We start from the raw sequence: 576716 nt of genomic DNA on the forward strand, positions 1-576716 counted from the left end.
TCCGTTTACAGTTAAATAGTTTTATGACAAAGTAGATTTTAATAAATGTGTTTACTTTTAATAAAGCTTTTACACTTAAATAGACTCTGTGGTTTTTGTTCCTCTAGACTAGAGTGGATGAGCTAAAGGTTTTGGAATTTTTGCAAGCATGAGTGCCTCTGACACTTCTTGACTGTGCTGTGACTCCGTACTACTCTCTTGTCCTGCGTACGATAATCTAGAGATCATTGGGGATCTATAATCGGTGACTTCGGGAGCTGAATGACTCTGCCACACTATCTAGTCAGTAAGGAGACAGTGCATAGAGGTATTGCTGAATATAATGGGAGTCCAATGGAATTGCCAAATGTCCAATCTTAGTTAGCTACACAGACAGACTAATAAGAATAGTCTAGTAATACCACAGGGAGTCATATTCGAGGCAGGATAAGAATTTATATCCAGTCTACAAGAAGATCAAAGACGATTTAGAAAAAATCGAATGAGGAACGCTAGGAAAAAATAGGTACTGTTTAGTAAAATGTAAACTTACTGGGGCCAGCAAAGGAGCCCTCGCCTGCCCGATCCTGGCCTGCATCCTCAGCACCCTCCTCCTGTGTCCTCTTGCCCTTGGGGGGAGCTGATGTACAACATGAAAGAAAGAAAAACCATAAAACATGGATGAGATTTTTCAACCAAATCAAACATTTCAAAAGAACAATAACAACATATTTTGGAAAAATAGCAAATAGATAGACAACTATTCCACGGGATCTATCTCATGTGGTATACTACGTTATTCGTATTGCCTGATTTGCGGAACGTTGACTTAGAAAGTTCCTATGTAACTCAATAAACAGACTACTAAAGAGGTTTGCCTAGGCCTGGCACTGCAGGCAGTAGTGCGCAACACGTGACAGACAAAGTCCATCCTGCTTGCAGATCAGTGAATACTCAAACTATCAATCCACCCGCCACCACCGCCACTATTTCTTCTGATAGCCATGTGACTGTCTAAAGGAAGGACACTGGACTTCAGTCTGTTGGGGCTGATTTATAAGTCCCTTGCGGAAGTTGCGGCTGATTTTCCTCCATTGTTGCGTGCCTTTTCTGACGCAGCGGCAGAACAAAAGACTCGCCATGGTGTTGGTGCGGCGTATATATTAAAAAAAAAAACACATATGGGCATATGGGCGATGCATCACGTTGTAAAGCCCTGCGCCATCAGGGGGCGTTCCGGCGCAAGGGAGGGCGTACCTGCGCAGGAACGAATCCTAAAAGTGGCTGAGGGAAATCTACAAGATGTCAATCAGTCATTTTTAGGACAATGATGCATGACTCAAACCCTGCGCGCTTGAAGCCGACGTACGGCTTGATGCAGCATTGGGGAGATAGGGTACCCCAGAGCATTGCTGGAGCTGCGCCATCGTTGGCACGCAACTCCAGCAATGCGCTGCCTTTACGGCACAGATGCGTAAGGCTTCTGTGACGTTTTGGGCCAATGGGTGGTGGTGGCATGGCACACAATTACTGCCGCATCCCTGCTACTTTGCAGGGATGCGCCGGTAATTGAAAATATGACCCTTACTGTCTAGCATTACGCAGTTCTTTTCTTTACAGTACACTGATACATAATTTCTCAGGCCAATGAAATGCTTCTGAACACAACATACAAAACAAAGAAGCATAGTAGCAAGCAAGGCTACTGAGAAGGAGAGCAGTGCACCTGAAAATGAAATGCATAGAAGATTTTGAAATATAATTTACCTCAATGTAATCGGCAGCATTATTGCTCTTGGTAAAGAACAAAGATTTGCAAATAACAGAGCAGGATAAAACAGAGTAGTAAATGTACTACTACTACTACTCACCAAGCCCGGGGACCTCTACGCCGAGCGCGTCCAGCAAGTCCCGCTCCCGGTCCATGACATCGGTCCAGCGGTGGGTGGCCTGGTTATATGTGCGCCGGACCCCAGAGATCTTGTACATGGCCCGGCACACCTTCTCCCACCGCTGGCGGCGCTCCCGGATGCCATAGCCGGTCGCGATCTTGCCGCCTCCCAGGATCGTCTTGGGGAGGCGGCGCTGGACATGGAAGATCAGTGCCGCCACTTCCTCCGCGCTGAAGATCTCCCTCGGGACCACTTGCTCCCCCCTTAAACGCCCGCACGGGAGCCGGGCACGGGGTGCGGGACCCTTCCCCTTCTCAGGGTGCTTCCCGGCTCCCTTTACCATGGTCTGGGCAGAAATAAACTTAAATGATAAAGAAGAAATAGAATAGTGAAGAAGAAAAGAAAAGAGTTTAAAAAAGTAGTTTAAAAGTAAATAAAAGCTGCAGAAAACACAAAAATATAGAGCTAGAAAAATAGAGGGTTAGATAATAAGTAAAATTAGATCTAAAAAACTTCAAACAAGCAAAGGATGGCAGAGATTGAGAGAGGATACAGAAAGCATGCCCAGAACCATAGCAATGAATGAGAAACAAGATGGCCGCGCCCGTTCACGACCGCGTGGGTAAGTTCGCGCGAGATTTTCCTTGCGAGTACGCGCGAAATTGTACTCGCGAGCAGCACACTTTGCGAGATTACACATAGCGGGCGGAAACGGAATTACGTCACGCCAACAAGATGGCCGCGCCCGTGTACGACCGATAGGGTAACTTGGCAAACGAATAGCTAGAAGCGCCTCGCGAACACGCGCAAGATCACGCGAACATACACGTCGCAACAAAAACAATTTTGTATTCGCACGTATTCGCGGCTTCCGAAATCGATCTCGCACGGATTCGCGCCCCAAATAACGCGCGAAATTGCAAAAAAAACGATTTTAGCTAAAATGAAAGCAATGAGCAGGTGCAAAAGTTCAAACTTAACATTAGTAACATTCAAGGTAGTGCTTCCTGATGGGCCCCTCCAGAGTTTGCAACAATTCTATGACCCTGCTATGACCCAAACAGCAGGCTCATAGAATAGCACCATAAAGGTCCTGTAAAAAAAAAATTTCACTGCAACAAAAAGCAAATTACAGATAAGGAAGGAAGCAGGTGCCAGCCAGACTGGAACTTTCAAAATTACTGACACATTAATGAAACACAAATTAATTGATGGCAGTTGAAGAAGGGCAGGTGTGCTAGCTTTTTTCAACCACCATAATCTACAGTAATAAATAAACCTAATAGGTGCCTGTGAGGATGTACTAGAGGGTGGCATGGGTGTCCCAGAGGGTGGCAGTGGTGAAACAGAGGGTGCTGTGAACCTGTGATGATAAACCAGACGTAGAAACAACATAGTCGCGGCCGTTGCAAGCCGAAAAGTAAGTTCGCAATTGCGAACTTGTCCCAAAATCGGCGCGAACACGCGCCAACACAAAAAACGGAAAAATCCGCAAATCCGCTAGAGTTCGCGGATCTTCGCGGATTGCGAATCCGTAAATACGCAAGTTCGCGGATTGCCAATCCGCAAAATCCGCCCATGCTTAGTGATTATGTCCTTCATTGTGACACTTACCAGCAGATTAAGCCTTCAACTGCTGCGCGCCCGCCCCAGACACAGTTGTACATATCTAATAAACCACTTGGGTGTGTTTATTTGGATCACTGCGGTCCTTTCTCTGCATATGCTGCATATAAGTACATCTTAGTTGCAGTAAATTCATGCACACGCTTTGTTTGGGTGGGGCCACAAAGGAGTGCTGATGCCCGCTGTTAGATCTGGGGTTGTCTAGTTGGCAGAGGTAGGTACCACGGTCCAAATAGGGACCCTTGCTTCTAGTCAGGGTGAGGAGGATACACTCTTTAGATAACCCCTGCTCACCCCCTTGGTAGCTTGGCACAAGCAGTCAGGCTTATCAAAGGCAATGTGTAAAGTATTTGTACCAACACTCACAGTAACACAGTCAAAACACCACAAATGGACTCCACAACAATTAAAAAAAATAAAGGTATTTAATCTAAACTACACAAGACCAAAATGACAAAAATCCAACATACACAGTTCAGGAATATGCTTTCAACACAGTTCTTAAGGTTGCGTTAAAATAATCCACAGTTGCATCACGTTTTAGCCAACAGTACCTTTAGATGCGACAAAAGCTCCAAGTGAAAGCTGCAGCGTTGAAAAACAAGTGATGCGTCACTCCTGAGACCCTAGGGAGGTGATGCAACAACCCCGCTGGACGCAGCGGGCGTGTTGCGATGACTCCGGTCTGTATGGGGAGGGATATAATACCTTGTGTGGATTACGTTGTGTAGGTTTCGGTGGAAGCGGCTCGCAAAGGTACGATGCGACAATCTTTGGAACGGCGACGATCTCAGGTGCGGCGGTGATGCGCGGCGAAGCGTCGATCTTCTCCTCTCGCGGCCCCTCGATGCGATGGCTCTGTGACGACTCTCGCAGAGACGTGATGCGATCCGCAAGCAGGCGGTGTGACGATCTCACCCAGTGACGACAGGCTCTGTGACGATACTCGCTGCGGTGGTACTTTTCCTGCACAGGAGCGATGCGTTCCGCAAGCGAAGGATGCATCGGTTCTTGCAGCGGCAACAGGCGCTGCGACTTTCCCGATCTTTGCGGCGGTGGGAAATTCCTCGCACTGACGGGGATGCTCTCCGCAAGCGAGCAATGCGTGAAACTTTGCAGAAAGTCTTTAATATCTTCTTTTCCAGCTTCCCAAACACAGGTACAACTTCCAGAGGCACCACAACTGGCCCAAGCACTCTAGGAAGGATATAACTCTCTCAGTAGAGTTCAGGGAAGCTAGGGGTGAAGTTCCTGAGACTTCTTAACAGGGATCCAGCTCAACTCAGGCCCTTGGAGATCTCTTCAAGCAAGGGGACACAGCACAAAGCAAAGTCCTTCCCCTCTCCTTGGCAGCAAAGCAACTGCAGGGCAGCCCACAAACACACAGTCCTTTCTCTTCAGTCTTCCAGCTTTCTCCTTGGCAGAGGTTCCTTCTTGATTCCAGGATGATCTAATTTTATGTAGTCTGGGGTCCTATACTTATACACCTAAAAGTCTTTGTTCCCTTTGTGCAGGAGGGCACTGAGACCGGTCTCAACCAGTTCTGGGTGTTCCTTAAGCACTTTGGGGCATATTATCAAGGGATTTATCTCCGCTTTTTTGGATTTAAATGCCAAGAAAGCGGAGATAAAATTATCTCCCTTTCAGCAACAGGGTGCTAACACGCAAATTTGCATGTTAGCACCCTTTTTCTCTACGCTTCCCCTTGCATCTCTAATGAGATGCAAAGGGGGTGTTCCAGGGAATAATAATAGGAGAAATGTTGTTAAGCGACATTTCTCCTATTATCAAGGATTTCGCTAACCCTGTTAGTGATAAAAAAAGCAGCGCTAACCGCGGTTAGCGCTGCTATTTTTACACCTGGTATTTTCCTGACTTAGCCATGATATCCTATGGAAGGTGGATATCATGGCTAAGTTTGTGAGCCCCTATCATCAAGCTAACGCCAAACTTTGAGAGATTATCTTTGGTTTTCCAGCGATAATCTCTCATTTGGCAGTTAGCGCGAGGATTTTTATCACTTCTGAGATAAACCTTGCTAATAGCAAGTTATCTCTGCGATAATATCCGGCGATGCTTAGCGTTAAAAAATTCGTTGCTAAGCCTCGTTAGCGGTAAATATCGGTAATCGTTGGTAATATGCCCCTTTGTTTTCCTGGTCTCCCCTTTCCTTTCAGAGAGAGGGGCAGGGTTGTCAGCTGCCCAGCCGGAGGTAGAACCAGTATTGTGGAAGGCAGGCACTGCCCTATTCAGGCCCAGGTGCTACCCCCTCCCACCACCCTAGATGCAGATGGAGCTATTCAGCCCAGGGATGGTCCACTCAGCCTCTGGGAGCCACCCAGCCCTTTCCACTCACAAATCAGACAGTCAATTCACAAACAGGCCAAGGCACACAGAAAGGTCAGACAAGAGAACAGCCGCTTTCTAAGAGTGCTGTTCTCAAACACAGGATTTAAAAAACACTTTTCCTAAAAGATGTGTTATTAAATTCCGAGTTCAGGGATACCAGACTTTTATGTCCTATCTTGCTCCTATGGGAAGATATGCAGGTAGCCATTGTAGCCAGCTTTCCCCATGATAGCCTATGGGCAAGATAGCCTTAAAATAGTGAAAAACAAAAATGGCTGTAATTCACTACCAGAGCATGTCACCTGCACCAGTACATGCTCTACCTTTCACATACACTGCATCCTGCCCAAGAGGGTACATTGGGCCTTCCATAGGGGTGACTGTTGAGATGAAGAGATGACACAGGAAAAGGTGACTGACACAGGAATATTCTGGCAATCACTTTATTGACCATCCACTCTCCAGCTCGCCAGGCTCCTAGAACCTCACTAACATTCTAAGGTAAACTTCAGTGAGTTGTAGCAAAATAAGATGCAGTGTAGGGGTGGGCGGAAAGTTCCAATGTACAGATAAATACAACACACCTCCCTTCCTACACAACCCACAGATTGAAGTAAATTGCAACCGGGGAGAACAGCAGGGGAACGATAAGAGGGGGAAAAGAAAGGAAAAAATTTACATAACAAATCACATTTCAGCAAGGTCCCCTGGATGGTGGAAATAACACACTACAGTTACATTCCAGATCTTACAATTTTATCACAACTCCACCATTGTCCATTGTCAAGTTTAACTACATTTTTTAGGACCTTGGTAATGTGGCATGGGGGGTAGAACTTGCTTTGAGTGCTCCAATCTTTAGTGTCCCTCCTAACTTGCACCGCATCCCCAATTTCCCAACTAGGTGTTTTCACCCCTTGCTTTTGGTCATAACACTCCTTGTACCTGGCCTGATGAGAGACTACCTTCCTTGTCCCTTCCTCCTGATCGGGGTTCACTTCCTTGTCTCCCTCTAACCAGCTTGGGTTAAACTTAGTGCAGGGCTCTCTTCTGCGAAGCGAGATGAAAAGGGAGATGCCCGTGACCAGATTGGGGGAGGTGTGATACGCCCATAAGCAGTTTCTTAGATGGTGTTTTATGTTATGACCAATGTTCCCTCTAATTTTTTTCCTCTGTGGGTGGCATTGGATGGTCTCTGTGCACTGCAGCCAATGTTATGTGCGCCAACATATGCACTTACCATGACACGCTCTAAATCAAATAAGGTGTCCATAATGCTCACCTCTCATCAATTTAATAAGGATGAGCAATGGTTTCACGAGAACACAAACATACTGTAGTCCACTCTCTCTAAGTCCTATTTATCACAGTACAGGATGTATCTGTAGACATAAGCATACTCAAGTTAGTGTCAAAATCCAATTCATGATTCCAGGTTATGTTCCTCAGCTAACTCTAAGGGAGTCCTGCTTTCTGTTTTTATCACCTTACCCTATACTTTGATGTAGATAAGTATTCAGGTCGGTGTCATTCCTTATTAATCGATTTCAATGCACTGCCATGGTTTGCTTTTAAAGTCCGCAATAATATAATACAGCTCTAAGTATACATGCCTAAGCCTAATGAGTTGACCTGTTGTTTTGCATACTATAATAGACCCACCTTTAAAAATGGAGCTTGATGTGATCCATTAAAAATCTCAAATCATTTCGATCATTTAGGGTTTGCACAAATTGGCCCTTTGTCCAGATGGAACTGAAAGAGACCAAGGAGGAAATTAATAAACAAAATGTTTCTCTCCTACTACCAGAAAAGTGACCATAGAACTGACATTCCCCACCTATTTTTCCTATCATAACAGTGCCATCGCTCCATTCTAGAAATCCCTTTCAAGGCAAAAAATTGTATACATGTTAAAACCAGGAGCCCCCATTGTTATAATTTACATTATATGCATTTCTGTGATCTGCATTGTGCACGTGCTTTGCAGCAGGCATGTTAACCCTCTGCGCTACTTTGTAAGTCAAAACTTCCACTAGAGAAAACTCAATCAATCCCCAGAAGGTCCGTTAGTCACCAGAGTTCTCTTGAAATTTTGAATTGTTGCCTAAAACTTGCTGGGTGCAGGAAACCTGGCTGGTGCCATTGGAATGTGGCAGACACATAGGCGGGGATGGGATATTAGGTGACACGAGGTCACTAAGGCCAGTAAAGGTGCAAAAGGAGGTGGGTACATTACCACCGATCCGGGAGAAGGCCTGGGTGGCCTGTGGGAATGAGTCTGCAATACCATGTGGAAACTCGTGGTGTCAAAAGAGGCATTCAGGTGAGTATAGAACAGCAGTGCACACCGATCATGTGTGACAAGGTCGGTACGTAAACCTGTCGTCACCAAACATTGCTCCATTTGTGTAATTTGGACTGGGGGCAGGGTTGTTTAAATGACTCGACGCTGTGCACTGTAGTGCATTTGTTGCTGCGCTGAACCCCTTTGGATCTGTACCCCAATGAGGGAGTCTGCATCTTGAGTTTTCAGCTCAATGCTGTTTCCCCTACTATCGAGTCTAACACTGCCAAGTTCCCTCCTATCTTCCCAAAGAATGCCCTACTGGCCGATGCCCCATCCTTCTACCAATGCCAGCGCTCCAGGAGCCCATCTGAAGTCAGAGAGGCTTCCGTATGGGAGTTTACTGTTGGGTCTCACACCTTCGATACCCTCCATCTTCCTTTCCCTTAACTGCTGCTCTCCGCACACACTTCTAATCTTAGTGACAGTTTTCATGCTACTAAGGCATCTCTATGTTGGGTGAATCCGCCCCTCTGTTTATAGTGCTGTACGTGAATGCTGTGTCATTTTAAAGTAAGCCACATAAATTCCACGTTCAGTAGTGACAGAGGCATGCTCACGTTCTTCCACGTGGAAACGAAATGAAAATGAAACAACTCCTCTGCAGCTAAATCTGGAATTAAGAAATTTCTGCCCGCACAAAGCACTTAATTATACAGCACAGCCAGACGGAGTTCAAAATCGAGGACCCCATATAAGAATGTCCTACTTTCTTTCTTCCCTAATCAGTAAATAGGAGATCATGTCAAAGTAACCCAGGCAATGATGTGAGTCAGACAGGGAATATTCTTCGAGCACCAGCCAGATGCCCAACCAACCCTCCTCCACTTAATAAACCATCCATATTGTGCTTCATTCTCTATTAAGAGAAGATATGCAGCACCAAACACAGCGTGTGCTTTTAGGTGATTCTAAAAGCACACGCTGTGTTTGGTGCTGCATTTCTTTCATTTTCTCGAGTGCGTCTGTGGGGCTCATTGTTTGCTTTTGTTTAAAGCATTCATGTTAATCGCAGCTCCTGATGGGCTCTGCCATTAACACGCGTACTTAAACAAAAGCAAACAATGAGCCCCACAGACGCACTCGAGAAAACAAAAGAAATTTAGCAAGTGCTCCCCTCCCTCCTTGGGAGGGGAGCACTTGCTAAATACCTCTTCAAGTTTAAAATGCCCAATTTTCACGCTGCAGTGGAGGCGCCAATGCCCTCGGGGATGTATGTGCGCGCCACACGCACAGCTGTGCGCGCTCGGGGGCACTGATGTGTGCGCGCGCTCAGGCGCGCGGGTTCGAGGGAACACTGGTTATGACCATTGGTCAAAGCTAACAGAATGTGTTCTTTGATCATTCTGTTGGCACACTGGACTAGGCCATTGGCTTTTGGGCAATATAAAGCTGTTAGCTCGTGCTTTATATCCATGTTGGTTAGGAAGTCCGTCATGGCTTGTGACGTGAATTGGACCCCGTTGTCTGTCACAAGGGTAACAGGTATGCCCTCTCTAGAAAACACTTCTCTGAGAAACTCCAACACCGAGTCGGTGTTAACTCGATGCACACATTTCTGGGAGATCCAATGTGAAGTGTAATCAATCAAGATGAGCATAAACCGCCTCTGAACGCCCAGGTTGTCCATGGGCCCGATGATATCCATGGCTAACTTTGTCCATGGTTTTGTTGGTACCTTGGCTGGGGAAAGAGGTGCCTTGTGAACTGCTTTCGACTTGTCGCTTCTTGCACGGCTCACACAGTCCTTGACTTGTTGTTCGGTCATTGTGTCCATCAATGGGAACCAGTACGTTGCTCTGATTCTCTGTTTCGTGATGCTGCGCCCCAGGTGTCCTTTGTGCGCCAGATCAACTATTCTTTTCCTGAGACCTTTAAGTGGCATCACTCTGGATTGGCGGTAGACCTTCTTCCCAATGATACTTAGCTCGTTCCTAACGTCCCAAAATTCTTTCAGATCCTCTTTCAGTGCATTCTTTTTGTCAGGCCACCCTTTTACTATGGTCTCTTTAAGTTTGAATAACGCTGCGTCCTCCTCCATGGACTTGTTCCATTCTTCTTCTGTGATGGCCGGGTTGTCTACTGCCATGATAGGATTGTCCAGGGGTTCTTCTTGGACCACTTCACGAAGAGGCAATCTAGACAAGTAATCTGCGATAGTATTCTCTGCTTCGGGTACATACTCTACTTTAAAGTTGTAGTTCTCCAACCCCAGTATCCACTTGCTTATGCGTGGGGTGCTGTTTTCCAAGCCCTTTACCGTAAAAATGGAATGACCTGATGGTAAAAGGCAAACCCCTAAGGAAAAACTTAAAGTGTCTCACTGCCCAGAAGCATGCCAGGGCCTCCTTCTCAATTACCGAATAATTTTGTTCTGCAGGGGTGAGACATCTGGAAGCGAATGCAATGATCCTCTCTTCCTTTCCTTCCTTTTGCATGAGAGTGGCCCCCAACCCTTTATTCGAGGCATCAGTAGTGAGGATAGTTTTATTCTTGTTTCAAAAACTCCCAGTGCTTGAGAATTCAAAACTTCCTCTCTCAATCCATCCATGGCCGCTTTATGTTCTTCTTTCCACACGTATTTCACATTTTTTTTAAGAGACTGCGCATCACATTTCGCAGCAAAGTTCCCAATGAAATTGTCCAAATACTCCATGAGTCCCAGGAAAGACTTCAGTTCTTCCTTGTTCCTCGGGTACGGGGTATCCTTCACTGCTCTTAACAAACTGTGGTTGGGTCTGAAACCCTCTTCCGAGATAGAATGGCCCAGATCTTCCACCGACATGACTCTTATTTTGCATTTGTTCCTTTGAACTGTCACTCCTGAATCGGAGAGCCTCTGGAATACTGTTTTAAGGGTCCTGTCATGTTCTTCTACGCTGCTACCGCACACCAGGATGTCATCTTGAAAACACATCGCATGGTCTATTCCTCTCAGGACATGTTGCATTATCATCTGGAAGACCACCGCGGACCACGCCAGGCCAAACGGCATCCTTTTGAACATAAATGCCCCTTGAGGAGTTATGAAGGTGGTGAGCGGTCTGGAAGCCGGGTGCAGATCCACCTGATGATATGCCATGGACAAGTCAATCACACTGAAATATTTCGCTTGTCCCATAGTACTGAGCATTTCGTTAATATTTGTCATAGGGTGTCTCTCCACCCAGATTTTCTCGTTGAGACTGCGAAGTTCCACACATAGTCGGATACCCTAACCATTGGCCTTGGCCGCGATGACCACTGGGAGCAACCACTCTGAGCAATCCACTGGTTGTATTACCCCCATCTCACACAACCTGTTCAGCTCCTTTTCCAATGGATCCCTCATCGGCTAGGGTACGGGGTGTAACTTGTGCACCATCGGTTTGGCATTAGTTTTGAGTTTAATTTTATGCTGGAAGTCAAGCAAGCAACCCAAACTCTCTTGGAATAAGTTAGGAAATTCTTCGCAAATGGCGTCCCCACCATGTACCTTTTCGGTGAGTAGGACTTGTTCTTTGCTGTTGGGGTCTAGGATGATACCCAGATCTTTCTGTTGCTGCCACCCCAGCAAGTTAGATCCCGACTCAACTATGTATATTTTGCCATATGTCTCTTTGCCCTTGAATTGGATTATTATTTCTTTCATCCCCATGAGTGGTATGGGTTCCTTGCTATAACCAGTGGGAGAAATGTCAGGTTTTTGTAAGAAGGCCTCCCCTTGTTCTCCCATATTCTCATAGTCTAGCTTGTTTAGCAGTGTGAAAGGCGAGCACGAATCGGCATACATGGTCACAATTTTATTGTTCAAAAGAAGTTCACATTTAGGATAAACAGCATTGACAGAACCAGTGTTATTCTTAAGCTGCAAAACAAACTTTTTTCACCATCTATTACACATTTGACTTCTCTGTTGTATACCTTTACTCCTTCTTTGTCTCCAATTCTAGTGTGAGGCTCTTCTTCTCTGCACACCCTGGCAAAATGCCCCCCTTTGTTGCATTTTTTACAAGTTATATTCCAGGCTGGACACTGAGGGGAATTTGCAAAATGGTGACTACTCCCACATCTATAACACTTAAATTGAAATTGCTTGATGTTAACCTTCTTATTTACATTTTCTTTACCTACTAATGTGTACACTTCTGACTCTTCATCATTGGTGTTGACAGTGGCTACCACTTCACCACCAGGCTTCCTTTCTTTTATGCACTTGGCAGTGTGTTCAACAGATTTGGCGATCTCTATCGCTTCTTTCAAACCAGGGTTCCTAGCTAAAAGTTTCTCTTGGATACGAGGATTGTTAGTGCAACACACTAATTGATCCTTTATGAGGGAATCTGTGAGATTGCCAAATTCACACAACTGTGTCAGACCCCATAAGGCCGCAACGTAGTTTTGGACGTACTCTTGCTTACCTTGTGCTCTGTTAAAAAACGTATGGCGCTCTACTACAACATTGATCTGGTCACCAAAATGTGTTTCTAATTTCTCAACAGTGCACATAAACACATCAATGCCCCCCCCTCCTTCCTCCCAACAGGTTCAGGTAAGGTCTCGTATATCTTCCTTCCATAGATCCCTAAATTGTGAAGGAGAATATGTTGTTTGCGCATAGAAGTGAATCTCTCGCCCCCAATGGCAATGATGTATGACTCACAAATCTTGAACCATTCCTTCCAACATATCTCAGGTTCTCCTGTCTCATTTAAGAAAGGTGGCGGTTGACTCATGCTCGCCACAGCCATCATGAATACACAGGGGAGAGACGGACTATGCACAAGAGAAGGTAGGAAAAGGAGACCGGAATAGGCACAATACAAACAGGGTGAAGGACATGCAAAACCCAGGCAGGGGAGGTGGTGAGAGAGACAACAGGAGGAACAGAGCAATAACAGGATAGCAAGACAAAGGAAGAGAAAACAAAATGGAGCTGGAAGAATAAAACACACAGGAAAACAAACACCACAAGATGAAGCAAGACGAAGAAGGAACAGCAATGCACTAAGGACGGAACACTGGTCAGGAGGTAGACATCAAACACACAAGAGCGAACCAGTATTACAACTGACGTCCTTAAGGGAACTCCTATATAGTGCTAGAATGTGTAAGGATAAATTGTCAGACGTATAGCATGCTATGGCAGAAATGCTTGTAATGGAGAAACAATCTTTTTTTTTTCTTCTCCTTTTCGTGAGGTAATTTAGACACTTGCAAGGAGGTCCATACAGGTGTAATGTAGCACAGTCAATACACTAACCGCTGACAGGAAATCCGTAGCGCTCACCACTGAAAAATGAACATCAATAGTGAAAGAAATTCCTTTTACATTGACTGTGAAAATAAAGTCACTTCCAAGAAAATCCACACGGTGGCACTGTTGCGCAGATGTACACTCTAAAAAGACCCCCCACCGATGACAGGAAATGTTAAATGAAGGGAAAATGTTGTCACGGCGTACTTCAGAAAACAACAACATCAGTGGAGAGATCAAAGTGCCCACAGGATCCACAGGAGGTGCAGCCCTCGCTCGAAATGCTGCTAACAAGACCCAGCGCAAAGGAAATCACCAGGAGAATAGGACACCCAGAGACGTCTCGTCTTTGCTCCAAAGCGTTACGATGACAGGAATACACTGGGGAGAGGGGTGACGACAGATGACACAGCCGGCACATGTGAAGATCCCGCTTCCACTCCGAAACGTTGAGCTGACAGGAATGAGCCGGAAAGGGTTATGACAGCTGACACAGCTGACGCATAGGAGAAACACCGCCAAAGTATTTCGCTAAGAATAAAGTCCAACCTCGTGCCCCATCATAGCAAGAAGAAAGGAAAGGTAAGCGCGAGTTACAAGAGCACAGGCTGGAGCACCAAACAGCAGAAAGGCTCCAGAAACTCGAGAGGCGATATCCTCACATTAACATGGAGTGTGAGAAAAGAGCAGCAGACGAATGCGGCAGATGGCGGCAGTACAAACTGGCAAATCCGGACAATTGCAGTCACATACCTCAAAGTTCATGAGAGGAGGAAACGTAGGCAGGGATATACTGGCCAGGAAATGGTATAGTAGCCAACAAGGTTGAAACAGGCTAACCAGTCCAGAGGGAAACCCGGATGGAGGTCCTTAGGAACAGCAGGAACCACAGGCGGAGAGATGGAATGGAGAGAGTACGCAGAGGGGAGATGGTCAACACCGTCCCCTTCCCAGTGGCCAACGCCAGGGTTGAAATGAAGAGATGACGCGGGAAAAGATGACTGACACACGAATATTCTGGCAATCACTTGATTGACCATCCACTCTCCAGCTCGTCAGCCTCCTAGAACCTCACCAACATTCTAAAGTAAGCTTCAGTGGGTTGTACCAAAATAAGATGCAGTGTTGGGGTAGGCGGAAAGTTTCATTGTACAGATAAATACAACAGTGACCAATGTGCACAGAAAGGGAAGGGTTAGGCCTGGTCAGTGGGGACACTGGCCAGGTTGCATGGCAGTTCACAAACTGCACACAGGCACTGTGGTGCAGGCCTGATACACCATCAGTGCTGCAGGCCCACTAGTAGCATTTCTATCACCAGCCCTGGCACACACAGTGCACTTTACTAGGGACTTCTTGTACACAGAGAGCACTTGTACTTTGACACTGATCAGCAGTGGCAAAGTACCCAAAGCATCTAAACCAGCAAAAACTAAATCCAGCACAGCATCAAAAATACATGGGAACTAGAGGCAAAAAGACAGGGGAAACCACACCAAAGATGCCAGGTCTAACACCCGTACTGTCATAAGGGATTTGCGTGTCTTAATGGGAATTTTTGCATGTGGTACCTTTCATTCGGACCAGGGTCCAGCGTTCGCCTCTAAGGCGTACAAAGATGCCATGGTTTCATTGGGGGTCCAAGTCAAATTGTCGTCTCCATACAGTCCACAGGGCAATAGTGTTGTGGAGCAGATGAACCGTGACTTAAAGCAATCCTTGACAGCTAAGGTTTTAGGTACAGGCCGGAACTGGCTAGCCCATTTCTATAGCATGCAAAGTGCACTTAATAATCTCCCTAGAAGGTCTCTGGGTGGGCGGCCCCCATACGAAATGCTCTTTGGCATCAAAATGTTTGTTCCGGACCTTGAGGGTTTAGTCATGGCGGCACCTGCTGCATCCTTTGACGTAGATGAACATTCTGATGTTTTACAGAATCTACAAAAGACCAGAGACAGTCTTGCGAAGGAACATTTGCCCTCTACATCTGATACTGCTCTTCAGATTCCGGTAGTTTGCTGGCTACCCCGAGTTGGTGATCTGGTCCCTGAGATGGTGGTGAACAAGAAGGAGTTTGGCCCCTCATATCGAGCACCAGTTCCTGTACTTGGCATGCAGGGCACAAGAACAGTCATTTTACCTCCACTTCCTGGTCAAAAGGAAAACAGGTACATCTCCATTGACAATGTCAAATTACAGCGAGTGGCCGATTTTTCTTAGTATGACACCTGCGGTCTCTTGTCCAGTGATGCTGAGAAATTCTGTTTTGGCTCCGGCAAGTAACACCGGACTTGATGTTGCCATCGAGATGCCTACAGTTACAAATCCTTTATTGAGTTCACCGGCTGGTGATCCCATTGATGATACTGAGTATACTTACCCCACAGATTTGCCAATGCCTGATTTCCAAACAAGTGCAGTTAACCAGTCACGCTTTTCATTTGACACTGACTCTACCACATCAAAGTTACCCTCAAAGATTTCTATTTTTGCTGTTTGGTTTAAAAAACATTTTTTGATTCCCCCTTGGACTTACATTTAGCTGGGGCTTTTCTCGATTTGTTTATTCATGTCCATTGCATTTATGGTGTATTTTTTCTGCTTTGTGAATGGTGATTATGTTAAAGAAAGATCTACAATTAGACTAATTGATATAACTTTGGCACCCCACTTCTCATCTTACATCATGAAGAGGGACAAGACTTTTGTTAACATCACAGCTTGGCCAGTATTAGATGGGATTGTATGGGAAGCTGTTAAATTTCAGATCCACGGCCCCACAAAGGTTATAAATATTCCCAATGCACTACGTGTTTCAATGGGGGATGTGGTGAAACAAAACATACAATCTGATAATTGAGATGTCCACGCCGTAGAGGCTCTGTTTTCTGATTTTAAATGTTATGCTGCTTTTATGCTGAATATTTGTATCTAGATTCAGCCAATTATGTAGACTTATTTTGCTACCAACATTATGGCAATCACTTTCTACATAAAGCTAACACGTTTAGAAATTTTGTTAATTACACACAATGGGAACATTGCCCTGCTCCCGTTGAAAGCAGCTCAAAAACTCTTTTAAAGAAGTTTGCTTATTTTACTGATTTTAATCAGTCCAATCCTGAGGCATTTTAATTTAAGATGACTGCTAAGTCCTCTTCCAAAGTTAGACTTACCCACACTAAATTATTATATTTGAAGTCCTTTATTGAGACCAATTGGCTATTGGGGGCTATGAACTGTTGAAAGATACTGTTGATCTTCAATCTGTTTGGGGTCCTAAGGACTGGCAGATACTAAGCACTAAGGCTTTGCATCGTTAATGTCTCATCCCAAACCATATGTAGTTTTTGAATTCGACTATTTTACTAACCACCTGCTTAGGATTGGCTACGTCTAAAAAGTTAAATGCTCCTTCTCTTCCTGATTTGGGTAAATACCCTACATGGTACAACCACACCAATAAGTCCCTTACTGAGTTACAGGCTCTAATACCAAATTCCTCCTTTAATATTTCCAGTTTTTATTCCCGAGGTTGGTTGTTATGGCAAAAAAGTTCAGATCTGTGCCAACATCATTTTCTGGGTCTGGCCCCGGGTTACACACAGGTTAGGGTGTATCCTCGTTTTGAAAGTGACCACACTGTTACTACCTATTCGGTAGGCAGATTATGTCAGAGTTGGCTCAAACATTCCACCTTAGCGTTAGTTAAACTACAATTGTCCAAATTGACTGATGATGTCGATCTAAATGATTTTGTTAAAGGCCCTGCAGGTGGCAGGTCGAAAAGGTGTATTTATGGTTTATATGCTGTTTATAACGAAGTGTGGAAATTATCACAAAAAGAAGCTGCATCTAGATTACGTGCTATTGACCAAGCTAATTTAGAAAAAGTGCTTGCAGTTGTTGATAACAGTATTACCACCCTTTCTTCCCGAATTTACACATTGGATAATATTGTTTCATCTGTTGTTAATATCGTACAGGATGAAGTGTCTGTTTTGTACCATAGTCAAAATCAATTACGTTCATTCATGCAATTTGCTTGGACATTACAAACATTGAAGGCTGGTAAAGTTCAATGGGACTACATGAATACCTCTTTTCTCTTTTTACCATTTAATTTGACTGTTAGTCAACAATTTATGTCTATGAAGGATGCTACGTATTCACTTTTGCATATTGAAAATTTGGAACCTTTACCATTTTCTGTGGCCAAATATAATTCAGCTGTATGGCTCATTCATGGGTTAATAGTGTTGCATTTTCCCTTATTTAAATTTGATTAATGTATTAAGTATTATGCCATCTGCAGATATGAACCTTTGGGAAGCGCCTTTCTCTGTGAAATTTGGTCTTTGCCATTCACCTATAGATGCCTGAGGGAGGGTAAAGAAGTTTATTTGAAGGGTGAAGATTGCACTTCATCACCTGATCACTCATTAGTTTGCAGGAACATCCAATTGCACACCTCTTGTGATTCTGACCCACCGAATTTAGCCTGCATTTTGAAAGGGAATGCTGTCCCAGCTAGAACTCCGACTTTCACGTTGCTAGCAAACGGTAGTTATTTGCTTTTAAATAAAGAAGATTGCTGTGGTATGGTAGCAGGGATACCATACATTGTGACTGTTTCCCAACGTGTAGTCTGTTGCAAAAATGTGCTATTCCCTCTTTCGCATGGGAAGCTCGATGTATCCAGCTGGCCTTCCATTCTGACCTTGAAAGCAGAGTTCAACATGATGAGTCGAATAAGGGCTTTATTGTCTCAAAAAGAAGTCCCCTTACCTCTTCGCGTGAAACATTTGTCCTTCACGTAGCAAACTCTCGCACCGTGGTGCATGCCCTTTTGAATACTGATCTCTACCTGCATTTCAGTGCTTTGATTCACACTATATTTAATGCCCTGTCGACCACAGGCTTGGCACACTTTTTTAAGATAGCAAGTAATGGCCTTCTGACCTCATTCCAAACTATATTTGGTGTGATACTGGCATTTTTTCATTTGATTTTTTCCAGCCTCTTTTGGCGGTTTACCGTTAATCCTCGCCTTGGCTGCCGATGTACTGCTGTTAATTTGCTTGCTCAAAAATGGTTGCACATTCTGTGTCACACGACAACGTGCCCCAGCTGCTCCAACTTCGTAACCGAATGCTTGAATTCTACGGATCGCTACCTCTGGCTACATTGAGTGTGGCGTATTGATTATCTTTCCGGTTTTCGTACTTTACGTGCGTACAGCCTGTCTTCCATTGCCTGGATTGCAGTTTTGAATGGGCTCTGGATTTGTGTCCCTGCATACGGTATCTCCTAACTCAGATTATGATCTACTGATGAGTCCCTTAGTTGCTCATGAGTTAGACTGTTCTGGTGTCGGAATAATGGCATGCGCAGCGGCACATGGAGTCCTTGGTAATTGGAATATATGGACTGCAGCCCATGACTTTCTGGCATGGATTTATCTCAAAGAACACCCTGGTTGTCCTCTGATGGTGCTAGAGGCGCCAGCTGTCCAAGAACATGTGTGTTCTTTTCCATTAATGAATTGGATGGCTGAAATGTTCGCTGATGATAACAACGACTTGCTCTTGGAAGCGGTTGCAACATACTGTGCCTATACGCTGTTGGATTGAAGTGACATTTTTTCTACTTCATAGACACGTATTGGACTCATGATTTTTGCTTCATTTTTTCTTTCTCCGCATTATATGTGTTAGACACTATACACCCACTGTTGGGTTTTAACATTTTTGTGGTTATTAATTCGGAATTTTATTCCCAATTATCCAGTTTCGCAAATTGTTGAACTTGGTTCTGTCTCACTCGAACTTAAACTCTGCATTCCAAAATTGCCCCCCTTTTTGTGCGTTTTCCGATCAAGGGAGGGTGTATTGATGGCAGGCCTCTGCTTGCGCACATTGCTAAGTTAGCATAAGCTTATTAGAAGTTTAAACGCCATTTTGCCCTTTTGCCACTTTTGCACACGACACTGCATGTAACTGTTGTTGTAAGTTTGACTGCGTGAATTTCTTCACATGAGAATTGCCTCTTTTCAACATCCCTAGACTTATACTGCGACCTTAGTCTGCACAGTGAGTGCTAAAGCCTCCATGGTTATCATAACAATGTTAGCTGTTTTTCGGGCTGATCGGCTCACACTTAGACACAACATACACGCAGCTGCAGCTAACTGACAATCTGTTTTTTTTTAGTATGGCACTGCATGCATGATTTTAGACACTTGGAAGAATTCTGTTTCCAGAGAGCGAGAGAACTTTTGAAGATCCTGATGTGATTCGCCTCTGCTGATCTTGGAGGTATGGGGTCCCCTATTAAAGCCTAAGAGACCTTCTTTATTTTATAAAACATAGTTCCTAGCTAAGGAGGGTGGCATAGAAGGCACTATAGGACCCGTTTCCACTATCATTTTAGTATGATTTCTCCTTTTGTGTTTTATAGAATTGCAACAATGCTGCTTGTATTATTTTTAATCATATGTCTGCTTATGTTGGCAAAAATACTGCATCTTAGAGCACGTCGTTAAATTAAACATTTTAAACTTTATTGTGAATCTTTTTACCCATGTTGTGGACTGGTATGAGAATACTTCTTCTTCTTTATTTTTTTATTTCGGCAATTATGCCATAAAAGATTTCACAGCATAATGGATTAAAAAACAATACAGTATTAATGAGTTGTCAGATACATCAATCAGAATTCAAGCAGGATAATGGAACATTTTGTCAGAGTGCCATATGGGCTAGAAAATAGGATTCATCATGCATACAATCTAAAAATGGGAATGGGATATAACCCGCCATCCACTTAAAAAATTACCACCAGGAGAATTTATACAGTACGATAGAATTTAGTCAGTGTCGATAAAACGTCTTCTCCTAAACCACATGGATTCCAGAAATTTAGCTATAGCAAAGACAATTACAGGTGATAAATCTGTTTTAAAAATCATATATGCCTGCATACAGTGTCTGAGGCCCAAGTTTTTGCAAGTGAGTATAATCCAGTGCCTTCTTGCTTTACCATAAGCCGGGCAAAAAAACATTATGTGTATATCATTTTCCTGCTCATAGTTGCAACCAGGACAATTTTTATAGGATTCATCATGCATACAATCTAAAAATGGGAATGGGATATAACCCGCCATCCACTTAAAAAATAAATTACCACCAGGAGAATTTAAACAGTACGATAGAATTTAGTCAGTGTCGATAAAACGTCTTCTCCTAAACCACATGGATTCCAGAAATTTCTCTATAGCAAAGACAATTACAGGTGATAAATCTGTTTTAAAAATCCTATATGCCTGCATACAGTGTCTGAGGCCCAAGTTTTTGCAAGTGAGTATAATCCTGTGCCTTCTTGCTTTACCATAAGCTGGGCAAAAAAACATTATGTGTATATCATTTTCCTGCTCATAGTTGCAACCAGGACAATTTTTAGAGGAGGTCTGGGACCACTTACTTGTAAAATTCCTGATCGGCAATGTGCCGTACCTCCATTGCAAATATAATTTCCTGGTGATTTTAGGCTAGATCTCATCTATAACACACTCAAATTGATTACAATCTTTAGTCATTAAAAAGGATCCTGAAAGGGTGCCAGTCTGTGTGCCCTGAATAGACGCCAGAATTTTGCTTTCATGATACAGTGAAGCCAAAAGCTTGCGTGAAACTCGACTACAAGCAGTTTCAGGGTCAGACCACAATAGGTGTAGGCCTAACTTCCCCAAACCATTTTTTACATGATTGAGCCATGGGATTTTCCCCGCTATCGGAAGACTTAAAATTTCTTATAGCTCAAGCCTATAATTCTGGCGTTGACCAAAGTCTCTGCCAGAAAGTGAGAGGCTTTAGTCCCAAGTCCTCGTCAATTGGTCTGAGGCCCATGTTGAGCCTCAGAGGTAATAGTGGAGTGCTTGGGGGCAGAGCCAGGAGCGGCCTGAGAAATGTATTCTCAATAACAAGGATTTCTTTTCGACACGTGTGACCCCAGAGTTCGCCACCGTATAATGCGGCTCCCCTCGCCTGGAGTCTATATATCTCCAGCGGAGGGCCAATTGGTTTGATAGTGGATTTATTCATGTTTAAAAGTTTAGTGATGCCTCCCGCTACTTGGGCCAATTTAAGTTGGGATTTGGTTTGGTGGTGTCCCCACGTCATTGATAAATTTATTGTCACCCCAAGGTATTCAAATGTTTTAACCCTTTCCAACCTAGTTGAGCCAATACTTGGGTTTGGGCGTGTGGTTGATGGAGGGTTAAAGATTAAAGATCATGAATTGTGTCTTGAGTGCACTGATCTCTAAACCATGTTCAACACAAAATGCCTCAAAACGTTAAGCACACGCTGGATCCCCATTGGTGATTTAGACAATAGGAGGGTGTCATCCGCGAACATAATCGTGGGCACCCTATTACCAGCAAGCTTGGGGGCATCACTATTTGAAACCGCATTCAGGTGGGCGATTACCCCGTTGACGTAGAGGCAGAACAGGGTCGGAGCCAAAACGCAACCCTGTCTCACCCCCCTGTCAGCGAGGAATCTACTCGAAAGCTCACCATGCTTACCACATCTAACCTGTGCAAACTTTTCCGTGTGGAGACGAATAATCATATCCAAAAGTTGGGGTGGAATGCCCAGATCTAGGAGTACAGACCATAGTTTCCCCCTTGGGACTAAATCAAAGGCCGCACGGAGGTCTACGAAAACAGTGTAGAGGCTGCCACCCTCCCACTTAACCGTTTTCCAGTATGCAAGGGTCAAACGAAAAATCTGATCTGTAGTGGATACATTTTTCCTGAACCCGGCCTGGGTAGGGCTCAGTATTGAATGCTCATCCACCCAGTCTAGGAGGCGGTCTAAAATCAGCCTTGCCAAGATCTTTTGTGTCACATCTATAAGGCTGATGGGCCTGTAGTTGGCTGGGAGCAGTGGGGAGCCCTTCTTAAAGATAGGGACAATCTCTGCTCCCAGCCAAGTACTAGGCACCACCATCCCCCCCAAGACTGCATTAAATATAACCATGAGGTATGATGCCCATATCTCAGGCTCATGCTTGAACAAGTCTCCTGGGAGCTTGTCCAACCCTGGAGCCTTTTCGGCTGCAAGTTTTAATATTGCAGCACTAACCTCTGCCTCATTGAATCCATCCCAATCTGTATGGGAATCGTCGTGTAAAGAGACCCACCCTCTCTCCCCTTCTTGATCACTAGTTGGTTTTCCATACAAAACCCCAAAATGCTCCTCCCACACTTTTGCAGCAATGTTTGGCTCAACAGCGGCGGTCGGCTCGCCAGACCCTGTTTTCACAATTTGCCAAAATCTACGAGGGTCTCTAGTTTTAAGAGCGGCCAACATGTTTACCCAATTTTCGTGATCCCAGTCAACTTCGGCAGACTGAAGTTGGTGTTTGTATTCTGTTCTCCTTGCTTTAATTACCTCCTTATTAGTATTTAGCTTCAGAGATGCTAGGAGATCTGATTTGGCCTTTCTACAGGCAGCATTATACCAGGACAGTCTGGCGGCCTTAGATGTCTTTTTGTCGCAGGGGGATATAGCACCTCTGCAACTGTACTAATTAGCTCCCGATGTAGAGCCCCAATGTTATTAAAATTATCAGGGGAGCGGGGTTGAGTAGCTAGATCACCAACACCCTCGAATATAGGGACAATCCGAGCATAAAGCTCTTCAATCACCTTGGGATTATCTGCTATATTGGCCCATCTGACTCTACGCCTATTGCTAGACAGGGTCACCCCAGAGCCACTCTCACCATTAGGCAACATGTTACCGTTTGGGAAACCAGGTGAAGAAAATACCAGAATCAGCGCATTGTGATCGCTCTCATCTCTTAATGACCATAAAGTCAATAACCTTATCCCAAGCGCGTGATTCGACGAAGATGTAGTCCAAACGTGACTCCTGCCCAGGTTTATTAAAAGTAGGTTTAGGGGGGGATGTCTGATTGGGTGCGTCCATTGCGGGCCCTGATTGAATGGTTAAGGGTCAGAGCCGTTATTTGGACAGCTAACGGTGTCCAGGACTTAGCCGGGGCGCCCGCTATTGAAGGTATTGCCCACTGAACGTCCTCTTCCATGGATAGTTCATCCGTCAAACCCGGTAGTGGCTCCAAATGGGAGTTAAAATCACCTCCTACCACAAACATTGTGCCTTACGGGATGGTATTCAGGAATGCTTGGAGCTCCTCAATGGTTCGGGACTCAGTTGTTATATTAACAGGTCGGGAATACATATTGAACAATGCAATTTTAGGTGCATTCGGCCACTCCAGAAGCACAAATTGGACATCCTCCGAGTGCGTGTTCAGTGTACTGGCCTTACATCCTAGGTGAGAACCCACCCAGATGCTTAGTCCGCCGGATGGACGTCCCTTCCCCCCCATTTGCCAGGACTGGGAATGTAGCAAATCCAGTATGTGGGTTGTCTTCCCTGGCCCAGGTTTCCTGAAACAGACACACGTCTTGCTTTTCGACGAACGACCCCCATTCCGGGCAAGATAATGTGTTGCTCATCCCTGCCAAATTCCATGACAGAATTGACAAAGCACCTGGTTCACCAATGTTTTCTATCACTTTAGGCGGAGGCTTTGGGCCCAGTGGCACTAATGTAGCCAGAGGTATATCTATGATGATGCTTGCACCATCTGTCAGGTTAGTCTGGTCAGTGGTCGCATGGGGTAAATATTCCAGGGACCTCGGGTGACTTGGCACCCCCTGATTGAAGCCTAAAGGCCTATCTGTGCTGCCACAGACTGTGATCGCCTCGGGGAGTGCCATGTTCATAGTAGGGACCCCCGTTGACTTTAGGGAAGATGGCGCACCCCGGTTATGTTGCCGTCAGTCAACCAGGTCCAGACAACTGAACCTGTTACAATAAAAGGGTTGGCTGTGTGTGTAGGGATTATAGGGCTTTATCCTATTCTCCCTGCTTTGTCCTCTTGATTCTACCCTAGTCCAGGCCTCTTCTGGCCTCTCCATGGGCTGCACCGGATCAAAAGGGTAAAAAGCGGCTAGTGGTAGGGCCCGGATTAGAGTATCTGAGTCGCCCTGCAACCAGTTAAAGATGTGAATGACAGTGCTTGGGTCCCTGAAATTTACCAGGACACAATCGCCACTTATTGGTATTGCCCACCCAGGCCACCCTTCGGACCATAAAGATTTCACTAGAAATCCTAGGAGGGAGTGGTCTATGTTTATTTAACCAACCAACCACTTTGTTTTTCAGTGATGCAAATGATTCATTGGTGGAAACGTCAAGTTCGGGAACACCAGTTAAAACTACCACTAAAGGGGCAGCATCGGGGGGGGAGATCAATCACCATTTTCTTACTCGAGTTAGTACCCAGCGGAACTTGTTGACCCCCTGGCAGTTTATTCTTATTGTTAGCCAACATAAATGCATTAACTAGGGGAGTAGGATGATCTATTCTAGTGGCCATATCCTGAGATAGAGATAGAGATAAAGACTGGGCAACTGCAGACTCTCCCACATTGCAGCCATCCGGCTTTTTCTGTGACCTTTTTGCTGTGTTAGAGTAGTCCACAGTTGCCCCCGTGGCTTGTTCTATCTTCACCAATCTAGCTTCAATCTGGGCGAGTCTTGCTTCCTAAGGACTAAGCAAGGACTTTAGAAGTATGCCCAGATTTTGGATTGCTACCTTTTCGCCAGTCAACTGCGGAGCACTAGGTGTTGGGTTTGTTGGCGATAAGACGGGATGTATATGAGCCTGAGGGGGATTGGATATGACTTTAGGGGGGACGGGCTCCCTGTCACTTGCCCTGGGATTGTGAGCTGAGGAATTGGAATGTTTGGCAACCTTCGCCTTATTACCCCCTGATCTATAAGCTCCACGCTTCCTTTTAGGGACTGCTCCTTCCATTTTCCCTCTAAGTTGACGGATAATATCACTAGCCTGTGTATTAGCTGTAGGATTACCGCTAGTATTAGAAGTTAATAAGAGCTCGGGGGGGGGCAGTGGGGATTCTGTGGGTGATCCAATGTTATTCTCCGAATTTGGCAAGGTGGTTGCTAGCGAGCCAGAAACAGTGAGAGAGACCTCTCTAGTGGGGGTAACCGCATTTGCAATATGCCCAAGTGATGCTCTTTTGAGAGTATCGATACCCTGAGATAATCTCCCCTCTAAGGTTGTAATTTCATGCGATAGCAGAGAATTAGCTCTAATAAGGAAATTATCCATTGTACCTACAGCATAGGAAGCCGAGGACAGGGCTTTGCTTCGAGTATCTCGGCCCGCCATGCTGCAGCTTGAGATTTTGGTACACAACCCACAATTTACAAATACATGCTGGAAACACAGTTACTACATGTAATGCAGTAGAAAAATAAAGCCAAGGGGGGTTGCCTGGTCCGGTGTCTCCCAGTCTCTAACGGGCACGCCCTTGGCCCGGGCTACGACGCGCGTCCCGCGTTGCGCAGGGGGGGGGCATGAATATATACCACAGGCAGGCGGGTCAATTGCGGGAAGAGGCACCAGCTGTGGGGAAGCAGAGAATGCTGGTCCTCGCAGTCCCGCAATCCCGCGTCGGCTTCCCTGCAGTCCCAGGGTTTAGAAAGGGCGACCAAAGATCCACGGCAGCGCCGACGACAGAGTTCTACGGGGAAAGTACCACGGCAGCTCCCAAATAGTCAAATGCAACAGCTACGAGCGGCTCCCGCGAAGCGGGGGCCGCGAGCTGTTTTGAAGGCCCAAGCAAGCAGGCGGGGATATGAGAATAACAAATGAAAGAGTGTTCATGATTCTCACCATTCCTGAGAGTAACCTAAGTTACATGTTCAGGGTTGTCTAATCATTGGTTCCTTTGCTATAGGATGAAGAGCTAATGTGACACGGATGCTAGTCGGTTAAGGGTTCTAGGTACTGAGGTGAGTTTTTTGGTCCACCACAATTCACTGAGGTCCTGGGTCTCTGTGCACAGTTCTGTGTATGAGCAGACTCCCTGCAACACCTAAAGATGTTTTCAGTGTCTGTTGTGAGTTTGGGAATCTACCCAAAAAAAAACTCAGCCACCCCAATGTACTTCCTGTTCATTTTTTAGGTGCTTTTTCTCCTAGGGCCGTTTGGGAGTAAGCCAAGGCTTCTCCGTTGAATATATGGGTGCTATGACCCCGAGGAATGGGGTTCCTGCCTGAAGGTAAAAACGTTCTTTTTTTATTACACTTAGACGAGACCTAGGATTTGAGCCTATAGGCCCAACTTAGACCATTCCTGTTCTGGCAAAGGCTCAAGTACTCGCCAGACCTGAAGGACTATTGTTCCTTCCAGGATGTAGTTTTCTATGATACATCTGGTAAAATTAAATGGCTCTCTAAAATTAAAAACTTGTTATCCAGACTTGGCTAGGTGAATTTTGGTCATCCTGTCCTACCATGAAACACCTCTCTGTGGCCTTTCTTAAGAAAGCTTTTTGGGAGTACATTGATGTTGTTAAAATTAGGAATGTCCCAGGTGAGTCTCTTACTGATAACGTTTTAGAATTCAAGATTGATATGGCTTTTGATCCCTTTTTATAACCCTGACAACTGCTAGGAGCTTATATCTTACATTTTGTTATGGATTTCTGCCATTACTGTTGCTTCAAGGGACATGTAACTTCTATCGCTGTTTGAGTATCATGTGTCCAACATGCCAGTAGGCCAAGGAAACCCTGGCACATTTCATTTTCTTCTGTCCCTCCTATGTGAGCTTCAGAAAATTAAATCTGGGATTATTCCTAGATGCAAACAACTGGTTTGTAGACAGCATCATGATGCCTTACTGCTCCTGCCCACAGTGTCCAAACAGACAATTGTCTGTGCAGTGTCCAAATATCTTTATTGAGGCTGGTGCATTAGATCCAAAGCAATGCTTGATCCCTTTTCTTAAAATCTGTACTGTTTGGAGCTATGATTTTGTAGTAAGCTACTCCACAGCAAGAGTTCAAAAAGAGTAGTTTATTTGATAACAGACTACACAGCTGATCATCTGCCTGGCACATCTGTGTCCAGAGACAGTTGGCTCACCCAGTTGAAGCATAACACTCTAAGTGGAACCAGATACAATGACATCACAGACCTGATGACAGCACTGACACAGAGAGAGATAGTTAATGCAGTGTAACATCCATGGGAACTAACTAATACACTGTAACTAGAATATAACATACCTCCTTTCCTTCAAACCAAGGAGAATACAAAAAAACCTATAATTAATAAATACAATACTATACAATATTAATCACGAAACCTATGTGGAGTAACGTGAGCTCTTGAGCTCATCCTGCGTTGTCCAAAAGGATATAGTTTGGAATCCTGCTGTTTATTTAATCTCGGAACAGTAGGAATTGGACAAGACCTAGTCTTGACAACTTTGGATAAATTCCACCAACCACCACCCTCAACTTGAACAGCATTGTTACAGATTCTAATAACTTTTACTGGTTCACCTAATTTACTTTTCCCTTTTTTGGTGTGAAGCGAATTCTTAATGCGAACAAAATCACCAATAACAAGTGGAACCAATTTGACACCTTTTTTTTCTCAAACTATCTTTTCTCCTTTTCCTGAGTAATAGTAGTATTTGTTATAACCTTTTCCATGAGGGATTCAACATTTGTCAGAGAATCTATCCATTTTCCCATCCATCCTGGACGAAAGGTATTGTTAGCCTTTCTTCCCCTTAATACCTCGAATGGAGAAACTTTGGTAGATGAATGAGGTGTAGTTCTGAAGAACCACAACATGCTTTCAAGTGAGCTATAAACATCATGTTTACCATTAACAGCCCACTTCACACACTCACCCACAACTCTGTTCATTCTCTCCATGAGACCATTCGCCTGTGGGTGATAAAGGGAGCTTTTAAGATGTTTAATGCCACTAGACTTAAGAAACAACTGAAATTCTTCACTTAAAAATGTGATCCCATTGTCAGAAACCAAAAACTGTGGAAACCCCTCCCTCAAAAATATCTATTTGAGAACCTTTACAACAGCAGAGGAACTGGATTCTTTGACTGCCTTAACCTCAGGCCACTTGGATGTATAGTCCATCAACACAAGTATGTACTTCATTCCTAAAGGTAGGATTTCATATGGCCCCATTATATCATTTCCTACTTTTACCCATGGACCAGACGGACATTCAATAGGAGATAAAGGTGGTGTAACAACCTTCAATGTTTTTTCTGATGAGCAGGCAAACAGGACAATTTTCAACCGTTAAACTGATCTCATTATCCATACTGGGCCACCAGAAACCATGACGTACACGCCGCTTTGTGAGAGTGATACCCAAGTGCCCCTCATGTGCTTCTTTGATAATTGTGGGTCTAAAAGAATGTGGTGGGATACATTTATCACATCTCATTAGTAAACTATCTTTCACTGATATTTCAGACTTAACTTTCCAATATGGTTGAAGCATACTAGACAAAGATTTCTCCTTTGGCCAACCATTTTTGGCAAACATGAATACCTGTTGTAGAAGAGTTTCTCCTAGAACTGCTGTCCTCCAATCTGTTTCAGAAACAACAGCAAGAACCAAAATATCTAAGGAAGCAACAAAGCAATCCTCAGAATCTTCCTTTACATCTTGAAAACTGGTCCCTTCGCTAGACCCATTGCTCTGAGGAAAACGTGACAGAAAATCTGCTCTAGTGTTCCTTCCCCCAGAGATATGTGAAACCTCTAACTGATATTGAAGTAATTTACTGACCATTCTGGTAATCCTTGGCGTGCAACATTTACTGGGACCAGAAGATAATATCGATACAAGGGGCTTATGATCAGTAATCAAATTGAAACGTCTTCCCCATACACATGACCTATATTTTTCAATGGCCCATCAACAAGCTAGTAATTCTTTTTCAATTACTGAATACTGGACTTCTGCATTCCTAAGCACTCTTGAGGCAAAAGCAACAGTATTTTCTTGACCACAATTCAGTTATGTGAGAATAGCCCTCAGACCAACCTGACTGGCATCTACAGTTATACTGCAAGGTAAATCAAGGTCAGAAGGAGTAAGAGCATCACTATCTTTCAAGGAACTCTTGACTTCTTTAAGAGCACGATCACACTCTTCATCCCACACATATTTAGAAATGCACTTGAGCAAATTACTGATGGGCCTAACCATAGATGCATAATTAGGAATACATTTTGAGTAATATTCCAGCAAACCTAACAAAGATTTGATACCAATTTTGTCTTTGGGTATAGGAGCATATAAAATGGCATCAACAAGCCCTTGTCTGGGTTTAATTCCTTCATGTGACAGTAGATGCCCAAGATATTCAATTTCTTTTCACATAAATTTACATTTCTTAGTTTTGAGTACAACACCACTTTTTTTGAAAATCGCAAAAACATTCCTGATAATAACATCATGTGAATCATTGTCTTTTGCATAGATAAGAATATCATCCTGAAAAACTAGGACTCCCTTTACACCCCAACATGTTCTGCATCAATCTCTGGAACAATGATGCAGCGTAGGCTAATCCAAAAGGCATCCTCCGATAACAAAATGTTCCGAGAGGAGACACAAACGCTGTAAGAGCACGAGAGTCAGGATGCAGTTCTATTTGATAGTAGGCGCTAGCCAAGTCTAGCTTTGAAAACACGCGTGTCCCTTTAATGCTGGTGAATAGATCACTAATTTTGGGCAAAGGATGTGAATCAACCCAGATCTCTTTGTTGAGAGACCTGAGATCCACACACACGTGCAATTGACCATCACGTTTTCGTGCTACGACAAGGGGAGACAACCAAAGAGAAGACTCAGTAGGTTCAATGATACCCTTGTCACATAGTTTCAACAACTCCTTATTAAGGTCTTCCCTGATGCTAAAAGAAACACTTCTAAGTTTGTGCTTTAAAGGGATGGCACAATCCCTAACAATTATTTTATGTTTGAAACCTGAGATTTTACCCAGACCATCTCTAAAGACCGAAGGAAATTCAGCCTTCCATTTAGTGCACTCCTCTTCGCAAGTAACCAACATAACCTGTTCTTTTGTTCCTGGTTTTAATATCATGCCAAAGAGGCCCTGGTGAATCCACCCAAGAATGTTGAGACCCTTGACAGCTATATAGATCTTGCCTCTGATTCTTCTCCCCTTGAATACAAGAAATCTTCAATGAAACCTAACAGTTCAATTTTCCGTCCTTCATAGGAAACGGGTGAGCGATCAGGATAAAACATTTCCCCCTCACCCCAAGTTTCATTTAATAATTTTTCAGTTATCATGGTAATTCTAATGCCAGAATCTACCAGAAAATGAAGGTTCTTATCACCAACCTGGATTTCAACGATAGGATCAACACATAATGAAGGATCACCAGTGAGAGGTATAGATGTGTCATCACTTACAACCTCATCATGAACAACTGAAACAATTTTTCCTTTTGAATCATCGTCAGATTCTATGATACAAGCTCCTGGTTTCTTTTGAAACTTTATTTTTAGACAAACTGTAGCAATATGCCCTATTTTCTTGCAACAGTTGCACATTGAATTAACAGCAGGACCCTTTGACCCCTTGGCATGAGAAGAACTGCCACAGCATAAACAAACATTGCTAGGTATAACTGTATCAGATTTGATTTTAGTAGAAATATTGCTAGTCTTCTTAGAAAACTTGTTCTTGAATTTTTTAGAAGGGCCAAAAAAATTGACATTTTCGACAGGTTTATCTTCAAGTTCTTTAAGAGAAATTTGAGAGGTCTCAATACTTTTTGCAATCTTGATAGTAACATCAAGTAAAGGATTATCCATAGAAAGTAATTTTTGTCTAATTTGTTTGTCTTTGCAATGGCAAAAAAATTGGTCACGAATAAGTTGCTCAGTGAAATTTTCAAGAACACACAATGAAGCAAACTTGCTGAGAATCGAGATATAAGTATCAACATCCTCATTCTCAGCTTGTTTTTTTTTCAACTTATGTCTGAGTACTATGAGACTAGGTTGTTTGTCAAAACGTAACTTAAGTTTAGCTACAATACTTTGATAATCATCTAGCACATCACCATTATCAGCTAAATCAGGCAGATGTTTAAATATTGATCTTCCCTCAAATCCAAGAGAATGTAGTAATAAACATTTCTTACTTTCAGGACGATATCTTAAGCTCCAATAGCCCCTAGATACGTCTTGAAAGCATTGAACCAAATATCCCACTTAACAGGTGGTTCTCCTGGAGTTTCTAAACAGGAAGGGGGAGCATTGATCGACGGCATAGTAGACATGCTGTAGGAATAAAATAAGTGAGGACTGTTAGAAATTAAACAAATACAATTGAAGATAATGTAAATAAAATATAACTAATGTGCAAATCACTGAAAACTTGTCTTGCGCTGAAATGTAGAGCAAATTGAAAATTGAAAAATATTTACACTTGAAGTAGAAAAACAAAATGTAGTGTGCAATTCAAAGAAAAAAAACTGTCTTTGAAAGTAGTGTGCAAATCACTGAAGACTTGACTTGCAACAAGATTTGTAGAATCTCTGCACTTTGAATAAATGTTGTGTGCAAATCACAGAAATGACTGACTTTGAAATTAGTGTGCAAATCACAGGAAGTTTGACTTGCACCAAAACTTGCATTAAATACTTGAATGAATAATGTGTGCAAATCACGGAAATGATTGTCTTTGAAATTAGTGTGCAAATCACTGATAGGTTTGACTTGCACCAAAACTTGCATACATACTTGAATAAATATTGTGTACAAATAACTGTTTAAATTGCTGGTGTTTGAACTGAAGTGCAAATGACAGAAATGACTGTCTTTGAAATTAGTGTGCAAATCACTGATAGGTTTGACTTGCACCAAAACTTGCATAAATACTTTAATACATATCGTGTGCAAATAACTGTTTAAATTGCTGGTGTTTGAACTGAAGTTACACAAAATACCACACGATGTCAGTATTGAACAAGGAACAGTAAGAGATACACTCTATAATGACAACGCGATGTTGAAGTAATGAGCCAAGAAGAAGGAAATAAATTTGGATTAAATCGTGGATTTCGGAAATATTGAGCCACCTTTCCATCACAATAAAGTCAGAGACTTTCCTAAACCCAGCTTTAGCCCAATTTTGGATTGTTTCAGAAGAAATTTCCGTCCCAGATTGAGAAGAGAGTTCGGATAAAGGAATTGCAATGTTAAAAACCGGGATTGCATATCTTCTGAAAAAATCTGCTCTGTGCAGATTAGCAGAATAAAGTAATTCTCATATATTCCTGTATATGGTTCTAAGGTAAACATAGACATATATTGTGCAAAATATGTAAAATGATAGTCTCTGAGATTAGGGAGCGCTAGCCCACCTTTCTCCAAATCCTCATGTAAAGTGCTTAGTGCAATTCAAGGGTTTTTGTGTTTCCAGATAAAAGATGTAAACATGGACTCGACCTTTAAAAAAATATATGCAGTTAAAACTCACAGAAAAGCTGAAAATTGAATAGCGGGAGTACAGACATCTTAATCAGCTAAACCCTCCCCGTAATAGTTAATGGAAGAGACTCCCAGTGTGATAATAAATCCTGCACTTTTAAAAACAGCTGGGAGAAATGTGAATCATATAAATACACAATTGATGGCGAAAACTTAATTCCTAAATGTCTTTTTGGTTGAGAATTTGCACATGGGGCAATATCTATATGTAAAACTACTGGCTTACATCCACATAATATTATTTCTGTTTTCATTTATTTGATTTAATATCCGCCAAAACCTTCATAATGTGTGAAAATCTCAAAAACTTTTGCCTGAACTTCCTTATCACAGTTGAGAATTAACATAATATCGTCTGCGTATCATTTAGTTTCCCCATAGATGGCAGAGGGGGACTAATATCGGCATTGTCTCATATTGCAATGGCCATTGGATCAATAAACAAGGCAAATAATATGGGGGACAACGGGCATCCTTGTCTGGTCCTTCGCTTAACACTGATTTTTCCTACCTCAGTAGAGTTGACAATAATGCTGATTGCGGCATGGTGGTAGATTCTTTGAATCAGCCCTGTGATCTGGGAGGGTGTGCTGAATCTGGGTAAGATACGAAATACCGTCTCCCAGACCACAAGGTCAAATGCCTTTGCGGCGTCCTGCAAAAGCACCACGGCCAGTACATTCTTAGTATTTGTTCCTAGCTGTCTCCCTGTAATCAAACCATTTTGATCAATGTGGCTCAAATTTGATGCTCTTGCATTAAATCGGTTGGCTCTAAGCTTTGTGATAAATTTATAATCTGAATTAAATAGTGTAATTGGGCGATATGAGTTAGGATCCTCACTGTCCTTCCCCTTTTTAGGTTGAGCATTTGAGACCTCTTGTATATACTTTAGTATATACTTTATATGTATATGTACTTTGCGGGATCCGGAGATCAGCCCTAGGACTTGTCTGCTTCCTCTTAGGGACTTTTTTTCGGTTCAACTGCCTCTATTTAACTTTCTTGATAGAAAATGATCAGTAGAGGTTAGTAAAATGCCAGAATTGTTTTTTGCTTGTTCAACTGCCTCTATTTAACTTTCTTGATAGAAAATGACCAGCAGAGGTCAGTAAAATACCAGAATCACTTTAGCATTCTCTAGATTCCAGTCCCTAGAAATTGTCTTCCACAAGCTCCCATACACAAACACATATTTTTCAAATTTTGTATTTTCAGTGAAATGACCACCAAAGGCCATGATTTTATGTTAAAAACAGAGCTTTGGACTATACCATTTCTAGCTGAAAGGCAACATTTCTCTCCATGTGTTCCCATACCTGGTGTGTCATGTAGTTAGGTGATAATTTTCCCTCCATGTTAAATAACAGTAGATGTTTCAGCACCCAGGCTAATCTGCTGCATAGCTAAATACATAGAAGGTCCCAAAGGCGAACCGATTGCATTGCAAATGCTTGTTTGAAATACTCACCATATTCCCTTTAAGGAATGACTCTGGTAACAGGCCCCCATCTAGCACTATATTGGCAACCAGTAGAAAATAATCAAGTAGATCCGCAGAGAAAGCGTTAAAAAATTCCACGGGTAGACCATCAGGTCCGCAGGCTCTGCCATTAGGGAGATTCCCAATAACTTCCGCCAGTTATTATTTAGAAAAGGGGTGTATAATATTTACCCTCTTGGTCTCAGAGAGTGCCAGAATATTCTGTTCCAGAAGAATTGTCTCAAGGGACTCACTATTAATCGATTGTCTTTATCAATAACAGATCTGTGATGTTCCAGCATTATTTCAGCAATGCCGACCGAATCCTCACTCCGCATGCCGGTAACAGGACATTTCAATGTAGTAATCAGATTACACGCAGCTTGTTCCCAAACTTGTCATGCAAGTAACCTCCCAGTGAAATTTCTTACCATATACACCTTTTGCATATAACTGCAGTTTAATGTTTCAGATTTTAGATAATATGCCTCACCTAATGCCCATTTAGCCTGATCAAGTTTTCTTTGATTCGAAGATGAGGGGCTTCTTAATTAATTGTCATACCACTGCTGCAAGCTTCATTCTAAATTTTCCTTTTGTACTTTATCTTTTTTTACTTTTTTCACACCTCTATGTATTCCGAGGCCACGAATGTATGCTTTTAAGGAGTTCCAAACAATATGAGGGGAGCAGTCCTGTGATTAATTGCCAAAAATTCCTTCATCTCTGTTTTACAGTATAGCACCCAGTTTTATTCCTGTAAAAACTGTTTGTTAAAAACACAACGCCTAGGATGTATTAAGATTCTCCCTAACTGGACCACGAAAATAATCATTGCGTGGTCTGAGATTCCATTTGGTAAGATTAGTTGATTTAAAAAAATCAGGGTTTTAGATATGAGTAAGAAATCTATACGGGAAGAAGTGTGAAATCGACCTGAAAAACAGGTTAGTAGGGAAAGTTTCCCTCCAGGGATCAATTAATTCCAGGGTCTTGCTATCATTTTGAATAACCTTCAAGTTTATTGGTTTTAATTGCCTTTTGGTTTTAACTGGCGTATCACGCCTATGATTTTGCAGGAAATTATGACCCCCCTATAACTACTTCCCTGGAAATTTGTATTAGAGATTGGAATATTTCTACAAATGGCTCCCTAAGCCCAACCTACAGGTCACCCAACACCACCTTCCATTTTTATTTTCTCACAAATTACCATGTCTACTTCGAATTTTTTACCCAAAAAGATTGCGGTGCCCCGATGCACTGCCTGGGAGGAGAATAAACCCTGGTATGCTGCTCAGGATCTAAACATGGAAAATCCACTAACTTCCCCACCAATGTATGAGTCTCTTGGATTAAACCACAGATGGACTTTTGGTTTTAATACAGGTTTAAATAGCCCGCATTTTCTTTTTATTATTAAGGCTATTAACATTCAGCAAAACCACCTTGAGAGTGTTATTCATCTTATCTTATCTACAATATAATATATTTCTTAAATATTGAAAGTCACAATATGGAATGAACATTTGAGTTGAGTAAACCCTACAGACGCTTTGCAAGTTAATAAAGTACTCAGCACAGCAGTGGTGCTTCCAATCAAGAAAAAACTAATTAAATTAATTTATCAGTCTGACCTTAAAGTTAAGTATGACAATAATTTGTAGGGTGGATCTCTTTTTACCCACTTGCTCCCAATTTCTCTGATACCCCAACACAACCACCAAACCTCCCCCCTTTGTTCCCTCCGCTCCCCTACCCAAAAGCTGTGGTAAGTGGTTCACAGACCCAATCACATCTGACAGACTTGTCCCATCCCCAAAACTGCCACCTTGACCAAGTGCCAGGAGTTATCGGCTGGCCTGCTTCATCTCCCACCACCCCTGAGCTCTGAGAACAAAGAAAGACCCAAGAAGCCAAAAAACATGCAGGGAGAAAAGCCCCGAAAGAGGTTTAGAAGAAATAGAAATAAATAAGTATTACATGTACCGATAAACATAGTATCACACTGCAATCCCTGGACGTAAGACTTATTAGATATTCCTGTGCTTCAGAAACATTACAAAATATGTAAAATCATCCTTTTACAAGCACTTTCAGTTTACATTACTGTGCAATCATTGCCTGCGCACTGTGGGCCAGATGTAGGTAGGCAAATACCGGTCCATAATGGCCGAAATTTGGTAATTTTGGCCGTTACCGACCGGTATTTGAAAAATGATTTTAAGGAATCGGTAAAGTACTGATTCCTTAAAATACCGAATCGGTAAATTACCGATTTGCTATGTAGGGAGAACTCAAATGAGTGCTTTTTCCCCTTTTAGGACTCGTTATTTACCACCAACTACAAGTTGGTGGTAAATAATGAAAACCTCGGAAAAAACATTTTTTTTTGCTTTTCCAACAGTGCCATGTTGCAGAAATACATGCCCTTAGGGCATGTATGTCTGCAACATGTGAACCCATACACAATTGAGGGGTGCAACAGGGTGTCAAAGTGACACCCTGCCACCCTTCAATGTTTCCCCCTTTTACCGAATCGGTAAATACCGATTCGGTAATTGGCATTCATTCCCATGGGCCTCCAGGCCCATAAGAATGAATGGCAAATACCGAATCGGTATTTACCGATTCGGTAATTACCGAAACTTACCGATTCGGTAATTTTTTCGGTAAAATTACCTACATCCCATTTGCCTGTTCTTAAATACCGAATCGGTATGATTCGGTATTTAAGAATCGGTAATGTGGGATTACCTAAATTGGGCCCTTAGTTCCTTAAATAAATTAAGCATTTTAGCAAACTCTTTCCGTCTTTTGGCATCGGAAACTGACATATCTGGAAATATGCAACATGGTGGGACTTCAGGTGTGATAAACTGTTGCTGCTTGACTGTTTTGGATAGAATTTGCTCTTTTACACAATAATCTCAGGAATTGGGCAGTATCATCTGAGGAAATTTTTAGTTTGGATGTAAATGTGCTGGCACGCTATGGGCTCTCATGAGAGTCAGATTCCCAGTGTATTCCGGGATAACATTTTTTAATGAAGGAGTCAACCCATTAGAGTGGTACTGTCTTTCAAATTCCTCCGGAACACCGACAATTTGAAGATTTGAACATCTGGAGTGATTCTCCAACTCCTCCAACTTGTATTCCAAAGATGACTTTTGGTTCTGAAAAGCAGAAACCTTATCCTTCATTATGAAAACCTGGTTCTCCAACAGCGATATTCTCGCTTCAGCCTCATTTAATCTAGCTGGAATCCAAGTAAAAAAATCTTCAATTTTTATTTTAATCCGGGCTTGTAGAGCTCTATCTCTATAGTTTGTGAAGCTATAAGCTCCCAAATGTCCTCCAATATTAGATTAAGCTAGCCTTTAGCATCGTATTGCAGAGAAAAAGGGGTAGCCACATTTGAGGAACTCTGTTGAGATGGATCAAACCTGAACTCATTTTGTCCTGCTTGTGCTTTTGCCCTTCTTTGGGGTTCCTGCTCAATGGTTCCAGACTCAGAAGACTCCGGTGATCTCCCTGGGAGAGACGCTAAAGATTGTGATGAAAAGTTAATGTCACTAGTAGATGAAGTATCTTCTGTTGAGACTAAAGACTAATAAACTGCCAGCTGGACATTCTCCAACCTATCTATGCCGGAGCTTACTCTAGATGTTGCCTTGGAGAAAAGGGGACATTCTTTAGATTTTACAGTCCCAGCTTCATGTTCGGAACTAGTCCCCGGTAGGTTTTCCACAGGTGTTTGGTTGGGAGAAATTTCCCCCCTGCTGAGTCATTGGTGGCAGGACTGAGGCTCATTTCTAAATTGCATCCTGACAACTTTTCTGAGAAAGTTCTGGTGCTGCCGCACTGTGTACCAGATTCTTTATAACATTACCAAATCTTTCCGCAGGGAGGCAGCACGGTTTGTTCAGGCAATGGCCTATTCCACTAGTTTTTTCCTCTCTGAGCCTGGATAGCAGTGTCTAAATGAGTTGCAGCTCCTGCAGCCTAAGAATAATTTTGCATTTTGAAACTGACTCCAGTGACTTTATTTTCTGTTTTCCTCCCTTTCATTCCTTCTCCGCCTTCCACCTCTCTCCTCCTCACCTCCTCTCCTCCTTCCTCTTGAAGGATTATTACTGTCTATGAATGTAAATTGTAGATTTAAAAAACAAAATGGCATGTATTATCCACGCTTGAGACCCCACCTGTGAACCCCCAACTGGGTAGCATGTAAACACTATGACAGCAACCAGCAGAAGAGCGAGTGCACTTACCCCCCAGTGAAAAAACGGGCGGTCCGCTGCGATAAAGAAACTCCATTTCCCTCCTATGTGTCTCTGGTCCGTTACAAATCCTGAAGGAGAGGGTGGCAGCACCACATGCCAAAGCATATCCTGACCTTACTCGGAAAGCAAGGAAAAAATGGGAAAAACATGAAGGGTTGGAATTAGCATCTTGAATGTGGACTGACGTTAATAAACTTAATTTTAGTGTGTTATGTGGTGCTAATTGGCGCTGGACGCTATTTTTCAGCAAATGGCTTTTATACATAACCCCACAGTTTCTTTCCCAGATTAATGCTATTCAGTCTAGCCACTTTTTCTGTTGTCAAATCATTTGGCAGCTAATTAGACGCATATAATCGCTTAGTGCTCTTTGGTCCAGGGTTTCTGGGATGAAATATTTTGGTACCTGGAGACTGAGTGCTCAATTAAACTGGCATCCAACAGCTGGCTGAAAGTCCTGGGATATGACCCTTCTCTCCACTTATCCAATAAATGGGTGAAGTTAGTCGACATTGCAATGTCGGTGCCCAGGTTCCTTCTGCTTTAAAAAGGGCATTCATGTCAGGTTCCTACAATGTGTGAGTGGGTTTGGAAAATGGAACAAGTTTGAAATAGTGAAATGCTATATGCAATGCAATATGGGGGGATTAGGAAATTGGAAACATTGTGGGAATGGTATTTTGCTTAAATATTAAGGCCAGATCAAGGGATCTTAACACCATCTTGCTAAGTTTTTATTTCATACTATCAACTCCTTCTGTATTTGAGCGAGATGCACATTTTCTATTTCAAGGGGCAGTTAGTAGAGTTGCATATACATTATATATCTCAGGATTGACATTTTGCACATTCGCACATTCGCACATTCTTGTGTGGTTTGCACTTTACTCACTTTATATTTTTTTTGTCACTTTTTATTGCAAAAACTTGTACTGTATTTTAACTGTAAATGGTTTTAAATGATTTCTATTAGCAATTTTACTCTCACTCTCATTCTGTTCTGTATATTTTTTTTTATATTCCTGACTAGGCATGCTAGATTTATTGATAAGTGGTGTATGGCAAAGAAATATATTGTGTTACAAGGGTGAATTTGAAATTTTGGTGGATCTCAATAAAAATAACATTAAAAAAAAATGTCTTTTCTTTTTCTGACACATGACTATTCCATTTTGTGATATCTTTAGACATTGCCCTTTTTAGGTCTCGTCTAAGCAGCACGCATGCACTGCATAGGAGACCTTTAGCCGTCGTTCGGCTCTTTTTCAAAGCACATACTCGTGCTTGTGGTGGCATACACCTTGCGGGAGTGCGCAGGGGCGCGCCACAAGCACGAGTGTGGGCTTTGAAAAAGAGCAGACTGCTCTTCCAAGCACGCGCGCCTCACTCCGCCTCTCCGTCTTGCTCGCGTTTCCTGTTGTCCTTTCTTGGTGTTGCATTATGTTAATCAGGGGAAAATATTGTTGTAAAATGTAGGCGTTTTGCATGATCTTACTAAAACACATCTGCTCATTACATAGTCTGATCATTGCAAACTGAGTTTTCGCACAGTAAGTCTGACTCCTGGTCTTTGGCAACAATCACTTGTTTTAGGCTGCTGTATGTGTTTGCTCTCTTGCATGCTTGGTGTCTCGCTGGTGTTCCGTTGTGGCACCCATTTCACTGGAAATGTTGTTCGCGCTTCTGGTTGTCCCTTCTTGGTGTTGTATTATGTACATCAGGGGGAAACATTGTTGTAAAATGTCGGCATTTTGTATGATCTTACTAGAACACATCTGATCATTACAGAGTCTGATCATTGCAAACTGAGTTTTCACACAGTAAGTCTGACTCCTGGTCTTTGGCAACAAGAATCTTGTTTTAGGCTGCATTATGTGTCTGCTCTCCTGCATGCTTGGTGCCTCACTGGTGGCCTGTTGTGGCTCCCATTTCACGGGAAATGGGTAATCATTTTGTAAAATTTAGACTTACTTTATTTATTTTTTCTCCATGAAACGAGACCTCTGCAAGTGTATATTTTTTCATCTCTACAAAAATATCGAATTGTGGTGTATGACTGCAAAGATGTAAATGGTGCCAGGCATGGCAACTAATCCCCTAAAATCTTTAATCAGCTTTCTATTTCGCACTAATTTACGGTTTCAATGTCTGGTCTGTTGTATGAAAATAGCTGGGTCATTTACAGGTCATGTATAGGTTGTTTTGTTTGCAGTAGTAATCGCTTTTACTTAAAGCATTAATATGCATTTACGTTATATTGCTTCCACATTATGAAATAGCTTTTCTGTTTAATCGTCAATGAAATTTCAGACTCCACCAGGTTAGAGTTAACTGGTCATTCACAAGTTCACCATGAGTAGGAATTGGTATAGGTGTTTTGATTTTGAGGCTTGCAGTGCTCTTTTTTAAGGTCTCGCCTAGGCAAGCATTGGCATAGCCAATACGTCTCACCTTTGTGACCTTATAAGTGTTTCTCAATGCTGCCAGTACTGCCATTCTATTTGGGGAAGTTTCAAAGGAACGTATTGACAAATAAACAATATGTGCCATAGACCTTTTGTTCAGTCTGAAATAAATCAATTTTATTTATTTTTCTTTTTTCACATAGCAAAAACAATTTCTCCTTTTTGTTTCTCTTTAAATATAATCTAAAAGATTTACATTTGCACCATAGAATATCCTAGAAAAACATTCACTCAACTTTTCTCACTCTTCTCATTCATTCCAGCAACCTAATTGTTTTTGCTATGTGAAAAAAGAAAAAGAAATAAAATTGATTTATTTCAGACTGAACAAAAGGTCTATGGCACATATTGTTTAATTGTCAATACATTCCTTTGAAACTTCCCCAAATAGAATGGCAGTCTGGCAGTTATTTTGTTTTGATAGTTATTGAGGCTAGACCTTACTGCTTTGAAGCCCCAGCCCAGTGTTGGTATCAGCTTATGGTATCGAAGCTGTTGTTTGTGGGCAGAGAACTTCGGGGATAACTTTCAACCTTGCCTTAGTCGGACTGCTGCCAGTACCGGGAGATATTGCTGAGCGGAGGAATTTGAACGCCTGCTGCCGGGGCTGGGACTGCGAGACCCAGGGTGTATTGCGCCTCATCAACACAGCGCACCTGGTGTCTCTTCCCGCCCCTGCCTCCTTCCAGCTATTTACGGCTCGCGGCCCCCGCTACGCGGGAGCAGCTCGCAGCCGTTGTTTGTAGGCAGAGAACTTCGGGGATAACTTTCAAACTTGACTTAGTCGGACTGCTGCCAGTACCGGGAGATATTGCTGAGCGGAGGAATTTGAACGCCTGCTGCAGGGGCTGGGACTGCGAGACCCAGGGTGTATTGCGCCTCATCAACACAGCGCACCTGGTGTCTCTTCCCGCCCCTGCCTCCTTCCAGCTATTTACGGCTCGTACCGATACCGATACCGTAAGAACATGGCAACGAGGGAGACCAGAAACAAAACAACAGGATTACCCACCAAGGCCACAGGTACTTTGGATAGTTTTCTTACCACAGTTAATACCGCTGTAAATAATAGGACGACAGCCCCAGAAGACCAGTCTGTGGAAGGATCTGATTTATCCTCGTGCCCAACCATGATTGCCAAAACCCCAGACACTGAGGACGTCCCCCATTTTTCTCTCTTGGATAGCATAGACCAAACTATAGATTCTGTTTTGCAACAGCTGCGGACCCCTTCTAATCCACGCCGAGATTCTTGTCATACAACATCTGAGGTCTCCATTTCTTTAACACCTAACCCAGTTATTATTCTGGATGAGGGTAGTGACTTAAATTTAGTACATTCACGGGGTCTTCGGGAGGGTGCAGTCCCAAAGAGAAAAAGAGCTAGACAGCCGAAGGGTAAAAAAAGGGCCAAATTAGATCAAATCTCAAACTCAATTGACATTGGGCCTGAAACGATGGAACACCCTCCTACAGTGATGGCTACTGAAACGGCGAGCCCAACGCATCCTGCTGACACACAGTTGCATGTATCGGCTGGCCCATTTATTTTTGGTGAAGGGTCTTGTGGTGCAAGGGTCCAGTCCATCGACACTTTTGTAGATGCTGTCAAGAAACTCCTAGATCCCCTGTTGGCCAGGCTTGATTATATTAAGTTCAGATTACAAGCTTTAGAAGTAGCGACCGGGGTGATGGAGGATCAGCTAAGGACTCTGACGTGCACTCAAGGTGCAACTACGATGAGTATGGGGTCTCTCTCCCCTTAGTGCTTCTAGTACCCCAATATTGAAGAAGACCAATGCCCTCTGCACTGAGAGTGTACCTATAGTCACTATACCCAAACCCAATCCGATACCCCTACAAAGGCAACTCCCTCCCGTGCCCTTAGCGCGGAAGTCAAAGTTGCCTATTACAGTGCCCACCCAGAGGAAAGAAAAGACACCCACTAGGGTGGCCGATCGCCCTCTATGGCTTGCTAATAGCCTAAATGGGCCAAATATAGTTAACTTACCCCCAGAGGCGGCAGCTCACACCGTGATTTTGATTGGGGTCCCTGAGCTCTCCGACTCTGTACTCGAACCCTTTGATTCACTCAGAAACAAAGTCATCAAGCGGTTGAATATTCACAGGCCACTGCCACCCAGTATGAGAGGGGAAATACTGATGGTCAGGAGGGTTCCCCGGGTAGGACATACTGTAAAGAAAATAGGGGGCGATTGTATTTTGGTAAGTTTTAGGGACTCCCACATTGTTTCTCACATCTGCAATTGGCTGGGGAGCCCAGGAAATTCATCTATACAATTGGTACCACTGTCCTTTTTTTTATCCAAGAAACAGTAATTTGCATTTGGGAGGGAATGATGGCTGGACTAGGTTGGGCTTTGCCATTGACAAAGATATAGGCCCCCTACGATATGACACAATAACGCAGAGCAATTTTATCCATGCTAATAGGTATAGCTGCCTGAATCAGGTTGACTGACTCTTTCGGGCTGAGTCTACTGTGGAGGGGGTGGTTGCCCACACAGGTCAGTTGAGGACAATGCTGGATACCCTACATAATTGCAATTCCCGCCTTGTCCACTTCTATCCTGATCAGCTAAGTGCCACCGGTACTTCCCAATGTCCTACACATCTCGTCACTACGCCGGCTAGTGCCGATGTACCAGGAATTCCTTTCCTGGTTACGCCACCCGTAGATGCAATAGACGTGAGGTCCTGGCAGGGCCAGCATCTTTGGAAGGGGCATTAGTCATTCATCAAGATCTGGGTCTAACGAGTGTGCAGGGAAATCCACCAACCTCCGGGCCAAAAAGCATGAAGGTTCTATCATGGAACCTCGCGGGCATGGCTAATAAAATATATTGTAGCGACTGGGGCTCCCTAGTGGACAGTAATTATATCTGTCTATTTCAAGAAACATGGGCTAGGGAAGTTTACCCCAGGGTGGGCTTCGCAACTTTTTATATCCCAGCCAGGTGGGGAGGAAAAGGGAGGCCTTCTGGTGGACTTGCAACCTGGGTGGCGTCCCACTTGGGTTGTACAGCAGAAATTATGGCAACCCAATCGGAAGACACCCAATGTGTTCTTTTAAAATGGCCATGTGCCTATAATCTGGCGATTGTTAATGTCTATTCCCGCCCAGTCAGTATGTCCATGGAATCACCTACTTTAGATGATTTATTCGTATTTCTTGGACTACTACCAGCTGATTGCAAGATTCTGATGGAAGGAGATGTTAATAGCCATTTCGAACCGTTACATGGCCTAAAGGAGGGTGCCTTGACGGCTGAGGACAATTATTGGGGGATTCCACCCTGTCAATCGCCAAGTCCGAAAATATGGTCGCCTCTGGCGCTACAGATCATGTCACTCACCTTGAACTACGCACTGAGGGCCTGTAACGGGTGCACTCCATCTGACAGCCCCTCAGTGTGTACCTTTAACAGGAAAGGCCATGAATCACGTCTAGACTATATTTTTGTAGATACTAGTATGTGGTCCAGCGTCTTGGATTTCAGGGTGGTGATGAGAACGGATAGCGACCACAATGCTCTCTCACTGGACTTGGTGCACCCAGGCCCCAAAGAAACTCTACCATTAAACAATTCGGAACTAGATACAGGGGCTCTAGTTTTATCCAACAATAGACGTAGGGTAAAATGGGGAAAACTAGTCAATTCCACAGAATGTATCAGGAAAATGTATGATTTGGCGCTTCCCAAATTAGTTGAGATGGACAACTTGATAAATAAACCCAAATCTACTGTCCTCCATGAGGAACTAGGGAAAATCCATGCAGACTTGGTAGACAGGCTAGGAGAGGTCTTCTATCCTGTCAGTACGAGTAGGGAGAAAAGGACACCAACCTCAGCCTGGTATAATTCCACGTGTAAGAAGATCAAGGCTGAGTTGATCTCCCTGGTCAAGTCTGGTACGGCCAAAATTAAAATACACGAGGTGAGAAGGAAATATAGGGAAGCCATCGCCCTCGCTAAATCGGAATGGGACTGGGACAGATGACATAATCTTACAATGGCACTAGAAACCAGGGATTCTAGAAAGTTCTTGTCATTGGTACACACAGGCACAGGGGAACTGAAAGCTGCCGTAGAGACAAATATTGCAGCCTCAGTATGGGAATCCCATTTTAGCAAACTGTATGAAGACAATACCATAACATCGTCAGAGGTAGCATTTGACACCCCCACCAAGCTCAATGAGAACGAGAATGAGAATCTTGAGTTCACCTTGGAGGAGGTGTTGAATGCTATAGGGAGACTAGCACGAGGGAAGGCTCCAGGTCTTGATAAACTCCCTGGAGACCTATTTAGACACCAACCAGAAATTTGGGGTCCCTATCTGCATATCATCTTTAATTCAATTTTGAGAGGGATGGAGATCCCCTGTACTTGGCTGGGAGCAGAGATAGTACGAATTTTCTAAAAGGGTTCTCCTCTCCTCCCAGCCAACTACAGGCCTATTAGCCTTATAGATGTACCCCAACAACTGTTTGCTTGCCTTCTGCTGGATCAGCTCCTGGATTGGATGGAGGACAATGCGATCCTTAGTCTCCTACAAGCAGGATTTAGGACGAACACGTCCACCATGGATCAGATTTTCCGTCTCGTTCTCCTCTATTGGAAAACGGCGGGGATCGAGGGGGGAAGTCTGTACATGGTGTTTGTGGATCTGAGGTCCGCATTCGACCTAGTACCACGTGAAAAATTATGGGCGGTACTTAGGGAGCTTGGTCTTCCATCACAGCTCCTCCAAGCAATAATCTGCCTCCATAATGGAAATTTTGCCCAGGTCAGGTGTGGGAGGGATGGGGCATTGCCATCTAGGTTTCCAGTGGGCAGGGGGGTAAGACAGGGTTGCGTCTTAGCACCAACCCTGTTCTGCCTCTATGTCAACAATGTAATATCTTGCCTTGATAATGTCCCCAACAACGACGCCCCTAGGTTGGCAGGTAGGAGGGTCCCGGCAATAATGTTTGCCGACCATACTCTACTGCTTTCAAAATCCCCGATGGGGATTCAGCGGATACTGGACGGGTTCGGGGACTTCTGCAGGGCGCACAGATTGGAGATCAATGCAGAGAAGACCAAGTTCATGGTTTTTAATCCCTCGGCAACCACTAGGCCAAATCCAACTCTGGGATCGGAAAGGCTGGAAAGGGTTAGAACGTTCCAGTATCTGGGGGTAATCCTTCATGAAAATCTATCTTGGGGCCCACAGATAGCAAGATCCCGTTTAAAGCTATCACAAATGGTGGGGGCTATTTTAAAAGTCTCGAATTCTTCAACGTTCAAGCCAGTTAGTCCAGCCCTGGAGATGTACAAAACCCAAGCCAGGGCAGCCTCACTTTATGGGGGGGAACTATGGGGTAACAAGGCGGGGACAGAACTAGTCAAGGTAGAAACCAGCTTCCTCAGACGACTGCTGTCGTTACCTCAAGGTACGCCCCTCCTTTCATTGAGATTGGATTTAGGGCTCCCCTCAATAGGAGACGATGTGGCCCTAATGCCACTGAGGTTTTGGCATAGGCTTTGGTCGACCCCTGAACTGTTCCATTACAAGCAAGATCTGAAGCACATCTTGAGCTACAATTGTGCAGACAGAATACCATGGTTGGCCTATGTGAGACGAGAGCTCTATCGATTCGGTGATTTGTGGGATGACCCTGAAAGTGGCTGTTCTAGGGTACCTCGTAAAATGCTCAGTAAAATTTTTAAGGACAAAAGCTTAGACACACTCCTGTGCGTCCCGAAAATTGGCACCCGAACTGAACAATTTCTGGTTTTCATTTAAATTTGAGGATTTTATGGACATTATTTTTCCTACTACAGCAAGGAAACTTTACATCCAATGGAGGCTTGGCACATTACCACTTAAAGGATTTACGAGTAAATGGTCTATACTGGAAGATAATATCTGTCCAGGGTATCAGCTTATAAGTGTTTAGCCATGTAACACTTGATGTTGTTGCACCAAGGATATTGTGCTGGATAACTAAACACTTATAAGGTCCCAAAGGTGAGACATATTGGCTATGCCAATGCTTGATTAGCTTAGCTCTGAGATTAATCATTTATATTCTATGGTTTTATATATCCTCGCAAAGCTGAACTTATAAACTGTAATGAGATTGGCTTTTAGAGCTTTTCTTGTGTTTTTCTTCTAGTTTCTTTAAATCCTTATTAATTGTATATTTATTTATTTATGTATCTTGTACATTTGTGGTTGAAAAAAGACAGCATGATGTATTTGAAGCAGGAAGCAGGAATTTATAGGGGCATTATTTGACAGAACTCTGGTACTGTTATCAGAGTCCAGGAAATTGAGACTGTGAAGTCTCCTTCAGAATATGCTGATGATATCAGAAGCATCAGCAAGGGACTGACTTTGCTTCCAGGGAAATATAGTATTTACTGTTTAGATATTCCTGATTGCTTGAGCTTTCGAAGAGTTAGCATACTAACTTCCATGTTTTGGAAGATTGGTTCTCCACATTCTCAATCATTGGATTCCTCGATATGGGAATGATAAACATCTAATCCCAATCACACCCGAGCTTCAAGAGTGTGGCTTGGTGGTTACCACTCTCAAGAATGACGAAGGGGGTTCTCTTCGCCTACCTCAATTCAATGATTTTAATGGTGGATTCCAGTTTGAGGGGCTGGGATGTATTCATAACAGAAAAGTCAGCACAGGGCCAATTGGAGGAGTCAAAAGGGATGAGGTCCTCTAATTTGAGGGAGCTTATGGTGGTCTGTAAGGCAATACAGACTTTTTCTCAAATAGTAAGAGGAAGAGCTCTGGTGGTGCACTTGGATAGCATCATAGTAATATTGTACCTGAACCATCAGTTCAGAACAGGTCCCCCTCCACTAAATCAGATTACTCATCAGATGCGCTTTTGGGCCAAGCACAATCTGTGGACCATGAGATCAGTCCACATCAGAGAACACAGAACACTCAGGCAGTAGAGGTAAGCAGGACATTACCAAGCTCATACAATGTTGTCCAGGCCTCAGGAATTTTTCCAGGGGATATGCAGACCGGCGGTGAGTTCCTGTAGTAGATGTATTCACTACCACTGAGTCACAACTTCCACAATTCTTGTCAATATTCCAGATCTCAGGGGCAACTAGATTAGATGCATGAAGGAGTCTATGGCCCAAGGAACTGCTCTATATTTTCCCACATTCACCTAATACTTGCAGTCACAGCCGTGTTGTGGTGCTTTACTGCCTGGATATTTAACTGGGGTGGGACTACATCCATCCCATTCCCGTGACTTCTATTGGAAAGGCAGGTGAGGGTCTCTACAACCCTGCCAAAAGTGTGTCTCTCTTCCCACGGTGTGGTTCAATTTCAGCAACAGAGTTGTGGCGATTGGAACAAGGGTGGGAGCACACCGCTTCACCTCCCGGTAAGGATCGCCCCTGGCATTGTGGTAAATGCAGTTTCGGTTACTTGCTTGCTTCAAGAGTGTTTGAGTGTTTCCCCACAGTTAAGTCATCTTTATTCCTCTCATTTATCGATTATACTGCCACATTTGATCAAGTGGACCGTAACAAACTCTGGCAGAAACTGGACAACTGGGGAATACCCAAACACCTCCTAGATGTGCTAATACTGCTCCACTCAAACACCTGGATTAAAATCAAACTCGGGGCGGGAACACACCTCTCGAAGCCCATCAGGACAACAAAAGGATTAAAACAGGGGTGCCTACTCGCGCCCATTTTATTCAACCTCTTCCCAGCCGATCTACCGGGGGAACTCGACAAATGCCCCAATCACGCACCTAAATTAGGGAAAATCACACTTTCTAATCTGCTATACGCGGATGACCTGTTGTTGATAAGGCGGACCCCAACGGGCCTTCAACACCTCCTGAACGCAACTCACGCTGTCTCAACAAAGAATGCCCTTCAAATTAGCTTCAATAAGTCAAAGGTTATGGCTGTGAATTATAGGAAAAAAAGGAATCCTCGCTGGCACTTGAACGGAGAAAAGCTCAACCGGGTAACCACATATAAGTACCTGGGAGTAATCTTGGACTCAAATAACACGTCTAGGGCACAGTTCAACTCCTTACGAGGGAAGGCTACAATGACTTATTTGGCATTAAAATCACTAAAGGCTAAACTACCCGACCTTACACTCAAACCTCTCCTTGAAATTGTGCGTGCCAAACTACAACCGACTCTTACCTACAGGAGCGAATCACATCACGGTAAGGATGCGGCGTTGCTAGACACACTCATAGCTAACTCATATAGGGCTATTTTTAATCTTCCTAAATATGTCTCTCCAGCTCAGATTCGACTAGAATTCGGCATCCCGAAACAAACATTAGAAAGGCGGAGTGCGTATGTAGCCAGCTGGTGCAAGATTCGCAATGCAGAGGCCGGCTCCTTATGTTCTAACATATGGGAAGAGTTACTACGGCATCACAACTCCCTGCCGAGAGTCTATTTACATGAATCACTCGAAGTTCTAGGCTTGACCGATATCTGGGAAACATCAATAGATCACTTGTCTTTCAAAAAAGTATCCAAAAAATAAGCACGTATTATTTCAGCGATTGACGGCAAGAAGGACCTAGCAAATAGAGCGCATGGATGGTTAACCCTGGGTGATTACGGAAAAATGCAGCCACAAGTATACCTCAACATTGGCATGAAAATAAAAGTTAAAGAAAAATTCCTAAAACTACGCCTCGGTGTAATTCCCATACTCCCACACCTTCCTCCCTGGGAGAGAAATAACCCTTCCCAACAGTGTCGCTTATGCAAAACCGGCAAGGAGGACATTGTCCACGTGATTTGCATCTGTCCTAGCTTAAAGGACCTGAGGTAAAACTTCCTACGTCCATCCTTTAACCTACATGCCGTTCGGACCTGCAGGCAGACAGTCAAACTGTGCTTTTCCACCAGCGACACAAAATTGACTTGCCAGGTCGTGAAGTTCTTCGACTCAACAAGGAAGAGACTTAACGATGTCTGACGAACATTTTAAGTTCTGAGGATAATCATGAACTGATTCCAACAAATCTCGCATTTTTTAATGTAATCTAATTCGACAATTTAAGTTCAAATGGTTTCTTTTAACAAAGATTTTATTGGTGTTTTTATAATTTTGTAAAGATTTTAATTAATCATGTACAAATAAAACATTACTTACTTACTTACTTAGTTTCCCCACAGTTGGCGCAGATAGTGCTGATCTCTAGACACGTGTTTCTGGTTCTTTAACTGTCATCAGTAGAGATTACAGTCTTTCAAATTTGGGGTTTGCTGAGTAGGCTGCCAACATCTTTCTCAGGTCGGGTACCTCTCACAGCCATGCAGGTGCTTCATCCATGTGCTTGTCAGCTCAATGACTCACAAGAGTACTATTAAACAGGAACAGGAGTGGGAGCACACCGCTTCACCTCCCAGTAAGGTGCGCCCCTGGCATTGTGGTAAATGCAGTTTCGGTTACTTGCTAGCTTCAAGAGTGTTCGAGTGTTTCGCCCAGTTGGCTCAGATAGTGCTGATCTCTAGACACGTGTTTCTGGTTCTTTAACGGTCATCAGTAGAGATTACAGTCTTTCAAATTTGGGGTTTGCTGAGTAGGCTGCCAACATCTTTCTCAGGTCAGGTACCTCTCACAGGCATGCAAGTGCTTCATTCACGAGCTCGTCAGCTCAATGACTCACGAGAGTACTATTAAACAGGAACAGAAGTGGGAGCACACAGCTTTGCCTCCCAGTAAGGTTTGCCCCTAGCATTGTGGTAAATGCAGTTTCGGTTACTTTCTTGCTTCAAGAGTGTTCGAGTGTTTCGCCACAGTTGGTGCAGATAGTGCTGATCTCTAGACACGTGTTTCTGGTTCTTTACCCGTCATCAGTAGAGATTACTGTCTTTCAAATTTGGGGTTTGCTGAGTAGGCTGCCAGCATCTTTCTCAGGTCAGGTACCTCTCACAGGCATGTGGGTGCTTCATCCACGAGCTCATCAGCTCAATGACTCACAAGAGTACTATTAAACAGGGACAGGGTTGGGAGCACACAGCTTCACCTCCCAGTAAGGTACACCCCTGGCATTGTGGTAAATGCAGTTTCGGTTACTTGCTTGCTTCAAGAGTGTTCGTGTGTTTTGCCACAGCCTACTCAGCAAACCCCATTTTGAAAGACTGTAATCTCTACTGATGATGGTTAAAGAACCAGAAACACGTGTCTAGAGATCAGCACTATCTGCGCCAACTGCGGCGTAAAACTCAAACACTCTTGAAGCAAGCAAGTAACCGAAACTGAATTTACCACAATACCAGGGGCGAACCCTACTGGGAGGTGAAGTGGTGTACTCCCACCCCTGTTCCGGGGTTGTGGCGATTCACTGCCCAGATCCTCTACTAGGATGGGACTACGGCCCACAGCAATGCCCATGACTTCTATTGGATAGGTGGGGCGAGGGTGACAACCGGGCTAAAAGCACGTCTCACTTCCCGCAGCACAGGATGTGCACAGGTCATGCCCAGGCCAAGAATGAGCCCGTCTTCACCCGTCATTGAATGGAACAGGCTGGACCTGCTCTCCTTCATTTGTTGTTTGTTGGTCATATTTCCCCTTTTCTGCTATTTTTTTATGCTTAAGTCTTCAATGGTCTCTGGAGGATATTGATCTTGACGAGTGACTCTTTTTGCCTCGTGCTGTAAATGTTGTTTCAACTGAAATTGTACTGGCTGAAAGGCGTTTGTCCCGGTGACTTTGGTGCTGCATCTGTCTCCCCCATTGACCTCCTCGGTGGGCAACTTGTTATCCCATTGCCTTATGGTCCAGCTAGTTTGCGGGGCTTACCTGTTGAATTGGCTATACGTCAGTCACCCAGTGTGCTTGTCTTATGTAACAATATATAATTTGGATAATTTGAATACCACTCTACCTAGTGATAATGAACCTTGTGCTAAAACGAAATGCCAAGCCAAGTATAGGGGTAATATCAAACCACAACCTAATGGTGAACGTGAAGGTGGTCCTAAGAATCAAGTGGTCTCTTTGGTGTCTACTCCCAGACTGATATCTGGGCAGGATCGGAGTGGGTCAGCGACTGAAGTGGGTGATTTGTCAGTCTTTGATTGGGTCAGAATCTTGGCCAAATTCTCCATTATAGTACGTGCTTGTCTTTCCCCCGTGCTGAACAAAATCTGCCCACTGGAGAATATTGTTAAACAGTCAATTCCCCCCAAAACTGCTATTTGTGGGCAGCTGGCTCCTGTGAAGTCATGCCAGCAGCCCTCTAGCATTGGTCGTAATAGTACCAAAGTGGTCCATGTGCCAAGTAATCCGGGTTTGAGAAAGTTGTCATATATATGCTTCTCGTTTCCAACAGTCTGGTTCCGGAGGAGCAAATGCCCATAAAGCATCCACTCAGGGCCAACGTGACTCAGGGACCCTATCTAGCTTACAGTCAAGTTTACGGCCCCCAGCTTTCCCTACCTGTCAACAAGCCCACTTGAACCTTGCCCCTGCTTGCTGTCCATATATGGCTATTCTAAAAGGAGTTCCTGCTTTTTAGGGTATAGACTCTCATGAGCAACTAAAGAGCAAGGGTTGTCATTGGTTTACTATGCATACATATTTCAATTTACAAGAATACGAAGACATCTTGCTGATGAGGAGGGTGAGTCCATCCATTAAAAACATTGGTGGGAATTGTGTGTTGGTAAATTGTAGAAGCCCTGAACTGATTAAAAGGTATGGTATGAGTGGGGCCAGAGCCCACTGTAGAAGGGATGATATAAGCCTTGTTCCTCTGGTTTAAAAAAAACATCTAGCACCAGGGGCAAGGGTGGGTTCTAGGCCACTTCCTCATGGGACTGTAAATTGTCATAAGTCTTTTGTCCCTACTTCAAAAAGGTTTTCTCCATTATCTGACTTGGATGGTCTAGACTGATGTTCAGTTTTGCTGGCCAGTCATGGCAATTCACTGCTATTGGGCCAGTGGTTCCTTTTTTGCAAACCACCAATGGTGGGTCACAGATAACTTCATACCCTACCCCACCATGTTATGTTCCCGCCCCCTTAGAATTTTTCCTCTATTAAGATACTGTTCCAGGCCCCAGGAAGAGTGTCCCCTTTCCAGGATGATCCAGTTCTTTGTTTGCCACCTAATTCTAAGATTGTTTCCTGCAATGTTGCCGGCCTGGCTTCCAAACTCGAGTGCCTCATGTTGGGTTCTTTTATTGATTCATTCTATATATCTATTTTTCAGAAGACCTGCTCAGTTGTCTGGAGTACCAAGCTGGGTTTGTCAATTTCTTTTTGACTGCTTCCTCTTCGGGGAAGGGTAATCTTTCAGGTGGGTTGGCATTGTGGGTTAACACTTCCCTTTATTGTACATCAAAAATGATTTAACTATGCAGCATTGATGCCCAGCGTGTTTCTCTCTTCTTTCCATCAGGCAGTGTATATTTTATGTATAATGCATACTGTAAACATGAGGGAACTGGAGCTGAGATAAAGTCTATTGATTTGATTGGAGCTCATTTGGTTACCCTGCCTGCTAATACTGTTAAATAATGGCAGAGACTTTAACTGTAAGTTTGAGCAATTGCTTGACTCGTAAGAGGATCCTTTGGGTGATGAGGACCAAATCTGGGAATTAACGAACTTATCTCTTTCCCTGGTAAAGAGGAGGATTGCTGCTATCCTTCAAATTAATGCTTTTACATATGGTAATGGCCTTAGGGCTTGTAATGGAACTGCTTCGGATCAAACAGGTAATCATACATACCATCACCCTCATGTATAACTCTTATTGATTACATTGTATTAGACATAAGGCTATGGCAATCCTTGGTAGATATGGCTGTAGTACCTAGGCAGGATAGTGATCACGATGCCCTGGGATTAACGTTGGGTCTCCTCTGTATTTGTTCTCTGTATGAAAATTGCAAAAAACACAGTTGATGGGCAGAATGTAGAACATTGTCATACATTCACCCCAGTACAAGGATCTGGGCCTAAATCCATTGTTTTTTTGCACTGCAGACCACCCTGGGTTAGACACTGGCTATATGCAAATCAGCTCTGACCCTGTGCCTCATGGGAACAGTCCAGTCCGAACTACCAAGCCATGTCTTTCCCAGACCGGAATCAAGCATCCAAGGACCGGCTTCTGGCTATCAGCCTTCATCAGCCTGGATAGCTTGACTCCAGTGGTGTGGAGAGCCTGGGACTCACGTCTGAGCATACCCAACCCACTCGGGGGGAAAATTGCAAAAAACACAGTTGATGGACAGAATGTAGAACAATGTCATACATTCACCCCAGTACAAGGATCTGGGCCTAAATCCATCGTTTTTTGCACTCCACACCACCCTGGGTTAGACACTGGCTATATGCAAATCAGCTCTGACCCTGTGCCTCATGGGAACAGTCCAGTCCGAACTACCAAGCCATGTCTTTCCCAGACTGGAATCAAGCATCCAAGGACCGGTTTCTGGCTATCAGCCTTCCTCAGCCTGGATAGCTTGACTCCAGTGGTGTGGAGAGCCTGGGACTCACGTCTGAGCATACCCAGCCCACTCTGGGTGAAAATTGCAAAAAACACAGTTGATGAACAGAATGTAGAACAATGTCATACATTCACCCCAGTACAAGGATCTGGGCCTAAATCCATCGTTTTTATGCACTCCACACCACCCTGTGTTAGACACTGGCTATATGCAAATCAGCTCCGACCCTGTGCCTCAATGGAACAGTCCAGTCCGAACTACCAAGCCATGTCTTTCCCAGACCGGAATCAAGCATCCAAGGACCGGTTGCTGGCTAGCAGCCTTCATCAGCCTGGATAGCTTGACTCCAGTGGTGTGGAGAGCCTGGGACTCACGTCTGAGCATACCCAGCCCACTCGGGGTGAAAATTTAAAAAAACACAGTTGATGGACAGAATGTAGAACAATGTCATACATTCACCCCAGTACAAGGATCTGGGCCTAACTCCATTATTTTTTTGCACTCCACACCACCCTGGGTTAGACACTGGCTATATGCAAATCAGCTCTGACCCTGTGCCTCATGGGAACAGTCCAGTCAGAACTACCAAGCCATGTCTTTCCCAGACCGGAATCAAGCATCTAAGGACCGGTTTCTGGCTATCAGCCTTCATCAGCCTGGATAGCTTGGCTCCAGTGGTGTGGAGAGCCTGGGACTCACGTCTGAGCATACCCAGCCCACTCGGGGGGGAAATTGCAAAAAACACAGTTGATGGACAGAATGTAGAACAATGTCATACATTCACACCAGTACAAGGATCTGGGCCTAAATCCATCGTTTTTTTGCACTCCACACCACCCTGGGTTAGACTCTGGCTATATGCAAATCAGCTCTGACCCTGTGCCTCATGGGAACAGTCCAGTCCAAACTATCAAGCCATGTCTTTCCCAGAACGGAATCAAGCATCCAAGGACCGGTTTCTGGCTATCAGCCTTCATCAGCCTGGATAGCTTGACTCCAGTGGTGTGGAGAGCCTGGGACTCACGTCTGAGCATACCCAGCCCACTCGGGGTGAAAATTTAAAAAAACACAGTTGATGGACAGAATGTAGAACAATGTCATACATTCACCCCAGTACAAGGATCTGGGCCTAACTCCATTATTTTTTTGCACTCCACACCACCCTGGGTTAGACACTGGCTATATGCAAATCAGCTCTGACCCTGTGCCTCATGGGAACAGTCCAGTCAGAACTACCAAGCCATGTCTTTCCCAGACCGGAATCAAGCATCTAAGGACCGGTTTCTGGCTATCAGCCTTCATCAGCCTGGATAGCTTGGCTCCAGTGGTGTGGAGAGCCTGGGACTCACGTCTGAGCATACCCAGCCCACTCGGGGGGAAAATTGCAAAAAACACAGTTGATGGACAGAATGTAGAACAATGTCATACATTCACCCCAGTACAAGGATCTGGGCCTAAATCCATCGTTTTTTTGCACTCCACACCACCCTGGGTTAGACTCTGGCTATATGCAAATCAGCTCTGACCCTGTGCCTCATGGGAACAGTCCAGTCCAAACTATCAAGCCATGTCTTTCCCAGACCGGAATCAAGCATCCAAGGACCGGTTTCTGGCTATCAGCCTTCATCAGCCTGGATAGATTGTCTCCAGTGGTGTGGAGAGCCTGGGACTCACGTCTGAGCATACCCAGCCCACTCGGGGTGAAAATTGCAAAAAACACAGTTGATGGACAGAATGTAGAACAATGTCATACATTCACCCCAGTACAAGGATCTGGGCCTAAATCCATCGTTTTTTGCACTGTTCCCATGAGGCACAGGGTCAGAGCTGATTTGCATATAGCCAGTGTCTAACCCAGGGTGGCGTGGAGTGCAAAAAAACGATGGATTTAGGCCCAGATCCTTGTACTGGGGTGAATGCATGACATTGTTCTACATTCTGTCCATCAACTGTGTTTTTTGCAATTTTCACCCCGAGTGGGCTGGGTATGCTCAGACGTGAGTCCCAGGCACTCCACACCACTGGAGTCAAGCTATCCAGGCTGATGAAGGCTGATAGCCAGAAACCGGTCCTTGGATGCTTGATTACGGTCTGGGAAAGACATGGCTTGGTAGTTCGGACTGGACTGGTCCCATGAGGCACAGGGTCAGAGCTGATTTGCATATAGACAGTGTCTAACCCAGGGTGGTGTGGAGTGCAAAAAAACGATGGATTTAGGCCCAGATCCTTGTACTGGGGTGAATGTATGACATTGTTCTACATTCTGTCCATCAACTGTGTTTTTTGCAATTTTCACCCCGAGTGGGCTGGGTATGCTCAGACGTGAGTCCCAGGCACTCCACACCACTGGAGTCAAGCTATCCAGGCTGATGAAGGCTGATAGCCAGAAACCGGTCCTTGGATGCTTGATTCCGGTCTGGGAAAGACATGGCTTGGTAGTTCGGACTGGACTGTTCCCATGAGGCACAGGGTCAGAGCTGATTTGCATATAGCCAGTGTCTAACCCAGGGTGGTGTGGAGTGCAAAAAAACGATGGATTTAGGCCCAGATCCTTGTACTGGGGTGAATGTATGACATTGTTCTACATTCTGTCCATCAACTGTGTTTTTTGCAATTTTCACCCCGAGTGGGCTGGGTATGCTCAGACGTGAGTCCCAGGCACTCCACACCACTGGAGTCAAGCTATCCAGGCTGATGAAGGCTGATAGCCAGAAACCGGTCCTTGGATGCTTGATTCCGGTCTGGGAAAGACATGGCTTGGTAGTTCGGACTGGACTGTTCCCATGAGGCACAGGGTCAGAGCTGATTTGCATATAGCCAGTGTCTAACCCAGGGTGGTGTGGAGTGCAAAAAACCGATGGATTTAGGCCCAGATCCTTGTACTGGGGTGAATGTATGACATTGTTCTACATTCTGTCCATCAACTGTGTTTTTTGCAATTTTCACCCCAAGTGGGCTGGGTATGCTCAGACGTGAGTCCCAGGCACTCCACACCACTGGAGTCAAGCTATCCAGGCTGATGAAGGCTGATAGCCAGAAACCGGTCCTTGGATGCTTGAGTCCGGTCTGGGAAAGACATGGCTTGGTAGTTCGGACTGGACTGTTCCCATGAGGCACAGGGTCAGAGCTGATTTGCATATAGCCAGTGTCTAACCCAGGGTGGTGTGGAGTGCAAAAAAAGATGGATTTAGGCCCAGATCCTTGTACTGGGGTGAATGTATGACATTGTTCTACATTCTGTCCATCAACTGTGTTTTTTGCAAATTTCACCCCGAGTGGGCTGGGTATGCTCAGACGTGAGTCCCAGGCACTCCACACCACTGGAGTCAAGCTATCCAGGCTGATGAAGGCTGATAGCCAGAAACCGGTCCTTGGATGCTTGATTCCGGTCTGGGAAAGACATGGCTTGGTAGTTCGGACTGGACTGTTCCCATGAGGCACAGGGTCAGAGCTGATTTGCATATAGCCAGTGTCTAACCCAGGGTGGTGTGGAGTGCAAAAAAACGATGGATTTAGGCCCAGATCCTTGTACTGGGGTGAATGTATGACATTGTTCTACATTCTGTCCATCAACTGTGTTTTTTGCAATTTTCACCCCAAGTGGGCTGGGTATGCTCAGACGTGAGTCCCAGGCACTCCACACCACTGGAGTCAAGCTATCCAGGCTGATGAAGGCTGATAGCCAGAAACCGGTCCTTGGATGCTTGAGTCCGGTCTGGGAAAGACATGGCTTGGTAGTTCGGACTGGACTGTTCCCATGAGGCACAGGGTCAGAGCTGATTTGCATATAGCCAGTGTCTAACCCAGGGTGGTGTGGAGTGCAAAAAAACGATGGATTTAGGCCCAGATCCTTGTACTGGGGTGAATGTATGACATTGTTCTACATTCTGTCCATCAACTGTGTTTTTTGCAAATTTCACCCCGAGTGGGCTGGGTATGCTCAGACGTGAGTCCCAGGCACTCCACACCACTGGAGTCAAGCTATCCAGGCTGATGAAGGCTGATAGCCAGAAACCGGTCCTTGGATGCTTGATTCCGGTCTGGGAAAGACATGGCTTGGTAGTTCGGACTGGACTGTTCCCATGAGGCACAGGGTCAGAGCTGATTTGCATATAGCCAGTGTCTAACCCAGGGTGGTGTGGAGTGCAAAAAAACGATGGATTTAGGCCCAGATCCTTGTACTGGGGTGAATGTATGACATTGTTCTACATTCTGTCCATCAACTGTGTTTTTTGCAATCTTCACCCCGAGTGGGCTGGGTATGCTCAGACGTGAGTCCCAGGCACTCCACACCACTGGAGTCAAGCTATCCAGGCTGATGAAGGCTGATAGCCAGAAACCGGTCCTTGGATGCTTGATTCCAGTCTGGGAAAGACATGGCTTGGTAGTTCGGACTGGACTGTTCCCATGAGGCACAGGGTCAGAGCTGATTTGCATATAGCCAGTGTCTAACCCAGGGTGGTGTGGAGTGCAAAAAAACGATGGATTTAGGCCCAGATCCTTGTACTGGGGTGAATGTATGACATTGTTCTACATTCTGTCCATCAACTGTGTTTTTTGCAATTGTTCTCTGTATGAGCCACTTAATTTGAGGTTGGTTCCTGCTAACTGCAGGCATAGGTTGAAGTGGTGTTTTATGGTAGGCTCAGATGTGGCTTTGGGTAAAGTGTTTGCAATCATGACTACAGGTTTGGATGCTGTTGCCTCTGCCATTGAGTCCAGATGAAGCAGATCAGCATACCAGCTTGGGTGAAATTAATAACCGTATGTTTTTATCACTTAGGGATTTGTTTTTGGTAGGTTCCCAATCCATCCTTAAAAGGAACAAAGAATCCTGTTGGTATTCAAAATCATGCCGGTTAGCTAGGAGTGCCATCTCGTGCAATTATTTCTGGGTCTAGAGATGACATCAGTAGGTCGATGATTCTGTATAAGGGTTCGATCTCTAATGCACAAAGAAAGGGAGAGAGGTCTAACTGGGAGATAATGCTGAGTTCCATTAATAGCAAGGACTATCAGACCTTTTTGGCGCATTATGGCCAATAAGGATCCCAGTACCCATGCACCCCTGGATAGTAACACCTCCACCTCTTTTTGGGTACAACATTTTTCCCAGCTATACTTGGGAGTTGAGGCACAGGGATTGAATCAGGTAGTGCCCAGTGTCCTAGCACCTAGTATGGAGTCTGCATTGAAAGCAGTTCTCTGTGTCTTCAACACTGAAATTGCAAGAGCCATGGCTAGACAAGGGTCCTGGCAATCTTTATAAGTCCTACAGGGATGTTTGGTGCCTTAGTTTTCAGTGTATTTTAGTGCCATAATGAAGGGTGCACCCATGCCCCCAACTTGGGCTGGTGCGGAGATTACCCTGATTTTAAAAAAGGGTTATAGGTCCCTGACCTCAAATTATAGGCCAATTAACCTCATAGATAGTGCACAGAAGTTGTTCAGCTGGGTTATCCTGAACCAGTGAGTGAGTGGGTTTCTGACTGTAATTTTTTTACTTCTCTGTATTCTGGTTTTAGGGACAATGTAGCAATCAGTGATCAGGTACTTGACCTTCAATAAATATACTGAAAATAAGTGTTTTTGAGTGGAGGCAGACTGTATGTTATTTTTGTGGATCTTCAGTCTGTCTTTGACTTAGTCCCTAGAGATTTGCTGTGGAAGACCCTGAAGGAGATGGGAGTACCAGGGTACCTTGTAGAAATCTTGAACAGATTACACCTGAATAATTATGCCCAGGTCAGGTGTGGATCGCACGGTGAACTGACAGACCCCATTCTGGTAGGCTGAGGGTTGAGGCAGGGATGCGTGTTAGCTCCAACTCTTTTGGCCCATTTCAAAAAAGTAATCTGAGACAAAATCCTAACTTTACGACTTTTGGTATTCACAAAATACATTTAGGTTTAGTGAAGTAAGGACTCCTAGCTTTACTACTCCTTTACTATTCCTAAACAAATCACATGTCTGGTATTCGCAAGCTAAACAGCCCAAAAAAAAACTGCTGCTAAATACAGTGTTTCAGAAGTATGCAGAAGTATGCTTATTCCAAAAATGTACTCCATTCTTCCCTAGTGTTAAGCCCATTTCTAACCACGTTCAAATATTAAATATACCATTGCTCTGGTAATGTTCTCTTTTCTTCTAAGTTGTATCTACATTTATTTCCCACAATTTTCTCCAAAATGAACCACTGAAAATCTAAGTGGCTATGTTTAGCCATAATGAAATGTTCAACTACTTGTGCATTAATTTTACCAGTCTTCAGAACTGATTTGTGTTCCATAAGATGTGATTTCAATTTGTGTCCAGTCTCCCCCACATATCCTAGTGCTCTAAATGAGGTTGGTTGTGAAATCTTTAAACAATGCATATCGGAGAGTAGGATAACTGTGTACCTCTGCACCTATATGAGCTTATAAGCAGATCATTCTAATTTTAGTCCCAAATAGGAAAGGTTGTGAAGTAACTATTTATCCCTTCATTTCTTTTACATTCTTATAGAGAATATATATAAAAATACTTACCGATTGAGATGTTGGGATAATCAATCAATCAATCAATCAATCAGTGAATTTATAAAGCGCACTACTTACCTGTGAGGGTCTCAAGGCGGTGAGGGGAGGGGGTGCTGCTACTGTTCGAAGAGCCAGGTCTTGAGGAGCTTCCTGAAGGTGAGCAGGTCCTGGGTCTGCCGCAGATGAGTGGGGAGGGTGTTCCAGGTCTTGGCGGCAAGGAAGGAGAAGGATCTGCCGCCGGAGGTCGTTCGTTGGATGCGCGGTACGGCAGCGAGGGCGAGGCTAGCGGAGCGGAGCTGACAGGCGGGGGTGTGGAAGTTGAGTCTGATGTTCAGGTAGGCTGGTCCGGTGTTGTGGAGTGCTTTGTGTGCGTGGGTGAGGAGCTTGAAGGTGATCCTCTTGTCGACGGGGAGCCAGTGCAGGTCTCTTAGGTGGGAGGTGATGCAGCTGCGTTGAGAGATGTTGAGGATCAGGCGGGCGGAGGCGTTCGGGATGCGTTGCAGCCGTTGTAGGTGTTTGGTTTGGATTCCTGCGTAGAGTGCGTTGCCGTAGTCCAGCCTGCTGCTGACGAGGGCTTGGGTCACCATTCTTCTGGTTTCGGTCGGTATCCATTTGTACATCCTGCGAAGCATGCGGAGGGTGTTATAGCAGGAGGAGGAGACGGCGCTGACCTGGTTTGACATGGAGAGGGAGGAGTCGAGGATGATTCCTAGGTTGGGTGCGTGGTCCGTTGGTGTCGGTGCTGTTCCCATTGTGGTCGGCCACCAGGAGTCGTCCCAGGCAGAGGGGGTAGGGCCGAGGATGAGTACTTCCGTCTTGTCCGAGTTCAGTTTCAGTTGGCTGCTCCTCATCCACTCGGTGACGGCCTTCATTCCCACGTGGAGGTTGGTTTTGGCGGTGTGTGGGTCCTTGGTGAGGACGGATAAGGGCTGAACTTTTGCCGTTGTCTCGTAGCTGCCTTATGTCATCTGTGGCGGCGATGAGGGCTGTCTCGGTGCTGTGGTTTCGTCTGAATCTGGACTGGGTCTAAGATGTTGTTGTCCTCAAGGTGGCGGGTCAGCTGTGTGTTGGCGATTCTCTCTAGGACCTTCGCCGGGAAGGGGAGCAAGGAGATGGGTCGGAAGTTCTTGAGGTCTTTGGGGTCTGCCTTGGGTTTCTTAATGAGGGTGTTGATTTCGGCATGCTTCTAGCTTTCCGGGAATGTCGCTGTGTCAAAGGAGATGTTGATGACCTTCCGTAGTTGGGGTGCGATGGTTGCTTTGTTGAAGACATGGTGCAGGCATGGGTCAGACGGAGATCCTGAGTGGATGGAGTTCATGACCTTGCATGTCTCGTGGTCATTGACGTGGCACTAGGAGGTCAGCTGGTTGGTGCAGGTGGCGTTCGGGGTGGGGTCTGTTGTGGTCGGAGCGGACGGGGTGTTGAAACTGTCGTGGATGTCGGCGATCTTGCGTGGAAGAAGGTGGCCAGTGAGTCGCACAGATCTTGCGAGGGTGGGATGTCGTTGGTGTTGGCGCTGGGGTTGGAGAGTTCCTTCACTATGTTGAAAAGCTCTTTGCTGTCGTGTGCGTTGTTATCCAGGCGGGCTTTGAAGGAAGATCTCTTGGCTGTTCTGATGAGGTGGTGATGTCTGCGGATGGGGTCCTTGTGGGCTGCATGACTGTCTGGTGTGCAGTCGTGGAGCCATTTCTTCTCCAGCTTCCGGCATGTACGTTTGGAGGTCTGGAGTTCTTCGGTGAACCAGGCAGCTTTCTTGCTTGGGTGGTTGATGGAAGGTTTCTTGAGCAGGGTGAGAGTGTTGGCGCAGTCGTTGATCCATTGTCTGAGGTTAAGGGCTCCAGCGTCTGGGTCGGTGGGGTCAGTGGGTGGGTTCTGGGCGAGGGTGGAGGTCAGCGGGTCCTCGGTGACTTTGCTCCAGCAGCGGCAGGGCAGCTATTGGGTGCGGTGGTGTGTGGTAGGTTTCTTGAAGGTGAAGTGGATGCAGCGGTGGCCGGTCCAGTGGAGTTCGGCGGTGTTGTTGAAGGCGATGTGGGTGCTTGTGGAGAAGACAGGGTCGAGCGTGTGGCCAGCGGCGTGGGTGGGTTCGATGACGAGCTGTCTGAGGCCGAGGTTGGCGAGGTTGTCGAGTAGGGTGGCGGAGTTGGCGTCGTTGTTGTTCTCGAGGTGGAAGTTCAGGTTCCCGAGGAGGATGTAGTCCGTGGAGGCGAGTGAGTGGGTGCTGGAGAGGTCGGCGATGGAGTCGCTGAACAGGGCCTGTGGTCCGGGGGGTCTGTAGACGAGTGTACCTCTGAGGGTGGTGTTGGGGTCGGTGTGGACCTGGAAGTGGAGGTGTTCGCCATAGTTGAGGGAATCGTCTGCGAGGGTGTGGACCTGGAAGGCGGACTTGTGGACGATGGCTATTCCTCCTCCGACTCTGTTGGTGCGGTCTCTGCGGGAGATCTTGTAGCCGTCTGGGATGGCTATGGTGATGTCAGGTGCTGAGGATTTGTTCCACCAGGTCTCGGTCAGGAAGGCAATGTCTGGGGCGGAGGTGTCGATCAGGTCCCAGAGCTCTACGGCGTGTTTGCGTGCGGAGCAGGTGTTGAGGAGGATGCATCGAAGGTGGTTGGGTCTGGTCCTTGGAGGTTTGGTGGTTCTGTTGTAGGTGTGGCAGGAGAAGGGACCGCGGGAGCGTTTCGGGGCGGCCTGGAATCAGCAGTGGTCTCGGCCGGTGTTGAGAGCGTGAAGGGTGTTGGCGTCGTATCGGAGTCTGGCATTGTGGAGTACACGGGGTCCAGGGGTCCTGGTGCTGGCGCGGTCCAGGCACGGATGGTCGCAGACGGGCTTGACTTTGCGCGCGTCCGCTGCGTTTCTGAGCGGTGGCCGCCATTTAATGAGTGAAGGGAGGGAGGGACAGCTGGGAGGCGGGAGCGGGGCGGCGAGGGGGCGAGGCCGTAGGGGCAGTGATTAAAAGGAGCGGGAAGAAGAGCGAGAAAGGGGGGGGTTACTGAAGCGGAGATGATCCGAGGCAGGCAGCGGGCGCGATCACTCGCAGCAAAGGAGCAGGCACTTGGCGGTGGCGCTGTCTGGCAGCAGGGGGGTGACCTGACCTGCAAGCAGGGACAGAGGTCTCTCCTGTTGCCGGGCGGCGGCCGCCATTTAAGGAGTGGAGGGAGGGAGGGGCAGTTGGGAGGCGGGAGTGGGGCAGCGAGGGTGCGTGGCCTCAGGGGCAGTGACGAAAAGGCGCGGGAAGAAGAGCGAGAAAGGGGGAGGGTGGAGGGGTTACTGGAGCGGAGATGATCCGAGGCAGGCAGCGGGGGCGATCACTCGCAGCAAAGGAGCAGGCACTTGGAGGATACAGTTCCCCGTGAGGATTATATATCTTCCTAGGATACCCATTATAGTGACTTGGGTGAGTCAATAACTGATTGACTTTAATAAAAGAAATACAATAACTGAAGTTAGCTGACATAGGTGACTGAATGAGTGGTCTTATAACACTATTGGGCTGGTTGATATTTACAGAGTGGGGGTACAATTGCCAACTGCAATGTCACAATATACCATGTTAAGTGTGTGAAACTATATGTTGGCTTCATGACTTTTGACTCTGGGAGTTTTCACTATTCAGACAAATGATGAAACAGATACATTTAGTGTTATATGATATATATATAGTTAGTAATGATTGTTTAATTGCACAAAGGTATATCTGAATACTATCTAAGAGGGGCACATTAAACTTGTCTTGATAAAGGTGGCCAGTCAGTCACTCAAAATAACTATTTTGCTGATACAATATTGGTATAAAAGGTATTCTACAAAGATACTTTCATCAATAATTAAAAGCGACCATTACAAATTTGGACTAACGTAATAAAAACATGATTTAAAGGACAGCAATAATAATTTAAAAAAACAGTCATAAACTAAAAGACAGTATTTCATACATATATACGTAAATTTTACTCAAGCCAGCGTATTGAGTTGCGTATTAGATATACGGTTAAAAACTTTGTCTCCTGCTTAAAGCGGACAGGAAAATCGAGGCCAAACAAAAACATGTAAAGGGAACTGACAATGACTGAAGATAATATAGGGCTACACAACATTGTCTAAAAATCATTTTTCGGATAAGGGGGACAATATATCTTTTTCGTTCATTAATGTAGAGTTTACAAAAAAATAGAAAGTGCAGATCATTCTGAATGGATCGCTTGTCACAGTGACCGTATAGGTTTTAGACGCTAAACAATGTTTACCCTGAAACTTTTATAGTGCAGGGAATCATAACGCGGTCGTTACAACGACTGCGTTGTGATTCCGCATACCATTACTCCGCAAGTCGGAACAACGACTTGCGGAGGGGGGGGTGGATGTGTTGGATTTAAAATCCAACACCTTCCCTAGTGTCGTCACAGACTGGAGTTGGAATAATAAATTATACTATTCCAACATCCAGCACCCCCCCTTCGCAAGTCGTTATTTTGACTTGCGGAGTAATGGTATGTGGAATCACAATGCGGTCATAGTCACAACCGTGTTGTGATTCCCTGCGGGGGAAACGGCTGCGGAATAACGTCACATATTGGTTTTAGATGGGTGGCCTTGCATAAGAGGGATAGAGTTTAGATGAAATCTCACTAAGATATATCTGTGTAGGAGATTCGTGACAGATGTTAAATACAAAAATGTGGTGTTAATTTTACTAGGTAATGCGTGATATTGTCTAACTGTGAGCAATTTAAGGTTAGAATCATACCTCTTCCCATCTAAATGGGATAATAAGCGAGTCTTCAGCTCCTTTTTGTTATTGACATGCACAACTTCGGATCCTCATATAGGTTATATCGGCCAATGGCCTCCAGGTTAGTCTCAATATATTTTAACGATCCTATTTTACTTACACCATCTAAATTCAAGGAGTCCTTTATAATATCTGTAGTTAATGAAAGGGTTTCTTGTCGCCAAACTGAGTGCCTCATCATAATCGGTGCAATACGGATCTTATCAATAATATAGGGAACTCTCAGCTCTATGTGACAATTATAATTGGAACAGGATTGGGGAAGAGATGCCAAGTTCTTCAGGAACCCATCCTCTATACGCTGAAGCTTTGAAGTATCATATATGCCCCGACAGCTGTGCCAAAAGAGGCAACAGATAGTGTTTTTGCCTCGTAAACTTTTTTTATTACTTTAATTGGCTTAGTCCCGATTAATTTCACAAATTTAAAAGACCCCCAATAATTTTTTCCATCAATATTCCTCTGTTGGAGACCGTATTTCTCCAGTGATCATCTCTATCAAACATGATGCCAAGTAACTAAAAGAATCTACAACCTCTAACTTTATCCCCTCAATGTACATTTGAGGCTGTTTCTGCTGTTCTGGGCCTGCCACAAGGACAAAGGACTTAGTATAATTAATTTTCATGTTCAAATTGTTCATACATTTTGCATACTCCTCTGTGAGTCCTTGCATCGTGTTACCTGTGCGTGCAAGGAGCACCGCGTCGTCAGCATAGAGGAGTATTGGGACAAGAGAAGAGCTAATAAGAGGAACATCTGTGGTAGAGCCAAGCAGACCAGATTCAATGGAGTTGGTGCATAAAGCAAATGAGAAGGGCACGAGCACGCAGCCTCGCTTCACACCTCCAGTGATTCTAAAGCGTCTTGTGTATTCTCCTTTCTTACCAAATCGGACACATGCCATGGCTTCAGCATACATATCATGAACTGCGTTAATAATCTGGGTCTCAATTCCCATAGCCTCCATAATCAGCCATAGCTTAAATTGAGCCACACAATCAAAGGCTGGCGACAAATCCTTGAAGGCAAGGTATAAATGGCCATTTTTAGCCACTCTGTATTTTGCTATTATTAAGTTTAGGTTCAAACACTGGTCCACTGTTCCCTTTCCTTTTCTAAAGACATATTGGATTGGGATTATTATATTTTTTTCCTGAGCCTATTCCTCAAGTCTGTTTAAAAGTAACCGCCCATTAATTTGGCTGTGGAATCCAATGAGGATATAGGTCTATAAATTTTGGGAACTGCCTTGTCCCCTTGTTTGTAAATGGGTATAATGACTGTCATTTTCCATGAAGACTGTACACCTGTTTGAACTATTTTAGTGTGCCCATTATTCTGTGAATACCACAGAAACACATCGACGCTTTGGGAAAAACTAAATCCAGTGAACAGGCCAACACATTTCACAAGGAAATTTGGACTGTTTAATCAATCAATCAATCAATCAATCCATTTGTAAAGCACGCTACTCACCCATGAGGGTCTCAAGGCACTGAAGGGAGGTTGGGGGTGCCTACTATTGCTCGAATAACCAGGTCTTGAGATGTTTCCTGAAGATGAGATGGTCTTGGGTCAGTCGTAGGTGTGCAGGGAGGGAGTTCCATGTCTTGGCTGCTAGGTAGGAGAACGATCTTCCTCTGGTGGTGGTTCTGCCAATCCTTGGGACTCTGGCGAGGGCGAGGCTGGTGGAGCGGAGCTCGCGGGTGGGAGTGTAGAACGAGAGGCGGCTCTTGAGGTATTCGGGGCCCATGTTGTGGAGCGCTTTGTGTGCGTGGGTGAGCAGCCTGAACGTGATCCTCTTGCTGACCGGGAGCCAGTGCAGGTTTCTCAGGTGGGCGGATATGTGGCTGTGGCGAGGGATGTCGAGGATGAGTCGTGCGGAGGCGTTCTGTATGCGTTGAAGGTGTTTCTGAAGTTTGGCTGTGGTTCCTGCGTACAGGGCGTTTCCGTAGTTCAGTCGGCTGATGATGAGGGCCTGGGTGACCGTCTTTCTGGTTTCTGTGGGGATCCACCGGAAGATCTTTCGGAGCTTGCGCAGGGTGTTGAAACATGAGGAAAAGACTGCATTGACTTGCTTGGTCATCGTGAGGGAGGAGTCCATGATGAATCCCAGGTTTCGTGTGTGGTCTGTGGGTGTCGGTGTGGTGCCCAGCGTTGTGGGCCACCAGGAGTCATCCCAGGCGGATGGGGATTGTCCGAGGATGAGGACCTCCATCTTGTCCGAGTTGAGCTTCAGACGGCTGTGCTTCATCCATTCTGCGACATATTTTATTCCGTCCTTGAAGTTGGCTTTGGCGGTGAGAGGGTCTTTGGTGAGGGAGAGTATCAGTTGGGTGTCGTTGGCGTAGGAGATGATGTTTATGTGTTTGCGTGCGATGGTGGCGAGGGGGCTCATGTAGATATTGAAGAGAGTTGGGCTGAGTGAGGAGCCCTGGGGTACGCCGCAGATGATCTTGGTGGCCTTGGAGCGGAAGGGAGGGAGGCAGACACTCTGGGTTCTGTCGAAGAGGAACGATATGACCCAGGTCAGGGCCTTTCCTTGGATCCCAGTGTTGTAGAGGCCGGTTATTAGGGTGCGGTGGCAGACGGTGTCAGAGGCTGCCAAGAGGTCCAGGAGGATGAGAGCAGCTGTCTCTCCGTTGTCCATCAGGGTCCTGATGTCATGGGTGGCTGCGATGAGGTCGGTCTCGGTGCTGTGGTTGGCTCGAAATCTGGACTGGGATGGGTCGAGCGAGTTGTTTTCTTCGAGGAATGCAGTCAGCTGTTTATTGACGGTCTTCTCGATGACTTTAGCCGGGAAGGGGAGAAGAGAGATGGGGCGGAGGTTCTTGAGGTCGTTGGGGTCCGCTGTTGGTTTCTTCAGAAGGGCGTTGATTTCTGTGTGTTTACAGCTTCCCGGGAAGGTGGCTGACGTGAAGGAGCTGTTAATGACGTTCCGGAGGTGGTGTGCGATTATGGTGTCGGCTTTGTTGAAGATATGATGAGGGCATGGGTCGGAGGGGGAGCCGGAGTGGATGGTGTTCATGACGCGGGTGGTGTCTTCAGTGTTGATGAGGGTCCATGCGCTGAGGCTGGTGGTGGGGGTCGTTGGTTTGGTGGCTGGAGGCGGAGTCTGGGGTCCGAAGCTGTTGTGTATATCTGCTATCTTGCGGTGGAAGAATGTGGCGAGGGAGTTGCAGAGGTCTTGCAACGGTGTGATGTCGTTGTTGCTGGCGCTGGGGTTGGAGAGCTCTTTGACAATGCTGAAGAGTTCCTTGCTGTTGTGGGCGTTGTTGTCCAAGCGCCCTTTGAACGATGTCCTTTTGGTGGTGCGGATCATCTGGTGGTATTCGCGGGTGGTGCTCTTAAGGGCTGTCATGTTTTCTGCTGTCCGTTTGTTGCGCCAGGCTTTTTCGAGGGTTCGGCATGATTTTTTTGCGATTTTGAGGGCGTCTGTGAACCATGCGGTTTTTCTGTTGCTAGTCTTGCCTGGGGGTTTCTTCAGAGGAGCGAGGTCATCGGCGCAGTTGGTGATCCACTGTGCGAAATTGTTTGCTGCGTCGTTGGGGGTGTTGACAGGTGGGTTCTGGCTCAGTGATGTGGTCAGTTGGTCTGCGGTGACTTTGCTCCAGCATCTGCGGGGGATCTATAGCGTCTGGTGGTGGGAGGTGGTCTTCTTGAAGGTGAAGTGGATGCGGCTATGGCCGGTCCAGTGTAGTCCGGTGGAGTGGCTGAAGGTGACGTGGTTGCTGGCGGAGAAGATGGGGTCGAGTGTGTGGCCGGCGAGGTGGGTGGGCGTGTCCACCAGTTGCTTGAGTCCGAGGTTGTCGAGCAGGGTGGTGGTGGTGTTGTCTTGTTTTTCTCCAGGTGGAAGTTCAGGTCCACTAGGAGGATGTACTCTGGTGAGGCTAGGGCGTGCGGGCTGATGAAGTCGGCGGTGGTTTCGCTGAATTGTGTACGGGGGCCCAGGGGTCTGTAGATGAGTGTTCCTCGGAGGGTGGTCTGGGGGTCGGTGTGGATCTGGAAGTGTAGGTGTTCGGCAGGCGGTGAGTGTGTCTTCGGCGTTGGTTGTGACGCTGATGGTGTTCCTGTAGATGATGGCGATTCCTCCTCCAGTTTGGTTGACGCGGTCCTTCCGGGTGATCTTGTAGTCGTCTGGGATGGCTATGGCGATGTCGGGGGCCGAGGAGGCGTTCATCCAGGTTTCCGTGATGAAGGCGACGTCTGGTGCTGTGGTATCAAGGAGTTCCCAGAGTTCGACGTTGTGTTTGTGGACGGAGCGGGTGTTGAGCAGGATGCACTTGAGGTGGTTGTTGTTGTCTTGCTGTGTTCGGTGAGCGGGGTGCATGCTTGGAGGCAGGTGAATTTGCAGGCTTGGCAGGTGAAGGGTCCGTGGGTGCGCCTCGGGGTGGCTCGGTGGCAGGCGGCAGGTTGTCCGGTGTTGAGTGCGGTGAGGGTGGCGGTGTCATTCCTCTGTCGGGTGCCCTGGCATCGGCTGGGGCCAGGGGTTCTGGTGCTGGGCGCGGTCCATGTGCGGACGGGCTTGCCTTAGGCGCACCTAAGACGCGCACGCTGCGTGCGTCGGATGCGCGACGGCGCAACAGCCGCCGTTAGAGGGTAGAAGGGGAGGAGGGGTCAGCTGGGAGGCGGGAGGTCACGACGGCCAATGGGCGCACGGGGGCGGGGCCGCACGGGAGTCAGCGGTGTGAAAGAAACGGGAGGGCAGCGACTGAAGTGTAAGGAAACGAAGCGCACACACTCAGGGGTACAAAAAATAAGGAGGGCACGCAGTCACACGGGGGCACATGGGGCGCAGAACAATCAAGAGGAATGGCAGGCAATTAGGCAATCAAGGGCAGGTCTCCCAGGTGAGACCACGAGCGGGGAAGGCAAGGCGGCAGGAACCAGAGGTTCAGCAGGAGACAGGCACAGGTGGAGCTAGCTGCAGCGGTAGGGAAGTGACCTACCCGGTGGGTTAAGGGTCGCTGTCTCTACCGCCCAGCGGCTGCCATAAGAGGGTAGAAGGGGAGGAGGGGTCAGCTGGGAGGCGGGAGGCGGGAGGTCACGACGGCCAATGGGCGCGCAGGGGGGAGGGGCCGCATGGGAGTCAGCGGCGGGAAAGAAACGAGAGGGCAGCAACGGAAGTGTAAGGAAACGAAGCGCACACACACAGGGGTACAAAAAATAAGGAGGGCACGCAGTCACACGGGGGAACACGGGCGCAGAACAATCAAGAGGAATGGCAGGCAATCAAGGGCAGGTCTCCCAGGTGAGACCACGAGCGGGGAAGGCAAGGCGGCAGGAACCAGAGGTTCAGCAGGAGACAGGCACAGGTGAAGCTAGCTGCAGCGGTGGGGAAGCGACCTACCCGGAGGGTCAAAGGTCGCTGTCTCTACCGCGCAGCGGCCGCCATAAGAGGGTAGAAGGGGAGGAGGGGTCAGCTGGGAGGCGGGAGGTCACGACGGCCAATGGGCGCGCGGGGGGACGGGGCCGCACGGGAGTCAGCGGCGGGAAAGAAACGGGAGGGCAGCGACGGAAGTGTAAGGAAACGAAGCGCACACACACAGGGGTACAAAAAATAAGGAGGGCATCAGTCACACGGGGGCACATGGGGCGCAGAACAATCAAGAGGAATGGCAGGCAATCAGGCAATCAAGGACAGGTCTCCCAGGTGAGACTACGAGCGGGGAGGGCAGGGCGGCAGGAACCAGAGGTTCAGCAGGAGAAAGGCACAGGTGGAGCTAGCTGCAGCGGTGGGAAAGCGACCTACCCGGAGGTCTGGCATCGTACTCCCTGATTTGGATTAGTTCACAAACCACTAATAAGTGCATTGTCATATTTGTTGATTTTCTCTCTTGTTTTCTCTTTTATCTTCCACTTGGAAAACACTTTTATTTCATTGTTCTTATATTTTTTATATTGATATGATCTATAGACTTTTTTTTAAAGAAGTACCTATGTATTGCACTATTTTGCACTTAATTTTGGCACATTTTCTTACTTTTCTCTTTTTTTAGAACTGGATTTGTTGTCTAAGTAATATTTGACATAGATCAAAGATGTATGTTTTTTAATGGTGTGTAAATCGATTAATCATGTATGACGGACAATAACGTTTTTAATGTTTTAAATAAAAGATAATCAGTCTTTCATCATCAATTAGTGGTTCCTTTGTGGCATTGCCAATATAGACATAAGATAAAAACCCATCAGGACATTGGTCATGATTGGTTGAAAGATGAGTCTGGGAAGTATCCCTTAATTCATCTCCATGATGTGGTTCGAGCTCTAACTAGCTACCACAAGTGAGCAGCAGAGCATAGAGCCTCAGATTCTTTGTTTGTTAGCTAATTGCCAGAAAAAAGTGTTAATAATCTTCCTCTTCTACCTTAGTAAGATGGATTAGAGCTGTTATATCCACAGCGTAACAGGACAGCGGAAAAGAGATTCCTGGAATAATCAAGGCATGTTCTACCAGCTTGTTGTGCTGAAAGGACTGGTGTATCTATCAGAGATATCTATCAGGCCACTACATTGACTTCTCTGTCTATATTTATAATTATTTATAGATTGAAGATAGTGCAGTGTTCTGAGCTTGATTAGGTTTTGGAACAAAGGTTATTTTGGGATCCATTTCAGCCTAAGTACATATTGTTTTCTTTTCTGTGTTTTCAAAGAATTATGGAGTCTGATCTAAACGTGCAACAGTTTCTTGGAGTAGGTGTTGAATGATGAATACAATTATTTCCTGCTCTACTAGAATATATTTTAATGTGCTCCTTCTTGACTGATAAAGACAAGTCTTAGCTTTAACATAACTCAGCTATGCAGGACTGGAATGAGGAAGGGGAAGAAGAGATAATGCTCTGAATACGAACCACAAATCTTTATTAGTGCAATTCTTCCTTACTCGTCTCAGTATTAATAAACCTCCCCCAGCCCTGTTTTCTTCCTCAGTCTCTAACTAAGGGCTTAGTTGAAGAAGAACAGGAAGTACCTTTGGCAGGTGTGTGTTTTGTGGGTGGGTTCCTTGACTCACTTGACATTGAAAATGATTTTAAGAGTAAGGGGATCAATTGTAGTGAATGGTTTTCTCAGTGAGGAACGACTGTGGTGAGTGAGGAGGAGAGGCAGTAATGAAAATTATCTGGAAGTAATCAGAGCAATACATACATATAATACCCCTGTTCAGGCTCGCATTACCTCATTTTATCACTGGGCATTTTGTCCGGTGGGCCGAAGTCTTTGGAGGCCAGTTGTTAAGGCAAGGGGACAGCTGCTGTTGCATCTTCCACTTAATCCAGCTTCCCTAGCTAGTTACAGCAGTTGAGGGAGTGGACTTCAGGAGAAAGAGATGAAAGAGAAGGAGGGAGCAAGGACTGAGGGAGCAGGGCTGATTTTAACATTTTTGCAGGGGCTGCTTTTGTTTTACAGTGCAGTCCTGCTCATGTTGCAAAAATTAGGAATACATTTTTTTTATTTTATGAAAATGACATGAAGGCCTGACGCAGAACCACAATGAAGAAGACGCTATGTTAGGCCCTCCCATACTCTGTAAACCCCATAGCGCCTTACAGCGTCTCAAACAGAGCTCCTGTAAGTAAGCAGTAAACTAAAGGCCAACAACAGAAAATGAGTGTCATTATACTGACGCCAGTAGACATTGACATAGCCTTGGAATTCAAGCATAAGCGATGCCAGCAACAGTTCCTGTCAACAGTCAAGGAGGGTGACTCACATAATACCAAAAGTACACAGACATGAAAGTAATCTAAAGATTTAAATGCTGGGAGCGTACGATATATAAACCCCTAAAACATTCCACTAGAGCAACTTCACTTTGCAGCAAGTAGTTGTGAGTTCGACCGGAAATCATAAAAAGCCATTGACATCGGCGAAATGTCCTCAGGGCTAAGCTACAAACAGCTCTATGAGAACTATTATGATCACGACCTCGGTCTTTCAACATATTTCGGGTCAGACTCTGACTTCAAGCAAGATGCATTCACCGAGCGCGGAGAGATATTTGACAGGTGGTTCAGATCCGGTACGTGCAGAGCTTTTCTCACTTTTATTGCTAATGCTCAATGAGCTCATGATATAACAAGAACCTGATTATTCAGTAGTGAAGAAAATAAAAATGCTACTTAATTGTGTTAATGAATATCTGATGTCAAACCCACAAAACTATATTTTTGGGATAAACCCTTCTACTAAAAAAGCTTTTTTTGCAGAACAAAAATCCTTTAAAATATTTTTGATGTTGAGCCTCTATACTAAACCTATTTTCACGGTTTAGTATATTTTGTTCCTAAAAGTTCTGCAATGAGTGACATTCAAAAAGAAATGTGGCTCCGAAATATTGTTGCACAAGAGTAATTTGCCCTTCTGTTATTACTATAGTTGTTTATAGTCATGCATATATGTTTATATCTATGTATCTGTTTATTTTATTTTATTTATTTGATCAATGGCATGATCATACACACATCATAAAACCTAACACATATTAAATAAAAATCTCATTACAAAAATTCATCGCTAGGAGCATAACATCAGGCACAGTATCAAAGGTATAACAGGAAGTATCACTTTTTCAAGAAATAAAATAGAATAAAAGAATTTAAAAATATGGAATCAATTATGTGCCAATGAAAACTAAAAATTTAGCTTACAACACTACACTTGGGTCAGGGCCCTCACTAGAGTTTCCCCCTACTTCAGTGAGAATGGATCGTTTGGCCGCCTTGGACCTCAACCACCAAGCATATAAAAGATATCTGGATAAAGTGAAAACAAGCCATTTGATTGTGTCAGAGCTAAACACACGCAAGGCTTCTGAGGAACAGGAAAGTGATAGCATCCCGCATGCCGGAACCATCCATTTTTTCCTCAGAGTAGCATATACAGGACAAAAAAAATAAAATAATGTTCAGTGGTTTCAACAGCTGAGTTACAGGACGGCAACATAGGAGTGATGGTTGAGTTTGTCCAACTGCTTCTAATAGCGTTTAACGTCAGACTGCCGAATCTGAACTGTATATAAAGTGCACATGCCTGCAGTGTTCTACATCGTCCATATATGTTTCAAATCTAAAACAACTTTAGACTTTTAAAAAATGTATAGATAAAGTGCCTAGTGACCTAGATTAAGTGCAATCAGAAGTAATACAATTCCAGTACAATATTTTCAACTTGGGAATCATTTTTTTTGTCATGGAACGTTGATTGTCCCACAAGATATTCAACCATATTTTATAGAGCCACCCCTTAACTTTCCCAAACCAGGGCAGAAGACCTGATTTCTTTTGGAGAGATAGTAATTCTTCTACAGCATCTTTTACGAGTACTTTGGGGTTGATTGTCCAGAGTCTCACCCAGAACAAAAGCACCCTCAGAACAGCACAGTGGGAGATCGATTTTAGCCCAAGGTCGAGTTGAAGTGGCAATAGGGGTGTGTTCTTTGGAATATTTAGAAGAGCTCTTAGAAATTTTTTTCAGCAACTTCTAGTTCTTTGAAATCCTCGAGATCCAGAGTTCTGCCCCGTAGAGTGCTGCTCCCAAGCCTTTTGCCCTATGTATTTCTAACAAGGGCGAAATAGGGAAACACGTTAAACATTTGGCTCTTGTCACTAATGCACAATCTTCATGTTGGAGTGTCAGAGCACTTTTGAAAATTTGAGGGGACCATGCCAGGTTATCACTAATACTAATGCCTATGTAGTCAAATGCATCGATCAGCTCTAATGATTGGACTTCCAACAGCACTTTCCCCTTGGCAGTTTTATAGGGGTTGAAAACCATGCACTTACTTAGCTTTTATACAATTAATTTTCAAACCCCAAGATTTGCAAGCAATAGAGAATTTAGTTAAAACCTTCTGGCTGCCCATTGGTGTTTTAGATATGAGAAATGAATCATCGGCAAATAAAAGTGAAGGAATTTGCTTGCCTCCCAATTACGGTGGGCTACCTCCACAATTGTACAACTCATTTATCAGCTTGTTCATAAATAGGGTCAACATATTTGGGGCCAGCATGCACCCCTGGGGCACTCCTTTCTCAACTAAAATATTTCGAGACAACCTTCCATCTTGACTCCATCTGAATCTGGCATAATTATCGTATTGTAACCTCATTAGAAGGTGAAGTAGGGCAAGGGGAAGGCCTATATCTCTCAGGGTAGACCAGAGTCTAGTGCGATCGATGGAGTCAAAAGCAGTTTTGAGGTCGACAAATACTACACAAAGGTGGCCTTTCTTGAGTTTCACCTCTTTCCAAATGAGCATTAAAAAACGAAACACTTGATCCAAAGTGCTGGTAGCAGCTCTGAACACCGTCTGCAAGTGTGAGAATATGTTATTGTCCTCAGCCCAGTTTTGGATGCATGTTAGAATTCGTTTTCCAAAGTTTTTTGGGGAAACATCTATTAGGCTGATAGGCCTATAGTTGGCAGGGTCCTCTTTTTTTTTAAATATTTCAGCTCCCTTCCATGTGGCTGGGATCACACCTCCACAGCTGATGGTATTAAAAACTGAGTGAAGCAAAGAGCCCCAGATATTGGTTTCTGATTTATACAGATGTCCAGGCAGTCTATCTAACTCTGGGGCTTTGCCAGTTGGGAGGGAAGTAATTGCATTTTTAACTTCCACAAGGAAAAACTCTCTTCCTCGTTGCAAGCAAACACATTGTTGCAAACCCTAGGTTCCTTCCCTGCTCCACCTTCGTCCGCACCGTCCTCCTCAGAGTAAAGTGCCTTGAAGTATTCTTCCTAGATATGTGGCTGTAAGTGGAAATCGTTTTCATCAACCTGGTGAATAACCACCTTAGAGAAAATATGCCAGAATAGCTGGCAATCCTTTAGCCTGGATGCCTCAACTAGGATACGCCAACTCTCTGTTTACCAAATACGTTTAGCTTCCCTTTGAATACTGTTATATGACTTCCTTTTATTATGTACCTTGGGCCTCATCACCTCCTTTACTGCCTCTATGAGTTCAGCTCTTGAATTCCACCATTCCTTATTGTACCAGGCAGCGTTAAAACGCTTTCAAGGAAGTGACACTGGCTCCTAAAATAGGGCAAGATATTTTCCGAGAGATCTTGGTAGCTGGCTAGGATAGCATCATCATTTGCATTGGATGTCTTCACAAAAAACTGCACCACCTCTTTGTAAACTTCTGGTAAAAGCTTACCATCAGCAATTAAATTAGCCCACTTGATTCTGCTATTGTTGTTAGTTGTTACTACCGAAGCCCTAATTAGATTTTGCTGAGGCTTTAGAACCGCAAACCCCAAAAAGCTTAACAGTAGGGTGTTGTGGTCACTGTCATTTTGGTTGATAATGGCCATATCACTTACTTGTGGCTAGAGATTGAGATCGACCAAGATGTAATCAATTCTACTCATCAAGCTCCCCATCTTAAATGTGTGGCCTGCAATAGGGTCTGAGAGGGTCCTCCCATTACATCCCTGCACCCTCTGAGCTAGAGTGAACGATAAGACTTGCTGCGCTACACAGGTAGATCTTTTAAGTGTTGGAATTTGGAGCCTTTAGATACCTCTATCTTCTTCTGCCTTCTGAACTAGATCCTGCATATAATCCACCGGCTCATGTGTAGTATTAAAATCTCCGGATATCATGAGGGGGCATTCGTTATTGTCGGTTTCAAGTAAAGTAATTAACATTGTCATGGCGTCTAAGGGTTTGTGTGGGCTTTTGAACGTATTATAACTAGAGTACTGCTTGGGCTGCCAAGATACCATCCTACCTCTGCAGCTATAAAAAATCTTCATTGGCTCCCAGTGTGCAGACGGATAGAATTTAGGTCACTCTGTTTAGTCCATAAGGCCCTTTTCGGAGAGGGTGCGAAAGAGGTGCAGGATCTCTTCTTGCATTACGTCCCTCCTCGGACTCTAGGATCGTCATCTCTCGGTCTTGTACAAGTTCCAAAGATAAAAAGAGCACGTTGTGGAGGAAAGCATTTTTCATTCCTGGCGTCAAAACTCTGGAACACACTTCCACTGCATATCAGAAGCCTGTCCAATAGATATGCATTTAGGAAGGAAATTAAAACCTTGCTCTTTCCTTAAAGCCAACAGAATATAGGCATAGTCGTTGTTCCACTCTAAAACAGCGCCAAGACGCCTCGGCATTAGTGCACTTTACAAGCACAATCAGTCAGTCAGTCAGTCATTATAAATGTCCTAACATGGATACCCCCTTTGAGGAAGTCATGTCAATGGCCAGAATTTCCTGGGAGTCTATATCTAGGCGCTTTATTTTACAGGCGAGTGTTGTTTTAGCCCAAATCAGCATACCTTCTGCAGGTCTGCTAGATGATGACTGTTTTGCTTCTATGCTAAAAGAGGTGAAACCCACCCTATAGATTGGTTCAATAGCCCAGGTTTCATGAAATAAACACAAATTACAGTTATCCACAAGTGTACCCCACTCAGGGTCATTGAGTTTGGAACAAAGCCCTGCAACGTTCCATGAGAGAATGTATAACTGTTGGTCAGTAGGGATCCTCCCTTCCATGTCTGACTTGCTACAGGGCTGACCCTTGTTGTGGTTTTGCTGATTACCCTACTGTCAGATGGACTAACTGTGGTATGAATCTCTGGATCATTGGGGTGGGAGACTATATGCACCTCCGAAGGCATGCCAGCATGAATGAGACCCTGAGGTATCACGGGGGATCTTTGCAGGGCTCTAGTCAGTCTAGTTTGTCCATAACTGACAGCGCCTCGTATCTATTGCTAATTTCAATAGGGAGTTGTACCTTTCTCATGTGGATGAGACATTATGCTTATCCCATGAGCTGGACCCACTCTGGGAGTATTGTTCCCTCTCCTAATTATAGACCTCGCAAGATCCGGGCTTCAACAGTTTATAACAACACAATCTCCATCAATGGTCTTGCATAGGGGACCTACGCATCCTACTCTTCTCACCATCAGGATGTCTGTGTAACGTGAGTTATTGTACACAGACAAGGGGGCTAGCTAGTGACAAACCTTATTTTTTAGCTTGCCTGCAGATTTGTGAAAATTGTCCTGAAGTGAAGGGACCTTAGTGAGTATAGCAACATAGGGACAACATTCTGGAGGTAGACCCAGGATATTCCTATGCGGTTGATTAACAGAAAGAGCCACAGCAGATGTCTGACTGGGGAGCTGTCTCAAAGGGCAGTCCCCCCTTTGATAAATATCAGAAATCTGAGAATCAGGTTTAGGCATACCAATCGTGGCTCTGCAGTCATATTTGTGACTGGTATACTCAGGGACCCTATTTTCAAAGTTAGCTTCCCCCATGGCATTCCCTGGTTGATTATCTCTGTACTTAATATAGGCTGCGGCAAAATTACGGTTGTGTGGAAAATGCTCTTGTATCCTGCTGGTGCTTTATCTGAAGTTTGCAGGGAATCAATCTGGGAAAGAGGAGCTACCTCACCATCATCCAATGCAATCTTTGGGGATTATTCAAGGGGTTGTTAAAACCTGCTCCCTGACCTCTTCTTAATAGATTCTCAATAACTGTGACCTTGTCCAACAAATTTTCTAAAGGGACTCTGGCTATTTTATGTGGCCCATCTAGACCTGAACCCTCCGCAACACTGGCAGTGAACTGAGCAGTCTCTATTTGGTTAATCATTTTATTCATGGCACTCTCCAGGTGTTCTAAGCGGCCCAAGAGTGAGGAAAAGCTATTGTCAATTAGTTCTTTGATACATGCAAGAGCAATATCCAGAATATTCTCCCCAACAATATCAGGGGCAGCATTTCCAACATCCCGAAAAGCATTGCATATTGGTACAGGAGGAACAGCATCGGTCTGCATGCTGATAGAACTAGTTTGTAACATGTTAGTATTAGTCTGCCGAGGCAATTTTTGCTGTATTGGTTTTTGGGTGCCCGTAATGCTCCTTCGCTTTCCTGGTGGCTCTCTCGGCTTATCCTCACTAGGTGGTTTAGGAATCCGTAACCTAGTGGAAATACTTGCCCCGTTTAATGTGACCGTAGAAGATGCTTCCAGGTCCGGTACGGGAGAAGACTGAAGCTGGCCTTGCGAGGTTGGGGACAAACAGGTTTGAGGGGCACCACCCAGAGTAATGGTACCCAATGAAGAGCGCGTCTACAGAATTAGTGGTTCTAAAGAGAGTCGCTTCTCTGTCAGCTCTATCGAGTGGCTGAGCATTGATTCGGCCCTGACAATGAAAGCGTCAAAGGTACCCGCTACTCCATTGTGTTTGCTCATAGTAAAGACAGGAATAAACAACAACACAGACACAGGTATTAATAGTCAAGCAATGCAATAACACCACAGAACCTGTAAACTGTGTAGCCAAGATCTACAGTCCCAATGTTAGAGGGATGGCCCAGCCAAAGTCTCCTCTGGGCTCTGACGGGCTTGGCCAGGGCACACCCACGCGGGTCCCACACTGTTGAAGGACTGGGCTATTTAATGCCCAGCGGTGCCAGGGAACAACACCTAAAACCTTCGTGGGATACCTGTTCTGGCGCACTAAAGACAGAGACACGGGAGACTTCCTTCGGCGTCAAAGATCAGTGTTTATTACTGCAGGGATGCAAAAGTCATGAGAAGTACAACAGAGTGTAGGTTCCAAGAGTCTGCTTCGAATTGCATTTGTGTGTCGCTCTCTTTTATACAAGATCTTGTCATTGCACAATATGTAAGCAAAAGGTTACAGCTCAGTTCCCACAGTAAAATTCAAAGGATCGCTTTCATGTATTCAGAGCTCCGGAACATAATTACATTAACATCACCAGTTCCAACTGTAAAAGCACATCTTCCCACCATTAGGTACATTCCACTTGAGTTGTAAATAAGCAAGAGAAAGAGACAAGAACAGCTGCAGGGAAAATCAGACAACAGGGAGGAGAGAGTGTGAGGATAATATTGGATGCGTAATCGTGGCTTAAAAGGGCTTGATCCCAGCACGTGCAAGGCTGAAACAATAGACCGGCACGCCAGGATCACCTCCGGGCGGAGGCAACTGCTTTAGCAGTGTCCCCCCCCTACTCATAAAAGACGCATGAAAGGAATATACTTCCACCGTAAAGCTTGGGAGCAGAGGGTCACGATGCGGGCAGTTGCCTGTTCGCTGACTACGTGAGGGCAAGAAACAAAATGGATGCCGTATCTAAAATGGAACCCGAGGGCTCATTGGTAAAAACCTGTAAATGAGATGAATTCTTCTGAGTAGCATGGCGATACCGCGTACACTTACTAAACTCGTCATTTACGGTTCATAGATACCACACTCGTCCATATTCGGCGATGCCCAAAACGTCGTGACGATTTTCACGGAACCTCAGACGCTCCTTTTGCCCTCATGTAGGCAAGAACTAGTCGAAGTCGGAGTCAATCTCGATTCTCATTAGATCATTCAGATGTTGTTGGAACATAATTCTATCCATCAATGTCTCTTTGGTAACAGATGGCCTTCTTATACACGTTGTAGCACAAAGGCCACATAAGGCAGGACCACACTGTACGCAAAGACAACACGTGAACAGAAACGTCACAACAACCCCTATAACCATCAGAATCTTCCAACCCCAAGTCGACATTAGACCCCAGAACCATCCTAGAAGCGTCCAATCTCCCTCGTCCACGTGTATGGACTACGAGATTTTGTGCAACTTGGAGATGGCTTGATAAACCGTTGGAGCGTTATCCGGTATGAATATACAGCAGCTCGAATGGATGACCTTGCACACACCACCTCTATCTGCTAGAACAATGTCTAGAACCATACGGTTCTGTAACGTCATAAGCCTATCCGCTTGAAGCTCTGCTGTCAGATTACCAAGGGCGCTTGCAGTTATGTTAGCGGTTGACTCTACTACACGAGTTAACTGTCTCAGGTTTCTGCTATTGACCATAGGGCCCCAAAACGGTAGAAAACCCTTGAAGAAGTCTCCTGCTTCTTGACCGGAAGTATCCTCTTTACTAATGACACCTCTCACAACTCTGGTTTTGTGATAGTCGGCAGCAACAGTGAAAGTCGGGGGCAAGAGATTTGCAATATAGCAGGTACCTGAGAAGTCATGAGGTAACCACGTATATGCTCGGTCATAACATACAAAATAGGTACCCTTGGCAGTCAGAAAGACAGGGGAAAAGAGCATCGGTAGAACGTAAGTATCCACACAAGCACTCTTCCCAAGCTGGGCTCTTGGATTTCGGCCACGACCTTGCAGACAAAAGTGGCCTAGGTGAGGTACAATCCAGATCGGAGATGAGCTTTTAAGCTGCCTATCACCTACTGATATACTATACTCAGCCTCACTAAGGTACTTATAGGCCTGCACTTCCTCCTCTGGGATGAGCGAAGCATCAAAAATGTCTCTATCTAGATCAGGTCGCTATCGCCAGAGACTTATGGTACGGGCCAGGACCAAAGCTTGCTGAGCGTGGCTCTCGATGGGGGTAGGAATCTAGTGCACTACGGAACATGATTTGGAATGCCCGAGCTGACCCTTGGGGGCTGTACGGAAGAACCAAATATGGGATACCCCTGTCCATGGTATGTGGCATTAGCCCACACACCCAACAATTCGTAGTATTTACCACCAACTGATGCTGATGCAAAAGTTGCACAAAGGAATTGTTTCTAAATTCCGCACGTCTGACTTGCTCATGTTGGGGCAGTAGGTGAAAAGAATGTGGAGAAACAGTAGAGACGAAATTTAGATCGTGAGAAGGAGAGGTAGGTAAGGCAGAAGGCAGTAATGATTGAAAACCAAAATATACTCCACCCACCAGTAGCATAGAAACAGTTAGGAACAACATAAAAACCTGTAATAAAAACCATTTTGTTCGAAATGTGCTGTACAATTTAGATCTTTGCGCCGCCTTTTCCTCTAGCTTCGACAGCTTGGAGAACTCCATCCTCTAACAACCGTCCGCAACGTTCTTGACGTACTTCGTTCTGAGTAGCGATTGCCAATTCCCAGGAGTTCCCAGAAATCGACAAAAGAAACCGACCTAGTGTCGATAGCTGCTAAACAGAAGGAAGTACCCGCACGGCCCTACGGCCAACCCAGATGATAGGTTAAATGAATTAGAATCAATTCAATAATAGTCTCTTAGCTGCATGAAAAGAAAAGGTAAACACAATATAAAATGTCCACAATGTTCATGACAACGGTAAGGGGTACTGTAAATTTCAAAAAGGGAATAAAAAACAGAACTCTTTTATTTGTCCTTAACGCGCGGTCGAAGAAAGTATCGACTTCTCCCGGGTTGAGTCTGATCTTCAAACAGTGGATTGGATGGCGAACAAGTGTTCGATGGTCCAGGCAATTGTTCAGTACTTGTATTTCCCAATGTTGAAGGAAGGGAAATTGTTTGAGGGGAATCAACAGGGGTGTCAGATAACACTGAAGTGTTCCCTATGGTCTGAGCTTCGCTAAATGGGACAAAGCGTTGGGGAACGTCAGTTTCAGATGAGGAAAAACCTTTACGCATCCATGTGTCTGCCGGCAGAGGAAGCGGAACCTTCTTGGTGTGGGTGGCATGCACCCACTGTTTCCGTCCCTCCAGCCGAACCGCCGTCCTCGTGGCCAGTAGCACCTGGAAGGGTCCCACAAATCTCGGCTCAAGGTGACGTTTTCGTCCGAAATTACGGGTGAGGACCCAGTCCCCTGGTTGGAGCCGATGACCAGGACCCTCTGTTTGTGACGGCAGAGCCTCAAAGACCTGTTGAGGAATCAAACTCAATTTAGCAGTCAGATCATATAGATAATCGATTAACATCGGATATTCAAGTCTGTTCAATTCCTTAGGCCTTGGAACCCCCCAAATGTTCGCAGGACGGCCGAACACAATCTCATATGGGCTAAGCCCTACTCGAGAGTGTACAGTAGCCCTGGTCGATAAGAGAGCTAGAGGCAAAGCGTCGGGCCATGATAAACCAGTCGTTGCCTGGATTTTAGCAAGCTTCAATTTCAGGGTGCCATTATATCCTTCCACCAAACCTGCTGACTGAGGATGATTAGCACTATGAAATTTTTGGGATATTCCTAAACCACGACACACACTCTTCATCACACTTCCCACAAACTCACTTCCTTTGTCCGACCATACAATCCGAGGCATGCCGTACCTGGGGAAATACTCTTTGAGCAGAATTTTAGCTGTGGATAGAGCAGTATTATCCTTAAGAGGGTAAGCTTCAATCCACCTGGAGAATGCGCATACTACGACCAACACATACTTCAAATTGTTGCATCTCTCCATATGGATGAAGTCCAATTGGATAACTTCGAAGGGACATGTAGGAGGGGCAAAATGACCAGGTGGAGTGGGGGTGCCCTTACCGGGATTATGCATCAAACATACCATGCAATTCTTAACCACTCTCTCTGCACATTTAGTAATCCCATCATTCTTCCATACAGGAGACAATAACTTGCATATGCCCTTCGAGCTAATATGTGCTGTGCCATGGGCCATTGTAACAACAGCAAGCACATATGCATCCGGTAACATCCATCCCTGTTTCTCTGACAAGTCAACCCAACATCCATTCTCGTCTAACTTTCCAGTGCTTTCTTTCCACTTAGTCTTTTCCATTTCAGTGGCCTCATTCTGTATTTCCTTCACACTCTCCACTGTGTCCTCACACATGCTAGTTTCTGCTGGCCATCTTACTGAATTCGCAACGTACATTCGATTTGTCAGATCTCTAGCTGTCTCTTTAGCAGTTTCGTCTGCAAACGCATTACCACGACCAACATCATCCGTCACTTTTCGATGCGCACTACATTTAATTATGGCCACCTGCTTAGGCAATGTGAGTGCACCTAAAAGGTCATTCACAAGCTGTCCATGCTGAATCTTCGTGCCATGCGACGTTAAGAATCCTCTTTCTTTCCACAATCGCCCAAAACTGTGTGCCACACCAAAAGCATACTGACTGTCTGTAAACACATTCACCCGCTTTCCTCTGGACAACACACACGCTCTTGTCAAGGCGACCAACTCAGCTGTCTGGGCCGAGTTCTGACTCAATCTCGCAGTTTCCACAATCGTACTCAACGTCACTACAGCATACGCAGTCGTCACATCACCATTCGGTAACTTAGAACAGGAACCGTCAACATACAAAGTACCATCGGGATCTACCAATGGAGTATCTTTTAGGTCGATACGACCCTTCGTTTCTTCCTCAGTTCTTAGATAACAGTCATGTGATGCTACATCACTTGACTCCGTGTTGATCGGCAATAATGTTGCTGGATTCAACACATTACACCTTTTTATCCGTATATGACTAGCCAGTAATGTCAGCTCATACCCAGACAACCTTGCGCTCGTCAAATGTTGAGTTTTCGTTCGGTTCAAGAGAGTGTCAACTGCATGCGGAACCATCACCGTGAGCATATTATCCATGACCAGACCTGCGGACTGTCGAATGGACGCCGCAGCTGCCGCTGTTGCTCTTAAACAACTCGGCAAAGCTCTAGCTACTGGGTCTAAGGTCGAAGAAAAATATGCGCAGGGACGCTGTTTGTCACCAAATTGTTGCGCCAGAACACTCAACGCACAACCATCCCTCTCGTGAACGTACAGTGTAAACGGCTTACTGTAATCAGGAGTACCTAACACAGGAGCCGAACACAACGCATCACGTAATTCAGAAAAACCTTTTTGACACTCTTCAGTCCATGGCAAAGGAGTCGGAACATCCTTGCAGGTGAGAGCTAACAATGGTTTCGCCAATAGTGAAAAATTTGGGATCCATTGTCTGCAGTATGACGTGATACCTAGAAAGGCACGTACATCTCTCTGAGTTTTTGGCACAGTCATTCGGGTAATCGCTGCAATTCTCTCTGGGGTCAACCTTCTCCCTTCTTTTGACAATAAGTGACCTAAGTAGGTTACTTCTTGGCAACAATATTGCAGCTTGGAAGGTGACACCTTGTGATGTAAATCACATAAGTGCCGCAACAACGATACTGTAGCAGTTCTACAAATATCTTCGGTATCAGCAGCTACCAACAGGTCGTCAACATACTGAATCAAGGCTGCGCCTGCCGGTAATACAAATGAATCAAGTTGACTTTTAAGGGCTTGATTGTAGATAGACGGACTCTCACAATAGCCCTGTGGTGCACGTTTCAGTCTAAAACTGCGACCACCTAATGAGAATCCGAATAGGTCTCTGCTTTCCTCAGCAATCGGGATACTAAAGAAAGCATTCTTTAGGTCGATCACCGTGAACCAGGAGGCAGATGCTGGAATCAGGGTCAACAAAGTCGTGATATCAGGGACCACGGGGAACTGTGGAATCACGATTTTATTTACTTCTCTCAAATCGATTATGAAACGGTACACAGGAGGTTTAGATGGATCAGTTCGTTTTAAAATGGGTAACACAGGACTATTACACACATTTCCCCGAGTTTCTTCAACGACGTCCTTTTCGATCAGATCGTGCACAATCGTTAATAGCGCCCGTTCTCCCTCAATGGAGATACGATACTGAGGTATACGTGGCAATCGCACATTGGGTTTCAGCTTGATCATATAAGGTGGGATGTCCAAGAGTCCCTCGTCATTGGGACCTGTGGCCCATAGAGACGCAGGAAGGGAGCTCAATTCCGGCGGGAGTTTATCGATCGACAAGTACATAGGAGAGATTACTCTTCAACCTAATGTAAGCTCCACTCCTTCAGGAGAGCAATACAATGTCGCATATAACCGTTTTAACAAATCCAAGCCCAGAAGATTCTCACCACAACCAGTAGATAGAATCAATGGAGCCTCCAGCTCACGAGGGCCAATTGTACGGGGTAAAGGGCTAGAGACAGGATTGCTAACAGGGGCGCCAGAGAATCCAACGGAAACATTTGTTAAGCCGGACAAAGGTGCGCCAGGGAGTTTCGAATGCATGATGGAACTTTTCGTCGCACCAGTGTCTAACAGAAAAGGCTCAACTACGCCAGATGAAGCAACTGCGACGTAAGGCCCACTTTGATCAACCGGAACTGATACTACTCCCTCTCTCTGTCGGTGGCTGTCCTAGTAACGATCGTTTACAACAGTTTCATGTTCAACGTAATAGTCGTCCGCATAATACTGCGCTGATTTATCGGACCTTACATTTCGCTGGTCAAAACAATTAATCGCGTCCGAGGACGTATTAGGGCGCTCAGTCTGATTTTGGAAGGTACCGCGACCTCTACCTCGAGATGATTGTTGAGGACCACCACAACCCCCTCGTGCCGATACACCATTAAGGCGATCACGTAAAGCCGGACAATCATATTTTATATGTCCCTCTCTTCTACAATATGCACACTGGTTATACCCAAGCGTAGATCTGAAGTCAGAGGAGTCAGGACGTGACTGTATTCTGGAGGATTGCGATTGTGGTCTATATTGCTGTTGCGAATCATTTTGATTTGAACGTGGAGGATATGCTTGCTGCAACAAAACCTTCATTTTGAGCTCCTTCGTTTTCTTATCTACACAATCACTTTCTTCTTTTTCCCTATTCTCATAATATTGAGCCATTGCTAATATCTGTGCAGTGGTTGAAACAGCCCATGCACTTTCTGAATTCTTCAATTTGTTGCATAGTTCAGGTAACAAATTTAACACGAACTTATCAACGAATAACCGCTGACCTCCCTCAGTGCTCATATCCTGACCACTATGATCGATAAATGCTTCCTCGAACCTAGTAAAGAAGTCCGAGACACTCTCGTCTTTCTTTTGCTTACAAGCTGATAATTTATCCCAGTTCACCCTCATCGCTGGCATGAGCGTTTTCATAAGTGTAATTATTCTCTGAGGTAGATCCGTAATTAACTGCTCAGGCTTAGCCCCACCAACTTGTCGGCCATCAGCTGCTATTAGTGCAGCCCAATCACCGCCTAACTCATGCGCATGATTTTCCTGACGAATTTTCGCCCAAACCGGTTGTGGTACAACGTTACCGAACAGCATGTCGATGTCGGCAATGTTCATAATAGTAGCATCTACCAATTGAGACAACTCTTTATAGTAACCCGCCGGATTCTTGCGTGGATCAGGCAAGGACTGTTTGACCTGTAAGACTTCTGATCGCTTCCATGGGAGGTGTATCCAAACTCTTTGAAAATGTGGCAAAACTGGGGGAGCAGCACCAGGATCACCTGGCATCCACACTGGCGGGACCTCTCTCATAGGGTACTGACCAGGAGCCACTTTCCAATTCTCAGAGTCGTCATCAAACGACACTCGAGAAGGCACTGTCGACCTATGGGCTAACAGTCGCTCTAAGGCACGTCGTACATCTCCACCTACAATCATACCGCTCAAAAATTGACTCTGAAGTTCAATCATATCGGGCGGTACGTTATCTAAATTGTTATTATACCATTCTTCCCTCAAAAAGTTACACATTTCTTCGAACACGAATCTCTGTGTAGGCTCATTAAACTGAGAAAACGTCTCGAAAAACATGCGTGGAGGGTAGTTGGCAGGATGTCTTATCCACCTATGTGCCATTGTCACTAACGTCTCTTTTTCCCTTCCACTAGGGATCTGACTCCGTCTTTGGGGAGTTTCAGAAGTATCGGATGGAAATAACTGACCAGAAAGCGGTGAATAAAGGGTAGCAACAGTGTTAGGGATACGATTACGAACAGAAGGAGAAAGGAGAGCAGGAGCCACAACGTTTGAAGTGACGGCCGACACAGCAGAAGCAGGCAAGGTAGTCGGGGTGGCAGGGACAAGAGGCTGAGAAGGTACAGGCAAAGGAGCAGTAGGAATAGAGACAGGTGGTGGGACAAACGTAGGACCAACACCGGGCTGACCCGCAGCCGCCGGAACAACAGGAGGGACAACAGGAGGAACAACAGGCGGAACTACAGGAGGAACTACAGGGGCTGTAGCACCCTGTGCATAAGGAGGTGGCGATTTAATCAAATACGCTAACAAGGAATCCTCCTTTAAATCCTCTTCTTTCTTATCCTGACTAGCTGGTAAAACCGGATAACATTTGTCTATCCTCATGTGATGTAGTCTAGTGGAAACTTCTATTTCTTTTTCTTCTTTATCTCGCTGACATTGTTGTACAACTTGCATTATCGGAACGATCCCTTCTCTTCGATCCTTTTTAAGCTGTTTGATTTCTTTCTGCTTGGCCTCTTTACGCCACAACCGAAAGGAATCAAACATAGCTGGCCTAGCTTTCTTTCTAAACAATTTAGCTTCAAGATTATCTAAAATCGCAAGTTCAAAACTTCCGTGCGGTGGCCAACTAAGGACACCATCTTTTTTCGTGTAACGGACCCAATATTTATTATATATAATAGGGCCCACACCATGTCGACTATAGAGCTCATATATCGGAGTTCCAACTGGAGGTATCGGACACGAGTCCTCCAACCGGGAATCATTGTTGCAACATTTAAAGAAACCAAGAATACCACTATGGCTAGGCATCGTGCACACTAACCTAGTATCAAACTTCAAGGGTTACCGAAGTACTGAATCTTCGTGAAAGACAAAACCCTCGGTTTTTGGCAATTGCAACTGTCAAATAACAACTAAGAACCAACAACTAAGAACCACAAATGCAATGGAACCATGCAAACAACAAAGCTTCAACAAGCTGAAACAACAACTAAGGACTGGGAGCGACCCACAAATACTTAACTGAGAGCTTCAATGGCGTCACCAGGAAGGCCCGTCTATCGTCTCGCTGTACGAAAGGTCTACGCCAGGCGTCGAAAACAGGTCGACAGTCAGGGCATCGGTCCGTCGCAGCCGTCAGGAGGCGGGAATCTTCGCGGGAAAAATCTTCGGACCACTTATTTCGACAACAGGATCGATGAAGCGGGGTGCACCTTTTCCTCGGAGATTTCACACGAAGTTCCTCACAATCGTCAGGCTTTGGACCGGTACCGCCGATGTCGCCCCGCGTTGGGCGCCAACTGAAGGACTGGGCTATTTAAGGCCCAGCGGTGCCAGGGAACAACACCTAAAACCTTCGTGGGATACCTGTTCTGGCGCACTAAAGACAGAGACACGGGAGACTTCCTTCGGCGTCAAAGATCAGTGTTTATTACTGCAGGGATGCAAAAGTCATGAGAAGTACAACAGAGTGTAGGTTCCAAGAGTCTGCTTCGAATTGCATTTGTGTGTCGCTCTCTTTTATACAAGATCTTGTCATTGCACAATATGTAAGCAAAAGGTTACAGCTCAGTTCCCACAGTAAAATTCAAAGGATCGCTTTCATGTATTCAGAGCTCCGGAACATAATTACATTAACATCACCAGTTCCAACTGTAAAAGCACATCTTCCCACCATTAGGTACATTCCACTTGAGTTGTAAATAAGCAAGAGAAAGAGACAAGAACAGCTGCAGGGAAAATCAGACAACAGGGAGGAGAGAGTGTGAGGATAATATTGGATGCGTAATCGTGGCTTAAAAGGGCTTGATCCCAGCACGTGCAAGGCTGAAACAATAGACCGGCACGCCAGGATCACCTCCGGGCAGAGGCAACTGCTTTAGCAGTGTCCCCCCCTACTCATAAAAGACGCATGAAAGGAATATACTTCCACCGTAAAGCTTGGGAGCAGAGGGTCACGATGCGGGCAGTTGCCTGTTCGCTGACTACGTGAGGGCAAGAAACAAAATGGATGCCGTATCTAAAATGGAACCCGAGGGCTCATTGGTAAAAACCTGTAAATTAGATGAATTCTTCTGAGTAGCATGGCGATACCGCGTACACTTACTAAACTCGTCATTTACGGTTCATAGATACCACACTCGTCCATATTCGGCGATGCCCAAAACGTCGTGACGATTTTCACGGAACCTCACTGTTGGAGCCCTGAGCATTTTTAAGGTGCCTCCTGGCGCATCCTGCCCTCAGGCGCAGCGTCCCTGCCGCAAGGCACGCTGGGAGATGTAGTTTCCTACCTCCCAGCAGCGATGACGAGAGCTGTTGCAGTGGCGGTGGGGATAGCAGGCACACAGGCTCAACGGGCTCCCCTGTGGTGATGAGCAGGGCTGAAACAGACCCCTATCTGTTATTTCTATTGTGCGAAGCTAGCCAAAGGACAGCAGAGTGCATTTTATGGTCAAGGGGAAACTTAAGGTCATTGAGTATTAGGAGATGAAGCTGAGCTGTGAGCAGTTAATAGATTGCATTGTAGTGTTCTTCTAAATAGGTGGGTCTTAATCACTTTCCTATATTTGAGCAGCGTTGGGGGCGTAATGATGCATACAGGGATATTGTTCCAGATCCTGAGTGCACAGATGGAAAAAGCATGTTGTTTTGCTTTTGTCATTTTAACATTTCTTAGTTTGCAGTATAATGATGTCCTTGCTGTGGCTGTGCCGTGAACCAACCAGAAATGTTGAGCTTGTCTACAAGAAAGGCTGGTTTGCTGCTTGTAATTACTTTGCAAATTATACAGTATGTATAACAGCGACTCAGTCTGATTAATTTAGAATATTTTAAAAATCTTATTGGAGAGGCTGAACTAGTCCTCTCAATGTCAGAAAATGAGACAAACTGAGACATACAGGGCCCGATGCACAAACGTAAACTGAGTCAAAAGTCTATCTTTATGACTTTTGGTATTCACAAAGGGCATTTACAAGTAGTAAAGTTAGACTTTTGTCTCAGTTTAACTTAAGTGTTGGTCTTAAGTTTAACTCAGACTAGACTTTTTGTCTCAGTTACACTAAAAAGCAAAAGTTAATTTAAACTGAAACAAAAGTCTAACTTTACTACTCGTAAATGCCCGTTGTGAATACCGAAAGTCATAAAGTTAGACTTTCGTTTCCGTTTACCTTTGTGAATTGGGACCTCAGTTTTCACAATATTTGTGAGCCACCACTAAAACTGAGCCGCATCACTTGTTACTTTCTACTTTGTAGGTGTATATTAACATGTGTCTAGAGATATGGTTAAAAAGTGTGTTTCACCATTTAGCAGAAACTAAAAAGTATGGGTCTAATTCACAAAGGTAAACTTTGCCCAAAAGTCTAACTTTACTTCTTTTCGGTATTTAAAAAGGTAAGTTATTACTAGTAACTTTACTACTAGTACCTTACTAGTAGTAAAGTTACTAGTAGTTACTTACTTTTGTAAACTCGAAAAGTTGTATAGGTAGACTTTTGGTCTAACTTTACCTTTGTGAATCGGGCCCTAAGTTTAAACTTGAAGTCTAAGGTTAGACTACAGGTCTAAAGTTAGACGTTAGGTCAAAACTTAGACTTGAGATCTAAAGTTAGACTTCAGGTGTAAAGTTAGACTTCAGGTGGACAGTTAGACTATTGGTCTAAACTTAAACTTCAGGTCTAAGTTTATCTTTGTGAATCAAGCCCATAGAGTCTAAGGGGCATATTAACAAGGGCCATACCTCTGCTTTTTTGGCTTTTAAAGCCAAAAAAGCTGAGGTAAAAATATCTCCCTATTTACAAGAGGGTGATAACATGTATTAGTGCATGTTAGCACCCTTTTACCCAACGCCTCCCTTTGCATCTCTAATGAGATGCAAAGTTGGCGTCACTGGGCTGTACAACCTTGTATATATCGTTGATGTTTACATCGCGATATTTACAAGGCTGCCCACGCATTTTAGCAGATGTTAGTTTTTGGAGCGTTGCTTTCGCCAAACACTAATGTCTGCTAAAATGCAGACTTAGCTATACTTATCATTGGGGGTGGATTATGCTGATACCATCACAGGGTCATATCAGCAAGGTTATCGCCGTTTTCCATGGAACATTGCTGGAAAACCAGTGATGTTCCATGGAAAACACCGCTATCACTGGGAAATTATCAGTATTGTGCTATGCGTTGTTAATACAGCGCTAGCATGGCAATAATTTTCTGCGATAGCCGGCGATAACTATTTTCTCGCTAAGCGCGGCCAGCGATAATTATCGCTGCCGCTTGTTAATATGCCCCCAAATTGTTTCATGTAATGACACTGAGAGGACTAATCCAGACTCTCCAGTTGTATTTGAAAAACGTTCTTAAGAAATCTGAAAGAATTGTATACTGTGTAAATTTCCAGATCCTAAGGAATATAGGGTCAGTCCACTGAATCATTGTCAGTCGCCTTTAAAAGCATACACCAACAAGAAAATTCTAGAACAAGAAAACCAACATTACCCATAGAACCCACAGTATGTAAAACAGATCACACTGCTATATTACAGTGTAAAAGAGAAGTTGCATGTTAAATTATTTTGCTTGTTTTAAATGTTAACATTGATGCTATACCGAGCTTTAGCCTATATAAGAACATTATTGAAATTAGACGATCCTTTTCAAGGCTATGTTGATTTTCACAGGATTCACAAGTTAATTAATAAATGCAGTGACAGAATAAACTATTTTCAAAAATCTTGAAAGACAGCTAAATAAAGATTAGAAGCAATTTTGTTTTGCTCCTTCTTATGTGATTATAGCATTGCCAATTGTGCCTACTATTTTTGCAATAAAGGATACCTTTCTGGCTTTGTCACATTAGGAACATTCATTTAAATATTAAAGGTAAGACTGCAATATATTAATTCTGTTGCATTTACTGTTGACCAGGAGAAGTGAAAGGAGATATCCTGATCAAGTATGGTGGAGCTTTATTACTATCTTCGCTTTTACCAGCATGTGAATACTTCAACAAAATCATCATAGTAGATTTTGTGGGCGCTAGTCTGAAAGGTATCAATCAATGGTTGGATAAGGAGCCTGGGATTATAGTTCCATGTGAACTTGAAAAAGACAGGTAAGATTTTAATGTGAATTGTATTTGTGCCTTACAATTATGTTTTTTAGGAGCACTTAAAGGCTTTGATACTGAGGCTTTTCTTTCAAGTATTGAGCCTTTCATTGATGTTTGAGGCACTACGATATTATGCTCTCATTACTTTTTTTGTCCACAATGTTAAATCTGTGTGCATCCATAAAATTCTTATCACCCAACATTTTCACACTTCTTGTGATAAAAATGGTACCCCACTAGCAGAATGGGGTTACACCTGGGGAAGGTATTTCTCCCACACTGATATATGCCTAACGGGGACAAGTGCTTTAAATTTGACACTATGAGGTAAGCGCACTGTGTACCCTGACGTTACAGTGTCTGAAAAAACCCACCAAGAATCTCTTTGTTCACATTATGAATTAATTTTCTAGAACAAAAATCCTTCGAGTATTGTGTGTGGGGGACAAATCATTCTCGTCCACTACGCTGTGAAGGTAGTGAAGTAGATGAGAGTACATCTCTTTTAATAGGTTAACTTAGTTGTGGAATTTAGGAGTTTTTTTAAATGTCCAGTGCACTACTTCTTGGTATTTATACTTTTTTTATGAAGGTCCTGTATTTACAGTGAAAACTGCAAAAACAGCAAAGACTGCTAAATTGTATACAGATTGGGCTTCTGCATGAAAACCAGCAAGCATTTCATAAGGAAAGTGTATTTTGTCTAGGGTTATTTACAACTAGTGAAAGGTATGCATACACGTACAAAATGCTTGAGAATGACCTGCACCAACAAGCAGTCACACCAGAGAATATGGCAACAGAACAGCTCATGAGCATAGAAAAAATGGAAAACTTTGTGAACAATGGGTAAGCCAATAATTGGGAATTACTTGAGAGTATATTGTGTAAAGAAAAATGTACACATTCACAGTACTGCTACACATACAATAATGCAAAATACAGATGATATTATGACAATCAATAAAAAATAATCTTCACCCATTTGCAAACAGTTTCACAAAACAGGGGCATTCAAATACCTATAGACCAAAGGTTTTGTTTGGAATAGGACGCTTTTCTGATTTGTGCACTGCCTGCCTGAAATCGAGGGACTCGGTGTCCTAGGGACCATTGCTACAAGGAGGAGGGGGAGCCAAGCAGCACTCCCGCGCCGCAAGCACTAGTTGCCTCCTGCGGCGCGGGCCGCACCCGGGCCAAGCCTGGGCCAAGAGCGGGCCCGTCCTGCCCTCATCATCAAGAGGAAGAGGCAGGACCACCACCCTTGGTCCTGCCATGTGGTGACTGACCTTAAAGAGGAACCAAAGTATTACAAACCAGATTTGCCAAAGAAAACTCTTTAGAAGGAAGATTGAGCACCTTGCACTTTGCCTATGGACCCCGGACCGAGCAGTACACACCCGCACTTTATCACGGACCCCTGCTTGCCCTGCGAGGAGGGGCCATGCCGTGGTAGAGGTGGAAGAAAGCCATATCTCCATTTCAGCAATCCTGCAGCGCAGAAGATCTAGCACTCTGCACAATGCCTCAGGGATGTCTTAAGGATTTTGGAGTCCCCGGGCCAACTGTAATTTGAGACCCCAGCTCGGATCAACTGTGAATTTATTATCCATTTTCAGCTATTTTAAGCCCTAAGCGACTATGGTCTGGTCATTGACAATCCTCTCTGCTGGCCCTCAAACTTTTAAGGGGATCCCAGTCCTTCAAGAGGCCTCAATTCAGTGCAAAGCCTGTGAATATTTATGAGATATTGGAGACCTTCTCATATTGTGAAGGTGGCCCCATCATTTTTGCGTCATTTGTCTGTCTGGGACTCACCTTAAAGGTTAATGACGGGGCCCCTAGAAAGGCTGGGGCCCTGGGCCAGAGCCCACTGTGCCCATGGCTTAAAACGTCTCTGCTTTGCCTACAGGCCCTGAAACGAGCACTGCGCACTTTATCACGGCTCCTCGCTGGCCCTGTGAGGAGGGGCTAAACTAGAGGTGCAGAAACTCCAGAAATTAATCTCAGCACTCCCGCAACCCTGACGAGCTCAGGCTGGGCCACCACTCTGACCAGTTTTCTCTGGGACATTGAGACATTAAGAGCACAGGGGTGAATCCCTTATTTATGTAAATGTGGGATACTTGTAAAGCGCACTGTTACTCTACCCGAGTGTCCTGGCGCTGTAGACCGCTGGGAAACCCGTCCTGGTTTTCCCTGTGAGATGGTCCCTTTCTGGGTATCTCCAGGGTGAAACCAGGCATCCCCAGCGTCTGTGGGGGCCGTTGTAGAGATGAGGCAAGCTTAATGCCCAGAGTTACCGAGTGTGTTCCCTGGTTAGAGTAGGCACTGAGGCGAGAATTATCGAGTCCGTTGACCCTGGTCCAAGACCCTGCCGCGTCGGGAATTGAACCCTGGTCCCGGGCCGTTCTCTGCTTACGGGTCTGCCGCCTCTAACCAGTGAGCTACACCTCTCCATTTATTCATTGTTCTTTCTGACAAAACTTTGTAATTTGTCTTGGACCATCCTTTATAGACTATATGTACTCGTGTGGAGGAGAAATATAGTAAACTGGAATAACACTGTGTATTTCATGCCCCAATATGGACCAAGTTTGGCTAAAAACATCATTCCCGATTCTCAGTGGCACTGGACTTATAATTGCCCTGCATAAGGACACTAATTATCACTGTGTCTTCCACTTTATTGATTAGAACCTATGGGGTTTTGTAATGTTTTGACCTCGAGGGGGCAAGCTATACAAGATCCACGGTATTACATAGTTTTTGTTATTTAATAAATACGTGCGAGAGATGGGTAAAAGAAAGGCAGTAAGTTTAAGTTTATCAAAGTCCTCAGGGGGTTCACAGCAGTCATTAATGAACCATTTAACAAGGGCGATGGGAGCTATAAAGACAACAAAAAAACTTGGTGGAGCAGACACTAAATCAGGGTAAAATGGGGGGAAGGTTGGCCCCCAGTACAGAAACTCCCGTTGGAAATGTTTCTCAGGAACACCAGTCTGAGGCTACTGGAGACCAACAACCCTTGAATGGATGTGTACAAAATGTGTCAAATCATATATATATTAGCGAACAGGAATGTGACCCTCAACCCCCTTCGAAGCGCCCTAGAAAACTTGCGGAGGCTTCAAAAGCTTATTTTTTTTTAAAAAACATAGTAGTCAGTCCGTAACCTCCCCAAAAATATTTTAAATCATGATGAAATGTAGCACATCCGAAGTAAGTAAGAGGGGTCAGTCCCTCACTAATATTCTAATTATAATATGGGCGACCTTAGTAAGTAAACAGAAAAAAATTGAATAACTACATACATTTATTAGGGACGCCATGAACAATGTATCAACGAGGGTGGCCTCAATTGAAGATATTATAAACAAGCATTTAGGAAATCAGCAATGTTCCTCTAAGGCCAATCTTGCAATGTGCCCAGTTAGAGAGCAAACATTCCTGCATACTGACCAACATCAGTTGGGAGTAGGTCCTAACGATTCTAACTCAACATTGGCAGCTGCATACCCTCCCGGCGCTGTAAAGACAACTATGGGCTCACTTCCACTGTATACGAACACAACTACTGATAATAACACTACAAGAACAAATTTAAGGGCATCAGTAACACTAGACACTAGTTATAACCAGTCAAACCTGCCCCCACCTTTAATTAACTCCCAATCAGATTTGTGTATGCTGGACTTACCGCCGGCAGCGACACCTTACACGATAGTCCTGGCCAATGTACCGAGATTATCGTCTCAGGCAATAGAACGCTGTGATGCTCTGAGAAGCAAAGTGCTATTCTGGTTGAGCAATAAAACTGGGCTCATAGAGGCATTATTCGCTGAGTTTAAAATGGCAAGAAGGATCATCTGGATTGGCAGAGATCATAAAACGCTCCAGGGTGATTGTGTGGTACTGACATTTAATTCTCCACAATTAATTAGAGTGATTTTGACCAGAGCAGCAAACCAATTTATAACGACTTCTGGTATTAACATAGTCCCTCTGTGATTCTTCTACCAACCGTCAAAAGTACCTTACACTAGAATACAAAGGGGGGATCCTTACAAAAAATACTGATCACACTTATAATGTCACTCTATATAATCATTTTGCCACCCTGCCCACATCAGAGGAAGTAGACTGACTAAATGCAACAGCCACACACGCTGCTGAACCCTGGGACGCTCATTTATACTTGACATCTGTTACCCTGCCTCTTGATCCTAATTTGATAACACCTCTGGTAACAAACATTAACCTAGTTACACCTGTACATCCCTCAGCTTGCACACTGGGTATAATGGTTTTCCCAGAAGAACCACTAACCATAAAGACTCCTCTTAGTAATAAGCAAAGTGAGTAATGAGGATAATAGCAGGACAAACATCTGCTCTGTACTACTTTGGAACATGGCAGCTTTGCGCTCCAAATTTATTAATCCCTCATGGTTAGATTATGTAGAGGACTTCAACATACTATGGGGCATATGTATCAAAAACCGTTATTGCAATTCCCAAATAGCGATTTTTAGAGAATCGCTATTTGAGAATGGCAAAACGGGATGTAATAAAAAATGTGCAAATATTCATGCGATTCCTTGGCATTTCTTAATTGCGATTCGCAAATTGCGAATTGAAATTAAGGAATACCTTACCATTCATTCCTATGGCTAGGAGGTCCATAGGAATGAATGGGAAGACATTCTCTATTTCTGATTCGCAATTAGAGAATCGCAAATTGAGAATGCAATTTCAAGGGTGCCAGGGTGTCAAAAGGACACCCTGTTGCACTCCTGAAATATGTATGTGTGGACATGTGGCGCACAAACATGCCCTAAGGGCATGTATGTGTGGCACATGGCACTTTGCTCTTTTTAAAGAATTTGCAAATTACCATCAACTGTCAGTTGGTGGGAATTTGCGATTTCTTATGCCAAATTTGCACTGCTTAAGTGCTTTCTACATCGCATTTAAGGAATCGCAATTTGTGATCCTTTAAATGTAATGGCAACATTTTGCAATTCTCTAATTTGCGATGCTGTTTTGGGACGATACATCACAAAAGGCCTTTTCCCGTTCGCAAACGGGCCGATTCTGATGCCCCAGTGTCATCAAGAAACATGGGTGGAAAACAGTATGCATATCAATGGATGCAAAACATTTCACACACCAGCAATATCATCTGTCCATGGGAGAAATAAGGGTGGCCTGTGTACATATGTATCCAACTGAGTTAATATCAAACAAATCGAACTAAAGATTTCAGATATTTATTATCAGATTGTGATGTTTACTGTGGACCTAATACATTGTATAGATTTTCGGAATTTTTATAACAACATTCCTAAAGATCGGTCAATGGAGGTTCTGAGAAAATTACGGAGCGATATGAATAATGCTCAGAATGATATTGCTAAAGATGTTTGTTTTATTGGGGGTGGGGATTTCAATTCTGCATTGTGCCCATATACTGAGGGAAACATATGTGGATTAATGTCTGATGATGGAACTGATCATGTCCATTTCCCTCATACAGCTTTTGGGGATTATCTAAATGAAATAATGTTTTCACTTGATCTCGGCTAACCCTGGGCGTGAAATTCCGTTCCGCTCGCAGAAATTGCGATAATTTGACATTTTCGCTTTCTGCGGAGAGCGCGAAAATGTAAAAAATTCCGCGATCCGCAGTGTACCGGAATTTTTTTTCATGCTCGCGCTATAAAAATACGTTCTCTCGCGCGCGATCGCCTTTCCAGGATCCCCGCATTCGCCGACAAGTTTTCGCGATCCGGTTGCGTGCTCCACGAGATGTTAGATTGTTGGTAGCCATTTTGTGCTATCTCGCGCCCACAAACACGTCATTCGTCTTGAGATCATGCACCGCGAGAGTATGAGATCTCGAACACGTCATTCTCCACCGCGAGAGCGTGAGGACACGAACAAGTCATATCGACCTCGACAAGGAGCGAGAGAACCCGAACACATCATTCTCCACCGCGAGTGAGAGCGTGAGGCGCAAACACGTCACATCAAACGCGACAAGGAGTGAGAGAACCCAAACACGTCATATCCAACGCGACATGGAGCGAGAGACTACGAACACGTCATTTTGGACGTGCCATCGACATCCGGCGGAACTAATGTGAAGCTCGAGAACTTGAACATGTAACATTTTCACTTTGGAGAAGAATATCAGCTCTAGCAGCATAATACCTTCTGCAAATGATGATTTGGATGAGAAAAACTCTTCAGATTGACATTTGGCTGTCCTTTTTTGTGCAAGGAGTCCTTTTTTAAAATGGGGGAGAGGGAGGAAGTGCCACAGAATCTCCAACTTCCTGTTCCCGTCCAGCAGGCTCCTCCCAGTGCTTTGTCCATCTCCTGCTCATTCTGCCTTTGAATTTTGAGCTAGAAAGATCACTCTTTTTGTCTGCTGCATCATTGCCATTGGATTTGAGGATTTTTGAACTGGATATTTTACAAGTAAGTGGTTGTTGTGTCTGTTTGATTGGGGGTATTGCAGTTGTTGCAACTGCAATTTAATTTTGGTCACTATAATTCCTTTTTTTTTTTTTAAATATTGTGGGTAGTAGTAGTCAGTAGGGTCACAGCTAGTCATGGCCTCATGGGTGGGTGCATGATGAAGCAACTGCACCTTTGGTGTTTTTTGAATGTATTTCATTTTCAAGCATCAATTAGGGCATGGATGGAATTGGATTGAGTTGGAAAATGATTTTTTTATGTGGGCTTTCTGTTGTTGGGCCTGGCCATTTGGCTGATGGCCATTTAGAAGCCTATGCCTGCAAGCTTGTCTGACCTTGTCTGCCAACAGACCTGCTTTCATCCAGTAGGTTCAGAGCAGATAGCCACAGCTGTATTAAAGCAGTGTTTCTGTGTGGTCTGTTGAATTTAGACATCATTTAGGGCATGGATGGCATTGGATTGAGTTGGGAAATGTGAATTTTGGGGGGTGGGCTTTCTGTTGTTGGGCCTGGCCATGTGGCTGGTGGCCATTTTGAAGCTTAGGCCTGCAAGCTTGTCTGGCCTTGTCTGCCAACAGGCCTGCTTTCATCCGGTAGGTTCAGAGCAGGTGGCTACAGTTGCATTAAACAAGTCTTTCTGTGTGGGCTGTTGAATTTAGACATCGTTTAGGGCATGGATGGCATTGGATTGAGTTGGGAAGTGTGTTTTTTTGGGGTGGGCTTTATGATGTTGGGCCTGGCCATGTGGATGGTGGCCATTTTGAAGCCTAGGCCTGCAAGCTTGTCTGGCCTTGTCTGCCAACAGGCCTGCTTTAATCCAGTAGGCTCAGAGCAGGTAGCCACAGCTTTATTAATCAAGTGTTTCTGGGAGGTCTGTTGAATTTAGACATCATTTAGGGCATGGATGGCATTGGAATGAGTTGGGAAGTGTGTTTTTTTGGGTTGGGCTTTCTGATGTTGGGCCTGGCCATGTGGCTGGTGGCCATTTTTATGCCTAGGCCTGCAAGCTTGTCTGGCCTTGTCTGCCAAATGGCCTGCTTTCATCCAGTAGGCTCAGAGCAGGTAGCCACAGCTTTATTAATCAAGTGTTTATGTGTGGTCTGTCGAATTTAGACATCATTTAGGGCATGATTGGCAGTGGATTGAGTTGGCAAGTGTGTTTTTTTGGGATGGGCTTTCTGATGTTGGGCCTGGCCATGTGACTGGTGGCCATTTTGAAGCCGAGGCCTGTAAGCTTGTCTGGCCTTGTCTGCCATTAGGGCTTTCTGGTGCTGGGCGTCTTAAAGACATGCCTTTGGTGTGTGTGTTTGGTGTGTGTTGGTGTGCACCCTGGAGACCTTTTTGGGGCCTGTGAATTTTCATATTTGCATTTTGTTGCATTAAAAAGGCAGAGCAGTGTGCTTTGTGCATCCTTTGCCTGGCTTTTATAGGTCTTTTGGCAGCTCCTGGTGTTTCCCAGGCCCCCTGCTTGTTGCTTGTGATTTGTGAGCGTCCATTTGGCTGGTGGCCTAGTTTTGTGGTGGGAGTTATTAGTGTCCTGCTTTTGCCATATAGTCCTGCGTGGTTTTCCTTTTAGCTTACTGCTTCCATCCATCACCCCTTTTGCCAGCAGCAGCTCCATAAATGATGTGATGCTCAAATAATTTAATGGCAAATAGGGTCCACCACACTTCCATTACATTGTTATTTTGGTGGCTCTTGTACTCTTTCCTATCCTTCCTGAGAGTGTAGTGTGTGTACACAGTAGTATAACATAGCCCGTGTTGACAAAGTCTCAGAAATGGATAGACTATATATTTTGTTTACACTAGTACAGTAATAACTGAACCATAACAACAAATGCAACATTTCACTGATGTTATTCTCCTGGCTTATTTGCTTTTAGGTGCACAAAAAGCCAGAGGAGGAGGTGTCATAATCATCACCCGTTGTACTACCTGCCAGACAGAAGTTCTGCTGCGCATCACGTTCACGTGTAACCACAACTTGTTGTGCATCTGCGTCCTGCCTGACATCTTAAAAAAATGACCCCAAAGAAAGGTACCAGGTCCAGTACCAAGAAGGTTGCCGGTGAGAAGAAGGGACAGAAAAAGGAAGTGCCATTAACCACGACTGGTGTGCCGGCCAATGTTTTTTTGGGACCAAAAAAGTTACGCTTGCAGCAGCGTTGTCCGGGAACCAAGCTAGGAGCAGCACCTCCGCACCTGCGGTCCAACCCAACTAACCTATGCCTAAACCCTTGAGTGTCGCAGAGGTAGCCAGTCTACTAACAAGCAGCGATGTTGAAATGTCATTATCGCAAAGTAATAAACAATCAACGCAGGCGGAAACTCAGCAGATAAGTGTGCAGCTGCAACAACAACAGCAGCAGCCGCAACAACAACAGCAGCAGCCTCAACAACAACAGCAGCTGCAACAACAGCAGCAGCCGCAACAACAACAGCAGCAGCCGCAACAACAACAGCAGCAGCCGCAACAACAACAGCAGCAGCCGCAACAACAACAGCAGCAGCCGCAACAACATCAGCAGCCGCAAGAACAGCAGCAGCCGCAAGAACAGCCCATAGTAGTTGTTGCTCCTGAAGTAGGGGCATTTCAGGAAATCGAGCTTCCTGCAGACAAAGTGGAGCAAACCACTGTTTCGGAAGATCTATTGTCTTCCAGACCATCAGCAAGGAAAAGGAGGCTTAGCCCATCAACTTCTTCTTCAAGCCCCACTTCTGATGATCATGATGCCACTTGGCAGCCACCAGCTCAGTCAGAGAGTGATGCACGCCACAAAGCAATGCTTCTGAAAAGGAAGGTTCCAGAAAAACTTAGAGTTATGGAGGTAGATGTAGAAGAGTCGGATGATGTTGATGAAGACGAGCCAGTCATCATGCACATCACTCCTGCCCCAAAGGGGATGGAGACCAACATTCTCACCCTATCCAGAAAGACTGCTACTGAGCGGGATGTAGCACGGATACCACCAACACAGGTTACACCACCAGGACCTCCAGCTGCAATATTTTCAAAGGCCCGGCAGGGACCTACTACATCCAGCTCAACCATCTCAGTAGGTAGTGGTAGTAAAAGTCACAGTGTAGCTGCACAGAGTCACATTCCAAGCACACCCTCCAGTTCATCTGGTATTGAAAGTGGCACATCCAGCAGTGCCAGAAAGTTCTCCTCCCCAGTTTGGGACTTCTTTTCTGTTAGCGCCAAGGAGGAGAACGTTGCTATTTGCTCAATTTGTCACACAGGTGTTCGGCGCAGTAAGCTTGGTACAAACTACGGTACCGGAGGCCAAGCAAGTCATCTCAGAATACACCACACTATCGTGTGGGAGAATCACCTACTACACTTAAAACAAAGTATAAAAACTCAACCCATTGAAATTGGGCATGAAGAATAAGGGGGCGATATTATTGCGGTGAAAGGTGAAGAAGAGGGAGGCATTTCTAGCCATGTCCCCAGTAGTGTAGTGGTACCGCCCACATCATCCTCAGTAACATCTGAGTGGCACCGCAGTAAGAGCCATGCTCAGAGTCAGGCTGAGACACCAAGGTGACCGAGTACTGCAATGAGACAAACTGCAAAGTTGAGCCTAAGTGGGTTAATGAAAACAACATCACCACAAAGGAAAGTAATCCAGCCTACCATTCAGAGCATGCTTAGGTTGGAGGGGCAGTTCCAACACAACTACCCAACGGAACAGTTGTACAATGCGAAGCTGGCTAAAATGTTAGCACTGGACCTTCTCCCTTTTTCATTTGCGGAAGAGGTGGGTTTCCTTGAATTTGTGTCAGCCATCTGCCCTAAATGGAAGGCCCCCAGCTGGTCCTATTTCGCAAGAATTGCTGTTCTGGCACTATCTCATGATATGCTGGAATTGGTTGGACAAGCTTTGCAGCAGAGTGCTGTTCACAATATCCACATGTGACCAGTTGCCAAGCCACAGATTACATGTGCATCACTGCACAGTGGGTCTCTTTTGTGGGGGTTAAAGATACTGCTGTAAACATTTTGGAAGAGTTTCGCAGCAAGGTTTTTGAATGGCTGAGCCCAAGAGGGCTTAGTATTGGTTTTGTTGCAACAGATAATGGCAGTAATGTACTTAACGCCATGAACCTTGGTTCCTATTTCAGGTTTCCGTGTTTGACTCACTGCATAAACATTATAGTTCAAGACTTTCTGAAAAAAAAACCATAGTCAGCGCCTTACTGACCATCTGCCGAAGAATATGCACTCATTTTAGCCATTCTTTTAAAGCTCGGAAGCAGCTGAGGATCATTCAACGTGAATATAACAGGCCAGTCAAAGCACTCATCCAGGAGGTGGCAACACGTTGGAACTCAACGTATTACATGCTTGATCGTCTGTTTGATTCAACAACAACAAAATGGCCAGATAGATTGATGTAATGTATTGTAACCACACCTAGCAAATACTCCTAAGCTGGCATACTTTTCATTTAGTAATTTTATACTTATTTCATGATTTTTTCAAAACATTTGGATATGTCCTGACATAAAAATACTCAAATAGCAGCATTCACATGTGACACAAAAGTACAAATAAACATTTTACAAACAGTGTGAATAAAGCAAACTCATGGAAACACCATATATAAACGAAACAAGAGAGAAGAAAAAGATGCCTCTTAACCATACATTTCATGGGGCACCAGTCCTTGTAACAGAAAACAAAAAAGAGACAAACAAGCGGCCATTCACACCCATCTGTAGGCCTGCTTATTTGAATGTGCTGGAAGTTCGTATTTACAAGGGTCTAGTAACAGGGAACTAAATCCTGAATTGCAGTCCTGTGACACCCTTTCTAGATTGTGTTCCAGCACAGGGTCAACGCGATTTGAACCCGGACTTTATTTTCGGGTTCTCCTCAGGACTTGGACTGGACACTGGCCTTCACTGTGGGACATACAAACAAATATAAAATTGGTGTAAGGAAAGACTTAACAAATTGCACTAACTCAGACTGCAACACCATTTCAGTCCACCTAAATGTACCTGTCATTCTTTAAATCTTCCCAAACCAGTTGCGTGAAGTTCGTGGGGAAGAAAAGGCACTCTGCAAATACATCCAGGAACCACATCAGTATTCCATTATGCAGTAACAAACATGACCGAACATCCATGTCTGGTTCTCTTATCCATACCTCAAAAACCAATGGCTTGGGGCCCGCTGCGCGATGGCTTATGGGCAACGTGGTCCTGCAACCAGTAATATTACATATTTAGTCGAAAGTTCTATGTGTGCCAGCTATTTCCGATAAAGATAAACATTGATTGTGTTCGCACATACCTCCGGACTTCTCTCTTAATAGGATCCAATCGAGTAGACTTCTTGATTGTTATATCGTGTGGCAGTTCTTCAGTGCGTGTATCTGAATCTATAATGTACAAAAAATTGTGCTCCTGGCGCTAAACTGCAAGCCTACTATGCCTTACCGTATTGGGGCGTGATGTTGTGCAGGCGAGTTTGCTTACTTTTTCGGCGCTTCTCAGTTCATCCGTTTCCATTCCAGAACGCCGACCTGCCGACAGCTTCAGCAACCGGCGCCGCCACGCAATACGTAAGGTGAACGAGTGCGTACGGATTGTATTAGAAAGCGTCTTCTAGCTCCCTGGGGCACTTGGTAATTGTAGTGTACGCCTCTTTGCCGCTTAATGATTGTCTAAGAAGATGAACAGGCTAGCACTTTATAGACAATTTCTTGAACTGTCATCCTTCTGTCCTCCGAATCATAATATGCCCAAAGACATAATGACTTTTGAACATGCAGTGTTATCAGCACTAAACATCTTTAAGAAGAAACGCTCCTTTGTGCCTTCGAACATCACACGACAACCTAAGGAGGCTATCAGTGTCTTGAAGAACCAACGGGACACCATCATTCGGCTAGCAGACAAAGGATGAGTGGTGGTCCTATGGTCAAAAGATCAATACAGAGCGGAAGGTTCCAATCATGTGTATAACTTGGAATGGTACCGACTGATCGCCCAAGACCCCACTGTCCAAATCTTACAGGAAATAACATCCATTGTGAATGAAGCCAAGGGCATCGGTATTTTGGGGCCAAAGGAAGCTGAATATCTGATAAAAAAGCACCCACGAACACCCCATTTGTACTTTCTACCGAAAGTCCATAAGAATGCTTCTGTACCGCCCGGACGACCTATCGTCTCAGGGTGCAATTCCATACTAGAACTGGTGTCCAAATTTGTTGATGTCTTCCCGAAACCATTTCTACCCGAAGTACCATCACACTTACGGGATACTATGGAATTCATCAATAAAGTTGAAGGATTTCAATTTGACCCTGCAACTCAGATCCTCGTGACAATGGATGTAGCATCTTTATATACGCAAATCCCTCAACAAGATGGACTGGAAGCAATCGAGTTGTACCTTGATAAAAAAAAACGCCCCCACAGAGTACCGACGGACCTCATATTGCATTTGGGAAGGATCAGCAATGACCTTGGAAGAATTCTATGTATGGTTGAACAACCGCAGCCCAGACATCAAATTCAGCTTGACCTATGACTGCAAATCGTTATCCTTTTTGGATGTGGAAATAAGATCTACTCCTGATGGACTAATATCCTCCTTGTATCTAAAAAAAAACAACACAAACAATGCATTACATTATCGGAGTTACCATCCAAGAAATCTCAAAAACAACCTCCCCTTGGACAATTCCTGAGGGTAAGGTGGAACTGCTCTAGGGCAGAAGATTTTGAGACACACGGGATGGCCTTATGCCAAAAGTTACACGAAAGAGGATATCCGCGCAAACTTGTCAAGCACTCTATAAAAAGAGCACGCTGGACCCCAAGGGAACATCTTTGGAGAAGAAGCAGAAATCACCAACTGAACGCATTGTGTGCGTTTCCAAGCTCGGTCCTCATACACAACCAGTGCAGAAAATTATCCGAAACCATTGGCATCTAGTGGAAGACGCTATCCCCAACATTGGAAAACCTCTGTTCGTTCTTAAAAAAAAACGCAGCATAGGGCAACAAATCACCTCGACACGACCTCCAGTGAAAAAAGGGGCCCAAAGTACGCTATTCGGTCTCAGTTCAGTCATAGGGCATCATAAATGTGGAACGTGTTCAGTATGTAACAACACAGTTGAAGGCACATTGTTCACGGATGGCACAAGGTTCAGGAAACACGATCAGTTTACAAATTGCAAATCCAAATATGTTATATATGCAATTGTGTGCCCGTGTCAAAAAATCTACATTGGCAAAACAACACAGGAAGTGCGACATCGGATTATCCAACATCGCTCCAGGGTCAAGAACAAGGTGCTGATAGCTCCATTAGTTTCCCATTTCACAGAAGGTAATCATGGTCCCAATGACTTCAAGTGGACTATCCTAACATCAATAAAAATCACTGAAGGTGCAGGAGGGGACCCTGACCTTCAATTGGCCCTGAAAGAGGCCTTTCTGATAATGAAATTCAACACTGCTTTCACCGGTCTCAATGAAATTTCTGAGTTGAGTAACCTGAGATAATTGCATTTATGAGTAGTACAACATCGCGAGCGAAAAATGCATTCCATATGGCGACTGGCAAATGGAACAGCTTCGTTTCTTGTAAACCTCATCTATTCCAGTTCAAGAAATTGTCTATAAAGTGCTAGCCTGTGCATCTTCTTAGACAATCATTAAGCGGCAAAGAGGCGTACACTATAATTACCAAGTGCCCCAGCGAGCTAGAAGACGCTTTCTAATACAATTCGCACGCACACGTTCACCTTACGTATTGCATGGCCGTGCCGGTTGCTGAAGCTGTCAGCAGGTCGGCGTTTTGGAATGGAAACGGATGATCTGAGAAGCGTCGAAAAAGTAAGCAAACTCGCCTGCACAACATCACGCCCCAATACAGTAATGCATAGTAGTCTTGCAGTTTAACGCCAGGAGCACAATTTTTTGTACATTATAGATTCAGATACACGCACTGAAGAACTGCCACACGATATAACAATCAGGAAGTCTACTCGATTGGATCCTATTAAAAAAGAAGTTTGGAGGTATGCGGGAACACAATCGATGTTTATCTTGATCGGAAATAGCTTGCACACATAGAACGTTCGACTAAATATGTAATATTACTGGTTGCAGGACCACGTTGCCCATAAGTCATCGCGCAGCGGGCCCCAAGCCATTGTTTTTTGAGGTATGGATAAGAGAACCAGACATGGATGTTCGGTCATGTTTGTTACCACATAATGGAATACTGATGTTGTTCCTGGATTTATTTGCAGAGTGCCTTTTCTTCCCCACAAACTTCACGCAACTGGTTTGGGTAGATTTAAAGAATGACAGGTACATTTAGGTGGACTGAAATGGTGTTGCAGTCTGAGTTAGTGCAATTTGTTAAGTCTTTCCTTACACCAATTTTATATTTGTTTGTATGTCCCACAGTGAAGGCCAGTGTCCAGTCCAAGTCCTGAGGAGAACCCGAAAATAAAGTCTGGGTTCGAAACGCGTTGACCCTGTGCTGGAACATGATCTAGAAAGGGTGTCACAGGACTGCAATTCAGGATTTAGTTCCCTTGTTACTAGACCCTTGTAAACACGAACTTCCAGCACATTCAAATAAGCAGGCCTACAGATAGGAGTGAATGGCTGCTTGTTTGTCTCTTTTTTGTTTTCTGTTACCAGGACTTGGACCCCATGAAATGTATGATTAAGAGGCATCTTTTTCTTCTCTCTTGTTTCGTTTATATATGGTGTTTCCATGAGTTTGCTTTATTCACACTGTTTGTAAAATGTTTATTTGTACTTTTGTGTCACATGTGAAAGCTGCTATTTGAGTATTTTTATGTCAGGACATATCCAAATGTTTTGAAAAAATCATGAAATAAGTAAAAAATTACTAAATGAAAAGTATGCCAGCTTAGGATTATTTGCTAGGTGTGGTTACAATAGATTACATCAATCTATCTGGCCATTTTGTTGTTGTTGAATCAATTAGAGTGGTCTAGGCCGGATAGTTAAAAGACCCAAGCCTTCTTTGGTCCACTGATCGTCTGTTTGAGCAGCACAGGCCACTCAATGAATATGTCATGCGAAGACTGGATGCTACTGTGAAAGGCATGACCCTTCAGCTGGACCAATGGTGCCTAGTTAAATGCCTGACTAAAATGCTTCGTCCTTTTGAGGTCTTCACACGTGAAGTCAGCAAGGAGGACTGTACAATGGGCCAAGCTATCCCATTATTGCAAATGCTAGAGCATCAGCTGAAGAAGGTGTCTGAATCATACAAAGGTGTAGAGGAAAAAAAGGAAGCCTAGGACTTGGTGGAGAGCTTAGCTGAAAATACAAGGGTGCAAAATAAGATTTTGTCACAAGAACATTACATTTATGCCACAATTCTGTATCCACGGGCAAAATTTGGACTTAAGGAATTCATTCCTTTTTCAGAGATGGATGTTGCCCGCTACAAAACCTGGATAGCTGAGGCAGCGAGTAAGGTTGAAAATGAACGGCTGCTAATTAAAAGCCCGCTAGATCAACCCACAAGAAGTACTGCAGCAGGGCATGCGGCATCAAGTGCAACTTCGGAGGCTGAGGGCAGTGCGTTTGGCTCACAACACTCACCATCACTATCGACATGGATCATTAGGCCCAGTAGAATCGTTACACGATTGGTATTTACAGTTAGGCATGAATAAGCACAGTGCTGATGCACAGAGAAAAGAGCCCGAAAGGTTAGCAGCAGCACCCCTGAGCATAGAGCGGATGGTCCAGGTCTATCTGGATGACCCAATAGAGGTGTACGAGTGAAATGTCAGCCTAACTGTAACGTCCCTAAAACCTTTGTTTTTTGCAGTGAATTTCTGAGATTTTTTAAATTATATTTCCAAACTATAACGTCCTTGTAACCTTTCGTTTTTTCAGTGAATATATATCTATGTCCCTTAAGAAGTTGGGTTCCTGATACCCTGTGTCCTGTAAAGGTGTTCGTATCAAATTTCTGTATGTCTGGGGAGTGGATATTGTCTAACGGCTACAGCAGTTGACCTCGCAGCAAGGGATCTGGGTTCGAGTCTCGGCATGGACTCTCAACATCCTGTGATTCTTTGCAATTCACTGAATCTCCCTGTGCCTAACAAAAGTGAATGTTTCTGTCTGTAACACAACTGGTATTCAAGTAAAGTGCTCTGATACCTTCTGGTCTAGTTCATGGCTATATAAAACTCCAAAAGAAAAAGTTTGGGACAACCAATCTGAGAGCTTCTGGTCTGCTAACAGAGCTTTTGATCTGCAGAGCCAAAACAGATAGCGGCTGAAATATCTCCTTCATACAATTAGTTCTTATTTAATTTTTTTTATTCAATTCAAATGTGCAAAACTTGGATTGGTGTACCATTTGCAGAGTAATAATCCAGGCATCTCTAACATTATTGATGGTGACATGAATTTTAGGCACTCCCATGACAATTTTGTTATGCTTTTCAATTTTTTCTGTAGCAGTAGCAAAATAATCTTATGGGAGATAAAAAGCAAAATGGCACTTTTAATCCACCTTTTTTCTCTAACAGACAGACAGACAGACAGACAGACAGACAGACAGACAGACAGATAGATAGACAGACAGACAGACAGACAGACAGACAGACAGACAGACAGACAGATAGATAGATAGATAGATAGATAGAAAGATAGATATTCCCTTATTTGCTGAAGAAAAGGTAAAAACACGGTAAAACCCCAAAACCCCAAAATAACTGTTATTCTTAGCTATCCAATCCATGATTCACAACCAGCCATGCAAACCGAAACTTACACACCCAATTGAAAGCTCCTTACTTCAACAACAATGTGACCTTCACACATGACATAAATGATTTCACACATGACATGATATATTATGTTAGCAATATCATTATCAATTACATAAATATGGATATAGTAATATATTGTTTAATATTTTGTTTATATAGTGTTTTTAAAATACGGAGATAATGCATAACCACTTTCTGGAGTTGAGAATGTAGCAGCTCCGCAAGTTTTATTTATTTTGTATTCCTGGATTCTAGTTGTAGCTGATAGAGCGTGGGTTCAACTGCCTGCGATTATACCATACTCACCTGAGCCTGTAAACACATATATACTTTGAACAGGTAAACCCACACTTAACCAGTGATTTAATTGAATCCTTTTATTTAGGACCTATACCTTGACTTACCAATCCTTGTCACCGGTACCTAGAGTCCTAAGGGATCAAGGGAGTTAACAAGAAAATAGGTAGTAAATAAACATTTGCACTCATAACATAACCACAGACTCGGGAAAGATTTAAACACTTTATCTAAATATTTTCTTAAATGTTAGAGTCCATACTCTCTTGATCAATTTGAAAGAATAGAATCAAAGCAAGATGATGTGAAAATATCATGAAACGTTCTTTAAGCATTGAATTATAGGAACGGTAAGAAGAGGGAAACAGCACAATGACATATCCCACTCAGCTTTATATTTACCTAGAATGGTGTGAATGCCAACCCTGGTCACAGGCTGGGATAAAGGACAGGACCCCCGATAGTGCAGGTGCCAACAGAATAGAACAGGTGAAGACCAGAATCAGGCTACGTTCAGACCAAATTGGATCAGGACTAGACCACCGTAGGTCAGGACCGGCACCCACAGCTAAAGTGCAATGCCAGCTTCACACCCCTCTCTGCAGCTAACAGTCGGCCCCCAATTGGGTTAGCGAATCTTCTCCCTCAGGAACCCCGATTGGGTTATCGAACTCCTTCCCAGAACCCCGATTGGGTTATCGATTCTTCTGACAGAGTGCTCTGCCAGCACCTCTGCTCCCACATCTTCTGACAGAGTGCTCCGCCAGCACCTCTGCTCTCGATCGCCTATTGAGTGCATTGGGTCAGTGACAGGTCAGCTATTCGGACAAGTTGGACAATCTAACTAGCTAAGCCTACCTTTGTTATACCATTTTCCAGGACAGTGTACCAACCCCCAATGTTGCAATGTGGGTATTCCCTCAATTTGATTGGTCAAAAGACAAGGAGAGGTCATCACACCATACCAGTTATGAGGTCATGCTCTTCAAAATTCAGATCAATGTTCCCGCCTAATATTTTATTTTCCCATGCACTTTTATGCCACCCAGCAATGAATGATCCATTAGTAAATACAATGTATAATTTGACATCCTCTTTGAGGTTCAGGAGGTCGAGTTCCCAGGAACATCTTCTAGCAAGTCGGGAGTTGGCAGGAATTCAATGCCATGGCTTGTAGACTCGGGTGAATTTGGCGCATGCCCAGTTTCAGGACCCAAGATGGAACATTAATATACTCGATTGGTCAGAACACAAGCTAATAGCTAAGTCAAAGAGAAACAGTTTTTGAAACTTTTATAAATCAATGCACTGTATACCACGTATCTCTACTCTATTCCCATTACTTTATTTTAACTACAGCATTAGTGATTATGCACAACGAACAACTTAGTAAAAGCAGCAATGCAAGCATTAGCTCATGAGAACATAGAGCAGCCATCTTTAGTTCTAGTGTGCAGAAGCAAAGTTTTCCCACCAAAGCAGTAAGCACATCAAGTCACGTGAGTATGACAGACGCATGCGCAGAAAAGTGCCCACGTTGCGGCAGCCATTTTGGGTTAATGGAGTTATGGTTAGTAAAATCACATATGCAAGCTTCCCCAGCTTACTATAAATGTTGTGTTTTGCATTGTTAATAAGACGAAACATGTTGGTTAATACATTACTTATTATTTTGAGAGGGTTGAGTCCCAGCAAGGCGCTTTACATGCAAAACCTTGCTCCTTCAATCCCCTCTTTGATGATATTTTATATCATCACAAATTACAGAAAAAGATGCCAACTTTTTAACATTTACTCATTTCAATTTCTTCAAACACTCTTTTAGGTTTTTCACCATTATTCATGTGGAAGTTTTCCATCTTCTTGTACAAATCCCATTTAATTGTTCTAGCTCAATTTCACTGAAGTTTCTTTTCTTTCCTTTCTGATTTACTTTATGTCTTTTTGTGTTTGCTGCATTTGCAACAAATTATTATCCTTAAAACCAGTAGTGCTACTCCCACCATTGGCATCAGTATTTTACCTACAAAACTCTTTCCTACGTTAGTAAACCAACTACCTATTGAGGAGAGACCACTAATTAGTCTCTTTAATGCACTGTCAACCTCCAGTGGTTATAATTCTTCTCTCAAATTGGTAATATTTCTCGCATACCTTTTAATTTCTATGCTTTTGTCTGGAATGTAAGTGCAACAACGTTGCGTCTTCAGAATTCTACAGATTCAGACCTCTTTTGCCAATAATATGTCAAGAGCAATTCGATTTTGTAAAACCATTGATCTTACCACAACTAATTCGGTATTGATCATCAAAAATCCACTAGCAGTGTCAGTCGCTAAGCGATCCACCACTGTTGACAATTTGCAGATTCTTTGAGTGTTTAGAACCACTCCCACTGAAGGTAATATTGCACTAAATATGTCACCTACAATTTCTGCAAATGATGCTCTTTTACTACGAGTTAGTCCATTAATTTCTTCATTGCTTCCAGTGATTTTCTCTACATGGTACACCTTTGGGAATACTATTCCAAAATACCAATGATCAGGCAATTTAATATAGGCTTTGTTCCCACAAATGTAATAAATTCCAGGGAATACTGGTTCAGTTACATCTTTGAAACCCCAACCCCAATAACTTTGAAATTGTGTTCACATTCACTGGAACCAATGAATATATGGTTATAATAATCTGTTTTTTCTCTATGGAGACAGACTTTCCCTTTCTTTTCGAAATACATCAACATAGCATCTTGAGTCTTGCCATTAGAGGTAAACTCTATTTCCAGCCCATTTAGGAATCGTTCGCTTATAATCAGTGGCTTTTCTATGGAAATCCTGTCTCCTTTTCTCGACTAAATCTAAAAACATCTTTTCTTTCTCTTGTAATATGCATGTTAGATTTTCTTTGTGAGCCTTGGCTATATCCATTGAGCCTACTGTTAGAAAATAATCTCTCATGAAGTGTGTGGAGTATCTAGTACTAGAAATGCGATTTACATTTCTAAGTAAAGGAACTTCAGAAAACATTACATCAAAATTATAATAATAATACTGCAATTTTCCAGTTCTATCGAATAAAAGAGCTAAAATGCTACATGAAATTCCATAGGTCGGAGGTAAGTGATGGTAAGTGACCCCTTCAGCTACTGACGTGGGCAACTTCATGCACAACTAGCAGTCACTGATTTTCATACTTTCTACATAATGTACTAACAAATTAGCAAATACTTTTAAATGAGTTCTATTTCTAGCTCTTCTATAATGTAAGTCTCCCTCATCTGGTCCTTCTAAATCTACTCCAAGTTGCTTAAGACTAACTGCTTTCTCGTGTGTATGTATCTATTGTCTTAGGTGAACCTATTTGCTCAGGTATATTAGTGTTATTCTGCATTTCTTTGCTCATTAGGTAAGGCATAGCTAATGTCAATCCAAACCATACTATAACTACTATTACTATACTACATGTGCATATTCTACAATATGTCTTTAAACAATTTCTTTTCGGTCTTCCGTTAACATTATAATCAGCCATTTCTGACTAGGGAGATTTTATCCCCTCTTTGTAACTTTTCCACAGACTGTAACCTGTGTTTCTTTTCTCAAGTTGATTTCACTTCTTCGACAGTCTGATCAACAATCAGTTCATCATCACTCAATTCTAGATTTTCAAAATCTTCAAGTATGACGTACGTCCACTCAGGTCCTCTGAACTTGTTATTTAGTCTTTTCAAACGTGGACTCCTCCTTCTTTGTTGCTCTGTGGATGGTCCAGCTTGGCTTGATATTTCATTTACTTGCTCTGTTTCTTCATTCATTGTTTTAAGGTGAAATTTCAATTTTTTGACAAAACCAGGCCACTTATCTCCTTTTCAGAGTCTTTTAGCTGGCACTGTGCTTTGACTTTCTTCAAATGCTCTTTTATTTTCATTCAGTTGTGGCACTACTTTTCTTTGTCAACTTCTGAATTCCTCTCTATCTGACTTGTCCAGGTCTTATTTTTGTTTCTTCTGCCTGGATACTAATCTGGCCTCGTTCAGGAGTTTGCCGTACTTGACTTTGACTTTGACTTTGTTCGCCTTCTACTTCCTGAACAAGTTTTTCTACCCCTATCTGGTCCTGCTCAGGTCTTTGGATTTCTTGATTGTCTTCTGCCTGAGCTTTCGCCCTAATACCTATCTTTCCCTCCTCGGACTCTGGAGTACTGGCTGGAGTTTCAAATGTCTGAGTACACTGATCTTTCCTTATCTGGTCCTCCTCAGAATTACTTTTGACTTGGATTTCTGTAATCTGAATACATTCTTCTATTGCTGACTCATCCTCACTATCACTCTGTCTATCTAGATAGGTTTGACTTCTGGTTCTCACAAAATCTGCAGGTATGTCGACTAATAATCCACATTTGTATAGCGCACAATCACCCGTTAGGGTCTCTAGGCGCTGGGGGCCGTCGGGAAGATTAAGCAAGCTATTGCCCAGAGTCACATGGTGCTGGGCTAACCTGCAGCCGGAGCCGGGGATCGAACCCTGATCCCCAGATTCCAGCGTCAGTCGCCCTGGCCGCGGCGCCACACCTCTTCCACTACTGGAATCCATTCATCCTGACTGGTGCTCGGTTGTTCCTCATCAACTACTTTGGGATCAGCTTCTTGAGACCCCTTAGCTGCGCCACCTTCTGCCTCTATTTCATCTGGTTCAGTCACCCTCTTGGTGTGACTCGCATGGATCCAGTTTGGAATTTCCCTGCACTTTACAGCTGTAGTAGTAACCAATATTACTTGATGTGGCTCTCTCCACCTTGGTGCTAGGCAAGATTCTTGAGTATGTTCCTTTATCACTACTCAGTCACCTGGATTCAGGTCATGTGCTGGAGTTGATTGTATGATTCAGAAAAGGGGGTGGTGATGAACAGAGTGCCTGAATTAAGCAGACCACTCTTACCCAGTCCAAAGATCAGGGCTTGATCCATCACCGTTTTTTAGCTCACTGCACCATCCCAGCTCAGAACTTGGCTATATGCAAATTAGTCTGTTCCTGTCCCAGTGCATGATGGGAACAGGGCAAACCAAACTACCAAGCCAATTCTTATACTGGGTATGGAAACAAGCTTCCGGGGACCGGTTTCTGCCATTTCAGGCGTCGTCGGCCCGGCTTGCTTGAATCCTGATGGTGCAATGAGCAAGGGACTCACATCTGAGTATACCCTTCCACGCTTATGGTGGACAAATTGATTCAGAAAAGACGGTGGTGATGAACAGAGTGCCTGAATTAAGCAGACCACTCTTACCCAGTCCAAAGATCAGGGCTTGATCCATCACCGTTTTTTAGCTCACTGCACCATCCCAGCTCAGAACTTGGCTATATGCAAATTAGTCCGTTCCTGTCCCAGTGCATGATGGGAACAGGGCAAACCAAACTACCAAGCCAATTCTTATACTGGGAAGGAAACAAGCTTCCGGGGACCGGTTTCTGCCATTTCAGGCGTCGTCGGCCCGGCTTGCTTGAATCCTGATGGTGCAATGAGCAAGGGACTCACATCTGAGTATACCCTTCCACGCTTATGGTGGACAAAATGATTCAGAAAAGGGGGTGGTGATGAACAGAGTGCCTGAATTAAGCAGACCACTCTTACCCAGTCCAATGATCAGGGCTTGATCCATCACTGTTTTTTAGCTCACTGCACCATCCCAGCTCAGAACTTGGCTATATGCAAATTAGTCTGTTCCTGTCCCAGTGCATGATGGGAACAGGGCAAACCAAACTACCAAGCCAATTCTTATACTGGGAAGGAAACAAGCTTCCGGGGACCGGTTTCTGCCATTTCAGGCATCGTCGGCCCGGCTTGCTTGAATCCTGATGGTGCAATGAGCTGGAGTTGATTGTATGGCCACTGCGTCTTCCCCAACCTGGTGAGAGATATAACACACTTGGTCAGCCAGTTTTTAGCAGTACTCGAGCACTAAATCATCAGATATATTTATCAGCTTCTGTCCTGGTACCCATGCCTGCCTCATTGCTCTTCCCATGAGTATTTCATGGAGACTCTAGCCTGTGTTTCTGTCTGGAATGAGTCCCATCAGAACAAGAGGTAAAGCATCAGGCCACTCCAATCGGGTAGGTTCATACATCTTTCCTAATTGTAACTTGATTGTGCCACTCAGTTGTTCTACCACTCCAGAAGCCTCTGGGCGGTATGCACAGTGCAGTTTTTGCTCAATTTGGAATGCTTCACAGATCAAACAAATTATTTCATTATTAACCTGAGACCCTCGGTCTGATTTATTCATTACCCGAAAACCGAATCGTGGTATGAGTTCCCTCAGTAGTAACTTAGCTACAGTGATGCTATCATTTCTGTGTGTATGGTCGGCTTCCACCCATTTTGAAAACAGGCAGACAATGACTAGGACGTACTTCAGTCCTCGACAAGGGGGTAATTAGATGAAATCAATCTGGAGTCGTATGAAGGGACCTTCTGCCTTTCTAATCTTTCCTGGTAATACAACAGTTCTCTTACCAGGATTCATTCTTTGGCATGTTATACACCTCTGGCAAAGACTCTCTGCTACATTCCTGAATCTCGCATTGAACCAACTCGATCTGAACTGTCTAATCATCGAGTCTCTACCTATATGTGAGCTCCCATGATATATCCTAGCCATAGGAGCAAGCATACAAACTAGTAACACAGGTCTCCCATCAAGTTAAACCATAACACCATCCTCAGCCCTTCTCTGACATCCTATTTTCTCCCACTCTTCCTTTTCCTTTATTTCTGCCTCTTTTTGCAAATCTCTCACTTCTTCCCATGTTTTCACTCGATCAATCATCATAAGTTGGCAGCTGTTTCCACATGCATCAATTTTCTTTTTTATTGCCATCTTATATCTGAAAGAAACAGTTTAGTATTAGACTCTTACCTTAGAATACCCCCAGGCGTCAGACTGGATCCGAAAACTTTTGCATAGCAGTACCCTTGCTTGTCAGTAGGCGTCGTCTGCGGCTCCGCGTCCGTGGTCGTTGGCACCGGAGTACTTAGACGCCGCCCTCGCGCGTTGAAGTCAGTTCCTATTTTTTCTGCGCCAATCCAGGAACAGTGGTACCTTTAAGTAATATTTTGACAAAACTTTTTGATCTCCGACGTTGCCGGTAGGGATGCCTAGGTTTAAACCCTGCGTGGACCGCAACGGACTGATGTCGGATACCGACCCCCATCGCCGGTGTCTTCATTGCCTGGGGCCCGACCACGATGACAAGTCGTGCCCCGACTGCCGGGCCTTGACGTCGAAGGCTAGGCGGGAGTGGTCCCGCAAGCGCCTTGAGCTCCGGCAGTCGGCCCCGTGCCGTTCGAGGTCCTGGTCCGAAAGGAGGTTGAGGGACCGGTCGCGGGGCCGGAGTCATCACGGCTCAGAGGATCGACACCACTCCTCGAGCTCCAAGTCCTCAGGTAAGAGGCACACGTAGTCTAAGAGGCAACATCACTCTTCCGACTCCCCCCGACGCTCGCGCGACGTGGCAGGGGGTTCTGTTGACACCGCCCACGTGGCTCCGTCGGAGCCGCAGGCGTCATGGCCTGCTCCATTCCTGCCGGTCCCTAGGCAGAACGCGACGCCGGAGGAGGTTGACGCCTTCCTCTCGGCCATGAGGTCGCTCACTCCTCCGTCGGGTTCTGCAGCGCCTACGGGCCCCACGGTCCCGACTGGGAGCCCAAGCGGGCCGGGTGCTTCAGCCCAGGCGCCGTCAGGTGCTTCGGCCCCGGCACAGGCGGCGTCTTCGGTCCCGCTGCCGCAGGACTTTGCCGGATCCGGGTCGTCGCTGGTCGACCTTACGACCTCGCTGGCACCGGCTACTAGGGTGTCACCCCCGGCGCCGACCACAGTCTATGCCGTCCCCAGTTCCCCCCTCGGTCCAGTTCTGGTGCCGGAGCGGCGTCTCTCGATGCCGCATTCGACGCCGATGGGAGATTTTTACTTCTATGATCCGCCCCATCTTTTGACCCTGAATACCAGGAGATGGGTGGCGAGGCGGATTGGGAGGGGTCTGAGGAACTTCTGGCACGTAAGTGCCAGCCTTATCAGGACTGGGCAGGTGAGCCAGGGGACGCCAGTGGTCTGGACACCTCGCCAGACACTGGCTTTGTTTCCCCTCCTACCGTGGCTACAGAGGAGGGGGTAGCCTATAGTGTGGTGTTGACGCGGGCGGCCAAGGCCTTATCCCTTGAGCTCCCCGTCACGGCCGTGAGGACTAACCTCCTTACTGAGGTCCTTAAACCGCAAGCAAGCTCTTCGGAGCCTCTGTTGCTGTTTAATGAGGCCTTGTCTGACGTTCTTCTGGGCACCAGGTCCAGGCCCGCTACAGGTCCTCCTGTAGATAGGAAAGTGGACAGACGCCACCGCCCGGTTCCGGGCGACCCTTGCTTCCTGTCCACCAACCTTAGTCCTGAGAGCCTGGTCTTCCAGGCCTCTAACTCCCAGACCACATTCCTGACGGCTCCCCCCATCGGGAATCCAAGAGGTACGAGCAATATGGCAAAAAGATGTTCTCCTCCCTGAGTTTGAAATTGCGGTCAGTTAACACTGCGTGCCTCTTGGGCCGTTATATGCCACAATGTCCGGAGGAGGCCCGGACTAAACTCGCCCAAGCCCTTGCGGAGGGTCGAGATGCGGCACGGTACTCCATGAGATGTGGACTGGATACCACAGACTCGCTAGGTAGAGCGATGGCAACGACGGTGGCGATTTGTCGCCACGCCTGGCTGAGGTCCGCCAACTTTTTGGCTGATGTCTAAAACACCCTTATGGACATGCCGTTTGATGGCCGTCGCCTCTTTGGCGACAAGGCAGACAGTGCGCTTGAGCGCTTTAAGGACTCAAGGGCTACGGGCAAGTCCTTGGGCCTGTCGGCCCCGTGCTAGCAATCTGCTGCCTTTCGCCCGTTTCGTGGCCAAGGAAGGGGCGACCCCACATGTCCTGCCAGCCACGGGCCGCAGACTTCCATCCAGCGCGGTGGTGGACGTGGTAACCGCCGTGTCGGTGCCCGGGGACAACGGCACAGCCAACCCACATCCACCCCCGCAGCATCCGCCTCAAAGCCCTCCTAGTACGAGCTTTCAGGCCCATGAGACGCCAGTGGGGGGCAGTGTTTGCCATCACCTCCTCCACTGGCGCGACATCACATCGGACAGGTGGGTGCTGCAAATCGTCTGAAGGTGCTACTCCCTCCCCTTCGAGGCGACCCCTCCATCCATGCCACCACAGTACCACCGCGTGTCGGGGGATCACTTGAATCTTCTACGAGAGGAAGTTGCTGCCCTCTTGGCCAAGGGGGCCATCAAGCGCGTTCCTGGGCCAGAAGTAGGGTGTGGTTGTTACTTCCACTACTTTCTGGTTCCCAAGAAGGGCAAAGGGGGCCTGCGCCCTATATTGGACCTGTGGAACGTCAACGGCTTCCTCCGGAAGGAGAGGTCCAAGATGCTGACACTGGCTCAGGTCTTAGCTGCCCTGGACCCAGGAGACTGGATGGTAGCGTTGGACTAGCAGGACACTTATTTCCACATGCCCGTTCTGCCGGCCCACCGGCGCTACCTGCGGTTCACGGTAGGCCATGAGCACTTTCAGTTTACTGTGCTCCCCTTCGGCCTTACAAGCATCCCACGGGTGTTCACGAATGTGATGGCGGTGGTCGCAGCTCATCTGCGCAGGTTAGGGGTTTCTGTCTTCCCCTACCTCGACGACTGGTTGTTGAAGGCGGGCTCGCCCCAGACATTCGTCAGCCACCTCAAGACTACGGCCTACCTCCTGCACCTGCTGGGGTTCTCCATCAATGTGCTGAAGTGGCACCTGTGTCCCTCTCAGAAGCTCCTCTTCATCGGAGCGGTTCGAGACTCGGCGCAGGTTCGGGATGTTCAGGCTCTGATTCCGATCTTTCAGCCTTTATCCTGTGTCTCGGTCAGGTTGACGCTGCGGCTTCTGGGGCTAATGGCCTCCTGCATCCTTCTGGTGCATCGCACCAGGTGGCGGATGCGGGCTCTGCAGAGGGACCTGAAGTTTCAGTGGGCCCAGCATCAGGGCAACTTGTCCGACCATGTCTTGATCTCGGAGGGCACTGCAAGACAGTTCCAATAGTGGCTCATGGACCGCGATTGGGTCAGCGGCAGATCCCTCTCCCTACCCCAACCGGAGCATGTAGTTGTGACGGGCGAGTCCCTCCAGGGCCGGGGAGGCCACATGTGAGAGGCGGAGATCAGAGGCCTCTGGTCTCCGGCAGAGTCCCAGCTCCAGATCAACCTTCTGGAGCTGCGGGCGATCTGACTTGCACTGAAGGCATTCCTCACCTCTGTCCGGGGGAGTGTAGTGCAGGTGTTCACGGACAACACCCCCGCCATGTGGGACTGCAACAAACAGGGCAGGGTGGGGTCATGGACCCTATGCCAGGAGGCTCTGCGCCTCTGGCAGTGGCCGGAATATCAGGGCGTGACCCTGGTGGTTCAACACCTGGCAAGTTCCCTGAACGCCAGGGCAGACGAACTTAGCCGTCGGTGCATGATGGATCACGAATAGCGTCTGAACTCGGACGTGGCGCAAGGCCTCTTTCAGCAGTGGGGAGAGCCTGGGTTAGATCTATTCACCACAGAAGAGTACACGCAATGTCATCAGTTCTGCGCAATGGAATTTCCAAGATGGCACTCGCTCGGAGACGCTTTTCGTCGCGAGTGGAGTTGCGGTCTATTGTACGCCTTTCTGCCTATACCACTTCTGCCCAGAGTGCTGTAGAAAAGATCAGGCGCGACCAGGCCCAAGTCTTCCTTGTGGCTCCGGAGTGGGCACGGAGGTTCTGGTATCCCGAGCTACTCAGTCTGTCTGTCGATCCCCAGATTCGTCTGCCTCTTCATAAGGACCTTCTGTCGCAGCAGCAGGGGACGGTGCTCCACCTGAACCTGTCCAGTCTCCATTTACATGCATGGAGATTGAGCGGCGGCAGTTGGGACTTTTGACTTGCTTCCTGAAGTCTGTATTGTCATTCTGGCAGCCAGGCGTCCCTCCACAAAATCGGTATACGCCTGCAGGTGGAATAAGTTTGTGGCATGATGCTCAGCAAAGGCTGTGGATCCCCTATCTGCCCCTCTTTCAGAGGTTCTCCTCTTTCTTCTTTCTCTTGCCCAGCAGGGCTCTGCTCTGGGCACTCTGAAGGGCTACCTCTCGGCCATTTACGCCTTTTTAAGGCTACCTGATCAGCCCTCTTTGTTCAAGTCCCCCATTGTAAATAGGTTTTTGAAGGGCATCACCCATATATTTCCTCCAGTTCCTTTCGTGATGCCTCAGTGGGACTTGAACCTTGTTCTCACTTTTCTGATGTGCGCTCCCTTTGAGCCACTTCGTACCTCTTTGCCTCCTTACTCTGAAGACCGCTTTCCTGGTTGCCATCACCTCTGCCAGGAGAGTGAGTGAGCTCCAGGCCCTTTCCTCTAAGCTTCCTTTCCTTTCAATCCATCTGAACAAAGTTGTGTTGCGGACGCGACCCTCCACATCGGGCAGTCCATCACTTTGCCCACCTTGTTTCCGCCTCCGCATCCCTCGAAAGAGGAAGAGAGGCTCCACCGTCTGGACCCAAAACGTGCACTCTCATTCTATCTGGATCGCACACGCCAGTTCCGGGTGGATGAACAACTCTTCGTTGGTTACGTGGGTGCTAAGAAGGGACGGGCGGTGCACAAAAGAACCATTTCTCGATGGGTCGTCTTGTGCATCAAGGCTTTTTACTCTTTGGCTCGAAAGGAGCCTCCTGTGGAGCTTCTTGCTCATTACACATGGGCCACGGCGGCTACTACTGCCCTGGGCCGGGGATTCCCCTTGCAGGACATCTGTCAGGCAGCTACGTGGGCCTCGCTGCACACGTTCGCAAGACACTACTGCAGGGATAGCCAAGTCCGGAGAGATGGCTTTTTCGGCCGTTCCGTTCTCGAAGACTTTCTGGTGTGATTATTGGTTCGCAGACCCACCACCGGGGTTGGTATTGCTGGGGTTTCTATTCTAAGGTTAGGAATCTAATACTAACCTGTTTCTTTCAGATGCACAAGTTACTTACCTTCGGTAACAATATATCTGTAAGAAACAGTAGTTAGTATTAGATTCCTTATCGCCCCACCCATCTTTCCCGTTCTGCGAACCGATATCTAGGGTTAAGGTCATCCCCTTTCAGGGCCCTAGTTTTTATGACACCAGTGTTGGTTTTTATCATGGCTCTGCGTTTTCTGGCGCGGAAAAGCTGTGTATAAGAACTGACGTCAGCGCACGAGGGCGGCGTCTAAGTACTCCGGCGACGTCGTCCCGGCACCAACAACGCCGACGACAGACGGGAAGCCGCAGACGACGCCTACCGACGCGCAAGGGTACTGCTACACAAAAGTTTCCGGATCCAGTCTGACGCCTGGAGGTTTTCTAAGGTAAGGAATCTAATACTAACTACTCTTTCTTACAGATATATCGTTACCGAAAGTAAGTAACTTGTGCGTTTGCCACAATGCTGGGCTACTTAGTCAGCATATCAGTTATCTGCTGTCGCTCGGTCATTTCCACATTGGTGAGCAGCACACTTGACCACAGCCACTTCTTTTGGTAATTGAATTGATTCCAGTAAGTCATTTACATAATGTCAATTTTTAATAGGAGTACCTGAAGAAGTCAGTAACTCCCTTTGCATCCATAGTTGGCCAAAGTCATGCACAACCCCATAACCATACTGACTGTCAGTGTATATGTTCACTTTTAAATTTTCCCCAAATTTGCAGGCTCTTGTCACTGCAATTAATTCGGCTACTTGTGCAGACTTGACTCCAGGTAAATAGGATGCTTCCACTGGACCCCACAAAGTACACACAGCATAAGCAGCACTTAATCCTCCTTCCTAATGTCTCATGCATGAGCCATCTGCAAACAGCTGATATTCAAATGTCAACAATGACTCTGCTTTTATGTCTGGCCGGGGCTTTGTACTGTACTCTGTGAAGTCGCTGCAATCATGCTCGACTTCTCCTTTCACTTCTGGGAAGTGTGATTCAGATAACAGTGTAGCTGGATTTAAAACAGTGCATCTGGCAATGGTCACATTCCCTGCACCTAGAACAATTCGCTCATACTTAGTCAGCCGACTGGGAGTCAAATACTGAATACGTGTTCTGGTTAACAGAATCACCACTGAATGTAGAACATACACGGTTACAGGTTGTCCCTTAATGAAGGATTCACTTTGCTCACGACTCATGCAGGTTGCAGCTACTGCTTTCAGACATCCTGGCAATGCAGATGCCACTGGATCTAGTGTGGATGAAAAATATGCCACAGGCCTTCTCATTAAACCATGAGTTTGGGTCAGAACAGACAACGTACATTTGTTGTGTGCATCACAGAATAATGTAAATTGTTTTGAAATAATCAGGCATCCCTAAAGCTGGAGCTGAGCAGAGACAGTCTCGCAACTTCAAAAAGGCAGTCATGCTTTCGTCATCCCACTCTACTGGGTCTTTTGCTCTTTTCGTTGTCATCTGTATCAGAGGTTTAGCTAGAACTGCAAATCCCACAATTCACTGCCTGCAGTAACCTACAACTCCAAGAAACATTCTGATTTCTTTCTGTGTCTGAGGTAGAGTCATGTTTCTGTTTATTTTGATTCTTTCAGAGGTAACTCTTCTGACACCTCTTTCTATCTGATGCCACAGATAATTTACCAATGTGGTGCAGAATTGCAACTTCTCAGGTGACACTTTATGACCTCCTTCTGCCAAACGATTCAGCAATGCAATCGTATCAACAATATAGTCATTTTGAGTCTCAGACAACACCACAGGTCATCTATATATTGCACCAGGACAGACTGTCCGGGCAAGACCAGAGATTCAAGACATTTTTTCAATAACTGATTCAGAATCGATGGACTCACTGTGTACCCCTGAGGGACACGGTTCCAAACGTAGACATGGTCATCGAATTTGAATGAGAAAAGACATTTGCTATCTGGATGTAATGGTATGGAGAAAAATGCATGGCATAAATCTATTACCGTGATCCATCTGGCTCCCCACGGTATCTGATACAAAATCACTGCAGGGTTTGGCACAACTGGACAACATGGGACGACAATTTTATTAATTTTGCGAAGGTCTTGTAAGACCCTATAATTCCCGCTCGGTTTCTTTATGCCAATTATCGGCGAATTACATGGACTGCTCATTATTTCTTGTAAAATGCCTTGCTCAACCAATCGCTTTATTTCTGCTGCAACACCTGCTTTTATTTCTGGGCTCATTTTATATTGTCGAATGTTTGGGTAAACTTCACCTTCTTTCACTGTCACTATTACTGGGTCAACATTTGCCATTAATCCTACATCTTTCCCAGTGAAATCCCGCACTTCAGGATTCACCGTATGCTGCAATTCTATCGGGAGGTCTTCCACTAGCATCTTTTTGATCTCTGTTTCTTGTTTGGCCAACATTAATTTATAAACTCCATCTTCATCTGGGGTTCGAATTTCAACACCACCTGGGGTGCAAAAGATTGTGCAATTAATTTTGCACAGCAAGTCCCTACCTAATAGGTTTACTGGGCTGGAGTCCCACACTACAAGCTTGTGCATTTCTTTGAAATTACCTATTCTGATTTCCATGGGTTCTGTAACAGGGGTACTAATTTGTTTATTAGAAACGCCCAATCCTTTGATCGCTTCTCCCGAGAGGGGTAGGTTTGGAACATCTGCTGTTCTCACAGTAGAATGGGTAGTGCCAGTATCCAACAAAAAGGTAACATCATTTCCCTCAACTTTTCCCTCAATGTATGGACCTGACTGGTCTACCAGCAAGGATGCACCAAGTACGCACTCCTCGTCTTCCCCTCTCAGGCACCGTCAGTAACTATCTTCCTCAAAAAATGTGCCACTCAAAAGAAATTGTGATGTCACTGCGTCTCTCCTTCCACTTCCCTCCCAATTTGTGGTATCAACCTTGTTATTTGCTTGGCTCCCAGAATCTGGCATAGGTGCAAGTGGTAACGGGTTCTGTATTACCTATTGCTGTGGCTTCCTTGACACCCCATTATGTGTCTGTGGATTATCGTTTTGTACAGAGTTACTCAATACAGATTTAGACGTGTTCCTCCAATGCCCCATTTTTCCACGCCCATGAGAAGGAAATTTCTTCTTTTTTTTTTTTTTTTTTTGAAAGACCTTTATTGTCCAACATACAGTATACACAGCATTGTAGCTTACAACCCAGCCGGGCCAGCTGCACTTAATGAACATTGCATTAAGTGGGATAACGGAACACAGCTTCAAGGCCGACAACCCTGGGGTCCGGCAGCGTATATCAACATGTCACATAACTCTGCAATCATGCGATCGTTTGGTGTTATGTAAGTGTGTGGTCTATGGGTTTTCCTTATACAGTCAGTGGACCAGAGTAGCTACGTCGAGCAAACCCTCATCAGCAGCAGTGGCGTCAGTAGAGCCCACAGTAACTTCCGTGTGACGTAGGTAAGGGTAACCATGTGGGTCTACATGTAGACAAGTATGGTGTCATACGGACGAGTGATGAGGGTATACAGTATCTAAGCGTGTTTGGGGCGCATAACCGCCTTGTCCGCCCATTCCGTTGGAAATAGCTCCTCTGTATCTCAGCACGCAGGTGATGCGCCTAAGCCCTATCTGTCACATTCGAGGGCACCATGTGGTATGAAACGGTATGAAATGCAGCATTGCATGTGTACGGACATGGCCTAAGAGGAGATGGAACCAGATCAGTGTTGAACTACAGAACCGTAACATGAACTATGTAGGAGGTAGGTAGGGGTATTTGTGGGTAGAGTATGCCATATCTTTGAGAGGGGGTCGGAATCAGCATGTCAGCCGTGTCTCACAGGGTAGGTAGATGGGGGATTTTGGGGGGGGGCGGAAAAGTGCAGGCCGTCCGCGCGGCAGAGCCACAGGGGAGGGGGGGTTCCCAAGTGTTCGCTGGGTGTTGCATGCCGGTGCAGCACTGCAATGTCCGGGCCCCCACTGTAGCGCCGTGTGCGGTGACGTGCGTCCGGGAGGGGGGCAAGCAGTCGCCAGCATGAAACAATTGAGTGGTCAGTTAGGTGGCGTGTGTCGCATCGCGCGCGGTTCGCAGGGGTTTGCATTGAGGAGGGGGGGAGGCAACACACAAGTCTTCACGTAATCCCCTGCTCCGTACATTTCTGCAGGAATGAATGCAGTATGTCATCCCAGTGCTGTGCGATGGGGAACTTTCTGAGCCCTGCTGTCTCTTCCCTTTTCAGGACAGAGCTCTCAGCCCTTGCCCAGTTCGTCAGTGACAGACACCAGTGTCTAAGGTGAGGGGGTGTGGCGGCTTTCCACCGCTTGGTAAGTAATCTTTTGGCTGTGATAAGTTCAAGATCCCAGTATCTAGCCTGGACCTTATTTTGTCGCGTACGCTTGTACAAACCCAATATACAGGCTTCCCACGTGTGTGGCACCTGTTCTTGGGTGCAGTGTCGGAGCATCTCGGTCACTCCTTCTCAGTACTGTTGGAGGGCGAGACAGAGCCAGAGCATGCGGAGGAGATCTGCACCTAGGAGGGAGCAGCGGCCGCAGGCAGTGTCTGTGACTGAAAAAAACTTATTGATCTTGTCCGGGGTGAGGTATGCGCGGTGTAATATGTAAAACTGTATGGTCTTGAAGCGAGGGCTGCGGGGGATGTTCACTGGGCCAGCCAGGATCATAGCCCACTCCCCGTCCGTCCAGTCCCTCCCTCTGTCTGTCGCCCATTTCTCCCTCAGGTGTACAGTTGCAGGGTATGTGTGTAGGAGGGATTCTCCATGAGAACGCTGCACGCCGTCAAAGTTCACCTTTTGCCCTTGGACCCAGTAATTGCAGAAAGCTACGCCTCGCCGGACCCGCTTCGCGGGTCCCGCAGCGTGGTCACAAACTGTGACTGGACTATTGATAAGGGGGCAGTTTCTTCTCGACCGGCAGGGCTGCGAGCAACAGCAGGGACTCCGAGGACCAGGAGTCCCTGCGCGCCCCATTGGACCAGCTGGGCTGCTCTCCCTGCCGGCCCCGCCCGCCCGCTCACAGTGTTAAAAGCCTGCCGCACCTGGAAGTGAGTGGATTCTCCATTAGAACGCTGCACGCCGTCAAAGTTCACCTTTTGCCCTTGGACCCGGTAATTGCAGAAAGCTACGCCTCGCCGGACCCGCTTCGCGGGTCCCGCAGCGTGGTCACAAACTGTGACTGGACTATTGATAAGGGGGCAGTTTCTTCTCGACCGGCAGGGCTGCGAGCAACAGCAGGGACTCCGAGGACCAGGAGTCCCTGCGCGCCTCATTGGACCAGCTGGGCTGCTCTCCCTGCCGGCCCCGCCCGCCCGCTCACAGTGTTAAAAGCCTGCCGCACCTGGAAGTGAGTGGATTCTCCATTAGAACGCTGCACGCCGTCAAAGTTCACCTTTTGCCCTTGGACCCGGTAATTGCAGAAAGCTACGCCTCGCCGGACCCGCTTCGCGGGTCCCGCAGCGTGGTCACAAACTGTGACTGGACTATTGATAAGGGGGCAGTTTTTTCTCGACCGGCAGGGCTGCGAGCAACAGCAGGGACTCCGAGGACCAGGAGTCCCTGCGCGCCCCATTGGACCAGCTGGGCTGCTCTCCCTGCCGGCCCCGCCCGCCCGCTCACAGTGTTAAAAGCCTGCCGCACCTGGAAGTGAGTGGATTCTCCATTCGAACGCTGCACGCCATCAAAGTTCACCTTTTGCCATTGGACCCGGTAATTGCAGAAAGCTACGCCTCGCCGGACCCGCTTCACGGGTCCCGCAGCGTGGTCACAAACTGTGACTGGACTATTGATAAGGGGGCAGTTTCTTCTCGACCGGCAGGGCTGCGAGCAACAGCAGGGACTCCGAGGACCAGGAGTCCCTGCGCGCCCCATTGGACCAGCTGGGCTGCTCTCCCTGCCAGCCCCGCCCGCCCGCTCACAGTGTTAAAAGCCTGCCGCACCTGGAAGTGAGTGGATTCTCCATTAGAACGCTGCACGCCGTCAAAGTTCACCTTTTGCCCTTGGACCCGGTAATTGCAGAAAGCTACGCCTCGCCGGACCCGCTTCGCGGGTCCCGCAGCGTGGTCACAAACTGTGACTGGACTATTGATAAGGGGGCAGTTTCTTCTCGACCGGCAGGGCTGCGAGCAACAGCAGGGACTCCGAGGACCAGGAGTCCCTGCGTGCCCCATTGGACCAGCTGGGCTGCTCTCCCTGCCGGCCCCGCCCGCCCGCTAGCCACACTACTAGTTATTTAAAGGTTGACGTGATCCCGCTGCGCGGGAGCGCGCGGGAGTGCGCCGGGAAAAGCCCGGGACAAGGGCGGGACGGTCTGTGGCCGTCAGAGGTCGAAAGAGGCCGGGCTGGGCCACCCCCCTTACATCGTGAAAGCAGTCTCACGGTACAGACATCACCCTTTGACTTTGACCACAGATATATATGTTTAGTACCACACATGTATTTAATAACTGTTTTTGCCCCGTATTACTCCTGTCTGAGCAGAGTTCGTTATTGTTTCTACCCTTAGGTTTCTTTTACATTGTCGTCTTGAACTTGCTGTAAGCTCAAAATGCCTTCACTCGAAGTGAATCCCCTGTCGGGTATGGCTGGGTCTCCCATTTTAGGCCCATTGGATAAATTTTTTGCCAAAATAAAGAGCGAAGCTGATAGGGAGCTCACGCTCGCTGAGAAGCGAGCTGGGCGACGTCTATCCATCGAGTTGTTAAAACAAAGACCACTCCTTGCCCAGAATGTAGATACAGGTATCCCTACAGATTTAACTAAATCCAAAGACCCTGACAGTGAGTCTCTTAGTTCAGATGGTATTCCACTTATATTTCAGACCAACTACCCTGCCCAAAATGATATTATAGTCATTCCTGACCTTACCTCTTCTGAGTCTATTGAAAATCAGATAATTGACCTAAGTACTCCCCTACCTAATGGTCTAGCCCCTCTCCATGACATAAATGTACCTTCCCCTATATTTACACCCTTGGGGCCTGATTATCATCATCATCCGTCCAGTACATTTGATAAAAAGTCAAAAAAATCTCCTACAAATGAAATCAATAGGGGTCCCAACAGAGTCTCTGGTTCACCACCGAGAAAGAGAAGAAGGAAGGGAGCACTTAAAAAGGGGAAGAGACCTTCCATGTACCCTCCGCATACGACTCCTAAAGAAGTAGGAAAAGTGGACCCAATAGGGCACTCGATTGTTAAATCGATATCTGTTCCAAGCTATGAAGGTCTACTAAATGATATTGACTGCCTTATTAAGGCTTTGATACTTCCACTCACCGAAAGGGTCAAAAGGTTAGGGGAAAAAATGGACCAGATCCTCAATGGGCAAAAGGTAGTACCTTGTCACAAATCTGATGAACAAAGAAATAGGAACCAATCAGTTAAACAACCTTCTACTGAACCGCCCAAGCAACAAACTGGTACTCCTACACTAATTAAAAAGCCCGCTGCAGGGAGATCCAATTCAGTGGCGGATACTAAACTCTCAAATAAATCCTCCACAGCTATTGACAATACAAATAAGGAAACTTCCCATCCTAACACAAGGACACAAAAAAGAGGCCCTATTATAAAAGATCCCTTAAGTAGGCCGACCCTTGTAACTAAAACAAGAACAAGAAATGTCGCTGATTTGCCCCCGGAATCTCTAAATTTTGTAATCGTTCTCACAGGAGTCCCGCCAATGCCAGACGGTAACCTAGAACATTATTCGAGTCTTAAAAATAAGGTCATCTACTGGTTGCGAAAAAATAGACCACTCCCAATACACCTAAATGGTGACATAGTTTCGGTCAGGCGATGTAAGTGGGTGGGATCTAGACCAAAGGACATTGAAGGGGATGTGATTATTGTCAATTTTAAAGACCACAGACTAGTCACACATATCAGTTACTGGTTCCCTGGGAAAGGTGAGGGGGGGATTGCCACGCATAACCTGAGCTATTTCTATCCGGAAGCTCTCATGAAGCCCCCACTCAATCATAACCTACCAACGAGGAATAGAAATCATCGCCCCCTAAATAACTGGAGACCTGAAGGTTTACATAGATCTACTTTAACCTTGAACCGAGCTCAAAGATATCATAATGGAAATGACTCTCTTTTTTTTCAACCCATGCCCACTCCCTATCCTCTTAAGAGTAATAGACTTCACGTACCACACAGACCAGATCCCTTCATGAACCCGGCGGCCCATAATTTTATAATAGGAATATTGATCTCTGTTTCCCATTTTCGTACCGAAACCAACCACTGGCTAATAATAACAATTTCTACGCCGACAATCTCAGGGATCATTTTCAGACTTATAACCCCAAGGATACTTGGCATATACCTCTGTCTAACTTATTCCATCCTTTCTCCGGATTGGATGAGAATGAATGACTTAATGTGACATGTATAATGAAAGAGTCGTATGATAGGTACCTGATGCGTGGATGTATTATAGATCAATCCGATTCATCCAGTACGCTCAAGGAGCAACGGGTTTGCAAGATAGTTGGGAAAGATTTACTAAGACCTACCTCGGACTCTAACTCTGTTCCATACCACCCCCAGTTACTCTCAAATGACTGTAGCTCTGCCACTCCCATGATAACAGCGGCCATACCACATATATTTCTCCCACACGCTCCTTACTCTGATGAGAAAGTGGCACGTAACCAAGGAGATTCTAGTAAGATATTTCATTCACTGCTCTCATGGAATGTGGCGGGCCTCGGAAGCAAAATTGCCCATAAGCCTTGGTTAGATTTTATTCAAAAACACGGTATACTCTGCTTCCAAGAAACATGGCTTCTAGAAGAAGCACACTTGTTAGGTTATCAGACCTTTCACTCCCCGGCTTTGTCATCAGCACAGGGACATAACAAGGGTGGCCTCTGTATTTATGTCTCAACCACTGCGGATGTTAAGGTACACAAATTTTTCCCTAGTCAGCACTTCCAACTATTAGCATTTAAATGGGGACTCAATGAGAATATTGGATTAGTGAATTTTTCTAATAATATGACTAATAGCGAAATTGAGCCCACTATGGCAAAAATGATGAGTTGTATTACCCGATTTGCTGATGATCTGGTAGGGGTAAAAAGGATTGTCTGGGTGGGGGATTTTAACTCTACCATTTGCTCGCTCACCGAAACAGATTTGTGTGGCTTGTCAGATCATGGGGAGGAGGGTCCAATACATTTTTCTCATACCAAGATGGGGTCCCTTCTTAATGGTATTGTTTTTAATTTTGATTTTTCATTTGTTAATCAGAGCTGTTCACCACCAGTCTCATTCGAGCCAACCTTTAATGGCAGAGGTTGTAATTCGACAATTGATTTTGCCTTAATTACCCCTGCCAACCCAGGGTTTATTACCTCCTGGGAAGTTGGAAAGGATTTTTCGAGTGACCACTACCCACTGATAATCGGAGTAAAAGTTACAGGGCTCCATGGCAAAAAGGGGACTGCATGTACTTATCCATACAAGATCAATCTAACTAGAACCAACGGATACGCTGTTAAATGGGAAAAAATCGTGCCCGAAGTGTTCCTACAGAATATGCTTACTCAATGTGCTGCTGATGTTGTTGTCTGTCTGGAGGAACATGGCGCTCTTAAGAACGTTATGTCCGCCTTTTCAAACATACAGTGTCACATTAAAAATATGCTGGTCCAAGTGCCTAAAGGAAACATAACAAGGTCCGAAGGGTGGTTCAACCGAAAGTGTACTAAGGCACTGAAAGATCTAAAAAGAGCCTTGTCCTTAAAACCGAAAAACCCACCCTTAATATGTGAGACTAGGAGACCATACAAATCAGCTATTAAAGAAAGAAAGCTGATTTTGAAAAAGGAAGCATGGGATTCACTGATGGTGGCCTCTAGGCAGAAGAATAGTTCTCTCTTCTGGAGGGCGGTAAAATCTTTATACCAGCCAAGGGACAGTGTTAACACCATGGATCTAGCTATAACAGGTGAAAGATGGTTAAACCATTTCAGACAATTGTATAATCACACAACAAATAGGGACACTATAACACCAATAGGAGTGTGCCCACTCCCAGAAAATGGAGCATACAATAGTGGCCCCGAACATCCCTCAAATCATCCATTTTCTATAGACCTAGTTTTTACCATTGAGGAAGTTCATGATTCCATAAGGGAAAGTGCACCAGGCAAAGCTGCAGGACCAGATTGTATGCCGGTAGATGTTTACAAAGCAGAGACGGATTTCTGGGCCCCCCTGCTTACAAATGTTTTAAACAAGGGAAACCAAAGTGGGTTCATTGAAACCTGGATGGATGCCATAGTGGTCCCTATATTTAAAAAGGGTAACAGGGACGACCCTACCTGCTATAGGCCGATATCCCTACTGGATGGTCTAATGAAAGTGGCAGGAAGAATTATCTTAAAGAGAATACAACTCTGGGAGGAAGACCATAACGTTGTTTCCCATTTACAGTATGGGTTCAGAAAAGGAATAGGGACAATTGAACAGTGCTTAAATTTGTCCCTCCTTATTTCTAAGTATACTCATGTCAAGAGCGGAGCCCTTTTTATAACTTTTATCGCTCTAAGCTCCGCTTTTGACTGTGTTGACCATCCACTGTTTTGGGTAACACTGGGTGAATTGGGCATTGATGACCGCATCATCATTTTTATCAAAGAGCTCTATAAAGATGCAGGGGCAAGAGTGAGGTTTGGTAAACAGGGGGAATGCACTGAGAAATTCCCGATTACTAGAGGGGTGAGACAAGGCTGTATCTTGGCGCCGCGGCTTTTTACATATTATATCAATTCAATTGGACAGCATCTTTCGACCCTACCAAATGACTACCCAACCGTCAAAGGCTTACCAGTTCCTATCTTATTATATGCCGACGATGCGGCCATAATGTCCCAGACCCAAGTTGGTTTACAAAGGGCGGTAACCAATTTTGCATGTTACATGAGAGACAGAGGCCTCAGAGTTAACATCTTGAAAACATTTACTATGCCATGTACCCGTAAGCTCAATAGAGCCCCTTGCACCGTATTTCTAGACAAACAAAAAATTGTAACCACAGATAACTTTTGTTATCTAGGAGTACTGTTTGACAGACGGTGCCACTGGCAGGCAGCGATAGCTGCTAGAAAGCTGGCCTATAGCCGCACAATAGGCGCCTTGCGCATTTTTTCCGATAGAACTGGCAGCAAGCCAATCAAGGAGCTGATCCAGATCTATCGGGCTAAATGCGTTTCAACAGCCACCTATGGTGAGGGCATATGGGGTATTGAGAAAGACCACTCCCTACAGGGCTGTGAAAACCAATTTATTCGTTATCTATTGGGAGTGGCCAAAAGTACCTCCACGTTCATGTCACATATCGAGGTAGGAGTTAAATATCTCAATGACATCATTAAGATGTCCCCTATTTTGCTTTGGCATAAAGTGTGGGTTACACATGAAGCTAGGTTTAATAGAGATATCATCGAAGATTGTTTGGCATTAGATGGGGCGGTCAATTTTAGATGGTTATCGTATGTGAGATCTATGTTTATTGACCTGGGTCACCCAGAGTACTTTGATAACCCTAGAATCCTGGATGGCATCTCAAGATCAGCTTTAAAAAAAATGATTACCATCCATCTAGAAACTGCTAGATGGACCCATGAAAAATCAAGGCACACAGTTTTAAATTACCAGGAAATTACACCTAATGAGGGTCTGCAAACTTACCTGGTTGTGGTACATAGTCCATATCTTCGAATGCTGTTGTCCCGTTTGCGCCTGGGGATTTTCTTTCATATGGTTACCTTACCTAACACCAATGACTGGTCCTCTAGTAAAATAATTTGCCCTTGTGATAATATCTCGGTGCAATCGAACATACATATTATGTTTTTTTGCAAACTATACACATATCCCAGACAACAATTTTTGAAGCCGCTTCTAAAACGATGGGGGCTACGAAAATGTAGACCAGCTTACTTAAAAATGTTACAGCTAGAGGGTGACCATGTCATTTATGCCGTTTCATGTTTCTTAAAAACGGTAATAATGTATAGAAAAACTCTGTGTTAAAATTTGTTCATCTCTCGGCACATCGCTTTCTGCTATTATTGAATTGCTCGTAAAATTTGGTGTTTTATTCTGTTTTCTTAATGAACTTTTTCTAAATGATAAAGTAAGCGTCTATTTTGTATCAACTATGTACATGATACTTTTTAATTGCTGTATATATAAATGTTTTTGTAGTGCCTTTCTGATTTTATCTGAAAAATCGAATAAAGCTTACTTGAATGAGTGTGTAGGAGGAGCGCTTGCGTTAGCCAATGAATGATGTGTGTGCCGTTGCTCATGACATGAAGGTACTGTATGAAGTGATGTGTCGGTGGTTCACTAGACATGTCTCCCCAAGCGGTGGTCAACGCGCGGACGAGGGACGCGTGGGTTAGGAACTGTCCAGCCGGGAGGGATGTATCTCTCACGAGGGCTGCAAAGGGCAAAAGGGCACTGTCAGAATAAAGGTCGCCCAACGTTTCCACCTCCGCGGTGATCCAGCTGCCCAGCCTTACAGTGGTCAGGGTCCCCACCGCTGTCGGAGTACCTAACAGCGGCAATATAGGCGCATATGGTACCGTCGCTCGGGTGAGACGCAAGCAGCGGAGAAAGCATCTGCGCGCCACTGCGAGCAGCAGTTGCGCCGGCCGGGGAGTCCGTGTCATCGGATGAAACAGTACGTGAATCTGGATTATGGACTAGACAGTGGCATCCGTGGCCGTGTCTCCCAGGTTCTTACCACCTAGCCAGCCTGACACCCACTGCATTTGTGCTGCTAGATAGTATAACTCCATGTTGGGAACAGCTAGTCCGCCCTCTTCAGTGGGCATATAGAGTTTTGTCAATGCAACCCGAGGCCGACCCTTGTTCCAGATCAGGGCTCGCAGCAGGACTTCCAGGTCTCAGAACACCCGGGTAGGTACATAGGTTGGTATATTTGCAAAGTAGTATAATAGCCTTGGTAAGACTATCATTTTTGTTAAGGCTATGCGACTTGGGACATTCAGCGGTAATGTGTTCCAGAACCCCACCTGCGCACGCGTAGAGGCGATCGCCCTCATCAGGTTTCCTTCCAAAATATCTATGGGGTCTCGATAGATGTGTATCCCAAGGTATCTGAATGTGCTGGGGTACCACTGCAACCGCTCACCTCCGATGTGTATGTCACACTCGGGAACGTCCGGGCTGAAGGAGTAGGCCCCCGATTTGGCCCAGTTGACTCGCAATCCCGATATTTTCTCAAAGGTGCCGAAAATGGCAGTGAGGGACTCCGGGATGTTGTTTAGGTCCCTGACATACAAGAGGAGGTCATCAGCGTACAATGACACTACATGCAGTCCATCCGCCAATGGTACGCCCCAATTCGTTCCTTGCGTTCTGAGGGTCGCAGCTAGTGGTTCCACTGCTAAGGAGAGCAGTAGGGGTGACAGTGGGCAACCCTGTCTGGTGCCTCTCTGTACACGGATGGGGTCAGAGAGTAGCGCTCCAGTACGGACACGGACCGTGGGTCTGCGGTATAAGAGACCGACCATAGCCAAATAGTCATCCCCTAGTTCGAACTTCTCCATGACCGCTCGCAGGTAGGGCCACTCCACCGAGTCAAACGCCTTCTCCAGGTCTAGTACGAGGCACCCTGCCCGTGGCCACTGTCTTGTGGCGTATTCCTGCAAGCGGAACAGGCGGCGGATGTTGTGGGACGTGTGTCTTGTCGGTACGAACCCATTTTGGTCTTGATGCACCAGCGCAGGAACCATAGGGGCCAGTCTGCGAGCAAGCGCGGAGGCAAGAATTTTGTAGTCCGTATTCAGAAGCGCGAGAGGGCGGTAAGAACCCAGCTGCGTACCATCTCTGCCAGGCTTGAGCAAGGAGACAAGGGTCGCCTCATTAAGAGTCGGGGGCAAGGGGAAGTCATCTACAGCCGCGGAGTACATCTTTACCAGGTGTGGGATCAGGATGTCCGAGGCAGCCTTATAGAATTCGGCCGGCAAGCCATCCGGTCCCGGAGCCTTGCCATTCGAGAGGTTAAAGATGGTGTCGCGGAGTTCCTCGGGAGCCAGTGGTGCTCCGAGGTCATCCTGCTGTGCCGCCGTTAGGGTAGGCAAATGTATATCAGAGAGATGTTCCGTGATGGCAGTCGGTGGGACGTGCAGTCGAGAGCGATATAGGCCTGTGTAATGACTCGTGAATGCCTCGTGTATTTGGCGCTGGGAGTAAAGCAATCCGCCGTCTCCGGCCTGTATGGTCGATATTGGGGCAGATCGATCTTCCCGTGCGATCAGCCATGTCAACAGTTTGCCTGGTCTGTCGCCCTGTCTGTGGACCCGGGCGGAGTGGGCTGCGAAGTTGACGTTTCGCAAATGGTCTAGTAGGCGGTCGTGTTTCGCCCAAGCGTCCGTCAGTCGGGCGCTCGCATCCCCCCCCACAGATCGCTCAAGGTCTAGTAGTTCCGATTCCAGTCGCGTTAGGTCTTGTTCAATTTGGGGTCTCGTGTGTCCCTGCGTTCCCAGGCAAAGCCCCCGGGTCACCACTTTGAAAGCATCCCATTTGGTTTGGGGAGAGGACGCTGTGCCAGCATTGAGATCGAAGTAGTGGGCCGGTTGTGTAAGTATTGAGTCGCGGAAGGTCGCGTCAAGCAAGATGTCGGGTTGGAGGCGCCAGGTGGGAATGGGGGGATGTGGGACGTCCCAGGCGATGACCAATGTATGAGGATTATGATCCGAGTGGGTACGGCCCATATATTGGGTGTCTAGGACCAATGGAAGGAGATCAGGGGAAATCATGTATCTGTCTAAGCGGACATGTAGTGCATGCGCGCCCGACCAATAAGAATACGTGCGTGTCGCGGGGTTGCGTGTCCTCCATGCGTCGTGTAGGCGCCATTGCTGGGCCCAGTTCAGGAGAGCCTTCGTGGTGACGTGTGTCTGGGCATTGGGTGGGGGTGCAGTAGACCTGTCTAAGTGTACATCTAGGACACAATTGTAATCGCCTCCGAGGATCCACGGGAGCCCATGCCAGGGCACCAGTGCCGTGGAGAGGCACTCAAGGAAGCCGCCCTGATCAGTGTTTGGTGAGTATAAGGAGGCAATCACCACCGGGTGCCCATCAAGCCTGCCCCTCGCTATAACATACCGACCCCCCGCGTCTACCTGCGTATCCATGACCGCCCAAGGAGTGCCGGGCTTTATCCATATAAGTGCCCCTCGGGCATAGGAGGAGAACTCTGTGGCATAAATCTGTCCGCGCCATCTTCTGCGCAGCGCGTGTACCTCAGCTTTGTTTAGATGCGTTTCCTGTAACAACACTACATGGAATTTATGTCGACGCACATATGAGTATATTTGGTAACGTCTCGACGGTGTGTGCATCCCCCTCACATTCCACGTGCAAATCCTAATCTCAGCCATATCAACCGGTTTGGTAGGAGACACACATTTCGCCCGCCAGCCACCCCCCAGGCGACCACCCCCACAAGGCCACCCGCCTCCCTCCCCCACCCCCTGCAGACACAGACTCCGACACATCTATCCAGGGCATAGGCAATTCTCTGAGGTGGGAGGTGGGAAATATAACAAGGTTTACAGTGCTAAGTAGCAGTAAATACCAAAAGGTCGGCAACGGAACATGTCGCCGTCCAAACACGCCAAGAGGGTGAAACACTAGTGTTCAAGTCCAGGGGGTAGTCCGAGCTAGGTATCAATTAGGCAGTTCTCTAATGGTTAACCAATTGTGGTCAATCCGCAGCCCCTCCCCGGACCACAAGCTGTTTCCACCATGTATGCAAATGCGGCGTTCAAACAGGTAATGTCATCGCCAGTGGCGCGGCCGCCGGGTTGACCATACACATGCAAGTGAGAGAGGCAAACCCCACTCTCCAATGCCACGGAGTAGGAAAGTTTCCAGGCAATATGGGCGGATGACATGAGGTAAGGGGGGAAGAGGTGGGAGATACCCCCGTGGACAATCCCACCCTCGCATCGCCCCCACAGTGCCCATACCACTGGGCGAGTACTCACTGCAGTAGGGTCTCTCCGTCTGCTCCCAAGGCGTCGAGGGACATTTTCAGCAAAAGTCCAGGCTGCGACGTCTCAGGTATTGCCTGTTCACTAGTCCCATCCCCACCGCCCTGGTAATATCCGATGTTTGCATGTGTTGTGTTTCAGTGGGGCATGTCAGCCGTTTGTGGCGTGACTTCTGGTAATTCCACCGATAGTTGGGAGTCTGGTATCCCGTAGATAGCCTCATCGTCGCTTTGATCCATCCGCGGGCTTGTGGCTTGAACAGTGTCTGAGGTCGGTGAAACACTTAGTTGGGAGACCCTCCGGAGGGCGTCCTGTTGCTCTCGGAGCACCTGGTCCAGTGGCGGGGAGCGGTGAGCCGCGTCGTCCGGGCGGCCGGTCTTGTGGACTCTGTTCCTACGTCGGCGCCGCGGTCCACGGCCTCGGGGTCTCGTCTCAGGATTCTGTGCGTTTCTGGGCGCTGTGTCCGTTCCGCTATCCAGCCAGTCGCTCACTTCCACAGGGGCATTAAAGAAGTAGGTCTTGTCTCGCGCCACCACCCTCAGTTTTGCGGGGAAGAGTAGGGAGTACTTGAGGCCCGCCTCTCGTAGTCGGCGTTTCACTTCCAGGAAATCGTGGCGTTGGTGTTGCACCTGAATGGTGTAGTACGGGAAGAACATCACCGTAGTGTTGTCGATACGGATTTCCCCAAGCCGGAGAAGGAAATTTCTTCTTGGCCTCCTCTCTGTTCTTTCTACCTTTTGGTTTACCCCCATTTCCATCTCCTTGGTTCTGATTATTTTTCAATTGATTTAACTGAAGTTCCTGTTGCTCTGTTATTTTTAGTTGTGTCCACATTACCTTTTCTTCTAAATTCTTTCGTTTATTGTCAATTTAATCCTCACAATATTTTGCATACTTGAGTATTTCATCTTCTGGCTTGACCTGCCAGCAGATTTTATGATCTTTAATCATTTGCAAAATTTCTGGTTTTAACCCTGACACTAATCGATAAATAAAATGGGTCATGTCTTTCGTGTCAATGCTTTCCAAACCACTATACTGCTTGAATACCTGTAAAAGGCGTTCATAATATGCATCCTTAGTAGTTCTGTCTATTTTTGTCCAGTCAGTTTCCTTTGGGGGTACCTTTCCTTTCAAGTACAGTATTACTTGATTATATTTTTTCATAACTTCATCTGACGGGGCTCCTGTCATCGTGTCTCTAGGGTACTCATCATTAGGCCAACTAACAGCTATCTTACATTCTGTCCATAAATCCACAGGAACCACAATGTCAAATAACCCATCTAAATCTTTTAGCAGTACTTTTGAGACTTTTACAAATCTTTCAACCTGCCTGTACCACTCTACAGGTTTCTCTCTGAGTTTCGGGAAATCGTTCGTAAATGACAAAATGTCTTGTCGGGACCATGGAACATGAACATAGCCTCCTCCAGGCACTTCTCTCATTGAGCACAACCTTTCCACTTTTTCTGGTTCTTTTACTAAATATTATTTTGGGGTATTTTTTCCTTGGGCCTCCTCCTTTTTCTTTGCCCTTCCAGCTTTCCATTTGTCTAAATCACCCCACTTCTGTAACAATGACAGTAACTCCTTGATCTGCACTTTATGTCCTGACACATTCATGTTTTCTAAATCTTTGTCAGAAAATGTAGCTTTCTGTAAAACTTTAGATTTTCCAATATCAATCTCCATTTCAGAAGCCAAACTCATTAACTTTTCATGAAATGTTTTAGTATTGCTAGTGATACTTCGACATATAAACAAAAATTCGTCCTCATTGAGAGTGTTTAACCTTTCTAAACCCACATTTCCAGCCATCATTTCTTCTAATTCAACTCTTAATTTAAAAATATCCAATACCTTTGTCTGTGATTTTGTTTTTTCTATTTCTCTGGACCATCTCTCTATTTCTTCTGGGGTTACTACAGTAGCACTTCTTGTACCTGAGGATGTTTCCATCCGTACCTCTCTAGAAGTTCCAGGAGTGTTTTTCCTAACTGAATCATCCAACGGTTCCCTTATAGGTAAATCCATTAGGGAAATCACTGACTCGCATTTACTAGCTTGGTCATCAATTATCAAACGTTCTTTTCTAGATTACACTACAGGTGTAGTCAGGACAGGAGGTTTGGGGCGGGACTGTTTCTCTTCATATAATGGAACAACGGGATCTATGGTTACCGGAATGGTCAAGGCTTCAGGACTCGTACTTAACTGTGAAATTTTCTGAATTAATTCACTTCTCTGCTTATTTATGGCTTCTCGTTCCCTTTCATGTAGCACTTTTTCTAACGAAGATTCATGCACTACTTGCGGGGAAAAAAGGTGGTTTTAAGAAAGGGGCATAGGGTTTACTCTATTTGCTTTTTCATGGTAAGGTGGCAGACTTTTCATTAACAAATCCTCCAAATAGTCATCATCTGATTCACCACTAGTCATTACATTTTTCGTTTTCTCTGTGCATGTGCTTCCTGACGCTTCCTCTAATGTCATATTTGAGCCACATGTTCCATGCCACGACCGTCATTTAATATGTTTGCAATCAATACCGATCTACCATTGAGACAACAAATGAGTAACTACATGTTGTTTCTACTCCTCTTTCAGGTCAAAGGATCTGAATATCTCCATTACATGTGAGTTTTTCACTCGCTCCCTATCTTTTGTTGTGACTAACTTGATCATTGGTTGGCTCTGTAATCTGTAATTTACAGACTATACCTTCCTCAACAGGAACTGAAGTTCCACACCAGGGCCCAAATATCGCCCTCACCATCCTCCCCGGCCACAAGCAACCAATCGGTATGTCTTGTGCCATCACTACAATGTGCCTATTGTCTATATTAAATCTGATACATTCACCGTATGGTAATATCCCTTATTATTTAAACAGGTCCTTGCCCTGCCCATTTCGTCCTGATGAAGACCCCACCACAAGGAAATAATTGATACCTGTCGCTATCTAGGGGTCGAAACGTCGACAGCTCCGTGTACCCTTCAGCTCTACCTGATAATTTGAATATTTATGTATTCTGTGGAGCATGATATGTTTTTGAAATCTTTTGCATCTAATGTTATAGAGGTCTATGTTTGACTTACAACACACAGTATAGTGAGGCCGCTTGGCCTATTTTTTATATGTCACTATCCTTTACCCTCACTACCCTTCACTTCATCACCTTCCTCCTTTTCCTCAGGGGCACTGTAAATACTTTGAATCAGTGAAAAAAGTGTTTGCTTATCTATACATGACAACATTGTGATTAAATAACAATGTTTGCAAAGTCATTGAGAATTTTTTTTTTGAATCATTAATAATTGTTTCATAATTGCTGGGACCCCCACTCTCAGTACTCTCTATACCCAGGTCCCAGTGACTCCAATTGGGTGAACCCTCCGTATATACATTATTTTAACTACAGCATTAGTGATTATGCAGAACGAACAACTTAGTAAAAGCAGCAATGCAAGCATTAGCGCATGAAAACATAGAGCAGCCATCTTTAGCTCTAGTGCGCAGAAGCAAAGATTTCCCACCAAAACAGTAAGTGAGTCATGTCACGTGATTATGACAGACGCATGCGCAGAAAAGCGCTGCGGCGGCCATTTTGGGTTAATTGAGCTACGGTTAGTAAAAGCACATATACAAGCTTCCCCAGCTTACTATAAATATCGTGTTTTGCATTGTTAATAAGACGACACATGTTGGTTAATACATTACTTATTATTTTGAGAGGGTTGAGTCCAAGCAAGGCGCTTTACGTGCAAAACCTTGCTCCATCAGAGCCTGTGAGTGCTGCTCATTTTCCTGCGCACGCTTTGGGTGCACAGTTGGGAACTAGTTGGTTGCCATTATTCTGTGTATTTCAAAGATGTCCATCATGCATGAGTTTAGGGACAGCTTAGGAGTGTTGTAGGAGATTCTACATAGCACATAAGCATGGGTGAAGTGGAAAAGGGTGAGATTTTGATGCAGGAACAAGTGCTTGCATTTACCAGAGATACCTAGACAATGTCATTTACTGTTTTGAGGAGTCAGTGACGGTCTTTAAGTCAATTCAGATACTTATCTTAGTGACAGGGCTTAGCCAGTTCGATTTTTGTTCAGTCATTTTACACTTGCAATACCCATTTTTTCCGTAAAGCTATATGATCTTTAGGGGCTGAAGTCATGTTTTGGGGAAAACCCAGGTTTTTATTGCTTTCCTTCATTCTTGATAGTTGCTAATCATCTATATTCGTAGGGTATGGTGTTCCACACTTTGCAGATTTTATCCTGTATTATAGGAAGATTAGTAGCAGTGCAATTATTCATTATAAGGTTTTCCTTTGAGTATAAAGGGAGACTTTTGATGATTGGTCCACTGCTTTTGGATCTTTGGTGAAGCAGATGGCTTTAAAGGATACTTTTCTGCAATAGATAATTAGTGTAGGACCTTTAGGACAGAGGTCTATAACTAAATATTTGGAAGCATTCTGAATTTGATGATGTCTTTTGAGTATGCAATGTAAAGTATGTTGTTGTAATGTGGGCGGAATAGAAATTCTGTCATTGAGGCTTGAACCCTAGGGATGTGATATAGATAGAAAGAGGAGGAGTTCTGCCATAAGGTTCTCAGCTATTTGAACTGTCTCTTTATTACCACGATGAGCAAGGTATACATTGCATAATAGAGGTGCGATCATTGAGCCTTGAGGAACTTCGAATTTGTGTTAGAATTGTGTCGGTAGGTACGTTTTTTGTCTGCGATGTGGGACTACATCAATTTTTGGGCAATGTTTTTTCATTTCTGTATGAATCAATTGTTTTAGTATTTGTTGTATTTAACAATGTTGTGCTTGCAGTTGTTTCTATTGATACATATTTTTTTAGGAGCTCATAAGACGTACTTTTGGTGTGCTAGAAATGGTTTGCTGAGCTTGGCATGAAAGGTAAAAACAACATTAATAGTCTTGTTTCAGTGATTGCAGTTGGTAACTACTTCTCATGTGCGAACTTCAACATTCTCCCCATTAGAAAAAAGGAATGTGTTTTTCAGTAAGACAACAGTTTTTTCATTAAATAAAAAAAATTCTACATTCCTAATTAGATAATGAACTAGTTTCTCATGTTTTATCTGCTAACAAAGTAATTCAATATTGCACTTACTATTTTCAATAAACATTTTTCTGTTTGAAAAAAAAACTATATTCAATTTCAATTCCACAAAATGGCAAAATCGTAATAGATATACATCCAGTAATAAAAGCAACAAGAGTTTCTCACTTTCTCAGGCGAACCTTGGCCCCATGTTTCATGAGTTCCCCATAACCCTTAAATGTCAATACAGGACAATCGCACACATTTGCCATTAAGCATTCATGTTAATCTGTGGCCCTGTTTATGACCCTTAAAAATCAGTTCAACAGACGTTGTTGAATATTATGACAATTTGTAAGCAATGAGTCACAATTCCTGAATACATCTACCTGTGGACAATGTTAAATTCAGTGTTTTTTGAAAACCTGCATACCTGATGATGACGGAATAGGAGAGAATAAAGGTGAAAAAATAAAGTTTTATCTTATACATTTTTTACGATAGACATATCTTTCTATTTTTTATGAACTCTTCTACTGGCATTTACTTAATTGGATCAGACCCAAACTGGTGAGCAGATGCATTGCTTTATACATCATGTGCTCCTTGTCTCTATAACTTCAGGGCAGCAAATATATGTTTGTTTGCAGTCTTTTCATGGGATGTGAATCATCTGCACTGAATATTGATGTGTCTAGATGTGGGCATGCATCACTTATTAGTGATTTGTATATTGTATACTTGACTAGGGGGGAGATACACTAAGATATTCATATGAGCTGTGGTTGAGTATCCACATAGTTAAAATGTTCTGCCATGTGTTAAAGCACATCTCTTTGGATATTTTGCTGTAAGATAAGGTTATTCTTTCATGTGCTAAGGAGACTCTTGACCGTGTCATTTTTCACCTTAGCTTATTTGTAAAATGTTCTTTATAGGGGCGACAGATGCTTTGAGGGTGGAAGTATGGGGAGAGCCGTGTTGGGGGAATGTTGTTTCATACAGAAATGTTATTTTGAATAGTTTTCTTCCCAGGTATTCACCACACAATCTCTCCACTGAACTGGTGTTTACCTCTGGGCAGAGTCTTAAAGCGCTGGTCACCATCCCAGCACCACTTTTGGGGACATTGGACATGCCCTGTCACTTGCTAGCTCCACTCCCAAATGGTTGGAGTCATCTCCTGGCATTCAAATGGTCTCCCGGACCGCATTAAGAGATTGGTGGTTCTGTGATATGTTAGGAGATAAAAACAAGATGTGGTCCTGCTACAAGAGACACACCTCCTGGGAGCACGATGTTCTTTTTTGGGCTGATTTGGGTACGACAGTGTTTACCATATGAGCTACTCCAGAGGCTCAAGAGAAGGGCGGCAAATTCTCTTTCATAAAACCTTCCCATTGGCGGTGTCAGCTTTCCATGAGGTTTCCCAGGGGCAGTATGTAGGCATTGAGGGATACCTGGAAGCTAACTACCTTACCTTTGTTTCCTGATATGTTCCCCTGCAATTGTACTACTCCGCACTATGGTCCTTCCAATCCTTGATAGCGGCCCTCCCTCTGGTGACAACTATGATAAGAGGGGACTTTAACAGGGGCCCAGACTCTAGACTGGACACATAGGATGCTCCATGTGTCACGTGGTCCACATAGACATTGTTGTTTTTCTAACTTAGCATGAGCATGTTGCAGCTTCTCTGCTGCTTTGCGTGTGATACTACAGAGCTTTAGTTTTTGTAATATTTTCAAAGACTTCTTTCTCATGAGAACGCATCTCTGTATTCATTTCTGCATGTACCGGAAAAGTTGACTGAACATAATGTGCAAGGTCGAACAACAATGCCCATTGCTATTTTGTTCTGGCCAGTCCTTCGACCTTAGACAAAACATACCGATGCAGCTGTTGTTTGGACACTGTACTTCGGTTTTAGTGGGGTGCACGAATAGGTGACACACATTTGGAGAGGGACATTTCCAGGGAGAAGAGCACCCTTGATGTAGATCTACCATCTATAGGCTAAGGTATGGGGTTGCTGACAAAGCTCGAGATCGTCTATTATGTTATAATACTTCTTCTTAGCAAGGGGAGGGAGGTTAGGCACTTTTGTCCTTTCTCCATTGTCTTTCTATGATGAAATCTCCCTTCATGATTTATGGACTGACTGCTAAGCTGACAATATTTGTACTATGCATTTTCCTGCTTGTTGTGGCATGAATACAGCATGTTAGGGCTCATTAGCTAAAAATTATATTTTAAACTGTTTCATGTCTCCGTCAGATCTTATTGTGGACAAGTACAAGAGAGTAAGCAAAAGGTGTATCTTGTTACTGCAATTCCTGAGAGATCTGGAAGTGTTGTGTTGTGGGGTGCCTAATCATTTGGTTCTTTGTGAGTGAGTAGGAGAGCAAGAGAGGCACTTATCTAGTCGGCCTGAGTTCGGGGATACTAAGATGGTATGAAGACTTAGTACCTATACACCAAGGTCCCATTTCCTGTGCATAGTTCTGTATTTGTGTAGAATTCCTGCAACATGGCGCCACCAACAATTGATCTGGTTTTTATTCACGAGATCCCTGAGTAGCGCTTGTGCTTGTCCACAATCCCCTTACTCCAGTTTCTAGAGACATCCGAGGTGTGAGGGCCAAGCCTCCTATATTTATGTTTTATAGGTTTTTCAAGATAGAAATTTAAAACGTTTATATCCTCTATTGGCCCACTTTTGTGCTGCCATTCTATTGATTTGTTATTCTGCATTTATTATGGCAGTTGGTATTGCGGCACCTAACCGTGCTGAAGTCACAGCCCATTTGACTCAACATGGAGTCCCTAATGTGGGGGCTGATATTATCTTTGTTGTCAAGGCAGATGCAGCTTACCACTTCGAGGTTTTCTATTCTTGGGTGACAATTCCATAGAATCGATTATTCACATCTAGAGGTCTAATTACAGAGCCTGTTTGTAATTGGTAGAAACATTCACAAGCTCCCCTTTCCTGAGGGAAGGGTTGTAGTCCTTAGTGCCACTAATGTGACATTAGGAGGAGACCCAGATAATGAAATATGTCACCACTGGTGACTGATGGGCATCCGTCCATTTAAAAGCTTTTGTTCTTCAAAGTGTCCTTTCTGAGTTGAATGAATCAGATTGATCCTTTTGTTAGCTTCGATTATTTGTCTTGTTTAGTAGACCCGTGGATATTTGTGTTGCTTACTGTGTGTGTTTATTACTTCCTGGTGGTCGCCAGTAGCTAGTTATATTTAGGACTTAGTTTCCAGCATTTTTTGACTTACGTATAACTTTGGTGTCATTTGACCAATCTTCATGACATTTTCCAAAAGAAGTGTCAAGGTAGGTTCTGGTTGTCAAGGAAAGTTTGGGGGAGATCTTTGCAGTGGGGACCAAGTATTTAAGGCACAAAATAAGGGTGCCTTTGTAATGTTAATTTCCATAGGAACCTTTAGCCACAGTTACAGCCCGAACCGGTCAACGGACTTACACCCAATTTGGCAGAGAGGTAGATGTTTGTTCAAGGAAGTGCCTTTTGCCTATTTGGTGCCAATCTGTTCAGTAGTTTTTGCGAAATGTAAGCCAAAATTTATAGTGAGTGAGCAAATGCGAATGCACACGCAATTGAAATGCTCTGATTGGCTGGACAGAACCTAAAAGGAAAATTGTGGCTGTAATTTTATTGATCGTGAACGGTTCCCAGGGTTGAACATTTCTGAAAAAACTAACATAAGTGGTCGGAGTAGAGGTACTTTGACCCTATGTTTAGGAAATGGGATGTTAGTGACACAAGTTACGTGTCCCAAATTCTTTTTTAATCGTATGCCTTATACCGTTGCAGGGACATTGCAAATATTATGGCAAAACCGCGAATATTGGTGAAATTATAAAACATATATCAGTGAATCCTTAATACTCATAGTTATAGAGATATTGAGATTCTGATAAATGTTTTTATAGAGTTAGTTATATAGTGAGTTATCTACTGTGATGGTTAGAATTAATAATATAGTTATACGTTTTTAATTGGCTGGTGGCTATTGAATTCCTGCTTTTGTTCTCTGCATTCGCAATGTAAAGTAAAGTAAAGTCCACATTTGTAAAGCGCACAATCACCCGTAAGGGTCTCTAGGCGCTGGGGGCCGTCGGGAAGATTAAGCGAGCTATTGCCCAGAGTCACATGGTGCTGGGCTAACCTGCCGCCAGTGCCGGGGATCGAACCGTGGTCCCCAGATTCCAGCGTCAGTCGCCCTGGCCGCGGCGCCACACCTCTCCCGGTGTGGCGCCACGTGGATCGTGATGACCAACGTTATCATGATCGCCGGCTTCACCATGAAATGGGAAAATAGGTTTTACAGATGGTAGTTCTGGAAATACACTAGAAAAACATGATTTTAGAGAAAACTGTAAGAAACCCCTTGTGTGTAAAATACTGTAATATGTGTGGATATATGTGTTTTAGACTTTATGGAAAAGGCACGAATGTTATGTTTAACAACATCATCACGATGTCCTGAATAACCGCGAAAACGGAAAATACGTCTGCAAGATGTTTTTAAAGAAAATATGAGTTTAATTATTCTTCGAAAGAAGTATGTATATAGCAATATGTATAGTGCAATGTTCAGATTTGATTTTTTTACATATTATTTTTGGATGTGTTGGTAGCCATTGAATGTCTGCTTTTGTCTTTGTGTTTGCGGCGTGTCCGGGGGGAATTGCGAATACCGACGTCATCACGATCTCCAGCGTCAATGCAAAAACAGAAAATAGGTTTTAGCGATGGTTTTTATAGAAACTCTCTAGAAGAACATGACTTTAGGGAATACTGTAAGAAACCCCTAGTTTTTAAAATACTGTAGTATGTGTGGATATATGTGTTTTAGCCTTTATGGAAAAGGCGCGATTGTCATGGTTAAAAACATCATTGTGATGTGCCAAAAAGCTGTGAAAACAGAAAATAAGTCTGCAAGATGCTTTTTAAAGAAACTTACAAAAATATGAGTTTAAACATGCTTTGAAAAAAGTATGTATATAGTGATATGTGTAGTGCAATGTTCAGAAAGGATTTTTATACATATTATTTTTGGATGTGTTGGTGGTCATTGAATGCCTGCTTTTGTTTTCTGTATTGGCAACATGTCCAGGGGAATCACTATTATGGACATGAGCAGTGCATTGCGGGGGCGCGAGTTGTAGTTAGCTCAGCCAACTATAACTGCTGAAATTCTCTGGTTTTGTACGAGTAAAATGTCAGCCTAACAGTAACGTCCCTATAACCTTTGTTTTTTTCAGTGAATTTCTAAGGTTTTTTAAATTATATTTTCAAACTATAACGTCCTTGTAACCTTTAATTTTTTCAGTGAATATATATCAACGCCCCATAAGAAGAGGGGTTCCTGATACCATGTGTCCTGTAAAGGTGTTTGTATCATATTTCTTCATGTCTGGGGAGTGGATGTTGCCTTACGGCTACAGCAGATGACCTCCCAGCAAGGGATCTGGGTTCGAGTCTTGGCAAGGACTCTCAACATCCTGTGATTCTTTGCAATTCACTGAGTCTCCCTGTGCCTAACAAAAATGAATATTTCTCTCTGTAACACAACTGGTATTCATGTAAAGTGCTCTGATACCTTCTGGTCTAGTTCATGGCTATATAAAACTCCAAAAGAAAAAGTTGGGGACAACCAATCTGAGAGCTTCTGGTCTGCTAACAGAGATTTTGATCTGCAGAGCCAAAAGCGACTGAAATATCTCCTTCATACAATTAGTTCTTATTTTTTTTTTTTAATTCAATTCAAATGTGCAAAACTTGGATTGGTGTACCATTTGCAGAGTAATAATCCAGGCATCTCTAACATTATTGATGGTGACATGAATTTTAGGCACTACCATGACAATTTTGTTATGCTTTTCAATTTTTTCTGTAGCAGTAGCAAAAGAATCTTATGGGAGATAAAAAGCAAAATGGCACTTTTATTCCACCTTTTTTTCTCTAACAGACAGCCAGACAGACAGACAGACAGAAGGACAGACAGACAGACAGACAGACAGATAGATAGATAGATAGATAGATAGATAGATAGATAGATAGATAGATAGATAGATAGATAGATAGATAGATAGATAGATAGATAGATAGATAGATAGATAGATAGATAGATAGATATTCCCTTATTTGCTGAAGAAAAGTTAAAACACGGTAAAACCACCAAACCCCAAAATAACCGTTATTCTTAGCTATCCATTCCATAAATCACAACCAGCCATGCCAACCAAAACATACACACCCAATTGAATGCTCCTTACTTCAACCACAATGTGACCCTCACACATGACATAAATGATTTCACACATGACATGATATATTATGTTAGTAATATCATTGTCAATGACATAAATATGGATATAGTAATATATTGTTTAATCTTTTTTTTATATAGTGCTTTTAAAATATGGAGATAATGCATAACCACTTTCTGGAGTTGAGGATGTAGCAGCTCCGCAAGTTTTATTTATTTTGTATTCCTGGATTCTAGTTGGAGCTGATAGAGCGCGGGTTCATCTGCCTGCGATTATACCATACTCACCTGAGCCCATAAACAAATATATACTTTGAACAGGTAAACCTACGCTAAACCAGTGATTTAAGTAAATCCTTTTATTTAGGACCTATACCTTGACTTACCAATCCTTGTCACCGGTACCTAGAGTCCTAAGTGATCAAGGGAGTTAGCAAGAAAATAGGTAGTAAATAAACATTTGCACTCATAAAATAACCACAGACTTGGGACAGATTTAAACACTTTATCTAAATATTTTCTTAAATGTTAGAGTCCATTCTAAATCAATCAGAGCTTGATCAATTTGAAAGAGTAGAATCAAAGCAAGATGATGTGAAAATATCATGAAACATTCTTTAAGCATTGAATTATAGGAAGGGTAAGAAGAGGGAAACAGAACAATGACATATCCCACTCAGCTTTATATTTACCTTGAATGGTGTGAAGGCCAACCCTGGTCACGGGCTGGGATAAAGGACAGGACCCCCGATAGTGCAGGTGCCAACAGGATAGAACAGGTGCAGACCAGAATCAGGCTACGTTCGGACCAAATTGGATCAGGACTAGACCACCTAGGTCAGGTCCAGCACCAACAGCTAAAGTGCAACGCCAGCGTCACACCCCTCTCTGCAGCTAACAGTCGGGCCCCGATTGGGTTAGCGAATCTTCTCCCTCAGGAACCCCGATTGGGTTATCGAACTCCATTCCAGAACCCCGATTGGGTTATCGATTCTTCTGACAGAGTGCTCCGCCAGCACCTCTGCTCTCGATCACCTATTGAGTGCATTGGGTCAGTGACAGGTCAGCTATTCGGACAAGTTGGACAATCTAACTAGCTAAGCCTACCTTAGTTATACCATTTTCCAGGGCAGTGTACCACCCCCCAATGTTGCAAATGTGTGTATTCCCTCAATTTGATTGGTCAAAAGACGAGGAGAGGTCATCACACCATACCAGTTATGAGGTCATGCTCTTCAATATTCAGATCAATGTTCCCGCCTAATATTTTATTTTCCCATGCACTTTTATGCCACCCAGCAATGAATGTTCCAATAGTAAATACAATGAATAATTTGACATCCTCTTGGAGGTTCAGGATGTCAAGTTCCCAGGAACATCTTCTTGCAAGTCAGGAGTTGGCAGGAATTCAATGGCATGGCTTGTAGACTCAGGTGCATTCGGCACATGCCCAATTTCAGGACCCAAGATGGAACATCAATATACTCGATTGGTCAGAACACAAGCTAATAGCAAAGTCAAAGAGAAACAGTTTTAGAAACTTTTATAAATGAATGCACTGTATACCACTTACTCTATTCCCATTACTTTATTTTAACTACAGCATTAGTGATTATGCAGAATGAACAACTTAGTAAAAGCAGCAATGCAAGCATTAGCACATGAGAACATAGAGCAGCCATCTTTAGTTCTAGTGTGCATAAGCAAAGTTTTCCCACCAAAGCAGTAAGCACGTCATATCACGTGAGTATGACAGACTCATGCGCAGAAAAGGTCCCGCGTTCCGGCGGCCATTTTGGGTCACTCGAGTTACGGTTAGTAAAAGCACATATGCAAGCTTCCCCAGCTTACTATAAATGTCGTGTTTTGCATTGTTAATAAGACGAAACATGTTGGTTAATACATTACTTATTATTTTGAGAGGGTTGAGTCCCAGCAAGGCGCTTTACATGCAAAACCTTGCTCCTTCAATCCCCTCTTTGATGATATTTTATATCATCACAAATTACAGAAACAGATGCCAACTTTTCAACATTTACTCATTTCTATTTCTTCACTCTTTTAGGTTTTTCACCATTATTCGTGTGGAAGTTTTCCATCTTCTTGTACAAATCCCCATTTAATTGTTCTAGCTCAATTTCACTGAAGTTTCTTTTCTTTCTGATTTACTTTATATGTCTTTTTATGTTTGCGGCATTTGCAACAAATTATTATCCCTAAAATCAGTAGTGCTACTCCAACCATTGGCGCCAGTATTTTACCTACAAAACTCTTTCCTACATTAGTAAACCAACTACCTATTGAGGAGAGACCACTAATTAGTCTCTTCCATGCACTGTCAACCTCCAGTGGTTTTAATTCTTCTCTCAAATTGGTAATATTTCTCGCGTACCTTTTAATTTCTACTCTTTTGTCTGGAATGTAAGTGCAACAACGTTGCGTCTTCAGAATTCTACAGATTCAGACTTTTTTTGCCAATAATATGTCAAGAGCAATTTGATTTTGTAAAACCATTGATCTTACTGCAACTAATTCGGTATTGATCATCAAAAATCCACTAGCAGTGTCAGTCGATAAGCGATCCACCACTGTTGACAATTTGCAGATTCTTTGAGTGTTTAGAACCACTCCCACTGAAGGTATTGTTGCACAAAATATGTCACCTATAATTTCAGCAAATGATGCTCTTTTACTACGAGTTAGTCTATTAATTTCTTCATTGCTTCCATTGATTTTTTTTACATGGTACACCTTTGGGAATACTATTACAAAATACCAATGATCTCCCACAAATGTAATATATTCCAGGGAATACTGGTTCAGTTACATCTTTCAAACCTCAACCCCCAATAACTTTGAAATTGTGTTCACATTCACTGGAACCAATGAATATATTGTTATAATAATCTGTTTTCTCTCTATGGAGACAGAGTTTTCCTTTCTTTTCGAAATACAGCAACATAGCATCTTGAGTCTTGCCATTAGAGGTAAACTCTATTTTCAGCCCATTTAGGAATCGTTCGCTTATGATCAGTTGCTTTTCTATGGAAATCCTGTCTCCTTTTCTCGACTAAATCTAAAAACATCTTTTCTTTCTCTTGTAATATGCATGTTAGATTTTCTTTGTGAGCCTTGGCTATATCCATTGAGCCTACTGTTAGAAAATAATCTCTCATGAAGTGTGTGGAGTCTCTAGTACTAGAAATGCGATTTAAATTTCTAAGTAAACGGACTTCAGAAAACATTACATCAAAATTAGAATAATCATACTGCAATTTTCCAGTTCTATCGAATAAACGAGCTAAAATGCTACATGAAATTCCATAGGTCAGAGGTAAGTGATGGTAAGTGACCCCTTCAACTACTGACGTGGGCAACTTCATGCACAACTAGCAGTCACTGATTTTCATACTTTCTACATAATGTACTAACAAATTAGCAAATACATTTAAATGAGTTCTAATTCTAGCTCTTCTAGAATGTAAGTCTCCGTCATCTGGTGCTTCTAAATCTACTCCAGGTTGCTTAAGACTAACTGCTTTCTCGTGTGTATGTATATCTATTGTCTTAGGTGAACCTACTTGCTCAGGTATATTAGTGTTATTCTGCATTTCTTTGCTCATTAGGTAAGGTATAGCTAATGTCAATTCAAACCATACTACAACTACTATTACTATACTACATGTGCATATTCTACAACATGTCTTTAAACAATTTCTTTTCGGTCTTCCGTTAACATTATAATCAGCCATTCCTGACTAAGGAGATTTTATCCCCCCTTTGTAACTTTTCCACAGACTGCAACCTGTGTTTCTATTCTCAAGTTGATTTCACTTCTTCAACAGTCTGATCAACAATCAGTTCATCATCAGTCAATTCTAGATTTTCAAAACCTTCAAGTATGACGTACGTCCACTCAGGTCCTCTGAACTTGTTATTTAGTCTTTTCAAACGTGGACTCCTCCTTCTTTGTTGCTCTGTGGATGGTCCAGCTTGGCTTCATATTTCATTTACTTGCTCTGGTTCTTCATTTATTGTTTTAAGGTGAAATTTCAATCTTTTGACAAAACCAGGCCACTTATCTCATTTTAGCTGGCACTGTGCTTTGACTTTCTTCAAATGCTCTTTTATTTTCGTTCAGTTGTGGCACTACTTTTTCTTTGTAAACTTCTGAATTCCTCTCTATCTGACTTGGTCCAGGTCTTATTTTTGTTTCTTCTGCCTGGATACTAATCTGGCCTCATTCAGGAGTTTGACGTACTTGACTTTGACTTTGTTTGCCTTCTTCTTCCTGAACACGTTTTTCTACCCCTATCTGGTCCTGCTCAGGTCTTTGGATTTCTTGATTGTCTTCTGCCTGAGCTTTCGCCCTAATACATATCTTTCCCTCCTCGGGCTCTGGAGTACTGGCTGGAGTTTCAAATGTCTGAGTACACCGATCTTTCCTTATCTGGTCCTACTCAGAATTACTTTTGACTTGGATTTCTGTAATCTGAGTACATTCTTCTATTCCTGACTCATCCTCACTATCACTCTGTCTATCTAGATAGGTTTGACTTCTGGTTCTCACAAAATCTGCTGGTATGTCGACGACTGGAATCCATTCATCCTGAATGGTGCTCGGTTGTTCCTCATCAACTACTTTGGGATCAACTTCTTGAGACTCCTTAGCTGCGTAACCTTCTGCCTCTATTTCATCAGGTTCAGTCACCCTCTTGGTGTGACTCACGTGGATCCAGTTTGGAATTTCCCTGCACTTCACAGCTGTGGTAGCAACCAATATCACTTGATGTGGCTCTCCCCACCTTGGTGCTAGGCAAGATTCTTGAGTATGTTCCTTTACCACTACTCAGTCACCTGGATTCAGGTCATGTGCTGGAGTTGACTGTCTGGCCACTGCGTCTTCCCCAACCTGGTGAGAGATGGAACGCACTTGGTCAGCCAGTTCTTTGCAGTACACGAGCACTAAATCATCAGATATATTTATCAGCTTCTGTCCTGTTACCCATGCCTGCCTCATTGCTCTTCCCATAAGTTTTTCATGGGGACTTTAGCCTGTGTTTCTGTCTGGAATGTGTCTGAGTCCCATCAGATCAAGAGGTAAAGCATCAGGCCACTCCAATCGGTAGTTTCATACATCTTTCCCAATTGTGACTTGATTGTGCCATTCAGTTGGTCTACCACTCCAGAAGCCTCTGGGCGGTATGCACAGTGCAGTTTTTGCTCAATTTGGAATGCTTCACAGATCAGACAAATTATTTCATTATTAACATGAGACCCTCGGTCTGATTTATTTGTTACTGGAAAACCGAAACGTGGTATGAGTTCCCTCAGTAGTAACTTAGCTACAGTGATGCTATCATTTCTGCGTGTAGGGTAGGCTTCCACCCATTTTGAAAACAGGCAGACAATGACTAGGACGTACTTTAATCCTCGACAAGGGGGTAATTGGAGTAAATCAATCTGGAGTCGTATGAAGAGGCCTTCTGCCTTTCTAATCTTTCCTGGTAATACTACAGTTCTCTTACCAGGATTCATTCTTTGGCATGTTATACACCTCTGGCAAAGACTCTCTAATACATTCCTGAATCTCGCATTGAACCAACTCGGTCTGAACTGTCTAATCATCGAGTCTCTACCTATATGCGAGCTTCCATGATATATCCTAGCCATAGGAGCAAGCATACAATCTAATAACACAGGTCTCCCATCAAGGTAAACTATAACACCATCCTCAGCCCTTGTCTGACATCCTATTTTCTTCCACTCTTCCTTTTCCTTTATTTCTGCCTCATTTTGCAAATCTCTCACTTCTTCCCATGTTTTCACTCTATGAAGCATCATGAGTTGGAAGCTGTTTCCACGTGCATCGATTTTCTTATTTATTGCCATCTTATATCTGAAAGAAACAGGTTAGTATTAGATTCCTTACCTTAGAATACTCCAAGGAGTCCGACTGGATCCGGAAACTTTTGCATAGCAGTACCCTTGCGCGTCGGTAGGCGTCGTCTGCGGCTCCGCGTCCGTCGTCGGCGCTGGGATGACATCGCCGGAGTACTTAGACGCCGCCCTCGCATGCTGACGTCAGTTCCTATTTTTTTCGCGCCAGCAAGCACCGATCCTGGAACAGTGGTACCCTTTAGTCATTTTTTGACAAAACTTTTTGATCTTTTTGATCTTATGTTTTTTAAGTCGAACGACTCCGACTGTGCCGGTAGAAATGCCCTGGATTAAACCCTGCGTCGACTGCAACCGACTGATGTCGGTTACCGACCCCCATCGCCGGTGTCTTCATTGCCTGGGGCCCGACCACCATGACAAGTCGTGCCCCGACTGCCAGGCCTTGACGTCGAAGGCTAGGCGGGAGCGGTCCCGCAAGCGCCTTGAGCTCCGACAGTCGGCCCCGTGCCGTTCGAGGTCCTGGTCCGGAAGAAGGTCGAGGGACGGGTCGCGGGGCCGGAGTCATCACGGCTCGGAGGATCGACACCACTCCTCGAGCTCCAAGTCCTCAGGTAAGAGGCACAAGAAGTCGACCAAGCGACATCGCTCTTCCGACTCCCCCCGACTCTCGCGCGACACGGCCGTGGGTTCGGTTGACACCGCCCACGCGGCTCCGGTCCCTGGGCAGAACGCGACGCCGGAGGAGATTGACGCCTTCTTCTCGGCCATGAGGTTGCTCACTCCTCCGTCGGGTTCCGCAGCGCCTACGGGCCCCCCGGTCCCGACTGGGAGCCCAAGCAGGATGGGTGCTTCTGCCCAGCCGCCGTCAGGTGCTTTGGCCCAGGCGCCGTCGGCGACTTCGGTCCCGCCGCCGCAGGACTCCGCCGGATCCGGCTCCAGATCTGGGTAGTCGCCGGTCGACCTTACAACCTCGCCGAATGCGGCATCGAACCGGACTGAGGGGGGAACTGTGGACGGTGTCGACCGTGGTCGGCACCGGGGGTGATACCCTAGCAGCCGGCGCCGACCACGGTCGACACGTCCCCAGTTCCCCCCTCAGGCCGCTTCGATGCAGCATTCAACGCCGATTGGAGATTTTTACTTCTATGATCCACCCCATCTTTTGACCCTGAATGCCAGGAGATGGGTGGTGAGGCAGATTGGGAGGGGTCTGAGGACCCTCTGGCACATGAGTGCCAGCCTTATCAGGACTGGGCAGGTGAGCTAGGGGACGCCAGTGGTCTGGACACCTCTCCAGACACTGGCTTTGTTTCCCCTCCTACCGTGGCTACGAAGGAGGGGGCAGCCTATAGTGTGGTATTGACGTGGGCGGCCAAGGCCTTATCCCTTGAGCTACCCGTCATGGCCGTGAGGACTAACCTCCTCACTGAGGTCCTTAAACCGCAAGCAAGCTCTTCGGAGCCTCTGTTGCCGTTTAATGAGGCCTTGTCTGACGTTCTTCTGGGCACCTGGTCCAGGCCCGCTACAGGTCGTCCTGTAGATAGGAACGTGGACAGACGCCACCGCCCGGCTCCGGGTGACCCTTGCTTCCTGTCCTCCCACCCCCCAGGTCATCCAGGCCTCTAGCTCCCAGACCGCATTCCCGACGGCTCCCCCGATCGGGAATCCAAGAGGTACGAGCAATGGGGCAGACCGATGTTGTCCTCCCTGAGTTTGGGATTGCAGTCAGTTAACACCACGTGCCTCTTGGGCCGTTATACCCACACTCTGTGGGACACGGTCGTGGACGTGCTGCCACAATGTCTGGAGGAGGCCCGGACAAAATTGCCAAAGCCCTTGCGGAGGGTCGAGATGCGGCACGGTACTCCATCAGATGTGGACTGGATACCACGGACTAGCTAGATAGAGCGATGGCAACGACGGTGGCGATTCGTCGCCACGCCTGGCTGAGGTCCGCCAACTTTTCAGCTGATGTCAAAAACACCCTTATGGACATGCCGTTTGATGGCCGTCGCCTCTTTGGCGACAAGGCAGACAGTACCCTTGAGCGCTTTAAGGACTCCAGGGCTATAGCCAAGTCCTTGGGCCTGTCGGCCCCGCGCCAGCAATCTGCTGCCTTTTGCCCCTTTTGTGGCCAAGGAAGGGGCGGCCGAACACATCCTGCCAGCCACAGGCCGCAGACTACAATCCAGCGCGATGGCGGACGTGGTAACTGCCGTGGCGGTGCCCGGGGACAACGGCGAGGCCAGCCCACATCCACCCCAGCAGCATCCGCCTCAAAGCCCTCCTAGTTCGAGCTTTCAGGCCCATGAGACGCCAGTGGGGGGCAGGGCTCGCCATCACCTCCTCCACTGGAGGGACATCACATCGGACAGGTGAGTGCTGCAAATCGTCCGAAGGGGCTATTCCCTCCCCTTCGAGGCGACCCCTCCAGCCATGCCACCGCAGTACCACCGCGTGTCGGGGATCACTTGAATCTTCTGCGAGAGGAGGCTGCGGCCCTCTTGGCCAAGGGGGGCATCAAGCGCGTTCCTGGGCCAGAAGTAGGGTGTGGTTGTTACTCCCACTACTTTTTGGTTCCCAAGAAGGGCAAAGGGGGCCTGCGCCCTATATTGGACATGTGGAACGTCAACGGCTTCCTCCGGAAGGAGAGGTCCAAGATGCTGACACTGGCTCAGGTCTTAGCTGCCCTGGACCCAGGAGACTGGATGGTAGCGTTGGACTAGCAGGACGCTTATTTCCACATCCCCGTCCCGCCGGCCCACCGGCACTACCTGTGGTTCACGGTAGGCCACGAGCACTTTCAGTTTACTGTGCTCCCCTTCGGCCTTACCAGCACCCCACAGGTGTTTACGAATGTGATGGCGGTGTTCGCAGCTCATCTGCGCAGGTTAGGGGTTTCTTTCTTCCCCTACCACGACGACTGGTTGTTGAAGGCGGGCTCGCCCCAGACAGTCGTCAGCCACCTCCAGACTACGGCCGACCTCCTGCACCTGCTGGGGTTCTCCATCAATTTGCTGAAGTCGCACCTGTGTCCCTCTCAGAAGCTCCTCTTCATCTGAGCGGTTCTAGACTCGGCGCAATTTCGGGGTTATCCTCCCAAACAGCGGGTTCAGGATGTTCAGGCTCTGATTCCGATCTTTCAGCCTTTAACCTGTGTCTCAGTCAGGTTGATGCTGCGGCTTCTTGGGCTGATGGCCTCCTGCATCCTTCTGGTGCATCACGCCAGGTGGCGGATGCGGGCTCTGCAGTGGGACCTGAAGTTTCAGTGGGCCCAGCATCAGGGCAACTTGTCTGACCATGTTTTGATCTCAGAGGACAGTTGCAGTGGTGGCTCACAGACCGCGAATGGGTGAGCGGCAGATCCTTCTCCCTACCCCAACCGGAGCACGTAGTTGTGACGGACGCATCTCTCCAGGGCTGGGGAGGCCACATGGCAGAGGTGGAGATCAGAGGCCTCTGGTCTCCAGCGGAGTCCCAGCTCCATATCAACTTTCTGGAGCTGCGGGCGATCCGACTTGCACTGAAGGCATTCCTCACCTCTGTCCGGGGGAGTGTAGTGCAGGTGTTCACGGACAACACCACTGCCAAGAGGTACTGCAACAAACAGGGCGGGGTGGAGTCGTGGACCCTATGCCAGGAGGCTCTGCACCTCTGGCAGTGGCTGGAACATCAGGGCGTGACCCTGGTGGTTCAGCACCTGGCAGGTTCCCTGAACGCCAGGGCGGACGAACTCAGCCGTCGGTGCATGATGGATCACGAATGGCGTCTGAACTCGGATGTGGCGCAAGGCCTCTTTCAGCAGTGGGGAGAGCCTTGGTTAGATCTATTCGCCACAGAAGAGAACGTGCAATGTCATCAGTTCTGCGCAATGGAATTTCCAAGACGGCACTCGCTCGGAGACGCTTTTCGTTGCGAGTGAAGTTGTGGTCTATTGTACGCCTTTCCGTCTATGCCACTTCTGCCCAGAGTGCTGAAGAAGAGCAGGTGCGACCGGGCGCAAGTCATCCTTGTGGCTCTGGACTGGCCACGGAGCTTCTGGTATTCTGAGCTACTCAGTCTGTCTGTCGATCCCCTGATTCGTCTGCCTCTTCAGGAGGACCTTCTGTCGCAGCAGCATGGGACGGTCCTCCACCCGAACCTGTCCAGTCTCCACTTAAATGCGTGGAGATTGAGCGGCGGCAGTTGAGGCCATTTGACTTGCCTCCTGAAGTCTGTAATTTCATTCTGGCAGCCAGGCGCCCCTCCACAAAATCGGTATACGCCTGCAGGTGGAATACGTTTGTGGCATGGTGCATAGCAAAGGCTGTGGATCCCCTTTCTACTCCTCTTTCAGAGGTTCTCCTCTTTCTTCTTTCTCTTGCTCAGCAGGGCTCTGCTCTGGGCACTCTGAAGGGCTACATCTCGGCTATTTGTTCAAGTCCCCCATTGTAAATAGGTTGTTGAAGGGCATCACCCATATGTTTCCTCCAGTTCCTTTCGTGATGCGTCAGTGGGACTTGAACCTTGTTCTCACTCTTCTGATGTGCGCTCCCTTTGAGCCACTTCATAACTGTCCTCTTCGCCTCCTTACTCTGAAGACCGCTTTCCTGGTTGCCATCACCTCTGCCAGGAGAGTGAGTGAGCTCCAGGCCCTTTCCTCTAAGCCTCCTTTCCTTTCAGTCCATCCGGACAAAGTTGTGTTGCGGACACGACCCTCTTTCCTGCCCAAGGTAGTCACAGCCTTGCACATGGGGCAGTCCATCACTTTGCCCATCTTCTTTCCGCCTCCACATTCCTCGAAAGAGGAAGAGAGGCTCCACCGTCTGGACCCAAAACGTGCACTCTCATTCTATCTGGATCGCACACGCCAGTTCCGGGTGGATGAACAACTCTTCGTTTGTTACGTGGGTGCTAAGAAGGGCCGGGCGGTGCACAAACGAACCATTTCTCGATAGGTCGTCTTGTGCATCAAGGCTTGATACTCTTTGGCTCGATAGCAGCCTCCTGTGGGGCTTCGTGCCCATTCCACACGGGCCACGGCGGCAACTACTGCCCTGGGCTGGGGAGTCCCCTTGCAGGACATCTGTCAGGCAGCTACGTGGGCCACGCTGCACATGTTCGCAAGACACTACTGCCTGGACAGCCAAGTTGGAGAAATGGCTTTTTCGGCCGTTCCGTTCTCCAGGACTTTCTGGTGTGATCATTGGTTCGCAGACCCACCACCAGGGTTGGTATTGCTGGGGTATCTATTCTAAGGTAAGGAATCTAATACTAACCTGTTTCTTTCAGATCACAAGTTACCTACCTTCGGTAACGATATATCTGTAAGAAACAGTAGTTAGTATTAGATTCCTTACCGCCCACCCATCCTTCCAGTTCAACGAACCGATATCTAGGGTTAAGGTCATCCCCTTTCAGGGCCCTAGTTTTTATGACACCAGTGTTGGTTTTTATCATGGCTCAGCGTTTTCTGGCGTGGACAAGCTGTGTATAAGAATTGACGTCATCCCGGCGCCAATGACGCCGACGACGGACGCGGAGCCGCAGACGACGCCTACCGGCGCGCAAGGGTACTACTACGCAAAAGTTTCCGGATCCAGTCTGGCGTCTGGGGGTATTCTAAGGTAAGGAATCTAATACTAACTACTGTTTCTTACAGATATATTGTTACCGAAGGTAAGTAACTTTTGCGTTTGGCACAATGCTGGGCTAGTTGGTCAGCATATCAGTTATCTGCTGACACTCGGTCATTTCCAGATTGGAGAGCAGCACACTTAACCACAGCCACTTCTTTTGGTAATTGAATTGATTCCAGTAAGTCATTTACATAATGTCAATTTTTAATAGGAGTACCTGAAGAAGTCAGAAACTCCCTTTGCATCCATAGTTGTCCAAAGTCATGCACAACCCCATAACCATACTGACTGTCAGTGTATATGTTCACTTTCAAATTTTTCCCAAATTTGCAGGCTCTTGTCACTGCAACTAATTGGGCTACTTGTGCAGACTTGACTCCAGGTAAATAGGATGCTTCCACTGGAGCCCACAAAGTACACACAGCATAAGCAGCACTTAATCGTCCTTCCTCATGTCTCATGCATGAGCCATCTGCAAACAGCTCATATTCAAATGTCAACAATGGCTCTTCTTTTATGTCTGGCCGGGGCTTTGTACTGTACTCTGTGAAGTTGATGCAATCATGCTCGACTTCCCCTTTCACTTCTGGGAAGTGTGATTCAGGTAACAGTGTAGCTGGATGTAAAACAGTGCATCTGGCAATGGTCACATTGCCTGCACCTAGTAGAATTCGCTCATACTCAGTGAGCCAACTGGGAGTTAAATACTGAGTACGTGTTCTGGTTAACAGAATCACCACTGAATGTAGAACATACACGGTTAAAGGGTGTCCCATAATGATGGATTCACTTTGCTCAAGACTCATGCAGGTTGCAGCTACTGCTTTCAGACATCCTGGCAATGCAGATTCCACTGGATCTAGGGTGGATGAAAAATATGCCACAGGCCTTCTCATTAAACCATGAGTGTGGGTCAGAACAGTCAATGCACAATTGTGGCGTGCATCACAGAATAATGCAAACTCTTTTGAAATAATCAGGCATCCCTAAAGCTGGAGCTGAGCAGAGACAGTCTCGCAACTTCAAAAAGGCAGTCATGCTTTCGTCATCCCACTCTACTGGGTCTTTTGCTCTTTACACTGTCATCTGTATCAGAGGTTTAGCTAGGACTGTAAATCCCACAATTCACTGCCTGCTGTAACCTACAACTCCAAGAAACATTCTGATTTCTTTCTTCTGTGTCTGAGGTAGAGTCATGTTTCTGATTATTTTGATTCTTTCAGAGGTAACTCTTCTGACACCTCTTTCTATCTGATGCCACAGATAATTTACCAATGTGGTGCAGAATTGCAACTTCTCAGGTGACACTTTATGCCCTCCTTCTGCCAAACGATTCAGCAATGCAATGGTATCTGAAACAAAATCACTGCAGGATTTGGCACAACTGGACAACATGGTCCGTCAATTTTATTAATTTTGCGAAGGTCTTGTAAGACCCTATATTTCCCGCTCGGTTTCTTTATGCCAATTATCGGCGAATTACATGGAGTGCTCATTATTTCTTGTAAAACGCCTTGCTCAACCAATCGCTTTATTTCTGCTGCAGCACCTGCTTTTATTTCTGGGCTCATTTTGTGTTGTCGAATGTTTGGGTAAACTGCACCTTCTTTCACTGTCACTTTTACTGGGTCAACATTTGCCATTAATCCTACATCTTTCCCAGTGAAATCCCACACTTCAGGATTCACCCCATGCTGCAATTCCTTCGGGAGGTCTCCCACTAGCGTCTTTTTAATCTCTGTTTCTTGTTTGGCCAACATTAATTTATAAACTCCATCTTCATCTGGGGTTTGAATTTCAACACCACCTGGGGTGCAAAAGATTGTGCAATTCATTTTGCACAGCAAGTCCCTACCTAATAGGTTTACTGGACTGGAGTCGCACACTACAAACTTGTGCATTTCTTTGAAATTACCTATTCTGATTTCCATGGGTTCTGTTTATTAGAAACGTCCACTACTTGGATCGCTTCTCCCGAGAGGGGTAGGTTTGGACAATCTGCTGTTCTCACAGTAGAACGGGTAGTGCCAGTATCCAAAAAAAGGTAACATCATTTCCCTCAACTTTTCCCTCAATGTATGGACCTGACTGATCTACCAGCATGGAAGCACCAAGTACGCACTTCTCATCCTCCCCTCTCAGGCACCTTCAGTAACTATCTTTCTCAAAAAATGTGTCACTCAAAAGAAATTGTGATGTCACTGCGTCTCTCCTTCCACTTCCCTCCCAATTTGTGGTATCAACCTTGTTATTTGCTTGGCTCCCAGAATCTGGCATAGGTGCAAGAGGTAACTGGTTCTGTATTACCTGTTGCTGTGGCTTCCTTGACACTCCATTATGTGTCTGTGGATTCAAATTATCGTTTTGTACAGGGTTACTCAATACAGCTTTAGACTCGTTCCTCCAATACCCCATTTTGCCACACCCATGAGAAAGAAATTTCTTCTTGGCCTCCTCTCTGTTCTTTCTACCTCTTGGTTTACCCCCATTTCCATCTCCTTGGTTCTGATTATTTTTTAATTGATTTAACTGAAGTTCCTGTTGCTCTGCTATTTTTACTGGTGTCCACATTACCTTTTCTTCTAAATTCTTTCGTTTATTGTCAATTTCATCCTCACAATATTTTGCATACTTGAGTATTTCATCTTCCGGCTTGACCTGCCAGCAGATTTTATGATCTTTAATCATTTGCAAAATTTCTGGTTTTAACCCTGACACAAATCGATAAATAAAATGGGTCATGTCTTTCGTGTCAATGCTTTCCAAACCACAGTACTGCTTGAATACCTGTAAAAGGCGTTCATAATATGCATGTACTGATTCATCCTTATTTTGGGTAGTTCTGTCTATTTTTGTCCAGTCAGTTTCCTTTCGGGGTACCTTCCCTTTCAAGTACAGTATTACTTGATTATATTTTTTCATAACTTCATCTGACGGGGCTCCTGTCTTCGTGTCTCTAGGGTACTCATGGTTAGGCCAATCAACAGCTATCTTACATTCTGTCCATAAATCCACAGGAACCACAATGTCAAATAACCCATCTAAATCTTTTAGCAGCACTTTTGAGACTTTTACAAATCTTTCAACCTGCCTGTACCACTCTACGGGTTTCTCTCTGAGTTTCGGGAAATCGTTTGTAAATGACAAAATGTCTTGTCGGGACCATGGAACATGCACATAACCTCCTCCAGGCACTTCTCTCAGTGAGCACAACATTTCCACTTTTTATGGTTCTTTTACTAAATATTAATTTGGAGTATTTTTCGCTTGGGCCTCCTCCTTTTTCTTTGCCCATCTAGCTTTCCATTTGTCTAAATCACCCCACTTCTTTAACAATGACAGTAACTCCTTGATCTTCACTTTATGTCCTGACACATTCATGTTTTCTAAATCTTTGTCAGAAAATTCAGCTCGGTAAGCTTTCTGTAAAACTTTAGATTTTCCAATATCAATCTCCATTTCAGAAGCTAAACTCATTAACTTTTCATGAAATGTTTTAGTATTGCGAGTGATACTTCGACATATGGAACACCCTCTACACCGGAACCACAGCCAAACTTCAGAAAAAACTCCAACGCATCCAGAACGCCTCTGCACGACTCATCCTGGACATCCCCCGGCACAGCCACATCTCCGGACACCTGAGAGACCTGCACTGGCTCCCCGACAGCAAAAGGATCACGTTCAGACTCCTCACCCACGCACACAAGGCTCTCCACGACCTGGGGCCCAGGTACCTCAACAACCGCCTGACCTTCTACACTCCCACCCGCCAGCTACGATCCACCAGCCTCGCCCTCGCCGCCGTTCCACGCATCCGCAGAGCCACCACCGGAGGAAGATCCTTCTCCTACCTGGCAGCCAAGACATGGAACTCCCTCCCCATCCACCTCCGGCTGACCTAGGACCATCTATCCTTCAGGAAGCAACTCAAGACCTGGCTCTTCGAGCAGTAGCAGACCCCCCCCGCGCCTTGAGACCCCTCCGGGTGAGTAGCGCGCTATACAAATACTATGATTGATTGATTGATTGATTGATTGATTGATTGGACATATAAACAACAATTCGTCCTCATTGAGAGTGTTTAGCCTTTCTAAACCCACATTTCCAGCCATCATTTCTTCTAATTCAATTCTTAATTAAAAAAATCAAATACCTTTGGCTGTGATTTTTTTTTTCTATTTCTTGGGACCATCTCTCTATTTATTCTGGGGTTACTACAATAGCACTTCTTGTACCTCAGGATGTTTCCATCCGTACCTCTCTAGAAGTTCCAGGAGTGTTTTTCCTGACTGAATCATCCACCGGTTCCCTTATAGGTAAATCCATCAGGGAAATCACTGACTCGCATTTACTAGCTTGGTCATCAATTATCAAAGGTTCTTGTCTAGATTGCACTACAGGTGTAGTCAGGACAGGAGGTTTGGGATAGGACTGTTTCTCAACAATATAATGGAACAACGGGACCTATGGTTACCGGAATGGTCAAGGCTTCAGGACTCATACTTAACTGTGAAATATTCTGAATTAATGAACTTCTCTGCTTATTTATGGCTTCTCGTTCCCTTTCCTGTAGAACTTTTTCTAACGAAGTTTCATGCACTACTTGCGGGACCAAAGGTGGGTTTAAGAATGGGGCACTAGGGTTAACTAGATTAAGCAAGCTATTGCCCAGAGGTGCAGAGTGGGACTCATGATTAGAATAGGCACCGAGGCGAGAATTATCAGGTCTGAGGAAATTGAGCCCGAGACCCGCCGAGGCAGGAATTCAACCCTGGTCCCGGCCAGACTACTGCATCAGGGTCTGCCGCTCTAACCATTGAGCCACACTTCTCTACTGAGCCACACTTCTCTACTTTGATTTGATTGGTCAAAAGACAAGGAGAGGTCATCACACCATACCAGTTATGAGGTCATGCTCTTCAATATTCAGATTAATGTTCCCGCCCAATATTTTATTTTCCCATGCACTTTTATTCCACCCAGTAATGAAAGTTCCAATAGTAAATACAATGTATAAATTTACATCCTCTTGGAGGTTCAGGAGGTCGAGTACTCAGGAACATCTTCTAGCAAGTCGGGAGTTGGCAGGAATTCAATGCCATGGCTTGTAGACACGGGTGAATTCAGCGCATGCCCAGTTTCAGGACCCAAGATGGAACATCAATATACTCGACTGGTCAGAACACGAGCTAATAGCAAAGTCAAAGAGAAACAGTTTTAGAAACTTTTATAAATGAATGCACTGTATACCACTTATCTCTACTCTATTCCCATTATTTTATTTTAACTACAGCATTAGTGATGATGCAAAACGAACAACTTAGTAAAAGCAGCTATGCAAGCATTAGCGTATGAGAACATAGAGCAGCCATCTTTAGCTCTAGTGCGCAGAAGCAAAGATTTCCCACCAAAGCACTAAGTAAGTCATGTCACGTGATTATGACAGACGCATGCGCAGAAAAGCGTTGCGGCGGCCATTTTGGGTTAATTGAGTTACGGTTAGTGAAAGCACATATACAAGCTTCCCCAGCTTACTATAAATATTGTGTTTTGAATTGTTAATAAGACGACACATGTTGGTTAATACATTACGTATTATTTTGAGAAGGTTGAGTCCAAGCAAGGCGATTTACGTGCGAAACCTTGCTCCATCAGAGCATGTGAGTGCTGCTCATTTTCCTGCGCACGCTTTGGGTGCATAGTTGGGAACTTGTTGGTTGCCATTATTCTGTGTATTTCAAGAATGTCCGTCATGCATGAGTTTAGGGACAACCTAGAAGTGTTGTAGGAGTTTCTACATAGCGCATAAGCATGGTTGAAGTGGAAAAGGGTGCGATTTTGATGCAGGAACAAGTGCTTGCATTTACCAGAGATACCAAGACAATGTCATTTACTGTTTTGAAGAGTCAGTGACGGTCCTTCAGTCAATTCAGATACTTATCTTAGTGACAGGGCTTAGCCAGTCATTTTACACTTGCAATTCCCATTTTTTCCCTAACGCTATATGATCTTTAGGGGCTGAAGTCATGTTTTGGGGAAAACCCAGGTTTTTATTTCTTTCCATGATTCTTGATAGTTGCTAATCTTTTATATTCGTAGGGTATGCAGGTTTGATCCTGTATTATAGGAAGATTAGTAGCAGTGCAATTATTCATTATAAGGTTTTCCTTTGCGTATAAAGGGAGAATTTTGATGATTTGTCCACTGCTTTTGGCTCTTTGGTGAAGCAGATGGCTTTAAAGGATACTTTTCTGCAATAGATAATTTGTGTAGGACCTTTAGGACAGAGGTCTATAACTAAATATTTGGAAGCATTCTGAATTTGATGATGTCTTTTGAGTATGCAATGTAAAGTATGTTGTTGTAATGTGGGCGGAATAGAAATTCTGTCATTGAGGCTTGAACCCTACGGATGTGATATAGATAGAAAGAGGAGGAGTTCTGCCATAAGGTTCCTAGCTATTTGAACTGTCTCTTTATTACCACGTAGAGCAAGGTATACGTTAGATAATAGAGGTGCGATCATTGAGCCTTGAGGAACTTGTGTTAGAATTGTGTCGGTAGGTACGTTTTTTGTCTGCGATGTGGGACTACATCAATTTTTGGGCAATGTTTTTTCATTTCTGTATGAATCAATTGTTTTAGTATTGGTTGTATTTAACGATGCTGTGCTTGCAGTTGTTTCTATTGATACATATTTTTTTAGGAGCTCATAAGACGTACTTTTGGTGTGCTAGTTATGGTTTGCTGAGCTTGCCATGAAAGGTAAAAACAACCTTAATAGTCTTGTTCCTGTGATTGCAGTTGGTAACTACTTCACATGTGCGAACTTCAACAATCTCCCCATTAGAAAGAAGGAATGTGTTTTTCAGTAAAACAACAGTTTTTTTATTAAATTAAAAATTCTACATTCCTAATTAGATAATTAACTAGTTTCTCATGTTTTATCTACAAACAATGTAATTCAATATTGCACTTAGTATTTTCAATAAACATTTTTCTGTTTGAAAAAAAAACCTATATTCACGTTCAATTCCACAAAATGACACAATCATAATAGATATACATCCAGTAACAAAAGCAACAAGAGTTTCTCACTTTCTCAGGCGACCCTTGGCACCATGTTTCATGAGTTCCCCATGACCCTTAAATGTCAATACAGGACAATAGTACACATTTCCCATTAAGCATTCATGTTCCTCTGTGGCCCTGTTTATGACCCTTAAAAATCAGTTCAACAGACTTTGTTGACTATTATGACATTTTGTAAGCAATGAGTCACAATTCCTGAATGCATCTACCTGTAGACACTGTTAAATTAAGTGTGTGCAAACCTGCATACCTGATGATGACGGAATAAGAGAGAATAAAGGTGGAAAAATAAAGTTAGATCTTATTCATTTTTAGCAATAGACATGTTTTTCTATGTTTTATGAACTCTTCTACCGGCATTAACTTGATTGGATCAGACCCAAATTGGTGAGCATTGCTTTATACATCATGTGCTCCTTGTCTCTATAACATCAGAGCAGCAAATATATGTTTGTTTGTAGTCTTTTCATGTGATGTGAATCATCTGCACTGAATATTGATGTGCCTGGATGTGGGCATGCATCACTTATTAGTGATTTGTATATTGTATACTTGACTAGGGGAGAGATACACTAAGATACTCATATGAGCTGTAGTTGAGCATCCACATAGTTAAAATGTTCTGCCATGTGTTAAAACACATCAATTTGGATATTTTGCTGTAAGACAAGGTTATTCTTTCATGTGTCAAGGAGACTCTTGACGGTGTAGTTTTGCCACTGCCAAGTTGGTATCCTGCCCCCTGAATTGTGCCTGTTATTGTATTTTAGTCCGTTAACTGTTGTACCCCTGCTCAAGTTTGCTTTGCCCCCTGCATTGTGCATGTAATCGTCTTCTTTTGTACCCCTGCTCAAGTTTGTTTCTGCCCCCTGCATTGTGCCTGTAATCGTCTTTTCTTTTCCATCGTGAACTGTGTACCCCTGTGCCCCTGTGCTCTGTTATCGTTCCCTTTGTCGTGCCCCTGTTCGTTCTGTGACCCCACCGCCTTTTCTGCTGCTGAGCCCACCCCGCTCCTTGCCGCTGCTCCCCCGCGGCCCCACCCCCGTTCCCTCCAGCATCACAGTTCCCCTCCCCACTCGCCACCCCGCTCCCGCCTCCCAGCTGCTCTTCCCTCCCACTGAACACAAAAGGTAAGGCCCGCGAGGCGGGGAGCTGTGACCCGACCTGACCTGGTCAGAGCTGGTCGCTCCTCCCGCCGTGTGGCCCACCCCGAGTGTGCCCGGTTTCCGCCTGCCGCCACCGCTGCCGCTGCCAAGTTGGTATCCTGCCCCCTGAATTGTGCCTGTTATTGTATTTTAGTCCGTTAACTGTTGTACCCCTGCTCAAGTTTGCTTTGCCCCCTGCATTGTGCCTGTAATCGTCTTCTTTTGTACCCCTGCTCAAGTTTGTTTCTGCCCCCTGCATTGTGCCTGTAATCGTCTACTCTTCTCCATCGTGAACTGTGTACCCCTGTGCTCTGTTATCGTTCCCTTCCCTTCGTCGTGCCCCTGTTCGTTCTGCGACCCCACCGCCGTTTCTGCTGCTGAACCCACCCCGCTCCCTGCCGCTGCTCCCCACCCCTGTTCCCTCCAGCATCACCATTCCCCTCCCCACTCGCCACCCCGCTCCCGCCTCCCAGCTGCTCCTCCCTCGCTCCACCCCCCCACTCTCCATTTATGGCAGAATCCGCACATGCGCGCAGCGTTCACGCGCTGCGGGTGCACCAATGGTGCGCCGAAGGCGCTCCAAAGGCAAGCCCGTCTGCGCCGTCCGCGCCTGGACCGCGCCCAGCGCCAGACCCCATGGCCCCTGCGGATGCCATCCCACCCGCCGGACGTACGACGCCGCCACCCTCAGCGCACTCAACACCGGACACCTCCCTGACTGCCACCAAGCCATCCCAGGACGCACCCACGGACCCTTCACCTGCCAATCCTGCAAGTTCGCCTGCATCAGGACCTGCAACCCACCCGCACCCACCAAGCCAAATACCAACAGCAACCACCTGAAGTGCATCCTGCTCAACACCCGCTCCGTCCACAGACACGCCGTGGAACTATGGAACCTGCTCGACACCACATCCCCAGACGTCGCCTTCCTCACGGAAACCTGGATGAACGCCTCCTCAGCGTCCGCCATCGCCATCGCCATCCCGGACGGATACAAGATCACCAGGAGGGACCGCACCAACCGTACAGGAGGAGGCATCGCCATCATCCACAAGAACACCATCCGCATCACGACCAACTCCGACGACACCCTCACAACCGCCGAACATCTTCACTTCCAGGTTCACACCAACCCCAAGACCACACTCAGAGGCACCCTCATCTACAGACCCCCAGGACCCCGCACTCAATTCAGTGAAGACATCGCAGACTTCATCAGCCCACACGCCCTTCCCTCCGCCGACTACATCCTCCTAGGAGACCTCAACTTCCACCTGGAGAACAACAACGACAACAACACCACCACCCTCCTGGACAACCTCGCTAACCTCGGACTCAAGCAACTGGTGAACACCCCAACCCACTACGCCGGACACACGCTTGACCCAATCTTCTCCTCCAGCAAGTACATCTCCTTCAGCCACTCCACCGGACTCCACTGGTCAGACCACAGCTGCGTCCACTTCAGCTTCAGAAAGACCAGAACCCACCACCTCCCGCAACAAGTTCCCCGCAGGAACTGGAACAAGATCACGACCGACCAACTCACTGCATCACTGAACCATAACCCTCCCGCCAGATCAACGGACCCCAACCAAGCAGCCCACAACCTGGCAAAGTGGATCACCAACTGTGCCGACAACCTCGCAACCCTGAAAACCCATCCCAACAGGCCAGGAAGCAACAAAGCCCCGTGGTTCAACGACGACCTCAAGAACTCCAAGAAGAACTGCCGCACCCTCGAGAAAGCCTGGTGAAAGAACCCGACCACAGACAACATGACCGCCCTCAAGCAAGTCACCCGCAAACACCACCAGCTGATCCACATCACCAAAAAGACAGCATTCAAGGAACGATTAGACAACAACGCACACAACAGCAAGGAGCTCTTCAGCATCGTCAAAGAGCTCTCCAACCCCAGCGCCGGTAACAACGACATCACTCCCTCACAGGACCTCTGCAACTCACTCGCCACGTTCTTCCACAGCAAGATCGCAGACATACACAACAGCTTCGGCGAACAGTCCACGCACCCAACCAAAGAACCGACGCCCCCCACCACCACCCTCCGCGACTGGACCCCAGTCAACACAGAAGACACCATCCGGACGATGAACACCATCCACTCCGGTTCACCAACCGACCCATGCCCTCACCACGTCTTCAACAAGGCCGACTCCGTCATCGCACCTCAAATCCGGGACATCATCAACTGCTCCTTCAACACCGCCACCTTCCCGGAGAGCTGGAAGCACGCCAAACTCAGCGCCCTCCTGAAAAAACCATCGGCAGACCCCACCGACCTCAAGAACTACCGCCCCATCTCGTTCCTCCCGTTTCCTGCCAAAGTCATCGAGAAGACCGTCAACAGACAGCTGGCCGCCTTCCTCGAGACGAACGGATCCCTCGACCACTCACAGTCCGGCTTCCGAGCCAATCACAGCACCGAGACCGCCCTCATCGCAGCCACTGACGACATCCGAACCCTGCTCGAAAACGGAGAAACAGTGGCCCTCATCCTCCTGGACCTCTCCGCAGCGCTCGATACTGTGTGCCACACACCCTAGTACAACGCCTCAGCAAGTCGGAATCCAAGGGAAGGCCCTGGAGTGGATCATCTTGTTCCTCGCCGGAAGAACCCAGAGAGTCCGCCTCCCACGTTCAGATCTGAGGCCTCCGAAGTCATCTGCGGCGTGCCACAAGGATCATCACTCAGCCCCACCCTCTTCAACGTTTACATGAGCCCCCTCGCAGCCTTCGTACGCCAACACAGCCTCAACATCATCTCCTACGCCGACGACACCCAGCTAATCCTCTCCCTCACCAACGACCCCGCCATCGCCAGATCCAACCTACACGAAGGGATGAAAGAGGTAGCCGAATGGATGAAGAACAGCCGCTTGAAACTGAACTGAGACAAGACGGAAGTCCTCATCCTTGGACCATCTCCGTCGGCCTGGGACGACTCCTGGTGGACCCCGGCCCTAGGCAGCGCACCCAAACCAACAGATCACGCACGCAACCTGGGCTTCATCCTGGACCCCTCCCTGTCGATGACCAGACAAGTCAACGCTGTTTCGGCTTCATGCTTCAACATCCTACGCATGCTCCGAAAGATCTTCCGATGGATCCCCACCGAAACCAGGAAGACGGTCACCCAGGCACTTGTCACCAGCCGACTAGATTACGGAAACACCCTCTACACCGGAACCACAGCCAAACTGCAGAAAAGACTCCAACGCATCCAGAACGCCTCCGCACGACTCATCCTGGACATCCCACGCCAAAGCCACATCTCCGGACACCTGAAAGACCTGCACTGGCTCCCCGTCAGCAAAAGAATCACTTTTCGCCTCCTCACCCACGCACACAAAGCCCTCCACAACTTAGGCCCCAGGTACCTCAACGACCGCCTGACCTTCTACACTCCCACCCGCCGACTACGATCGACCAGCCACGCACTCGCCGCCGTTCCACGCATCCGAAGAGCCACCATGGGAGGAAGATCCTTCTCCTACCTGGCAGCCAAGACCTGGAATTCACTCCCCATCCACCTCCGTCTTACCCAAGACCACCGCTCCTTCAGGAAGCAACTCAAGACCTGGCTGTTCGAGCAGGAGCGGATCCCCCCCCCCCAAGCGCCTTGAGACCCTCCGGATGAGTAGCGCGCTATACACATTTCTTGATTGATTGATTGATTAAGACAAGGTTATTCTTTCATGTGCCAAGGAGACTCTTGACTGTGTCGTTTTTCCCCTTAGCTTATTTGTAAAATGTTCTTTATAGGGGGAACAGATGCTTTGAGGGTGGAAGTATGGGGAGGGCTGTGTTGGAGGAATGTGTAGTATCCTTGCAATATCCCCTTTTATTATAGAATGTTCTGGCTATGATGCTCTGTGGAATGTTGGCAGTCTCTGGGCTTAGGCTAACAGTTGGCTTGGGGCTGAGCATCATGCAGGATGTTCTTGTTGGGATCTTTATGATTTATACCATCTTATCTACCTAACATCTAATAAACCAATTATCTACATTACCTGTCTGAGGACATGATTACTACAATATTTATGGCGACGAGGACAACCTTCCCACGTACTGGGCGAAGCAGAATTCAACAAAAATAACCAAGAAGTAGTCTTCAAAAGAAAATCCTTCAGTAGAGCAAAAATGACAAGCACCAACATGAAGATAAAGATTAAGGGAACAAGAGCCAAAAGATACAGTACAAGACAAGAGATATACCAAGAGAGATACCATCTTCTGAGTGAGTAGCCACTAAAGAAACATCAGCGCAGTAAGAAAAAACTACCCCACCAGTGTCCATCACATCGGACGGCCTTTGCCAAAATGTGCTGTTAGTGGTTTCCTTGTACATATGGTCATCAGATGCATCAAAAGTAAGCATGATGTTAATTTACTTGTTTTTGGCACTTTGAAATTCAGTGCGACCTGCGATGAGACATTTGAATCTTGTGCCAGTTAGAGCATGTAATACACTGTTTACACAAGGTTTATTTCTTGGTCATTTGTGTTCACGAAAAAACTGCTACCTTCACGAGCGCAAGTTTAACATTGTCGTGTTGAAATTCATCGTTTGTTTTCAAATGCCTTAAAAGACATTAATCACTAGTTTACATCAAGCGGAAGCACAGTTTACTTCTCGTGTTTATGCCAGAAGCACTGTTTACATCGAGTGACATTCAACTTGGGACTGGCTGAAAAACGAACAATTAATCTTTTAAGCCGTTCAGCCAAGTCACTTTCATAGCGTTTAATGGGTGTGTGAAGATTTTCCTTGAACTACCTCAAAAAAAAAACATAGTGGGTACTAGAGGAATTGGAAGTGTAATTTTCACATCGTTATATTTGTTTTTAATGAAAACATCATTTTCAACTATAACAATCTTTTCAACTACGTCATGCTATGTGCTCGAGATTTCAACTGTCATTTTAAATCTTATTAATGTGCGCAACAAACACACGAGCCTTACCTTTCATCCTGAGCACTCTATGACGTTCTAGGAATATACGTCATCTTCACGTTTGTGAGCAACGCTGTGCGCAGAGCCACTCGGTGCAACGTAGGAAACGTGCCACCATCTTGCGTACTGGGTTTACTTATCCATTGTCACCATAGCAACTTTCTTTCAAGAAGAAGCACGGAGAAGCACGTCATTTTTGACTAAATCCTTCAACCAGGACAGTAAAAGTCTTGTGGTTTTTCGTACTAGCAAAATCTTTATCCTGTCTGGCAGTGAGTTTAAAAAAAAAAAAAAATAATAATAATAATAAAGAAGAAAACTTACAGTACAAGTCGGAAATATTACAGCTACAACCTACGTGAGATCGACGATCTACTTCGGAGACCTCGGGTGAGAGATCGCTCACCGGAGCATAGACTTACTCTTATTGTATTTTGCTGGCCATTTATAATGGAGAAAGTATTATGTTGCAGTATCGTGTGTGTGACTAGTTGTGATCTTAAGTAGTACCGCTTTGGGTTGTAGTGTGTGAGTGTGTTTCTATACAGTTTTTTTTGTGTGTGTCTGATTGGTTGTCATCTTATAATTCAGTGTTTAGTGTTTCTTTACAATTCTTTTTGTGATGACACGCACTTTGTGTAGGAGTGGGTTGTAGTCCCATGTTCCTTAGAAATGGGTTTTGGATTAATATCCTAGTATCCTTGCAATATCCCCTTTTATTATAGAATGTTCTGGCTATGATGCTCTGTGGAATGTTGGCAGTCTCTGGGCTTAGGCTAACAGTTGGCTTGGGGCTGAGCATCATGCAGGATGTTCCTGTTGGGATCTTTATGATTTATACCATCTTATCTACCTAACATCTAATAAACCAATTATCTACATTACCTGTCTGAGGACATGATTACTACAGAATGTTGTTTCATACAGAAATGTTATTTTGAATTGTTTTCTTCTCAGGTATTCACCACACAATCTCTCCACTGAACTGGTGATTACCTCCAGGCAGAGTCTTGAAGCGCTGGTCACCATCCCAGCACCACTTTTGGGGACATTGGACAAGCCCTGTCACTTGCTAGCTCCACTCCCAAATGGTTGGAGTCTTCTCCTGGCATTCTGTGATATGTTAGGAGATAAAAACAAGATGTGGTCCTGGTACAAGAGACACACCTCCTGGGAGCTCTATGTACTTTTTTGGGCTGATTTGGGTATGACAGTGTTTACCATGTGAGCTACTCCAGAGGCTCAAGAGAAGGGTGGCAATTCTCTTTCATAAAACCTTCCCATTGGCGGTGTCAGCTTTCCATGAGGCTCCCCAGGGGCAGTATGTCGGCCTTGAGGGATACCTGGAAGCCAACTACCTTACCTTTGTTTCCTGATATGTTCCCCTGCAACTCTACTACTCCACACTATGGTCCTTCCAATCCTTGATAGCAGCCCTCCCTCTGTTGACAACCATGATCAGAGGGGACTTTAACATGGGCCCAGACTCTAGGCTGGACACATAGGATGCTCCATGTGTCACGTGGTCCATATAGACATTGTTGTTTTTCTAACTTAGCATGAGCATGTTGCAGCTTGTCTGCTGCTTTGCATGTGTTACTACAGAGCTTTAGTTTTTGTAATATTTTCAAAGACTGTTTTCTCATGAGAACGCATCGCTGTGTTCATTTCTGCATGTACCGGAAAAGTTGACTGAACATAATGTGCAAGGTCGAACAACAATGCCCATTGCTATTTTGTTCTGGAAAGTCCTTAGACCTTAGACAAAACATACCGATGCAGCTGTTGTTTGGACACTGTACTTGGGTTTTAGTAGGGTGCACGAATGGTATGCACCTGTTACAACGCATTCGTTACTCCGCACTACCATTACAACGCGACTTTTATAACGCATACCATTACAACGCATTGCGCTGGGGGGCGCTATAGGATAGGGAATGGTATAATTTACTATCCAACACCTTCCCTAGGGTCCACGGGGACTGGAGTTAGAATAGTAAATTATACTTACCACTATCCAGCACCCCAAAGCGCTATGCGTTGCAATGGTATGCGTTGTAATGGTCGCGTTGTAATGGTAGGTAGTTGTAACGGTATGCGGAGTAACGTCATACATCCGCACGAATAGGTGACACACATTTGGAGAGGGACATTTCCAGGTAGAAGAGCACACATGATGTAGATCTACCATCTATAGGCTAAGGTATGGGTCTGCTAACAAAGCCCCGAGATCTTCTATTATGTAATAATACTTCTTCTTAGCAAGGGGAGGGAGGTTAGGCACTTTTGTCCTTTCTCCATTGTCTTTCTATGATGAAATCTCGCTTCATGATTTATGGCCTGACTGCTAAGCTGACAATATTTGTACTATGCATTTTCCTGCTTGTTGTGGCATGTATACTGCATGTTGGGGCTCGTTAGCGAAAAGTTATATTTTAAACTGTTTCATGTCTCCATCAGATCTTATTGTGGACCAGTACAAGAGAGTAAGCGAAAAGGTGTGTCTTGTTACCGCAATTCCTAAGAGATCTGGGAGTGTTGTGTTCTGGGGTGCCTAATCATTTGGTTCTCTGTGAGTGAGTAGGAGAGCAAGTGAGGCACTTAGCTAGTCGGCCCCGGGTTCTGGGATACTAAGATGGTATGAAGACTTAGTCCCAGTACACCAAGGTCCCATTTCCTGTGCATAGTTCTGTATTTGTGTAGAATTCCTGCAACATGGCGCCACCAACAATTGGTCTGATTTTTATTCACGAGATCCCTGAGTAGCGCTTGTACTTGTCCACAATCTCCTTACTCCGGTTTCCAGAGACATCCGTGGTGTGAGGGCCAAGCCTCCTATATTTATGTTTTATAGGTTTTTCAAGATAGAAATTTAAAAGGTTTATCTCTTCTATTGACCCACTTTTGTGCTGCCATTCTATTGATTTGTTATTCTGCATTTATTATGGCAGTTGGTGTTGCAGCACCTAACCGTGCTGAAGTCACAGCCCATTTGACTCAACATGGAGTCCCTAATGTGGGGGCTGATATTATCTTTGTTGTCGAGGCAGATGCAGCTTACCGCTTCGAGGTTTTCAATTCTTGGGTGACATTTCCATAGAATCGATTATTCACATCTAGAGGTCTAATTACAGCGTCTGTTTTTAATAGGTAAAAACATCCACAAGCTCCCCTTTCCTGAGGGACGGGTTGTAGTCCTTAGTGCCACTAATGTGACATTAGGAGGAGACCCAGATAATGAAATATGTCACCACTGGTGACTGATGGGCACCCGTCCATTTAAAAGCTTTTGTTCTTCAAAGTGTCCTTTCTGAGTTGAATGAATCAGATTGATCCTTTTGTTAGCTTCGATTATTTGTCTTGCTTAGTAGACCCGTGGATATGTGTGTTGCTTACTGTGTGTGTATATTAATTCCTGGTGGTCGCCAGTAGCTAGTTATATTTAGGACTCAGTTTCCAGCATTTTTTGACTTACGTATAACTTTGGCATCATTTGACCAATATTCATGAAATTTTCCAAAAGAAGTGTCAAGGTAGTTTCTGGTTGTCAAGAAAAGTTTGGGGGAGATCTTTGCAATGGGGACCAAGAATTTAGGGCACAAAATAAGGGTGCGTTTGTAATGTTAATTTCCATAGGAACCTTTAGCCACAGTTACAGCCCGAACATGTCAACGGACTTACACCAAATTTGGCAGAGAGGTAGATGTTTGTTCAAAGAAGTGCCTTTTGCCTATTTGGTGTCAATCTGTTCAGTAGTTTTTGTGAAATGTAAGCCGAAATTTATAGTGAGGGAGTAAATGCGAATGCACACGCAATTGAAATGCTCTGATTGGCTGGAAAATTGTAGCTGTCATTTTATTGATCGCGAACGGTTCCCAGGGCTGAACATTTCCGAAAAAACTAACATAAGTGGTCAGAGTAGAGGTACTCTGACCCTATGTTTGGGAAATGGGATGTTAGTGACACAAGTTACGTGTCCCAAATTATTTTTTTAATCGTATGCCGTATACCATTGCGGGGACATTGCAAATATCATGGCAACACCGTGAATATTGGTGGGAATATAAAAAATATATCAGTGAATCCTTAAAACTCATTGTTATAGAGATATTGAGATTCTGATAAATATTTTTATAGAGTTAGTTATATAGTGAGTTATCTACTGTGATGGTTAGAATTAATAATATAGTCATAATTTTTTAGTTGGCTGGTGGCTATTGAATTCCTGCTTTTGTTCTCTGCATTTGCAATGTAACCAGGTGGATCGTGATGACCAAAGCTATCATGATCTCCGGCTTCACCGTGAAATGGGAAAATAGGTTTTACAGATGGTAGTTCTAGAAATACACTAGAAAAACATGATTTTAGAGAAAACTGTAAGAAACCCCTTGTGTGTAAAATACTGTAATATGTGTGGATATATGTGTTTTAGAGTTTATAGAAAAGGCACGAATGTTATGTTTAACAACATCATCACGATGTCCTGAATAACCGCGAAAACTGAAAATAGGTCTGCAAGATCGTTTTAAAGAAACTTAGTACAAAAATATTAGTTTAATTATTCTTTGATAGAAGTATGTATATAGTAATATGTATAGTGCAATGTTCAGATTTGACTTTTTTACATAATATGTTTGGATGTATTGGTGGTCATTGAATGTCTGCTTTTCTCTTTGTGCTTGCGACGTGTCCGGGGGAATTGCGAATACCGAAGTCCTCACGATCTCCAGCGTCAATGCAAAAACAGAAATTAGGTTTTAGAGATGGTTTTTATAGAAACTCTCTAGAAGAACATGACTTTAGGGAATACTGTCAGAAACCCCTAGTTTTTAAAATACTGTAGTATGTGTGGATATATGTGTTTTAGCCTTAATGGAAAAGGCTCGATTGTCATGGTTAACAACATCATTGTGATGTCCCAAAAAGCTGTGAAAACAGAAAATAAGTCTGCAAGATGCTTTTTAAAGAAACTTACAAAAATATGAGTTTAAACATGCTTTGAAAAAAGTATGTATACAGTAATATGTGTAGTGCAATGTTCAGAAAGGATTTTTATACATATTATTTTTGGATGTGTTGGTGGTCATTGAATGTCTGCTTTTGTTTTCTGTATTCGCAACATGTCCAAGGGAATCACTGTTACGGACATGAGCAGCGCATTGCGGGGGTGCGAGTTGTAGTTAGCTCAGCCAACTATAACTGCTGAATTTCTCTGGTTTTGTACGAGTGAAATGTCAGCCTAACTGTAACGTCCATATAACCTTTGTTTTTTCCAGTGAATTTCTAAGGTTTTTTAAATTATATTTTCAAACTATAACGTCCATGTAACCTTTCATTTTTTCAGTGAATATATATCAACACCCCTTAAGAAGTGGGGTTCCTGATACCCTGTGTCCTGTAAAGGTGTTTGTATCATATTTCTACATGTCTGGGGAGTGGATGTTGTCTAATGGCTACAGCAGTTGACCTCGCAGCAAGGGATCTGGGTTCGAGTATCAGCAGGGACTCTCAACATCCTGCGATTCTCTGCAATTCACTGAATCTACCTGTGCCTAACAAAAATGAATGTTTTTGTCTGTAACACAACTGGTATTCGTGCAAAGTGCTCTGATACCTTCTGGTCTGGTTAAAAGCTATATAAAACTCCAAAAGAAAAAGTTGGGGACAACCAATCTGAGAGCTTCTGGCCTGCTAACAGAGATTTTGATCTGCAGAGCCAAAACAGATAGCGGCTGAAATATCTCCTTCATACAATTAGTTCTTATTTTATGTTTTTATTCAATTCAAATGTGCAAAACTTGGATTGGTGTACCATTTGCAGAGTAATAATCCAGGCATCTCTAACATTATTGATGGTGACATGAATTTTAGGCACTCCTGTGACAATTTTTTATGCTTTTCATTTTTTTCTGTAGCAGTAGCAAAGGAATCTTATGGGAGATAAAAAGCAAAATGCCACTTTTAATCCACCTTTTTTCTCTAACAGACAGACAGACAGATAGATAGATAGATAGATAGATAGATAGATAGATAGATAGATAGATAGATAGATAGATAGATAGATAGATAGATAGATAGATAGATAGATAGATAGATAGATATTCCCTTATTTGCTTAAGAAAAGTTAAAAACACTGTAAAACCCCAAAACCCCGAAATAACTGTTATTCTTAGCTATCCAATCCATGAATCTCAACCCACCATGCAAACCAAAACTTACACACCCAATTGAAAGCTCCTTACTTCAACCACAATGTGACCCTCAAACATGAAATTCATGATTTCACACATGACATGATATATTATGTTACCAATATCATCATCAATGACAAAAATATGGATATAGTAATATATTGTTTAATTTTTTGTTTATATAGTGCTTTTAAAATACGGAGATAATGCATAACCACTTTCTGGAGTTGAGGATGTAGCAACTCCGCAAGTTTTATTTATTTTGTATTCCTGGACTCTAGTTGGAGCATGTGAGTGTTGCTCATTTTCCTGCGCACGCTTTGGGTGCATAGTTGGGAACTTGTTGGTTGCCATTATTCTGCGTATTTTAAAGATGTCCGTCATGCATTAGTTTAGGGACAACTTAGGGGTGTTGTAGGAGATTCTACATAGCACATAAGCATGGGTGAAGTGGAAATGGGTGAGATTTTGATGCAGGAACAAATGCTTGCAGTTACCAGAGATACCTAGACAATGTCATATATTGTTTTGAGGAGTCAGTGAAGGTCCTTCAGTCTAATCAGATACTTATCTCAGTGACAGGACTTAACCAGTTCGATTTTTGTTCAGTCATTTTACACTTGCAATACCCATTTGTTCCGTAAAGCTATATGATCTTTAGGGGCTGAAGTCATGTTATGTTTTGGGGAAAACCCAGGTTTTTATTGCTTTCCTTGATTCTTGATAGTTGCTAATCATCTATATTCGTAGGGTATGGTGTTCCACACTTTGCAAATTTGATCCTGTATTATAGGAAGATTAGTAGCAGTGCAATTATGGGGGATGCTAGTCGTCCCACATCCCACATAGCGGCAAGAGGGAGCCTCACAAAAGTCACTTAGGAGACATGTATGTTGGTTATTTATTATATAATGTTTATTGTTAATTTGGATCAAAATTGTCACAAACTCACTTTAAAAATATCTCACAAATCACTCATCCTTGATTTAGGCACTCGAACATTAGACCTACCACCATAATTTGCAACAATTCCCTACAACAGGTGGGAGTGCCCACATGACTAAATATTGGCCCTTAGGGATTGACCAAGGGAGCTCCCTGGGGATACTGTTATAATTAGACAGGGCATTTAGCTGCCTCAAACCCCACTACTCATGTCCCTATCTGACAATAGTGTCGTAGTGTACAAATCCAGGGAATACCTGGACAACACAATATTATGCAGGCACATGAACCACTGTGAAGGACAACACTATGTACTCACTGGGAAGGAGAAACTGCGTATGCCAGTTCTTTACAACAGTCTCGAACCCCACACATGTCGGATTAATCGAACTACATTTCCCGGCAGCAAACGCGATTCTGTAGTTCAGAATCACGCATTATGGGACAGTTGCTAGTTGACACGCCATAAATCGTACTATTAGGCCCAATTAAATGTCCGTATGAAAGTAAAATGTGAACAGAATTTGAACACGAAAATGTTTATAAATGTCATGTGTTTAAAATGCTGAAATATTGCATATATTTTTTGAAATACGGAGTGATAAGACATCAAAGAATTTTCTTTATGTTTATATGTTTGGTCATGAAAGAAGGACTTAAATGTGGCGAAATCCAAAATGGTGGCTACTTGAAAAATGCTAACGCCGAAATGCGTCGTCCTTGTTCGACGAGTGCACAATAAAGGATTTGTGCAAGTATCTCCGGGTGTGCTGTCTCTGTGTCCCTCTACATAGTTGGATTGAGAATGAGTGCGAGATAAAGAGTAGCGGCTGCTGCTACCAGTGGCACCAGCGTTGTCCGGTCGAGGATCGCTCTAGCAGCGTTTTGAAGCATGCAATTCTGTCATTGAGGCTTGAACCCTACGGATGTGATATAGATAGAAAGAGGAGGAGTTCTGCCATAAGGTTCTCAGCTATTTGAACTGTCTCTTTATTACCATGATGAGCAAGGTATACGTTGCATAATAGAGGTGCGATCATTGAGCCTTGAGGAACTTCGAATTTGTGTTAGAATTGTGTCGGTAGATATGTTTTTTGTTTGTGATATTGGACTACATCAATTTTTTGGGCAATGTTTTTTCATTTCTGTATGAATTAATTGTTTTAGTATTTGACGATGTTGTGCTTGCAGTTGTTCCTATTGATACATATTTTTGGGGAGCTCATAAGACGTACGTTTGGTGTGCTAGTTATGGTTTGCTGAGCTTGCCATGAAAGGTAAAAACAACCTTAATAGTCTTGTTCCAGTGATTGCAGTTGGTAACTACTTCACATGTGCGAACTTCAACAATATCCCCATTAGAAAGAGGGAATGTGTTTTTCAGTAAAACAACAGTTTTTTTATTAAATTAAACATTCTACATTCCTAATTAGATAATTAATTAGTTTCTCATGTTTTGTCTACTAACAATGTTATTCAATAATGCACTTACTATTTTCAATAAACATTTCTCTGTTTGAAAAAAAACCTATATTCAAGTTCAATTAAAAAAAATGACAAAATCGTAATAGATATACATCCAGTAACAAAAGCAGCAGGAGCTTGTCACTTTCTCAGGCGACCCTTGGCACCATGTTTCATGAGTTTCCCATGACCCTTAAATGTCAATACAGGACAATAGTACACATTTCCCATTAGGCATTCATTTTAATCTGTGGCCCTGTTTATGACCCTTAAAAATCAGTTCAACAGACGTTGTTGACTATTATGACATTTTGAAAGCAATGAGTCACAATTCTTGAATGCATCTACCTGTAGACAATATTAAATTAAGCGTGTGCAAACCTGCATACCTGATGTTGACGGAATAAGAGAGAATAAAGGTGGAAAAATAAAGTTAGATCTTATTCATTTTTAACGATAGACATGTTTTTCTATTTTTTATGAACTCTTCTACTGACATTAACTTAATTGGATCAGACCCAAACTGGTGAGCAGATGCATTGCTTTATACATCAGGTGCTCCCTGTCTCTATAACTTCAGGGCAGCAAATATATTTCTGTTTGCAGTCTTTTCATGTGATGTGAATCATCTGCACTGAATATTGATGTGTCTAGATGTGGGCATGCATCACTTATTAGTGATTTGTATATTGTATACTTGACTAGGGGAGAGATACACTAAGATACTCATATGAGCTGTAGTTGAGCATCCACATAGTTAAAATGTTCTGCCATGTGTTAAAACACATCTATTTGGATATTTGGCTGTAAGACAAGGTTATTCTTTCATGTGTCAAGGAGACTCTTGACGGTGTAGTTTTTCCCCTTAGCTTATTTGTAAAATGTTCTTTATAGGGGCGACAGATGCTCTGAGGGTGGTAGTATGGTAAGGGCTGTGTTGGGGGAATGTTATTTCATACAGAAATGTTATTTTGAATTGTTTTCTACTCAGGTATTCACCACACAATCTCTCCACTGAACTGGTGTTTACCTCTGGGCAGAGTCTTGAAGCGCTGGTCACCATCCCAGCACCACTTTTGGGGACATTGGACCATCCCTGTCACTTGCTAGCTCCACTCCCAAATGGTTAGAGTCATCTCCTGGAATTCAAATGGTCTCCTGGACCACATTAAGAGATCATTGGTTCTGTGATATGTTAGGAGATAAAACAAGATCTGGTCCTGCTACAAGAGACACACCTCCTGGGAGCTCGATTTGGGTATGACAATGTTTTACCATGTGAGCTATTCCAGCGGCTCAAGAGAAGGGTGGCAATTCTCTTTCATAAAACCTTCCCATTGGAGGTGTCAGCTTTCCATGATGCTCCCCAGGGGCAGTATGTCGGCATTGAGGGATACATGGAAGCTAACTACCTTACCTTTTTTTCCTGATATGTTCCCCTGCAACTCTGCCACTCGGCATCCACTCCAATCGTTGATAGCAGCCCTCTCCCTGGTGACGACCATGATCAGAGGGGACTTTAACATGGGCCTAGACTCTAGGCGGGACACATAGGATGCTCCATGTGTCTCGTGGTCCATATGGACATTGTTGTTTTTCACTAGCTTAGCATGAGACATGTTGCAGCTTGTCTGATGCTTTGCACGTGTCACTACAGAGCTTTAGGTTTTGTAATATTTTCAAAGACTGCTTTCTCATGAGAACGCATCGCTGTGTTCTTTTCTGCATGTACCGGGAATGTTGACTGAACATAATGTGCAAGGTCGAACAACAATGCCCATTGCTATTTTGTTTTGGCCAGTCCTTAGACCTTAGACAAAACATAGCGATGCAGGTGTTGTTTGGACAGTGTACTTGGGTTTTAGTGGGGTGCACGAATAGGTGACATATATTTGGAGAGGGACATTTCCCGGGAGAAGAGCTCCCATGATGTAGATCTACCATCTATAGGCTAAAGTATGGGTCTGCTGACAAAGCCCCGAGATCTTCTATTATGTAATAATACTTCTTGTTAGCAAGGGGAGGGAGATTAGGCACTATTGTCCTTTATCCATTGTCTTTATATCATGAAATCTCCCTTCATGATTTATGGACTGACTGCTAAGCTGACAATATATGTACTATGCTTTTTCCTGCTTGTTGTGTCATGTATACTGCATGTTAGGGCTCGTGAGTTTAAATTGATATTTTAAACTGTTTCATGTCTCCGTCAGATCTTATTGTGGACGAGTACAAGAAAGTAAGCGAAAAGGTGTGTCTTGTTACCGCAATTCCTGAGAGATCTGGGAGTGTTGTGTTCTGGGGTGCCTAATCACTTGGTTCTCTGTGAGTGAGTAGGAGAGCAAGTGAGGCACTATAGCTAGTCGGTCCCGGGTTCGGGGACACTAAGGTGGTATGAAGACTTAGTCCCAATACACCAAGGTCCCATTTCCTGTGCATAGTTCTGTATTTGTGCAGAATTCCTGCAACATGGCGCCATCAACAATTGGTCTGGTTTTTATTCATGAAATCCTTGAGTAGCGCTTGTGCTTGTCCACAATCCCCTCACTCTGGTTTCCAGAGACATCCATGGTGTGAGGGCAAAGCAACTATATTTATGTTTTATAGGTTTTTCAAGATAGAAATTTAAAAGGTTTATCTCCTCTATTGACCCACTTTTGTGCTGCCATTCTATTGATTTGTTATTCTGCATTTATTATGGCAGTTGGTATTGCGGCACCTAACCGTGCTGAAGTCACAGCCCATTTGACTCAACATGGAGTCCCTAATGTGGAGGCTGATATTATCTTTGTTGTTGAGGAAGATGCAGCTTACCCCTTCGAGGTTTTCTATTCTTGGGTTACATTTCCAGCTTTGGATGGGAATGATAATTTGTTTCATGAATATACCGCATCTGCTGTTCCGTGGAATTATCACCCCTATCGATTACTTGAAGTTCCGTTCACAGTCTGGGAGCACACCATATGGTTTATTGGCGCCCTTTCTCACCCTGCTTCTGTGTTCTATTTAGGCCCCTTATCAGTCGATTGGGTCACGTGGCCCGTTTTGGCTGGTTTTACACCACATTCAAATTATCTTAATGTTCCTCTTGAAGAGTTACATATAATGTTGATTCAGATACATAGAGCTGTTATACAGTTTATGTCATGTAATATTCAGCCGGCTCTGGCTGGAGCCACTCCCCATCCACCAGAACATGGTGGTGGTCTTGTCATTTGTCCCATCATGATTAATTCAGTGATGGGCTAACGTCCTCAGAATAGGGATGATTTCCCTTACTAGCTTGCAGAAAAATGTGAGCAACTAGAAGATGTTTTTTTACATACTACCCCTATTGAGACACACAGGATTCCTACAATGCATTTACCGAGTGGAATCGTTCCCACATTAGCTGAATGCACCAGCTGGGGAATGGTGTTTGCTGTTTTGTACACACTGTGCTTTGGCACCCCCCATGAGAGTTCTACCGAGCGTTCTGAAGAAGGATCAAGATGAACACGGGGCTGGTCCAGCCCTGAAATTGGGGATGAGATTAGTGGGCATGTTCCCTATTGTCTCAGATATTATTTTGGCCTATATAAAAGGTGAAGCAGTTAGCTTACAAGTGCGTCAATGCCTCTCTGTGGTGGCAGGCGTTGATTGGCAGCGGCAGTTACCGATCATTATTGCGAATGTATATACATTATTGGGTCATATTAGTTTCGGAGTAAGACCTTATACTCAGGTACAAAATAAACCCCTTCCGGACAAGTAGGGTCATCCAGTCTTTCCTAAAAAGACATAGAATAAAAATTAGCGGCAGTAACAACAGAAGCCAAGTTCTCGTGCTGGTTCAACAACACCTGACGCTTCTGACCGTAGATATGATTTGTGTGACTGTACTAAAATTAAAACAACTACATGTTCCAGGTCCCTGATCCTCATTCATTTCAGGAATCATCGGATCAACAGTTCAGTGGGGCGGTTGTCAGAATCGTAGAGAAGACAAATCTGCGCAACCACAACGTTACCCGCAGAGCCAGTTTGACGTAAATGCTAAACCGGAGGAGCCACCTCATTAGTATGCCCCTTTTCAGAAGAAAAAGTTGCCGCACTGACCTCCAAGTATGTCTCAGACGATGAGAACCCTGCTCCTTGATTGGTGATGGGTAACACTCCTTGACAGTGTGGTGGAAGTTACCATAGTGTAGTAGGCATCCACCAGTGCCTGGAGGCGAAAGCAACTGAAATGTTTATTACAGTGAAAACAGCTGACACACAAGTTCCACCCCCCAATAGGCTTCATGAGATAGGCCTCCAAATTGAAGGTGATATTAAACGCATGAGTAAGGTGGTATTTTGGGACAACCTTACTTCTTCCTATGATATTTTGATAGCGGAAGTTGATTGGCTTCTTCTAGAGGGGAGGATGTTATTCTCCCGAGTTTTTTGCGTTATGTCTCGGAGGAGGCTAAACAAGATTACTCGTCAGAGTGGGCGCTAGCGCTTGCCCAGGCCTTGTATCGTGATCAGTTGGGTTGGGATATGGAATCTCCAGCACATGAGATTTCTTTACGATCAATACCACAACTCCAGCCACAATATCCAATCAAACGTGTAGCGAAAGCTTCCTTCAGTGAGATCTTGACACAATTGGAATATTATGGTGTATTTGAAGCCTGTATTTCATCTATGAATAATCCTCTTTTTCTGATATTGAAACCAGATGGTTCATATCGTATTGTTTTGGACTACCGTCATTTTTATATTCATGATGGTATTTTTGCGGTACAGAACACCCACAGCTCGGCGTTAGTTGATACCATTATTCGTAAAAAATATAAAACAACTCTGGATCTCGCAAATGGATTTTACAGTCATAATATGTCTCCTGAGAGCCGTGATTTGACCGCATTCAGCACCCTCTGCAATCACAAAAGATATACACGTTTGCCTTTGGGGTATAAGAATAGTCCCAGTGCTTTTGCGGCACGCATAGTGTCTCTTTTGCAAGTAATTTACCCTGATGCTTTCTCTTATGTCAGTGACATTTATTTGATGGTTGATGAACTGATACTGCATCTTGTGCATGTGAACCGCATCATAATGTCTTTTGCTGACTTGGGGTACAAATACAACCTTACCAAGTCTCATTTTGCCTTTTTAGCAGTACTTTTTCTGGGTTATGAACTCACCAATGAAGGTAGGGGGTTGGCCCCCTACTTTCTGGAGAAATGTGCTCAATTGCAACCTTTTTCGTTTCTTAAAAAACTACAATCTTTGCTGTTTTTTTTTACTTTTGGGGGAATTATATTCCTGATTAAGCCCAGCATATCAAACCCCTTTATTCTTAGTTACAACCTTCTTTTTTGGCTTCCTGTTGGCTTCCGGAACATATGGCAATTCTTCAGTCTCTGCAGTCTGATCTGCTTGTGACCAACTTCTTGTTAACACATACCAATTCCACAAATTTGATCATATGGATTGTACCAGACGCGTTGAGTTTCACTTACTTGACATTCAATGAGGGAGACACGATCCCCATATAAATCGCATTTGTACACTTCGGCTGAGATGCGTTTCTCTCCTACAGAAAAAATGTTGATGGCTGTCCAGATGGCAATTCTAAAAGAATGCTCTCTAGCTCAGGATAAATGCATTTTGATGGTTTTGCCGGTACCTGCTTTAGAAGCAGTTAAAAAGGATAGTGTTCCAAAATCAAAAGCCTTACATTTGCGGTGGGTACAATGGGCTGGTTCTTTGACATCGGCTGATGTCAACTTTGTCTTTGACTCGTCTTTGCAGATACCGGAGTCTTTACAATATGAACATGTTCACCCCCCTCCTCTGTAAGTGCCTCCTCTTGATCAGTACAAATGCATTGTTTACACTGATGGATCTGTTCAGTCAGCTGTTGGTTCTAAACATGCTTATTCGGTGGCTTGTGCGATTGTGGCTGGACAATTTGCTGATGGGGATTTTAAATCCTCCTTTGTGCACACACAGTCTCTCGGTGATTGCACAGCTCAATTGGCGGAGCTACATGCATTGGTTTTGGCTCTTGAATTTGCAGATCCAGAGGTTCCTACTCTTATAGTGTGCGATTCCTTTTACTGTGTAAAATCCTTCAATGACAACTTATTCTTTTGGAAACAAAATGATTTCCGTGATTCTAAAGGTAGCACAAGTAACCATAAGATGCTTTTAGTCCAGGTGTCCGCTCTTAAGGAGCGGTTACCACTAGCACATGTTATCCATACTTTGGGCCATCAACATGTGGGAGCACACATTGTTGGTAGCACTCTGGCTGACAAGGCAGCCAAATCTGCAGTTGCCACTTGTTCTGTATCAGCGGTCACAAAGTCAATGTCTAAAACTGATGATGATATTTTAGTGGCCATTGCAGCTACGAAGGAGGGAATGGAACTTCCCCAAGATTTTTCTTTACATTATTCATATCATGTGTCTTCTGGTCAAGTCCCATTTGCAACTAGTCCATCCATTGGGGCTCAGATGATTCACAACGAGGACCACAGACATTATTTGATCATTGCTGCGCATGAAGGCGTCGCTTCTGCACATGCCAGAGTGACAACAACAGTGTTTCTTTTACAGCAACGTTTCTAGCGTCATGTTTTATATCAACAGACAAGTAAATATGTTCTTTCTTGTGACATTTGTCAACAAATTAAGCCTTCTACTGTTGGACGCCGACCCCATACTCAGTTTGACATCTCTAATCAGCCATTTGGCTTTATTTATCTAGATCACTGAGGTCCTTTGACTTCTGACACTGCATTTAAACACATCTTGGTTGCAGTAGATTCATGGACTAGATTCCTTTGGGTTTGGCCTCAATGAAGTGCTGACGCTCGAACCGTCATTAAAGATGTTTTTGTCTTTGTCAGGGTGTTTGCCTGTGGAACCTTCTATTCTGACCAAGGTCCTGCGTTTGCCTCTAAGGCTTATCAGGATGCAATGAAGTATCTGGGGGTGCAGGTGCAATATTCATCTCTATACCGGCCAGACGGCAAGTCAGTTGTGGAGCAGATGAACCGTGACTTAAAGCAATCTTTGACGGCTAGAGTCTTAGGTACTGGCAGGGGTTGGCTGACTCATTTGTCTGGAATCCAACCTGCGCTAAATAATCTCTATAGAAGATCTCTGGGTGGGCGGACCTCATACAAAATGCTCTTTGGCATTAAAATGTTTGTGCCAGACAATGATGTTATAGACGTTGTGGCGGTTTCCGTAACCTTTGATGTAGATAATCATTGTGCTATGTTACAGGATCTCCAAAAAGCTTGTGATTCACAAGCAAGAGCCCAGTTGCCCTCTTCTGCAGATCCGGCGATGCTGATTCCTGTTTCTGGCTAGCTTCCTAAATTTGGATCTGGTATCTGAAAAGGCAGAGAACAGAAAAAAATTTGGTCCATCCTACCATGCCCCACTTAAAGTCTTTGGTTTGAAAGGCACCCGCACTGTGATCCTGCCCCCTTTACTTGGTCGTAAAGAGAATTGGTACATTTCAATCGAACATGTCAAGCAACACTATATGGCCGATACTGAATAGTATGCCTCCCAGGATTCCACATAGAGATCTTTAGCTGAATCTGAGGGCGTCTTTTTTTTCGACTACTCCCGGCAAACCGAAGGGGAGATGAAAACCTCAACTGATCTATTGCCTGTTTTTTCCTTCTACACATCTAAGGAGATTTAATACACTTCTCCTCCAGTTAATGTCATAATTGACATTCCTGAGAGTGTCATACCTGATACACCCGATGCAGAACAGCCCCTGTTGTTTCAACTTGGGTCGTAATAGCTTTTCTTCTGGCAGATCTTCCTCATCATCTTCTGTGCAGGAGACTCCTATCCATACCAGTGTCTTCATCTCCTGGTTCAAAAAGACTTACTTGGTCCTACCCTGGACATATAACTGGATGGTGCCTATGATGATATTCCTCTTCATGTGGATCGGATTAATGACTGTATTTTTCCTACTCAGTAGTGCTCAATATTTGCCTGAACACTCTGCGGTGAACTTTGTTGATGGAGTTCTGGAACCTCACACATAGTTCCACATTATGAAAAGAGACCAAGCACTTGTACTATGTTTGAATTCCCTGTTCTTGATGTTATAATCTGAGATAAAGTTGGATACGATGCCCATGGTCCGAGCAAACTTTTGAACATTGCATTCATTTCCGCGTTTTTCCTGAGAGATGTGGTTTTGCCAGATATACTTTCAGATGAATTGGATGTTCAGGCCATTCATTCGTTGTTCTCTGATTTAAAATATTATGCTGCATTTGACACTGAAGATTTGCATTTAAATTCGGCAAACTACACAGATTTATTTTGTTATCAACATTACGGCCATCATTTCTTATGTAAGACAAAAACATAGAGACACTTTTTTAATTATACATAATGGGAGCATTGCCCAACACCTTTACAGGGAAATTCAAGGACTCAACAAAGTAAATTTGAGTATTTCTCTGGTTACAATCTATCTGACCCACAGTCTTATTCCTACAAATAGAAGATACCACCCCAGACAAAATTTATGTTAACACAGACTAAACTGGTTTACTCTATGTCCTTAAGGAACGATTTGTCCATGAAGGGTTATGAAAATTGGAAAGACAAAATTGACTTAAATTTCATCTGGGGCACTAAAGATTGGTAACTGCAGGGCATAGGAGCTTTGCATCGTTCATGTCTGATACAGTCTCATATTTCTTTTTTAAATGACACAGTGCAACAGACTACTTGTTTTTGTTTAGCCATGACAAAGAATTTAAATGTTCCCTCCATTCCAACATTAGCTCCTTATGATACATGGCAAATGTACACTAACTACACAATTGAAGACTTGGCTGTCCTGTTTCAGAATGGTACTCTTAACTCTTCCAATATTTACCCTTGGGATGGTTAGTGTGGCCGACAACTTCAAATGTGTGTCAATTACGTTTCCCTAATACTACAAGAGGTTGTACACAAAGTAGACCTGATCCACATTTCCCAAATTTGCATACAGTTACCACATATTCAGTGGGTTAATTGTGTCAGAAATGGTTGGAACATTCCACACTGTCGTCTGTGAAATAACACCTCTCTCATTTGTCAGGTGACATTGATTTGGCTGATTTTCTTTTAGGTCCTAAGTCCCCTGAACAAAATGCTTCATTTATTCTGCATGTAATGAATTTTGGAAACTGTTGCAGATGGAAGCTGCAGTATGACTATGCCACATTGACCAGGCCAATTTAGAAAAAGTCCTTGCTGCAGAAGATAATAGCATTAATACACTGTCATCAACCCGTATATATACTTTAGATAATATGGTATCTTCTGTCATTGGCATTGTTCAGCATGAAGTGTCTGTTTTGTATCATGGTCAAAATCGTTGCAAACACTCAAGATGGGAAAAGTATCATGAGATTACTTGAATGCTGCGTCACTGTTTTTGCCATTTAATTTGAATGATAAACAGAAATTAATGTCTATGAAGGATGCCACATACACTTTGTTATATATTGAACCATTGGAACAGTTGCTGTTTTCGGTAGCCGAAACTGATTCAGCTGTGTGGTTAATACAGTGGGTTATTTTGCTGGCTATCTAACTTTTACAGTTCACAGCATGCATAAAACATCATCCCGTTGGGAGATATGAGCCCCTCGGCAACAGTTTTATTCACAAATTGTGTTAATTACCTTTTGCTTACAAATGTCAATGAGCAGAGAAGGGAGTTTTTCTTACAGTGGAGGACTGTGATTCCACAGTAGGACATACCCTAGTTTGTAAACAAGTTAGGCTTCACGGAGCCTGTACCGTTTCGGCCCCTAATCTGGCTTGTTTTTTTAAAGGCTACCCGTTGCTTTCTAATGGTAGTTATCTTATTTTGAATAACCAAAATTGCTGCGGCTTGAGACCTGGCATCCCGTATATAGCAATGGTTTCACAATGCGTTACATGTTGCAGCAATGTCCTATTTCCACCCCGCATAGGTTTGTAGATAGTTCCCTTTGGCCTTCAATTCCCACTTTGAAAACAGATTTCAATTAACGAAGCAGACTCAAAGGGCTATTGTTTCAACAAGAAGTGGCTCTCACACCATTTTGGAGACCTTCAAACTGCAGGTGGTGTGAACTACAAGCCAGATACACTTGGTGCGAAACACAAATTTCCCACTCCATTTTGGAAAATGAATACAGCAAATATTAATGCGTCTGATACGGAAGGCCTTGCTCACTTTTTTAAACTGGTGTAATCTGGCCTCGTTTCTTCCTTTCAGACTATTGGTGGAGTAATTCCAGCATTTATTCATTCTATTTTTTCCAGCTCCTTCGGAGGGTTTCCACTGGTGCTCCTGTTGGTTTGCGGAGTGTTGGTTTTCCTATTATTGCTTCACAATGGATGCTCAATCTGTAGACCTGACAGACCCGGTCCAGTTGCAGCTGTACCTTGATCAAATATGTCAGCTTTTTGGTGCTATGCTAGTGGAGTCCTTTGCTATCGATGACTGGCTGACCTTTCGTTATGCCTACTTCACATGCGTGCAACCAACTTTCTCCGGTGCCTATGCAGTGGCGACTGGTGACATTTGAAAGTGGTGAGGCGTAAAATGGTACTCATACTGCACTGTAGCGAGCGAGCGCAGCGAGCGAGCCCGAACCCCCCAAGGAGGGATCGGGGGGAATTCTCCCCGAGAAAATTTTGAAAAAATAGTGGAAAAATTGTGCATTTTCAAGCAAATTTGAGGAAGCAGGAAGGTTAATAAAGGTAATCTATGGGTCCAGCAGGCAGGTCGGCGTTGGACTTGCTTTTGTGACTGGTGGCCTGCTTCTAAACTCCTCCTTACTCACTGCAGGGGCCTGATGGGAGCATGTAGGCTTTACTGCTTGTTGCAGATTGGTGATCACATGGACTAACAGTTAAGGAGCAGTGGGAAACGGTGGGGGGAATATGAATTTTGTGGCACAGAAGACAATTGTGGTCAATGAAAAATGAAGTGGAACAGAAGTAGGAAACCTAGTGAAGCGGAGGGCAGGATATATGAGAAAAGAGACAAGAGCAAGACAGAGAGAGTGTTGGAGACGGAGCACAGCACACACCAGAGACAGACACATACTCTATGGCAAGTACATACACCAGAGGTGCAGCACACACCTGGGACACACACTGCCAAGCACAAACACAGGCACAGCACACAGCAGGGACAGACACACGCTCTCTGCCAAGTACACACCGGGGACAGACAGACACTGACACACATACACACTGCAAAGCACACACATCAGAGGAGTAGCACACACCAGGGACAGTTACAAACTCTCTGCCAAGTACACACATCAGACATGCAGCACACACACACTGCCAAGCATACACACAGGTGCAGTACACACCAGGGACAGACACACACACACTCTCTGCCAAGCACACATCAGGCCCAGACACACACACCTAGTACTCTGCCAAGCACACACATCAGAGACGTAGCAGTAGCACACACCAGGGACAGACACACACTCTTCTCTCTGCCAAGTACAGACATCAGAGGCGCAGCACACACCGGGGACAGACGCACACTGCCAAGTACACACACACACACATTAGAGGCGCGCAGGACACCCCAGGGACAGGCACACACACTGGGTTCCCCAGCGGTATACAGCGCCGGGACGCCCCTTTCCTGGGGCAGCTGTGCGCTTTACAAGTATACAACATACATTCTCTGCCAAGTGCACCCAGGGACAGACACACACACACTCTGCACTTATACCCCTACACTGCCCCAGGACAGAGACCCGGGGCGCTGCGGCCTGGGGAAGACAAGAGGGCTCTGTCCCTGGCATAGGGAGCGATTCACCAATCACCAGCTCCGGGGCCCCAAGACTCTTAAGGGCCCTTGTCGGGGCCGAATACCACATTTACAGGTCACAAAGGCCGCTGCGCCCTATAAACACCCCACTTCCAGCAAAGGCTGGATGAGGCAAAGGGCAAAGGCTGCAATTAAGGGCGATGCGTCAGACGGCCGGATGCCTTGGGTTGTAGAGGGCATTCATTTGTACTGGCTGTTCTGCATGAACCAACTCTCCTGTAAGGCATCAGGAAAGCAGGAAATTATGCAAGCCATGGGGTTAGCAGAGTAATCAAGAGGCTGCACTTGTGTGATATAATAATTTTGAAAAAATAGTGGAAAAATTGTGCATTTTCAAGCAAATTTGAGGAAGCAGGAAGGTTAATAAAGGTTATCTATGGGTCCAGCAGGCATGTCTGCGTGGGGCTTGCTTTTGTGACTGGTGGCCTGCTTCTATACTACTCCTTACTCACTGCAGGGGCCTGATGGGAGCATGTAGGCTTTACTGCTTGTTGCAGATTGGTGATCACATGGACTAACAGTTAAGGAGCAGTGGGAAACGGTGGGGGAATATGAATTTTGTGGCACAGAAGACAATTGTGGTCAATGAAAAATGAAGTGGAACAGAAGTAGGAAACCTAGTGAAGCGGAGGGCAGGATATATGAGAAAAGAGACAAGAGCAAGACAGAGAGAGTGTTGGAGACAGAGCACAGCACACACCAGAGACAGACACATACTCTATGGCAAGTACACACACCAGAGGTGCAGCACACACCTGGGACACACACTGCCAAGCACAAACACAGGCACAGCACACAGCAGGGACAGACACTCGCTCTCTGCCAAGTTCACACCGGGGACAGACAGACACTGACACACTGCAAAGCACACACATCAGAGGAGTAGCACACACCAGGGACAGTTACACACTCTCTGCCAAGTACACACATCAGACATGCAGCACGCACACACACACACACTGCCAAGCATACACACAGGTGCAGCACACACCAGGGACAGACACACACACACACTCTGCCAAGCACACATCAGGCCCAGACACACACACCTAGTACTCTGCCAAGCACACACATCAGAGGCGTAGCAGTAGCACACACCAGGGACAGACACACACTCTTCTCTCTGCCAAGTACAGACATCAGAGGCGCAGCACACACCGGGGACAGACGCACACTGCCAAGTACACACACACACACATTAGAGGCGCGCAGGACACCCCAGGGACAAGCACACACACTGGGTTCCCCAGCGGTATACAGCGCCGGGACGCCCCTTTGCTGGGGCAGCTGTGCGCTTTACAAGTATACAACATACAACATTCATTCTCTGCCAAGTGCACCCAGGGACAGACACACACACACTCTGCACTTATACCCCTACACTGCCCCAGGACAGAGACCCGGGGCGCTGCGGCCTGGGGCAGACAAGAGGGCTCTGTCCCTGGCATAGGGAGCGATTCACCAATCACCAGCTCCGGGGTCCCAAGACTCTTAAGGGCCCTTGTCGGGGCCGAATACCACATTTACAGGTCACAAAGGCCGCTGCGCCCTATAAACACCCCACTTCCAGCAAAGGCTGGATGAGGCAAAGGGCAAAGGCTGCAATTAAGGGTGATGTGTCAGACGGCCGGATGCCTTGGGTTGTAGAGGGCATTCATTTGTACTGGCTGTTCTGCATGGACCAACTCTCCTGTAAGGCATCAGGAAAGCAGGAAGAATTTGCAAGCCATGGGGTTAGCAGAGTAATCAAGAGGCTGCACTTGTGTGATATTAATAATACACGGGCCTGTTGTTCATGAATGGATGGATGCACAGGGCCCCTTAACAGAACAAGCTCCTCCCCATGGGGATCTCGGTTTACCAAAGGCACAAAACATCGGATGGTTTCCAAAGACTACTCTACACACAGCCTCATAAGAAAGATTTAAAGTACATAAGAGAAAAGGAGCGAGAAAGTAAACACACATCAAGTAAGACTGAAGGAAAGAAACTTTATTAAGGCTCCGCATGGGTGCTCGCGTACCGCAGAGTGTCGCAAGCAGCACAAAGCATTGCACCAATAAACTAACTTACCCTTCTAAAAACCTGCAGATGCAGTGCAAAACTGGACAGTGACACACAAGCGCCCGCACCGCTCTAGTAAATAACTGGTCTAGCAACAATAATAGGTAAAAGCATTTTTAGGGACCGATTTGACAAAGCCTCCTTCAGCTGAGCCCATATTGCATGATTTAAACATACATTCTGGAATGTGGAGCCCTCCGCTCCGGAGAGAGAATTAGAGCAATACAACAGAATTTATTGTGCACACTACACATTCCCATATGATAGTGAATAGAAGCACGGACAACTAGGTTTGGAAAAAAATCAGCACACAATTACCAGATAATTGTCCTATAATGCAAACTGTAGCTACAGTAAACAATAACATTACAAAGAAAAATATATATTGGAAACCAGAGTGGACGCACCGCCACTGCTCAGTAAGTTCTTCTTTGGATGTGTGTCTGGAGCTTTTCCCTCACCCACAAATAAGACAAAAACATGTCAGTGAAGCCTGGGCTGCATACATTGCATGCGTTAATGCATATACTATGTATTTATGAATGGGTGGCAAAATATTTTATTCTCTCTGACAACTCATACCATTTCGTGTTATTCCAAGGTGCCGTTCACTGCTCTGATTGTACACTGTGAAGCCACCCCGTATTTACATCATTAGCTCTCTGAACTGGTACTATCAGACGCAACTCTAAAATGCCTTTAGGCAAAACCAATAACCCTAAAACTTTAACGTTCCTAAATGGCACGTCTGTCTTGCTTTCAATCTGCTGTTTTCTTATGCGCCCATGCATAAGCTTAATCTGAACAAATAAATAAATAGAGCATAAACTTATAGAGGAGGTAAACTAATGTTAATTTAAAAATGCACGTCCTTGAAGTGTTGGGTGCACTATAGATTCACAGCCGTTTCTGATGAACAAACGATCTCCTTTGAAGGGGATTCACACCTGACCTGACCCTGGAGCACTGCATCAAATCCTTGTCAGTATTCAGTGAATGTCCCTGGCGGCTTCGTCGCCAACGCTTTACTGCTGAGGCAGGTTTTAAACCAGTTAGCCGGTGCATGTGAGGGCCGAGAAACTGGCAGGTTTTACAGAAGTAAGAGGTTGCTGATTGAATATAAAAGCTTTTGTGCAGTCAATACAAATTGTGCCAGTGAACGGACCTCGGCGCGTGAAACTCGTGACATCATTAACATTTAGTGACCTTCGATTCAGCAGTAATTGAAGATTTGTGATCTAACATTTGACCAGTGTGATGACCTTCGATTCTGGCCCTGCCTGGTAATGAGCCACCTGTTTAATAACCAGCAGCTGGTGTCATCTCTGACTTTGCTAAGTGCACTGGCAGACGTACTGCGTGCAACTCTGACTGCTATGAATGAATTCATATCCAAAGGCCTCATCGCCCCTTTAAACACATACCTTTGGCTTGAAAACATATAAAGCAGAACAATAAATGCAGCATAAATAAAACCCATCGGAGTTGTGTTTGAGCATTAGGCTATGAAAACATATTGAGAAGGTTCATTATTGTTTTCCGGACTTTCTTTGATATAGCGCCAACTGGCCACTGGAGGATTTGAGGCCATTGCAAAAGTCACGTTTCTCCAATACACAGAAATTATTAAGGAGCATGTTTTTTTTTAAGTTCAATACGCACAGATAAACGTGTCAACCCTGTGCTGCTTCAGGCATTTTTTCATTTGATGGCTTTATCAGGCCGCTTGCGAAGTTACACTATATCTATTTGTTTCTAATTAATGACTGTGACTGGTTAACTTAGGGATGGCACTGGCACTGGCAGAGGTCAGAGGAGGCCTGGCCTGGCACAGTAACTTACGTGGGTCTCGGTGGTGGAGGTGACCGTGACGTCGACTATCTGGAACTTCTCTCTCGTCTCTGGTGATCTGCTCCGAGTCCTCGATGTCTGTCTTCCGTTCCGACCGATGCAGCAGCAGTAGACAGGTCCAGGAGACAGGAGACTCGCACAAAGCACCAGGCGGTCCGGACCGTCCGTAGTAGATTTAGGCAGCAGGCAGGCACACAATAACAACGACGACGACTGATCACTACTTTCTTCTGCTTTCAATTTCGCTCTTGTTGTGCCGCACGTCACCATCCTGCTGCAGCAGCCAATCCTGGCGCAGAGTTACCAGCGCCACTGCGCCAGGATTGGCTAACGAGCAGCCTACTATCTGCCCATATTGTGCCCGGGACCCCGGGTCCCTGCCTGTGTCTCTGGGTGACATGGAGGGGGGTGGGGGGAAGGTGTACCAGTGTACGCATGCGCGGGCAAGTCTGAATATTGCCTTCTCCTGGATTTCACTTGCGCAGTGTGTGTGAGTGTCACATACGATATTCTGGCTGCCTGTGCGTCGCAGCCCCGCCCCCCCTTCCCCCGGCCCACTTCCTTAAAGATGCCCAAATCTGTCGGGCCGGTAGTGCGCTTGAGTCAGTGCGCGCCGCTATTTAAAAAAAACAACACATTTTTTAATGCATGTTGGCGCTGCAGTGCGGTCGTCCATGGCTAGTGGGGCAACGCCCCAACGCCCCCAATGGACGCACCGCCACTGTGCCTATGTCAATGGGCCATGGATGTCTGCTTGTTCCACACATGCTGCCCTAAATTAAGATCTGTTAATGGGTCCATTGAAGGCCCATGACCAGGTATGTGCCAGGGGTAGGCATTTGGTGTGTGATCCTCTACTCAGACCAACAGCAGACTTGAGTACCTGTGCTCTTGCGCAGCGCCTTATAGACTGCAGTTTCATCGAGGTTAACGCAGGTTGCCATGAGATGCTCCTAACAGCCTCTGGATATGAGGAGCATGTGTGTGCTAGCTTGATCTTCTCAACTGGATGGTATACCTTTTTACAATAGAGGGAATAGACAACATTCTGGAATTCATGTCATTCCGCTTTTCCCTCAACAATTTTGAGTTTGAGGACTAAAATGTATGCTTGGCAATTTTTGGATGCACAATTGGCAACATTTTTGTACCTTATGACCTAGCGGTACATATACAAAAAAATGTTTTTGGGCTTCAAAGTCTCTTTGCCTCTACTTACCTCTACTTACCTCTGGTTTTTGGTTTTGCATAAGGCTGTCATGTGGCCCATAGGGACATTATTGTTTTTCACAGCTTGCCTGCTGCTTTGCACGCGTTACTTCACAGCTTTATTTTTGGCAATACTTTCAAAGACTGTTTACACATGAGAACTCGTCGCTGTATTCACTTTCTGCATGTCCCTGGGATTTTGACTGAACATTATGTACAAGGTCGAGCAACAATGCCCATTGTTATTTTGTTCTGGCCAGTCCTTAGCCCTTACACAAAACATACTGATGCAGCTGATGTTTGGACAGCATACTTCGGTTTTTAGTGCGGTGCACGGCACGCCATAAATAGGTGACACACACTTGGAGAGGGACCTTTCCAGGGAGAAGAGCACCCAGGTATGGGGTCTGCTAACAAAGCCCAAAGATCTTCTATTATGTAGTAATACTTCTTTTTAGCAAGGGGAGGGAGGTTAGGCACTATTGTCCTGTCTCTATTGTCTTCCTATGGTGACATTTCCCTTCATGATTTATGGACTGACTGCTATGCGGACAATATTTGTACTATACATTTTCCTGCTTGTTGTGGCATATATACTGCATGTTAGGGCACATTATTTAAAATAAAATCTTGAAAATGTTTTGTGTCTCCGTGTGATCTTATTGTGGACGAGTACAAGAGAGTGAGTGAAAAGGTGTGTCTTGTTACCGTGATTCCAGAGAGATCTGGGAGTTTTGTGTTCTGGGGTGCCTAATCATTTGTTTCTCTGTGAATGAGTTAGAGAGCAAGTGAGGCACTATAGCTAGTCGGTCCCGGGTTTGTGGGAACTAAGGTGGTAGGAAGACTCAGAGCCAGATGCATCAAGAAAATGTTTTGTGATTCCCTTAATGAGTCGCAAAACGACATGCATGAAAGTGTGCAGTAAACTTTCTGTGATTGATTCCTAAGGGGTCACAAATGACCTACCTCATGAATATTAATGAGGTAGGTTGCAATTTGCGATCCCCTAGGAATTGCAATAATCACACGTATGGTGGCCTGCTGAGATCAGCAGACCACCATGTTTGTGAATGCTTTTAAATAAAGCAATTGTTTCTTTTTTTAAAGCAGCCCTTTTTCCTCAAGGAAAAACAAGATGCTTTACAAAACGAAAAATGAAAAGTTTTCTATTCATTTTTTAGAAGCAGGCAGTGGTCCTTGGGACCACGGCCTGCTCTATATTGGCTAGCGACTCATGAGGAAGCCTGGGCGGAGAATGCAGAGTGGCACTCCGCAGAGTTCCACAGAGTTAAAAAAAAACTCAGTGTAACTCCGCTCTGCCCCAGTCCCACCGCAAATTTAACAAAGGCTAAAAAAACACTTACCTTCTTTATCATGTCTGCGGGCTTCCCTCCTCCTTGCCGTGTTGTCTCATGCACAGTTCATGCAAGATATAAAATGTAGGTTGTTGCGACCGGGAATCAGGAGGAGGATGGTGGCAGCGAGGAGACACGAGAGAGCATGTAAGTGGTTTTTTTACCCTTTTTTTTGGGCCCGGTGGCGCAGCGACTGAGGAACATACTCCGCTCCACCACAGAGTCAGAGTTTGCCTCCACTTTACGTTCCTGCCTGGGGTTACTCGTGAGGTCTCCACAGGGAAGTTCCAGTCATTAGAGATTCCTCTGATGACCTGTGTGAGGAACTGCCCACAATGCTTCAATCGGTGGCAACGTTTTATTTGGGACTGTACGCAGCACGCCTGATTCCACCGGAAGAACTTGAGTGTCCGCTTCTTGGTATTGTGCCCATGCCATCTATCCTTCCCTCCTTGGCCTGAGAACTGGATCTGTCACTATTGGTGGAATAAGTTGGGCTGGCAATATCAGATCAGATAGGATCCCCATGATACATTTTAAATGCTACAGAGATCACTTGAATCCACATAAATTGATTCTCTACACTGAGGTGCTGAAGCATGGCTCTTTTCCGCCAGACCTTGATATTGCCACTATTGTAGATATACCTAAGCCTGGACAACTTGAAGACTGTTGCTCCTTCTATCACCAAATTTCCCTTATTAACACAGGCATCAGGATTTTTTCAAAGGCCTTGGTGACCAGGCTGAGTCGAACTCTCACATGCCTCATAGACCCAGATAAGTGCATCTTCATGCCACGTAGGAGCACCTGCCACTGAATTCAGAGGATGCCGCAGGCCGTCTCTCTTACCTCCTGGAGAATGATCTGGTCCTCCTTCTGGTCAATTTATAAAAGGCATTTGACATGGTCTCCTGGTCATTCCTTGAGGCCAGGCTCCAAAGGGTGAGATTTGGACCCACCTTTTTTCAGACTGATGGGATTGCTGTACAGTGTCCCAACCAATCAGGCTCTGGAAAACAGGATTTTCTCCCCACCTTTCCTGATCAGCAGGGGAATGCGTCAGGGTTGCCCCTGATGCTCTTCTCCCTCACTATAGAGTTGCTGGCATGCCTGATGAGATGTGATGCGAGGGTTCAGGACTGGGGCAGCAGGGGTGGTATGGAGGACCGTATAGCCCTGTAAACAAATGATGTCCTGCATTTCCTTAGTGAGCCACATACGTCTTATCCTAGATGCCTTGAGATCCTCCGACTTTATGCATCCGTCTTGTGTGTTAATGCCAGCAAGTCTGTTCTCATAATTGTAGCTGGTGATGCTGTGGAATGATGTTGGTGCCCTGATATTCCAACCAAATGGAGCTCCTTTATGTACCTAAGGACCCACATCTGCTGTCTTTCAGACCTGCCCTGGTCCCTAAACTTTTGACAGCTCACATGGGTGCTGGACCATGACTTGTGCAAATGGAGCCGCATTTATCATTACAGTGTTTAAAATTATGTGTCCCCCTGATATCTATATGTCTTGACTAGTTACCCTCATCCCATTACGCGGACGTGGTTTCACTCCTTAACCCTGAGATTGATATCCTTTGCCTGGGCAGGCGGGCAGCATCGGGTGGATTTCGCCTTGGGTCGCAAGTCACTGTTTGATGGAGGCCTTGGCATTCCAGATCGCTGCGGGTATTATATTTCGGCACACCCAGTCCCTGTGAACGAATGGTTTACCGGTGGCTGGGATTATACAGTGTATCCCTTTGAATTACACCTTATGATTCTTGATGGGCTACTTGGCCTGCTTTATGGTAGTCTCCTGCCCTCCACCGTGCCCTCATGTACTCAAATGATGTTGCTCTGTTGGAGAGCAACCTTGTGTCTCACTCAATGATCTTACCGCCTCACAGACTTGAACCCGCTGTGGCGCAGTACCTTGCTGGGTCAGGTGGCAGACCTCTCCAGCTACTCTCATTGTGATTGCATAGGTCAGACTTACCTGAGCGACATTCACCAGTGGGGGTCTCTGATGTCTCTTCAGGAACTGAGGAACCAATACAGCCTATCTCACACACAATTCCCTCTCTATTCACAGCTGCACCATTCTCTGCTGGCTCACCTCCTGTTAGACATGCAGATCCCTGAACAAACATAGGCCCCTTCAGGTGAAGCTCATAATGGGACATTTGGCAAAGGTGCAATCTCCGTGCTCTATTGCTCCATAATGATCTGTTCTTACCCCTTCGTTGTAGGTGGGAGGGCTTGGTAGGTGCTCTTGGGTCTCTTGGAGGGGGTTGGCGGCCCCGCCTGGAGAGGATTTTAATAGGGGTAGCATACTTAGTGGCTGAGCGAGATATTGCTTTCTACTGAAAATGTCCTGAACCTCCCTCCGTGGTGATATGGTGGAGAGGTGTCAACTGGTGTATGCGCTAGGAACAACCTTTTGTGAGGCTTGATAATGTCCCCAGAAAATGGGAGAATATGAGCTTATCATGGACTACAAATGGACTACTAATGTAAACAAAGTAAATATACTGGGAGAATACCAATGTTCAATGATCAGGTCACTTACAGGTAAATGCCATTGGATAATACTTTGTACAGTTAAAGCCAATAAAATGTGGTTATTAAAAAAACAAATTTTGGGGAGAAATCCCATGCTCTGCCTTGACAGCTTGGAACAATGAACATGCTCTTTCTCAGGAAAACCTCTCTGTGTGGCCAGTAAATTGCAACACTACAACATTACAACAAAACATACAATAAAATTCCAAGCCAGTTTAGTTACAAAGAAAATAATGTCATTGTTAAAATGACAATAAAAGTGAATGTGATGTACTAAATCAGCCAATTTTAACAATGTGAATTGTGATATTTCTAAAGCTCAGAAATTCTCTGGAATGTGAAAAATTAAACTATTTTCTGGCTGTCATTTTCAAATCACTTTCCAGGGTTCATCAATGTATTCTTTTTAGGACTCATACAAAGCAGAGCTACAACACTTACTGCTGTCTTTTTATTTTGACATACAATTTCAACTCTCACATATGGGATCCAGATTTTCACTGTCATATTCTATTTTCATGAATAGGATGTTTTGAAAAAACACATATTTGGAAACTCTGCCAGCCAGAGTTCTCAGAACATATGTCTAACTGGGGCAGGTACTTAGATGTCCTCTTTATGTTTTGTACAGCTAGCCTTCTCAAATTACAAATAGTCTTTGAGCAACTAAACAACACCTACAATATACATTTTACTTTCAATCACAACAAGAAGTCTGTTGAATACCTAGCTGTTTCCCTGTACAGACATAACAATTATATTGCCTCTAAACATTACTGTAAATGAACAGCATGTAACTCATTCCTAATATACTAGTAGTTTCCATCCTGATTCTCAAATGTTTGCCATTCCCCTGGTTGGGATGCCTGGACTCAGGAGAAGCTATTAAAATGAATCTGAGAAGCTGACTCTGACCATCAAATCCATCTCGAATTTTAGCTTTTTGATCACTTGGTTTTTGACCTCTTATTGTGGGAGAGCCTCATAACCTGTGACTCACCTACTGTAAACTCATGGTAAAATGGACTGCACATGTTTACCGTCAGTGTCCACCTTTTCAGATAAGACCGCTGTAATGCAGAAAGGATCAGAGGTATTTGGCTGGTTGCATGTGAACACATTTGCACATGCGCGTGTACACAAGCAACAGTTGCGCATGGGAGACTCCTGTTGTGCGCAGTCCTAGAACTGCGCACAGGTAGCCTGACACAAAAGGAACTGTGCAGCGTTGAGTAGTTTCCTAGAATAGCCTTTATAATGTGGGTGTACACATGTAGGGAAATCCAGTGGGCTTTGCTGCCTTGACTGCAGTGACGTTCCATTATACTCTTACGAGAAAGGCGGCCTTAAGGTGCAGCTCCAGCTTCCTTTGGTCTTTAGACTCCAGGGTCACACCAATGTACACTATAACATGGGTGAAAAGAACAACTCTGTACAGTCAAAAGGGAACAGTACAGCTTATGGGTCATGCAGGAATGCCAAGTGTATTTGGCACAGCTCAGAATCAGAGCCCATGCCTGTAGTCACCATGTTGGGCTGAGTTATTTACTTTTCCCTCCAGCAGCAGGAACAAAGCCCCCCTCAACAAAGGGAGGGATTAAGCTTCATTAGGTCAGCTCCTGAAGAGGAAGTGGTGGATGGAACTGCTCTGCATCAATCAGCCAGCTGTCATCCTGTGCCAGGAAGAGGGCCTGTCCAGGCCTCTGAACAAAGAGGGTAGTTGAGACCTATGAAGCTAACCCAAAGGAGGCCCCTCTGAAGATTTGCTGGGGGAAGGCTCAGGCAGTAATGTCAGTGAAGGGTGGAGCTGAGACCCTCAGAGTACATGTGGCAAGTGACTCCTGGGTGACACCATTTTGGGCCATCCTAGAAGACTGCACAAGGAGTTTGGGACAGGGGCAGGAAGGTGATGTGGCACATCAGGATAGGCAAGAGGCACAACCCCGCTGGACTCTCCCTTTCCCACTTAAAATATCTTGCACAAGGGGGAGAACTCCCTTGGTTGTACCTTTCTGCAGAACACTGGGACTGGAGGCTGGCACCTTGGACAATGGGAAGGATGAGCCCCCTGACTGCCCACTGAATCAAGGACTCTGCCTCTGAATGACCCAGGACCAAGGGGGCACATCCCAGTACCAGGGAAGCTGGTCCTTTACACCCCCTGGGGACTATTTGGTGGAAAGACTGGCTCTGCGCATGTAGAAGGAGAGCCTCGGAGGAAAACAAGGTGAAAGATTGGTTCAGGGAGACAGTGAAAACTATTTCTTACAATGTTTCTCCTTTGACACCTGAAGGAAGTGGTCCAGGTAGCTAGAGCTCACCACCAGGGACAAAAGGAGCCCAAGATAATCAGAATTGGTCCAACTGGGCCCAAGTTGTGGCTAGTTAAAGTTGGGTGATCTTTGACCTATTTGTTTTGGCAAAGAGGTGCCTGGAGCCCTGCCACCCTCCTGCTTCTCTGTCTCCGGGGTTGGCTAGTGCCCAAGGGCTGCCTCAACAAAGGAAATCTGCAGGGAAAGATCTGTCCTGCTTTCTACCAAGAAGAGTGGGGGGCCAGGACCCCATACCTGGGCCCCAAAGAAGCAGCTGGGGAATTCTGTTGTGTCTCCTCCTCTACAAATGCCAGAGAGTGGCCCAAGACCGCATCCCTGGCCCTGTACACACATTAGGAGTGAGCAAGCTCTGTCACGTCCTCCTGAAATGTCAAGGAGTGGCACAGCATCCCATCCCTGGGTCCCGGGATGCAATGAGGACTGGGGGAATATCACTGTACTCTCCCTGACATGCCCTACCGTCCCCTCTCCTTGCGCCCATGTCCTTGGGGAACAGGAAAGGCAGCAGAGCAGTTCCCTTCTGCTCACAGGAGTGGGCAGGCTCAAGTGAAGATGCTGCTTCCCGCAGTTGCACACCAGTGTGCTACCCATGCGAGGAGCCGGTGAGAGCAGCCAGGGGTGGGCGCTCCCTGAGCCACTCTCCCGCTGAGGAAAGCTGCACATGGGGTGACCAGATGGGACCAGACATCCCAAAAAACACGAAACCCTGGCACCTGCTGCTTGAAAAAAAGAAAATAAACCAGAGGAAATACCTAGCTTCTCTCCGCAGTGCAGCTGTAGAGCCGCAGCTCTAATATGCACGCTCACGGAGAAGCACCCCATAATTCCCTGTGAGGTCTGGCTTAATTTCCCCCCTATAATCTACTCGCTTTGGCATTGTGGTGGCTTCAGGGCAATGGGGTGAACACTAATATGTCCTAAAGTGTGGGTGAAGCTGGCAGGAGGAGCAGAGCCTCCTTCCTAAAGGATTTCAAAAGTCCCCACCCTTCATTTCAGCGGACTCCAAAAGGATAACCCTTCAAGGAATTTAAAGGAAAATCATGCACTCCCCAGGGCTGGAGCTTTTGCTTTAGAGCCGCAAGTGTTAGGCCACCTAGGGGCAGAGACTATAGCTGCAGTGGCTGAGGCCCTGCAGTGTGGAATGTGAATGTTCATGTTGAGAGATAACCTCTAGGGGTGAACAGTGGTAATAACAGTTTTTAAGTAACTATAAAAGTGATGTGTCTTTTAGGGAATAAGTTTAAAAGGGCAGTATTATATGCTGAATGTTTCTTACAGTGTATACTGCACACACAGTCTAGGGGTGAATGTCTATGTTTGCATAGGGATGTCATTATAAAAGGTAATGACTTTTAGAGTCTGTGGATAACTTGCGTATTTTATGCCAGAAGTAATTTACAAGTAATGAGGCTGATAGTCACTTGTGATGAAAGTTTTGAGCTGCCCCTGACCTCTGGTCTTGCATGCTGCTTCCCCTCTCCTGCTGCATTGCTCCTTGTAACTGGGACCATGATCAACGCGATCCAGGTCCACCTATTCACTACGGCTGCCCGGTGGACCACCTGGTTGGAATTCCAACTCCTTTCTCCTGGGCATGTCTTTTGTGTGATGTGCTGTATTGAGGTATTTTATTTGGCAGGGTATTTTATCATTGTTTTACTTTTATCTAGCCTCTACTTGTTATTGTTATTTTTAGTACTATTCTGGGTCACTACTAGTACCTCTGGTAGCCCTGTCCTTTTTCCCTCCTGCCCCATCGCTGGTCACACTTCCCACCCTCACGCCTCTCTGACAGCCCCTCCACCTCCCAGGGTTACTTATAAAGGCCGCTGCCTGGCTGTGCTGCTAGCCTGCTTGCACCGACCGGTCTGTGCCTCAACTGTGCCAGAGCCAGGACCCCAGGCCCTCTCACCATCCTTGGACACCGGAACAATAGCTGCTTCATGGCCTCCCCGCAATCAATTAAAGGACCCTTCACCTGTCGCCACTGGTGCTTCGTTAGGGGATGGGGTCCCTGAGGCGGAATTAGCCCAGAGAAGGGTTGCCAAGCAGACCCTTCCAGAGAAAATACTTTCTTTTTTTTTAAAAGGCTGGCCTGCAAGGTGCCGGAGGCTCCGCCCCCTTTCTCCACCATTCTGCAAATGTGCCTCCTGGCACACTGCTGTTTGGGGGATGAAGTCTGCTTGGATGCTGAGGGTCCTTGGAGGCCAACAAGCCTTCCAGTTACTTCCAATAAGTCTCACACAGTGAGATTGCTGAGAGGTCTTTGGAGGCCATGCCCCTTTCTCCATCACTCTGCAAAAGTACCTCCTGGCACACTGCTGTTTGGGGGATGAAGTCTGCTTGTATGATGAGGGTCCTTGGAGGCCAACAAGCCCTCCAGTTACCTCCAGTAAGTCCCACACCGCCTGATTGCTGAGAGGACTTCGGAGGCTCTCCACCCTTTCTCCACCATTCTACTAATGTGCCTGCTGTCACACTGCTGGTGAGTGGATTTAGTTCCCTTGGCTGCTGATGGTCCTTGGGGGCAACTACCCATCCTGTTACCTCCAGTAAGTCCCACACAGCAGCATTGCTGAGAGGTTTTCAGAGGCCACGCCCCCTCTCTCCACCACTGTGCAAACATGCCTTCTGGTGCAGTGCTGGTTGGGATGAAGTCCCCTTGGCTCCATAGGGTCCCTGGGGCCAACTCCCCCTCCTGTTACCTCCAGTAAGTTCAACAGAGCCCAATTGGTGTGATGACTTTGGAGGCCATGCCCCCTTTCTTTACCACTCAGCAAATACGCCTCCTGGTGCACTAGTGATTGGGGAATGAAGTCCCTTTGGATACTGAGGGACCTTGGGGGGCAAAGAAGCCCTCCTGTTACCTCCAGTAAGTTCCACAGAGCCCAATTGGTGTGATGACTTCGGAGGCTATGCCGCCTTTATTTACCACTCAGCAAATGCGGCTCCTGGTGCAATAGTGGTTGGAGGATGAAGTCCCTTTGGATGCTGAGGGACCATGGGGGCAAAGAAGCCCTCCTGTTACCTCCAGTAAGTCCCTTACAACGGGATTACTGAGAGCTGGTCAGAGGCCCAACCCAATTTTCCACATCTCTTTAAACATGGGTACCAGTTAAAAAAACATAGAAATTCACTAGAAAACAAAGGTTACGGGGACGTTAAAGTTAGGCTCAGCTTGCCCTTCTAAAAAAACTGTGACATTCAACAGTTATTGTTACCTGTGCTAACTATAACTCACACCTGACATGCTCTGCTTATTACCTTAATTATTACATCACTCATGAAATGGTCAGTGACATCACTCATGACATCACTGATGACATCTCAAATGATATCACTGATGACATCACTGATGACATCACTGATGACATCATCCAAAGCACCACTCACACATCAACTCACACTCAGATACAACCTCTTGTTAGCCCACTCACCCACCCATACAACCACTCACATACCTTTCACAAACCAATACATGGACTCACATACCCACTCTCTCCTCCACAGAGGCACTCACACACCCACTCCTTTACTCATACAGTCACTCACACAACGGTTTACTCACCCATACAGCCACTTACACAACCATTCACTCACCTTTACAGCCACTCCCATAGTCACACACTCACTCATTCAGCTACTCACACACCCACCTATTTAACTACACAGTCACTTACACACCGACTCACTCACCCATGCAGCCTTTCAGGTACGTGATGTTGAGAATATTCTTGGGCACTGTCCCATTTACATGTAATATTGCATCAGAATTGCCAGGAATGTGGCCAATTTGTCAATTATCGGACCGCATGTATAGTTTGTTGTGGGTGGTAATTGTGTTAGTTGTGGCCTTGCCCTTGAGATTAGAGATGCTAGACCATCTAGTTTTGAGTTTATGCCCAAAATGTAAGTTGTCATGAAATTCATAAGATCGATCTGTACGTCCAGCTTGTCCAATTGAAAATTCAGCGATTCTATTGATGTTTGTAGTGTAGTTAATAATATTTCCTACCAATGAGGATTAGGTTGCGTGTGCTTATCAACTGCTGGCAAGAATTCAATCTCACATGTTGATGAGATCGTGAGGGGCGAAGAAGCACATTGCCATCTGCATGGAGATGGTCTTATTTTTATTCCTGGACGGAGTTTACTTGGAACTCTGCATGGGACAAAAAAACTCTGCCAAACTCCGCAAGCTGTGAGGTGCATTACCTTGCAATGTTCGCACTGATTTTTAGAGCCAGGTGCTTGTCTGTTGTTTTAAAATAGGCATGAGTGCATCACACACAGTGATAGAGGGCGCTGCTTCTTTCTGCCATTCGAGTGAAAGTTCTACTCGAGCAGCAGCTTCCTCAACGCGAACGGAAGGTTTCTAAAAGCAAGCAGTAGCGACCAGCTGCGACTGCACACATTGAGAAATCTCACTTGGAAGCCGTCTCGAGTTCAATTTTCCACGCTAGCAATCACCAACTTGCCGTTGGCGGGAATGAGGACAAAACTCCGCTTCCCTTTGTGGAGTTCTTCGGATCGTCCCAAGCTCCCCAGAGCGCGGAGTGAAAAAACTTCACCAACTTCGCTAACGGAGCTGAGTTCACTCCCCAGGCCTACTTTTCTTTATCTTTGATCAGGTGTTTAGTGGATTTGCTGGTGACATGTGGTGTGGGAGCACCGATTGAGGTACCTCTCATGAAGGGGTTGTGAGATCATGGAGTTCCTTGGTCATTGAGGCTTTAGGCTGGTGTGTACTTGCCTGTGGATGTGATAGTGCTTCCTCATTAATATGCCTAATATGGTTTGCTGACTCCTGTTGGCCAGTCATGAGAGACAGTGATTTTATTGGACCTTGAGTGAGTCCTGGAAGTTAGTTTTCATCTGAACACAGTGTTTTGGTTTACAGGGCATGGGGAATATCTGTATTATTTGATAATGAAAGGGAACGGGTCAATGAGCCATCATTTTAGATGTCATGAAATGTGCCTTTTGAATGATAATTATTGACTGTTGGGCATTCGCTTTCAGCATGGTGGCCTATAGATCGATTAGTATTCGTTAGTTCATTTTGGATAGATGGTGGCCTGATGGCTTGTACCTGAGCAGTTATCTGTATGGTTACACCATGGCAAGTATTCCAATAACTACCTACATTTTTTAAGGTGTAGCCTCTGCCTCTGACTGTGTTATTCCTGATTGTGGTGAACGGGGGCCTTTTGGCCTCTCCTGATTTGTTTTTTTTTAATAAATCTTTGCTCAGTACATTTTTCCTTAGGCAAAGAGTACAATAAATTCACACCGACATTTCCAACACAATGCAATCTGAATTGTATTGATACTCTCTCACCCTTTCACCATCTAATGCTGTTGCGCCTACATGACTCAGGGCTCTCTTTTATTATATATCTTCTGCACAAGCCTTGTTTTGCTTTCATAACTTCAAGCACTTTTAAATTCCTCTATATGTATTCCATTGCCCCCAGATTTGTTCCCATTTTTGTGGGCTTCCTCTAGCAATGTATGTTATTTTCTCGGCCCCTGAACACCAATCTAAATCTTCTTCTCATTTCCTGAGGTCTGGTGGTCTGGATGTCCCCCACTTTTTGGCTATATTCATTTTTACCAATATTGCTGCTATGTTGAGCCATATAAATGGAAATTTGAGCCATTTTATCTCACCTGTCACACACAGTAATAGCCAAAGTGGTTCCTGTGGGATCTCTACCTCAGTGACATCCAACATAATTCGTGTTACTTCCCTCCTATAACTATGAATGTCGCTACACTCCCGGATACTATGAAAGAAGGAGCCCACCTCTCCACACCCTCTTGCAGTGCCTTATCCCAATCGCTTTAGTAGTGTTCTGGAGACATAGGATCTATATGAGACACACAGTTGAATGAAATGGAACCTAGCCCTCGTAGCCACCTTTTGAGGACTCTGCACCGCCTCCTTCCAGTCATCGTTCTCTAGGAGGCCGAGCTCCATTTACCATGCTCGCCTTAGGTGATCTATCGGGTTCAGCGAATTGTTGACTATTTTTTTATACATTAATGAGGTGGTCTTGGTTACCATTGGGCCAATTAACAGTCTATCTTCTAGCGGGGCATATTCCACCAGGGTTTCCCCTTCCCATATAAGTTGGCTCAGGGTGTGCCTCAATTGTAAGTATCTATACCTATCTGTATCTGCTAAATCGTATTCGGTTTGTAGATTCTAAAACATAAGCTGTGCATGCCCCCTCCATATATCGCCCAGGCTTTCAATCCCCAGCAACTCCAATTTTTTAAACGCGGACAGTTTCCCCACCTCTCATAGCTGATCACTGTCCCATAGTGGTGTCTTCCCTGTTAACATCCCTTCCCACCCTAGGTACATGGAGGTCACTTGCCAGATGCACCCTAGCCTCTGCTTATTTGGTGGGAGCAGTCTTTCTTTACCTCTGACATATAGTGTAACTGGATAGCCCCTTTTTTCTCATTGTCCAATGTTGACCCTGAAAGGCCAGGTCATTCGATCAGAGAAAGCGCCCCTTCATAAACTCCTCTTTGTAGCTTACACAGTGCTATTCTGGAGCAGACTCCATCCCACAGGAGTTTTCGCTGCTTGCTCTCAATACCCTGGAATATAGTCATCTGTATTTTATATGGGGTATTTTGCAGGATATACAGCAGTCTAGGTAGAGACTTTATTTTAAAAAGCACAGCCCTGCCCATCAGTGATATTGGTAGTTTTCTTCTGCATTCCACGTCGCGTTTTTTAAATGTCGTGTCTCAGGATATAGATTCCCTGTCAGGAAATCTTATTCTTTCAAGGATATTCTTAGGCCGAGGTATCTAAACATTTGTTTAACTGTTATCGGTGTCATGTCTATCAGTCTTTTGGGAATATCACCCATTTACTCATATATCAGGGACTTATCCCAGTTAGCTACACCTGTATGCGAAGGAGGCACTACAGGTCCAGAGCAGGCTCTGCCCAGAAAAGCTGGTCAAGCCTTTGCCACCTCCCAACCTTGAGGTCAGACTGAGCAAAAACTAGCGTCGTCTCGAGAAGGGAATCCCCCCTCTCACACATAGATACACTTTAGGGCGTGTAGACACATAGTCTAAACCACACTCCCATTAGCTTACCTACACTCACCCCCTTTTATCTAGGTCCTGAAGAAAGCCAGCATAAACATAAGGCACTGGCTGAAACGTGTTGACCCATTGGATGTGAGAGGTCGTAACTCGCCTCTTACATCCTCCAGCCTTATTTTTTAACCGCTGACGGAGGCCCAGGTATTAAAGTCTAATTTTACCCTCGGGTACTGGGACCCCCGCCAAGCCGTTTTAACATCACTTTCTTAACTATCTTCACTGCACACTCAGCAAAATACCAGCTCCGCTGTAATCAGGCGTTGAAGCACACCCGGGGCACGCTAGGTGCTACTGGGTGGGCCCGATGATGAAGCATGCCACCAACTAGGTTGGTGGGTGAGGGCTTTTTGAACACACTCACCAGGTGTTCCAACTCTATGACGAAACATACCAGAGTCTTTTTCTTGTTTTTTGTAATCTAAAATAAATATGAGCTAGTCTCTTTTTGATTAAATCACTTATCCCAGTTAGTCATATATCTGGAGTAGCTACTGAATAACTGGAATATATGTAGCATCCTGTGAACTGATCTAAATGGGTTTGCCAGGCATAGGAGCACATCATCCTCTTACAGGGATATTCTGTCCTCCCAGTTGCCTCCTTCATTTATGCCTGATATTATCGGATCTTTGCTGACCCAGGCTGCCAGGGGCTCCAATGCAAATGCAAAAATCATAGGTGAGAATGGGTAGCCTTGACTAGTACCCTTTTGTAGTGAGAATGAGCTGGATACCTCTCCGTTAACCTTTACCCTTGCCTGTGGGTCCTGGTATAGGAGCTTTACCCATGAGCAGAATTTAGGACCAAAGCACAGTCTGTTTAAGGTTGCAAACATGTATTGCCATTCTATACTGTTGAATGCCATTTGTGCATCCAGGTAAAGGAGCACTGCCTCTTCACTTTATTCCGTTTTGGTCCAATGTAACACCCAATGGAATCTCCTCAAATTGAGTCTTGTGCCCCTAGGCAGCATAAATCCTGACTGGTCCGGATGGACCAGAGGTGTAATGACCTTCTGTAGTCTAGTCGCTAGTGCATTGGCAAGAACTTTTTCCTCAGTGTTTAATAGCGATATTGGACTATAGAACCCACAATCGGAAGAAGTTTTTCCTTTCTTAGGTATTACCACTATTGTTGCTGTTCGGATGTCCACGGGCAATCCCCCGCTCTCTCTACATTCCTGGTACATAATAAGAAAATAGGGTGCCACTTTAGCTCACTTCTCTCATATACATTTTTACTGGCAAGTCATTGGGCCTGCAGCCTTCCCGGATTGGAGATCGGCAAGAGCATTCTTTTTCTCTTCTACTGTAAACTCTTGGTCTAGTGCCTATCTGTCTTCTTTGGTTAGTTTGGGGAGGTTCATTTCTCGCAGCAGTTCTGCACAGTTCTCTGCAGTGCATTCTAATATGGGGATATAGAGCGCCTCTTAGTACTGCGCGAAAGCCTCCGCTATCTCTTCCCCCTTACGATGTGTTATTCCATTCAATGTATTTATTTACAGGACCCAACTTCAATCCCTGTCCCTTTTTTCAAGCCATGGAATCATTTTATTTGCTTTATCGCCTATACCATAAAGTTTCCTATGAATTGCTAAAGCTTAAGCCCTCACCCTTTGTTCCTCTAAATTTCATAACTCCTGCTGCTTGTATCCAAGCGGACATTTTATGGACTCATCCGAGTCCCAATCTCCCCATACCTCTCTTTCCAGTTGCCGTATTTCTTCTTCAAGCTCCTCAGATTCTCTAATTTGTTCTTTCTTTTTAATGCCTATTTGTGCCTGAATATATCCCCTAATCACTGTTTTATATTGCCTCCCAAAGGCAGAACTCCGCTTCTACTGAACCTATATTCTCTCCGAAAAATTGCGCCGTGCGTGTCAGTACTTTTTGTACAAATGTTTTGTCCACGAAGTACCTTGTACCTGTACCCCTACCGGGGAATGGTCCAAGATACCTTGTGCCTTTTTAGACATATTCCTAAATTGGTCCACCTGCTTCTTGACTGTAAACAGATAATCTATCCGAGAGTGACTGCTATGTTTAGCTGAGATGTGTGTATATTTCCAACTTATTGTGTTATGGTTACGCCACAGATCAATCATTCTCATTGGTGGTATGATTCCTTCCAGGGGCCCTTCCAAAATGTCCCTACCGCCCTTGATAATCTATCGATCTATAGGTCCATTACTCATTTCATGTCTCCCCTGAGGATGAGTGTGTCCTGGGGCCGTTCTAGCAGCATTTACTCTAATGCTGGAAAAGTATCAGTATGCATTTTTGAGGGAACATACACAGAGCACGGATTTATTGTCATACCCTCCCTTGTACCCATCAGAACTATATAGCGGCCCAATCTGTCACACCAACTCCTGCCAGGAATAAATGGAACCGATGTTTTTATTAGGATCCCCACTCCCCGAGAGCCTGATATATATCCTGTATGCAATACAATGAATTTCCCTCAAATGGGTCTCCTGTAGGAGTACCACATCTGGGGCATGTCATTTTATATACTGAAGTACCAAGGTATGTTTTATTTTGCTGCCCAGGCCATTGACATTCCACGTCCAGATTCTCCTGTTTTTTATTGTTTGAGATGTATGTTTAAAGGAGATTGGTAACATTATCTTGTTTTTGGGAGTAATGGGAGAAGGTAGGCCCAGGACTTCTTTTATGGCACATAGAGCGACTATAGGATCTTTCAGGAAGGACATTTTTTGTTACTGATTCAATTTCCAAAGTAGGACAGTATTGATTTGGGTAGGGGTGGTGAAATCAACTTTTCAATTGGGGTTTTAAGTTCTTTCCCTGGGTTTTGTTGTGTCGTTTGAGTAGTCCGCGGTTGGTTGTTTACGAGTCTTACAAGTCAGTGATTGACGAAGTTTCACTGATCACATGATTTTCTGATGGGCTATCTGTGATTGGGTTGCCGACAAGTCCAGGTTGTTGTAAACACCAAGTTTGTCTTGCCTGCTTGCTTGTTTTTAATGGACTGGGGTAGTATATAACTTATCTCACCTTGTGCAGTCCTGGGCTGGTTAGACTAGTAAGGTCGCTGCGCCGCCTCACCTCCAAGCTATAAGAGGAGGGGCACAAGCACGCAGTATTGCTCTTGCGATCACTTGGTGCCCAGGAGCTGGGACTTGGATTTCTCTATCAGTCTTGGCTTCCCTGTGTGATCTCTAAATGGTGACAGTGGTTGAGTAGGCTTAGTGGGTGAGGATGGTTTGTGAGAGAGGCTCACAGTGCCCACAAGCAGCACCCAACCGTAGATGAGCCGATTCCGTGGGTAGGGTGCTGGAGCACCTGCAGCTGGACCTAAACCAGCAGCCTCGCCGGCCCCCATTAGCCACCACCACTGCTAGCCTTCCCTCCAAGGACTCATCCTAGAGTACTCCTTCTGGCCTGCTGGCTGCTGGTTGTTGGTGGCTGCTGGTTCTGTGGATCTCCATTGATTACCTTGAGTGGGTGTGATCAGGCGGGGCTAACTTGCCACAGTTGTAGGCCTAGAGGTTCAGAATCAACATTAGGAGATATGGCCCATCAGGTATGAATCTCATGATGAAGCACGCCACCTGTTGTGGCTGATGCTTTGCAGTCCTTTACTTGTGATAAGTAGGCTTTGCCTGCATTGGATCCAATCTCCCACACTGTGTTTTGGTAACAATTAGTAATGGGAGCTGCATAGCACTGCATCTTTAACAAATCATTTTCTCTCCCTCTTGTGCAAAGACAAGCCATTTATGGTTACTGTTGTCCGTTGCAATAAGGCCACTAACAAGGTCTAGGGCTCAGTATAGGTCTCAATAAATGTTCCCATGCTCAGCCCTTGGTAGCTTTGCTGCAAGCAGGCAGGTTTAACTTAGGAGACAGGTATGTAAAGCATTAAAAAAATACAAATTCAGTAAATAATTAAAACACAACACACAGAACCATTATCTCCTCCTCTATGGTCTCCAAAGCCAATAGGTTCGCTTGATCTCTTGATATTTTAGCAGATTTGCCTTACTTAACCAAGCCTCTATACACTCTATCCCTGCCTGGCTGCAGTTCTTCTTTATAGAGGGTGCTCATATACCCCCAAACTTCCACTCTAATGTATGTATCCTTCTTTAAGAGCACCCCTGTCTCCTGCTCAATCAGACCCTGTATCGTATTCCTGGCCTTATCTACCCAAGCTTTTCAAGCCAAGAGATGACTACACCACTCTCCATAGGCAAAATGCTGCAGCTTACTGACTCTCCATCTATCCTGAATTCTCTTTTCGAGCTGAGACTCATACTCTGCCTGGAATTTCTCCAGTTCTTCTTTATAGAGGGTGCTCATATACCCCCAAGCTTCCGCTCTAATGTCTGTATCCCTCTTTAAGAGCACCCCTGTCTCCTGCTCAATCAGACCCTGTATCGTATTCCTGGCCTTATCTACCCACGCTTTTCGAGCAGAGACTCATACTCTGCCTGGAAATTCGCCAGTTCTCTTTGAAGGATAGGTACTTTGGATGCTCCCTCTAGTGAGGCTTTCTGGAGATCTAGGTCTATCATCTTGATTTTTGCTAAAAGCTTCTTCACCCTCCCCTGCATAGCACACCTCTTACCGGTCATTAGAGCACTTAGTACTGCCCTTGAATATGCCGTATAGGAATCTCACACTATTTGTACCTTATCAGATCCTTTATTAAAATGAACTAAATCAGTAGTCTTATCCCCCAGACCCACAACCACCTCTTCATCCAGTAGTATGGTTCAATCAAGAGTTCACCTTCTCTGTCCCTACTCTTTACCATCTGCTAAGTGTAAAACTACAGGAGAGTGGTCTGAAGGTAAGGCAGGGACATGGGTAACTGACTCCCCTTCATTGCTTAAAGCCTGGTCAACCAAACAATAGTCTTGTTGTGAGTGGTGGCCATACATTTTGCTATAGAAGGTGAAGTCCCTAGCTGCACTCATCCTCCTGGGCCAAATTTCTCATAAATTGATCTTATGTATTTAGCCTTTGATGTGCTATCCAGATCTTTATTTAAAAAGAAAATAAAGTCCCCTCCAAGGATGATGGGAATCATAACCTCCAAGCGACAGGATTGCAGCTTCATCAACGCATCTGGCATATCACTATCAGGACCGTATTAGGTTGCACACGCGACCTGCCTATCTCAAATGTCAAAATTGTTGACCAGTCATCTACCGGGGCTATCCAAATCACACTTCAGTAGTTTTATTTCTGAGCTTTTCCTCATAACTAAGGCCACCCCTCTAGTACTGCCTCTATGATCTACTGCTTACTAAAACAAAGTCTACTCTCACTCCTCTTCAAATGGGTCTCCTGAAGCATTATAATGTGTGCTCTACTGTCCCTGAGATACTCTGCCACCATTGCCTGCTTTTTCCTAGATCTCCGCCCATTCACATTCCATGTTATAAATTTAACTTGTTACTCCTTATTCATTGCCTTATAACCTCATGACACCTCACTTCGAGCTATTTAGCTTAACCTTGTATGGTAAGGATACTGGCTCGGTGGAGGGTTTAGAATTGGGGCAGGAAGAAATGGCGCTCAAGCTAGTACACAATGGAGTCAAGGATGAGATAAATGACTAGGGTGCAACAAGGTCAGGGGAAACAAACCCAAGCAAAAAACTAACCCCTGCGAGTGTGTAGGTCAGGTCCCACACTGCAAATTAAGAACAAAGTCCTGTGCACATGGTTTAAGAGTATAGGTGTCAGTGTAAAAAAAAAACATTTCAAAGTACCGAAATTATGAAGGTCGACATCAGGAATATCTTAAAGAAGATTCTTTTATAACAAGTTTTTTAGGTCAATAAAGAAAGAAAAACGGCTGACACGTGTTTTGTCACAAAGAAATTAACTTGTGACTCTTCAGGGCTGGGAAGGACACAAAGCACAAGGTATAATACAAAACCGAACCAAAAGACAAAAAAAACAGAAAAGGACGCAAAAATGAAACAATAGTGAACGTGAACATTCTGGAGGCACCCATAATCTCGTGGATACCCTATTAGAGTGGTGCAGAGAGAAAATATTTGTGACTTCACTGCACACAATTGAGAAGCGTCTAGTGACATAAGAACAATAATAATCCTTATGAGTCAGGAGGAGGTAAAGACCCCCTATGAAAAAACATTTAAACAGACTATCCTAATCAGGAATGCCTTTCAGGTGATGGATTATTAAAGACATATTTCCCAACAAGGTACTATTAGGTACAAACGGTGGGTTGGCATATCAAGATGACTTCATGAGCATGTATACGGTAAATACAGTATGCCAAGGTAGTTCAATTATGAAAATTGCTGTAGGCACACAAAAAAAGGAACCAAAAACAAAATAAACTAAATTAAAACAACACTCATCCCCAATCAAGCCGTTATTCTGTTCAAACAACTTGAATGTCTGCTAAAGTAAGCATATCATAGGAACAACAACACCAAAACATGCCGTGTTGATGTACCACTATCACTATTCTTAAATTGTCTAACAATGTCATGCGGTCGTGGCACGAGTGGATAAAGAATAGAAAGTACAGAGTCTACCTGTAAAGAAAGACAATCCATGATGCCTAAGGAAAAATGTGCAATAAAAGTTTTTAAAGTGGAGAAACGTACGTCCACTTGAAGGTTTACAACAAGGTAGCATCTATAAAGGGGAAGAGCGATTGGAACTCATAGCAGTACCTGTGATAATTCCAACCCGGTGTAGGCACAGGTTCATCAAATGGAAGACGCGGGTTCCTTGAGAAATGGATGAATTGGGAAGGCATATGAGTCGCTCTTCTCCTGTGTTTTGAAGTTAAAACAAAACACAAATGAACGAACATGCGCGTCCATGTAGCAAGGAGACCTGTAGAACGGACAGTGATCAGAATATGAAACAAGCATTGGAAATGCAATAGGGCTCGCATTAGGAAAGTTTGAGCTATTGGTCTTATAAATGATTTTTTTTTATTTATGTGTTATTTTTTAAAATAGCTAAATTAATAGCTTTGTCATTTACAATGCCAATAGTTATAACTTTCGCAAATGTGACACCTATAGCATTTGTAATGCAACATGTTTTGTATTTACGTGACTTCGATGTATTGATATTACAAATAACAATGGCTTTTAATTTTTTTAAATAATTAATACTTAAATAATTTATTTAATTTGTAATGGCAATAGCTTAAACTTTTGTAAATAACTTTTGTGAAGATTATGTTAAGTGTTTTTTATTGTGATGAAAATCCAAGAACAGAAGTGAAATATTAACATCTTTTTGTGATTTGTAATAAAGCGTGAAAGCTTGAAAACAGCTTGAAACATTGAAAGAACATATTTGAACCAGTGATGCTGTGGTTGCGCTGAGTGATGCTGTGGTTGCGCTGAGTGATGCTGTGGTTGCGCTGAGTGATGCTGTGGTGGTGCTGTGGTGGTGCTGAGTGGTGCTGTGGTGGTGCTGAGTGATGCTGTGGTGATGCTGTGGTGGTGCTGAGTGATACTGGGGTGGTGCTGAGTGATGCTGGGGTGGTGCTGAGTGATGCTGGGGTGGTGCTGAGTGATGCTGGGGTGGTGCTGAGTGGTGCTGAGGTGGTGCTGAGTGATACTGGGGTGGTGCTGAGTGATGCTGGGGTGGTGCTGAGTGATGCTGGGGTGGTGCTGTGGTGGTGCTGAGTGATGCTGTGGTGGTGCTGAGTGATGCTGTGGTGGTGCTGAGTGATGCTGTGGTTGCGCTGAGTGATGCTGTGGTTGCGCTGAGTGATACTGTGGTTGCGCTGAGTGATGCTGTGGTTGTGCTGAGTGATGCTGTGGTGGTGCTGAGTGATGCTGAGGTGGCACTGAGTGATGCTGGGGTGGCGCTGAGTGATATGTGGTGGTGCTGAGTGATAATGTGGTGTTGCTGAGTGATGATGTGGTGATGATGAGTGGTGCTGTGGTGGTGCTGAGTGATGCTGGGGTGATGCTGAGTGATGATGTGGTGATGGTGAGTGGTGCTGAGTGATGCTGGGGTGGTGCTGAGTGATGCTGTAGTGGCGATGAGTAATGCTGTGGCATTCAGTGATGCTGTAGTGGTGCATAGTGATGTTGTGGTGCCCCTGAGTGATGCTGTGGTGGTGCTGAGGGGAGCAGGATGAGAGGAGAGAAGTAAGAGGGTAGAGAGTAGATAGGAGAAGAGAGGTGAGAGAGAATAAGAGAGGGGAGAGAGGAGAGTAAGGAGAGGGGAGAGTGAGGAGAGGGTTGAGTGAGGAGAGGGTTGAGTGAGGAGAGGGGAGAGTGAGGAGAGGGGAGATGGAGAGGAGAGAGGGGAGTGAGGAGAGAGGGGAGTGAAGAGAGGGGGTAGTGAGGAGAGAGGGGAGTGGGGAGAGAGGGGAAAGAGAGGGAGGGGAGAGAGGGATTGGAGAGTGAGGAGAGGGGAGAGTGAGGAGAGGGGAGAGGGAGGGGAGAGGGGAGTGAGGGGGAGAGGGTATTTCAATTTTGTGTGTAATTATTATTTTAAAGTCCCCAAATGGAATTCAATAAGAATATTAGACTTATTTCTTATGTTATATATTTTTATCTTTCTATGTGAATCAGATCTTTAATCGGGAGTAACAGGCTCGGACAAGTCATGAGTTGAGGTGCCTCTCCATCTCGCGTCTTTAATCTTGCAGTTTCATTTTTTTTGCGGCCTTTAAAGATACTTGAACCTCCGCATGGATATGTCATGTTTGCAGCTGGGGTGACTCGAGTCTGAGCGCTGTGGATAAACCGCAGCCTCTGCCTTTCTTTTCAATGAACCTTCGACCGAAAGCTGATAGTCTGAGTTCTAATCATGCAGTGCCTTCAGGGGGCTGTAAAGGGGTCCCCGAGCTGTTGGATACACGAATAAAACGAACCTCCCCTACAAGGAAAGTCACGAGGTTGAGAGTGAATGGCCGCTTGGGGCCATGGCATCATACACCAGCCCCATATGCACGGTGAACGCTGTGACCGTGCACGGCTCACCAGCTGAGGGTATCACCGCCTGGACTAGAGTAGATGATCTGAATTGCCATGCTGGTGCAAGCAGTGCTTTTTCACTCGCCCCTCCTCCTTTCCACTTCACCTTTGAGCACTAGTGTGACATTCGTCCGATGAACACATTACTAATGAATAACATTCATTCATGGTAAGATGTACCATCGGAGCTGTGATAGTTCAGGGGCTTCCGTCCCCATCAGACCTGGGGGGAGGTGGTGTCTCTCAAAGGGCCGTGGCTGATGCAGTTAAGAGTGTGGCTTAAAACACCCCAGCTAAAAACCTGTGCAGATCATAGAGTGTCGCCTGACTGGCATTTTGCTGCCTCTGTGATTGCATCTAGATTTATAATACAAAAAGTAAGTTTACCTACAACAAGCTAGCGTTATTGGCTTTGTCAAGGGCTGTTAGTTGCATAAGATAAATAAGCAACAATATTCGCTTTGTGGCATATAATATTGACAATACTTCCGTTCTGGATTGATGAGACTGTGAAAGAATATTAATGTTTTCTGCGGTCGCCCTCGATTAAGAAGTTTGAGCCGAAATTATATGTGAAGCTCGGTAAAATGAGCTTGTCCTGAAAGCAAAGGCTTGAGGATGCATTTGTGCAGAAGCAGAAATAGTTTAGGGTAGAATAGGGGAGAGTAAGGGTGACGAGACGCACGGGGAGCAGCAGCCTTTGATGTGCCGGCCGGCCGTGGGCAGTGAATAATTAGGGGAGGAGAAAACACTTCTTCCCATCTTCCTAAAACACACTTTATCCTGCCCACTACCTTTTATTGCAAGCTATTCCTGCCCACAAGAAAATGCAGGCGACATATTTGTCCTGTTTTCATCGTCTTTAAAAAAGTGAAGTAATGTTTCTCTTTGCAAGTCTGAGATCAGACAAACAGCAGCCGTGAGATGCACCGAAGCCGAGCCCCCTTGATGTGCAGTGGAAGTGTAAGGCTGCCTAAAGTAAAATGATGGCGCTATTTATCTTGCGCTGTTCGCATCGCAAACCCCCCTCCACTGTTAATGATATCAGAGCCATTGTCTCTATCTGTAAACTTAATCAGTATGCAAACGTGTGTCACCCTGATGGGTGGTGACTTGACTGAATGCGCTTTCTTTGTTTATGGTAAATGAGCGCAATCATTTTCAGGGCTGTGGGCAAGCCATGCATGTTTTATTCTCCATCTGGGCCTGCGCGGTGCACAATAGTGATGAAAGACCATGCTCCCCCTTTGGATGTTCTTAGGGCACCACCAGCTCAGTGCGGATGAAATGGTCACCCGTCCCCGCACTACCATATCCGCCACAGCTTGACAACCACATTATTTCCCTAGAGGCGGAGCCATGTTTTTGTGCGCTGCAGCACTGCGTGTGAAGCTGTACAGAGACCCTCCAAGGAGCTGAGCTGGAACGACTAGGTCAGGGAGAGATAAAAAGTGCACATAATCCGGTGTAAGGACCATGAAAGAACAGGTTATCGAGTTGTATTTAAATACTGTTTTAGTGTCTCCCTTAAGATAACGGCAAGTCTCCGACCCAAGTCCCTTTTCCATTGAACTTTATTTTTCTATTTATTTATATTGAAAGCAATGCGGCACCCACGCTTTTGATTAGGATGTTTAAAACAAAAATGCTGGTACCGCATTTGTGAAAGGCATGCGACAACGAGGTGGTGCCAGGTAGGGGGAAGTCACTAACATATGATCCGCCAGGGCAAATCCAGCATAAAAAAGTTTTAGACCCGTATGAAATGCATGTGAATAGGGTGCTACTTTACAATACTGCAAGTTTATTATTTATTGGGTTTGTTAAAAATTTGAAACAAAATACAGAGATTTACTTTAGGTCTGTGCTTAATTTGATCCAATGGTAGCTGGTGCGGGCCAGAGACACTCAAATTTGGGGGACCGACGCTTATTTTTCCTCATAATGCATTTACCTAGAGTGAGAGAGGAAAAAAGACAAAGCGGAAAGACTGAGGAGGAGAGAGACTGAGAACCAGTCATAAAGTGAGAAAGCAGAATGCTCCAAGATTAAGAGAAAGGGAGCAGCAGCCTTTGATGTGCCGGCCGGCCGTGGGCAGTGAATAATTAGGGGAGGAGAAATGCCAGAGCGCACGCTGGGGGAAGCTTGTGGGAGGGAGGCTGGTGGCTTTGTGCACGCGCTTTTTTTCACGGGCACAGCATCAAATCGCTAGTTTGGTTAAGCTCTGGATAAGCCCCAATATGTCTCGACATCTGCAATGCTTCCGCATTGGCAGGAGGTCGAGCCCTAAAAACTACTAGTAGGGGACAAGGAAGTGCAGTAGGCATGTGAGCAGCGGGCTTACCTCAGCTCCCTGCTTTGTCGGGCGAAAGAAAAAACGCAAGTCCAATAGTGAAGGGATAGAAGGGGTAGGCAAGTTGTCGCTCTTCCCCAGTGTTGTCGAGCTCCACCGAAAACACAAAAGGGTGGACGTTTAAGTCCGTGCCGTCGGGAGACCTGAAAGAAGGCAGGGGGAAAAGTTGATCAGTAAAATGGAAACTATTCTCGGGGATACCAGGTTGCAAAAAATTGTGTGCGTGTTGCCGGCTTACCTGAGCTCCCTGGTTAGGTCAGGTGAAATAGAAGTCTTGATTTCCGGGTAATGGAAACAGACTTAGGATAGAGGAGGTGTTTATAAGCACAGCGCTGTGGAGGACAGGAACGTCAACCACAGGAAATGGAAAAAAGGGGCCGGAAATGAGTATTCTACATACCGGGGTGAAGTAAAAAAGGAAGAAAGATTATCTTCGTGCTAAAGTTGGAACAGGTACAATGTTAAAAAGCTTTTCATGCACGAGGGCTACTAATTACATTACACAAAAAGTAGAGGGAGATCAGTAGGCAGAAAGGAGGACAGACTAAGTCAGAAACTAACGAGTAAGGGAGAAAGTGTGTTTAAATGAAATCTATTTAGAACAATACTTCATGTAAATCATTACCATTATGGCTAAATTAACATCTGAAAGAGGCACCACTATGGAAAATACCTTAGCAATGTACATGCTGGGGTTAAATAGTGACTGGCAAGATGAAGTGTTTTTTACCTTAAATCAACAGTATGAAAAGCGATATTCTGAATCAAACGGTCGGGCTATTCCAAAAACATAATAAAGAAAATTTCAAATCTAAAGGTACAAAAATAACATACAGGCTCAATGAGCAATGAATATGAAGAACTGGTGAGAAGAACACAGGCCAGTAGGAATATATCTATACATTCCAAAAATACTATATAAGTAATGCATACACAAGTGTAGATTTGAATTCAAATAATGACAACTCAAACCCTGAGCTGATCCAATTGATATTTGATCGGATTAGGAACCTAGAAAGTATTGAAGTTCATGGTCGATGTTCAGAACGTGTTTAACTGTATGCAGACTCATTATCCAAGTTGCCTCAAACCGTTTCAATTTCAGTTCATGATTGCCACCCCTGATGCTAGATTCTGTGACGTCTCTTCCAAAGAATGTTAGTCTTTTGTGAGGTCCTTGGGTTGCATATGATGAAACAGGCAAAGCGATAGGGTATCTGGCATCTCCATTATGCTTTGCCCTGACATGTTCCATGATTCATTCTTTCAAGGGCCTTATAGTACTCCCAACATATTGTTTCCTGCATGTACATTCAAGAACATATACTACATATTTGGTGTTGCAGTTCATGTTGCGATTAATGTTGCATTTGTGTTTGTTGAAGCCTTTGAAGTCTTTTGTGCCATTTAGAGCCCAGTTGCAGACTCCACAGCAGCCACATTTGAAAAAAAAAATTGTGTGTGGAGTCAGTCAGGAAGAGATAGCAGTCGTGCGCGGAACGGAAGGACTGAGTCTGTTTCTTAATGATCAGCCGCACCGGAAGGTGATCTGGGGTCTTGCAGTTATGAATTCTCCAAATGTTTTATCTGCTCGTAGGGTTTCCCAGTGTTTATTGAGACTGTTTTTCATTATCACACTCACCTCGTTGTAATCCGTGATGAGCCTCACTGATTGTTTAGGTGATGTTATGTACTCCTTGGCTCGAAGGGTCATGTTTCTTTCAGTTTTCCCAATTTCTCCTGCCGCTTTATTCATGGTTCGTGGTTTGTAACCCCTTTTTGTAAAATCTGTTCTTCATGTCGGTCAGGCATTTCTCGAATTCTGTGTCTTCACTACAATTCCTCCTGGCTCTAGTGAATTCCCCATAAGGAATGGCCTGTATCTGGTGTAAAGGATGCAAACTTTCAGCATGTAGGATGGAGTTGCAAGAGGTTTCCTTAAGGTAGAGTCTGCTCTGTAATGTGTTTGCTTTCACATATAATTCAACAACCAGGAAGGCTACACTGGTGGGGCTAGAGTGACATGTGAACTTCATGTCCATGTCATTTGAATTAAGGTGTTCACAGAAAGTCTCAAGTTGATCTTGTGATCCGGACCAGAGGAGAAGACAGTCATCAATTTACCGTCCCAGATGCATTTTGTCCATGGGGCTCCCTTCTTCCCCCATATCCATTCAGATTCGAGTGACCCCATGTATAGGTTGGTGAACGAGGGTGAAAACATAGAGCCCATGGCTACACCTTTAATTTGTCTGTACCACTGTCAATTGTACATGAAACAATTATTGTTGAGTATGATTTCCATCATAGATATGATCATGTTGGTTTGTTGCCAGAGTGCGGCGGGCCTGATGTGTAGAAACTGTGTGACCTTGAGACCTAAGTCAGGCTTAATTGAGGTATGGAGCGATACCACGTCTAGTGTGGCCATGATCATGTCAGGTTGCCATTGAACATCTGCCAAGACCCCTAGGATGTGTTTTGTGTCTTGAATAAAGGATGGTAAATCCTTGACCATCGGGTTGAGGAGCACGTCTACATATTGTGCTAATTTTCTGTGGGATCCCCTATACCAGATACTATGGGTCTCCCTGGTGAAAAGGTGGCCTGTTTGTGAATCTTGGGAAGAGTGTACATCCAAGGGAAAGTGGGTCTTACAACTTTCATGTAAAGTGCCTCTTCTTCATCAATGAGACCTTGGGTGTGCCAATTAGAAAGATTATTGTTAATTAGAAGAGTCAAAGGACCTGTGGGGTTGCTGGCCGGCTTTGCTAATGACTTTTGTTCCCCCACAGTCCCATTTATTTGCACATGTAATGGTAGAGGGACAAGCTTGATCATTGATTGTGTCCTGTTCTCAAACAGACATTATAGTAGATTGATTAGCTTTGTGACCCACAACAATGATATGAGCATCCATTTCCCTCTAAGTATCACTTTCGAATACCCACGTAACATAATAAATGAAAAGGGTAATTCCAAATATATTGCACCGAAAATTGCTCTGAATAAGATTAATGGCTATACTCTGAGCTGGTCGATGGTGGCAACGACCAAATTTACAAAGTCCCTTGTAAATAATTGTAAACAAGATTTCTTAGCCTATCTTGGTGAGACTACCTCTCACGCTGAAATTTTGAAATCTTTTACGCTGATTACCTCAGAGGTTAAAAGAGCCGTACTTGTGGAAAGTAAATAAAACCTGATGAGAAGAAGGGATGGTTTAATGACAAATGTATTAAAGCCCATTGCACTTTGAAAAATGCTCTACATACATCCAATAGAAACACTACAGAAATTAAGATAGCCAGAGAGGATATAAACATGCCCTTAAGGATTGCAAGGGCACCTTGAGGGATGAACTATGGCTGGCCTTGCATGAGGCTTCTGAACTTAGAGACAATACACGGATTTGGAAGGCAGTAAATGCCCCTTTCTAGCACCTCAAGACAGTCCATCTAAAGAGATTACCATTGATGAGGATCAATGGGTGAACCATTACTCGTAAATGTATAATGATAATGCACAGGCAACATCAGTTGTTATGTCCAATGATTAACATAAATTCACGTCACCTAATTTCCACCTAATTGATGTTCACTTTACTCTGTATGAAGTAATCTGTGCTATAAATGCCTGTTGACCTTTATAAGTCAAATTTGCTCCCTGGGGGCCCTTTAATAACTCTAGTACTGAGTGCATGTTGTTCCTATGGCTTTATTTTAACCTGGACAGAATCAATCTTGGTCTCAGTTTTTAAGAAGGAAGACCGCAATAATCCTTCATGCTACCATCCGATTTCATTATTGAACTCTTTGGTCAAAGTTGCAGGCCGTATTACTTTGAAAAGACTCCAGAATTGGGCCGAAGACACAGGCATTATCACAGAAATACAATACAGCTTCCGACAGGTGGAGTGAGCTAAAGAATGGTGATGGATTAAACTCAGATAAGTTGACTGGGGGTGAGTGATTGATTTGCTCAAATGATCCGTCCATCATCCCCTTTGGTATAGCTTTATTCGCCCTAAGTTGGCAGGGTATGCCCAGACGTGGATCCTTGCTCACTTTGCCACTGGATTCAAGATAGGCTGGCTGATGAGGGTTATAAACCCGAAACCGGTCCCAGGATGCTTGTTTCTGGTCCAGGGAAGACATGGCTTGGCAATTCGGGCTGGACTGTTCCCAGGAGGCACAAGGTCAGTCTGATTTGCATATGGCCATGTCTAAACTGGGGTGGTGAAGTGAGCTAAAGAATGGTGATGGATTAAACCCAGATCAGTTGACTGGGGGTGAGTGTTTGATTTGCTCAAATGCTCTATCCATCATCCCCTTTGGTATTGCTTTCTTCTGACATGGCCTAGCCACGATTGAGCAGGGCTTAAACTTAGATATTATTCTGGGTAAATACACGTGGGCCAAGGAGGGTAAGCTATGTTTGGCCTTTGTAGATCTTAGCTCTGCGTTCAACTCCATCAGACAGGATAAATTATGGAGCATTTGAGAGGACTTGTGTATGGAAACTTTACTCATTATCTTTATGAGCCAATTATACCGAGATGCTGAAGCCAGGGTCCACTACTGAATTAATAGAGAGTGCACTGCAAAGGTTGCAATAGGGAAAGGGGTATGACAAGAATGTGTCTTGGGGCCAGATGCACAACACTTTTTAGCGTGTGCAAACGAGTCTTAGACTCGTTTGCGCACGCTAAAAAAGCATGGGCCCATGTACAAACAGTATTTTGCGAGCCGCAAATAAATTGTGACTCGCAAAATACTGTTTAGTGACATGCTATTGGGAAGGGGCCTTCCCTTCGTAATAGCTACTGCAAAGCTTTGTACCAATGTTTTGCGACCGCAATTGCGGTCACAAACCACTCGCAAATTACCACCTACTTCGAGTAGGTGTTAATGCATTCGCAAATGGGAAGAGGTCCCCAGGGGACCCATTCCCCATTCGCAAATGGGAAGGGGTCCCCAGGGGACCCATTCCCCTTTGCAAATGCATGCAATATTATTTTTTATGGGCAGGCAGTGGTCGCAGGGACCCTTTCCAACCTTAAAAAATTAAACAAAAACATTTTTTTTAATTCATCCTTTTTTTCCTTTAAGGAAAACGGGTTCCATTTAAAAAAAAACTATTTTATTTAAAAGCAGTCCCAGACATGGTGGTCTGATGAGCCCAGCAGGCCACCATCCCATGGGCTCGCAAATTGCTAGAGGCTCATTAACATTCATGAGCCTAGCAATTTGCGACCCCATTGGGAATCTCAAACAGTGTTAAACACACAGTTGTACATGCCAAATAGCGCCTCACAAATTGCAAGTCGCAAATGCGACACAATTTGCGAGGTGCTATTTGGCAGGTCGTACATCTGGCCCGAAGCCCCTTTTTTATTTATTCTATACATTAATGGCCTAGCCCAGGATGTAGTGAGTCAGTGTCAGGATTTGCCATATATAGATAAGCGTCCAATTCCAGCCTTACTGTATGTAGACAACTCTGTTTTAATGTCACAAACACAACTTGGGCTCCAAAGAGTAGTGTCTAGTTTTGCGTCTATGGGTGAACATTCTATTTATGTGCCCGTTAATTGGTCTAAGTGGTTACACCTGATAGTGTTGCCGGAAGTATGTTTTCTCCGAGGTTGTTTTGAAACACTAGAAAGATGGTGCTGCACGCATGCCGAGTTTCGCGGAAGTAGTGCCGGTGCATACGCCCTACGCTGAACACTAGACGGCTAATGTACGTTTTGCTGTAGCAAGCGGTAGTAATGCATTTGGTGTGCTTCCTGGTGCAGCAAATGTAAATACAAGCAGACTCATGTCTACCGCGGGGGACCGTAGTAGTGCTTGTAGCCGAGTGCAAGTCTCGCTACGTGTCAATATCACAGCTGACTCTCGCGGAAGTGTACCACACATGAGCCGCGTCACTTTATAAAGGTGGGGGGCGGAGATCAGTTCCTTGATTAATACATAATGCCTCGTCGTAAAAAACACATATAGTCGCAACCTGATCGGTGCATGTGCTTGAAAAATAAAATGTGCCTCAAATAAAAAACGGATGTTTTGTAGTCTCCCGTTGATGCTGGTCTATGGTATTTTCAAGGAAGGGGGAGTTTTATGAGAAAAGTCTTAGTGCTATACTAAATAAAGGATTTTGTTACTAAGGTGTAACTCAATCTTGAAAAAGTATATTTTCAACACTGTGTGTAGAGATACATTTCAATGATGAATATACCCTCTGCGCACTAGGTGAGCCTTAATATGGTGGTGTTACGTACAGTACAGTACAGTTTGGAGGTTTCTGCTTAATGTGAGGTCAGCTGGGCCCACGGAATGTCATTGTTCAACCGTGTCACATGTGTCCCTAAGCGAAACACCCAACGTTGTTCCTTTTCAAGTAAGCCCCTCTCGTTCTGGATTTGCTCTATCACAGTCCATTGTAAATCACTGATGCTGTGTCCCATAGTAAGGTAGTGGCCTGCCATTTTAGTGGTGCTTTTTTTACATCGCACATTACTCTTGTGCTCACCGGTCCGTATTTTTACAGGTCTAGATGTCATTCCAATTTTTTTTTTTCTGGCAGAGGCAAGTGATCATATAGATCACATTTCTGCTGTTGCAGTTCGTGAAAGCCCTTTGTTCCCATACTAAGCCATTAGTGAAGGTGGTCTTTTTGCTCCTCAGTGTCAGTTCACAGGTACTACATGTGCCACATGGGTAGTGGCCCTGGATTTGCTGCAGGCTAGTGGTATGAGGTTTAGCTTCTTGTATGGCCCTTGGTCTGGTGTGGACCAAAAAGTCCTTTAAGTTCCTTCCTCTTTTGTGGGAGAACATAGGTTTGGGGAAATCAAGACCACCACAATTTAGGATTCTCCACTGCTTGTTAACTATTTTGGATGTTCTGTTCGAATTGGTATTGTAGGTTGTGACACATGTAGGGCGGGTTTCAGGTTCCCTTGGTGTGCGGTTCTCTAACAGCCCGTCCCTGTTATTATTCCATGCCCTTTTTAAACCCTTTTGCACAACTTTCTTAGGGTAGTTCCTTTTCAGCAGTTTGACTTCTAAGTCGGATGCTTGCTTTTTGAACTCCGAGACATCTGAACAGTTTCTGCGAAGACGGAGAAACTGTCCATAAGGGAGATTGTCCTGCAGGTGCCTTGGGTGGAAGCTATTGTACAGAAGTAGACAATTCTTTGCAGTAGGTTTAAAATGCGTGTTGGTCTTTAGTCCTCCATTTTCAGGGTAGATGTTTAAGTCAAGGAATGCCAAGTTTTCATTTGAGAGTGTGTGGGTGAATTTCAAAAACACATCCTGTTTGTTGAGCCATGTCATAAAACCCTCAACTGATTCTGTGTTGCCCTTCCATACTACAAGAACATCATCGATGTACCGTTTCCAGACCACTATGTGGTTATGGAACGGGTTTTGATGGTGCAGTATTTTGGTTGTCTCTAGGTGGTGTACATAGAGACCAGCCAGGCTGGGAGCAAAAGTGCTCCCTATGCTGGTCCCATGCTTCTGTAGGTAGGGTACCCCCTCATAGAGGAAAAAGTTGTTTTTTAGTGCCAGATTGATGCAGTCCATCACTACATTCCTGTGTGTCTGGTAGTCCCAAGGTGCTGAAAGGAGAACCTCCTCAATTATATTGAGTGTCTCATTGTGGGGTAGACTCGTATAAAGGCTTTCGACATCGAGTACCAATAGAAAGTCTTATTATATTGCACCAACTTTGAGAGATTCCAGATCATTTTTAAGGGTCTGATTGAAGATAGACAGACTCTCCCTATACCATTGTGGGAATTGGCACCATTCCAAAACACGACTGGGGAACCGGAACTCCAAAATTACCTGACTATCCTCATGCAGCGGTATGGAAAACTGACACAAGTCAGTTCATCAGTTCATATGTCTTTATTTCGAATTTTTTCATTATAAAAGACGTACATAGTAAAATACAATTGTTATAAAAGATAAAAATAGGAATAACACTAAAAACAACAGAATAAATATGTATATACACAAAGTCATACATAATACCTAATTTATAAATAGAAAGAATATATAAAAGACATAAGGCGGTCAAGGAACAGGGCAACTTAAGACCAACCGGGTGATTTACTCTTTGTTCCTAATAATCCACACCTATCCCAAAAACTTTGCAACCGCTATTACGATGGGTTCACTAGTCTCCGTCCTCATGATCCTTAGAGCTTCCCATGGTGCCCATGTTGCGACAAATGGGTCTGAGCCATTTTGCCCGTGGTGCTGCATACGCCGGGCATACAAAAATATATGTCCGACGGATTCCACACAAGTGGGGCACCAACGGCAAATAGCACCCCCCTGGCCCCTCCATCTTTTAGTGAATGAACCAATAGGAAGTGAACCGACTCTTAGCTGGTGGAACAATTTCCTGTCACTTGGCTTGGTGATGATATCCCAATAATCCTCCAAGAAAGGATCGAGTTTGTGCTCCAGAAAAAGACCGGACAAAGAAGATGCAGATGTTTGGCCGATCCGCCTCTGGCGAACAGCCGACCAGTACAGGCATTTGAATGCCTTCTTGGAAGGAAAACGGCCATTTGCTGGGTCATTTCACAAATTGTTCAAGCCCATGGTCTCCAAGAGGAGTCTAACCTGTTTGAACCAGTTGACATTACCTGACCCCATAATGGACCTAACATCCAGAATAGATTTTGCAAAGGGGGCCAGTTCAGGGGTTGTCCAGATCCTCCTCCAGAGAGCCACTGGCTTGAAGCGCGCTAAGTCATCGATAGAATTACTACCCAAATCTATTAACAATGGAATAATGGGGCTGGAACTGGGAAGGCCAGTTAACTTCCTAAGGAATTTATTTTGGACTTTAACCAGAAGTGAAAGGTCCGCAAAATCCCAGAGGTCCGCTCCGTACAGGATCGCTGAACCTATCCTGAGATTAAAGATTTTTAAAGCAGGACCAATTCTTTTCAACTGTGAGGGTTTCTGCTCGTTGACCAGACACCCTGTGAGCTGGGCAAACTTGGGAGAAAGGGAGTCAATCTGGGGTCTCCATCTCACTTTACTTTCTAAAACAATCCCCAGGTAGGTCATAACATTGGTTTGTTCTAATTCAATGTTATTCATAGTAACATGGCCCACCACGGGTCTGCCTTTTGTAAAGACCATGAACTTTGTTTTCGTTACATTTACCTGAAGGTCATGATCGAGGCAGAATTCCTCGAATGTATTTAATGCCACCTGCAGGCCTACCTGTGTCTGCGAAAGCAGCAAGGTTTCATCAGCAAACATGAGTAACGGATATTTCGTGCCACCTGAAGAGGGGGCATCTGTCGGAAAGGCTGAGAAGTAGTGCACGACCCTGTTTATGTATAACAGAAACAGTGTCGGCGCTAGAACGCAGCCCTGCCTGACACCACGGGACACCAGAAACCTATTGGTGACCTGCTCTTGTTTGCCCCAGCGGACTTGTGCGAAATTCCCCTCATGTAGGTTTATTACAATGGACAGAAGCTCCAGTGGCATCCCCATGTCACTAAGGACCCCCCACAGCTTGACCCTAGGTACGAGATAGAATGCTGACTTGAGGTCAACAAAGGCAGCATAGATGGTACCGCCACCCAAACTAACTACTTTCCAATAGATTAGTAGAAACCTAAGGACCTGCTTGATCGTACTTATGCGGGATCTGAATCCAGCCTGCAGGGGCGAGAGTATGTTCTCAAGCTCTATCCTGCTCTGTATTCTGGCCAGAACCATTCTTGCAACTACTTTTTGTATAGAGTCGATCAAACTGATCGGACGATAGTTCCCCGGGATGGAACGATCCCCCTTCTTGTGGATGGGCAAAATCTCGGCACCACGCCACGAGTCCGGGATACTAGCCCACCTTGCTATTGCGTTTCCCAAAAACACAATTTACGGAATCCAGATGGTTTGGTCAGATTTAAAAACGTCTACTGGAATGCAATCCATTCCTGGGGCCTTACCACATGAGGACTTTTCCAGGGCTGCCGCAACCTCCTTGCAATCAAATGTAATTGCTTTAGTATTCAACCCAGGACCAATGCCATGTGGGGGAACAACATTGTTTGAGGCCAACCCAGTGAACTGAGACTCGTAGTGCTCCACCCAGGTCTCACAGGGAACGTGGTTGATGGGGACCTGGGATTGTTGGGAATTTCCCCATTTAACTATGTGCCAGAATTTGGTTAGATTTTTCAGCTTACTGGCTACTAATAGATCAGACCAATGTTGGGTGTCCCAATCAAGTTTGGCGCGAAGCCGCGCTTTGCGGTAGTTCTGCCTCGCTATCCTAATATATTGTATAAATTTGGACATAATTGCCAATGCCAGGGTACCATAAGAAACCCTACAAGATTTGTTATACCAAGAGGTGCTCGCAAAACGGGCAGCTGTTTTATGAGACTTACATGGTTTGGATAAGAGCCCTTTAAGGTCATTAAAAAGATTGTTGTGAATTTTAATGATTGGCCCATTATTATTGTCCTCCAGGGGGGGAGAGATCGCAATACCCTCAAAGCTCTTGATACCAATGACCTGATCTCTTCAATTGCCCCGGGGTCAATAGCAACCTTCGCCCAACGCACCCTATGTGTGTCGTTTGTAAGCAATGCATCGGCGGTAGCTATCCCCGTCGTAGTACCACCTTTTATACGGAGACTCAATGCAAGGGGGTTGTGGTCGCTTTCCGGGCGTTCCAAAATCTCCATGTCCACCAATAAGCCCCAATACTCAATTTTGGTGAGGATGTAATCAATTCTACTATTATAGGGGCCTTTTACAAAGGTGGGCTTGCCCATTTTATCAGACGATGACCGACCATTCACTGCTCTGAAACCATGCTCTAGACAAAAACCCGTCCATTGTAACACTTATTCAGTCCATTTCTTGACTGGCTGGAGGTCCAGCATGGGAATGTTCCACAGTACATACTCCTCTGACGTAAGTGATTCTCCATCACAACAAAGGGGCTCGAATGTACAGTTAATGTCGCCAGCAATTAAAACATTACAAGCATGCCCATCTAAATTCAGGAATGTATCAAGGTCAGCAAAGGTTTTAGAGCCACGACCACCTGGCAGACCCGATTATAAACATTAACAATGGTAATAACTTTTTGATCGAGCAGATGCATATTTATCACAAGAAGGTCAGGACTATCGACCACCAATTCAGTAGGATTGAAATGAATAGACTGCCTAACCCAAATGGTAAGGCCCCCTGAGGGTCTACCTTTTTTACCTCTGACTGCGGGTTTACAGAAATTTAAGTACTCCGGACGGTATAAAGGATCCAATGCCCACGTCTCCTGAAAAATCAAAATATCGTACTCTTCTATCAAAGCTGACCATTCTACTGAGGAAATTTTACTCTTCAGGCCAGCAATGTTCCAAGAGATCAGCTTGGTCGGGTTTAGAACAATTACTGTGCTGGGCAGAATGGAGGACAAACCCTTTTTGGGACCGGGACACATGTTTTGGGCAGCCTGGAACGACTGGATTCAATAGGAGCAGGAGCCACGATCCCCAGTTCATCGGTGACCAACTTTTCTTCCCCTTCCTGTAAACCACCCATACAAGGCTTGGGGATCACACATATTTGATTTGACACAGGGGAACCCTCCAAATTTGCTAACCCAGAAACAGCGCCATGGTTAACTATACTACCACTTAAGGGTGTAGATGGATCCATACATACTGCAACCGGTGGTACCCTCATTGGGCTAGTGCTGGTTTTTAAATGAACCCCGACAGCAGCTCTATTTACATGTCGCCCAACTCGGCTGAATTCCCTACAACCTAATCCCAGTCAGTCCACCCCCTCCAGACCGAACAGAGAATCAAAACGGTTCATCAAGGGGAGTTGGAACTCCTGCCTGCTAGTTATGAATGGGCGTAGTTTAGACATCTCTCAGGCATACTGTTTTGAGGAGCTTTTGCCAATAAAAGTGCTGGGATAAAAAAAGCTCAGGTCAAGCGTTTGTATACCACTGGTACCCCTGTACCCAGAGTCATAACAAATAAACCTAACCAGTCTGGGGTCCCTACAATTTACTATTATGCAATCCCCCTGGATATCCTTTGTTCTATTCCCCAGCCACCCCACCCTTCTAACATGCAATATCTCGGCATTCATCAATGCTGGGGCTGATCTATTACAATTTAGCCAGTGAATGACCTTATTTTTAAGTTCACTGTATGTCTCAGGTCTATCCGAATGGATCCCAGGAACACCAGCGAGAATAACTGTGTATGGTATTGACTGGGGGGGGGGGGGGTACGTTTATACACGGGAGCTTCAGGGGCATGCCTGCTTATTCCTCTACTATGTGAGTCTACACAGTGTTCAGTGGCTGCCAACTTTGAGCTAGTAACACAATCAGTGGACACGGGTCCCAGACTCGTAATGTTTATTTTCTCTCTAGCAATCTCAATAACATTGGGTGATATAAACTCCTTTTGTTTGTTGGTTGCCTTCCACTGGGAAACTATCTGGGGATCAGAGGAAACAAAATCCGCACTCAAGGAGGGCGGAGGCCCCAAACCCTGGCTAAGCCCCGCAATATTATCCAAAGTAACTGAGTTGGCTAACACAGCTGTTTCAAGTTTACCCAGATTTACGTTAATTTGCTTAACCCTTTCAAGTAGTGGAAGAAACAAAGATTTTAGTAGCTTCTCTAGTGTATCTAGCAAACCCGTAGGGAGTTGACTTTCAACTGGAGAAGGAAGTTTTTGCGCCTTTGGTTTATTCCCGGTAATAGATGTCGGATTTTCAAGGTTCACCGGATTAACCCGTGCAGGTAAAGATACATGCGTTTTAGACACTTTTACTCGCCCTCCCTTTTGCAGTCTGCCCCTCGCTTTCTTTTGCCATTGGCTGGTGCAGATTTAAAAATAATTCCTGGTTTAGGCGAAGATGACACAGAAACCCGGGACTGGGAGGAAATGTCAAGAGTATTTGGAAGTCGTGGTCTTGTCCCTAATATGGAAAAACTGTCGGTGGAGGAGTTAGGTGAACTACTAGACTGAGACCCAACTGACCCCGCCCGCTCTGTTAAGGAACCCCTGTGCAGAATACCATTAACCGGGGGCTGCGCAGGTGAGACAGCACCCATAATGGTACCCAGAGAGGATCTCTTCGAAGGTAAAAGTTCGAGTGATCATTTTTTTGCCGTCAATTCTATTTCCCTTTCCAGTACGATAGCTGCTCTAGTGATAAAATTATCAAGATTTCCCGAGACAGACCCCCCCAGTGGTAGAAAATGAAAGCCTCTTAACGTTCCTTGGACGGACCCGCCATAACACTGCACTAACAATATAAAAATAATAAAGACAATATGACCTTTAAAAGGCACCAAGGCACAATATAAACTTCCACAGAACCAAATATATTAATAACATTTGGAGCATAAAAGTCTCACTACATTAAGATGAAGACAGAAGGGGGGAGGCCCAGCCCAGCCTCCACCGGCCTCGGGCGGCCGCAGACAGTCCCGCCCTTGTCCCGGGCTTCTCCCGGGATGCTCCCACGCGCTCCCGCGCTGCGGTGAAAGTCAAGAATTAAATAGCGTCGTCAGAGGGGCGGTGCTCAAGCCTCCGCTGCAGGTGTGCAGATGACAAGGTTGCTCCTGGGAGTTGTAGTCCTAGCGCTGGCAAAGCGCGTCTCTCCCGCCACGAAGACCGGCCGAGCTCTCCCAACAGAAGTCCCGCTTCTCTCAGTGACACCCCCGGGGGTGTAAGTGCCCCTCCAACTAGTTATGCGGCAACAACACCTAAGGCTGTGGCACCCGCGTAGTGGGTGCGGCGAGGTGTAATGTAGGCGTCGTCAGGGGGGTGGTGCTCAAGCCCCCGCATCAGGTGTGCAGATGACAAGATTGCTCTTGGGAGTTGTAGTCCTAGCGCTGGCAAAAGCGCGTCTCTCCTGCCACGAACACCGGCCGAGCTCTCCCAACAGAAGTCCCGCGTCTCTCAGTGACACCCCCGGAGTGTAAGTGCCTCTCCAACCAGCTATGCGGCGACAACAGCTAACGCTGCGGCACCCGCGTAGCGGGTGCGGCGAGGTGTAATGTAGGCGTCGTCAGGGGGGCGGTGCTCAAGCCCCCGCTGCAGGTGTGCAGATGACAAGGTTGCTCCTGGGAGTTGTAGTCCTAGCGCTGGCAAAAGCGCGTCTCTCCCGCCACGAAGACCGGCCGAGCTCTCCCAACAGAAGTACCGCTTCTCTCAGTGACACCCCCGGAGTGTAAGGGCCTCTCCAACCAGCTATGCGGCAACAACACCTAACGCGAGGTGTAATGTAGGCGTCGTCAGGGGGGCGGTGCTCAAGCCCCCACTGCAGGTGTGCAGATGACAAGGTTGCTCCTGGGAGTTGTAGTCCTAGCACTGGCAAAGCGCGTCTCTCCCGCCACGAAAACCGACCAAGCTCTCCCAACAGAAGTCCCGCTTCTCTCAGTGACACCCCCGGAGTGTAAGTGCCTCTCCAACCAGCTATGCGGCAACAACACCTAACGCTGCGACACAAGACAATAACAGTTAACCAATCCATGTCACATGGAATCTGAAATATTATCACAACAGGAATCGGCACCATGGGACAACAGGGAATCATAATAATATTATTTTTCTGAAGGTCCTACACTATGCAGTAGTTACCTTTAAGCTTTTGCAAGCTCATAATGGGAGAGTTACATGGACTTCCCATTATTTGTTTCAATATACCTTGCTGGATCATTGTCTCAATTACTGGTGTGATTCCAACAAATGTCTCGGAAGTGAAACTATCTTGCGGAGTTCCCGCGCATTCTGCATTTGAATCCAAACAGGCTCAACCCTTTTAAAGAGTGCAATGTCCTTTTCGGTGAAATCCCATACTTCTTGTCTCACTGAATCCCTGAGGTCCAAAGGTAGATCTTCAGTCATTAACATGAGATATGTTACAAGAATTGGGGTCCGGGTTGCCAATTTAAATGCAATATCCTCATCATGGGTCTGTAACTCTAACCTATGCAGAATACAATATATAGTGCAATTCAATTTGCACAACAAATCAAGTTCCTAACAAACTTACAGGACTCAAGTCGCAGACCACAAACTGATGATTATCCTACTGCACATGGCGCTCAGCCTCCCCAGGCCCAGGCTGCGAACCGCTTCTCAGACACCTACAACGGAGTGCGATTACAACAGCATCCAATGATATCTGTAGAGATCGCGGGGGTGAGATAGTGAGCCAGCATTTTTATTATTGCCGACCCAGGCCCATGTTATATATAATGGCAATGCTGATGTAGTGCCCGGGGTGGCCGCAGTAACAGTGCACATCAAGATGACATGCTGTGCCCCCATCGCCCTGCATAAGTCCCAGTGCGGATCCGGGGGGCTCAGGCCTGGTCGCCCACGCCGCGGCACCCTCCTATACTCACTCAGGGACTGCCTATCTGCCGCCTGCACCTCCAATTAACGCTGGGCCCACAGGGACCCTTTATTCACAGTTCCTGTACTGGCAATGCACCCGCTGCTGCTGGGCACCTACCTCCTGCAGACACGGAACCTGGAACACTAGCGTCCCTCTGTACTGCCCATCTTCATGGAATAGTGGCTCCAGAACTCCAAGGCATCACAAGCCCTAGCTGGACGCCCGTCTTCTGTGCTGGTCGGAGCCGAAGGATCAATCTCATTGAAAATATAAGTTCCATGCAAAGTCCATACCAGTAGAATATCGCTGATGCAACGCGGAGGCGCAGAGGGGCGCCACACCTTTCCTCGCAGCGTGAGCCCGGCCGAGTATAGGCCCAAGACACCCAGATCCTTAACCGCACTGCACATCTCGCTCCGCTCAGGTGCCACCGCCTGGCTCCGCATCACCTCGACCGCACAGAAAGGTGCATGGGTGCCACGTCTGGACACCCGGATATACATTACGCCGGAACCACAGACAAGCTACAGAAAAGACTCCAGCGCATCCAGAACGCCTCCGCCCGACTCATCCTGGATGTCCCCCGACGCAGCCACATCTCCAGCCACCTGAGGAACCTGCACTGGCTCCCCGTCGACAAGAGGATCACATTCCGGCTCCTCACCCACGCACACAAGTCTCTCCACGACCTGGGCCCCAAGTACCTCAATGACCGCCTGACCTTCTACACGCCCACCCGCCAGCTACGGTCCACCAGCCTCGCCCTCGCAGCCGTACCACGCATCCGAAGAGCCACCGCCGGAGGAAGATCCTTCTCTTACCTGGCTGCCAAGACTTGGAACTCTCTCCCCATCCACCTTTGGCTGACCCAGGACCATCTCGCCTTCAGGAAACAACTCAAGACCTGGCTGTTCGAGCAGTAGCATACCCCCCCCCCCAAGCACCATGAGACCCTCCCGGGTGAGTAGTGCGCTATACAAATGGCATGATTGATTGATTGATTGACCCCAGAGTGATTCCACAGTTCCTGGCTTGCCCAAACAGGACCAGAATCCACTGGGGCACTCGATACAGGCCCCGAAACTGCCAAACATCACCTGCACCTACCGGCTTATAGGACATAAGTTAAGTGATTACCCGGGACACTGCCTCCTGGCAAGACCGGTGTGACAACGGGGAAGCCGGATGGCAAACAACCCAAGCTCACGTTAGACTCCCGCAGAACGCCCAGAGGACAGCCACCCGAAATGGAGCAGGATGGCACTGTTCAGGCGAACCAGGGCACGGACGTGGTGCACATACAGATGCTGCTCAACAGAATGAAAGCTAGTTTTGCCTCCATTGAAGGGAAAATGGATTCCATGTGCGCCAGAATGGACCAGATTACTCAAAAGATTGAAAAACAAGATGGCAGAATAAAAGAGGCTGAAACGCGAATTTCCTCCCTCGAAGATGACCACGTAGAGGCGGCTGGGCAACTCACACACATTGACAATTTCTAAAGGTAGTCACGGCAAAAAACAAAGACATTGGAGCCCGCTCAAGGCGGAACAAAATTCGCTTTACTGATGTCCCTGAGACAACCAACACAGGCCCGAAGGAAAACTATGTAGAAAGACTACTCACTACATGTTTTGACCAGGAGACCTTCTCACGAATGCTCATCGGGAAACGGGTGCATCGAACACTGGCACCGAGACCCCCACTGGGTGCGCTGCCCCGGCCCATAGTCGCAAGGCTACTTAACTATTGCGACCTCGATACAGCTCTGTGTAAAGGAAGGGAGATGAAAGACGTTATCTTTGAGAACAATGTTCTATCACTGTACCCCAATTTCACCCTCAATGTCCAAGAGGCCTGGAAGAAATTTGTACCTATTAACAAGAAGCTACAGCAAGAAGGAGTGGAGTATGCTATGAACTCCCCGCACGGCTGTGGCTCACCTACGATGGCAAGCAACATATATGCAACACTCCACAACAAGCGGTGGACTTCTTCAAGAAGACAGTGCTGGTTGCCAAGAGAGCTGAGCGCTCCCCATCGGGCAGCAGGGAAGACCCAGCGCATCATGATGAGGACAGAGGACAATTGATGTGCGCCTGCTGACCACTCCCCGCAGGTTCAAATGTGGGCATGCCGGTATAGCTGTTTGCTTCAAGTTGCAGGTAACACTACATGTTGTCCTTGTATGACCGCCCGATCTGTTACCGAATAGACTGTGGACAGTGACAACCCTGCAGGATATTGAACATGCATTCCGAGGTCCCTTCCTGCACGTCATGATGGTGGGGGAGGCGCAGCCACACCCCAAGGGGTACACGCCATCGAAGGTGCTCCCCTTTCCCCCATTGGAGTGGACTGTATTGTTAGGATGTTGCCTTTATTGTTGTATTGTGGAGACATTTCAAACAGAGGTCACCAGCTACCCTGAGATCTGAATACTAATCGTTCTCTTTGCCGTCAGCGCCTTCATGTCACTATACCACAATGTCCTTATGTTGCTGATGCTATGTATCTACACAACATTGCCGGCACATTGTCAACTCGGGGTAGCTGTGACACAGTTTATGCAAGTTTTTTTAGATATGTTGGAAGGGGTTCAGAGGGTTAGGACAGTGCTCGGCAAATTGGGGTTGCCACTGTGCGAGGGCTGTGGGGAAGCAGGGTAGGCATTCCCAAGTTTGCAATTGATAACAGGCTACGGGGGCGCAATACAAACTCAGAAGCAGGCACACATACATCACACCTCCATACACACAGGACAATAGGTAATGGCTGATGAGGGACAGAGAGATAACACCACAGCACACATGGGACTCCTAACATGAAATATCAGAGGGCTGGGTGACTCTAGAAAGTAAATGCACATTTTGACCTATTTGGCTAGGCATCGTTTCAGCATAGTTATGCTGCAGGAAACGCACACCCTCCTTACACAGCAGCCTCAGTTTGCTTCCTCCTTGTACTCAGCCTTCTCGAGAGGAACTACCATCCTAATCAAAAGAACGGTACCTTACATAGAGGAGGGTTCAGCACTTGACCCGCCGGACAGATTCTGCATGACATGGGGCAAGCTGGCGTCATCCTCGATCACATTAGTATGTATCTAAGTATGTATCTAAGGGCCTAATGTGGATGACAAAGACTACTGTATACCTTTATGGGCACGCATAGTTAACATTGGCTCGACACATCTCATATGGGGGGCTATTTTACCTTAACACTGCATCCTGCACAGAACCGCTCTCCCCTTCGCTGCCTCACCACTATTCCAAAGTGTAACGCCAATTACAGCAAATACAAGCGGAGAACCTGCTGGTGAACATCTGGCATCACCACTGCCCTATGCTGCATGAGGGAATATTTCACTCGGCGGTACACATCTGGTCTAGGCTGGACCTTTGGCTTGCATCACTAGACATAGCAATACACGCCCTCTCCACCACCCACCTAGTGTGCACCTAGACATACCACTCTCCGATGCTTATGCTGCTAAACCCACTGGGCTCCACACCCCAACCTAGGCTGTGGTGCTTACAACCCACGACGTTCCTTGATCCGGTGTTTAGAATGGAATTGGGGGAAACACTAGAAGAATTCCTAAGGCTCAACATTGACTCACTACCCTCCTTGGCCAGTGTATGAAAAACGCTAAAGGTCACTGTTAGGGGCCATTGTATGGCCAAAGCAGAGAGCATCCTCAAAGATATTCGCACAACCATAGCGAGCCTGGAATGCCAAATCAAGCAGCAGGAGAATCACGCTCACACGGCACACGAGGGTCCTACTCTAGCCAGAATTCGCAAACTCCTTACAAAGTATCAAAACAGAAGAGGAAAGGTTAAAGATCACAAGGCTGCACAAATATGGTGAGGGGGTGCGCCCCGACAAAGTGCTCGCAGAGACCATTAGGCCACCAAAGATGGCGAATCATGTGTTGGTGTTCGGGACGGGGAAGGCATGGCACACCGGGATACCCTGGCCATAGTGGGGGTTTTCGTCACTCATTACGCTTCACATGTTCTGTGTGTCAAGACAAGACTCCACAGTATTTGCAACAGATAGAATTGCCTTGGTTCAGTAATAGACAGGGAGAATTCTTTGCAGCCAATATTGAAGAAGACAAAATCCGAGAGGCCATCATGCAAATAGGGAATGGGAAGGTGCCGGGCCCAGACGGCCTTGGTATTAAATTTTATAAGACCTACATAGATACGCTGGCCCCATTTCTGAAAGTTATAGATGAAGACGCAGCCCAAGCAGGGACGCTCCCATCCACCATGCGGGAAGCAATGCCGGTCACGCTCTTGATACCTGGGAAGTCCCCTGACTCCCCAGATTCGTATCGGCCCCTATCCCTAATTAATTGTGATGTTAAAGTATTTTCCAAAGTGTTGGGCAATAGGCTCACACTTCTGATGGTCAACCTCATCAGGGCAGACCAAGCAGCTTTCATACCGGGTCGGTCAACTTCTCACAATTTACGAACCCTATTCTCCATTATGCATGGTATTAATCAGGAGGAACAGGCGGTGACGGTCTTCCTTGACGCCACCAAGGCGTTTGACTTCCTGGAATGGGGATACCTATTCGCTGTCTTAACGCATATGGGGTTTTCACCCGTGTTCCTCATGTGGATTAAGCAGCTGTACCGTCGTCCCTGCGCCTCATTGCTCCTGAGCGGGGAACACTCCCCTGCCTTCAGCATCTCGAGAGGTACACAACAGGGGTGTCCCCTCTCGCCCCTGCTATTCGCGCTAGCAATGGAGGCGCTGACCGCTATGCTGTAACAGCACCATAAGCAGTATGCATTAGATCACCCCACCTGGCCCGTCTTACATTCGCTGTATTCGGACGACATCATGCTTTATCTGCATAATCCTGCAGACGAGCTTATTGCCATGATTCGCAAAATAATAATATTTGGAGCCATCTCGGGCATCACCATAAACTGGGGGAAGTCTCAGTCCTTACCGCTTGCCTGGTGTACCGTCCCTTTCCCAATGGACTACCCACTGCAGTGGTGTGATGGTGAGGTCCGTGTAATAATCCAGTAAAAGCTTGAATATAAAAGAGGTTTATTGTTCAGCACGGCATCAAGTCCTAGTACAGCAGTATCCAGGTTACAACTGACAAGCAGTGCAGAATGCTGTATGAGCAAAGCTCTGTTCAGAATGTAGAATGTATAAAGAAACATAACATGGCACATGCAGTTAAAGAGGCAGGATTACAGGTTACATAACAACTCAACTATTACAGAATATAACACATCTCCCTCATTAAATAAATAGACAAAATATATATTATACAAAATCTTGTAAAGCAGTAGGTCTTCTTCTAACACGCATATCATCTTTGACTCTTGATGCTACAGAGTCAGAAAAGGAACTTGAACCAGTTCCACAATTGGAACTGTCGCATTGGCCAAAATTACCTTGAGACTGGAACTGTACATCATCTTGTGTTGGACACTTAGCAACCTTGCTCACATTCCAGACTTTGACATCTTGAGTGATAACCGAATTACTGAACACACTTTTGATTTGAATTGGTCTACCAAACTTACTCATTCCCTTGCTAAATATATAGGGTTTCAAAATCCTGACCCAATCACCAACAGCCAAACTATGCTCTTTCGTTTTCCACTTCTTATTGTACCACACTGCTGACTTACTTTGTTTACAACTAACTTTGTTCGCAACCTTTTTAATGTCAACCTCAACCTCTCCCAAATTTTTACAATTCTCCTTAAACCACCATGGACATATACTAGAGGCAGGATCTCTGCCTTTAAGCAGTTTGAAAGGACTAACCTCTGTGGTGGTATGAGGAGTTATGCGATATGTCCAAAGCTTTTCCCTGAGCACATTTAACCAATTACTACTCTCCTTAATAGCATCAGCAACAAAACTCTTTAGTACTCGGTTAAAGCGCTCAACCTGTCCGTTCTCATGTGGTTCATAAAGAGATGTCCGAATGTGTTTAATATTGCAGGTCTGTAAAAATGATTTAATCTCAGATGAAACTAACTGCACTCCATTGTCCGACACTAACACAGAAGGGCATCCTTCTCTTGCAAACACTTTCTTGAAAAAGGAAATAACAACCTCAGAAGTTACTTTAGCCACAAATTTCACTTATGGCCATTTAGAATGATAATCTATCATAACTAATGCAAAGCATGAGGCCTCTGGTAAAATATGGAAAGGGCCTGAAATGTCAAACGCTATTTTGTTCCAAGGAAACTCTGGCCTTTCCACCATCTTAAGGGGTGGAACATATAATTTTAGCATCTTATCATTACTACAACACTCGCTACACTCTCTAACCGTACGGTCAACAAACCTATCCATACCTGGCCACCAAAAATGTAACCTTATCAGACGCTTCATGGCTGAGGTGCCAGGATGAGTTTTGTGTGCTAACTTAGGTATCAGCTCTTGTACACCACCTGGCGGAATACATTTACCAGATTTGAAAATCAATTCACCTTCACAACACAACTCATCTGCCACATTATAAAAAGGAAGTAAATCATCCCTGACATTAGTTTTATTGGGCCAACCTTCTAAAAGATATTTCTTTAACATTACCAATTTCTCATCCTCCTCTTGACATTTCATCCAAAACTGTTCAGTGATATCCTGATACTGAGGAGAAACAAAATCAGAAAGACTTAAAACAAAATCAATCTCCCTAAGACCATTAACATTATCCCCCTTACTTTCACAAGGAAGACGTGACAGACAGTCAGCAGTAAAAAAAAAAATTCCAGGAATGTATTCTACTGTAATATTGTATTCCTGTAACCTTGATGCCAAGCGTGCAATTCTTGCAGTGGAGTTCCAACCTCCACCAACCGATAAAATATGTACAAGCGGCTTATGGTCGGTTCTCAGGATAAACTTGATGCCCCATATATAAATTCTGTATTGTTCAATGGCCCACACACAAGAAAGCAGCTCTCGTTCAATAACCGCATACCTGCGCTCCATCTCACTCAACCTCCTAGAAGAAAAATCCACATTCCATTCAATGACACCATCCGTTTGAGATAGCACACTCCCCAAACCATACAAACTTGCGTCAGTGGTAATGATACATTTCCTACCTATCCTAAAAGGTTTCAAAGTTGGTGAATTGACAATATCATTTTTTATATCAGTGAATGCCTTTTCTTGTTCGGCTTCCCAAACAAACGTGTTACTTTGCCTTAATAACCTTCTTAATGGCTCCATTTTGGTAGCAAAATTAACTACAAATTTGCTGTAATATTCACACATGCCTGCAAAAGAAAGCAGTTGTTCTTTATTGTTTGGGGCTGGAGCGCTGAGAATGGCTTCCACATTTGATTTTTTAGGAATTAAACCATCCCCCAATAATGTATGGCCCAAGTACTCAACCGATTTCCTAAAAAGTTTGCATTTGTGTGCTTTGAGAGTAAGACCATACCTTTCTAGTCTACTACACACTTCATCTAAGTGTGAAGCGTGCTCCACCTCATCTTTTGAAAAAATCAAGATGTCATCCTGAAAGCACTTTACAAACATATCAAGGTCTCTAAAAATTTGGAACATAACCCGTTGAAAAGCAGAGGCAGCAGATGCTAACCCAAAAGGCATCTTTTTGTATTGGAAAAGTCCCATAGGAGTGATGAAGGCTGTATATTTTTTAGATTCTTCAGTGAGCTCTATTTGATGATACGCCGACCTAAGATCCAATGTGGAAAAGATCTGCGCACCATCAAAAAGGGAAACAAGCTCATTAATGTTGGGAAGGGGTTGACAATCAATAATAATATTGGAGTTAAGAGCCCTCAAATCAATGCAAACCCTCAATTTTTGGTCAGGCTTCCGCACCAAAACTATGGGCGAAACCCATTCTGACAACTTAATGGGCTCTATAATGTTGTCTTTCAGCAAATCATTTAACATTTCCTTTAACTCATCTCTAACATTTAGAGGAACCCCTCTTAGCTTTTTTTTAACCAGAAGTGCCCCTTCCTTTAACACAATTTTATGTGCAAAGTGTTTCCATTTCCCTAACTGATCACAGAAAACCTTGTCAAACTTGTTGCTCCAAATTGAGATATCATTTTTTCCTTCACCACTAGAACAAATAGCATTTATCATTTCTTGCTCACTACACAGAGAGACAGGATCCTTGGCACGTGGATTTAATTTGATGCCAAGTTCCCATTGATCATGCCAACCAAGCACATTGACTCCTTTCACAGCAATGTATAATTTGATATGAGCTAACCTTCCCCTAAAATGTAACTGAACCTTTAAAAATCCTTCAATATCAATCTTATTCCCATTGAATCCTTCTGCTAATATATCTGACGGTTGTAAGTTAGAAATATCACACACATTTTGTAATTTTTCATTAAAGTATTCCTTAGTAATTATGTCCAGGGGGACCCAGAATCCACCATAAGCTCAATAGCAATAGTAAAGATATGAAAAACACATTTGGGAGATTTCTTACTGGTTAACACTACTACACACCCACTTTGAACAATAGAAACCAAATAACCACGGTCAAGATCCTGTTTTACTTCATCAACAATACTGATGGAAGATACTTTTGTAGGAGTAATAGTGTTAGTGGGTGTACGTGATTGTCCTGCTCGCAATTGGGCATTATAACGTTTTTCTCTGCAAACATTACTAAAGTGTCCAATCCTTCCACAAATATTACATGTTTTGTTCATAGCAGGACAACCCTGGAAAGAAGCAATGTGTGATTTGCTCCCACACCTATAAAATGACACAGAACTATTAGTAAAATATGTTATTCTGTTATTGAAACTATAAGCATTTTTTGCTCTCACTTGTGTAGGAATGAAATTTTTGGCATCTACCTTGGGCTTTACCAGACATACTTCTTCTTCTGTATTGCTTTTACCAGAGCTAGAGATTTGTGTAACTAGTATATCCATCCATTTTTCTGACATTTCAGTGGACTTGGCGATGGCAATAGTTTCTTCCAAATTAGGATCACCTATACACCATAATTTGTCCTGAACCTTTTTGTTCTTAACATGAACAATGATCTGGTCACGGATCATTTCATCAGACATGGCGCCAAAATTACAATGCAAGGTTAGAGCCCTTAAAGCCGTGAGAAAATCATCAAAAGATTCCTCCTGCTTGTGTGCTCTAGTGTAAAATTTGAAGCGGTTTAAAGCAATATTAGCTGCGGGTTTGAATCTTTTCTCTAATCTACCAAGTGCCTAAGTATAAACATTCATAGTATCACCACTACCAGAAGGCACTGATAACTGGGGTAAAGTTCTAAAAATCTCTTGTCACTCAGACCCTAAACAGTGCAGTAGAATACTTTTTTTCTTTCTGCTCCAATGCGTTCTCCATCTATAGCTCTCATATAGTTAAAACATTCCTCCTTCCACCTTGACCAAGGCATGGGAGGATCACCCTTCACCTGTAAAAATTTAGCAGGAGGGTCAAACTGCATTGTAATGGTGAACTAATAATTAAATGTAGGCTTAAAATAAGCTAACATATAACACAATGAAATAAGCTCAGAATACTTGCCAAAGAATATGAAATCAATAAAAGAAAAGAAAAAAAATAATAATAAAAATAAAAATAAATTCAGTTATTATATATATAATCAAAATAAAGAATTGTCAATGTACTTATGGATGTTGTAAGAAACGAAGTAATCCACCAATGTTTTCCAGAGGATCAGGCTGCTAGGAACTCTCCATAGGTCTTGAAAGTAAAATTGAAGAGAAATCCATCAAAATAATACGAACGTGTTTAAAAGCAATAAAATGGGAAATAAAACTGTAAACGCTGAAATTATTAAATAAAATGTAGAAACGCTTGAACAGGAATGGAAATGTTCGTATTATTCTGCGAGAAAGTGCCGTGTAATGGTTGCTAGGAAACACACAAACAAAATGGAGGCACGTTGCAGGTTGCGTGACGCGCATCACGTGATGATTTGTAATGCTGCGGAATGACATTTTCTTAGCGATGATTCTGCTCGCTCTGCGCGGTGACGTTACTGTTGTCTTCCTCACACCCCGGAGATGACGTTTTCTTCGTCTTCTTCACGCCAGTGGGATGACGTTTCCTTTGTCTTCCTCACGCCAGCAGGATGATGCTTCCTTTGTTCTACATCCTTGTCAAGTGATGACGGTGCGAGTGTAGTCAGCGGTTACAAGGCATCAGCATAAACAAATGGTTGCCAGGAAGCAGGTAAGACGCTATGACGAGTAGAATAGAGTTGCAGATAACAGCCAAATTGAAAAATGCGTACGATGTGAAAAAGAGTCCAAAATATCTTGAAACGTCCAAATTAAACGAACTCCTCGTGGAGACAATATTCCAAGTAGAGAGATAAAATAAAAAGTTCCTTAATCAAGTGAAAAGCCAGAAAAGGATCCAAAGGTTCCAAATTCTTCCAAAATTGCAGTAATGGGTCCAAACTCTGCTCCTGTGCTGAAGATGGCAGGACTAAGGTTGTCCTTGTCGCCAAAATATATAATAATCCAGTAAAAGCTTGAATATAAAAGAGGTTTATTGTTCAGCACAGCATCAAGTCCTAGTACAGCAGTATCCAGGTTACAACTGACAAGCAGTGCAGAATGCTGTATGAGCAAAGCTCTGTTCAGAATGTAGAATGTATAAAGAAGCATAACATGACACATGCAGTTAAAGAGACAGGATTACAGGTTACATAACAACTCAACTATTACAGAATATAACAGTCCGCTATCTAGACATCAACATAACCAAAGATCAAGACAAACTCTTTAGAGCAAACTATGGAGTGGTCCTTAATAAGATGGATGGCTTGATCACCAGATGGATAGCTCTTCGTAAATACCGAATGTTGCAAGGGTGCAGGGGGTGTCCCTTTGACACCCTCTAGCACCCAAAGTAAAGGCATGTGTGACATGTGGCACACATACATGCACTTAGGGCATGTCTGTGTGTCACATTGCACAGTGTGCATGCACAGATGTGCATGCACACCTGGATTCGGTATTTTACCACAAAATAGGATTGTGTGGTAAAATACCGACTCTTAAGGGCCTGTGACACTCTCAGGAGTGTCACCTACATTTGGATTTACCGAATCGGTAAAATTACCGATTCGGTATTTTACAGAATCGGTAAATTTACCGAATCGGTAAATTTACCGATTCAGTAAAATAAAGGCCCCTACATGCCAATTCCTAAATACCGGTCGGTAACGGTATTTGGGCTCCTACATCTGGCCCATGATGTATTGTGTCCTGTATCCTCAATCTCACTTTCTATGTATTGCACCGACATCTCCATGCAATGTAAATGTGATGCCTACCATTTATTGTACCTGTTGTGTTGTTAATAATTTGTAAATTGCAGTTCGGGGTTAGCATACCTGTAAGCATCCAACAGAAACCCCATTTCTCTGTGGATAGGGGCGTGTCCCGTATGGCAGTCCACCTGTCTAACGATTTGTTTGAATCAATAGGGCCGATTCACACAAGTAATCTGAGACAAAATTCTAACTTTACTATTCCTATATGCCCTTTGTGAATATCAAAAAGTCATAAAGTTAGGATTTTGTCTCAGATTACTTTTGTGAATTGGGCCCACTATGTTGAATCAATATGTTGTTCTCCCTGTGGTGTGTTATATAGTTTGATAATGGGGCATCCACAAGCAGGACTGGTAAGCAGTATTGGCGGGGTTCCCAGGGCAGGAGGTTCTAAGGGAAAGGATAGATACAAAACTGTTATGCCCATCTTCAGCCACAAGCAAGTGAAAACTAAGGGGCAGATTTACAACCCCCTTGCGCCTCATTTACGCCGCCGTTGCGTCACTTTTGTGACGCAGCGGCGGTGCAAATCCTGCTCCATGGTGCAGGGGTACTTACAACGTGACGCATCTGGGAGATGCGTCACGTTGTAATGCCCTGCGCCACATGTAGGCGTTCCTGTGCGGGGGGGGTCGTTCCGGCGCAGGAACCCCTCCTAAAAGTGGCTGAGTGAAATCTACAAGATTTCACTCAGTCACTTTTAGGCCCATGCTGCGTCAAAACCCTGCGCCTGCTTGAAGCAGGCGTAAGGCTTGACGCAGCATTACAAACATAGGGCCCCCAGAGCATTGCTGGAGCTGCGTCGCTTGCGACGCAACTCCAGCAATGTGTCACTTTTACGGCACAGATGCGTCACGCATCTGTGCCGTTTTTGCACCATGGTGCGCCGCATTGTAAATGCGGCGCATCCATGATGGCGGAGCTGCGGCGCACAATAACTGGCGCATCCCTGCTGATTTGCAGGGATGCGCCAGTTATTGTAAATATGCCCCAGCAAGCGTAATTTGTGGTGTATTAGAAGAGAGACTCTGTAAAGTAATAAATTAGCCCTCTGGGAACATATTGCCCATTGTTCCAAAGCCAGCTCTTGCCAGGACCTCCATAGCCTTCCGTTCCTGTGACTGATATGTCAGGATGGTGTGCAGGAGGAAGGGTAGGGGAATATATTGGGGATTCACGGGCCCATGTCCCCATGGTGCACCATGTGTTAATAGTGCATATAACAAAGTTAATCTCAGAATGGGGAATAGTGGTTCTCCTCTGTGGTATAAGAGCAGGTACTGGGAGGGGATATGCGTCCTCCAATTCTATAGTGATGTGGTGTATAAATTCATGGGGGTGGTGCCAATAAAATATGCAAAGTGTGCTTGAGTGCAAAGTAATATAAATGAAAGCCTGGGGCTCCGTATCCCAGCAGGTATACAATAAGGTAAGCACTTCCCAGAAAATCTGCTTGGGGGGGCAGGGATGTTTTTGGAGTTAGGGGGGAGGAGGATAGTTTTCAGGAAGGAGGGGGTAGTTTTAGGTCTCAGGGCGGGGGCAGTGATTAGGATAGTTTTTTCGGCTTGGGGCAGGGTAGTTTTTAGGGCTCAGGGGGGGTTCGGGTCGTTTTCAGTGCATAGGGGAGGGCGGGGTACTTTTTAGGGCTTGTGAGAGGGAGGGGGTTGGTTTTCAGGAGAGAGGCAGTAGGTTTAGGTCTCAGGGCAGGGGGCAGGGGTCATGGTGGGCATGTCTGATAAGTCTTAATGGGCATCTCTGATAAGTCTTAACACACATATGTTTTTTCTCATACATGCCTTAACAATGCATATTTTGTTATAAAGGCATGTGTGGTAAAGGCATATGCATGGTTAAGACTTGCGTGGTTAAGGCCTCGTAGAACCGGCATTTGCGGTACACACATGCATGGTTCTGTCACACAACCTCGGTTGCCTACTGGCCCATTTCAGAGTAGGCATGTAGGAGTGAACTGTTTTGAAGAAGTGGAGAGGCAGTATGATGGGGATGTTAATGAATAAATACAGGAAGCGTGGGAGGAAGGATCATTTTAAGGATCTCAATATGATCTGCTAGTGATAACGGTAGCTGAATCCATCGTGCCACTTGATCTTCCAGCTTGGATATTGCCCTCTCATAATTTTCCTGAATTACCACCTCTGGGTCCCTATGTACCCAAATTCCCAGATATTTAACTGGATCTGCACACCAGTCCAGTCGTAATTCCAGTGGGAACTGTTGCGTGTGTGGCGTCATAAGAATAACAACTGATTTCAACCAATTAATACTTAAGCCAGCATAATGTTAAAACATATACATTTTCTGATTAACTGTGCTAAATGATCTGTAGGATTGTACATAGAGGACCATATCATCAGCTTACAGGGATATGCTCATAGATCACAATCTAAAGCGGAGTGCTGAGTCGGCATGATGTTGCCGTATTTTACATGCTAAAGGCTCAAGGGCAATGGTGAATAACAATGAGGACAGAAGGCAACCCTGTTACATACCTCTTTGTATGAACAGTGGCTCCACTGTGCTGCCATTGGTTCATAGTCCTGCAGCCGGTTCAGTGCACAGGAGACGGATCCATGCAACTGAGGAGTTGGGCATTCCCGTCCCCCATAAAATAGTAAACATAAACGCCCATTCTATAGAATTAAAATCTTTAGGGGCGTCTAATAATGCAGTCGCTGCCTGTATGCTAGGATCTAGTTGATGAAAAAGAATAAAAATGGTATGCAAGTTGTGTGTCATAAAGTTGGTTGGGGTGAAACCTGATTGATCTGGTAGTACCACATTTTGCAACAGTGGCTGTATTCTAGAGGCTAGCATTTTTGCTAGCATTTTTGCATCAGGGTTAATTCATGAAAGTGTCTATGAGACACACAATATTCTGGCTGCTTACCCGTCTTAAGTAGCATGACAAATAAAGCTTCCCTCAGAGAAGAAAAGAGGAGGTATGTCTAATAAGCCTCTATATACATCTCAAGCAATGGTGGTGTTATGTTATGTTATGTTAAAAAGGCTTATATAGTGCATTGCTACCCCAGCAACGAGGCGCCCCAGCGCTAGCGGAACAAGGTGAAGGAGATGGAAGGTGAAAGGCTAAAAGAAGGACAGCTCAGAAACGCCCTAGATGTAGGTGCCACGGGGCAGAAGTGCCCAGCACAGGCGTCCTCGGCTAGATGGAAGAGAATAGCCAGGTTTTAATCTGCTTTCTGAAAGCCATGAGATTTTGGGTGCGGTGGCAGAGATTGGAATAGAGTTCCAAAGGGCAGGAGCCAGGGACCTGAATGAGCGTCCGCCAGCTCTGCTCCTGCGTACCCTGGGAGTACAGGCCAGGTGTAAATCTGCAGAACGCAGAGCACGTGTCGGCACATACAGTGAACAGAGCCCCTGTAGAATCTGGGGGCCCTGATTGTACAGAATCTTATGAATGGTACAGAGAGTTTTAAAGTGAATTCTCCGTTCGATCTGGAGCCAGTGTAGGCAGCGCAGGAGATGGGAAGTGTGGCAGTGTTTAGGGAGGGCAAAGAGAGTGCGGGGGTGGCATTCTGAGCCCGTTGAAGTCTCTTCTGGACTGTTTTGTTTGCACCCAATAGAAGTCTGTTGCAGTAATTAAGACGAGACAGGACAACTGATTGAATGCTCACTTGGCAGATGGGAGCAGCAAAAAACTCTAAAATGGGTTTCAGCCCACGTAAGTGGCCAAAGCAAGTGCCTGCCACTTTTTTAGCATGCAGTTCGAAGGAGAGGGAGTTGTCCATCAGGACCCCTACGTTTTTTTCTGTGTTTTCTGGCTTGGGAGGAGTACCCAACGCAGCAGGCTACCATTGGTAGTCCCATTTATGAGCGTCTCTCCCAACCAGAAGCACCTCCGTTTTAGAGGAATTGAGTTGGTGGTAGTTTTCCGCCAGCCGTTCTGAGATTGCCAGGATATCCTCCTGGAAACTCAGTTGGCCATGGCCGGGATTGTTGGAGAAGGTGAATAGCAACTGCATGTCGTCCGCATAGGATAGCATTTTGATCTCCCGGGCCTTGGCCTGGAGGGCCAGAGGGCGGACGTACACGTTAAAGAGTGTGGGGCTCAGCACAGAGCCTTGAGGGACGCCGCAGCAGAGGGGGTGGGTACTGGACTGGTATGGGGGGCATGGATCTGGAAAGAGCGCTCAGATAGAAAAGATGCAAACCAGCCCCAGGCTGTGCCACTGACCCCGATCTCCCTGAGTCGATGGAGCAAAATCTCATGGGAGACCGTGTCGAAGGCTGCGCTCAGATCAAGCAGGACCAGCGCTGCTGTGCTGTCCTCATCCAGCGCCGCCCTCAGCTGCTCTGTGACTGCCAACAGAGCGGATTCCGCACTATGTTTAGGACGGAACCCATTTTGTGACCTGTCCAGAATCTCATTTTCCTCCAAATACCTGGTAAGGATGTTGTTAGCATGGGATTCCATAACCTTCGCCAGGTAAGGGAGCAATGAGATAGGCCTGAAATTCTCTAGGCCTGATGTATCCAATGATGGCTTTTTCAGAATTGGAACAACATTGGCATGTTTCCAAGATTTGGGAAAAACTGCTGACTGAAGTGATCTATTAATCAGTGCCCTCCCCCCTGTCAGGAGGCAGTCTTGGAACTTCCTGAAGATATCAGGTTTTACAGGATCGGCAGGAGAGTCGGATTTCACCTTATTAGACAGAGTTTCCATGTCTTTACAAGACAAGGGGGATAGAGCTTGTAGCAGGAGGGAGAAATCTGATATATTGATAGATGGCCATGGTTTGGGTGCCGCCCTACACACATCGAGGTAGTATACATACAGTCGACTTTATTAATAAAGTACTGAGCTAAAGCTTCACAATGCTGGTTGGAGGAGATGATATTGTTAGTGGCTGCTATGGGTTTTGTCACATTATTAATGAGAGAAAAATGGTTTTGGAGGGGTTAGGGCTTGATGAGATTAAATTAGTATAAAATGCAGCTTTAGCCTTTTGAACAAGCTTATGGTAGGCTTTGATCGCCAGCCTATAGATTTTTTTTACTATGGGGTCATAGGAGTGTCTCCAGGAGTGTTCCAGGCATTTACATTGTTTTTTTTCCTGCCTTAGGGACTCGTTATACCAAGCATGGGATTGCGTACGTATGGATCTGGGTAGTGCCAGAGGTCCGGGCGCCTGCCAGGGTACAGGCGCGGACGGGCGCGGACGGGCACAGACGGGTTTGCCTTTGGCGTTAAGAAGTCACTAAATTCTTTTTAAAATTCTCCAGTTACTCCACCTGTCCCTTTTGTTTTTTTGATTGTCAAGTCAATGAAATGCCTCACAGATAACTTCTCCTGTGAGAGGCTGTGCCAGGTACTCTTGTTGCTCCTTTGATAGCCATGGTAGGGTTGTCTCTTAAGTATTCCTCGATCTCACCATCTAAAACTGCCACTTGCATGGAATAGAGTTGTGAATAATATTCAACAAATGTGTGTAATATTGCCGGTGTGTAATAGCATTCCCCTCAATGGGCACCAACTATTTACACAGCTTGTGAGGCACCCATGGTGTTTTCAACTTACTGGCTAGCATTCGGCTTGGTCGGCCACCCTCAGCATACCTTAGTGCCACATGGCAACATGAGAGATATTTAATCTCGCAGTCTGCCATCTCCTGGTAGGCTGTCACTTTCTCCCGGATAGTCACCAGAAGCACTGGATCCAGTGTCCACTCAAGATCCAGCTCTAGTTCCCGTATTTACCGCTCTAGCTTTTGTAATTGTTGGTGAATGTCTCAAAGGATTCCCACCTGTTTGGCAATGCAAACCACACGTAGGTGACTTCGAAGGCCTCCCACAGTGTATGTGCTCCTGTTACGATGCCAACATTGTGGGCGAAGTATTCTGTAATGGTTGTTATTATTTAAGTCCTGAATACTTGATCTGACTGCCCAGTGGTGGGGAAGCACCACATGAATTGCTCCGGCGTGTGAGAGGGAAACGATATCACCAGTTTGACAGGAGCATGATCATTACTTTTGGAAAGTGGGCAACCATCTGCGTCCACCCACTGACTTCACGAGTGGCGAGCCAGAACAAAGAGTTTTGAGCTGTGGAGGAGAATGTTCCCTCTCACTTGGTGGAGTTACACAGCCTCCAAAGATGCAGCAAACCATGCTCCTCCATACCATTTCGGAGCACCTTGGCAGCCTGTCTGCCATATGATTTATTTAGGTTTGATCTATCCACGGCTGGATCTAGACATGTATTAAAATCACCTTCCCACACAACTGCCAATGATTTAGTATTCAGGGGCACCCAGATCTGTGTATAGCAGGCTCTGGCGGTCAAGACCTACTGGAAACCGGTAGTTCCATCACGGACTCGGAGGTCCGTGACGGAACTAAAGGTTTCCAGTAGGTCTTGACCGCCAGAGCTGGTCAACACCTCTGCTGGATTTCTCCCTAGGGCATTCGCAGCAAAACACTAGCTAATACTTGGAGAGGGAATCCTCCTCCCACATATATAGCACCTTAGCGAGTTCTTCACATATTTACAATCCAATACTCACTGAAGTATAGATTGCACCATCACTTATTTATTGGTCCTGAGGAAAGCCAGTTTTACTAAAAAGGCCTGGCTGACACATGTAGACCACACCTGGATGTAGGAGGTCCTAATATATACTCCACCCACATCCACTTGCTTTTTTAATGCTAACAGAGGCCCAGATATTAAAGATTGATTATCCCCTCGGGTACTGGTACCACTGTATAGCCTTTTTAAATTTCACTATCACGTCACCCACACTGCACACACTCAGCAACATACCAGCTCCGCTGCATCCAGGCGTAGTAGCACACCTGGGGGACACTCGGTGTCACTGGGTGGGCCCGATGATGAAGCATGCCACCAACTAGGTTGGTGGGTGAGTGCTTCATGAAGAAACCTAATGGTTTCCCCTTTGTCATACAGTCCTGACACCTGTACTTTTCACAAATAGGCTAGTCCTCTCTGATTAACCAATCTAAACAATGCACACATTTAATTGTGTGCAGAGATAACATTTAAAGAACCTAATGGTGGCCCAGTGAAACCTCCAAAAGTGGCGCAGTAAAACCTCCCAAAAAAACGGAGGTGACCAGGCTTGTTTTTCTTCTGGCTGAAAGAAGAATCATATGGTAGGGCTGGCCATCGCTGTCATAGTTGTCCATGTCGGATTGGGTAGCAAAAAGACTCTATAGGCAAAAAACAACAAGGACAGTACCCGTTATCTTCAGGAGTTTAGAGTCCCTGTTCATACCATGGAGCACAGGTTTTAATGCGGTATTACAGATGATTCTAGAAAAGTAATTAGTAATGACGTAGAGGCACAACTTTCAGTTCAGAAAATCATCATGCAAGCTGATTATCTAGATGATTCAGAGTGACCTTTACAGTCTTTTACAGCTTGCCGAGGGGTGTAGATTATGTCTGAAGAACAATTGCCACTGACAGTTTCTTCTTCTCCCTCCTGCCCTCACTTACGAGGTGTGAGTTTTTTATAGCCGCCTTGGGGGTTATGAATATCTTAAATGTACCACAGTGTTCTATTTGCAGTGTTCTATTCATATGCGGGCCGGGTAGAGCATTAAATACGGGATCTCCGCCTGCTGAAGCCACTTCTTAGCCAGAAGGAACTCCTTGTGTGCTGCCTGTACTGTTGTGGTGAAATCCGCATGAAAGTCTATTGCATTCCCTTGGTAGCTGATGCTCTTTTTATCCTTTGTCATATGGTAATTTGGCAGCTTGAAAATAATTGGTCAAGGGTGGTCCCGGGCTGTGAACTTGCCGTTAGATACCTGTGCACCAGTTCAACGACTAGTAGAGAGGAAAGAATGTCTGTTCCAAATATTTCTTTCAGCATTTTCTCTACATACAGCTCCATTTTCCCTGTATTTGTTGTCTCAAGTACCCCCGCAATGCGTATATTGTTTGCCTCCAAATCCTCATTCTTTGCTTGGATAATAGCAAGCACTTTTTCCATTTGGAGACATTTAGAAGTGATTACACGCACCATGTCTACTATGTTGGGGATGCAGTGTTCAGCCTCATTTAAGCTAAAGGTATGTTTCTCCAGTTTAGTCGTCAGTATAGTTGTCAAGAGATCCATGCAAAGTTGTAAGCATTCTATCAATGGAGGTCAGGCTGTGCTGCATGGCCAATAGCGAGGACACCAGCATAGAGGTCCCCGGTGATACAGTTGCAGATTCCCTGTCTTCAGAGAGGGCGCGCTTATGTTCACTCGTTTTTTGCCTGACTTCAAACTCATCTGGGGCTGATGTTTATCTACATTTTCTATTGTCAAAACTCTGTTCCACTTTAGAGCTGATGAGCAGCGCACCTCCCAGAAACGCCCAGACCTGTTGGCAGGAGAGCTAAGTTGATTCCAATTTTTACCTCACTTGTGTGGATGCAAGCAACGTATGTGCCTTCTGTGGCAGATGGGGTTCATCCACCCCACTAGGTACTCCCTCCGTATGTGATATGGCCACAATGTGCCAGTACTGTCTTCTATCCCACGTGTGCCACTTAATACTGTCAAGGGGGGGCCAAGCGCCATTTCTGTTGGCCTGCCCAGGGACCCAGGAAAGCATTCCCTTGGGAAATGCCTGCCAGTTCCCCCTCAGTAGCTGGCCCAGAAGGCAGAGGGGAGGGGGCAAACAGACATTCACCAACAGGGCCCCCGACACTTCTATCACCATCAGACGGGCCTCAACTATCTCCCCCGGCAAGGGCAAACACACACGCATCAGTACCTCGCCCTGCAGTGCCCGGGTTGCCGTACATCTCACAGGCCGCTTTTTCAGGCTGGGCATACTGTTTTGTCCGCAACCGCAGAACCTTGTGGCCTTCCTGGCCCTGCACGCAGGTCAGCAGCACCCCGACAGCACTGAGATGCCACTCAGCTAGCTGATGGTTCCCCGCCATGGCCTTTCCCCTCATCTTCTTCACGCGGACTCCGCCATCTTGGCCCCCCTCATAGCTGCCAGTAGTCAATTGGGCCCCACTTATGCGCATTGGGGCAGAAATGCAATACATTGTCATACAGGACTGCACTGGCACCTCCCATATGTCGACACAGAGACCAGGTCAGCCCGCAGCTGTGCCGCTCGTCAACACAGCTGTCTCACCGACAGGCCTCCTCATGACGTGTAGTTCAATGCTTGCATCGGCTTATCACAGCTTGTCATAGCAACCTATCTATTCTCCTTAAACGCAGCAGTGGTTCTGCGACAGATGAGTAGGATATTGTTAGGGTTATGCCACCTGGCCAGCAGAGCTGCACTACAGTCCGGCCATCTTGGTCTGGACTCTCCACCCCACCCTCTGTACGTTTAAAGGCGGTTCCCAAGTAAGTAAACTCAAATCTAGTAACCCTGGAAATAGATTCAAAGGTCCAAATCCACTCCGATGTACAAATCGATCTGCACTACAGCACAAGGAGAACTCGCATTGAATGGGCTTAAAGGATCAAATACAAATTCTCCGGCTCTCTAAACTCATGGGCGTAACCTCTGATACTTTTGGTGAGCAGAAACAGCTGAACTTTAAATGTCATCCCCCTGAACCAGGTTTATTTTTAGAAACCACTGGCCCATCTGTAACAGGAACTGTAAGTGCATCTGGGATTGTACAAGCAGTAGAGGTTTCAGGAATGCAAGTCTCTGAGTGTCCTCCCCTCAATGTTTGGGTAACTTAATAGTTACCCTCACACTCTGATCCTTCTGTGCAGGAGAAACACCTATCATAATAGGACTTGACCCTTCCGATGCAGTAGGCAATCTAGTGTTCCCTCTTCCAACATCTCTCTCACTGGATTCTGTTTGAATCTCATTATATGGTGGTGCTTGCTCTGACATCAATTTTTCGAAAGACTATCACTAGTATTACGATCATCATCCTCAGTTCTTTCTCCAACTTCCTTCAGTTTGTCATTCTTCTTCTTTTCAGTTCCTTTTCCATTTTCTAATAATGGATGCGATTTTGCCTCTTCTATCATGTCCGTCCTCCACTGTTCCTCCTCTGCATTCCACCTTGCATCCACATAAGTGCGCACTGCCTTTCTCACTCAACCCTGATATCTTTCCTTTTCCCTCTGCAAGGTCCCAAGCATTAAGCACCTCACATTGTGTGGATCTAGGCCGTAGTTTGATTTCATGTAAAATTCTTCTCAAATTTTCAATAAATCTCAGATTAAATGTACCGTAATGTGGAAATGCAAGTGCACCTTCTTTCTCTGTGTCCTTGTGCCATTGTTCATTGTTCAACCAAATACATGTATTTAACTCTACATTTATTGTCATATATTGACCTGTGGCATCCTCAGGCAGGGACTTTGCCCCCCCTAAGAGCTATTTGAATATCTACTCTAAACAAATCTAGTACAACTTTAAAACATTTAATTTAAAATGTATCGTTCAACTATGTAATTCAAAGCAAAATCAATATTTTGCTCAGAGATCTCACTCCAGATCATCAACCAATAACAGCGCTGCGCCTTGAGATGTAAATGACCAATAACAGCACAGCTTTACAACAACTGATCTACATCAGTGTGGCACACTGTGACATCAGTCGTACTCCTCTTAGCAGTTCACCCTCCTTTACAATTTCACGAACACACTCTTTCATCCATCTGTTTGCAACTAAATACAATGCAATGGCAACAAGCAAATATTGTCTGCTCCTCTACAGGACGCAATCACACAAGAGAGACTGGAAAAGCACTTCACAGTCTGTATGAATACACACACTAATGAAACCTCTGCCTGCGGGGTATCATCCTGATCAGTGCAGCTTCTCTCTGCGCAGAAGTCTTCCACACTAATCGTACCTTTCTTTTACACGAAGAAAAATGTCCCTATCTTGATTGAGCTTGTCAACGACCTTTCATCTCAAACCCCACAAAACCACAGCAGACAAATGCAATACAGTGTCTTCTACACTTTTGCATCATTCAGGGATCTTAGGCTATGTTGTACCCGATAACTACTTCCCCACGATAAACTCCACACTCAGGCCATCAACCAAAACATTATACGCAAACTCTGCAAGACACCACACAATTCCCAGAAACACCGCAAGCTAAGCATAAAGTATTTACACACGACCCTATTAATACTCACTATTCCGCTTTTATAACTTATTCTCGAACCTCTGGAACAGCACCGAATTTTCAAGTCAACACATAGACATTAGGAATCAATATTGGATGTAAACTACTCTAAAAGGACAACATTCTAACCCCTCCACTTCAAGTAAAAACCATCCACGGTCCGCTAACATCTGAGAACGCTCTGGGCCAATCCTTCCAATTTACTCAGGTTAATAGACCTTTTTTGTAGTCTAAGAGGAAAAGGGGATAGTGACAAATTTGAAATTTCCTAGACAGTGTGATTAATTGGACCACACATTAAAAGTCAGACTCTGTATCTTAAAGTTGAAAAAAACAGATTTATTACAAACTCAAAACCAAACTCATGTAAATCAATCACAAAAACATACCATAAACAGTATTATTAAAGAAAGTCCAAACCGGTGTACATATTAGTCCTCAATAGCAAAGAACATATAAGGATTTCTGTGGCTATGATGCAGAACATTTGGAATACAATTTGATGAGTTGATGAATGGCCTCAACCCTTTTCCTCATACATGGAAATTATTTACATAACTTACCCTAAACTAAAAATAGGAAAAGCCCTATTAAATCAAGGAAGCACAAAAGGTGTCAGCATCAGAACCTCAGTAGACATTCCGTAACTGAAGGATCATGTAAAGCATGAATCCACTCAATCAGAAATGTCAAGAGAGAGAGATCTGTTCCTCTCCAAGTCTAAGGGGCATCTACCTAACTTTGAGGTGAGTCCTCTAAGAAGAAACACACAGAAAGTTTGAGAAGTATGACCTCATATCATTCAACTTATTATTCAAATTTCCCATAAAGGGTCTCAGGGCCTGGTACAATACTCTCATCTTCCAGTCTCCGCTTATGAAGCGTCCTTGGATTCCTCCCTTCAACAGATATTGCCAACTAGTAGCACTGCCTCTCTTCTTCATTACATTTATTTTGACCTTGCCAGTTCTTCCTCGTGCCACTATCTCAAGAATACAATGTGCCTTACACTAGCTAAGAGTGCTTTGGTCTTGCACCTACAAAGAAGGAAAACATGTTAAAAACAACCTTCATGTTCAGTGTTAAATGTCTCAACCATAAGCTTAGAACCCAACTTAGGATTTTACACTAAAAGCATGTTAATTTTGCAACGCACATTTAATCACCACTCTGTGCTGCACAGCACTCTACAGTTACCTGATGTAGGGTGCGGCACAATACTCCACAACTACCTGATGCAGGCCAAGGGTGAGTAAGAACACAACAGCGGAACCTTTAAGAAGGTGAGTGAGCTGTAGAACTGACTTCAATGACACAAGGTAAAACGGTCTTGTTCACTACTACTGATCACTACACACTATGGTGTCACCACAGCACTCATGCTATTTATCTCTTGGTGAAGACAGTAGCCTTCCTTTCCTATGAGGTTAGCACTTTGGGAGACCTTCCCAATCCAAGAAGACAGCAATCCATGAGATAGGCATATGTCATGGCTCTCCTGCATGATCCGTATACGCCTTTGACAAAGTTTCTCAAGTCCTAGCATGGTAGAAAGTTATGAGCTAAACAAAGGTCAGAAAAAGGGTAAACTTTAATTCAGAAGGCTTTTAAAATGTTACAAGAGGCACATTTATTCACCACTATTGCAAAATGTATATTTCTTTCTGCAATGGGTGCTTACCACACTTCAAACGTCCAGAAGATTGATTTAACCCCTGCACTGTGGCGGCTATTCCGTCGCAGTGCTAAGGGGGCGGGGCGGCCGCGCGGAGGGCGCATGCTGGTGAAGGAGCCGCTCCGTCACCAGCCGCGGTTGCGCTGTGCTCAAGACGGAGCGGTTCCGTCACGGCCCCGCCCGCTCAATGGAACGCTCAGCGCAGGCGCGGAATCCGCGCCATGCAGGCGTGCCGAGCGGGCCGAGACGGAACCGCTCCGTCATCAGCACAACGCGACCCCAGCTGATGACGGAGTGGTTCCGTCACCAGCAGGGGAGGGGTTAAATATGAATGTGTAAACAAATGTTGCTTTCTTCATTCTGAAGATCTCAAACGACAATAATAAAGTACATTTAATACCAATACATTTAACACCTTCTTCAAACTGATTTAAAAAAAAAAAACTTTATTCACAGCTGCAGTATCATGTATTTTCTTATTACATTACACAGTGTCAACATATCAGCCCGTGTTTTCAATTTTCACCCCGTGCATGTCCCCAACTTATTGTTTCTCAACTGTGATACTAAACAGGTGACCTTGAACATTAGTATTATACAATTCTGTCTTATTTCAGCATCATAAGATGATACAAAGGTATTGTCCCAACATCCCCTCGCCCTCCCCCATCCCCTCACCCTTTTGTGCACATGAACTTCCCATCTCCCGGCGGTAGATCTATTTTCCCATCTAAAGTGTGCTTGGACGTATCTGGCTGATGTAGGCGGTAGTGTATGTTGCCTCGTGGGGCATTACAGGTAATAATACTAAGAATAAGAATGACTGGGGTACTCTCTCACTCACTATATTCCGTGTGACTTTTCCTCTGGCCCGTCCCCCCCACTCTGGTTGAGGTCCTCGCTCTCCAGTGTAATGAGCATAGCCTCCCATTCCTGTGAAATTGGAAATTTCCAGAGGCCGCGTGTTTCCTCCCTTTGAAGTGTTGTCCCCTCCACCCTTCCCCATTTAAGTACTTCTGCCTGCCAAAGGAGTATCCCTGGGGGTCTAGGAGACTTCCATCTCATTGTGATTGTTCTGAGTGCCAGCAGCAGTGCTAGGTCCAATAGTTTCAATTGGGCCTTTAGCGCTTTAGGTCTTCTGCGCAAACCCAACAGACAGTACAGCGCCTCTTCCGGCAGGTTCGTGACCATCCGTAGCGTCCGGCACACCCCCAACCAGTACTCACGGAGTCGTGGGCATAACCATAACATATGTAGGAACCTGGCTAGGTCCTCTCCACAGCGCGGACAATTATGGGGAGAGTCCGGGAACATCTTATGGAGCCTCATAGGGGTCAGGTATGCCCTGTGTAAAACCATTGCTTGTATAAATCTGAACCGGACATTTGCGAGATACCCGCCTGGGATGTTCTAGTATCGTGGCCCAGTCTTTTTCGGACAGCTCCTGACCCGTGTCGTGCGCCATGTCTGCATAAGCGCGGTGAGTGAGACTGCTGCATGCGCCCTAACCCCCGTGTACAACCATCTCACTAGGTGTCCTCCCGTTTCCATGTAGTATAACAAGTGTACTAGTTCGTGTTGTCGGGGTTGTAAGCGTTAGGGTGCCCATCTGTGTTGTGTGTAGTGCGTGACAGCGGCATGTAGTAGGTACAGTCTGGGGGGGGGCACCAGTGGCCTGTACAAAGGCCTCATGAGTAAGAAGGTGGTCGTCTCCAAAAAAGTCCCCAACTCTTTCCACGCCCGCCTCATGCTATGGTCGGAGCGCCCTGTCCGTAAGCCTGCCCTGTGGCGTCGGAACACCCAACTGGGGAACGTTAGCCGCATACGCCTCAGCCGAGGACGTATATGCCAAGGCTTTCCTCCAACATCTCAGGGCTGTGCGCAAGAGCGGGTGGCACTCCGCAGGAATGCGGCTCTTCGGGAGTAGCAGGGCATGCAATTCTCCCCATCTCAGTCTGTCAGACGTATAATCTATTTCGTGCAGGTTCCGTCCTGCCGTCCAATAAGATAGCCATTGAAGTTAGCTAGCATAGTAGTAGCCTCTAAAGTCAGGGGCACCTAGCCCACCGGCTCTGGTGCCCAACTGTAGCTTACGAAGGCCAATGCGTTGTCTCCCCGCCCCCCAGATCAGAGTGGTTAGGAGCGAATTGAGGGTGTCAAAGATAGACTGTGGCAGAATCACCGGTAGGTTAACGGACAAGTAAAGCATGCGGGGGAGCATGACTAATTTAGAGATCGCGATTCTTCCCATGATCGAAAGTTGCAGCGTCGTCCAGAATCCCACCGAGGCGCAGAGACTTGATATAGCTTTGGTAATATTTCCCGCTATCTGGTCCTCTTGTCGCCTATAGACCTGAATCCCCAGGTATTTAAATGTGGCAGGAGCCACCGGGATAAGGTGAGCCCCAAAAGGTATGGAGCTGGGATTCAGAGTGTCCCAGAAGTAGAAGCCAATGGACTTCTCAGGGTTAATGGCCAGGCCCGAGACTGTGGAGAAGTTCTCAAACATCTCGTATTTGCCCGTGTGATCAGTCTCCAGGTCGCGGAGGAACAACAATATATCGTCCGCGTAGATCGATATCAAATGGTGGACTCCACTGCTGGGGATACCCATCCGTTCCATCCTGGTCCGCAGGGCCACAGCCAGGGGCTCCAGGGCCAGGACGAAAAGCAGTGGGGACAAGGGGCAGCCTTGTCTAGTGCCACAATGGATCGTATATGCGTCGGAGATATGCCTCCCCGTACGTGCCCTTGCTGACGGAGCGGTATAAAGCAATCTGATCCACGCCAAGAGGGGGGCAGGAAGCCCAAATCTCTCCAGAGCCGGGAACATATACGACCAGGCCAGTGAGTCAAAAGCCTGTCCGAGGTCTAAGGCTATACAACCCGCCCTAGGGAGGGTCGGAGGAGTGGACGCCATGAGTGCGTGCAATCGTCACGTGTTCATGGAGGTGCTCCTACCCGGTAGAAACCCGCATTGGTCTCTGTGGATCAGGGCAGGGAGGTGCGTCTGCAATCTCAGAGCTATAACTTTGCTGAGTATTTTGTATTCTGTGGAGAGCATCGACAGCGGCATGTAATTTGTCATCTCTAGGGCATCCCTCCCGGGTTTAGGTAGCGAGACGACTAGCGCCTGCATCGTGAATTCAGGCAATCGGCCTTCTACCAGTGCCGCGCGGTAGACTTTCTCCAGGACTGGCACCAATATGTCTGTGTAGGTCGCATAGAACCCTACTGGGAGTCCATCCATGCCCGGCGTCTTGTTGCAGTTCAGGGATTTGATAGCCACCCATATGTCGTGTTGCGTGATAGGGCCCTTAAGGTCCTTTTGGGCCTCGGCGGTCAGTACTGGGATTCGGAGTTCAGACAGAAAGGTAGATATTCGATCTGGGTCAACGCGTGTAGGCTGCGCATATAATGCAGTCAGGTGATCATGGAACGCCCTGTTTATTTCAGTTTGCATGTCCACTAGATGTCCATCCCGCGTCCTAATCCTGGTTATCACCGGGATGTCTGGATGCTCTCGAACCAAACGGGCTAGCATTGCACCCGATCTATCCGCCTCTGCATGTTGTCTGCGGAGGTGTTCTTTGTGGTCAATGACTCGTAATGTTTCGAGAGTGTCGGCGTGTTCTATGTTTTCTAATTGCAGTTCTCCCCTCCTGGTGGGATCGACCCCCACCTCCCGCTCCAACCGTTTAAGCCTTTTTTCTATGTCTTGTAGTTTCAGGTGTATTTCCCGTCGGGCGCCCACTAGTTTCCCAATCGCCGCTCCACGTACCACCACCTTCATGGCATCCCAAACCACTAATTTCGTAGAAGTTGTGTCCCAGTTGTCACCAAAATATTTGTCCAGTGTCTCGGACAAGGACGCCCTGAAGGGGCCATCCTCAAGTAGGAGCGCGTCTAAGCGCCACGTGGGGACCGGGGTAGGAACCTTCACCCAGAGGGGGTGCACATCAGGGGCCTATGATCCGAAAAGGTTTCTGCTAAGTATTCCGGATTTTCAAACCTGGACAGCAGCTGTTCGGAACAAAGGAATTGGTCAATCCTAGTGTGGAGCATGTGTATTTGGGAGTAGTAAGAGTATTCCCTGTCCTCGGGGTGAAGGGAGCGCCAGACATCCCGCAAGCCCCATCCCGCTGCCCATGTTTGGAAGAGCTCCGTCAACCTAGAGACTCCCACCACCTGTAGGGGGGGATGTGATCTGTCACGGTCTAGATCCATGATCATATTCCAATCTCCACCTAAAATACAGGGGGTAGTGGTCCAGTCTGCTAACGCCAGTCCCACTCTCTGCAAAAATGTATCCTGATCAAAATTCGGGGCATAGATACATCCCAGCACCACCGGCGAGCCATTTAGCGTACCGCTCACTAATATGTACCGTCCCTGATCATCCACTCTCCTTTCTACTTCCAGGAACGGTGTGCCATGTTGAATCCAGATTGTTGCGCCCCTAGAAAAAGCGGAATAGGTCGTAGACAAGATTGTGCCCCTACATTTTTTCCTCAGTTTAAGAGCCTCTGATGTAGTAAGGTGGGATTCCTGGAGAAAAGCGAGTGTGGTGTCTCAACAGGAAGGCATGTATTCCGTGTCTCTTTTGAACCGCCCCCAGTCCTCTCACATTCCACGTCGTGATCCCATACTTCCCCGTTGTATCAGCCATAATCAAAAGTGTGCCTACTCTGCAACCTCCACCGCCCACCAGCCTGGGCTCTACTTAACAACCGCCAGGAGAGCACCCACCCTTAATACAAAAAGAACCAAAACGGCACAGCTATAGAACCAAGCTGGGCCCAACAATTGAACAAGTCTCGAAAGGACCAAAGAGTCAGTGCGTTCGCCATCGGGGGATTGGCCGAGCACCATGTCAGTCTTCACTTGCAGCCCAACGGGCTCCGCCGGCTCCACGGCAAACTGTTCTTAGGGCAATGTTACCAATGTGTAAAGGGGGAAATAAGCCCCTGATCACCCATGCCTTACATACTTAGCGAAGTACATCTGTTCACGACCAAGTGTAGCAACAGGATACAGACAAGGTCATCAGTAGCATCTACCCCAGCTAGGTCTATCTCCCTCCCCAGACCCAACAACAGTTACTGTACAGTACATAAACAAGTAATAGAAAAGTACAATACGGTTTGTAATCCGTTCAGCTACTTCAAGTCAGGTCTTCGTTCCCGCAGTTGTCCATTACCTCGTCAGCTGTGCGGGCGTTACAGTGGGGAACAGGAGTACACTATGGTCCGAGTCCGAGTGAACCGTACTATCCTCAGAGTCCGTCGTGATCTTCTTGGGGTTCTCTCGAAAGGACCCAGCCATCACCAAAGCGTCCAGCTGTTTCTCCTTCTGCTGTTCCCGTGATGGTCCACGAATCCGTCCGTTGCGTCTCGACTTGGGGGGCCTCTTCTCCTTCGCATTCTGGGTGTCGCTCTATCCCGCCGTGTTCTGTCCCTGTGAGGGTCCTTGACTCCCGTCCGTTCCTATCATCTCCAGCCACTCCCCGGTGTCTGACGGGCTCTCGAAGAAGTGGGTTTTCCCATAGTGCATGATTTTGAGACGGGCCGGGAACAACAGTGCGTACTTGAGGTCGGCCTTTTGCAATTTCCGTTTCACCTCCAAATAGGACGATTTTCGTTTTTGGACCATGTTGGTGTAGTCCGGGTAGAGGGCGATTTTTTGGTTGTCATACTGGATGAGGGACTTCTCCCTTGCCTTTTGTAGCAGTACATCCCTGTCCCGGTAGTTCAGGATTCTCACTATAACTGGGCGTGGGGGTCGTCCGGGAACAGGCCTACCCGTCGGGATTCTATGCGCTCTCTCCACGCAGAAATGCGGTGACAGGCCCTCATCTGCCACATGGTCCTGAAACCATTGTTCCATAAAATCTGCGGCTTGAGTCCCCTCACAGCGTTCCAGAAGGCCTTTGACACAGATGTTATTTCGGCGGTTACGACCTTCCGCATCCTCCACCCTGTCCATGGGCGAGGCGACCTGAATCTGGAGCTGTTGAATAGAGGCAGTATGGTCCGACACTGTTGGCTTGATCTCACTAATGGTCAGGCCTTGCTCCTTCACTCTGTCTGCCAACTTTCCATGGTCCACCTTCAACAGGGATAGGTTTGTCGTCAGGGTGCCCATTAGTTGTTCCAGGACCGCTCTAGAGTCTCTGATTTCCTCTGAACCATTCTGGGCGATGATCCTGGTCTTCAGCGCGCGATCCGGCAGATCCTTCGGTGCTAGACACTCAAGGCGGGTCCCACTCGGCAGCACCCCGTCCGGCAGAATCAAGCTGTGGGTGTCGTGCCTAACCGTCCACAAAGCAAAGTAGCCATGGCGCAGCTCCAGACCTCACCCACAGCCTCCTGCAGGGCCCATCGTGTGGTGACGTGGGTGACGTGGGTGCACCCCCGCCAGTGGCCGCGACCCGTGGTTTCTGCGAGGGGGGGAAAGGAGGGTCTCGGGAGTCCCCAAGGCGTCTTCCTCTGCCCAATTCGAACCAGTCTAGGTCCCTGTTGAGGAGCCCTCTCCGCAGGGGGATAGCGTGGTCCACTCCAGTGGGGACCCCGTCTCCCAGGCACAGCAGCTCCTCGCCTGCTCTGTAGGGGTGGAGGTGAGAGGGGTCGCAGGAGCTCTATCGGCTTCTCCCACTTCCTATTCACAACCCATAGGAGGTCCTGTAGGTGGGCCGCCGTCTCAGGGGGACATGCTACCTGCCCCAGTGGGTCACCCAGACGTCCAGGCGCAGCAGCTCTTCACGTGTCTTTCCAGGGGATGGGGGGGGCGAGGAGAAGCACGGAAGCCCTCGCGGTGTCTCCCCTCGCCCCGTGCGCAGAGGCTCTTCACCCTACCGGTAGATAGCCCTCACCGGGAGGATCTCGGCCCGCTCCTGCGGGGGCCCCCACCGTCCAGGCGCAGCAGCTCCCAACCAATGGCTCCTGGGCTCCCCAGATCTTCACAGAGCCTCCACTCTTGGCCGGGAAGGCAGGGGGGACAGCCGGAAGGGGGGCGCTCAGGATAGCCCCCACGCAGCAACTGGATAGCACCCCTCACCCGGTAACACCGCCGATAGACGGGGGGGCGAGGGGGAAGGAAAGGTAGTCCAGAGCAGGGGGGGGAAACAGGCAGGCAAAGAAAGTCCCCATGTTACCAGGGCAGTGTCCGTGTTCACGTTAGACTCCGGGGGGCCCCACCTCACGTGCGCCGGCAGAGGAAGCTCCGAGTGCCGCCGGACACCACCGCTTGACCCACGGCCCGGTATCCCCTCCAGTGGGTCTTTCGGCTGCTCCGTGGTCCGGGGCGTTCTCAGTCGAGAACCTTGGAAACATACCCAGTCCGGCGGAGTATTCAGCTCCGGCCCGGCTTCCAACCTCCGGATACTTCCGGTGTCCGCAGCCGTGGGCCGGACGGCCTCACCAGCTACTGTGGGCCCCGGTCTCAGGCCGCACACCTCCTCTGTAGGCCGCACCACCGGAGTTTCGGCTACACCACGGTCTCAGTCGCCCTCCAGCCGGTGGCGGAGGCAGTCGCGTCTAGGCGCTATGTTCCCCCGTAGCAGGCATGCACCCCAGGAGCCCCCGGGGTGATTTTTGGAGGATTATGCCCCGATCAGCGCCGGAGCCTCAGCGGTGCACGTCCGCTCCCATGGCCTGCTAGCCACGCCCCCCCTTCTTCAAACTGATGCTTACAGGAATTAGAACTCATAAAACACTCTGAGAGTCAGGAGCTCTCTAAAACTAATTTCTCATATTATTTCCACATATAATACAATACTTATGACCTCAGTAACAAAAAGTAGGAGGTTTTCACAAAACAAACCTCCACACATATACAAAGTGATCATACTGTATCCCTAGTAATGTCATTCATCATGTTAAGTATAAGGCTATATGTCATGTCAGTAGTGAGATTGTTATTATCATTTTTAAGGTCATATGTAACATCATTGAAGAGTTCATGAGCATTGCTTTTGGTTTGTGAGTTATTGTTTTCATTGCAGTTGAGGGAGCTTTGATTTATGGAGGGTATTTTCCATTTAATTTTATAACTATAATTGCAGTTTACTTTTGTCTTTTACTTATAGATATATTTTCACAGAAAAACAAAAGATTAAGTGAAGTTATAGTTAGGTATGGTAATAATACCTTACTTTAAAAATAGAAAATGCTAGAAAATCACTGAAGAAAACAAAGGTTAAAGTGATGTTTTAGTAAGGTGAACATGCCAGTTAAAATGTACCATTTTTTACCAAACAAACACTAAAATTCACCAGTTATAGTTAATTTAAGTAACTATAACTTGTGCCCTTCTCATGCACAGTGCGACCACAGTATGCCCAGTGATGCATAGTTGGCTGTGTGGCTGGCTAACCCCCCCCCCCCCAAACCCAACAGACATCAATCCCAACTTTTAAACAAAATATATTTTCCCAATCCTGTGGTACTCAAGCAAGAGTCCCGGAAATCGCACGACTCCCTAAAGATCCCAATGCTTCCCAAATAAATATTTTTAATTTGCCCCCAGGAGCCACCCACATGGTCCAAGGAGTCAGGGTACCCCTACCAAGCACTCTTATATCTTACTATTTTATTTTCAGAACAGAGTGTTTAAGTCAACATGTCCTGTAATGGAGACCTCAAAATTTTCTCTTCATGTTGTGGCCAGCGAATCAGAACTTGGGCTCCAACTGAAATTGCAAGCACTTTTCACTCCCACAGGAGCGAGGCAGTAGGTGTGTGAAAAAAGTCCCCTTGCCCAATCAGATTGCTCTATCATTTAAAGTTGCATGCCAGCAGAGTTCCTGCTGGACTCCTGCATTACAAATTGTCCAGACATTTATACATTTTTAAGATTAATTTCTCAAACACAGCTGAACAGATTTACTTTAAATCATGAAAAGCGCACTTTCTGATGAAAGATCTAGCTTTCGGCAACACTTGATGTAATTCTGCTCAGCAGTTTTTTTGCGGTTTGATGAATTTTCTTTAAACTTTCCAAAAATAGTTCATCTAAATCAGCTCCTTCCTAGCAAGTTTTAGAATGATCCATCAAGTGGGGGACGGGAAAAAAGGGGGGGGTCTAAAACAGCATTTTCCCATGCAGCTTCAATAGGAAATTTTAGACAACAACACAGAAAAAACAGGATGAACTGAATGACACCAAATATGGCAGCAAGCTAGCTCTTTAGTGAGAAACGGTGTTTTTTTCTGAATTGCTCAAGTCTGTTCAGGTATTTTTGAGGACCTAATGTTCCGAAATTAGAGATCCGCACAGGAAATGTCCAGATATGCTCTAATTAGCCACTTTAAATGAGGCTAGTAAACACTGACTGGTTGGTCACAACTTGGAGTATATCTTGTGGGTCCCATTGAAGGACTCAGGAACATTGTCCCTGCTTTGTGAAAATTAATTTAAAGAACATATAAGACGGCAGGTTTAGCTCACTCTCACCACAAAGACCATGTTGGGGGTCCAAAAGTGCCCTCCTCCACTTGATTGGCTGGCCACAACCCATTCTGATAGATATTTCAGGACTCTGGGACATGCCTCTCACTGAAATGCATTGTAGAGAAAGCCTGTTTATGAGGGTCACAAATGGAGCACGTAAAAAAGGTGTTAACAGATTTTAGTCACAATATAAATTATTTGTTGGTGGTACCATAATAATTTTAAGAATTGTGGTATATTTTGAGGTGTTTTTACCTTATGTACAATGCTGATCCTCTGCTGGGATTTAGTCAACCATGCCTGAGGGAAAACTGTTATCTCTAATGATTTGTTTAGGAGATCTAGAAACAAAAACAGGAACATATTTTCTGTATATTCACACTGTCTTCCTCAGCCATGTAAAAAGAAAAGTCTGAAATACTGTGTAAAACATGTACGTCCAGCAGCAGCGGAACCCAGTCACTGTTTCCCCAGTGTGCTACTACAGCCTCCTAGAGAGCTCTAAAAACAACTAGAGTACTACCTTTCTTATTTATGACAAAAGTGTGGCCCGGTTTTAGCCATTTTGACTGAATTGAAGCTGTAAAACTTAAATCACTTCCTTTGGAGATGAAGATAAGGAAGGGGAATATTTTATTATATAAATTATGCTTAGGGCTTTTAAACATAAAATAAGGACTCTTTCTGTTAGTTCTTGTAATGATTGAAGGTAATATGCAGTAAAACATTCTAACAAGCCAAGTGAAACATACTTTCATCCCCGGCAGCAGCCTACCAGTTAGCTTCCTGAGGATCAACTGCAGTCTTATCACAGTGTACTCCTGAGCACTAATATACTTTATTTATGACAAACGTTTGGCACACCTTAATACCATCTTGATGGAATCAAATCTGTAACATTGAAAGTATTTCCTACAGAGGATAGTTTAGTAAATGAAGAAATCATGGAAAATGGTATAACAAAAAAAGAGGTGTTTGCCCCTGGGTAGTTATAGTTAGGACCAGGTTTCCATAGGAAATAGATTTTTCATTTTCTATTAACTTAGGAGCCATTTGATAAATCTTCAAAAATAAAGTATTATCCACCACAGCTCTTTGCTGAGATATTTTGGGGTGATCCATCAGGCAGAGGCCTTGAAAAATGTGTGAGGGGTAAAAATGCATTTTCCACATGCAATGTTGCATAGGAAAATTATACACAGCTACATCCAAAGTGGCTGATCAGAATTTGTCAGAAAGCTAGATCTTGATCCAGAAAGCAAGCTTTTGTGAATGGAAGAAAATCCATTCAGAAGTTTTTGAGAAATTAAAGTTCCAACTTTATGTACATATCAAGCCAGGAGGATTTGCAGAGTTAATAGATCTAAAGATACAACCTGATTGTATGCAACCACATCAACAAAGCCTCCAGAAGGTCCTAGGACTTCAACTCATAAATCTTTTTTTTGAGGATGGCGGCATGGGGCTTCCCACCCAGGCTGTAGTAGGGCCCTGAGGATCCCATCCCCTGGCGCTGATTTATTTTTTACTTTTGGGGACAACAAACGGTCTCCACTCCCCAAGCCACAGTTTTGTCCCGGTAACCCCATCCCCGGAACTCGATCTATGTTTCCCACCTCTTGTGAGAGCAGTAATGGTTCCGTCAGATGGGAACAAATATTTCCTGGCCTGAGATTAATGTTTGCTCCCACTTCATGAGGGAGTGCTGGCTGGGGCTCCCCCCACAGCCCTCAATGTATTTTGTACATGTGGGAGACACCATACGGTTGGGGCACCCACAAGAAAAAGGTGGGCAGGTCCCCTTGGAATCCACAATGGGTACTGGCTGGGGATTCCTAATTGGGTTTGGATGTGTAAAGGGAGTAGGCTCTCCATAAAGAGTTGTCCATGGGACACAGTGATTGCATAGTAAGGGCTTGACTACATAACAGGTTTTGAGAATCTGGATGTAGGGAACATTCTGTGAAAAGTTCAGCACAGCGTGGTAGATATGTGTAGTAGGGGGTTTGACGAACGAATGGGACTTGAGAGTCTGGAAATAGTGGGCTCTCCATGAAAAGTTGATCAAATGGTGGAGAGTATGTGTAGTAGAAGCTTTAACTTCTAACAGTGTTTGGGTGACTGGATAGAGGTAAGCCTGTGTCAATAGTTGGGTTTAGGGTAAAGACTGTATGTAGTAGTAATGTGGCTACCTAATGGAGCTTAGGTGTCTTGAGAGAGTGTGCTCTCTGTGTACAATTGGACACAGGGTGAAGACTGTGCCTAGTAATGTTCATGTTATTTATGCTTTACATAATTATGGCCAATTTACTACTTACATAAATTTTTGAGATACTGTACCGACTTGAAGATTACATTTAAAAGTAGTAGTTTGAATGATGCCGCCAGTGATGTCATCAATGATGCAATTCAACATGTAATGAAAGATGTTATATGTGAGGTCATAATCAGTGATTATAGCTAATTTGTAGAACTATAACTGGCGAACTTCAGTGTTTTTTTAAGTTTAAAACATCTCATTTTGACTGAAATTTTCACCCAACTATAACGTTCCTTTAACCTTTAGTTTTTGAGTGACTTTCCAGGGACTTTTTGTTTAACAAAAGTTATGTTTTGTTTTCTAGCCCTACCACTAACTCACATTCACCTCTGTGGTTTTTTCAGTGAATTTCAGAGGTTTTATTACCATAAATAGTTTTTTCACTGTATTCTTGTTATTGTTGTAAAGTATTTTCTAATTTAATTTTACAATGACATTATTTTAATTTGTAATAAAAAAAACAAATTAATAAATATTGTTGTGTTTTTTTGTTGTTGGCCTTTCCAAGGTCCATTAGTTCTCTCACGAACATATCACAAGAATCTCACCTATCCCATAGCCAATAAAAAGCCCCCAGTGGAACTTTGAGTGGAGTTTACTTCTTGCTCTGAGTCTTGCGATCATACTACCAGACTGCCGTAATATCTAAAAAGTTGTTTTTACTATGAAAGAATCATTTTTATTAAAGTGCAGGCTTAGAGGTTTAATATCTGTCACAGTGTATGAAGATCTCTTAAGAGTTTTGTGTAAATATTGTCTTTTTTTATGTTTTTCTGTCCTAATGTATTGCAAGAGGACCGCAAAACTGATGACACGCCCATACACCAATTTTGAGTGGTTAAAATCACTTTCTCTCTCTTCATTTACAGGATTATCACCCCTTTGAAAATCATTTTGATAGAGAGCTTCGCTGTTGCCAGTTGATGTGCTGAGCCTGTCTCATTTTATTTTGACAATTGTTTTGTAATTTGGAAAGGGAGTGTTAAAATGGCATCAGGCGGAGGAGCTACGCTAGCAATCAAGATGGCCGCGTAAGCTCCCGGCTCCTCCGACCTCCGCCAGCAGCTCGAATATCCTGCCATTAATCCTGAACTCACACCGGATTCCCATGTTCGTAAAGTTTTTCAGCTTCTAAAGGTGCAATCCCGAGTTTTTTATCTTATCGGATGGAGATGATACGCTGTGTTTCCATTCTCGGCCTAACAAAGTGTGGAAGCCGGGGCCTCGATTACTAGCCTATCCGGGTTGGAGTTGATCAACATCGGCCGCGGGACCTGGACTGAGCCCGGTCTCCCGAAGCGTGCCGTAAATTGTTGGTTTTTGGGGACGATACAGTGTACGATCTACCCCGAGGACACACCAGCGTGCCGCACCGGCTGCCGTGGTCGGGAGTCCGGCGCCCGGAGACCCTGCTACCTTCCTGGGGTGGACGGGCTGGGGCCCTCCCTAACGGCGAGGGTGTTGATTTTGCAAGGCGAGGAGCGCCCACTGTTACATCGGATTTGCGTGACCTGTTACCCCGGAGTAGCCGGCCTCCGGGGTTCGAGTCCTGCTCTATTGCCTACTGAGAGGGGATGGGGCGGACGGAAGGCACGCCATCGTTGCAGGCCGTTATGGTCGCCATTGGGGCACTCCATTCGCACTCCACCGCTGTGTTCCGGACACTGATTGTGAAAGTGGACGGAATCTTGGGACCGGATGATAATTCATCGTTAAGTTTTCGGCTAGCTGTGGTACCAATGGTGCACTGTACGCCTGAGACCGAGGACCCCGTGCGGAACCCGGATTTAATGAGCTTTGTCGGTTCCCAATTAACAATCAGCAAGCCCGTGATTATCACCAGCGTCCCCTGCTCGATCCTGCTGCCGCCTGATACATATGTTGACGGTCTTCTGTGCTGTAACAAGTTCCTCAGTGACTATTGGAGATACTCGCAATTCTTGGACACTTTTCCTTGCCCGATTAGTGGACATCGTGAACTTCTATCCTGTTCTCGATCCTGCAGCACTGACATGAACTTTGATGAACGCTTTGTTTTTTCCAGTAAGATGGCGGTTCGAGTAAAAAAGACTCTTACAAAAGACCGTACTGGCCAGGGCTGAACTTGACTGCCTGGGTTTGATAAAATACCTTTATTCCATGCCGGAATTGTGCCTATAATGTGACGGGAGTCGGGTGGTTATTTGCGAAACTCCCCCGATTGGTCTGTATATTTTGCGGAATATTGTTTGACTATGTCTCGGGGTAGTCGCTTCTGGCGGGGGGTATGGGAGACTGGGGGTGTATTTGTTCTCTCCTCATCCACTTTATCTTTTCTCCTTCTTTTAGGGTAAGTTCTTGGGCGACAGGCACGCTGCTAGTGGGGTTAGGCCGTAGCCATTGCAGGGGTGCAGGGTGGGGGGTTAGGGGGGGGTTTATTTTGCCTTTGTTTTGTTCTATGGCTCATTTTTCTTTCCTTTTTCCTTTTCACGAGAGGCGGGTTGTTTATCCTTCACTGGTTCTTTATTCATTTGGGTGTCTACACTGGCTTTAATTATCCTGTATCATCGAGGACGGGGTATTGCGGTTGGGATTGTTTTAGATCGTCTGATATAATGATTAATCCTCTTTCTCTAATATGCGTAATCGAGATGACCTCATATGTTTTTCGTTGCGTTGATTATTTGCCTGTATAATTCCCCCGCCTGTCCCTGTTCTGCATTTTATAGTATGACACCTGATATCTGTACTGCCTCCTCTTGCTTTATTTCTAAAATAAAAAATATATTCATTAAAAAAAATGGCATCAGGCGAGAAGAGAGGGTCCTGGTGGAGAAGGAGGAGCAAGAGATTCAACTGCCAAAGAATGAATCCCTGGTGTGAAAGTTCTTCAAGATTCCATTCAGTAAGAAAATGTGGTAAACAGAGTAGTGGAGTGCAACATCTGCCACAAACAATTCTGCTTGGGTAATAGTTAGAAAAACATTGCTATGGTACCACAGGCTTGTAGAAACCGATGTGAACCATTGATACATGATATCTGGCTCACGCCCAATGAAAACAAGCTAGGGAACAGCCATCAACTTAGTATACAGTAACTGTGGCTCCTGTGAATCTGTTACCACAGATGATTTGGATTAAGGATAGGAAATCAACTTGTGATCCTAAAAAAGGATGGTTATATACTCTAGGATGTGCAAGCCTATTGTTGTAGTTGGAGAGCAGTCAACTTCTTTGTGCAACAAACGTGTTAGGGAGCAGAAATGTCTCACACAGTAAAACAAGATTTTCCATAATAACCTGCATGTTTTGATGCTCTTTTTCCAGTTTAATTTAAATCCCATTTTTCAGAGATGACAAAAAAAGTTGAAAAACAAAAACAATCTTTTAAAAACCACCTGTTGTAGTTCAGAAGTAGAAATAAATCATGTTGTTTGACATGTATCTTTATGTTTCTATATGTAAAAAGTCTGCAAAAGGCTGTGTGTGTGCAAGTGTGTGTGTGAGTGTGTGTGTGTGTGTGTGTCTGTGCATCTGTGTGTTAGTGTGTCAGGCTGTATCTGTGTAGGTATGTGTGTTTGAGAGTGTGTGTGGGTGTACGTCAGAGTATATGTGTGTGAGTATGTGTGTATGTGTTACCATTAAAGTGTGTTCCTATCTGCATGGGTTTGTGATATTGTGTGCCTGTATATGTGTGTGAGGGTGTGTATGGGTGAGTGTTCATGTGTGTCTTAAGTGTATGTCAAAGTATGAGTGTGTGGTATATGTTTATGACTATGAGGATACGTGTTTGTGTAAGTGTCAACAAGAGTTGTTTTGGTGTATGTGCGTCTGTACATCAGAGCATATGTGTGTGTGTGTGAGCAATTATGTGTGCGTGTGTACAAGGTGATAGCTGTGAGTAGCAAGGTTTGCTGAGGGACTGGCCTGCTCACAGATACCGCTGTACAGAGAGAACACTATGGGCCTGATTCACAAAGATAACTTACACTTTTTATTAGGTTTACACTTTGAGTAAGTTTACCCTTCGAGGTATTCACAAACTGCACTTAAGTAGTAGATTGCAGTTTTCTAGTAAGTCTAGGACTACACATAGCCAACCACTGGTACACTGGTACTACAACACACTCCAATAGAAAATAACAAAAGTATACAGTACTACAAAAGCGAAAGTTACTATAAACATGCAGTTTTTGAACACCCAAAAGTATTAATCTTACATAAAAGTGTAAGTTACTACAAAAGATCATTTTGTGAATATCACTTTGTAGTAAGTTTTGTAGTACCACTGTAGCACTAAACATATATAACAAATTGCAGTGTGTGAACGAGGCCCTGTGCGTAATAGAGTTTAGTAAGGGACTGGCCTGCCCACAAAGACCTCTCTACAGTGTAAAGGCTGAGTGTAATAGGGTGTGGAAAGGTACAGCCTGTCTGTAAAGACCTCTCTCTACACAGGGCAAAGATGCATGTAGTAAGGTTTAGTGAGAGATTGTCATGTCCACAAACACCTCCTTTGATTTTACTTCTGATCCAAGGACCCGCCCCCAGGAATGGCGGAACGGACATGGACAGTGCTAGACGCGAGGCTGAGCCGCGTCTTCTCTTGCTGAATTTTCTCCCGCGAATGAATGCGGATAGACCCGGTGGGGGCACCATGGCCGTTGGAGCGCTTTGAAGTGGATTGCAGCGCTGAGGTTTCACGCAGTTGAGGGCGATTCTCTCGACTTTGTCCCTGCCACACTTTGCCTCTTTTTCTCTGCCCCTGGAGTGGAGGCATGTTTGTGTAGTTGCAAACCGGATGAGCCGCATTTTCCCCGGTGCTGATTTTCGTATATAGCCTGGTTTGCCGTGGATGAGACCTGGATCTTCGACTTGGCGCTATGCGGCGAGGGGCTGCAGAAGATTGACTGCTGGGGGACCAGCAACACACCTGTTACCAGCCGTGAGGGAGAACGGCAGTGAAGTCGGGCAGAGAGGGAGCGCCGTGAGATTCCCTCACAACTACCAGCCCCAGCAGCCTCGGGGCGGCGCGCCTGTGACGCGTGTTCAGAGCCCCCGGAGGCGCTACAAAGCAGACTGTGCCCTCTCGCCCCGCAAGTCGCGCGCGGGTGCGCCCGGGTGAAGCCCGGGTCAAGGGCGGGGCCGTCTGTGGCCGTCCGGGGACGACGGAGGACGGGACGGGCCACCCCCCTTGGCTACAACAGTGAGTATATGTAAACTCACATCTTAAGGATTGACTTTGGTTATCAAGTAGCCAGCAGGGGGTTGTGTGGTTGTGTTTTCCCAACCCTCTGTACACCTCCTGCACTACTAACCTGCTACTAACTATGTCTATCCAAACTACCTTAACGGATAACTACCTACTTAAAGTAGTTAGTAGAATTACCAGCGATAGAAGAAAATCCTTAGGACAAGGCAATTTACCTGATTTCCCCTTGATCTATCATCGGACCCTGCCATTGAGGGCAACATCGTCACTAATGCGACAGCCGAGACCAATAATACCAGCTGCAATGTTGGAACTATTGTCGTAGAGATTTTATATGATTCTACCGCAGTAGAAGACCAACCTGAAATCCCAGACGGTACTCCGCAACAATGCACAAGGGCTACACGATCCATGAGAGCATGTAGGAAACCTATTACTAAGCGGGGTAATCACTCGACCAGGAAGAAAAAGGACTCTATTCTCAAAGATAATGTTTGTGATAAAGGGACTCTTACTAAGGACAACTGTGTTACTATTAATATTGACCAATTCAATGTATTAGTCGGTTGCATCGATGGTAAACTGAAGTCGGTTGTGGAGCCATTACTTGATAAGATTGATGTACTAAGTTTTCCAAGTTTTCCAAGTTTTATTTATTATGATAAAGGAACTCTTTATGAGGTCCACATAAAAACCAAAACATACATACCAAACAAGAGGCACATAAAATGTCATATCAACACTATGATCAAATAAAAGTAAACATCTTAATACAGGTCCAAAAAACATTTAAAGAAACCATACAGTTTAAAACAAAACATTTCATTAGGTGGGTTAATCAAGGCCGCCTGAAATGACGAAGCTGAAAGAATGTTGAGTTGATGGCAAATTGGTCGTAACCATCTACGCCTAAAAGGCATCAGGGCAGGACAAACAAAAATAACATGATTTAAGTCCTGGTCATACATCTGACAAAGATCACAAAGTGCTGAATGGCCGTACCATCTGGCACACAGATCTTTCAACGGAAGCAGATTTTGTCTTATTAAGTACACTAAGCGACGAACGCCATGAGAGATGTTCCAGTACATATAAGATTGAGCTTTCCGCAAAATACAGGACTCAATAACAGGAGTGCCACCTTTTTTTAACAGCCGGGAATCTCTGTCCTGACAAAACCCCAGTTCCCATGTGGTAGATTTCAAGATGGTTTTTAATTGATAAGAGGATAAAGAAAATAAAGTCTCTTCATCCAGTTTCAATTGTGCCACGGCACATCTGAAGTTTTTTACAATTGAGGAATACTCATTGAAGTTTCCCAGCAATTCATTTTTTATAAGATGTCTTAAGGTGTTAGACTCACTTTTTGCTATACCTACTACCCAACGTATGATACTGGCCAAACCTTGAGCCCAGCTACTGCGTATACCTAGTTCCTGTCTCAAGGAAGCAGTAGAATTTGCTGTACTAACTGATAATAAACTACGCAGAATTTTCCCTTCTGCGGAGTTTAAAAAACTCCACTTTCTTATATCTATTAACTCTATTCCGTATAACAGGGAGGCAGGAACTTTTGCTCTATATACATCTAGGAGAATAGCAAAATGCCTTCTACCTGTGGCTTTATACAAGGATACTAAACTCTTTCCCTGTGAAATAGCCTTCCGGGAGTTATTATCCATATGTGCTTTGTCACTTAGATTATTTGTGACAATTTTGCCAAGAAAGATATAAGATTTCACAATTTCCAATTTTTGATCCCCCACAGCCCAAGGAAAGTTAAGGAATTTAGGTTTCTTCTTACCGGAGAAACACATCACTTTGCTTTTTGCCGTGTTTATCAATAGGTAATGGTTTTCAGCGTATTCAGAAAGCGCTTGCAAGCGATTATTCAAGCCCTTCGGGGTGAGATCCAAAATCAAGATATCATCTGCATACATAAGGCATGCAATTGAAACTCCACCCAAAGACGGGGCAATACCAGCGCATGCTGAGAGGGCAACAGGTAAATCAACTGTATAAAGGGAAAACAGCAAAGGAGCCAAAAGGCAACCTTGCTTTAACCCATTAGAGGTAAAAATTATTTTGGATAACCCACGTTCACCTCCCAGTAGAACTCTGCACCAGGTATCTGAGTAAAGTGCGCGAATTAATTTAATAAGAAAGGGGGGCATACCTAAATCAAATAACTTTCTCCAGAGCAATATTCTATCCACTTTATCAAAAGCGGTGGAGAAGTCAATGAATGCGCCATATACCTGCCCACCACGGACTTTCACATATTTTAATTGATGTACTATCTGCAGAAGTATTGAGATTGGGGTCCCTGTTAGACCAGCATGTGGCTAAGATAGTTAATCCTGAATTACCCAATAGAGTTCCCACATGTAATCAATCTGCTCCTAAGCCAGCTCCTAAGCTAGCTACGGGGAGGTCCTGTAACACGAACACTGCTACCACCGGCTCTGAAGTGGGAAGACAAACCCTGCAGGCACCATCTGTACTGACCGGTCCGAATTCATTACCAGCTTGCAATAAGGGTCGGCCAGCGCAGGTTCCGGTAGTCTCGGTTGCAGCTGCAGGGTTTGTAGGGACTACTGTTGGTAAAAACTCATTACCAACCTCTAATAGAGTTAGGGCAGCGCAGACACCAGGCGTGCCAGCAGCTGTCGCTGGATCTGCAGGGGTTTCTGCTAGCATAAATAATCGTTCAGTAGACCTCCCCCCGGAGTGTGTACCATATGTTGTGGTTCTAACTAATGTTCCCTCTTTTAGCCAGGCTATACCTCTTCAAGAGTCGCGGGACTCTTTAAAAAACAAAACAGTTTCATGGCTAAATCGACACTGTGGATTTCCAGTTAACTATTCAGATCAAATTTTATCTACCAGAAGGGTCAACTGGATCGGCAACTCTAGGAAGACCTTTGGGGGTGACTGTGTGATCGTCAACTTTAAATACCCCCAACATGTTGCGACGGTCTTACTTAGAGCTGCTGCTTTAACACAGCTTGAGACTGATGTAACTGCACGTCCTTTGGGCTATTTTTATAATCACCTTAATAATTTACCTCCCGCCAATTGTAGAGATGGGGTCTTCACCCCTAACTCGGTACCCAATGGTGATAGATTTTTTCTACCTACCTCTAACCATGTATTCAATTGTGGCAGATCTATCCTGCCCATGCCCATATTGAACTGTATCCCTAATGGTGATATTTTTTCCCCACCAACCCCTAATTTCGTTCCCAATGGGGATAGTTTTTTCCCACCTACCGATGGGATGGTTTACCAAGTCCCGGTCCAGAACAGGTACCAGTCCCTGAGTTTCTTGGACCAGAACGATTGACATCAGATGGGTCCTGGGACCTGGAGGGACGTTACCTTGAGTACCACATCAAATAATCAAAGTGAGGAGAGAGTGGCTATCCAGAGCCCATTTACTGCCACCATGGGTAATTTGAGTAGTGTGACTGCAGTTCACTGTGTGAATGAGATTGTTGAAGAACCGGTGAATGTTACAGGTAGGCATATAGATGGGCCTGTGGATGACCGAAGTGCCAAGGGTAATAGTACTAACAATGTCCATGGTATTGCTAACTATCATCATACTGTGGGGATTTCTATTGCCAGCTGGAATATTGCTGGATGGGCATCTAAAGTACATAAAATGGAGTGGGAGGGTATTGTTAGGTCTTATGACATTTTATGTTTACAGGAGACGTGGTGTGTTGAGAAACCTAGCCTTGAAGGGTACACTTGCTATAGCCTAGAAGCCTCTGAAACTAGGCATGGCAGGGCAAAGGGAGGACTTCTTTTTCTTATTGCAGTAAACTTAAAGTTGACTATCGTTAAACATTTGTTAGTTGAACCACACTCACAAATCCTTTGGGTACGTTTACTGGATGGCACTGATGTGCTTTTAATAAATTTTTATAGCAACATTTTTAACAATTCCCGGCATAAAGTGATAGATGAGTTATCATGTGCCCTCATGAAGCTGGAAAGCGAAGCAAAATGCATGTTTACTTACATTTGGTTGGGGGATTTTAATTTAACAGTTTGTAGTTTATCCTCTTCTAGGGTTTGTGGGATCCTAACTAATAGCGGGGAGAGTATGTCGCATTTCCCTCATAATGCCTACGGAGAGTCAATCAATAGCGTCATGGCTTCGTATGATTTAGAGGTATTGAGTACTGTACAGGAGGGTAGTGAGTGTTCCATCCCTACCTTTACTGGTCGGAATGCGGGCTCCACTATCAACCACATCATGGTTTCGTCTAGTTTGGTACCGCACTGTTTAATTAAAGTAAGGGATACATCCTCTTTGAGTGACCACAATTGTGTTACCATGCATATTACCACGTGGAAGTGTAGAACTGAACTGCCCACTAGAGTGCTGGCCAATATAGAGCCACATAGGACCAACGGGACCAGGCTGAGATGGAAAGGGGAAAAATCAGCTACAGTGGAACCCATAATCATAAATAAATGCCTGACGGACATTGACATTATTTTGTCCCCAGGCTGCACACCTGTTCATGTTATGACCCATTTTCTTAATATTAATAATGTCATTAACAACATCTTCATGGGGAATAAATCGGGAAGAGGCGAGAAAGGGATTGTATGGTTTGACCATGCCTGCACGTCCCTTCTCTCGCAACTTAAACATGCTCTAGCCTACACCCCTAGGGATAATGATAGAGTCAGACTTCTGAGAATTGATTATAAAAAGGCGCTATCCAAAAGAAAGAAGGAGTTACGGCAGGAAGCCTGGGATCACTTTAGCCAGGCAGCAGAAACTGCCGATAGTCGCCTGTTTTGGTCCACTGTTAACTCCCCTTTCCTTCAAGACGATAAAATCCCCCATCTTTCATCTAATGTGGGCAGTGAGGACTGGGTGAACCATTTCTCGGCGATCTTTCAAGATAACACTCTGTCGTCTAATGAGCATATGCTATGGCCCGTGGTGCCTCTTGACATCTCTCTGGGGGAGGGGGAGATTAGTATTAAAACCAGTAAGGGGGGGAAGGCTCAGGGGCCAGATGGAGTCCCGATAGATGTATACAGGGCTCAACCGCAGCTTTGGGGACCAATACTTACCTTGGCACTCAATGCTGCGGTAACCACCATGATTCCACCGACCTGGGGTGACTCTATTATTGTCCCTATTTATAAAAAAGGGGACAAAGCACTAGCCTGTAACTACCGGCCGATTAGCCTGCTCGATTCATCAGTAAAAATCATGAGCAGAGTACTGCTTTCCAGATTAGAAGAGTGGGCAGATGAGAACGGGATTCTTGCCAATTCTCAATATGGGTTCAGGAAGGGAAGAGGGACCCTAGATCAGTGCCTGAATCTAGAAATATTGATTGGCAAGTACACTAGAGCTAAGCCCGGTAATATTTATCTTTGCTTTGCTGACCTAAGCAGTGCTTTCGATTTAGTTAATCATTCACTTCTGTGGTCAGTTTTGCTAGACATGGGTGCCCCTAAAGAAATTATTTTTTTCCTTGCCAGACTATATAGCAAGTTACAAACATGTGTCCGGTATGGTACTAGCGGGGAGTGCACTAGTAATTTTAATGTGAAACGGGGAATTAGGCAAGGGTGCGTCCTTGCGCCCCTGTTGTTCACCCTTTTTGTTAATGGGGTTGAAGCCGCCCTGATGACTGTTAAGGCTGATGCTCCACAGGTTGCCGGGGACAGTGTCCCAGTTCTGCTGTATGCAAACGACGCGGTGCTCCTGTCACGGACACCTGTTGGTCTGCAGCGTCTGATGGACAAGTTCACCGAATTTATTGGGAGCAGGAGACTGCTGATCAATAAGAAAAAAAAACATACAATGACCTGTGGAACAAATGCGGGCAAAAGCCATTCCTTTTTTATAGATGGGGATAAAGTTCAGCATGTGAATAGTTTCTGCTACCTGGGGGTAACTTTCACTAGTGATGGCAGCTGGGGGCAAGAACTAACGAATGTTTGAACTAAAATGAGTAAAAGTTCTTATGGCATTTTTAAATTCACGTCTAAGCTGGGGGATAGGCGAATCAAGGATATGATGGAAATCTACAAGGCACGTAGTATATCCATTGCCCTTTATGGGGCGGGGCTCTGGGGTTACTGCAATAATGAGCGTTTGCAGACAGAAGAAAATAACTTCCTTAAGAAATGATTGTGCCTCCCTAAATCTGCCCCTACAGAGTTGATTCACAAAGAGGTTGGGGTCTCTTACCTGAGTGAACTTGCTTCACTTAGGCCTTTGTTGCTTTACAGAGCCATTTGGCTCAAGGAAGAGACTGAGTTCAATCAACTTGTAATTAGGGACTGCCTTGGACTAGACAGTTGTTTGCAGATACCATGGCTTAAATATGTTATAGATTGTTACAAAAGCATCTTTGGTATTAATTTGTTGCTAGATCACTGTACCCCTAGAGGTCTTGCCAAACAAGACATGAAAAACTCTTTTAAGTCTTACAGAACCCATAAACGCTCAGCTATGAGTAATTCTCTCGTTACTGTTAATACTTATAATAAATATATTGTTACTGAGGGATTCCAGAATTACCTGAGCATGGTAACTAGGCCTGCACATAGATTTGTACTGACTAGACTAAGAGTTTGAACTGCTCATGTACTGGTGGCTTTCCCACATCCAAAAAAGCATCCGGTTGGCCCCTGCCCCTGCGATGGGCATTTGAAACAAAGCACAGTGCACTTTATGCTCATTTGCACCCTGTTCAAGAACGTTAGGATATCCTTTTTAAAACCAATATTTCTCAAGTATGGTGTTTTTAATGTGCAGGATGCAATGTGTTTGTTGTACAACTTGGACCGCCCGACATATGTTTTTATATTGCCAGTTTTATTTGTAAATCAATGACTTTTAGGAAAAGTATGATCTTTTAATTATTGCTTGTATTTTTATCTTGTTGCATGTTGTTCTGCTTTTATGGTTACTATTCTTAATGACCGAATAAAGCTTCATGAACTGAACCTCTTTATAGGGTGAAGGCTATGTATTCTAGGCATTGGTCTGTCTGCAAAGACCTCTATACAGGGCAAAGGCTTTGTGTAGTAGAGGATAGTAAGCAACTAGCCTGTCCCCAAAGACCTCTCTACAAGGCGAAGGCTGTGCATAATAGGGCTTGGGAAAAAACACTGGCCTATCTATAAAGACCTCTGTGCAGGGCAAAGGATGTGCATTGTAAAGTTTGTTGTGGTACTGCCCTATCCAGGCAAATTATGTGCATATTAGAAGCATATCCTGTAAAGCACGTCATATCATTCATCAGAATACGTAAAGCAGCAGTACACTATTACATAACTATTTCGCCTTCATTGTACTGTATATGTTCTTCTTGTTAGTGCAGATTTGCTGATTTCTCATTATTTTTTAAGCATAGACAATCATCTTAATTCAAATACTGAAGGTCTTATATTATATTAACTTGTTTCAATATATATGTTTAAAATATGATTTCCTCTTCTTTAGTTATTGTTCGTTCAGTTCTTCTCTGTAGTCAAAAATATAAAATAGCATGATGAGGCATTCAAAACTTATTTGCATTTTATCACAATATCTTCTTAACAACAGCTCTATACAATTCATTGTCCACTTCTCTAAAAGATGAATAGGGTGCATAATACGGCATTTGCCATATATTGGGGATTGGATGTCTGAACTGAGGCACCTCTCTGAGAACACCTCTGTAAAAGGCAAACACTGCATGCTAAGGCCTTGCCCATCCAATAATTCTCGAGCGTCTAGAGGCAAATGGTTTGTGCATTAGCAACTTGGCCACCAAAAAAGCATTAGGGGCTATATTATCAAGAAAAGCCGATACATTATCGCCGCTTTTATCGGCAGGAAGCTGCCGCTAAAGGGGCGATAATGGGCTTGATAATATGCCCTTGTGAATTCCCATAGAAGCCCAGGTTCTGGTGTTAACCTGGGCTTCTATGGGAATTCACAAGGGCATATTATCAAGCCCATTATCGCCCTTTCTTGATAATATGGCCCTAAGTGTTTGTAGAGAATATGTCTCCATAAAGATATTTGTACAAGAAGCAGAGTGTGGGTAGTATGGATATGACTAAGTGATGGGGCTTGCATGTATAAAGGGAGTGTATTCTCTGTCATGAGTTCAGTACAAAGTGAAGGCACTAGCCAGTACTGACTTGTTCACCTACAGGGCTGTACTTATTTGAAAAAGTAGGACTTCCATGAAATCTTTTACAGAAAAGAGAGGGCATCCATAGTATGGGCTTGATCATCTAAAGGAACAGTTTTAGTAAAATAGCCTGATTGTAATAATCAACATATTGACATATTCATAATACATAAAACAATTGTTTGTTGTTAAGACTATGCCATTGTTATGAGTAAATTTATATACAATTTATAAGAACCATTACATGCTTAAAACTTTTAACATTTCAAAGTAATGTTTGACTTCCCTGAACTATGAGGAGTTTAATCTTTTGAATAAAAAAAACAACATAATAACTGTTCATATCAGACTATAAACTGTAAAGAGTAGATACTACACATTGCTATCTATCAGCCATCAGTATCTCTATCTCTTTAATAAATTTGTACAAAAAGGAAATGTTTCTTAAAAAGTCCATACGTAGTGTTGTAAAACAAAATTAGATTCTAATTCAGATGTTGCTCATAATATCATCATGCTGCCTAGCAAGACCATTTTAGGTATTCCATTTTTTGGGGAGGATACCTTTAATAAATATTTAATGTTCTTTTAAGTCAGCATGTATACTAGAGTTGTTTTATAAGAGTAAATGTGGTGGAAGTCTGTTGTTGTGCGTCCTTGCAAGAGTGGTGACTCATTTACATCTTCTTGGCTCAAAACATTCTGAATAACTCTTAATATAATACTAAGTGTAATGCAGACTACTATATATTTTCTAGAAGTTTTGTTCCAGAAGTAGGAGACTTGGTAATCTGTTTCTAAATGTAAGACAAGTGTTGTTACATTGAGACTACCCAGACCTAGTCTTTAAAGAGACTGTGTGGTAACCTGATCTGATGTTCTGTCCCTCATGGAAAATGATACCACCAGTGGTATATGTTACCCCACATATTGATACCTGATCAATTTTAAAGTTGGTGAGATCAGTATTGAGTTATGTGCCAGCAGCTCCATATCTGTGCAGTATTAAGATAGCATATTACCTCCTTTTCCTAATATATAAAGTCAATACTACTTCTTCTCCACAGTTTGGACATAAATTATTCGGCACAGATTTCGCTCAGTCATTTATTGAATGACACTGATTTCTAATCTGGTATAGTTAGATACAAAAATTGCTCTGAATCAATGTCACTTCTTGATGAATAGTTGTATTTACCACATTTATGTTCCCAGGAATATCTGATTCCAACCAATTGAGTGATTGGAATACACTAATTTTCTAAAAAGCCTTGCAGTACCGTAAACAATTCCTGGGCATGTTCTTGGGGAAGTTAAAGTAAATTATGTTCACCAGTACAGATGTCGACATTGACATCACATCTCCTAGGGATTGTTGTACAATTTGCTGTATTTTAATTACACCAAATGACACCAAAATTATGTGAGATTATACTAAACTATGCAATGACCAGAGCCCTACATCTAGCACTATTTTCTTAGCCAAAATTGTACCATTGCATCCAAAATTGACATTGGAGCCATTTTCCGGTAAGAAAATAGAGCTAATCGCAACAGAACATGAACAGTAGCAGCCATCAGTCAATAACGCTTACTAACTAGAACTTTTGTGCCACATTACTCAATAATTATGCAAACTGACTAATTGTGACATTTTCAGTAATTTTGCATCAGAAGTGTAGTCTGACATTATGGAAACTACTCAAATTACTCCCGCATATTTAAAATTTCACACAGGTCTAAAGTATACCTGTTGGAGACTGAGACATATCTCTATCAGCTCGCACTGCACTCAGTAGAACTGACAGTTCTCTTCATACAGGCTTTTCTCTGTTTTGCTCAATTTTCTCAGTAAGTGTAGATAGCTTAAATAGATTATTTACAACTACATTACAGTAACAGTTTACTCCAGATAAGTTTGATAATTGGGAGCCTACCACATTCTCTACTTGTTCTATATTTAATTATTTCTGCAGATCTTGCTTCACCCTCCTAGTTTTTGTGCCTTTCCTGTTCTTAAAGGTTTTATCAAACCTCTGGGTACTACAGCTTACACATTTTTCAATGGTAGGGTATGGACCCAGGTGAGGAGAGTAAGAAATTGGAGATTTAGTGGGATGGGGGGAAATCTACCTCAAATATTAACCACAATCCTTGTCAGAATGAACTACAAAAGTCACTTAGTAAGCCTGTGCTTAACCCTCTGGTAGCTTGGCACACAAGCAGCCAGGCCTAATTTATCAGCATTGTGTAAAATATTTATGCAGCACTCAAACAGCAATAAAGTGAATACGCAACAGAAATAATCCCATTAAAATTACATAAAAATGACAAAAATCCAATAAGTAGAACCAGAGATGTGAATTTTTAAAGTTTACTGTCCATAATAGAGCAATGCCAAAAAGCATTAGGTGCCAACCAAGGTCACCTGATTGAAGGGTAAGGCTTGAGGTTAACAATGATGGAGAATTTGTTAGATACAGGATCCAGGTTCTTGCCAGTTAACAGTTTTACCTTTAGACTTAGTCTCTAAGATGGAAGTCAAAAATCCTCAGTGAGGGACAGCTGCAGGCAACAGCTGCGAGGACCCCACAAGGCCGAACAACTTCGCTGTGAGGTCCTACTGGATTAGGTTTGCTGCTTGCAAGAAGAATATAGCAGGAGAAACCTGGATCTTTGGCACAGCAGTAAAGTCTCTTCATTGGATTGTCTTGGCAGGATGGTCCTAGTCCCCCAAATGTGTGGCTGTAGAAATGGGTAAAGCATCCCTTGTGGTCACTCCAAACAAACTATTATGGTCAGTCCAAACCAGTCCTATGGCAGCTCCCCTGTCACTGGGTTAAACAGGAAGAGGTGGCACCAGGAAAAGTTTCAAATTGCCTTCACTTCCCCCTCAGCGCAGGACACCTAACTAATTGCTGCTGGTGTGAGTGGCAGACCCAGGACTTAGAGGTAAAAAATCCTGGTGGCTACACAGGATATGGTGAGGCTAGGAAAATGTGTACACAAAATGGGCTGCCCCTAGTTTGGGTTCCTACAATATCCTACAGATTTCTATTGAGGTGCATCACCAGTGGGGGCATCTCGCAAAAAGTGACAGGCTGGCCTCACACACCACCCGGTGTCATGCTTCATCATAGGCTGTCCTCGCCCTCTAAAAACTTCATTTGATAGAGGGCGGGCATACACCTGAAGACAGGGATGCACTTCTAAAGCGAAGTGCTGGCCCGTGAGGTAGTGAGAGGTGATCTAAAAACCATTACACTTGGCGATAAACTATTTTTATTCAAAAAGCCAGTTCATGGTATGAAAAGAAAGTGAACGGTGACATGGGACGTGTTAAGTGTGGCTAGGAAAATGCCTCAAATTGTGTTCAATTCCCAGGTGAAAACTGGGCCAAGATGGGCTAGTCTGAGACCAAAAGACACATGACTGGGCCACCCCTCTTGGCCATCTGCTCAGGTATGCCTAGAATGGCCATAGGCTGAAATGCACTCTCCACTGATTAATTACAAAAAGAAAGAAAGTAAGAAATGTTGTGGCATATAGGAGAAGAAAAGTGACTTGGCTTAAAAAATGTATTGCATGATAAGTTTCAAATTGCGCCTAATACTTGTGACCGGACTCACAGATTTGAAGACATTGGAGCAAAATCTAATATTTCACTTTGCGGAATCCATGCTCAAAGTTGAGGCATAGAGAACGACTCTATTCTCTCACTGAATGTAAAAACTAAAGTGCTTTGAATTCTATTTTTCTGAAACCCCTGGTCCTAGAGAATTGTGTAAGTTTAACTACCTCACAAAAGGATGCAATAACAAATCCTGATCTTGAAAATGGTAGAAGAAACCAAGAATCAAAATATTGCCTGTTAATGGTGTTATGTGTCTTAGTTGGGCCCATGTAGAAACGCTGCCTTCGTTTACCATGAACATGCTTCTTAAGTTGCCTTTCCTTTAAAACAACAACCTTTTACACACTTTTGCATGCGCAACAATGTTGGATTGGTTTCTCTGAAACTGCTTCGTTTACAGATTCCACTTCACAAGACCATTATCATGACTCTTTGTACAACATGTACGAGGCCGCGACACACATTCTGCAAAAGTGGGTCTATTTTTCAGCCACAGGGCGATATAGATATGTATAGACCATAATTATGCTGGCTTGCACAGGAATCACAAGGATGCTCTTTAACATAAATAAATAAGCATTTCTGAATTTTGTTAGAGGAGCGCTTTTCTGTCATGGGGTGAAGTCTCTACATGCTGAAACTTTGGCCCAGCAGCTTGCTGATATCTCTGTAAGGGTGCCCAGATCGAGACCAAGGAGGGGATTTACATTCTTTCCCTTCAGGTAACTCGGGTTGGATCAGTCAGTACAGAGATTCTTGGCAGAACACGCATACACCCTAGGTTAGGGACTGCATAATAGGAGTATTTTCAATTTTCTATATTGTTTTATATGCTTGCATATATAGATTGTCTTATCGCATTGGTGAAACTTTTTATTCTGTTTACTGTCTTGGTACTTCTCATAACTTTCATCTGCTTCTGTCTATTGATCATTGCAGAAGATATTTTCTATACAAGAATCACGTTGGTTCAATAAACATTGAAAACTATCCTCTGTGTATTCCTTCTATACTGCTATGAGAATAGGAGCGCATGAGAGACTTAGCAAAAGGTTCTAGATCTATTATCATGATTCCGGGGGGGATCAGGGTTGTCATGTTCAGTGGTTGCCAGAACAATTTGCTACCCACCTTGGTGTAGGTGTACTTATGGTGGCACTGTAAGCTATCTGGCCTGTATGACAACATATCCTGAGAGGGTGCATATAATCAGCCTGGCACCATTTCAATGGTTATGCTGTCCACAAATGCGCAGTTCCTACCATAGAGTAGAAACTACACGACGCATGCATGATTTATTCTATGGAAAGGGGACTGTGATAACTATAAAAATAGTATTTCATCTCCTCAACAAGGTACAGAGGGCCAAAATGGATTCTTTGCTCCTCTCTGTCAACACAGAGAAAGCATTCAAGAGGGTGCATTGGCCATACATAAGAAAAGGTGGTTGACACTTTCGGCTTAGGGCACAGATTCTGAACATGAGTGTTAAGTGATTATAAATAAGGCTCCCTGATTTCCATTTTTACTGATTTTAACAGATAAATACAGACAGAAAAACATTTATTTTCTTGTCTGTATTTATTTTTAATTGTGGATAAAAACGGAAATTGGGTGTTTTTTGAGTGAATCTAAATACACTTTGCCATGACTGGCAGGTCAATAACTGTGTGGATTGATAGATACGGGGTTTCAAAAAAGGTATTTTAGTATAGAGGTTTAAACAGCTGTATATATGCACACGGCTGATACTGAAAGCTGCTTATTTTCATATAAGTGCATTGATTTATCTTCTGCAGGTGTTCATTGAAACCTGGCAGCCATTCAAGCATGACTGCATATTTATTGGATAAATAAATGTGGAAATAACCAATTTCAGCTTTATTTTTTCATGAAACCCATAATAAATATGGATACAGATAAAGCGGACAACAAATAAATATGGATACATTCAGACGAAAATGTCCCAAAAATAAACATCACAAAACCGAAGCCCTAATTATAAGGCACCCATAGCCAGGGTGTTGGTGAACAGAAAAATCTTTAACCGTTCCCCACAGAAAGAGGCACCAACCAGACACTGGTGACCAATATCCCTACGTCTGTTCGCTCTATGTATGGAGCCATGAGCAAACAAGGTTCTGGAGGTGAACATGAGCATAAGGTGTGTCTATACGCTGATATAGTGTTGATCACTTTGGCAGAACCCATTCTGTCTTGGCCTCCTTTGTTCACAGACATTTCTCAGTATGGTGGAATTTTGGCATTTAAGGTCAATCCGGAAAAGCCGCGGATACTCTATTTATCCATATCACTAGAACATTAGAAGGTTCTTCATGAGCGCTTTCCATTTATGTAGGCTGCAAACAACATTAGGCGTAAAACATGTTTCCACATCCGAAAAAAACAGTGCATGAGAATTATGAGGGATTGGTCTGACCTCTGAAGTGGATTTGCAAGCGTGGCATTTGGTTGGTTTGTCTTGGTTGTCACATTTAGCCGCAGTGACGATGACAGCTTTAGCCAGATTTTGTATACTTAGCTCAGGCTAGCTCAGAGTTCCCCTCAGGATATCTGAAAGAAATACAGGCCATAGATAATATATATTGCTACATGAAATAGAAGAGGAATATGCATGCATGCATTGTCGATAAATACTGAGCAGCACAACTGTGACATGTCTTTGAATGGAATAAGGCATTTAGTCTAACACTGGTGCATTACGGATCAAGATATGGCAGAGATCATACTTGGAAGGCAATTTGGCTGTATGAACAGATACAACTAGGGGGTCTACATTTACCACAGTTACCTCAGCAACACTAATGTCCTGTGGCGCAGTGGCATTAAATTAAGGATTGTCTACTTTTCCTTCCCCAGCATTTATGAAAGGGCAATTTGCTATGTAGGAGAAAGCATGCTGCAAACGTTTATGATGACCAGGTGCTTAAATCACTTGAACAAATCAAAAAGGACATTTGGAATTCCTGAAATGGAAATACTACGTTACTGCCAAATTTGGCATTGTGTTTCTCAGGGGGAAGTTAGAGTCACTGCAGAGAGGCAATTAAATTAATTGTAATTGTGGTTACTGGGAAGGGAAAGTGAGACGTAGTTTATCATCGAGATTTATAAATCCTTAAAACAGAGGTAAGAGAGAGGAGCAGAAGCGTTAAGAACAGAGCTGGGGAACCAGATGAGGCCATAAAAGAATATCTCATCAAGATTACATTATGCTGTTTTATTCCAGAATGAATCCACAATTGGAATTGTAGTCGATGCTCAATCTGTTGGAGGGCCTGTGCAAATACAAGTTCCCTTCTCCAGTCATTGCGGAACTACCCAAAGTTGGATAGATATTGGACGGAAGCACAGGATGAAACAGACGTCAAGGTCAACACAACAGTGATTAGATTGCTGACATATTATTTTCAGGGTTTAAGATTGATTAACCCACCTGTGAAGTCTCCGAGTCGATGTTTCATCACTTGATTGCTGGGTATGGCTAGATAGGTAATTTTGACTAAATGTAATAGACTTGAGGCACATAGATATAGTGTTTGGATACCTAACAAATGGGAGGTTACTGGCATGGAGACATAGCACTCTCGGTGGTGGGGAGAAAGGAGAAGTTTGTAAAAATGTGGAAACCATGTGTGACTATATTGTCCACTGAATTTAAACAAATTACATACCCAAGGTACATGTGGGTATTGAAACTCACTAATAAGAATTGGGGAACTTTGAAGAACTCCATCTGTCGACTGCCTCTAAAAACCTGGACTGGGGAGGGGCACATGTGCAACTGTCGAGGAAACCAATTCATGGGTTATTTATTGAAATTAATATACTAACATTTATTAAAAATGCAATTTAAAAATTAGTTAATAGTGCAGTAACCTTTAGGAAAATAAGTTACATTTAAAACATATATAAAGTTATTTCAAAATAACACTTAGCAGATACATTTAATTGTGCTATATTATACCATTGTGTTTCACCTGTTGGCCTCAGGGTGGTCTTGTTCCAACCATTTTACCGTAAGCCTCCATTGTTTGCAAAAATGTGTTTGTGTTGGCTCTGAGACTCTGCACTCTACCACTGCTAACCAGTGCTAAAGTGCATGTTTTCTACCTTTTAAACATGGAAAAAATGTGCTTAAATCTGATTAGCATATTTAATTTGTTTACAATCCCCTTATATGTCCCTTGTCGAGTGGTAAACAATATACTAAGGACCTGTAGGTTATATGGTACTAGTGGGCCTGCAGCACTTATTGTGCCCCCAACTTAAGTAGCCCTTAAAACGTGACTCATGTCTGCCATTACAGCCTGATTGCAGTTGTAAACAATTTGACTTGTCAATCTGACCCCCTTGCCAAGCTTTAAACTCCAGTTTTTGTTGCATATAAGTCACACCTAAGGTAAGCCCTAGGTAGCCTATAGAAAATGGTGTATTGTAATTAAAAGGGTGGGCATGTACTTTTAAGTTTTGCGTGTCCTTGTAGAGAAAAACAACAAAATTAGCTTTTCACTGCAGCCTACTTGTCTCATAGGATAACATTGGTTTGCCTTATTGCATTTAATAAGTGTTAACTTTTTTATTGGGAGCAGCTAAACATGTATCATTAGTAAAGTCAGATTTTAAGTTACAACTTTAAAAATGACAGTTTGAGAAAGGTGGCATTTTCCTGCCATAACTATTGGGTGCCTGCAGCCTGTTACTGGGTCACATGAATGGGTGAAGTTGGCAGTTGAATTTTGATTATTCCTCCTATACAGCTACACAATAAAAGGATAAGGAATGTGTGGCAGGATGGAGGGGGCAACAGAGCTGGGCATAGCCACACATGCAAATGAATAGGTTGTGTCCTGCCTTCACACAAAGGCCTTGTCACCCCTGCATTGTTCATGCAGCCTGGTGGAGCAAAGGCAAGGGAAGCAGAAAGCTTCAAGCACTACAAAGGGTATTCTCCAGAAACATTTCCTACTTCAAAGAAGGCACAAGGTATAAAAATAGGATCTGCGGAAGAACTCTCAGAGGACTGCCCACTCCTGTAGCCTGCTGTGTATGACACAAGACTGCTTTGCTATGCATGGCAGAACTGCTTTGCTGCCTCTGGCCTGTCTTGAACCCTCACAGGTGTGCCCTACTTCTTGAGCCCTGTCCCTCTGCTTTACTCCAGGGCTACCAGAGTGACTCAAGGGCTAGTCGGCTGGCCTCCTGATCAGCGCCTCAGGAACAGAAAAGTCTCAAACCATCCTAAACTGACACCTCGACACAACCTAAGTGAGTTCAAGCTCCCCCCCAAGTGGTGCCCTCCGGTTCTGGACTATTCGTTGTGGTGTTAGAGGTGCCTAGATAGTCCTAATCTCAAACTTGGGACGTGAAAAATGTTTTGACTAAAAACTACTGTGAGAACCAAGAGGAGACCAAGACCAACCTGCCTGTACATCCGCCCAAGGTGCATCAATCCATCAATCATTCAGGGGATTATAACGTGCGCTACTCACCCGTGAGGGTCTCAAGGTGCTGGGGGGGGATGTATCTCCAGATCATTCGAAGAGCCGGGTCTTGAGGCTCTTCCTGAAGGTGTGCAGAGTGGGGAAGCTTCTGATGTTGACTGGGAGCTTGTTCCAGGTCTTAGCAGCGACGTAGGAGAAGCCTCTTCTGCATGCTTGGGTTCTGCAGATGCGTGGGATCTCTGCCAGGGCAAGGCCGGCGGAGCAGAGGTTCCTTTTGGGTATGTGGAACAAAACTCTTTTGCTGAGGTATTTGGTCCGATGTTATGGAGGGATTTGTAGGTGTGGGTGAGTAGCTTGAAGGTTACTCTCTTCTTGATGGGGTGCCAGTGGAGGTCTTGTAGGTGGTGGGGCATGTGCTTGTGGGGTTCCAGGGACGAGTCTGGCAGAGGTGTGCTGCATGGTTTGGAGCTTGTGTAGCAGGGTTTTGTTGATGCCGGCAAATCGGCAGTTGCCGCTGTCCAGTCTGCTGGTTATGAGTATGTGGGTGATGGTTTTGCTACATTCAGGGGTGATCCATTTAAAGGTCTCGCGGAGGATTCAGAGGCAGTTGAAGCAGGTGGAGGCGACGGTGTTGATCTGGTGGGTCAAGGTGAGAGAGGAGTCTAGAATGATGCAGAGGTTCCAGGCGTGGTCCGCCGGGGTGGGTGGGTTTCTGAGGGAAGGGGGTCATCAGGAGCTGTCCCACACAGTGGGGGAGTGTCCAAGGATGAGGACCTTTGTCTTCTCTGAGTTTAGTTTTAAGCAGATGTTGCCCATCCAGGCTGCGACATCTTTCATTCCTTCTTGGAAGCTGAGTCTGGTGTCTTCGGGTTTTTTTTTTTTTCGCGAGAGAGAGGATGAGCTGGGTATCGTCAGCGCAATATTCTATGCTGAGTCCATGCTGTCTGAGGATGGTGGCGAGGGGGGCCATGTAGATGTTGAAGAGGGTGGGGCTGAGCGAGGATCCTTGGGGTACTCCACAGCTGATCTTTTTAGGTTCAAAGAGGAAGAGAGAGAGTCTGATCATTTGGGTTCTGCCAGAGAGAAAGGAGCGGATCCAGTTGAGGGCAGTTCCTCATGGAGTCTGACTGTGAGAGTGCAGTGTGAGACGGTGTTGAAGGCTGCGTAGAGGTCTAGTACAATGAGGGCCGCACTGTGGCCCTGGTCGAGTAGCATGCGGATGTCATCCGTGGCTGCAAGGAGGTTGGTCTTGGTGCTGTGGTTGCTGAGAAATCCAGACTGGGAGGAGTCGAGGATGGCGTTCTCTTCGATGAAGGTGGTCAGCTGGGCATTGATGAATCTCTCTGTGATTTTGGCTGCGAAGGGAAGGAGAGAGATGGACCAGTAGTTTTTCAGGTCCGTCGGATCGAACGAGGGTTTCTTGAGGAGGGGCTTGACCTCTGCCTGCTTCCTGTCATCAGGGATGATGCCAGATTAGAGGGAGGCGTTGATGGTCCGGGCTAATTCGGGTGCTATCGCTGCAGCGGCTCTGTGGTAGATGTGCAGTGGGCAGGGGTCAGTGGGGGCTCCTGAGTGGGTGTTTTTCATGGTCATGGCGGTGTCTTCAGTGGTGGCAGGTTTCCAGGTGATGATGGCCGGCTGGTTGTCGGTGGTGGAGAGGGGCCTGGTGTCTGGAGTCTGTTCGCTGAAGTTGTTGGAGAGGGCATTGATTTTCAGGTGGAAGTAGGAGCTGAGCTTGTTGCAGAGGTCCTGAGATGGTGAGTTGTCTGTGGCTTCGCAGGGGGGTTTGGTGAACTGTTACATGATGTTGAAGAGTTATTTTGCGTTGCTTGCATTGGTATGGATTTTGTTCTTGATAAAGGTCCACTTGGGGACTCTTAGGCGCTGGTGATATTTATTCATGGCATTCCTGTAGTTGTTCTGGTCTTCGATGGTTTTCCTGTTCCACCAGAGTTTCTCGAGGTGTCTGCAGGAGCGCCTGGCTTCTTGGAGGTAGGTGGTGAACCACCAGGCGGCCTTCATGGGGCATTGTTTGACAGGGTGACAGAGGGGTGTGAGCTTGTGGCTGGCGATCCAGCGGTGTAGTTCTTTGGCTGTGGTGTTGGAGTCGGTCGTGGCAGAGGGGGGGTCATGGAGGAGGGTGGTGTTGAGGTGTTCCTCTGTGATCTTGCACCAGTTCCTTTGTGGCAGGAACGGAGCACGTTTGGGTGTGGTGGTGGTGGTGAAGGTGAAGTGTATGCAGTGGTGGTCTGTCCAGAGGGGCTGCATGGTGTGGCTGAAGTGGATGTTAGTCCCTCCTGCGAAGATGGGGTCAAGGGTGTGTCTGGCTCTGTGGGTTGGGGCTGTGACGAGCTGCTTCAGTCTGAGGTTGTCCAGGTTGTCAAGGAGGGTGATGGAGTCAGTGTTGCTGCGGTTGTCGAGGTGGAAGGTCAGGTCTCCGATAAGAATGTAGTCCATGGAGGAGATGGCGTGGGGTGCGACGAAGTCAGCAATGGTGGTGGCAGAGGAGTCGTGATGGCCAGGTGTCTGCAGATGAGGGTCCCGTGCAGCGTTATTCTGGGGCTGGTTTGGATCTGGAAGTGGAGGTGCTCTGTGTTGGAGAGGGGGTTGTTCATGCTGAAGGTGGAGAGTCGAAGGGAGCTCTTGCGTGCGATGGTGAGTCCTCCTCCTTGGTTGTTGGGGCGGTCCTTTCTTTGGATCTTGTGTCTGTCTGGGATGGCGGTGGCAGTGTCGGGGAAGAGGTGGCGTTGGTCCATGTTTCCGTGAAGAAGGTGATGTCTGGTAAAAGGGTGTCGAGCAGGTCCCAGATCAATGTGTCATGTCTGTGGAGGGAGCGCATGTTGAGGGCTATGCACGTCAGGGCTTTGGTGATTGTGGGTTGGCTGTTCATGGTGAAGGATAGTTGGCAGTGTAGGCAGGAGAACGGCATCGATCTCTGGCAGTTGCGTTTCTTCTGGGGTTGTAGCAGTGGAGGGTCATAGATCCAGGGTTCCTGGTGCTGGTTGTGGTTGGGAGCAGACAGGCTTGCCTTTGACGTGCCTTGGGTGCGGCCGCACAGCAGTTGCCATTATGTAGGGGAGGGGGAGGGGAGAGCAGCTGGGATGTGGGAGGCGGGAACCGGCGGGTGGAGGGGCCACGGGGCAGCAGGAAGGGCCAGCAGAAGAGCAAGGCTCCCCAACTGGACCACCAGGGATGAGGCACAGACAGAGCCTGCGGGTGGCGGAGGGCCTCAACACCTACCTTGAAAGCAGAGCACAGTGGCTGAGCGGTGGCACTTAAGAGCGGAGTTGCGGGGGGAGAGCAGGTCCCTGACCAGAAGGTCAGAGGTCTTGTATCACCAGTAAGATCTGATTTCGTGGCCTGACTGACATTCTTTTCTGCAGCAGCAAATCCTGTTCAGCAGTCTTTCCCCAAATGGGTATCAGGCCCTGTGGAACTATTGATTTTTCATTTCTTACATGGCTGTTTTGGTGTCAAATAGTTTATTAAAATGTACTCTATTTTTTTAATTGATTTATGATTTTTCTTGTGTTGTGTTTTTACTATATTTCTGTTTGTGTGTTGCTCCTTCTTTACACATTGCCTCTAAGTTAAGCCTAGTTGCCTTTGTGCCCAGCTCCCGGAGGGTTATGTACAGCTTAATTTAGTGACTTTTGTGGTTCACCCTGATAAGGATTGTGGCTGTTGCTTGAGGAGGGTTAACACCCCACTCAACCAACAAACCAATTTTTCACTCATTGGAAGATCTCTTTCCTGATTGAGTAGGTCTTCGTCAATTGTGCGTAATATAAAACACGGTTGTAAAATCACTACTAGTAGTAAATTTACCAATATATTAGAGGTTGTTACTGACTCCAATCCCTACTTCAGGGGCTGGGTACATGGAAGTCGATCAGCCGCATCAGTACGAACACTCCCACAAGACATATGGAATTAAGCCATGTGATATGGAATTCAGCCCTGTTTCAACAAGTAAAACTCTGCTTAATGTACCATTTGTAAGGCATAGTTTAGTTGTGCCATTCAACATCATAGACTTCAACATCTCTACTCCCACTAGGTGCCATTTACCTGTGTTTCTGATTGTATCTCTGTAAATTGCAATAACATATTTTGAACAGTATCCCAGATAAGAGTTAAGAAGGAAAAATGGCATGCGGGTAATTATATTATTTAATTGTCGTTTACAGAGAAATATGGACAGAGAAAGAAGAGAAAATGAGAAAAGTCATAAAAGAAGTGGTGAAAGCCGAACTTCCTGAATCTTACCCGGTGGCCCCAGGACTTCGTGTTCAAGCTGACTGCATCTTGAGTGAATTTTGTTTGGAATTTCTGAGCAGGGATGAAAATGCCTACTGCAAGGCCCTGAAAAGTATGTCATCACTGCTAAACCTTGGTGGTTGTCTCGTAATGTTTGCTTTCCTTAAATGCACCTTTTACATGGTCGGAACCTTCAAATTCCCAATGTTATGCTTGGAGGCAGAATTTGTGAAAAAGGCTGTGATAGACTCAGGCTTTATCATTAAAGAATGTCATATCACTCCTAGATACAATACTAATTTGTATTCGACCAGCGATTTTTCTAGTAAGTTGTTCATTCTTGCACATAAAGCAAAGGTCGTGGAATAGTTCCATAGGGGACCATAACAGAAGTTTGAAACAAAAAGCGAAAATCTCTGGTCTTCCTTGCTGAGCTATGTTCAGTGAACTGCTTTATAGATTTGCTTAATATCGCACTAAATTGTTTGCATTTATCTAAGATCAAACCTACATGTTAAAAGGCGTCTCACATGATTTTTATATGGCTGTAAATCGTTTTAAAAATAGAAACCCATCAGTTGTTTTTACGCTTTGCTCAGTGTCATAAACTATAACATGATCGCTTCTCTAGATATTATCATGTCAGAGGTTGAAATTTGGTTCATAGTTTTTAAAGCCTATTTAGTAATAACTTCCACTGAGTTTAAGGATAAGGTACTACAGCAATCACAAATATTGAGGTTAATGGTCTTGCTTCAGGGTGAGATGAAATGCTATTGAAATGTAAAACTATTTGGCTTGAGATAATGCTTGTGAACGAGAAGACATAGAAATGCAGTCTAATATCATGAGGAGTGTCTGCTGCTTTCCGTAGCTTTAGTGTTAAGGAGGACAATTTTGGTGCAAGTAACTTTTACTACTGCATTATGGAAGCAAATGTGTGAAAAGAGTATTTGTATACATTTAAGTAGGCAGGCTGCAGTACAGGCACGCCATCACCACAAAACCCAACACCTTAGTGCAAAACCACACCAGAGTAAGAGCAATAAAGGAGAATACCACAGCTAAATTCAACAGTACAGCAAACGGTAGTACACGAGATGGCAGCAGCACGACACACTCAACAAAATAACTCAGCACAATACTACACCAACACAACTGCAAACATTTACAATGTTGCTTTCTTGTGATTTTGTGTTATTGTTATGTTGCTAGTATTATAATGTTGTGTTGTGGTTGTTTTTTTTGCACACTGTTGTGCTGTTACAAATATGTTATATTGAGTCTTTGTGATGAACTGTGTTGCTGTACTTGTTGAGTCCCTGTTTACTGTAATGTTGGTATTTGCTAGCCAGGATTACTTACCAAAGAAGCATTTACACAATGATAAACGTACCTGCTATGAATGAGTGCATACCAACATATTATCCCAACTCATTTGCAAAACGTTGTGCATACATGGAGATTAGACCAAGAGCACACATTGCATGGTGATTATCCATTTCTTCAGTTTACTAATTTTGCCTAGCAAATCAGGAGAAAGCAGGTAGAAACAGCACACATTCTAAGATGTGCACATTAGAACACGAGGAAATGTGCTATGCCTCCTTCTAATCTGTAGAAGTGGAAATTGGGCTGAAATACTGCACTAGAGAAACACCAAACACCAAAATAATATGTTTGCTGAACTCCAGCCTGTATTGCCTTACACTAGTATCACTTCCCTTATATGATGACTGTAAGAAATTGGGTCATTAGTTCCAAAGGATGTGATTCCTTCACAAGTATTAAGTCTGCAACTTTCTATTAACTGGAAAGCAATTAACTCATTGTAACAATTGACTTTCTCAGGGTAGCAAAGCAGAGCAGTATAACTCCCACTCAGGAGAAGTAGTTTGGCTGTAAAAAGTAAAAGTACTTTATTAACCATGCTACTACATAATAAATATTAATTTACAAATATCTACAAGTAGGGCGATGGCAAAACGTGGGTGACACTCTCATAACATATTTCACACCTATCAAGTCCTGAAACCTATAACCACAATAACACCCACCTACAGTAGACAATATACAAGGCTTTGCAGTTGTCAAAAAGTCAACTTATCAGGCTTTGTCAGGGTGTCACTACATTACTAACAGCAGAAATGTGGCAAAGTAAAACAGTATCACACCATTGAAATCAATATGGATAGTACCACCTTGCATTGACACTCATTAAGGCCTGGGATGGCTCACTAGTAACCTTGGGGTTGTCAGTATATCATTTCCAAATATGTTACATGACCAGCATCAAAATATGAATGATTGACTGTTAAATTTCTTCTTTTCAATGACATCTTTTCATGACTTTTTAACCATATAACATTCCCCAGCCAATACTGCTATTGTTAATAAAGTTTTATTAATTCAATTCAATGTGTACTCTAGTCTTTCTTTTATTATGCTGCAACTGCAGCTTTAGAAACAACCAACAGGGGTCTCTTCACTCCAGATCATAGGAGCAATAGCTCCAGGAGTATTTAAATATGCTTGAAACCACTCATGGAGTCATATACAACCCCCTGGAAGACTTAGGGCGACCTTGGGGGAAACATATGTGGGTCTCTGATGGGTGCTGCTGCGTTCCTTGTAACACAACTCCCAGAACACTTTATTAAATGTTGGTGGTGTCCCTGCCCCATCACAAGCCAGATTCTGCTAATTTTCAAAACCCCACTGGGGCTTAAAGGGCATTCCTGCGACCCCTTGAGCAAATATTTGATTAGTGGCTTCCCATATTCTCAAGCCACAATGTTTTTGTACAAAAACAGCTTTGCGAAGCACTTTATTTTTCCATGCTGGGTGCCTAGACCCTCTGTTGGGGCACCCAGCATATGCTTCCTGTGTTATGTGAGTAAGCCCATTCCTATGATCTCTGGCTGGCACCCTGCCAACCTGACAGTATTCTCTTCCACCACGGGAGTCTCCATGTTTCTTTTTCCCCCACCCATATGAACCGTGTTGGGAACTTTTGCTGGGTGCACCCTCCCCCTCCGGAAACGGACAGAGGGTGTTGGGAGAAACACTCACCTCGCTATTTGGTCCTAGAAGGTGTTTTTTCTGGGGATAATATTGATAATGTCAGGACTGATCTTTGAGAATGGGTCCCACACACACCCTCTCACCATGAAAATATTTGCAGGAGGTCATGCTGACCCGGTAGGCAGGACAAAAGGCCTGAAACCTGATTATAGCCGAGTCTGGGAAAAATGACAATTCATCAAGTCTACACCGGGTCACCACAAATTATAGAGGGTCTCTTCTGCAAAAGGGTACCTGCGCATAGATATTGGGCTGAGTTAAGTGGTAGTTTCACACATTCAGCCCACAAATGTGAAAAATCAAGTGTGATCTCTTGTTCGCATGTAACTAGCCCAGAACCTCTTAACATAACTGCTCAGCAGCAGTCTTATCTATAAAGACCGTGTAAGAAATGTATTTACTGTCTGAGGGAGATGAAACCCTACTCAAGCGGCAAGTACAATCCTTGTTAGGGAGAGGTCACAAGTAAAGTCCAAATTAACCTGTGCTCAATCCTCTGGTTGTTTGGAACAGATCATTCAGGCTTAACCTAGAGGCAATGGGCAAACTAATATGCAGTACTTTAAACAGTAATTAAGTAAAAACACATCACCTGAAGAATCCTAAACCAATGTAGAAAAATAGAATACATTTTAATAAATTAATCAAGACAGAAACAACAAAAACCAATTAGTAGAATCTGAAATATGTATTTCAAAGATTTCAATGAAAATAACACCAAAAATGCACAGTTTGCAAACTGTGGTTATTTGGTCTTGCTGTACCGGGAGAAAGTCAGACCAATTGCAATGGAGCATGAGCCAGCTACAAGAACCCACTTAGAGCCGCTGAACTTAGGGCCAGATGTAGGTAATTCCAATTTACCGATTCTAAAATACAGAATTTTACCGATTCGGTATTTCAGAATCGGTAAATAGGATGTAGATAAAAATTCAATACATTTTACCGAATCGGTAAAATTTGGTATTACCGATTCTGTATTTGTATTGTATTGAGAAAGTCTGTGCAGAAGTGGTGATACATCAGTTCTAAGGGTGATGACTGAGCAGCAAAGGTAATGCACTGGTTCAGCGAGAGATGTACCATGGAGAAGTTGTATTGGTTCTGCTGAATCCACAGATTGGCTGGCAGAGCACCATCAGAGCCACTTCCACGAGTCCAGGACTGGGGAGGCACCAATTGAGAAGGCAGGGCTCACAGATAAAAGAGTACAGGTGCTGGGCTAAAGGTGGTTTGCAGACTCTTCTGTCCCTAAGGCTTCTGATCGGTAGCCCAGCCAACTATCCCTTGAAGTCACCTTGGGTTCTTGAGTTTAGAGATGCAGGTCCAGTCCTTTTTACCCAGGCAGGAGAACAGCAGGGCAGCAATCCTTCAGAACAGCATTCCAGCCTAATGCCAGTCCTTTCAGCAGCACAGCAGTACTTCTTCCTGGCAGAATCCAAAGGCTCAGAAGTGTACTGGAAGTTAGATCTAATTATCCAATGTTTATATCTGGTGCCCACTTTGAAGTAGAGGAAGCTTCTAGGGGTTTCTATTCCCCTGATGTGTTAGGCACCCACTTCCTCCTTGTCCAGGCACAGGCTTATTTGGGGTCACAAAAGACCAGTGTCAAACCCTTTGTGAGAGTTCTCAGGCAAAGATTTGTGATGTGCAAGTGCGGTAGGTCACAGCTCCTGCCCCTCATTAACTCAGTGTGGCCCATCCCGCCAACAGCTATCTTCCCTTTGTATCATTGTCTGGGAGCAATACACAAAGACCTCCTACCAGGTACACCTAATCATATGACCCAGGATCAGACTGGAGGCACCAAAAGGTTACAACAAGAAAATGCCAGCTTTCGAAAATTGCCATTTTCAGAATTGTATTTAAAAATCCAACTTTATCATTAAAGAGGGCTTTCATTACAATTCTATAGACACCAAACTCCACCTGTCTACCTGCTTCCAATTGGAAGTTATCACTTAATAAATGTAATATGGTAGCCCAATCTTATCCTAAGGGAGAGGTTTGCCTTGCAACAGTGAAACATGAATTTGGGAGTTTTTGTCTACTGGGAAATGCAAAACCTAAAAGCATATATACTGAGTTTTAAATACACTGCCCCCTGACCTCTGGCCTGCGTAGTGCCTAACCTATAGGCGAATGAAAAAGGAAGGTTTGGGCCTGGCAAAACGTGTATTCTGCAATGTCTGTGTCATAACCTTACAACACCTAAGTCAGGTTAGAAGGTCTGTAAATTCAGTGTCCTTAAAACCCCCCCTTCAATTTAAGAGGAAAATGCTGTACAGACAAAAGAATTACAAAAAGAATTTCAAGATGGCCACAAGGAAGTTGAGCACAGTGCAGGGTTCTAGTGTCTCAACTGAGTGTCTCAACTGAGGCAACAGGTATGGAATGCCCAGAGGAGTCTCCTTTGGAATCTCACACTTCAACTGAGGTTCCAGAGGAGAAGGACCATTTCCCTGCTCTCTGTGCGAAAGATGGTTAAGGTAGTGCATCACATGTAAACTTGACGTTTTAGATTCGTTGCGCTCAAGTTTGAGATACCTGGAGGTGCTAGTCTTATTTGTGGATGTCAAGTAAGGTTTCTTTGTTGATTAGAGACCTGAGTGAGCCTGCACATCACCTCAGCATCTGAATTTTGAGCCTGCGCAATTGAAAGGGTTCTTTGAGTGTTCCAGGGAACACGCTATTCAATAAATAAACAATAGGGAACTGGGTAGTTTGACTTACGTTAGTGCGCTCGTATTTCCTGCAGTTCAGTTGTGTTCAAATTTTAGAACAACTCGAAACAATTCATTCAAGAGGTAGTTCAGGGAGTCTAATGCTCATATTCTCTTTGCTACTTAGCTTAGTTTGAACTACACTTACCTGAATTGCTGCGAGTAGTCTTGAATCCTTTAGTGTCTTAGTTTCCTTCGTGAGTCACTGAGTCTGTAAAATTCAAGAAAAAGTGCATAAAGGTTATTAGTGAATTAACATTCTGTTTTTAGAATACAGTATTCTCAACAACTCAAAAGAATTACCTTTTTTTTCCCTCACACAAGAAATACAGAAGAGAGGCAATAGTCAAGTGAACACTAGGTATGTAATGGAATGAAATGTAAATATTAGAGAATATTAAAAGGTCAAGGGGCATAGAGTAAATGAAGTAAGTTTTATGTGTTTTTCTTAAAGTTCTTCGCCCACTTACAAACACACCAAAGATAAGACAAGAGAGTAGGAGTGTGCCAGAAGATTGGGAGAAGAATTAAGGAAGACTTGGCTGTCTCTTCTCTGTCCTCATCCCCTTTGCACCCTTTAAGTTTTTTTGTCGTTCAAGTTAAATATTGACTACCGAAAAGCTTGGAGAGGGGAATTGGATTTAAGCGTCATTCTGCTCCTGTTAATGTCGTGGCAAGCCTTGACAGAGTGAAGTGCCCACATAATTTTTGCACCTGAGCAGAATGGCAGAGGGTTTGGATCTTAAATGATATGGGGAAATTTTAGAAGGAATTCCAAAGGAATTAATTACTGCACAAGACGAGAATAGAGACTTCAAGGAAGAGATAATGATAGCTAGAAGAAATACCGCAGATTTAGCAGGAAAAATGGATAATGTAGTACCAGGACCAAGTTTCAAAATCCCTACATTTCATGAGGAAGGTCTCAGTGACAAAATTAGCTCATGACCTAAGGTCAATTCCCAGGTTATTTATTCCTCATCCCCAGTAATACTACTAGCAACCCTAGAGTGCTTTAATGGAGACCCCCAGAAGGCCCAACTGTTTTTGACACAATGCACTTTACATTTCATGTGCCGCCTGGTGTTTTTTCTGGATGCACCACCGCGAGTAGCCTTCATGCTATCAGATCTCAGTGGAGATGCAGCCTCATGGTCAATGCCTTTAGGCTCCAGAAATTATCCAATTTTATATAATTTAGAAGAATTCAAGAAGAAATTTCGTTGAATATTTGATCAGAGGAAGGCTTCACAAGCAACAGACAATGAGCTATTAGCATTGAAACAAGTTAATCGAAATTCCCATGTCCAACTAAACATAGAGGTATTCTATGCACTGGATGCTTGCTGTGCAGTCCATTTTGCATGCAATGCATTCTCCTTGTTAGCATTCAAGCATGTGTTTTTGATGCAAAGCTCAGTTTGACTATCTTAGCAGCTCAGATTTTACCCAGAATGCCAATGGATGGATATGGTGACCCTCTCCATTGACTCCGTGTGATGCAAAGCAGCACAACGCATTACATGCATTCAGAAAGGCATGCCTTCCCAACACAAAATACCGTTTGTGCTTGAAAGTAAAGAACAATTTGTCACTTTGCATCATTTTGTGATGGCGCACATCCCTAGTAAATCTGTTTGTAACTGCTAGAATTTGGACCTAATATTTAGAGTAGAGTTTAAGAATGTGGTGAAGGTTTTGAATCATAATTACAGTTAGGGTAGTGATAGCAAGAACAGTAAGATAAGTGTTAGCACTTGGATTTAAAAAATGTACAGCAAAGGGCTAGAATTCGGTTTAAAGTTTGGGTCAAGTTAGAAGGTGGGCTTAGCTTTAGGACTGATGTACAAAGAATAGTAAGATTAGATTAGGATTTCGGAAAGGTTTAAGTTAAGGGTTATGATTGCAGTTAGTGTAAAAATAATAGTTTGGCTCAGCATTAGGATTTAGATAATAGGAACAATAAGATTTGGATTTTGCAATGATTTAGAATATATTTTAAGAATAGGATTTGGGTTAAAAGAGGATTAATATTTAACTTTAGCATGAATATAGGGGGGATAAAGTAAGATTAAACATTTGTAGTTCAATTAACAAAAAGATTTAAATAGGGAATAGGATTATGGTTAATGTAAAATTAAGGCTATTGTCAGTTTCTGAGAAGGCAGACCCACTGAGAAATATCAGCCATCTCTAAAACTCTTAGCCGCTCAATGAGGAATACAACACCAACAGAGAAATTGGGGGGCACCAGGGAAAAGCAAGCAGGAATAAGGGTGGGATTAAACCACAACTGTACTTTCTCAGGTTGAACTCAGCTCAGTAGTATGAACAGTCCTTAGCTCTCGGGATTCCACATGTGGCAAGATGATTAGGGCAACTGACTAAAGGAACGAGGAGACCAACAGTTAGGAAGAGTGTTACAGTCCGAACATGCTAAATGTAGCCTTGAGTACCGATGGAAATGTTTACCCTATTCTCTGGTGGATACTGGGGTGTCAGCAAGGTACAGGAATGAATATGGGTGGCAACTCAAGTGCAAGCGGTAAAACCTCAGCAAAAATGCAATACACTGCCAGGCAGCTGCTTCCCATAAGAATGGCCTAAGATCTGGCATTACTACTCATAGCCCCAGAGTGCTCACCATAACCAGGAAGTGAGCATCTAATCTGAGACTAAGTTTGCAGTGTTGCTGTTAAAGACATGCAATCTCCAAATCCCCGTCCTCCAAACTGTCTACCTTTTCCCCAATTAATGGTGCATTTACTACCTGCATGTCTTCCTAATCCTGCCAATTATGGTTGGGGTATGTTGAAGTTTAGTGTATAATTAACAGCTGGGTTATGGGTTTATATTTAAACAATGTTGGATATTGGTGTAGGGGTACCATTCAGGATTATACAAAGGACAGAATTATGGTTAAGGTTAGTTTGGGTGATGACAAATGAACGTCATGTGCTCATTAACCGAATGAATTTTAATAGATTTGTTATGAAGTCAAATGTGTAGAGAAATCTGCACTCACATATTCCGACTGAAAGGATGCAAAAATAATGTTTCAAGGCATGGTTTGACTCTAAAGTTTGGAAAAGTCCACAAATGTACATTTGTGGGCATTTTCAAACTGCAAGAACCACTTTACACTCTAGAAAGGTCTGACATTTACTCATGCGAAGGGCTGAGGTAACTTCCCTTCTGAGGTAAAGGCTTTTTCCAGGGGACACATGTTTGCACTACAGATAAAAAAAGTAAAAGGTGTGTGTTTGCACAGGGGCTCTGTTCCCCATGTGGGTTTCTTTGCTATGTAGAGCTACGTATAAGAAGGAATAGGAACCTTTAAGAATTCTGGCTTACATTCAGAGCACTAAAAATGAAACCCTGAGTCTCACGCAGCTTCAAGATATACTTCTGATTTTTGAACACCAAAGAGTAAAAAATTTGCATAGCCATGTAGATATAAATCTATTGGTGCATATTTATTATAGTTTTGTGAACTGGCCCTCTGTTTCTAATTTAAAACCCTTGTTTAATGTAATTAACAAATAATTGCTATGAGTAATAGTAACATTATAAACATTTAATGTAGTATTCATTGATCTGAGGGCTGCGTTCAATCTTTTGACCTGTGAGAAGCTATGGAGAGTCATGCTAGGCAAGGGAGTCCCAGCAAATCTGGTAAATCTGATAGCAGGAATACATGAGGACAACTATGCCCAGATATGTTGGGCAAAACAGGGCAAACTAACCAGCAAGATCCCAATTCATCGCATAGTGTGCCACAGGTGTGTACTCGTGCCTACACTGTTTTCTTTGTATATTAGAAAAGTGGCCAATATGATCATGAATTTTAGACATGTCTCGCCCCTCTTGAATGGAAAGAAAATACCTATCTTACTTTTTACAGATGACTCCTTACTTATTGTCACAACACCAATGGGCCTCCAAAATCAACTAGATACATTGTTCTGGTCTTCTGTAGGCAAAGGGGCCAGAAACCTAATGTTGAAAAAACACAATTTATGGTTTTTGGGAAAGGCAAGGGAAATTCACGAGCAGTTAGGATCGCAGATAAACCTTTTGAGAGGGTGAAGAGTTTTGACTGCCTGGGAATAAGACTGACTAAATCACTTGGATGGGACCGGCAACTTGACAAAAGCTACCGTATTTTATGCCATAAGTCCATGTCAATGCTGAGATTTCACAGACAGGCAAGGGTACGGCCGCTGATCCCTGTAATGGAGGTTTATAGTGCCAAAGCCCAAAGAGCTGAGGTCTGGGGCTACATACATTGATACCCAAAAATTGCTGGTGTGTGACAACATCCATGTTAGATCTCTTTTTTCTGTACCAATTGGCACTCCTCTGACCCCATTATTTTTTGATCTCGGGATCAAGAAAATTGAGGATGTGGTTTCAATAATACCTCTAGTCTACTGGCTGCGGCTGAGGGACACGCCTGCGCTAAATGACTATCATGAGTCATTAAGGGAGATCCTAACGTTCAGTGGTGCCAAACAATTACCATGGTTTAAACATGTTACTAGTTGGTGTAGGTTGTTGGGTATGCCGAGTCTGTGGGACAGTCCAGAGAGGGTTAGTAAAGACAAACTGATTAGAGCAAAAAATAAGTATAGGGCATACATGGTGGAATGGTATGGTGAGAACGATACAAGGTTGTCTAATAACTCTGGGGCATATTATCAAGGACAGGCGTTAAAATTATCGCCGCTTTAGCGGCAGAAAACGACCGCTAAAGCAGCGATAAGCCCATTATCGCCGCTTTAGCAGCAGTTTTCTGTCGCTAAAGCGGCGATAATTCTATCGCCGTGCTTGATAATATGCCCCCCTGTTTTTAGTTTTCAATCCCTGGACCTAAGTTTGAGCCTTTTTTGGATATGATCTGACCACCTTTAGCAAAACGTTTGTTTGTCACATTTTGCTTGGGATGCTTACCTTTAAGGACTTTCAGTCACACAAGGCCATCAATCCTGCATCTGTAGTATGTCCTGCATGTGGCTCAGCACGAGAATCAGGGGACATTGTCTAAATGCATGGATTTTGTCTACTTTGATGGTTTAAAAAAATATTATGTTCATAAAAAATATGCATTATATAGGAATTATGATTGAACGATCTTTTGCTGTAAAAATGTTTGGAAAGTATGCAAGCTACCTGCTTAATCTATTTTCCAGTAGTTATACAGCAGCAATGGTTCTAACAGGTATCAGTCACTTTCAGTTATATATTGGGAGGTTAAATAACCTCACACAATCGATGCGTGTGTTACAAAAGGTAAACGGGAAACCACTATAAAACAAAGGAGCAATAGAATATCCTCAATTGTCAGTCAGTCAAACAAGCTTTATTCGACGAATTGTCATAAAAGCATACAGTACTTACAAGTTTACGTATAAGATAATAAATACAATTAAGAAATTTGGTAAAAAAAGACAAAAACAGATAAAATACTCTTCGAACTGTACATATTATACAAAAAGTAGATATAGCAATTTTGCATTCCTCAGCAAAGTTAATTTACAAGCAATTTGGTTCTAATGGGCCATACCCACCCCAGGAATTTTGCCGTGGCTACATATACCGTCATGTTGGTGCAGGTACGGATAATTCTTAGGGCAAGCAATCCACTGTTGGTGCCAAGTAACCTGCGCATTGGGCGCAGCCAGAATCGGCGAAGAGCCAGGTATGCAGGGCATTCGAACAACAAGTGTCCGATAGTTTCAGAAAGCGCTGGGCAGCCTGGGCACAAAACCTTGTCTCCTGTGGACCATCTGCTAGTAAAAGCCCCTACAGGCAAACTCCCAACTCTTAGTTGGAAGTAGAGTTTGCGGTCCAGAGGATTCATGATAGTGTCCCAGAATGCTTCCAGATACGGGCCCTCTTTAATATCCAGAAACATACCTGTCAAAGAGCAGGGATCTGTTTTTCTGAAGAGCTTAGTGGCCAAGGACTTCCAATAGAGGTCCTTGAGTACCTTCTTAGGGGGAAAGTTGGCGTTTACTGGATCCTCTCATAATTCTTTGAGGCCTAGTTCAGATAGCACACCCCGTACATGCACCGGCCATTTGATTTTGTGGGTGTTGCCACTAGTATTTATGTCCAGCAGTCCCCGAGTGTAGGTGGCCAGTTCTGGTGTGGTCCAGATCCGCCTCCAGTAAAGTACTGGACGTAGGGATGCAATGATAGCTATTGGAGACAGCCCTAGGTCATAAAACAAAGGGGTCAGGGGGGTGCTCTGTGGTAATTTAATTAGATTCCTTAAAAAAGAGTTTTCAGACACCGTCAATTCCCTAAGGTTCTCATGCCCCCACATTTCAACTCCGTATAGAGCGGAGCTGGTCACTTTACCCTTATAAACCGCTAGTACAGGGGCTATCGGTTTAGTGAGGGACCTTGAGTGTTCCAGACACAAAGCGCCAGTGAGCTGTCGATGTTTCAAAGTGGCCAGCTCAATCTGCTGCTTCCAGCGTAAATCATTCTGGATACACACACCTAGGTAACTAAAGGCCTGAACCCTCTCCAGGGGACGGTCATTCATAGTTACAGAGCCTCTAAAAGTTTTCGGAGCTTTAAAATTGTCAATACACGACCAAAGATATATTAAAACCACAAAAGTAATCCATCAATTAGTGCAATGTGATCCCAGAGTGACATCCAACACAAACATGTAACAGTCAACAACAAAATATATTAACAGAAGGGGTTGGCTTGCTTGTAACAACCACCCACCTATGGTTACAAGCATAATAGATAAACATTCCTTTACTGGTTTACTTGTTAAATGTTAGCATATATGTTATATATGTTGACCCTTTTAAAATGGTCAATTGGTCTGATCAGGACAATTGTGATATGGGGATATTTGGAAAGTCCTATTGATTAGGGGACTTTATGAAGGTATAGCCTTGGGAAAAACAGACCACAACAGCAGGTAAGTGTGGTAAGGAAAAAGGCACTTACTCAGTGGTAGCCCCCATGTAAGTAAATATAATAATGCGAAGAATCATGGTGCCACGAGGGCAGAAAAATAATAAAGTTTCATGCCACCTAAGAAAACTAATCCATCGGCCTATAAGAGGTTATTGATTCACACATTTTATGTGGCAACCAAAAGAGCCCGTAATAGAGGAAAAAAATCTGGAGTCAATGCTCCGAGAAACCAGATAGAACTCGACCATCCCTGTCAATACTGTGAGCCAATAAATGTTCCAAACTGTCACTAAAATCACACTGTGTATGTCGCTGATACAGTACAGAGGACTGCCAGACACATGCAGTGTCACAATTCCTGCAGGACATTTGCTTCTCAAACCAATCTCCAATGTGATAAAATTATGTGAACATTTGGAGAAAAACAATGATTATGTTAAAAAAAGAAAACCTAATATTTAGGTGAGATCATGACTGCATAACAAATTCATCCAGTCCTATTAGTCAAGCATCACGTTATTTTACCAGGACATGAATACTTTAACAAATATTTAAAACATATTTCGCATACTAATATTTGAAATTAAATAACCATTCTACGTGTCATAAATATTATACACAACAAATATTTCCTGATGCTTCTATACTAAGCATTTTATTAATTTTAAGTCAGAGAGGGAACATGAAGGTGTCAAAATAGTCTCTGTAAGGAAAGAAAGGAGACTCCTACGAGCATTTTTCAAATTAAATGCAAGCAATTAAGACCAGAATAAACTAACATATAATAAACAATGTAAATACATTTAAATTGGCTGAAAATCAGAATGATAGTTAATGGGGGTTCAAGTTGCGTGGGAATCTGTGCCATGCATATATTAAGCAATGTACATCCATTTCAATATCCAACAAGGAATGACAATAATATATTTTATTGCTAAACTAAAGGAATACAACATAGCACTATCCAATCTGCTATTGTTACGCATAGCTCCCATAGAGAGCCTCTGTCATTTATCTCAGTGCCTGAGTCTCTTAACCCACTGCTATGACGTAGCAACAGTTGATAACACACCTTATTACCTAGTCCAGGCTGACAGGCCTCCCTGAGAGTCTGTCAGTGAAGTTGTGCCTGTGCATGTCTGCTTCGACTGAAACCAGAAAGCACAGCTGCAGGAGGGGAAAGTGAAGGATAGGAAGATGGTGGGGTTTGGTCAAGGACGACAGAAAAGTTTTTACTTTTGGGATAGGGATACATAACAGAGGCCATGTTGTGTATGTCTCCACCACGAATCCTCTGCTACTCCATAGCTGTTGAAAGCAGAGGCAGAAGATTTTGGGGGCCATACATAAAATAACATTATAGATGTGTAAAAATAAATGATGAGGCTCTTTTTAACCTTGGGGTTCAGAGTGACGCCTTAGACAACTCAAAACTTCACTCTTGTTTATATTTTTAATGTCACTTAGAACCCCCTTGGGGAAAAGCATCCCTGTAGTTCGCTGTTACCCATCTATAATTTTATATGCAGCATACTCTTTCTACTGGAACCAATGGAAACACCTATGGGCATTTTAAAGTAATGGGTTATTAGTTGAGCAGGATGTGAGTCCTTCCCAAACTATAAGTCCAAACTCTTTTAAGATCTAAAACAACTTCAGTAAAACCCCTGGTAGATATGGCACAGAGCAGGTGGGCTTAACCTATGGAAAAGTGTATAATGTGTATAGTGGAAACAATACAATTAAAATGTCAAAAACAGAACACAATAAAAAACCTATAACCATCTGCTGAAAATAGAGGGAAATGTAATGGGGAGAATGACACCAAAATTACTAAAATTCAGTAAGAGGAACCAGAAGTATAAATGGATTATTTTTTAACTCTATGACACAGTGCAGTACATTACCTTGCTGCACTGAGTGTCAGGGAAAGGGCAGAAATGTGCCATATTTAATGAAATACAGCGCACTCCTGTCCTTTTCCATGCAATGGCACACAGTGGGCTGCCTAGCGCCAACACAGGCACCCTTGCATCGTGGTGCATGCAGGATTACGTTTTGTGCAGGAAGGAGAACCTTCCTGCATAAATATATTCCTGGGAGGCACATCCCTCTTTCCATGTGTGCTGCAGAATGCATGACACATAGAAAAAGGAAGAAATGGGGCAAAAGAGAGATATTTTCCTTCTTACACCTCCCCGAGGAAGGTGTAAGATTTTGGAGCATCCCCAGTTTTAGAAGTTCTTGTAAAACTGGGGATGCATGAAACTCAATTGGAGTTGCTTGAGAACACCCATGCAACGCCCATGGAATGCCTTCCCAGGGCAGAATAACAAAATACATTGATTTGTGCAGCATTGCTCCAGAATTTGGAAACCACTCAGAGCCATACAAAGTGGCATTGCGTGGCATTAAAAACCTGACTTACCGTTTGCGTTGTTCTTGCACCACATACCATGGGGCAAGAGTGATGCAAACCGGGTCATTAGTATTCCCCTGAATTATTTAAATTTTTTAGCAAAACCACAAAAGTGCTAATCAGAAGTCATTAAATGTGTGTTGACAGGGCCTTGGGCATAACTTCAGGCTGACTATGATGGAGCGGAGGACAGGTACCCCAAGTAGAGCATCCCAGTGAAAGATTTTACCTTCTGACTAAGGGACAAATTTAGACCATGGAGAATGGTCTTTACTCCATCAGGGCGATGGAGTAAATTATTCTGTATGCTGGCTTTGTAGCCGTGCTCCAAATTTAGAGATTTCTGCTGGGCCAGTGGAAATCACTTACCTTGGCAAGAACTGCTGTCATGGCGGTTCCTGTCAATATATTAATAAAAGTTTGTTGGACGGCTCTGTCAACATGATGGTATTGTCGGTCAAACTTTTAACCTGTTTCACTACATTTTCAAAAATGAAATCCTAAAGAAGGAATTTGTTTTTGAAAAAAAAATAATCTAATGACTGTTTTATACTTGTTGCTTTTCCAGTATGAAATTACTGTGTGGAATGTTGGTGCATGGTGATGTATTGGACTGTTGGGTGCCTATGAGTGTCAGTTGGAGTGTGGGCTGAGTAGCAGGGAGGCTGCCCCTGGTGAAGCTCTTCATTAAAGATACTTAATAAAGCATCTTATCTTAATCTACACCTACGTTTCCAGACATCTTTTTATTACAACATTTATTACAACATTCTGGAAGATGACGGTGGGAGAGATTTTAAATTAAATGTAAGGAAACTGAAAGTACTGAGAGAAACAGAATGCCTTGCAGCCCCACAAGTGATCTCTACATCAGTCGGCCATGGACAGGGCGTATTTCTGTTACTCACATATTTGGTATTCATGTGAATGCTAACAGCGGGTAGCTCTCTTAGAATGAGCTGTAATGTTGAGTTTCCTAAATGTTGATCTGTGCTTGGGGATATAAATTTCTGCTGTTTCGTGTATGTGCCTTACAGGGCCGCCAATAATTTGATTGTCGCTGAGGGAAACTGCACCATTTCTTTCCTGCACCTGTCAAGGCTTTCGAGAGGATTGTCTTACCTCTGAGTAGAAGATGTAGCAAAGGCTGCACCGGGGTTTGTAAGAGGCAAGCGATTGGTCACAACTGCTATCCCTGGCTGCTTCTAAATAAAGGCCATGCCTATTATGTTCTTTATATAGTAAGACACCTGCATCAAAAATGTGTGTACTTCCTACAACACTGATGCGACAATGTCAAGATAACTAAGTTGTGTTTTGCTTTTTCAGGTCTGGGGTTAGCAAAGACCTCTTGTTAAATAAAACATATACATACATACACAGAGGGCCTTTCAGGCAGCCTTCTTCAACCATTGGTTGGTTGTACTGCCATTCACATCTAACTTCCACCTACCATAGCATACAACGTAGGCCATTGGGTCCACCAATATCAGCAATTTGACCCCACACTATGAGTGCTGACATTTCTCTTTTGCACAATGTGCACATACACAAAACATTGAGTCCTCTTAGCCCACTTGACAGCAAGCAATTTGATATTTACAGTGTCAGCCTAGTTTAGTAAATGTGTTTTAATGTGTGCCTCCAGAGAATGGCAGCATTGATGAGGTTTTAGTGTGAGGTGGAGGGGATGGTGCATTGTGATGCTGCACAGCATAGTAACTTCACAGCATTTAAACTACTCACTGCCAAAACAGCTTCTGACATCCACTCGCTCAACGTACACCTCTTTCTTCTTATATTTAATACTTTCCCTCATTAGCGGTGCTGGCAAATACCACACTTTTGTATGAGTTCACAGTGACCCTACCTGACTCTTAAATTTGTCGTTGTTTTATTTCTTCATTTTATTATTTTAAAATGGCAGTCAAACAGTGGCTGGTCATTGTGCTTATTGTTTCCCAGTTGCAAAAACAAAATCTTCTATTTTCAAACAAAAATACATTTTAACTTGAAAAATGCAAATGTTTGAATAGCATTCATATAATAAACACACATTTACCTTAGATGTTATAAGCCTACAAGTGAAATGAACAAGAGCTGATTTTACTTAGCCTTACTTCCGATGCCATATTAATGGAAGTTTCATATTAACAATGAAAGACGTGGTTTCTACATTGAGCTGCCATATAGCACAACATCTGTTATCCTTTGCTGCAGATGTTGTAACTTTTAGAAGCCTTTTGCTAGTTAGTGAATAAGCATTTGATTTAGATTAGACAACTGACAGTAGAGTTCTCACCGGGAGAAGAGGAGGCAACAGGAAGAATAACTCATAAGAAGAACTGCTGGGACCGAAAATTGTGAATGATGTATCTTTCCAAGGACTAACGTCTGAAGACCATTGTGTGGATGTGAGAAGATATGGAGTTCACATATTTTCAGGAGCTTACTAAACCCTATTGAATGTTACAGACAACACAATAAAATGTTGCCACTTGGAATATTGTTATGTTAGTGCGTATTCCTAGAGCAGGTTAGGGCTTCTTCTTTTGAGCTTTCTCTTGAAGGGAGGCTTCTCTCACCCACATTTGCCGGAGACTCATCTTTGGGTTTCGTTATGCCTCGCTACATGAGAGGTTGCTTGGCCTAGTTCTCTGAATCTGTTGGTGTTTAGCAGAGAATACTTTTCAGGTTAATACGCATATGCTTTATTCTCTCATCAGAACTCTTTATTGGATATCTGAACTGACACCGTTTTCTTTTTTTTCCTTTTCTCTTCTATTCCAATTTAATTTAGATTAGGGAATTCCCTTATGGAACAAACTTGCTGTATTTTTACAATATTAACTGTAATTGTAACCAATATTGTATTTTTCCCTACATTGAAATATTGATTATTGGATTACATTAACTTTTGATTCTGATACTTAAAGAGTTATACGCCTTGAATAAATAATGATAAACTAAAGAATTGAGAAAAAAAACCTTTAAGGCACACACATTTCTCTTTAGTGACTGTACTAAAAGTCTTTAATGATGTTATTGCTATGTGGTTGATGTAGATGATTGCTACTCTTTACTTTTCCTTGTTGACAAACAAAGGTCCATACGATCAGTGACGGGGGTTATTGGATGATTATACCCGCAGATTAAGGTATAGAAAAGCCTGCTTCATCAAGTGGTAGTGAGAGGACGGTTTATGTCACAGGAGACAAATGTGCTCAAATAAACTGCACTGTCCCTTAAGTCCAATGCCCAAAATTGAAGACTAGAAGAGGTTGCAATTCCAAAGGTAGTTGCAGTGGTGGAAGTGTGAGTATCAAAAGGGTTATGCATTGTAATTGGTTTAATTGAGAGTTTGTCATTATTTTGAAGTTCTGTGTTTGGTATTTTGGTAGAGATTGATAGATTAGTTGTATCTAAGTGCCTAATGTTGAGCAGTTGAAGTTGTTATAGGACTCGGAGTAGTCCAAGATCCCAGTTTATCTAAGAAATAATAAGTTGTGTCAAATGCACAATTGAGGGAATATAACAAATTCCCTCAAGTGGCGTTAGTGGAACAAAGTATGTAGAGGGGAAACCATAACAGTCAGGGGGATTTCCCGCTGGTCGAGATTTCATCTCTGAGTGTATGAGGAATTCAGAAGGTGTTAAGATGTTATTTCTGATTTGTTTCTAATATGAATGAACTACTTTGAATTCTAATTCTAGTAGAGCAAACAAAAGCTTGATTGTTGTGCTTGCTTAAAGCTGCAGAATTTGTGTATGAGAAAATTGTAAAGAAGAGTGACTAACTGCAAGGAGTGAATAACTACTTCAGGGTCGGCAGCACTGGGAAAGGTCATTTAGTGTGAATAGCTGCTTAAAAACTGGGTGACGAGTCATCAAGTACTAGACTGCCAAATGCTTACAAAAATGGGATTGCTTCAGGATTGGAGGAAAATATTGACGTATATGGAATTGTAAATTGAAAACATTGAAATTATTTAATTGATATGGGTTCATTTATCATTTAATTTGTTTGCAATGATCAAATGTTTTAAAGCTTTTAGTGATTTGATGAGGGGTGATGTGTGGGTCCTTGTTTGGAAGGGTGAAAAGGCTTCACTAAAAGGTATGCCAGGTCATTGAATGATGACAAATTTAGGGCTTCATACATGGTTAGGGCTTCGCCAATGGCACAAGATCACTGAAAATGAAGGACCATTCACATTTCTACAATATGGTAATTTTGATTTAAAAGGTATTCAACATTTGAGGGAGCAGCTCATGACAAAGAGAACAAACAAATATCAGAATAGAGCAAAGATAGCAGTGCAAATGTACACAGATGCCCAAGAGGATAAAGGACAGAAGAAGTGGAGGAAATGCATAGTCAAGGCAGCAAGAATGTACCCAGCAATAGTGACAGAAAAGTCTAAAAAAAACAAAGCTGGCAAATGATGATGAGGTAGCTACAGGAAAAACCATCGAAGACATCTAACATGGGCTTCGATTGGAATTCATAGAGCATATTATCAAGCCCATTATCGCCGCTTTATCGGCAGTTTCCTGCCGATAAAAGCGGCGATAATGTAACGCCCTTACTTGATAATATGCCCCACTATTCCCACTCCAGAGAGTGCAACAGTAGGGAAAGCGTTGGATAGCGTACGGGTCAAAATTACTATTCCCACTCCAGAGAGTGCAACAGTAGGGAAAGCGTTGGATAGCGTAGAGGTAAAAATTACTATTCCCACTCCAGAGAGTGCAAAAGTAGGGAAAGTGTTGGATAGCGTAGGGGTGAAAAATACTATTCCAACTCCAGAGAGTGCAACAGTAGGGAAAGCGTTGGATAGCGTAGGGGTAAAAATTACTATTCCAACTCCAGAGAGTACAACAGTAGGGAAAGCGCTGGATAGTGTAGGGGTAAAAATTACTATTCCCACTCCAGAGAGTGCAACAGTAGGGAAAGTGTTGGATAGCGTAGAGGTAAAAATTACTATTCCCACTCCAGAGAGTGCAACAGTAGGGAAAGTAAATACTTCATATATAAATAACAATAAAATAAATATTAATACCAATTACAAATTAATTAAAATACTTAACAGTTTTATATAATATATTAATTAATCAATTAGAAATACAAATAAAAATAAATTAATAAAAATAATTACCTACTAATACAAATTATTTACCAATTAACAATAAATTTGTTAACAATTAAAAAATAATTAAAAATGTGATAAAATAAAAAAAGATTTTAAAAATAGAATTACTTACAATTAAATTACTCCATTCCCTATTCCCCTATAAACTCACAACTCACTACAGAAACTAAATTAATAAAATTAACATAACTATCAATTAATAAATTAATTAAAATTAATTACTCATTATATTTTAATTAATTACCGATTAATAATTAATTAATAATTAATTAAAAATAAATACAAATAAATAAATTAACATATTTAATTATTTATAATTAAATACCTTCCCACCCTATTCTCCTACAAACCCACAACCCGCTACAGAAAATAAATTTCTAAAATTAACATATTTATCGCTTAATCTATCAATTTAAAGTAATTACCAATTATATTTTAAATAATTACCAATTAATAATTAATTAACAATTAATTCAAAATAAATACCATTAAATAAATTAACATATTTAATAATTATAATTAAATTACTTCCCACCCTATTCCCCTATAAACCCACAACCCGCTACAGAAAATAAATTACTAAAATTAACATAATTATCAATTAATCAATTAATTAAAAATAATTACCAATTATATTTTAATTAATTACAATTAATAATTAATTAAGAATAAATACCAATAAATAAATTAACATATTTAATTAATTATAATTAAATTACTTCCCACCCTATTCCACTATAAACCCACAACCCGCTACAGAATTATATTACGCAAATTTAAATACCATAAAAATAATTAATTAATATAAATAATAAAATAAATATACACTTTTCAAACATATACTAACATAAAAAACACTTTAAAAATCGATATTAACTTACTTACCTCAAATTCAATATTTTTGTAGTCTATATTCTGTCCATTCCTTATTTTTGTAGTCTATATTTTGTCCGTTCGATATTATGTCCAATCTATATTTTTTAACTCGATATTAATGCTATCCTATTCGATATTTATGTAGTCTATATTCTGTCCAGTCGATATTGTGTCCATTCTATATTTTTGAATCGATATTAATGCAAATCGGTATTAAAAATTCGATATTTTGACTGTATACCGAGTGGATTACCCGTGAGAGAGTTTATTCCGAAATCACGAAATCACAAAAAATTACTGCAGGGACCCAACACAAAATGTTCAATCATTAGGAAAAGGGCTAAGGATTGTTTTTACAACACATGTTGCACAAGGAGAGACATGACCATTTGATTATTTGATTTTTACCCCATGATTTGAAGGAATGAGTAGTTTGTAAGGTGCACAAATCACTTCCAAAGGGGTATCTCTGTGCTGGAGAGAAACAACCCAGGTTAACAGTTGCAGAAACGTTTGGTTTTCAAATGTTTCCTAAAGGTAGGAAAATTGTTGCATTTATGGAGGCCAAGAGGCAGATGATTCCAGTATAGAGGCGCTCGATAGGAAAATGATTTGCCCCCAGAACGGGACTTCTGAAAAGGAGAGATAATAAGAAGGGATTTGTCCCCTGACCATGGGACGGGAAACACCCTGTAAAACAAATGTATTACTTCGCGGTGCAATCGCAACGCAACTTTTACATTGCGGCCGGCTTTTACAACGCATGCTTTCAGGACGCATGCTACAACGGCGCAATGACATATACATCGCTAGCGATGACTACACGGGAAAAAAGCAATGAAAACATAGCGGCTCATCTATCTGCAGGTCAGGCAAGTTAAATAAAGCTGATTGGATATGAAACACTTCCAGTGGCAGGACTCCAGTACATGTTATGTTCCAGTTTATGTTATTATTACAATGATTGTATATGAAACTATATATATATATATATATATATATATATATATATATGTATATATATATATATATATATATATATATATATATATATATATATATATATATATCCACAGATTACTCCGACCACTTCCAGCTAGCACCTGGCGAAGAAGGAGACTCAGGCCTCTGCAGCAAAGTTTCAGGCAAGAAATCTTTATTAATTCACGCCTTACGACAACGCGTTTCGGGCTATGCAGCCCTTGATCACATTCAGCTTAAACTGCGCCAATTTTTTCATTTTATACATTTTGTGAGTGTGCATACCTGGGTTGCAAAAAATACAGTCACATGATCATAGATAGTGTGAAAAGACTGGAACCATGATGTGTAGCGCTACGTTTCTATGCCCTACAATAAATACATGCTATATGCTATTATATGTTAAAAATGTCAATGCATTTTATACAAAACTGTAAATTCCAGTAAAAGCCTATTAAAACACGCACTAAATTGTATGAATACAATTTATAACTGCGGGTAATTGATACCACTTCTCACTGGATAAATCTGTAATGAATCGATGTTTTTTTCTTTTTCCTCTCACCAGTCCTATGATCATTTGTATTGTGACAATATCTGGATAAATCCAGGCAACTAAATACCCCCTAAAGTGCTATAGTGCTCTGGTCCTAAATGTGGACATTTGAAAGAAGTGCTAAAAGGTAATGTGCAAATTGTTTGTGTTCCCCCACTCGGGGAGAAAAAAAGTGCAGTATAGAGATAAATACATTAAGACCTTGATTAATGTAAAAATAATAACCATAGTTCATAGCAAGCACGTATTATAATTCATCATTAATAAAATCCTCCAGCCGGAATAATTATTAAAATTAGTAAAATTATTATAATAAAACTGCATTTTGCTAAAAAACATCACATTACAAAAATATTAACACAAGGTCTAGGAAAGATAGCAGCTTGAATATATGGCGAACTAATGTGCAAAATTTGTTATTATTTGTTCAGAGGTATTGGTATTTTCTGACTCTGCATCATGTTACAGCTACATACACTACACAAACTACAGAAAAGTGTGCATATCCTCCGTGTTGTTTAATCCCTGTGGCCACTTGCTGTCAAACTCTAGTATGAATTTTGTCTCCCGCTGCCTGAGCTGACGCTCCCTATTACCGCCCCTCTTAGATTTGGGTACGGCACTGATAACAAAGTATGTCAAACGGTTAATATCCTTATTATGGCAACTGGCAAAATGTCTGGCCACAGGGTATGCTGGATCATTGTGTAGTATAGCCCTAATGTGCTGCAATATTCTGACGTGCACTTGCTGCTTAGTACTACCAATGTAGTTCAGCCCACAAGTGCACGTCAGAACATATACCGCATACTCGGTCTTACAGTTGTAGCTGCCCTTAATGGATACAGGAGATGTCTCAAAAGGGGTACAATAAGTAGTTTTGTTGCAGCCGAATTTACAGGCTCGACATGAGGTACAGCGTCTGAAGCCATTTACCGGTTGCAACCATATTACCGGCTTCCTCGTCTCTGGGGAGTTTTTGTCTAGATCTGTGCCCATAGATTTGCCTTTTCTAAAAGTGATTGATGGTAATTTTGGCAATCTTTCTTGTAACACAGAATCTGTGAGTACAATTGGCCAATGTTTAGACATAATAGCTCGGATTTTTCTCTCCTGCCTGGAAAAGGTGGTAATAAATCTAGGGCTATCTGAAACAGTGGCTACCTTGACCGGTCCAGTCTTCTGTTTAAGAAACAAGGTATTTCTAGGACGCTCACTTGCTTTAACAATGGCCTCAATAATGATTTTACCACTGTACCCTCTGGCTTTTAACCGCTTGCACATTTCATCCTGGCATGTCATGAAATCTGTATTATTACTACAAATACGTTTGAGTCTCAGTATTTCTCCGTACGGTATGCTCGCTATAGGGTGTTTCGGATGGGAACTTTCAGCGTGCAACGTGATGTTCCCAGCTGTGGATTTCCGAATTAGCGTAGAACATAGTGTACCATCCTTAACTTGAAGCCTCACGTCAAGAAAATCAATTTGTAGTTTGTCAATGGAGGAGGTAAAATTTAAATTCATACAGTTGTTATTGATAGCTACAATAAAAGATTCTGCCTCCTCTCGTGTTCCCTGCCATAATAAGAACACATCATCGATATTTCGATAATAAGCCGTGACATGCGCATCAAAGGATGCCTTGTGTGTGCGCTTAAGGACCTGTTCCTCCCACCAGCCTACATGTAAACATGCGTAGCTGGGAGAGAAACAGGACCCCATAGCGACTCCTCTTAGCTGTTCGTATAAAGTATTGTTGAAGAGAAAGAAATTATTATGAAGACACCAGTCAATTAATGCAATAATGACTTTACTGTGTCCATAATACTCAATTGGACGTTTGGATTAATAATATCTAATGGCCTCCAGTCCCTGACAGTGATCTATGCTAGTATATAGCGATTCTATATCGAGCGTGATTAACAATAGATTCTCGGACCATACTGTCTTTTCAATTTTCATCAGGAAGTCGCCTGTATCTTTTACATAGCTAGGAAGAGTGACCACTAACTCTTGTAAAAAATAATCAATATATTGACCAATGTGTTCTCCTATACTGTCAATAGCCGGAAATAATTGGCCTCCCTGGAATAGGCATCCTACCTTTATATATCTTAGGGATAAGATACAAAATGGGGAGCTTGGGGAACTCATTATGTAAAAATTTAAATTCCTCATTGGAAATGAGGCCTTCTCTTTTCCATTGAGACAATAGTTTGTAAATATTCTCTCTCGCCTTGTCATACTCTTTAGGTGTGGTTTTATTGTAACAAGCTGTATCACTTAACTGCCTGTTTGCCGTGGCAACGTAATCTGTTTTGGGCCATAGTACCAAGTTACCACCTTTATCTGATTTCTTCACTACAATGTCACAGTTATTTCCTAATTTTTTGACTAAATTGTTATATGCCTGGTTTCTAAAGAACACACTGTGTTGCCATTTGTTTTTCTTGACTGTGTGGTTTAATTTTTTTAATGTCTGTGACAACCATGTCATGGTACGTGTGGAGGAGTGTGGCTCAATGGTTAGAGCGGCAGACCCTGATACAGAGTTCTGGCCAGGGACCAGGGTTCGATTCCCGCCTCGGCGGGTTCTCGGGCTCAATTTCCTTGGACCTGTTAATTCTCGCCTCGGTGCCTATTCTAATCACGGGCCCCATGCTGCAACTCTAGGCAATAGCTTGCTTAGCCTCCACACCGGCCCCAACAGCGCTATGGATGCCTGGCTTCACCCTGGGGGTGCCCAGGAGTGGACACTTCACAGGGAAAGCCAGGAGGGGTTCCACAGCGGTATGAGTATCAGCACCAGGAAGCCGAATAGGCGACACCACAAGGTGACCGTCTGGTGACAGTGCGCTCTATAAGTACCATGACATTTACATTTACATTTACAATAGGATTTCTTTTTTGTGGGTTGTTTTCCACCTTTTGCGCTGTTCGCGTCTTCTCTTATTTCTGCGTTTGTGTCTGGTTTCCTTTGCCGCCTCGGACGCAGCGTCTTCAGTCTCTCCTCTACTAAAAAATCCAGCTCCTCGCTCATATTCAAGTGAATTTTCCTATTATTCAACTGGTCAATGCTTTCACTTGAGGTGCTTGTTAATGATACGGTATCCGTATTAGAGGAAATGTCATTCAGACTGATAGAGGAACAAGTGTTCAAAGTATTGCTTGCCGCCTTTTCACTATATTGTTTTCTTTTGACAACATCATATTTGCGTCCAAACGTAAAGATTTGTCCTTTTTGGTAATCCGCCAGATCCCTGGCGAATTTGTGTGCTTTACGCGCCTTGATTTTATCCTCATGTTTCTTTAACCTTTCCTTCATCGCAGCCTTCGTGCTGGTTATATATTCGGTTACTGGTAATTTATCCAATTCGTTGTTCAATGCCTCTATTTCTTTTAATATATCCACACGGTCTGTCTTGGCATATTTCGTCAGGATTTTTACAAGATTCATGGAATTGTATATATATATATATATATTTTTGACACACTTCTGGAATCCCAGAAAAACGGGTCGCACTCACCAAAAGGAATCGCTTAGTCAAAGTTTCTTTTTATTTTCATTTTCATTCCATTTTCGTTTGTTAAGCGGCAACTCTAAAAGACAAACAAATCCAACGCATTTCGCAGCAGCCGCTGCTTGATCACGGCATCTTACAACAGTTTTTTTCTTTCCCTCGTAATTTCAGGTTTGAAAAGGACAATTACATCATTTCCTGTTGTGTTTTTGACCTGCCCCTAAGGCTTGTGGGACATGTAGTATGTGCCTATTCTTGGTAATACAAATCGTACAGACTTGCAAACCCCGAGCTGGGATTTTTTCAGTAACCAGCATTATCATTTTCAGACACATTAAATGCTGCCCATATTGGTTGGCAATTTAGTGTAGTTTACAATTAGCCTTTGCACCGCTATATGTAAATATTATGTTTGATTTGATATCATTTAATACATTCATAGCTTTCAAATTCTTTGTTAAAAAATACTAATATTTTTATACTATAAATGCACATATAGCTCCTACCAATGATTCAAACCAAACGGGGTCATTGTCCTGAATTTTAAGATGTGTCGAGATTCCTTTTGACGGAGTATTTTTTTCAGATTTCCTCTTCGTTTGCTTTCTGTCACTTGGTCAATCCCATAGAATTTTAACATTTTTCAATCCCCCTTGTGTGTCAGTTCCATGTGTCTTGCTATAGCATTGTTTTTATCTTTGTTTGTGGTGGCGCGCGTATGTTCCAAGATTCTTTTTTTCAGTTTGCATGTTGTACTCCCTATATATTTTAATTTACAGGGGCATTCAACTATACACACCACGTATCTGCTTTTGCAAGTGATTAGATTTTGAATTTTCCACATCGTTTTGTTTGCCATTTGGATTTCTGATGTTGGTTTGGCTATTTGACAGACCTTGCAACTGTAACATTTGACAAAACCTTTAGTTTGTAGCCATTCTTTTCTTTTACTTTGGTTTTCTAGGTGACTATGCACCAAATAGTCTTTTAGATTCTTTGATCTGCGATATTTTACCATTGGGTGATCTCCCACTATTTTTCCATCGGTGCTATCCAATTTTAGAATTTTCCAGTTCTTTTTTAAAATTGAATTTACCATTTTGGAGTCTTGGGTATAGTCTGTGATAAATCTTATTTCTGTTGGATTTGTTGTTACTTTTGTTTTTATTGTCAAACATTCATTTCTTGTTTTTTCATTTGCTTTTTTCCAACAATTTCCTACAATGCCGGCATTGTACTTTCAGTTTCTGAATCTTTTTGTTGTGTTGGTACTATTGTATTCAATATGTTGAAGTACTCCTGGAATTCTGTTTCCGTTCCTTTCCACACAATCAGTAGATCGTCGATAAATCTTGACCACTGGACAATTGTTTCCACATATTTGTTGTTTTGGATGTTCGGGCCACTTCATTTTCCCACCATCCCATAGTGAGGCAGGCATAACTTGGGCTACAGGAAAAACCCATAGCCGTTCCGTTGCATTGTTTGTAAATTTCATCTCCAAAGAGAAAGATGTTTCGAGTAAAGCAAATTTCCAAAATTTCCAACAGCATTCGATTATGGTCACTTAGATGTATATTTCTTTCTTGTAGAAAATATTTACAAGCATTTATACCCATGTCATTTGCTATAGTGGTATACAATGTTGTAAAACTGCTGCACCCTCGATAAAGTCTGGCGCCACGACCAAACAACAGAACACATGACAGCCCTCAAGGACGCCACCCGCAAACATCACCAGCTGATCCGCACCACCAAAAGGACTACATTCAAAGAACGACTGGACAACAACACCCACAACAGCAAGGAACACTTCAGCATTGTTAAAGAGCTCTCTAACCCCAGCGCCTACAACAACGACATCACACCCTCGCAAGACCTCTGCGACTCACTCGCCTCGTTCTTCCACCGCAAGATCGCCGACATTCACAACAGCTTCGGCGCACAGACCACGCTCCCAACCACTGAAACAGCGCCCCCCCACCACCACCCTCTGCACCTGGACCCCGACCAGCACCAAAGGCACCAACCGCATGATGAACACCATCCACTCCGGCTCCCCAACTGACCCCTGCCCTCATCACGTCTTCAACAAGGCCGACTCCATCATCACACCTAAACTCCGGGACATCATCAACATCTCCTTCGCAACCGCGACCTACCCGGAGAGCTGGAAACATGCCGAGCTCAGCGCTCTCCTGAAGAAACCCACCGCAGACCCCACGGATCTCAAGAACTTCCGCCCCATCTCGCTCCTCCCTTTTCCTGCCAAGTTCTTCGAGAAGACTGTCAACAAGCAACTCGTCGCCTTCCTCGAGACAAACGGATCCCTCGACCCTTCACAGACCGGCTTCCGAGCTAACCACAGCACCGAGACCGCCCTCATCGCAGCTACCGACGACATCAGATCCCTGCTTGACAACGGGGAAACAGCTGCCCTCATCCTCCTGGATCTCTCAGCAGCATTCGACACAGTATGCCACCGTACACTAATACAGCGCCTCAGCAACAGGGAAGGCCCTGAAGTGGATCATCTCATTCGTCTCCGGTAGAACCCAGAGAGTCCGCCTTCCCCCGTTCCGTTCGGAGGCCACCGAAGTCATCTGCGGAGTACCTCAAGGATCCTCGCTCAGCCCCACCCTCTTCAACGTCTACATGAGCCCCCTCGCAGCCATCGCACGACAACACAACCTAAACATCATCTCCTACGCTGACGACACCCAGCTGATCCTCTCCCTCACCAACGACCCCGCCACCGACAGAGCCAACCTCCAGGAAGGAATGAAAGACGTCGCAAAATGGATGAAGACCAGGCGCCTGAAACTGAACTCGGACAAGACGGAAGTCCTCATCCTGGGATCATCCCCTCCGCCTGGGACGACTCCTGGTGGCCCCCTGTCCTGGGCACCGCCCCCAAGCCAACGAACCACGCACGCAACCTGGGTTTCATCCTGGACTCCTCCCTCGCGATGACAAAGCAAGTCAACGCCGTGTCGTCATCCTGTTTCAACACCCTGCGCATGCGAAAGATCTTCCGGTGGATCCCCACCAAAACCAGGAAGACAGTCGCCCAGGCCCTCGTCACCAGCCGACTGGACTATGGGAACACCCTTTACGCTGGAGCCACAGCCAAACTACAGAAAAGACTCCAGCGCATACAGAACGCCTCTGCACGACTCATCCTGGACATCCTCCGCCGCGGCCACTTCTCTGCCCACCTGAGAGACCTGCACTGGCTCCCCGTCAACAAGAGGATCCCGTTCAGACTCCTCACCCATGCACACAAGGCTCTCCACAACATGGGCCCCAAGTACCTCAACAACCGCCTCACATTCTACACTCCCACCCGCCAGCTCCGCTCGACCAGCCTCGCCCTCGCCACCGTCCCACGAATTCGCAGAGCCACCGCCGGAGGAAGATCCTTCTCCTACCTGGCGGCAAAGGCATGGAACTCCCTCCCCACCCACCTACGGCTGACCCAGGACCATCTCTCCTTCAGGAAACAACTCAAGACCTGGCTATTCGAGCAGTAGCGGATCCCTCTCCCCCAGCGCCTTGAGACCCTTGCGGGTGAGTAGCGCGCTATATAAATTTGACTGATTGATTGATTGAATAAACGAAAGCTGTAGCTTTTTTTGGGATAATTTTATGATTTTCCACCAAATATCAGATTTACAAATCCCAAAATGATGAGCACTATTCTTTGTTGAAGTCAAGTAATTTGTACCCGAAAACCATACATGCAATTAATATGTTTGTTATGATGCCTTCAGTAGGGGAGAAAGTAACTTGAGTAATTTTGTGGACTGTAATTGTGTGAAATTACCTAGGAATTTGTAAGATTGGGCTTGAATTATGTAAGCAAAGTAATTTTGCTTTTAGCCCTATTTGATAGCTCAAAAATGCCCCCTGGCATCGAAAATGGACACGAGGATTCATTTTGCAATAGGAAATAGTGCTAAATGCAAAAGAACCCTAATAGTGACTGCAAGCAGGAGCTCACACTCGTTAAATGTGTTCTTGGGGTGGGATTACCCCCTAACTATATTACTGCCATTTAGCACTATTTTTGTAGCTTAAAATGCCCCCTTGCATTCAAAATGGACATGAGCATTCCTTTTGCGCTAAGAAACAAGGCTAAGTGCAGCAAAACACGAATAGCAAGCATGAGCCACCCCAATAGATTTTTTTCCCCCAAAAAAATTATTCTACATAATGCAAACAAGAGTAATCACGTAATAAACAGTAATTCAGGGTCAAATAATAATGTGGCATTTCTGAAATTACTACAATTACTCCGCTGTAATTTTAATTTTGCCCCGGCCTAACCTTCTGCTCCCCCTGAATTGTCAACAGGCAGCACATTGCTTATCAGTATCAGTGCCCCTTCGTTGATTGCTGAGTTGGTGTGCTGTACTGTTGCTGGTTGAGTGAGTAAAGATAAGAAATTAATTGATGAATGAATGGACGATTTAGCGCACGAGCGAATGATAGAGAATGATAGAGCAAAACACACTATGACTGAAAGGACACACCTTGGCGTTGTGGTGAAAAAAAGTGTGTGTGGCACTATGCAGCCCATTTGTTGGCAAGCTCTGGTTGCAATACTGTAGGGTTGTTTGAAGTGATTTCTCACTATCCTGATACACCTCTCAGATGCACAACAGCATATAATGCGGGCAATCTGTCCATGTCTATATCTAATGTGTCCATTTTTAGATGAGGTGAGTTGGCCTAGTGAGCAGCTATAGCTTTGGCTCTGAGCGACTATTCTCATTGAATTATCACAATTACACCCACAGAGGGCATCTCTAGTGTACCAGTTTCTAAGACAGAACTGGCACTATTATTAATCCCCTAATATTCCCAAGTAGACCATTAAGGATATGTCCTCATTGCAGTTGATACCTGGTTAATAGAACCCAGTACTGTGAGTCCATGAAGCTAGCGTCAGTGTATTTAGAGGAGCGATTATTCATAACATAAGAATTATTAAAAAAGTAAAGCAGATGTTGGTTTTCGAAGGCCATGAATGGCATCGGAATGTTTATTTAGCACAGTTGGACTTTTTCATTTCAGAATAGTGTTTTAGAGGGTTACAAAAATAAGGTTCATCATTTTGTATCACTGGAAGACATTTCAATTGCGGTTTTCCTCTCTTTAAGCATTTTTTTAAAGTATATTTTTGGTTCTGTTGCTAAATACTGATTGTCCTTTTAAAAAAAATGGCGCGAAAAATGTCATGTTTTAAGTTAGGCTTTTGTGCTTAGGCGCATAAATGAATGCATCTAAAAATGATAGGCAAGGGATGCAGCTTACCTTTATATGTGGAATTATCATAAAAACAGATAATTGGTTTCATTGAACGAAAAATTATTAATTATGGAAAAATTATTTGAAAAAAATACGTGTTTTTTAAAATCGTTTTTTGATATTTATAAAGCTTAATACTCATACTATGACCACCTAGTATTAAAATTTGATTTAAGTTATGTGTTACTATATAATTAGGTAATTTGCATGTTGGTTTTCACTTGGCGCAGGCGTAAAAACTCATTTTTCAAAGGAATTAGTATGATATACTTAATGTCCAATCTTTGCAATCTGTAAAGCACATTCTGAGAATGATTAATAGGTAATATAATTGTAGGATTTTTTTTATTTTTAAGTGCCCCAAAGATAAAAGTCGAAATTGAGTTAAATGGATTTTTAACACAGCATTCTTGTCATTTACCATAGCTTGAAAGTGTCTCTGGCTTCAGTAAATGCATACATTTGTGTATAATACAAACTTGCGAGTTGTTATTGAGGTTGTTTTTCATAGCTCAGTGAGCCAATGTGCCCGGTTCAGAGGTTTGTGTTTAATATCAGGGTTGAAGGTTCTAACTTTAGCGGGGCCCATTTAGACGTTCATCCATGTTAGGTTGCTAAAATGAGTACCATTGTATAGGGTGGCAACAAACATTTGTTCTAAGAACTGGTATGTGTGAATCATTCACAGTAAATGTAGTAGGCCTTCTGTCTTTGTCAGCCTCGGAATGAGCGGAAACTGTGGGCTAGGAGAACAGGCTGCTCAAGTTGCGCTAAGATGCTATCTTTAGTTTTCCTGTAAACAGTGGAGGAGGCTGTCATGTTGACATTTGTGACCTTTTAAATTCGAGCCTTGTATCTGTGAAATGCAGAATGACCTTGCTAAACAGCCTCTGAAAGGTGGGATTTCTGGTTTCTCCATAGGAACATCAATAAAATTAAAGAACTTAATTCCAAAGGGAAATATATAAAAAAGGTTTCTTTAAAAGTCCCAACATCATGACATTTGTATTTCTGCTCTAAAAAATAATGTCTGCTAGTCACTTTTATTTGACAGAAAACCAAGTGTTGCATTAAGTCTTAGACAAAAAATGAGATGCAGCCTTTTACTAAAATTTTGAAGCCTACATGAATAAGTAAGAACGATTTGCCAATTAAGAATTATTTTTTATCATGGAGACTGTGGCACAAGGCTAACATGCAGTGTCAGGGAAAGGATTTTACTTTTGGAAAGTTAAAAGGGCTTCATGTTGCAAGGTGACTCACAAGATGGTAACAGTTAAGTAATGGAAATTTATTTTTGTGTTTGTTAATGTGTATCATGTTTTGTCTTTGCTTAAAAGTTATAATTGATGTCTGTTTATTATGAGAAATGTCTCTCTTTTGTGTGCTGTGTATTTTTTCTTTTCGCTTCTGCTCACAGATCATTCATGGATTGCTCTGGGGGATTTTAAGCCTAACAAGACATGTGAGTTTGGTTGGTTTAAATGAGATGGTTTTTTGCGCAACTCCTTTGGAAAGAAATGTCCATGCGTTTTTCATGTTTGTGTATTTGGTTCTATCATGAATTGTTCTTGCTGGTTCTGTGTGTCTGAAAGTTGTATTTGACAGCAGATATCCACTAATTGGTGATCTACTGTCAAAAAGGAGGGTAAGGATTTTAAACCTGACACGGTATTATGCGTCGTCGCTCATTTATATATGCTATTGTTTTACAGCGAGTATATCTGATGGCTTGACGTCCGTTTTGTGCGTTTTTTTGCATGTTTTATGTTTTATGTTGCTGCTTATGATACTATTACAAGTTTACCTGTATTGTCAAGGGACATACATGACGATGTGTATCCTGCAAACATTGGGTAGATTTGCTTTCACATTAAATTTCACAGAAAGACAGACAACACTTCATCAGTGTATGTCAAATTTGGCTTTATGGTATTTGAAGGAAAATAAAAAGATATACAGGAAACAAGGTTTCACCTACAGTCACATTACTGCCCCCTATCCTGTAAGGAACAGGCAGCCCTAAAATTATGTATCCTGATTGGACGTAAGGATAAATTATAGATTTGTGACTCTTGTACATGGTGACCTAATTTGTATATTACATTAGTCAGTTTTATTCCGCTTCCTAAGTAGTATATGGCTTTGTACCATAAAAGAAACCAGGTTTCATTTTTTCCTGAAGAAGGAACTGGAACATTAGCTGAGATTACCGTATATGTTGTAGCGGCCAGCGGTAGAGTTAAATTCGTAAACTATTGTGATTTTTTTGTGTATCACCCATACTCTTGGTATTGTGTCACATGCCTGACTATCACCCAAGCGCATCGTGCCTAGTCATTGGGGATTTTAGCTGTGTCCTAGTCCCATTTCTCCTTTCCGTATTCCTTTCACCAGTCAGCTTTTATTATTATTAGTGTATTGTTCAGGTTCACACTTTCAGATTGCAGTAATGTACCATGGACCCCATTTTATGTATAATTCCCTGTTGCATAACTAGACTGGTTTCTAAGATAAGCTTTCCACCTCAATAGAGACACCTTACGTTTTTTTTTAATATGACAAATTCAATGCCTATTCTAATTTGGTTTTTAGTTCCTTTTTCTACTGCTTTAAATTTTTGATGGACCAGATGTATTTTAAATAATGGAAATATCAGGACTCTCTAGTTCTTGTCTTTTTGTTTCCACATCTTGATCATTAGCTTTTGTATTGCATAGTCCACCTGATGCACAATTATTAAAAGAAGGTATCTACATGTCCCTGATAATATGTATTACGCGATTTTCTCTTTTGAGATGTTCTAGATGAGGAATTTAGGAACACCTATATGTAATCATTGAGATAAAATGTGTTTGCTCCATTAGACGATGCCACTATGTGTGAGGACATCCATTCAGATAGAATTCCCATGTCACTATCTACCCTTAGATGATGGAGGATATGCTCTCACAAGGAAACCCAATTGAAAAGCCTCGAGGCACTGTTTTGCCTACTGCCTTTATATTTGTATTGCTTTTTGAGAATGACAGTGTATTCTAGACCACAATTGTCTCATGGCGTATGGCCACTCCTTTGAAGATTGCAGGCCACCTGTTTTCAGTCCTTTTGTTATACAATGAACTGTTTAAAGCATCGCACTTGCTTCATCAGAAGGCGTTCAACATCGGAAAAGGAGGAGGAGCTGGTTTTGCCACAGAACCAGAATTTCAGTGCAAAAGAGCGCCTGTCATGTGCTGGTTAACCTCTGACAGTGTGCAGTCCCTTGAGCCCCTTGGCCTGAGTTTTGTCCACGCACCGAGCGCCTGTCATGTGCTGGTTAACCTCTGACAGTGTGCAGTCCCTTGAGCCCCTTGGCCTGAGTTTTGGCCACGCACCCCTTTCTTTCCTTTGCTCCAACGGAAGTGCAGTGCACCGGAGGATCCAAGACTGGCAAAAGGCACTACATTCTGGTGCCCATGAAAGAGCGGCCTGAGCGTCCTCTGACACTGAATGATGAGTGTTGGAGTCTGAGAATGGTCCCTGGTCTGCACGAGATGATTTGTGCCCATGACCAATGAAGAGCACAATATCTGTAGTGTCTGCCGCAGAGGAGAGATACGGTGCACTGCCTTGAGACATTGAGACTTTTTGAATGAGCTATGAGTGTTTGCCAGGAGGGCACTCCAACAGATACTGAGCATTTTTTTCATGGGAGGCCTGAATCTAAAGGCCCATGCAACAACGGGAGCAGACTTGATGGACAATAGAAGCCTGCCAGAGAGGCTTTTTGAATGGACTCTGGGCATAGTTGGTTTCACAAGAGGTTTCCGTGTGATTGTATAGACTAAGTGTTAGGAGAATGATTTTATTGTTCTGCTGGCATTATTTTAAAGTAGTATTCTGTTTAGTAAAAGCAGAATAAAGTCCATTTTCTGTGGAAGAGTATCCCCTTTTCACCTCAGAGCATTAATGAGGGTCACCACTGTTTCACTTGAACATATAATAAATTACAGAAATGCATAGGAAGACCTAAAAATGTTACTAGATAATTTTAGGATTTACCTTTTGTTTAGGGTTGTGAAAATTATAATTTCATTTGTAATAGTGGTCACTACTTTCTCATGTTGTCTATATGTTCTTAATAACGTGTTTTCTAGTGTTTTTTTTTAAAACATGACGTTGTCTTTTATGGGTGGGATTGTTTTTTTTACTCAATTGACATCTGTACCCACCTCCCAACCTATGTATCTTCCTACTGCTACTTCTTTGCATTATTTCCATATTTTACCTGAACATGGACTAGTTAGGAGGTCATAGTTTACTGATAATTCCTTTTGTATAGTTTCTACATCAACACCAGTTAGTAGTGAACATCACTAATTGTTGGGTGTGGTCTTACGCCACATATTACAGATAGAGGTATTCCCTATTTGGTCCTGCCATATATGGCCTTTGTGTATCTACGTGTGTAAGGAGACCTGTCCCGAGAGAGTTGCTAAGTAATAGGATTATGCTCCAGCAACACCTTGATGATCTGATGAATATAGACCTGGATTCAGATTGACGTGAGTTTAGGTCATTGCCTATGTAAGGGCAAAAGGACGGTCTGAGGTTCCGTGAATTCTGAACCTGGGCCATAAAGGTCGTGGTTCTGTTACGATTTTGGTAACAGTGAACCGTAAACAGTGAGCTCAGCAAGTATGAGTATTTTTGTCATGTTACACCAATGGATTCACTGTGTATTTGAAGATTTCGTTCTGAACCCTTGGGTTCCATTTTGTGCCTGGCAGCCATTTTATAGTTACCCTCACATAGGCCCATGACTATGGCTGAACAAGTCTCTGGGACACGTGCAACTTAGCTTGAGTTTGTGCTGACTCTTGATTGACCTGAAATGAACTGACCCTGTTGCCTGAAGCTGACCTTGCCAAACCAGTTCTTGCCCTTTAGCTGATCAAGATAGAGATCAAAGAGCAGGACATTGCTGAGTTTATGGTACATGCACACACCTTTTATCGCGCCTCTCATTTGTTTCTGTTCCTTCTTTATGGCCTATTTACGATGGGGATGTGCCCGTTTTTATTATGGGTCCGATCGACCTGTCTGATGAAAAATGTTAAGTTTAACCAATGATTGATTTTGGGCTGGACAAACTGAAAAATGGGCTTATCATCATGATCCTGCTTTTGTCGTGGAAACATGTGAGTGGTCAAACTGTAAGGAAGGAATGTTGGATTTTTTGCATGCTTGCAAAAGCTAGGACTGCCCCTTACTTGTATGCTGAAGTTTGTAACCCTGAGAGCATATAAAAGGCCTCTGTTCTCTGTACTCGTCAAACTGCCTCATTCAGTTGCTAAGGCAGCTGGGTGACGTAGCCTCACTTATTAAAATGTAATAAAGATGTCTTTTCATATATTTTCAGCTTCTGTGCCAAGTTCTTTGTTATATTAGTAAGTATTCCCTGAGAATGAAGATTACAGTTCTTCACTACGCAGCATTACCTCTCAACTATCCACTCAATAATACATACATAATTGATGCAAACTCTGTTCCTTTTGCTCAAATCCCTGGAGTGGGGGACAGAGTAATTCCAAACACAAACCGGAGGGCTTACTTGATTCAAGAAGCACACATGGGAATGGGTCTGAGGCACCAAGAGATCTTGAAATCTCTAATAGAATTGCAATCACAATACTGGTGGCTGGGGAGGAGCGTGCAAATGTATAACTTTGCAATGAATGGTGAGAACTGCAATAGAGATCGCAGTAGTGAACCGTACCAGATACCAGCCAAGACACCTCTATTAGACAGCATTAGGCTATCTATACGCAGACGTCCACAAGGAAAAATGCGATCCCATAATTATTAAGACGAGATTCATTTAGATGTGGCCCCAGCACTCGGCTTACGCCAAAACTGTTATAAAAGATTTGCGAGTCTTTATAGGCACATAAGCAATTGACATGCTACATTCTGACCCGGGTCCTGCGTTTAGCTCTCGAGCTTACAAGGAGGCCATGGCCAGCATGGGCATTGCATTGCGGTACTCTAGTCCATTCCATCCCGAGGGAAATGCGGTAGTGGAGAGAAAAAAATGGGACATAAAGCAATCTATAACAGCGAGGGTATTAGGTTCCGGTGACGGGTGGGTCCAACGTAGTCTTAATAATCTGCCAAGAAATTCTCTAGGAGGTATCACTCCATACAAACTTTTGTTTGGTACTAGAGTGATCATTCATGACCTCGATTGTCAGACTTCAATGGTGAAACAAAAAACTTTTGATATCAAAGATCGTTTGACAGTTTTACAGGACTTAAATGAAACAAGAAGAAGTCTAAGTAACACAAAGCTAAAGCCAATGGCCACTTAAGAAAAACCACCTGTCCCAGCAAGACCTGTCTGGATTCCAAAGATTGGGGATCTGGTCAGAGAAAAGATCGCGGTGAAGAAGGAATTTGGGCCTTCTTACAGAAAAGCAGTACCTGTCTTAGCTGTCAGCGGAACAAGATCATTAGTACTACCGCCCCTTGCTGGTAAAAAGGAGAACAGAGTTGTATCAATCGACCTGGTAAAACCACAATCATGTGGCCAATAATAAGTAGTAGGCCAAGTGGACTCCCGAGAAGTAGCCGAAGACCAAACCTTGCTACAATTTAAGAGGTTCAAACTGAGAGACTAATCACATTTGATAAACCTGCAGTGAATAAAAAAGGACTATGCAACAAAGCCATGGAACTTGTGCCTCTTGAAACCCAAATTGCAAAAGTTCATCAAGAAACACCAATCTACAATGATGTAGCCTCTGAACATACATATCCGAAGATTAATGAAAATCCAGAAGCAATTCCAACAATTGACAGAACTGCATCCAGCTACTTCATCAATTTCGATGACTTTTCTGATGATCCAAGTGAACATGAGGACAAGCCAGCAAACAAAACTTTCAAAGACAAAATTACAGAACTCTGTCATCAACTCAAAGAAACATATCTGATTTCACCAGGGATTGAATTATGGATTGTGTTAGGTGTACTTTTCCTGCTTCTGTGGCTCATCTTGGTTTTAAGTTTGGATAGATTTATTGATGGAAAATATAGTACAATGGACACAGCAAGTCAGAACATCAACTTGGTTCTGAAACCTCACAGATCTTCTCACAACGAAAAAAGAGAACTGTCATCAGTGAACATCACAGCCATTCCTATACCTGGTGGTGTAGCATGGGACGCAACTGATTACCAAATCTATGGCCCGGTTGAACTCTTAAAATATCCACATCAGTTCAAGGTTTCCTTAAGTGACTTTGTATCACCTAGTACTTTCTCTGATGACTGGGACTTTGAAAATATTAATAATATGATGTCAGATTTAGAAATGTCAGCAAAATTTACAGAACATGATTATTTAGAAGGCTCATCAAACTATGAAGAAATGTATTGCTTTAATCATTATGGGCATCACTATTTGCATAAATCTGCTAATCCTAGAAATGTTTTTACTTATAATCAATAGGAGCATTGTCCAACACCGCCAAAAGGCAGTTCGAAAACCTTTTATGAGAAATTTCCATATTTCTCAGGGTTTAATAACACTGACCCAGAAACGTTTTATTTTAAAATGTTAAATAAGACAGGAATGAAAAACATGTTGACAAATACTAAATTTATTTATTCTGAAAAATGTTATGAAAAAATGTCTACATTTGGTTTTGAATTTTGGTAAAACAACATTGAGACAAAAACCATCTGGGGTACAAAAGATTGGCAGGTACAAGGTCTAGAATCATTATTTAGAGCCTGCATGATCCCAGAACAGATAACATTCCTGAATGACACCATTCAACAAACAACCTGTCTTGGCCTAGTCAAGATAAAAGACTTAAACAAACCGTCTATTCCAAAGCCCATACCTGATAGTAATAGCACTACAGATGTGGAGATAGACGTATCCCATATTTCACACCAAAACAGAACAAATCCTGATTGGAAAAAATGGTTGATCTGGCCCACAGACACTAATAACTGTCAAGATAGATTCCTGAACAAAACACAGGGGTTCAAACAGAACAGGCCAGACCCAAGATATTGCCAGAGACAACATCCACGGATATTAACAACATATAGTGTAGGAAAACTATGCCTCGAGTGGCTACAGAAATCCACACTACCTGAAATTAAGCAAGACTTGACTTTAATCAAAGAAGGTGCTGACTTGCGAGATTTCATATTGCGACTTCGCAAACAGCGTCAAAAACGTTTCATATACACCGTTATATACGCTGCTTACAATGAAGCTTGGAAAGTAACGCAAATTGAAACTGCTGATAAAATAGGAGAAATTGATCGTATTAATTTGGAAAAATCACTGTCTGTAGTGGACAATGGGTTAACGACTCTGTCCTCCAGAATGTATTCACTGGACAGCATTGTATCATCTACTATTGATATAATAGAACAGGATATGCTACAACATGGCCAGTACCAATTACGTTCTATTGTACAGTTAGGCTGGACGTTACAAAATCTGCGTTCAGGCTATGTGCCATGGCGTCTAATCAACACAACGTCATTATTTTCTATTTTCAACCTTACAGATAAACAAATCTCTTTGGCACAAAAAGGAGCAGACTATACGGTGCTGAGCATTAAAAAACTAGAAAAATTACCATTGACAATGTCAGAACGACCTGTCATTGAATGGATAATACATGGTACAATTACAATTCCGATAACGACTTTTCAGTTTCAATATTGCCAAAAGTATATACATGCAGGCCTGTATGAAAGGTTGGGTAAAGGATACATCAAGTCAACCTGGAATTTACCTTATACACATAGCTGTTATTGTGAAGGGAAAAAAGAGGTATTTCTTAGTGGAAACAACTGTAAAAATTCACTAAGCGGTACACTTCTGTGTCAAGGTATTAACTTGCATGGAGCCTGCGAAGCTTCATCAAATAACCTTTCATGTCACCTGCACGGCACCCCTGCAACACAGATAGAGCCTTTTTTCAGACAGCTTTCCAACGGAAGCTACGTTATAATAAGTGACTACAGCTGTTGTGGCATGGTGCCAGGAATAGCCTATCTCGTGAGCGTTACTTCCAGGGTCATTAGCTGTATGCAAGTATTGTATCCAAACAGCAAACCAGACAAGGAGGCAGCAATATGGCCTTCTCTGAATATCTCTTCTATTCGAATTGTTACTTTAAGCAGAATGAAGTCTATTCTTTTACAGACAACTGTGCCTTTAACCTCGTCCAAAGAGACGTATGATCTGCAAGTTGCAAGGACAGCGGTAGAGATACATACACTACTATCGACAAATTGCCCCGTGCATTTCGTAGAAATGTTAAGCCAAATCTTAAACATGTCAGATACCAGTGGCATCGCACATATATTTAAGACCATTTTTTGGGGACTATTAGCACCCTTTGAAGCAGTCCTGAGCATCTTCCCGAATTTCGTGCACTCTGTGTTCGGCGGCCTGCCTCTCCTCTTGGGACTCGTAGCAGGAATTTTATTTGTGTTCCTTCTGCTCCAATATAGCAAGTCAAGTCACAGACAAAACCCAGGCAACAATGAAAGACACGATCCTAGCAATGCGATACCGAGAGCGGATTACTAAGGTCCTCAGCTTAGCTTGGCTAAGAGATCTGAATACTACCTGGTTTCTTTCATTCAGACCAATCTGGCAAGATTGCATCTTACCTGTTCTACGATGCCTGCTATGCGGAGAAGAATGCGTGTTGGACATCTGTCTTACACTACCATCAGCAGTACCTATGGATATCGATACTTTGCTTGGTTCGGTAACGGCTCATGCAACGTGTTGTCCCCAGCGGCTACCTATTCTGATGACGGCATTCGTTGAGACCTCACCATTACGATTAGGTGGCAGTGAGGTACGAGATGAAAGCGGCACACAGGTACAACCTTCTGTGACCATTGCTGATCCAGACATCGATGATGGCAATGAATCTCACATTTGCACTATTTCTACTTTTTCGGACTTGGTCCAATTTTCACCTACTGTTGTAGACGAACTCTTTGCCAGCCTATCTGAACTTATGTTCTCCCCTAACAACGAGAATAACTTTTAAAACAAAACATGAGCACACAGCGTTCCCTGAACTCTGAATTCGGCCTTCAGTTTTTGATAAACAACACTTCTGAAAACATTGGAACTGTTTTTTCCCTGAAAGCGAAATTATTTTTCCGTTTAAAAAATATTTACCTTTTTTTTGGCACATGATACTCTGCTTAAAGTAGAACTATTCTTAGAGAACAAGATTTCTATTTTTGAAACTCTAGAGACAATATTTTGACTTAGCCTCTAGCACATGTACAGTTTTTTATAAATATGTGATGAAATGGCCTCAACCTTCTCTTCTGTATTAAGAGCCATTTCATAAATGTAAATTTCGTGATTCATTCAGTGAAGATTACAATGCACTAAAATTACATTATCTGAATGATACCACTGCTTGAAAACATACAGTATAATACTCATTTTTCGTGTATATACCATTTCAAATGTATTTTGGGGTGGGTTGGAAAACACATGCATCGTTATATGTTTAGTATTGCTTAGTATTTAGTAATGATGGACATTATACGTGGAGTGGGTGTTGTGAACGTATCTAGGTCCCTATTTAAATATTCCCGATTTATGCCCTTATGTGGTTATAACAAATCATATCCTTATAAAGGCATAAGAATCATATCCATATTTAGTCATAGCCAATGCAGTCCAAATATGGCAAGGCTACTCCCATAGACTCCTTGAAAGTACAACGCGTTCTTAAAACAAACCAAGCCTCCAGCAGCCCGGGAATTCCCCCTGCTTCTGTTTTGATTTGTCCAAGAACTCCTGGGGTTCTGAAAGAACTGCGAGTTCTTAGTGACGGCTTATGTCCAACCTTACGTCAAACTCGGCACCTTCCAGCTATAAATATACCAGCATCTGCCTTAGCAAACACGCGGTGGTTTGGAGCAGATCGGCTATCTACTTACCCGGCGCCCTGCTGAAACAAGTGCTGAAGGAAGCCGACCCTCCCATTGACGCACTGAGAGAGACGCTGTCTTTTCTCCTGCTGAGAAATCCAGCTCCAGTGTTTCCAGTCACCCTTGTGGGTTGCTGGGAGATCGAGTCCTGAGAGAGAGATACAAGACCTCCTTCATTCTATAACCAAGGTACAGAGCTGATTAGACCCTTAGAGAATACTTGATTCAGATTATTGGCAAAAACTATCTTAACTCAAACTATATCTCACTTACTCCTTCCCACGTACTAGGCTTAGGTTAGGTACACCGAGGTAGGCGTATTTTAGAAACACCAGTTGAGTACGTTTAGTCAACCTTTATCATTGTATGTGTTTTATCCGTTTTAAGTATCTTATGGCTTAGAAACCATATAAATGCTTTTACAGTATTATTTCATAATACTCCTTTTACTGTACGCACTTTACTGTATGACAAGTATTGCAATCGTGGCAATTCACTTCTCTTGCATGAGATAGAAGACTGCTCAATAAATAACCACTTTTATTGAAAACGCCCGTCTCTCTATTTCTCTGCACTCTTGGTGAAACTAAGCATGCACGATTGACTGAGTGAAATAGCTGTCTATTGTTTCCGCGACTCTGGAGGTATACTCCTTATTCTGGAGGGAGCAAAGTTGTCATGTTTATGCGGTTGTCAGAAACTAATCCCTTCTTGTCTATTCAGGAAAGTTAACACCTTCTTGTTTACTCGAGAAAGTTTCTAGTGACCTCTGAGCTAGCTGGCATTCATAATTAAGTCTAACATATTCAATAGAGACCTAGTCGACCTCAGTCCTGCGTCTAAACTATCATTTATGTTATTCCAATGCGCAGAGCCTATTGGGAATATAGGAACTACACTACAGGTATATAAACAAAGTCATCCTGCCGTTTCAGTACCTCCCCTTCGGCTTGGACTACGGCTGGGGGTACCGACGGACAGGTGAGTCAGGGCGTTATCATCATTCCCCCGAGCCTTTCTAAGGGAGAATTCCCCCCCTTTTTAGAAGCCTATTCAACCTAGCAGTGAAAGATGTAATACTTTGTACTCTGGTAAGGTTGTTTAGTAATACACTGAGAGCCTTCCTTTTCACCTGAGTTCATGTTATCTTAGGGAACTGGGCTCTAATGGATTTAAGGAGCATACCATATATTTTGATTGCTGGCTTTGCATTTTTGAGCCCTCTAGCTTATTATCAAGATCATATTAACGGTTAAGGTTTAGAATATTGCAATATCTGTTGCAGAATAAGGGACACATTGGGAGTCAAATTTTTCATTTGTGTTTTTACATTCATGAACAGAGCGGGGCCTCCTTCACCGAGCAGTTGCCGGGTGAGGTGAGGTGTACTTCCACACAAAATTGGGTGAGTACATTTAAATTGAATTAAGATGGGTTATTAAGCACACAATATGCTTTAGCCACTTATTGGGAATTTTTTGTCAAAATGAGATAATTACTCTATAAGACAGCAAGTGAGCTATAAGGTGTCTCAGAAGATTCAGGTTTGCCATGAAGCAACATGAAATATCTTGATTTATCATTACAGGAAAGAAGACTGTACTTGTACCAACTTGGAACTGATTACATTATCGTGCACACCAGGTTCTGGTAGGGTGGTTGGTAACCACTATTGTACAAAATTCTTATTTGAGTAATGTTTATGATTTTTTACACATTCACTGTATCATTATTGCAGTAGCGTACTATTCTTTAGGTCCAGACGAAAGCCGGTCATTGTTACCTATACGGCTGAAACATGTTGACCTGACGTTTTTCCTATTAACATAAGATAGTTATATTTGCAAACTATCAGGCTTTGTTTTTAATCTTGACACAAGGACAATCTCAATTAAACATATTTTTTGCCCTTGTAGCCATTTTTAACATTCACATTGCACTGCACATTATCAGCACCACTTTTTGAGACCACACGTGGCAGAGTCCACCATTGGTTTCAAATCTAGTGCAGCACAGTCACTCGACTTTTGGGTTGACTGCACTGATTGATTTTCACCAACTCCCAGATGACGATGCTCCACCAGCGTGGTGGGCTGATGGGATTTTTTCTCAACCAGGTGTGACTTAACTCGTGAATGCTTGGTGTCTTTTTCTTCCTGGGTATCTGAATAGCTTACGTAGTGGTGACCGATAGTCTCCTTGTGCGTTCTTTCATATATTTAATCTGGGGTGTGGAGATTACAGGGTCGGTAAAAATTATCCCCAAAACCCTCTTTTGTAAAATTGTGTTTCTGCGCTTGCTAAATGTGCCACCCCAATAGAATGTTTTCCCCCAAAATTATTCTTAATAATGAAAACAAGAGTAATCGCGTAATAAACGGTAATTCAGGGTCAAATAATAATGTGGCATTTCTGAAAGTACTACAATTACTCTGTCGTAATTTAAATTTGGCCCCAGCCTAACCTTCAGCTCCCCCTGAATTGTCAGCAGACAGCACATTGCTTATCAGTATCAGTGCCCCTTCGTTGATTGGTGAGTTGGTGTGCTGTACTGTTGCTGGTTGAGTGAGTGAAGATAAGAATCAATTGATGAATGAATGGACGATTTAGCGCATGAGTGAATGATCGAGAATGATAGAGCGAAATACACTATCCATGACTGAGAGGACACACCTTGGCGTTGTGGTGAAAAAAAGTGTGTGTGGAACTATGCAGCCCATTTGTTGGCAAACTGTGATCTCTCACCCTCGAGCAACGCAGTGCAGTAACTTTGAGTGTCAGTCCGCATTGCATTATGATTTAGCAAATTTGCACCTTGGTATGTTTTTCTGAATCCCACCAAACGGAATAAAACTGTTTTAATCTGTTTCAGCTGTTATGTTATATTAGTGAATGGCACTTACTGAAGAAATATTGTGATTACCTCATATTATTTCATATTGTATGTTTTCTTGGCAAAATATTGACTCACTGAGTTTTAAATCTGATAGATATTAGGTTGATAAAAGGTTGCTCAACCTCATAAAGATAGTGTCTAGCACCAAGATAGAATCATGTAGTTGCATGTCAATAGATAGCTTCCCATAAAATACCAAGAGGAGTGAACTGGTAAATAGAAACGAGTATTGCCAAAGCCAATACATCTCGCCAAACCGAGAGCTATTGGCGTTGTCAATGTCATTTAGCCATGTTGAATAGCAGTGCAGCTGCTGTTCAGCATTGCTGAAAGTCACGTAAAAAATAATATGACCCAGCCTGCGCTGTATTCTGAACTCACATATTTGAAAACGCTTTCGTGTGCAATAATGAAGAAAAAAATATCGGTGAAATAAAATATCTGGACAAAAAACACATTTTAATTGGTGAAGCCACGATTTATCCAAGTTTTTTGGTGTCATTTTGCACAACTCAGCTAGGAAAAAAGGGTCCATTTGTTTTTCCTTATCTAAAGGCTTTGTTTTTACCTATTACTTAATGTTGCTGTTGTTGAAGGAGACTGGAAAAACAATGTTACAAGTTTGTTGCTTCCTGTTATGCCAGAGATATAATAAATGTGTTTCTGCTGTATAAAAACATTTCCAAAAGGAACTCCAATCAGTGGTTAATTTGTAAAAAAAGAAGTGCCGGGGCTCTTGTCAGGAGGCGGCTTGCATCTCCCCATTTCTCCTATTAGCACCACCTAAAATAGAACCAACTACTAACTATGAAAGTTGGGTGAGGATGTGGTGCAATGTAGAGAGTTGCCAACTTCGGAGCTGGCGAACCAGGTTCAAGTCTTAGGGCTGGCTCAACATCCTGTGATTCTGGACAAAGTACCTAATCTCCCCATGAATTAATATGTTCTTAACTGGTGCTCGTGGTAAGCTCCGGTTTTAATGATGAAGTTCCGATGTGGAGCACCAGAAGCCACTGGCTCAAATTAAACACTGCCTCCATTCATGGCAATCCCGGAATCCGGTCTACTATCCCAGCTTAGAAACAGTAGATACCGGTCCATAACCTTGGCTAACTGCTCTACGTTCCAGTACTCCGCGACAAAACAACTGATGCTATATCCAAGCAGAACTACATTTGCATTTCAGCAGCATCCAAAAAAACACTGAAATCCAATGCATTTTCTCCCAGCCGCGTGCAGCAACAGCGAGGGCGGACAACGTTCATTGGACAACTTTTGTTTCTAAAAAAGGTAATATTGCAGGAGGCTTTGGTTTTGTAATATCTCATTTCATATAAAGAATGCCTATAAAATTTCAACCTCCGTGCATGTAAAGATAAATCGCTAACTAAGCTGGTAATACAGGCATTTGCATTGCAATCGGTATCGCCTTTGGAAAGTTATATGTGTTTAGCTATGCAACACATTAGCCTAGGTGCTGAAACATCTACTGCTCTTTAACATGGAGGGAAAGTAAGCACCAAACTGCATGACATGCCAAGTATGGGAACACATTGAGAGAAATATTGCCATTAAGCCGGAAATGGTACAGTCCAAAGCTCTGTTTTTAATATACAATCAGGGCCTTCGGTGGTCAGATCACTGAAAATACAAGATTTGAAAAAAATATCCTTGTCTACGGGTGCTCATGGAAGACAATGTCCATGTAGTAAAGGTTTATAACCATGTCTACATAAAATGAGTGTTTATAAAAACTAACAGCATCCAAATAAACACATTTTCTAGTGAAAAATCAATAAAGCATAAAAACGTATGAGTACATTTTCAGAAATATTACAGCTCAAACGTGGCCTCTTTCCTGCCTTACATTTACAGAGCATTACTGCTGTGTGTTTTAGTGCATTCATCATATTGCTCCATGGGAGAGTGTTATTTTGCCACATAATTTCCAGTTACAGATTATGAAAGTTGATGTTGAACGGTCGTATGCTGTTTCTGCCAGGATGGTGTTTGTGTAACACTCTGTTCACATTCAGGCCTAAGGAACCAAAGCATGCAAGGATGGTGGGGGTCACTAGAGCTGCAAAGGTAAGTCTAACTCTCAGGTTGTCTGGCTTGGGTTGGGCTGGGGTAGGTGGGAGGATGAAAGAGGCAACAAAAACACGAGTGCTGTCCTCAAACATAAAGAAATGTGATGTGGAAGGTGGGAGGTGAAAAGAGGCAATGGAAAACATAAACACTGGTGTGGAGTTATCAAACAGAAAGAAATTAGATGGGGCCAGTGGGGGAGAAAGAGGCATAAAAAAAGTAGCTTCTACTGCAGCAGTGGATGGACACAAGTACTTGGTCTATGCTTTGGAGGAGGGCTAATCACAAGAAGAGGAATGGCGTATGCATGCCATAGATCAACGGCAATGAAAAATACAAGAGCAACAATGGAGTGAGCTAATTGTAAGCCTATGGGCGGGCTGAAGGCGACAGATTGAACAAAACATATCTCTTTGAGACCTAAAAAACTTCCTCGATTTGGGAAACTGCAAGGCATGGATATATGCGTTGAAGCGAATATTGCTAAGAAAGATTTGGTAAATCAAACAAGGTGCAGGCCTGCTCCAAATAATGTTTCTTCTCTCATCACTCAGACCATTCAGTAAATAGTTGACATGATGACGTGGATGATCATGCATATTTATCACTATAAAATGGTATTTCTAATGGCAGCTACATCAATTATGTAAGTTGCTTCTGGCGAGATTGCAAATCTGGGCTGAAGGTAAAGTTTTGTAACTGACTTTCGGTAGAGCTTTATGGAGGCATATGTATTCCCCTTTATTTTATTCTACTGGTTTTGTGCTTGCCCAAACTTGTATATAGTTAGTTGAATAATTTCTCTAGATATTCTTTGGTATGTAAGTAGGGAGGTGTGTAGTATCTTACTTCCTGATTACTTTTCTTTTCTCTCACACTTCATTGATCGACGTTATAGAACGCCCCAAGGGAGTCCTGTAAAATGCGTGTAGCGGGCTGTTATAAATGGTTAACATGTACCTGATTACATTCAAGGTCACTCATGTGCATTGCTTCAATATTCATCTTTCCTAGTTACCACACACTGAACCTCACAGGCATATTCACATTTTCCTTTTCTATGTCTCTCCCACAACCTAGAGAGTGTGCCATCCTCTTAGCTAAATCCAGCACTTCCCTCACAATACGATTTCCCTTCAACCATGGTACTCTCTGGCATTAGACATGCTACAATTCAACGTGAATTGGTCTCTGAGTTTCTTCTCAAGAGTTTCACAGTGTCCCCTTGTCATGTCCTACTCCCAAAATGATGCCTCCCTAACAGACACAGAGCACAACACCTACGAGGTGGTAGCAGTTGTCATCTGTTTTAGATTACTGCAAAAGCCATTTTAATGGTTTGCAGGCCACCCTGACCCAATTCAATCCTCAATAATATAGTAAAAAAAGTGGTCCTGGACATAATTCATTTAACACATTTCATTGTAATACTTATTTTCAATCTGAGTTGTTTCATGGGACTTAATCCTGAAAAAGAAGAGAGAGAAAAACAAAACATAAAAAAGCCAAATGCGTATTCAGTTTTATTGGTAATACCCAAAATTAATTTCAATACAGAATTTTATAAGCAATATAAATTTGCAATTTATTTCACAATCTTATATACATATTTAAAAACGAGAAATAGAGGGGATACTGCCAGGTGCTATAGAAAGTGCAAAAGTGCGTGCTCAGGTGAAAGAGAGAAAATGAATAAAAAGACAATCCAATACTTTGAACAAAAAACTAAGGTTCTATTCCCTTAATAATGAGCCTGCCCCACGTATTTAATCATATGATTTTCTCAAAGTTTTTCAAGAGGAGGGGACAGGGGTGCAGGCTTCAAAAAATGGGGGAGACCGTCGACGTTTCGACCCTTGCGCTGTGGATTACAATGAAATGTGTTAAATGAATTATGTCCAGGACCACTTTGTTTACTATATTATCGAATACCCAGGTCTTTTGACTTTTTCTGGGTTATACCCCATTTTCTTACCAATTCAATCCTCAGCAAGCCCAGAAGGATGCGCTCAGACTAATTTCATAAGTAGGCAGAAGATAGCATATTTCAGAAGCCAAAATATTACCTAGATGTCTCCCTGTTAGGGTTAGAATATAGTTTAAATGAAGCTGTCGGATATATAGATGCATTAATTGCCTTGTGCTTTAAAATCTGATGAGCTGTATCTTCCTGTATTGCCCAGAGATCTTACAAGACAATTTAAAAAAAAGCTGCTGAGAAGTACTCAGGGAAGTTTAAATTAATAAAACTGCAGACCTTCCTCTATCTAGGGAAAATGTCTCTGGATCTCGTCCCATTGGACCTAAGATATGAACCTAACGCTTGTACTTTATAGATGGAACCACAGTTCTTTGGAGGTAAGTTTCAAAGACCCAGGCGAATAGTCACATTCTGTAGTGTGGACAATATAAATCAATCAATTTTGTTGATGAACACTTTCATACAGTTCACTAATTGTATAAGGCTTTAAACACTTGTTTTTCTTCCTCATACTATACCCATTCTTTAGTAACAGTCACAATTGGAATTGGGGCTACCATGTGTCTGTTAGACTGGACATTCTTCTTCTAGCATATATTGATTGGGCTATTGTGGATATCGTTACAACTCATGTCCACTGCCATGAGAAGATGTAATCATTGGACAGATCGGTTCAAATAACAAGAAGATAATGTTGTGTCTATATACAGTGAATCTTTTCAACTGCTCCTCCCTCGTGTCTTATCTTCCCACCTGTACATCCTCTCAAAGAAGGTCACTGAGTCTTTCCAAGCGTGCCATGAGGGGTGTGAATTTTGGGTTCATAACTTACAAATGTTCCCACTTGCAATCAAGATTAGTTAGAACATCACATTTCTTTGTTTTATATGCAAATACAAGCCCATCGAGTCTTGCTCCCTGGTTCCAAACATTATCACGACAGTGCTTACCACTGCCTTGGAACTCAAGACATCAGATATGGTCTTACCCACAGCTATCCAGGATTCCTCCAGCGTCGAGCAAGTAGCAAACATGAATACGTCGTCTGCTCATTGCTTCCACACCGCTCATTAGGAGTCGCTACTTCCCCTTATTTTCGTCAGTCTTTTCGGGGTCCAATAGACTCCATGCAGGGTGTAAAAGTGGTCTTCTTTAAAGCAGCTGATTTAACTACAGTATATAATGTAGATAGAGATACTTGCCACAACTCTTCCATCTCGGCGTCCAGCAAGTATCCATCCCATGCAGAGGAAGGGGCATTAAACTTTAAATTGGCCGCTATGAGTAGATGTTGGTACCATAATGCTACAAGTCATCACTAGGGGGTAACTGTTCCTAATGGAGGGAGGGAGCAACCTATTCTGGTTGCTTTGGTAAACATCCAAGAGTGTGGTCTCATTTGTGGTAAAGGTTAGATATCGATGATGGTGGGGGAATTTCTCCTATAAAAAAAGGGCCCTCACACACCCATGGGGGTGTCATGCTTCATCATCGGGCATGTGCTCCTCATGAGGGTGGCGCTGCTGTCCCCCACAGGCCCCGCAAGAGAGCTCTTTGTCAGAGATCTTTTAGGAGAGACGCTGCAGTTGTTCGAGTGGGGCTAAAATGAGTGGGGATGAATTAAAATTACCACCCCCAGTACCCAGAAACAGAATTTTATTCAGGGGTCAGGGTGGTAAGATTAAAAGCAAAGGATAAGGAGATCCTCTTTCAAACAAATATAGTAGAGGAGTGAGTATTATCCTGCTCCTCTCTTATCCGTGAGTGTGAGTGAAGGTGAGATTCAGGTCGACATGTTTCGAGCTAAGGCTGGGTCCCTAATGGATCCGATCCGCTTCTTCAGAACCGTGATGTGGAAATAAAATACAAATAGAAATTATAGAAGATGACACCCTAAATTCTTATGGTACCTAGAGGTAGGTTTGTGGACGTTTAAGCGCCTATTTGAATATCCAATTGGTGTTCCTGATTCCAACCCACTCATTTGGAAAGATTGGCTTAGTCGGCTTAACCATAACGGCGAACCAAACAGCGGTGGGGCAGGTAATGGGCTGCAACTAAGGAGAAGTTAAGTTAACCTCTTCACTACCACATGGTTAAGCCAAGGAAGCCAATTTTTCCACTTAAGGGGTTGGAGTCAGGAAAGCCAATCGGACATTCATATAGGCGCTTTTTACTAACTGGAGATATAAAACTCGAAAGTACATGTCCAACTTTTTAAATACACTGCACCCTGCCCTTGGGACTGTCTAGGGCTTACCTCAGGGGTGAATTATATGTACTAAGAAAGGAGGGTTTGAGCCTCTCAAGTGCTTTATCTTGCCCGAATAACTTAGCAGTTACAACTGCACACAGAAGCTCTGCAGTGGCAGGTTTGAGACATGTTTAAAGGGTGGCACAGTTAGTGCTGCAGACCTACTAATAGAATTTAATTTACAGATCCTGGGCACATGTAGTGCACATTACTAGGGACTTATAAGCAAATTAAATATGCTAATTGTGGTTATGCCACTGTTACCTTTTTTAGGGAAATAGCACATGCACGTTAGCAAGGATTAGCAGTGGTAAGGTACCCAAAGTCCTAGAGTAAAAAAAAATGCCGACAGCAAAGCAGGAGGTCAGAGGGCAAAAAGTCAGGGGAAACCATGCCTAGGATGCCACGTCTAACAAGTGTCTCCCTAGAATGAAGTGGAGAGAGGTTCCCAACCCCTTGGGAGTTCTCTTCACTAAGAGGGATAAACCTGGAAAGACCAGCACAGGTGTGGTCTATTCAAGGACGGTGTTCCACCATAAAGTCCATTCTGTGTATGGAGAATGGACCACCTCAACAGTTTGGGATTGTCACCCCTCATTAGCATTAACCATCTGAGGGGCCTTTTGTGTGTTTGAACCCAGAAGTGAGTAACAAACAGTTATTGCCTTAGCTTATTTGGTGACCAGACCACAGTAAAGGCTTCTCTTTCTATTGCACACCACCTCTGTTCCCTGTAAAGTAGCCTCCTGCTGTTGAAGGCTACAGGTTGATCCACTCCCTCTTTATTTAGCTGTGAAGGCATAGCTCCTACATCATGCTCTAAGGTATCTGTCTGGACAATAAATTCCTGGGAGAAGTCAGGGACCTTGAGCACAGGTGCCATTTCAGGGCGTCAAAGGTTTTCTGCCACGCCTCTGTCCAGTTCACCTGATGTGGCTACTTCTTAGAAGTCAGCTCTCTCAAAGTGGCAATAATGGTGCCACACCCTTTGATGAATCTCCTGTAGTAGCCAGTGAGGCTCTCACCTCTGTCTGGGTTTTGGGGCATTACTAAGCCAGAATTGTCATAATTCTGGATGGGTTGCACTTTGCCACCTACCACTTGGTGACCCAAGTAGACCACAGATTCCAGTCCTATTTGGCACTTACTGGCATTGACAGTCAGGCATGCCCTCTGCATAGCCTGAAGCACGTCCTTGAAGTAATACAGGTGGTCCTCCCAGCTGTAGCTGAAGAACGCAATGTCATCAAATTTGGCAGGACTGAAATTTTCCTACTCAGCCAGGATATGGTTGACAAACCTCTGGAAGGTGAAGGAGCAATTTTTAACCCAAAAGGCATAACCCTAGACTGGAAGTGCCAATCTGGTGTGGAGAACGCAGACCTCTCTTTTGCCCCCTCGGTCAAGGCAACCTGCCAGTATCCGGACACCAGGTCCCCCTTGTTAAATTAAGTTAAGTTAGTTAAGTTGAAAGTATTTGTAAAGCGCACTGTGGCCAAGCGGCTTCCTGGCGCTGGAGGGTTGACAGTGATAGATGGCAAGGGTACCAGGGAATTACTGGGTTGAGAAGGCTTGGGCAAACAGATGTGTTTTGAGCGCCTTACGGAAATGCAGATAATCGGTGATGGACCTGATGGTAAGTGGGAGACTGTTCCAGAAGCGGGGGGCAAGAGTAGAGAACCTGGTGCCACCAGCTCTGGACTTGCGGAAACGAGGAACACTGAGGAGTTACTGGCTGGAAGAGCGGGGATTGCGACTGGGGTGATAGTGAGTGATCATGGAATTAATGAAGATGGGAGCAGTGTGGGTGCGGGCCATAAAGACTAGACATCCCATCTTGAAGAGAGTTCTCTGCAAGATGGGAAGCCAATGGAGGGACTTGAGAAGGGGGGTGGTATGGTGGGACTTGGGAAGCCGATGGATGAGGCGGGCGGCCTGGTTCTGGATGGTCTGAAGGCGCCGCAGCTCGTAGGCAGGAATGCCCACGTACAAGCAGTTCCCGTAGTCCAACCGTGACAGAATCATAGCCAAAACAATTATTTTGAGGGCATCAGGGGAAAAAAAGCGGGAAATCTTACGGATAATCCTAAGGGACAGAAAGCAAGATGATACAACAGAGCTAACCTGGGGAAGCATGGAGAGGTCCTGGCTGATTTTAATGCCCAGGGTTCTGACTGATACAGAGGGAACCGGATGGAGGCCAAAAGTGGAAGGCCAAAAGGCAGAGGTCCAAGGGCTGTTGGCACCACCAGTCAGGACTAACTCCGTTTTGTCCGGGTTAAGCTTGAGGTGGTTTTGATTCATTCAATCAGAGATAAAAATAAGTGTGGATTGGAATTTAAGAAGAGAATCAGGAGCAGGGGAAAGATCAAAAACAAGCTGAAGGTCGTCAGCATAGTTGTACACGGAGACCTCCATTTTAAGCAGAGAAATAATAAGGGGATAAATGTAAAGATTAAAAAGAAGAGGGGAAAGGGAGGAACCTTGGGGGATCCCACAAGGCACCAAACGGGGAGGGGCAGAGAAGCCGGAGAGACGGACGGCCTGTGTCCTGCCTTGGAGAAATGAGGAGAGCCAGGAAAGGGCGGTGCCCTGGATGCCTGCTGCCCTGACACGGCCGAGGAGGATGGTATGGTCGACCGTGTCAAAAGCAGCGGACAAATCAAGGAGTACCAAGGCTTGAGGAGAGTTGGAATCCACCTTGCTCTTCAGCTCATCAAGAACAGAAAGGACCACGGATTCGGTCGAGTGGACCTGGCGGAAGCCTGCTTGATGAGAGGCCAAGAGATGGTTGTCCTCTATATAGGCCGACAGGCACGAAGTGATGTGGCTCACCAAGATATTGCTTAGATAGGGGAGCAGGGAGATGGCCCTAAAGTTAGCGAGAAGAGTGGGGTCAGAGCCAGGTTTTTTTAAAATAGGAATGACTATGGCTGATTTAAACAGGGACGGAACTATACCCTGAGAAATAGATGCATTAAGAAAGGATAGAGGGGGGTCGGGACAACCAGAAAGCCACTCTCTTAATATGCGAGCCAGTCCACAGTCAGCAGGGGAACCTGACTTGACCTTCCCGAGCAGGACGAGGAAGGATTCCTTCGAAATGGGAGGAAAGTGATTGAGGGAGGAAAGCAAAGGAGGGAGGGGAGCAGCGGGAAGGAGAGAAGATGGTGGGGGAATGTTCCGTTTGATAATAGCAATCTTCTCAAGGAAAAAGTCATTCAGAGAAAGACAGAGAGCTTGGGAGGGGACAGGGTTGGGATTAACTCTGTCAGATGCGGCCAGATTATGAACGATGGAGAAGATCTCCTTGGATTTGTTAGCTGCTGATAGAATTTTGCTCGAAAAGTATTCCAGTTTGGCTGAGAGAATAGCTCTCTTGGAGTTATTAAGGAGAGACCTATATCGGTCCCTCAGGAGGGGACAATAGTTGCGCCTCCACTGACGCTCTGTCTGTCCGAGGGCCAGTTTGAGAGTTTTAAGATCACTGGAAAACCATTTGTTGGCTTCGTGGAGGCAACAAGCCTTGACCTTTCTGAGGGGGGCGACCAAGTCACAGGAGGAGGACAGCCAGGAGTTAATGGCGTCAACTTGAAGATCGAGAGGGAGGTCAGATAGATCAGGAAGAGAGGTCGCCAAGGAAGAGAGGAGAGTGTTAAAATCCACCCGATTCCAATTCTGTGCTAAGACGTTCTTAGTCAGGGGGGGCTTGTCCGTGACTGAGAGATCAATAGAGAAGGAAATAATCGAGTGATCCGACCAGGTACAGGGAAGGATGGTAGTGGGAGATATAGTTCGACCGGCCGACCATATCTGGTCAAGAATATGGCCATGGACATGGGTAGGGGCATGAATGTGAGAGGTGAAATTGAAACAACGGAGGGTGTCGGAGAAATCTTTAGAGGTCTGATCTTCCCTAGGATCGCCAGGCCAATAGTTAAAGTCGCCCAGTAGAAGAACAGATGAATTGTTAATCGCAAGTGTATCCAACAAATCTTGCAAAGCGGGCACAAAGTGAGGCATGGTTTGAGGAGGGCGGTATAAAAGAACTATGGTGAGGGGAGCCAAAAGGTTCATCGAGTGGGCGACTACGAAGTCCACATTAGGTATAGGAGGGTAGGACAAGGGTTGGAACTGGAAGTGAGACCGGATGATCATGGCCACGCCTCCACTGATTTTCCCATCAGGACGATCTGCCCGGAGGGCATAGTAGCAAGCGGGAAGTGCAGATAGAACATCGGGCATGGAATCAGTCGAAAACCAAGTTTCCGTCAAGAACAGAAAATCGGGACACTTGGTGTCAAGGAGATTGAAGAGTTCCAGTTGGTTTTTGCCAGCCGAACGAGTATTAAGAAGATAGGCGGAGGCCGCAGTGGGTGAAGGGGGAGAGGAAAGAAGGGAACGCACCGGAGCAGAGGCAAACTTGGGCTTGAGCAGTGAAACAGTAATGGAATAGGGAGTGGGGGTTGAAATGTCGAGAGCTACAATGCGTTTATGCATAGAGGGGCCAAGGGGCCAATTACCCTGATGGGCAAGGAGCTGGGCAGAAGTGTACAATAGAAAAGGAGCAGGATCTGTGGCCCCTGGTCCCGGTCGGTCGCGGACGGGCGCAGACGGGCTCGCCTTTGGCGCGCCGCCGGCGCGCCCGCTGCGCCCGTCCACTGCGCTTCCGGGGAGGAGGTACCATTTTATAGTGGTCAGGGTGGGAGGGCCGAGCAAGTAATCTGCTCGCCCTCTGACTCACCCAAGATGGCGGTGAGGGTAATCTGTGTTCAGCTTCCTCCCAGAATGTGGGAATTTCAGGAGCAGGTTTCCCCTATCCATTGCCCTTTCTCTTTTTGCAGTTGCCTGTGCCTTTCTTCCAGGCTCCAGATCCTCTTGACTACCCTGACGGGCTGCCATGGACCGTATGGGCAGGCACCGCTACTCAGGCAACCCCAACATCTCCATGTGGGACCTGAGCTTCACCTTCTTATAGACAGTATGCTCCAAGTCATTACCCAGAAGGTAATCCACAGACATGGGAAAACTCACAGCTATGTTCAGCAGACCTGAGACCCCTCCCTCACATTCAAAGAGAACCAGAGCCACTGGGTAGTGGCTCTCATAGTTGTCAGCTGCAATCACCTGGTGGAACACATTATAGACTACCTGTTCTGAAGACACCAGATGACACTCGTCAGTTGTGATGCTGGCTCCTGTGTCTCTCCGAGTCTCCACCCTCTGCTCATTGATGGAGACCCACTGGCTGTACTACTTAGTATTGTTAGGCATGGTTCAGTGACTTAATATCAAGGGACATAATATAGAATGCCCCAAATATTGACTCCAAAATATCGAAGGACAAAATATAGAGGGGCAGATTTATGTTGGGAATGCGCCACGTTTGCGTCACGCAACTGCGGCGTAAACGTGGCGCATCCCTACGACCCATTTACAACGTGACGCATCTAGGCAGATGCGTCACGTTGTAAAGCCCTGCGCCACTTGTGGGCGTTCCGGCGCAGGGTGGGCTTTCCGGGGCAGGTGCGCCTCGCAAAAGTGGCTGAGTGAAATCTATAAGATTTCACTCAGTCACTTTCAGGCCAATGCTGCTTCAAAACCCTGCGCCTGCTTGAAGCAGGCGTAGGTCTTGACGCAGCATTGTAAAGATGGGGCACCCCCGAGCCTTGCTGGAGCTGCATCGCGCTTGCGACGCAACTCCAGCAATGTGCCACCTTTACGGCACAGATGCGTCACGCATCTGTGCCGTTTTTGCCCCATGGTGCACCGCATTGTAAATGCGGCGCACCATGGGTGGCGGAGCAGCGGCGCAAAATAACTGGCGCATCCCTGGGGATGCGCCAGTTATCATAAATCTGCCCCAGAATCCCTATCTACAAACAGGTAAGTACTAAAATATTGAATCCAAAATATAGATTGTTAAAAATATAGTTCACTAAAATATCGCATGTTTTAAATAAAAATAAAATTAATAGGACAATAATTAAATATTAAAAAGAATGAAATAAAACATACTTAAAATATTGTAAAAAATCTTAAAATATAAAAATAATAAATGTAATGTAAAAAAAAGTAGAGAATTTGTTGGATAGCGACAGGGTAAAAATTACTATTCCCACTCCAGTGAGTGCAACAGTAGGGAAAGCGTTGGATAGCGTAGGGGTAAAAATAACTATTCCGACTCCAGTGAGTGCAACAGTAGGGAAAGCGTTGGATAGCATAGGGGTATAAATTACTATTCCCACTCCAATGAGTGCAACAGTAGGGAAAACATTGAATAGCGTAGGGGTAAAAATTACTATTCCCACTCCAGTGAATGCAACAGTAGGGAAAGCGTTGGATAGCGGAGGGGTGAAAATGACTATTCCCACTCCAGAGAGTGCAACAGTAGAAAAAAGCGTTGGATAGCGGGAGGGTAAAAATTACTATTCCCACTCCAGTGAGTGCAACAGTAGGGAAAGCGTTGGATAGCGTAGGGGTAAAAATAACTATTCCCACTCCAGTGAGTGCAACAGTAGGGAAAGCGTTGGATAGCATAGGGGTAAAAATTACTATTCGCACTCCAGAAAGTGCAACAGTACAGAAAGCATTGGATAGCATAGGGGTAAAAATTACTATTCCCACTCCAGTGAGTGCAACAGTAGGGAAAGCGTTGGATAGTGTAGGGGTAAAAATTACTATTCCCATTCCAGTGAGTGCAACAGTAGGGAAAGCATTGGATAGCGGGAGGGTAAAAATGACTATTCCCACTCCAGTGACTGCAACAGTCGGGAAAACATTGGATAGCGTGAGGGTAAAACTTACTATTCCTTCTCCAAAGAGTGCAACAGTAGGGAAAGCGTAGGATAGCGGGAGGGGTAAAAATTACTATTAGCACTCCTGAGAGTGCAACAGTAGGGAATGCGTTGGATAGCGGGAGGGTAAAAAATTACTATTCCCACTCCAATGAGTGCAACAGTACGGAAAACATTGAATAGCGCTGGGGTAAAAATGACTATTCCCACTCCAGTGAATGCAACAGTAGGGAAAGCGTTGGATAGCGGAGGGGTGAAAATTACTATTCCCACTCCAGAGAGTGCAACAGTAGAAAAAAGCGTTGGATGGCGTAGGGGTAAAAATTACTATTCCCTCTCCAGTGAGTGCAACAGTAGGGAAAACGTTGGATAGCATAGGGGTAAAAATTACTATTCGCACTCCAAAGAGTGCAACAGAAGGGAAAGCATGGGATAGCGGGGGGTAAAAATTACTATTCCCACTCCAGAGAGTGCAACAGTAAGGAAAGCGTTGGATAGCGGGAGGGTAAAAATTACTATTCCCACTCCAGTGAGTGCAACAGTAGGGAAAACATTGGATAGCGTAGGGGTAAAAATGTATATTCCCACTCCAAAGAGTGCAACAGTAGGGAAAGCGTAGGATTGCGGGGAGTAAAAATTACTATTACCACTCCAGAGAGTGCAACAGTAGGGAAAGCGTTGGATAGCGGGAGAGTAAAAGTTACTATTCCCACTCCAATGAGTGCAACAGTAGGGAAAGCGTTGGATAGCGGGAGGGTAAAAATTACTATTCCCACTCCAGTGAGTGCAACAGTAGGGAAAGCGTTGGATACCGTAGGGGTAAAAAATACTATTCCCTCTCCAGAGAGTGCAACAGTAGGGAAAGTAATGAATTAATATTAAAATAAAATATAATTAATTATCAATATCAATAAAAAAATATTAAAAATAATTACCAATTAATAAAAATGAATTACCAATTAAAAAAATAATTACCAATTAAAAAAATAATTACTAATTAATAAATATTATTTACCAATTGATAATTAATTATCAATTAATTATCAATACATATAAATAAAAATTATTTGTAACTTTATTACAATTTGGGGCTAGATGTAGGTGGGCTAAAACCTGTCAGTAACAGTGAAATTGGTTACATTTCACCATTACCGACTGATATTTAGCCATGTGGGATGTACGGAAGGAATTGGTAATAAGGAAACGGTAAATACTGATTCCTTAATACCAATGCCTTATTGGCCTTGCATTTAAGGAATCGGTAATACCGATTCCTTAAATGCAATGTAGGTAGCACTTAAAACAGTGCACCCCAGCCCTAAGGAATTGCTATTTACCACCAACTTCAAGTTCATGGTAAGTAGCGATTTCCTTTCAAAAGCAAATGTTTGCTTTTTGAAATGTGCCATGTGGCACACATCTATGCCCTTAGGGCATGCATGTGAGCCACATTTCCATACATGCACATTTCAGGGGTGCAACAGGGTGTCCTTTGGACACCCTGGCACCCTTGAAATGCCTCCCGGTATTACTGGTTCGGTAATACTGAATCGATAATACCGAATGTCTTCACATTCATTCCTATGGGCCTCCAAGCCCATAGGAATGAATGGGTAGGTATTCGTTATTACCAAATCTCAATTACCGATTCGGTAATAACGAATATTAAGAATACGGTATTTTTACCAAATTCTTACCTACGTCTGAAATACCGATTTCTAAATACCGAATCGGTAAAATTCGGTATTTAGGAATCAATATTTCCTTATTACCTACATCTAGCCCTAAATCACTTCCCACCCTATTCCCCTATAAGCCCACAACCCTCTCCAAATAAATACAATTAACATAATTATCTATTAATCAATTAATAACAATTATTTACTAATTAATAAACATTTATTACCAATTAATAAAAATTAATTACCAATTAAAAATTAATTATCAATCAATTAATTATCAATACATATGAATAAAAATTAATATTTAATTTACTATAATTAAATTACTTCACACCCTATTCCCCTATAAACCCACAACCCACTACGAAATTAAATTATGCAAAAATTAAATTACATAACATTCATTACTTAAAAAAAATTACACATACATTACAAAATGAATACATAATTTTAATACCTATACTACCATACATAACACTTAAAACAAATTCGATATTATGGAAATCGATATTTTAAATTCAATATTATGGAATTCGATATTTCATACCCTAAATTCGATATTCTGGGCTGTCTATATTTTAGTAATTCGATATTCTGGGCTGTATATATTTTTGATTCGATATTTTTGGCAGTCTATATTTTGGAATCAATATTTAGGGTGTTCACCATTAACATGTAGGTCCTCTGTACCATCTCTCCATCCATCACCCTGGAACACTAGGGTCAACTGTGCAACTTCCCCAGGATATCTGGAACCATCTAGTCCCCAAGCACTACACTAACCAACTCCAGTGACTGTCCACAGGTGGGGAGCTGTGCCCGCTTGGGACACTTGGGATCCCCGTGAAGTGCCCTTCCTGATGACACTCAAAGTACTTCAGAGGTCCCTTCCCTGCAGAATTCCTCTCAGGGAACCACTTCTTCTTTTCATCAGGAGGATGGGAGAGAGATAGGAATGGGTGATTTGAGAGGCAATGGTGCTCAGGGATGAGTGCACTCAAAGTATTTATCCAATTTTATATACATTTATATATGGTCTTTATATGTAGAGCTTACAGAGGAGGAATTAATTCACCCTACTCCCCAAAACACAATTCCGAAGATCAGACAATGACCAAGTAAATCCCAATCACATGCTGATTCAAGTATAATAATTACATTAAACAGTTAATGAATACACATTGAACAATGTATTTTTGCCCATGCGTGGGAATATTTTCCTTTTCTTTACTCTTTTCTTCTGCTGTTGTACTCTTTTTGTTTCTGTAGCCATCAACTGTTTCATCTTATCAGGAATCACCCAAGACTTCTTTAGAGCTGTATTTTGTTATCTTCAAATCAAATCACATCCAAAGTATGTTCTAAGTTCATTTGGTTGTGCGTGCCCGTATACTGAGAGGGTATTCGCAACACAGTTTTGAGTATCCACCCCTTGTCCTTTCCTTAGTAAAGCAAACATAGTAAATCCTAGATTCCTTATGAGCCTCCTCTCTCCAGATATAATCCACGTGACCTGCAAAGCGCGTCGTGAGTGGATCGAAAGAAAATATTGACAGTCCCATATCAAAGCTGAACGGCCAAATGGCCGTATCAGTGGCATTTAATATGTGAATCCTCATTAGGGTGTGCAAACCAATCTAGAGGGAGGTTGTGAACCTGTAATGTATAAAGCAGCGAGTATGCGGAAACTATCAGCAGTTAATGCTTGCTTCTAATACATTGTTCAATGTGTATCCATTAATTGTTTAATGCCATTCTTATACTTGAATCAGCATGTGCTGGAGATCTGCTTAAGGGGACAGGAGTCCTGACCCATTTAACTAGTTTGTGGCCCTTTGGAGAACTCCTTGTATTTGGTTTTGCCCCCACCTCCTTTTTCTAGTGAGGACCCTGCTACCTTTGTGGTGATCCCCACCCCCCCCCCAGATATTTTCTTATGAAGCCTGGAGCTGAACCAGTGGTCTGCCTCCTTAGGAGGATCCCTGGTGTCAGAGAGCCTACTATCAACAAGGTTTTGGCGCAGATCTGGAAAACAAAGACTAAACAGGTGCTCTTGTGCAATCAAATTGTACAATCCCTGGTAGGTCTGTTGGGAAGGCTTCTGACCATCCCTAAATTTCTGCCTGTATTTTTCTGTGGTCAGACCAAATTTCCTTAGTAGGGACTCCTTCATGAGGGGATACATCATCCTCTCACCTATCATCCTGTCACCCCCCTCTAAGGCAGTAGGGTGTCACTCCCCTCACTAAGAATGTGCCTCCACATACTAGCTCTCCAGTCCTCCTCAGGGACCTTGTGCATCTGCAGAGCAATCTCATAGGCCTCAAACCATCTGTCTATGTTGTTTCCCACCACAATATCAAAACCAAACCCTTCGGAATGTAGACCCTTCTCTCAGGGGACACACAGCAGTATTGCTGCCACCACTGGACTCTACTTGCTTATTTTGAGGTACAGTTCCTTTAGGCTTTTCTCATGAGCCAATCGCTCTAAAGTAGGCCTTTCCTCCATGGATAGTTTTTGCAGCTCCATAGCCAATCTTGTTTTCTTTTCCTTATCTTCCAAGGCCAATTTTTGCTGCTCCACAGCCAACATTTCCTCACCTAATGCTCTCTCCTTCTCCAATTTGAGTTTAACCAGCTCCAATTCTAATTTTCTCTCCTCCCTCATACCCTCCAGCTCCTCTGAGTACAGGTTTCTGGATGCAACACTGCTCCCAGTCCGAGTTGGATTCACCATTCCTGGAAGCATGTTTAACCCCTCCACACAGGCAGCAGTCCAAGATCCTCCTCTGGGCCCTGGTTCAAATCATCCTCCTCATCAGCATCCTTCTCTGGGGTCTCAATCAATGCAGCATGTGATTTGGACCAGGCTACTAATCCCTTTTGCAGCTCCACCTTCCTGGTGGTGCTTTACAGGAAGCCCAAAGTCATTGCAGAAATCCTTTTGCTGGGCCACTGTGTAACCCTTCAGCTTGGCCAGCACAAACTCCATTTTTGCAGGTGCAGATATAGATGTAAAACCACTTAAAGATTTTAGGAAAAAGCAAAAATGCTAATCAGGAAGAATTAAAAAATTAAAAATGACTCAGAAATGACAAATCAGGTGGAATTGACTCAAATTGGTCTTAAATGTGAATGGGAGTGTACACAAAATTATGGTAAGGCATTACCAAACACAAGCCCTATACTCATCGCTGATGGGGTTTCTAGATGGCAGGGGTATGTCTGTCCAAGCAGAGACCCCATTTCTAATACTATCATTTCCAGAATTGTACTATGATGGTGTGATAATTTAGATATAGAGTATTAGTTGGTCAGATTGGCAGGTTTTTCACTGATGAAAATATCATAGTATATTTTGATTGGCACGGAGCTTTCCCTGATAACGGATAGTTTATCAAGATATAGGTTTCACAAAAGAGTTATGATATATTTATTTCATGCAGGCAGCAAAAAAAGTTTCCTGAATGAATTGATAAATTAAGGTAAATTCATAGGCACAAACATCTGCCCAGACCGTGCCCTGGCACTAGTGAAAAAGGTCTAAGACAAACAGGACAGAGAGACTGAGATACTCAGGGCTGAGAGAAACGCCAGGCCTTCAGCTTTTTGCGGCAGAATAGAAAGGAGTTACCTGTTTGAAACCCCAAGGGAAAATACATTTAGAAGGTGAGCCATAGAACGAGAAGTATTTCATCCCCATCTGACACACCTAGTATGTGGATCAGCCATAAGAACAGCTTTTGTAGAATTATGAGAATGTGCTGGAGAGTAATGCAATAATCTGAATAGAGCATACACAAGGCCTTTTCAACGAAACACATACTAACAATAGCATAACGCTTTAAATTGAAAGTGTTTATGTACTGGCAGCCAGAACGAGGTAAAGAGAAGTCCAATCTAGACCCCATTAAAGATTTTAATAATATCTTACAAATGTTTTCAGACATATTCCATACTACATTCTTAGTTACCATTTTGAGATTCTCCTACCCGGGATTGGGTTTAAAAAGGGAAAAGGATTTTCTTTTTTATTATTATAGGTGACATGAGAATGTAATTGAGTTTAGACCAAAATGATGGGACAGTTAAACATAAAACAATTGGAATAAAAAGGTGGGGAAATATGTCAGTGGTTTAGATTAATTGCTAGCATTCTTTCCATCACTTTTTGTGTAGTTGTTACAATATCCTAAATGGCCAATTGAATGACCTGATGTATGTCCCTTGCTCACCATGCTACATGATCCAATCTATACCTCTGATGAGGCCCAATACAGCTAAAAACAATCTGGAGTTTTTTACTTGTCTTTTTGGAAGTGGCTTCACCTGGCAGAGAGGATGGACCACTTTCAAGAGAAATTAGGTCATTACTAAGTTACATATGGCAGGCCTCTGTCTAGAGTGGCACAGTTGGAGAAAAGAGAGGCATTGAAATTCTGCTACCTGGAGCTTTTGCTAGTGGTTTGGATTATTTGCAAAGATTCTCATCATTGGTTTATTTGTGTATGGATAAGAAATGTGTTATATCTAAGGTTTTATACTATGTATTTTCCCTATTTCTCTGCCTCTGCTGCTTAGTGAGTGTGAATGTGTTGGTTAGAATGTTGGTGTGGATGGTGATGTCATTGGAATGTGAGTGTTATGCCCTGCATTGTTACAGTATTTTCTACACTTCATCCTTTCTTCCTGCTGCTCAGCCAAAGTGCATGTTTACTGTAGAATGTTGTGAATGCCGTGATGCATGGAATGTTGGGTGTCTGTGTGAGTGAGGAATGACAGTTAGAGAGAGAGATACCCTTTCACTGGGTTGTATTTAGTCATGGGCACGATTCCCATTTACTCTTGTTAGTTTGGTAACTCCTACGCGGGGTATGTTTTGGGGGATTTCTACAATCAACATTACATGTAACCCTTACACTTAGTGGGTTTGGGGTTTATGGGTTTGGTTCCCCTACACAGTGTGTATTTACATCATTCTTGTTCCCATATTCTTCTATAAAGTCTAACTGGACTTTATGGGTCACTGTCCCTAGTGTTAGTACCTCGTATGAGGGGTGGAAGTTCGTTTTTTAGCTCCTCTTTCACAGCAAATGTAAGTTTCCTTATGTGAGGAATCTTGTCTATTGATTTTTTACCTTTCAGAAGGGATTGTAGTTGCAGGTATGTTTTTGTCCTTTGCAATCTACAAGGAACTTTGTTCTTTATATTTATTGGGAGAGGATGGGTTATTTTACTCTATTGTTGTTTGTAAGGCATCCATTTTCTCGGTTTTGAATAGCTGTGACCCTCTTGTGATGTTTGCTTTGTTTCACATCCTTGTTTTTTTTAACTATTTCTTGCATTTGTACATTTCTGTGTATAGTTCTTCTTTTGCAGTATTGTTACTTTCTGTTTTCTTTTAAAAGGAAAGGGATTTGTTATGCCGGGCATAGTTAATGTATTTTCTACACTTCACTTCACTACACGTCTCAGAAATTATTAGGGAATCAGTGGATAGGGGCGAGGAGGCCATGTTGGTCCTCCTCGACCTATCCGCTGCATTCGACACTGTATCCCATGACATACTAGCAACTCGTTTACATCAGCTCGGGATCAGTGGCACAGTACTGGCCTGGATTAATTCCTTTCTGTCAAATAGGATCCAGAGGGTTTCGCTGCACCCATTTGTATCAGAGGATAAACCTCTTCTGTGCGGTGTGCCCCAGGGCTCTGCCCTCAGCCCTCTATTGTTCAACATCTACGTGGCTCCTCTTGCTAGGGTAGTAGAATCTTGGGGTGTCAGGGTGGTCTCCTATGCTGATGATACTCAGCTTATTTTTTCATTTAGAGGCCACTCTGACTCCCATTTTTCCAACTTTAGAAACTGCCTTGGCAACATCTGCACGTGGATGTCCGCCAACCACCTGGCGCTCAATGCCAAAAAAACCGAGGTTCTTTTCTTCGGTCAGAAATCTCCTCCCCTGGCCAGCCTTTGGTGGCCCACTGTTCTGGATCCCCCCCCTAAGCCAGTTCAGACTGCCCGCAACCTAGGCTTTACATTTGACAACACTTTGTCTGGTAAGTCCCAAGTCAACAAGGTTGCGGGGGCTTGTTTTGCGAAACTGCGCATGATCAGGAAGATATTCCCGTTTCTTCCTCAATCTTCCCGTAAAACGGTGGTCCAGGCGCTCATTACTACACATTTGGACTATGCTAACAGTCTATATGCGGGTGCCCCCCAGTACTTGATTGATCGCCTGCAGATTGTCCAAAACGCCGCGGCTCGGCTTATTGGCAATATCCCTGCTCGCACCTCAGTGAGAGCATATAGAGATGAGCTTCACTGGCTCCCCATAGCTCGGCGTATTGATTTTAAGATCCTGACTTTGGCATTTCGTGCCATTCATGGAATAGGCCAGCCTTACCTGAGTAAACGCCTTAAAATTTCATCTTCAGTGAGACACCTCAGATCAAACAGCCTTCGTTTACTGACCGTCCCAAGATTCAGACTCTCCAGGTGTGGCGGCAGAACTTTCACCGTCACCGCTGCCAAACTCTGGAACAGCCTACCTCTGGATCTTAGGTTCATTGAATCTGAGACGGTCTTCCGACGTAAACTTAAAACCTGGTTGTTTACTAATCGGGCATAATCGTGTCTGCACCTCTTTCTCCTTTCTGTAGGATTTACTCCTGGCACCTTCCTTGGGTGGCACTAGGATAATCTCAGCGCCGGGACACCTCCGCCGGAAGTAGCCGTGTGCTCTATAAGCTTCAAAAATAAATAAATAAATGAATAAATCCTTTCTTCCTGCTGCTCAGCCAAAGTGCATGTTTACTGAAGAATGTTGGGAATGCAGTGAGGCATGGAATGTTGGGTGTCTGTTTGAGTGAGGAATGACAGTTAGAGAGAGAGGGGCTGACCAGCAGGCAGGCTGCTCCTGGTGGGGTTTGCTACTACAAGGGGTTTCCTACTACCTGGAACTAATGGCTTGACTACTGGTTAATCTACTAGTTACTTCACCTGTTACCTGGACTACCTGTCTGTTGCACTTGACAACCATCTGGATGTACTTGAACCGTCTACAGATCAAAGGAACATGTTAAATATACTTGGCTACCAGTATCTACTTCTACCACAGAGTACAACAGTGAGGATTGCTGTGAAGTGGAGTGTCAGTTAGATCCTAGGCTGAGCAGCAGAGAGGCTGCTCCTGGTGGGGCCTTTATTTACATTTTTACTGGAAAACCTACTTAAGATCAAAGAACAATAAACCTACTCATCGGTAACCTAACTCCTTTCTACGATACAACATAAATTGGTGACGAGGATGGTATGCACAGGTCAGGAGGCAACTCTTATTTTAAAGAGACAGAAAAGTGCAGCAGCGGGATATCACACTGGACTGCTGTTTTAATCTTATTTGGACTGACAGTGTTACAGTTGGTACAGCTTGGGATGATTAGCGGCATTGTGCTTATTTTGGACAGGAGAGGAAAAGATTCAGAAGACCCAGCACTACTCTTTCTGTGGGCACCGTTGCTGTTGATTTTATTTTCAAATCTACTCACCGCAATGTCTTAGTACAAGCGATGTGTCCATGTGTTGGAGTGTGGCTGGTGCAAGCCATGACGTCGGGACGTAGCTTGGAGACCTTACGTTCCAGTTTACAGCCTTACTGCGTTCCTTGGTAGAGTCCTCCCCAGCTAACACTCCTGCCGCAACTTTCTCCATGGCTTAGCAAATCATGTAAGCCTTCAGCGGAGAGTCTCTTCGGTATGCACTTGCAACTTTATTTGTGCTTTCTGTGCAGGACAATTACAAGCACCTACTGGCAGTGTCCCTGAATGTTTTGAGCGGTCATGCTCACACCTATTCTTCAAATCTCCTTCACCAGATCAACATCGGCAACATTTTGCTTCAATTTATGAATACTGTTAGCGCGGTGACGCACACACTTTCTTCATAACCTTTGGTTTTCTGTGTGACGTCCGTGGAGCCATGTGTGTGAGGTATTTCGGGGGACATTATTCTACTGCCTCCAGCCTTACTGCCTTTACATTAGAGATGCTCTACAGTTTTCTTTGTTACTTCAAATGTATGCTGTGTCATAGGTAAGAAGTTCCAGTAGATGTGGTTAGGTGAATACGTTTATTGTTCATTGATGTTAAGTAGGTTTTCCATCAAAGATGTAATAAGGCCCCACCAGTAGCCGCCTCTCTGCTGCTCAGCCCAGGATCCAACTGACACTCTACTTCACAGCAACCCACACATTCCAATGACATCACCATCCACACCAACATTCTACTGATACCATTCACACTGGCTGAGCAACAGAGGCAGAGAAACAGGGAAGATGTATGGTACGAAAAATATATAATACACCTTCCTCCTTTATAAAATACATAAACCAAAAGCAAATATAAGTAGAAACATCACAGTAATACAAAAGAAACTTGCAAGAAGAAGAATTGCAATTGCACAGTAATTATGCAAAAACATGCTAAATTAAGCAAGGTGGAAATATGATATGAAAGAAAATCAATAAATGAAAAGAGAACATGTGGCAAAATACAAAAAATGTAAGCAGCATTGCAAAAAGTAAAACATGAAAGTAGGATAGTAGTATAAGTAAACTAGATAAGACGGGCATCTCCTTCCTTAGCAGAGCAAATATGAAACAAGAAACTTCAACAGGAAGGAAACTGTCCAAAAGGAGAACGATACATAAATAGGAAAGAAGTATACCACGAAAACAAACAGGTAAAGAGTGTTCCAAATTACCAACCCAACCACACCAGCTGGCCAGACTGGCAAGGAAAAATTGGAACACCTCAGCCAGTGTGAATGTGTTGGGTAGAATGTTGGTGTGGATGGTGATGTCATTGGAATGTGAGGATTGCTGTGAGGTGGAGTGTCAGTTAGATCCTGGGCTGAGCAGCAGAGGGGCTGCTCCTGGTGGAGCCTTTATCTACATCTTTCCTGGAAAACCTACTTAACATCTAAGAACAATAAACATATTCATCTGTAACCTATCAATGTCGACTGGAACTCCTTTGTACGATACAACAAGATGGCCTCAAACTAACAGTCTCAGAAATAGAAATCCTAATATTAGACCAACAAGCCTTCTCAAAAACACCGACATACCCCTGATCATGAAACAAAGCATGAGATGTTAGAGTGATGTAGAATGCAGACCATAACATTATTTCAAATGAGTAACAGCCAATGCATCATTTCACCAAATCAAAGTACAACAAAGTATTCTCCCATTCATCACCACTCAACACCACCCACAGATAGTAAGGGCTCTAGGTAAATCAAAATGGGGCAACGGTAATACCATGGACCATTGCCTACTATCTTTCGTATCAAAAGGCTTTAGAATGTGAAAGATGCAACAAGGGGACTCACTTTGACTAAAAGACAAAAGGAAGAGTCATATTTAAAATTCTCTTACTAGAGCACAAATACATAAAAATTAAATGAAAATATAATTTCTAAATCACACTAATACCAGCTGGTATCTAGGCGCTGAAGCTTCATGAGGGTAGAAAACTGGGTAGCGGCCCCAGACAGTGGCGAACTGCCGAGTAAAGGAGGACAAGTTTGATCTAGTTATTGAAAAGCCAGGTTTTTAGTGCTTTGCGAAAAAGGAGCAGATTACTTGAGGTTTTTAGGGTAAGTGGCATGGTGTTCCAGAGTTTAGAAATGGTGACTGTAAAAGTCTTTCCTCCCCAGGTGGTCTTCCTGAACTTGGGGATGGCAAGTTTTGCATGGGAGGCTGATCTTCAGTTTCTGGTCGGAATACAGAGATGAAAGAGTCGCCTAATGGAGGCTGGTCCTTTGGAGTGGAGAGCTTTAAAGGCTAAGCCTAAGGATTTCAACATCAAAATTTTCTTAACCGGGAGCCGGTGAAGTGAAGGAAGAAACTTGGATACCGACTGATATTTTGGGATCCCTAACAACAGTCTAGCTGCCGCGTTCTGGACCAATTGTAGTTTGTCTAAAGCTTTCTTGTGTGCCGTCAGGCAGAGCCCATTGCAATAGTCAGTTTTGGAAAAGACTGGAGTAGTAATCACTGCTTTCCACTGGTTCAGAGGGATGCAAGGGAAGATCTTCCTGAGGGATTTAAAGATGAAAAAATAGGATGAGATAATAGCATTAGCATGTCCCACAAACAAAAGTTTTCCATCAAACTGAATGCCCGGATTTTTTACCTTTAGCACGGGAGTGGGAATTGGACCCATTTCCTGGGGTCACCAACTGGGGCACCCGTATAATGGATTATTGCCAAACAAAAGCACCTCCGTTTTGTCAGAGTTCAATTTCAAACAGTTGGTGGACATCCATTTCCTGATCTGCAGTTGTGGAAACGGCTAGCTGTGTTGTTGATGTTTTCCATGACTGACACCACCATCTCAGTGTTGTCAGCGTAGGAGACAACCGAAAAGCCAAGGCTTTTGATAAATATGGCCAGAGGTGTAAAAAGAGTGGGGCTTAATGAAGACCCTTGTGGAACCCCACAAGGAAAGGTGAAAGGAGTGGATCTGTGGGCGTTACATTCCACAAACTAAATTCTTTCAGAGAGGAAAGAGCTGAGTAGTCTAAGTGCAGTACCTCCTACACCTATCTCTAGCAGCCGGTTGATCAACAGTTGATGGTTTACAGTGTCTAACCCTTCTGAGAGAACAAGTAGAATTAAGGCAACATTCCCACCTTGGTCTAGGGTTGCTCTGACAAACTCTGAGGCTGTAATCAGAGCAGTCTCTGTACTGTGTGGACTTCTGAAGCCAAACTGAGATGAGTCCAGTAGATCGTGTTCCTAAATATAGAGAGAGAGTTCGGTGTTCATGGCTTTCTCTATCAGTTTGGCCGGAAAGGGGAGTCAAGATACTGGCCTGTAGTTGTTAGGGCTGTCCATGTCCAGGTTAGTCTTTTTTGAAAGAGGGAGAATTAACGCGACTTTCCAGTTTTAGGGAAAGTAGCCTGCTCGAAGCATAAGATTAATAATTCCTAGGAGGTGGCCAGGAACTATGCTTGATCCCAGTTGGAGAACTCTGGACAGGCAAGGGTCCTATGGTGAACCTGACTTAATTTGCCTAATCAAATTAGAAACTTGATCTAGCGTAAGGCAGAAAAAGCACGGAGAGCAGGATTGTTGGATTGGGAAGGTATCATCACATCTGGCTTTAGCTTGGCTTTTCCTCCTTAAGTCCCTTAGGATCGTTTAACTCATCGGTCTGAGGGATGTCAGATGAACATAGTTTCCCACGGTCAACACTTGTGGTTAAGAAATTGAAGATTACTTCAACCTTGGTTTTAATGATAGTGGCTAGGTTGTTACAAAAAGAGGCATCTATGTTCAGGTTACTGGCTGGGGATGGATTACTGAGCTTGACCACAGTTGGAATTAACTCCTTGGGAGTGTTGAGAGCTGAGATAATCTTATTTATGCAAAAATTGGATTTAGTCTTGGTCAGGAGTTTTTTTCTACTGTTGCAGTTTCTCTTTATAAGAGACTGTGGGGCATATTAGCAAGAACCTCGTTAAAATTATTGCTGTTTTAGCGGCAGGAAACTGCAGCTAAAACAGCGATAATGGGCTTGCAAATATGCATTATAGAATTCCAATAGAAGCCCAGGTTAGATGTGCAGGACATCTAACCTTCCTGCAGTAATTCTGTCTCCATTTTCTTTCTTGTCTTCTACATAGTTGTTTGGTCAGTCTAAGCTCATCATTGAACCAGGGTTCAGATGTGGAGGTTCTCTTTTTGTTTCCTCATTTGGCCAAAGCTAGGCTATCAATAGAGTCACTGATCCATTTGTGGTAATCCACCAATGCTTTATCCAGGTTAGGCGCTATTGGTATGATAAAGTCTTTAAGAGCGCTACAGAAAGTGCCTTCTGCAATCTAGTGCCAAGACCGATAACTAGTCCTGGTTGCACACTTGGGCTTTTTTAGGTTGTGATCACCTGAGTACAGGTGGAACATTACCGCCCTATTATCCGACCATGTTAGTGGTAAGGACTGGGTGACCTGAATGAGTGGACAGTCCGATAAAATGCCATCTAGGGTATCAAAGGTACAGCCCCCCCCCACATTCCTGCAGGAAAAGGTTCAGCATTACAGCCTGGCACCCAACATACATCACCATCAAACTAAAACAATCACAGGTTGACTGTAGATAATTAGCAGCAACCCCATGCTGCTTGACCCACCTTCCCAGGCATAAAGTTTAGACCAAGCTCCGATGCATTTTAAGTTGATACCCAGGACCCATTTACTTTAGCTCTTCCAACTACACAATACATTGCTTGTGTTATAAGTTTTCTATTTTGTAATATGAATTCCTCTATGAACCTATAATATGTTTGGTGACTCCCATAATGACTCGCCAGCATAACCATGCCTCCCCAGCCATGGCCCACCTCAAATGGGTCCTCCAGTAACCCTGCCAGACTTGCCTACTGTTAAATACTTCAAACAAGAGAGTATTGAGTAGAATTTATTAATGCAGATGTTTTATGTAACTCCCATTATTATCTGTTCCCTCTACTATGACATTATTTCTTTTAGCTCCAAAGCAGGTAAAAAAGTAAAAGTGCTAGGATTGCTGTAGTGGTTTCAAGACCTTCCACTCATCACAAGTAAAAGGACTGCAAACTTTCCTCTACAAAGTATGCGATTTTATATGGCGCGAACTTTACCCGAAGGTGTCGGAGCGATTTACATAAGAACCAGTTTCAAAACATAAGGACTAAGGATTACATGTGTTACATAAAAGATAAAAAAAGAAACAAATTGCAAATGTACAAGATGTAAAGTCACAGAAAAAAGAGACTGGTGATTAGAGTTCTCTATATACATAGGGAAGGGCTACGACTGGATATACTCTAAGAGTCACATAGGAATGGTAGAGAGTACAAAGGTCTGCTGCATATACTAGTGATTAGAGTTATCTCTATATACATAGGGAAGGGATATGAATGGATATACTCTAAGAGTCACATAGGAATGGTAGAGAGTACAAAGGTCTACTGCACATACTAGTGATTAGAGTTATCTCTTTATACATAGGGAAGGGATACGAATGAATATACACTAAGAGTCACATAGGAATGGTAGAGAGTACAAAGGTCTACTGCATATACTAGTGATTAGAGTTATCTCTATATACATAGGGAAGAGATACGAATGGATATACTCTAAGAGTCACATAGGAATGGTAGAGAGTACAAAGGTCTACTGCACATACTAGTGATTAGAGTTATCTCTATATACATAGGGAAGGGATACGAATGGATATACTCTAAGAGTCACATAGGAGTGGTAGAGAGTAAAAGGTCTACTGCATATACTAGTGATTAGAGTTATCTCTATATACAGAAAAGCAGAGTTCCATTAAGTGGGGTCGGAAGGGGGATGCAGTCACAGCACCAAGGGAGGGACACCGAAGGGCAGGAAAGTGAGACAAACCAGAGAGGGAAGACAGCGAGGCGAGGAGTGTGTCAGAGGCAGTAGGAGAGACAATAGAAAGGTCGCTAAGACAGAGGGGGGAGGTCAGAGATCGCTAAAATGGCGGAGGAGAAAGGTAGAAGAAGAAGCGAGTCATAAAAAGCAAATGCGGGGAACACAGAGGTCCAGGTCCGAAGGTCCAGGAAGAGGGCTGCCATAGCCAGCAAGTCCGGGGGGAGAAAGGCAGTCCGCAGCAAAGTCACAGCCTCATCGTCCATGAGGAGCTGGGGCAGAGGAGTTCGATCCGGAGACCAGGGGTCAGGGAAGAAAGACCATAGGCGCCAAGACAGCTGTTCGCAGAACGGGAGGCAGTCCCGGGAGGAGGGGAGAACACGCCACAAAGCCGTCCCACATCATCTGGGGCCAAATGGAGGAGCCTCAGAAACGCCGACGCTGGATGGGCACAGGAGGAGGCACAGGAGGAGGGCACAGGAGGAGAGCTCTTCAGGCTATGCTTTGGCAGCAGCCAACCCACATAACAACACATACCCGTAACAATCGGATTGCTTTACAGCGATGATCCATAAGAAAACATTCAGTTCAGAAAAGCAGCGTTAGCAATTTGCTAATATTTCGGTGACAGTTTTGTTATATGACAATTATATTTATTTTGATGTAAGGACTGTGACTGAGGCAGATTGAATCCTTCGTTAGGTGGCATAATCTTGAGACATACCTTTTGAGTTTTGCAATGATAAAGCAAAAAAGCTACCTGTAAAGCTTGGTGATACTTCCTTTGGCTATCACACCTCATTCTTGCTGTAGGATCTTTGTATCGAATTTGATTGCTTTCCTAACTGAAATTTTAGGGCATACGGGGTAAAATCGAACAACATGTGTATGTATCTTGGAGTGGAAAGTGGAAATTGTCACTAAAAAGAAAATTATGTACAGTGATCTATTTTCCCAGGATTTATGTTTCGGGCAATAAAACGGTAGTACCAATGCTGTAAAGGCTCTAATTAAATGAACAGTTTACGGTATTTTCCCATGGCACAGCGGTGGGCAAGAGGTAGATGTACAGTACACGGAAGACTGCCACAGAAATGAGAAATATGGCCTCATATCCTTCATCCAAGGAGAGCACAATCCACTTCAATGGCAGATGAAGTATATTAAAAAAACTATTCATCTTTAGTGCCTCATCTTGACATAGTACATCACAACCTAATACTGCATAGGCAAAAATCGGTGTCTAAAACCTTCAGCAAAGCCAACAGGTGTAATTCCTTTCTAATGGAATATGCTCGGAACATGAGACTGGGACAAGGTACCCCCACTACACATGAGGAAACTCGAGGAGTGCCTCAATAATCACTTATGTACTGTCTTCTTTAACATCTGCTTAAAAGAGCTATAGGTGAAGGATGTCAAATCATCCACTTTCATTCCCATGGAGAAAACACACAGATTCACCTGTGAGTCACAAGTCTTCCCATTCAATTGTAAGAGCATGTAACTGCCCTGTAGGTATTGAAGTAGGGATTAGAGACAGCACCCTCAATCCTAACAGCCAAAAGCAGGTGTCTTGAAACTAGACTCAAGAAACCACCTCAAAATGATTGACATCCTGTGCTGACCACATACATTCTTGTGTAAATGAATGCTCATCAACAACAATTTTACAAGTGGAAATGATATGGAATGCAGAATACGTAGGTGTGAACTGAACTTTATTTCAATTGCAATGTTAAGGCTTTGTATTGCCTCAGCATGGTTGGATCCTAACCCGCACGGGTTCCAAAAATGGTTGGCTAGAAAAAGCTATATGCATGTGGTAAGGTAGTTCTGAACGACAAAAGGGCATGAGAATCCGGGCCCCGCAACTGAGTAGGTTGAAAGCTTTCGGTAGGAGGGAGTGCCAATTTTAGAGAGATAATTGCTTATATATGTTTTTTTGTACTGTGCACATTCAGGAGGGGGCGGGTTACCAATAATATGTTGAGGCCCCCTGAGAGCTAATCAGGGGCAGACCGACAGGGGAAAACAGAAATTACCAAGCACAGAAATGTCTGCCCCCTCTGATTAATACGAGTGGCTCACGTAGAGTCCAATGTTTATAATTAACAGAATTGAGCTCACCGAAATGCATGACCAGACCACACAATTAGCAGAACAACATAATAGAAAGATATAAAGATTTTTTATTTATTAAGTTCATCACAAATAGATAATTTCATCATCAAAAAACAGATAATCAGAGTCACCAAATCAAAACTTAATAGCCCAACACAACCCAAACATCTTTCATTCACTCAAAACCACTTAATTACATTCTTTACATCCTCTCAGAACACATTCCAGCAAGCATACCCATATATCCGTCAAACAATTCATCACTCATCCTTAACAAGATTTCAGATGTAGCACACTACAGCTGTCCTGCAGCGTCTTCCCAGTTAGCAACTGGGGACCGGATATCGTAATTGCAGGACAGGATAAAACAGGAGGGGGTGGGTTGGCTGTTTCTTCACAGGACCATGTTTATAACTATGAAATTCTATGTGATAATATATAGCGTAATTTATTTATGGAATTTTGCTGTGTTTTTTTGGTATGTCACCAGCTTTGTGGGGTGGGGCAGGGGGAGGGAGGGTTGCTTGCTTTTGTTTAAAAAAACCAATAAAAAATATTAAAATAAAAAAATGAATGCAGAATACAGCTTGCATTTTTTGCATCAAAAATATCTTTATTCGATTCAAAGAATCATAAAAGAAACAAGTCATAAAATATTCAAACACTCCCAGCTTAAGATATGTTCACAATTATAGATTGCCAGTTTATGCAATGTTGCATTTGTGCATAAATACAGTACAAGTTTAAAAAAGCAGTCAGATCAGTGCAAAAGAGAACACATTCATAAAATCCATTATAATAATATTCACAGGTGTAGATGAATAATTCATGGGAAATATCATTTGTGCAAATACGCAAGACCCGGACTAAAGTGCAGTCGTCAAAAGAACAAAGGATACAAAGGATACAATTCAGAATATAAAATGCAATGCCTTTAACTAAACTGTTTTTCCAAATATTACTGGGCATAGATTTTATAATAAAATATAAATACTATATACAGTAAAAATTTACAACTAAAAGAAAGTGCTATCTTTATGTTTTCAAATCTATTAAAATTAACAGTCCTATTTAAAATTTCAGACCCTTCTTCATTTGAAAAGGGGGGGCCCTCGGCCCCCCCGCCCGCATGGCAGCGCGGCGACCGTCGCCCCCCCTGTCTCCTGTGTCGCCATTCGGCGGTGGGGGCGTGCCCTGGGGGGCGCGGCCCACCGCCGATTGGCTGGCGGCCTCCCTGACCCGGATCCTAGGAAGTGGGTCCGGGTCAGGGGGGGCGGGCTATAGGAGGGGCCACTGGCCCCTCGGGAATAAAGAGGTGGGGAGCGCTCAGGAGACCCCCTTGTCCCTGGATGCTCCCTCGCTGAGACGCTGTGCCCCGCGCTCGGGGCTTCTTTGTTTTTGTTAATATTCTGCTTCCCTTTTCCAGGTTCGCTGTTTTGACCATCGTGAGGAGGTCGGGAGCGGTAGAGAGTGCGGGTCGGTGTCCTGAACGAGCCGCGTCGCCGGGTCGGTGTTCTGCACGAGCTGCGTCGCCGGTGGGGTACAGGAGAACGAGTGGCGTAAAGCACGGGTCGGGGTGCTTGGACCAGCCGCGTGGGAGCGTGGTCGCGTTCATCAGACGAACGGGGAGCGGCCGGCTCCTTCAGGTAGCGGGAGCGGGTAGTGGAGGACTCGGGTAGGGCTCTTGGGGAGCGGTATCTTGCCTTGTGATCGCAGGGGGAGGAAACCGCTACTGGATTCTGTTTCTCGGCTACACGGCGGGGAGTGCTGTGAGAATTTGTCATTCCAGGGGTTTTTTAAACAAGCATACAGCCCGTTTTTTGATTTGTGGACCAGCAAACTAGCGCGCACTACAGAGAACGGAGAGAAGACTGTGTGGGGGGAGGGCATTTTGAAATAACACGAGGGCGGAGGCCACTCGAACGCGTAGAACAAAGGGGAGAGAAGCAGGGGTTACCAGGGCAGCACCTGGATGGGAGACTGCTGATGAATTCTGCAATTGTTTTCTCACTACTGCTTAGCATTTCATGAGGCGTTTTTGTGGTGCATGAAGTTTATATAAAAAAGACAGGATTGCATTTCTTTAAGAGTTTCATTACTGTGTGTTATTTAACAACGAAATGAGTTGTTTTTAGGATACAGACAAGGTGGCATTTCTTTAAGTGTTTTCACTACAGTGGGGTGTGAATTGTTATGCGACCTATAAAAATCAGTGGCAGTTTAGGAGGGATATTGTGGTGATTTGTGCGGATTGTGCTGATATTACTGTTTTGTGGTGCACAGCAGCGGGGAGGTTAACAGGGGGTTTCAATTGTCTCCTTGTACTCACACTTGGTTTCCCTAAATCTGCCCTTGTGTCATTACACTGTGCTAATACATGTCTCAATTCCAGGCAATTTAACGAGATTTTGGGGTGCGATTCTCTAGCGGACAGGACCTAAGGCCATCCAGCACGCAACGTGGTGTGGACGGGGACCGCTGATCATTACCGCCGGCGAGGACGCAGGACTGGTCGGTAAGAGGGGTACGGGGGGCTGGCATTCATCGCTCCTGGTGGCCGCCGGGTGGGTCTACATTAGGTTTACTCACCCCTTACATAAGCGGACAAGCCGCTAGTGTTGCGGTCGCCGTTGCATGGTGTTGAAGGCCCCCTGGTCTAAGTTAGGAAACAACATGTATTAGAGTTTTGTTAAGGTCAGGCTCTCAAACTTGTTGCTAAGAATTGTGTATCTAAATGTCCTGCTGAATTTTGTATAAATTGTTGATTATGCAATTAAAAAACCTTTTTTAATTTTATACTTTAATAAATACGGCCGGGCGACTAGCGCCCGCCTTCCAAAAAGTAAAGACGTCTCGTGTCCACGTTCCTGGGTATTGGGTGCCGGATTGGGGGGGAGGCGGTAGCTAGTCGCTGACCATGCTAATATAATTAGCAGCCAATAAGAATCTCGAGCTTGCATTTCAAAAGTGGGAGAGTTTGTCCAAACACCATTTCAGCACTTCAAACTCCTAGGAAAGATTTTACTGCTCATACCCACTCATTACAAATCTGTGGACAGGTACTCAAGTCATCTCAGCTCACTGAAATACTGTAACACTGTACACCACCGCCTATCATTATACCAAATCAAAATGCTTCAGAGGTTCAAGATGTGGCAGGGGGGTGATCTACAGCACTGCCTCAGCCACCTCAGTGCAGCAGCTAAGCTAGCCCGTCCCCAAATCAGACAGCAAGAACTGCAATGGGCATGACATATTGCGTGAAGGCATGCCTGACCCGATGAAGTTTCATGATAAGATCAGGCATGCCTTCACACAATACGCCATACGCATTGCAGTTCTTGGTGTCTGAGTTGGGGTTAGCTAAGATTACCTGCTGCACTATGTTGGCTGAGAATTTCCTTGAGTCGGAGCAGTGGAGGGCGAGGCTCAGGTTTCTAAGTGGAGTCACGACTGCAGCCAGCCCAGCACTGCAACAGAAGCAGGTAGGCACTGCCATGGATTGCCAGCACTGCTCTACCCACCCACCAAGGAGGAGGCTCAGACTCAGGTAAGGTCAGGCCTTACTATGTGCGGAGATGGGAGGTCTGGGGGGTTTGGGGGTGAGTTTGGGCAGGGGGGGGGTCAATGATGGTGCAATGAGTTACTCTGCCAGGGCATGGAACTCCGCGGAATTTCACAGAGTTTTCCAGTAACTCCGTGAAATTCCACGGAGTACAATTCCGCAAGCTCTGGAAAGGCTTACATCTCAAGAGGGCACTGCCAGAACATGTGAATGTCGTCAGCCTTCTCCTCACCACATTTAGGGCAGTTTCCCATCCCCTGTCTTCCCAACATGGACAACTTCTTCAGTGTCCAGTATGCCCTGTGTACTCTGAAAAGAAGATTTTTTCTGAGGGGTACAGACTTTACTGTTGACCAAAAACTAGCCTCATATGCTTGCCCTAGGTCTTCCATCTGTATATTTGGCAAGTCCCTCTTCCAGATCTCTACCAGCACATAATAGGGTTCCTCTCCTCCTTCTATCAACATCCAATACCCTTTTGTAATTTTTGTCGCTTGAGGGGTTCCCAGTAGCTGCTTTATTTCATAGTCCATGCTCCCTTCCCCCGCTTTTCACTATTCTGTTGCCCAACGAATTAGTTGGATAGTATTTGGACTTTGAAGAGACGACCTGCTGTTAATTGGTCTAAAGTGTCCCGCAGGAATAATGTTTTTCTGTGTAGAATGTAACTCCACTTGTTTATACCTGTATCAGCTAGAGAGGCTGTCAACGTATCTAAAAGGCATATAGGAGTACCTGGTGAGTCCTAGTTTGAGGCTGAAGTACAGTAATATGGTATTCTCAAGTACCATCTTATTTGAAACCAAGTCTTACATGCAGCATTCAAAATCTTCAGCCTGACCTTTTTAAAGTATTTGGGATGGCCAAATTTATACAAGAAAAAGACTCTGCGTGATCCCTTGTCAAAGCATTAAGGAGTGGGGTGTGAGGGTCCTTTTCTAAGAGAAGAGATCTAAAAGTCTTAAACTGATATGCCCGATAATAAACAAGAAAGTCAGAGCCAGACTCGTCCTCGGCATCCCCCGATACGAACACATCAGTCAACACCTACAAAGTCTCCACTAGCTCCCAGTGAAGAAAAGAGTCACTTTCTAAATCCTCACTCACACCTACAAATGCCTACACAACAATGGACCCAAATTCCTTAATGACAGAATCAACTTCCACATACCCAAAAGAAACCTCCGATCCTCCAACCTCACACTGGCCGAAACCCCGCGCATCCACAGAGCCAGAGCAGGCGGAAGATCCTTCTCTCATATTGCAGCCTAGACCTGGAATGAGCTACCGGCAGACTTCAGATGCGCCCCCTCCCTAAACACCATCAGAAAGACCCTCAAGACCTGGCTCTTCGGCTAACCAGATCTGCGGACCCCCCCCCTGTCCTCAGCGCCTTGAGACCCTCATGGGTGAGTAGCGCGCTTATAATTCAATGATTGATTGATTGATTGATTAAGCTATCCCCCATATATCTTCCTCCTTTCAAGCAGTCCTTACCCCTTTAGCAGACCAAGTAAAACTGCTTAAATCACTTTGTCATTTTTAAAGGCATCTAGAATGAATTCCAAGGGAATTGTATAAAAAATAAAAGTAAACTTTGGTAGTATAGTCTTTTTAAGAAGATTCAATCTTCCTAGAAAGAAAAGTGGGAGATTACTCCAGCTCTTAAATAACATTTTAGTTTACTTTATTGAAATCAATTTGAGCCAATTCCTCAAGATCTTATACCACTTGGATCCTTAAATGTCCAATCTCCTGTTTCGCCAAGGGGCTGAAACACTGTGTATTCCATTCCATAATTTCAGTCGTTTTACTTTTAAATGAATAACCTAATACTTTCTGAAAATCCTCTAATGTTTTAAAAAATCTCTGAGAGGGATCTTCCCAAATTACTGGTATAGAGATTATCAAATTATCTGCATAACGTCCCACCATTTTTCCCCAGCTTCTACATCTGAATGGACTGATGTTTAAGTTTGAACTTAATTGAATTCTCAGGGGCTCAATGTATATGTGGAAGAGTAGGGGGCAATAGAGGGCACTCCTGACATGTCCCTCTTTTGATTGATATTTGCCCTGTAAGGTTGCCGTTTACCAGAACTCTGGCAGTAGGATTTCTACGATTGGCTGCTATCACTCTGGAAAATTTCGCTCCAAAGTTGTGTCGCTTAATTGCAAGGTGTAAGAAGGGCCAGCTGACCCTATCTAAGGCCTTAGATGCATCGCAGATGAGGACTGTACAGGTATTTTTCTCTCCTGTAGCCAAGTCTTTTGCTCCAAAAGTCATGCGTAATATTGAGTAGTGGCCGCCCTCTAATAAATCCCTTTTGATCTTTTTGTATTAGTTTCCCAATAACCCTCTCCAACTGTTTAGCTAAAATCGGAATATGGATCTTGTAATCACAATTTACCCACATAATTTGAAGCTCTTTTTTGGTTTTAAAATAATACTAATTGTAGCTGCCTCCCAGGATTACAGAAGTTATTTTCCTTCTAAAAGAGCTGCATTTATCGTTCTTGTTGTAATACTTTATTCGATATATACATATCATAAAAGTACAAACAATCCACACATAAAAGACAAGAAATTTAAAATGTTATGTTCATTTCATTTCGTAAGATAAAAAAGTTAAAAAGGTATTTACAGTTAAAACAACGGGTTATATAAAAAGTCATAAAATGCATACACAGTGATGGACTTAAAGACCAGATTAGGTAACATGGTCTAAGTTGTTATAGTATTTAGCAGCATTGCGCGTATGAACCAAGCCTTCGCTATGTACTTAGCAACCCCACATACAATAACCAAAGATGTAGTGTCTGATGAGAGAATACGAAGGGCTATTCTAAAATCTCTCACTCCCAGTTCCCTACATACGGGCTTTAGCCATCTACTCCTAGGGGCTTTGTATGCTTTGCAAGCGAACAGGAAGTGGGGTAGAGATTCACTCATGGATGGGCACCCAGGACAAGTATGCAAGTGAGTCCTCGTTCCTTTCCATCCCTCGATAAATGTATTGAGTGGAAGTATCCCATATCTCATTTTAAGGAAAAGAGATCTATCTCTTGGGATTTGGATGAAATCTAGGAAAGGTTTGAGCTTCTTAGTGGGTTTATGTTCCATGAATCGGTTAGTTAGCACTCCACGCTTTATACTTTTTAGTTCCTCCGCCTGCACCCACTCCCAATAGATTTTTTTTACAACTTGTTTATGGGGCGGGGACTGTGAGGTCCAAGACTCTCCCAAACCTAGGTTCACAACTAGCTGCCTCAATTTATTCAACCACTGGATCTTGTTCAAGCCATTCAGGGTGATCAGCTCATCCAGAACCAGGGCATTGTTTGCCAGTTCTGGTGTCCTTCTCAGGCGCACCCAGAACAGCAAGGGACGGAGGCGCACTATGTCTGCAGTTGAGTGTTTTACCATGTCTAAAATAAAGGGGTTTTAATGGTGTCGAGAGCGGGAGGGAAACTAAATCCCTCATAAACTTATTCTCCACTCTTACCAAGTCCACGGTGTTTTCGCAGCCCCAGAGCTCTGAGCCATAGACAGCAGAGGCCAAAGCTTTGCCGTCATAGACTTCCAGTGCAGGGGCTACCGGTCTACTAATGGACATGCGCTGGTTTCTCAAAATGGTTCCAGACGCTCTTTTGAGATTTAAGAGCATTTTGGCCACATGTGAGTCCCATTTCAATCTGTTATTAATTCTGACACCCAGATAGTCGAACTCTTCTACCACCTCTAGTGGGGACCCATTGAGAGGTATGTTTAATCTCCTAGCTTTTTTTGATGCAGACAATACCATCAGCTTAGTTTTGGTGGTATTTACAGTGAGCCCCCGCTCATCACAAAACAGGCTGAATCTTTCTAATAGCCTCTTGAGACCCGATGGAGTTTTGGACATTAGGAGGGTATCGCCGGCAAAGAGAAGGGTAGGTGTTTTCTCACCCGCCAGGACCGGGACATCTGCAGGTTCCTCCCTCAAATGGTCTACCACCCCATTGATAAAGAGGGAGAACAGTGTCGGAGCCATCACGCATCCCTGGCGGACCCCCCTCTGTACAGGCACCCTCTCTGTTAGTTGTCCTTGGGCCCCCCACCTGATTCTGGCGTAGTTATCCTGATGGAGCTTTACAATAAACTCCAGGAGATAACTTGGGAACCCCATGTCCAGCAACACTTCCCAGAGTCTATCACGAGGGACCAGATCGAATGCGGTCTTTAAGTCAATAAAGGCCACATATAGACTGCCCTTCGCGACAGTCACAGATTTCCAATATATGGCACAAAACCTAAAGACCTGATCCATTGTACCCACATTTTGCCTAAATCCTGCCTGGAAGTGGGTGAGTATGTTACCTTCCTCTATCCAGGACACCATTCTAGTGACTAAGACCCTGCCAACTACTTTCTGGTTTGTGTCAATTAGACTTATTGATCTGTAGTTGGCAGGGTCTTCCCTGTCGCCTTTCTTGAATATGGTCACTACCTCAGCGCCCTTCCATGACTCAGGGACAAGGTGTCCCTGGAGGATCATATTAATTAGGAGGGCAATGAAATCTGACCACAGCTTGGGTGCATACCGTAATAGGTTGCCAGGAAGGCCATCAGGACCTGCTGCCTTACCGGGTGATATATTCATAATGGCATTGTGTACTTCACTTGTAGAGAACGGATCAACCTGGGTATGATTCACTATTGTAAATGAGGTCGGTGCCGCCGTGATTTGCTCCGTGCTTGTTACATCACAATACAATTTAGCAAAGTGAGTGTACCACTGGCCCTCGGTTATATGGTTCGGTATAGGCTCTGCATCCCTTCTCTCTAGTTTGTTTATCATGTTCCAGAACCTGGTTGAATCTTTCAGGCCGGCCGCTTGTTTGAGTTTCTGCCAGTGTTCCTCCTCCCACACCTTTTTAGCCAGTTTAATGCTATTTTGATAGTCTTTTCTGGCAACCCTCACTGCTATTGGTTCTTTGCTCCTGATTGAGGCAGATATGGCCTTTCTCTTTGCCCTGCAATTGGCCGTGTACCAGGGGGATCCCTTCTTACATACTTTGTTCTTAGAGGGCCCTCTAGTCTCCCCCATAGTAAAGAAGGCACCGATCTTCTCTATTAAATTTTTATAGGAGTCAAGTAGGTCAAAACTTAGGGCATTCGCCTGTGTGGATGTAGAGGCCTAAAGATCACTCATTTCTACTTGTATAAGCTCCTTGATGCTATTCAGATTGTCCTCATGACACATAACTCTATTCCATTTGAGCTTGCGATTGCAGTGCGAAGGGATTACTTCTTTAGTAATCATTAACGGGCCACTATCTATTAATGCCTCCCTCCCCCCTTTGATTTTCATGCAGAGAGGATTGTGGTCACTATCCTGGGTTTGTTTGACCTCCATATCCACCAGTCTCCCCCAGGATCTAGTATCCAACAGGATATAATCAATGCGAGACGGGGAACTAAGTCTATTGAACGTCATAGCCCCATTTACATCAGAGCTAGTCCTCCCATTTAAAGCACGCAAGTTATGTTCTAATGTTAGAGCATTTAGTTGGATAACTCGTGGTGTCCACCTCTTGATAGTTGCCAAATTTACAGGAGGAATCGACTGCCTAGCGTCCTCTGCTCTAATACCCAACACGTCATCTTCAGCTAGGGGTTCATATGTGCAATTCATGTCTCCACCTACAATAACATTAGACAAAGGAGGAACACCTGCTAGTGCTCCATCTAGAACTGCTATCGTTGGAGAAATTTGGCCCCCCGGGGTGCCCCTGGCGTATACGCAGAACAATTCCATAGATGATTCGACATGGGGGCCTTTAAGAGAAATGTGTAATATGTCCTCTGTTGGCAACATATGTATTGCAACGACCCAATTAAGCGATACACTAATCCATATGTGAAGGCCGCCAGATGGGCGCCCTCTTCCCATCGAGGTTGCCGGGATAAAGTAGTTCGCATAGCCATTCTTATGTAGTGGGATCTTGCTCCACGTTTCTTGAAACAAGCAAATCTCAAACCTCTCAATAAATTCATTCCATTCTGGGCTGGACAATTTTTTGGGGAGGCTTGCTATATTCCATGAGACAAGATTAATTATTTTTAAGTTTCCCTCTGCACTTTTGTCAGGAACTTGAGGAAGAGTACCCTCCTCTATTATAATTTGATGGTGTAACTCTTGGTCTCCGGTCTCCATCAGCCCTATATGTCCTTTGGATGCTATGGCATGTCCAAGGTCCTCATGTAATTTCCATTGAAATGAATGGGCACTCCATGACGAGTTACCCTTGTCATTAGCATCCAAGTGGTTAATAGGTGGCGACTCCACCCCCGGCATCACTACAATGGTATCGGACTGGAGCTCAGTCATTTGGCCTGTGTATGTGCGTGTAACATTATTTAGCTGGGTTCCCATACCTAGTCAGTCTATATTATTGAGGTCTGATTCGTCCCGATAGTTAGATCTTAGCCATAATGGTGACTGGCGAATTTGTATATTTGAATACGCCGGGGGGGGATGTTCTATACTCCAGGGACACTAGATTTTCAGCAATCTCCATATTAACTAGTTGTTTTTCGATGCAATCTGTAGCAGAGCTGGGTAGAGATAGTCTTTTGACCTTAATCAAGTCTTCCCTGATGACCGACCTGCACCCTCTCACGTGTCGCAAACAGTGAATAGCTTTGTTAGAGATGGAATTGCTACTCTCATACGTGTTAGGGCTAAGCTTCAGTACCCCTGTCATAAAGACAGTGGTGTCGGTGGGTTTATTAGGTATCCTGCTCTGAATAGGGGGTCTTTTATCCCACCGATTTGTCATTATGTCTGTTTCTATTGGGTCTCTCAGATGTTTATTGTTACGTCCCAGGACATCATTTGTTTCTCGTAATGGGCCCTTCTGCTTCACTGCCTCTACATAAGAGCTAAGATTGCCACTGCGCCCTGATCCCGCCCTATCAGTCTCTATTTGAGGGGTGGTTTTAGGAGCCAGCCCTCTTGCTGCAGTAAGGCCCTTAGGAGGGGGTATTTGCTTAGATGAGGGTTTCGACGGGTTAGACCTCGCCGCTGTTTGGTGGTCACTTAAACTGCCCATCGTTCCAGTACTATTGGTGCCATTTCCTGATACTATTCGTGCTTTACAGGCTTTAGCCGTTGCCAATTAACCCAGGGATTGGGGGACGCCAACATGCATTCCACCCTGCTTAATTAGATCTAATAGCATTTGCGCTAATTCTGTTCCTAACCATCCCATTTTCTTTAAAATATTCCCTCTAAAGTCCTGGCAACTGGGACATTCTACTGTATTGACTCCGGATGGCTCCACGGGTCTGGAGACTTGTTATAGCACCTCACCTAACTCTCTGGGTTCCCCTTCTAATGCGGCGTATCTATTGGAGCAAACAATCCCCTCCACTCCTGCAGACTCTTCCCCGCCCGAATCTATGATCTCTATTATGTTTGGTGGAGCCTCCCCAATTCCATTCGAGTTCGAATTACATCTCCTCTGTGTTTGGGTGACATTAACCATGATGGGGGTTATTGGAGGAGAATGTATTTCAACTATATTACCTAGCTCTTCTGAGCTCGGGGTTCCCTTAAGTATCTCCTCACAGTCGTCTACAATTGCTTCAATTCTTGAAAGGACACAGTTAGATGCAGCGTATAGGGATTTAGATTTTTTTGCTTTTTTCCCTTTTTTCAGATTTGAGAGATCTGTGCCCCCTTCAATCGCCTTTCTTTTCCCCATTGTTGTAATGCGGCCTTTAACCTTCCAAATCCACCCTCAACTTCCTTTCGCTCCAAGGGGCGGCAACAAGATTCTAACGCCCGCCAATTATCCCACAGTACCTTACAGGTGATCGGTCTCTGTTACAAGTCAGTCTGTTGATCCAGATGTACGGGGAATAGCCCTGCCCTGCCCTTGTCTGTCCCGGGCTTCTCCCGGCACACACCCGCGCGTGTCCCGCGGGACGAGGGACCGAGGGAGCCTTTATGCGCCTCCTGGCGCTTCCCTCTGACGTCCTCTGCTGCTGGGAGGTCTGGTCACGGGAGTGGGAGGGGCCTGGTGGAGCCAAGCCGGGCCGGAGGAACAAGCAGAGCAAAGCCCGCCCCTTAGATGCTGCCACGGGGATTCGGGGCCCGGCGGAGCCAAGCCCGGCCAAGTGGATGTGGCGGAGCTATGCCTGGCCCTCAAGAGCGGCTTCAAACAGCAGGTGAGGCTCCCCCCGGACTCAGCACCAAGGGAGCCTTTATGCGCCTCCTGGCGCTTCCCTCTGACGTACGCTACTGCTGGGAGGTCTGGTCACGGGAGTGGGAGGGGCCCGGCGGAGCCAAGCCCGGCCGGAGGAACAAGCGGAGCAAAGCCCGGCCCTTAGATGCTGCCATGGGCATTCGGGGCTCGGCGAAGCCAAGCCCGGGCAAGTGGATGTGGCGGAGCTAGGCCCGGCCCTCAAGAGCGACTTCAAACAGCAGGTGAGGCTGCATTTTGTCATCTCCCTATACAACAGTGCCAGTTCCTCTTTTAAGAATCTGTATTTCATTGGGAAGGCAATCTGGGACAGCTGCCTTCCTTTTCTTCAATTTGTAGATTCGCAATCTGCCTTCTTCCAGACAAAGGCTGCCTTCTCTGAACAAAGGTATTCTTTTGAGGTTAGGGTCAATCTAATTGTGTTTATTTTCACTAAATAATTTTGTAGATTTTCCCTAGTTACTACTGTGTCTTTGTTGTACAGATTTTTTAAAAAGAGTTCAAAGGGCCTTTCTATTTCTTTATCATCCCTCCCTACACATTTTACCTGTCCCAGGGTCTAGATTTTCTACAAATGTATTTCTAGTGGATTCAGTTTCCATGCCAATAATTTACCGCAGCCTGCTCGCTGCCAGGCTACCAAGGGTTGAGCATGGGAATAATTTATCGAGACCTATACTGTGCCCTTGACTGTGTTAGCGGCCTTATTTCAAGTGGTAGATGCATATTTACCACTACTAATAACCCACTTTCCAACATTCGGTGTTCAGCAGTGTGGATTTATTCTTGGTTGAAAGGTACACCTTGCAGTAAAGTGAATTAAGATTTAAAAAATCCCCTAAATTGTCTTACAACTTAGTTTTTGATTTTGAATTGTTGAAATTTGGACCACACTAATCCATTGCTTTGATTTTTCTAAAATTGTTCTAAGTCTGATTGATAATTGTTGAAGCCCTAAACTAGGGATACCATGGAGCTGGACCTAGTGAAAGTGACTAGACTCAGAATGGCTGACTTTGAATACAGTGTAGGCTTAGGGAGCTGCCTGCATACAACAAGATTAGGAAGGCAGGGTTGCTTAAGTCCCTGACGGCCTGGACTAGTGCAGCTGAAGAGATTGAAGGGGAGTGGAAAGATGACTCTTCCAACATCATCCAGGAGGGTGAGTATGATGCCTCCTCCATTGCTTCTGGTAGTAGGTACATAATTCCAATTCAAAACTTTTTCGATAGAGGAAAAGCGAATTACAAATGTTACTTACAAGCAATAGGAACTGTGTCTCCTTCATTAAACGTCAAGTACGGGAAATCCACTGCGCCTGGTACAATTCTAATCACCAGGTTTTTGTGATTGTCACGAGTCAGTAAGTATTTAGATTCAAGAAGATCAGACTGTAAAGATTGCAGTATAGCTGAATGTTCTGGCAGCCAGCATGATTTGGCAAAAGTAGGTTGTATCAAGGCATATAGCGGCTTGATACGCTGGGCCAAAATAAGTACTACTCGAGTGTCTCGTATATAAGACCAAACGTTTGGCGCCATGTTGCGGGGATTCTGCTCATGCACAGAACTATGCACAGGAAACCAGGACCTCAGTGAATTGTGGGGCCACAAAAGTACAGAGAGTTCATCCTGACCTTCGGTCATGCTATTCCCTTGGCAGGACATTTGGGACAGACTAAGACTTGGAACTAGTTGGTGAACCATTTCTACTGGCCTCATATGTCTGAGAAGGTAAGTGAGTTTTGGAGCTCCTGTGTTACCTGCCAAGCCAATGGCAAGGCAGGGGGCAAAGCAAAGAGTCCCAACCACTGCCAGTGGTTGGGACTCCCTCTGAGAGGGTGAGAATGGACATTGCTGGTCCCCTTTACCCACTACTGCATGGGGTAAAAGGTATATCTTGGTGGTAGTGGACCAAGCCACAAGGTGCCCAGAGGCAATGTTCCTCAGGACAATAGCTGCTCCTGCAGTTGCTAGGTCACTGCTTGGTGTGTTAACCAGAGTGGGTTTTCTAAAAGACATTGTTTCAGATAGGGGCACAAACGTCCTGTCCAGCTACCAGAAAGCAGTGTGGGATGACTGTAGTGTTCACTACAAGTTCACCACCCCATATCACCCCAGACTAATGGTCTGGTGGGGAGGTTCTGTTGCGGGGATTCTGCTCATGCACAGAACTATGCACAGGAAAACAGGACTTCAGTGAATTGTGGTGTACCAAAAAACTCACCTCAGTACCTAGATTCCCTATCCAACTAGCATCAGTGTCTCATTAGCTCTCCATTCTATAGCGAAGCTACCAATGATTAGACAACCCTGAACATGCAACTTAGGGTACTCTCAGGAATGGTGGGAATCAAGAATACTCTTTCATTTTTATTCAGATACCAGTCCACAACCTGAGTAATCAGAGACATGGAAACGTTTAAAATGTTTATTTTAACAACGTTCTCTAAGATGCAGTATTTTGGCTAACATAAGCAGGCATATGATTAGAAATAAAATAATCAACATTGTTACAATTCCATAAACATAAAGGGAGAAATCATGTTACAATGATAGTGAAAACAGGTCCTATAGCACCTTGTGAACCACCCTCCCCTGCTAGGAACTAGGTTTTATAATAATAAAAGGTCTCTTAGGCTTGAATGTGGAACCCCATACCTCCAAGATCAGCAGAAGTGAATCACATCACAGGATCAGCAAAGCTCTCTGTCACTGGAAAGGATTTTTCTCCAAGTGCCCAAATCATGCATGCAGTGCAATATTAAAGGCACTAGAATTTCAGTTGGTTCCAGCTGTATGTGTGTTGTATCTAGAGCGTGGGTCGATCAACCTGAATAACAGTATACATTGCTATGGTGACCTTGAAGGCTTCTGCATGCAGTGTACGGACTAAGGTCACGGTGTAAGTCTAGGGATGTGAAAAACAAACCGTTCTCATGTGAGGAAAATCAAGCAGTATAACTTACAGCAAGAGTTACATGTAGTGCCGTGTGCATAAGCTGCAAAGTGGCAAAATGGTGTTTAAACTTCTAATAAGATTTTGCTAACATAGCAATGTGTGCAGGCAGAGCCCTGTCTTCAGTACAGTTCAACAAAACCCTGAAGGGCATTATCAATGGTTTGTCTGACAAACTCAGGACGAGATGGGATAATCTCCTCCCATGCCTACTGTTTGCCTACAGGAAAGTTCCACAAAAAGGGGTTGGTTTCAGTCCCTTTGAGCTGTTGTTTGGACACACAGTGAGGGGGCCATTGTGTCTGCTGAGAGGGTCTTTGGAGAATCCTCTCAAAGAAGCAAAGGACAATGTGCTGGAGTATGTACTAGTCCTAAAATCTCGAATGGCAGAGTACATGTACAAGGCAGGCAGGAAACTGGAGGCCAGCCATAGGTAATAAAGCATTGGTATGATCAGAAGACTATTATGCCTGAGTATACTCCAGGACAGTTGTTGTGGGTGTTGGAGCCTTTAGCTCCTACGGCCTTCCATAGCAAATTGAGCTAGCCCTATCCAATCATTGAAAAGAAGGGTGATGTTACCTACCTGGTTGACCTTGGTACCTCCAGGAACCCTCATATGGTCTTGCATGTGAATAGATTGAAACCCCACCATGACAGGCCAGACATGACCATATCACTGGTCACAGTAGAGGGAGTAGATGAGTAAACTGAGCCAGTGCCCGCCTTCCTCTCCTACAATGTGCAAGATGGGTCAGTGGAGGGGGTTGTGCCCTCTCCCAAATTGACAGACCAGCAGCACATAAACTGTAAGAAGGTACTGAAGCAGTTTGCTGGCTTATTCTCTTTGACTGCAGGCATCACTGAGTGGTATGTGCACCACATTGACACTGGTGACAGCCCACCTGTCAAAAATTAACTGTACAGGTTGCCTGACCATGTCAAAGCCAGCATCAAGGGTGAGGTAGCTAAAAACCTGGTATGTGGCGTAATTGAGCCTTCTGGCAGTCCATAGGCCAGCCCAGTGATGCTGGTGCCCAAACCTAATCCCATGGGGGACCTAAGGAGTTATGGTTCTGTGTGTACTACAGATGACCTAATGCACTCACAAAGACTGATGCTCACCTGATACCTAGAGTGGATGAGCTCATTGAAAGTTTAGGAGCTGCTAAGTACCTGAGTACATTTGATTTGACTTCAGGCTGCAGGCAGATTGCCCTCACAGAGGGAGCACAGGAGAGATCAGCATACTCCACCCCTGAGGAACATTATCAGTTCAAGGTAATACCCTTTGGTTTACAGTATGCTCCTGCCACCTTCCAAAGGTTGGTGAACAGGGTCCTGTCTGGGTTGGAGCAGTTCAGTTCAGCTTTTCTGTATGATATAGCTGGATACAGTGCTTCAGACCATGCAGCAGACAGGCCTGACTATTAAGGCCAGTAAGTGCCAAATAGGGCAGAATTATGTTGTGTACCTGGGACACCTGGTAGGTGGAGGCCAAGTACATCCTCTCCAGGCCAAAATCCAAAGGCCCTTATATTTATGAAGAGTTTGCGCCACCAATGTGTCAACATTGTTGATGCATTGGTGGCGCAAATATTACTTCATATTTATACGATGACGTAACCGTGAGGATGTGCCACTTTTCACACCCCTGCATCAAGAAGACATTGCGACGGAAAGGACTGTGTCATGTAAGTCTTAAAATATGCTAGGTAGGTGCTCTGTCATAAATTCATGCATAAAAGTGTTGCATGGATATTTATGAAATTTTACAAAACTGGTGCACTGCAGCTTAGTTGGTGCAGCGTTGCAGTTACGTCACAATTGCTGTGCCTGCAAAACACACACATAGGAAATGATGCATCCATACTAATATATGAGGAGAAGCTGGATAAGATAGTGCTGCAACTAGAACCACAGCATGGAGATAGTAATTTTGCAGCTAGGAGCCAAATGGAGATGACCACCACCATCTACCCCACTACAACCACCCTCCCAACCCTCTCCAGCACCCCCACGTAGGCAGTACAGGATAAAGGAGTGCATATTTCACTAAAGGAGCACTCTTTTATAATTATTTTTATTTATATGTATCAATTTCCAATGAGTATGGTAACATACTAAAAGGTACACGTCAATAAGCAATAATCAGCAAGGAAGAACAACCCCCCCAACCCACCCTACCGGCAATCAGATGTAATACATAAATAATTCTGTGAATCTAGAACAGAACAGACAGGCATGTGTGGCATAACATATACATAGTCAAAAGGGATTGACTCCCAATGTAAGAGAACAATGTCCGAGCAAGTGTGGCACATAGATACTCAATTCAATTAAACAAATTCTTTATTGCGATTATTCATCTTAAAAGACAGAGGCTATAATAAAATTTAAAGTGCAGCTGGGCGCAACCATAGTTACACCGTAAAATCTGTCATTACAAGTTTACCATTCATGATAAAAACATAAATACATATATTTACAATTTTAAGAATGATTCATAAGACAGGATTAAATATATCACGCGCACAAGACTTTTCTTCTATACACAGTAAAAAAAACAAAAAAACAATACATTTCCATTTCATACCATACTGTGCTAAGGAATATCTATAAGGCTCTATTAGGACCCCCCAATTTTCTCCCGAAGGGCCCAGGACCAGCTCAGGAACTTAGCCACCCCTATGACTGCAAGGTCATTACAACCAGTTTTCGGTACCCTTTTAGCAATCAGCGCAGAGCTAGTGCCCAAGATTCTGCATAAGGGTTTGAGCCACATACTACAGGGTTGTTGGTAAGCAGGGCAGACATATAGGAGGTGATAAATATCTTCTATGCTATCTGGACAGAATGGACATTTATCTCCAGCGCCTGGAGACCATTTACATGTAAACTTCCTTAACGGAAGAGTCTCGACTCGGAACTGGTGGTAAAGCTTGCGGTCTCTGGGTTTCGTTATTAGATCCCAATAGCTTTCCATACAAAGTTAATCTTCAAGCTCACAAAAATCTCTAGACAGGGATGAGCTAATCAAAGCAGAATACCTCCTAATTTTAATTAGGTTCCAATAGGCTGCACTGTATATTACTTTTGGTGGGAATTCAGCAGACTCTGGATTGTCCCACAGATCCCTCAGTGAGCATAGTTTTAATACTAGTTAACCATGTAATCTTGTTCGAACGATCCAGTCCCCTTACTTCAATCAGGCCTCTTGCAAACAAATGTAATTCTGGAGTAATCCAGAGCCTTCTCCAGAAAGCCAACATCCTAAACCGTGCAATATCCTCTATTGCATGACAGCCAAGGTCTAACAGGAGGGGGATGCGCGGGGTAGATTTGGGGAGGCCCACAATTGATCTTAAAAATGTATTCTGGGCTAGTGCTAGATAGGTTAGGTTACTAGATCTCCAAATCTCAGCACCATATAAAATTGCTGGAATGATTTTCGCAGAGTAGATTTTAACAACGGGGACAATAGGCTTAGTCTGTGACTGCCTGTGTTCCTTTGTCAATGCTCCAGCTAACTGAGAGTGTTTCAACGCAAGTAGCTTCAGTTGGGGAGACCAACTCAATTTTTCACCAAATGTAACCCCCAGGTAGGTAAAGACATTGGTCTGCTCCAAGAGTTTTCCGCTCATGAAAACTCTTGAAGTGACAGGCCTGGCCCCATGAAGTACCATAAATTTGGTCTTTTCGACATTGACCACGAGTTCATGATCGCAGCAGAACTCTTCAAAGCGAGACAGAGCTAGCTGTAGCCCCTGTCTCGTCTTAAATAGAATCAAGGTGTCGTCTGCAAACATGTGCAGGGGCACCCTTTGGCCAGCTAGCGTAGGCGCGTCCGTAGGGTAATTATCGAAGTACTGCGCCACCCCATTTATGAATAGTGAAAATAGGGTGGGAGCCAGCACGCACCCTTGACAGACGCCCTTCCCTACTGAGAATTTCTCAGTAACCTCCCCCGGTTTCCCCCAGCGGACCTGGGCGTAATTGGAACTGTGGAGTCTTACCACAAAAGCAACCAATTCCTTGGGCATCCCCAATCCTAGTAGAACATCCCACAGTTTAGATCTAGGAACTAAGTCAAATTTGATTTTAGGTCCATGAAAGCAGCAAAGATCATACCCCTGCCTAACAGGACCTCCTTCCAATAGAGCAGGACAAATCTAAAGGCTTGATCCAAAGTCCCCATATGGGCCCGAAACCCTGCCTGTAATGGGGAAAGGATATTTGCTTCAGACATCCAACACTGGATCCTACCCAGTAGGACTCGTGCTACAATTTTTTGTAGTGCATCGATAAGGCTTATTGGCCTGTAATTGGCCGGTATGGAACGATCACCCTTCTTGTAAATCGGGATGATTTCCCCACCAAACCAAGATGCAGGTATTGGGGATCCCCCTGATAATGAATTAATTAAGTTTGTGATATAAGGTATCCAGAGGTCGGGATCATGCTGAAAGAGATCAGCTGGAATGCAATCGGACCCAGGTGCCTTACCACTTGGGATGGTCTTTAAGACTGTCTCGACCTCTTTAATGCTAAATAGCAAGGGCGCATATGGAGTAATGCAGGGCAGGGGCATTGCTTTCCTTGCCCTTCTGGAATTGGGCTTCAAAAAAGGCAACCCACTGCTGTGGTTCCACATTATTGTTTGGGATGATCGACCTCTGCCCATTTCCACATTTTATACTCAATTATGTCAGATCAGGATTATTCAATAGATAATTAGTCAATGGGACCAAGAAATCCTTGGGCCGTGATGCCTCAGGCAGATCCTCCAACTGATCTCTACAATAGAGTAGATCGTGGATACAGTTTTTGACAGTAGGTGTGGATTTCGCACCACAGCACTTCTCTACAGCCCTTATTGCCAACAGAGTGGAGACTGCAACTATACATTTGTTGCAGGGTTTCAAACTCTGAACACTCCCAAGCAGGCAGATCTCTGGTGCACAGCGTACAGGTTCCTGCACAGTATCAGCCACCTTACACCAAAATACAAAGATACTGCACATAGCCATGCCAAATGTAGAAAATCAGCATCTTCTTGCCCACTTCTCATGCAGCATGCAGTCTCACGCAACCTAAATCTATAAAGTTGCAATGGGGTATAATATAATTGATGCAAGTACTTAAAGTGCATTATGCGAAGGTTGCAATTCGCAGTGAGACGGCCCGTTAGTGCGCAGCAATACTTCCATTGCTCGAGCGTGAGCGTGGATCCCAGAGCGGTTGTCAATCTAAGATACGAGGGGTGTTCACCCAGCTGTCGCTCCCGTAGAGAAGAATTATATAGCCTGCTAATCAGACCTTTTCTCTCTGCTCCTTCTAGCACTGCCTGCAGTGCCAGCAGGGTTGTAGGTTCGGTAGGAAAGTACGGATATACGTGTTTTATCACCTGCCATACTCTGACAGACAAAACCCAGCATAAAGCCACGGTTCCGCCCCCCCTGTACATCCGAAGTGACCTAAACTGACCCTGTTTATGCAAATCCCCCATAAGAGTGATACCAACAGTCGCCAATTTCTTTGGTACAGATTTCTCCCTCGCCGCCGAGATATCAGGATGCGCAGCCAGTGGCAGCGACGGGGTGTACAGATAGGGATGTTGTGCTCTTGCAGCTAGAGTCCTCCAGGCTCAGGCCATACATTGTACAGGGTTTATTTCAGTCTTGGGACCCCCCATGACCCCTAGAGAGACACCACCTGTAGGGACATTGGAAGAACAGCATCCACCTCAATAGCAGTGTGAGGTTGAAACCGCTGTGGAAAATGCCAATAATGTGCAAATTGCGCTTGAGCACACAGAGAGTTTAACCGCAGATCGGGAGCCTCACAGCCGCCACAGTTAAATTGCTGCACCAGGGTGTCCCAGCTACATCTGGCCTTCTTACCGTCCTATACAAATGTAAGGATTATTGTTTGAAGTGTCTTAAATAGAGTTACATTCAGCTTAATGGGGATATTGACAAAAAGATAAACCAGTTTGAGCAATACAACCATTTTGATCACTGCTATGCGGTCTGCCAGCGAGAGAGGTAAGCGAGCCCACCGCTCTGACTGCTCAGTCATCCGTGTGATGACCTGACCATAGTTCGCCAAAACAACCTGCTACGGATCTAACCATAGCCCCAAGTACTTCGCTGGATCCTGAGTCCACGTCAGAGGAAAGTCAAGCGCTATCTCCCGCGAACCAGCCATTAACGGGAATACCTGCGACTTTGCCCAATTGATCCGGAATATCTCTCAAATTTAACGTATTCCCAAAACAGTCCCGGTTAATAAGTGGCTGGCTCCCGGACATATAATAGCATATCATCGGCATATAGTGAGACCACACGTGGTCTCTGGCATATTTGCAAGGCGGCCACTGCATGTCACTGCTGCAGTTTACAGGCAAGTGGCTCCAGTGCCAGTGAGAACAGCATGGGGGACAAGGGGCACCCCCGCCGCGTGCCCCTTCTATAGGAAAGGCTGTCAAAACCCACCCATTTACACGCACTCAAGCCACTGGATCTGCATATAAAGCCGTTATCCATTGAAGAAAAATAGGGGAAGGCCCATCCTGGTCAGGACCGGAAACATGTATCCCCATTGGAGGGAATCAAAGGCCTTAGCTCCGTCGAGCAGCACAGCCACTGGAAGTATGGAGCAAAGTAATAAAATGTGGAGAATACCATTCGTAAGTTGTGAGCTGTGGATCTAGCGGACACAAAACCCGACCGGTCTGGACAGACCAGGAAGGGAACCAGCGGCTGAAGTCGAGTTGCTATCATATTCGCCAAAATCTTAAAGTCGATATTAATAACGGAGAGAGGCCTACATGCGTCGCACCTATTGGCAATCTTGTCAAGCTCCAAGAGAGTCACTAACAGAGCTTCTTTGAGGGTGGGCGGAAGTCTCCCCTCCTCGTATGCCTCCGCATAGACCTCCAGAAGCCTGGGGGCAAGTTCATCCACATAGGCTTTGTAGAACTCACTGGGGAGCCCGTCAAGTCCTGCAGACTTGCATTTGAGAAGAGACATTATCGCCAATTTGACATCCTCTACATCAAAGGGCTGTGTATTATATTCCCTATGGCCCTGTGAAAGCCACCCCGGTGCGACATCATCCAGATAGGAATGTATCTCCTCCGGAGGTACAGATCCCGTATTGGCATAGAGTTTAGTATTGAAGTTAAGAACTATATCACAAATCTTGGATGTTGTGTAGTGTGCCACTCCATCATCATCCAATAATTCAGTGATTCACTCTTGGCTTCTTGGTGCTGCCAGCTTTTGAGCTAAAGAACGACTAGGGCGTCCCCCCTCCCCATAAAAGCAGGCCGCACTGCGTCTGGATAGGTGAAGTAGCTCCTGATCAACCATGTCATTATGCTCTGTAACAAGATCTCTAATTGCAGCCAACGCAGCTGGAGAGGGTTGCTTCTCATACGCCCACTCAAGTGTGGAAATATCAGTTGACAGTTTCTTTATCCTGCATCTGATATCCTGCAGCACGCCTGCCTGCATGCCAATACATGCACCTCTGATTGTCACACTAAATGCTTTCCATAGCACTCCAGCACTCTCAACAGTACCCTCATTCTCCCGGAAATAGTTTCAAATGGCCTCCTTTATAGTTTGCCTGAAAATCGGGTCGTTAGCAAAGCCTGCTGCAACCGCCATGCAAAAGGCGGCCTCTCACAAGCAGGAACCTGCAGTTCCAAGATCACAGGAGCATGATCTGAGAGCGTACAGGCCATGTGACCAAATTTCAACACCCATGTACACACAGCCTCAGAAACAAGCCAATAATCTATGCGAGACCACGTCCTGTGAACAGTAGAAATGAAGGTACTCTCTCTAGCCCCAGGGTGTTGCAGTCTCCAGACATTGTGCAGATTGTCCGCATCCAGTATCCCCAGTAGTGTCTCACTTGCTTGGGTCTCGCTACTCAACTACTCACCCAATCTAGGGCCGCATCCAGACTAACATTGAAGTCACCTCCCCAGATAATCTCAGCTGGAGGAAATCCAGAGATGCGGCGCCACACGTCTGAGTAGAAGGACAATTATCAATATTCGGACCATAGACATTGACCAGCTTCACATTCACACCACCCAATTGACCATACCCCATTGCCACCTGCCCAGACTCATCAGTTTTAACACGTTTGACAGAAAAAGGGACCCCCCTTTTTTAACTAGAATCAACACCCCTCGTGAATAGGTAGAATAAGAGGATCAAACTCTCACTCCTGCCCAACGCACACCTATTATGTGTTCTGAGGCCTTAGTGAGATGCGTCTCTTGAGGAAATGCCACATGCACATCCATTCTATCCAAATACGCTAATACAGATCTAATTTTTTAGGGGTGTTGAGACACCTCACATTCCAGGTCAAGCATTTTACTTTACCACTCATGAGGTCCATACCTTAGCAGACTGAAAAAAACAATATCGCCTCGCATTGACATACCGTATTTCTGAGACCCACTAAACCTGAGATTCACCATAAAGAAACAATGGCAGCTCATTCCCCCTAAAGCCCACCCCTCCACCCACTTCAGCATTCCCAACTCGCTAAAGCCATCCCAAAATAGTAAAACCCTCCCCCAACAGAAAGCGAACCAAAATAGATCCATGTGGGGTACACCCGTTGGGGGGCGTCAGAGTGCTACTTGCCTCCCAACTAGTAGGAGATGGCTAAGCAAATCTATCAATTATTCCATCTTTCTATAGTCAACCTTCACACCGCACTTCATACCATGAGCCCTCAGAAGCAAGAGAGGACATTAGATGACATCATCCGGCGAACAAAACCATGACTTAACATTAATACATGCCCTTTATACCTATGTGACAAATAAGATCCAGTAACGATAAGACAGTTCTATTGATCCTGTCAACACTGCCACTGCTCACCATCCCGGCACACCACTGGAGCTGAGCCCTCAATGACCTGGAAGTCGATAGGGCTAACACGGCACATGGGCCTATCAATACCAACAATATGAAATGCATGTTAAACCATGAAAAAATGATAACATGACAGTCAGCAAAGTACCAACGTAGCCCACTACTGTTCCTCATCATCCTGTGTAGCACTGAACTCCCGTTTCCTACGCTTTAACTGTTTATCATGTTCCAGAGCATCCTTGGGGGTTGAAAAGATTTTAGAGTCCCCATCTGGGCCTATACGCAGGCGGGCAGAGTATAACATTGCATATGGGACCCCTTCTGTTTGTAGAAATGTTTTCACTGCGCCGAATTCCCTTCTGGCTGCTTGCACAGCCACAGTGAAGTCCAGGAAAAAGGCCAGTGGGTTGCCCTGATGAACTATTTTACCTCTGTCCCTAGCCATCCGCAAAATAGTGTCACAGTCCCTATAGTTCAATAGTTGAGCTATAATTGGGTGGGAAGGAGCTCTAAGTATAGGCTTGGCAGCAAGGGAGCGGTGGGCACCTTCGACAATGGACATACTGGAAAGCTGCTCTGCACCAAAGATTTCTTTGATGAGGTTCTCTATTAAGGTCTCCATTTTCCCACGTTGGTGGATTCTGGCAGCCCTGTGAGTCTGATGTTATTGCCCCGGAACCGCGCTTCTAAATCCTTATTTTTGGCCTGTATGAGGGCCAACATTTTCTCCAAGTTAAGCACCCTCCCGTGATTTCACTCAGGCCAACCTCCGCTGCAAACCCCTGCTGCTCCACCTCCCCCATGCGAATATTTTGTTTTTCCAGTTGCTTAGACATATGATCGAGTCATGGTTTAACGCCGCCATTTTGCCCTCAATAGATTGAGGTTGCATTGCTAGTAGTGTAGTTTCAAGTGTGGGAGGATTGTCATTCTGGGAGTCTGCCTCTGATTCAGATGCTACCTTCTGCAATGATTACGTTGACTTGCGCGCCTCAAATGTAAGGCGCTGCTGGGATATGTCAGTTCTTCCCATCTCCACCGCCTCAACGAACGCCACTAATACCAGTTGATGAATAGGTATAATTGAGCACAGGACTCACACTCCTTACAAGCCCGTACAAAGCGGACGGCAGGGCCAATCAAAGGAATCCACTGCAGACCACAACAAAATGAGGCACTAATTCAGGATTACTGTCGCGCCTCACTTTTTTTACACGTCAATGTACATGGTGTATGGTATATCCAGTACAGTGCAACAAAAACACTGGAACCTTTACAGTCCAAGTACACAGAGCGAACAGAGCACCCTAAGGACCAGCAATAGAAAGAATTGACTGGTATACAGTTGTGCCCAACCGGCCGACCACAGCGCCGCTAAGTCCAACACATGCACAAGAACATCGAGTACACAACTGGAGGGCTTCAAAGATATAAGGTGCACGTAGTGTCCTGGGCTATATTTCATGGGAGGCAAGCTATCATACTTTTTTGTGATAGGCAGCCGTGTACCGAGGCACAGTAGACCTAGAAATTCATACCGCCTTGCCGATAAAAAAGAGATGGGGAGCAGCCCAGAAGATATCAGCAACTTCCTACCACATGCGTGTGGCCGCCAGAAGACACAGCAGAGGCAAGGGCAGCGGCAAGCAGCCAGATGCAGAAAGGGCCAACTTAAAGGTGAATGCAGCCGGGCAGAGGCCTGCAGTAGTATTGAAATAGTTAGGGATAGCAGGCGCACATCCTCTCACAGCGATCTGGCTCCACTGGCTCCAGCACCTTAAATCCAGCACTCGACTTGGCCGATTATTGCTCGTCGGGATAGAAACCCACGACCTCCACTCTCTAAGCCTCTAGCTCCCAACCACAGTCCATAGGCCGCAACCCGGTCCCAGGCCTGCACCCGCCTCCCCAGCCACTAGCCTGCGCTGAGCCGCACCCCACTTACAGTAGCAGCAGCAAGCCCTTTCGGTGTCAGGCTCCTTCAACTGCGAAACAGCTCTCTCCCCAGGTGTCCAGTCACTGTGATCTCAAGCTGGAGTTCCGCATCTGCCAGCCGGAGCCCGGCACTCTGCTTGCCACCTCGGCCAGCTGCATTAGCCCCGGGGATCCTCAGGTCGGCAACACCGGTGGCTCCACACGCCCCGAGCAGCTACCACAGCAGCAGGCCTATAACTCCAGCAGAAGGGGCGGTCACCAGCAGCTAGCGAGGGCCGCTCTCAAGGACTCGCAGTGGCCGCCATCTTGCAGTGGCTCTGCCAGAGCAATATGACTCCGCAAAGTCTCTATTCCAGCGGCTCCCGGCAGTGCAAACTGCCTTCAATATGCGGTGAAGGTACTCATAGCACCGTACAGATGTGTTAGAGGCAAGGATGCAACTGTAGATGGACGGATTCTGGTCAGATTAACGCTTAGCCGGGCAGAGCCTCACGAGGGTGTGGCCATCTTGCTGTGTGCCCTCTAGCGCCCCTCCTCCCCCACTAAAGGAGCACTCTGATAGACCTGAGGGAGGAGGAGGTCATCACTCTCCATTGCCTGGATAAGCAGTCCATAGTAGACCCACTACACCTGATTGATCCAAGGCTAGAGGTCACAGCTAACAGACCTATCTACATACCACCAAAGGCTAAGCTCAAGGCTGTGTTACGTATGCTGGAGCTTGGCTCCTTCAAAACAACAGTCACCATAGTGTCTGGAATATGTTAGCCATCCTTCTCATTCCTTCCCACTGTCCTTGATGCCATCATCGAGTTGACTCCCGCTACCTGCTTTTCCCCAACACCCTGTAACTGCAGCTGGAGCTAAAGCAAGGCTTCTATGACATCGCTGGGATCCCACATGTGCTGGGTCCCATGGATTGCATGCATGTTCAATTTGTACCCTCTGGAGCCACCTCACATCTGTATAGGAACCGGAAGCACACCTACTCCATTAATGTAAAGGTTATTGTGGATCATCAGGGACTCTTCACGAACATGCTGGTAAAATACACTGAAAGCATACATGACGAGTTCATATTCAGGCACAGGATCATTAATGACAGCTTCAGGAATGGCCAGTAGGGCAATGGCCTACTTGTAGGCAAGCTGAACAGTAACGTCTAACAGAACCCCTATAATGTAGGAATGGATCACATCATACTCATGATAGTGTCTGTTGACGCACAAAGGAACTGATGTAAGAGGGGTGTGGTGTTCATATGCCCCATGTATTATGGTACATGTATGTGGTAAACAAACTAAGGGCCTCATTTATGAGTTTTTGCAATGGGGAAACGCTGCAGGCCTTCCTGCTGCGCTGCCCTATGGCAACAGAAAAGGGCAGGAATGTGCTGTATCTATCATAGATAGGCGCATTCCTATCCTTTTCCCCTGGCTGATGCACAATGGGCTGCCGTGCTTCAACGCAGGCACCTTTGCACCATTGTGCAAGGGTGTCAGGTTCGCGCTCCGCAGGATCAGCATGCAGCAACAATGCTCCACCTCCGGACCCTCCGACCACCCTGAAGTAATATACACAGGGTGGTCAGACGATACGGTGAGGGAAAAAACCCCAAAAAGGGGAAAAACCCAAAAGAAAAGAGAAGAAGGGAAGGGCAGCAGGGAAAAAGAAACTGGAAAACAAAAAGGGAATGATTAGTAACACCTCAATAACTACACTCATGTAATTCTCACTATAGCGCAGCCTAACATTCACCTGTAAGCTTTGTACACCGGCACAATACCGCAGTTTCTCCAACCATCCTTCAGTCCTATTCAACACAAGAAAACATATTACACATGTGCCTCCTATACACAGTCACCTATTTAGAAAATGCATATATGCAACCTACCCTATAGCCTCCTTCACAACTCTAGAAGTTGTTTCACTAGAATCCAGTAAGGTACACCACCAAAAGGTAATCAGGAAACAGTCACTCAGGAAACATAAAAGAAGCCCAAAAGAATCTTTGTTGAAGGCACAAAAAACTCCTTAGATTCTCTAGTGTAAATGACTCCTTTACACTGTAAGTAAGTACATGACAAATGTCAATAACCAATCCAAACACGGTATGACGTAGGATTAACCACTGACATCCGCTTTGGTAATTACAATCCCTTCCAAAGATAGAGTGGCCAACCAAGGTACTTCATGCCGGTAGTGCGGAGGTCCTCATCCCCCCCTGCACTCCGCCACTTGCACATAAATGAGAACGAATGAAGTCCTCCGCACAATGCAGTAAAGAAGTCGACAGCCTGGCAAGTATCTGAGGTCACACAATACGACTTGCTTTCAAAGCAGCTGCGAGGTAAACAAACAACTCGGCAGCCCGCTCCCCGTTAGCAGTCACGGGAAACAGGGGAAATTAACTAGCACGCTAGCCAGCGTGAACGCACACAAGGCAAGCAAAACAGCAGTCTCAAACCTCAATGAACGAGGTTCCCGAAAATCCAGAAACAGCACCAGAGCGCCGGGCTCGAGGAGGAGCAGCCGCGTCCTCATCTCAATCAGAATCGCAAGCCTCGAGCGCCAAACTCCGCCCAAGGATATCGTGCTCAGCCCCAAGGATGCTGGGAAACGTAGTTCAACCCCTGGTGTTGCTGGGGACTGTAGTTCTTGGTAGGCGCGCTATCTACAACCTGACAGTACGCCCTCCTCCCAAGCGCCTCCTAGGCCCAGGCTTCGTAGGACACCTCCTGTGGAAGGCCAGCACAGCCCGAGGGGCATTGATGTTGTGTACTGGTTCCCATGAATCCTCCTCTGAACCGTACCCCTTCCATGAGACGAGATACCAAAGCGCCCCCCTGCGGTATTTGGAGTCTCGAATGGATCTCACCTCATACTCCAGATTCCCGTCTGCCGCCACAGCAGGAGGCGCTGCTCGACGAGAAGTAAGGGCCTTCTTCAGCAGATGCACATGGAACACCGGATGTATTCGTAGTGCAGAAGGTAGTTTCAATTTATATGCCACAGGGTTGATCTGTCGCACAATAGGATAGGGACCAATGAAGCGCGGATGGAATATGCTCCTCATTTTGAATCGGATGTATTTGGTGGAAAGCCAAACCATGTCCCCCACCTTGAACTGAGGCCCAGGAGTACGATGCCTGTCCTCCCACTGCTTGTACACCTTTTTGGCTTGTATCAGACGCTTTTGCACAGCTCTATGCACCCTCCTCAAAGTCTGGACTTGCTTCCATACCGAGGGCTGGGTCGCCAAGTCCTCAGGGATGGATACCGGCAGGGTGTTTGCATCAAACCCGAAATTGGCCCTGAAAGGGGACATTCCGATGGAGCTGTGACAAGCATTGTTGTACGCCAATTCCGCCATCCACAACAATTCCACCCATGACTCGTGTGCATCCCTGGAGTAGCAACGCAGGTACTTCTTTAAAGTCTGGTTTAGACGTTCAGTTTGCCCGTCTGTTTGAGGGTGGAAACTAGTGGATAGCGCTGACTCGATCCCCAATGCCTTACACCACATACGCCAAAACCGAGCGATGAATTGAGGCCCTCTGTCAGACACTATGACTCTTGGTATGCCATGCAAACGAATGACTTGTGAGGCCAACAGTTGCGCCGTTTGACTAGCCGTGGGAAGGGTCACGCACGGGATGAAATGTCCCATGTTGGTTAGATTATCCACCACCACAAGTACAGCTGTGTTGCCCCGATCAGCTGGCAGCCCTGTAATGAAATCTAAGCTGATGTTCTGCCATGGTCGATCAGGTGAGGGCATCGGCATCAACAAACCCTTTTTTCTGGTATTTTCCCCTTTTGCTCTGGCACATGAGTCACACATGTTTACCCAGCGGGTAGCGTCTCTGACCAGTGTCTCCCACCAAAAGTGTCTCTTGAGCAGATTCACGGTCTTTGTAACCCCAGGATGCCCAGCCATGGGAGCCTCATGACACCACCGGAAGGCCTTCTTCCTTATCTCCTCTGAGGGCAGAAACAGACATCCCCCCTGAAATGGCAATCCCTGTTTCATATTCCGACCTGGTTTGGCAGCCGCCCATCTGATCCATGAACCCATGGATCGGGAGCCTTTGACATCGTCCAGAAAGCTTTCGGCTCTGACCACACACACCACCTTAGTCGCAGGGATGATGGAACACTCCTCCTCCACCACTCCCACGGGACTCTCCTGCCTGGACAGAGCATCAGCCTTTCTATTTTCCGAGCCTGGACGAAACGTAACCACGAAGTTGTACTCGGAAAAGAACAACATCCACCGCATCTGCCGTTGGGTGAGATGCCTAGCCGAGGACATGTACTGCAGATTCCTGTGGTCGGTATACAGCGTCACAGCCTGAACAGCACCCCACAGGTAAGGTCTCCACTCTTGGAATGCCCTTTTTATAGCCAGAAGCTCCTTCTCAGCTATGGAATAGTTGACCTCTGCCAAGCTTAACTTCCGAGAGAGATAGGCAACCGGATGCAGCTGGCCTGTGTGAGCATTCCTCTGAGACAAGACGGCCCCGATGGCTTCATCCGAAGCATCTGCTTCAACGATGAAAGGATGCTCCAATACCGGGTGAGCCAACACAGGTGCCGAAGTGAAAGCATCTTTTAAGGCCACAAAAGCTTCCTCGGCCTCCTTTGTCCAGGCGAAAACCTTGCCTTTCCGTAATAGTCTTGTGATGGGGACAGCCACCTGGGAGAAGTGCAAAATAAATCGGCGATAATAGTTCGTGAACCCCAGGAAGCTCTGTACTTCCTTCACATTCTTAGGGGCTGGCCAATCCTTTACCGCCTGTACTTTTCTTTCTGACATCTGCAACCCTTGGGGACTGAGATTTACTCCCAGGAACTCCACTTCGGTTACACTGAATTCGCACTTACTCAGTTTCACAAACAGGTGATGTTCTCTTAGCTTGTCCAACACGATGCACACATGAGAGGTATGACAAGACACGTCCTGTGAATATATCAGTATGTCATCTATATACATGACAACGAAAAGATCCACGTATTCCTTTAGAACGTCATTAATAAAAAACTGGAACGCCGCAGGAGCATTGCATAGGCCAAAAGGCATTACAAGATATTCATATAATCCGTACCGCGTCTTGAATGCCGTCTTCCACTCGTCCCCCTCTCGTACTCTGACCAGGTGATACGCTCCCCGGAGGTCCAGTCGAGTGTAGATCTTAGCCTCTCTCACCTGGTCAAGCAAAACTGAGATGAGGGGGAGAGGGTATCTGTTGCGGACAGTGTTTTTATTCAAAACGCGGTAGTCCACACACGTTCTCAAGTCGCCATTGGCCTTAGCGATAAAGAAGAGAGGAGAAGCGGCCGGAGAGCGGGATGGCCTGATGAACCCCAGACGTGAATAATGCTCTATGTACTCCTTTAAATGGGCTGTCTCAGGCACTGACAAAGCATACACTCGGCAAGACGGTATCGTGGCCCCCTCTACTAGGTCTATACGGCAGTCATATTCCCTGTGAGGGGGTAGTACTTCTGCCTTTGCTTCACTGAATACATCACCATAACCGGAGTATTCAACTGGTAGTGCGACGTTTGTTTCCGCGGCGGTTGCGGCCAAAAAGGGGCTGGCTAGCGTAGTGACATTGGCAGATACACACGGCACTAAATGCTCGTAACAGTACGCAGGAAGAAAATGAAAAGTTTTTGTCTGCCAATCCACCACCGGATTGTGTTTCCTTAACCAAGGCATACCCAGGATTATTTCATACTGAGGTGCTGCTATGATGTTCAAGGACAACACCTCTGTGTGCACCATGCCTTGTATCACTACAGACAACCCTACTTCGCTGGTTCTTTCTGTGATCTGACCCGACTTTAAAGGTTGCCTGTCGACCGCCAATACCTCCTCAGGCTTCTCCCTAGAGACACGAGGTAAGGCCAAACGTCTTACCAGTCCCTCATCCACGAAATTACCCGTGGCTCCAGAATCCACTATGACCATGACTTGGTATCTTTCTAGGTTGCACTCCAATGTCATAACTATCACCAGATGAGGTTCTGTTTCATCGTCCCCCTTGGAAGACAAAGAAGTGAGTTTCCAAGGTGGCCCTCTCTCTTCGCTAGTTATGTTGTCACCCTTCAGCTCGCCTTCCGGCACCATATTAGACACAGCGACCTTCTTGAACCGGCTACTATTGCCGGAGGACTTAGGTTTGGAAGGACATTCCCGGACATAGTGTCCCTTTCTTCCACAGTACATACACAGGCCCTGTACTCTTCTGGTCTCTCTTTCCTCCCTAGACAGAGGGGCTCTAAGGACTCCTATCTCCATAGGTTCAGGAGGGTTTTCTGTTCCCCCAGCTACCTTACGCTGGTTTCCCCCGCCGCTGTAAACCCCTTTGTCCCATCTCCTTCGATTACTCCCCCTGTCTGACATACGAGCATCCAACCTCAACACCAGGTTCACCATGTCAACAAAGGTTGTAGGTTGAGGATCCACCTGTGCCACCACATCCTTCAAATCATCATGTAAACCCTGATAAAACAGAGACATTCGTTTTTCTTCCGGCCATTCCGTTTCAGCCACTAAACGATTGAATGCTGTTAAATAAGTAACCAATTCTCCTCTGCCTTGTCTCAACGTTAGCAATTCTCTATCCGCACTGAACGTGGTCGCTCTGCGGTCAAAAACCCTCTCGAACTCTTTCCTAAATGCTGACCAGTCCGATAGGATGGCATCATCTCTTTTCACTAAGGGTACCGCCCATTCAGCCGCATCCCCCACCAAATAAGAAATCAAAAAAGCCACTCTAGAATGGTTAGTGGGGAATGAAGACGGCTTACACGAAAAATGCAAAAGGATTTGAGTCATGAAAACATGCACCTTACGGGGGTCTCCAGAGAACCTTTCGGGAGTGGCCAAAGGGATGGGGGGTGGCACAGTAACCTGAACAGCAGAGGACGGGGCTGAAGCATTAAATGGGTTGCTACTCAAACGCTCCACGTTGTCTCTTAAGGCTGCAGTCTCGGCCTTGGACGAGGCCAATTCCTGCTGTACTAACACTAAAGCATGCAACACATCCTCCATAGACGCCATTGTTGCTACAAGTTGACCGGGCGGAGCGAAAATTCGTGGGCTTGCGTTTCTGTCAGGTTCGCGCTCCGCAGGATCAGCATGCAGCAACAATGCTCCACCTCCGGACCCTCCGACCACCCTGAAGTAATATACACAGGGTGGTCAGACGATACGGTGAGGGAAAAAACCCCAAAAAGGGGAAAAACCCAAAAGAAAAGAGAAGAAGGGAAGGGCAGCAGGGAAAAAGAAACTGGAAAACAAAAAGGGAATGATTAGTAACACCTCAATAACTACACTCATGTAATTCTCACTATAGCGCAGCCTAACATTCACCTGTAAGCTTTGTACACCGGCACAATACCACAGTTTCTCCAACCATCCTTCAGTCCTATTCAACACAAGAAAACATATTACACATGTGCCTCCTATACACAGTCACCTATTTAGAAAATGCATATATGCAACCTACCCTATAGCCTCCTTCACAACTCTAGAAGTTGTTTCACTAGAATCCAGTAAGGTACACCACCAAAAGGTAATCAGGAAACAGTCACTCAGGAAACATAAAAGAAGCCCAAAAGAATCTTTGTTGAAGGCACAAAAAACTCCTTAGATTCTCTAGTGTAAATGACTCCTTTACACTGTAAGTAAGTACATGACAAATGTCAATAACCAATCCAAACACGGTATGACGTAGGATTAACCACTGACATCCGCTTTGGTAATTACAATCCCTTCCAAAGATAGAGTGGCCAACCAAGGTACTTCATGCCGGTAGTGCAGAGGTCCTCATCCCCCCCGCACTCCGCCACTTGCACATAAATGAGAACGAATGAAGTACTCCGCACAATGCAGTAAAGAAGTCGACAGCCTGGCAAGTATCTGAGGTCACACAATACGACTTGCTTTCAAAGCAGCTGCGAGGTAAACAAACAACTCGGCAGCCCGCTCCCCGTTAGCAGTCACGGGAAACAGGGGAAATTAACTAGCACGCTAGCCAGCGTGAACGCTCACAAGGCAAGCAAAACAGCAGTCTCAAACCTCAATGAACGAGGTTCCCGAAAATCCAGAAACAGCACCAGAGCGCCGGGCTCGAGGAGGAGCAGCAGCGTCCTCATCTCAATCAGAATCGCAAGCCTCGAGCGCCAAACTCCGCCCAAGGATATCGTGCTCAGCGCCAAGGATGCTGGGAAACGTAGTTCAACCCCTGGTGTTGCTGGGGACTGTAGTTCTTGGTAGGCGCGCTATCTACAACCTGACAAAGGGTGTCTGCATTGCGGGGATGATTATATTTGTGCAGGAAGAGAAACCTTCCTGCACAAAAGCAATCACAAGATGCTTTTTTCTCTTTCTATGTGTAATGCAGAATGCTACAATGCAGCACACACAGAAAAAGGAAAAACAAGGAGAAATATAGATATTTCTACTAGTTGTGCCTCCCTTATACCTCCCGTGGGGAAACATATATTTTTGGCGCTGCCTCTGAGTTACGATTTCTCGTAAATTTGTGGCAGTGTCAAAAAGCCATGGATATTACTGGGAACACCCCCAGCAACACCCATTGCACCCCCCTTTAATGCAGAAAACTGTGTAAAAGGGAATGATATTTACAAGGCAGCATTAAGCAAAAAAAAAGTGGTGTGGTGCTTCCTGGTACATGTGGAGCAGGCTCCTGCACCACAAGAGCCTTACAAAAAGTGATGTTCTGGCAGCACAAGGGGCCTTATAAATGAGTCCCTAAATGACAATGTCAAAATACATAAAGGCAGCATATTGCAATTACTAATGTGGAATGGCACAGAACATTGCATGGTTTTGACAAATGTGAGGTAGCATCCATGTGTGTATATAATAGTATCCAGGGGGAAGTTGTTGTGTCAACATGTAGCCTCCTTGTTTAAACAGACATGTTATTTATCACAACACACACACTTGTTTCTATTCATGCAAACATGAATGTGTCTTTGGATACAAGTCTCCCATGTCCACATGTACCTCTGGTGGAACAAATAACCCAGGGCTAATTTACAAGCCCCTTGGGTTGCCAGTACGTCACTTTATCACATATTAAAAGTGACGTACTGGCAGCACATGGGGCCTGTATATTTGCCCAATAATATGTCAACAAACGGATAGATACGTCTAAAAAGGATCAGCACACAATACATATAGCCTGTCTTGTAGCAGTAACTGTGTCAAAGAAGTGACAGTATTATATGTGTCTATATTGTTTTGCCAACCAGGGATATGGGATCCAGCAGTGGGTCATGACACCCTATGGAAACCCACAGAGGGCCCATGGAATGGCCTATAACCAGGTTTTGTGCAGGCCAAGAAACATCGTCAAAAGGACCTTTGGCCTGCTGAAGGAAAGGGACAGGTACATTTCTGATGGTCGCTTGCTGTACTCCCCACAAACTGTCTGCAAAATGATCTTGGCATGTGAAATACTGCACAACATATGTGTGTAGACAAGTGTCCCCTGGAACGATGACGTACAAGTTCCTGAGCAGATGGGAAAGGATGACAAGGAGGATGCCCAGGCTTGACTAAACCCTAACACAGTAGCAGGCATTCGCAGACGTGCCCACGTTGTTCATAATTTATTTTCGTAATAGGATTGTGTCGTTAATCATCATAGAACATGATTTGAGTTTCTAACTTCACAATAAAAATCTAAAACCAGTACTTGCCTGTGTGTTCATTACATGTTCCCTTTAATGTTTGAAATTGCAGAGAAGCATTGAACTTGGAGTGTCCCTCAGAATTGTACACTCATGTTGAATGCCAGGCGTAAGCCACCATCAGTTGAAAACTAAGGGCTTCATTTATGAGGCCCCTTGTGGCACCGGAACGTCACTATTTTGACATTTCCATGGTGCAATGTGCCACAGCATATTTACAAGGCCAAGTAAAGCCACTTTACGTTGCTTTTCATGACCTTGTCAATATGCGCTCCTTTCAGACAGAACACTGTGTAAATAAATGGCGTGTTCCATGGGTGTTGCTGTGGGTGTTCCCACGCTACACCCATGGAATCGGACACATTCCCAGATGTACAAGATATCACAAACTTGGGCATGCATCAGAATCTAACACTGATTTATTCTTGTTTTTTCCTTTTTCTATGTGTGCTGCAGAAAGCACACATAAAATGAGGAAATGGCCTGAATTGATTGATTTTGTGCAGGAAGGTGTCCCTTCCTGCACAAAACCAATAAGCCGTACAACGCAGGCACCCTTGCATCATGGTGCAAGGGTGCCTGCGTTGGAGCATGGCAGCCAGCCCATTGTGCTCAAGCGCCGGGGTAAAGGACAGGAGTGCATTGTATCACTTAGATACACCGCAGTCGTTCCCTTTAGTTTTGACATCGGGCAGCGCTGCAAGATTCCTTGTGGTGCTGCCTTACGCCAAAACCTTATAAATGAGGCCCTAGGTACTGTCCATTGCCAAGTGTGATAAGTCAAATGCGCCTCTAGAAATTATATAGGTTTTACACAAAGAAGGTACATATGGGAAGGTGACACCATAGTATGAACGGTCACACTACAGTTTGAAATGTAACAAGATTTTTTTAACGGTGACAACTTAGTTTGAACTAAAATTTCAATGCAAAGTCTTGCAAAAATCCACTGGGAAATTGCTGAACTTTAAGCGATGTCAGTGAATGAAAGTGGAAGTTTCAGCACTTAACATCAAAATTTGGCTATGTCAAATCTTGCTTCAAAGTAAAACTGACGTTTGTGTAGCTAACATCAAATTGAGCCCCTTGGCTATTTAGCTATCAAGCCCAAATTGACATTTGAAGAAGAAACATCAAGTTTTGCCCAATGTCTGAATCAGGTAGCATGATCCACAGGGACTTTAGTGACTGTAAAGTGTTGTCAGGGACTGAAAGTGGAGGTATCAGCACTTAACATCTAATTTTGGGCATGTCAAATCTTGCGTCAAAGTAAAACTGACGTTTGTGTATCTAATGTCAAATTGAGCCCTGTGGCTCTACAAACCCAAATTGACCTTAGAAGATGAAACGTCACATGTTTAAAATCCAAAAGCTAGCAACAGGGACATTGTTGAGATACAAAAGAGTATATGTCAAATATGCAACTGTCAAATTTCTCCTTATTGAAAAAAAGTTTACAACTGATATTGACGCTTTCAAACCAAATGTGGCACTTGAAACAAAATTCTGTGAGCGGGAATACACGGATCAATTGTACTTCATGCACAATGCTTCTTAAAATGTGTAGCTTACTGTTAACATTATAGCTAAGTGATGCGTCAGAAAATTGTGATACACATGACTAAAAACTATTCATAAATCAAAAACATGTCACATCCATACAGGATATGATATCATGGACCTACCATGCTGCAAAGCAGGAAGTACCAAGTTCTTTTCACTTTCTCTTTCACTGTTTTTTTGTCTGTGGTTGGCGTAGGAGGATGGATTTGCTTGCTGGTGAATTTGGTGTTGTGTGCAAGTTGTTTATCTGTCTGGGCATTGTCTAGTGTGTCCCAACACTGTCTAAATTGTTGTGTTGTTGTGTATTGTGAAGTTTTGTGTTGTTCATAAAGGGGTGTTTGTCTTCATAAGGGTATTTGGTATTTGTTATAGGGGAAAGGGTTCTTCTTTTTCATAGTATTTAGATTTTGTTGTTAGGGTGTTATTAGTGCTTTTGCGGAGATGTTGGGCAGGTCCAGGACTTTGACTGAGCAGGACTTTGGGGGGCTACTGTGGCTCATCATCCATTATCTCCCAAACATGATTGGAATGGAGGCAGGATATTCCAGGGGTACCCAACAGAAGAGAAGAAGTACCAGTGGGAGAAGGTGCGGTACCAGATGAAGCTTATCTTTGGTGTGGTGAGGAACCTGCAACAATACAAACGTCAGTGTTAGACATAGTGAACCGCAAGCTGGACTATCTGGGCCTTGAAGTTTCTGGAATTGTTGCTAGTTTACCTTATACAATGAGCTTTTGGCTGATTCCTGTTGCTAAACTAAGGTTTTATTAATTACTTTTAAGTGGCATGATGGGCAATATTTGAGTATGTCATCATGAAATCTGAACTAAAATATGACAATACATCACAAAACGTGGCACATGGCCTCAAGGGAAACATAATGTAGCAAACCTATGGCATGCAGTGCAGTAGAGGCACACATATAAGGGCCATATTTATCCCCTTGCACAGCTGGAACTTAATTTTGTTGAGGTTCCGGTGGCACATTGTGGCCTGGCATATTTTCAAGGTCATGTAAAGCCACTTTAAGGGGCTTTTCCTGACCTTGTCAATATATGCCTCATTCACATGGAGCACTGCGTAAAAGGGGTGTTCCATTAGTGCTGCAGTGGGTGTTCCCATGCAACACCCATGGAACCTGACAGATTCCCAGATTTATGAGAAATCGTAAACCTGGAAATGCGTCTGAATCTAACGCCCCTCCTCTGGTGGAATTAGGGAGGTGCAACAAGAGAAAATGTTTACGTTTCTCCTAGTTTGTTCCTTTTCTATGTGTGCTGCATTCTGCAGCACACATAGAAAAAGGAATTCACTTGAATTGTTTGATTTTGTACTGGTAGGTGCTCCTTCTTGCACAAAACCAATCATCCCTGCAACACAGACACACTTGCACCATGCTGCAAGCGTGCCTGTGTTTGTGTCTGGAAGCTTAATTCATCACCAGTGCAAATTTGAAAACATGTGTGTGACATTTCTCATGAAAGATGGTGCTTCCCACGGAAATAAATTTACAGGAGCATGGTGTTACCATTTTGTTCTTTTTGCGTATCTCTGCCATTCCCTTATGAAGATGCCTCTAAGTTTTGTGCTCATTATGTTCACAGTGTAAATGTAGACCATTCACTGAGCAATGTACCATATTTTGGATATACGTTAGTACAACGCGATCTTTTAGATCGCGGTACTTTACAACGCTGCCATTACAACGCAAGTCGTTACAACGACTTGCGTTGATGTGCGTGGATTGAGGATTATTATAATGTTATATTCCAACACCAGCCCAGCCCACGTAACAGTAGGAAAGGTGTTGGAATATAAAATTACAATATTCCTTATCCAACAGCGCCATCCAGCGCAAGTCGTAGTAATGACTTGCGTTGTAATGGCATTGTTGTAAAGGTAGTGCGGTGTAAACACAGCGTTGTAAACGATGTTTCCCCCATATTTTTATCATCAGGGTGGTCCACAGCCATACGCACAGGGAGAGGTGGACAGCTTCCTGGATCATAATGCCACTGGTAAGTGGAACCTCATTGAAACTGTTGGTTACAGTATTTCTCCTTACATGCTTGGCTTGGACGCATCCCAGAAGCATCAGCATTTTAGGTAGCACAGTTGCTCCTCACAAGTACATGGAGGACCACAGAAGGTCCTAGTTCAATGTGGCCATGCATGACTACATTTAGCTGGCCCTCATTTATGATCTGTTGAGGCAGGGCAGAGCAGCAAGTTTCCTTTCTGCGCTGCCCTGCGTCAACACATCATAAATGATGCACCCATTGTTTTTAACACATATGATCAAGCCAGTTACCTACTGGCCACAGATTGAGGACCAAAAACATATATTGGTCTCGACATGTGTAATTTTTTGAAATGTCACACATAACCCACTCCTATCAACAGACATGCTACAGCAGATCTGATGTGGACAGGTGCTAAAAGATCTTATGAAAACTTTGTGTTGTCATATTGAGTACATACAACATGACAACTACAAGGCGTATAATACCTTACTTGAACCCTATTACCATTTGCATCATCTTGAATGATTGTCAGCATGGCACACAATTGTCATATTCACATAGAATATTGTATGTCAATCAATATTCACATGTCATCAATATTCAGCTGCATTTCAGCACATTTACAAAGTGTGGTCAGCAAACGGCTTGACTAAGCCTGTGTCCAACTTCAAGGTCACAATTGTTAATATCCTCCTTGTTTAGATGTCACATATATAACAGTTATGTGGTATGGGTGCCATGTCACTTTTCAGCTCACATGAACAGTTGTATAGTCACCTATGGCCATTTGTTAAATTGTGACCACACATCCTAATTTTACTCAAAAATCAGGTTAGTTGAGTTTACCCATTGGGTTAGGTTGTTCATAAGATGTCACAGTTCTAATCCTGCTATGTAGTGACCAGATTATCACACAGAGTACTGCAAAATGTTGTCATCAGAGCTGTACTGACAGAAGAGACTTAGGAAAAATGGAAGGCTTGACCAAAGGATCAACTTTTTTACAGCAGTTAAATGATGCACTGCCTTTATCTTATGGTTTCGGGCTTACCTTGCCCACAAAGATAAGTACAGTGCAGGCCTGCTTCACAACTAAAGAGGAGGAATGCATCACATCAATGAGATACAGTGAATTACTGCCACTTTCCCCAGCACACACTGGTCTTCCATGCACCAATACAGGCACCCTTGTACCAAAGGTGGGCGGTTAACTCCACTCTGCCAGCGAGGTTGCAGAGATTTAGAGCTCCGCACTCCATGTGGAGTGCGAAGTTTTCATCAACTCTGCACTCGCAGCTGAGAGGAGTTTACCGGTGCTGAGGACAAGAGTCTAGGACTTACTACCTCCCAAATGGTGCCCTGCTCCTGCTGCTGGCTGCACTTGGCTTCCACTGCTCCGGCTTGGAGAATTCAATTAACAGGAAGAACTGAAGTGCGAATGGCGTATTGCCTGAGGGCATGTCTGACCCGATATAATCCCATGAAATGGTCAAGCATGCCTTCACGCTAGGAGACTGCCGTGGACATCCAGCGCTGCCATACCCACCCACCAAGGAGGAGGCTCAGGACATGTAAGATCAGGCCCTACTAGGCAGGAGTGCTGGGGGTAGGGTGTGTACAGGTGGTATGGGGGGCAGGAGGGGAAGTGGGGCTGCTGGGGGAGCAATGAATTGTGCAGGTAACTCTGCCAGGCCACAGAACTCTGCTGAATTTCACAGAGTTTTCCAGTAACTCCGTGAAATTCCACGGAGTACAACTCCGCAAGTTCTGCCCAGGGTTACCTTGTACCATGGGGCGAGGAGGACTGCATTGGAAATTGGCTGCTGTATGTGCACTGGTATTTTGGCTTGGTGGACAGTAATGCACCAAATCTAGTTGAAATTATGCTTTCCAGCATGTTTTTATGATGCAGAGCTGCAAGTCAGATTCCTTGTGGCACCAGATTCGCAAGCAATACTCCAAAAATACATAGGGGCTTATTTATAAGGCCCGTGTGCCACCGGTCCGTCACCTTTTGTGGTGCTCCATGTTTACCAGGCAGCACTAAGCCACTTTTTTTGGCTTCATGCTGCCTTGTAAATATCGTTCTCTTTAACGCAGTTTTCTGCATTAAAGGGGCATATAATAGGTGTTGCTGGGGGCATTCCCAGCAACATCCATGGCTTTATGACACTGCCTCAGATTTATGAGAAATCGTAAATCTGAGGCAGAGCCCCCAGGGGAGGTGTAAGTGAGGGACAAAGAGGAGAAATATCTTTATTTCTCCTCTTTTTTTCTTTTTCTTTGTGTGCTGCATTCTGCCACACACATAGAAAGAGAAAAAAGCCTCTTGTGATTGTTTTTGTGCAGGAAGGGTTCCCTTCCTGCATAAAAAAATCATCCCCGCAACGCAGGCACCCTTGCACCATGGCACACTGCCGCCCATTGTGCACCAGGGCTGGGGAAAAGGACAGGAATTCACCATATATGATAGATACGGCTCATTCTGATCCTTTCGTTTTGCCTTAGGGCAGCACAGCAGGAAGGAACGCAGCACTTTCCTATGGCAAAAACTCATAAATGTGGCCCATGGCATCCAGATGAAATATGGTGCTAGGTGTATGTCCTGTGTACTTTCTACTTAAAAATTCCACAGTAGTAATTAAAAAAACATGAATGTATAAGCCAACACATAAAATATTAGACGGATAGCACATATGTTGCACCCGCTGCCATGTGTAATATCAGAGCGATACCAAAGGGGATGATGGACGTTAGAGCAAATCAAACACTCACCCCCAGTATACTGATCTAGGTTTAATGTGTAATATCAGGGCCTTGATTGTACATACTTGAACTATGTGTACCATACCAGCTGCACAAATATGTATATCCAAACTTTGATCCTCATATGCATATGGTTACATGTTAGTTTGGATTGTCAATAGCTGACCATGTTCCAACACGGCCACATCCATGTAGAATTTAACTGGTACCACATAGAGTGCATATATTTTCATTTTTTTACAAAGATGATGTTTAGAGAGATGTAAGGTTGTTTGCCATCCCATGCCTCTTATACCAAATAAAAGAATGCTTGAATGTAAATGTGTTCCAGTGTTAAAATATAAGCATTGACTGATGTATATGTCATCCCTCTATGACAGCCAACAGGACCCCAGCCGTGGAACGGCAGTACATAACCCACCTCGATAGATAGCATCACATTCGCCACGTCGCCAATTATTTCAGAAAAATGGAGAAACAATACGAAAAACACAATGTCCCAGGGAGCTGGATGTCCCCACCTCAGTCTCAAACATCCAAAAGAGGCTCCAGGAAACACAGGTTTTGTTGGGTGGAACTGTAAAGCTACCTGGACAATAGCAACCACAACCAAGACCATCATTGGCTCCACTGCCTGGACCCTCAACAGCACAAACCTCGGGACCCTCCACTTCTCCCCTACCCGGACCTTCCTCTGCACCACTCTACAGACCCTCCACTGTCATCCTAGCTGGACCTTCCTCAGCCCCATACTCTGTCCTCTCCACTGCCCCCCCTGCATCCACTGGTGCAGCACCCTCTAACATTCAACTTCCACAATTGTTGAAAAAGGTGTAACAACTAGAAAAGGGCCAGTAGGACTTGAGCCTAAAGCTGGCAGGGGTACAGTTGCAGCTGGACAACTTACTGCAGATGGTTGACACCTTACAACAGACAGTCACACACATTGACAAGCGTTTTTAGGCCCACCCAAATTCAACCATGGCCTCACAAAATTATTTGTTCCTTAAATTTTGACTGTGATTGGTTACTGTAGGTTAGGTATTGTATGAGACTTAGTTTAGTTATTGTTTCTTACCTGTTAGTGCAGTTATAGTGTTTTATATTTGAAGTAGGATAAGTACGTTCATTTTAAGTAGTGGGTGGGAGTTTGATGTATAGTATTTAACATACATTTTTTTATGTAATAAAATAGAAATATATGTATTTTTAAAATGTTATGTTTAGTTAGTCTGTGTTTAGATGTAGTTCATATGAGTCCCACACCAAATCGTCTCATAAGGGGGGTTTATGTTTTTGCTGTCTGTTGTGATACATGCGTTGTGTAGTACAGGGTACAGTTAGTTGCAATAAGGTAGGATGTTAGTATGATAGTGTAGCTAAGTTAGTTTAAGGTAGTGAATGCATTCATAATTTAGATCTTTATGGTGTAGGAGTTTTTATATTAGGTTTTATATATTCAGTGAAATTTGTCAATAAACTAGTTTTCCATTTTCACAACTGCTTACTTATTATACACATTGTAAGTGATGATATCGGCTTAGGTTTTGTTATACACATGTTGGGTTCAGAGTGTCAAGTTTGTGTATATGTGGGTTGATAGGCAGAAAGTCGAAGGTGTCAGATTGCCTCATTGGCAAACACCACCGTACTACTGTTGGGAAACAGTATCCGAAGCACTAGAGAAAAAGTATGGTAATCCACAAAGAGTAGCCCACAGAAATGCACTTTTCCTGAGGTAACAAGGCCTTTGACATATATGCCCCTTTATTCTGCAGTGGTCTGTGTAACAGAGGTGTACAATAGATGATATTGTGGATTTTTGAAAGCTACATCCATGAACCCTTACACTTTTCCAGATTTGCAAAGTGCCTTAAACCCGGTTAAGTGTCTGATTCACACATCTCTCCAGTACATGTGTAAGGGAGGTCAAGAGACAGTAAGATGCCTATTGGTAATCACTCGCTACTTTTCATATGTGTGCTGCCTTATGAATACCGCTATGACAGACTTTTCCAGGCTCAATGTAGTGTACTATCTGGAACTTGTCCTTTCCTACACAAACACAATTACCTCTGCAACATATGGCCCCTTGCATCATGGTGCTAGGCTGTCTGTTTTAGTATAAAGCAGTTTTTTTGTACTTCAGCTCATGAATCTGAAAACAGGAATGTTCCATGTCGTGAACATGATATGCATGACCAAAGTTGAGGTAAGTGTGACCTTGATAGGTTAATGGACACACAACCTAGAGCAGCTTTAATGGTAATATTGCTGTGTATTTTAGGTACATGTGGCACATTCTATATCTATGAAGTTGTGAACACTTTGTTACAAATATAGCATGTTCTTGCTAGCACACTGATGGCAATCCCTTACGCACTTTCCAAAGAAGCAAATTGCAATACCACCACTAGGGTTTCCAATCTAATGTGCCTTTTCTATCAGCCACCTGGGCATCAGCTACATTTGTACATATCATTGTTAGGTCAACTATTGTTGCATAGCAAACAAGTATGGATGCCAACCTGAAATTTTAGCTGACAATTTGCATGGCTTGTACCATTTACCCATTTATTTTAAAAATGTCTACTGGTTGTCATATCAACATTGCACATCATGTGATAGCTTCTGCCTTCCACCAACGTGAACTAGTCCCTCTACTCATAGACAAAGTTGCACCATGCATGCAGAACATGACATGAAATGTCAATTTATTGAGACAAAACACCAAGGAGCAAGGTCCAACTGGCATGCCAAAACAAAAACCAGCAGCCACTAACATAGAGGATCAGTCTGTGGATGTCCAAGCACAGTCTGTGGGAAATATATGTCATGGGACATGTAGGATAGAGGAATGTTTCAGTGCAGAGAAATGTCCAATTCCCATTTTCCAAAATAAATTACATCTACAGAGCACAGATAGATAAGAGGTCAACCAGTATTCAAGCAAATGGAGGACAGTTCCAGTTTAGAGGTACACTGACATGACAAGTAGCACAGGACAATAGAGAATTTGGCCAAGTGGAAAAGAGAAATACTACCTGGCAGTTTTCCTTAGCACAGAAGTAAAATCAATATCTTCTTCCTCTGATGTATTAGTTGGCCCAGGTGAGGGTGGTTTTGAAGGCACCAGAGCCAAAGGAGGCACGCTCACATCAGGGGCTGAAGATGTGGAAGGCAGGTTGCAGGCAGCATTTCTCACTGCCAACAGGTAAGGCAGCAATGCACTGACCAGGACTTGCTGGTTTGCCAGCACAGCAGCTACATCCTGGTGGTTGGCAGCCATAGTGATAATGTAGAAGTCCTGCTTCCGCCCCATGGACTCCAGAATGTTCTGGACGGCCCACAGCCTGTTGGTAATCTCACTGGTGCCACTTGTGCAGGGCATTTGCTCGTGCCTCTGCCGCATGACACCAGCAATAATAGCCAGGGATGGTCCTAGACACGGAGCAGAGAGTCGGTGCCTCTCCCAGGCTCTGCATTGCCCCTTTTGGAGCTTAGGCACCAACGGACTCTCTTTAGGGTGGCTGCCATTGTCTCCATCCCTGTATGAGCATACTCTGGCAACTGACTCTGCACTTCAACATCACTTTGTTCAAAAACATTTTGCAGGTCCTTTGACTCCAGTTGTTCACATGTGGTAGGAGGTGGGGTTTGACAGTGCCATACAGGACATGTGGAAACCCCGCAATGCAGCTTATCCTTCTTGTGACCAGAGATGGGGCTTGGATGGATTCAAACTGTTCCTGGAGGATGTCTTGATCCAGGCTTGACTCACTGTCACACTCCACAGGATCCTCTTCCAGGACAGGTTGCTGCTCAGGAGTAGGTGTTTCATGCTCTAAAATGTGACACAATGTAGGTTGATGCTCATGTTTGACAGGTGTTCTCAAGAGTCTACATGGTAGGATTTAATAGCATCATTTGTAGCTTACAAAGTAGGTCAACATAGCAACGTTCCTGCAACACACCAATAAATACAAATTTAAGGTCATGAAAGCAACAGATGTAAGTGGTTTTGGACATCTGACTCCTCTCATAGAGCAAACCCAGACAGGCCTGCCATGGCCCCAGGTTTCCACCTTAGGGCAGGAAGGGACACCTTTCTGCACAGAATCAATCACAAGAGGCAATACCCACTTTCTATGTGTGCTCCATAAATCAGCACACTTTGAAAAAGGAATAAACAAGTAGAAATGTTAACCTTTCCCCTCATTGCACCTCCCAATGCCACCCCGGGTGTGGTGTTAGAATGTGACCCATTTCCAGGTTTCCAAGATCTCACAAATCTGGGAATGCTTCAGATTCAATGGTTATATTGTGGGAACATCCATAGTAAGACCCATTGAGCACCCCTATCACATACTATTCTTCATGAAAGTTGCACATATTTACTATAACGGATAAAGTTCAAATTTTGATTTTTAAAATCACGACACAATTGTCGGAAGCCTGGACAGGGGAGTTAGTTTACAGACCCCCAGGTCAAAAAAACTAATTTTGTAAACACTCTCTTTTAATTTATTGCACCATATGCTCTAGGCGCAAATAATTTTATTCTCATAGGAGATTTTAATTATCATGCGGATGTAGCACAGGACTCTGATACAGACCAATTACTAACCTCACTAGAGACTTTAGGATTAGTACAGTTGGTAATGGGCCTTACTCATCAGGCTGGTCATACTTTAGACCTATTGTTCACCAATGTAACTAAACTTTTACTTTGGTCGGATCATATCTGCTAAAATTTGGCATTAGTATGGCGGCACCAATAATCCCTCAGGATGATGACTACACCTCAATTAGATCTTGGTGTAAAGTCACTCCCAATTCATTTGCCACATGTTTTAATGATGAGGCTATACCACATATAGATAATGTAGAGCCACCAACGGAGACTTTCGAAGAGGCCATTATGCATGCCCTGAACAAAGTGGCCCCCATGTCAAGAGTCAAAAATAAAGGCCAAAGCATCCCCATGGTTTACACCAGCATTTAATATTGAAAAACTTGCTTGTAGACTTGCCAAACAGCATTTGAGGAAGACTAAAACCACCGAAGATCAAATTAGGTATAAAATAACTCATTGTTCTTATCTAAATAATATTAAACAAGCTAAAATGACCTACCTAACTGCGAGGATTAATAATGACTCCAATTCCAGTAAAAAGCTATATAAAATTCTGAAGGAGTTTACTACTCCTCAGGTCAACCAGCGCACTCTTCCCCCCACTCAAGAATGGGTCAATAGAGCATCTTCTGCATTCGATGATAGGGTCAAAGCTATCTATAGATCCTTTCCTCAAGACAATGTAAGCAACGTCGACTCGCACTCAGTGGCCAACAGCCAATTGCAAGTGCCTTTGGTGGGTGCTTTCGCAACTGTAACCTGCGAACAGGTATTAGAAGCCATCACCAAGATCAAATCTGGCTCTCCTGCAGATCCCATACCTCCCCGGTTTTTCATACAACTAGCACCCCTGTTGACAACAAAGTTAACAGAGATCTTTAGATCAAGCGACGGTGCCCAAAAGATGTAAATCAGCTCAAGTTAGGCCTTTTTTGAAAAAGCCAATGTTAGATCCCAGTGAACCAGGCAACTTCCGTCCCATCTCGCTTTTGCCTTATTTTGGGAAGGTGCTCGAATCCTTGGTAAAAAAACAGCTTACCGTCCATCTGGAAAGTCATGGATTACTTGACTAATCACAATCAGGATTTCGGTCAGTACATAGCACCAAAACGGCAGTAGTAGAGATGGTGGATAACATCCGGCTAGCTCTGGATGAAAAAGAATCAGCTATGCTGGTTCTGTCGGATTTGTCCACCGCTTTCAACACCATCTCCCATGACATTTTAGAACAACGGCTCTGGGAAATGGGGGTCCGAGGGAAAGCCTTGGACTGGTTTAAAAACTATTTAAAAGACAGCTCCACTACTGTGCCTATAGATACCATGGTAGCCTGAAGTAGACCAGTAAGCATTGGAGTTCCTCAGGGTTCTATCCTGATCCCGATACTTTTTAATCTTTATGTAACTCCTCTGGCCAGGATAATCAGGTCATACGGGTTTGAGGCCGTGTCATATGCCAATGACACCCAGCTGCTGAACACTTTCGGTCCCGACCCTGCTGACACAATGGTCCAGTTTAAAAACTGACTGACCCATATTAATAACTGGATGAGCAACAACAAACTGCAGCTGAACGGCAGTAAAACTGAGATAATTCTGTTTGGCTGGGCTGAGGAGTATTGGTCTAGCACCTGGTGGCCTCAGGCACTTGGTCCCTGCCCATCCCTGAAACAAGTAGTCTGCAACCTAGGAATAACGACTGATAACAAGTTATCCATGAACAATCATGTCAACCTTGTGTTAGGCACTTGCTACGGGATTCTGAGGAAGTTGTGTAACATTTTTAAAAGGCTACCCATTGAAGCCAGGATGCCACTGATCCAAGGCCTAATTGTGAGCTGCATGGATTACGGGAATTCCTTTTTGGCCTCCCTAAACGAAGACCTCTTCTCCAAATTGCAAGTTTTGCAAAACACAGCGGCTAGATTGATCTTAAACCTTCCACTGAGATCTCCCTCTGCCCCAAGCCTGCGGTCCCTCCATTGGCATCTTGTGCCTCACTCATAAAAGTATGTATGATACCGGACCCGGCTATTTAGTGAAAAAACTTTAAAAGTATCAGCCTAACAGAACATTAAGATCTAGTTCAAAATCTCTGCTCACGCCTTTCCGCATCGGGAACTCATGAAGTGGAGGCCGATCGTTTTCCTTTCTTGCCCCCCATCTTTGGAACAAGTTACCATCCCATCTTCTTTCTATGGCGGACCACCGGCGTTTCCGTAAAGAACTGAAAATATGGCTGTTTGACCAATAATAATGCAAATCAGGATCTGCCCCTTGGTTGCTGGAACCTCTGCAAGCGCCATGAGACCTAGCGGTGATATGTGCGCTATACATGACTTTCTGACTTGACTTAACTTGACTAGGCCATGAAAAGCCACGTAAATTGGCTGTACGTAGCCTTGTAAAAATGCCACAGCATAATGCACCACTGGTACTTCTAAAAAGTTACGTACCGACAGCACATTAATGCCGCAAGGCCTTCAAAAGTGAGGGCCATAATTTTTAAACCCATTGTGCCAGTAATGCATCACTATTGACCAGGACAATAGTGACATACCGGCAGAGCAAGGGGCTTGTGATTAAGCCACATAGTTTTACTATGGCCCCCCCATTTGTACATGTACTTATGTAAACTGACAATTATCAAATATGACCAGGTATCAAACTTATCTCCACGCACTGTTGACAACCACAAACTACAAAGATTGACATGTGCCTAGTACTACAAGAATATGCATGACATAGACAGAAAACTACATAGCACCCAGTGTTAGTTGGCTGTGGTTTGAGTAGTTTTCCAAATGGAATGGGGGTTGCAAATGTGACATTTGTGTAGCCTAGTGTTACACGCAACAGGGGCAAACCTAATGAAGCAACATATCATCCCTGCTCGAAGGGCTTAGTGGTGTCACAATATGTCATCCTGTACCTTGCTTAACCCTGCTTCATAACATCCAACTTTGACATATGTGTCATGCTGTTGATGTAAGCCTACAGACTACCTCCTACCACATGTCCCATTTCTGAAAAGCCTACATCACATATATGATGTATTGGCTAAATGGAATCGTATCTGTCATAGCTCACCATGTCCCTCACAAGGCTGATGCTGTCAGACACAGCAGTGGATATGTTAGTTTGTGGAAAGCTTACTGGAACACGTATGCCTTATCACTTTCTTCATGTGCAATTTCTCCACATGTGGCCTCACAGACATGCATTAGATAGTGAAATAGACACTGGCCTGCCCCACTGGTGATCCAGTTGTACAGCCCTAGGGTTAAGTGTTAAGTGTGAACTAATAATAATGCATAATGTATGTGAAGGATCATGTTGTAGTATTTTTCACCTGCACTGGAATGCAAAGGTATTTCAGGCACAAACGCAGGCATCCTTTAAACTTGGCGTAATGGTGTTTGAGTTGTAGGGGGAATTTTGTTGTATAAATTTCTTTATTCGGTTTTTCACAGAGGAAAACCATATAAGGAACATTAAAAAGTAAAATTTACATATTTGCACAGAAATACAGATTACAAAAATAGGTTCCAAAGAAATTCATACGAAGACAATTTCATAACTTAAAAGGAAAATATCAAAGCATTTCAGTTCATCTAGATGAGATTCCAAGGAGCTTTTTACAGGTTTTTCCTATGCTTCAAAGTACATTTTAAGAAATTAAGGACCATGTAACAGACGGATTCAGATTCAAGCATTTGGAGGCGAAGAAATGCAGGCCGACATTGTCTAAGGCCCCAGCGCCTCAGTATTGGTATTAGGCAGATTTTCCTGTGTGGATGGTGGAATTTACAAAACATGATAACATGTATATTAGACTGGTTAGATTCCCCATCACAGGGACATAAGGGAAGACTTGAGTCCCAGCTGTTATTCGCGGGGAAAGCAACCAGTCTGAAAAAAGTGTCCAATCTGAATCTTGTCATCAACATTCTCTCATGTGTTGTGACCTGAAGGGTTAAATACGGCTGAATGCCGTAAGTTGTCTGAACCAGGTTCGCATGGAGAACCGAAGGTTTTGAGGACTCGGAGGTCAATCTCAATGTCTCTAAATGACGAAGGGCTTGTTGCTTCAGAGCTCTCTTCGGGAGGTCAACTATGGACTCTGGTTGGAGATAATATTTCTCAAGGCCAAGATCTTTAAAGAAGTTTCTAATGTAGCAGAGCCACTTTACTTTTGAGGACTGGTCAAGAGCCATTGTATTAGCTACAATTGACTGTGTCAGTGCATTTTTGACAGAAGTCCAGATGCGCCGCCACAGCATCAATGGTTGAATCTTGAGCAAATCCTCTAGGAAGGGAATTCCTAATTCCAAGTGAGAGGCATAGGTTGAAGTGCCTCTCGGGGTGGCTAAAAGAAATCTTAAGAAAGAGTTTTCTGCTACCTGGAGGGCACTTGCATCCGTGTGTCCCCAGACTCCTGCTCCATACAGGGCAATGGCCTGGCACTTGGCACTATAGATTTTGAATGGCTCCACTGGTGCCCTCCTCCCCAATCTGTGGGAGAAGCTCATCAGTGCCGCCATGGATCTTCTGAACAAGTGGCATCTTGTCTCTACTGCTGGCTTCCATGTCAGTCTTTCGTCTATCATGATTCCAAGGTATGGGTACTGGGCAGTTACCTCAAGTTTTTGGTTGTTGAGGTAGATGTCTTTTACTCTTCTTTTCCCAGTACCTGAAATCATGACAAACGTTTTTTTGACGTTCACTTGTAGATCTAGACCGCCCATAAAAGTCGTATATCTATTCAGAGAATTCTGAAGTTTGCGCGGTGTGCCCGCGAGGATGACTGCATCATCCGCATAGAGCAGATCGGGAATCAGGCGCTGTTTTACACGTGGGAGGTCCTTGGCCCCCCTCAACATCTCTGGCTCCAGGCCGTTGGTGTACAATGAGAAAAGAAAGGGGGTCAGGACACACCCTTGCCTGACTCCACGCTCTACTCCGAAAGATGCAGTCACCTCTCCGTTCAGGCCAAAGCGCACTCTTGCCGAGGCTCTAGAGTAGAGTTCCCTCAGAAAATCTAAAAGGGGGGAATCCACTCCCATTTGCTTTAAGACCGTCCACAGTTTTGAATGCGAAACGCAATCAAAAGCTGCGGACAGGTCTACGTAGACCATATAGGCCATATTCTTCCTCGCCTGTATATATTTACCCATAATCAAACTGAGGTTAAGGGCCTGCTCTACCGTTCCGAACCCCTCTCGAAAACCAAACTGGAGATCGGAGATAATGCCTCTCTCCTCACCCCATTGCTGAAGTCGCTCAAGGATTACTCTCCCGACAACCTTGCCGAGCGAGTCCAGCAATGAGATGGGGCGGTAGCATTTCACATCCTGGCGCTCCCCTTTTTTAAAAATGGGGACCATTATAGACTTGGTCCAGGAATTTAGCACTCCCACGTTTGCAGCTGCTGTGCACACGCTGGTAAGAATAGGGGCACAGAGGTCCATATTGTGTTTAAATAGGTCCACTGGGACCCCATCTGGACCTGGGGCTTTCCCAGTTTTGCTTTTTTCCAGAGCCACTAATAAATCGGATATGTCAAAAAGCAGCGGAATTGGGTATTGTACTTTTGGAAGTGTGCTGGCAGACCCACCTATGGTTGAAGTGTGTTAAAAAATATTAGTGAAGTGGGCCACCCATGTTTCCTCATCTATGGCCACTTCAATCTTAGGACTATTATTATCAGTAAGATAGGGGATCTAACAGTTCGCCAAAAGGCCTCGCTATTTTTTGAGACGGCGCTCGTATGAAAATCTTCCCAGAGTTTCTGTTTCAGTTCTTGGGTTCTTAGCTTGCGTTCCCCAGTGTATTGGCGCCTGAGGAGTTGGATCTGCCCCGCATCTCTGGGTTTATTATGTAGGGCGAGTTTTAATTTGGAAAGGGCTATGGTGCAGCTGTGATTGAACCACCCTTTTTTAGTAGGATTCTTGGGCATTGGTTTTGCAGTAAGTAGTCCCTTGATTTTCTCTAAAATTTGTCTAAAATTATTTAGGACTTCTTCGTGGTTTGTCGAGAGATCCAGGCATTTAATTATGTTGGGATAAGCCGCGTCAACCAGTTTTTTTGTGATTTCATTAGGATTGATTTTTCCCCATTTTATTGTGTAACCATTCTGTTTTCCTAGCTCTAGCTTGTTCTGGGCAAGAGTTTTTGCTATTGCTATATTTTGGGGCTTATACTCAGTTAGATAAAGATCCATCCTCAGCGCAAAATGGTCGCTCAGTGAGTTGATAATGACCTGGAAAGCTTTAGCTATATCTAGCAATCCAGGAGACAAGAAGATGTAATCGACTGTCGTTTGGTGACCTCTGCCCACATAGGTCGGATGGAGGGAGTTTTGATCCGGACTTGGACGGTTAGCTATTACAAGGTCCAAATCAGAGAGCAGAATGTTCATGGCATTCCCCACCTTGGTGTGTACAAAGTGCACTAATGGGGCCTCGAATTCATCCACTATCCCACACCAGTGTGATTTCGCCTGTGGGCATGGATGCAGGTTGAAGTCCCCTCCCAATAAAAGATGGGTTACCCCCTGTCCATCCTTCAACTGATATAGTTGAGTTAATCTCTCCTGGATGTTACGCAAAAGAATCAGAAATTGATCTTCCTCTAAGTTGTTATAAGAGTTGACCAAAAGAAAAGACTCCTTATTCGCGAAAAAAGAGAGAGAATTTGGCAATTTGGGTCAGAGTAGATAATGGACACTTTTAGATGGTTCAAGGTATTTGCAATGTACGTTATTAGCCCTCCTTTGGGCCTACCTATTGAGCTACGCACGGCTGGGATAAAATAAGTTTTATAGCCCAAGAGGTGAAGCTCTGTTGTGGACCATGTCTCTTGGAGACAGATTATTTTACATGGTTCCAAGAAATTCAGGGCCGTCCCGTCCTCGATCTTTGGGCGTAAGCCCGCCACATTCCAAAAAAGGGTCGGTATGGGCAACATTTTAGCTTTTGATGCTGCGGCTTCAATAGTTACTGGGGGAGTTCTTATTTTAGGGGTCGTTCTTATTTTAGGGGTCAGCTTGGGTGAATTAGAGTTAATAAATTCAGTTTCCATTGGTGGTCAATCGACCATTTCAAGTCCGCTAAATCTATTACTCAACGGGATGTTATACCAAGAGTCCCAGCGGGGCGGTTTTCTGTTTACAGTCCTCTGCGTGTGTGGGCCCCATTCTTCCCAACCTCTTCCCTGGTAACGTGATCCCACTAGATGCCAAGAGTTATCATACTCACGATAACGGGGGCCCCCATATTGTCTGGTGTTAGAGAAATCGACCTGACGGGGGGGTGGTGAAGCCCAGGAAGGGTCATGATCATAAAAAAGGCCATTAGGTTGTCTTAAGGGGTAAAAGAAAGAGAGTGGTTTAATACCTATACCTCCATTTGCATTCGTGTGGTCCCAGGAGCAGATATAATCTGCTACACGGGGGTCTTCAAACGTAATCACGATGCAATCCCCTGGAATCGTTTTTCTACCTTTGCCCACCCATGGTGTCCTACGTACTGTCAAGATCCTTCCATGCCAAGTTGGAGGCATGGGACGATTAGTATGTAGCCAGTGTTGTGCCTTGTTTTTCAGGGACCACATAGGTTCCACATTGTGGTCCCCTAGCTCAGGGACACCAGTCATTACCACTACATAAGGTGATGCATCTGGTGGCAAATCAACAGGGAATCTAGCCTCCCCGGGTCCTCTAGGAACATTTCTATTAACTATTGGAACCGGAGGGTTAGGGGCCAGAGTTTGGATCGCCGGAGTTTTAGATGTTACTTTGTTTGTTGCCACTGTCTTCAATGCAGGTGTTATTGTTGTTGACAGGGCATTTCCCTGCGACAGGGTCATAGCTACATTGGTAGTTGGATTCAATGTGCTCTTAGTGTTCGTTGATCTAGGTGTTACAGCCCGGGATACATTCTTATGAGTGATTGCGGGTTTCGAAAAGGTATTTACAGGATTTAGGGAAGGTTGCTTGTTATGATTGTTTCCTCCCGTTTTTTGGACCCCTGCCGGTTGGTTATGATGTGGGAGGTTAACAAGCTTGGATATCTGAGTCTCCAGCTGCGCTAACTTTTGTTCTACTGGTTGCAGGAATAGTTTAAGAAGGTCAGCGATCTCATTTAACAGCTGTGAATTATTACTATCTATTGATCCCTTACTAGTAGATAGAGAAGTAGGCGATTCCAAATTATTGGGGGTAGGGATTTCATGAACAACATGATGGATCAACGCAGGAACTACTAGCTGTTCTACTCTGGGGGTGGGTTCTGTGGGATACTAGAAGTATGATCTGTCACATCAGGGGTAGGGTATTTCAGATCATTCTTTCTTTTACTTATTGCACCCTCCCTCCTCCCCCTTGCTTGGATTCTTTCCTGTGATGTCGTTTGTGGAGGGCTTTGGGGTAATAGCTCAGGTGTTCTTTCAAGATCTGAGCTTATCTGTGAAACTGAAAGCTGCGAAGCCGCCAAGTCCACGTTATTGGGCAGACTACGTCTGCCCTCACAAAGCACCCTCGGCCCTTCATTATTATTACCAGGTGCAGGTGTTCTAGCGTCTGCCAAATTACCCATGGAGGATCTTTTGGCAAATACTAAGTCCAGGGAAACCCTTTCCTCCATCAATGATATACTTTGGTCTATGAATGTATTAGCCTTTGTAATAAAATCATCCATAGGACCTAGCAATTTACCCACGCTACCCGGGACCTTAGTTTTATTTCCTCTAGTCAACACCATGATACCTAAAAGGTGACAGAAAGGGAAATGAGATGAAAATCAAAGGGGGTGGCCCAGTCCAGTCTCTCCAATCCTCGAACTGCCTCAAACGGCCCGCCCTTTGCCCGGGCTTAGCCCCGGGCTGAGACCCGCGCCCGTCCCGCGTGCGCGGACACCAATAGGTTTAAGTAGGGGAGTTGGGGGCGGGAAGAGACACCAGGTGCGCTGTGATCTTGAAGCGCTAGGCACCCTGGGTCTCGCAGTCCCGGCCCCGGCAGCGTCAGCGGTAAGCCCCGAGTGAAGAGGTCCTTGTAGTTCAGTATACAACACGGAGTCTTTAAAAACGATTAGAAAACTAAAGTCCAGCAAGGGATTCCCTGACAGAGGCTGCGAGCGGCTCCCGCGGAGCGGGGGCCGCGAGCCGTTTATAGCCGCGGAGGAGCTGGGGGCGGGAAGAGACACCAGGTGCACTGTGATCTTGAAGCGCTAGGTACCCTGGGTCTCGCAGTCCCGGCCCCGGCAGCGTCAGCGGTAAGCCCCGAGTGAAGAGGTCCTTCTAGTTCAGGATACAACACGGAGTCTTTAAAAACGATTAGAAAACCAAAGTCCAGGAAGGGATTCCCTGACAGAGGCTGCGAGCGGCTCCCGCGGAGCGGGGGCCGCGAGCCGTTTATAGCCGCGGGGGAGCTGGGGGCGGGAAGAGACACCAGGTGCGCTGTGATCTTGAAGCGCTAGGCACCCTGGGTCTCGCAGTCCCGGCCCCGGCAGCGTCAGCGGTAAGCCCCGAGTGAAGAGGTCCTTGTAGTTCAGGATACAACACGGAGTCTTTAAAAACGATTAGAAAACCAAAGTCCAGCAAGGGATTGCCTGACAGAGGCTGCGAGCGGCAATTTTGTTGTAGTAAGTAAAGACACCGTCTTACTCAAAATAGATTCCCAAGAGGTAAAGATACATTTGTATTTGTCGTGTTTATATTTAACAACACATGTAACACAGAGAAAATCTGAGGAAGTAAATATTTAGCCAGCCTTACCACAGTCAGCATTGGAATAGTACACATAGAACACATAGGAAAAAATTGCATCTGATTCCATGTGTTTTGTTATGGAACACAGAATGCAACACACACAAACCAAACAGGATGGCTTTGCATTGCTTCAAATATTTTATTGAGAGGCAAAGTGTGATGAAACTGAGAGTAATACCGTGCCCTTCATTTATCATCATGTGATGCACAGCAACACTGCAACCCTTCACACTGCACTGCCTTGTGTTATTGAATATTTACAATAATGTAACATCTATAAAGGTTAGGGAACATCCCTGGCCAATAACTCTGCAGCATGGAACAGACAGCAGCCATACACCAGTGGAGGCATCCGTATGCCATGTTGCAAGGGTGACACAATTGCAGGGGTGATTGTTGTTGTGCAAGGAGAGATACATTCCTCAAACAGTATGATGGCTTTGCCGTCTTGTGATGTGTGCTGCAGATTGCAGCACACAGTGCGGGCCTCATTTATAAGGTGTCAGCCCAGTACCGCAAGGAATCTTTCAGCACTTGCCTGCATCAAAACAAAAGGGCATGAATGTGCCATTATGTATGACTTACAGTACATTCTGGTCCTTTTACCCTATGCCAGCACAGAATGGTTTGGCATGTGGCAAAGAAGTCATCCTTGCACTATGGAAAATACTCAGAACAAAGAAAACATTACATGCTCATATCGCAATGCTAAAAATCACCACTAAGTTCCTTTCCCTAAGTCTGTTGTCTGGGTAGTGGGTGTGGTCTGCAGTATACGCAGGTATATTGGGCATCTAAACTCCTGATATACTCCTGGCAGATGGTTTATAAAAGTCCCCCATCTTTTCTCGAACTTGGGTAAAGTGTGACTGACAACTGCTGACAACATCAGTGCCCCATTTTGATAGCAGGACTTGCTTTGCCGCACATAATGCTAGAGTGATAGCTTTCACCTTATTAGAATGTAATGGGTAAGTGAGTGTGTTAGGTAGTCCTAACAAGACATAGCTAGGGAAGTGGGGTACTTCGGTAGCAAACATCTGATCAATATCAGCTAAAACCTCACTCCAGTATCTATGTAATTTGGGACAATGCCATAATAAGTGAGAGAGCATGCCTGATTGGCCGCAATGCCTCCAGCAGGTGTCCTTTCTTCCTTTTTGCCATTGATCCACATGAGCCGGGTGTAGTACCAGTAATGTGTGAGTTTTAACAATGTCTCCCTGCCAGAGGCGCTAGTGGCAGAGGGGCGCGCGCAGTGGAGTATATCTGTCCATTCCCTGTCCGTGAAACGTCGTTCACACTCTAGCTCCCACCTTTTCCTGGCTGATGGTTGCAAGTGGGTACTCTGCATGTTGAGAAAGGAGTATATGTCGGATTAAATACGAGAGTAGTCCTTTCTAGATAGGAGCCAACGTTCAAAAGGCGTCAGTCGCCTGCTTGCATGCAGCTTAATATCAGGGAATGTCACCCAGTGTCGTATTGCCAAGTTGCGCCAATATTCTGGTTCTGGGAGCCCAAAGTCCTGTTGAACTGCTTTAAAATCTAACAGACATCTCACATCGAATAGATTCCTTCATTTGCAGTTTGCCTCTTACCAGTACTTAAAGGCCTTCTTTTGTGTACCTCGCAGAGAGTCTGGGTTCCCTATAATTGGTGTAAGTGGGCAGATCTGAGTAGACAGCTGTTTAGAGGAGTACACACTTTGTCCCAAACCCCAATAGTGGTTCTAACCACAGGTGAAATGTAGACCCCAGCGGGTGGTGCTTGCGTTGGAGCCATGGGATTTTCCAGATGTGGACCCCCACCTCCGCTTGGTCCAGGAAGCACCAATGCTTCTTCGTCATTGGACGCTGCCATTCGACCATACAGTGTAATTGTGCGGCTTGGTAATACTTTTCCAGGTTCGGTATGCCAAGACCTCCAATAGCTATTGGCAAGTAGGACCGCTCCCTCACCATCCTGGCCCGCTTACCAGTCCAGATAAAGGTCTCAAGAACAGCCTGCAGCTTTTTCAAAATGGGAGCGGGTGGCGCCAGTGGCAGCATCTGCATGAGATAAAGAATTTTTGGCAGCAGGGTCATTTTGACCGCTGCTATGCGACCTGCCCATGAAATGGGACCACCATGACAGGATTGAATGAGGGACCTCACAGTCTTCAAAAGATCTGAGTAGCTATGTGTTACATAGTGGGGAGAATTTGAATGCCCAGGTGTTGGATTCCCGGTTGCGCACACTGAAAAGGAAACTCCGACGCCAACCGTTGCTGTTCTTCATGTGGTATAGTGATGTTGAGTGCATGCATCTTGGTGGTATTTACCTAGGACCTCACCATACGCTGTTGGGGTAGTGAGAGATGCGGGTTTGTGACGGTCAGCAACACATCACCAGCGTACAAGGCTATTTTTGGAGATTGGCCTCCCATCCAGCCTCCCTCTATCTGCGGGTGATGTCAGATGCGTTCTGCCAGCAGATGCATTATGCCAGCAGCTCCATGTAGAGCGTAAATGGGATTGGCTAGAGGGAACAACCCTGGTGTGTCCCCCTAGAGATGGAGAAGGACGGAGACCACACGTTATTGGATGCATGTTTGCATGCTATAGTCTTTTGCCGTCTAGTTTTGTGCGAGCCTGTGTGTCGGTGGGCCTCTTCTAGCTCCTTAACAGTACCTTCTAGGATGGCGCATTTCAATACTCATTCCTGATAGAGGCGGGCTGCAATTGTTATGTACGTGCCCCTAATGACCACCTTGAGAGCCTCCTAGAGCGTTGCTATTGCCATTTGTGGGGTATCATTGATGGCAAGATAGTCCACAATGGCTTTCCCCACTTCTTTAATCGCTGCGTCATACGATAACATCTTAGGGGTGAGACTAACCCTGGGCGTAGTCCGCGTAGTATCGCTACGCTCAGCTACGCAAAGTGCACTTTGCACTACGAGAGCTACGCGTAGCACTACGCGAACTGTGTAGTGCGGTAGGAAATGCTGTTTGCGATGATTGCACTGTGCTGGATGATTGTCTGCACTGTGCAATCATTGCAAACGGCATCGTGCACAGTGCAAGCAGTTGTTTTCTGCCACTCGAGTAGATTTGTACCCGAGCAGCAGTTTTCTCAAGGCTGACTGGTAGTTTTTCATCGTGAGCGGTCGCTAGCATACGTGACCACTCGCAATGAGAAATCTGACCTCCCCTCGTTGAGAATCTCGCCGGGAGGTTTATTTTCCACGCTCGTGGTCGACAACTTGATGTTGCTGATCGTGAACGAGGAAAAAGTCTTGCCGGGATATCATTTTGCCCGCTCGGGATCACCAACTTGAAGTTGAGGACCTCGAGCAAGCAAAAAACCCTGCTACGCTACGTGTTTTTGCACTGTGCTATGTGCAATCCGCGTAGCGCGTAGTTGCACAAACTACACAAACTATGCAAGCGTAGCGTAGTTTCCCCCCCCCAGGCCTAGTAGAGACGCCACGATCCCCCACTCCTGCGTGTGGTTGGAAGGTGTAACTCTAGCTGGATGGCAGCATGGCCAGACAGGGATGCCACATTGATGGTGGCCTGTGTTACTCTCAGGCTCAGAGGGGCAGAAATAGGAAAGTAGTCGATTATGGCATAGGATTGGTGGGCAGCAGAGTAAAAAGAATAAGGACTTGTGGTCAGGTGTTAAGACCACCAAATATCAGCCAACCCAGCCTCTGCAAGCCAGCGCGTTCCCTGCGGGGTGGACATCCCTGTGTTCCCTGGGTGTATGGGGGGTACTGTCCATCTAGGCATCCATGAGCAAGTTAGAATCACCCCATATTACAAGACTGGAGCCTAAGGTTGTAAGTACATTACCTAGTGCTTGGAGTATAAAGTGCTCTTGCTTGCTGTTCATTTGGCGCATAGATGGAAGCTATTGTAAATGTGTGTTGGGCTAGGGACACCCTTAAGGACAGCAGGCGCCCGCAATCTCGGACTGTAAACGGATAATTTTCCCCTGAAAGTGTGCAGCTACCAGAATTGCCACTCCCGCTCTTTTCCCTTCACCGGAGGACTAGAATTGACGGTCAAACCATCTGGAGCGCATTCTACTCCAATCTTTTTTTAGAAGGTGAGTATCTTGTAGGAGACATATATCACATCGGACTGCCCCAAGCTAGGTGAGAAGTGCCATTCTCTTGGATGGCTAGTTGAGACTTGTACATTTAGGCTAATTATACGCACCATGTCCATGGAGGAGTTATTCTGCAATCTTGGTCACTCGTACTGCCTTTTAAAGCCCTTTGCCCTGACCAAGGTTTGGAGTGTGATCGCCTTGATCAGCTCTGAGCATAAGTACATGTAGTTTTTTTATTTTTTTTATTTTTTTTTTTTTTTGCAGAGTTTTATATAGCGCGAACTAGACCCGAACCGAATCAGGTATCAGAGCGCTTTACATATTTTTCCAGTTACGTTACATTTTTACGTTTTCCAGTTACTTTCATTTTAGGCACGGGGAGATTAAGTGATTTGCCCAGAATCACAGGAGGTTTTGGCGTCGTTACCGAGACTCGAACCCAGTTCCTCCAGGTCCGAGGTCGAGCGCCCTAGCCGTTAGGCCAACTCCTCTCCCCTTAGGCCAAAGGCACCAACTGGTGCACAACTTGCAGTTCTATAGAAAGGGTCCTGTCTTGTAGTTCCTACATATCCTATACAGGATCTGCGCGTTCGGATAACATAAACTGTGGGTTTGGTGGCAGTTTGGTTCCGAGCACCCCAACCGGATATGTAATCTGCTGAGCTCTCCAATGTTTCACTATTAGAAAGTGCAGCAGATTTTTCCAAATCAGACAACATGTTATTAACAGTTTCAAAATCCCAATCATCGGAAAATGCACTTGAGGTAATGATATTACCTAATGATATTTCAAATAAATGTGGAATTTCAGTTCCAGTTTATAAAATTTATTTCGATTAAAAAGATAACCACAAAAGTTATCACAGTCCGCAGATAAAAACCGGGTTAACCGTTACAAACTCATGGATTAACAGACTTGGTTGTACGGGGACATAACACTATCAGATTAAAATAATAAATAATACAGTAAAAATTAGATCTGAAAACCTGCCTGATACGGCCAGTACTTTACATCATGATTTGACCAACTCTTGTTTCATTTCATTAAAACGATATTCCAATTTCATTAACAGTTCATCAAGAGGAAGATATGACTCAACATACAATAATAAAAGTAATAGAACAAACATGTACAGGGAATACAATTACCTAAACCGTCCCCCTGACCACCGAGTCACCCACACCTGGCCCAGGAACTTGGCCGTTGCTATCATAATTGGGCCCTCAAGTGCACTTTTCAGTATTCTATACACTTCTCTATAGTCTCTAATTCCCAAAGCTAGGCAGATTGGTTTCAGCCAGCGTCGCCTCGGTACACTATACGTCGGGCACGCAAATAAAATGTGTGGTATTAATTCAACCTTGTTTGGACAGTATGGGCACCTTCTGGTTAGATCCTCAAGATTTGGCCTCCACCTTGAAATAAAGGCCTTAGTTGATAAGGAGCCTACTCTGAACAAATGGAACAATTTGCTATCACACGGAGAAGTGATTATGTCCCAATACAGTTCAAAATTGGGCTCTTGCTTATTCTCAAGAAAAGTGCTGGTCAAAGTCAAACCAGTAGAGGCTGAAAACCGTCTAAGGTTTACCATATGCCAGTAAGCTGCCTTTAGTTCCGCTTTACTCGGAAAGGAACTTACAGAAGGCAAGGTCCACAAATGACTCCACCCCAGCTCACAAAAAATTTTCCTTACACAGTTGAACCATGGAAGTTTCTTGTTGACATCTAGCTTCCTAACTTCATCCAGAGCCAATGCATAATTGACCAGCTCTGGTGTTACCCAAAGTCTCCTCCAGTATATTGCAAGCCTATATAACGCAACATCTTTGATGGAGCAGCACCCCAGATCTAAGTATAAGGGAACCAAGGGGGTAGATTGCGGTAGCACAACCACAGATCTTAAAAATGTGTTTTGTCTCATCGCTAGGGGTTCAAGGTTCCCCTAACCCCACAGCTCAACACCATACAAGATAGATGCGCCAATTTTTGCTTTGTAGATCTGTAATACAGGAGCTACGGGCTTAGTGTATGAGCACTTTTGTTCCTTGAGTAAAACCCCGGTAAATTGGGCATGCCTCACAGTCAAACTATCTATTTGCGGTTTACAGCTAAGTTTTTTATCGATCATAACCCCCTAGTAGGAAAAAGTCTCTGCTTGTTCTAAGATACCCTCCTGCATTCTGACTTCACCAATGGATTTGCCACTGTTCTGTAGGACCATGAACTTGGTTTTGTCTACATTGACAGCCAGGTCATGGTCCACACAGAATGCCTCGAATCTTGACAGGGCGCGTTGAAGTCCCGGCCTAGTTTTTGGTAAAATCAGGGTGTCGTCTGCGAACATCAGGAGGGGTATCCGTTTTCCTGCTAAACATTAGGCATCGGTGGGATAGTTATCAAAATAATCTATAACTCCATTTATATAAATAGAGAATAGGGTGGGTGCTAATACACAACCCTTCCTAACTCCCTTCTCCACCGGAAACTTAGCTGTGGTATCACCTGCCCTATCCCATCTTACTTGGGTATAGTTGTCCGTATGTAGTTTGATTAGAAAAGCCAATATTTCCAAGGACATGCCCAATTTAGAAAGTGTTGCCCATAACTTTGTACGAGGAACTAGGTCAAAAGCGGACCTGAGGTCCACAAAGGCAGCATATATAGAGCCTTTACCCAAAGTGACGGTTCGCCAATATATAAGAACAAACCTTAGAACCTGGTCCACAGTGCTGATACCCTGCCGAAACCCGGCTTGTAATTCAGACAGGATATGAAAGGTCTCCAACCAGGCCTGCATTCTTCCTAAAATTAGCCTGGCCACTACCTTCTGAATGCCATCGATCAGGCTTATAGGCCTGTAGTTTCCTGGTTTGGAGCGTCCCCCTTTTTAAAAATGGGATGGATCACCGCGCCAGACCAGGTTTTTGGGAGTCCAAGTCCTGGAGAAACAAGTCAGCAGGGATACAGCCAGGTCCCGGAGCCCTACCCTTAGGGGCCTGATGGAGTGCGAGTTCCACCTCCCTCTGTGGAATTTCTAAAAGTGTGGTTGGGCCGAATATGTCATAATCAACCTTGTCCCAAACTATACCATCCGGTACAGGAACTGCTGTAATGTTCCCTGACGACATGTCTCTTTCTTCTTGATGAGATGATCGATGAGGTTTCAAAATTATATTCACCTTTTGGGCTGCAGAACTTTGCCGAACATATTGTCCACTAATAGGCATGTTAAAACCTATCACTAAGCTTAACCAGAAAAGAAAGAAAAGAATCCCGGAAGATACCCATAGTTTACCCATGGTGATACCAAGTAAGTCTTTCTAAGGAAGTCCAAAAAGTCTTTAACTTGTTGCTTGCGTGATTTTTGGGCTGGCAACGATTCAGGTTTACTTGGATCCAAAGAAAACATATCAAGGTTTATGAAGTAGACAGAAGCAGTTTGAACAATTGTTGGATTTGCATCGGGATTTGTTGAAATCGTATTTTGCTCTTGTTCAATGTTCCCTTTAATTTTTTTCCTCTGCGTGCGGCAGTGGAGGGTCCCTGTGCGCTGCAACCATGGCTATGTGCGCCAGGAACCGAACCTCGCGTGTCTGCGGCGCCAAATGCCACTGCCAAGCGCCAAATGCCACTCGTTTCTGGTGCCCTCCTGCCCTCTGTCCCACTCGTTTTTTGTGCCTTTCTGCCCTCTGTCCCACTCGCTTTTGGTGCCCTTCTGCCCTCTGCCCAACTCCTTTTTGGTGCCCTCCTGCTCTCTGTCCCACTCATTTTTGGTGCCCTTCTGCCCCACTCGTTTTTGGTGCCCTCCTGCCCTCTGTCCCACTCGTTTTTGGTGCCCTCCTGCCCTCTGTCCCACTCATTTTTTTTGTGCCTTTCTGCCCTCTGTCCCACTCGTTTTTGGTGCACTTCTGCCCTCTGCCCAACTCGCTTTTGGTGCCCTCCTGCCCTCTGTCCCACTCATTTTTGGTGCCCTTCTGCCCTCTGCCCAACTCGTTTTTGGTGCCCTCCTGCCCTCTGTCCCACTCGTTTTTGGTGCCCTTCTGCCCTCTGTCCCACTCGTTTTTTGTGCCTTTCTGCCCTCTGTCCCACTCGTTTTTGGTGCCCTCCTGCCCTCTGTCCCACTCATTTTTGGTGCCCTCCTGCCCTCTGTCCCACTCGTTTTTGGTGCCTTTCTGCCCTCTGTCCCACTTGCTTTTGGTGCCCTTCTGCCCTCTGCCCCACTCATTTTTCTCTTGTTTTTGGTGCCCTTCTGCCCTCTGTCCCACTCGTTTTTGGTGCCCTTCTGCCCTCTGTCCCACTCATTTTGTCCCTTTCTGTCCTGTGTTCCACTCGTTTTTCTCTCGTTGTTAGTGCCCTTCTGCCCTCTGTCCCACTCGTTTTGTCCCTTTCTGTCCTGTGTTCCACTCATTTTTCTCTTGTTTTTGGTGCCCTTCTGCCCTCTGTCCCACTCGTTTTTGGTGCCCTTCTGCCCTCTGCCCCACTTGTTTTTGGTGCCCTCCTGCCCTCTGCCCCACTCGTTTTTGGTGCCCTCCTGCCCTCTGGCCCACTCGTTTTTGGTGCCCTTCTGCCTTCTGCCCAACTCGTTTTTGGTGCCCTCCTGCCCTCTGCCCCACTCGTTTTTGGTGCCCTCCTGCCCTCTGTCCCACTCATTTTTGGTGCCCTTCTGCCCTCTGCCCAACTCGTTTTTGGTGTCCTCCTGCCCTCTGCCCCACTCGTTTTTGGTGCCCTCCTGCCCTCTGTCCCACTCGTTTTGGTGTCCTCCTTCCCTCTGCCCCACTCATTTTTGGTGCCCTCCTGCCCTCTGTCCAACTCTTTTTTTGGGCCTTTCTGCCCTCTGTCCCACTTGTATTTGGTGCCCTCCTGCCCTCTGTACCACTCGTTTTTGGTGCCCTCCTGCCCTCTGTCCCACTCGTTTTTTGTGCCTTTCTGCCCTCTGTCCCACTCATTTATGGTGCCCTTCTGCCCTCTGCCCAACTCGTTTTTGGTGCCCTCCTGCCCTCTGCCCCACTCGTTTTTGGTGCCCTCCTGCCCTTTGTCCCTCTCGTTTTTGGTGCCCTTCTGCCCTCTGCCCAACTTGTTTTTGGTGTCCTCCTGCCCCACTCGTTTTTTGTGCCTTTCTGCCCTCTGTCCCACTCGCTTTTGGTGCCCTTCTGCCCTCTGCCCCACTCGTTTTTCTCTTGTTTTTGGTGCCCTTCTGCCCTCTGTCCCACTCGTTTTTGGTGCCCTTCTGCCCTCTGTCCCAATCGTTTTGTCCCTTACTGTCCTGTGTTCCACTCGCTTTTCTCTAGTTTTTGGTGCCCTTCTGCCCTCTTTCCCACTCGTTTTGTCCCTTTCTGTCCTGTGTTCCACTCCTTTTTCTCTTGTTTTTGGTGCCCTTCTGCCCTCTGCCCCACTCGTTTTTGGTGCCCTCCTGCCCTCTGTCCCACTCATTTTTGGTGCCCTTCTGCCCTCTGCCCAACTCGTTTTTGGTGTCCTCCTGCCCTCTGCCCCACTCGTTTTTGGTGCCCTCCTGCCCTCTGTCCCACTCGTTTTGGTGTCCTCCTTCCCTCTGCCTCACTCATTTTTGGTGCCCTCCTGCCCTCTGTCCAACTCCTTTTTTTGGGCCTTTCTGCCCTCTGTCCCACTCAATTTTGGTGCCCTCCTGCCCTCTGTACCACTCGTTTTTGGTGCCCTCCTGCCCTCCTGCCCTCTGTCCCACTCGTTTTTTGTGCCTTTCTGCCCTCTGTCCCACTCATTTATGGTGCCCTTCTGCCCTCTGCCCAACTCGTTTTTGGTGCCCTCCTGCCCTCTGCCCCACTCGTTTTTGGTGCCCTCCTGCCTTCTGTCCCTCTCATTTTTGGTGCCCTTCTGCCCTCTGCCCAACTTGTTTTTGGTGTCCTCCTGCCCTTTGCCCCACTCGTTTTTTGTGCCTTTCTGCCCTCTGTCCCACTCGCTTTTGGTGCCCTTCTGCCCTCTGCCCCACTCGTTTTTCTCTTGTTTTTTGGTGCCCTTCTGCCCTCTGTCCCACTCGTTTTTGGTGCCCTTCTGCCCTCTGTCCCAATCGTTTTGTCCCTTACTGTCCTGTGTTCCACTCGCTTTTCTCTAGTTTTTGGTGCCCTTCTGCCATCTGTCCCACTTCATTTTTCCCTGTTTTTGTGCCCCTTTTGCCTCCTGTTCCGCTTGTTTCCCCAGCACTCTGACCTTTTGTTTAAGTATTGATGTTAATCAGAGCCCCTTCACGGGCTCCGATTAACAGCAATACTTAAACAAAAGGCCAGAGTCTGCCCCGCGCTTTCCTAACAAAAGCGTAGACAGTTTCCAAACACAGAGTGTGGAACAGTGCTCTTGTTGAGACATATTGAGGTAGACGCCTGTATTTGGTCTTATAGCAGCTTGAGTGTTATTTTGAATTACATTTTGAAGTTGATTTTCAGGTTCAAGGGGAACGAGTTCCATTGCATTGTTACATAGTCCTTCATTCCATATAGGTGACTCTTTGAATGTGATGAGTCTCTCAGTTTGAACGTCTTCAATAGTAGGGCGAGAAGGGCGTCTGCTACTTTGGAGTCCAAGTGGCCTAATGCTTAGGCTTGATTAGGTCGATTGAGGCAAATCTTTTCTCCTTATTTCTGGCAAGAGGCGGTAGAGTACAGTTCTTGTTCCTTCAATGGTTAGGACTGTTATAGGTTTTTTGTAGGATCGCCCACATTCTTTCTTGTCCACTATTTTCTCTTTGACCAGATCCCCGACTTTTGGGATCCAGACAGGGGTTGCTGTGCCTGATATGACTTTCCCAGTGGCGGTCTGCTTCAGGTGGACGTTACTTAGTTGTGTCCTGGATACATTTAGATCCTGTAAAGCAGCCAAATGATCATGGATGTCAAAAGGCTTTTCATCTGCCACTGAACCCTCAAAATCAAGATCAGGTACCCACATTCTTGTCCCAAATAGGACCTCATATAGAGTGACCTACCAGAGAACTTCTTGGCATGTTATTAAGGGCCCGCTGGGCTCACTAAAGATGTTTTACCCAGCTTTCGCCCGTGCCTGATATTCTAGCTGTTAAAGACTGCTTTAAGTCTTGTTTTTTCTCGCCACTACCGAATTTCCCTCAGGATGGTACGGAGATGAGTACCGCAATGCTACACCTAAACTTCCCATTGCTTCCTTGTAAGTCCGGGAGCTAAACGCAGGGCCCTGTCAGAATGTAATGTGCCAATTTCTTATGTCCCTAGGAAGATTCGCAAATCCTTAATAACTGTTTGAGCATCAGCCGAGCACTGGGGCCACACCCATAGGAATTTCAAGCAGCAGTAGTCCACTGCTACCCTTACTCTGTAAGAAGCTGCAGTGGTTCAGATACATGCATGCAAATGGAAAGTATGATGCTGTCTAACAATGGGATTTGTGCTGGATGTTCTACGGCGGACCGTCTGTTTTGTTGACAGATATCGCATTTTAAGACAAAGTGTTTGGTCTACTTAGTTAACCTTGGCCACCGGAAACAGTTTCTGAAATGCCAGCATGTGTAGAACCTATCCCTTTGTGTGCTGCTAGGATTAAACCTAACCTCGATCCATATTTGGAATTACTCTATCCCCTACTCCAGGAATATGGGCAAATGGAATGTTATTGGCATCTAACTTGTAGGAGTACTTGAGTGGAAATCTTTTTGGTACTGCACCGCTGTTTTTGCTTGAAGTAATAACAGCCACCATAATCTCACTGTCAATTCTTGTTTTAGAGTGAGTGATTGCAGCTACAGAAGCCGTACGTACAGCCCCCTTCGTGGTTTCATCAGCCAATGAATTCCCCTTCAATGTGAACACCAGCACGCTGATGATTCAGAGTGTGTTTCACGTGAGTCCTTGGTAGTTCGAAATTCAACTCCACTACCTGTTCCCATAGCATTGTATGCCTAATTGTGCCACCGTTAGCATCTTTGAACCCGTTTTCAGCCCAGTATTGCAAGTATTCATTATATGACTGCACACAGTAAAAGGAATCACACCCGATTAGTGTAGGGGAATTCTCGATCTGTATATACAAGTGCCAGTATCAATGCTTTTAACTCTGCCAACTGTGCTGTGCATTCTCCTAGAGATTGCGTTTTAGTGCAACTCGGATGGAACTTTCCATCCCGCATGTGAACTTTAACAATTGCACATGCTGCGCTATATTGTTGCTTACTTCCTTTGACCTGTTGAGCAGATCTGTCAGTGTAAGTGATATATTCATACTGACCTAGAGGCATGATTTCATTTGGTAGAGGTTATTCTTGTTCATATTGCAGGAATGTTTCTGTCTTTAAGTTCGGATTGAATCTATATTCAAAATCCGTTGCAGTAAAAGAATTAGCCAATTGTTTCCATCTCGGATATAAGGCTTTTGCATTAGGAATGCTAGCCTTCGTAACAGCCTCTAAGGCTGGTACTGGGGTCACGACCATTATGCGTTTTCCCTTAGCTAGTGCTCTTGTACTGCTAGTAGAATTTTCTCTGTAGATGTAAAACACATCTCTGCATTTGTGTACAGGTGTCATTTGTATGCAATTGGTACTGTTTCACCTTCATTATATGTGAGATAGGTGTACCCAGATTGACACGCAATAATATGGATCACCAGGTGGCGTACGTTTACACGTGTTTGGAAGTGTTTGGAAGCTATCATGTCAGCTTGTAAGGAACGTAGTGTATCTGTGTGTTCTTGTGTCCAATTTCTTGCTGAGAAATCAGGTTTAATTTAGGAATCTCATTATTGATTGTAAATTTTCCAATGTTTTTGGAAATTGGAGCAGCGCACATTAAATTTTCCAATGTTTTTGGAAATTGGAGCAGCGCACATTTTTTAAAAAAAATTGGCTGCCAGGCTTTTTCCTTTACTTGAAAGCTCACATTCTAAAAACAGGACACTGAGGTGGGCTATGTTGGATTTTTTTAAATTGCATCTGTATCCCTCAGATGCAAATCACAAATTTATGGTATTCACCCTGTTTAAGTGTTCCTCTAGGTCATCGACCATCAGATAAATATCTTCCACATGAGACAATGCCTCTTCATCCAATTCTTGAAGTAACTCAGTTACTCTGGCTGAAAACAACCCCAGGCTGTTCTTATACCCCTGGGGGAGTTGCAGAAATTCGCCGTTAGGATCCTAGCACTGAGAATGCTGTGAAATACCTGCTTTCAGGCACTATATTTTGGCAGACAAAATCCATTTGAGATATCAAGTGTTGTTTTGTATTTTCTTCTGTTAGTCATCAATGCGGCACTGTGTGCATTCTGAACTGCAAATGTCTAAGTGCAAGTGTTTAAGTGTCTGTAGTCTAAAACTAGACGATATGTATTGTCGGGTTTCATGACTGGAGAGGTGCATGTTTCAATCACCCCCTGGTATTCAAGGTGATCTAAGAGCTCCCTGACCTTATTTTAGCTTCTTGCTGTATTGGATACTGCCTCTGTGCAGTAGGAGTGTTTTTTATAGGAAGTATGTGGTGGGTTGAATCTTCAACCCATCCAACATGGTTTTTATATAATGCTGGAGCTTGGGCTATCGCCCACTCCCATGCATATCTGTATTGTAAGTGACTGGGAATATAATCTGAGAATGCTGGCATAATTACCTCTTCCCCTCTAAGGCAGTCCATGACGAATGCAGGCGGCCAATCCTGTTCGGCTAACCCAATGTCATAGCCAAATGTAAGGTTCTCCCAAAAGAGATGTCTAAGTTTCTGCTCTTGTCCCCCTCCATTTGGAGCGTTATTTCATACAATTTATGTGGGACACTTACCCTAGTATCAGGTGTTTCCACCGTGATATAATCATAGAAGTCCGCTGTCACCAGAAATTCTATCAGGTTCTGGCGAGCTATTGTTACCTCAGCCGCACTGTTTAGCATCGTCAGAGACCATTTCCCGTTCAATAGTCGAGTACTTAGAATTCTGGGCAAGTCTGATCTTTGGACTTGCAACTTTCTTCTTTTTGATCTGTGGCTTTTGCTTTGGTTTTTCTTCTTTTTTGGAAGTGTAATCTTGAGCATGCTGCTTGTCTCTGGACTTTGTTTGCTCTTCTTGTCTGTGTTTTTAATCGTCGTTCCCTCTCTGAGTTTTTTGATGAACCTTGAAAGGAACAAGAGGAACGTGTATCACTATCTTGATAACTGTCAGTTTTCCTAATAATATCCCTATACCTGTGATTATACCTCTTTTCAGAGGGCACCTGTGGAGGAGATCTAACTCAGGATTGAGATCTGTTTCCCTTAAATGTTTGTTATTTTTTATTGTCCCCCTTCTTTTTAGAAGAAGCAGGCATCTGCTTTGGAGTGTCCTTCTCAGGACTGCCTGTTAGCTGTGGTTTTAATGCTTTCCCACCCAAACTGTCTCTGCCTAGTTCTGCATATGCAGTTTCAATTACTATTGGTAGTTCATAATCCTGTTCTAAAGGACTGAATTCCCTTAGGCGTTGGAGGATAGCCACCAAAGCTGCTTTCCCTTTTATATTAGCTACAATTAAGGCTGATACCTGGGCATAGTTACCTAGTAACTTCATCCCTAAGTTCAGAGCAGGCTCTGCTCCGTACTCTTTCTGTATTTGCCTTAATACATCTGGTATCACTGCTAAAGAAGGAATACCTTGAGTCCCGGTATAAATGGCAGCAAAGACTGTACCCCAAGTGGTACAATCCTCTAACTGTGGTGTTACCTACATGGGCAGGCAGATTGTTAGCATTCTGTGTGTTTCATACGGGGTAGTATTAGAAAATACTGCCTCTAACTGTGTTATTTTCTGAGCTAACCAGAATTGCATAAGTTCGCGTTTTGTGGGTATTTTGCCCATCACTGCGTGTAATGTTTGTGGTGTAATTTTAGTTGCTGTACTCTGAAATTGAGTACCATTTGTTGCAACTGTTGCTGGTTAGATTGTGAAAGACCTCATGTTTCTATAGATTTTAATTAAATCTGTGTGTTGTATGAGTAAGTCTGTCAGTGGCATTATTTTAATGTCAGGATGTGGTGTGTAGGTCGCTAGTATCGGCCATTTTGCCCCTTCTCCTCTGAGTGAGCCTAATCTTACTCTATGTCTTATGTGTGGTAGGGCACCTTTAAATGAGTGTTCCTGGTACGTGAGTGGGACCTCTGTGTCCTCGAATTGACCATACTCCAATGGTGCATCTCCTTCTGTATAGCAGTGAAATGTCTTTGTTCTCATATCTGCTGCTGGGAATGTAACCTACAAATAGAATACCTCTGTTTTGTTTTATTTGTGTGCCTCAATCACGACAACTACTAAGACACCCCTGGCTGATAAACCATTCTCTAGCAGTCTCAGGGTGACTGTATTTCTGAATTTTGGTGCAATTTTTATATTGCATTTGTATCTATATCTCTGGCTGAGCCACATAGATCTATTTTTGCACTATCTTTATCCTCATTAGTTTTTGTAAAGAAGAAGTTTGTTCAAGGGAACTCAGAGAAGGGTTTAATGCACAATTTTAGGAACACTGTGTTCCTTCAAGGTTGATTAACCAACAGCTAATAAATAGGATTTTTAGCCTACCCAGCCGTGGCGAAATGTGTACCCACCCACTCTAGACTTCTCTGGTGTTTGTGGGCAGAGGTCTCTGAGAATAGCACGACTGAACTACTCAGATTTGACTGTTAAATAAGTACCCAACCAACGTTGGCTGTGCCATGTTGTGTAGTTCCAATATATCCTATACAGGATCTGTGCGTACGGATAACATAAATTGTGGGTTTGGTGGCAGACTGGCTCTGAACACCAACACCGGATATGTTAGCCTGTTTCAGTTAGCTAGCTCACAGTGCCACAATAATCTCCTCTTAATGGGGAGAGAATAGTTTCTGGCAACCTCAGAACATGACAACACTGATCCCCCAGGATTGTGGAAACAATACACTAATTTTCGCTCAGTCCCACGTGCTCACTTTTTTTGTCTCAAATATACACAGAATAAACAGTCTGGGCATTTCAATAAGGATTTATTGAACAGTTGATATTCTAGTGTAGAATTGATTTGCTGTAACAACCACTAGACAGTAGCAGCGATATATGATTAGCAGTACTACGAAAATAAAGGGATGGTACAGTGCTACCATTTTGCAGTATTTCATGAATATATACAAGTACATAAAACACATGATAAGAAAGTGCATACTTCTACGATGCCTCCCTAACCAGATGTAACTAAATGTACCTAGCATCGGTGTAGGTGTTATGTGTTATGTGTTATGCGCTATGCAATATGCAATATGCGGTATGCCAAGAATATGAGTAAGGAGAGAATATGGGACCCCTTCCTGGTCTCGAGTTGGACACCCTGCAAGGGATGTTCAGATCATAGCTAGCTGGAGCATCTGCATGTAGGAACCTCAGCGTTTCTAGTCAGTGTGTCAGCTGTGAAGTCACAGTCTCCTCTGTCTGTCTAAGCAAGACATGATGTATATATAACCACAGGTCTCCCCAGGGGTCCTACCTTGCTGTTAATGTGTCGACCTAAAGGATGACATCGGGCTTGAACTTTAACATAGATATTATACAGGAGATGTTCGTCCTGCTGTGAATCCTGCTGTGCATCCAAGAAGCCTCATGCATAATGTATAAGTATCGAACCAGGGAAAAACACGCATTCGGAATGCAGTGTTGTATCTAGGTGAAAGGTCAGTCCCTATGGACCATTATGTATGAAATTTAGGGAAGGATATAAGTGAAAGGTTGCAGTGTTTTACCTGAGCGTAAAGAGGGTACCTATATGGAATATAACAGTCCATGTCGTCTGTCGTCCGTATCAACAGTTGAAGAGAAGTAGAGGGGTTTGTAGCCCCGCCGCAACCGGTTAGAAGTGGTGTAAATATGCATGTGACTCCCGGGGAGCTGACCAGCCCCCTTAAACAGGTCTCGAGGGCCATTCAAAGTGTCATCAGGTTGCTTCAAGTTCCGGGGATTGGTGTTGCTCTGCTTTTCAGCTCCTCCGCGGGGGTGCCGCTGAGCTCCGAGAGCTCACCCAAGCAGCTTCTCTTCTCTTTTTAGGGACAGCACAGGCACATAAGGTCTCAGTTCCCCACTGCGGCACTGGACTGCAGCTGTCACTTCAGTGCCATTTTATAGGATCCCGCTGGCCGGCTGCTGTCTTCAGGCACTCCACACGGCAGCAGCTAACACTGTAGAGCCCAGCAGGTGTCACTGGATGTCTCAAGGCACACTCCGCCTCCGATGCCGGACAGTTTGGGGCTGTCACTCCCCCGGGAACTGTGAATTTACAATCCGTTGCGGCAGAGCTCCGTAGATGGATTACTGTACAGGCGCCATCTTGGACACGCCCCTCTCTATGGAGCTTTTTCACCTGCCACTTTCACCGCTGGTGTGTCACTTTTTAAATGTCACAAAAGTGGCACTCCAGTGGTGCGAGGGGCTAATGTATAAGCCCATATATCTTTTGCAGGGTGTTGTGGGATTTGTAGTTCAGATGGGTTCTGGTGTGAGTACACATACATGTGACACTTCACAACAGGACTGACAGTGGCCTAGTACTGCACGTCTGACAAGTGTGTGAGTCACATCATGGATCTAGAGTGAGCTGGGCAACATTTGACTGTCCAGTGTAGATGACATTTATTTGACATTTATGTGACACTTAACTGTAATTGATACACATTCCTTCCCTTTGCACGACACATGTCGCTAATGAGGACTGGTACTTAGGTAAATTCACTGCACAACATTAGCTTGTTAACCACACTGCCCCTTGTTGCAACTTACCCTGTGGGTCTTGCTGTTCTTCATGCTCAGCACTGTTCTGTCCTGGAAGTCCTGCAAGCAACACCTCTAGGATGAAAGCTGCCACCTACTCCTCCGGGGTATGCAGCTCCTCCAGGTGTTCTGGGATCCCTCCTCCAGTCTGCATTGCTGCCTTCAGGTTTTGGGCCATTTTCTCTTTGGTCCTTCGTATTATTGTCATACCTGAGTTTCTTCAAATCTAGCACTGTTCTCTTTGCTTGTGGTACACAGTTGAACTTTGCCAATATGAACTGGCAAATGTAATCTTTTTCGGATAATGGCAACTTAAAGGTGACAAACTGCTGGTGTTGGTTTCTTCTTCCTCTTCCCCTAAGTTGCGGCCTGGAAATCCTTGCTGGCATGGGGGTTGTTCTCTTGTCTGCTGGTGTCTCCTCCCTGCTCTACGGATTTCTTCTTTGCCTCCAAAAATGTTTTTTTTTTGTATTTCCGAGTATTTTTGGGAAATATTTAATCCTGACGCAACGAAAAAGGGGTGCCCGGCTAGTTTGTCTTGCATCCATATGCACCATTCTGACTTAAAAAACATTTTCAGAACTTGTGTCACTTTTTGGTAGGTCATGACTGTGGCGTCAACGTAATTAAAAAAAAACTTTACTCATCACTTGTGACATAGTGCACCAAACTAAACTTAATGCATCGATGCCGCAAAAGTGATGCAGTGTTTCGTAACAAATTGTAACGCTGAGATTCACCACTTTTCGTAAATGAGGACCGAACCATTTTGGCTTAATCCGCGTAGACTACCCAGACACAAGTCAGGGCATTTCTTGGTCTGACAAGGTATTATAGAAGGTTTGTTAAGAATAATAGGACCATTGCTGCTCCCTGACAGAACAGACTTCTAGGAAGAGGTCCAAGAAAGTTGACTACGCCCTAGGGTGTCAGAAGGCTTTTGAACTCTGAAATCTATTATGTGTTCAGAACCAGGGTTACTGGCCCCTGGCTACACAAAATAATTGTGGTTCAGACAGATGCTTCAGAACAAGGGATTGGGGCAGTGTTTTCATGGGTAAATGAGGAGGACCTTGATCAAACAGTTGCCTTCATTAGCAGGTGAACACTTTCAAGACAGTGCCATTGAGAGAGAGGCCTTTGCTGTGGTTTGGTCCCTGGAAGGATGATACCATATTCGTTTGTATCCTCCTTTGTGTTAAAACTGACAGACCTCTAAATGGCTCATGCAGATGAGGGGGTAGAATCCCAAGTGAGATGGTCCTTTTCCCTACAGAGAATGGACTTCCCAGTGGAACACATACCTGGGGTTGCCCCTGCCAATGTAGATGGACGTTCGAGGTTTTTCCATTTAGCTGATAAGAACTACCACGGTGTAGGTTAGTGACCTTTCGTTTGGGGGGACTATGTTTGCGAAATCATACTGGCTGGCCTTTGCACCCCCCCTTTTTTGCTGGCTGGTACTGGTGGTAACTGACTATGACTGTCCCTGGGCTCTGTCTATCCAGGTCCAGGTTCAGTGTTATGTTGAAAACACAAGTAAAAACACACACATGCATTAGGGCACACTATATATTAGGATACACTTACAATTGGCATGACATACGCTATAAGCCCTTAGTAGATAATAGAGCAGGGGGATTAAACTACCTATAAGTACCTAGTATATGATACAACATGGCAGTTTAGAGGCTAGCAGCGCTTTTTGCACTGTTGAGCACCTGAGGTCATTTTAAAAGCAGCCCTTCCTTGCAGCACTGCTTTTAAAAGTAAATTCACTACAAACGCGACTTTGGTGGTAGGCGCACTTAAAAAGTGATAATCTACAATATTTTGGCATATTATGTACCCCCAGGGTCTCCCTTAGGTGTCCCTGTTGTGGGGGGTCATGTAATTATAAGGAGGGTCCTTACAAAAGAGAGTTTATATGCCCTGGGGATAAATAAATCGCACATTTTACTTTCCCCATTGTAGTAAAGTGCCTCCAAAAATACACTTTGGTGCAAGAAATACTGACGAGTGTGGATCTACATTAGTTGTGCATATTTAGAACCTCCAATGTCTCCCCTAGTTGTCCCAGGGGAGGGAGCAGTTGGGCAGTGGGGCAGTTTCCCCATTCTAGATGCCTAGTCCCATAGGATAACATGGCAATAGTTTATGAATTCATAAATATTGCTAGGAACTAAAGAAATATAATTCTAAGACTCAGGAGAATAGTCATGATAAATCCAACAATATGCCATTGTTGGGTTTATCATGAAGTGTACAGAAAATAAGTTATATGTCTTTCATGTCAAATTCAGCCTTTCTTCCATCTCCCCTGGTTGGTCAGAGTTAACAGGCTTAGCCAGTCTACTTTGATGAAATGATAAGTGGCTCGCTAGGGGCGAGGCTATCTGTTGGAGAGTGATCTGCTACACAGGAATGCCAGAGGATGGGGAGGGGTTGTAAATTATGAAGCTTCAAAGGAGGAATAGGACAGGCAGGGAATGCCAGGTCCATCTACCCCCATCCCATGTGCCCCAGCCAGATAGCCTGAAGGAAGGAATCTGCAGATGTAGGGGGGGGAGAGCATTGGCAATGATCCATACTGGAGGTTGGTTTAACTATTCCTTACTCCCCTGTTGAGATTTCAGCCATGCTGAATTTTGGAGGAATAGTGTTTTCTCTGAGAAAATTATGCTACACATTTTGGAGGAAGTGGACATGCTCTTGGGTGTTGCCTTGCACTTCATTGGACAGGAGTGCTCTTTTGGTTGACCCTAGAGAGCACTGAATATCTATGTAAGAGGTGCAGAGCATCTCAGACCTGCTGCTTGAAACTAGGAGAAGAAAGATTGCCATGCTGGAAACTTGATTTGCACCACAAGGACCTGCATTCTGACTGCTGCACTATCTGGAACTACTGCCCTGTGGATGTACCTTGCTTCAAATGGATTAAAAAGTGGAATCACTGCAAGCTACAGGTTTACAGAGCTCACCTGCACCATGACCACCAAGAGTCCCTGGCCTGGAGTGCATCCAGTGGACCTGTGGTCTCAACTTTCCAAGGATCATCCAGGAGAGTCTAGACCCTTGGAGTTGTGATTTGGACACTTTGAACCCACAAGGAGACCTTCAGGAAACACCTCCTGAAGTTTGGAGAAGGTTGGAGCAACTTTGAGGAAAACACTCCATAAGTTGACTAACTGCTAGAAATTGTTTCTATCTTAAAAATAAATATCTCCAGTTTCCTATATTGGATTTGTGTTGTATTGGTGCCATTTTAAAGACAAAGATATTTCCTATTTTTATAAATTGGTGTGGGATTTTTATTGTGTGTTGTGTTGCTTTTTTGTCCTCATTCCGCCATCACTTTCTTGCTGGCACAGTTCCCATCTCCATTTCAGGAGAGGGTGGTCTGCCCCTGCAAAGATAATGCTGTTCAATAGTAATCTGACCCAAACATGAAAAGAGAGAAGGAGAAAAACAAGGAAGCCCAGCAGATGTGGCTTAATCATTGGACCCACTGGTTTGTTGCCAGTTTACGTACTACACCCAGACCCTCTCCAGGTTTGGGGGTCGCTAGCTTTATCCTTGTGACTTACCTGCTTGATATTTCTAGCACAATCCGAAAAAAGAGGAGCATTGATAGATTTCCAAAGCCTGCATATCTCTTGTCCTGCCAGCAAACCACATAAAAACACATTTCGTTATAGGAGAACATGCCCCAACCCCTGCATCATGGTGAAGCCCAAAAAACAATTTTCTGTCTGGTATCCTGTGACCGCATAGATTAAGTTGAATACGGAAATCCAAAATTGGGCAATCATCGGGCATTGCATAAACATGTGTATGTCATCCCCTTCTGGGCACTTACATTTCAGACATCCAATTTCTCACCCGGTGATTTCTGAGAGCTTACTTTGTGATCAGTAGACCCTGTTCATAGTAAAACAAATGGTTTCTCTTGAGTGATACAGAAGAAGCGAGCAACCCAATATACCCTTGAGGGTTTGGGCAAAAAGTATGTATGGGTAAAGGTACCTTCAAGGGATTTTGTTAATATAGTTTAAAACATTTAATTATATAAACTGATTTAAGACCCAAATAACTGTTGGCCTTCTGTGCAGTTAAACCACAATAGTTATTGGTCGAATTTACAAATAGTCACACAATGATCTAGATATAAAGAGCGGAACAGGCGGGTGTATATAAAAATTTGTAATTAATACGACTTTAAGAATCAAGAAAAAAGGGTACAGAAAGTATATGTCAACAATGTTACAAGAAGCAAATATTGTCAAAAAGTAAATAAAGACACTTCATTAAAACAATTGTGTGCGCTTTTCTTCCTTAATGCAATTGGTGTGATGAATTTGATGAAGAAAAAGCGTAGGTCGACGTTTCCGTCTCTTATTCAGGACAATAACGATATATCTGAAGACCCCTAAAAATGATGTAGAGTCTCAATTATTTGCATATTCTATATCAAATGGTCTCTATACATATACACTTGTATGGTATTAAACAATGTTTTTTTTAAAAAGGGGTCGTATAGTGAGCGTAATCACTTGATTGATATGTGTTTTTTTTCATATGCACTCGCCTGTTCCGCTCTTTATATCTAGATCATTGTGTGACCTTCTCTTGAGTGAGGCAGGGTTCACCACCACATATGTGGAAAAAAATACCTGCTATAATTGCCTTAAATTTCCTTCAACAATTCCCCCTTCCCAAATTGCGGTTATGTCCGGCATGCTCTTGTCTTCGGCCTCCAAAAAGGCCCAATACCACATCAATACTTCCTTCTTTAGGGGGCCATCTTTCATAACCTGTTCCAGCTATGGTTCCTTCTTCTCTTCAGCCCACTATTGGGTTGCCCACCATGATCGTAACTGATAGTATTTAAATCTTGTGAGTGGACCATTAGTACATGCCCTCAACACTTCCCACTCTACCAAACCCGATCCTGCTTTGGGGAGAGGATGTAGCCCAACGGTTAGGGCGGTGGACTTCAAATCTGGGGAACCAGGTTTCAGTCACGGCAATGAAGCTCAACATCCTGTGATTCTGTGCAAATCACTTAATCTCCCTGTGTCTAACAAAAATGAATGTGTCCTCCTGTCACGCAACTGTTGTTCATGTAAAGCGCTCTGATACCTGATTTCGGGTCAAGTTCGCACTATGAAACAATTCGAGAAAAAAATAAATAAATAAGGTCTGCCCAGCAACTTAAACCAGCTGACTTGAGCGGGTGACTAAGCTGATCTACCAAGCAGTTTGGGGTGCCTGGGGAATCCCAGATTGGTGCAGATGACGTGTAATATGGTATACTAAACCGCTTACGAAAATATACCCATGGTCTTAAAGCTGCTTTCAAGACTTTCAACCTGACTTTTTAAAAATATTTTGGGTTCCCGTACTGAAACAAAAAACGACTCTGGCCAAGTCCCCCAAGCATTGCCTTATATAGTCTGCCCATAGAGGATCTATTGGGTTTACTGGCCAACATACAAACATTCATAAATTGAAAGGCATAGAAATGCACCTGGAGATCAGGGAGAGCCAAACCCCTGCCCCAGCTTCCTCCCCAAAAAATTAGAGCCAATTCTAGATCTTTTAGCGGTCAAAATATAGCTCCCAATCGTACCCTGTAGTTTGGCAATAACTTCCCTCAAAAAAGTAAGGGGATAGAGTGGAAAAGAAAGGGGATAATAATCATCTTAATGAGGTTGACTCTACCACAGATATTAAGAGGCGGGTTAGGCCATCTTACAATGAGTCTCTGACCTCGGCTCACTTTTTTAATTGACACACAGGATGTCTTCCAATATCTGAGTTATTAAGATGACCAAGTATATCATTTGAGATCTTGCCCCCTGACTGATCTTCCCCTGGTTCCAATCTATAACTTCAATTTTATGCACATTAACCTTATACCCAGATATCTTTCCAAATTTCTCAGCCCTCGCTATCAGACTAGGTATTGCAGACTGCGAATCTGTTGTATATACTACAATATCATCCATATGTAGGGCTAATTTAAGCTCCAATCCAGCTGACGTGAAAGGGTTTATGATGGAATCTGCTCTAATCTGGTGTGCTAGGGGCTCGATGTATAGGTTAAAACTAGGGGAGATAGAGGGGAACCCTATCTTGTGCCTCTAGATATTTGACACTGATCTGAAAGCACTCTATTTACCAACACTTTCACTGTGGGGGATCTGTACAGCTTCCGTATTGAACGTATTATATATTGGGGAAATCCAAACTCTTAAGGGTTGCCAAAATATACTCTCAGTGAACCCTATTGAAGACTTTGGCTGCCTCTACTGCCACTACTGTTAGAGGAGATTTTTGAGCTTCTGCCAAATCAATGACCCCCATCTTCAAATATATGAGCTCATTTAGCTGCCTCCCCCAGGATAAAGCCCCTATGATCAGTATGAATGATGTACTTAATACCCAAGCCACCATCGAGGCCAATATCCCAGAAATTATCTTATAATCATCATTTAGTAGGGATATTGGTCTATATAATTCGATGTTAGCATGGTCCTTATCTGGTTTTAAAAGTAAGTCTACAGAAGCCTCTGACCATGATGCTGGCACCTCTTCTTCCTTTATATATATATTATTAAACAGTCCCTTTATAAAGGGGATTTGCTTCTCTATAATTACTTTATATATCTCTACTGGAAGGCCATCTGGGCCTGCGGCTTTCCAGCCACTCATTTTCCTACACTGAACTATTATCCCCTCCATCGTAAAGTAAGAGGATTTCACCTATCAAGCTAAGTCCGACATTGGTAAGAGGACAGCGCAGTGACAATGGGAGCTTGGCACTAGGATAAACAATTCACAGAAAAAAGGTGCTCAGGTCCAGCTGAAATTCCTAGCAATGCTAAAGTTTATGTGGAGGAATGAGATGTATAATATCTGTGATCCGGAGGAGGCAGATGCTCTCTTAGTTAAGATGGAGGCAACCACAGCGGCCACATCTAGAACTTAGGACTCTCCCTTCAGTAATAGGGGAGAAGTAGAGTGGTTTTGAAAGGTTGTATATTTTGCCAGATGGATTTAAGTAAATAGGATGTAGTGTTTGTTTATCCTTCCATGGAGGGTAGTATGCGAATGGCGGACTACTCTGCCTAAGGATAGGAGAGTGGGTTCCCCAATAGGAAAGGGAGATAGGTGGTGCACAGAGTGTGGGAAGCAGAGGGGAAAAAAAATATGTCCTCATCTTGTGAGTTTGGAATAACAGCACAACTGTCCTGGGGAAGTCCTTACCGTACAAATTAAGAACCAAGTCCTGTGTACACGTTTTAAGAGTATAGGTTTCAGTGTAAAAAAAACAATTTTCAAAGTACTTTGCGTTCAGAAATTATTACGGTCGACATCAGGAATGTCCTTCAGAAGACTCTTTTATAATAAGTATTTTAGGTCAATACATAAAGAAAACCAGCCGACGCGTGTTTCGTCACGGAGAAATTTACTTATGACTTTTCAGAGCTGGGAAGGACACAAAGCAAAAGTTATAATACATAACCAAAACAAAATAGAAAAGGGCCCAAAATTGAAACAATAGTGAACGTGAACATTCTCAAGGCACCTTTCCATTACCAGGAAATCGAGACTTCTATTTCACCCGACCTAACCGGGGAGCTCAGGTAAGCTGGCAACACGCACGCAGTTTTTTGCAACCTGGTACCCCCCCGAGATTAGTTTCCATTTTACTGATCATCTTTTACCCCCGCCTTCTTTCAGGTCTCCCAACCGCACGGACTTCTTCAACGTTCGTCCATTTGTGCTTTCGGTGGAGCTCGAAAAAACTCAGGAAGAGCGACAACTTGCCTTCCCCTTCGATCCCTTCACTATTGCACTCTTATTTTTCAACTTCCGCCCGACGAAGCAGGGAGCTGAGGTAAGCCCGCTGCCTTCCAAATTCATTCTTTTCACGAGGAACCCGCGTCTTCAATTTGATGAACCCGTGCCTACACCGGGTTGGAATTATCACCGGTACTGCGGTGAGTTCCAATGCCTCTCCCTTTTATAGATGTTACCTTGTTGTAAACCTTCAAGTTGACATATGTCTCTCCCCTTTAAACGCTTTTATTACACATTTCTCCTTTGGCACTACAGATTGTCTTTCTTTACAGGTAGACTCTGTACGTTCTATTCTTTATCTGCTCGTGCCATGGCCGCATGACATTCTTAGACAACTTAAAAATAGTGGTACATCAACACAGCATGTTTTGGTGTTGTTGTTCCTATGATATGCTTACTTTAGCAGACACTCAAGTAGTTTGAACAGAATAACGGATTGATTTGGGATGAGTGTTGTTTTAATTTAGTTTACCTTGTTGGGATATATGTCTTTAATAATCCCTCACCTTATAGGCATAACTGATTAGGATAGTCTGTTTAAATTTTTTTCATAGGTTGTCCTCACCTCCTCCTGGTTCATAAGGATTATTATTGTTCTTTATGTCACGAGACGCTTCTCATTTGTGTGCAGTGAAGTCACGATTATGTTCTCTCTGCACCACTCTAATAGGGTATCCACAAGATTATGGGTGCCTTCAGAATGTTCACGTTCACCATTATTTCATTTTTGCGCCCTTTTCTGTTTTTTTGTCTTTTGTTTTGGTTTTGTATTATACCTTATGCTTTGTGTCCTTCCCAGCCCGTGACAAAACACGTGTCGGCTGGTTTTCTTTCTGTATTGACCTAAAATACTTGTTATAAAAGAATCTTCTTTAGGATATTCCTGATGTCGACCTTCATAGTTTCGGAATGCAAAGTAATTTGAAAATTGTTTTTCTTACACTGAAACCTATACTCTTAAAACGTGTGCACAGGACTTGGTTCTTAATTTGCAGTGTGGGCCCTGACCTACACACTCGCAGGGGTTGTTTTTTTGCTTGGGTTTGTTTCCCCTGACCATGTGGCACCGTATTCATCGATCTCCTCCTTGACTCCATTGCGTACTTGCTTGAGCGCCATTTCTTCTGGACCCAATTCGAAACCCTCCACCGAAGCAGTATCCTTACCATACAAGGTTAAACTAGGTAGCTCGCAGCGAGGTGTCATGAGGTTATAAGGCAATGAACAAGGAGCCACAAGTTAAATTTATAACATGGAATGTGAATGGGCTGAGATCTAGGAAAAAGCAGGCAATGGTGGCAGAGTATCTCATGGACAGTGGAGCACACATTTTAATGCTTCAGGAGACCCATTTGGAGAGCAGTGAGAGTAGACTACTAAAGTGTGATTCGGACAGCTCCGGTAGATGGCTGGTCGACAATTTTGGGATTTGAGATAGGCAGGTCGCATGTGCAACCTAATACGGTCCTAATAGTGATGTGCCAGATGCGTTGATGAAGCTGCAATCCTGTCGCTTGGAGGTTATGATTCCCATCATCCTTGGAGGTGACTTTATTATCTTTTTTAAATAAAGATCTGGATAGCACATCAAAGGCTAAAAACATAAGATCTCTCAAGACATCACGTAGGTTAAAAAAATGATGTCACAATTCAATTTATGAGAAATTTGGCCCAGGAGGATAGGTGCAGCTAGGGAATTCACCTTCTATAGTGAAGTGGAGTCAGTTACCCATATCCCTGCCTTACCTTCGGACCACTCTCCTGTAGTCTTACACTTAGCAGATGGTAAAGAGTAGGGACAGAGAAGGTGAACTCTTGATTGAACCATACTACTGGATGAAGAGGTGGTTGTGGGTCTGGCAGATAAGACTACTGATTTAGTCAATTTTAATAAAGGATCAGATAAGGTACAAGTAGTGTGGGATTCATATACGGCATATTCAAGGGCAGTACTAAGTGCTATAATGACCGGTAAGAGGTGTGCTATGCCTGGGAGGGAGGAGAGGCTTTTAGCAAAAATCAAGATGATAGAACTAGATCTCAAGAAAGCCTCACTAGAGGGAGCATCCAGAGTACCTATCCTTCAAAGAGAACTGGAGAATTTGCAGGCAGAGTATGAGTCACGGCTCGAAAGGAAAACCTCTGTCCCCATTGTGGACCTACTTTCGAGACTCTCACCTTGGACTTTTGTCCCCGTTGTGGACTTACTGTCCAGAGTCTCACATGGGACCTCTGTCCCCGTTGTGGACCTACCGTCGAGACTCTCACCTGAGACCTTTGTCCCCGTTGTGGGCTTACAGTCCAGAGTCTCACCTGGGACCTCTGTCCCCATTGTGGACCTACAGTCGAGACTCTAGAACACTCACACAGGAATTTTGGGAGGCTAAGGAGGTAAGAACACTAAGGAAGGGCTAATGCCTACTGTCAGCCATATTACATGAAGAATCAATATACAACACTTGTCTTTGCACAAGAGGGAGAGAAAATGATTTGTTAAAGATGCAGGGTTATGTAGCTCCCATTACCAATTGTTACCAAAACACAGTATGGGAGCATGGATCCAAAGCAGGCATAGCCTACTTCTCACTAGTAAAGGACTGCAAATCATCAGCCACAACAGGTGGCGTGCTTCATCATGAGATCCATACCTGATGGGCCATATCTCCTAATGTTGATTCTGAGCCTCTAGGCCTACAACTGTGGCAAGTTAACCCCGCCTGATCACACCCACTCAAGGTAATTAACAGAGATTCACAGAACCAGCAGCCACCAACAACCAGCAGCCACCAGGCCAGCAGGAGTTCTCTAGGGTGAGTCCTTAGAGGACAGGCTAGCAGTGGCAGTGGCTAATGGGGGCCAGTGAGGCTGCTGGTTTAGGTCCAGCTGCAGGTGCTCGAGCACCCTACCCACGGAAGCGGCCATCTACCGTTGGGTGCTGCTTGTGGGCACTGTGAGCCTCTCTCATGAACCATCCTCACCCACTAAGCCTACTCAACCACTGTCACCATCTAGGGAGCACACAGGGAAGCCAAGACTGCTAGAGAAATCCAAGTCCCAGCTCCTGAGGACCAAGTGGTCACAAGTGGTCACAAGAGAAATACTGGGTGCTTGTGCCCCTCCTCTTATAGCTTGGAGGTGAGGCGGCGTAATGACGTTACTAATCTAAGCAGCCCAGGACTGCACAAGGTGAGAAAAAATAGATACTATCCCAGTCCATTAAAAACAAGCAAGCAGGCTAGACAAACTTGGTGTTTGAAACAACCTTGACTTGTTGGCAACCCAATCACAGATAGCCCATCAGAAAATCATGTGATCAGTGAAACTGTGTCAATCACTGACTTGTAAGACTCGTAAATGACCAACCACGGACTACACAAATGACACAACAAAACCCAATGAAAAAGAATCAAAACCCCAATTGAAAAGTTGATTTCACCACCCCTACCCATATCAATACTGTCCTACTTTGTGAAATTGAATCAGTAACAAAAAATGTCCTTCCTGAAAGATCCTATAGTCGCTATCTATGCCATAAAAGAAGTCCTGGGCCTCCCTTCTCCTATTACTCCCAAAAAACAGATAATGTTACCAATCTCCTTTAAACATACATCTCAAACAATAAAAATCAGGAGAATCTGGACCTGGAATGTCAATGGCCTGGGCAGCAAAATAAAACGTACCTAGGTACTTCAGTATATAAAATGACATGCCCCATATGTGGTACTCCTACAGGAGACCCATTTGAGGGGATACCATTGTATAGCACTGGACCGATGGGGATAAAAACTTATAGCACACACAGGATTTATATTGGGCTCTCGGGGAGTGGCGATCCTAATAAAGACATTGGTTCAATTTATTCCTTGCAGGAGTTGGTGTGACAGATTGGGACGATATACGGCGCTGACGGGTACATGGGAGGGTATGACAATAAATCTGTGTTCTATGTATGTTCCCCCAAAAATGCACACTGATACCTTTCCAGCGTTAGAGGAAACACTGCTAGAACTGCCCCAGGACACACTCATCCACAGGGGAGACAATAATTCAGTAATGGACCTACAGATCGATAGATTATCAAGAACGGTAGGGACAGTTGGAAGGGCCCTCTGAGGGAATCATAACACCAATGAGAATGATTGATCTGTGGCTATAACACAATAAGTTGCTAATATACACACATCTCAGCCAAACATAGCAGTCACTCTCGGATAGATTATCTGTTTACATTCAAGAAGCAGGTGGACCAATTTAAGAATATGTCTAAAAAAACACAAGGTATCTTGGACTGTTTCCCGGTAGAGGTACAGGTACAAGGACCAGGATCCATGGTACTTCATGGACAAAACATTTGTACAAAAAGTACAGAGACGCATGGCGCAATATTTCCTAGAGAATGAAGGATCAGTAGAAGCAGTGTTCTGCCTTTGGGAGGCATATAAAACAGTGATTAGGGGATATATCCAAGCATAAATAGGCATTAAAAAGAAAGAACAAATTAGAGAATCTGAGGAGCTTGAAGAAGAAATACGGCAACTAGAAAGAGAGGTATGGGGAGGGAGGGACTCGGATGAGTTCATAAAATGTTAGCTTGGACACAAGCAGCAGGAGTTACGAAACTTAGAGGAACAAAGGGTGAGGGCTTAAGCATTAAGCATTAGCAACTCAGAGGAAACTTCATGGTATTGGCGATAAAGCAAATAAAATGATTGCATGGATTGAAAAAAGGGACAGGGATTGGGGTTGGATCCTGTAAATAAATACTTCGAAGGGAATAACACATCGTAAGGGGGAAGAGATAACAGAGTCTTTCGCACAGTACTACGAGGCGCTCTCTATCCCCATATCAAAGTGCACTGCAGAGAATTGTGCAGGACTGCTGCAAGAAATGAAACTCCCCAAACTAACCGAAGAAGACAGAGAAGCACTACACCAAGAGTTTACAGCAAAAGAGATAAAATACGCTCTTGCCAATCTCCAATACGGAAAGGCTGCAGGCCCAATGGCCTGCCAGTAGAAATGTATAAGAAAGTAGTGAGCTAAAGTGGCACCCCATGTTCTGAATATGTACCAGAAATGTAGAGAGAGAGGGGGATTGCCCATGGACATACGAACAGCAACAATAGTGGTAATACCTAAGAAAGGAAAAAACCCTTCCGATTGTGGGTCCTATAATCCAATATCGCTATTAAACACTGAGGCAAACGTTCTTGCCAATGCACTAGCAACTACACCACAGAAGGTCATTACTACTCTGGTCCATCCGGACCAGTCAGGATTTATGCCACCTTGGGGCATAAGACTCAATTTGTGGAGATTCCATGGGGTGTTACATTGGACCAAACCTGAATAAAGATAAGAGGCAGCCTTTCCCTGGATGCACAAACGGCATTTCACAGTATAGAATGGCAATACATGTTTGCAACCTTGAACAGACTGGGCTTTGGTCCTAAATTCTGCTCATGGGTAATGTTCCTATACCAGGACCCACAGGCAAGGATAAATGTTAACGGAGCGGTGTTCTGCTCATTCTCACTACAAAAGGGTACGAGGAAAGGCTACCCATTCTCACCTATGATTTTTGCATTAGGACTGGAGCCCCTGGCAGCCTGGGTCAGCAAAGATCCAATAATATCAGGCATAAAGGGAGGAGGCGACTGAGAGGACAAAATATCCCTGTGAGCGGAAGATGTGCTCCGATGCCTGGCAAACCAATAGAGATCAGTTCACAGGGTACTACATATATTCCAGTTATTCAGTAGCTACTCCAGATATATGATAAACTGGGATAAGTCCCTGATATATCAGTAAATGGGTGATATTTCCCAAAGACTGATAGACACGACACCGCTAATAGTTAAACAAACGTTTAGATACCTCGTCCTAAGAATATCCTTGAGAGAGTAACATTTCCTGACAGGGAATATATATCCTTAGACACGACATTTGAAAAGCGACGTGGACTGCTGGATAAAACTACCAATATCACTGATGGGCAGGGCTGTGCTTTTTAAAATGATGTCTCTACCTAGACTGCTGTATATCCTGCAAAATACCCCATATAAAATACAGATGACTGTATTCCAGGGAGAGGTGGGGAAACTGTCCGGGTTGGAGTTGCTGGGGATTGAAACCCTGGGCGATATCTGGAGGGGGCATGCACAGCTTATGTTTGAGATCTACAAACCGAATACGATTTAGCAGAAGCAGAACGGTATAGATACTTACAATTGAGCCACGCCCTGCTCCAACATATACAGGAAGGGGAAACCCTGATGGAATATGCCCCACTAGAAGATAGACTGTTAATTGGCCCAATGGTAACCAAGTTCTCCTCATTGACGTATAAATAAATAGTCAATAATTCGCCCAACCTGATAGATCACCTAAGGTGAGCATGGGAAATGAAGCTGGGACTCCTAGGGAACGATGACTGGGAGGAGGTAGTGCGGAGTCCTCAAAAGGTGGCTATGAGGGCTAGGTTCCGTCTTATTCAACTATTTGTCTCATGTAGATCCTATGTCTCAAGAACACTACTAAAGCGATTGGGATAAGGAACATCACAGTACTGAGGAATTGGGTGTGGAGAGGTGGGCTCCTACTTTCATATTATCCATGAGTGTAGCTACATTCATAATTATAGGAGAGAAGTAACACACATTATGTTGAATGTCACTGATGTAGAGATCCCACTGGAACCACAATGGCTATTACTGTGTGTGACAGGTGAGATAAAATGGCCCAAATACACATTTATATGGCTCAACATAGCAGCAATAGTGGCAAAAAGGAATATAGCCAAAAAGTGGGGGGCATCCAGACCACCAGAGCTCTGGGAATGGGAAGAAGATTTAGATTGATGTTCAGGGGCCGAGAAACTAACATACATTGCTAGAGGAAGCCCACAAAAATGGGAAAAAATCTGGGGGCAATGGAATACATATAGAAGAATTCAAAAGTGCTTGAAGGTATGAAAGCAAAACAAGGCTTGTGTAGAAGATATATAATAAAAGAGAGCACTGAGTCCTGTAGGCGCAACAGCATTAGATGGTGAAAGGTTGAGAGATTATCAATACAATTCAGATTGCATTGTGTTGGAAATGTTGGTGTGAATTTATTGTACTATTTGAGTAAGGAAAGATGTACTGAGCAAAGATTAATAAAAAGATTAATAAAAAAAAATAATCAGGGGAGGCCAAAAGGCCCCCGTTCACCACCATCAGGAATGACACAGTCAGAGGCAGAGACTACACCTAGAAATGTAGGTACTTATTGGAATACTTGCCATGGTGTAACAAAACAGATAACTGCTCAGGTCCAAGCCGTCAGGCCACCATCTATCCAAAATGAACTAACAAATGCTAATTGATCTATAGGCCACCATGTCAAAAGCGAATGCCCAACAGTCAATAATTATCATTCAAAAGGCACATTTCATGACATCCAAAATGATAGCTCATGGACCCGTTCCCTTTCATTATCAAATAATACAGATATTCCCCATGCCCTGGAAAACAAAACACTGTGTTCAGATGAAAACCAACTTCCAGGACTCACTCAAGGTCCAATAAAATTACTGTCTCTCATGACTGGCAAACAGGAGTCAGCAAACCATATTAGGCATATTAATGAGGAAGCACTATCACATCTACAGGCAAGTACACACCAGCCTAAAGCCTCAATGACCAAGGAACTCCGTGATGTCACAACCCCCTCATGAGAGTTACCTCAATCGGTGCTCCCACACCACACGTCAACAGCAAATCCACTAACTTCCTGCTCAAACGTAAAGAAAAGTAGTCCTGGGGAGTGAACTCAGCTCCGTTAGCGGAGTTGGTGACGTTTTTTCACTCTGCACTCTGGGGAGCTGGGGACGTTCCGAAGCACTTCACAAAAGGGAGCAGAATTTTGTCCTCATTCACGTTCGTCAACTGCAAGTTGGTGATTGCAAGTGAGGAAAATTGAACCCGGGACGGCTTCAAAGCGAGATTTCTCAACGTGTGCAGTCACAGCTGGTCGCTACTGCTTGCCTTGAGAAACCTTCTGTTCGCGTTGAGGAAGCTGCTGCTCGAGTAGAACTTCTACTCGAGCAGCAGAAAGAAGCAGCGCCCTCTTTCACTGTGTGTGATGCACGCACACTGATTTTAAAACAACAGACAAACACCTCGCTCTAAAAATCAGTGCGAACAGTGCAAGGTAACGTACCTCACAGCTTGCGGAGCTTGGCAGAGTTTTTTTGTCCCATGCGGAGTTCCAAGTAAACTCCGTCCAGGACTAAAAATAAGACCATCTCCATGCGGATGGCAATGTGCCTCTTTGCCCCTCGCGATCTCATCAACCTGTGAGATTGAATTCTTGCCAGCAGTTGATAAGCCACCGCAACCTACTCCACATTGGTAGGAAATATTATTAACTCCACTACAAACATCAATAGAATCGCTGAATTTTCAATCGGACAAGCTGGACGTACAGATTGATCTAATGAATTTCATGACAACTTACATTTTGGGCATGAACTCAAAACTAGATGGTCTAGAATCTCTTATCTCAAGGCCACAACTAACACAATTACCACCCCCAACAAACTGTACAAGCGGTCCGATAATTGACAATTTGGCCACATTCCTGGCAATTCTGATGCAATATTAAATGTAAATGGGACAGTGCCCAAGAATGTTCTCAACATCACGTACCTGAAAGGCTGCATGGGTGAGTGAGTGGCTATGGGAGTGGCTGTAAGGGTTAGTGACTGGTTGTGTAAGTGGCTGTATGGGTGAGTAAACAGTTGTGTGAGTGACTGTATGAGTGAGGGAGTGGGTGTGTGAGTGCCTCTGTGGAGGAGAGAGTGGGTGAGTACATGTATTGGTCTGTGAATAGGTATGTGAGTGGTCGTATGGGTGGGTGACTGGGCTAACTAGAGGTTGCATCTGAGTGTGAGTTGATGTGTGAGTGGTTCTGTGGATGATGTCATCAGTGATGTCATCAGTGATATCATTTGAGATATCATCACTGATGTCATGAGTGATGTCACTGACCATGTCACGAGTGATGTAATATTTAAGGTAATAAGAAGTGCATGTCGGAGTGTGAGTTATAGTTAGCTTGGGTAACTATAACTGCTGAATTTCACTGGTATTTTAGAAGGGCTATCTGAGCCAAAATATAACGTCCCCATAACCTTTATTTTTTAGTGAATTTCTAAGGTTTTAAAAAATCTATTTCCTAACTATAATTTCCATGTAACCTTTGATTTTTTTAAAGTGAATTTCTATGGCTTTTTTAACTGGTACCCGTGTTTGAAGAGAGGTGGAAAAACTGGGTTGGGCCTCCGACCATCTCTCAGTGATCCCGTTGTAAGGGACTTACTGGAGGTAACAGGAGGGCTTCTCTGCCCCCATGGTCCCTCAGCATCCAAAGGGACTTCAGCCCCCAACCACTATTGCACCAGGAGCCGCATTTGCTGAGTGGTAAATAAAGGGGGCATAACCTCCGAAGTCATCACACCAATTGGGCTCTGTGGAACTTACTGGAGGTAACAGGAGGGCTTCTTTTTCCCTCAAGGTCCCTCAGCATCCAAAGGGACTTCATTCCCCAACCACTATTGCACCAGGAGGCGTGTTTGCTGAGGGGCAAAGAAAGGGGGTAAGGCCTCCAAAGTCATCACACCAATTGGGCTCTGTGGAACTTACTGGAGGTAACTGGAGGGGTAGTTGGCCCCAGGTACCCTATGGAGCCAAGGTGACTTCATCCCCCAAACAGCACTGCACCAGAAGGCATGTTTGCACAGTGGTTGAGAGAGGGGACATTGCCTCTGACAACCTCTCAGCAATGCTGCTGTGTGGGACTTACTGGAGGTAACAGGAGGGGTAGTTGCCCCGCAGGACCCTCAGCAGCCAAGGGAACTAAATCTACTCACTAGCAGTGCGACATCAGGCACATTAGTAGAGTGGTGGAGAAAGGGTGGACAGCCTCCGAAGTCCTCTCAGCAATCAGTCGGTGTGGAGCTTACTGGAGGTAACTGAAGGGCTTGTTGGCCTCCAAGGACCCTCAGCATTCAAGCAGACTTCATCTCCCAAACAGCAGTGTGCCAGGGGGCTCATCCTTCCTATTGTCCAAGGTGCCAGCCTCCAGTTCCAGTGTTCTGCAGAAAGGTACAACCAAGAGAGTCTCCCCCTTGTGCAAGATATTTTAAGTGGGGAAGGGAAAGTCCAGTGGGGCTGTGCCTCTTGCCTATCCTGATGTGCCACATCACCTCTCTGCCCCTGTCCCAAACTTCTTGTGCAGTCTTCTGGGATGGCCCAAAATGGTGTCACCCAGGAGTCACTTGCCACATGTACTCTGGGGGCCTCTGCTCCACCCTTCACTGAAATTACTGCCTGAGCCTTCCCCCAGCAAATCTTCAAAGGAGCCTCCTTTGGTTTAGCTCCATAGGTCTCAACTACCTCCTTAGTTGAGAGGCCCGGAGAGGCCCTTAACCTGTCACAGGATGACAGCTGGCTGATTGATGCAGAACAGTTCCATCACCCCATCCTCTTCAGGAGCTGATTTAATCAAGCTTAATCCCTCCCTTTGTGGGGGGAGGGGAGGGGCTTTGTTCCTGCTGCTGGTGGGATAAGTAATTAACTCAGCCCAACAGGGTGACTACAGGCCTGGGCTCTGATCCTGAGCTGTGCCAAATAAACATGGCATTCCCGGATGGCCCATAAGCTGTACTGTTCCCTTTTTACTGTACAGAGTTGTTCTTTTCACACATGTTACAGTGTACATTGATGTGACCCTGTAGTCTAAAGACCAAAGGAAGCTTGAGCTGACCTACATGTGTACATCCACATTATAAAGGCTATTCCAGGTAACTTCTTAACCCTGCATAGTTCCTTTTGTGTCAGGCTACCTGTGCACAGTTCTAGGACTGAGCACAACAGGAGTCTCCCATGCGCAACTGTTGCTTGTGTGCACACGCATGTGCAAATGTGTTCACATGCAACCAGCGAAGTACCTCTTTTCCTTTCTGCATTACAGCGGCCTTATCTGAAAAGGTGGACACTGGCGGTAAACATGTGCAGTCCATTTTACCATGAGTTTACAGTGGGTGAGTCACAGGTTATGAGGCTCTCCCTGCAATAAAAGGTCAAAAACCAAGTGATAAAAAAGCTAAAATTCCAGATGGATTTGATGGTCAGAGCCAGCCTCTCAGATTCATTTGTATTTATAGTTTCTCCTGAGTCCAGGCATCTCACCCAGGGGAATGGCAAACATTTGAGACTTAGGATGGAAACTACTAATATATTAGGAATGAGTTACATGATGTTGGTTTACACCAGTAATTTTTAGAGGCAATATAATTGTTATGTCTGTACAGGGAAACAACTAGGTATTCAACAGACTTCTTGTGATTGAAAGTAAAATTTATATTGTAGGTGTTGTTTAGTTGCTCAAAGACTCTTTGTAATTTGAGAAGGCTAGCTGTACGTAACATAAAGAGGACATCTAAGTACCTGCCCCAGTTAGACATGTGTTCTGAGAACTCTGGCTGGCAGAGTTTCCAAATATGTGTCTGGATCGCATATGTGAGAGTTGAAATTGTATGTCAAAAAGATAGCAGTAAGTGTTGTAGCTCTGCTTTGTATGAGTCCTAAAAAAGAATACATTGATGAACCCTGGAAATGGGATTTGAAAATGACAGCCAGACAATAGTTTATTTTTTCACATTCTAGAGAATTTCTGAGTTTTAGAAATATCACAATTCACGTTGTTACAATTGCCTGATTTATTTCATCACATTCACTTTTTTTGTCATTTTAACAATGACATTATTTTCTTTGTAACTAAATTGGGTTGGAATGTTATTGTATTTTTTGTTGTAATATTGTAGTGTTGCAATTTACTGGCCACACAGAGATGTTTTCCTTAGAAAGAGCATGCACATTGTTCCAAGCTGTCAAGGCAGAGCTCGGGATTCCTCCCCAAAATTTGTTTTTTTAATAGCCAAATTGTATTAACTTTAACTGTACAAAGCATCATCCAATGACATTTACCTGTAAGTGACCTGATCATTGAACATTGGTATTCTCCCAGCATAATTACTTTATTTACATTGGTAGTCCATGATAAGCACACCTTCCACCTCATATTCTCCCATTTTTTGGGGACATTATCAAGGCTCACAAAAGGTTGTTCCTAGCGCATACACCAGTCGACACCTCTCCACCATATCACCATGGAGGGAGGTTTAGGAAATTTTCTACTGAAAGCAATATCTCGCTCATCCACTAAGGATGCTACCCCTATTAAAATCATCTCCAAGCGGGACTTGCCAACCCCCTCCAAGAGACCCAAGAACACCCACCCAGCCCTCCCACCTACAATGAAGGGGTGAGAATAGATCATTATGGAGCAATAGAGCATGGAAATTGCACCTTTGCCCAAATGTCTCATTATGAGCTTCACCTGAAGGTGGCTATGTTCAGGGATCTGCATGTTTGACAGGAGGGGAGCCAGCAGAGAATGGTGCAGCTGTAGATAGAGAGGGAATTGTGTGTGAGATAGCTGTATTGGTTCCACAGTTCCTGAAGAGACATCAGAGACCCCCACTGGTGAATGTCGCTGAGGTAAGTAATACCTATGCAATCACAATGAGAGTAGCTGGAGAGGTCTGCCACTTGACCCAGCCAGGTACTGCGCCACAGCGGTTTCAAGTCTGTGAGGTGGCAAGACCATTGAGTGAGATGCAAGGTTGCTCTCCAACAGAGCAACATCATTTGAGTGCAGAAGGGCACTGTGGAAGGCAGGAGACTACCATAAAGCAGGCCAAGTAGCCCATCAAGACCCATAAGGTGTAATTCAAAGGGATACACTGGATAATGCAAGCCATCGGTAAACCATTCGTTCACTGGGACTGGGTGTGACGAAATATAATAACCGCAGCGATCTGGAATGCCAAGGTCTCCATCACACATTTACTTGCGACCCAAGGTGAAATCCACCCGATGCTGCCCACCTGCCCAGGCAAAGGATGTCAATCTCAAGGTTAAGGAGTAAAAACACGTCCGGGTAATGGGATGAGGGTAACTAATCAAGACATACGGATATCAGGGAGACACATCATTTTAAACACTGTAGTGATAAATGGTAGGCGGCTCCATTTGCGCAAGTCATGGTCCAACACCAATGTGAGCGGGCAAAAGTTGAGGGACCAGCCCAGGTCTGAAAGACAGCAGATGTGGATCCCCAAGTACATAAAGAAGTTCCATTTGGTTAGAATATCAGGGCACCAACATAATTCCGCAGCATTACCAGCTACAATTACCAGAACAGACTAGCTGGCATTAACACACAAGATGGATGCATAAAGTCGGAGGATCTCAAGGCATCTAGGATCGGACGTGTGAGGCTTATTAAGGAAAAGCAAGACATCATTTGTGCACAGGGCTATACGGTCCTCCATACCACCCCTGCTTCCCCAGTCCTGAACCCTCGCACACATCTCATCAGGCACGCCAGCAACTCAATACTGAGGGAGAAGAGCAGCAGGGGCAGCCCTGACACATTCCCCTGCGGATCAGGAAAGGTGGGGAGAAAATCATGTTTAACTGAACCTGATTGGTTGGGCCACTGTACAGCAATCCCACCAGTCTGAAAAAAGGTGGGTCCAAAGCCCATCCTTTGGAGCTTGGGCTCAAGGGACGACCAGGAGACCATGTCAAATGCCTTTTATAAATTGACCAGAAGGAGAACCAGATCATTCTCCAGGAGGTAAGAGGGACGGCCTGCTGCATCCTCTGAATTCAGTGGCAGGTGCTCCTAGGTGGCATGAAGCTGCACTTATCTGGGTGTATGAGGCATGTGAGAGTTTGACTCAGCCTAGTCACCAAGGCCTTTGCAAAAATCTTGATGCCTGTGTTAATAAGGGAAATTTGGCGATAGAAGGAGCAACAGTCTTCAAGTCGTCTCGCCTTAGGTATAACTACAATAGTAGCAATCAATATCAAGGGCAGACGGAAAAGAGCCATGCTTCAGCACCTCAGCATAGAGAATCAATACATGTGGATTCAAGAGATCTCTGTAGCATTTAAAATGTATGATGGGGATCCTATCTGGACTGGAGATCTGATATTGCCAGCCCAAATGATTCCACCGATAGTGACAGATCCAGTTCTCAGGCCAAGGAGGGCAGGATAGATGGGATGGGCACAATTCCAAAAAGGGGGCGCTCAAGCTCTTCCGGTGGAATCAGGCGTACTGCGTACAGTCTCAAATAAAATGTTGCCAACGTTTGAAGCATTGTGGGCAGTTCCTCATACTGGTCACCATAGGAATCTCTAATGATTGCAACTACCCTGGTGGAGACCTCACAAGTAACCCCGGACAGGAACGTAAGGAGGAGGCAAAACTCTGACTCTGTGGTGGACCCATGCGCCACCGGGCCAAAAAAAACGGTAAAAAAACCACTTACATGCTCTTTCGCGTCTCCTCGTTGCCACCATCCACCTCCTTGTTCCTGGTCGCAGCCACCTACGTTTTACATCTTGCGTGAACTGTGCATGAGACAACACAGCAAGGAGGAGGGCAGCCCACAGACATGAGAGAGAAGGTAAGTGTTTTTTTTTAGCCTTTTTTAAATTTGCGGTGGGACTGGGGCAGAGCGGAGTTCCACTGAGGTTTTTTTTAACTATGTGGAACTCTGTGGAGTGCCACTCCGCATACTCCGCCCAGGCTTACTCACGAGTCACTAGCCAATATAGCAGTGTGCCCGTTTTGTCTCCTGAGGTGTATACTCTCTGGGTAGATGCCCATCCAGCATTGCTGTACCTCCTCTACAGAGGCCTGACGCAGCTTGGCCCTCAGCCCCCCAATGGATGAGGAACGGCTTGCAACCCCACATCACGTGCCCGCTGCTCTAAATCAAGTATCTGGGCCTTCAACTCCACCACCTTTGCCAGCCCTTGGTGTTCTCTATGCCACACATACCCCTTAGGATGACCTTGCAAGGTGAGTTTACTTGCCTCCCATGGGGTCCCCGCAGAAGGCACTGAGCATGAATCGTTATGAAAGGTGTGTATCTCCTCTTTCAAAAAATCTCTGTAATCCTAGTCAGTCAAGTGCCACACATTGAACGTCCACATCGAATGAAGGGAGCCAGCTGGGATACCCCACTCAAGAATAAGGGGAGCATGATCATATATGCCTCTTGTTAAAAGTCGAACACACTGCACTTGCAGCAAGTCACATGCCGGCAGCCAGAGAAGAAAAATTCTGGATTTGGTTTTATTGGCTGTGAAAAGGTGTGTGTAGTAAACTGAGCAAGGTTCCATGAATGCCAGGCATCACAGAGACCCATTCAGTCTGTTCATGAAGTAAGGCTTTCAGAACCTGCCAGCCTGCTCGTGCTTGTGTTGCAGGGATTCTGCACAAATACAGAGCTAAGCACAGGAAATGGGACTTTGTTTGTTTAGGGACTCAGGGTCAGATGCAACAAGCATTTTTCTCCTCGCAAACTGGCTAATTTGCAGAATCAGCCCATTTGCAATCACAAAAAATGCTTTAGCGATGCATCAAACCCAATATTGCGATTTGGTAACCTGTTACCAAATTGCAAAATGGGTTTGCGATTCACTAATTGGAAGGGGCGTGTTTAGGGCCTCTCTTCCAAATAGCGAATCCTAACAGTATGCATGAATGTTTTGTGACCGTGAATGCGGTCGCAGAACATTCAAATTTTTCCACCTACTTCAAGTAGGTGGTAAGACATTCGCGAATGGGAAGGAGTCCACAAGGGACCCCTTCTCCTTTGTGAATGTTCGTAAAAGCATTTTTAAGAGCAGGCAGTGGTCCCATGAACCACTGCCTGCTCTTAAAAAATGAAAAGAAAACTTTTCATTTTTGGTTTTGTAAAGCATCTTGTTTTTCTTTAAGGAAAACGGGCTGCTTTGCAAAAAAAATGATTGCTTTATTTTAAACCAATCACAGACATGGTGGTCTACTGATCTCAGCAGGCCACCATCCGTGTGATTTTTGCAATTCCTAGGGGGTCGCAAATTGCAACATACCTTGTTAATATTCATGAGGTAGGTCATTTGCGACCCCTTAGGAATCACAGGAAGTGTACTGCACACTTTCATGCATGTCGTTTTGCGTCTCACTAAGGGAATCGCAAAACATGTTTTTGATGCATCTGGCCCTGAGTCTTCCTAACAACCTTAGTACCCACAAACCCAGTACCGACTAGCTTTAGTGCCTCACTTGCACTCTAACTCACTCAGAGAGAAACAAATGATTAGGCACCCCAGAACACAAAACTCCCAGATCTCTCCGGAATCGCGGTAACAAGACACACCTTTTCACTCACTCTCTTGTACTCGTCTACAATAAGATCTGACGGAGACACGAAACATTTTCAAATATTTATTTTAAACAATGTGCCCTAACATGCAGTATATATTCCACAACAAGCAGGAAAATGCATAGTGCAAATATTGTCAGCATAGCAGTCAGTCCATAAATCATGAAGGGAGATGTCACCATAGAAAGACAATGGAGAAAAGACAATAGTGCCTAACCTCCCTCCCCTTGCTAAGAAGAAGTATTATTACATAATAGAAGATCTTTGGGCTTTGTTAGAAGACCCCATACCTTAGCCTATAGATGGTACATCTAAATAATGGGTGCTCTTCTCCCTGGAAAGGTCCCTCTCCAAGTGTGTGTCACCTATTCATGGCGTGCCGTACACCCCACTAAAAACTGAAGTATGCTGTCCAAACAACAGCTGCATCGGTATGTTTTGTGTAAGGGTTAAGGACTGGCCAGAACAAAATAACTAAGGGAATTGTTGTTCGACCTTGTACATAATGTTCAGTAAAAATCCCTGGAACATGCAGAATGTGAACACAACGATGAGTTCTCATGTGCAGAAATGGAACCTTGGTGTATTGGGACTATGTTTTCACACCACCTTAGTATCCCCAAACCCTGGGCCAACTATCTATAGTGGCTCACTTGCTCTCTCACTCAAATGCAGAGAACAAAATGATTAGGCACCCCAGAACACAACACTCTCAGATCTTTAAGGAATTGCGGTAACAAGACACACCTTTTCGCTTACTCTCTTGTACTTGTCCACAATAAGATCTAACGGAGACATGAAACAGTTTAAAATATTCATTTTAACTAACGAGCCTTAACATGCAGTATACATGCCACAACAAGCAGGAAAATGCATAGTACGAATATTGTCATCTTAGCAGTCAGTCCATAAATCATGAAGGGAGATGTCATCATAGAAAGACAATGAAGAAAGGACAATAGTGCCTAATGTAACAAAGATGAATAGTAGGAACTCCAGACGTAGTCATGAGGTAAGTTTCATGTAGAGGTTTATTCAAGTATAAATTGAAGATGGTACATTCAAGTATAATTCAAGGCCCCACAAGGAGCAGGTTCTTAGCTGCTCAGCCCTCAGTCCAAACTGTCTATTCACTCACAACCAGGCACACCAACATTCTGCCCTCACATCAACATTCTAACATTCCAATACACATTCATACAGGCTGAGCAGCAAGACAAGGAGATCAAAGTACAACATATCCCCTTTTCTTGGGAACACAATAAACCAATAATAATTACAGCTTTGCACAATAAAGGTACAATACAAGTGGAAAAATGCAATAACTGAATGGAGTTAAGAAAATAAAGATGATCAAGTAAAAATCACAGCATAGAGTGATGGAAACAAGATGGAACTGATAAATGTAAATATCATAGAACAGAAGAAGGAAAATTGAAGAAGAAGTATGAAATGAAAGAATGAAAAGTCAAATATACAAACATTCAACAAAACAGAATATCAGAAAGGACACGATCCCCTTTTCTCACTGGAAGAGGCAATGAAAAATGCAAAAAATAATGTGAGAAGACACATATAGAAAACCGTTCAAGATACAGCAAGACACACCAGTTGGCCAGACCGGAATGGATGCATGTATCATAGAACGCAGAAAGGAGAAGGGTTAGGAAGAAGAGTGAGGAAAAAACACACCCGAAAGGAGTAACAATAAAGCATGAATAAAAATAAACCCTAATTGCCAGGAGAATATCAGAAAGAAAACTTTGCGCAAAGTTGAAAAGAACCTGGCATAATTTAAGAAGAATATCAATTAACAGGAGTTCCGTGCACAGAACTGCTGTAAAAACTCATGAGTAAAAAAAAATTATGTATGCATATGAATAGAAGTCGACATCCTAACACAAGAAATTTCAAGGAGCATAATGAAATACAAAGCGCAACACTTTAAGCAAAAGTGCGAAAATTCTGCATAACATTTTAAACGCGAATGCGAAAATTCTGCACTCAAATAAGAATCTCAATTTGAATATATCATAAAATGAAGAAACGTGGAATATCATAATAAAAATAACAGTGAGGATACAGAAATATGTTAATGTCATTAAAATTAGAACATGAATAACGAGAAATAACATGCATATCAAGTTAAAAATGCATTACAGAATTGTGAATAACCTTAAATAAATAAATCATTAAAGTAGAAACACAATACAGTGAAGAAGTAAAAATAAAGATATAAAATAACAAAAGTAGTCACCGTTGTCATAGTGTGCAGCTGATGCTCAAACAAAATTGAACAGTACCTTGCCATAGAAGACATCATGGAGCGAATACCACAGTATGAAGAATTCCCTGGAACAAGTGGAGTAATGTTAAAAACAACCGCTAGATGGCGCTGTTACCTGGTTAAAGAAATTCCAAATGCTTACGATGCGATGATAATGAAGATTCTGATGCAACAAACTTGCAAGCAAATGCCGATAACAAGCTGGAAAATACTTCAGTATTGGGACGCAGCAAGAACAGCTAGTATTTGCATACAGGTGAGGAGATTACCAAAATCTTGAAGACGTGGTCGGTAGTACAATTGACGGTCAAGAAGGTCTGATGGTGCCAGACAAAATGGAGGCACGCAGCGCGACGGCGCTCCGGGTGGCTCAAAACGTGTTAGTGCTCCTCTAACGCTGCAGGAAGATGCGACGTCACAGAGGGAGCTAGAAGCGTCTCGAAGATTGCAGGCATCACTAGAAATGAAAGGCAGCAGCAGCATAATGAACGTAAGAGCGCGTGATCCCAAAGTGTGCTCGAGACATTTTGAAAGACTGTAGATGACAGTTAAACTGCCACCGTGTGGCACACTTCTCAGGCAAGAAAAAATAATAAACAGACCTTAAAAAAAATAAAACACTCCCTCGTCGGATCACATTAAATAGTCAAAGCACGCAGAGTGTGGGCAAGGATGGCAGTAGAACAAGTAAAAACATATTATGCAAGAACTAAAATGCCACAATCTCACTCAGGTTAAAGCATCAAACTGTAATATTGAATCACAGTGAAACGCTCTTCATTACGAAAAAATGTGGCAGTATCTTCAAACAGATTATAGCAGGCAGGGTGGCATCAGAATGAAACTACCGAATTCAATGCACAAATCGAAATGCTCCTCCTCAGTAACGATGCGGTAGTATCCACAATAATTTACAGCAGGGAGGACGGGAAAAGAAGCAGGTAGCAGTGGGCATCAGAGAGGATGGCAACAAAGGCAGGCTGCAGTGGCATCAGGTAACGCAGGCAGGCATGTAGAGGGAAGGCATCGCACCAGGCCACAGAAACGGTAAAGTTGTAAGTAGCAGGTAGCAGACAGTTCAACTTTAGTAGGAAGTAGTAAATAGAAGCAGGTACTCAGGCAGCTGCTGGCATGCAAGGACTGGAATAATATAGGTAACAATTACAGCAGGGACTGGCAGGTTACAGAAGAGGGTGACCGATGGATTGGTCACTGGTGGGGATGGCCAGTATGCTTATAAAAAAAAAAAATGTTTGTTACCTTATAGCTGCAGGAATGTCATTGAAGAAACAGGAACCTTGCAATTTCTTGAAATTAAGTCTTTGTAGAAGCAGGTAGAAGAAGGTGAATTCAAATATCTTTACCTCAGATGCCCGTACACACAGGGTTTTTAATCCAAATTATCGCCAATGTAACAAAGATGAATAGTAGGAACTCCAGACGTTGTCATGAGGTAAGTTTCATGTAGAGGTTTATTCAAGTATAAATTGAAGATGGTATATTCAAGTATAATTCAAGGCCCCACCAGGAGCAGGTTCTTATCTGCTCAGCCCTCAGTCTCCAACTGTCTATTCACTCACAACCAGGCACACCAACATTTTGCCCTCACATCAACATTCTAACATTCCAATACACATTCTTACAGGCTGAGCAGCAAGACAAGGAGATCAAAGTATAACACCTATCCTCCCTCCCCTTGCTAAGAAGAAGTATTATTATATAATAGAACATCTCGGGCTTTGTCAGCAGACCCATACCTTAGCCTATAGAAGGTAGATCTACATCATGGGTGCTCTTCTCCCTGGAAATGTCCCTCTCCAAGTGTGTGTCACCTATTCATGCACAAAAATAACATACGGTGGGAGGGGACCCAAGGGAATTTAAAGACCAAGCAAATACAGGTTCCCTGACATGAATAATTAACACAAAAAGTGTGGATGGGTCTAAAGAAATGATGTCTACCGTGATATGTAACCTGACAACACTAAGGTGTCAAACCTAGAGAAAATGAAAGATACCCGGACCTCATAGTGATCAGAAAAGGATACCCATCAGTCACCACACGGAACCGCCCTTCATCATTTGGGAGTCCTTATTGACCATACACCTAGCAACCTACCGGTGACCAGGGAGGACCCGATGGAATAGCCTCTATCAACCAGGTAGGTACCAGTATGGTCTAAGTGCTGATAATCAGTACTTATGAGTGGAAAGGTGACTGATTTGAAGTGCATGTGAAAAGTGTAAATAATAGTGAAATAAAATTGGGTGAGGGAGCAATATGAAATTTTATTCTAGTTCTACCCACTCCTCCAACATTAAAAAAGCAACACCAGTTTGTAACAAATAACTGCCTAGGTGTAAATAAAGTTCAACATGTTTCAGCAAATGTATTGGACAACTGTGTCCTTGCCTTCTTCAGGACCTAGGAATAGCTTGTGCTACTGCAAAGTGAAAAGTAATGATAATAAACGTGACTGCACATACATCTTACTGTGACAAGGAAAAAGATCACCTGATTTCCTGGGTGTCCTCTTAACCTACTTTTGGTAGAATATGCATGTCACTAATGAGAAAGAAAAAGACACACAATAAGTGTATAGACAAGTAACAAAATATGGGTAGACAATACAAATGGAAATGTGGGAAATAGCCATACATTCTCCATCAAGTAAGTATATCAATTCCAACAATGAAGGTTGATCTCATTTTCATACAAGAAGGGGTTAAGTTTACATTCCTACATGTAGGACAAACTCCATCTTACCCGAGTCACAGGAGTTGTGGACCTCACCCCACCTGTCAGCGGCTCAGGCAATGACGGAAGCACCGCTCTGATTAAAAAAGGAAGCAAGAAAACAAGAATATGTGTGGTTGCTGCCTTAAATTTGAACATTATACATTTATCGGATCAGAGAGTCTGCCCAATATACAATAACATCATCCTGCTGGTTACTAGGTAAGTTGATTGCTCGGAAATGATCATATAAAGTGACAGGCCCCAGTGTTTTCCTGGACCGTTTCGACTGACTCATAAGTAATGATCTTTTCCTTAGACTCTGGTCCGCTACACGAGCATGTTAATGTTAAAATGCAGTAACAAGTGGCCAGTGAGCAAAAAGTGTGGTTTCTAGCACCCACGGCACCCAGAGAGCGAAACTTGTCTTAAAAGTCGAGTGGCTGATATCTCCCACTGGACCATCTTGTTAGAAAAATGCAGTTTTGAAGTGAATGGTGAGCAAAAGTATGACTACTAGCACCCGCATCACCCAAAGACGAACTACGTCCACAAAATCAGCGGGCTGACGTCATTATCTCGGCCGAATACTCCCGCGAGTGAAACAACCGATGGAGTGGTTTATGTGGAAAAAAGACCTGGGCTTACTTTTCCGTCGGTACTTCTCTGCCGGCTTCCGAGCCGACTGGGGAGGTGCCAATACGGAAACAGAGCCTTGTTTAAATGCTGTACCGTGATTGGTTGTTAGAATCACATGGTATCGCTAAATGGCCGCCTCTTAGTTTATGTTTCCTCGGAAGCGGAGCCTCTTTCTAATGTGGTACCATGATTGGATGTTAGAATCACGTGGTATCGCTAAATGGCCGCCTCTTTGTTTATATTTCTTTGGAAGCGGAGCCTCTTACTAATGCGGTACCGTGATTGGTTGTGATATCGCTAAGTGACCGGTTTGTTTATGTTTCTACATTGGGTTAGGCGCCTGTGGACAGGGAGCCGCGTTTCAATGCAAAGGCAACCCATTCGTAAGCGCAGCAGAATACAAGCTGCAAGTCTGCATGAGTCTGGCACAGACGTTGGAATTATTATGCGCACACAGATATTGGGTGATAAAACTACATGTTAGATTCTAAGTCAAAATTAATAGTTTAAATCACATACTAATTAAAACTAAATGCATGTTATAACAATTTACTTAGTAAATTGAAATGATGACTAAAGGAGCCCTATCTCAGTGTTCTGACATGGTTTTAATTCTGGTTATATACAAAACAAATCAAATCGCTGTGTGTAATATCCTGCTCACAAGGTCAGAGGAGTGTGGCTCAAAATGCCTATGTTCAGAGTAGAAAGACTAATGTATAACTAGACTAGGCGCCCAAACATTGTTACTATCATTAGCATGATATTGTCAACAGTCTCACATAAAATATTATTCCGCCATAAGTATGGTGGATGGCCGAAAAAATATCATATGGACAGTAAGGAATGTAAGGTATGTGTGGCAGCATGCTCATATGGCTATGTCATTATTACATGAGCAATATAAAGAACTATCAATATAGATTGTGACAAAGCAGAGCCTGGTCATGTACCTCATAGTGTGGACCACGGAATCTCATCATTGAGTCCTATGGGCATTGTTGTTCGACCTTGCACATAATGTTCAGTCAACATACCTGTACGTGCAAAGAAGAACACAGCGATGCGTTCTCATGAGAAAGCAGTCTTTGAAATTATTACAAAAACTAAAGCTATGTAGTAACACGTGCAAAGCAGCAGACAAGCTGCAACATGCTCATGCTAAGTTAGTGAAAAACAACAATGTCCTAATGGACCACGTGACACATGGAGCATCCGATGTGTCCCGCCTAGAGTCTGGGCCCATGTTAAAGTCTCCTCTGATCATGGTTGTTACCAGAGGGAAGGCCGCTATCAAGTATTGGAAGGACCACAGTGCAGAGTAGTAAAGTTGCAGGGGAACATATCAGGAAACAAAAGTAAGGTAGTTAGCTTCCAGGTGCCCCTCAATGCCGACATACTGCCCCTGGGTATCCTCATGGAAAGCTGACACCGCCTATGGGAAGGTTTTATGAAAGAGAATTGCAACCCTTCTCTTGAGCCTCTAGAGTAGGTCACATGGTAAACATGTCATACCCAAATCCGCCCTAAAAAGAACATTGAGCTCCCAGAAGGTGTGTCCCTTGTAGCAGGACCACATCTTGTGTTTTTTATCTCCTAACATATCGCAGAACCACTGATCTCTTAATGCGGTCCAAGATACCATTTGAATTCCGTGAGATGACTCTAACCATTTGGAAGTGAAGCTAGCAAGTGACAGGGCTGGTCCAATGTCCCCAAAAGTGGTGCTGGGATGGTGACCAGCGCTTCAAGACTCTGACCAGAGGTAAACACTAGTTCAGTGGAGAGCTTGTGTGGTGAATACCTGAGAAGAAAACACATCAAAATAACATTTCCGTAAGAAACACCATTCCCCCGACACTGCCCTCCCCATACTTCCACCCAAAGCATCTGTTGCCCCTATAAATAACATTTTACAAATAAGCTAAGGGGAAAAACCACACGGTCAAGAGTCTCATTTGCACATGAAAGAAAATCCTTGTCTGACAGAAAAATATCCAAATAGATGTATTTTAACACATAGCAGAACATTTTAACTAAGTGGATGCTCAACCACAGCTCATATGAGTATATTAGTGTATCTCTCCCCTAGTCAAGTATACAATATACAAATCAGTAATAAGTGATGCATGCCCACATCTAGACTCATCAATTATCAGTGCAGGTGATTCACATCACATGAAAAGACTGCAAACAAGCTATATTTGCTGCCCTGAAGATATAGAGACGGGGAGCACATGATGTATAAAGCAATGCATCTGCTCACCAGTTTGGGTCTGATCCAATTAAGTTAATATTCAGTAGAAGAGTTCATAAAAAAATAGAAAAACATGTCTATCGTTAAAAATGAATAAGATCTAACTTTATTTTTCCACCTTTATTCTCTCTTATTCCGTCATCATCAGGTATGCAGGTTTGCATACACTTAATTTAACAGTGTCTACGGATAGATGCATGCAGGAATTGTGATTCATTGCTTACAAAATGTCATAGCAGTCAGTCCATAAATCATGAAGGGAGATGTCATCATAGAAAGACAATGAAGAAAGGACAATAGTGCCTAATGTAACAAAGATGAATAGTAGGAACTCCAGACGTAGTCATGAGGTAAGTTTCATGTAGAGGTTTATTCAAGTATAAATTGAAGATGGTACATTCAAGTATAATTCAAGGCCCCACAAGGAGCAGGTTCTTAGCTGCTCAGCCCTCAGTCCAAACTGTCTATTCACTCACAACCAGGCACACCAACATTCTGCCCTCACATCAACATTCTAACATTCCAATACACATTCATACAGGCTGAGCAGCAAGACAAGGAGATCAAAGTACAACATATCCCCTTTTCTTGGGAACACAATAAACCAATAATAATTACAGCTTTGCACAATAAAGGTACAATACAAGTGGAAAAATGCAATAACTGAATGGAGTTAAGAAAATAAAGATGATCAAGTAAAAATCACAGCATAGAGTGATGGAAACAAGATGGAACTGATAAATGTAAATATCATAGAACAGAAGAAGGAAAATTGAAGAAGAAGTATGAAATGAAAGAATGAAAAGTCAAATATACAAACATTCAACAAAACAGAATATCAGAAAGGACACGATCCCCTTTTCTCACTGGAAGAGACAATGAAAAATGCAAAAAAGAATGTGAGAAGACACATATAGAAAACCGTTCAAGATACAGCAAGACACACCAGTTGGCCAGACCGGAATGGATGCATGTATCATAGAACGCAGAAAGGAGAAGGGTTAGGAAGAAGAGTGAGGAAAAAACACACCCGAAAGGAGTAACAATAAAGCATGAATAAAAATAAACCCTAATTGCCAGGAGAATATCAGAAAGAAAACTTTGCGCAAAGTTGAAAAGAACCTGGCATAATTTAAGAAGAATATCAATTAACAGGAGTTCCGTGCACAGAACTGCTGTAAAAACTCATGAGTAAAAAAAAATTATGTATGCATATGAATAGAAGTCGACAACCTAACACAAGAAATTTCAAGGAGCATAATGAAATACAAAGCGCAACACTTTAAGCAAAAGTGCTAAAATTCTGCATAACATTTTAAACGCGAATGCGAAAATTCTGCACTCAAATAAGAATCTCAATTTGAATATATCATAAAACGAAGAAACGTGGAATATCATAATAAAAATAACAGTGAGGATACAGAAATATGTTAATGTCATTAAAATTAGAACATGAATAACGAGAAATAACATGCATATCAAGTTAAAAATGCATTACAGAATTGTGAATAACCTTAAATAAATAAATCATTAAAGTAGAAACACAATACAGTGAAGAAGTAAAAATAAAGATATAAAATAACAAAAGTAGTCACCGTTGTCATAGTGTGCAGCTGATGCTCAAACAAAATTGAACAGTACCTTGCCATAGAAGACATCATGGAGCAAATACCACAGTATGAAGAATTCCCTGGAACAAGTGGAGTAATGTTAAAAACAACCGCTAGATGGCGCTGTTACCTGGTTAAAGAAATTCCAAATGCTTACGATGCGATGATAATGAAGATTCTGATGCAACAAACTTGCAAGCAAATGCCGATAACAAGCTGGAAAATACTTCAGTATTGGGACGCAGCAAGAACAGCTAGTATTTGCATACAGGTGAGGAGATTACCAAAATCTTGAAGACGTGGTCGGTAGTACAATTGACGGTCAAGAAGGTCTGATGGTGCCAGACAAAATGGAGGCACGCAGCGCGACGGCGCTCCGGGTGGCTCAAAACGTGTTAGTGCTCCTCTAACGCTGCAGGAAGATGCGACGTCACAGAGGGAGCTAGAAGCGTCTCGAAGATTGCAGGCATCACTAGAAATGAAAGGCAGCAGCAGCATAATGAAGGTAAGAGCGCGTGATCCCAAAGTGTGCTCGAGACATTTTGAAAGACTGTAGATGACAGTTAAACTGCCACCGTGTGGCACACTTCTCAGGCAAGAAAAAATAATAAACAGACCTTAAAAAAAATAAAACACTCCCTCGTCGGATCACATTAAATAGTCAAAGCACGCAGAGTGTGGGCAAGGATGGCAGTAGAACAAGTAAAAACATATTATGCAAGAACTAAAATGCCACAATCTCACTCAGGTTAAAGCATCAAACTGTAATATTGAATCACAGTGAAACGCTCTTCATTACGAAAAAATGTGGCAGTATCTTCAAACAGATTATAGCAGGCAGGGTGGCATCAGAATGAAACTACCGAATTCAATGCACAAATCGAAATGCTCCTCCTCAGTAACGATGCGGTAGTATCCACAATAATTTACAGCAGGGAGGACGGGAAAAGAAGCAGGTAGCAGTGGGCATCAGAGAGGATGGCAACAAAGGCAGGCTGCAGTGGCATCAGGTAACGCAGGCAGGCATGTAGAGGGAAGGCATCGCACCAGGCCACAGAAACGGTAAAGTTGTAAGTAGCAGGTAGCAGACAGTTCAACTTTAGTAGGAAGTAGTAAATAGAAGCAGGTACTCAGGCAGCTGCTGGCATGCAAGGACTGGAATAATATAGGTAACAATTACAGCAGGGACTGGCAGGTTACAGAAGAGGGTGACCGGTGGATTGGTCACTGGTGGGGATGGCCAGTATGCTTATAAAAAAAAAAAATGTTTGTTACCTTATAGCTGCAGGAATGTCATTGAAGAAACAGGAACCTTGCAATTTCTTGAAATTAAGTCTTTGTAGAAGCAGGTAGAAGAAGGTGAATTCAAATATCTTTACCTCAGATGCCCGTACACACAGGGTTTTTAATCCAAATTATCGCCAATGTAACAAAGATGAATAGTAGGAACTCCAGACGTTGTCATGAGGTAAGTTTCATGTAGAGGTTTATTCAAGTATAAATTGAAGATGGTATATTCAAGTATAATTCAAGGCCCCACCAGGAGCAGGTTCTTATCTGCTCAGCCCTCAGTCTCCAACTGTCTATTCACTCACAACCAGGCACACCAACATTTTGCCCTCACATCAACATTCTAACATTCCAATACACATTCTTACAGGCTGAGCAGCAAGACAAGGAGATCAAAGTATAACATCTATCCTCCCTCCCCTTGCTAAGAAGAAGTATTATTATATAATAGAACATCTCGGGCTTTGTCAGCAGACCCATACCTTAGCCTATAGAAGGTAGATCTACATCATGGGTGCTCTTCTCCCTGGAAATGTCCCTCTCCAAGTGTGTGTCACCTATTCATGCACAAAAATAACATACGGTGGGAGGGGACCCAAGGGAATTTAAAGACCAAGCAAAGACAGGTTCCCTGACATGAATAAGTAACACAAAAAGTGTGGATGGGTCTAAAGAAATGATGTCTACCGTGATATGTAACCTGACAACACTAAGGTGTCAAACCTAGAGAAAATGAAAGATACCCGGACCTCATAGTGATCAGAAAAGGATACCCATCAGTCACCACACGGAACCGCCCTTCATCATTTGGGAGTCCTTATTGACCATACACCTAGCAACCTACCGGTGACCAGGGAGGACCAGCTGGAATAGCCTCTATCAACCAGGTAGGTACCAGTATGGTCTAAGTGCTGATAATCAGTACTTATGAGTGGAAAGGTGACTGATTTGAAGTGCATGTGAAAAGTGTAAATAATAGTGAAATAAAATTGGGTGAGGGAGCAATATGAAATTTTATTCTAGTTCTACCCACTCCTCCAACATTAAAAAAGCAACACCAGTTTGTAACAAATAACTGCCTAGGTGTAAATAAAGTTCAACATGTTTCAGCGAATGTATTGGACAACTGTGTCCTTGCCTTCTTCAGGACCTATGAATAGCTTGTGCTACTGCAAAGTGAAAAGTAATGATAATAAACGTGACTGCACATACATCTTACTGTGACAAGGAAAAAGATCACCTGATTTCCTGGGTGTCCTCTTAACCTACTTTTGGTAGAATATGCATGTCACTAATGAGAAAGAAAAAGACACACAATAAGTGTATAGACAAGTAACAAAATATGGGTAGACAATACAAATGGAAATGTGGAAAATAGCCATACATTCTCCATCAAGTAAGTATATCAATTCCAACAATGAAGGTTGATCTCATTTTCATACAAGAAGGGGTTAAGTTTACATTCCTACATGTCGGACAAACTCCATCTTACCCGAGTCACAGGAGTTGTGGACCTCACCCCACCTGTCAGCGGCTCAGGCAATGACGGAAGCACCGCTCTGATTAAAAAAGGAAGCAAGAAAACAAGAATATGTGTGGTTGCTGCCTTAAATTTGAACATTATACATTTATCGGATCAGAGAGTCTGCCCAATATACAATAACATCATCCTGCTGGTTACTAGGTAAGTTGATTGCTCGGAAATGATCATATAAAGTGACAGGCCCCAGTGTTTTCCTGGACCGTTTCGACTGACTCATAAGTAATGATCTTTTCCTTAGACTCTGGTCCGCTACACAAGCATGTTAATGTTAAAATGCAGTAACAAGTGGCCAGTGAGCAAAAAGTGTGGTTTCTAGCACCCACGGCACCCAGAGAGCGAAACTTGTCTTAAAAGTTGAGTGGCTGATATCTCCCACTGGACCATCTTGTTAGAAAAATGCAGTTTTGAAGTGAATGGTGAGCAAAAGTATGACTACTAGCACCCGCATCACCCAAAGACGAACTACGTCCACAAAATCAGCGGGCTGACTTCATTATCTCGGCCGAATACTCCCGCGAGTGAAACAACCGATAGAGTGGTTTTTGTGGAAAAAAGACCAGGGCTTACTTTTTTCCGTCGGTACTTCTCTGCCGGCTTCCGAGCCGACTGGGGAGGTGCCGATACGGAAACAGAGCCTCGTTTAAATGCTGTACCGTGATTGGTTGTTAGAATCACATGGTATCGCTAAATGGCCGCCTCTTAGTTTATGTTTCCTCGGAAGCGGAGCCTCTTTCTAATGTGGTACCATGATTGGATGTTAGAATCACGTGGTATCGCTAAATGGCCGCCTCTTTGTTTATATTTCTTTGGAAGCGGAGCCTCTTACTAATGCGGTACCGTGATGGTTGTGATATCGCTAAGTGACCGGCTTGTTTATGTTTCTACATTGGGTTAGGCGCCTGTGGACAGGGAGCCGCGTTTCAATGCAAAGGCAACCCATTCGCAAGCGCAGCAGAATACAAGCTGCAAGTCTGCATGAGTCTGGCACAGACGTTGGAATTATTATGCGCACACAGATATTGGGTGATAAAACTACATGTTAGATTCTAAGTCAAAATTAATAGTTTAAATCACATACTAATTAAAACTAAATGCATGTTATAACAATTTACTTAGTAAATTGAAATGATGACTAAAGGAGCCCTATCCCAGTGTTCTGACATGGTTTTAATTCTGGTTATATACAAAACAAATCAAATCGCTGTGTGTAATATCCTGCTCACAAGGTCAGAGGAGTGTGGCTCAAAATGCCTATGTTCAGAGTAGAAAGACTAATGTATAACTAGACTAGGCGCCCAAACATTGTTACTATCATTAGCATGATATTGTCAACAGTCTCACATAAAATATTATTCCGCCATAAGTATGGTGGATGGCCGAAAAAATATCATATGGACAGTAAGGAATGTAAGTTATGTGTGGCAGCATGCTCATATGGCTATGTCATTATTACATGAGCAATATAAAGAACTATCACTATAGATTGTGACAAAGCAGAGCCTGGTCATGTACCTCATAGTGTGGACCACGGAATCTCATCATTGAGTCCTATGGGCATTGTTGTTCGACCTTGCACATAATGTTCAGTCAACATACCTGTACGTGCAAAGAAGAACACAGCGATGCGTTCTCATGAGAAAGCAGTCTTTGAAATTATTACAAAAACTAAAGCTATGTAGTAACACGTGCAAAGCAGCAGACAAGCTGCAACATGCTCATGCTAAGTTAGTGAAAAACAACAATGTCCTAATGGACCACGTGACACATGGAGCATCCGATGTGTCCCGCCTAGAGTCTGGGCCCATGTTAAAGTCTCCTCTGATCATGGTTGTTACCAGAGGGAAGGCCGCTATCAAGTATTGGAAGGACCACAGTGCAGAGTAGTAAAGTTGCAGGGGAACATATCAGGAAACAAAAGTAAGGTAGTTAGCTTCCAGGTATCCCTCAATGCCGACATACTGCCCCTGGGTATCCTCATGGAAAGCTGACACCGCCTATGGGAAGGTTTTATGAAAGAGAATTGCAACCCTTCTCTTGAGCCTCTAGAGTAGGTCACATGGTAAACATGTCATACCCAAATCCGCCCAAAAAAGAACATTGAGCTCCCAGAAGGTGTGTCCCTTGTAGCAGGACCACATCTTGTGTTTTTTATCTCCTAACATATCGCAGAACCACTGATCTCTTAATGCGGTCCAAGATACCATTTGAATTCCGTGAGATGACTCTAACCATTTGGAAGTGAAGCTAGCAAGTGACAGGGCTGGTCCAATGTCCCCAAAAGTGGTGCTGGGATGGTGACCAGCGCTTCAAGACTCTGACCAGAGGTAAACACTAGTTCAGTGGAGAGCTTGTGTGGTGAATACCTGAGAAGAAAACACATCAAAATAACATTTCCGTAAGAAACACCATTCCCCGACACTGCCCTCCCCATACTTCCACCCAAAGCATCTGTTGCCCCTATAAATAACATTTTACAAATAAGCTAAGGGGAAAAACCACATGGTCAAGAGTCTCATTTGCACATGAAAGAAAATCCTTGTCTGACAGAAAAATATCCAAATAGATGTATTTTAACACATAGCAGAACATTTTAACTAAGTGGATGCTCAACCACAGCTCATATGAGTATATTAGTGTATCTCTCCCCTAGTCAAGTATACAATATACAAATCAGTAATAAGTGATGCATGCCCACATCTAGACTCATCAATATTCAGTGCAGGTGATTCACATCACATGAAAAGACTGCAAACAAGCTATATTTGCTGCCCTGAAGATATAGAGACAGGGAGCACATGATGTATAAAGCAATGCATCTGCTCACCAGTTTGGGTCTGATCCAATTAAGTTAATATTCAGTAGAAGAGTTCATAAAAAAATAGAAAAACATGGCTATCGTTAAAAATGAATAAGATCTAACTTTATTTTTCCACCTTTATTCTCTCTTATTCCGTCATCATCAGGTATGCAGGTTTGCATACACTTAATTTAACAGTGTCTACGGATAGATGCATGCAGGAATTGTGACTCATTGCTTACGAAATGTCATAACAGTCAACAACGTCTGTAGAACTGCTTTTTAAGGGTCATAAATAGGGCCACAGATTAAAATGAATGCTTAATGGGAAATGTGTACTATTGTCCTGTAATGACATTTAAGGGTCCTGGGGAACTCATAAAACATGGTGCCAAGGGTCGACTGAGAAAATGACAAGCTCTTGTTACTTTTGTTACTGGGTGCATATCTATTACGATTTTATCATTTTCTGGAATTGAAGTTGAATATAGTTTTTTTTTCAAACAGGGAAATGTTTATTGAAAATAGTAAGTGAAATATTGAATTACATTGTTTGTAGATAAAACCTGAGAAACTAGTTAATTATCTAATTAGGAATGTAGAATTTTTAATTTAATTAAAAAACTGTTGTTTTACTGAAAAACACATTCCCTCTTTCTAATAGGGAGATTGTTGTAGTTCGCACATGTGAAGTAGTTACCAACTGCAATTGACTGGAACAAGACTATTAAGGTTGTTTTTACCTTTCATGGCAAGCTCAGCAAGCCATAACTAGCACACCAAAAGCACGTCTTATCAGCTCCAACAAAAATGTATCAATAGAAACAACTGCAAGCACAACATCGTTAAATACAACACATACTAAAACAATTGATTCATACAGAAATGAAAAAAACATTGCCCAAAAATGTATGTAGTCCAACATCACAGACAAAAAAACATATTATGTCTTACCATTATCTACTGACACATTTCTAACAAAAATTCGAAGTTCCTCATGCCCCAATGATCGCACCTCTAGGATGCAACGTGTACCTTGCTCAACTCACAGAGTTTAATAAACCCCTTTAGGCATCGCCGTTACACCTATGTCAATGTCACAGAGGTAATCCATATACAGCAAATCATTTCAAACGTTTTGACATCTTAACTCACAAAAGACCTATAAACAACTAAAAACTGGATGCTGCAAAATGAACTAATACTATATCTTGTTAAAATCAGGAGCCTGTTGTGTGGACATATTATAACCTAGCTACAGTGTAAGCAACATAGGCTGAACCTCCTCCCACCAAACACTCAAATGAAAAAACATATGAATCCTCATGAAGTCCAAATTCTCTGTTGAAAAACAAAGCATCATGGTAATTAAGAGACAGTTAAAATAGTTGAGAACCTATTGGCTGACCTCGTCGTCCTTCTATCTATATCACATCCGTAGGGTGCAAGCCTCAATTACAGAATTTCCATTCCGCCAACATTACACCAACATACTTTACATTGAATACACAAAAGACATCATCAAATTCAGAATGATCCCAAATATTTAGTTATAGACCTCTGTCCTAAAGGTCCTACACTGATTATCTGTTGCAGAAAAGTATCCTTTAAAGCCATCTGCTTCACCAAAGAGCCAAAAGCAGTGGACCAATCATCAACATTCTCTCTTTATACTCAAAGGAAAACCTTATAATGAATAATTGCACTGCTACTAATCTTCCTACAATACAGGAAAAAGAGTACAGAAGAAGATCCTTCTTGGTTCAAACCTGCAAAGTGTGAAACACCATACCCCAAGAATATAAAAGATTAGCAACTATCAAGAATCAAGGAAAGCATTAGAAACCTGGGTTTTCCCCAAATCATGACTTCAGCCCCTAAAGATTATAAAGCATTACGGAACAAATGGGTATTGTAAGTGTAAAATGACTGAACAAAATTGAACTGGCTAAGCCCTGTCACTAAATGAAATATCTGAATTGACTGAAGGACCTTCACTGACTCCTCAAAACAATATATAACATTGTCTAAGTATCTCTGGTAACTGCAAGCATTTGTTCCTGCATCAAAATCCCACTCTTTTCCACATTACCCATGCTTATGTGCTATGTAGAATCTCCTACAACAGTCCTAAGTTGTCCCTAAACTCATGCATGCTGGACATCTTTCAAATACACAGAATAATGGCAACCAACAAGTTCCCACTATGCACCCAAAGTGTGCACAGGAAAATGAGCAGCACTCACATGCTCCAACTAGAGTCCAGGAATACAAAATAAATAAAACTTGCGGAGTTGCTATACCCTCAACTTCAGAAAGTGTTGTGCATTCTCTCCGTATTTTAAAAGCGCTATATAAACAAAATATTTTAACATTATATTACTATATCCATATTTATGTCATTAATATGGATATTGGTAACATATTATCATGTCATGTTTGAAATCATTTATGTCATGTGTGATGGTCATATTGTTGTTGAAGTAAAGAGCTTTTAATTGGGTGTGTAAGTTTTGGTTTGCATGGCTGGTTGAGATTCATGGATTGGATAGCTAAGAATAACTTATTTTGGGGTTGTGGGGTTTCACAGTGTTTTTAACTTTTCTTAAGCAAGTAAGGGAACATCTATCTATCTATCTATCTATCTGTCTGTCTATCTATCTATCTATCTATCTATCTATCTATCTATCTATCTATCTATCTATCTATCTATCTATCTATCTATCTATCTATCATCTTTCTGGCTGTCTGTTTGTCTGCCTGTCTGTCTATCTATCTGTCTCCCTGTCTGTCTCTGTCTGTCTGTCTGTTAGAGAAAAAGGTGGATTAAAAGTGGCATTTTGCTTTTTATCTCCCATAAGATTCCTTTGCTAATGCTACAGAAAAAAAGGGACTGGCATAAAAAAGTTGCCATGGAAGTGCCTAAAATTCATGTCACCATCAATAATGTTAGAGATGCCTGGATTATTACTCTGCAAATGGTACACCAATCCAAGTTTTGCACATTTGAATTGAATAAAAAAATAAAATAAGAACTAATTGTATGAAGGAGATATTTCAGCCGCTATCTGTTTTGGCTCTGCAGAACAAAAGCTCTGTTAGCAGACCAGAAGCTCTCAGATTGGCTGTCCCCAACTTTTTATTTTGGAGTTTTAAATAGCTATGAACTAGACTAGAAGGTATCAGAGCACTTTACACGAATACCAGTTGTGTTACAGACAAAAGCATTCATTTTTTTTAGGCACGGGGAGATTCAGTGAATTGCAAAGAATCACAGGATGTTGAGAGTCCCTGCCGAGACTCAAACCCAGTTCCCTTGCTGCGAGGTTAACTACTGTAGCCGTTAGACAACATCCACTCCCCACACATAAAGAAATATGTTACGAACACCATTACAGGACACAGGGTATCATGAACCCCACTTCTTAAGGGGCATAGACATATATTCACTGAAAAAACTAAAGGTTACAGGGACATTATAGTTTGGAAATATAACTAAAAAAATCTTAGAAATTCACTGAAAAAAACAAAGGTTATAGGGACGTTACAGTTAGGCTGAGCTAACTACAACTCACGCCCCCACAATGCACTAGGATTAGAGGGGTGGCGGTTCTATTGAAACGTGGATCAGGGCTTTGTAAGAAGACCGCTCAAGATAATGCTGGGAGATGGGTAATTAATGAGCTGCAAATAAATGGTAAATCCCTAACTATCTGCACAGTCTATTCTTCAAATCTGGATGATCCGGCAGTGCTGCATCATTTGAATGTTGAATTGGCTCTTTAGCCTCGGCCTGTTTGCGTCTGTGGTGATTTGAACATCAATTTGTCTGCTGATTTCGACTTAGTGGGGGGGGCAGAATTATGTTGGCAAAAAGCCCAGAGTCTTCAGGTCTCTTCAAGCCTTGGCCCCTGAACATTACCATACAGATCTGTGGGTTCACCATAATATACATCTAGATGGCTACACTTATTTTTCTGCCCCTCATAACAAGATGGTTAGGCTAGACTACTGTCTTATGTCTGAACAATTGGTAGACTCTACATCTATCTCAGTCCTTCCAAGGATCTTATCGGATCACAACCCTTTGATTATGGAATGCACTATTTCTCATACAACAAGAGTTCCAAGAACTTGGACATTTGAGAGAAAGCTCCTTTTAGAACAATCATATATAGACCATATGAGAAAACGGATTGAGGAATTTCTAAATCTTAACAGAGGGACTGCCTCCTGTATCACTGTGTGGGATACGTTAAAAGCAGCAGTTCAGGGAGAAACAAAGAGCTTTTCATATTTTCGGCAGAGGTCTATACAGGCTGAGATCAATAGGAGGATTGTGGAATTGGGGTTGGTAGAGGCCGAACTTACATGTGCAATTAAGAGGGTCGAGATACAACTCAAGGGCAGTTACAGGTGGCCAGGGTTAGGGCCTCTTTGTTGGAGTTCTTTGGGCAAGACCTTGCGGCTAAGGACCTGCAATTCCGCTCTATGATGTTTAACTTTGGGGAAAAATCGGGGAGGGTCTTGGCTAGGAGACTCCAGCAGAAAGGGTTGGCTAATTGCGTTACTAGAATTCAGGACTCTCAGGGGAATATTCAGAACAAATCGGAGGGAGTTATAGAGGTTTTCCGGAAGTTTTACTGTACTTTATATACAGAGGAAATCAGAGACTCCAATTTAGAATGTGAGGCTGAGGCTTTTCTACAGGACCTTAACACGTTACAGGTCACTGCTCAGCAGAACAAAGTTCTTTGTGCCCCTATAGGCTGGGATGAGATTGAGTTGGCAATCAAATCACTAGCCAATGGGAAAGCTTCTGGCCCTGACTTTATTCCTCTGGAATTTTATAGTCTGTTTCGTTCAGAGATTCGGGATGATATGCTGGCCACTTTTAGAGGGTCTCAGCTTGGCCATATACCAGCTAAATGGCACCAAACTATGATTATTTTAATTTAAAAAAAAAAGGGAAACCAGAATTAGATCCATCTTCTTTCCACCCCATATCTCTGATCAATGCAGACAATAAAATATATTAGAAAATCTTATCCACTAGACTGTCCTTGGTAATTTCTCCATTAGTTTCCCTGCGTCAGCATGGCTTCATCCCAGGCAGGGGCAGGGCCGACCATGTTCGCCGTGTATTTGCGCTTTTTGACCGGGCCCAAGCTACGCAATCTCCCCTCGGTGCAATTCTGTTGGATGCAGAAAAGGCATTTGACAGGGTAGCCTGGGGTTTTTTATGGGCTGTTTTACAGTGGAAGGGATTCCGCTCTGAATTCATCAGGGCAGTCCAAGCACTTTATATTGCCCCGGAAGCTACTCTTTCGGTCTCAGGGTTGCAATCAAGATCATTCAGTATCAGCAGGGGCACTAGGCAGGGGTGCCCTTGTTCGCCCCTGCTGTTTGCATTGTATATTGACCCTTTGCTAAGCAAAGTTGAGAACTCACTGGATATACTTTCAGTTAGGGTTAGTATGTCAGAATATAAGGCTCTGGCTTACGCCGATAATATTATAGTTTTGACCAGCAATGTAGCATCAGCTTTCATAGCTATTAGGAATCTAGCAGAGCAATATGGTTGGGTGTCCGGATATAAACTCAACGTTACTAAAACCCAGGTTATCCAATCAGCAGCTATGGGCCCCTCTGAAGTTCCAGTTGTTCAAAGTGCATTGTATCTTGGGGTCAAAATTACAGCTGAAGTTGAAGAGATCCCTGACTTGAATATCCTACCCGTTATCGAATCTGTTAATTCTACTCTGACTAGATTAGACAATCTGCATCTATCTTTATATGGCAGGGGGAATATTTTGAAAATGTTGGTTTTGCCGAACTTCCTGTACCTATTCAGAACCATTCCACTGGAGTTCTCCCAAGCCAGCCTTGCTTACGCTGAGAGATGCTGTAATAGATTCCTTTGGGGGTATCACCAACGCCGGAGAGCGGCCAAGTGGATGCATCTATCGTGTGATCGAGGAGGGTGGTCTGTGCCTAATTTGGTGTTGTATTGGTGGTCAGCTTTTCTTCAGCATTTTGCGCACCACTATTTGGGGACAGAGCATTGCTGCCATCTCACTGTAGTCCTTCCATTTTTAATTAGGGCTGGGGGAGGATGCCAAGGGGATTTTATTACGGGTTTTGGAACCTAGTTACTACAAGACAACGAAGCTCAAAGTGGTTATAGCAATGTTTACAGTTTGGCGCAAGGTCCGGCGCAAATGGTCTATTCCTAATCTTAATTACTACACACCTTTGGACGCAGCTAGACTCTTACCCATACATTTCAGGATAACGTCACATTTAACTGGATGACGAAGGGAATAATGTCTTTGGGCGATTTGGGGTCCGATGGGTCTATGGCCACCTTTTTATTTTTAAAGGATAAGTTTTCTTTAAATACTCATGAATTTTTTTAAATATCTACAAATTCGAAGTTTTGTGGATAAATTGAAGGTTCAAAAATTCAGTTTATTTTGCAAGAATTTATTGATGGAATTGATTTTGAGGCAATCAAGAATAGGTATATTGTATCAGCATTTATTTTCAGGCCTTCCGGATGACATTTCCACTCAAAATGTTAAATGGGAGTTAAAGTTGGGCAAGGTAGGGCTTGATATTTCCCAGGCTTTGGAACTATCAAACAGGGTCTTAATATCAGGATGTCTACGTTCTCAATGCTAAATGGCATTATTCGATCTCTACTACACACCAGCCAAAATTGTTAAATGGGGACAGAGAAGGGTCATTGTTGTCCAAGGTGTGGTTTGGTAGCGTCTAACGATGTACATATGTTTTTTGAATGCCCTACCCTTACCACATTTCTTCAGGAGGTAGAACTGTTTATCAATTCCAGATTGAAAATTCCGGGTGTTCTCTCCTCCGAGCTTGTTATTTTTGGGTGTGAGAGTAATTGTGCATTGGAGAGATCAAGAAATGCTTCTGCCCTTCTCTGTATCTCTATGTCCTGAGTACGACTCAGTATAACATCGGAATGGATTAGTCCTGAGGCTCCCACTTTTGTAAATTGGAGAGCAAGGATTCTTGCTCTCCATAATTTAGAGTCAGCAGTTTTTCCAGAGGTGGGGCAGAAGGAGGCGGGAACAGGGCCGGAAAATCTGGGACCCGTTGGAGGAGTGGCTTGGTGCTTAGCGGAATGGCTCTTGATGTGTGACTCAATTTTTTAGTTTAAATATTGCTTTCTTTATGTTCTCCTCTTGGCTTCTCTTAAAGCCAGCTTTTCCTCCTCCTTTTCTCGATGTATGTATAATTTATAGCCACAGTTTTTATTCTTTGATTTGCCACTATGTTGCTGTTTCTTTTTCAAGCTTCAATAAAAAATAAAAAAAAATAAAAAAAGGGAAGGGCTGCATGGGTGAGTTAGTGTGTCTATTGGAGTGTTGGTGAATGAATACATGTTCCAGTGGTATATCTGTGACTAACTACATATGTAAGTTATTTGAAGAGTGGGTGTATAAAGTGTCTGCTTCTATCAGTGATTGTATAAGACAGTAAATATGTGTTAGTGTCTGTATAAATAAGTGATGTGGTATTTCTAAAAATGACGAAGTTGGTGTGTATAACTGCATACATGAGTACATGAGTATGTGATTGATTCTTTGCATTACTGACTAGGTGTGTGAGTAACTCTATGGATGAGTGGCTACATGTATAGATGTATGAGTGCATATTATAGTCCTGTTTTGATGAGTAACTACATGTATAAGTGACTGGATGTGTGTGTATACCTAGGAAATAGTGAGTGCTATGTAGTATATGGCATTCTTCTGTGTATGGTTTCAAAAATAGTAGTCAGCATTTTAGAATGGGTGTATCAAAGTTTATATTCGAGCATCAGCATGTGCATCAGATTGTCACGTGGATGATGTCATTTGTGATGTCATCAGTGATGTCATTTGAGATGTCATCAGGGATGTCATCAGTGATGTCACTGACCATGTCATAAGCTATGTAATATGTGACATCTTCAGCAGTGCATTGCGGGCGCGCAAGTTATAGTTAGCTCAACTAACTAGAACAGGCAAATTTCTCTGGTTTTATAAGAGTCAAATATTCAACTAACTATAACATCCCTGAAACCTATGTTATTTTAGTGAATTTCTAAGGTTTTTTAAATGCTAGATCCTAACTCTAACATTTGTAAAACCTATGGTTTTTGCAGTGAATTTCAGAGTTTTTTAAAATATTAATTTCATATTTTAATGCTTATAAAACCTATATTATTTATATTATTTTTTTAAATATTTTGGAACTCTATTATACTTCTTTTTATTACCTTTAAAAATTATGTAATGTTTTATATCTTCCCCCAAAAATATGCATATATATTTTTGTGTAGAGAAACCTGCACTCCCATACTGGTAGGGTACCAAGTTCCATCATCACGCGAATCCTATCCGCCATATGCTAAACTTGTAAATGATGCGCATTTCATATCCGACGGGTTCGAGGCACCTCATCCCGCGTAACATCATATATGTATGAAGTCACCCCAGCTGCTACTTTGGTATCCGATGGGTACACAGTACCAGCCATGCATTATGTCATGTACGTATGGGGTCGTGCCCGCTGCGCGTTGCATATGCGATGAGTACACGCTGCCCGGCCCTGTGTTACGTCACAGACTTATAGTGTCACGCCGGGCACGCCATTCCCTCGTTTTTTTTTTTTTTGTCTCAAAAGCATATCTAAATAACTTTAAACAGTATTTGAGAGCAAGGGATAATCTAAAATATTTTAAACATTTACACATTTCTAACTGTAAAAAACGTATATTATCATAAATATATTTTGTCAAAATTGCTTCGGGTGCGGCCTCCTTGCGCGCTCTCTGCACTATTGCAATATGACCTTAAAAAAAGCATTTGATTGCTTCATAACTTTTCTCATTGTAACAGTTGGACAACCCCACCCATTGTACTCATTCTCTACAGCGTTTGATGAGAGATACCGCTTCTGCTTAGAAAGCTTTTTTGAAAAGTGTTTTCCTGTATACACATATCTTATACTACACACAACATGCAACGATCATCTTGATCAATATTCATGGTCTGTACATTAGCCTTCCACGTGTGATTGCTATGCATCTCAAATGTTCCATCAAAAAATAAATATGTGTTACACGATGACCCTGGTGTGTGTGTGTGTGCACATTATTGTGCTCCCTTTTGGTCTGGGTATTAAAGGGTCTAAGAAGTATCAGGAGCCAGAGTGCACATCCTAGATCACGTGACAAACAGTAAACAGCAATGTGTAGATTTCTTTTGCTGTACGCTCTGTTGTCAGACTTTATCAATATAGAAGTGTGTTATATGTGAGACTTTCAGATTCACATTTGACATGCATTGCTTGACTGTAATGAGTGTTATCACTGTGTATGACATAGCCTCACTGCTGATCCTCCCTCCATCTGCGCACATTCACATGTGTAGGCTTCACGATAGCAACACTTTCAATATTACCGCACACCATTGACATGCTTGTCTGCGCATATCCACAACCTTGACAACGACATGTGATGTTCACCATTCAATCTTTTCAAACACCATCTCATTAGCGATAGTTGCCGCCCTCCCGACACATGATACACTAATGTAAATTGCACACTCTGAGAGGTCAAAACTACAAAAGAAAAACACATAAGTACACTTCCTGGCCGGGCAGGAACTGAACAACGCCCAAGTCCCTGGAATAATTATTCACACCCCTACGCTGGCCTGGCATACGCAAGCCCAGCCCACTTTGCATACATATAAATACGACGGGTGTACACATGAATATAATAACGAAGACGCCACACGTCCCTCTTCTTCCACACTGCCTCAGGTGATATGGCTGCATCCACCTCGCATATCACAATGCGCAATAAAAACAAGAGATCCATGAGGTGTACCCCATCCTGGCAATCAAGACTGGCTCTAAATTGTGAGCCCTACTGCCCGTCGTCTTCGAAAGGGTCCATGAGGTGTACACCATCCTACAATCACCACTCCAGCTGAATTGTGAGCACTGCTGCACGTAGTGTTTGGACACACAACAATGACAGCAGGTGAGCAGGGCGGCCTGGGTGCACAGGGCCTCCAATTCAGTGCGGTGCGGCGGGAGGGGTGGGATACATCAGCCTGGCTGCGCAGGTGCAAACAAACGATGTTGCCGTGCGTAATGATGTGATCTCTGACTTGATTCAGTCTCATCTCTGTCTCATATTAAAGACCTGCTGGACCATATTATAGGCCTGAGCCAGCGGGCAGCGCTGCCCTACTTGGCGTTGGCTTTTAGGACACTGTAGTGAGATTGTTACTAAGTGTACATGCACACAGCCTTCCGCCACTCCATTACAGGTGCACATTATGCTTCTACCATGCGCTCTGTTCCTTTCTGTGTAAACATTTGTGTAGTGTATTATTATTGAACCTTGTGAATTCTCGTGCACTCAAACTGCTCTTTGAACAACGATTACCACTAACAGTTAGTAGATCGTACTTCAAAAACGAAGGATGCACTCAACTCCTGTTTTCTATCAAGCTTGAAACAAACTTTCATGTACCTCCAGACGTTTCCACCATTAAATTATTTCTCCCTTTTCAGACACTGAATTGATTGGCTCAAGATGGGCAGAGCGGGAGCACACCCCGCAATGATGCCCTGAGCATACTGACGCGTTCCATCGTGGTATCAAGACACTGTCCCCGACCGGAGACCTGCTCTCCTACCGTACGAACGTACCCCAGACTCGCAGCTTGCACCAACATGTAGTGGGACACACCAGTGATGGCAGGTGACCAGTGAAACTTCGGTGAGCAGGACCTACAATTGAGCGCAGTTCAGGGGAAGGGACTGGGCTGCAGCACCTTGGGTGCACAGGTGCATGCAAGCGAGTTTCCCATAGCTAATAATGTAGGACTATATTATCAAACAACGGTGATACCATTATCGCCGCTTTAGCGGCAGGAAAGTTCTGCTAAAGCGGTGATAAGGGGCTTGATATTATGCCCTTGTGAATTCCCATAGAAGCCCAGGTTCACACCAGAACCTGGGCTTCTATGGGAATTCACAAGGGCATATTATCAAGCCCCTTATCGCCGCTTTAGCTGCAGTTTCCTGCCGATAAAGCGGCGATAATGTTTTCCCAGTTCCTTGATAATATGGCCCCCAATCTCTGGCCTCATATGTTTCTTTTTAAGGACTTGCTGCACCACACTCTTTCTCGCGGATCCCAGCGTCCTAGACAAACGGGTGACGGGAGGGTAAACACTAAGGGCTGGTTGCAGTTGGCCGTTGCTCTGTCTTCTCCTCCCTCTCTTCTTTTGACTCTTCATCCCCTTCTCCCATCCACCCACTCTCCCTCCCTCCCATTCTCACTATCGTCCTTTCATTTGGACTACCTTTCTTAACCTCTTCCACATAGCACACATACTTATGTTTCAATTTTGTTTTGCAGGTTTTCTACGCTGCATCCACTGAAGTCCAACCCACGTTTTTTATATGATACTGTTTCTTCTATTAAAGTTATGTTTCTATTTCTTTGTGTTTTAATAAAGGTTACTTTTTTTCTCAAATAAATAACTGAGTGTATAGCTCTTCCTTTTCTGGCAACACTTGTCTATAGTTTCTTGTGAAAATCATCTGTTTATGAGGTCAAACCTTTCTAATATTACAGTGCACCTACCAAACATAATCTAACTGACTATTACACAAATGAAGCCTGGGTAATTCTAAAACTGAAAGAGTTCTATGAGTATATCACTTTATAACACCATGAGTACTGCCCGTGTGATTACAGAACCAATAAGGCACTGCCTGGGACCACCGAGGCTTCAGGGACTGCCGAGGCCCACCCTGCATATTTAAGTAAAGCCCCGGAGTGTGGCGATCCCTGGACTTCAGTTGGCCTCGAACCCCCCAAACAATTAGTAAACAATACCTGGGAGGTGGCAGTCCCCTAGGCTGCGAAACATCTCTGTGCCCTTTTATGCCTAATTTACATGTGACATTAAGAGCCTCAGTCCTACAGAGACCGCGCAATAAAATAATTGGATTGGCCACGGAACATTACCCACCGGGGCCTCATTTAAATGAACGAGTGAAACCCTGATTTTTTTTCTCCTCATTTTTACCATCTGCATCCCCTCTATTAAAGTGATACAAGGTTTTCCTCCTCTCGCTTCAACTAGTCAAACAAGGGTTTGCTAAAACAGGGTGGAAGCAATGCACCCACTATCTAATAGCAAACATAAATGTCCTGCGGATGCACACCCCGGGACATTGCATGACCTGTGCGTGGGAGGAAGCCCTTCCTAGGACCATGATGCATTTGTTAGTATAAACGCATACTAACACTACTTACACACGTGTAGTACAGCGACCAGAATGTAGTGAAGAAGCAGAAGAAGCGCAAAATCTAAAAATATAAATCCTACTGGAAGTCGGATGACATAGTTCAATGAGCTGACGACCCTGGCACAAGTAGAAAAAGCTACACGAAGAAAACAAATCTTCAGCACAACGCAAGCAATTTTGAAATATTGATGAGCGCTGACTTCTTACCTTCTCCTACTCGTCGCCAAATTTATGTAGTGAAGAGGCAAACAGCAGTGGATCCAATAAGTAGATTTATTACAGGAAAACAAGACACCTTAAACAGCCACCAACAGGAGAAGACAGCAAGGCAACCGTCTTCTCCAGCACTGTGTACAAACTCCGCAAGGTTCCCCTCATGACAGCCCTACATTCTAACATTACATACTTAGATTATAGTAGAATTACATACTAACATTCTACTATGACATTGGAATACTACACAGAGCACATGACTTTACAGCAATGAGCTCATGGCTTCCTCCACGAGTCTTGAGACCGGTAGGGGTGAGTAGTTCGCTCCGGTAAAACGCCTTTACAACGAATCTTTCTTCCCGCATACTGTCACTCCACATACTTTTACAACGAAACTACCATCACTCCGCAATGCCATTATAACGCATGGCATTACATCTTATATGCTTTTACCATGCATGCTTTTACAACAAACTTCATTGTAAAAGCATGAATGGTCAAAGCATATGTTTTTAATATTTAAGTTTAAGGTAAGTATATGGTTTTAGTTTGGGGGTGTTGGGGTATATGTTTTTGGGTTTCAGGGTTATTTGAAGGGCGGGGTATATCTTTTAGGGGTTCAGGGGTATTTTAAGGGTGGGTTCATTTTTAGAGTATGGTATTTTTAGATTATAGATTTATTATTATTTTATCATTTTTTTATTAGATTATTATTTGTAATATTTTATTAGGGTTCAGGTTGGGTTTTGGGTTATGGGGTACAGAGGTATTTTTAGGGTTCAGGGATAGGTTTGGGTTTTGGGGTAAATGGGTATTTTTTAGGGTTCAGGGCTAGGTTTGGGTTTTGGGGTACAGGGTTTATTTTGTGGTTCAGGGCTAGGTTTGGGTTTCGGGGTACAGGGGTACAGCGGTATTTTTAGGGCCCAGGGGTAGGTTTGGGTTTTGGGGTACAGGGGTATTTTTAGGGTTCAGGGCTAGGTTTGGGGTACAGGGGTACTTTTAGGGTTCAGGGCTAGGTTTGGGTTTTGGGGTACAGGGGTATTTTTAGGGTTCAGGACAAGGTATGGGTTTTGGGGTTCAGGGGTATTTTTAGGGTTCAGGGCTAGGTATGGGTTTTGGGGTACAGGGGTATTTTTAGGGTTCAGGTCTAGGTATGGGTTTTGGGGTACAGGGGTATTTTTAGGGTTCAGGGCTAGGTTTCGGGGTACAGGGGTATTTTTAGGGTTCAGGGATAGGTTTGGGTTTTGGGATACAGGGGTATTTTTAGGGTTCAGAGATAGGTTTGGATTTTGGGATACAGGGTTTTTTTTTGGTTCAGGTCTAGGTTTGGGTTTTGGGGTACAGGGGTACAAGGGTATTTTTAGGGTCCAGGACTAGGTTTGGGTTTTGGGGTACAGGGGTATTTTTAGGGTTCAGGGCTCGGTTTGGGGTTTGGGGTACAGGGGTATTGTCAGGGTTCAGGGCTAGGTTTGGGTTTTAGGGGTACAGGGGTATTTTTAGGGTTCAGGGCTAGGTTTGGGTTTTGGGGTACAGGGGTATTTTTAGGGTTCAGGGCTAGGTATGGGTTTTAGGGAACAGGGGTATTTTTAGGGTTCAGGGCTAGGTATGGGATTTGGGGTACAGGGGTATTTTTAGGGTTCAGGGCTAGGTTTGGGTTTTGGGGTACAGGGGTATTTTTAGTGTTCAGGGCTAGGTATGGGTTTGGGGTACAGGAGTATTTTTAGGGTTAAGGGCTATGTTTGGGTTTTAAGGTGCAGGGTGTATTTTTAGGGTCAGGATGGGTTACTGTTTAAGGGTGCTGGGTAAGCATGGGCGGATCTCGCGTACGCGAATTTGCGGATTTACGGATTCGCAATCCGCAAAATCCGCGAACTCTCGCGGATTAGCGGATTTTTCCGTTTTTTCTGTTGGCGAGCGTTCGCGAGGATTTGTGGACCATTTCGCAATTGCGAACTTACTTTTCGGCTCGCAACGGCCGCGACTATGTTGTTTCTACGTCTGGTTTATCATCACAGGTTCACAGCACCCTCTGTTTCACCACTGCCACCCTCTGGTACACCCATGCCACCCTCTGGTACATCCTGACTGCCACCCATTAGGTTTGTTTATCACTGTAGATTATGGGGGTGAAAAAAAGCAAGCACACCGCCCTGCTTCAACTGCCATGAATTAATTTGGGGTTGATTAATGTGTCACTTATTTTTAAACTTCCAGTCTGGCTGGCACCTGCTTCCTTCCTTATCTGTAATTTGCTTTCTGTTGCAGTGAAAGCAAGCACACCTGCCCTTCTTCAACTGCCATGAATTAATTAGGGGGGGATTAATGTGTCAGTAATTTTGAAGCTTCCAGTCTGGCTGGCACCTGCTTCCTTCCTTATCTGTAATTTGCTTTCTGTTGCAGTGCAATTTTTTTTCACAGGACCTTTATGGTCTACTTGTAGCTATTCTATGAGCCTGCTGTTTGGGTCATAGCAGGGTCATGGAATAGTTGCAAATAGGCAACTGAACTCTGGAGGGGCCCCTCAGGAAGCACTAGAGTGAATGGTTACTAATGTTAAGTTTGAACTTTTGCACCTGCTGATTGCTTTCAGTTTAGCAAAAATCGTTTTTCTGCAATTTCGCGTCATTTGCGGGGCGCGAATCCGTGCGAGATCGATTTCGGAAGCCGCGAATGCGAGCGAATACACTTTTTTTTTTGCGCCGTGTATGTTCGCGTGATTTTTTTCGTGTTCGCAAGGCGCTTGTAGCTATACGTTTGCGAAGTTACCCTAGCGGTCGTACACGGGCGCAGCCATCTTGTTTGCGTGACGTAATTCCGTTTCCGGCCGCTATGTGTAATCTCGCAAAGTGTGCTGCTCGCTAGTACAATTTCGCACGTGCTCGCGAGGAAAATCTCGCGCGAACTTACCCACGCGGTCGTGAATGGGCGCGGCCATCTTGTTTCTCATTCATTGCTATGGTTCTGGGCATGCTTTCTGTATCCTCTCTGAATCTCTGCCATCCTTTGCTTTTTTTTAAGTTTATTTGATCTATTTTACTTATTATCTATCCCTCTATTTTTCTAGCTCTATATTTTTGTGTTTTCTGCTACTTTTTGTTAATTTTAAACTACTTTTTTAAACTCTTTTATTTTCTTCTTCCCTATTCTATTTCTTCTTTATTATTTAACTCATTTCTGCCCAGACCATGGTAAAGGGAGCCGGGAAGCACCCTGAGAAGGGGAAGGGTCCCGCACCCCGTGCCCGGCTCCCGTGCGGGCGTTTGAGGGGGGAGCAAGTGATGCCACGGGAGATCTTTAGCGCGGAGGAGGTGGCCGCACTCATCTTCCACGTCCAGCGCCGCCTCTCCAATACGATCCTGGGAGGCGGCAAGATCGCAACCGGCTATGGCATCCGGGAGCGCCGGAAGCGGTGGGAGAAGGTGTGCCGGGCCATGTTTAAGCTCTCTGGGGTCCGGCGCACTTATAACCAGGCCACCCACCGCTGGACGGATGTCATGGACCGGGAACGGGACTTGCTGGACGCGCTCGGCGTAGAGGTCTCCGGGCTTGGTGAGTAGTAGTAGCCATTTCTAGCTATTTCATCACTAATCTGTTTTATCCGGCTCTGTTATTTGCAAATCTTTGTTCTTTACCAAGAGCAATAATGCTGCCGATTACATTAGGTAAATTATATTTCAAAATCTTCTATGCATTTCAGGTGCACTGCTCTCCTTCTCAGTAGCCTTGCTTGCTACTATGCCTATTTGTTTTGTATTTTGTGTTCATTTCATTGGCCTGAGAAATTATGTATGAGTGTAGTGTAAAGAACTGCGTAATGAGACACTAAGGGTCATATTTTCAATTACCGGCGCATCCCTGCAAAGTAGCAGGGATGCGGCAGTAATTGTGCGCCATGCCACCACCACCCATTGGCCCAAAACGTCACAGAAGCCTTACGCATCTGTGGTGTAAAGGCGGCACATTGCTGGAGTTGCGTGCCAACGATGGCGCAGCTCCAGCTATGCTCTGGGGTGCCCTATCTCCCCAATGCTGCATCAAGCCGTACGTCGGCTTCAAGCAGGCGCAGGGTTTGAGTCACGCATCATTGTCCTAAAAGTGACTGATTGACATCTTGTAGATTTCCCTCAGCTACTTTTAGGATTCGTTCCTGCGCAGGAACGCCCTCCCTTGCGCCGGAACGCCCCCTGATGGTGCAGGGCTTTACAACGTGATGCATCTCCCATATGCGTTTTTTTTTAATATATATGTCGCACCATGGCGACTCTTTTGTTCTGCCGCTGCGTCACAAAAGTCACGCAACAATGGAGGAAAATGAGCCGCAAGGGACTTCTAAATCAGCCCAAACAGACTGAAGTCCAGTCCTTCCTTTAGACACATGGCTATAAGAAGAAATAGTGGTGGTGGTCGGTGGATTGATAGTTTGAGTATTCACTGATCTGCAAGCAGGGTGGACTTTGTCTGTCACTTTGCGTGCTGCGGACTTCTGCCTGCCAGGCCTAGGCAAACCTTTTTAGTAGTCTGTTTATTGAGTTACATAGGAACTTTGAAAGTCAACGGTCCGCAAATCAGGCAATACGAATAACGTAGTATACCATATGAGATAGGTCAATATATCCCGTGGAATAGTTGTCTATCTATTTGCTATTTCTCCAAAATATTTTGTTATAGTTCTCATGAAATGTTTGATTTGGTTGACAAATCTCATCCATGTTTTCTGGTCTTTCTTTCTTTCATGTTGTACATCAGCTCCCCCCAAGGGCAAGAGGACACAGGAGGAGGGTGCTGTTCAGGAGGATGCAGGCCAGGATCGGGCAGGCGAGGGCTCCTTTGCTGGCCCCAGTAAGTTTTAATTTTAATAAAGAGTACCTATTTTTTCCTAGCGTTCCTCATTCGATTTTTTCTAAATCGTCTTTGATCTTCTTGTGGACTGGATCTAAATTCTTATCCTGCCTCGACTATGACTCCCTGTGGTATTACTAGATTATTCTTATTAGTCTGTTTGTGTAGCTAACTAAGATTGCACATTTGGCAATTCCATTGGACTCCCATTCTAGTCAGCAATAGCTCTATGCACTGAGTGCAGTCCTCTGGGATTGTCCATAATGTCTTTTCAAGTCTTCTAAATGTTTATGCTTTGACAATTACCAACAATAAAAAGGTGAATGACCACCAAGAAAGAATAAGATACTACTTTACTTTTGTTTTGGATAGGGGGACAATCCATTCTACTACTGTTGCAGGGACAAATCTGCACAAACCGAACTATGAACACTAAATAGTGCATTGTTTATCAATTATAATAGGCGCAGGTAGACTTTCTTTCCACATACCTCAGTGATATCAGACTTTGAAGAACCCCCAATCTCCTTACTGACTAGATAGTGTGGCAGAGTCACTTAGCTCCCTAAGTCACCGATGATTGATCCCCAATGATCATTAGATTATCCTACGCAGGGCAAGAGTACGGAGTCACAGTCAAGAAGTGTCAGAGGCACTCATGCTTGCAAAAATTCCAAAACCTTTAGCTCATCCACTCTAATCTGGAGGACCAAAAACCACAGAGTCTATTTAAGTTTAAAAGCTTTATTAAAACTAAACACATTTATTAAAATCAACTTTGTCATAAAAGTAAACGTTTAACTGAAAATGGAAAAGTGCTTAGTGCTAACGATTAATTGGACACATTTCTTGTGGTCGAGCTGAGCTCTCACCTGGTTTGAACTTGAGCTTGACCCTGATCGTGTTCTTAGAAGTCAAGCTTCTGTTAGGAGAAAAAGTGTTGTGTGTTAAAAATAAAAAGCAAGCATTCATCAGTTGTGCCAAAAAGTGCAGCAAGACAACAGCCTTCCCTGGAAAAAGGGACATTTTTACTGTAGAGTATACAGTTACAAATTATTACATTGTATTTCGGTTTTTTTAACTTTCTTTATTCCTCCTAGACCAAATATTATACAGTAGTGAGTGGTGTATTCTAACATTCTGAAAATTTACTTTGTAGGTGGAACATCTGGTGGCGGGGGTGGTGGATGAGGAGGACAACTCTTCTGGGGAGGAGGCGGTGCGAGTGGCAGACGACACCAATGTGCCTGTGAGGGTTGACAGGGTGGTGGTGGGCACAGGTAAGCTACATATTCGAAAAGCGAAAGAAGGGTGTAAGTAAGTGTGGAAGGACGAGAAATTTTATGATGGCTGGCAAAGAAGAATGATATGTGTTTGCTTGGCCCCAGAGGTGGCTGGGAAGGAAAGAATATGGTATGGTGCATGGCTGGGTCAATGATGAAGCAAGGATGGGTGGAAGGACAACAGCCTGGGTGGGTGAAACATAAACTGTATGTGTGCATATACTTTGAATGGATGGATGCCTGGAGCATGGTATTATCTGACTCTTAGATAGCACATGTGTATCTAGAGAGAGTAGATGGTCACTGGATGAACTAAGTGTTACCTTGAAGAGCATGTAACACCGCACCCGCATGTCCGTTCCAGTGTAGGGAAGGCAAGGAAAAGAAATTGTAAATTTGTCCAATACTACCATGAATAGTAGCAATAGTTTGTATTGCAACTGCAAGCACAGCATATATCCGGTTATTACGGTGGACACTCCGTACCTCTCTTAATAACTTTAGTTTAGTAGTAGTACGTCATTCATGTGTGGGTGTATCACTGTTCACTCAATAATAAGCAAAGCACCTAAAGTCATCCCATATGTCATCAAATACATCCCATGTGAAGTGATAGATAATCTAAATATTTAGCTTCTTCATTTTCCTTTTCTAGTACTTATTTGCACTGTAGGGTGAAAGGTAAATTAATTAAGCAGTAGCCCTTGTAACAGAGTATTCTCAGTGCCACCCGTAATAGAAAAGTAATAGCTTCACCACCTGCATGTACTGGACCGGTACAGTAACGCAAGTCTGTCTCACTCATCATGGTGTGCGTCTGTTTTTCTCGGGTGCAAGTTCACTGCGCTGGCATTCTGCCGGCTTGCATAAGATAACGTACCAATTTTCCGAAACAAGAGAGAAGAAGAAGAATAAGACTGGTGTACTGTCATAGTCGACTGTAATGGAAGTCCATAGTGGTCGTAGAATTTGTTCATTAAACTACCACTAATGTTAGAGCAAGGATGCAGAAGTGGGAGGTTAGATAGATACTGTCCTCAATAGTTATGTACTGTGCTTTCAATTTGCTACTTGTACTGTGACACAACTTTCGGCTCAATCACTTTGTGTTATTAATGTTAAGGAGCATTGGTTACAGACTATGTCTTTCTTTCTTCATATAGTTGCTCCTTCCAAATCGACATCACGGAGGGAGCAGGCTCGAATGGCCCGGCAACGGAGGCTGGATGCCACTGTCGCAGAATATCGGCGGCTGGTGGCCCTGGAGGAGTCGGAGGACACGCAGTCGACCGGTGCAACCACAACATCCTCGACTGGGACAGCTGCATCCTCCTCCGTGACCCCACGGGCTGCCAGCCAGCGCAGTGCTCCAGCGGTACGGAGCCGGGCTAACAAAGCCAACCGCCACCGCCAAGCAGCAAAAAGACCAGCTGCCCCCCACAGGAGCTGCAAGGCACGCCAGCGCCGCCTAGGAGTGAGAATGTCCTACCTGGAGCAGGAGGTCCATAGGTACAAGAACTTGGTGGAGGGCCTCCGCTTCGAGCATGCCACCCTCCGCAAGGAGTATGAGCCCTGGCCGCAAAATTCACCAGCACCCTCCAGTAGTGGAGTGTCCCTTGCCCTTTTTTTAGAGACTTTTGGGGGGTGGGATTTGGGAGTTGGGTGCTTTTTGGGACTTTTCAAAGACAATCGTTGGGGTTAGGGAGGGTCTTGAGGGAGATTATTTTGTTAGGGCTACATAAATATACTTTTTTAAACTTTATCTGACCATACCTGTTTTTTACTGATTTCAGTCTGGTGGGTGGGGGTGTAACAGTAAGTTTGTTTTCCTGAAGAGTCCTAGGACTTTAGTAGTACTACCGTCAATTTCTCGTCTAGTCCTAATACTCCATTATACTACCTCCCACCAAACGCTTATCTTACCTGTAATTTGTGTTAGAAATTAGGGCTAGGCCCAGGGCTGGCTCCACGTGAAATGGGGAATAAGGTTGGCAGATGAAATTTCCTCATTGCGGTGGTACTAGTGGTGTGACACAGTGGCAGTTGCATGCCTATGGAAAAAAAGAAAACGAAACCTGGTTTGTCCTTACTGTAGCATTACAACGGTTACGGTACGCTCGAGAATATAGCAGGTGACAGTACACTAGAACAGTGCCACAATGTAGCCTAACAAATGGTAAAGTATTGCAAGTATAACTAGTACTTGCGTTGAATTTATTTGACATTGGCTCCTACTACTACAAGAAATAGTACTAAAGCTGAGTAAGTCTAGAATATATCCTCGTATTCCTTCACCAGCCTGTTGCTATGACCTTATCCTCCCCAGCAAGTCTAGGGAATTATTGATGTCATTTAGTCAGACATCAAGCAAAACCACACAGCCCGGGGGAAGAGGGTTAGGGTTTGGAAAATGGATGGGAATGGGGGTTTCTTTTTGGGTAGGTTTTGTTGAGAGAAGAAAAAAAAAGCACAGCATGGACAAATAATAATTGAAGATAAAGAAATCTTTGGGTACAAACTAAAGCTAACCAAATGCAGTCACACTCATAGAAGAAAACAATGGATACTGTATCTGTATTCTGTATGTTGTTGGAGTTGTCCTGTTGAATTTGGTAAGTAAGTTGCATGCAGCAAACAATTCCTCTTATTAGCGGCACTCCTCCATTCCAGCTGACGCTTCGTCCATCAATGTTGGTGACCACTGACAGAAGACACCCTGTCCACTGCCTGCCTGGCGGATGTTGACTGAAACCCGGCCTGTAATTATTGAACGGAAAACAGGAAGTGCTATTACAATACCACTGATAAATAAATATAAGGTATGTACGCTGTGTGGTGCAAAAAGTCACACTTTGATTTCCCTAATAGACAGTACAATATTTTTGAAATTGCGTAATCTGTCAGAGTCACCTTTTTAAGGATAAATAAGTATGGCCAAAATATTATAGCGGATCTTTCCCCTCAAGGTAGGTGTACTGTAAACTGTGTTTTAGAACAAAATTTGACCTTCCCAGCAATGCTCCCACCAAGACCCTTACTAAAGCCAGTCGCAAATGTAGAAGACCCCCAATCAGATCTCAAAAAACGAGGCCTAGCAGAAAAATGGTGACAAAACGTACTTTAAAAGTAAAAGTAGGCCCAAATACACCCTTACCCACCGTGCATTGTATTCAAACCACTTGCAAGCAAGCAAAAGTATCCATAGCCAGCATCGCTCCAAGAGTGCTCTAAAACCCCAGAACTGAGTTGCAATAGAACACCCCGAAACACATGCAATCCTGCTGCTAGGGCTAACCCTAACGAACCCTAAGTTACAAAAAGTGCCAAAAGGTTTTGCCTTATGGATTTTGTCCAAAACACTTCTATCCGTTATTAGACCTTCCCAGGAATGCCCCAAGACCCGCCAACCCACCCGCAAAAAAGCACGCGACAACACCCCCAAACAGCCAAAAAGCTAAATCTCATACTTACAATATCTCTCGGCCTTCGGTCCAAACGCGCTGTGCAGCTAGGTCATCATCATCATAACTCCTGTTTTCCACCACGGATTTCCTGAAAAGGAAATGCAATCAAGATTAGACTGTCGCAGCAGTGCTCCCAGACCCCAAAACTCACCCACAAACACCCGGAACCCCGCCAAAGAGCACCTCAAAGGCAAGCAAGTCAGCAAAAACGGCAAGAAATTTCAGCCTCATATTTGGTCCTAAACACTTTTATCCGTTATTAGAGCTTCACAGCAATGGGCCCAGAGCCGTCAACTCACCCGCAAAGAAGTAGAACACCCCCACAAGTGCTGAGTCTTTCTTCATTGGGCGTAATCCAGCCCTCTGCTTTGAGGGAAATAGGAGGAGGAGGATAGAGGAGCATGTTCTTCTGAACTTGTGAACCTGAGGAATGTAGACTGCGGCACCTTCAAATCAATAAGCAAACAAGTGAAGACAGTTCTGCTGATGGGCTTGTTTTTGGGATTAGGTGATTAAAGTTTGAATTAAATTAACTGTGGAAAACAAAGAAAGACAGACACACAGGAATAAAAGTGAATAAGGACGAAAAAGAAAGTTATTGATTCATTGTCTCATTTTCAGGGCTCGGTGTCAGGGAATAAGAAGAAGATTTCGTCATCATACTCTGCGAATTCAGGCAGGATGAGGTCAGTGTCACCGAACAGAGAACAAATCCCCTCATCTACGTTGCCTTCCTCCTCGTCTTCATGCGGCGTGCTTTCTCGTACTTTGTAATCTGGTGGTATGAGGTGCTGATTCATCTTGATCATTGTCAGCCGCTCCACATTTTTGGGCGAGAGGCGGCTCCGTTTGGGAGTTACAATGCCACCAGCAGCACTGAAAACACGTTCAGAAGACACACTTGCGAGTGGGCAAGACAAATAGTTTATAGCCAGGTTGGAGAGCTGTGGCCACAATTGTTTTTTCCCATGCCAATACTGCAATGGCTCATCATTAAGAAAGACCTCTGTTGAGTCATTCAGATAGTCCTGCACCATCGACTCAAGGTCCTCAACGGTTCCTCCACTTTGCTTACTTTTTGCTGTGCCTGTGACATTTTTTCGAGAACCATACCCAAGCAAAGTTAGCCAATCCTCTACAGCAGCCACTGTTACTGTTGTGTGTGGTGCAGATGATCCGGTTGCCGGTGTCTTTAACGGCTGAGAGGTCACTTGTGCCACAGCCACAGGTGCAGAAGTGGATTCTTTTGACTGGGGATGGCCTGCTGATGCTGATGCTGATGTACTGCCTTCTCCTTCAATATCCTGCCGTTCTTTTTCAAACCTCTTGGCTGACCAGGCTAGCCAACGTTTGTACTTTTTAACATCTTCATCAGCAAAAGGAAAGAATGCTTGGCCTGCCAGCGCCTTTTTGTAGCGTGGATCGAGAATAGTAGCACAAATGTAATGCTGTTCTGAGTTGATCTTTTTAAGACGTTCATCACCACGTAGGCGGTCTAATAATTTCTCCGACAAAATAAAAGGGTCTTTTTTTTTCATCTTTTTCTAACTCAGAAGATACCGCCTTCAGTTGGTGCTCCAGCATGCACAACAATGGGATAGCTTGTCCCAAATTACAGTCCTCCTGGCTGACTGCACGCGTGAAGAACTCAAAAGGACGAAGCATGTCTGTCAGGCTTTTAACTATGTCCCATTGCGCCGCACCCATCCGCAGGTCCTTCTGAGCTGTACCCTCTGAAATAGTGATCGAGTACCGTATACTGCTCATACAGACGCTCAAGCATGTAGAAGGTTGAGTTCCAACGTGTTGCCACCTCCTGGATGAGTGCTTTCACTGGCATTCGACGTTCAAGTAGCAGCCTCCTCAGATGCTTCCGGGCCTTAAAAGAATGGCTAAATGGTTGCACATTTTGCGGCAGGTGGCCATTACCTCGAACGCTGTACTGTCTCTATCACTCAAGAATTTTTGAACTACCAGGTTGATACAGTGCACCAAACACGGCACTCTGAAATATGCACCCATCGCCATGGCCTTAACTACATTGGCGCCATTATCCGTGGAAACATAACCAATCTGGCGTTTTTTTGGGGACAGCCAGTGAAAGACCTTTTTGTTAAGCTCGTCCAAAATGTTTTCTGCTGTTTGACTTTTCTCCAAGCCAAACATGGCTAGTGTTGCATGTTTCCGAGCAGCTTTAAAAACTTGGTCCGGGTCAACACCTGCGTTTAGCTTTGCTTTAACACCTGAAAAAGAGACCCAGTGTGCAGTGATGCACATGTAATCAGCGCCTGCGCCACTGGTCCACATGTCTGTTGTCAGATGTATAGTGTAAACAGCACTCTTCTGCAAAGCTGCCCCAATCGCCTCCAGCACATCTTCATGTAGTGCTGGAACCGCAAATCTGGCAAAATAGAACCGGCTAGGAACCTTCCATTTAGGGCAGAGCGTTGCCACTAATTCTAGAAAACCTACCGCTTCTACAAAAGAAAAAGGGAGAAGGTCCACAGCTAGCATGTTAGCCAGCTTAGTGTTATACAGACGCATCAGTGGGTGGTTGCGTTCATATGGCGCGTCTGAAGAAAACATGGTTCTAATGTTGCCCTGGACCAAGCATTTACGGGATGATAATGACTTCGTTGACGCAATTATGCTCGCTGGTGAACTTTTGCGCGTTGGTGTCTCACTCGCTCCAACACTCTTAGTGTGCCTCTCATGGGGTGTGCTGCTGACAGGGGTACTGGGTGTAAGTGAAGTGTTTGACACGTCTTCTTCCTCCTCGTCATCATCAGATGAAACATCAACGTTTTCTTGACTTCCAATTCGGGCTTCCTTGATCGCCTTTAGGTGCGCAAACCATTGGACAGTGTGCTGTCTCTTAAGATGACCTCTCTGGCCTCCGGTACGATAGTTGGTACCTGACTTACCACGACTAACTGCAACCTTACAAAGGGTACAAATGGCGAACTTTTCCCTTTTTGGGCAAACAGTAAAGAAGTCCCAAACTGGTGACTTGAAGTGTCTGTGGGGCCTGGAGGAGGCGGCGATACTGGTGGTGGTGGTCATGCTGCTAATGCCAGATGTATGTATGTATGTTTGGATTTATATAGCGCTTATAACCCAGGGGTCTCTAAGCGCTTTGCCTTGGGAACCTGTCCTGGCTTTTCCCTGTGAGATAGCCCCTACAGGGCATCCCCAAGGTGCAAGCCAGGCATCCCGCCGCAGGGGGCCGTTGTGGAGATTAAGCAAGCTTAATGCCCAGAGTTGCAGAGTGTGAACCCATGATTAGGTCAGGCACCGAAGCGAGAATTATCGAGTCCGTGGACATTTGAGCTCGAGACCCTGCCGCGTCGGGAATTGAACCCTGGTCCCGGGTCTGACCTCTGCTTCAGGGTCTGCCTGCTCTAACCAGTGAGCCACACTTCTCCAGATGAAGTGGAGGATCTGGATTGCCCAACTTTTGTACGTTGTGCACTTTCACCGCCACTAATTAAGGTCGAGGTGGATGGAGGTCCCTTCTTGCCAGAAAGAAATATGGAAACGGTACGAGTTGGTGTACTACTTAACTCCAATGATTGTGGTGGTGTTTCCACTGCCTCCTCGTCGACAACATCATCATCATCACGCTCAGCAGCTTTTCGGGCTAGGGTCAAAATGTCTGTTTGCTGCATGCCCGCTGGGGCTGCAGTTACCTTTATGATGACTGGGTCGTCGTTGTCAGAGTCTTCATCAGCAGCAGTATCCGCCACTTCTTGCTGAGCCTCATCATCACACTCCATAACTCTGAGACTTTGGACGAGCTTCCTTTTACGCTTAACTACCTTTGTCAGATCATGGTGTGCCTCACTCTCAGACGGCAGTGGTGCTGGTTCCCAATTTTGATCCGTATCATCAGAAGGAGGTGTGCTTGAAGAAGATGTAGACACCACCCTTGATCTCTTCCTTGCTAGGGGTGTGGAAGACAATGAATGATCATCAGGAGGAGTGTCTTCCTCAAATGATACCTCGCCTTGATTGTCGAATTCCTGATGTGCCCCTACTTCGGGAGGAACAACTATTGTGGGCACTTGTGACCCTCCATGCACCTCTGCTTGCGCATCTCCTTGCGCTGCCTCTCCTTCCACATGTACTTGGGCTTGTACTTGCACATGTGATAGTTGTTGCGGCTGTGGTTGTTCAACACTCATCAGATGAGCTACAACAACCTGTGTTGATTGAGGGACATTGCTGCTGCTTTCTTGCGATGAGCCAACATCACTGGTCGATGGTGATTGAACAACTATATTGGCTGCCTCTGCAGCACTCAAGGGCTTGGACTTAAGTTGGCATGGTGGTGGTGGTGGCACCGAGCCCAATGGAGCGGGGGTGCTGCTCCCAGCTTGGTCCCCAGCAGATCCCGCTGCTGCTGCAGGCATACTTTTTTTTTTACTCCCAAAAAAAGGGGCGGCCGGCACACCAGTCTCCTTGGTAACTTGCTTCTTCTGCTCCTTACTGGCACCTTTCTTGCTAGAGGAGCTACGGGTAACTTTTTTTGGGGCCATCTTCTTCAGAGCAGGTCAGAACAGCAGGCAGCAGTTGCACGAGTTGCAGAGTTGTCTGTGTCCAGACGTGACGTCGCGTGACGTTATGCTGCACACACACACCGCTGCAGGACTTCTTCCTGGCACTGGTGGTTCTCTTGAGTCTTGTGCACCTAAAAGCAATGGAAGACAGAGGAACATCAGTTCAGTTATACACCCCAAAAAATCGACAAAACACAAAAAAATCAGCACAATCCCATGCCATCCATGATGTTTACATTGAAGACACCCCACAGAAAGACTAGGGCCATGCAAGTATGCAACACTCACTACCCCTGGGCATAATGGATGAAAAGTAGGCAAAATAAGTGCAGGCCTCAGACACTGCCTCTCTTCAAAATGGCCCCTTACACCCCAAGCCAGTCCACATCAACAGTACACCCCAAAAAAACAGAAAAACAGCCAAAAATCACCACAATCCAATGCCATCCAGGATGTTTACATTAAAGAGAGTGAGACCCCACAGGCACACTCAGTCCATGCATCACTACCCCTTGGCAAAAGGCCACACCAGCAGCCCCAAAAAACGACAAAAAACAGCACAATCCCAGCCCATCCATGGCCTCAATGGTGTTTAACTTCAAGAGGACACCCCACAGAAAGACTAGGCCCATGCAACACTCACCACCCCTGGTCAAAGGGCCCCACCAGCAGCCCCAAAAAACGACAAAAACGACAAAATTCAGCACAATCCCAGCCCATCCATGGCCTCAATGGTGTTTAAATTCAAGAAGACACCCCACAGAAAGACTAGGCCCATGCAACACTCACTACCCCTGGGCATAATGGATGAAAAGTAGGCAAAATAAGTGCAGGCCTCAGACACTGCCTCTCTTCAAAATGGCCCCTTACACCCCAAGCCAGTCCACATCAACAGTACACCCCAAAAAAACAGAAAAACAGCTAAAAATCACCACAATCCAATGCCATCCAGGATGTTTACATTAAAGAGAGTGAGACCACACTACAGGCACACTCAGTCCATGCACCACTACCCCTAGGCAAAAGGCCACACCAGCAGCCCCAAAAAAACCCGACAAAAACAACAAAAAACAGCACAATCCCAGCCCATCCATGGCCTCAATGGTGTTTAAATTCAAGAGGACACCCCAAAGAAAGACTAGGCCCATGCAACACTCACCACCCCTGGGCAAAGGGCCCCACCAGCAGCCCCAAAAAAACGACAAAAAACAATAAAATCAGCACAATCCCAGCCCATCCATGGCCTCAATGGTGTTTAAATTCAAGAAGACACCCCTCAGAAACACTAGGCCCATGCAACACTCACTACCCCTGGGCATAATGGATGAAAAGTAGGCAAAATAAGTGCAGGCCTCAGACACTGCCTCTCTTCAAAATGGCCCCTTGCACCCCAAGCACATGTTGCCTGTACCAGCCAGCACTCAAGATGGCCACCACCACCACCCACATGGCCAGTCCACATCAACAGTACACCCCCAAAAAACAGAAAAACAGCCAGAAATCACCACAATCCAATGCCATCCATGATGTTTACATTAAAGAGAGTGAGACCACACCACAGGCACACTCAGTCCATGCACCACCACCCCTGGGCAAAAGGCCACACCAGCAGCCCCCAAAAAACGACAAAAAACAATAAAATAAGCACAATCCCAGCCCATCCATGGCCTCAATGATGTTTAAATTCAAGAAGACACCCCACAGAAAGACTAGGCCCATGCAACACTCACCACCCCTGGGCAAAGGGCCCCACCAGCAGCCCCAAAAAAACGACAAAAACAACAAAAATCAGCACAATCCCAGCCCATCCATGGCCTCAATGGTGTTTAAATTCAACAAAACAGTTGTATCATGCACCCATAACCAACCCTGGTCCTACTGGATACTGTGGCTACCCACAATATAATTTATTTAATGTTCTGAAAAAGTTCAAAAATTGTAGTTGCAGCAACTGTAATGCCCCAAACAAACTTACTTGTGAAAGTTGATTTCTAATCCAAAAGTGATCCAAAGAAAGTCAAAAAGGCCTCAAATGCAAATATCCAGCAGCACCCACAAAAAGTAATCCTTCCAGCTCCAGATCCAAATGAAAGTGACCAGGAGATGGACAAAGCACTGGGAGGAGCCTGCTGGACAGGAACAGTAAGTTGGAGACTGTGGGGCACTTCCTTCCCTCCCCCCCCCCAAAAAATGGACTCCTTGCAAAAAAAAAGGCCATGCAAATGTCAACCTGAGGAGTGATTCTGATAAAAATCATCATTTTCTGAAGGTTTATCCTGTTTGCTGGTGGATTTCTTGTGCAGAATTGCAAAATCTCTATTTCGCGAGTGCGAGATTGTTCCTTTCCGCCGCAACTACGTGTTCGCAATTGCGAACTCTTGCGAGGTGTGCTGTGCAAGGTGGCAAGCCGCAATTACGCATTCGCGGGCCCCAAACTCCCGCGGGATCACGCAGCAAGATCCAAAATGGCGCGGCACTCGCAAAATATGATCGAGAAAAACAACTCGGCAAACGCTTAATGACGGAAAGTGAATGCCGTGCACCACGCCGCGCGCCGCAACCAAGCAAAAAATCCGCCGCGAGCGGATTCACGGATTTTCGACAAATTCGCGAGAGTTCGCGGATTGCGAATTTGCCAAAAATCCGAAAAATCCACGAGCGGAGCGGATTTTACGCCCATGCTTAGTGCTGGGGTATTTTACGGAGTAAGGGTGGGTTATGATTATGGGGTGCAGGGGTATTTAAAGGGACCAGGGTGGGATTTTTTTTAGGGTGTACAGGGTAATTAAAAAAATACATAAAAATATATATATATTTAATATATATATATTTATATATAATTCAATTTAAATAAAAAACATTTTTTTAAATTAACAAAATATATATGTGTATTTATATATATACTAACAGCCCGCCCCAGCGGTGCCCGGGGCAGAAGGGGCCTGGGGGCAGCATCGCAGCAGGAGAGACGCAGCAGAGCGGCCGGGAGCAGCAGAGCGTACTTACAGTGTTCCCTCGCTCCGGTTTTGTTGGTCCTGGCCGCTTCTGCCCACGCTCTTGTCTGCTGTTTCCCCCGACGTCCCGACTTTGAGGAGAAGGCTTGTGAGCACTCATGGCCCCCGCCCGCCCGTCCCTCCGCCCGTCCCTCAGTGCGCACCCGCGGCTTTTGTCCGCTGTTTCCCCCGACGTCCCGACTTTGAGTAAAAGGCTTGCAAGCACTTATGGCCCCCGCCCGTCCCTCCGCCCGTCCCTTGGTGCGCACCCGCGGCTCTTGTCCGCTGTTTCCCCCGACGTCCCGACTTTGAGTAAAACGCTTGCGAGCACTCATGGCCCCCGCTCCCGTCCCTCTCCCCGTCCCTAAGTGCGCACCCGCGGCTGCTTGACTTACCTCAGCCGCCTCTCCTCCCTGCGCTGCTGAGTTTACCGCTCCACTGCTCCTCCACTTCTTGCCGCTCCTCACCGCTTGTCCGCCGCTCGCCGCTCCTCCCCGTCTGTCTTCAGCTCCTCCCCGCGCTCATGTCTGCCGCTCTTCCTGTTGCTCCTGAACGTCGCTCCTCCCCGCGCTCCCGATGTCATCACGCACGTCGCGGCCGGCGCTACTTGCAAGGGACTATTTTTTTTTTTCCCTAAATTGTTTAAAGAACGTATATTTTTTATTTTTATATAGCCTATGTCCTTCTGCTTGCCCTGAGGTTTTCAAAGATGTCTTGGGTGTTTGGATTGGTGGTGTACCTTTCGAGTTTACCTGACTCAAATCACCTTCTGAGGAAGAAGTGTCGAAATGCATTAAGGTGTGGACTGTTGCTTTTAATTACTGGCCTTACGTGACTGGCATACCAAATAAAGCAAATGGGGAAAAGCTCCTGGTGTACAAGTGCTTCCTAACTGATGGACCAATCCCCACCGAGCTTCATATATATATAAGGGGACAGCTCGCAGGTTGACGGTGACGGTGAGTCAGATACGGAGGCCAAACGCAATAAAAGGTCGGGGTTTCGCAAATTTACCCCGGCTCAAGAGCTGGAAGTGGTCCAGCAGGACCGAAAATTAACTCTCCGCTCTGGCACGCAGGGAGCCGCCGCCAACAAGAGAACAGAAAGCGCTCAGGAAGGAGAAAGCACAACAAGAGGTGGAAATGCGGGCGGGAGGCAAAAGAGGTAGCGGGCAAAGTGGCAACACAAGCAAACACAAAAGCAGTAGATGCCAAAACTGTGGTTAACTTAACGGACATAGTGCTCACCCCTGGCGAAACTGCCATCTTGTCGCTGGGTCTTTCTTACAGTGCACGAGGGGACTTTGACTATGCTAGCACGAAAATTGATCTATTCAAGTATGTCTGAAAATTAAAGTTGAAGAAACACCACAGCTTGAAGAAAACCACTGAAACTACTCTTGCCCACGCATCTACAATGACACAGAGTAGTCCCCCAGCCATGGGACTAGCACTCACTCAGGAGCTTATGGAATTGCAGGAAGATGAAGGGGCATCAACACAGCTGGTCCCAGGTAGGGAGCCGGTACAAGCCCTTTGCAAAACGCCCTTTAAACCGAAATCTAAATTTTGTCCCCTGATGCTAAAGGACAACTTAGATATATTCCATGATCGAGTGTCATCTGAGCTTAAGGACCTACAAGTAAAGAATGCTAATGCCAAAAAATGACGAAATTACAGAGACATACAATATCACAACCTGGTGAAAAAACTGAGAAATAATAAACACCTGGTGATCAGACAATCAGACAAAGGCGGCAACGTGGTACTATGGCCACGCAAAATGTATATGAACGAGGCATTAAAGCAGTTGAATGACAGAGACTGCTACAGGTGAACCAATATCCAGGAGGTACAACAAGCCAAAAATGAGATCTACTCTAAATTAATGGCCTGGAGAAGCAAAGACTTGTTAACATTTGAAGAATTTAAATATTTGAAAAATGACAATCCTGTGACCCCTGTGATATATTGTATCCCTAAAATTCATAAGAACTGTCAGCAGCCGCCTGGACGGCCAATCATTTCCGCCCGCAATAGCATCTTGGAAAATGTAAGCAGGTATATTGACTTTTTCTTGCAGGAGCATGTCAGAAACCTGCCGTCATTTATCCTTGACACAGGGGACCTATTGAAAAAACTTTCTGACTTTAAGTGGGAACCAGGCTTTCTCCTAGTGTCATTGGATGTAACCTCCCTATATATGAGCATCCATCATAGGGATGGTATCAGGGCCATTCAACATTTTCTCAACAAAAGACCTGTCAAATACCTTGAACATTCCAGGATGATTGTTGCCATGATCTCCATGTGTTTAGACAACAATGCGTTTTTATTCTCAAACCAGTTGTTTTTGCAGACTAGAGGAGTGGCTATGGGGGCCAGATTCTCTCCCAGTTATGCCTGTCTCCATATGGGCTACTGGGAGGAGCAGGCCCTCATACCTAACCACACCGCCATTATGAACACACAGGTAAAAAGTTGGCTGAGGCACATTGATGACCTCTTTTTCATATGGGATGGCTCTGCAAGTGAAGTGGCTAACTTCATTGAACAACTGAATATGAATAAATTGAACCTTCAATTCACAAGTACTATCAGTGCCCAATCTGTTGTGTTTCTGGATGTTGAAATATATATTGACAATGGCAAGCTACAGACCAGGCTATATAGAAAGCCCACGGCCGGCAACACTGTGTTGCATGCCACCACCCAGTGCACCTGATTAAGAGCATTCCCTGCGGGGAAATGCTCCACATCAGTAGAATCTGCAGTAACAACACAGAGTGCCTAACTGCACAAAATGAGTGTAAGATCAGATTCCTAGCCAGAGGTTATAACAGGGTAATTATTGACAGTGCCATCACTAGAGCCAACAGACAGGAAAGACAGCAGCTCCTGAGTCCCTTGGATGATTGTGTTAGAATTCCCAAAACCACAACTGCCAATGAAACACGCTTAATAATTGGCTACAGCAACCAACACAAATCAATCCGCAAGATAGTTAAAGACAACTGGTCCCTAATCACTAGTGATCCAGTAGTGGGCAAGATGGTAAACAACTCACCGAGCATAACGTACAGGAAAGCCAAATCGATGCAGGCCAGTTTGGTCTCAAGCAGCCCTGAAGTAATCACAGGTTCGTGGCTAGGTGGAAGTAGGGGCTTTTTGAGATGTGCATCTTGTAAAGCCTGTAAAAACGGTGTAAGTAGAACTGAATACAGGACACCGCTTTCCCCCCAATCCCATTAAAATCAGGGAAACGTTGAACTGCAGGTCAGAATATGCGGTCTATGTTTTAGAATGCCCCTGTGGACTGAGGTATGTAGGGAGCACAAGACCACAAGTGCATAAAAGGATACTGCAACACTTAAGAGCAATCAGCAATGCAGACCCTACATACCCTGTAGCTAGGCACTTTGAAAAAGTACATGGAAAAAATGCAACTGGACTAGTTTACTTTGTAATAGACTGTGTGCCCCCACAGAGAAGAGGTGGCCATAGAGAATCCTTATTACGTAAACTAGAAACTAGGTCTATCATTATGCTCGACACCAAGATGCCAAATGGGTTGAATACTAGTGAGGACTGTCACACTTACCTGTAAATCAATAGCATTGTCAAGAGTACTGTACTGAGACTATCAACTTGAAGCTGTATTATTGTTTTATATAATCACAGAACTACACTATTTTTGAATTATGAGATATTTTATCCACTTCTTTTACATTCACACACACACATTTTTATTCACTGGTAGCACACTTATCTTACTGTTGCGTACTTTGCACATCTAGCAAATTTGCACACCAACCTTTGATACTTTGCACAAGAAGCAGGACCAGCCCACATGGGCATTATCATCATCACGGTCTGCATCCATGAAATGTATTGCTTTCATTTGCATGTTTTGCACAAATGCCCCTGTTGCTAATTTCAGCATACGGTGGGTTATCTTAGGTACTACCTTTTACCGTGACTTTTTTGTATTTATCATGATATTGGCACAGGTTAGGAATATTTATACGTTTTAAAACATTTTAATTATTTATGTTTAATCGTGTTTATTCTGTAGTGCTGATACTTCTCTTATCCTCACTTGTGCATTGTATTTATTTGGTTTTAGCGTAATGGTCTGTCATTTATGTATTTATACATTTTAATAATGAACAGCAAAATAACTATGCATTATCATGAATGTATTATGCTTAACGCATTTATGCAATGATTTATATAGTGTTTTCACTATGTCTATCGCGCAACAGGCACTCTTGCACTTTAAAAATGGGTGGCCAGCCCCCATGACGGTGTCATGTGATCAAGGCTTTTGATAGCCAAAACGCGTCATGGCTGACTGATGTTGGGCAAATAAATAATCTACACCAAAGATCGGGTCTCGCTTCATCCTTTGGTTCGGCTGAGTATGCTGAGTTTTGGACGACAACATACCGAATGTATATATATATATATATATATATATATATATATATATATATATATATATATATATATATATATATATATATATATATATACACATAGTACTTTTACAAAGTCTATGCCTTCACCATGCATGCCTTTGCGTTGTAATGGCATGCGTGGTAAAGGCATATGCGGAGTAAATGTTTGCGGGGTCATGGTAGGTCGGAGTAAACGCACTTGCGTTATAAAAAATGCGGAGTAATGGTATGCGGGATATTATCCCGCGGAATAACATCACATATTCGTTCGCTTCCCACTCCCTGTATTGTATAAACACAAGGTAACACTGCTTCCACAGGTATGCTACAGCACCCAGAGCACATCACTTTACAGCAATGAGCTCACAATTTAGGCTCACATTTAATCCCTGAGTCTTCACACCAGTAGGGGTGAGTAGTTTGCTTCCCACTCCTTTTATACTGTAAATGCCTACTAACACTACTTACACACTTATACTACAGCGGCTAGTATCCTGCAGTGCCCAGGGCCTATCAATTTACACCAATCAGCTCGGTTTCATTCCCGACTCTTCACACCGGTAGGCGTGACTACTTCGCTTCCCACTTCTGGTGTAGTATAAACGCGCGGTACCGGTCAGTAGTTTGCTTCCTACTCCCTGTATGGTATAAACGCCTACTAACACTACTTGCACACATATGCTACAAAGACCAGACCACATCACTTTACAGCAATAACCTCACAGTTTAGGCTCTCAGTTTCATACCAAGTGTAGCACCATATCATATCAGCACCATGTCACTTTGAGCAACACTGCACTTTCAGATCGGTAACAGTGTCTACTTCACTTCGCACTCCCCCACAGAGGTTAAAGTGCTCCTACCCTCCTTTCCAACTTTTTTCACCCTTTTTTCCTCTTACTCGCTTCAACGGAATCACAAAATGGTGGCCAACACTTCCTAGTTGCAACCGCTCGCAGTGCTCGCCAATAAGCAGCAAGCCCCTACTCGTAACGCCTCAGCCAATCAGATGGCAGAATTCCCAAGTACGATATCTTTAAATTTTTATATTTCTCAAAAACTACTGAACGGATTTACACCAAATAAAAAAAACATGCTTTTTACACCAAAACCCTCCTCCCTGCCTAATTTGAGGTAATTCCGTTCACCCGTTCGACCCTTAGCCTTGTCTAAAGTTTCCTATGGAAATTAACATGGAGAAAACACATTTTGGAACCCCCTTTTATCTCAGGCCCCCTTGACAAATCACCCCCAAACTTTCAACATAGGAGCTGAAATGAACAAAAAATGTATACACAGGAAAAATTATGACAGTGGATTTTCAATGGTAGCCAGCACCTCTCTTGTGTTTGCACATAAGTTTAGTGAATGCAATTTATTTCAAGCGTGCTCTATGTCTTTGCACTGTGCCATCCACAGTGCTAAAAAAATATATACAGAATCCTCCATATATTTAAAACAATACAAAACAGTGGCAGAGCACAACATACGCAAGTATACGACTGACTATTCACAGTCAGAGAAAGTTATTTAAAACAAAGAACATAAGAAAGGATGTAACACTTTGTTTAGCACACAGATCTTCACCACTGTTGCTAGATTGTTACAGCAATGGTACAGCCGACACGTGTTTTGTCGCCATTTGAGACTTTTTCAAGGCTGTTAACAAAATGATATAATGGGGTATTAATTATTTCGCATTTTGGAAAGACTTACAGCAACACATTATGTTTTATTTGATGTGCTCAAGTTGAACATCGTATCTCATTTCAACAGGATCAGGCAAGGTTACAGGAAACGGTAATGGAGCATAGCAGAGAATATGGAGAGACTCTCAAGACACCTCCGTGTAGAGAACAATAGTTCTCATAGACACATGCTCTAAGTTGTGCACACACCCTTATTGTGACTAATGTAGTAGAGGATATTGTTAGATATAAAAGTGAAAAAGAATCAGAGAAAGCCATCTTTCACGTGCACTTCTTTCCTACCAAGGAGCACACCTGGTGGTTAAATACCTTCAGAATCTGTAGCAAAAGGTCATAAAACCACGATCTTCCTATGTTTTAAAACCATGAGGGATATAGATGACGATCGTCCAGGTCCCTGTCACGACGTCAAATTGCAGAACGGTACTGAAAAACACACCAATATGTGCGTTAATTTCCCTTCAGAAGTGCTCAGAAAAAACTAAAAAGCGTTCGGCCAGTAATCACGGGTTCAACCTATCCACAGAGGAACCCCTATTACATACTTGTTCCAAAATTTATGGTTTTGATAACATATTTCACACCAATATCGTAATTCCTTATTGATCCACTAAGTATGTGGATCACTCGTCCTAATAAACATAAAATGCACCCCAGTGTGATATATTAAACCAATCTTTTCGTCCTCACAACATAGTCTTTTTTTGGTTAAAACAGCCACCATATGTCAACCTTTTCTGCTTTCCATTTAGTCTAACGGCAAAAACTTAACTTATCCAAATCTCCTTATGCCTTCACTTCCTCTATAATCTCGTGTACGTAACTTTCAAGGTAGGATTATTTGAAATGAACGGCTGAGCTGCACGCGGTCGGTATCTACGTCGTAATTGCATAAGTCAAGAGGCTGTAACATAAAAATAGTATGGCTGTAGACAAACAGCAATCTTGTGTGCTTTATCAACTCAGTGTCACTATATTGGCTTATCTCATTAAAAGCCGCCTATGTCTAATTCCGCATATACAGCTCACCTCAAGTAAACGGGTTCTAGCATGTGCGCCTTTCCCAGGATCGATATAACCAAAGTAAGCAGCTCCAAGTGCACCCGGTGTTTCCCCCATTGTGAGTCAAGTATGGTCACTGTAACATAAAATGTTAACGCTATAAACAAAATGCGGTATATTCTTACCCGTATTCTTATGCGCTCTATAATAACAAGTATCCTACAAACCATTTACTTTACATGGTAAGCTCACCTTGCAAAAGTAGTTTCCAACCACAAGTATCGCTCGTCTATCCACGCGTCCCACGTCCAGCTCCAGTTAAGTTTGTGCCTGTCTCCCGACGTGGGGCTAAACTAATTGCTGTAGAGGAGCGTGCATGCGTTCAAAGGTCACGATTCGGTTGCCATTTTAGTAGTTCCTAGTATTATCACGTATTGACGCTGCGCTTGGCTAGCTTCTTAGATTCAAATGCGGATATAATTCTTAATAAAATCTTCCACATCGTAAAACGCCATAGACTCAAATTTTTTTTTAGCTGTTGCACTAATAGTAAATAATTTCGTCGTGGCTATAGCAACTAATAACTAGAGTGAAGTTAGTCAAGGGAGAAAATAGTAAAGAAAAAGAAAGAAGAGTGTAATATCGGTGTATATAAATTTTAACCTACAGTAAAAACTTATGTAGTAGGTTTGTGAGTGAGTAGTTGTCTACGATTCAAATTCTGTGCCGTTCTTTCAGCCTTATCAAGGATGTCACTTTCATACCCCTAGATTAAAACCTCTTGAGTGTGTTTTGCATTTCCTGTCTGAAAATCCCTTCCTCACTACAATTCCGTCTCTCTCTAGTGAGCTCCCCAAAGAGAATAGAGTTGACTTGTGATCGAGGATGGGCCGTGCCCGCATGCAGTACTGCATTGCATGCCATTGCTTTCCTGTACAAGGCAGACATTATGCAGTTCTGTTTGATGTACAATTTACATCTAGTAAAATTGCCTCAGATTCGAACAGTGAGTCTGACATTTCGAGCATAAGGAGTGACACTACTGAGGAGCCTAGTACAAGTTTAACAACAGGGAAAGGCAGAGAGGACAATACTTTCAATTCTTTTTTATGGGAGGTGGCGAGATTTCGGAAAGGGAACAAAGTAGAGTTCAACAAACGCCAAAACACCCAAGTAGGACCAGGAGGGGCTACACCTCTCAAATAGGAAAAGGAAAGGAAGGCTACAACACCAGGTCAAAGACAATAAACAAATAGCCAGATAGAATGTTGAGGGTACTGAATCTAATACTAATGGTGTAGGTGGGATTCTATGCGCAAATGAAATTTCTGTTGTAAACTTATCTCAACATGTATTATGTGAGGATGAAATAAAGTTACTTTCAAAAGGTCTCAATTTTTGTCCAGCATCTAAACCCAATTTTGACTCAATGCATGTAGATGTTTTTAATTTTGTGCGAAATCTCAAGCTAAAAATGATTTTTGCTCAAAATCCAAAGGTTACAACCAATAGAAGTAGTGTAAACAGCAGCCCGAGCGATAGAACTATAGAGCACCTGTAGAACATACAAACACTACTTTCCATTGGTGAAGACGACCCTGATGTAACATCGATACCTCAGTTCCTAACAGATCTGAACATTCATACAGATCTAAGCACTAGTAGCGGCTTTAAGCCCAAATCTATTTTTCTCCATGCCTGGGTAACGATAACGTAATGGAAACTTTCCAACATTTAGTTACTATGGATTTATACAACTGGGAAGATACCTTTACAAAAAGAGACCCACAATGAAAGATAACCTAACTAGTGGGGAGAGACAAGCCCCGCGTAAATTGAGTCAGCCACCAGAATTAACTGTGAAGGAGGCAGACAAAGGTGGGAACCTGGTCCTGATGGACACCAGGGACTACCTTATGGAAATTGACAGACAACTGGTGGACGCCAAATCGTATGCTGCACTACCGGGGAATCCCATGAGATTGATTACTAATACACTAGAGACCAAATTGAAAGGATGGAGGGAACAAGGACTTTTTTTTTGTCCTCATAATCTACCCTGGTTGTTCCGTGAAAGTCTGAAGAGAGTGACACCCTGCCTCTGTGAACTGGATGGTCAGGCTAATTGAAGAAATAGCCACAGCCAATCAGTAATGTCAGAACCTCCAAGACCTTCGTATAGAGACCCAAGGAGAGCTACCTTGTGGGGCATGTATATTCATAGTCAGGACATGACCTGATATATCTGGATTTGCCGAGAACAAAAAAGGAAAAGAAGGGCAGCATAATCATTGGACGGAGGAGAAAAAAAAACACCCGGTGGACATCTCGCTATTAGAACCATTTCAAGAGATTCCAAAAGGCTCTTTTGCTTTGGTTGGCTGATCTCATTAGGTCTAACCTCGAGACCTGCAATACTGCCGTCCGCCAATCCAGAAAGGAGGGTGGTATAGAATCCTTCCACTTTTTACAAATTTCTCTCCTAGCCAGGAGGATGGAATAGAAAAGAAGATACCCGGCAGGGCCCGTGACTCCATTCATCACACCAAATATTGCATGTACGGGGTTTATCGTGATTTGGCGGCCGAGCGACGTTGACAGTAACTTACTTATAGAATCCCAAAAGGAAGACAGAGATGGGCAATCAAAGAACATATGTAAGTCCGAGGCAGCTATTGCCCCAAACCTCGTGCAAGATACTGGTGAGTGTTTTGGGAATTTTGAGAGCCTTTGTGGTGAATAATAGGCCCTATGCAGGGTGAAGAGGTGATTCCTTTGGAGCCATGCTGGTTTAACAATATCCCATAATAGCTTGAAGGAGTTGAGCAAGAGGTTACCCACATCTTGGTCCAAAAAGGAGCTCTCCCAGAGACTATTGGCCAGTAGAAATTCCCCATCATTCTCCTCTAGAATTGCATGATACCAAAAAGAGATTTCCCTTTTGGCCCGAGTTTTATTAAGAAGTTGGAACTCAAGATGGTTACCTCCCCCTACTGGGAATCTGTTCTTAATGGTGGACTGTGACTGAGCCCAGCTAGCTATCTGCATATAGTTAAACCTAGATAGGTTTGAGCCTACTAAATTACTAAGGGATTCTCATGGTACAAGAACTCCTTCTAAAAGCAAATCGCCCCAAACCATCAACCCTGTCTCTCTCAAGGGCAAAGCAAGGCTATCCTTCAGCCAACCCGGACCCCCTGGTGAATCCCATAAGGGTGCCTTACTAGAGAAAAACCCTAGCCTTACAGAACTACGCACTTTGGCCCACATTCTAGCCATCCCCTGTAGGACCTTCAGTTTTATTTATTTTTTTAATTTGGGGTCCCTGAATTTAAACAGAAACCCCTCTTGTGGTAAACTAGCCCCACTAAGCATGGCCCTGAACATACAACCAATCCCGATGTTCATCTTCAGTAGCATGCGCGAGTGGGTAAGTTGGAATGCCCATTCATACAATTGAAGATCCGGGGCTGCCAGTCCTCTCTTTTCTCTTCGGCGCCTTAGTTTTTTCCAGGCGATCCTGGGTATATGCTGCGCCTAAATAAATGAATTAATATCACTCTGTAACTCTGTAACTTAGACAAAAGTGAAGGTTCAAAATAAAGAGGAATAGTGTTAAACAAAAAAGTGATTAGGTAAAATGGACATCTTTATACCCTTCCCAAAATAGACAGCGGTAACGAAGACGATGATCTCATAAGTTTCCGACAGTCTTTCGCTACTGCAGAAAAATTAGTTTCAGCAAGTTTGTTGACATCCTGGACAATATTAATACCGAGGTATCTCATTTTTGAACTGGGCTACACTCCTGCCATTGTCTCCACATTATTCCAAACCATAATCTCTGTTTTAGAGGCATTGATCTCGTATCCAGAGATTTCCCCAAACTCCTGAGCCAATTTGATCACCGATGGAAGGGCGGAACACAATTCTGAGGAGAAAATCAAGATGTCATCCGCGTACAGGGCCACCTTCTTCTCCCACTCCCTGTACCTAAAAGACTTGATGTTACGGTCATCCCTCAGTCTTTGGGTGAAGGGTTCAATATATAGGGCAAACAGGAGAAGGGAGAGTGGGCAGCCCTGACGTGTTCCCCTTGTGATGTCAAAAGGGTCGGACAATGCTCCATTCACCAAAAGGCAGGCTGAAGGATTCTGGTATGGCAGTCTCACTGCTCGACGGAAATTATCTCCGATGTTAAATTTACCTAAGACCCCCGACAGGTATGACCAATTCACCCTGTCGAAGGCCTTAGTTGCGTCGAGCGTAAGAACAGCCAAAGGGATAGAGTCGGTGGATGCAATGTCAATTGCGCCTATAAGGTCGTAGGTCAGCTCAAAAAGTTGTAGGCCTTTAACAAACTCTCTCTGGGCTTGGTGCAGGATGTCAGCTGCAACCGACCCCAGTCTATTGGCCATAATAGAAGCAAAGATCTTATAGTCCACATTAAGAATGGAAATTGGTCTATATGACCCACAGCTTGATGCCGGTTTGCCCGGTTTTAAGATCAATGTAATCGATACTCCATCCCATGTGGCGGGAGGTGACATCACTTCCTGGAGGATCTGATTGAATAAAGTGGTTAAGAAGGGGACAATTGCCTGCTCCAACACCCTATATATCTCACCAGGAAGGCCATCTGGACCTGCTGCTTTGCCCTTCTTACTACTCACAATAGCCGTTTTGACCTCATTCCGCGTAATAGCCCGATCTAAGGAAACCCGTTGTTCCAAGGTCAGCGAAGGCAATGGTATCTCCTTCAACCAATCTTTGATTTTTCCCACCTCCATACTTTTATCCTCCTTATAGATATCCTGAAAAAAAAAGCCTAAAAACACTCCGAATATCTTCATCTGATGTATAGACCAAGTTATCCTGGAAAATTGAACCAATGTTGTTTCGTACCTGGTCAGTCTTGGATTTACAGGATAAAAGTCTACCCGCTCCCTCACCATATTGAAAATGAGCTAATTTACTGGCTTCCCACCTTCGTAGAACACGTGTGTTCAACACTGACCCCAAGTACCCCTATTCTCGTATTAACTTGTTATGCAACTACTGTAAGATGTTAATAGGGGCATCTGAATTCGAATCTATTTCCCCTTGTATCTTCACAATTTCAGCCTCACTAGACGTTACCTCCTCTCTATACAATTTCCTCCATTAAGTAGCCCTGCTAGTTATTTGCCTTCTTAAAAAGGCCTTATAGGAGACCCAAACACAGCCTAATGAGGCTTAACCAATATTCGCAGCCATGAAGCACTTGGTTTCCTTTACCAAAAAAATGATCTCCTCTTGTACCGAGAAAAGCGAGCGGTCAAACGACCAAATTCTGGGCATAGTCTTGGGAAAGCCTTCCATTACCATCCATACAGCTGAATGGTCAGATAAATGTGAGGGGAGGTAAGAGATATTTTTTACTACATTCTTCAGAGTCTGGCTGAGCACGATAAAATTAATTCTTGATTTATGATGATATTTATGGTTTCGGAATTAGACACCCAGTTGTTGTCCAGATCTCACTCTCCATATATCAATGTAGTCGTACTGTTTCATGTTATCCAATAGCAAAGCCCTGGTTTTAGAAGGTGTCAAAGCCCGACTATTTGGTGATTTGTCAAGGAGGGGATCTAAAACTATATTAAAATCACCGGCCAGGATGATAGGTTCTGAAAAAGACAATAAATGAGAAAAAAAAAGATTTAAGAACAGTGGGGTCGTCGTGATTCAGACCATAATAACCAACAATTGTGACTTGTGCCCCTGCAATATTAACTGTTGCAATGACCCATCTGCCACCTGGGTCTACTAACTTATATATAAGACAGGCTTTTATTGGTTTCTTAAAAAGAATCATGACTCCCCTAATGTTCGTTGTCTGTGTTGTTGAAATACGTAAATCAATCCATCTATTATCTTTGGCCAAGGAAACCATCTCGGGTTCTGTCAGGTGGGTCTCCTGGGGAACAATGACCTGCGCATCAGAATCACGAAGATATTGAAAGATCTTATCCCTTCTGGATCCGGCGCCCAGGCCATTTATATTCCAAGAGAGGATCTGCAGACTATTCCTAGAAGAGTCTGCCTCCCCCTCCATGTATCCTGTTTTGATTCAAAAACCCCTCCAGGCCAACCAAAAAAGCCATGATTTCACCATGGATCACTCTATGAGAAAAAAAGGATATGAACGTTACAGAGAAGAAAATGCGGAAATGTTTTATTTTTTTACCTTGCTACACCCACCCACCTACCCCGTGCCCTAGACTCCCCCCCCCCCCCCCATGGGAAACCCTTGCCCTATCCATCCGGAACAAGTCCAGAGAGAGTGCCCCTCCGGTCTCCCGCAACGATGCTCCTTACGATTAAACTTAAATGCCAAAGATACAAAAGATTAGTTACTTGCCAGAAAAGAATAGTTAGGGCTCAATATAGATATTTACCTCTTTTTTTTTCTTTTGCTATATTTCCACTAACCCAATAATCAATTTGATAGACATAGGAGGAAGCTCCACAGGAGGGCCAAAAACAGACTCAAAACTAACCTGATGGATCTTGCTCTTTCCCCAAGTCCAGCAACAATTCATCTGCAGCCTGCACCGATCTAATATTATACATTTTATTGTTATACATTATTTTTAATGCAACCTCCCCCTGCTTCCGAAAGGCCTCTAACCTCCTCCCCAACTCCCACTGTTTTTCCAGGGTAACCCTGCTTATATCCGATCTTATCTGGAAGGTGAACCCCTTACCGCTCACGGATTTCTGTTTCAGGGCTTGATTGAGAATAGACTCCTCAAGAGAATAAGTTTGGAAGTTGACTAGAATTTTTCTAGGCTTAGACCTGTGTGGGCTCTTCCTAAAGGGATCCCTATGGATTCTTTGTATATCCATACTTAGCTCTTCTTCTGACTGTTGAAGTCCTAAGGAATCCTTTAAAAGCATGATGATATATTGTTTAATGTCAGTGCCCTCACTCCCCTAAGGAATGTCGAGGATTCGTAGGTTGTTTCGCCAAGCATTGTTCTCCAAAACCTCCATTCTTTCAGCCATGGCAATATCGTCTTTTTTAAGATTAATGATATCGACCTTAGCCTTGTCGAGATGCAGGGAAAGGCCTACCACTGTATCTTCTAACGCCATTGTCCTGGCGTTGAGTCCATCAATTTTATTCTCTAGGGATTCGCAGAAGTTTCTGACTTCTGTCTGGTTGGCAGCTGAAACTCAAAAACCCTTTTTTATGTCTAAGGACAGGGATGAAGGAGAGGAAGAGGCTGACACCAATCCGTCACCTACCTCAGCCAAAGAGCTGCCTGGCATTAATATCATATCCTTCTGTAAATCCTCTCCCTGCTCAGCTGCCTCCAGAGCCTCCAATGCCTCTATTGACAGCTGTAGTTCTGCGTCAATTACATCGGATCTACCCGCATCCTCCATCTCTGTTACTGCAGCCTCCATTCCTCCTCCTTGGTCAAGACCCCGCAGCCGATGTCGGACTCCTCGCCCCCTACCAAAAGCCCCTCCACATCCATAGAAGGAAGAGAGGCTGGGGAAGAAGGGGGAATTTGCCCAAAGGATACCCTCTCTTTCGCTAAATCAAGGACTTGAGGCACAACCTTAAAATACGATCTAAGAGAGGGGGTTACTTTCGAGCCAAGGGTGGAGGCAAATTTAACTTTTGCCAATTTCTACGATTTACACCCCATTGTTCGCTTTGCTTTAACTTCCCCTGACAAAAATGTGGATATTTTTTTACTTTTCTTGGAGGCACCGATGGAACTGCAGCCCAAGCCCTGAATCAAATCCTCCTCCCCTGTACTTATCTCAAATGGGGGATCATCACCGCCTGTCACCTCACTAATATTAATGCATTGTTTCTTGGCCCCTTGCCCACGTTTTTTTCCTAGCTGCACCTGACTTTGACACAACTACTTTCTTAATGGCTGGAGAGGCGTGTATAACGTTTCTCGGCTGCAGAGAACTCACCGCGGTAATGTTCTGCTCCTCCAGCTGCCCGGCGCTCAGTGTGCTCAGTGTTTGAGCCTCCGGCTTACCTCCGCCCTCAATGGCCCCGGAAGGACTTCCCCGAGTATCCCGGAGGAGGAGGCAAATTCTGCGCCCCCTGCGAAGCTCCAGGGCAGCTGATTTCCAATGAAGCAAGCCCGGCGGGGGTGGGGGGGGACCACCTCCACCAAACACATGGAAAAGGGGCGAAAGAAAATGCCAAAATGAGCCGGGAACCTCTGATACGCTGATACATTGATACACTGACAGGCAGTCCACCGGGACACCGGCTTCTCCAACTGGACCGGGTAAGATTCGTTGCTCCGTGAACGCGTCGTAAATTAAGGTATTGGGAGCGTGGGGAATCATAAAGAGCACATTTGCTCTAAAAGACTAATCTCTGGCTGATTCGTGTTAAGAGGCAAGTCTCTGGCATTAGTCAAGGCAAAAAAAAAAGAGCCATTACGGGAGCCCAGGACCGGAGCACTGCAGCGGCTCAGCTCACCGCCGCCATGTTTCCCCAAGCTGCAGAGGAGGGAACAAGAACTTATAGATGATCAGGAATTCAAATATCTTTTTGTTCCCAATCCTGCGTGACCCTGCATTTACACTCTCCAGAAGATTCATAAACCAGGAGGTTTTCCTCCTTTTAGACCGATAATTTCGGGTATAGGTTTCTCTACCGAACATATTTCGGAATATATTGATCAATTTCTTCAGCTCTATGTTAAAAACTTACCTTTCTTCATACTAGATACAAAGGATTTATTGAACCAACTTCTTGATTTTACTTGGACTGAGGACTGTAGTTTTGTTACACTAGACATCAGTTCTTTGTATACGTCCATCCCGACCGATGAATGTCTGGAAGCTGTTAAACACTACTTATCCAAACGGGATGCTTCACAGTGGGAACATACGACCATGCTAATAGAGATGATTACCTTAGTTTTGGAACACAATGTGTTTTTACATAACGGTTCCTGGTTTAAGCAACATCAAGGAGTGGCAATGGGTTTGGAATTTTCACTGGCATATGCCAACCTGTTTGTAGGATGGCTTGAGAAATTCTATATATGGTCCAGATGCCCAGACTATTTGATTAATCACGACATGTATTGGGGTCATTATATAGACCACGTTTTGTTAATTTGGACAGGTGACACTTTGCAACTAGAAGAATTTTGCATTTTTTAAAATTCAAATGAATACAACATCCGTTTCACACATCAGCATGATAAATCTGAGGCAATTTTCCTAGATCTTAAATTTTACATCAAACAGAACGGCATAATGTCTGCCTTGTACAGGAAAGCAACAGCATGCAATGCAGTACTGCATGCGGGCACGGCCCATCCTCGATCACAAGTCAACTCTATCCCCTTTGGGGAGCTCACTAGAGTGAGACAGAATTGTAGTGAGGAAGGGATTTTCAGACAGGAAATGAAAAACACACTCAAGAGGTTTGAATCTAGTGGGTTTGAAAGTGACATCCTTAATAAGGCTGAAAAAAAGGCACAGAATTTGGATTGTAGACAACTACTCACACACAAACCTAGGAATAAAAGAAGAGACAATGTCTTTAAAGAAAAAGCGGTGTTGGTAACAACAAATAACACACACAGCCACAGACTGTACAAAATAAAATAACAAACATTGGCACATATTAAGAGTGGACACAGACATCAATAAAGTAATTGGGGCAAAACCGACAATTGTGTACAAACAGGGTCAAACTCTGCGCAGCATGCTGAGTTCCAGCTTTTAAAATCTCAAGAAAACAGATAGAGGTCATTTCTGGCTAGCTAGGCCATAGGAGGGCTTCTACATATGTGGCCATTGTTCAGTTTGTCCATATTCTTCAGATAAAATCAAGAGCTTCAGATACAATTCACTGATTGAATACAAAATTAAGTCCTTCATGAATTGCAACACCAAATTCATGGTTTATTGTATAATATGTATCTGCAAGAAAATCTACGTAGGCGGTACGATTAGACCGGCAAAAGAGAGAATACAAGAACACATAAGGGGCCATCAGAAATGGTAATGCCAGCTGTCCTTTAGCTGAACATTTCAACGAAAACCACGGCCCAGCAGAATTACCGTTTCTGAAATTTCACGGGATAGAATCCCTGTCAGATAACCCTAGAGGGAGCGACAGGATGCACTGCCTGAGGAAACTAGAAGCTTCTTGGATATGTAAATTGAGAGCAGTTGTATATGGGCTAAATTTTGACAAAGTGATGTTTGTATTTCTTGAGGATTGAGACAAAAAGAACTGTTACTGTTTATCTTAGAGCTGGCATAACAAGAGATAGTATTTTACTCTTATGTATACTAGGTATATGTGATAATTTAGTTTACAAGATATGGGCTGTTCAAAAAGGATACTCCACCTGTTTGAGTACTATACATTATATGTGCACCAAACATGTTCGATTAAGGTTATGCTATTGATTTCTATTAGCTCTTCATTTGCAACGAGTTACAACCTGTTATTAGAGAAAAAAATTGCTGTTTTTCCGAATATGTGCCAAGTTATTGCAATAGATATATCTGAATGTAGACTGATCCTCACTGTAAAACCGGCCATATATGTTACTATTACTGTCTAGATCTTTGTTTTGGAGCGTTGTGAACACACTGACCAGATTGTATTGTCATTCTTTCATGTCATTCATTGACATTTCTACATGTAGACTCATCCTAACTGTAAAATCGGCAATATATGCTATAATTACAGCTTAGATTTATGTTTCGGAACGTTGTGAATACACTGTTCAGACTCTATTGTTATTAATCTGTGGTGCAAGGACATATGACACTACATACGTTTTTACTGTAGGTTAAAATTTATATACACCGATATTACACTCTTCTTTCTTTTTCTTTACTATTTTCTCTCTTGACTAACTTCACTCTAGTTATTAGTTGCTAAAGCCACTGTGAAATTATTTACTATTAGTGCAATACCTAATTTTTGAGTCTGTGGTGTTTTAACATGTGGAGGATTTTATTAAGAATTATATCCGCATTTGAATCTAATAAGCTAGCCAAGCGCAGCGTCAATACGTGATAATACTAGGAACTACTAAAATGGCGACCGAACCGTGACCTTTGACCGCGTACATGCTCCGCTACAGCAATTAGTTTAGCCCCACGTCGGGGAGACGCGGCACAAACTTAACTGGCGCTGGACGCGGGATGCGGAGGATAGAAGATCAATACTTTTGTTTGGAAACTACTTTTGTACGGTGAGCTTAACATGTAAAGTAGATGGTTTGTAGGATACTTGTTATTATAGAGCGCATGAGAATACGAGTCGGAATATACCGCGTTAACATTTCATGTTACAGTGACCATACTTGACTCACGACGGGGGAAACATCGGGTGCACTTGTAGCTGCTTACTTTGGTTATATCGATCCTGGGAAAGGCGCACAGGATGGAACCTATTTACTTGAGGTGAGCTGAATATGCGGAATTATTCATAGGCGGCTTTTAATAAAATAAGCCAATATAGTGACAATGAGTGGATAAAGCACACAAGATTGCTGTTTGTCTACAGCCATGCTATTTTTATGTTACAGCCTCTTGACTTATGCAATTACGACGTAGATACCGACCGCGTGCAGCTCAGCCGTTCATTTCAATTAATCCTACCTTGGAAGTTACGTACACGTGATTATAGAGTAAGTGAAGGCGTAAGGAGACTCGGATAACTTAAGTTTTTGCCATTAGATTGAATGGAAAACACAAAGGGTTGACATATGGTGGCCGTTTTAACCAATATAAGACTATGTTGTGAGGACGAAAAGATTGGTTTAATAAACCACACTGGGGTGCATCTTATGTTTATTAGGACGAGTGATCCACATTCTTAGTGGATCAATAAGGAATTACGATATTGGTGTGAAATATGTTGTCACAACCATACATTTTGGAACAAGTATGTAATAGGGGTTCCTCTGTGGATATGTGGAATCCTTGATTACTGGCCGAACGCTTTTTAGTTTTTTGTGAGCCCTTATGAAAGGAAATTAATGCACATATTGGTGTGTTTTTCAGTACTGTTCTGCAATTTGATGTCGTGACAGGGACCTGGACGATCGTCCTGAAGGTATTTAACCACCACATGTGCTCTTTGGTAGAATAGAAGTACACGGGAACGATGGCTTTCTATGATTCTTTTTCACTTTTATATATAACAATATCCTCTACTACATTAGGCACAATAAGGGTGTGTGCACAACTTAGAGCATGTGTCTATAAAAACTATTGTTCTCTACACACAGATGTGGTTTGTGAGTCCCTCCAGACTCTCCAAAATGCGCCATTCCAATTTCTTGTACCCTTGCCTGATCCTATTGAAATGGGATAAGATGTTCTACTAGATCACATCAAATTAAACATAATGTGTTACTGTAAGTCTTTCCAAAATGCGAAATAATTAAAACCCCATTATGTCATTTTGTTAACAGCCTTGAAAAAGTCGCAAATGGCGTCAAAAACCGTGTCGGCTGTACCATTGCTGTAACAATCTAGCAACAGTGATGAAGTTCTATGTGCTGAACAAAGTGTTACATCCTTTCTTGTGTTCTTTGTATTAAATAACTTTCTCTGACTTTCTCAGTTGTATACTTGCTTATTGTTGTGCTCTGTTACTGTTTGTATGAACAAAAAATTTGTTTTTAAAATTTCATGAAGATTCATCAAACGACGCAAAAGTTATAAGCAAAACAAAAAATGTTCTTCCTATGGAATCTCGGTCCTAACTCTATACCTACCTACTGGCAACCGCCAGTAGGTAATAAAAAACAAATTAGAATAGCTCCTTGATTCTTTTAGCTTTCAAATTTTCTCTCTATTACTGTCTTTCTAATTGTCCATATAAACGTTTTATTTTATATTCAAGTACACATATAAGTCAGAAATGCAATGTATTCTATCAACACACTTTCTAGAACATTATACAACACGTGGGGGTTAAAAGTTCATCAAGTTTTTTTAAACCTAACGATATTTTTTTGCAACATTTTCTCGAACATTTAACGGCACGTGCAGGTTAAAAGTAAACAATTGTTTTAAGTTCAAACACTGCATTCCAAATGCAAGTAGCAGGTGTGGTTGAGTTAATCAAATTTCATCCTATAATATGTACTCCACGTTCAAACTGCTTTTTCTTAACCAATCACAAAGATGCTTTTCCACAAAACGAATGTGCACCCTACTTTAAAAAAACAATGCTTTTCATCTCCCAATCAGGTACTGTTTTGTATGTAAAAAGAAACTAGTTCCCCATCTTTAAACATATCTCTTATTCTACGAAGGAACTGCATGAGCTACAAACATCTTTCCATACCTTCCAGTCATACCTTCAAAATGCCAGTGTGGATCGTAGGACATAGCTATGTTTTCTGGTGCAAGAGGTATGCAGAACAGAGACGTATTGTCTTAGACCTCGGTTTACAAAATATGGACATTAAATGGTTTGGGCAGAGAGGATTGAAGTGGTACCAATTGTTGCCTTTGGTTAAAACCTGTTTGCATCTCCAACACCCTGACCTCGTGATTGTGCACTGTGGTGGAAACGACCTAGGCACATTGGTAGGTTTGGAAATGCTTATGAAGGACACCTTTGAACAATTAATGTTACTTTTGCCTCCAACTGTCTTTGTATATTCCAATATATGCCAAAGACAGAAATGGAAATGGTCCAAACTATTTTATCCTCAGATTGAAAAATCTCAGAAGAAAGTCAACAAACCTGTCTCTGCATACCTCAGAGACCATAAAATGGGGTCCATATACAATAACAACATACGTTTTGATTTGGCGGATATCTACAGAAGTGATGGAGTACACTTCACAGATCAGGGAAACCGAGTTTTCCTGAAAAACTTGAAGCTGTGCATCCGCACTTAAATGTAGCTCCAACTAATGAACACAAGGGCTCTTTTTAGAGCCTCCCTATAACTTGCAACTTAGGCCCGCTATTTTAGGGCCCAATAACGGCAACTCCCGGACCCTCGCCAAAATGTATTCTCCACACAGATGTGGCGCAGCAGCCAGGCCATCTCACTTTGCAGCACAGACCTCTCGCTTTGATCAAGAGCTCTACTCATGTGCTTTACAAATACCGTATTGATTTACCTTCGAACTCCCTATACAACACCACCTAAGCACCATATTCAACTTGGACAGGTGTGGGTCAGCGCCCTGATCACATGACTTCACAGCATAGCACACAAAGTTTAGGCTCACGGTTTCATCCCCGAGTCCAGCAGCAGCTCAATTTAACAGCATGACACTCTAGGCAATACCTCACTTTTTATTTCCGAACCAGTACGGGTCAGTAGTTTGTCCTAGTAGGTATAAACACATGCTGACACTACTTCCACAGGTGTAATGCAGGGGCCATGGCACATGACTTGACAGCATTGCAGCCAATCAGCAGCAAGCTTCTGCTCGTAACACCTAAGCCAATCAGATGGCAAAATACCCAAATATCAATATCTGTAATTTTCAACATTTCTCAAAAACTACTGATCGGATTTACAAAAAATAAACAAAAGTGTGCTTTCTAGACCAAGACCCTTCTCCCTGCCAAATGTGGGGTAATTCTGTTCACCCGTTCGACCTGTAGCCTTGTCTAAAGTTTCCTATGGAAATTAATATGGAGAAAATACGTTTGGGACCCCCATTTTTTCTCGGCCCCCCCTTGACAAATCACCCCCAAAATCTCAACATAGGAGCTGATATGAACAAAGAATTAGTTTTGAAAATTTCATAAAGATTCATAAAATGACGCAAAAGTTATAAGCAAAACCAAAAATGCTCTTCCTATGGAAACTTGGTCCTAACTATAACTACCTACTGGCGACCGCGAGTAGGTTTTCTATATATTTTATATATATATATATATATATATATATATATATATATATATATATATATATATATATATATATATATATATATATATATATATATATATATATATATATATATATATATATATGCCCTATATAACATCAGATCCAAAACAGTCAGCATTGTCGTTCGAGCTAGGTCTATTATGATAGAGCTTGATTGAGTTGGGTAGTCAGGTTCCCTGTTGCCCATCTACTTTTCTGGATATGATAGAAGGGTTGAACTAACACTATTTATGACATGTAATAGATGGTCAGGTTCCCTGTTATCTATCAGATTTTGTTGCTCCCTTTTCCTTTTTGACTCTGTCCTCCGGCCACCATACATCAGTGGCATTTTTTTTTCTCCCTATTCACTATCTTATTTTATCACTACATATTGGATCACTTCAACTTTTTAAATCATGATGAATTACTGTTTTTAGAATAGCAGTTTTTAACTTACCTTTGATCAAATAATATGGCTTTGACCTTATTTTAATATGGGTAACGTTGTTTACATGCATTCCTTTTAAGCAGTAAAATGTATATCATGAATTTTATTATCTTTGTGATGTGAATATATGCACTTTATTTATAGCCTCTTTGCACACTAGGCAAGGTTGTTCTAGCTTTTGGTTGTTGACACTATAGCACTTTTGTTTGCTCATTTGCACACTTAGCTGTCCGTTCCTCTGTCCTATGGTGCAGCGATATAAGCTGTAATCATTAGCACAGTCACTGGTTGTGAACAAGGAAGTTTGATCTTCTTCATTGTAACATAACGGATTTATCCAGTCATTTAAAAACAATATTACATGGGGTTTACAATTTCAATATGCATTTATGCATAGTATTCATTGTGCTATCATTTTAAATATTTGTTGTTTTATTACATAATTGCTTTCAATCTTATGCAATATGAGTATTTGAAAACAACTAAGCTTTGTAACATTGAACTCAGACAAATTTAGTCTGTTGTTTGTGTTTGTAGGTCACATGACCTCTCAAGGGGTGGGCAGCAGGCGGGGCATAATGCACGTTAAATATCACTGAACTCAGCTACTCCTTGCATGTGAACAAGGGCTGCATAGCCCAGAACGCGTCATGGTTGGTTGTACCACTAAGATCTGCAATTAAAAATATCAGTTACCTGAAAAGTTCGTGGTCTGTCTTCTGGTCCTGGGGGATTGGAGTTGGTAACACAGAGTTTTCAGCATATATTACCTACTGGCGGTCGCCAGTAGGTATATATAGTTAGGATTTTTTCCCTATGGGTTTTTTGAAAATTCTATGTCTAATAACTTTGGCGTTTGTGGACGGAATTGGCTGAAATTTTCTGGAAAATGGAACATTTTGTTTCTGAGCAGCCCCTGGAAATTTGGGGGGGGTTCGTCCAGGGGGGGCCGAGAAAAAAGGGGGGGTCCCAAAACGTGTTTTTAACATTGAGTTTTCCATAGGGCGGTCTGTCGCACTTTTAGCCCGAACGGCTGAATGGATTTGCACGAAACTTGGCAAAATTGTAGAGACTGGTAGCCCGATGTGCCTTTTGTAGGTCTCAATATATGTGCTCCAGTGGATTTTGAGAAATTAACATTTAAAAAAAGATATATATCTGTAACAGCGGACTGGGCAGCTCCCGGTTCGCGGACCGGGGCGCGTACCAAAACTTCGCGTAGCGAAGCTGATTGGTTATCCGGCGTCTGTAAACATTCCAAACAGTCCGGAGCGGCCGCCATCTTGTCTCTCGGTAGGATTGAGAGACAAGAGGAGGCCAAAACAAAGGGGGAAATAACCATAAGGGGGCATAGTAGATCCTCCCTGACCCCTTAGGTTTAATGTGGAGGCTTTAAAAGGGCCCCGCGGGGCAAAAAATAAAAAATCTTTTTTTTTGTTTTTTTGCGTGGGTAGCGCCCGGTACGCGAACCGGGAAGCGTTCTGGGCAGCGTACTGCAATGAAAAATGAATGATAGACTTTTCAAATGCTGTATGTTAATTGATTGTTGGTTTTGTTGATTATTTTTTATTTTTTTTTTATTTTTTAAGCATTTTTTATTGTGTTTCATAATTTATTAAACTTTCTAACATTTCATTGTCAGAAATTTCAAAATTATCATGGAATATACATTGTAGTCTCTGAGGTTGTAAAATGTCCTCATTTGCAAGGAGGTTATCTACTGCTTGTACACATTGCAGTAGTTCTTGGTCCCAAGTTTCATCCATAAATTCAATCTCATTTGGATCAATGATTTCTGTGTTGGACTCTGGAAGGACAATTTCAAATGACATTTTTTGTTCGCTTTCCATTTTCCCTGAAATTTGCATAAAAAAAATATATATTAGTAGAGGTAGGGCACTGTTGGGATTAATTTTAGATAGGCAGTTTTTAACAGTGAATTTATCTTTGGGCAGTGTATAGTATCAGAGTGGAAGTAGGAATATAAAAAATTGTATCTAAATTTATAAGTACTACAGAGGGATAGTATATAACTAACAGAAAAAGTTTGCCATATTAACTTAAAGTGCACAATATACTTCAGTTTTAAAAATAACAACTTACCTTTAAAAAGAAGTTGAAGTTATTAATGAAAATCCTATTGAAATGTACACCAGGAAGTAGTAGTCAAAATGGCTGTGTTTCCTTCTCTTCCTTTATATATATTCGGGTACATAACCAATCAAATGTCAGGTAAAAAAAGTAGAAAATGAAAGTAACATTTTAATTGGTTGTCAATTCCAACACTTCAGATGTGTTTTGTGAAGTAATTTACCTCACGGTATTTAGAGAGGTCTACAGGCTAAATGGCTAAATGGAATTCCAATCAAATTTGTGAAAATGGTAGGGATTGGTATGTAGTATGAGCTAATCTATATTTGGTGAAATTGTCTCAAGTGGCTTTTGTGTGAACTACTTTCCCACCTTTTTTGATGGTGCGCTTCCCAGGGAGCGACCCGGTACGCGAACCGTTGAGCGCCCCGGTTCGCGGACCTTAAGCGTTCCAGGAGTCCACCATTTTGTGTTTCGGTCGAATTAAGATACAAGATGGAGGGCAAATAATGTTCAGAATGGGTAGAAGGGGGCACGGTAGAGTTATCTTGACCCCCTAGGTTTTCTGAGGGTGGCTGAGGAGGCTTATATGTGCGAAAAAAAAACATTTTCAAAAAAAAATTCGCGAGGTTAGCTCCCGGTTCGCGTACCGGGTAGCGGCCCCGGTAGCGTATTTTGTTGAAAATTAGTGAAAAATGTTAGAGTTAAATAATAATTGTGAGTGATCAGATGTAGGGTAGCTCTGAGAAGAGCTTTTGGGTTTATGGTACATTTAGGTACTTATAAGTAGGTACCAATGCACATTCTTAAATTCAGAGTGAAAATTCTGTTGCCCTCATCTGAGAAGTGAACTCCATCTCCTCTGTAGATATCTTGCATGTAGTAACGCAAGTTATTGTTGTACAGGGAGCCCATTCCATGGTCTCTCATGTAAGCTGAAACAGATTTGTTTACATGCTTCCTCGATTTCTCAATTTGTGGACAAAATTGGTTTGACCACCTCCATTTCTGTCTTTGGCATATATTTGAATATACCAAGGCAGTCTGAGGAAAAAGTGCCATCAATTGCTCAAAGGTGTCCTTTAAAAGCATTTCCAGACCTACCCCAGTCAAAGTGCCCAAGTCATTACCTCCACAGTGCACAATTAACAGGTCAGGTTTGGGCAAATGCATAAAGGTTTTCACCAATGGTATCAATTGGTGACATTTTAATCCTCTGTGGCCAAACCACTTAATTTCCACATCTTGTAAATTGAGGTTAGGTAAATTCCTGCTTTCAACGTACCTTTGAGCCCAGTGAATATAACTATGACCAACAATCCAGACAGAAAACATGGTGAGAGAAGGTTCTCCTGCAGTCAGATGAAGTGTGGCAATGAAATGGCAGTTGAAAAAATGAGAGTTTGAAATGAAAAAAACTGTGGAGTTTCTGTGTTCATGAAGCAGTAACAGTGATTGGTGGATTTTGACTGCTGAAAACAAAAAGTTAGGGTGCACGGATGTGTTCTTTGAAAGATGTATTTTGAGTGGTCAATAAAAAGTCATTAAATGAAAGAATGCACTGGATATGCAGGTGCACTGAGAGTTCAGAGTTCAATTGCAACATTGTTGTGTGAACTTGCAAACAACAGAGTTCTTCCAGGAGGTGGTTGCCATGCAGATAAAGCAGAAAGGGCAGAGGGGGGATGGGTTTTCATTTGAAAAAAGTGAGGGAAGACTTTTGATTGGGTGACATGAGAGATATGTGTGAAGAATTACAGCATTTCTGTGCTTTTCATAGCTGCAGACTCTGGAGTGCATACCTTTTGCTCTGCTGCAGACAAATTGGTGTGTTTCTGAGACTGTTTTCAAACTCAAAGTATTTGCTAAGGTGAGAAAATATTTCTTTACTTTAGATAGAGAATAGTGTGTTTTAAGGAGAAAATTATGATTTATGTGGCGCAAATTGCTTGTAAATATGCTCTCACATGTGTATGGAAAATTTTGATTTTGAATGTTTGTGTTACATAGCCATGTTAAAAGTGACCCAACCATGCTGGAAAGGCAATCAAAAAATGCTTTCATGTGTTTTATTGACATTTTAAGTCATTTTCCCATGTGCAGTGTTTAGAAATTATGATTTGAAAATCGTTTTTGGGGAAAAGGAATTGTTTTTAAAATCATGACAAGGAGATAATGGTGTATACTTCTTTATAAGGCTATTGACTGTCCTTGATGTTATTTTTCTCATTTTAGTGTAAGACCTTTCTCTGTGGCGCAAATTGCTTGTAAATATGCTCCCACATGTGCATGGAAAATTTAGAGTTTGAATGTTTGTGTTACATAGCCATGTTAAAAGTGACCCTACCATGCAGGGAAGCCAATCAAAAAACGCATTTATGTGTCTTAAGGACATTTTAAGTCATTTTCCCATGTGCAGTTTTTAGAAATTATGATTTGAAAATCGTTTTTGGGGAAAAGGAATTGTTTTTAAAATCATGACAAGGACATAATGGTGTATGCTTCTTTATAAGGCAATTGACTGTCCCTGATGTTATTTTTCTCATTTTAGTGTAAGACCTTTCTCTGTGGCGCAAATTGCTTGTAAATATGCTTCCAAGTGTGCATGGAAAATTTTGATTTTGAATTTTTGTGTTACATAGCCATGTTAAAAGTGACCCAACCATGCTCGAAAGGCAATCAAAAAACGCTTTCATGTGTTTTAATGACATTTTAAGTCATTTTCCCATGTGCAGTGTTTAGAAATTATGATTTGAAAAACGTTTTTGGGGAAAAGGAATTGTTTTTAAAATCATGACAAGGACATAATGGTGTATGCTTCTTTATAAGGCAATTGACTGTCCCTGATGTTATTTTTCTCATTTTAGTGTAAGACCTTTCTCTGTGGCGCAAATTGCTTGTAAATATGCTCCCACATGTGCATGGAAAATTTAGATTTAGAATGTTTGTGTTACATAGCCATGTTAAAAGTGACCCTACCATGCAGGAAAGCCAATCAAAAAACGCTTTTATGTGTCTTAAGGACAATTTAAGTAATTTTCCCATGTGTAGTGTTTTGAAGTTATGATTTGAAAATCGTTGTTGAGGTAAAGGAATGTTGTTAAAATTTATGTGCGCCATATGACCCCAAATTTCTTTTTCAGGGGTGCAGCAGGGTGTTCTTGAGATACCCCTGCACGCTTGAAAAAAATCCTATTTTGTGATGAGCTAATTGCTAATCACAAATTGCAACCTTCATTCCTATGAGCCTCCTAGCCCATGGAAATGAATGGTTAATTTGCAATTAGCAATTTGCTCATTGCAAATTAGGAATAGTAAAGAATTGCTATTTATTCCTTAAAATTTGCTATTTAGGAAATGCAAAATAGTTTGATGGTACATATGGTGGTTCATCTGTAACAAGATAAGAAGCTTAGGGATACATTTATGATGACTAGCGCAATAAAGTGCACATTACTTACTTCATTGGTAGGCCTTTACATGTATTATCTCCTCTGTATTCTTCATCAAGCGTAACTTTAATCTGCAATCCTGAGTAGGCCTCACCTTAAACAAACCTCTGGATAGGACACACTTTATTGTCATCCTGGATTAATCATTTAAAATGGTAGGGACAGATTTATGATAGGTGTATGCCTCTTTTGTGCCACTGTGCGTCACTTTTATGATGCAGCGGTGGTGCAAAAGATTTGCTATGAGGCGACAACATTACAAATTGATGCATTTAGGCAGATATGTCATGGTGTAAAAAAAACGTACCACATAAAACCCAAGCAGCAGTGATGCAAAAGATGCACCATGCCGCAAGACAGGCCTCACTTGGGGCCATATGTATGAAGGTAATTAGCATTTGCAAAGATCAAAATTCTACGAATTTCAGCCTTTGTTAATGTTAATTAGACAAATGGTATGTATCAAACAAGTTTGATGCAAAATAAGGAGTAGCAAAATTTGCTATTCCTTATTTTGCAATTGCACTGAAGGATTTGCAAATTTTGTGATTCCTTAAATGCAATGTATCAAACAAAAAATATGTAAAAAATGACATTAAGGATTTGGAAACTATTGTGGTAAATTGGTGGTAATTTGTGAATTCTTTTCAAAAAGCTTTTTTTCAAAAAAACAAAAGGTGCTATATGACGCCAACACATGCCCTTAGGGCATGTATGTGTGCCATATGCCCCCAATTTTCTTTTTCAGGGGTGCAGCAGGGTGTTCTTGAGACACCCCTTCACCCTTGGAAAAATTCCTAATTTGTGATGAGCAAAATGGTAATCGCAAATTAAACCTTCATTCCTATGAGCCTCCTAGCCCATGGAAATGAATGGGTAACTTGCAATTAGCAATTTGCTCATCGCAAATTAGGAATGGTAAAGAATCGCTATTTATTCCTTAAAATTCGCTATTTAGGAAATGTAAAATATTTTGATGATACATATGGCAGTTCATCTCTAACAAGATAAGAAGCTTAGGGATACATTTATGATGACTGGCGCATCACCAGGGATGTGACAGTCATCCTGCGCCGCTGTTCCGCCACCCATGGTGTGCTGCATTTACAATGCGGCGCAGCATGGGGCAAAAATGGCACAGATGCGTGACGCATATGTGCCGTAAAGGTGGCGCATTGCTGGAGTTGTATTGCAAGTGCGATGCAGCTCCAGCAAGGCTCAGGGGTGCCGCATCTCCACAATGCTGCGTCAAGACCTATGCCAGCTTCAAGCAGGCGCAGGGTTTTGACGCAGCTTTCTCCTATCTGATTGTAAATGCGGCACACCATGGGTGGCAGAGCAGTGGTGCACGTTAACTGGTGCGTGCCTGGGGATGTGCCATTTAATATAAATCTGCCCCTTTACATTTAAGTATGTGCAGGGGACACAGAGTCGGTGAGGCTTATCCAAGGTTAAGAAGAGATGAGTCCTGTTCAGTGAATAATTAGACATAGGCTTCACCTGCTCAGCATTGCTGGACATGGCTAAATAATAGCTGCTAAATGTTAATCTTGTTAAACAATTTTACTAATATAATCTCTGAGATTTGTCTCTTACTCTGCAACATCTCATTGTTGTTATCTTTCTTTAAAGATAAAGACAACCTCAACATGAGCGACAATCTGCAATCAGTTGATTTTGACCTCATCATTGAACTTGTAATTGAAACATCAGTGGATGTTGATCCTTTGGATGATTTAAATCCTGAGGATGAAGAAGAGCGTGATGAGGATGCAGATTTGTCCGAACTATATGATATAGGATGGGAAGCTGACCTGCTTGAGCCTTTGGAAATATAAACATTTATTTTTAAAATTTATAATTAATAAAAAGTAAAAAGGTAAACCGTTTAATTTAAAAATAAAGACACCTTCAAAAACAGGTTATGTGTAGTGTCTTCAATAAAATATTAAAATATGTTCATAAAATTAGATCAGATTCACATATAAAATAGCATAGATTCTTTTCTGGTATTTTTGTATTGTAAGATTGCCAATGACTAAAAAATCTTCAAATTAAAATGTCAAGTAGTGTGTTAAGTTTTTGATCACTGTTACTGATTTACTGTTTGGTAATAATGTTTATTAACATTTTTTATTATATTTTTCCTCAGATTCAACTGCAGATCATTTCAAGATTTTACCATGCCTACAATACAAAGACAGATTAAGGCTGCAAAACGTCAAAGACAGCAGGTGAAAACAAAAACCCAGCAGTCCTCTAACAAAAAGATTTCTCAAGCCACGAAGAAAGCACCGGGTAAGAGCTCTAAATATTTCATAAGAAATATTTGTAATAAAAAAAATATTACTACAGAAAATGTTTCAGTCCATAACACGAGAAGGAAATCAAATGGAAAGAAAAGGACAATGAAAAATGTTACTGCTAGAGCAAGAGATAAATCTGTGCATGATAGTAGAAGGAAACAACAGTTTAGGGAGATTCGTAAACGAATGTTCCGCAACAGGATAATTGGCAATTTGTTAAAAAATATTAAGAAAGGTCAACAGAAACTAGTTTTTTATAAGAGAAAAAAAATAGTTGAGAAAGTTATTGATCAGGCATTTGAAATTAAACGTAAGTTATTTATTTTGACAATCAATAGAATTAGGAAGCTAAACAAGGCAATTTTTGATTTCAAAAGAAATAGTAGATGGAAGAGAATAGTTAATCGTAGTAATTTTTGTGAAGTTTTTTCTGGAGAATGGATGCATAGTTCAAGCTCTGAGGCATTTTTTAATGAGGAGAGTTATTTCCAGGATAATGATTTGGTGCATGCAGTTGACACCAGTGGTCGTGCTTATGAAGTGAAAGATGGTTGTCCAGTTGAAAAAGAAAAACTTGTGACAACAGAGGCAGAAGAGGTGTTAGGTAATGAGGTTTTAGGAAGACGTGCTAAGGGTCCTGTGTACACCTGGAAGTGTAGTAGTATTTGCAGTGTGCGACAGGTTTCCATCAATTTGCTTTGTGATTTTGTACGGTCATTTAACAAAAAAAGTTTGAAGCAGAAAATGATGTTGTTGCAAGAATTAGATCCTTGCAGAGTAAGAGAAGTGACAGGTTTGCATGGTCATTCACTGGCTTGTCTTTCCAGGAGAGTATGCCAGAGTGTTTTTCATCATTTCAGGATGCTAGCAGTGCATCATAACAAAGTGAGGAAATTAGTTAGAATGTTGTATTATGCTAAGAGTCCAGCAATTATGCTGAAACAATTATGCGCTGCTCTTTTGCATGGTTCTGAAATAGATGTGAAGAATATGTGTGAAGAAATTGAGTTTTGTTACTTTGGAAGTAAAGAGGAGAATGTTGAAATTGAGCAAGAAGTAGAGGGTCATGTGGAAGATAGTGTACAGGTTTCCAGTACAGATAATTTCCAGAGGGAAATTGCGACGTTTGAGGTGAAATCAAGTGAGAGGCCTAATTTCACTTGTGTGTGTTGTCGACGCACTTATTATAAGAATCAGACTAAGTTAGTGGATTTATATGCAAAAAGTGAAAGGGAAAATAATAGTGAATGGAAGGATTTTGCAACATACTTGATGGTAGAAAATTGTTTTGATTTGGGATTGGATCAACGTGTGTGTACTTATTGTTGTAACAAATTAAAACAAAACCAGATGCCTGCTAGAGCAGTTCATAATAATCTGGAATTGGTTGAGATTCCTTCTGAATTGAAGGACTTAAATACTTATGAATCTATTTTGATTCAAAGTATCCATCCCTTTCAGGCTATTGTAAGAATGGAGCCAAAGACAGGGAAATTGCCTCCATCAGATTTACAGAGAGGATTAAAGGGAAGAGTTGTTTATTTGCCTCTAGATTTCAAGAAAAACATTAACACAATTGGAGTAGAAAAAGTGGAAGAGGAACCTCTGGTTATCTTAGTTAATGGGGTTCCGACAAAGAATAAGAAAATATGGCAAGATTTAGTAGATGTTAGGAAAGTTAAAAAGGCAACATTGTATTTGAAAAAAAATAATAAATACTATAAAAATGTATATGTTGCAGAAGAGGAAGTAAGTGAGGAAGAGGATAGCGATTTGTGTGCTGGTCAAATTGAGAAAGTAGAAACCTCTACTAGTGAAGAAATATATGAACATTATAGTGTTCATCCTTTGCATTCCAAGGAAGTCATGGGGAATGCTATTGAGTTGTTTCAAATGAAACAAGCCAAAGGGAGTCCCATTAGTGTTTGGGAGGAAAGTTTGGAAGCTCGGTGTTTCCCACAGCTTTTTCCAACAGGTCAGGGAGGAAGATATGATGAGCGACCTCATCAAATTCCTGCTTCTGAATACCGGACTTTGCGATTGTATGCAGGAGATGCTAGGTTTCGACAATGCATTCCTTATTTGTTTCATCTCCTGTTTGAAAGCGATCTGTCTGGACTGTCATATGCAGTGAACCACATCTTGAAAAGTGGTATACACATGCAAAACATCTCGGCAAGTGACTTTATGGATAAAGTCAATGTCCAAGATAGTATTTTGGATTCTCACCTGATTAATCTCATGGCGTGTCAACGTGGTACTAATGAGTACTGGTACCGTCGTCATGGTGATTTAAAATGTATGCTGAGGAACTTAGGTACTCCCACATGGTTCCTCACTCTGAGCTGTGCCGAGTATGGCTGGGAAGACTTACTTGAATTTCTACGAGAGGCAAATGCTAACGTAGATAACATCGAATTCAAGACACCCGGAGAACTGTGCTCTTTGGATCCAGTCAATGTATGTAGGTACTTCAATCATAGATTTGAAGCTATGATGTCTTTCATCATGAATAAGAAGAATCCACCTCTTGGAGAGGTGTTGGATTTCTTCTGGAGAAAGGAGTACCAAGCAAGAGGTGCTCCTCATATACATATGTTGCTGTGGATCAAGGATGCACCTAAATTTGGAACGGATCCAGAAGACTCAGTGATGAGTTTCATCCAACAGTATTCTACGTGTGCTGTTCCAAACGCAAAGGAGAAGAAAAGCCTAAGAGAAAAAGTTCTGCGTTTCCAAAGCCATCGATGTGGAAAGTACTGCCGACGTAAATTCCGAAACAAAGACAAGTTCTACACCAAATGTCGTTTCGGCTTTCCACGACCGGTGATTTCTAAAGGAAGAGTAAACAGTTTGATGTCTTCGCTGCGACACAATGTGATGAAGAAATCACCTAAAAACACATACAATTTGAAGAGGAACGAAGAGTCCAAGTACATCAACGACTACAACCCGGTGATTTTGTCCATGTGGAATGCTAACATGGATATACAGTTTGTGGCTGATAACTGTATGGCTGTGGCTCGGTATGTGACGTCTTACATCACCAAAAAAGAGAAGACAGAATTGAAGGATATGTGGGAGGACATTTCCCATGAAAAGAGCCTCAGCAAGAAGTTGTACAGTTTCAGTCTGAAGATGTTGTCGCATCGAGAAATCGGAGTGTACGAATGTTCTGACCGGTTGTCTTCAGCAAGTCTCTATGCCAAGTCCAGGAGTATCGTTTGGGCGAGTCTTGGTCTTGCTGCAACGCGTAATAGAGTTCTCAAACCTGTGCGGGAAATTGAGTATTTGGCGGAAAAGGAGCCAAACAGTACCGACATTTTGAAGACAAACATGTTGGATACATATTATCCAAATCGAAGCAGTCACCTCGAGAATGTTTGTCTGTATGAGGTTCTGCAAAATTACATATTCAAGAGGAACATCAAAGAAGATACTGAGAAAGGAGTGTATGCTGTAATAGGAAGTGAGGGATGTCTGGTCAAGCAAAGAAAATGCCACTTGATAAACCATCGAAAATTGAGTGGCGAATCTCCTGAAAAAAAGGAGTTTTTCTATTTAGCACTTTTGCAACTTTTCAAGCCTTGGCGTGCAGAAGAGGAACTGCTTGGAGATTTCCTCTGTTACGAAGACTCTTTCAATGCCGCCAAGGAGACCATAGAATGTCCTGCTTTTCCCAAATATGTAGAAATGTTGAATGCGGAAATTGAGCAGGAAGCAACAATTGCAGCCGAGATTGCCAGAGACAGTTCTCAGGACAGTCAGAGTTCTGCTTCATTGAGTCAGGATCCACTAGGAGGACCTCTTATCGAAAATGAAGCTGCCACTGCTATGAATGAAGTGGAAAGAGCCATGGCACATGCTCAAGAGGATGCGGTTAACTTAGAAGAGTTGGAAAGGCAACTCAACGTTGAGCAGAGGAAAATATATGACGAAGTTACCATGCAAATTGATCATGGATTAAGTCATGATAAGAAAGAGTGCTCATGTACGTTGTTGAAGCCTGTCCGACTGTACGTGAGTGGAGAAGCGGGAACTGGAAAAAGTTTCCTCATTAAAGCAATTTCATGCTATTTGCAGGAAAAGACAGAGTCATCGCTGTCTTGTGTTGTCACTGCTCCAACTGGACTGGCAGCACATAATATTAAAGGGATTACTTTACATCGTTTACTGATGCTGCCAGTGGAGCATGACAACAAATTACAATATCTCAAGCTATCTGGAGCTGCTTGTTTTGAAGTTTCAAGAATCTTGAGGAAAATGAAACTTGGCTTCTTATCATTGACGAAGTAAGCATGGTTTCCAATGTCATGCTTGCCTTTGTGCATTTGAGGATGCAAGAAGTTCTCAAAACAGAGTATGATGTGTTATTTGGTGGCAAACACATCATTGTTTTCGGAGATCTTTTGCAGCTGACACCAGTGAAAGGGCAACCTGTGTTCAAAATGCTCACGCATGAAGATACCAGGAAGTGCCTAGGCAGCACTGGCAACGTCAATATATGGTTAAACTTCAATTATGCTGAACTGCATGAAAATATGCGTCAGGCGAAGGATGAAGTTTACAAGACTATTCTACAAGTTGTTAGAATTGGAAAAGTGACCGAGCATGGGAAAGAAGCTTTACATGCACGATTACTGTCAAATTTATATCCAGAACAAGATGTTGTGCCTGAGAATATTTTTCAGAAAATTACTGAAAAGAAATCTGGAATATGTTTGATGCCAACTCTTGCAGAATATGCCAAATTTAACAACAAAATGTTGCATTTAGAAAAGGAAGAGATTGTGAAACTGGAAGCTATTGATAGAGTAGAGCATATGGGATCAACAATTATTTTGTCTGAGAATCTGAAAACAAAATTGGATTCATTAGAGAAGAGTATATCTAAAACTGCAGGTTTTGAAAAGACTCTGAATGTGTGCTTGAACTGCCGTATAATTTTAAGAAGGAATTTACATGTTGAAAGAGGTCTGGTAAATGGATCAATGGGTAATGTTGTTGATTTTGTGAAATACAGAAATAGAGATGGAATTGAATTTTTAAAAATTAAATTTGATGGCATTGAGGAAGTACAGCTAATTGCTCGTTGTTCTGCTAGATTTTTGCTTGTAAAAGACTTATATGTTCGCCGTAAGCAGTTTCCAGTTTGCTTGGCATATGCGGTGACAATCCATAAATCGCAAGGTTTAAGTGTAGACAGTGCATTGGTGAATATTGGCAGTTCTGTGTTCAAGGAGGGTATGGCATATGTGGCATTGTCACGAGTTAGAACTTTATCGGGATTGTACTTGATTGAGTGTGATGTCACAAACATTTGTGCAGATCTAGATTGTGTTAAGGAATACAATAGGTTAAGAAGAGAGTATGCGCCACATTTGCCTCAGTTTCCTTTGTTTGAGAAACGTCTGGTAGGCCGGAAACGAAGAAATGAGAACAATACTGGGGAGGTTATAGCAAAAAGACAAAAAGTGAATGAACCTAAAATTACAAGCAGAAACAAAAAGGATTCTGTTGAAGATGTTGTTGGTTTTCAGTTTGAAAACAGTTCTGGTGTCAACTGCTATGCTAATGTAGTAATTAATGTTTTGTTTTCTCTAAAAAATGTAAAAGAAGAGATTGTGGTCAATTCTGATCAAAGATTTTGCGGTTTGTTAAATTCTGTGTTAGAGAAATGTACCACTGATAGAAGAAACATAGAAAGTGTGTCTGAAATTCGAAATCTGTTAGACAGATGTTCAGGCCAAACACAATTCTCTCAAAATATTCAGCAAGATTGTCAGGAGTTTTTAATGTATATGCTTGATGTATTACATGCTGAAGGTGTAGATGTAGATCAGCTGTTTGGGCTTTCTTATCAATGGCAGCATGACTGCGAGAACTGTATGATATCAAGTACTACTAGTGTAGACTCAGAAAGATTTATATATTTAACTTTGCCAGACAGTAAATCAGTCTCCTTTAATAAGCTAGTAAAAGCTGCTAATCACAACATGGAGTGTAGCCAATGTAAATCTGAAATGATGTCCACATTATTTATACGAACATATGGCCAGTACGTCATTTTAATGTTCCAACGATGTAGGCCTGATGGAACAAAATTGACAACTTTAATAAAAATGTTTGTAGCTTCGCAGTTGTCAATATCAGGAAGGACTTTTGTAACTACAGCAATTATATATCATGACGGCCCTTCAATATCATCAGGACATTACACAGCTTATTTAAAGTCTAGAAATGGCTGGTCATTCTGCAATGATTCTGTTTTAATTTTTTTTTAAAAATTGCCGTATGACCTTAAAAACTCTTACCTGGTGTTTTTAAAACCAAAATTTTAGGGAAATAATCTCGGGATGTGCTCTGTGGAATTTCAAGAAGTTCTAATGGCTCCTACACAATTTGGCCTTGAGGATAAGTGTAGTTCAGAGACACAACTTCTAATCATAGGACTGGACATCATGGAGATATATGTGCACTTTGAATGAGTTCAGAAAAACTGTTTCTTTTTATAAGCTAATTGAAGCAGCCAATCAAAACATGGAGTAGAGGGAATGTAAGTCTGCAATGCTGTCTACTGTTTTACATTGCTTTGTGATTAAAAGTGATGTAGAGAATTAAATAATTGTTGTAGTCATAGAGGTAGTGTAAGTCTGCTTCATATTAAGCAGTATCAGTGTCATAGGAAATATAGAACATGACTGAGCAAGAAGGGGAAGATATTACTATTCCAGGATTGTGAAAATGATCTTCAACATTTTAATTCTGAAAGTTGCGGGAATGCCAAATGATGGGATTGGCTAACAAGAAATCCAAGAGTTATACATGGCTCTGACAAGATTTGGCCTTGTGGAATCTTGTGGTAGAGAGCAAGAAGTCATTTATTGTATGTAACATGTTTTTAAAAACTATGGAGATTTTCTTTCAGAAAGTGGCGGGCTGAAAGTAATAACAGCACAAAAGAGTGTAAGCTATTCATAGGACATCCTTGGACGTCATGGAAAGTAAGTTAACTTTAAGGAGTTCTGATTTTTGATTTCTGATGTTGTATGGGTTTTTTAAACACAATCATTTTGATTGTGTTTTTTTTTCCCCGCTGTTACATGATGAATACCTTCAAGTCACTGTTTTTAGTGAATTTTGATACATTCTGAGAACAGCAAAAATAAACCATTTAACATGTATAATTAATTCTGTACTGTTTGCATTTATGATGTATATGTAGAACTGTGTAGGAGGCATGGAGAAGGTGAGGCTTCTGTAAGTGTCAAAGTTGTTGCATGCAGTGCTGCACTTCTGCGTATTCTTTGATATGCTAGACTACATCTGCACAATGAGATACCTAAGCAAAGGAAACACAAGTGATGTGATTGTGAAATGAGCAAAATAAATTGCATGTATTTCAATTACATCATGTGTGTTTCCTATCATTACGAATCACATTGTGCAGATCAAGTTTAGGTCTGTCCAGGGAAACATAGGAGGTTTGGACTTTGTTGAAGATTGCAGTGGACATGACTCACTTCATTGGTAGACCTTCACATGTATTATGTCCTCTATTCTCTTCAACAACTCGAAATTTCATCTACAACCCTGAGTAGGCCTCACCTGAAACAAAACTCTGGATAGTAGACATCTTATTGGCATCCTGAAGCATTTATTTTAAATTTTAGTGTCTTGCGACACTTTTCTGAGACAACAGCAATGCAAAAGATGCACCATGTTTTAAGATAGGCCTCACTTCATCTGCATCAAGATAGTGTTAGTTTAAAATGTATATCTTTAGGACTGTGTAGCTTCTGTAAGTGTCAAAGTTATTGAAAAACTGTTTGTCCTTCAATCTTTGCCCTTGTCTTTTGTAATTTTTTAATACATGTTTTTATATTTTTCAAATGTTTGTTCTCTCTTTCACAGATTGAAAGTATAAAAATAAAAAGTGAGGAATTTAACGACAATTATAAGGTAAGTATTTTGTACTCTTTTCGTTACATTTCTATCACATTGAACTACTATTAGTTCCACTGCTTCATTTCTTTAATCCTCAGTTTCCTGCCTTTGCTACTTCCCTCATTCCTTTCTCTATTACCTACTTACTCAACTCCTTCCACTCTTTTTCTCAGTCCCTCTCTTCTCATAGTTCCTCACTCTTGTTCACTCACTCCGTCTCTATTACTCTTAGTGTCTTTGACTGATCACTGTATCACTATTTGTTCATAATGCTTTCTCTGTGTAGTTGAAGCACACTAAGGGGCATATTATGAATGCAGCCAATAAAATTATTGCTCTTTTTATTGGCAGAAAACTGGTGCAAAAGCGGCTTTAGCGGCAGTTTTCTGCCGCAAAAGCAGCTTTAGCGACACATTTCTGCCGATAAAAGCTGCAAAACTTTTATTGCCTATGTTGATAATATGCCCCTATGTTATTTACATTAGGGCTATATTGTCCAGTATAACAATCAAAATTGCTCTCCAAAGACACCAGGCAAAGCAGACGCTCCCTCAAACAGATCACCAAGCGCAATTTACCCTACTTACAATCTAGCCTGTTCTCTGTCGAGACTTTAGCAATCTTTAGAGCACAAGATAAGATTTTTTTACATGGAAGAGCCATACGTATTGCAATTCTACTTAAGAAACAAGCATTGGCATAGACAATAGGTCTCGCCTTTGGGACCTTATACGTGTTTAGCCATGCAACAGTTGATGTTGCTGCACCAAGGATATTATGCTGCATAACTAAATACTTAGAAGGTCCCAAAGTCGATACCTATTGGCTATGCTAATGCTTGTTTTTCTTTCACTTCGTTATCTATTTTGTTTTTCACAATTATACCCTCTTCTGTCTGTTCTTTGGTAAATAGATCTATTAAACAGTATCTCTTCTTTACTCCCTATAGCTGTCTTTCTTGAAACATCACTCTCTGTTTACTTTCCTTATACTTACTCTTTTTTTTAAAAAAAAAAAATTTTTTGGTTAGCTCCCGGTCCGCGTACCGGGAAGCTAACCCGGGAGCGAACCAAAAGAAAGAGAGCTTGCCAGAGTGCTAAACATTGTAGCAATTTTTTTGGAAAGGGAAGGTAGTTCTGAAAAGAACTTTTTTTTAAATATTTTTGTTGTTTTATATTTTTTTTGTATTTTTTGAACATTTTTTGTTTTTTTTGTATTTTTTGAACGATTTTATATTTTTTTTGGTTTTTTTGGGGGGGGGGGAAACAACAAAAAACAGGCGTTGAAAAGGGCTCAACAGGAGCAAAAAAAAATTACTGGGGACGGTTAGGGCAATCATGGTGTTCATACGCCAGGTTCAGTGCATTGATGCTCATGTTGCCACAAGCTAATAATGCACGACAGCGCATACATAAGTGTATCATGTTCCCAAAATTGGGTTGGATATTTGGCACAGTTTCCCGTGCCTCCTCTGGTGATAAAGAAACCGATGTTGCTGGTCTCGTCACAGGAGTTGGTCGAGGATTGTCCATCATATCCCTTAATTCCGCCCGGCTGTAATTTAAGGGATGTTTCCTCGTCATGTGCCTATGCATGGTATGATTACCGTAGCTGTATTTTTTGTCCGTCCCTCTGGACAATTGTTCCTTGCATATGAGGCATGTTGCGTACCTGGCATTGACCTTTTTTTGGCCACGAGGGATGGAAAAAAACTGCCAGATGAAACTGGGTTTCTTTCTTGAAACCCGGGGCAACTCTTCAAGAAATTGTGGTTGTTCTCCCTCCTCATCCATCTCTTCATCTTCCTCCTCAGTGTTGGTAACCACCTGGGGAGGTGGTCCTCTCTTCCCATGAGGAGGTGGAGGTGGTGGTGGGGGTGCACCAGCTGAAGCAATCAGTGAAGCCATTTTCATACAATCAAAATAGGTCTTCCAAGAAGCAAAATAGGTCTTCCTCTCACAATAATGAAAGTCAGAGTGAGGAAAGAAGGAGTGGTTTTCATCATTTGGAAAAAACAATACTTCTCAACCAATGAAAAGTGTTATTTTTAGGTCACCTGCCCTAGCCTTCCATAATTATGAAACTAAAAGTGAAATGAACCAATGAAAAGCTTTATTAACAAGTCACATGACCTCTAACTTTCATGTTACGCGCTGCGGAACGCTCCCCGGTTAGCTTCCGGTTCGCTGCGCTTCGCGCCTCGGTCCGCGCCCCGGGACACTTCCGGGTGCGCTAACGCGATACGTCACAAGACGCATTTCGCGGCAACGCGATACGTCGCGCTTTCGCGCCGCGGATCGCGTCCGGGGAGTTGCGTTTCGCGCCTCGGTCCGCGCCCCGGGGCACTTCCGGGTGCGCTAACGCAGTACGTCATAAGACGCATTACGCGGCAACGCAATACCGTCACTATGTTGATTTGTTACCGGTTCGCGGACCGGATCGCGGAATCGAATTGAGCTAACGGGAAGCTTCCCGGTTAGCGGACCGGGAGCGAAACAAAAAAAATATAAAAAAAAAATTATTAATAAACATATAAAATATATTTTTGGATTTAAAGAAGAATACATTTTACTTCTGTAGATATTAGCTTTTAAAAAACCAATGAAATTCACTGAAAAAACCATAGGTTATAGACCATATATAGTTAGGAATTAGCATTTACAAAACCTTGAAAATTCACTGAAAAAACCATAGGTTATACACCATATATAGTTAGGAATTAGCATTTAAAAAACCTTATTTTACTCACACAAAACCATTGAAATTCCATATATAGTTAGTTGTACTAACTATATATCGCGCACCCGCAATCCACTGCTGATGATGTCACATATTACATCATTCATGACATGGTCAGTGACATCACTGATGACATCACTGATGACATCTCAAATGACATCACTGATGACATCACTGATGACATCTCAAATGACATCACTGATGACATCACTGATGACATCTCAAATGACATCACTGATGACATCACTGATGACATCTCAAATGACATCACTGATGACATCACTGATGACATCTCATTTGACATTACTGATGACATCACTGATGACATCATTCATGTGATAATACGATGAAGCTCTTCAGACTCTAATATAACCTTAGATACAGTAAGTGTAAACAGACACTCACAGACTGTCACTCATCCATAGAGTTACACACACACCTAGTCAGTCATGCAAAGAATCAATCACACATCCATTTTCTCAACTATACAGTTATACACACCTTACTTATTCAAAGATATACTAACACATATTTACTCTCTTATACAATCCCTGATACAAGTTCACAATGATCCATACAGCCACTCACACATTCACTGGCTCTTATGCACAGTTATTTATATATGCCAACTCTCACATGTACTGTGTTTTACATATGTACTTACTTTGACATGTAGCACTGAGATATCCATTCACTCACCCATACACTCATGCACACAGTCAACCGCCCATACAGCTGTTTCCACATGCACTTTTGAACCCATACATCTAGTGAATCAACTGCTCACACATCTATGCACAGAGTCATACACCTCCCAGCCACCCATACACACTCTCAGTCTCCCATACAAATACGTAGGCAACCAATCAATAACGCATATAGTTAATCATATAGCTAATGATCAACACATGCAGCAGTTTATAGAACAACAAACATAATGATGCACAAATTGAGACAGTTTAGTCACTAACCCATGCACTCAGTGAGACACATTTAACCACTCACTCATACAGTCAGTCATGCACCTAATAAATCCTTCATCCTGACATTTATACATCCACTAATTCTTAAATATGTAAGACATATTTTAACTTTACAGAATTATACAGTCACTGGATGACGTCATCAGTGATGTCATCAGTGATGTCATTTGAGATGTCATCAGTGATGTCATCAGTGATGTCATTTGAGATGTCATCAGTGATGTCATCAGTGATGTCATTTGAGATGCCATCAGTGATGTCATCAGTGATGTCATTTGAGATGTCATCAGTGATGTCATCAGTGATGTCACTGACCATGTCATGAATGATGTAATATGTGACATCATCAGCAGTGGATTGCGGGTGCGCGATATATAGTTAGTACAACTAACTATATATGGAATTTCAATGGTTTTGTGTGAGTAAAATAAGGTTTTTTAAATGCTAATTCCTAACTATATATGGTCTATAACCTATGGTTTTTTCAGTGAATATATATATATATATATATATATATATATATATATATATATGTGCTGAAAACTCTGTGTTACCACCTCCAATCCCCCAGGACCTATATATATATATATATATATATATATATATATATATATATATATATATCACGCTCAAGGTTTCCACCGTTCCAAAGTAGAAACCACGCACTTAAAGGGTAATTCTCCAACCAGATTTTATTCGGTTCGTAACAGACGCGTTTCGGCGCTCCGCCTTCCTCAATGTTACAAACATTTGTTGTTTGGCGCCATGTTTTATTTCCACACCCACGTGATTAAATCATAAAAACAAACAAGGGACCATAATCGAAAACACCACATTGGATGACTCTGCGTATTTCAAGGTTTACATTGTATCCACATCATCTGTTGTTAGACGCGTTCACTGTGTTGTTCACAACATGCATTAAGAAATAAGTCCGTGTATCAACCAAGTCTAAACCAATCTGTTGTAAGCCTCATAATTCTCTCGAGACAAACAGCGCCATTTTGGTAGTTTTACTACCCAAAACCAACAGGAAATTCCGCCGTGTATCGGCTAACTGAGTGCTTATTAACAATGTAAAAACCTCTCTCATATTATTATGCCGTGGATCGGCCTATCTCCCTTGACAAACTTTGTTTTTATGAGTTGCATTTCTGTTCATATTATATCATTATTTCATTTGGGGTAGCCCAAACTCAGGTTGCTAAAAATACATTTCCCCTTTCCCCTGAGCAAACCTGAGAAAATAAGTTGAGGTTCCAAAGAGTTCATAAATTTCTATTCCTCTAGAGGATACATTTCAAAAAGTAGAAACCACGCACTTAAAGGGTAATTCTCCAACCAGATTTTATTCGGTTCGTAACAGACGCGTTTCGGCGCTCCGCCTTCCTCAATGTTACAAACATTTGTTGTTTGGCGCCATGTTTTATTTCCACACCCACGTGATTAAATCATAAAAACAAACAAGGGACCATAATCGAAAACACCACATTGGATGACTCTGCGTATTTCAAGGTTTACATTGTATCCACATCATCTGTTGTTAGACGCGTTCACTGTGTTGTTCACAACATGCATTAAGAAATAAGTCTGTGTATTAACCAAGTCTAAACCAATCTGTTGTAAGCCTCATAATTCTCTCGAGACAAACAGCGCCATTTTGGTAGTTTTACTACCCAAAACCAACAGGAAATTCCGCCGTGTATCGGCTAACTGAGTGCTTATTAACAATGTAAAAACCTCTCTCATATTATTATGCCGTGGATCGGCCTATCTCCCTTGACAAACTTTGTTTTTATGAGTTGCATTTCTGTTCATATTATATCATTATTTCATTTGGGGTAGCCCAAACTCAGGTTGCTAAAAATACATTTCCCCTTTCCCCTGAGCAAACCTGAGAAAATACGTTGAGGTTCCAAAGAGTTCATAAATTTCTATTCCTCTAGAGGATACATTTCAAAAAGTTCCAAAAATTCAAAATTTCACAGAATTAGAAAATTATAAAAATATACGATCAAATCAATTGGCTCAACTACGTTTCCAATATCACAAATTATACTTTTTCCTATGTACGTTTCAGAAAGTTCATTGTTTTGAGGCTCTCAATACATATCACCTTAATTCACTGAATTACTCTAGAACCCAATATGAGATGCTAGTTCTTCACCCGCATTCAGTCCTTTTGGATGTTTTGTCATTAGATCTATTATATATCGGGATTCTAGTCTCCTCAGTCTGTGTAGCCTATTTCCTCCCCTGGGACTATCAACTAGGTGGTCTAAACCAAAGTACTGCAGTTGGTGTCTGTTGCTTGAGTGTTTCTCCTGAAAATGCCGAGCAACGGGATATGCTTGATCATTTTTATCTATTGCTCTTAAGTGTTCTAAAATTCGCATTTTAAGTGGTTTAATTGTACTTCCAATATAGGAAAGTCCACATGGGCATTTGAGACAGTACACAGCATACGCTGTGCTACAGGTGAGATATTTGTTAATTGTTTTAGTTATTCCTGTCCCCGGTATCTCATAACTTTTTACTCTCTTACTGTGCGCACAAGCTTTGCACTTGTGACATGGGTGAAAGCCCTTCGAATCAGCAAGAGTATTGGTTTTCTTTTCTATTTTTGTTAGATGACTCTGTACCAGCATGTCCTTCAGCGATCTCGATTTCTTAAAGGTCACTAAAGGAGATGCTGGAATGTCATCTTTAATGATGCTGTCGGTTTTGAGTATGTGCCAATTCTTTCTAAGCATGTGTTTGAGATGATTTGCTTCAGCTGAGTAAGGGGTTACCAGCCGGAACTTCCCCTTCTCAGCTGCTTTTGCATCCGTGGCTGCATCTTTGTCCCTTAGCAAGTTTTGCCTTGGTATAGATTTTACTTTGTTTAATGCATTGGTCAGAGTGTCCATTGCATATCCTCTCAGTTTAAATCTAGTGACACATTCTGACACTGCAATTTGAAAATCTGAATCTCCGGTGCTGTTCCGTTTTAGTCTAAGCAGTTCCCCATAGGGGATACTCTGTATTAATGCATTTGGATGATTACTAGTTGCATACAATACAGAGTTTCCTGCTGTACTTTTACGGAAAAGAGACGTTTCAATTTTATCGTTCAAAATGAACACTTTTAAATCTAAGTATTCCACACACTTGTTACTTATTGAACCAGTGAATCTTAAATTCATGTCATTGCTGTTGAGGACATTGATGTAAGCGTTGGCAGTTTTTTCTGATCCCTGCCAAATTATAAACAGGTCGTCTATATATCGACACCATTTAATTACACAGCCCCTCTCACCATCTACTTCCAGCGACCTGGGCACCTGCTCCTCCCACCAGCCCACGAATAAATTCGCGTAGCTGGGGGCGAAACAGGTGCCCATCTCTGGCCCAGATGTCTGTCTATAATAGGTGTCTCCAAACATAAAGATGTTATTCCTCAAACAGAATTCCACAAAAGTTACAAGCATCGTGTTATGCTCCAAAAACCTAAATTGTCTTTTATTCAAATAGTGCATCACTGCTTCAATACCCTTGTCATGACTTATGCACGTGTACAAACTAGTTATGTCCAATACTAACAGTCTGTAACTAGGATCCCATTTTATCTTGTCGATTTTTGACAAAAAGTCTTTGGTGTCCTTTATATATGAGTCCAGTTCCTGCACTAGAGGAGTGAGAAAATGATCAATAAAGACAGAAAGGTGTTAAGTTAAACTATTTTGGGATGAGATAATGGGTCTCCCAGGAGGATCCATGCTGTTTTTGTGTATCTTTGGAATGTGGTAAAACGTTGGAGTTATCGGATTGTCACATCTCAGGAATAGGTACTCCTCTTTCCCAGCATATTTTTTCGATACCAGTTGTGAATTAATTCATCATATTGTTGAATGCTGGTTAAGTACTGTTCCTTCGTACATGGTTCGTAATTTTTTGTGTCCGAAAGTTGTTTGTTCGCCTCTTTGCAATAGTTGTCTCCAGTCTGTAGGACGACGTTTCCGCCCTTATCTGAGGGCTTGATTACCACATTGTTATCTTGCATTAGATCGATAATAGCTTTTCTTTCATCCTCATTGATGTTGTTTCTGTTGTTGCCCTTTCTGTCATTTTTCGATTTACTCTGTCTATATTTTAGCAGGTCATTTGTCATCGCTTCCGAAAACACATCGATAGCATCTGGTGTTAACTGGGGATTGAAGTGGGATCTCGGTTTATACCCACTGTCCTCTCTTTGCTGTTCGATACCCATGGCTTCTGCTCTAATTGATGCTTCATCCGTGGTTAAAGGAAGCTGGCTTGTATATTCTTCAAGGGCCAATCCTTGTAGAGTTTCTACAGCTGGTAAATCTCATCCTCTTAGTGTGTCCGTGGCTGTTGCTCTCATAGGTAACCCCACCGTGCTTTTCAAATTTGATCTTGTTTTAAAATACTTGTGTAATTTTAATTTTCGGACAAAGTTGAACAAGTCTATGCGCGTTTGCGTGTATTCGAGGTGGCTGGTCGGACAAAACGTGAGTCCTAAGCCTAGGACTTTTTTCTCAGTAGTGGTTAGAACTCGCGGTGTCAGATTTATAACTAATTTCTTCTGTTGTTTTCTGGAGTCGTTCTATTTCTTCCGGTTCACCCAGTTGGATCTCTTGGGTCTTCTGCGTCCTCTTCCTCTTATTGCCCCCGCCTCCTCTTCTAGTTTTTCTTCTTCCCGTTCTGGAGGTTTGTTCTTGCCCCCTCTTAACCACGCCTGTTTGATAACTTGAAACTCGTCCTGAAAAGGTGTCCTAGTAGTGGTTCTTGCCTGGCCTCTATCCCGTGTTGAAGCTTCGTCTGCGGATTCATTCTCCGTTGCACTTGATTCCGAAGTTTCTGCTGCCATTACCGGTTCTTGTCCACTTCTTTTGTGCAACTCTTTTCTGGGAGCATCGAATTTCCGCGCAAATGTCAGAATCCTTCCTTGGGAGTAGTCTCTTTCGTCACTGTCAAATTTTTCTTGTTTCCGCGTTTTTATTTTTTGTTCGTATTTGCCAAGTCTCACCTTCATCTGTATCCTAATATTCTCTATGGCCTCTTTACTTTCCTCCAACTTAGCTAGTTCTTCTTCCATGTTCTTTATTTCTGCCTGCGCTTTATCCCGGTCACTCCAAGCATATTTTATTAGGAGTCCGAGAGTACCTTTACAATAATGCTCCCGGATTTAGCAGGAAAAGCGAGCGAGGATATATATATATATATATATATATATATATATATGTCAAAGACACTCGCCTGCTTCTCTGTCCTAGGAGAATAAACGAGAGCGGACCCAGTTCGGTGCGTAATCTTATTTATTCAGCATACCAGCATACCACGATACCACCATGTACTGCCTTGATCACATGACATCGCCAGAGGGTAGGATCTCCCCTTTTAAAGTGACAGTGCTCCATAGCAGCAATAATGAACATAGATGACATACTTAATGTGTTGCACAGTATCGGCTTTGATATCACTGCAATATCAAGTATAAAAACATTGATAAAAATGTTTTTCTTTGTTAAAACATTCTTTGATAGTGTAATACATAGCCCACTGTGTTTAAAATCCAATTTTTTAAGAAATTGTTTGTTTAAATACAATAATTCTAAAAGGTTGGTGCAACAATTATTCATATATAAACTGCTATAGTAAAATTAAAGTGAACAGTGCCTTTGTCCCTACCTACCGTCAAGTCTATCTACAGAAAGTGCTTAGTGCAAAATGTTGTTAAAAATATGTGCAGTATAAGATATTTCTTGAATAGCAGCAAAATATTAATAATATTACTCTAATGTAACCATATTGTTGTTGGTTAAATCCATAGTTTCATATTTGGATAATTCTTCATACTATTGCCAAGCTCACCAACGATTGTCCATCACAAAAGGTCTCAATATTTATTATTTATACACAGTCAGTTCCCGCAAATGAGGATATAAATATATAAATGAATAAATATTAATATATTATATAAATTCATTCCAACCACATAAAATTAGATAAAATTGATAAAACCTCTAACATCCTGATTAGAAAAAAATCTGATTAGAAAAAACACACAACAAAATTCATGAATTCAGTTAGATAAAAGGGATTAGATACACAGATATACACAATGGTTTTAGCAACATAATGGCCTATGAATATGTGTACATGTCTATGCTCGTATTTAGTCCCCTTGGTTGCTTTGTATCAATCTCCAGTATATGTCTAGTTTCTAAGCGTCTTAGTTTAGCTTCCCTGTTGCCTCCTCTTTTGTGCGGCGGTATTGAGTCTAAAACAAAATAGTTAAAATGTTTAAGACTACTATTATGCTTTTCATTAAAATGCATGGCAACAGGGTAACTCAGATCTTTATTTACAATTGCTCTAGTATGTTCCAATATTCTTTTGTGTACTGCTAACTTTGTGCTGCCTATGTAATATAGATTGCAGCTACACACTGGAGCATATATACTGGATATTCGGTCTTACAGAATAGATGCTGGCTAATCAGATGTGTACGGTCACTGAAAGCCGTTTTGTATGACGTCCTGTTAATACCAAATTGGCAAGCTTTATAGCTGGAGCATTTATAGAATCCCTTTCTAGCTTTTAGCCATGTGCCCACTTCCTGATCTTCTGGGCTGTTCCTGACCTGTGCATTGCCCATAGACGCTGTTTTTCTGTATGTTATCGATGGTTTCTTGGGGAGTGCGCCTCCTATTACTGGGTCTCCCAATATAATGGGCTAATTTCACCTTATGATCGACCTGATCTGTCCTCCTTGCCTAGAATATGCTAGTATCAATCTAGTTGGTTCCTTTGATCCTTCTTTTTGTGTATACTCAGCTTTTGATTTATACTGGAGTAGATCTAGTCTGACACTGCTTTTGGATTTTAGATTTGCTGCATCTATAGTTTTGGATTCGTAACCCCTCTTTAGGAATCTATTTTTACATTCTCCTTACATGTCCACTGTATAACTTTCTTCGCTAAAGATACATCTTATCCTCAACCTCTCCCCATAGGGGATGATGTGTATAAGATGGGGAGGGTGAGAACTTGATGCATGCAATACCCCATTTCCAGCTGTTTTTTTTACAATATAGGGACGTTGATAATGTGTCATTTGTTATATATACCTGGACATCCAAAAATGTTTTTTGCTCACTACTGATAGATGAAGTAAAATTTAAGTTTACATTATTGTTCTTGAGTTGTTCAATAAAATCCATAGCACTTTACTCTGAGCCATTCCATACAATAAATAAATCGTCGATAAAAGGCAAATATGATGTTACCTTTTCCGCATAGGTGCGCTCATATTGTTTCATGAGGGCCAGCTTCTCCCACCATCCCATGAAAAGTCAGGCTTAGCTGGGGGAGAAGTGGTCCCCCATTGCCACACCTTGGGTTTGCTGGTACATTTGTTATTTATACATGAATAGGTTGTTCTCGAGACAAAATGATATCATATCTATCAGCATTATGTTGTGCTGGACAAATTTCATGGGCTGATTGGCCAGAAAATATTGAACCACCTTAATACCACCTTGATTTCTGATACACGTATATAGTGCGGATATATCTAATGCTATCAATTGGTAGCCATTTTGCCATTTGATTTTTTTTATTTTCCTTAAAAAATTGCTCATGTCTTGCACATGTGTTTTTAGGTTTTTTACATATTCTTGTAAGAACCAATCAATATAGATGGACATATTTTCCTATGGCCCATCACACCGAGATGATGGGTCTCCCCAGCGGTTTGCATATGCTTTTATCGATCTTAGGAACAAAGTATATGACTTCCATGCCAATTGTTTATTGAAAAGGTTATCTTAAGTGCTCTTAAATCTTTGCATGGAACTTTTTCTGTAGCAGCCAGATTGTTAAGCTGTGATGCTGCTTCTTCTGTATAATCCTTCAGGGGCCATAGCACGATATTGCCCCCCTTATCTGCATTCCTGACTACTACTTGTTCCTCTTTTCTCAATTTTTCTAACAGTTATTGATACTTTCTTTCTTGGTTGATATTCTTCCATTTAGTTTTATTAGTGTCCTTATATACTTTTTTCACCTGTGCCACTACTTGTTCGCTAAATATGACCAGGGAATCTCTCGGCATGATGGGCACAAATTTCGATTGTATCTTAAATGTAGTCTCCGGTTTTATACAAGTTTCATAAGATGGTGACATGAGATTTTGGGCATTTATTTCCTGTTGGTGGATCAGCTGTGTACCCGCTGCCGCTTCTTGATTTTGTTCCAGACTTTGAAGATCTGGGAGTACATCCAGGTCTGCTACCGTAAGGTTTGATGTCTTAGGGTTGCCTGGCGGTAACTTTGGGGTGTCTGCAACATGTGTTTGTGCGCGTCAATTTGCATGAGGCTGGTGTGTTTTTTTAAGTTTTAGTTTCCGTATGAACTTGTATATGCCAGCCCTTGTATTTGTGTGTGTATATATATATATATATAATTCATCAACTTTTTAGAATCACTCAGTCACTGGATGATGCCATCAGTGATGTCGTCAGTGATGTCATTTGAGATGTCATCAGTGATGTCATCAGTGATGTCACTGACTATGACATGAGTGATATAATATCTGATGTCATCAGCAGTGCATTGCCGGGGCGTGAGTTATGGGGCCCGATTGACAGAATGAACTTAAGACTAAATCCTAAACTTACTACTATTTTGGTATTCACAGAATGCACTTACTACTTTTGGCATTCACAGAATGCACTTACTACTTTTGGCATTCACGGAATGAACTTACTACTTTTGGGATTCACAGAATGAACTTACTACTTTTGGTATTCACAGAATATACTTACGACTACTAACTTTACGTCCGCCGCCGGGCCGTAATTTCCGCCGCCAGGCCGGAATTTACGTCTCATCTGCGGATTTTACGATTCTGGAAGATACAAATTTTGGCCTTTGGTCATGTTGGCCAAGGGTAAACACCTGTCCAAGTGCCTACCATCCCCCATCAGGGATCAGCTGATACACTGCAGCCAATCCCAGCCAACAGCTCCATTTTGGCATGGTGAATGTTGCCAGTGCCTATCATCCCCCTCCACGCTCCAGCTGAAGCCAATTAGCAATAATTGACCAGCACTAGAAAACACATAAAAGCAGGACACAATGAAGGAACCGGTTTGTCCACAGAGAGTTTGTGTCTACAACGCTCACAGTGCCACAGAAAATGGAAATGAGGAGAAAAAGGAACTTCACAGCAGAGGAGACCACCATGCTTGTGGAGTTCATAATCAGGCACCACAAGTGCCTATATGGACTCCCACCCTACTGCACCAGTGGCGCACAGAAGACAGAGCTATGGCAGCAGATAGCCACTGCTGTCTCAGCCGTGGGGGAGGAGAGGCGCACAGTTTAGGACGTAAAAAAAAAGTGGCAGGACGAAAGGCAGAGGGTGAAGAAGAAATACTCCAGGATTGAACTAATCAAGATCCTCCCTGCTGCATGCCCTGGCCCCCGCATCCGGCTCATCCCACTGGAGGAGGATATCCTCACAACAATACACCCCCACTTGATCCATAGGCTGCCTGTCAGTGACGTCCGCTACGTGGTACCAGGTAAGTGGAATGAAAAGAAAAAGTGCATGAAACGATTGTGTGTGTTACACTGTCATTGGTATTAAGGAACGTGTCCAAAGTTTATAAAAAATATAGTCAGTCAGAGACTCATGTGTCACCCTCTGTATGTAGCAGCACAAGTCCCAGAATCCTTTGCATTAGAAATGACTAATCCCCCCCCTCCTTTTGAAAACATGGGCACAGTACTGCAGCCATACATACATAACCCTGCAAATTCAATAACTGTTCATATGGACTGAAAATGTGCAATGCTATATGGAAATGCTAAATAAAGTTAAAAATATAAAGTAGCTATTGACAATTATTAGCAGGGGAGCACCAGTACCAATGTGACATGCAATTCAACCCTTGCGCAAACACTGATGCGTTGTTTTCAGATGGTGGTGCACTGTGGCGCAGGGATAGACAGATGTGTGTTGAATCTGATGGTGTGTAGGGGAGTTGTGCTGGAGTCATGTCGCAAGAGCGATGCAACTCTAATAATGCCCATGCACTGCCCATACCTAACGTGCTGCGCCACTCCTTCCGTCTGCATCAAGCAGGCGTAAAGTTGCGTCGCAGCGGCCTCTGAAAAGTGACTCTGTGAAACCTTGTAGATTTCACTGAATCACTTGTACGCGGCATATCCCAAAGGAATTCCCACCCTGGCTACATCGAAGCTGACGCAGGTTCAATGTTGCACAGGGCCTCACAATGTGACGCTTCCCCATAGAAGCGTCATGTTGCAAATAATTCTAAATGTGTTGTCTGTTGAACACCACCGTTGTGTCACAGAAGTGATGCAACAGCAGTGTAAATCTTATTCAGGGGCTTGTAAACCTGCCACAAATTCTCAAAGAAGTACATCACCCTGTGCCAGCCTAAATCACAAAGCAGAAGGAGAGAGTATCATCAGATGTAAATATGTCATACACATATTCTGTTGTCCATTTTCCACTCTGCCACGCCATTACATCCCCAACACACCACTGCTCCTACCTGCCCCGTCTGTGGCAGTACGTCACAACAATGTTAGTACGCAGAAGATATGGGCAAATCCCCGAAAAGTGCAACAAGCACATTACCCATTTGTTTACTTTTCTCTATTCTCACCCATTGACACATCCAGCCAGAGCACAGACAACTGCAGTAGCAGAGGTCACCGCATCTAATGGGAGGAATCGACAACGTACAGAGGAAGGCATGACAACCACACTAACTGGTAAGTCAAACTGGCCAGGAGATGGTCAAAGTGCATACATTGTCAGGAGACGACAGAAGGACACCTATGTAAGTCAACCAGTGATGCAAAATCTGCTTCATTACAATTGGAGTTGTCAATGGACATTCACCTTTACCATATGACATTTGTCAACAGCGAAAGACAAAATATAAAATGTCTTGGCTCATAATACCTTTATAATTGTGGTACACAACATGTATTTCACCAACAGACCCAGACCGGGGACACCAATCCAGTAATCTAGGCCCACAACTAGTCAAAAGGGTGTACCCACTATATTGTAATAGAGTCTGTAGACCTAATCAAGAAAGTCTATTTCCACAGATATGGAAATGAAAAACAAACAGTGATATACCAGTCTCTGTAGTTTTGACAATGCATACACTGTCCAACTTCAAATCTTACCAACATACATTAAATTGCACAGTCCTCACAGCTGGGCATGTACTGCGGACATTGAATGGATAATTCTCTGTGCATCAACAAAACGCGATAGTGTACCTTACCTCTGAATTCGTAGGCATGTCATTGTGACATAGGTAGCATCAAGGTAGTGGGCCCATTCTAAGTTATATGTGGGTTCACTCTTTACATTATGTATGACACACTACTGCAACGGTGGTGCCCACAACTGCTTGTGCTCGTCCTCTGTGCCAGAAATTGAATGCATCACATGTGGCAGCAGGAATGTAAAGTTGCAAAACACACTTATCATTGTAGGTACAATGCGGTCCTCCCAGAATCAAAGACGAACACTGACTTCTGCTACTAGGTTGGACTTGACATCTGTCCAGGGACCACACACTGCTCCGGTGCTGGGCCAAGGTAAGTCAACCTGGCTGAATGCTCATTAATTGTGCCTTACACCTCCATCATATGTATTGTGCAACACTGTTGTCCTGCATCACATTATGCTCACATAGGACATTTGAACACATGGCCGGTCAGACCC

General features: G+C 44.0%; 1 protein-coding gene across 2 annotated transcripts; it reads left to right on the forward strand.

Moving 5' to 3' along the window:
• Nucleotides 1-73819: 73819 nt before the first annotated feature.
• LOC144825012 (nicotinamide N-methyltransferase-like) lies at nucleotides 73820-305062 on the forward strand. 2 transcript variants are annotated; one of them, XM_078683925.1, is made up of 3 exons: nucleotides 73820-74015; nucleotides 93560-93746; nucleotides 303919-305062. In XM_078683925.1, the coding sequence occupies exons 1-3, from the start codon at nucleotides 73868-73870 to the stop codon at nucleotides 304355-304357; spliced, it is 774 nt and encodes a 257-aa protein (XP_078540051.1). In that variant the 5' UTR covers nucleotides 73820-73867; the 3' UTR covers nucleotides 304358-305062. The 2 variants fall into 2 exon arrangements, with proteins under 2 accessions (XP_078540051.1, XP_078540053.1); XM_078683927.1 differs by having other exon boundaries at nucleotides 93563-93746.
• Nucleotides 305063-576716: the final 271654 nt, after the last annotated feature.

This window comes from Lissotriton helveticus, chromosome 3_1 (genome assembly GCF_964261635.1).
Source record: "Lissotriton helveticus chromosome 3_1, aLisHel1.1, whole genome shotgun sequence".
NCBI lineage: Eukaryota > Metazoa > Chordata > Amphibia > Caudata > Salamandridae > Lissotriton > Lissotriton helveticus.

What these genes read in the sequence shown, in the direction of transcription:
- LOC144825012 (XM_078683925.1), top strand. Translation starts at nt 73,868, where the DNA reads ATGTCCTCAGGGCTAAGCTACAAACAGCTCTATGAGAACTATTATGAT. An exon ending in TGACAGGTGGTTCAGATCCG is followed by an intron (nt 74,016 to 93,559) that starts GTACGTGCAGAG and finishes ACTGTTGACCAG; the next exon opens with GAGAAGTGAAAGGAGATATC. An exon ending in TGTGAACTTGAAAAAGACAG is followed by an intron (nt 93,747 to 303,918) that starts GTAAGATTTTAA and finishes TGTCGTTTACAG; the next exon opens with AGAAATATGGACAGAGAAAG.